This window comes from Anopheles moucheti, chromosome 2, assembly GCF_943734755.1.
Source record: "Anopheles moucheti chromosome 2, idAnoMoucSN_F20_07, whole genome shotgun sequence".
NCBI classification, from domain to species: domain Eukaryota; kingdom Metazoa; phylum Arthropoda; class Insecta; order Diptera; family Culicidae; genus Anopheles; species Anopheles moucheti.
The window spans coordinates 31,136,885-31,558,841 of record NC_069140.1 but is presented as its reverse complement, the minus strand read 5'-3'; the positions used below and the strand labels follow the sequence as shown (position 1 = coordinate 31,558,841).

Sequence of the window (421,957 nt, the reverse complement as noted above, 5' to 3'; positions counted from 1 at the left end):
CGAGACAGAAAACTCGCCAAAAAGCACCAGTTTTTCAAGCTCCTGCTACCAGGAGAGCATCCAACGCAGGAGGATGCTTTTCTATGTCAATCGAGACAGAAAACGCGCCAAAAAGCACCAGTTTTTCAAGCTCCTGCTACCAGGAGAGCATGCAACGCAGGAGGATGCTTTTCCGTATCAATCGAGACAGAAAACTCACCAAAAATGACCAGTTTGTTAAGCTCCTGATACCAGGAGAGCATGCAACGCAGGAGGATGCTTTTCCATGTCACTCGAGCCAGAAAACGCGCCAAAAAGCACCAGTTTTTCAAGCTCCTGCTACCAGGAGAGCATCCAACGCAGGAGGATGCTTTTTCCGTGTCGATCGAGCCAGAAAACGCGCCAAAAATGACCAGTTTTTCCAGCTCCTGATACCAGGAGAGCATCCAACGCAGGAGGATGCTTTTTCCGTGACGATCGAGCCAGAAAACGCGCCAAAAATGACCAGTTTTTCAAGCTCCTGATACCAAGAGAGCATGCAACGCAGGAGGATGCTTTTTCCGTGTCAATCGAGACAGAAAACTCACCAAAAATGACCAGTTTTTCCAGCTCCTGATACCAGGAGAGCATCCAACGCAGGAGGATGCTTTTTCCGTGACGATCGAGCCAGAAAAACGCGCCAAAAATGACCAGTTTTTCCAGCTCCTGATACCAGGAGAGCATGCAACGCAGGAGGATGCTTTTCCATGTCACTCGAGACAGAAAACTCGCCAAAAAGCACCAGTTTTTCAAGCTCCTGCTACCAGGAGAGCATCCAACGCAGGAGGATGCTTTTCTATGTCAATCGAGACAGAAAACGCGCCAAATATTACCAGTTTTTCAAGCTCCTGATACCAGGAGATCATGCAACGCAGGAGGATGCTTTTCCGTGTCAATCGAGCCAGAAAACGCGCCAAAAATGACCAGTTTTTCAAGCTCCTGTTACCAGGAGAGCATCCAACGCAGGAGGATGCTTTTTCCGTGTCGATCGAGCCAGAAAACGCGCCAAAAATGACCAGTTTTTCAAGCTCTGATACCAGGAGAGCATCCAACGCAGGAGGATGCTTTTTCCGTGTCGATCGAGCCAGAAAACGCGCCAAATATTACCAGTTTGTCAAGCTACTGATACCAAGAGAGCATGCAACGCAGGAGGATGCTTTTCCATGTCACTCGAGACAGAAAACTCGCCAAAAAGCACCAGTTTTTCAAGCTCCTGCTACCAGGAGAGCATCCAACGCAGGAGGATGCTTTTCTATGTCAATCGAGCCAGAAAACGCGCCGAATATTACCAGTTTTTCAAGCTCCTGATACCAGGAGAGCATCCAACGCAGGAGGATGCTTTTTCCGTGTCGATCGAGCCAGAAAAACGCGCCAAAATTGACCAGTTTTTCAAGCTCCTGTTACCAGGAGAGCATCCAACGCAGGAGGATGCTTTTTCCGTGTCGATCGTGCCAGAAAACTCACCAAAAATGACCAGTTTTTTCAAGCTCCTGATACCAGGAGAGCATCCAACGCAGGAGGATGCTTTTTCCGTGTCGATCGAGCCAGAAAACGCGCCAAAAATGACCAGTTTTTTCAAGCTCCTGATACCAGGAGAGCATCCAACGCAGGAGGATGCTTTTTCCGTGTCGATCGAGCAAGAAAACGCGCCAAAAATGACCACTTTTTCAAGCTCCTGATACCAGGAGAGCATCCAACGCAGGAGGATGCTTTTTTCCGTGTCGATCGAGCCAGAAAACGCGCCAAAAATGACCAGTTTTTCCAGCTCCTGATACCAGGAGAGCATCCAACGCAGGAGGAGCTTTTTTCCGTGTCGATCGAGCCAGAAAACGCGCCAAAAATGACCAGTTTTTCAAGCTCTGATACCAGGAGAGCATCCAACGCAGGAGGATGCTTTTTCCGTGTTTATCGAGCCAGCAAACGCGCCAAAAGTGACCAGTTTTTTCAAGCTCTGATACCAGGAGAGCATCCAACGCAGGAGGATGCTTTTTCCGTGTCGATCGAGCCAGAAAACGCGCCAAAAATGACCAGTTTGTCAAGCTCCTGATACCAGGAGAGCATCCAACGCAGGAGGATGCTTTTTCCGTGTCGATCGAGCCAGAAAACGCGCCAGAAATTACCAGTTTTTAAAGCTCCTGATACCAGGAGAGCATCCACGCAGGAGGATGCTTTTTCCGTGTCGATCGAGCCAGAAAACGCGCCAAAAATGACCACTTTTTCAAGCTCTGATACCAGGAGAGCATCCAACGCAGGAGGATGCTTTTTTCCGTGTCGATCGAGCCAGAAAACGCGCCAAAATTGACCAGTTTGTCAAGCTCCTGATACCAGGAGAGCATCCAACGCAGGAGGATGCTTTTTCCGTGTCGATCGAGCAAGAAAACGCGCCAAAAAATGACCAGTTTTTCAAGCTCTGATACCAGGAGAGCATCCAACGCAGGAGGATGCTTTTTCCGTGTCGATCGAGCCAGAAAACGCGCCAAAAATGACCAGTTTTTCCAGCTCCTGATACCAGGAGAGCATCCAACGCAGGAGGATGCTTTTTCCGTGACGATCGAGCCAGAAAACGCGCCAAAAATGACCAGTTTTTCAAGCTCCTGATACCAAGAGAGCATGCAACGCAGGAGGATGCTTTTTCCGTGTCAATCGAGACAGAAAACTCGCCAAAAAGCACCAGGTTTTCAAGCTCCTGCTACCAGGAGAGCATCCAACGCAGGAGGATGCTTTTTTATGTCAATCAAGCCAGAAAACGCGCCAAATATTACCAGTTTTTCAAGCTCCTGATACCAGGAGAACATGCAACGCAGGAGGATGCTTTTCCGTGTCAATCGAGCCAGAAAACGCGCCAAAATTGACCAGTTTTTCAAGCTCCTGTTACCAGGAGAGCATCCAACGCAGGAGGATGCTTTTTCCGTGTCGATCGTGCCAGAAAACTCACCAAAAATGACCAGTTTTTCAAGCTCCTGATACCAGGAGAGCATCCAACGCAGGAGGATGCTTTTTCCGTGTCGATCGAGCCAGAAAACGCGCCAAAAATGATCAGTTTTTCAAGCTCCTGATACCAGGAGAGCATCCAACGCAGGAGGATGCTTTTTCCGTGTCGATCGAGCAAGAAAACGCGCCAAAAATGACCAGTTTTTCAAGCTCCTGATACCAGGAGAGCATCCAACGCAGGAGGATGCTTTTTCCGTGTCGATCGAGCCAGCCAGAAACGCGCCAAAAATGACCAGTTTTTTCCAGCTCCTGATACCAGGAGAGCATCCAACGCAGGAGGATGCTTTTTCCGTGACGATCGAGCCAGAAAACGCGCCAAAAATGACCAGTTTTTCAAGCTCCTGATACCAGGAGAGCATGCAACGCAGGAGGATGCTTTTCCATGTCACTCGAGACAGAAAACTCGCCAAAAAAGCACCAGTTTTTCAAGCTCCTGCTACCAGGAGAGCATCCAACGCAGGAGGATGCTTTTTCCGTGTCAATCGAGACAGAAAACTCGCCAAAAAGCACCAGGTTTTCAAGCTCCTGCTACCAGGAGAGCATGCAACGCAGGAGGATGCTTTTCCGTGTCAATCGAGACAGAAAACTCGCCAAAAAGCACCAGTTTTTCAAGCTCCTGCTACCAGGAGAGCATGCAACGCAGGAGGATGCTTTTCCGTATCAATCGAGACAGAAAACTCACCAAAAATGACCAGTTTGTTAAGCTCCTGATACCAGGAGAGCATGCAACGCAGGAGGATGCTTTTCCATGTCACTCGAGACAGAAAAACTCGCCAAAAAGCACCAGTTTTTCAAGCTCCTGCTACCAGGAGAGCATCCAACGCAGGAGGATGCTTTTTCCGTGTCGATCGAGCCAGAAAACGCGCCAAAAATGACCAGTTTTTCAAGCTCTGATACCAGGAGAGCATCCAACGCAGGAGGATGCTTTTTCCGTGTCGATCGAGCCAGAAAACGCGCCAAAATTGACCAGTTTGTCAAGCTACTGATACCAAGAGAGCATGCAACGCAGGAGGATGCTTTTCCATGTCACTCGAGACAGAAAACTCGCCAAAAAAGCACCAGGTTTTCAAGCTCCTGCTACCAGGAGAGCATGCAACGCAGGAGGATGCTTTTCCGTGTCAATCGAGACAGAAAACTCGCCAAAAAGCACCAGTTTTTCAAGCTCTTGATACCAGGAGAACATGCAACGCAGGAGGATGCTTTTCCGTGTCAATCGAGCAAGAAAACGCGCCAAAATTGACCAGTTTTTCAAGCTCCTGTTACCAGGAGAGCATCCAACGCAGGAGGATGCTTTTTCCGTGTCGATCGAGCCAGAAAACGCGCCAAAATTGACCAGTTTGTCAAGCTACTGATACCAAGAGAGCATGCAACGCAGGAGGATGCTTTTCCATGTCACTCGAGACAGAAAACTCGCCAAAAAGCACCAGGTTTTCAAGCTCCTGCTACCAGGAGAGCATGCAACGCAGGAGGATGCTTTTCCGTGTCAATCGAGACAGAAAACTCGCCAAAAAGCACCAGTTTTTCAAGCTCCTGATACCAGGAGAGCATGCAACGCAGGAGGATGCTTTTCCGTATCAATCGAGACAGAAAACTCACCAAAAATGACCAGTTTGTTAAGCTCATGATACCAGGAGAGCATGCAACGCAGGAGGATGCTTTTCCATGTCACTCGAGACAGAAAACTCGCCAAAAAGCACCAGTTTTTCAAGCTCCTGCTACCAGGAGAGCATCCAACGCAGGAGGATGCTTTTCTATGTCAATCGAGACAGAAAACGCGCCAAATATTACCAGTTTTTCAAGCTCCTGATACCAGGAGAACATGCAACGCAGGAGGATGCTTTTCCGTGTCGTTCGAGCCAGAAAACGCGCCAAAAATGACCAGTTTTTCAAGCTCCTGTTACCAGGAGAGCATCCAACGCAGGAGGATGCTTTTTCCGTGTCGATCGAGCCAGAAAACGCGCCAAAAATGACCAGTTTTTCAAGCTCTGATACCAGGAGAGCATCCAACGCAGGAGGATGCTTTTTCCGTGTCGATCGAGCCAGAAAACGCGCCAAAATTGACCAGTTTGTCAAGCTACTGATACCAAGAGAGCATGCAAACGCAGGAGGATGCTTTTCCATGTCACTCGAGACAGAAAACTCGCCAAAAAGCACCAGTTTTTCAAGCTCCTGCTACCAGGAGAGCATCCAACGCAGGAGGATGCTTTTCTATGTCAATCGAGCCAGAAAACGCGCCAAATATTACCAGTTTTTCAAGCTCCTGATACCAGGAGAACATGCAACGCAGGAGGATGCTTTTCCGTGTCAATCGAGCAAGAAAACGCGCCAAAATTGACCAGTTTTTCAAACTCCTGTTACCAGAAGAGCATCCAACGCAGGAGGATGCTTTTTCCGTGTCGATCGTGCCAGAAAACTCACCAAAAATGACCAGTTTTTCAAGCTCCTGATACCAGGAGAGCATCCAACGCAGGAGGATGCTTTTTCCGTGTCGATCGAGCCAGAAAACGCGCCAAAAATGACCAGTTTTTCAAGCTCCTGATACCAGGAGAGCATCCAACGCAGGAGGATGCTTTTTTCCGTGTCGATCGAGCAAGAAAACGCGCCAAAAATGACCAGTTTTTCAAGCTCCTGATACCAGGAGAGCATCCAACGCAGGAGGATGCTTTTTCCGTGTCGATCGAGCCAGAAAACGCGCCAAAAATGACCAGTTTTTCCAGCTCCTGATACCAGGAGAGCATCCAACGCAGGAGGATGCTTTTTCCGTGACGATCGAGCCAGAAAACGCGCCAAAAATGACCAGTTTTTCAAGCTCCTGATACCAAGAGAGCATGCAACGCAAAAGGATGCTTTTTCCGTGTCGTTTGAGCCAGAAAACGCGCCAAAAATGACCAGTTTTTCAAGCTCCTGATACCAAGAGAGCATGCAACGCAGGAGGATGTTTTTCCGTGTCAATCGAGACAGAAAACTCGCCAAAAAGCACCAGGTTTTCAAGCTCCTGCTACCAGGAGAGCATGCAACGCAGGAGGATGCTTTTCCGTGTCAATCGAGACAGAAAACTCGCCAAAAAGCACCAGTTTTTCAAGCTCCTGCTACCAGGAGAGCATGCAACGCAGGAGGATGCTTTTCCGTATCAATCGAGACAGAAAACTCACCAAAAATGACCAGTTTGTTAAGCTCCTGATACCAGGAGAGCATGCAACGCAGGAGGATGCTTTTCCATGTCACTCGAGACAGAAAACTCGCCAAAAAGCACCAGTTTTTCAAGCTCCTGCTACCAGGAGAGCATCCAACGCAGGAGGATGCTTTTCTATGTCAATCGAGACAGAAAACGCGCCAAATATTACCAGTTTTTCAAGCTCCTGATACCAGGAGAACATGCAACGCAGGAGGATGCTTTTCCGTGTCAATCGAGCCAGAAAACGCGCCAAAAAATGACCAGTTTTTCCAGCTCCTGATACCAGGAGAGCATCCAACGCAGGAGGATGCTTTTTCCGTGACGATCGAGCCAGAAAACGCGCCAAAAATGACCAGTTTTTCAAGCTCCTGATACCAAGAGAGCATGCAACGCAGGAGGATGCTTTTTCCGTGTCAATCGAGACAGAAAACTCGCCAAAAAGCACCAGGTTTTCAAGCTCCTGCTACCAGGAGAGCATCCAACGCAGGAGGATGCTTTTTTATGTCAATCAAGCCAGAAAACGCGCCAAATATTACCAGTTTTTCAAGCTCCTGATACCAGGAGAACATGCAACGCAGGAGGATGCTTTTCCGTGTCAATCGAGCCAGAAAACGCGCCAAAATTGACCAGTTTTTCAAGCTCCTGTTACCAGGAGAGCATCCAACGCAGGAGGATGCTTTTTCCGTGTCGATCGTGCCAGAAAACTCACCAAAAATGACCAGTTTTTCAAGCTCCTGATACCAGGAGAGCATCCAACGCAGGAGGATGCTTTTTCCGTGTCGATCGAGCCAGAAAACGTGCCAAAAATGATCAGTTTTTCAAGCTCCTGATACCAGGAGAGCATCCAACGCAGGAGGATGCTTTTTCCGTGTCGATCGAGCAAGAAAACGCGCCAAAAATGACCAGTTTTTCAAGCTCCTGATACCAGGAGAGCATCCAACGCAGGAGGATGCTTTTTCCGTGTCGATCGAGCCAGAAAACGCGCCAAAAATGACCAGTTTTTCCAGCTCCTGATACCAGGAGAGCATCCAACGCAGGAGGATGCTTTTTCCGTGACGATCGAGCCAGAAAACGCGCCAAAAATGACCAGTTTTTCAAGCTCCTGATACCAGGAGAGCATGCAACGCAGGAGGATGCTTTTCCATGTCACTCGAGACAGAAAACTCGCCAAAAAGCACCAGTTTTTCAAGCTCCTGCTACCAGGAGAGCATCCAACGCAGGAGGATGCTTTTTCCGTGTCAATCGAGACAGAAAACTCGCCAAAAAGCACCAGGTTTTCAAGCTCCTGCTACCAGGAGAGCATGCAACGCAGGAGGATGCTTTTCCGTGTCAATCGAGACAGAAAACTCGCCAAAAAGCACCAGTTTTTCAAGCTCCTGCTACCAGGAGAGCATGCAACGCAGGAGGATGCTTTTCCGTATCAATCGAGACAGAAAACTCACCAAAAATGACCAGTTTGTTAAGCTCCTGATACCAGGAGAGCATGCAACGCAGGAGGATGCTTTTCCATGTCACTCGAGACAGAAAACTCGCCAAAAAGCACCAGTTTTTCAAGCTCCTGCTACCAGGAGAGCATCCAACGCAGGAGGATGCTTTTTCCGTGTCGATCGAGCCAGAAAACGCGCCAAAAATGACCAGTTTTTCAAGCTCTGATACCAGGAGAGCATCCAACGCAGGAGGATGCTTTTTCCGTGTCGATCGAGCCAGAAAACGCGCCAAAATTGACCAGTTTGTCAAGCTACTGATACCAAGAGAGCATGCAACGCAGGAGGATGCTTTTCCATGTCACTCGAGACAGAAAACTCGCCAAAAAGCACCAGGTTTTCAAGCTCCTGCTACCAGGAGAGCATGCAACGCAGGAGGATGCTTTTCCGTGTCAATCGAGACAGAAAACTCGCCAAAAAGCACCAGTTTTTCAAGCTCTTGATACCAGGAGAACATGCAACGCAGGAGGATGCTTTTCCGTGTCAATCGAGCAAGAAAACGCGCCAAAATTGACCAGTTTTTCAAGCTCCTGTTACCAGGAGAGCATCCAACGCAGGAGGATGCTTTTTCCGTGTCGATCGAGCCAGAAAACGCGCCAAAATTGACCAGTTTGTCAAGCTACTGATACCAAGAGAGCATGCAACGCAGGAGGATGCTTTTCCATGTCACTCGAGACAGAAAACTCGCCAAAAAGCACCAGGTTTTCAAGCTCCTGCTACCAGGAGAGCATGCAACGCAGGAGGATGCTTTTCCGTGTCAATCGAGACAGAAAACTCGCCAAAAAGCACCAGTTTTTCAAGCTCCTGATACCAGGAGAGCATGCAACGCAGGAGGATGCTTTTCCGTATCAATCGAGACAGAAAACTCACCAAAAATGACCAGTTTGTTAAGCTCATGATACCAGGAGAGCATGCAACGCAGGAGGATGCTTTTCCATGTCACTCGAGACAGAAAACTCGCCAAAAAGCACCAGTTTTTCAAGCTCCTGCTACCAGGAGAGCATCCAACGCAGGAGGATGCTTTTCTATGTCAATCGAGACAGAAAACGCGCCAAATATTACCAGTTTTTCAAGCTCCTGATACCAGGAGAACATGCAACGCAGGAGGATGCTTTTCCGTGTCGTTCGAGCCAGAAAACGCGCCAAAAATGACCAGTTTTTCAAGCTCCTGTTACCAGGAGAGCATCCAACGCAGGAGGATGCTTTTTCCGTGTCGATCGAGCCAGAAAACGCGCCAAAAATGACCAGTTTTTCAAGCTCTGATACCAGGAGAGCATCCAACGCAGGAGGATGCTTTTTCCGTGTCGATCGAGCCAGAAAACGCGCCAAAATTGACCAGTTTGTCAAGCTACTGATACCAAGAGAGCATGCAACGCAGGAGGATGCTTTTCCATGTCACTCGAGACAGAAAACTCGCCAAAAAGCACCAGTTTTTCAAGCTCCTGCTACCAGGAGAGCATCCAACGCAGGAGGATGCTTTTCTATGTCAATCGAGCCAGAAAACGCGCCAAATATTACCAGTTTTTCAAGCTCCTGATACCAGGAGAACATGCAACGCAGGAGGATGCTTTTCCGTGTCAATCGAGCAAGAAAACGCGCCAAAATTGACCAGTTTTTCAAACTCCTGTTACCAGAAGAGCATCCAACGCAGGAGGATGCTTTTTCCGTGTCGATCGTGCCAGAAAACTCACCAAAAATGACCAGTTTTTCAAGCTCCTGATACCAGGAGAGCATCCAACGCAGGAGGATGCTTTTTCCGTGTCGATCGAGCCAGAAAACGCGCCAAAAATGACCAGTTTTTCAAGCTCCTGATACCAGGAGAGCATCCAACGCAGGAGGATGCTTTTTCCGTGTCGATCGAGCCAGAAAACGCGCCAAAAATGACCAGTTTTTCAAGCTCCTGATACCAGGAGAGCATCCAACGCAGGAGGATGCTTTTTCCGTGTCGATCGAGCCAGAAAACGCGCCAAAAATGACCAGTTTTTCCAGCTCCTGATACCAGGAGAGCATCCAACGCAGGAGGATGCTTTTTCCGTGACGATCGAGCCAGAAAACGCGCCAAAAATGACCAGTTTTTCAAGCTCCTGATACCAAGAGAGCATGCAACGCAAAAGGATGCTTTTTCCGTGTCGTTTGAGCCAGAAAACGCGCCAAAAATGACCAGTTTTTCAAGCTCCTGATACCAAGAGAGCATGCAACGCAGGAGGATGTTTTTCCGTGTCAATCGAGACAGAAAACTCGCCAAAAAGCACCAGGTTTTCAAGCTCCTGCTACCAGGAGAGCATGCAACGCAGGAGGATGCTTTTCCGTGTCAATCGAGACAGAAAACTCGCCAAAAAGCACCAGTTTTTCAAGCTCCTGCTACCAGGAGAGCATGCAACGCAGGAGGATGCTTTTCCGTATCAATCGAGACAGAAAACTCACCAAAAATGACCAGTTTGTTAAGCTCCTGATACCAGGAGAGCATGCAACGCAGGAGGATGCTTTTCCATGTCACTCGAGACAGAAAACTCGCCAAAAAGCACCAGTTTTTCAAGCTCCTGCTACCAGGAGAGCATCCAACGCAGGAGGATGCTTTTCTATGTCAATCGAGACAGAAAACGCGCCAAATATTACCAGTTTTTCAAGCTCCTGATACCAGGAGAACATGCAACGCAGGAGGATGCTTTTCCGTGTCAATCGAGCCAGAAAACGCGCCAAAAATGACCAGTTTTTCAAGCTCCTGTTACCAGGAGAGCATCCAACGCAGGAGGATGCTTTTTCCGTGTCGATCGAGCCAGAAAACGCGCCAAAAATGACCAGTTTTTCAAGCTCTGATACCAGGAGAGCATCCAACGCAGGAGGATGCTTTTTCCGTGTCGATCGAGCCAGAAAACGCGCCAAAATTGACCAGTTTGTCAAGCTACTGATACCAAGAGAGCATGCAACGCAGGAGGATGCTTTTCCATGTCACTCGAGACAGAAAACTCGCCAAAAAGCACCAGGTTTTCAAGCTCCTGATACCAGGAGAGCATGCAACGCAGGAGGATGCTTTTCCGTGTCAATCGAGACAGAAAACTCGCCAAAAAGCACCAGTTTTTCAAGCTCCTGCTACCAGGAGAGCATGCAACGCAGGAGGATGCTTTTCCGTATCAATCGAGACAGAAAACTCACCAAAAATGACCAGTTTGTTAAGCTCCTGATACCAGGAGAGCATGCAACGCAGGAGGATGCTTTTCCATGTCACTCGAGACAGAAAACTCGTCAAAAAGCACCAGTTTTTCAAGCTCCTGCTACCAGGAGAGCATCCAACGCAGGAGGATGCTTTTCTATGTCAATCGAGACAGAAAACGCGCCTAATATTACCAGTTTTTCAAGCTCCTGATACCAGGAGAACATGCAACGCAGGAGGATGCTTTTCCGTGTCAATCGAGCCAGAAAACGCGCCAAAAATGACCAGTTTTTCAAGCTCCTGTTACCAGGAGAGCATCCAACGCAGGAGGATGCTTTTTCCGTGTCGATCGAGCCAGAAAACGCGCCAAAAATGACCAGTTTTTCAAGCTCTGATACCAGGAGAGCATCCAACGCAGGAGGATGCTTTTTCCGTGTCGATCGAGCCAGAAAACGCGCCAAAATTGACCAGTTTGTCAAGCTACTGATACCAAGAGAGCATGCAACGCAGGAGGATGCTTTTCCATGTCACTCGAGCCAGAAAACTCGCCAAAAAGCACCAGGTTTTCAAGCTCCTGCTACCAGGAGAGCATGCAACGCAGGAGGATGCTTTTCCGTGTCAATCGAGACAGAAAACTCGCCAAAAAGCACCAGTTTTTCAAGCTCCTGCTACCAGGAGAGCATCCAACGCAGGAGGATGCTTTTTCCGTGTCGATCGAGCCAGAAAACGCGCCAAAAATGACCAGTTTTTTCAAGCTCCTGATACCAGGAGAGCATCCAACGCAGGAGGATGCTTTTTCCGTGTCGATCGAGCAAGAAAACGCGCCAAAAATGACCAGTTTTTCAAGCTCCTGATACCAGGAGAGCATCCAACGCAGGAGGATGCTTTTTCCGTGTCGATCGAGCCAGAAAACGCGCCAAAAATGACCAGTTTTTCAAGCTCCTGATACCAGGAGAGCATCCAACGCAGGAGGATGCTTTTTCCGTGACGATCGAGCCAGAAAACGCGCCAAAAATGACCAGTTTTTCAAGCTCCTGATACCAAGAGAGCATGCAACGCAGGAGGATGCTTTTTCCGTGTCAATCGAGACAGAAAACTCGCCAAAAAGCACCAGGTTTTCAAGCTCCTGCTACCAGGAGAGCATGCAACGCAGGAGGATGCTTTTCCGTGTCAATCGAGACAGAAAACTCGCCAAAAAGCACCAGTTTTTCAAGCTCCTGCTACCAGGAGAGCATGCAACGCAGGAGGATGCTTTTCCGTATCAATCGAGACAAAAAACTCACCAAAAATGACCAGTTTTTCAAGCTCCTGATACCAGGAGAGCATGCAACGCAGGAGGATGCTTTTCCATGTCACTCGAGACAGAAAACTCGCCAAAAAGCACCAGTTTTTCAAGCTCCTGCTACCAGGAGAGCATCCAACGCAGGAGGATGCTTTTCTATGTCAATCGAGACAGAAAACGCGCCAAATATTACCAGTTTTTCAAGCTCCTGATACCAGGAGAACATGCAACGCAGGAGGATGCTTTTCCGTGTCAATCGAGCCAGAAAACGCGCCAAAAATGACCAGTTTTTCAAGCTCCTGTTACCAGGAGAGCATCCAACGCAGGAGGATGCTTTTTCCGTGTCGATCGAGCCAGAAAACGCGCCAAAAATGACCAGTTTTTCAAGCTCTGATACCAGGAGAGCATCCAACGCAGGAGGATGCTTTTTCCGTGTCGATCGAGCCAGAAAACGCGCCAAAATTGACCAGTTTGTCAAGCTACTGATACCAAGAGAGCATGCAACGCAGGAGGATGCTTTTCCATGTCACTCGAGACAGAAAACTCGCCAAAAAGCACCAGGTTTTCAAGCTCCTGCTACCAGGAGAGCATGCAACGCAGGAGGATGCTTTTCCGTGTCAATCGAGACAGAAAACTCGCCAAAAAGCACCAGTTTTTCAAGCTCCTGCTACCAGGAGAGCATGCAACGCAGGAGGATGCTTTTCCGTATCAATCGAGACAGAAAACTCACCAAAAATGACCAGTTTGTTAAGCTCCTGATACCAGGAGAGCATGCAACGCAGGAGGATGCTTTTCCATGTCACTCGAGACAGAAAACTCGCCAAAAAGCACCAGTTTTTCAAGCTCCTGCTACCAGGAGAGCATCCAACGCAGGAGGATGCTTTTCTATGTCAATCGAGACAGAAAACGCGCCAAATATTACCAGTTTTTCAAGCTCCTGATACCAGGAGAACATGCAACGCAGGAGGATGCTTTTCCGTGTCAATCGAGCCAGAAAACGCGCCAAAAATGACCAGTTTTTCAAGCTCCTGTTCCCAGGAGAGCATCCAACGCAGGAGGATGCTTTTTCCGTGTCGATCGAGCCAGAAAACGCGCCAAAAATGACCAGTTTTTCAAGCTCTGATACCAGGAGAGCATCCAACGCAGGAGGATGCTTTTTCCGTGTCGATCGAGCCAGAAAACGCGCCAAAATTGACCAGTTTGTCAAGCTACTGATACCAAGAGAGCATGCAACGCAGGAGGATGCTTTTCCATGTCACTCGAGACAGAAAACTCGCCAAAAAGCACCAGTTTTTCAAGCTCCTGCTACCAGGAGAGCATCCAACGCAGGAGGATGCTTTTCTATGTCAATCGAGCCAGAAAACGCGCCAAATATTACCAGTTTTTCAAGCTCCTGATACCAGGAGAACATGCAACGCAGGAGGATGCTTTTCCGTGTCAATCGAGCAAGAAAACGCGCCAAAATTGACCAGTTTTTCAAGCTCCTGTTACCAGGAGAGCATCCAACGCAGGAGGATGCTTTTTCCGTGTCGATCGAGCCAGAAAACGCGCCAAAAATGACCAGTTTTTCAAGCTCTGATACCAGGAGAGCATCCAACGCAGGAGGATGCTTTTCCGTGTCAATCGAGCCAGAAAACGCGCCAAAAATGACCAGTTTTTCAAGCTCCTGATACCAGGAGAGCATCCAACGCAGGAAGATGCTTTTTACGTGTCGATCGAGCCAGAAAACGCGCCAAAAATTACCAGTTTTTAAAGCTCCTGATACCAGGAGAGCATCCAACGCAGGAGGATGCTTTTTCCGTGTCGATCGAGCCAGAAAACGCGCCAAAATTGACCAGTTTGTCAAGCTACTGATACCAAGAGAGCATGCAACGCAGGAGGATGCTTTTCCATGTCACTCGAGACAGAAAACTCGCCAAAAAGCACCAGTTTTTCAAGCTCCTGCTACCAGGAGAGCATCCAACGCAAGAGGATGCTTTTCTATGTCAATCGAGCCAGAAAACGCGCCAAATATTACCAGTTTTTCAAGCTCCTGATACCAGGAGAACATGCAACGCAGGAGGATGCTTTTCCGTGTCAATCGAGCCAGAAAACGCGCCAAAAATGACCAGTTTTTCAAGCTCCTGTTACCAGGAGAGCATCCAACGCAGGAGGATGCTTTTTCCGTGTCGATCGAGCCAGAAAACGCGCCAAAAATGACCAGTTTTTCAAGCTCTGATACCAGGAGAGCATCCAACGCAGGAGGATGCTTTTTCCGTGTCGATCGAGCCAGAAAACGCGCCAAAATTGACCAGTTTGTCAAGCTACTGATACCAAGAGAGCATGCAACGCAGGAAGATGCTTTTTACGTGTCGATCGAGCCAGAAAACGCGCCAAAAATGACCAGTTTTTAAAGCTCCTGATACCAGGAGAGCATCCAACGCAGGAGGATGCTTTTTCCGTGTCGATCGAGCCAGAAAACGCGCCAAAATTGACCAGTTTGTCAAGCTACTGATACCAAGAGAGCATGCAACGCAGGAGGATGCTTTTCCATGTCACTCGAGACAGAAAACTCGCCAAAAAGCACCAGTTTTTCAAGCTCCTGCTACCAGGAGAGCATCCAACGCAGGAGGATGCTTTTTCCGTGTCGATCGAGCCAGAAAACGCGCTAAATATTACCAGTTATTTAAAGCTCCTGATACCAGGAGAGCATCCAACGCAGGAGGATGCTTTTTTCCGTGTCGATCGAGCCAGAAAACGCGCCAAAATTGACCAGTTTTTCAAGCTCCTGATACCAGGAGAGCATCCAACGCAGGAGGATGCTTTTTCCGTGTCGATCGAGCCAGAAAACGCGCCAGAAATTACCAGTTTTTAAAGCTCCTGATACCAGGAGAGCATCCAACGCAGGAGGATGCTTTTTCCGTGTCGATCGAGCCAGAAAACGCGCCAAAAAATGACCAGTTTGTCAAGCTACTGATACCAAGAGAGCATCCAACGCAGGAGGATGCTTTTTCCGTGTCAATCGAGACAGAAAACGCGCCAAAAATGACCAGTTTTTCAAGCTCCTGCTACCAGGAGAGCATGCAACGCAGGAGGATGCTTTTCCGTGTCAATCAAGACAGAAAACTCGCCAAAAAGCACCAGTTTTTCAAGCTCCTGCTACCAGGAGAGCATGCAACGCAGGAGGATGCTTTTCCGTATCAATCGAGACAGAAAACTCACCAAAAATGACCAGTTTGTTAAGCTCCTGATACCAGGAGAGCATCCAACGCAGGAGGATGCTTTTTCCGTGTCGATCGAGCCAGAAAACGCGCCAAAAATGACCAGTTTTTCAAGCTCCTGATACCAGGAGAGCATCCAACGCAGGAGGATGCTTTTTCCGTGTCGATCGAGCCAGAAAACGCGCCAAAAATGACCAGTTTGTCAAGCTCCTGATACCAGGAGAGCATCCAACGCAGGAGGATGCTTTTTCCTTGTCGATCGAGCCAGAAAACGCGCCAAAAAGCACCAGTTTTTCCAGCTCCTGATACCAGGAGAGCATCCAACGCAGGAGGATGCTTTTTCCGTGACGATCGAGCCAGAAAACGCGCCAAAAATGACCAGTTTTTCAAGCTCCTGATACCAGGAGAGCATCCAACGCAGGAGGATGCTTTTTCCGTGTCGATCGAGCCAGAAAACGCGCCAAAAATGACCAGTTTTTCCAGCTCCTGATACCAGGAGAGCATCCAACGCAGGAGGATGCTTTTTCCGTGTCGATCGAGCCAGAAAACGCGCCAAAAATGACCAGTTTTTCCAGCTCCTGATACCAGGAGAGCATCCAACGCAGGAGGATGCTTTTTCCGTGACGATCGAGCCAGAAAACGCGCCAAAAATGACCAGTTTTTCAAGCTCCTGCTACCAGGAGAGCATGCAACGCAGGAGGATGCTTTTTCCGTGTCAATCGAGCCAGAAAACTCACCAAAAATGACCAGTTTTTCAAGCTCCTGTTACCAGGAGAGCATCCAACGCAGGAGGATGCTTTTTCCGTGTCGATCGAGCCAGAAAACGCGCCAAAAATGACCAGTTTTTAAAGCTCCTGATACCAGGAGAGCATCCAACGCAGGAGGATGCTTTTTTCCGTGTCGATCGAGCCAGAAAACGCGCCAAAAATGACCAGTTTTTCAAGCTCCTGATACCAGGAGAGCATCCAACGCAGGAGGATGCTTTTTCCGTGTCGATCGAGCCAGAAAACGCGCCAAAAATGACCAGTTTTTCCAGCTCCTGATACCAGGAGAGCATCCAACGCAGGAGGATGCTTTTTCCGTGTCGATCGAGCCAGAAAACGCGCCAAAATTGACCAGTTTTTCAAGCTACTGATACCAAGAGAGCATGCAACGCAGGAGGATGCTTTTCCATGTCACTCGAGACAGAAAACGCGCCAAAATTGACCAGTTTGTCAAGCTCCTGATACCAGGAGAGCATCCAACGCAGGAGGATGCTTTTTCCGTGTCGATCGAGCCAGAAAAAGCGCTAAATATTACCAGTTATTTAAAGCTCCTGATACCAGGAGAGCATCCAACGCAGGAGGATGCTTTTTCCGTGTCGATCGAGCCAGAAAACGCGCCAAAATTGACCAGTTTTTCAAGCTCCTGATACCAGGAGAGCATCCAACGCAGGAGGATGCTTTTTCCGTGTCGATCGAGCCAGAAAACGCGCCAGAAATTACCAGTTTTTAAAGCTCCTGATACCAGGAGAGCATCCAACGCAGGAGGATGCTTTTTCCGTGTCGATCGAGCCAGAAAACGCGTCAAAAATGACCAGTTTGTCAAGCTACTGATACCAAGAGAGCATCCAACGCAGGAGGATGCTTTTTCCGTGTCGATCGAGACAGAAAACGCGCCAAAAATGACCAGTTTTTTCAAGCTCCTGCTACCAGGAGAGCATGCAACGCAGGAGGATGCTTTTCCGTGTCAATCAAGACAGAAAACTCGCCAAAAAGCACCAGTTTTTCAAGCTCCTGCTACCAGGAGAGCATGCAACGCAGGAGGATGCTTTTCCGTATCAATCGAGACAGAAAACTCACCAAAAATGACCAGTTTGTTAAGCTCCTGATACCAGGAGAGCATCCAACGCAGGAGGATGCTTTTTCCGTGTCGATCGAGCCAGAAAACGCGCCAAAAATGACCAGTTTTTCAAGCTCCTGATACCAGGAGAGCATCCAACGCAGGAGGATGCTTTTTCCGTGTCGATCGAGCCAGAAAACGCGCCAAAAATGACCAGTTTGTCAAGCTCCTGATACCAGGAGAGCATCCAACGCAGGAGGATGCTTTTTCCTTGTCGATCGAGCCAGAAAACGCGCCAAAAATGACCAGTTTTTCCAGCTCCTGATACCAGGAGAGCATCCAACGCAGGAGGATGCTTTTTCCGTGACGATCGAGCCAGAAAACGCGCCAAAAATGACCAGTTTTTCAAGCTCCCGATACCAGGAGAGCATCCAACGCAGGAGGATGCTTTTTCCGTGTCGATCGAGCCAGAAAACTTACCAAAAATGACCAGTTTTTCAAGCTCCCGAAACCAGGAGAGCATCCAACGCAGGAGGATGCTTTTTCCGTGTCGATCGAGCCAGAAAACGCGCCAAAAATGACCAGTTTTTCCAGCTCCTGATACCAGGAGAGCATCCAACGCAGGAGGATGCTTTTTCCGTGACGATCGAGCCAGAAAACGCGCCAAAAATGACCAGTTTTTCAAGCTCCTGCTACCAGGAGAGCATCCAACGCAGGAGGATGCTTTTTCCGTGTCAATCGAGCCAGAAAACTCACCAAAAATGACCAGTTTTTCAAGCTCCTGTTACCAGGAGAGCATCCAACGCAGGAGGATGCTTTTTCCGTGTCGATCGAGCCAGAAAACGCGCCAAAAATGACCAGTTTTTAAAGCTCCTGATACCAGGAGAGCATCCAACGCAGGAGGATGCTTTTTCCGTGTCGATCGAGCCAGAAAACGCGCCAAAAATGACCAGTTTTTCAAGCTCCTGATACCAGGAGAGCATCCAACGCAGGAGGATGCTTTTTCCGTGTCGATCGAGCCAGAAAACGCGCCAAAAATGACCAGTTTTTCAAGCTCCTGATACCAGGAGAGCATCCAACGCAGGAGGATGCTTTTTCCGTGTCGATCGAGCCAGAAAACGCGCCAAAAATGACCAGTTTTTCAAGCTCTGATACCAGGAGAGCATCCAACGCAGGAGGATGCTTTTTCCGTGTCGATCGAGCCAGAAAACGCGCCAAAATTGACCAGTTTGTCAAGCTACTGATACCAAGAGAGCATGCAACGCAGGAGGATGCTTTTCCATGTCACTCGAGACAGAAAACTCGCCAAAAAGCACCAGGTTTTCAAGCTCCTGCTACCAGGAGAGCATGCAACGCAGGAGGATGCTTTTCCGTGTCAATCGAGACAGAAAACTCGCCAAAAAGCACCAGTTTTTCAAGCTCCTGCTACCAGGAGAGCATGCAACGCAGGAGGATGCTTTTCCGTATCAATCGAGACAGAAAACTCACCAAAAATGACCAGTTTGTTAAGCTCCTGATACCAGGAGAGCATGCAACGCAGGAGGATGCTTTTCCATGTCACTCGAGACAGAAAACTCGCCAAAAAGCACCAGTTTTTCAAGCTCCTGCTACCAGGAGAGCATCCAACGCAGGAGGATGCTTTTCTATGTCAATCGAGACAGAAAACGCGCCAAATATTACCAGTTTTTCAAGCTCCTGATACCAGGAGAACATGCAACGCAGGAGGATGCTTTTCCGTGTCAATCGAGCCAGAAAACGCGCCAAAAATGACCAGTTTTTCAAGCTCCTGTTCCCAGGAGAGCATCCAACGCAGGAGGATGCTTTTTCCGTGTCGATCGAGCCAGAAAACGCGCCAAAATTGACCAGTTTTTCAAGCTCCCGATACCAGGAGAGCATCCAACGCAGGAGGATGCTTTTTCCGTGTCGATCGAGCCAGAAAACGCGCCAAAATTGACCAGTTTGTCAAGCTACTGATACCAAGAGAGCATGCAACGCAGGAGGATGCTTTTCCGTGTCAATCGAGCAAGAAAACGCGCCAAAATTGACCAGTTTTTCAAGCTCCTGTTACCAGGAGAGCATCCAACGCAGGAGGATGCTTTTTCCGTGTCGATCGAGCCAGAAAACGCGCCAAAAATGACCAGTTTTTCAAGCTCCTGATACCAGGAGAACATGCAACGCAGGAGGATGCTTTTCCGTGTCAATCGAGCAAGAAAACGCGCCAAAATTGACCAGTTTTTCAAGCTCCTGTTACCAGGAGAGCATCCAACGCAGGAGGATGCTTTTTCCGTGTCGATCGAGCCAGAAAACGCGCCAAAATTGACCAGTTTGTCAAGCTACTGATACCAAGAGAGCATGCAACGCAGGAGGATGCTTTTCCATGTCACTCGAGACAGAAAACTCGCCAAAAAGCACCAGTTTTTCAAGCTCCTGCTACCAGGAGAGCATCCAACGCAAGAGGATGCTTTTCTATGTCAATCGAGCCAGAAAACGCGCCAAATATTACCAGTTTTTCAAGCTCCTGATACCAGGAGAACATGCAACGCAGGAGGATGCTTTTCCGTGTCAATCGAGCCAGAAAACGCGCCAAAAATGACCAGTTTTTCCAGCTCCTGATACCAGGAGAGCATCCAACGCAGGAGGATGCTTTTTCCGTGTCGATCGAGCCAGAAAACGCGCCAAAAATGACCAGTTTTTCAAGCTCTGATACCAGGAGAGCATCCAACGCAGGAGGATGCTTTTTCCGTGTCGATCGAGCCAGAAAACGCGCCAAAATTGACCAGTTTTTCAAGCTCCTGATACCAAGAGAGCATGCAACGCAGGAAGATGCTTTTTACGTGTCGATCGAGCCAGAAAACGCGCCAAAAATGACCAGTTTTTCAAGCTCCTGATACCAGGAGAGCATCCAACGCAGGAGGATGCTTTTTCCGTGTCGATCGAGCCAGAAAACGCGCCAAAATTGACCAGTTTGTCAAGCTACTGATACCAAGAGAGCATGCAACGCAGGAGGATGCTTTTCCATGTCACTCGAGACAGAAAACTCGCCAAAAAGCACCAGTTTTTCAAGCTCCTGCTACCAGGAGAGCATCCAACGCAAGAGGATGCTTTTCTATGTCAATCGAGCCAGAAAACGCGTCAAATATTACCAGTTTTTCAAGCTCCTGATACCAGGAGAACATGCAACGCAGGAGGATGCTTTTTCCGTGTCGATCGAGCCAGAAAACGCGCCAAAATTGACCAGTTTTTCAAGCTCCTGTTACCAGGAGAGCATCCAACGCAGGAGGATGCTTTTTCCGTGTCGATCGAGCCAGAAAACGCGCCAAAAATGACCAGTTTTTCAAGCTCCTGATACCAGGAGAGCATCCAACGCAGGAGGATGCTTTTTCCGTGTCGATCGAGCCAGAAAACGCGCCAAAATTGACCAGTTTGTCAAGCTACTGATACCAAGAGAGCATGCAACGCAGGAGGATGCTTTTCCATGTCACTCGAGACAGAAAACGCGCCAAAATTGACCAGTTTGTCAAGCTCCTGATACCAGGAGAGCATCCAACGCAGGAGGATGCTTTTTCCGTGTCGATCGAGCCAGAAAAAGCGCTAAATATTACCAGTTATTTAAAGCTCCTGATACCAGGAGAGCATCCAACGCAGGAGGATGCTTTTTCCGTGTCGATCGAGCCAGAAAACGCGCCAAAATTGACCAGTTTTTCAAGCTCCTGATACCAGGAGAGCATCCAACGCAGGAGGATGCTTTTTCCGTGTCGATCGAGCCAGAAAACGCGCCAGAAATTACCAGTTTTTAAAGCTCCTGATACCAGGAGAGCATCCAACGCAGGAGGATGCTTTTTCCGTGTCGATCGAGCCAGAAAACGCGCCAAAAATGACCAGTTTTTCAAGCTCCTGCTACCAGGAGAGCATCCAACGCAGGAGGATGCTTTTTCCGTGTCAATCGAGACAGAAAACGCGCCAAAAATGACCAGTTTTTCAAGCTCCTGCTACCAGGAGAGCATGCAACGCAGGAGGATGCTTTTCCGTGTCAATCAAGACAGAAAACTCGCCAAAAAGCACCAGTTTTTCAAGCTCCTGCTACCAGGAGAGCATGCAACGCAGGAGGATGCTTTTCCGTATCAATCGAGACAGAAAACTCACCAAAAATGACCAGTTTGTTAAGCTCCTGATACCAGGAGAGCATCCAACGCAGGAGGATGCTTTTTCCGTGTCGATCGAGCCAGAAAACGCGCCAAAAATGACCAGTTTTTCAAGCTCCTGATACCAGGAGAGCATCCAACGCAGGAGGATGCTTTTTCCGTGTCGATCGAGCCAGAAAACGCGCCAAAAATGACCAGTTTGTCAAGCTCCTGATACCAGGAGAGCATCCAACGCAGGAGGATGCTTTTTCCTTGTCGATCGAGCCAGAAAACGCGCCAAAAATGACCAGTTTTTCCAGCTCCTGATACCAGGAGAGCATCCAACGCAGAAGGATGCTTTTTCCGTGACGATCGAGCCAGAAAACGCGCCAAAAATGACCAGTTTTTCAAGCTCCTGATACCAGGAGAGCATCCAACGCAGGAGGATGCTTTTTCCGTGTCGATCGAGCCAGAAAACGCGCCAAAAATGACCAGTTTTTCCAGCTCCTGATACCAGGAGAGCATCCAACGCAGGAGGATGCTTTTTCCGTGTCGATCGAGCCAGAAAACGCGCCAAAAATGACCAGTTTTTCCAGCTCCTGATACCAGGAGAGCATCCAACGCAGGAGGATGCTTTTTCCGTGACGATCGAGCCAGAAAACGCGCCAAAAATGACCAGTTTTTCAAGCTCCTGCTACCAGGAGAGCATCCAACGCAGGAGGATGCTTTTTCCGTGTCAATCGAGCCAGAAAACTCACCAAAAATGACCAGTTTTTCAAGCTCCTGTTACCAGGAGAGCATCCAACGCAGGAGGATGCTTTTTCCGTGTCGATCGAGCCAGAAAACGCGCCAAAAATGACCAGTTTTTAAAGCTCCTGATACCAGGAGAGCATCCAACGCAGGAGGATGCTTTTTCCGTGTCGATCGAGCCAGAAAACGCGCCAAAAATGACCAGTTTTTCAAGCTCCTGATACCAGGAGAGCATCCAACGCAGGAGGATGCTTTTTCCGTGTCGATCGAGCCAGAAAACGCGCCAAAAATGACCAGTTTTTCAAGCTCCTGATACCAGGAGAGCATCCAACGCAGGAGGATGCTTTTTCCGTGTCGATCGAGCCAGAAAACGCGCCAAAAATGACCAGTTTTTCAAGCTCCTGTTACCAGGAGAGCATCCAACGCAGGAGGATGCTTTTTCCGTGACGATCGAGCAAGAAAACGCGCCAAAATTGACCAGTTTTTCAAGCTCCCGATACCAGGAGAGCATCCAACGCAGGAGGATGCTTTTTCCGTGTCGATCGAGCCAGAAAACGCGCCAAAATTGACCAGTTTGTCAAGCTCCTGATACCAGGAGAGCATCCAACGCAGGAGGATGCTTTTTCCGTGTCGATCGAGCCAGAAAACGCGCTAAATATTACCAGTTATTTAAAGCTCCTGATACCAGGAGAGCATCCAACGCAGGAGGATGCTTTTTCCGTGTCGATCGAGCCAGAAAACGCGCCAAAAATGACCAGTTTTTCAAGCTCCTGATACCAGGAGAGCATCCAACGCGGGAGGATGCTTTTTCCGTGTCGATCGAGCCAGAAAACGCGCCAGAAATTACCAGTTTTTCAAGCTCCTGATACCAGGAGAGCATCCAACCCAGGAGGATGCTTTTTCCGTGTCGATCGAGCCAGAAAACGCGCCAGAAATTACCAGTTTTTCAAGCTCCTGATACCAGGAGAGCATCCAACCCAGGAGGATGCTTTTTCCGTGTCGATCGAGCCAGAAAACGCGCCAAAAATGACCAGTTTTTAAAGCTCCTGATACCAGGAGAGCATCCAACGCAGGAGGATGCTTTTTCCGTGTCGATCGAGCCAGAAAACGCGCCAGAAATTACCAGTTTTTCAAGCTCCTGATACCAGGAGAGCATCCAACGCAGGAGGATGCTTTTTCCGTGTCGATCGAGCCAGAAAACGCGCCAAAAATGACCAGTTTTTCAAGCTCTGATACCAGGAGAGCATCCAACGCAGGAGGATGCTTTTTCCGTGTCGATCGAGCCAGAAAACGCGCCAAAATTGACCAGTTTGTCAAGCTACTGATACCAAGAGAGCATGCAACGCAGGAGGATGCTTTTTCCGTGTCAATCGAGACAGAAAACTCGTTAAAAATGACCAGTTTTTCAAGCTCCTGATACCAGGAGAGCATGCAACGCAGGAGGATGCTTTTCCGTGTCAATCGAGACAGAAAACTCGCCAAAAAGCACCAGTTTTTCAAGCTCCTGCTACCAGGAGAGCATGCAACGCAGGAGGATGCTTTTCCGTATCAATCGAGACAGAAAACTCACCAAAAATGACCAGTTTGTTAAGCTCCTGATACCAGGAGAGCATCCAACGCAGGAGGATGCTTTTCCATGTCACTCGAGACAGAAAACTCGCCAAAAAGCACCAGTTTTTCAAGCTCCTGCTACCAGGAGAGCATCCAACGCAGGAGGATGCTTTTCTATGTCAATCGAGACAGAAAACGCGCCAAATATTACCAGTTTTTCAAGCTCCTGATACCAGGAGAACATGCAACGCAGGAGGATGCTTTTCCGTGTCAATCGAGCCAGAAAACGCGCCAAAAATGACCAGTTTTTCAAGCTCCTGTTACCAGGAGAGCATCCAACGCAGGAGGATGCTTTTTCCGTGTCGATCGTGCCAGAAAACTCACCAAAAATGACCAGTTTTTCAAGCTCCTGATACCAGGAGAGCATCCAACGCAGGAGGATGCTTTTTCCGTGTCGATCGAGCCAGAAAACGCGCCAAAAATGACCAGTTTTTCAAGCTCCTGATACCAGGAGAGCATCCAACGCAGGAGGATGCTTTTTCCGTGTCGATCGAGCCAGAAAACGCGTCAAAAATGACCAGTTTTTCAAGCTCCTGATACCAGGAGAGCATCCAACGCAGGAGGATGCTTTTTCCGTGTCGATCGAGCCAGAAAACGCGCCAAAAATGACCAGTTTTTCAAGCTCCTGATACCAGGAGAGCATCCAACGCAGGAGGATGCTTTTTCCGTGTCGATCGAGCCAGAAAACGCGCCAAAAATGACCAGTTTTTCCAGCTCCTGATACCAGGAGAGCATCCAACGCAGGAGGATGCTTTTTCCGTGACGATCGAGCCAGAAAACGCGCCAAAAATGACCAGTTTTTCAAGCTCCTGATACCAGGAGAGCATCCAACGCAGGAGGATGCTTTTTCCGTGTCGATCGAGCCAGAAAACGCGTCAAAAATGACCAGTTTTTCAAGATCCTGATACCAGGAGAGCATCCAACGCAGGAGGATGCTTTTTCCGTGTCGATCGAGCCAGAAAACGCGCCAAAATTGACCAGTTTTTCAAGCTCCCGATACCAGGAGAGCATCCAACGCAGGAGGATGCTTTTTCCGTGTCGATCGAGCCAGAAAACGCGCCAAAATTGACCAGTTTGTCATGCTCCTGATACCAGGAGAGCATCCAACGCAGGAGGATGCTTTTTCCGTGTCGATCGAGCCAGAAAAAGCGCTAAATATTACCAGTTATTAAAAGCTCCTGATGCCAGGAGAGCATCCAACGCAGGAGGATGCTTTTTCCGTGTCGATCGAGCCAGAAAACGCGCCAAAATTGACCAGTTTTTCAAGCTCCTGCTACCAGGAGAGCATGCAACGCAGGAGGATGCTTTTCCGTATCAATCGAGACAGAAAACTCACCAAAAATGACCAGTTTGTTAAGCTCCTGATACCAGGAGAGCATGCAACGCAGGAGGATGCTTTTACCGTGTCGATCGAGCCAGAAAACGAGCCAAAAATGACCAGTTTTTCAAGCTCCTGATACCAGGAGAGCATCCAACGCAGGAGGATGCTTTTTCCGTGTCGATCGAGCCAGAAAACGCGCCAAAAATGACCAGTTTTTCAAGCTCCTGATACCAGGAGAGCATCCAACGCAGGAGGATGCTTTTTCCGTGTCGATCGAGCCAGAAAACGCGCCAAAAATGACCAGTTTTTCAAGCTCCTGATACCAGGAGAGCATCCAACGCAGGAGGATGCTTTTTCCGTGTCGATCGAGCCAGAAAACGCGCCAAAAATGACCAGTTTTTCCAGCTCCTGATACCAGGAGAGCATCCAACGCAGGAGGATGCTTTTTCCGTGACGATCGAGCCAGAAAACGCGCCAAAATTGACCAGTTTGTCAAGCTCCTGATACCAGGAGAGCATCCAACGCAGGAGGATGCTTTTTCCGTGTCGATCGAGCCAGAAAAAGCACTTAATATTACCAGTTTTTAAAGCTCCTGATGCCAGGAGAGCATCCAACGCAGGAGGATGCTTTTTCCGTGTCGATCGAGCAAGAAAACGCGCCAAAATTGACCAGTTTTTCAAGCTCCTGATGCCAGGAGAGCATCCAACGCAGGAGGATGCTTTTTCCGTGTCAATCGAGACAGAAAACTCGCCAAAAAGCACCAGTTTTTCAAGCTCCTGCTACCAGGAGAGCATGCAACGCAGGAGGATGCTTTTCCGTATCAATCGAGACAGAAAACTCACCAAAAATGACCACTTTGATAAGCTCCTGATACCAGGAGAGCATGCAACGCAGGAGGATGCTTTTCCATGTCACTCGAGACAGAAAACTCGCCAAAAAGCACCAGTTTTTCAAGCTCCTGCTACCAGGAGAGCATCCAACGCAGGAGGATGCTTTTCTATGTCAATCGAGCCAGAAAACGCGCCAAATATTACCAGTTTTTCAAGCTCCTGATACCAGGAGAACATGCAACGCAGGAGGATGCTTTTCCGTGTCAATCGAGCAAGAAAACGCGCCAAAAATGACCAGTTTTTCAAGCTGCTGTTACCAGGAGAGCATCCAACGCAGGAGGATGCTTTTTCCGTGTCGATCATGCCAGAAAACTCACCAAAAATGACCAGTTTTTCAAGCTCCTGATACCAGGAGAGCATCCAACGCAGGAGGATGCTTTTTCCGTGTCGATCGAGCCAGAAAACGCGCCAAAAATGACCAGTTTTTCAAGCTCCTGATACCAGGAGAGCATCCAACGCAGGAGGATGCTTTTTCCGTGTCGATCGAGCCAGAAAACGCGCCAAAACTGACCACTTTTTCAAGCTCCTGATACCAGGAGAGCATCCAACGCAGGAGGATGCTTTTTCCGTGTCGATCGAGCCAGAAAACGCGCCAAAAATGACCAGTTTTTCAAGCTCCTGATACCAGGAGAGCATCCAACGCAGGAGGATGCTTTTTCCGTGTCGATCGAGCCAGAAAACGCGCCAAAAATGACCAGTTTTTCCAGCTCCTGATACCAGGAGAGCATCCAACGCAGAAGAATGCTTTTTCCGTGACGATCGAGCCAGAAAACGCGCCAAAAATGACCAGTTTTTCAAGCTCCTGTTACCAGGAGAGCATCCAACGCAGGAGGATGCTTTTTCCGTGTCGATCGTGCCAGAAAACTCACCAAAAATGACCAGTTTTTCAAGCTCCTGATACCAGGAGAGCATCCAACGCAGGAGGATGCTTTTTCCGTGTCGATCGAGCCAGAAAACGCGCCAAAAATGACCAGTTTTTCAAGCTCCTGATACCAGGAGAGCATCCAACGCAGGAGGATGCTTTTTCCGTGTCGATCGAGCCAGAAAACGCGCCAAAACTGACCACTTTTTCAAGCTCCTGATACCAAGAGAGCATCCAACGCAGGAGGATGCTTTTTCCGTGTTGATCGAGCCAGAAAACGCGCCAAAAATGACCAGTTTTTCAAGCTCCTGATACCAGGAGAGCATCCAACGCAGGAGGATGCTTTTTCCGTGTCGATCGAGCCAGAAAACGCGCCAGAAATTACCAGTTTTTAAAGCTCCTGATACCAGGAGAGCATCCAACGCAGGAGGATGCTTTTTCCGTGTCGATCGAGCCAGAAAACGCGCCAAAAATGACCACTTTTTCAAGCTCTGATACCAGGAGAGCATCCAACGCAGGAGGATGCTTTTTCCGTGTCGATCGAGCCAGAAAACGCGCCAAAATTGACCAGTTTGTCAAGCTCCTGATACCAGGAGAGCATCCAACGCAGGAGGATGCTTTTTACGTGTCGATCGAGCCAGAAAACGCGCCAAAAATGACCAGTTTTTAAAGCTCCTGATACCAGGAGAGCATCCAACGCAGGAGGATGCTTTTTCCGTGTCGATCGAGCCAGAAAACGCGCCAGAAATTACCAGTTTTTCAAGCTCCTGATACCAGGAGAGCATCCAACGCAGGAGGATGCTTTTTCCGTGTCGATCGAGCCAGAAAACGCGCCAAAAATGACCAGTTTTTCCAGCTCCTGATACCAGGAGAGCATCCAACGCAGGAGGATGCTTTTTCCGTGTCGATCGAGCCAGAAAACTCGCCAAAAATGACCAGTTTGTTAAGCTCCTGATACCAGGAGAGCATCCAACGCAGGAGGATGCTTTTCCATGTCACTCGAGACAGAAAACTCGCCAAAAAGCACCAGTTTTTCAAGCTCCTGCTACCAGGAGAGCATCCAACGCAGGAGGATGCTTTTTCCGTGTCGATCGAGCCAGAAAACGCGCCAGAAATTACCAGTTTTTCAAGCTCCTGATACCAGGAGAGCATCCAACGCAGGAGGATGCTTTTTCCGTGTCGATCGAGCCAGAAAACGCGCCAAAAATGACCAGTTTTTAAAGCTCCTGATACCAGGAGAGCATCCAACGCAGGAGGATGCTTTTTCCGTGTCGATCGAGCCAGAAAACGCGCCAGAAATTACCAGTTTTTCAAGCTCCTGATACCAGGAGAGCATCCAACGCAGGAGGATGCTTTTTCCGTGTCGATCGAGCCAGAAAACGCGCCAAAAATGACCAGTTTTTCCAGCTCCTGATACCAGGAGAGCATGCAACGCAGGAGGATGCTTTTCCGTATCAATCGAGACAGAAAACTCACCAAAAATGACCAGTTTGTTAAGCTCCTGATACCAGGAGAGCATCCAACGCAGGAGGATGCTTTTCCATGTCACTCGAGACAGAAAACTCGCCAAAAAGCACCAGTTTTTCAAGCTCCTGCTACCAGGAGAGCATCCAACGCAGGAGGATGCTTTTCTATGTCAATCGAGACAGAAAACGCGCCAAATATTACCAGTTTTTCAAGCTCCTGATACCAGGAGAACATGCAACGCAGGAGGATGCTTTTCCGTGTCAATCGAGCCAGAAAACGCGCCAAAAATGACCAGTTTTTCAAGCTCCTGTTACCAGGAGAGCATCCAACGCAGGAGGATGCTTTTTCCGTGTCGATCGTGCCAGAAAACTCACCAAAAATGACCAGTTTTTCAAGCTCCTGATACCAGGAGAGCATCCAACGCAGGAGGATGCTTTTACCGTGTCGATCGAGCCAGAAAACGCGCCAAAAATGACCAGTTTTTCAAGCTCCTGATACCAGGAGAGCATCCAACGCAGGAGGATGCTTTTTCCGTGTCGATCGAGCCAGAAAACGCGCCAAAAATGACCAGTTTTTCAAGCTCCTGATACCAGGAGAGCATCCAACGCAGGAGGATGCTTTTTCCGTGTCGATCGAGCCAGAAAACGCGCCAAAAATGACCAGTTTTTCAAGCTCCTGATACCAGGAGAGCATCCAACGCAGGAGGATGCTTTTTCCGTGTCGATCGAGCCAGAAAACGCGCCAAAAATGACCAGTTTTTCCAGCTCCTGATACCAGGAGAGCATCCAACGCAGGAGGATGCTTTTTCCGTGACGATCGAGCCAGAAAACGCACCAAAATTGACCAGTTTGTCAAGCTCCTGATACCAGGAGAGCATCCAACGCAGGAGGATGCTTTTTCCGTGTCGATCGAGCCAGAAAAAGCACTTAATATTACCAGTTATTTAAAGCTCCTGATGCCAGGAGAGCATCCAACGCAGGAGGATGCTTTTTCCGTGTCGATCGAGCCAGAAAACGCGCCAAAATTGTCCAGTTTTTCAAGCTCCTGATGCCAGGAGAGCATCCAACGCAGGAGGATGCTTTTTCCGTGTCAATCGAGCCAGAAAACTCGCCAAAAAGCACCAGTTTTTCAAGCTCCTGCTACCAGGAGAGCATGCAACGCAGGAGGATGCTTTTCCGTATCAATCGAGACAGAAAACTCACCAAAAATGACCACTTTGTTAAGCTCCTGATACCAGGAGAGCATGCAACGCAGGAGGATGCTTTTCCATGTCACTCGAGACAGAAAACTCGCCAAAAAGCACCAGTTTTTCAAGCTCCTGCTACCAGGAGAGCATCCAACGCAGGAGGATGCTTTTCCGTGTCGATCGAGCCAGAAAACGCGCCAGAAATTACCAGTTTTTCAAGCTCCTGATACCAGGAGAACATGCAACGCAGGAGGATGCTTTTCCGTGTCAATCGAGCCAGAAAACGCGCCAAAAATGACCAGTTTTTCAAGCTCCTGTTACCAGGAGAGCATCCAACGCAGGAGGATGCTTTTTCCGTGTCGATCGTGCCAGAAAACTCACCAAAAATGACCAGTTTTTCAAGCTCCTGATACCAGGAGAGCATCCAACGCAGGAGGATGCTTTTTCCGTGTCGATCGAGCCAGAAAACGCGCCAAAAATGACCAGTTTTTCAAGCTCCTGATACCAGGAGAGCATCCAACGCAGGAGGATGCTTTTTCCGTGTCGATCGAGCCAGAAAACGCGCCAAAACTGACCACTTTTTCAAGCTCCTGATACCAGGAGAGCATCCAACGCAGGAGGATGCTTTTTCCGTGTCGATCGAGCCAGAAAACGCGCCAAAAATGACCAGTTTTTCAAGCTCCTGATACCAGGAGAGCATCCAACGCAGGAGGATGCTTTTTCCGTGTCGATCGAGCCAGAAAACGCGCCAAAAATGACCAGTTTTTCCAGCTCCTGATACCAGGAGAGCATCCAACGCAGAAGAATGCTTTTTCCGTGACGATCGAGCCAGAAAACGCGCCAAAAATGACCAGTTTTTCAAGCTCCTGATACCAGGAGAGCATCCAACGCAGGAGGATGCTTTTTCCGTGTCGATCGAGCCAGAAAACGCGTCAAAAATGACCATTTTTTCAAGATCCTGATACCAGGAGAGCATCCAACGCAGGAGGATGCTTTTTCCGTGTCGATCGAGCCAGAAAACGCGCCAAAATTGACCAGTTTTTCAAGCTCCCGATACCAGGAGAGCATCCAACGCAGGAGGATGCTTTTTCCGTGTCGATCGAGCCAGAAAACGCGCCAAAATTGACCAGTTTGTCAAGCTCCTGATACCAGGAGAGCATCCAACGCAGGAGGATGCTTTTTCCGTGTCGATCGAGCCAGAAAAAGCGCTTAATATTACCAGTTATTTAAAGCTCCTGATGCCAGGAGAGCATCCAACGCAGGAGGATGCTTTTTCCGTGTCGATCGAGCCAGAAAACGCGCCAAAATTGACCAGTTTTTCAAGCTCCTGATATCAGGAGAGCATCCAACGCAGGAGGATGCTTTTTCCGTGTCGATCGAGCCAGAAAACGCGCCAGAAATTACCAGTTTTTAAAGCTCCTGATACCAGGAGAGCATCCAACGCAGGAGGATGCTTTTTCCGTGTCGATCGAGCCAGAAAACGCGCCAAAAATGACCAGTTTTTCAAGCTCCTGATACCAGGAGAGCATCCAACGCAGGAGGATGCTTTTCCCGTGTCGATCGAGCCAGAAAACGCGCCAAAATTGACCAGTTTGTCAAGCTCCTGATACCAGGAGAGCATCCAACGCAGGAAGATGCTTTTTACGTGTCGATCGAGCCAGAAAACGCGCCAAAAATGACCAGTTTTTCAAGCTCCTGATACCAGGAGAGCATCCAACGCAGGAGGATGCTTTTTCCGTGTCGATCGAGCCAGAAAACGCGCCAGAAATTACCAGTTTTTCAAGCTCCTGATACCAGGAGAGCATCCAACGCAGGAGGATGCTTTTTCCGTGTCGATCGAGCCAGAAAACGCGCCAAAAATGACCAGTTTTTCCAGCTCCTGATACCAGGAGAGCATCCAACGCAGGAGGATGCTTTTTCCGTGTCGATCGAGCCAGAAAACGCGCCAAAATTGACCAGTTTGTCAAGCTACTGATACCAAGAGAGCATCCAACGCAGGAGGATGCTTTTTCCGTGTCAATCGAGACAGAAAACGCGCCAAAAATGACCAGTTTTTCAAGCTCCTGATACCAGGAGAGCATGCAACGCAGGAGGATGCTTTTCCGTGTCAATCAAGACAGAAAACTCGCCAAAAAGCACCAGTTTTTCAAGCTCCTGCTACCAGGAGAGCATGCAACGCAGGAGGATGCTTTTCCGTATCAATCGAGACAGAAAACTCACCAAAAATGACCAGTTTGTTAAGCTCCTGATACCAGGAGAGCATCCAACGCAGGAGGATGCTTTTCCATGTCACTCGAGACAGAAAACTCGCCAAAAAGCACCAGTTTTTCAAGCTCCTGCTACCAGGAGAGCATCCAACGCACGAGGATGCTTTTCTATGTCAATCGAGACAGAAAACGCGCCAAATATTACCAGTTTTTCAAGCTCCTGATACCAGGAGAACATGCAACGCAGGAGGATGCTTTTCCGTGTCAATCGAGCCAGAAAACGCGCCAAAAATGACCAGTTTTTCAAGCTCCTGATACCAGGAGAGCATCCAACGCAGGAGGATGCTTTTTCCGTGTCGATCGAGCCAGAAAACGCGCCAAAACTGACCACTTTTTCAAGCTCCTGATACCAGGAGAGCATCCAACGCAGGAGGATGCTTTTTCCGTGTCGATCGAGCCAGAAAACGCGCCAAAAATGACCAGTTTTTCAAGCTCCTGATACCAGGAGAGCATCCAACGCAGGAGGATGCTTTTTCCGTGTCGATCGAGCCAGAAAACGCGCCAAAAATGACCAGTTTTTCAAGCTCCTGATACCAGGAGAGCATCCAACGCAAGAGGATGCTTTTTCCGTGTCGATCGAGCCAGAAAACGCGCCAAAAATGACCAGTTTTTCAAGCTCCTGATACCAGGAGAGCATCCAACGCAGGAGGATGCTTTTTCCGTGTCGATCGAGCCAGAAAACGCGCCAAAAATGACCAGTTTTTCCAGCTCCTGATACCAGGAGAGCATCCAACGCAGGAGGATGCTTTTTCCGTGACGATCGAGCCTGAAAACTCACCAAAAATGACCAGTTTTTCAAGCTCCCGATACCAGGAGAGCATCCAACGCAGGAGGATGCTTTTTCCGTGTCGATCGAGCCAGAAAACTCACCAAAAATGACCAGTTTTTCAAGCTCCTGATACCAGGAGAGCATCCAACGCAGGAGGATGCTTTTTCCGTGTCGATCGAGCCAGAAAACGCGCCAAAAATGACCAGTTTTTCAAGCTCCTGATACCAGGAGAGCATCCAACCCAGGAGGATGCTTTTTCCGTGTCGATCGAGCCAGAAAACGCGCCAAATATTACCAGTTTTTCAAGCTCCTGATACCAGGAGAGCATCCAACGCAGGAGGATGCTTTTTCCGTGTCGATCGAGCCAGAAAACGCGCCAAAAATGACCACTTTTTCAAGCTCCTGATACCAGGAGAGCATCCAACGCAGGAGGATGCTTTTTCCGTGTCGATCGAGCCAGAAAACGCGCCAAAAATGACCAGTTTTTCAAGCTCTGATACCAGGAGAGCATCCAACGCAGGAGGATGCTTTTTCCGTGTCGATCGAGCCAGAAAACGCGCCAAAATTGACCAGTTTTTCAAGCTCCTGATACCAGGAGAGCATCCAACGCAGGAGGATGCTTTTTCCGTGTCAATCGAGACAGAAAACTCGTTAAAAATGACCAGTTTTTCAAGCTCCTGATACCAGGAGAGCATGCAACGCAGGAGGATGCTTTTCCGTGTCAATCGAGACAGAAAACTCGCCAAAAAGCACCAGTTTTTCAAGCTCCTGCTACCAGGAGAGCATGCAACGCAGGAGGATGCTTTTCCGTATCAATCGAGACAGAAAACTCACCAAAAATGACCAGTTTGTTAAGCTCCTGATACCAGGAGAGCATCCAACGCAGGAGGATGCTTTTCCATGTCACTCGAGACAGAAAACTCGCCAAAAAGCACCAGTTTTTCAAGCTCCTGCTACCAGGAGAGCATCCAACGCAGGAGGATGCTTTTCTATGTCAATCGAGACAGAAAACGCGCCAAATATTACCAGTTTTTCAAGCTCCTGATACCAGGAGAACATGCAACGCAGGAGGATGCTTTTCCGTGTCAATCGAGCCAGAAAACGCGCCAAAAATGACCAGTTTTTCAAGCTCCTGTTACCAGGAGAGCATCCAACGCAGGAGGATGCTTTTTCCGTGTCGATCGTGCCAGAAAACTCACCAAAAATGACCAGTTTTTCAAGCTCCTGATACCAGGAGAGCATCCAACGCAGGAGGATGCTTTTTCCGTGTCGATCGAGCCAGAAAACGCGCCAAAAATGACCAGTTTTTCAAGCTCCTGATACCAGGAGAGCATCCAACGCAGGAGGATGCTTTTTCCGTGTCGATCGAGCCAGAAAACGCGCCAAAACTGACCAGTTTTTCAAGCTCCTGATACCAGGAGAGCATCCAACGCAGGAGGATGCTTTTTCCGTGTCGATCGAGCCAGAAAACGCGCCAAAAATGACCAGTTTTTCAAGCTCCTGATACCAGGAGAGCATCCAACGCAGGAGGATGCTTTTTCCGTGTCGATCGAGCCAGAAAACGCGCCAAAAATGACCAGTTTTTCCAGCTCCTGATACCAGGAGAGCATCCAACGCAGGAGGATGCTTTTTCCGTGACGATCGAGCCAGAAAACGCGCCAAAAATGACCAGTTTTTCAAGCTCCTGATACCAGGAGAGCATCCAACGCAGGAGGATGCTTTTTCCGTGTCGATCGAGCCAGAAAACGCGTCAAAAATGACCAGTTTTTCAAGATCCTGATACTAGGAGAGCATCCAACGCAGGAGGATGCTTTTTCCGTGTCGATCGAGCCAGAAAACGCGCCAAAATTGACCAGTTTGTCATGCTCCTGATACCAGGAGAGCATCCAACGCAGGAGGATGCTTTTTCCGTGTCGATCGAGCCAGAAAAAGCGCTAAATATTACCAGTTATTAAAAGCTCCTGATGCCAGGAGAGCATCCAACGCAGGAGGATGCTTTTTCCGTGTCGATCGAGCCAGAAAACGCGCCAAAATTGACCAGTTTTTCAAGCTCCTGCTACCAGGAGAGCATGCAACGCAGGAGGATGCTTTTCCGTATCAATCGAGACAGAAAACTCACCAAAAATGACCAGTTTGTTAAGCTCCTGATACCAGGAGAGCATGCAACGCAGGAGGATGCTTTTCCATGTCACTCGAGACAGAAAACTCGCCAAAAAGCACCAGTTTTTCAAGCTCCTGCTACCAGGAGAGCATCCAACGCAGGAGGATGCTTTTCTATGTCAATCGAGACAGAAAACGCGCCAAATATAACCAGTTTTTCAAGCTCCTGATACCAGAAGAACATGCAACGCAGGAGGATGCTTTTTCCGTGTCGATCGTGCCAGAAAACTCACCAAAAATGACCAGTTTTTCAAGCTCCTGATACCAGGAGAGCATCCAACGCAGGAGGATGCTTTTACCGTGTCGATCGAGCCAGAAAACGAGCCAAAACTGACCAGTTTTTCAAGCTCCTGATACCAGGAGAGCATCCAACGCAGGAGGATGCTTTTTCCGTGTCGATCGAGCCAGAAAACGCGCCAAAAATGACCAGTTTTTCAAGTTCCTGATACCAGGAGAGCATCCAACGCAGGAGGATGCTTTTTCCGTGTCGATCGAGCCAGAAAACGCGCCAAAAATGACCAGTTTTTCAAGCTCCTGATACCAGGAGAGCATCCAACGCAGGAGGATGCTTTTTCCGTGTCGATCGAGCCAGAAAACGCGCCAAAAATGACCAGTTTTTCCAGCTCCTGATACCAGGAGAGCATCCAACGCAGGAGGATGCTTTTTCCGTGACGATCGAGCCAGAAAACGCGCCAAAATTGACCAGTTTGTCAAGCTCCTGATACCAGGAGAGCATCCAACGCAGGAGGATGCTTTTTCCGTGTCGATCGAGCCAGAAAAAGCACTTAATATTACCAGTTTTTAAAGCTCCTGATGCCAGGAGAGCATCCAACGCAGGAGGATGCTTTTTCCGTGTCGATCGAGCCAGAAAACGCGCCAAAATTGACCAGTTTTTCAAGCTCCTGATGCCAGGAGAGCATCCAACGCAGGAGGATGCTTTTTCCGTGTCAATCGAGCCAGAAAACTCGCCAAAAAGCACCAGTTTTTCAAGCTCCTGCTACCAGGAGAGCATGCAACGCAGGAGGATGCTTTTCCGTATCAATCGAGACAGAAAACTCACCAAAAATGACCACTTTGTTAAGCTCCTGATACCAGGAGAGCATGCAACGCAGGAGGATGCTTTTCCATGTCACTCGAGACAGAAAACTCGCCAAAAAGCACCAGTTTTTCAAGCTCCTGCTACCAGGAGAGCATCCAACGCAGGAGGATGCTTTTCTATGTCAATCGAGCCAGAAAACGCGCCAAATATTACCAGTTTTTCAAGCTCCTGATACCAGGAGAACATGCAACGCAGGAGGATGCTTTTCCGTGTCAATCGAGCAAGAAAACGCGCCAAAAATGACCAGTTTTTCAAGCTGCTGTTACCAGGAGAGCATCCAACGCAGGAGGATGCTTTTTCCGTGTCGATCATGCCAGAAAACTCACCAAAAATGACCAGTTTTTCAAGCTCCTGATACCAGGAGAGCATCCAACGCAGGAGGATGCTTTTTCCGTGTCGATCGAGCCAGAAATCGCGCCAAAAATGACCAGTTTTTCAAGCTCCTGATACCAGGAGAGCATCCAACGCAGGAGGATGCTTTTTCCGTGTCGATCGAGCCAGAAAACGCGCCAAAACTGACCACTTTTTCAAGCTCCTGATACCAGGAGAGCATCCAACGCAGGAGGATGCTTTTTCCGTGTCGATCGAGCCAGAAAACGCGCCAAAAATGACCAGTTTTTCAAGCTCCTGATACCAGGAGAGCATCCAACGCAGGAGGATGCTTTTTCCGTGTCGATTGAGCCAGAAAACGCGCCAAAAATGACCAGTTTTTCCAGCTCCTGATACCAGGAGAGCATCCAACGCAGAAGAATGCTTTTTCCGTGACGATCGAGCCAGAAAACGCGCCAAAAATGACCAGTTTTTCAAGCTCCTGTTACCAGGAGAGCATCCAACGCAGGAGGATGCTTTTTCCGTGTCGATCGTGCCAGAAAACTCACCAAAAATGACCAGTTTTTCAAGCTCCTGATACCAGGAGAGCATCCAACGCAGGAGGATGCTTTTTCCGTGTCGATCGAGCCAGAAAACGCGCCAAAAATGACCAGTTTTTCAAGCTCCTGATACCAGGAGAGCATCCAACGCAGGAGGATGCTTTTTCCGTGTCGATCGAGCCAGAAAACGCGCCAAAACTGACCACTTTTTCAAGCTCCTGATACCAGGAGAGCATCCAACGCAGGAGGATGCTTTTTCCGTGTCGATCGAGCCAGAAAACGCGCCAAAAATGACCAGTTTTTCAAGCTCCTGATACCAGGAGAGCATCCAACGCAGGAGGATGCTTTTTCCGTGTCGATCGAGCCAGAAAACGCGCCAAAATTGACCAGTTTTTCAAGCTCCTGATACCAGGAGAGCATCCAACGCAGGAGGATGCTTTTTCCGTGTCGATCGAGCCAGAAAACGCGCCAAAAATGACCACTTTTTCAAGCTCTGATACCAGGAGAGCATCCAACGCAGGAGGATGCTTTTTCCGTGTCGATCGAGCCAGAAAACGCGCCAAAATTGACCAGTTTGTCAAGCTCCTGATACCAGGAGAGCATCCAACGCAGGAGGATGCTTTTTACGTGTCGATCGAGCCAGAAAACGCGCCAAAAATGACCAGTTTTTAAAGCTCCTGATACCAGGAGAGCATCCAACGCAGGAGGATGCTTTTTCCGTGTCGATCGAGCCAGAAAACGCGCCAGAAATTACCAGTTTTTCAAGCTCCTGATACCAGGAGAGCATCCAACGCAGGAGGATGCTTTTTCCGTGTCGATCGAGCCAGAAAACGCGCCAAAAATGACCAGTTTTTCCAGCTCCTGATACCAGGAGAGCATCCAACGCAGGAGGATGCTTTTTCCGTGTCGATCGAGCCAGAAAACTCGCCAAAAAGCACCAGTTTTTCAAGCTCCTGCTACCAGGAGAGCATGCAACGCAGGAGGATGCTTTTCCGTATCAATCGAGACAGAAAACTCACCAAAAATGACCAGTTTGTTAAGCTCCTGATACCAGGAGAGCATCCAACGCAGGAGGATGCTTTTCCATGTCACTCGAGACAGAAAACTCGCCAAAAAGCACCAGTTTTTCAAGCTCCTGCTACCAGGAGAGCATCCAACGCAGGAGGATGCTTTTCTATGTCAATCGAGACAGAAAACGCGCCAAATATTACCAGTTTTTCAAGCTCCTGATACCAGGAGAACATGCAACGCAGGAGGATGCTTTTCCGTGTCAATCGAGCCAGAAAACGCGCCAAAAATGACCAGTTTTTCAAGCTCCTGTTACCAGGAGAGCATCCAACGCAGGAGGATGCTTTTTCCGTGTCGATCGTGCCAGAAAACTCACCAAAAATGACCAGTTTTTCAAGCTCCTGATACCAGGAGAGCATCCAACGCAGGAGGATGCTTTTACCGTGTCGATCGAGCCAGAAAACGCGCCAAAAATGACCAGTTTTTCAAGCTCCTGATACCAGGAGAGCATCCAACGCAGGAGGATGCTTTTTCCGTGTCGATCGAGCCAGAAAACGCGCCAAAAATGACCAGTTTTTCAAGCTCCTGATACCAGGAGAGCATCCAACGCAGGAGGATGCTTTTTCCGTGTCGATCGAGCCAGAAAACGCGCCAAAAATGACCAGTTTTTCAAGCTCCTGATACCAGGAGAGCATCCAACGCAGGAGGATGCTTTTTCCGTGTCGATCGAGCCAGAAAACGCGCCAAAAATGACCAGTTTTTCCAGCTCCTGATACCAGGAGAGCATCCAACGCAGGAGGATGCTTTTTCCGTGACGATCGAGCCAGAAAACGCACCAAAATTGACCAGTTTGTCAAGCTCCTGATACCAGGAGAGCATCCAACGCAGGAGGATGCTTTTTCCGTGTCGATCGAGCCAGAAAAAGCACTTAATATTACCAGTTATTTAAAGCTCCTGATGCCAGGAGAGCATCCAACGCAGGAGGATGCTTTTTCCGTGTCGATCGAGCCAGAAAACGCGCCAAAATTGTCCAGTTTTTCAAGCTCCTGATGCCAGGAGAGCATCCAACGCAGGAGGATGCTTTTTCCGTGTCAATCGAGCCAGAAAACTCGCCAAAAAGCACCAGTTTTTCAAGCTCCTGCTACCAGGAGAGCATGCAACGCAGGAGGATGCTTTTCCGTATCAATCGAGACAGAAAACTCACCAAAAATGACCACTTTGTTAAGCTCCTGATACCAGGAGAGCATGCAACGCAGGAGGATGCTTTTCCATGTCACTCGAGACAGAAAACTCGCCAAAAAGCACCAGTTTTTCAAGCTCCTGCTACCAGGAGAGCATCCAACGCAGGAGGATGCTTTTCCGTGTCGATCGAGCCAGAAAACGCGCCAGAAATTACCAGTTTTTCAAGCTCCTGATACCAGGAGAACATGCAACGCAGGAGGATGCTTTTCCGTGTCAATCGAGCAAGAAAACGCGCCAAAAATGACCAGTTTTTCAAGCTCCTGTTACCAGGAGAGCATCCAACGCAGGAGGATGCTTTTTCCGTGTCGATCGTGCCAGAAAACTCACCAAAAATGACCAGTTTTTCAAGCTCCTGATACCAGGAGAGCATCCAACGCAGGAGGATGCTTTTTCCGTGTCGATCGAGCCAGAAAACGCGCCAAAAATGACCAGTTTTTCAAGCTCCTGATACCAGGAGAGCATCCAACGCAGGAGGATGCTTTTTCCGTGTCGATCGAGCCAGAATACGCGCCAAAACTGACCACTTTTTCAAGCTCCTGATACCAGGAGAGCATCCAACGCAGGAGGATGCTTTTTCCGTGTCGATCGAGCCAGAAAACGCGCCAAAAATGACCAGTTTTTCAAGCTCCTGATACCAGGAGAGCATCCAACGCAGGAGGATGCTTTTTCCGTGTCGATCGAGCCAGAAAACGCGCCAAAAATGACCAGTTTTTCCAGCTCCTGATACCAGGAGAGCATCCAACGCAGAAGAATGCTTTTTCCGTGACGATCGAGCCAGAAAACGCGCCAAAAATGACCAGTTTTTCAAGCTCCTGATACCAGGAGAGCATCCAACGCAGGAGGATGCTTTTTCCGTGTCGATCGAGCCAGAAAACGCGTCAAAAATGACCATTTTTTCAAGATCCTGATACCAGGAGAGCATCCAACGCAGGAGGATGCTTTTTCCGTGTCGATCGAGCCAGAAAACGCGCCAAAATTGACCAGTTTTTCAAGCTCCCGATACCAGGAGAGCATCCAACGCAGGAGGATGCTTTTTCCGTGTCGATCGAGCCAGAAAACGCGCCAAAATTGACCAGTTTGTCAAGCTCCTGATACCAGGAGAGCATCCAACGCAGGAGGATGCTTTTTCCGTGTCGATCGAGCCAGAAAAAGCGCTTAATATTACCAGTTATTTAAAGCTCCTGATGCCAGGAGAGCATCCAACGCAGGAGGATGCTTTTTCCGTGTCGATCGAGCCAGAAAACGCGCCAAAATTGACCAGTTTTTCAAGCTCCTGATATCAGGAGAGCATCCAACGCAGGAGGATGCTTTTTCCGTGTCGATCGAGCCAGAAAACGCGCCAGAAATTACCAGTTTTTAAAGCTCCTGATACCAGGAGAGCATCCAACGCAGGAGGATGCTTTTTCCGTGTCGATCGAGCCAGAAAACGCGCCAAAAATGACCAGTTTTTCAAGCTCCTGATACCAGGAGAGCATCCAACGCAGGAGGATGCTTTTCCCGTGTCGATCGAGCCAGAAAACGCGCCAAAATTGACCAGTTTGTCAAGCTCCTGATACCAGGAGAGCATCCAACGCAGGAAGATGCTTTTTACGTGTCGATCGAGCCAGAAAACGCGCCAAAAATGACCAGTTTTTAAAGCTCCTGATACCAGGAGAGCATCCAACGCAGGAGGATGCTTTTTCCGTGTCGATCGAGCCAGAAAACGCGCCAGAAATTACCAGTTTTTCAAGCTCCTGATACCAGGAGAGCATCCAACGCAGGAGGATGCTTTTTCCGTGTCGATCGAGCCAGAAAACGCGCCAAAAATGACCAGTTTTTCCAGCTCCTGATACCAGGAGAGCATCCAACGCAGGAGGATGCTTTTTCCGTGTCGATCGAGCCAGAAAACGCGCCAAAATTGACCAGTTTGTCAAGCTACTGATACCAAGAGAGCATCCAACGCAGGAGGATGCTTTTTCCGTGTCAATCGAGACAGAAAACGCGCCAAAAATGACCAGTTTTTCAAGCTCCTGATACCAGGAGAGCATGCAACGCAGGAGGATGCTTTTCCGTGTCAATCAAGACAGAAAACTCGCCAAAAAGCACCAGTTTTTCAAGCTCCTGCTACCAGGAGAGCATGCAACGCAGGAGGATGCTTTTCCGTATCAATCGAGACAGAAAACTCACCAAAAATGACCAGTTTGTTAAGCTCCTGATACCAGGAGAGCATCCAACGCAGGAGGATGCTTTTCCATGTCACTCGAGACAGAAAACTCGCCAAAAAGCACCAGTTTTTCAAGCTCCTGCTACCAGGAGAGCATCCAACGCACGAGGATGCTTTTCTATGTCAATCGAGACAGAAAACGCGCCAAATATTACCAGTTTTTCAAGCTCCTGATACCAGGAGAACATGCAACGCAGGAGGATGCTTTTCCGTGTCAATTAAGCCAGAAAACGCGCCAAAAATGACCAGTTTTTCAAGCTCCTGATACCAGGAGAGCATCCAACGCAGGAGGATGCTTTTTCCGTGTCGATCGAGCCAGAAAACGCGCCAAAACTGACCACTTTTTCAAGCTCCTGATACCAGGAGAGCATCCAACGCAGGAGGATGCTTTTTCCGTGTCGATCGAGCCAGAAAACGCGCCAAAAATGACCAGTTTTTCAAGCTCCTGATACCAGGAGAGCATCCAACGCAGGAGGATGCTTTTTCCGTGTCGATCGAGCCAGAAAACGCGCCAAAAATGACCAGTTTTTCAAGCTCCTGATACCAGGAGAGCATCCAACGCAAGAGGATGCTTTTTCCGTGTCGATCGAGCCAGAAAACGCGCCAAAAATGACCAGTTTTTCAAGCTCCTGATGCCAGGAGAGCATCCAACGCAGGAGGATGCTTTTTCCGTGTCGATCGAGCCAGAAAACGCGCCAAAAATGACCAGTTTTTCCAGCTCCTGATACCAGGAGAGCATCCAACGCAGGAGGATGCTTTTTCCGTGACGATCGAGCCTGAAAACTCACCAAAAATGACCAGTTTTTCAAGCTCCCGATACCAGGAGAGCATCCAACGCAGGAGGATGCTTTTTCCGTGTCGATCGAGCCAGAAAACTCACCAAAAATGACCAGTTTTTCAAGCTCCTGATACCAGGAGAGCATCCAACGCAGGAGGATGCTTTTTCCGTGTCGATCGAGCCAGAAAACGCGCCAAAAATGACCAGTTTTTCAAGCTCCTGATACCAGGAGAGCATCCAACGCAGGAGGATGCTTTTTCCGTGACGATCGAGCCAGAAAACTCACCAAAAATGACCAGTTTTTCAAGCTCCTGATACCAGGATAGCATCCAACGCAGGAGGATGCTTTTCTATGTCAATCGAGACAGAAAACGCGCCAAATATTACCAGTTTTTCAAGCTCCTGATACCAGGAGAACATGCAACGCAGGAGGATGCTTTTCCGTGTCAATCGAGCCAGAAAACGCGCCAAAAATGACCAGTTTTTCAAGCTCCTGTTACCAGGAGAGCATCCAACGCAGGAGGATGCTTTTTCCGTGTCGATCGAGCCAGAAAACGCGCCAAAATTGACCAGTTTGTCAAGCTCCTGATACCAGGAGAGCATCCAACGCAGGAGGATGCTTTTTCCGTGTCGATCGAGCCAGAAAACGCGCCAAAAATGACCAGTTTTTCAAGCTCCTGATACCAGGAGAGCATCCAACGCAGGAGGATGCTTTTTCCGTGACGATCGAGCCAGAAAACTCACCAAAAATGACCAGTTTTTCAAGCTCCTAATACCAGGAGAGCATCCAACGCAGGAGGATGCTTTTTCCGTGTCGATCGAGCCAGTAAACGCGCCAAAAATGACCAGTTTGTCAAGATCCTGATACCAGGAGAGCATCCAACGCAGGAGGATGCTTTTCCGTGTCGATCGAGCCAGAAAACGCGCCAAAATTGACCAATTTTTCAAGCTCCCGATACCAGGAGAGCATCCAACGCAGGAGGATGCTTTTTCCGTGTCGATCGAGCCAGAAAACGCGCCAAAAATGACCAGTTTTTCAAGCTCCCGATACCAGGAGAGCATCCAACGCAGGATGATGCTTTTTCCGTGTCGATCGAGCCAGAAAACGCGCCAAAAATGACCAGTTTTTCAAGCTCTGATACCAGGAGAGCATCCAACGCAGGAGGATGCTTTTTCCGTGTCGATCGAGCCAGAAAACGCGCCAAAATTGACCAGTTTGTCAAGCTACTGATACCAAGAGAGCATCCAACGCAGGAGGATGCTTTTTCCGTGTCAATCGAGACAGAAAACTCGCCAAAAATGACCAGATTTTCAAGCTCCTGATACCAAGAGAGCATGCAACGCAGAAGAATGCTTTTCCGTGTCAATCGAGACAGAAAACGCGCCAAATATTACCAGCTTTTCAAGCTTCTGCTACCAGGAGAGCATGCAACGCAGGAGGATGCTTTTCCGTATCAATCGAGACAGAAAACTCACCAAAAATGACCAGTTTTTCCAGCTCCTGATACCAGGAGAGCATCCAACGCAGGAGGATGCTTTTTCCGTGACGATCGAGCCAGAAAACTCACCAAAAATGACCAGATTTTCAAGCTCCTGATACCAGGAGAGCATCCAACGCAGGAGGATGCTTTTTTCCGTGTCGATCGAGCCAGTAAACGCGTCAAAAATGACCAGTTTGTCAAGATCCTGATACCAGGAGAGCATCCAACGCAGGAGGATGCTTTTTCCGTGTCGATCGAGCCAGAAAACGCGCCAAAATTGACCAGTTTGTCAAGCTCCTGATACCAGGAGAGCATCCAACGCAGGAGGATGCTTTTTCCGTGTCGATCGAGCCAGAAAACGCGCCAAAATTGACCAGTTTGTCAAGCTCCTGATACCAGGAGAGCATCCAACGCAGGAGGATGCTTTTTCCGTGTCGATCGAGCCAGAAAATGCGCCACAAATAAGCAGTTTTTAAAAAGGTATTGCTACCAGGAGAGCATCCAACGCAGTAGGATGCTTTTTCCGTGTCGATCGAGCCAGAAAACGCGCCAAAATTGACCAGTTTTTCAAGCTCCTGATACCAAGAGAGCATCCAACGCAGGAGGATGCTTTTTCCGTGTCAATCGAGCCAGAAAACTCACCAAAAATGACCAGTTTGTCAAGATCCTGATACCAGGAGAGCATCCAACGCAGAAGGATGCTTTTTTCCGTGTCGATCGAGCCAGAAAACGCACCAAAAATGACCAGTTTTTCCTGCTCCTGATACCAGGAGAGCATCCAACGCAGGAAGATGCTTTTTCCGTGTCGATCGAGCCAGAAAACGCGCCAAAAATTACCAGTTTTTCAAGCTCCTGATACCAGGAGAGCATCCAACGCAGGAGGATGCTTTTTCCGTGTTTTTCGAGGCACAAAACGCACAAAAATGACCAGTTTGTCAAGCTCCTGATATCAGGAGAGCATCCAACGCAGGAGGATGCTTTTTCCGTGTCGATCGTGCCAGAAAACGCGCCAGAAATTACCAGTTTTTCAAGCTCCTGATACCAGGAGAGCATCCAACGCAGGAGGATGCTTTTTCCGTGTCGATCGAGCCAGAAAACGCGCCAAAATTGACCAGTTTTTCAAGCTCCCGATACCAGGAGAGCATCCAACGCAGGAGGATGCTTTTTCCGTGTCGATCGAGCCAGAAAACGCGCCAAAAATGACCAGTTTTTCCAGCTCCTGATACCAGGAGAGCATCCAACGCAGGAGGATGCTTTTTCCGTGTTTTTCGAGGCACAAAACGCGCCAAAAATGACCAGTTTTTCAAGCTCCTGATATCAGGAGAGCATCCAACGCAGGAGGATGCTTTTGCCGTGTCGATCGTGCCAGAAAACTCACCAAAAATGACCAGTTTGTCAAGCTCCTGATACCAGGAGAGCATCCAACGCAGGAGGATGCTTTTTCCGTGTCGATCGAGCCAGAAAACGCGCCAAAATTGACCAGTTTTTCAAGCTCCCCGATACCAAGAGAGCATCCAACGCAGGAGGATGCTTTTTCCGTGTCGATCGAGCCAGAAAACTTACCAAAAATGACCAGTTTTTCAAGCTCCCGAAACCAGGAGAGCATCCAACGCAGGAAGATGCTTTTTCCGTGTCGATCGAACCAGAAAACGCACCAAAAATGACCAGTTTGTTAAGCTCCTGATACCAGGAGAGCATGCAACGCAGGAGGATGCTTTTCCATGTCACTCGAGACAGAAAACTCGCCAAAAAGCACCAGTTTTTCAAGCTCCTGCTACCAGGAGAGCATCCAACGCAGGAGGATGCTTTTCTATGTCAATCGAGACAGAAAACGCGCCAAATATTACCAGTTTTTCAAGCTCCTGATACCAGGAGAACATGCAACGCAGGAGGATGCTTTTCCGTGTCAATCGAGCAAGAATACGCGCCAAAAATGACCAGTTTTTCAAGCTCCTGTTACCAGGAGAGCATCCAACGCAGGAGGATGCTTTTTCCGTGTCGATCGAGCCAGAAAACTCACCAAAAATGACCAGTTTTTCAAGCTCCTGATACCAGGAGAGCATCCAACGCAGGAGGATGCTTTTTCCGTGTCGATCTAGCCAGAAAACGCGCCAAAAATGACCAGTTTTTCAAGCTCCTGATACCAGGAGAGCATCCAACGCAGGAGGATGCTTTTTCCGTGTCGATCGAGCCAGAAAACTTACCAAAAATGACCAGTTTTTCAAGCTCCTGATACTAGGAGAGCATCCAACGCAGGAGGATGCTTTTTCCGTGTCGATCGAGCCAGAAAACGCGCCAAAAATGACCAGTTTTTCAAGCTCCTGATACCAGGAGAGCATCCAACGCAGGAGGATGCTTTTTTCGTGTCGATCGAGCCAGAAAACGCACCAAAAATGACCAGTTTTTCAAGCTCCTGATACCAGGAGAGCATCCAACGCAGGAGGATGCTTTTTCCGTGACGATCGAGCCAGAAAACTCACCAAAAATGACCAGATTTTCAAGCTCCTGATACCAGGAGAGCATCCAACGCAGGAGGATGCTTTTTCCGTGTCGATCGAGCCAGTAAACGCGTCAAAAATGACCAGTTTGTCAAGATCCTGATACCAGGAGAGCATCCAACGCAGGAGGATGCTTTTTCCGTGTCGATCGAGCCAGAAAACGCGCCAAAATTGACCAGTTTGTCAAGCTCCTGATACCAGGAGAGCATCCAACGCAGGAGGATGCTTTTTCCGTGTCGATCGAGCCAGAAAACGCGCCAAAAATGACCAGTTTGTCAAGCTCCTGATACCAGGAGAGCATCCAACGCAGGAGGATGCTTTTTCCGTGTCGATCGAGCCAGAAAATGCGCCACAAATAAGCAGTTTTTAAAAAGGTATTGCTACCAGGAGAGCATCCAACGCAGGAGGATGCTTTTTCCGTGTCGATCGAGCCAGAAAACGCGCCAAAATTGACCAGTTTTTCAAGCTCCCGATACCAAGAGAGCATCCAACGCAGGAGGATGCTTTTTCCGTGTCAATCGAGCCAGAAAACTCACCAAAAATGACCAGTTTGTCAAGATCCTGATACCAGGAGAGCATCCAACGCAGAAGAATGCTTTTTCCGTGTCGATCGAGCCAGAAAACGCACCAAAAATGACCAGTTTTTCAAGCTCCTGATACCAGGAGAGCATCCAACGCAGGAGGATGCTTTTTCCGTGTCGATCGAGCCAGAAAACGCGCCAAAAATGACCAGTTTTTCAAGCTCCTGATACCAGGAGAGCATCCAACGCAGGAGGATGCTTTTTCCGTGTTTTTCGAGGCACAAAACGCACAAAAATGACCAGTTTGTCAAGCTCCTGATATCAGGAGAGCATCCAACGCAGGAGGATGCTTTTTCCGTGTCGATCGTGCCAGAAAACGCGCCAGAAATTACCAGTTTTTCAAGCTCCTGATACCAGGAAAGCATCCAACGCAGGAGGATGCTTTTTCCGTGTCGATCGAGCCAGAAAACGCGCCAAAATTGACCAGTTTTTCAAGCTCCCGATACCAGGAGAGCATCCAACGCAGGAGGATGCTTTTTCCGTGTCGATCGAGCCAGAAAACGCGCCAAAAATGACCAGTTTTTCAAGCTCCTGATACCAGGAGAGCATCCAACGCAGGAGGATGCTTTTTCCGTGTTTTTCGAGGCACAAAACGCACAAAAATGACCAGTTTGTCAAGCTCCTGATATCAGGAGAGCATCCAACGCAGGAGGATGCTTTTTCCGTGTCGATCGTGCCAGAAAACTCACCAAAAATGACCAGTTTTTAAAGCTCCTGATACCAGGAGAGCATCCAACGCAGGAGGATGCTTTTTCCGTGTCGATCGATCCAGAAAACGCGCCAAAAATGACCAGTTTTTCAAGCTCCCGATACCAGGAGAGCATCCAACGCAGGAGGATGCTTTTTCCGTGTCGATCGAGCCAGAAAACGCGCCAAAATTGACCAGTTTTTCAAGCTCCCGATACCAAGAGAGCATCCAACGCAGGAGGATGCTTTTTCCGTGTCGATCGAGCCAGAAAACTTACCAAAAATGACCAGTTTTTCAAGCTCCCGATACCAGGAGAGCATCCAACGCAGGAAGATGCTTTTTCCGTGTCGATCGAACCAGAAAACGCGCCAAAATTGACCAGTTTTTCAAGCTCCCGATACCAGGAGAGCATCCAACGCAGGAGGATGCTTTTTCCGTGTCGATCGAGCCAGAAAACGCGCCAAAAATGACCAGTTTTTCCAGCTCCTGATACCAGGAGAGCATCCAACGCAGGAGGATGCTTTTTCCGTGTTTTTCGAGGCACAAAACGCGCCAAAAATGACCAGTTTTTCAAGCTCCTGATATCAGGAGAGCATCCAACGCAGGAGGATGCTTTTGCCGTGTCGATCGTGCCAGAAAACGCACCAAAAATGACCAGTTTTTCAAGCTCCTGATACCAGGAGAGCATCCAACGCAGGAGGATGCTTTTTCCGTGTCGATCGAGCCAGAAAACGCGCCAAAAATGACCAGTTTTTCAAGCTCCTGATACCAGGAGAGCATCCAACGCAGGAGGATGCTTTTTCCGTGTTTTTCGAGGCACAAAACGCACAAAAATGACCAGTTTGTCAAGCTCCTGATATCAGGAGAGCATCCAACGCAGGAGGATGCTTTTTCCGTGTCGATCGTGCCAGAAAACGCGCCAGAAATTACCAGTTTTTCAAGCTCCTGATACCAGGAGAGCATCCAACGCAGGAGGATGCTTTTTCCGTGTCGATCGAGCCAGAAAACGCGCCAAAATTGACCAGTTTGTCAAGCTCCTGATACCAGGAGAGCATCCAACGCAGGAGGATGCTTTTTCCGTGTCGATCGAGCCAGAAAACGCGCCAAAATTGACCAGTTTGTCAAGCTCCTGATACCAGGAGAGCATCCAACGCAGGAGGATGCTTTTTCCGTGTCGATCGAGCCAGAAAATGCGCCACAAATAAGCAGTTTTTAAAAAGGTATTGCTACCAGGAGAGCATCCAACGCAGGAGGATGCTTTTTCCGTGTCGATCGAGCCAGAAAACGCGCCAAAATTGACCAGTTTTTCAAGCTCCTGATACCAAGAGAGCATCCAACGCAGGAGGATGCTTTTTCCGTGTCAATCGAGCCAGAAAACTCACCAAAAATGACCAGTTTGTCAAGCTCCTGATACCAGGAGAGCATCCAACGCAGAAGGATGCTTTTTCCGTGTCGATCGAGCCAGAAAACGCACCAAAAATGACCAGTTTTTCAAGCTCCTGATACCAGGAGAGCATCCAACGCAGGAGGATGCTTTTTCCGTGTCGATCGAGCCAGAAAACGCGCCAAAAATGACCAGTTTTTCAAGCTCCTGATACCAGGAGAGCATCCAACGCAGGAGGATGCTTTTTCCGTGTTTTTCGAGGCACAAAACGCACAAAAATGACCAGTTTGTCAAGCTCCTGATATCAGGAGAGCATCCAACGCAGGAGGATGCTTTTTCCGTGTCGATCGTGCCAGCAAACGCGCCAGAAATTACCAGTTTTTCAAGCTCCTGATACCAGGAAAGCATCCAACGCAGGAGGATGCTTTTTCCGTGTCGATCGAGCCAGAAAACGCGCCAAAATTGACCAGTTTTTCAAGCTCCCGATACCAGGAGAGCATCCAACGCAGGAGGATGCTTTTTCCGTGTCGATCGAGCCAGAAAACGCGCCAAAAATGACCAGTTTTTCAAGCTCCTGATACCAGGAGAGCATCCAACGCAGGAGGATGCTTTTTCCGTGTTTTTCGAGGCACAAAACGCACAAAAATGACCAGTTTGTCAAGCTCCTGATATCAGGAGAGCATCCAACGCAGGAGGATGCTTTTTCCGTGTCGATCGTGCCAGAAAACTCACCAAAAATGACCAGTTTTTAAAGCTCCTGATACCAGGAGAGCATCCAACGCAGGAGGATGCTTTTTCCGTGTCGATCGTGCCAGAAAACGCGCCAGAAATTACCAGTTTTTCAAGCTCCTGATACCAGGAAAGCATCCAACGCAGGAGGATGCTTTTTCCGTGTCGATCGAGCCAGAAAACGCGCCAAAATTGACCAGTTTTTCAAGCTCCCGATACCAAGAGAGCATCCAACGCAGGAGGATGCTTTTTCCGTGTCGATCGAGCCAGAAAACTTACCAAAAATGACCAGTTTTTCAAGCTCCCGATACCAGGAGAGCATCCAACGCAGGAAGATGCTTTTTCCGTGTCGATCGAACCAGAAAACGCACCAAAAATGACCAGTTTTTCAAGCTCCCGATACCAGGAGAGCATCCAACGCAGGAGGATGCTTTTTCCGTGTCGATCGAGCCAGAAAACGCACCAAAAATGACCAGTTTTTCAAGCTCCCGATACCAGGAGAGCATCCAACGCAGGAGGATGCTTTTTCCGTGTCGATCGAGCCAGAAAACGCGCCAAAATTGACCAGTTTTTCAAGCTCCTGATACCAGGAGAGCATCCAACGCAGGAGGATGCTTTTTCCGTGTTTTTCGAGGCACAAAACGCACAAAAATGACCAGTTTGTCAAGCTCCTGATATCAGGAGAGCATCCAACGCAGGAGGATGCTTTTTCCGTGTCGATCGTGCCAGAAAACTCACCAAAAATTACCAGTTTTTAAAGCTCCTGATACCAGGAGAGCATCCAAAGCAGGAGGATGCTTTTTCCGTGTCGATCGAGCCAGAAAACGCGCCAAAATTGACCAGTTTTTCAAGCTCCTGATACCAAGAGAGCATCCAACGCAGGAGGATGCTTTTTCCGTGTTTTTCGAGGCACAAAACGCACAAAAATGACCAGTTTGTCAAGCTCCTGATACCAAGAGAGCATCCAACGCAGGAGGATGCTTTTTCCGTGTCGATCGAGCCAGAAAACGCACCAAAAATGACCAGTTTTTCAAGCTCCCGATACCAGGAGAGCATCCAACGCAGGAGGATGCTTTTTCCGTGTCGATCGAGCCAGCAAACGCGTCAAAATTGACCAGTTTTTCAAGCTCCCGATACCAGGAGAGCATCCAACGCAGGAGGATGCTTTTTCCGTGTCGATCGAGCCAGAAAACGCGCCAAAATTGACCAGTTTTTCAAGCTCCCGATACCAGGAGAGCATCCAACGCAGGAGGATGCTTTTTCCGTGTCGATCGAGCCAGAAAACGCGCCAAAAATGACCAGTTTTTCAAGCTCTTGATACCAGGAGAGCATCCAACGCAGGAGGATGCTTTTTCCGTGTTTTTCGAGGCACAAAACGCACAAAAATGACCAGTTTTTCAAGCTCCTGATACCAGGAGAGCATCCAACGCAGGAGGATGCTTTTTCCGTGTCGATCGAGCCAGAAAACGCACCAAAAATGACCAGTTTTTCAAGCTCCCGATACCAGGAGAGCATCCAACGCAGGAGGATGCTTTTTCCGTGTCGATCGAGCCAGAAAACGCGCCAAAAATGACCAGTTTGTCAAGCTCCTGATACCAGGAGAGCATCCAACGCAGGAGGATGCTTTTTCCGTGTTTTTCAAGGCACAAAACGCACAAAAATGACCAGTTTGTCAAGCTCCTGATATCAGGAGAGCATCCAACGCAGGAGGATGCTTTTTCCGTGTCGATCGTGCCAGAAAACTCACCAAAAATGACCAGTTTTTCAAGCTCCTGATACCAGGAGAGCATCCAACGCAGGAGGATGCTTTTTCCGTGTCGATCGAGCCAGAAAACGCGCCAAAAATGACCAGTTTGTCAAGCTCCTGATACCAGGAGAGCATCCAACGCAGGAGGATGCTTTTTCCGTGTCGATCGAGCCAGAAAACGCGTCAAAAACGACCAGTTTTTCAAGCTCCTGATACCAGGAGAGCATCCAACGCAGGAGGATGCTTTTTCCGTGTCGATCGAGCCAGCAAACGCGTCAAAATTGACCAGTTTTTCAAGCTCCTGATACCAAGAGAGCATCCAACGCAGGAAGATGCTTTTTCCGTGTCGATCGAGCCAGAAAACGCACCAAAAATGACCAGATTTTCAAGCTCCTGATACCAGGAGAGCATCCAACGCAGGAGGATGCTTTTTCCGTGTCGATCGAGCCAGAAAACGCGCCAAAATTGACCAGTTTTTCAAGCTCCCGATACCAGGAGAGCATCCAACGCAGGAGGATGCTTTTTCCGTGTCGATCGAGCCAGAAAACGCGCCAAAATTGACCAGTTTTTCAAGCTCCTGATACCAGGAGAGCATCCAACGCAGGAGGATGCTTTTGCCGTGTTTTTCGAGGCACAAAACGCACAAAAATGACCAGTTTGTCAAGCTCCTGATATCAGGAGAGCATCCAACGCAGGAGGATGCTTTTTCCGTGTCGATCGAGCCAGAAAACTCACCAAAAATGACCAGTTTGTCAAGCTCCTGATACCAGGAGAGCATCCAACGCAGGAGGATGCTTTTTCCGTGTCGATCGAGCCAGAAAACGCGTCAAAATTGACCAGTTTTTCAAGCTCCTGATACCAGGAGAGCATCCAACGCAGGAGGATGCTTTTTCCGTGTCGATCGAGCCAGAAAACGCGCCAAAATTGACCAGTTTTTCAAGCTCCTGATACCAGGAGAACATGCAACGCAGGAGGATGCTTTTCCGTGTCAATCGAGCAAGAAAACGCGCCAAAATTGACCAGTTTTTCAAGCTCCTGTTACCAGGAGAGCATCCAACGCAGGAGGATGCTTTTTCCGTGTCGATCGTGCCAGAAAACTCACCAAAAATGACCAGTTTTTCAAGCTCCTGATATCAGGAGAGCATCCAACGCAGGAGGATGCTTTTTCCGTGTCGATCGAGCCAGAAAACGCGCCAAAAATGACCAGTTTTTCAAGCTCCTGATACCAGGAGAGCATCCAAAGCAGGAGGATGCTTTTTCCGTGTCGATCGAGCCAGAAAACGCGCCAAAATTGACCAGTTTTTCAAGCTCCTGATACCAGGAGAGCATCCAACGCAGGAGGATGCTTTTTCCGTGTCGATCGAGCCAGAAAACGCGCCAAAAATGACCAGTTTTCAAGCTCCCGATACCAGGAGAGCATGCAACGCAGGAGGTTGCTTTTTCCGTGTCAATTGAGCCAGAAAACTCGCCAAAAATGACCAGTTTTTCAAGTTCCCGATACCAGGAGAGCATCCAACGCAGGAGGATGCTTTTTCTGTGTCGATCAAGACAGAAAACTCGCCAAAAATGACCAGTTTGTCCATGTGCCACCTCTCAAAACATGTTCTCCTGGTATCGGAAATCTGAAAACAGCAGGTTTGAATGGAAAGTTAGTGTTAAAACATTGCATACATTTCGCCGGTTTTCGAGAAAAATTGCTGTACAAGGTGCTACCTCTTCCGTGGATGCTCTCCTGGTACTATACATTCGGAAATCCTGGTGCAATTTCGTTTAATCTTTCAAGTCACAGAGTCGATATTCTTCTATGCATTTAATTTATCTAACCGTGCAAATAGACATGCAGCGATTTTTCTTAGAGCAAAATTTCGCAAAGTAGCTCAATCTTGCAAAAAACCCACATCTCATTTCGAGACAATTTAGGGCCTACTGAGGCTGTTAAATCATTACATTGTTTTACAAGCCAGCTCGTTATCCAGCTCTTCATGCAAAATCGAAAGCATCAGTCGGCTCTGTCTTGCCCAAAAAAATGCGTGTCCTCATTCTTCTCATTCGTTTTTCTTCTCATTCAATAAATTCGTTTATAACCTACAACTTACAAAATAATATAATTTTAAACACAACCCACACCTATTTTTTACTTGTGTTTGTAATCAATGACTGCCACAATTGAGCTATTTCATACACGCGATGAAAACGATAAGCCGTTTTTTATATATGAACCTATCATCGCATTTCATCGAATAGCATTGCGAATTGTCTCACTAAGAAAAATCGCTACATGTCTATTTGCACGGTAAAATGGTAGCTCGATATGACTTCGATGGAACGGAATCAAAAGAGCCAAACCAACCACAAAGTTCCATTTTTTAATGAACGCTTAAGGATAAGGGAGCGGAATGGTCCAAGTGCGACTGGATACAACGACGTAAGTATAATCCACCGCCGGAAGGGATAGATTTAAACGTACCTAACACACTTTCCGATGGACACGCGTATCAATTATGGATGTATAGCTGTTAAGAACAAGGAATAACACTCAACAAAATGTTAACACGTGTTTTTGCTTTGACTTTTTTTATTCTATTTTCTTGCGGTTTTCTTTTCTTCAATAATAATTTACAAACATAAATAAAAAAAAATTTCTTCCATTTATTTTTCCTCTTTTCCTTGGAATTATCTGCTGCACATTCATGCTTCTCTCTCGCTCTCTTCTCTCTCTCTCTCTCTCTTCTCTCTCTCTTTCTCTCTCTCTCTTTATCTCTATTTATGTCACACATACACAACTATGGACTAAAAGGTGTCATAACCGAAAATCAACGAACAGTTGAAAAGACATCTCTAGTACTTTCTCCTTCCACTACTCATTAAGACTCAAATATCGTTTAGCAGTTTTGAATTGCCAGATTATTACTTTCCCCTGTAAAGGTTTCAGGACAAAACATCCACTGTTCATTGATGGAAATATAGCAAAAAGGATAAGGAAAAACATATATGTCACAATTACCATATTAGGTGGTTGATTTTTGTAACAAATGGTGTAAGCTTTGTTTTATAGTAGCATAACTACAATAAAAAAAAGAAATATATAAAACCAATATGTGTTTTTATCCAACTTGTCCAGTTGATAATGAAAGTGAAAGCCAATGAAAGCTTACCAATAGCGTAAGGAGAGGAACTTGAAATGTGCAGCAGTTGTATCCCATTCCTACTGTACTTTCTTTCGTTTTCCGCTTTTAACGTGTCAGCTTAACTACTAAATTAGATTTTGAATCCTGGCTGTGTTTAATTTTCGACCCAAACTGCATATGTTTCTATGTGTGTTGTGTATGGTTTTGTGTACTTTTGTTTGTGTGTGTGTGTGTGTATGTGTATGTGTGTATGTGTGTGTGTGTGTGTGTGTGTGTGTGATGTGCACGCACGTATGTATGCGCTGGTCTATTGAAGTTTTGCCTATTGCGGTATTGGTTTTTGTTGAAGCTGACTTTTAATATCCTATCTGTTTCTTGCTTGCTCTCTCTCTTTTTTTTTTCTTTCTCTCTCTCCCTCTTCTCTCTCTTTTTCTTTTTATTCCGCTTCTTTCACATTCTACTTTTCCAAAGTTTATTCTCTTTCCTAACTTCCTTACCTTTCTTCGTCCGGTTCATTAGCTTTCCCCCGGATACAATCCCCCCATTTCACCCCTATCTTCTTCGTAATAGCGCGCGTTTTGCAATTATGCAACAACAACAAAAAAGTCTTCCCCTCCTTCCTACTACCCCGCACTCCTTGCACACAAAAACTCTACCACACTTCTTACACCAGAGCTTTGGGTTCACATCGCTAAATACAATGATCTACACATCGTCACAATTTGTAACGCTATAGATACGCATTCATGTGTGTGTGTACGTGTATGTGGGTGAGTGTATACAAGATGTACGTTTACACGGGAAGGAAGGGGTTTATGTATGTGAGCGTGTGTGTGTTTTTCTTTTTCTTCTTCTTTTCCTTTCGTTACATATTGTGTATTTCTATTGTTTCAGTTTCGCGCTTCCTAATATAACTTATTACTGGGTTTTACCTTCCGCTTCGTTTATTTTTTATTTTCATTTCATTTGCTTTGTTTTTCCGAAACTATCTAATAAATGTGTGTATTTTGTCACGCATACCTTCACTTCCTATACGTTTTTTTTTGCTTCCTTATTTCGCCCACACATTCATCCTGTGACTGATGAAGGCTTGGTTCCTAATATGTGTGTGTTTTTATGTGTCGGTATGGTTTTATTTTCATTCATTTTTTTTTGTTTTTTTTTTCTGTTTTGTTCCTTTGTTCTTCAACCCCATATTTCATGCTATCCAGTTCCGGGGACACTTCTTCTCTACTTTGCCTATCCGACTTTAATTCTCGTCCAGTTTTGGTGGTTTTGGCTGGTGGTGGTACACGTGTTCCTTCCTTTTTTTTTTTATTTTGCTTTGTAGTGTTTTTTCACCTTTGATAGAGTGAAGGTAGCTTATCTTTAATCGAACACATACGGACCCCATCATCCGTTCTGCTATTTATTCCACTTAATGCTTTTCTTTCTAGACCCTTGATTCTCACCATCATTCATTGATTTTATCGATTTTCCTAAGATTCCTAATGACTATAGTAATAGATTTTAAGCTTTCTCCCTGTCTCTCTCATTTGCCTTTTTCGTCGGTCCTAAACCATTTGCGGTCCGCTTTCCCTTCTAATAACCTCTCCTAGCAAAAGCAATTTTCTGTGTGACTTATTGTGTTTTTTTTTTTTTTTGATACTTTTGTATGATTTTTATAACCACATTTTTCTTGTTACTGTTTTTTTGTTCTTTTTGTTTTTGAGTTGTGTTGTTTTTGTTTTTGTGTTTGTAACACGTTTACGTGTTATGTTTCTTGGCTCAAACACAAACTTTACGCGTTTCACATCAACTCTAATAAGCTTCTACATACCTTTGACTTCCGGCTTTGCTTTCCGGCCCATAACACACATATCTCCCACATCTTCCCCCTTGCCTACCCAGCGAGACCGTAACGAAAGTTTTCGCTTTAAATATTGTATATATAATATAACTCTTAATTACAGTTACAGTAGCTCTGATCGGTTTGCAGTCCGTATAGATCGATTATTAACGGGCATGGCTTGTTGCACTAGAAAAAAAAACACAACAAAACCTCTATACTGTTCAGCAAGGCTTGCGGCATTTCGGCAGAAAGAATGCTTTTTCCTTCTGAACAATACGAGATACCACTGTTGCTTTCTCGCTGTGTTGGTTTGCCTACACGTCGACATTCATCTCCATCGCGTTACCCCCGTACTATCCTAATGCTGCTATGTATGCGCGTTCACAGCAACACCGTCAATCGCTGTGGAGTAAAAGGTTCGAGAATGCCTATCCTTATTAACCCCAGGCAGCGCACATCACGCACTACGTGTTTCACTAGCATACTTTCGACTGTGTGTCTCACATATGCGGTTTCGTTCCACACTACACAAATTCGATTGTTAACTCGACACTCGTCGTCACCACTGACGCAGCTCCTGGACAAGGATTTTGTTTTCTCCTTCCTGATTGACTCATTGTTCTTTCCCGTGTCTCTACAAACTTTGACGCCAAACGGTCGTTTGCATCGGAAGGGTATATTATACACTCTGCCACGAGGAGAAGATGATGATTTTGCATTAGTACGACAAAATCGCCCTCTAAATACTATCACACTGCTGCTTCTTGCACTGTTTGATCTTTTTCTTATTAATTTTCCCACTGGATGGTGCCCTTGCAAGTTATAAGTGTTGCACGTCTGTTACGACCCTCGCAATCGCATTTCCATATATTTTTACATCCTCCTAGTGTGTAATATTTTATATAACCCTATCCCTCTACCTGGCGCTCGTTTGTTTCTTTCTTTTTATAAGTTTTTTTTCAGTATTTGCTCTCGTCTCTACATTTTTTAGTTACTAAAATCACATTGGTTGTTATGTTACCTTCTTTTTTCCACCGTTTTTTTAGTATTAATAATTTATTCGCACTACTTTACAAACACACACAACAGTCACATGCACACACGCGGCTTCTCTTACGTACAGCGCGTTTCTCTCGTACCACCCACATTCGCTGCTTTCAGAAAATTCACCCGATTGCTGTTTGTTCTACCATGATACACATTGACGAAACCTCGCACACATGCTTCTCGCATTCATTCCAGATCACCGACACAAACTTTCCGCTCGCACACACGCTAATGATACATCTAGCATATTTCCCTCTCTTTTGCGTTTTAAACATACTAACTGGTTACATCGTGCTTTACAACTAGCTTTTATGATGTTAAGCTGTTTTTCTTAAGCTTTTTTGTCGGGGTTTTTAATGGTTTTATAGACTTTCTACACATGTATGTCCCACTACTTGGTATTGCAGGTGCCTAGTATCCACAGACTGACGTCTCTTCTTTGCTTGTTCTCTAACTTCCATTTATCATCGCTTCATCCTAACAACTTACTGTGAAGCAATGGGAGAACAACTTCTCCGAAATCTACATCGGACACATCGTAGGGTTTTTGTTTTTATAAACGTATCCTATATTGTCCATGTAACAATACGCTGTTTCAGGGTTTTCTAAAACAAAGCAATACGAAACAAACGAGAGAATTGATAAGCAGGTTTAACAATGAAAACTAAAACAAAGACAATTGGTCACCCTTCCTTCCCTACCATTCGAGCATTCTTTAACAGTCACATAAATGTGAGTGTGTGTGTGTGTGGTTTATATAGTTGAGTTTCAATGCAATGCGAAATCTGGGATGACAGCACTTATTTGGTTGATATTTGTTGCATCTCTGTCCTTTGTTTGCATAACGCAGAAGAAATCCTTTTCGCCACAAAGAGACAACTCCGAGAATCGTGATGGCACGGATACGGAGAGCCTATCCGTATATAACCATGTACCATGATTCCTAACGATATTTTAATAGGGCATGTGGCGTACGATTAGACGGATCGCGATGCAAACGTGCAAACGATAAAAGAAACAGATCGGGTGTGAGGGTAACTTAGAATGTTGTGTAAACAATAAAAAAATACGAAAAACATGATTTGCTCTCTCCATGCGCTCAACACATCCGCAAACATAGGCGATGCGACGTTAGTAGTAAACAACAACAGATTCCGTGCGCAATCGAAGATGCATACTGGTTTTGCTGCATTCTAGTGTTTTTAAACGTACTCTTATGATGTTTATCTATATGTATATATATATACTTTTTGCTCTTAATCTATACAACACACCCGCAGTTAGTTGTGCATCCTGAACCCTGTTCAATTTTCAGCTTTTCGACTGCTGGTTTATCGTTCCTCCCATTTTTTTTTTTTAGTTTCTTGTTTTGCGAATGCTAAGCATTTTTTTTGTTTTTGTCTCGATTTCGTAAACCATAGTTTTTGACCTAGACGTTTCACAGCAAGCGCGCATTGTTTGTTGCTCTTGTATTTACAAACTAACTGACTTAGCGAGTTGGATACACTGATACGGCTAATGGTTATCCCCACTTGCACTACACACTATTGCTGTTGAATTAGTTTATACCGGCACTCACACGATTACTGGCCTTCGTAGTACTTTGTGGTACCATTGCTGCCGCATATGGCATCTTCCCATGCTGAAACAATAGAGAATGAATTAATGCAAGAGTTGATTAATGTATTCTAGGCCGATTTTTGTTATTATTTCATTTTCCAATTTTGTTAGATTTAGATTAACGATAACTTTATGAAAAATGAAAACGTACATAAACAAGGCATAATTACGCGTCCTACCTGTTCCTACGAAAAACACAATCTTATCGTGATTGTATTCCGTCGTGTGTACTTCTTCCGGTGCGATAAATCGCAGATTGATCTCTTTCATCTTTTCGCGCACCATCGGTTGGGCGGTGGTCTTCATCGGTTCCACGGTGGTCGACGTAGCCGAAGACTGTTGCGATGGTGACGGTGTCGATTGGGTCTGTGCGGCAGTGTCAACTGTCATTATTTGAACCTTTGACAGTTGCTGCTGTTGCTGCTGCTGTAGCTGCTGCTGTTGATGATAGCTTTGAGCAACACTATTATTGTGTGTAACTGCATTCGTTTGCGATGAAGTGTTGTGGGTAGCACTGTTGTTGTTTGTTACATCGTTCAGCACAGTCGGTGGTGTACTGACGACAAATTCTTTACTACTTGCTGGCGGTTGGGCAACGATTAGCGCGGTGGTAGCCGCAGCAGGAACAACGAGCGGTGCAGTACCAGCAACTGGTGGAAGAGCAGGTGCAGCCGGCAAAAGTACCGCCGTACCATAGGTTGGAACAATTGCCAGCGTAGACGATAGGGGTGGTGGAGGAACGGTGATGAGATGACCCGTTGGTACCGCAACCACAGGTGGGGCAGCCGCGTTCGCGTTCACATCATTAACCGGTACTGCCACGGTAGCGGTTACCGTTGGTACAGCACCAGCCACTGGTGTCATTACAGGCGGTGGAAGAGCGTACTGGTTGTGATGATGTTGCTGGTGATGCAGTGGCGGTTGCTGTTGCTGTTGATGATGTCGTACTGGCCTGGTCGAGGTGACCGATGGCGCTGGCTGTTGGGTCAGATGTTGTGGTGGAAGAGTGGGAGGGGGTTGTGTGTAGATCGCACGTAGTAGCAACGTGGAAGCAACCGGTGGAGGCGGATGGTATATGTTCGTTCCCGTCACCGTCGCATCAGCAAGCGATTCAGTTGCCTCGATCGGTTGATCAACGATCGCCATTTGTACCATCGGCAGTGAAGGTTGTTGCTGCTGCTGTTGGTAACTGTTACACGTAGTAGCCGACGAGAGGGAAGCCGATGAAGACGAAACGGATGAGGATCCTGATGAAGGTGACACCTTGCTGATACTACTGCTGCGCGTATCATTTAGTGTCACAGTTGGCGATAAGGAGGCAGTTGATTGTTGCTGCTGCACCAGCGCATAATCGAGATCCGTTGTTTGTACTGCAGCACTGCTGTTGTTGTTCGGCGAAACCACCACCGACTGTGGCTGAACCAGATGATCGACACCTGTTGCTGCACTGTTACGGCGCTGCTGTTTACCCTTGCTTTTCGGTGGTTCGGGACAATTGTCATCACCTTCGAGCAGCTTACGATCTTCCTCACTAAAGTCGCCAAAAAGCAGTTCCTGATCGATGTCGAACCCAAACGTAAATTCGTTCGACTTTGGTTCGTTGTCGTTCACGATTATTACGGCAGGACGATTCTTGTTTCGGATTACCTGATTGTTGTTGGGATTGTTACTTGACGTATTCGAACTGGCCGGGTTGCCTCCCGTCTTTTTATCTGCCACGGACGTGGAGACGGAGTGATGCTGATGTTTCTCCTTTTTCTGCCGCTTACCCGTTGTTGACGACGATCCCGTCGTCGTCGTTATCGTGGCCAAACCAACATTCTGTGCTCCAGATGAATTGCCTCCGGCCACGGGCCCAAGCTGTTGCTGAGGTTGGGGCGATGTTTGAATGAAGTGAATAGTATTTACACCCGGACCACCATTCATAGGGCTTCGCGTATCAAACGGTAGCATGGTACTAGTGTGTGAGTCAGTATCAATCACCATCGCACTGGCATGATTCCAGGATTCGTTACAGCTGACAGATTCAGCATCTGTATGCTGTGCTAGCGTAGGCGTAGTTACCGTTACGTTTCCACTGAGATCCTTTTTCGCTTTGCCTTTCTTCGTACCGGTTAAGTTCGCTGTCGCAACGGCACTAGACATTGTCGATTGTGTACCGGATACAGTAGAAGCAGCTACCTGAACAAAGCTTAACGTGTTCAATGAGGAATTTGCGCAGCTGCTGGATACTACCGTAGCTGATGTCTTCGATGCATTTTTACTATTGGCAACATTGGTGGGGTTCACAACAGATGATCCAACTGCGCTAGGATCGGCAGTGTTGTTCGCCCTGGTATGATGGTAGCTCTTAACCGTTTTCTCCAGTGCTGGATAATGTTCGTTCGAGTAGTAGATATCATTATTATCGACACTCTTTGACTTATGAAGTGACGCTTTGGTGCTGTCAGGAACGCTCTTCGATGGATGGCCTCCATTGTTTGCAACCGCTGATCCACCGATTTCGTTGCTGCTGTTGCCGTTTGTTCCTGATGCTGTACCCGAGGCAGCACTACTGGTCGAAGCGTACAGCAGCTGTTTGTTACTCTCATCGCTCGAGTTGTTCACAGCCGTGAGCAAACTTTGTGAGTACGTCGCCCGTGTTGTGGTACTACTCCCTAGTGTATGACTATTATTACTTATGCTACTATTGCTAACGGCGCTATTGGTATTTGGAGCGCTGCTATGTACATTGCCGCCACTATTATTGCACGAAACATGCGATAGTGATTGCAGCTGAACTTGCTGTTGGCCCAACGACAACGAGGCCGACAACTGCGATGATGATGACGATTGAGAGTGGTGATGCGGATGGAATTGCTGCGATTCGACTAGTTGCGGGAAGGCTTCCGATGAGTTAAGATCTTGTATCATGTTCACGTTGGTGGACGCGTTCGAGATGCCTTCGGCATGATTACCCGAACCATCCCCAATACCTGCAGTCAAACCACCGCCACTCGCACTGGCACCCGTTCCAGCTTTTTCCACGTTAGCAATCCGTGCAATTGCTGCATAGGACTGGGATGTTGCCGCTAAGCCCGAACCCTGCCGCTGCTGACTAGTCTGCTGCTGTTGCTGTGGCTGTTGTTGATTGCTTTTACCTTTAGACTGTTGATTTTGTTGCTTCTGCTGTTGCTTACGGGACGCGTTCGTTTCAATCGGTAACGAATGGACCGAATCGGCATCGCTCGAATCCGACTTTTCGGAAGGTGGCACAGAGGACGTCGATTTTCGTCTCGATACATCATTGTTCATGTAAACCTCGCGATCTGCTGTGAAATGACTGCTGGGCTGATACCTGCCACCGTTACCACCATTGCCAGTACTACCCATACCACCGCTGTTGCCGCTGTTGGATACGTTTCGTCCGTAATTTCCGCCAGCAATAGGTCCCGCTCCTTGATATCGCCGATTGATCAACGAGCTACCTGCTGAGTTAGAATTACTCACATCCTCCGAACCAAGAGTTTGAGCCTTCTTCTTCGTTTTTTTCTTTTTCGTTACCACGAGAAAATCGGACGATTCTCCACTAGCGCCAACGCTGCCGCCAAGGGCCGACAATGATTCCACTGACATACGTAATGAATCGCGCTTCTTATTGTTATGATTTACCGCAGCGCACACATCGGATGCGGTTGCGATGGAGCTGCTATTCCTACTGCCGTTATTGCTATTCAGCACAGCAGTTGTTACATTCTGCTCTTTGGCCTTTTTACCCTTTCCTCCACCAACAACTGGGGCAGCAACAGTCGTTGACATACCACCATCGTCGCCACTCACCTGAATCGATGACGCAGCCGTTGTGTCGTTGCCAAAGAAACTTAACTCTTCCGTTCCCCAGGATCTTCGCTCAGAACGTTTCCCTCCACTAGCGTCCTTCGTTCCAGCTAGATTCGATGCAGATGCAACGGAAGCACCACCACTACTACTGCCGGTATTCGCTGTTTGGGCAGACTTTTTCGATTTGCTGTTACGCAACGTTACGGCCGGATCTGTTTCCTGTGCACGGGCCTTTTCCACATGATTCTGTCGTGTGTTTTCTTCCTCAACCTTTTTCCGGCTACAACTGCTTAGCTCTTCGAGAGAATTGCTCTTCTTTATTTTGGCCGCGCGATCACGTTTCTTATCATTCTTCCGTTTCGATTTTTCCTCCCCTCCATTATCGCCCGTTCCTAAGCTACCGGTCGTTAAGCTGTTGCTCGCGATACCCATCTGTTTGGCGTTGGTATTTTTGGAGTTTATTCCTCCACCTCCAGCTCCACCGGGCGCATTGTTGGCTCCACCGACACTACCACCTTTGGAGGACGAATGTTGCGACGATTGCTGTTGCTGCTGCTGCTGAAGCTGCAATTGTTGCTGCTGAGATAGTTGATGTTGAGGTTGGTGTGACTTATCATTGTCAGTATTTTCGATGTAGCTGACGAGGGCCTCGATATCGGATTTGCCCCGGTAGCCGGCTATATTTTCTGGCACAACCACTACCGTGTTGCGATCGGATTTAGGTTTACGAGGTTTTTTGCTTCCAGAGCCACTGCTGGAACCACCGACTCCCATCTGATTGCCGCTGCCGGATGAACCGAGACCACCGCCGCTTCCGCTACCGCCAAACTGTGAAACTGAGTTTCCATTCTCATCAAACTTTTGCTAAAAAATAGAAGACAGATACAGGTCAAGCAATAATGCGTATTTTCAATTTTTTTTCTACTTACCTGTATTGTCGGATAAGTGAGGCTACTTCTCGTTGTCGATATGAACTGATTGCTTGACGAAAGTACCGACTTAATGGTGGACTGATCCACTTTGCTGCTGTCTATCATACACTTTACCGCCGGATATGTGGAACCGAGCTGAACTGCCTCTAGCATCGGTAACGAAACGGTCGTATCAACATGATGCACCGCCGACGGCCTATTCGTTGCCTGGCCTATTTCCAGGCATGCCTGCGTCGTGTACTGTGCTTTAGAGTAGCAGAACGTTTTCTTTGCCGAAGAAAGTCCTGCGCCAGTTCCTGGAGTTCCTACAAGGTTGGCCCCGCTACTGCTACTGATGCTGCTAGATGTGCTGCTGTTGCTATTAGTGCCCCCGTTGCCGTACGTATCTGCTCCCGAGCTGCCGTACGTAATGGTTGTTCCGGTGGACACAGTTGAACCGCCGATCCCGCTGCTGCTGCCAGCGCCCGCAGCACTGCAACCTATGCCACCGGTCCCAGACGTACTGTTTGCGGAAGCGCCCATACCCATCATCTCGATTTCGTCCGCGCTGGATTCGTAGTGATTGCTCTGAGACACAAACATACACAACTGAATACATTAACCAGATGGGTGTGGGTGTGGATTTTACCTTCCGCCTAATGCCTAGCCCAACGCGGGTAATGCTGATGTAGCCAAATGTAGACAGAGGCTTCCGAGTAGCAATGTATTTCAACATTGTCTGATCGAATCCTACACATCTGGCCAACATCGCCAATGCCCAGCGTTTCTTACTTACCTGTTGCAGTGCGTTGTTCGCGTGACCAGAAAATATCTCCCGGAAGCCTCGATTACCGGACGGGCCCTCGTCCGAATCCAGCTCGCCCATATTGATGACAGTATGTGCTGCTGCTGAAGGTCCCGTAACAACGACCCCGCCACCGCGTATAAAACCAATACTCGTGCTTTCAACTCCGGTCTCACCACCGGCAGCATTCGATTGAGATTCCTCACCAGCCAGACCGCCAATACCGCCCCAATCGCTAGCTCCGATCGCATTAAGCGGGGCCGATTGCAGTAGCGCTCCGTAATCGTTGCTTTTGGCGGAAAACTTTGCCGACGTCGATTTGAGCGGTCGGCGCACTTCGTTCAGGAACGGTTGCTCGCTGATGTAGGACGGTGTGGTCGTTTCGTTCACGTTACTAGGCAGACTGCCACCCTCTCGCTGCCTCGAGGAAACCGACGATATTTGACGCTTGCTGCGGGAACCACCATGGCCGCCGCCACCATGCCGTTTGTGAGACAGACTCGAACCGGAACAGTACTCTGTGTATCCGTACTCTTGCTTAGTGGCTTCTGTTATGTCCTGCAGTGAACCGCCCTGTGTCGGACGGGCAGAGGCTCGTTTGCTGTGTACTGGTCGACTGGTGAAGGAAAAGTTTTGCTCTTGATCTTCGCGTTCCGTTTTGCTCAACAGTTCCTATATTCATTAACGATACAAAAGGAAAGAAACATTGAAATAAACATTTCTAATCGTCAATATATAGATCAGTTAAATGAAAATTACGAACATTAAATGTCGCGCTTTTATGTTCACGATCCTTCGGGCATTTGTAAGTGATCGCTTCATCCAGCAAAGCTTTTAGAGCATCTTCATTCATGGTTGCGAGCTGAAAAGAATTGTGCAAAAGGACCCATTAGTAAAGAATGTTGAATTAGATGAAAAATTCGCAAATAAGAAACAACATGCAATTGCAACATAGTCAAATAAACAAAAATGTTGAAAATACAAGAAAGAACATGAAGATGGATAAGCAATAAAAAACATCAATATACAATTACACATTGTAACTGTTTTTATTTACTTAGCTATATTTTTATATTACCGCGTTTGCCATTTAGTACAGAAATCTTAAAGGGGGTTCTCGTGCTCTTAAGCTCAAAATTCCATATAATGCAGGCACGTGTCTGTGAACATCCTCCTGCTTTTGCCGTATCCTATCCTGGTTCGAAGGTGTTCAAAATAAAATCCAAACCTCCAACACATACCTATCAACGTCGTCCCGTACTCCACACAAACACACTCATCTGATATGGTTAATGACACATGAAAACATCGAATTCATCGCACAGAAAAATTCTCTTTTCTGTGTATGCACACAAAAATAATAAACGAACCAAGCATGCATATTTTACCAATTTTCACTATTTTCAATCTTCATGTTTTCACGATAAGGGCGAACACTCGCATTAATTTAATTGCTTCGTTTCACGTCGTCAAATTGGAAAATGTTTTTGACATTTCGCAATGCACTTTTGACGGGAGGCGTATGGATGTGTTTTCGTCACTTTCCCGACCAAAAAAACAACCTGCTACACATCACACTCGCGCATTTATACACAACACGATGTACAAAATACGATAAATTGCATCGAACCGATTAGAAAGAGAATGACAAGATGGGCGCATTCACACACGCACAAAACATCCATATACAACGATTCGGCAAGCGGAAAACCTTCTGCATAAAAAGCAGAATCCCATCTGACAGTACGTTACTTCAAACGTCAAACAATAAATATGGCCGATTTTTTGCAATTTCATGGTAAGAAATTAATATTTTTTCTTAAAAATTTCCTTTTACTTTGAAGAAGAGCAACTATGTTTCAGTAAAGGGTCATTTTGATCTTGCGCTTCATTGCAAAAGCAATGTATGCTTTCTGGACGGAATGCTACGTACCGGTTCCTGTGCAAACGACGACTGCTGGAGGGTGTCTTTGTTGTTACCGGCGGTGCTGGATGATGACGAATTCTTACTGCCTTCCGCACCTTTACCATGGCTACTACTGGAGGCGGATGCTGCGGCAGATGTTGGCATTAGGGCGGATGATGATGTTGACGACGACGATACCTTCACTGCCGTAGCCGGAGTGGTGGTAGTGGTCGTTGTTGCAGCCGACATGGCCATCGTACTAATGACGGGCGGAACACCGATCGGGGCTGCGCTCGTACCAGCCTTCATGTTGCTACTGTTGATTGAAGAGTTCGTGGTACCGCCTACCGTATTGGAGCTATTATTAACATCTGTCTCACTGCTAGCACTTCCTGCAGGAGCGGCTGTGGTGCACGTACGTTCGGTCACTTCGCCGGAAGTCGATGGTCCGACATGGTGTGCCTCACCTGTACCAGGTTTGTCGGGCGCTTTCGGCTGTCCATGTTCTGGCGAGGGAGCCATCGTACGATTCCGACAACGATTCCACAACCGTCCGGTGGCGGAAGTGTCCTCCGCCTCCCGTATGGGAATCGCTCACCACTTGCTGGAGAGTGTATGTCTTGTCTTAACCAATTATCCCGACCACTAGACAATACCCGCACGTCCCCGCGTTTGTACAAAAAGAACGGGTAATCTTACTAAGCTACTAACTCGCTATCCTGCTCCGGTCACTAGGACAAAAATGTCTTCTAACCACCAACCAGGCACGTCACGACCTAGATGGAAAATACAAATTCAACCATAAAGTCTCCACACAACTTGGGGGGGTAAATCTGAGACGGTATTCGCAACGGTTCAAACTCTTACATACTAATACATTACATTAGGCACAAATGTTCGGGTTTCCGGTGAAGAAGAGATCGAAACGAAACTAATCCTTTTAGGATGAAATCTGCATCGTAACCTCACTCCACTGGCCGGGGGGTTTGTAACTCCACTTGAACCCCCGGTATAACGCATACACAGCCGGGTGACTCCGGAACACACAATTTCTCGACACTATGCTGACACCCGATGTGCACCGTATGTATATACACACAGATCGCAGTCGCATATATATCTATATACTTGCCTATACATTAATGTACATATATATAAGCTCTAGCTACATCGTCGGAGCAATTTCCTGTGTAAGTTAATCGCTAGTAACGCACCGGGACCACGTCCGGATTTCCCAAACTCTTGGTAAAATGCTTCTTCGTTTTTGCTTCAGCACATTTTCCACGCACAGGAAGATGGTCTTATGCGTTCATTCGTATGTGTTCTCTCCTGGCAGTGCTGCAGCTGCTGCCGCTGTCTCCGCCGGACACCACCGGCTGTTCGGAGAAGAAGCCGACGTGCCAGAAAATCACTCTTCACCATTTGCCACCACCCATCCGCACACCAGCACTTCCGCTGCTGTTTGCAATATTCATCGCACTACGTACTTGACAGCCGTGCGAGACCGCCACTTACTTAGATCAGTTGTGGCTATGTACGTTCGCTTATGCGTGTACGGTACGTGCTAGTGTTGGTACGATTCGAAGACGATGTTGGTTCGGGAAACCTTTTCTTCTATGCTCCCGTTTTAACGTTGCTGCGTCTGGTCTACCTAGTACGCTCGCTACTGTTGCCACTGCTGTTGCTGTTGCTGTTGCTGCGCTGATACCAGCGCCGCGACGTCTTCGCACACACAAACACACACACACAACTTAACTCACTCATCTACACACTGGCATAATATCATGCACAGCACACCATTTATTCCTTCCACGAGTTTTCCATGCCTATCGTCTTATTTTTCTTTCGCATCGCACTGGGCCTGCCCCCCAAATATCTACCCACTGAAAATGCTCGGGGTCGGGGGCACGGTACGTTTTCGCACACACCACGGATGAACACCAACACCACTATGGGTAGACGAGTTGCCCCACAGCCGTAGACATTACCCGTATTTGGAATTTTTTCTCGCTCCGGAACCCACCAGAAGCATGGGTCGGAAATGCCGTGGAAGCGGTACAGTTTCTCGTGCAGCAAAGGAAGCAAACACAGCAAATATTGCCCTCACGCTGACGTTCTGCGTTTCGCGACGAGCTAATGAAATAGGGCTCCTAACTCGTTAGGCCAACTTTGACGGCAACCCGCCATGGCCGTAGAATTCTACACACTACTACACTCTCCCTGTCTGACACATCTCTCTGCTGCAAGAAGCGCACTGCACGGATAGTTCACTTTTGCTGCATTTTCTACTGTCGCCTGGCGGTCGCACGCAAACACAATTCCGGATATCGGCGGCTTTCACACTCGGTGCTACCGTTCAGTTTGCAGCTATTTCCGACGGGAAATCCGTTCTTTTTACCGAATTACACACTGAGGACGATGCAAATTTGCAATCGTGAAACATGACACCACTGAATTCTGCCTAATGTCAAATTTGACAGCTGGCACTCTGAACGTCTACGAAATTTTGCTTTATTTTACCGAATAGAATTTTACGCGGAATCTCGCAACTAGAGCATTCCATCCGCTGAAAGAATTTTTATTTTTTGCGCTAAATTTAGATACCAACAACCGTGAAAAATATTCTGTTTTATTAAATTCTCCTTGCCTACACGCGATGACCACTGTGTAGCCGCGTTGGAAATAAAACATCGCGGAGGAAAATTTGTTGTACTGCTCATAATTTCAAGCAAATTAAAATTCAAACGTTCCTTCGGAATCGTCGTGCGAATATAATTTTATCGTCGTATGTTCTGTAAACTTTCTTACTATACAATACGACTAGAACGCACTAGAATTTTAGCATATTGCCACCTTCACAACAGTTAATAGTCACGTCCTCTGAATCGCAACGAATTTACATCTTTGGGATTTCTTGAAAGTTGTCTGCTGTTGGCGCGGAACAACTGCCCTCTGACTGTCAGACAGCATGTAATCAAATCGTTCAAACTTACATTCAACGTGTGTTCCGACTGAGCTGCAGTTACCAGAAATGGAGCAAAATAACAAACCGTACGAAGGACTGAAATGCGAAAATTGTTGCTATTGGTTTAGTAAAATGTACCTCTTTAAACAACACTACCGCAGATACCATAGTACGCTCGGTCAGCTAATAGATTTACCGACACTGCCATTCTTCGAGGAAATGGTAATGCAGAACGATCTTCAAGAAGAGCTGTGGTTCGCTGTACTACATCTTTCAACGATGAAGCCTGTGCTGATGCGCATATTCGTAGCGGAGGGCCACGCAACAATGCGAATCGCGAACATCGATGACATCCGGGAACAGAAACGCAAACTCTCAGCCAAAGCCGTGCACAATTCGGCTAGCATACCCGTGCTTTATGACGTCTATTCGGAGATTAGCGCAGAGGGCACTCAAAGCTTCTACGCGGTGCCGAAACAAAATCTAGAAAACCCCGTTAACCATCATGGGCAGCTTCAGCCAAAAGTTTTGTAAGTTAGCTCTGTTGCGCAATGCGTGTGACTTCAATTGTAGCATTTTGTATATTCTTTCTTTATAGTTTGCCACCCGACTTACAATCGGTTGTTCCTACAATAGACGAAGATATGGGTCATTTTGCCGATGTTTTATTATTTAACCAAAATCTATCAAATCCAATGTGTGACTCGTTGATGGAATTAACAGATAGTCTCTAACCATATGTTCAACAATGTTAATAACATGTAGTGTGCAGTACAACAGTATATTGTAATGCTTGCATCAATGACACTTTCAGCGCAAGTATTACAGTAGCTTACGCAACTAATCCAATAACAGTGCTCTGTGTTAAGTGAAGCATCTACTTGAAACAAATTAAGCTGGATTTTACTACCAATACAAATCTGCACCTCTGTTGGTAACATTCTTTTGATTAATTTCATATAATTATTCGTCTGTTAAAGACCATTTAGTTATATCCTTCCTATTTCCTATACGTGCTAACCATCAAAGCTCAACAGAATGATGCCAATATCGTTCAAAATTGAAACATAAAAAAGAATCATTCGAAGCACGCCTCAACTCATAAATTGCCGTTTTGGGAGAAAGTCGCCATATAGAAAAGGACGTATAGAAACTATTTTGTAAGCAAGCGAATGATAATAGGAAAAACAAACAACATCATGGAGTGAGCGACAACCTACGCCCTGTGGTGTAAGAATCGAATTGTTGAAGAATGGTAAAATATTAAATTGCGCGAGGAAAACAAGAAACATCTACTAAAACAAACCCTTGAAGAGATATCAATTTGTTTTGGAATAAACAAACGCTACCGAGAATCGAATATTTTAGTGTCTTGAATAATGGCATCGCGTTTGCCTTATCGTAATTATGGTTCATTCCAAAGTTCAAGTGCAAAGTATCCATGCATGTGAGCCTCCTGTCTATTTAAGTGATACAATTTTTCACAAAGCAAAACCAATCAGAGAAGAGGATCCCGGATACAACAAACAACAAAAGGAAACAAGAAAATGGTCTTGAAAGCAATTGAGGTCATTGTCCACCTCAACGTGGATATGTCGTACGAAACAGGAAACAGCATACATCTGAAGGAAGAGGTCCGTAAATTGCTCTCGGTTTCAATTTCCTGTTTCGTTGCGCGCTAAACTCCCTGTTGGTTGTTCCCTGCATCTTACTTTGGAGTTCGTTTTGAAGTATGGAGTATGGTCTGGCAATAAGAGCACTTTTCTGTTCAGAACATCCTCATTACCGTGTAGATTGTTTGGGGAAATGGTTACGAAGGAATGCTAATCGAATTGTAAATCAAGACGAACATGTCCCAGAGAAGAACCGGAACAGATGTCATGGTAACTTAAAGGTTGGCAGATTTGCGGAAGGTTTGTTGCACAGCGGTGTTCCACTTTAGCCACGTGTATAAGATTAGTAAGATAGATAAATCGTAAGTACAAACTATATAACCTTACCTGCAATTTTTCACCTGTATTAAAATTATCTACAACTTAAAATATGACACATAACAACATATTTTATTTATCTGATATTCATTTCAGTCGTATAGAGGGAATATGTTCTACACACCTATAAGATAACACCATGTAAAAAAAAACCCTTTTCATTAACCTCAAGCTCACCAGTGACGCATGGAATGCTTCCTATTTGTAGCGTTTTTTTCGCCTGGTCTCAACTACCGCCCCATCATCAGTACGATCATCGAACCAAGGAGTGTGGCGTACACCGTCCGGCTACCGGTCAGCTGTCGTATCGCACCGGAACAAAGCTGGTTTTCAATCTTATCACAGTTGAGAAAGTGCTTATCGGTCGACAGGAGCTTCGCGATCCGGCGCAAAAATATGGCCGAGTCCGGTTTACAGATGAACCGGGCACTGCTGTACACACAGTTCTCGTACGCATAGCGGGCGCTGTAAGTGGAAGATGTGAAGACATGCTCGAGGGTATGAGCAGAATACCGGTGGTCAACAAACACTACCCTTGCTTACCAGCAAAAATGTATGTATTGAACGTTTATGGACTGTTTGGTGGTTCGAGTCATTTCATCCTTCAGCACGCCTATAAACTGATTCGAGCAGAGATCCCACTCGGGATGGACCAACTGGAAGCAGCTTTTGTGCCGTAAAAACTCTACAACAGAGGCACCGTCAGCAGGATGTTTAGCGCATATTTATCATTATTCTTTCATGCGTGCCAAAACATGGAATGGACAGATTTAGCCCCAAACATACCTCGCTGGAAAGCCTGGTCGTAGCACAAAAATTCGTACAGCTTTTGGGCGCCGTACACTTCATTCTCAATTATTTTCCGCTGTCGCGCGTTCACACACTCCTTCAGATACTGGTCAACGCATTCCATGCCACGATTGAAGACCCTGCCGGGGGAGAGCACAATGCGAACGATTACATACCATGCTGACTGGTCGGAATTGGACAGCCTCCTTTGCACCCGATACCTACAGACACCGGTGGTTGATTTCCTCTAGCGAGTCGGGAATTTTGCTAGCGTGCAGCGCCTCCACGGCAACGGTTGGGGTGAAATTTCGGAAGCAATTGCCCAGCAAATGGCCGGCCTGGCCACACACCGTTACGGAAATGGCACTGTTGGTGAACGGCAAGTAGGCTAAAATACAATTTAATGACATTTGATGGAGCTGCTTTGCTGTTTTGAAGGTAAATTCCTAGTAAAACCATGGTTCGATGGTCAAAATGGAGTCGTAGGTTGTTGTCGATTGACGAAAATTCTTATGCAAAATGAAGATTTTCAATGTAAACAATTTGAGGAAATTATGTTTAAGCATTTCTTTTACATTAATATTTGTCGGCAAACAAATGCTTTTTTCGGCTCTCGAATCTATTGGATCAGATGTTCCGTTTGAGGAATTTCCCCAAAAAAGTTCTGCCCTTCGCATCTGATCCATTGATTGGAATTGTAGAGCTTTTGTTAACCGTTTCACCATGACGGTTCAACAGGGACAATCTCCCTGTTGGACAGATACGTTTTGTGATGACAATAAAATTAATCTTGTTTGATATTTTTTTTTCAATTAATTCAACTTCAACTAATTGCTTCGAACTACAGGATTTGCCCACGAATTCAGCTTTACATTTAGCTGCACTTTCTGGTGTCCCATTCTCCAGATGGGACAAATATTATCGATGCCATTTCGGCTGTATGTAGCAGATATGAAGTGTCTTACGAAGTTCTTCGCTTCGGTGTAACTCGTGTAGTTCGAACAAAGTTTATAAAGCAATAGCTTTATTATTTTTGCAGCGACTGTTATTACTTAACTGATAACGTTGTCTAATTGTGGACATTTCGGGATAGCTACAAAATTTGAAACAATACTGGGTTCTTCGCTAGGTGATAGGGGACACTCAAGAAAATCTCTTAAATGGGACCATTTTTTAAAGCACACTTATGCCTTCCCAATCAGCACAATAATCTCAAGAGGTCTTGGCTTGCATTATTGGATTTCTTTGACTTTATTTACCCGTAGCCGGTTCGAGTGGGATTTTGCACCAGTCCTGTTATGTGAAGACTGGCCGCCCCAACTTTCACGTTACAACTAGTAAATTTTCAATTACTATTTTTGAATCGATTAATACGGTGTCTAGGTTACGAAAAAATAACGGAAAAGTACGTGATCGATTAATTAGCTGGATCGTTACCGAACATGTTGGAACGATTCGAATCAATTTCCTTTACGTCTATCGTACGCTTTTCTCGATGATTCGCATTAACGTCATAAAATGCTACGTCTGTATAAATGCTACAATCCCAACGCCCGCGGCATGTTGGAAAATAAGATAGTTTTGACTAGCGAAAATCATCAACTCTTTCAATTTATCAATAACAAATGTTAAACATCATTCCGTGGGCCTGCATCCTGGCCGTTCCCCCTCGTTTAGGGCTCAGATCGTTTTTCTGGGCGGATAATTTACCGCAGTTAATTAAGAGAAACTTTCTCGAGAAAGCTCGGCTTGGGACTTAATGTTTTTGCCACACCATCCCCTTTTATGCTCTGCACAGCACTGCCCAGTGCGACGCTATAAAAGCGAAAGATGTTAATGTCTCGTTAGTCATTCAATTAAACACTTGGGTATCACTGTTTGATGGGAAAAGGTTTTTCTCCTAACTGTTGAATGCATTCCGGTCGAACGTTGCTGCTTCTTGTCGGATGAATACGATTAAAAGACCCTCTCATTGCTATACTCACATCCCCACAATGTACACCAAATCCACCAAATGGTTCGCAATCGATGCCGCGTCCGGTAAGCCGACATTGTGTAGCAGTTAGATGGAATGATGATGATCAACACACGAGCGCAATTCAATCCCAAAGTACTCTACAACGCAATGATCTTTCTCCCTTTCATTGACACGCAATCTGGAGGCCACTTCCACATCTTAATACACATTTCTCACCCTAAGACAACGTTGTGTTTAAACACATTTATCACTCGTGAGACGGTGCTGGCACAATACGGCGCCAAGTATCCGCGAACCATTTAATCAGTAACCGGAAACCCATCGACATTCGCTGAAGCAAATTTATTACCACTCACAAGCGCGCATCAAATTTGTCTGGCACAAGGTGGATCACAATGTCCGCGGTAATATAGTGGCAGGATTCATCGCGAACCCGGCACGCTTTCCGGAGTGGCCCGAACCGTAGACCGAAGGTTCGTGAGTGTGCCGAACGGTTTTTTGTTGTTTGCATCTTGCTCTTTCAATCGTGATCGCGCGCATACTCCTGCCGGCAAGAGTGCTTTCGGAAAGGATGTGCAACTAGGATGTTTGTTTGTTTGATTGGTTTATCAGTCACTAGTAGACGGTAACAACGGTTAGAACAATTGAACCTTATCGGAATCGTGTTGCTACTACGTTTTGTATGGTAAATCAAATGCGTCGAAAAAAAACTCCATAAGTATGGTGAACATTTAATGCAAGTTTAATACGTTTTTAAACATGCTGCTATAAACGCAATCGCTTTCCGAAGCATCGCATCGTTTTCGGCATTTAATTTGTTGTAAAAACTTCATCAATTACGGACGGTCTTGCGGTCGGAGGTGAATTAAGAAAAGCATTATTAGACTAAAAGTTCACGTCTATAATATTTGGTTAGAACCTTTTCGGTTCTGCTTTTAGAGTAAAATCTTTTTTGCTTTTATGATGTTTTGCATTTGCAAAGAGATCCGGTAAAAGTTTTACTGCAAACAACCAACCACAAAAAGGCTCTTGTGTACTTTGTATGGTACCTTGGTTCTTTTTGAACTCTTTGCGAGGGCTTTTCTTACATTCGGTTGTTTAGTTTCTATTTCAGAAAGCTCGTTTTCATGTTTGTCTCTCGTTTAAGCTTCAAATAAAAAACTTCAGCTACATGTTTCACATTTAGTATATTTATATGTCGATGTTTATTATAAAAAATATATGATTATTTATATCAATATTGGCAAAACAATCCGCAACAGATTGGGACATGTTTAGTGAATCTTAGTAGGAATCTTACTTAAAAGCACCACTTTGATTTCTGTGTAAGCATTTTTACCAAAACAACATGAACAATAGTATTGATTCCTGAAGTATTTCTTCTGGCAATTGATTCCTTCTGATCATAAAAACAAATATTAAACACATTAATATCTCTTACCCCTAGCCGACGAAAGATAACATCAGCATTTTCTGTGCTAAATAGGCCCATTTCTAGGGACTAAGGCCCACACTTTTAGGGTGTTTTTGGAAAGTCCAACGCTAACGGCTGATACAGCATGTTTGTTCGCGGAATTGCCGTAGATTATAGATGGATGTTTAGACTGTTTCCGTAGAAATTGTACAACAATAAAATTATAGAAATTTCTTGTAAAAATGCTGCATTTCTTGTATGAAGGGCTAAATAAATATTATACGACAAAGAATCTATTGAAGATAATCTTCCGGTTTGTTTGAAGGAAGCTAATACCTGTTCTTTTTATCGAGGCACTTTACGCGAATGAGCCAATTCGATCTTTTATGAAAAAGGTGTACATTGAAATCATATAAAGGGCGCTCGAACAGTTAGTTAGTGTTGGTTAAATTATGGAACTTATATTTACATTTTTTTCTCTTCAACTAATGATATGCATTCGTCTTCCACCAGGATAGTCCATGCAGAACTGTGTGAAACCGAACATCATTTTTAATACACCACACATCATGATCGATGCACGGTCTATACATCATTGTGATGTAGCAACATTGATTGATCCACAACTAGCATATAATGAACCATGATAGTATGGCGCTTGTGATAAATGGCCGATGAGCTGCGAGGTAAAAATAACCTTGAAAAATCCTACACCACGGAACAATTACTCCTACATCGTGATTACATCCTGAACCATCCTGATCCATTTTGCAGGGCAAACGGCGCCAAACGTATCTTATTGTAAGTTTGTCTTACGTTTTTCTTCCCGTTTTTAATAAATTGCTTCCGTAACGTTGCCTGACAGGCAGCTTAACGTAGCTGCTTAAGTTAGCTGGATCATATTTCACGCGCACTAAGCGTATCGGCCGCAGAGCCGTACTGAACGAAACCTACCCCAATTTTAATGGTGAAATGGAATTGTGTGAAACTTTTACCATCAACTATCTTGGTGAATCTGTCCGGTGCAGATGCTGGACAACGCTGATTGACACGCAACGTTTCCAAACATTATCCTTCCCTCCAGATGTTGCCTGCACAATGGCGACCAATAAAACTTTTCGCTACGGATTGTGATTTGTGCCGTTCGAGCCCTACCGACACAAGCGGGAGAAGATTGCAAAAACAAAGTGTTAAGAATAGAAATCCGCGACGAAATATTCAACCATTAATAAACTGACTGCATATTTGAAGTCGAGGTTTTATGTACACTTTCGGATGCAGCTTCAAATTAGATATTCCGCATATTTTCAAATACGGTGTGTATCCGGTTGATTGGGATAAGCTTGAGATGGTATAAGTTTTATTTGAATATAAGTGATATACATATATGTATTTTATATAACCGATAACATACGTGAGTTAACTCCTAAGCCGTTGATGTCTGAGTGAAGAAAATCAACCTGCAAGACTGGACAATTTTGGATAGTGCAGGCGATTCTACAGTTTCGAAAGGATTCACCTGAGTAATGCGCCGTTGAATATGAGTTGTTGTCTCAACTAACGATCCGTGTCAGATCTCGGTCAGTCAACCAAGACTATGCTTCCCGCATCTAGAGCCTAAAGATCTTCAACCTTGTCACTTTATTTTTCAATCCAAACAATTTGTCTTACATCTTCACTACACCGTTGCAAACGTAAGTCAAATGATGTCGTTTTCATTCGCAATCATAATCTGGTGTTTGGAAAAGTTATAGAAAAAGGCGAAAATCACTCAGAACAAATTTCTGACTGCAAGGCTTTCAGTCCATATTTCCCGGTGGCTGTTATATAACCGAATGGCTCTTGTATAACCAATATACCTCACCATATCCTTGAATAATAATTGAATATTGAATATAGAATTGCATCTTCTTTAGCTTGAGATGCCTTGCGATTTAGCTGCTCTCCTGGGTTATATGGAATTCATTCATCTCAAACCATCTATAATATTGGAGACACGTCACGAGTTAATTAGTAATCAATATGACCTAATTGAAATATTCCGCGTATTTGAGCGTGAATCGGAAATGTTACGACACCACATTGCATATCTCATAGGATGTATCGATCAATTTCTGCATGTCGCTTACTGCACGCATCATCTTAACAAATACCGTTCATACGAACCAAAGCTCTACCAACACGGACATATTAATTAGGCGGCATTTATTTAGCACTCCCATGGGATATGGTACATTTTCTGTAAATTCAATGTCTCACGGTGCTCCACAGTCGCATAAATTATCGCCAACTGTACTGTAGAATAGGCGAATGTTTAATCCCAATCGCATCTAATCCGAAAGTTGTGTGAATGGGGATTAGAATGTAAAGTTGTCTTCATTGATAAATGGACATTTTATGCCATACTCTTTTTCTACAATATAACGATCTATTTAAAGCTTCAATGGTAATAATAATCTTCAAAAATAAGTTGAATTAATTTTCCTCCTCTTAATTGTTAGCCTAACCAGAGATTATTGTGCTTTAAACATTACTAAAGAAGTCGCCTTTAGAATCTTTCTTAAAAAGTGTGCAAATAAATGCTGTGCGTTTTTCCGATCTCTGGGGGATCCACCCCAAAGAAACATCCAAGTTAGTGAGATAATGGCATCAGTAGCATTAAAGTACCCGAACCAAGCATGTACGACACCTAACAGTGCACGGAGCACAGTAAAAAGCACGGGAAAAGTTCATCCTGCGTGATTGAAACCATCGAAAACAAATAACAAAAAAAAAAAACGCCACCCAAAATCGGTAACGAGACGTGACAGATGTATGATAGAAAGCACCACCGTCCATTACAATTCACGCCATGGACTGTCGCTTAAAGCAGACAACCAACTTCCTTTACGGTTCGTGCAACATCAGCAAACGGTTAAGGTAAGATCTATTCCGCCAAAAAACCTTCCGCTAACACTTTTTCCCATCCTTTCGGGAACATTCGCACACTTTACCATTTGTGACAAGCACGATAAAATGAAATTAATTTTAATGTCGACGATAGTGTGGGAAAGTGGGGTTTATGCTGTTCTTTTTTGGTATAAAATATCCGCTCGGAAGTGTGTAACGTGTCCGCTTTAATACCGATATTATCTGCTGGAAGCTGTTTGTTAGTAACGCTTCACTAAAACTGGAACGATAATTAAATCTATTCCGTTTTACCCAGAACTATGCTGCGATCGGGGGAGAAATGTGTTTGTGCACATGTTTTCCGATAAACAATGTACATGCACAAATCACACAGCAGGGCCCGAGGCAATCTGCCAAAGAATTTTCCCAAAACAATACGCGGGGAGCAACATATGCGACGCTTTGCATTGGTTGTCAAACTTTTGCTATCGCTCAAGAGAACTTTTAAGCATTATCTATACTCTATGCGCTTACACTTGGTAGGAGATACAGCTGGTTGCTTAAGTAGATTTACGAATAGTTTTGCAAACGTCAACCAGAAACCAGTTGTGGTCGTCTAATCATTGGAGCTTTAAAAAATAAGATAAAAATAAGAGGGAACTTTAAACTTTGAAACTCAAAAAAAAAACCTTGCTTTGTAAAAACAACTTTCGTCATAAAAATAAACCCACTAACCAGGCAATATGAACACTGCTGTGCGCGTCCACTTTTCATTTCATTAAAACATTTTTCGCACCACATTTGCAACACGCTGTGGCCACGCTTGCCGCCCACACGCTGATGCGTTTCCCCGGTAAATGGTGTATATATTAATTAACTTACCTTTCACTCAGATTTCGTAGAAACGAAAATAAACAACGCCCAACCTATCATCGCGCTAGGTCAAAACAACGACCACGACAACAAAAAAATAAGGCGAAACAAGGTACCACCGAAAGGCTGACCGGAAATGTCCGAGGAAATGTAGCCCTCGGGGAAATGGGGGAAGGAACTAAACGATAAAGAAAAGGGCAGAAGAAATGTTCACATCAGGTTCTGGTCTGCTGATTACAACAAAGCCATGGAACTTGCTCTGCATAGCCTGGGCCAACCGTGTAGCTCATTTGATTTCACGCGCGACAAGTGAATTCAGAGCATTCTCATCCCAACGGTCCGTAGCAGGCACGTGATGAAAATGCGGAATCCGTTCCGACCCGCTTGGGTGCGGAACTGTGTTGAATGGATAATTTGCTTATTCTTTTGGGCGAGGATCTGATTTACGAAAATGTAAAATCATGTAGTTTGTAATTTCTGGGTAGGTCCTTTTGCTTTAAAAAGGCAGCTTCAATGGCAAAACTCAATATTGTTGCTAGAAAAGATCTGCTACTGCGTCGGTACTTATTCGAACGTAAGGGCGTTTTTAGCCAATTTTCTTAACTTGAAACTCTGCTAAACACCCCGGGGGTGCGGAAACAGATGAAAAATGGCCAGTGCAATAAAGACGAAATGTTTTTTGTTGTTTCAATCCCACCAATCAACAACACGCGTAGGCGATAGCACACGTCCGAAGTAAGCTGCGTTCAGCACTTGTCGATTGTACACTGCCGCTTGTTTGTTTGAAGTTGAGTGTTTGATTGCTGATTTCGCTTTAAGATGGTCACAATTTTTTGTTTCACTTTTACTTTTTCAAAATCATCCACAAACACTCTTCACGCGTTTTCTTTGAAGGATTTGCTGCGAGCTTCGTCGGGTCTTCAGGGTAACTCAGTGTGAGCCAGAAGCGAATGAGTGATATGTTCATCAGCTCGAGCGTAGCCATGGTAACGCGTGTCCATCGTACCGAGCGCGCTGTAGGTTTCCGTGGTAAAGCTCAGTTTCCACTACTCACTCTATCGAAACGGATCGGTTCAGCATCCGGTCCGCAAGGTTCGCATGTGGCCACCAAGTGTTATCACCAAGACAGCAATAGTGTTATCGTGTCAGTTGTTTCGAGTGAAAGGATTTATTGGAATATCTTGTGCTGTTCGTTACAACATAAAATGTAACTATAAATATGTGTTGATTTTGCGTGGGTATGTGTACCAAAAGTGCGTTGGTGAACAGTGAAGTGAAATAAACGAACGCTTTATCTCACGCACATCTTAAGCTTATCTACACCATCATAACGGATACGAAACAAATATGCAACAGCACACCATGCTAAGGATAGCAATATTTTGCTACATTTTTTTCATCTCATACTGTGGTAAGCAAACAAAGCGAAGAACGCCAGATTAGAACGCATCCGAAAACGTGACACTCCGATAAAGGTTCTGTTTGCGTGCGGGCAAACACATACCCGGCCCTGTGGTTAACTGCCGAAGCCCATTCAAAACGTTCACCGTGGACAGTAAGTGCCTCCAGGACAGGATCGCCAAACAGTGCAACGATCTTCCCTTTTTCCGGTAACGGCACAAAAACGCAAATAACCTCCAAAATAATGGAATTCATTGATCCTTGTTGTAACGTGAAATAATGCCCAACGGGCAAACCGGTGGGTGTTGCTAGCGAGGGGCGAACATTCGCGGTGTACGGTAGCAGTAAACAAACAACGCCAAAGATAGGAGGGCATTCTCCAGCACTGTGTGTGAGATAATACTTAAAGCAGACGGCTTAAGAAGCGTTTTTTATTAAGTTTACTTTTGGAAGAGCATATATTTGGAAACATTGTTAATTAAATTTATGATATTTGCGAATCAAAGAAAAGTACCGCAGCGAACGATTCGACGAAAAGTGCCCCGTTACTTTTCGCCATTCCCAATGGTGGCTCAAGTGCGTAAGCCGAATATTCCTAAAGGTTTCGTCGTTCTTCGAATAGAACGATGAATGTTTTTCAGCATAATATACTACCCGTAAGGCAGTACCAATTGAATTATTCTCGGGTACACTCAAACCGGAACTCAACCAGTAAATGTTAAAAAATTAGCAATTCTAATAAAGACACTCTCATCAACCGATTGTAACTTCATTACTAGGTGTTAATAAGTCTAATCTACTGGTGATGCCGCCAGTATCATTAGCTCTACCTTATAAAGCGGACATTTACATTGAAGCTTGTACAGTGTCAATGCTTTTAAGGGTTGTTTTAAGACCTTCCAGTCCAGTAACTTTCACGTGTTGGCTTCATTTGAACAAGTGAATCTTTGTTGATGCGTGATTTTTACATACCTATTCTATAATACGAACTCAAAAACACTTTTAAAACGTAATAAAAAATGTTGAAATGTTTATAAAGCCTAAATCGAGAGCCGAATTATTTTTTAAGAAGTTATAATGTTTTAACAGCAAGAAGATGCGATTAGGATTTCGTCTAAGTGTTGACAATTATTTTACATATTATGCAGAAGACAGCTCTCCAGCTTGAGTGTTGATCAAGACAACTTTACTGTTTTGAGCTTATTGTAAGTTAGGATAATATTCAAGTAAAACTAATTTTACTTAGCTTAGGTTAGGTTTGATTGAGTTAGATTAATAAACTGACTGATGGAGAGAAAGTCACACACGTCATGAACTTTAGTGGCCTTATCTTACTAACACCTAAATACTTAAAAAAAATATCCTCTCGAAAGACTGTAGCTCGTTTTACATAGTTTTTAAATTATCGTATTTCCAGCATTAGATTCGTCCTTCTTATTAAGTGGCGATACCCATCATCAGTCAGTGTTTCATCAGTTTTCTTTACCTAATCTTTACCTTTGCCTTAAACTTACCCGAAACAAAATTATTGCGCTATTATTATCTACCAAAATTGTTAAAAATTAAAATAAAGTAAATTAAGTTAATAAATAAAGTAAAGTAAATAAATCAAGTCAGTCAGTCATCATAAGACTACTAGAAGCTTTGTTTAAGCATTCCCTCTGCAGGATTTAAATTCAAGGATTCGACGACAGCCATGAAGTATAAAATGTTGAATTCTAATGCAATGTTTAAGAAACTATATTAGTCCGAGACCAATGTTGTAATGCTCAAAATAAAAATGTATGTTTTAAATCACATCAGCGAACTGATTTGAACTGTTAAAAATTGTAATATCGAGTATAGGACTCCATTTTAAAAAATTGTAATATCGAGTATAGGACTCCATTTTAAAATCAACCCAGCTCAACCTAAACCGAGCTAAGGGCTATTCTTCCTTTCTAAGGAGGTTTTAGCTTAACAAGTAAATCTATACGCTGTGAAAATATCCCTTTCAATAAACAAGTTATCGCATAACAATCATTTTGATTCCTGGATCTACTTCTTGCTTGATGTATTGAAATGAAAACATTGAGTACACCTGACATGGAATGTGAAGGTGCAGGTCAGATCTCGTTAATGTACTTGTGACGTTGAAAACTAGCCCCGAATAGGGAGCTGAAAACAATGGTATTCATGCGCTTCTTGCGGAGCTCAATCCCTCGAATCGGGCTGAACAACTTGTGGAGTTACGGATACCAAGAACAAAGACAGTACAAGTTCGAACCAATCCTCAATCTCCCGAAAACCTTCTAAAGATTCAGATAAAGTAGTGACGCTACGAAGGAATGTCGCGTATGAGACAAGTGTGTTCCTTTCAGTTATCACGAAAGTAAATTCATTACAACGATCGAGAAATAATTAAGAGAGTATATTTTCATCACCTTATCAACTTGATAGAGTTGGAAGCAAATTATATACTCCTTGAAAAAGCATTATTTTCAAGGTGCGGAACGAATTAACGGAAGGAACGGTAACTGTACGGCAAAGATCCTCCAGCATGCTGAGCTTTTCGTATGACGACTAAGACGCTGGAATGCTCTCAATCTATTTAACCTTAACGATAAGAAATAGTCCAAATAAAGCTGTCTTGACGAGTCCTCTTTACTGTACGGGCACACGAATCGTGTTCTTATGCCTACTATAGATTTCATTTCTTTCATCCCTAACAATGTTACTGTTAAAATCTGTTTTCTACAAGCCGGCTTGCTTCCAGCGTCCGTCAAGTACAGCGAGAACAACCTTTATAGCGGGTTTTTGATGATTTAAAGGACACTTCTACCATGATTTATGACAGTCGTCCCTTCAGTGTGGGTAACTTACGAGGTTTTTTGCCGTACAAAAAGCTATTGCATGTACTGCTAGCATCACCATCATCATCATCATCATCGTCGTTACCGCTTTGTTGCATTAGCTTGCTTACAGTTGTCGAAAGTAGTGGTTGCGTTTGTGCCTAGCGATTGAAACGGTAGCACGGAGTGAAGAAGCAAAGCTATAAAGGAACTTAGGGAAATAATACCCTTCGAGTTGGGTTGGGCCCCGTCATCGGCACACTTGTTGTTACTTCACCCATGATGCTACCTCTAATTCCTATGATAATAATGTTTTGCAACCGTACGCTGAACCACCCACACGCTCCATCCACAACACGGTGTGGTGTGCGGTCCGACCCAACGCACACGACGTATGTAGCCGATAAATACACGCCGGAAGAAAGAGTATTTGATCATCAATGGGATCAAACAACCACGGAGCCAAAGCCTTCGGTGGAACGGACGAAATGGAATCGGTCCCTCCCCCAACACTCGTGGACGATACAGCGGCCGGATCAACGCTGGGGGATCAGCATTAACTTGGTCGTAAAAATATCACGACAGATGGCATTGCTGCCACTTCGGGATGATGTTTTTTCTGCTTTTCTTGTGTGGCCACCGACAATGATAACGCTCCCACTAGTTCGATTCGGCCAGCCCCCGCTGTGCTGTGATGGATGGGATGGATGTTGACAAATTGTGCTCGCTCAACGATGCCATTTCCTTCTCTTGTTATTTAACATAGCTCAAAGCACTACTTTAACCAGATTAAAACTCTCGTCGAAAGAATCGGCTGCATGGGCAGAATATGCTACGCAATATTCATTGCAACGGAAAGAAAGTTCTTTCATTTCGCGCAGCAAGCAACCATCTTAACGGAAGCTGGTACATCGTACCGTGTGTGAGTGTGCGTTAACCATCCCTCTTTAGTAATGCTTTCTTTTTTCTTCACCACCGTTCCAGAGCCGGGCAACGCACCGGATGCCTTCCCCGAACCGGTCTGCGGACAGATTGCTCAGATGCTCGACGAATGCTTTCACAACTCAACACCCAACATTGCCGTGGAGCTGCTGTACAGTGTGCAGATTCCAGAAACCATCGAGCAGATCAACAGCCGCTGTCTGTACGTAAAAGGATGGGATTTTTTTTTTCGTTTTCCGCTTTTGCTCATTGCATCATTCGGCCATCTTCTGTGCGTCTTTGCGTGTGTGGTTTGGAGCAGCATACCATCACAACCACCGCAACCGCAAGCTGCTCTTTACTGGTTTTGTACATTCCCCATTGTTTTACGTTAATTCCAGTTTGTTCAATCGGGGCATGGAATGCGTCCAGCGGTACCTAGACGTGTGCGTAGACGCCAAGGAGCGGTTCATCATTGACAATGAGGTGTACGGTGCGAAGCGTTTGTACGAGTTCCTATGCCGTGATGCGGCCTTCCAGCAAGGTGCGTTAACCGGCCACACGGGGCAGTCGAACGGGCCAGTTGAATGTGGCAAACAGGCTGCTAAATAAAGTCCGAATAAGACCATTTTGATGCTCGAGACAAATCCCCACAATGTATGCAATCCGTATAACAAAATGTTCTTATTTTGGGGCTTATGCTTCGATGGTTGTCTGACGGCAGCTATTTGGAGGCCGTAGAGGGTTGCGCAACACTCAACCTCTGCACAATGGGACACGCATCAAACGTCGAACCGTATCTTTCCATTACAGAATTCCTCTGGCACAAAGGATGCTTCCAGTTGGTGCATCGAGATATAGACTCCTGTTCGAAAAGGTTCGTCTCCATCCTGAAGGAGGAAATTACCAAAACCACCAAGCAGTCCTTCAACCAGCAGTACATGCACTTTTGCTGGTAAGCATTTTGCATTCTTGGCATATTCTCGAATCATTCAGTTAATTTTACGTTCCTCTTCTCTCTCTCTCTCTCTCTCTCTCTCTCTCTCTCTCTCTCTCTCTGTCTCTTTCTCTCTCTTATCCCACATGTTCCAGTGCTCGGTATGCGTACGAGAACTGCGTGTACAACAGTGCCCGTTACAAGTGCAAACCGAGCTCGGCCATATTTCTACGCCGCATCGCCAAGCTTATGTCCACCGAGAAGCATTTCCTCAACTGTGATAAGATCGAAAATGAAGTTTGCTCTTCCGGCCGGACGGTTTCTGTTGTCGAATGGTGGTCCGTAGCCATCTTGATGCTTTCCCTACCGCTCGTAGGGACCGTCTAGGAAGTGATGCGAAATGTTGATCCAATTCGGTCGGTGGTACGTGAAGCTGAACAGCCTAATCCGATTGCCGGCCCCTCCCCCAACAACACGGTGATCAATCGTCCATTCAGTGTCGCTTCCGTTTCCGGGACGTTAGTTTACTTTGACGCCCAGTGAGGATTTGCTAGTTGTTAAATATGGAGCGTGAACAATATGTTAACTTTATAGTTGGAATGGTGAAATAACACAAACCACACAAAAAAACACTTAATACCTTCCGGTAACGTGTTGTGAATTTGTATTGCAAGAAAGAATGGTTTGCTGCTGTTACATCGTTTGATTATTTTGTGTGTTTCTGAGCACATTAATCCACACTCTATCTTGCCTGTACAAGGAACTGATTCAGCTCCTAGTCACCACTGTGAAAATGTGCTTGGACAGCTTTGGTTTAACATATTTTCCAGCTCTCCAATCATCAGCATCAGGCCGCGATAACATAACGTTGGCTGCATGCCAAACAAAAGTTGCAGCTAGCGAAACAACGAAACATGAATAACAGTGGCAGATGTATTGCTTCCTTCTTTCTCTTTTTCTCTCTCTCACTCTCTCTCTCTCGCTCTTCTTCTCTTTTTCGACGGGAAAACCCCATGACGGCAGAGTTGAAGTTTCGCGAAATTTCATTAAAGGGATTTCCCGAACTGGGCTATGGGATGAGTTTTCCCAAAGGAACTTTTTTTTTATTTTACAGGTCACCATCGTACAAAGTATTAGGCATGCTCGACGACCACTCAAAAGCATATTTGAGTGCTATATAAAGTTTTGTGTGAAATTAATACCTTCGAGATGTGGTAATGTGTTTTTCTCATGAATAAACAATAAACTCTTACATACTCGTTACACCTGTTTTATCTGCAGTACAAAAAAAGTTTGATCCGTCAACACCACACACACACGCGCTCTGTTTCAACCTATCATTCCCCGACCATCATTGCTAAATTGAATATACATTCAATACCGGGAACTGATCAAAATGTTGATTGGATTATTTTATTCAATTGAGTTTTGTTTCTTTCCATTCGATTGCTTCGCATTGCAATATGTCATGTTGATTGATATTAAAGGTTAATTTTACACCCTTTAATAAGAATTGAAATATTTGGACAAATTTCTCGTAGCAATGTCGCTCACCGCAATTTACTACAATAAATTAGCAAACATACGTTCGTTAAAAGTTGATGGAGACGCATGGTGCTTTACTTCAAATGGAGGCGCATGGTGCTTTATGCCTAATGGAGGCGCCTGGTATCTAACTTTTGCCAACGAATAATTGATTTTTATTTCGCTACACAGACGTAAATGAATGCAGCTAGAATAAATTTAACAACTTTGCTAAGGTTGAACGAATCAAATTGTTCAAACGATAAAATGCCTGAAATATGCAATATAAAAAACAACCCCATCGCCTGAAGTTCTATTTTCACGTTTTGCAATGCAAAACCTAGCTCCACGCTTAAAGCTGTAAAAAAAACTATTAAGTGAATGCGAAACTAAAAACAAGTATATGTATTTGAGCGCGCTAACGCTAAGCGCAATAAGTACACATACGATCTCTTTAGACCCTTGTGCATAAACTTCGGCGAAAGATTAAGTTACAGAAAAAGTTATGCCAAAGTATCTGACGAAAATAAGCTCCAAAGGTAGCGTTAAATTTGTTCCCTCCCACCTAACTGTCTACCTTTGATCCTTTTCATTTCACGATCCTTTTGCCTATTTTTCGCTACCCGACAGGTGAGGTACGTTATTTTATACCGCATCTTCTTTCGAACCGTCCGCCAGGTAAATAATAACAACTGTCGGTATCCGTGTTCAATAAATGATTGAGAAGCCGCACATTGTGCTTCTGAAGTAGCAGCACTGTTTGTTACCCTGTTGTTCCTGGGTTTTTGGGCGTGTTGCAAGCTTTAATGTGATGATAAGTATCGCGTTCACTGCGAGTATTTCACTTTAATGTTTTTAGTGTTATGAATGTTAAATACACATTGCAAAATTTCACAAAGAAACGCGTAAAACGCTATCAAATTTACTTTCTGCTGCAGCATAGCAGAGCAAAAAAAAAAATAAAACACAAACTTCATTAAGCAAACATCAAATAAGGTAATGCATTTTGCGTCAATTTCGTACGGATCGTTCGCGGAAGCTCTCCCTGTTGAATATTCGATCAAAGTTCCTACTCTGCAATATTCGGTCCACATTATTCAGGAGCTGCACTAGAGATTTAGTGGAAACTGGCTGTGATTTATTGGCTAGACATGCAGAATGTCTTTGAACCATCACCCTTAACCTTACGGTGTTACCATCTGTCCTGTTGCCTGTCCGCCGTTTGACGGTTTGCTACGTCCCAGTGGTCCCAGTGGAAAAATCAATCATTAGCCTCAGCCGCAGCACGTCCTCTGTGAGATTGAAGGCGAGAAGGAAATGATGAAAAAAACAACGTTGCGTCCGTCCTAACGGTGAGAAGAAAATTCAAATTTATCTTATCCACAACATCGGTTGAAAACATCAACGATGCGATTACGGTCGTACGGGTCTATTTATGGGCAATATGCTGCATCCGGGCCAAATGGTTTCGGTGACTTTGGTATCCGGCATGACGACAGCAGAACACGGTTTATGAAGACATGATACAACTATAATTGACTGGCAAGGCGAGCAACGCCTGCCCTAGACTTGTTGCTCGCGGGTTCAAGTATGATAATTTCCTCTTTCCTTCCGCACGAACGCTCCTATTCACATCTTCTTCTTGTACATGTCTTTCCAGCATCGCAAGCATCGGCATCAGTGGCAAACATCAGCAAAAAAACGGCGGGAAATTAAATTAACCCACAACACGGTGACCGACATTGGAACGGAATGCACTTCACACATTCATTCACGCTTGAGCTCGGTGCAACCCATGTAGCCTAGATTTTCGGGCTGCCTGACCGGTTGTACCGTGCTCACAGCGTTTACCACGCATTACCACCGAGCTTGCCAACAGGAAAATGGCTATAAATTTTCACCGAAATGTTCAACCGTGACCGGGAGATAAAGCGAGTGACGACGAAGGGAACGATCCTTTTCGCGGAATGTATGACTCCAAGCAAAAGGGATTTATTTTTATTTTTTGGATTCTTGAGATGATAGTTTTTTGGGTTTATAGTTTGCTAAAACACAAGATTGTTACGATTTATTGACATTCAACGGTGGCTTCTGCACTGCAGACGATGGTGGTGCGTATGTTGTTGGTGCGATTGGGTGTACTGGAAAGTTTGTCACATTGGTGGAGTTTGTCGATTACAACTGAAGTTAGCTGATAAGCACTAATGATGCTCAAAACACACCTTAATCAAAACGAAGCATTTAGCTTCATGTTAGTTGTGCTTTGTAGTCGCGAATAGTTTAGATTAAATGGAATCGAAGAAGTGACCAGCGAAAGTTAATATAAAGGCTCGTTTATAACTTTAAGTTGTAATAATATGATAATACACAACCTTAGGAATAATTTTACCCTCAAGATATGTTGACTACCGAAGATGGGTTACCGTAAATAGTGCCCTACTAATTTGGGACATTCCGAGAAGGGCTACAAAGTTTCATCCTTTTTGGGTTAAGAGTTGGCACCTCCGGGATTAAGCACGAACATTAGCAGTAAGGAAAATCAAACTTAAATACGACATGATTATGCATTGAAGAAATAAATCACGAAATGGTAAAGACGTGTCCCTTGATTGCACTGTCAGGACATGTCAAACGTAAGGCCCGCGGGTCGAATACGTCTTCCAATTCAGTGTATGAAAACAAATTGAAAGCACCTCAAATGTTGTCTGAATAAATCAGAATTCAGATTATATCATATTAAAACAAACTGCGTAAGATATATTTCATGCTTCCCTAACATTGATTATACAATGGTAATCGTTATAATTTTTAAACATCTTCAAAATCAGTGAATTGTACTTTGCGTTTAGCATAATAGCATTGGATAATAACAGCATTTTGATACATATTTTAAAATAATACAGGAAAAATTGTCACCTTTAAAATCCTCACACATATAAATAAACATTCTGATAAATTTTGTGTTTGTTTCTAATAAAGAGTGATTTATTTATAGCCACATTTTTATATCAACTGAATGGGAAACATTGCATGTGAAGCAGCCTTTCAATGCACGCTAATTGTTCAGCGACACACCGTTTTTGTAAGGAATGTACGTGAAAATTTACTCTTAACATACCAGAGTTCTCATTCCACACATTTATAGCTGCTGAGCTCGCTCAATGGACTGAAATGTGTCGATGGCTGTTATTACCTGTTTCATACTCCGTTTGATGCGAAGCTTGTTTCGAGGAACGCAGGTTGCTAATTGTTTCTTGGGAAGTTAAATTTTGCCATAAAGCATAATATAGCCGTCCGGGGAGGAGGGCACGCTGTATTCAAGATACGGAAAAATAGGAATGGATTTATGCTTGCCACATGTCGGCTCTGATTTTCCGAGGGTTACTGAAAACCCGGACTCGGTTCTGGTACCTCGGCCGTAGGAGTTAATCCACCGCCATCATGCGTGCACGTGTAATGTTCAACGTTGGTACTTATTTTCCTCAAAACATCGTTTTACAAATCGCTACCTAAAATTGACGGGGAATTTCCATTCGACATTCTTTACCCAAATTTCCGCGTCGTACACTTTTGTTTCTTTATATTTTCTTTATTATCAAAAACTGGTTTTTATTATTCGTACTAGCTCTAATATTACTAATAGCTTCACTTATTTTATCTATGTACTCTAAAATTAATGTACGCTATATCAACAGCTCACATCGTACAGCTAAGGGAATATCAGCCAGTTATTGAGTTGAGGCCACATTGAAAGGTATTTCACGCGCATTAGTTAAGGTTGATTGAATTTGGGACAGCTGCAATGAAAACCCGTTAGATGGATAATTTCAAGAGCGCCATTGAAGAGAGCCATGTGGCTTAAATACGTTCTTAATTGAAATTAGGAATTAAAAAAACTATGTTCAATACAAGTTCGATCCATTTCGTTTGTAGCTTAAAGGACCGTTATATTGTTTTCTCAATCAACCTATCGTCTTGTAGCAATACGGTATTACCTTTGCGAATGAAAAACCCCAAACTTCTTGCAAAAATGTGTAAAGAAAACCTAATATTTTGTGTTAAAAACAATAGAAATTGTTTTAAAAATGAAAGTTGGTATTGAATGCTAACAATCACCAAATTGTGTGATCGAATTAAGCATCCATTAAATTGGTCGCTCTACTTCATTTATCAACAGACAAATTTCCTCCGATTTTACACACTGTCCGAATCACTATGCTTACCTGTCCGGAGGCGATATAAGACGCGGTCCATTTTAGCGTTTCGCACTACATTGAATATTAGCACGGCACTCGGCACAGTATAAAATCAGCCGTAAGGTAAACCCGTAAAAGAGCAAACAGAACTTTTTTTGGCCGTCATAAAGCATATCTTGCGTACAACATTTCACACCTAGCCACGCAGTTCTTTCATCCCGGGATCTCCCGGCTTGCGTGTGTGTTTTATGATTTCCTTCCAGCTTTTGCTTTATTAGCGTAACGCCGTGAGCACATTTCGCTTGACGTTTCACCGCGCCCTTTTCGCGGGAGCAATGATGATGGAGAACACCTGTCGGATTTTGCATTTCGCCTTGCCGTGTGTAAACAGCTTCTAACCTTCTCCGCAAAGCTAACACCGGATTAGGGTATTTTGGTGATAACCGCACCGTTGCCACGTCATACAAATTACGCACGGCATACGGCAAATAATGTTGCTTGATGCGTCAGTTGTCAACCGCAGAAACGTTTCCGAGCACCGTGGATTCCACCCCCATCGGCACGCACACGCACCGTTCTAAAGCTTTTCCACATTTAACTAAGCTAACTGGCTGTGCGGGGTTTGGGTTGGATTTTACGCAGTCGTTGATTTTCTTAACAATGTATAATGAACATTGTTTTGTTACTACAGAATGACATAATTAATTCAATCAACCGTGTGGTTTTAATAAAACCATAATTTGTTGTATACAATCAAGGTTAATCGACTTAGGGCCGTGATGACATAATTCTTAAAAATTATTCTTGAAAATAGTAAAGAACTTTTACAGGTTATAGCTATAGGTATAACACTTAACATGGTTAAACGCGTCCAAATAAAATATTCGAAGAATTGAACCACACACTGTGATTCCGGTGCAGTTCCAGGATACACACCACCCGGACCGTTTAATATTGCTATCAAGACTCGTTCGCAGCTTGTAGTTTCAGTTCTTTGAAACTTTGGAAATAATATAAATTCCGTCTCCCAAATCCTGAAAAAAACACCGCCTTCGGCCGATAACAACACCAACCCCTGTTATACATTGCTGCTTAACCCCCATTTGCAAATCCAACCAGAACGGAATTTACCAATACGTGGTTGTATGGAACGCACATTCGGATCTACATCGAACGAACCCCTTTTTTTCCTGTTTCGTCCCACTTTTCTCTTGGCCACGAAAACACTATACACGCATTTGCTGTGTGGATCATTGTGGCGGAATATGTCTGCGCCTGTTGTGTTTCCATTTTGTCTGTTGCAAGGAATTTCACACGTAGCGTGTCGGAACAGTTCACCATTTGCTATCGTACACCGAATTGCGAAAATGGTATTAAAGCATGCTACATTCGAGGCACGTGTTCTGCTTTGGCTGGTATGGAAAGGGAGGAACGGGGAGGAATGGGGTGGGGGTTTTAAGGGGGCGGTTTAAATGTCAACAACCAACACTCGGCTACGGATTCGCGGCAATCTAGCAGACGTATCATAATATCGTTTGTTTGCTTTTTTGCACATCCTTACTGGGAAGTAAGCGCTCTTTACGCACAGTTATGCGCTTCGTACCATGTTTATCACAGTGAATAAGTACGGTCGAATTTTCGTAGCTTGTAATAGCATTTGTGAATGGATTGGTGCGATCTATGAGAATTCACGAACCATCGGTAATTTATTTAAGGTTTCATGAACTATTTGCTTGTAATATTTTGGTGAGTCAACGGTTACTACGATTAATTGCTGGACGATCGAGGATTGGAGTCTCCAAACATTAAGGGGCCCATTATTCCTAATTTTTTAAAGAGTTGACCATGATTTCACCAACTCTTTATGCATCAACACCTTGCTCTATGACGATCTGTGTCTCTTTAGCCCACAATCCGCATCGACCATGCCGGGCAGATGCAAAGCTCCTTGAAGTTAACCATCAAGAAAATCCTCGATGAGCACAGCACGAGGAGAGCAGTCGATTAATAACACTCGAAAGCCGTGGTGCCATCGTCTAGTCCTCCTTCATTACTACCCTCCTTCTCGATTCTACTGAAGTCCCAGGTCTGCTCTCCTCATTTCCGTTCTACCGTTGGACATCATGAACCACTTCTACGGGCAGTCCTATCTTTAATTCCTTGGCTCACCTCTGCGACATTAACCTTCTCTTTGTATCTTTTTGTTACTGTCTATCTCTCTTTCTCTCCCTCTGATCTATACTCCTTTATCTTAGCATGTTTAAATTATGATCCTCTTTCACCGTTAGGTTAAGGTTGAAACTTATTGCTATTTACTATTTTATTATAATTTATTATAATTATGACGGCTCTCCGCCGTAGAGTTCAATTTTCTCAAGGCATTTACTTCTTGGCTTCAGCCAGAAGTTACTTTTGCTAAGACTTGAGGCAAACATTAACTAATAAATAAAATGGGAAAACGAAAAATTTAAAGTATGGAAGTTAATTTAATGATATAATCAACTTATATGAAATGATTTGGTAATCAGCTAGTGATGTAAATCTGGCAGCGATTATCGCACCCTTCTGTTTACCATTTTTGCAACAACATTCTAATTTTGAGTAAACAAAATCTCGGTCATTTTGTAGAGCCGCTCCACCCGCAATTACGGACCATGACGGACATATATTATTACGGAGTGGTATAGTCCATCGGCAAACATCAATCATCGTGGGCAGTTTATGTTGATTGATTGCTTTATGCAAAACCGGGGTGGCCATAACGAGACACATCCACAGCTGATACACACAACCCCCGCTAGTGTATTAGTTATGAAAGCTGTCCACGGCAAGTGTTCGTGCCAATCGCGTGCTCTTGGATCCTCTTGTGTAAGGTCATCAAGTTCGTTCTTCTGCACCCGGGAAAGAATGTAGGACAACTCCATTTAGCCTGGAGCCAATTTACCACAATGCAATTCATCCCTCCAATCGAGCTGTATGCATGCCGGCACACGAACTAGGCAGTAGGTAGATAAGTTACATATACAAACATAAAAGAAAAATAATGTTGAAATGGTATTATGTGTTAAGGAAAGTAGTAGTTTAATTGTTTTTATGTGATATCGAGTGAAATTTTTCCATTAGTTTTAAATCTGCCACACGCATCGTACGCTTTAGGCCATTTTGGTTTTCGAAAACAAACACTGCTAACCTGTCGAACAATGTTTGCATATATAGATAGTCTTGCCCTAAAAGCTTCAACTCGGTTGTGCCCTCTTAACACAACGTGAAAATTACTCCCCCATGGATTCTCACCGGTCTCGGGTGCGACGCAACCCTGAAGCAAGGGTAAAAAATACACATTTAAAAAGCACAAACACACAGATTGAGAGTGCTTTTTTGGTGGGATGCAAATGATAATGAATGTTTTTGAAATTAGCTTTCCCCGTTGGCCCAATCTCCGCGCTGATGGTATCCTTAGGCCCCAAAAAACCTAGTGTGTGTCCATTCCAGTTTGAGAGGAGGAGATAGTCCTTTCACGACCATCCACATTGCCGAAGCGTGCATTTTGGATTCGGAAATCATATAAATATTCATTAGGCTGCACACAAATCGGGTTGCTGCTACCGGGCGCTAATACAAGCATATCTGATAACTGCGGCGCCAAAGTGATTAGAAGCATTTTCTACGAACGGATAACCGTTTCGGAATATTGGCAGCTTCCGAACCCGCACGTGGGCGCAGCGGTTCCACGCTTAATCGGTAACGATTTACCGGTAAAACTGCCCACCGACAGACTGTTCCCATTATTTTAAGAACACAATCTAAATTGGTGCTCATCGTTTCTGCGATGAAACCGTATGAATTATATGGCCTGGGTACGTTTATGGTCATTTTGCCATCGCAAGGAGAAAAATATAATCTCTTGCAAGATATATTTCGATCATCATTAACATTTTTAACATTTTTTGAATGCAATTTGATGAACATTAACAATGAAATTGTAATAAAAAGGCAATGATTTAAAAGAAGGTATACTACTTGCCAGTTCGAATCAAATTATCCGTCATGTTAAAGCACACGACTTTATTTGAATATATATTTCTACATATTATTTATGGGGAGGGCACAACAACCTCAATATGCCTAGACCTACGATGTCTGCCTTTCTCTGACTTTATTTACCGTAGCTGCAAACTGTAGCTTTATTTACCGTGACCGTAGCTGGATAGTTGGTCTTGCATAGTTCAGATTGGAATTCGAATTTTGAGGATCCGGTCCTGTCGTGTGCACCCCGACTTCGCTACCAATACACTACCGGGGCGGACCCACTGAAGACGGACTCTACCATTTTGGTCAATTTAGTCAAACACTTCTTGACCTTTAGCTAATTATACCGAACCAGACTTCACTCGATGAACTTGTGGACTATCCCGCAATGCCAGTATATTTCAAATGTTTACCCGGCCAAACCAGTTCAACATGAAGTGGACCATGATGATTCCAGAATGGATCAAACGACAAGAAGAAGTCGTAGATGGAAGTTATTTTCTTAATCTGCCATTAACAAACTGAATGATCTGTCTAATTTTCAAAGAATATGGTCAACTGATATAAATTGATTAAAAGCTGGACCGCAAGCTTACAGGATACTCACATTAAAAATCGAAATATTTTGTCTTTCGCAAACACTCGTTAGCCATCATAAAAAGATAGGACGTAATTGGCAAATGAGACATTAAGTATTTTCACAAAGATTTGAAAAAAGACCAAACGATAAAAGGACTGCTCTTCAGTAAGCATGTTATATCCGGTTAATGGATTTTGTCCCAAAATAAGGCAAAACTATAAATATTCGGATTAAGAGTTTTATAACGAAATTAAATGCAACCTGTTTTTTTAATTACATTTATTACTGCATGTGTATGTGTGTGTGTGTGTTGTTTCCTTCGTAATATGTTAATGTTATTTGATTCCTTGGACTTACAACATACATCATTTATCTGCGTTGCTTAACGGGAGTAGAGTATTTTCCTGTTTACTCTTACTCAAACTAGAATTTCCTATGCTGTACGGCCGGGAAACATGTAATGTTTCACCAATGGGTTGTTCAAATATGTCGCATAAATGTTAGCGGAAGTAGCTCATGTAATTTTTACCCCGTGAATTATTCCCTGATCAACGTTTTTTTTTGCTCGTTTCTTTCAAACCGAGACGAGACAATGATAGTTTTGCATCGTGAGACAGCATGCTGCTTCCGTTATAAAATAAAGAATTGCAAAACTTTTTTTCCACACTACAAATTTGCCTCACGATTTGATAACAATTTACCAATGCCATACGCAATGAACGTAAGAGGAAAATAAACAAAGGAGTGAATTTATACTTACCATAAAAGTCAGTGAACGAATCCTTTGAAAGATATCTAAGTTGACGATTGTATAATCGGTCTATTGTCTGCCAAGTCAAATGGTAGACAATACGGTAGTTTGAAGATTACCGGAAACCAGTGTAATCAGTCGTGTGTATGAGGGGGACACAATCCAGTAGAGATTTTAACCTTAACCTAGTTTAGAGGCTTGAGTCAAGCAAGGACGATTTTTTTTCTACAATACCGGAACAAAAAAATACATAACTAAAGTTAAATATAATATTAAACTTAATGCGTGTAAAACATTATTGCTGTTCGCTAAACTGGGTCATTTGCGTCAACTAGACCACATTAAAACTACACAACTAGCGCAAAAGATTATATATATAGATAAACGATAAAGCCATACAAGACGGCTGCGGTTTACATGAACACACAGCGATTAAGTTACGCGGTAAACCGATTCAAGAAAACAATCGCATGGTTGCATTCATTGTAGAACTGAAAATAAAATCATTCTTCTCCCAAATTTCCCCATCATTCCCCCAAATTTATGAATTACTCCAATTATGTAAAAAAAATTACGGACCCCCTTTTTGATGGGAAAAAGACAATAAAGTGTGTTACTTAATGTGATTAAACTACGGAGTTTTTTGTTCACTTCTTTGCTATGGCTTCTTCAAAGGGATATTATAATTGCATATCCTGTATCACTCCCTCATACACACACATGCACGAACAAGCAGAAAATGCACGATTTTTTTCATTCCACTGCCCGTTACCGTTATTGAATTCCTTCTATTTGTCGCCCCACTACCGCCGCGCTACCTCTACCAGTTGTTGCCGACACTCGCTAGCATTTGGAGTTTCAACTGATTCAATTGTTCGTGTGAGATCGAAAGCTCTTCCATTGCATTGAAAGCAAAACTAATTATATCACATCACTGTACGCTTCCAAACCCTGGGGCGCGATCCACAATCCCAGCGGTAGCCCTTGCGCTTAACCATACAACAATCGGGGTGTTGAATTTACTACTACCGGTTTCATTGCATGCATGAAGTAACTGCAGTCCATTATCCTGAACTGGAGTTACAGGAACACCCTTTTTGATGACTAAGCAGGTGCTCTGCGTCCTGGAAATGAGTCTGCAAAGAGATGGATACAATTTATTAAACGACAACCATGGTTTGCTTACCTTCACTTACCTAAACCATTGACAGTGCCATTTCCTCTAGCGACAGATCAGCATCATCATCTAAGGATTCGTGTACACTGCTACTAATTGGTTTCTCGATGCTGCTGCTATTGATACTGCTAATGTCGTCGGCGGTCGGTAGTTGGTTAGAGCCGGCCATCTCCTCGGATAGCCCGCCAGTTATGGCAGTCGATTCGCTGCTACTATTATCGACGGATCCTGCCGAAACGCCCGTCATAATGCTGCTGCCGCTAGATGAAGATTCACTGCAGTCGCCACCACCACCGCCCGCCGAACCGGTGCCGGAATGAACATTGATTTCACTGCTTTGCTCCTCGGAATGATCACTAAATACGACGGCTACTTCTTCCGTCATCATCCCACCACCGCTGCCACTGTCCGTCTCATTACCGTCACGCATACAGTCCTTCACTTCTGCATCGTCTTCAACGCTGTTCGAGACAACGCCTATTTGGAGCATGACGCTACTACCGCCACTCTCGGAACCATCACCACCGCCATCCGTTACTATGCTGTCCGCCACATTCGTGGCCGCTTGTTGGCTATGTACTGACAAATTCGAAGATGAAGATGAAGACGACGACGAAGAGGACGATGTCGACGATGAAGAAGAAGACGATGATGACGTCGAGGATGACGAGGACGAGCAAGACGACGACAAGTGGATCAGCGAGCCGGACGGACAGGTGGGAAGAGCTGCATTCGATGGTAATGCGGTTGAGTTTGCGGTGCTGGCAGTGCCCGAAGGAGTGGTAGGTGTAATATTGTTACCCGCGTTAAACGGATAGTCTGTCTCTTCTAGTCCTTCCGGTGGCGTCAGTTTGGCAAGCTCTTCACGCAACTGTCTGTATTGACGACGCAGTACCATCGCATTGAACGATATCGTACGACCGGTTCGCTCATGTTGCAAAGGATGGCTTAGTTCGGCAATCCATTCCTCGATCTGGTTACAGATTTCATTGCGTTTCAGCCAGAAATGCGCATGTATGACATCCTGGAAACAGGGACACGGATGGCGCAACTGTTCCAGCATCGCGTATCGCACGCACGCCTGATAGATGTTACTGTTGTACTCGCGGGAACTGTGCGTACCGGTCGGTGTACCTCGGCTGCGCTCGAACCCAGGCTCATTGAAATATGGTTCCGGTACCAGAATGAGGCTCTGAATCGATACGAGCACTTGCAGAAAGCTGGATGTGTGCGCATTCCACTTTTCTTCCGGTCGTCCGTGCCACGTGTTCAGCACCGATAAGCAAACCTTACCGTCATTGTACAGATTGGGATTGAAACGGACCGTATTGCGACCAGTCGTTTCCAGGTTGATCATCATCGGTGAGTTGGGATAGTCCGGTGGGAAGTACACGTCAAATTCGAAGCAACCGTTAGCATAGGGCGTTTCTGCCGGCCCGGTAATGAGCACCTTCATGATATCCAACCGATCCGTGTCGCAACGTACAAATACCGAACTGCTGTACGATAGGGGTAAACTAGTGGACAACGTGACCGTTTCTTGTGCCAACCGTTTCACACGCCCTGGATGGCCTCGGTCTCCTGCCATTCGTACGTTCGTTTCAAAATGATGTGAAATCGTAAAGCGGTACCCATTCTCCGATTCCGCAATCATCTCGTAAGTGTCTGCAAAAACAAAAAAAGAGTTGTTTTAGGATAAAAACTTACGATATTAGATAAAGTAACACAAATCCATCGTTTTACGACGTTTTCCTTACCGAACTGCAACGCTTTCATAATCTCCAGATACTTGTCTTCAACCGATTTTGTGATTGGTCGTGGTATCAATTGTTTCTCTCCCTCCTCAGCCGCACTCGTGGTGTCCATGTTGGTAGCATTTTGCACCAGTAGCGAAGTCAGTTGAATGTCATGCATCATCAGTGCTAACCCTTCATCATCACCGTCGTCCAAGCTGACGATAATTTTTTGCGTTTGTCCTTTCAAGTTGGATTTTTTATTCACTCTATAATAACCCAAAGCAGGATAACAAAAGAAAACAAACGTAAAACATCAATGCAACCATGAATCAATCATTATTTCTATATACTCACTTTAATCGACTAGCATAAGTGTCCACACAGGCTTTCATGTTCGACAACAACCCAGCGATGGACAGTTTACCCTCGTTGGCATTCTTGTTCACCAGCAGCATTGCTAGCTGGTTAGACACAGAAATGGCTCGCAACAGTTGCAAAATGGCGCGATACAGTGGTATATGTCGCGTAATATCCAACACTGCAAATAACAAAACGTAACTGTTTACCACACACCGCACTCAGTTTCGTATTCGACCAACCAGCGCTTACCTGAATCGTTGCGCAAATAGGAACTAAGGGCGGGAATGAGACAGCTTTGCTGAATGAGATCGAGAAAAATCGGTGGTAGATCGCCGACCGATTCAAACGAATCCTTGTAGTTGTGCATTTCTTCCGTGCCGGAGCTAATCACATAACTGTTGCAGCCAGGATTAATGTAACTCGACAGCACCTATCAGGGCAATAAGCGTGGCGTTAGCAGGAGTTTTGAAATAAAAGTGCACAAGTAGAATTTGCTTTGACTTACCTGTAACAGCACGGTTACATGTTCTTCCTCACTTTTTTGTCGCATCAGTGCCTGTTCCACGTTCCACGATTGTTGTGTTGAACCGGTACCAAAACCTGTTCCCTTAGCCCAGTACATATGCCCTTTATCGTCAGCATTCGGTTGATCCTCTGAATTGTTAGCGGTGGCATTACCAGTCATAGTGGATGATGACTTATTGGTACCATTGCCAGTAGATATTCCGTGATACAACGAGTCGAATGTCTGCAGAAAACACACAGTTGCAATTTACCGTCAGTGGACATAAACTAAGGGAGGACAATAGTACTTACATTATTTGTTGTACTGTTGCTGCTTGTTGCAACCGGCACTGATGTTGTCGCACCGGATCGTACTGATCCATTGTTGTTGTGATGCGTAAAGATGCTAAGACAGTTTAATACGAGATGTATTGCACCAACTTCGATAACCATACGCCGCAACAGAACACCATCATCAGTGGTCAATGGTGACGATTCCAACAATTGACGGAACACTTCAAACGGCAGCGTTGGCAATGTGTTGGATAAGGGCAGACTGTAGATTTCGTTACCCTCACCGTCACTAGTCACACCCAGTATCAAACGCAGCAAACACTGTGCCCGGACGGTATCGTTGAGCAAAACTTCCGAGTAGGCCGGAAGCTTTAGGAACAGTGCAAAGGCTGCGAGCGAATGTTGTGGAATAGCGGTAATAGATTGTGCTTTCGGCGATGATTCTGCGACAATATCGTCCAAATCCTCGTAAATTTCATCCATCTGTTCGAGTTTTACCCATTCGTTACCGGCACCGGCACTGCCTACTCCCGTTCCTCCCGGCAGACTACGATCTTTGTCCATGTAGTGAGCACTGCTCTTCGGCATTTCGGGATACACGGTCGGTAAATAGTGTGCTAGCAGCGAGAGACCTCCACGACTAGAGAATATCTGCAGAGGCGACGGTAAGGGCAAAAATTCTGTTGCACGCATGTACGCTGATGATCCCGCACCGGTTGATGAGGACATGGAGGACGGCTCTCCAGCAGATGCATCGGTAGGGGGTCTAGTTTTGGCATCAATCTTCAAGAAAACGTAAAAATCAGACAAATCGTTGCGTTCGTAACGTACCAACCAACAATAAACGTATTTACTGTGACTTACCAAGTTTAGATTTATGCACGGAATCGAGAGCGATATGCCCGCGGATTTTAACATAGTTAGCAGCTGCGAGATAGTCGTGTCGCTCGTTATAATTACTTCCGGCACTGCCGAATGTGTCAGGAACATGCCATCCGGTACGGAAAGCTTTGAATCATCCATTTTTATTTCTACAAATGGAAAACAAGCAATACAAAACATTAGATAACAGATATCAACTGGATATAAAGTTAATGTTCCACTTACTAAACATTGAAAGCAAATCTTTCCGGCGCATTGTTGTTGCTTGATTTTTTGCCTCCTTCAACCGCTTATCTTTCGCCGTAACTCCAGCAGCAACACTTAGAAATTCAAGCTCCCAAAATTCATTCTGTGTGTTACTAGGTCCGCTGACACCCATGGACTGCCCACCAACATCCGTTGCTATTGTACTTCCACCAGCAGATAACAATGACAGGTCACCACCCAGACCACCTACCGGCATAGCGGACGATGATCCAGCGGAGGAACCTGTAGAAGCGGCAACAACCGTGGGCTGTGCACCAGCGTTTGCAGCAGATACCGCTACGGCAGAGGGTATTATTGGCTGATATACGGCAGCAGCACATTGATCCAGTATATCCTGACATTTGGAATTCGTGCTTAACTGAAACAGCATAAGATGCGCATTCGGACGCTTCGAAGGATGATTGGCGATCGAGTTGTATAGCCCACCTGCTCCTCCTCCACCGTTTGTTTCTTTGCTTTGCATCAGGGGCAGATCGCTACGTACCGCTACCATTATCTTTTCGCTTTCAAGTAAAATCTGTAGTAACAGCCTACGTGTAAAGCCAGAAATACAGCTCTTCGTTAGCGGTCCTGGCGTCGGAATAGAAGTGGATGGCACCGCACCTCCATCGCCAGCGCTACTGTGCATCGCTTCCTCCGTTGGATCCGACTTTCGTATCACTGAGATTAGGTTGATTGTTAGCACTTCCTGATTTTTCGGGTGACAGGTGGTAACGCGCGACAGGAACTTGATGAAGCATTCCTCCAATTCCAGACATGATTGTGTCGTTATTTCACGCGTCACGTTTGCTAGATGGCTGTTACACAGCAACAGCAACAATGGCTCCCAGAAGATAGCGCCCTCGTGGCTACCCAACCAATCGCGCATATGTCCCTCGGAACACATGTCCGTAAAGAAGACCAAAATTTCCGTTACCTTGTGAATGTTCACCATCGGGAGATTTGTAGCATTGTCGGCAGATTCTCCTCCGCTCCATTTATCAGCATCTGTTAAACATCCTTCGGTCGTTCCACTTGTAGATGGAGCCGTAGGTTGACCGTCGCTACCGCTACCACCAGCTTTGATCGGCCCTCGTCGTAGCCGTTCGACACAGCTCGACGCCCGGCGACAAAACTCCAAGATGACCGAGTTCAATAACTTCGGCAGTCCTGAATCGATCAGTTGCTGCACAGCCAACGGAGACTGGCTGGCCATGGCAATTGTCGCGAGCTGGCTGCACGATAAGTCCAGGCACGCAATATCTTCTATCACCAAATGGCTATACCATTCTGTTGTGTCCGACTCTTCCTGCTTGCTATCATCAGTTCGTCGTTCGCCGTCCTTACGATCGTCCGAAATCGATGCCGTCAGGTCAGTTGACAGGTTCGGCACCAGAACGCCCATGCGCCGCAGGAGCATGGTGAAAAACTCAGGCCGGATGCAGCAAACCGAACAGAGCAGCGCATCGATCGCTTTCTTTAAAGGTCCACTAGCGCTTTCGTGCTGTTTAAGCTCCTGCAGCCAGTTGAAAAGTACGTCGAACAATTCACGCGTGACCATTTCCAGCAGATCGGGAATCAGATCCGTTGCAAAGACTTGCCACAGAATAGCGGCGAGACATCGTACAAAACCGCTGTATGGATTTGTCGAGTGAAGAGCTAATCGGTGGTGCTGGTTTACCGTACTGCCACCCGATCCCATGGTGATGTTTTGCTGGTAACGTTCGTAAAGCGTCAACACCCATTCCAGCATGGCTTGCAACCGATCGCGCGTATGCTCATTCTGCATGGTGCACAGCTGATAGAGTAGATCAGAGATTGAGTCGTTCGAGAGTTGAAACGTCTGGGGTATACTTTGTCGCAGCAGCGTGTTAATCAGTCGCAAGCCCATTTCGCGGCTGTGCAATCCCAGCTTAAGCAAAACGGTTTCCAAATTTTGCAGAGTATCGTTTGGACTATTCGGTGCGATGTTTAGCAATGCGCAACAAGCCTCCATGAATCCCGTTACCTCATTTGCGGCATCAATTACACGATTTGCAAGCTGCTGATCGGCATAGTATATAGTCACGCTGAAACACTGCGTTAGCACACGCAGCCAACCAAGACTGGTACGTGCAGCACCGGCCATACGATCGTCGTCAATTCCGGTTCCTCCCAATCCGACACCTCCTTCGTCCATATCGACTAATCCAAATGCCTTACGATAGCTGCACAAATCATTGGACGGCTTCAGGTTAACGGTCGACCCCGATCCTCCACCGATCGCTACAACGGAGGAATTGGGCCAGCTTTGCATCGAGCCCCCAGCAAACCCAGAGGGTCCTCCTCCTGTTTGAGGCAGCTCGCCGAACGTGGTCGTTCCCAGTATAGATATTTGCGTTAAACCAATGTTTAGCGCATCGCGCGGTCGGTATAATCGAATGATTACGCTGGTGGCAATTTCAGGCTGTGCAAAGCGTAACCGAATACACGTCATACCCACGGTCGAAATGGGCTGAGTTATGGGTATCGGTCCAAGGATACTGTCCCTTGTCACTTCAATTGCTACAGCCGAAGGACACGAAGCAAGTGTCGCTAGATGAGGTTGTAGCTGTACCTCCTTTAACAACACGGCCGTTGGAAGTGTGATCGTAAGATCAACATTCGATTCGTTCGGGTAAAACAAATAGCTCCATGCAGGATTACGGGCTCGACGATGCGAAGCAAGGGGCGCCTGTATTAACACATCTGCTGCCTGTACCGATAAATTGTCCGAAGTGATTGTGGAGTACGGCGCAAAATTGATTAGACCCTCTTCGTTTCGTGGCGTGGCTATGATTGGGGTGCTTTTCTTTGAGGAGCTTCCACTGCAGTTACCGCCAGCCATACCGCTTCCGCTAGCAACGCTTACACCATGTAAACCAACAGACGACTTCGACAGCCGTTGCATTATCATTGACACAAGGCTCGGTTGTGTGTTAATCAACGCTCGATTGCTACGCACCAAACTCTCGCACAGTACCTGTATACCGCCTAGTTCAGTGAAAATCGCAACCGATGCAGGTGTACCGAGAACCTTCAGTATAAACCATAGGAATGGTTCCGACAGATGTAGCTTGGGCATTGGATGCCTTACGTTGGACGAGTTGTTGATATACTCAAACAGGGGTTTCACCACCAGCTCATTCTGTGACGCGGTTCGACTAAGGTATAGCAGCAACTGGAATACAGCATCCGCTACGGTGCATAGTTCCGGATGCGTATTTCGAATGGTCTTGGCACCGCTATTTTCAGCACCAGTGCCATAACTGACAGTTGACGCTACCAGCATCGTCAACGACGAATGACTGCAATGGGAAAGAGCGCTCAGCAAGCGATTCATTGTTGGCGAATGTTGCAACACTGTATCCGTAAAGCATGGGACTTTTGGGCGAGTCTCACTGTTGCCCCCTGTACTATTGCCGACGTTAGTACCATTCCCTGAAACATTTGCCGCACTTCCCGCACCACCAGCTCCGGTATGCTGCTGTTCTGCTTTTATTTCATCCGTCTGACTTTCGCTCGAAGTATTCAAATTATCTACGCTAACAGATTGTACTCCTACCGACCCGGTATGAGCATCATCCGTCGTACCTGGTTCACTTCCCGTGCCAGTAGTGTGGGGATTTTTCGTATTCACAAGTATCGATGCCAGCTTTAGCAAATCTACCAGCAGCGAACTATCGGTAGCAGATTTACAAGCGCGATTGGATTCTGCATTGAAGACGGTGGCGAAGAGGCTACTAAAGCGCATTCCGCCGCCCAACATGGCAGCAGAATTACTATTCTCTGTCGTTTTTTGACAGTATAGTTTTTCCACATTCACCACATTGTTGTATACCAAATGTGCTGTAAAAGACGGATGTGTCAGTCAAAGGGAAGAAATCGTATAAGATTTGCATGAAACAACTTGAGATACTTACAAACACACTCAATGACGCTCATCGCAATGCCCAAATCGCTTTTGTCAAATGGGAAATTCAGCAGTACCTTTATCATTTGACTCTGGGCATCGATTGGACCCTGTTGGTTGCCAATCGCACCACCAAACTGCACCAGATGTAATGTCACTCGTAGAAGTGTCTGCTTTAGCTTATCTTTCACATTACAACGTAACTCCAACCATCCGAACAATTCTATCACAAGCTTACATACAGTTGGCCCACCCTGCAAAAAGACAAAAGACATATTTTTCATTAATATTATACATCGATTTTTACATTATATTGCCCTTGTTTTACTATGATGCAATTATACTCACATAACGACTGCTACTACCGTCCATGGAAATCATCGATTGATCGGCACCAGAGAAAAATCGCAGGAGCATTTTTTCAAAGTTTTCGTCATTTACTATCAGATTGCCCATACGCCGGAAGTAGTTATCACTGCTAGTAGATGTCGGCTCAAGGTGGTCTGCTTCGAAATGCGGTTTGCACGCTAAATTCAAGCAGTGAAAACCAAGGCACCAAGCTCGCAGCTTAATGTTCGGATGCGTGGCTAGTGCCTTCAGTAGACCCCTAACCGCTCGATCGCCAAACGGAATGCGTGAATAGGAATAGGGATTCAATCCGGTTGCACAGGTACCCGGCATAGTTTCATGTGTTTCCCCGTTCAACGTCAGCCAGAGCTGAAGAATTTTCTCCAGGTTTAGCCATGAGTCGAGCTGATGAAGATCGGAAAGAATTTTATCGAACACCTCCGTTAGCATACTGTTGGTCTCTATGCCTTGTAGATATTCCGGTCCGGACCAGACATCAATGATGTTCTCTGGCCATGGGAGTAATGATTCCGATGGTTGTACAGATGCGCTCATACCACCGGGTAGTTCAGGTATCATGGATACGTGGGGTAAGCTACTAATAAGATTGAAGGCCGACCGAGTAGTCAGTCGTCGGAGCACAATTTCTACGTTCGTATCCAATCCCATCTCAAGCCGCGCGTCCATTGCTGCCGAAACAGTTCTACAAAACATGAGAAACAACATGATAATTAAATGGAATCTTCAAGCAATAACTAAGATGCAACTTACTTATTCGTGATGCTGTATTTACTAGCAAACGATACGATATCACGCTTAAGGAAGCGTTTTTCACGGGCCGAAAATATGTCGTCGATAATTAATATTTCCTCCATCTCGGGATCATCACATTCAACCACCGACGGTAGCTGATTTTTGGCCACATCGGCGTAGCTAAGATCACAAAATACATGATGTGTCGGGTTCTGTAGCGGATGTTGCTGGTGCTGTTGCTTATATGGTACCTCCACCGGCGGTCGCATCGAGTGTAATGTCGAGGTTGACCCCATCGGATTAGCTGCCGCCGAAACACCTGCAGTATCTTCTTCGCCTGGTGATTCTGTGGAATCATTTTCGCCATCCTTGAAGCTTTTATCTGCCTCCAACACATCCTGCAGCAGACAGGTTATTGCATGCACTGCCCAAGGCTGTTGCTGATTTTCCCACACTGCAATCCTAACCAGTTGCAGCAATTGGTTCGTCGTAATGATCTTTGATAGCTGTAGTGCGGGCCGGCAGGCCAACACTAAGCGAGCAATTATTTTGCACGTGATAAGGAATAGATCCATGTTGCAAGTAAAATCCATACTAAGGAGCAATCCTATCAGGCCCCGAATTACGACGATAATTTTATCAATCTTCATCGACTTCAGCCCTGTATCGAATGGAGTCTCTCCTTCGCCGCCACCAGCCACATCACCAACGCCCTTTGAAGTTGATGCTGAATGCATACCTGGTTCGCTGGATACATCTCTAACGATAACAAACTTTCCTCCACTTTTCGTGCCAGACACTTGGTTGTTGGTGGTACTACTGCTGGTGGATGAGCCAATGTGATTTCCGCTTGACGAAGACGATATTACGCTATTGCCTTCCTGCGAAAGTTCGTTTTTGCTCAACGGTGTAATGGTTGATTCGCCGATCTCTTTCATTTTGCTGTTGATTTCGTTGATGTAATCGCCCAAGCTTTGCTTTATGTTGACGGTAAGTTTTTTTAGTTGATTTTCTTGCTGCTTTAATGCCATTTCTAGCTTTGATGTAGCTCCTAAAACACATAAAATATTCATCATTAAAAACATTTAAACATACTTAAACTTTCAGCTTTAATTACCCGAAAGTTGGCTGTATTGCTTTGTTTGAATTAGCCGTTTCTTGAACGATCGCGTCAAGGTACGCAGACCACTGTTGTTCATATTCATGCGAGCTTTAACCATGTCCGTTTCACCGGACATAAAGTCCCATCGCAAATTATTTTGATCCTTCCTACCCTCCGTACCGTCATCCAGGCACACAGATAAAAACAGCAATATCCAGCCAAGCAAGTTTAAATCAGTACTGCACCAGATACTTAAACCGGACCCACTGTTCGTAGCTAGCGGGGCTAGCAGTGTGGCCAAACTGCGCAAAATGGCATCAATCACCGTTGTGCGACTGCGACCGATGGCGATACTTCGGCGTCCCAAATAGGTCAATAGTAGGAATACACTGGAAGTTTCCAAAAAAAAAGCCAACATTACGGTTATCATCCCCCAATAGCATTGTTATAAAACACATTTTAACTTACCGATCCTGTGGGAAAATTCGCTCATTTTGTGACGAGTACAGTGTTAAAAACTTATCGGCCAGAAAATCTCCCCACCACGACTCGAAGCAACACATTCGAACAAGCATCGAACATGTAGCGAGTTGAGTATGAGCATCACCGGCAATCACCATAGTATCGAACAGTAGATTACACATGTTTTGATTAATGTGTTGCGGTGGCGGTTGAATTTGTTGCTCCATCACTCCCAACGCAGGCATACTACCATACGTTGTAATTAGCTGCAGTACAACCTCAATCAGACACTCGCTCATAACGCGCAGCTTATCCGTATAGATAGAACTTAGGTCAGTGCAATCGCTCAACGGTGATGGCTGTGTAGGAAGCATAAGCTGTGTCAGCAACGGATTATTCACATCAATCGATGGTCTGATACGATCAATGACACGGCGAATCACATTCAACTGGTGCTGGAATCCAATGCACTCTTCGTATGCGGCTGTCACCTTAGCGCACTCTACAGAGGCACTATTCCCACCGGTTCCAACCGAGGTGCCGTATGTGCCATACGTTCCGTACACATCGGCACCTAGCCCACCGCCAAATGAAGTGTCTTTCATGCGATTTAGGAATGCTTGCATGTGTGCAATGTTCGATGCGTCGCTGTTAAGATACGGCACAAGAAGATCCATCAGCTTGCTGCTCGCCAGACAGTACCGGCAATGGACATCTTCGTACAAAGCTTTCAAAACCTTCAATTGGGTCTGCACATTCGTTTTCTTTTTTTGCAAAAATTTCATCACTGAAAATGGGAATGAAACAATTCAGCAAACATATATTTGTATCGCTTCTAACAAGCTTCGACTTACCTGGATCGGCGTATGCTTCGCGATCTAGGATAACGATATGACCGTAGAACGAACCCATTGGTATGCGGCAACGGGTAGCCGTCATCCCGTACCGGCCGGTAATCGTAATCTTGAGATAGCGACAAATGGGTGGCGGTTGTAAATCGCTCAACACAAGTGTGCGCGAATGAATGTCCTGCGAAACGACCAATCTTACGCTATCCGCTTCTTCTTCAAAGCACCAAACATCAATTGAGAGCGATGCAAGATCCGAATGGGCGGGAATGATTACATCCGTCAACATGATTGGTGCACCAAAGTCAAGCGTAACATACCGAATAGCCGACGAATGCATCCGCTCAACCACGATTGTCTGCTTTGGTGGCCAACTGAGCAGCTTATGCCATGGTAGTGCGCCAGATTGATCGATTGCGTTATCCGCTTCGGTGCTTTTTTCTTCGAAATATTCCTGAATTTTATTGTCCAGCAGTGAGATGTGTGGACCATGCTGTATGTCCAGATTGGCATCATTCGAAACGAAGGACACAACCTTCGACGGACGCGAACTTTCGGCAACAGAGCTCTTGCTTATGCCGTAAGCAGCTACATCCGCAGCAGTCGTATCCGATATTATTAATGTTGTAGCCTTCTGTTCAGCTGGGTTAAACACGTCACAAGTTTCCGAATCATTCACGGACATATCTCCAAAGGTTTCTATATCTTTCAACATTCCTCCGTCGCTTCCGATGTTGATGGTATGCGGTTTAGACTGCTGCAAGTAAGTCGGAAAGCCAATGGTGTCCGCAGACGCATTTACAGCTGATTTCAGCTTATGTTTTTGTAGTGCCGAAAAGAAAATCTTATCGACTAGGACATTTTTCACATTATTCATCAATGCGTCGCCAATATTTTCTTTATCTGCCTCACTGGATTGCGTTTGCTGGATCGTCTTTTTAATGGGTGGACCAACGGTGATGTTGAAATTTTTGCCATTATTGCTACTGTTATTAGCTTGCTGCTGATCTGGTTCAGCGTATGAAACGATCATCGTATCAGCATGTTCACCCTGCTCATTTGCAATATCAACTTTTACATCCACAGTGTACGCACCGATGCCGACCGAATTTTCCATCAACATGTTTGCAGTGGATACGGGTTCAATTGTTATTCCATTTCCAATTCCAGTGCCACCACCGGAACCGCCGACAAACCCGTTCACATTGCTGCTGCTAGTGGTAGTGGTGTTCCCGTTTGCATCGATATTTTCCAATCGGGTTGCATCGGACGTGGCGCAGCAAGAATAGTGTAGCGGCTCCACTTCCAGCAGTCCCATGAAGTGCGACCCAATGCTGCGACTGCGCAGCTGATCGAACAAACACTTGAGATCGGCACCGTCCGCAAAACACATAAGCCGCAAATCTATCGGCGACGGACCTGTCAACACGGAAGATCCCATTGGTCCACTGGCGCTCGCTCCGCCACTCTTGCTAGAGCTAGTGCATCCTCCATTTCCTCCGCCACCATTCACGTTGAGCCCGTTTGTTGCCGTGCCACACCCGAACGGATACGCTACACCACCTCCGAACGCGATGCGTCCATCCATGGATTGTGCATCGAACACTTCCGAATCGAACGGTGAACCATGCAGCCCGAACCGGGTACGCAACAGTGCAGAGTAGGGATTGTTACGCTTTTGCAGCTCCTCTGCCACCGATTTAAGCAATTTCATGCAATTATCTGCCACTGTTAAATGATTTTCCGCCAGGGTGGTTCCCGATATGAGCAAAACGAACCAACGTAACGCGCCGGCATGGTTCGAATTAACTATATCTGGCAAGCATTTGATGATGGCATCGTTTAACGATTGCTCGAACGTGTTACAAGCATTTTTATCAACCATGTTTTGGGCTCCCCTACGAAAAGACAAAAATAGCAATTTCGACATTTAATATTGAATTGCCCGAATGCTGCCTACCATTAACGAATATACTTACTCAAGTGCCAAGGATACAAATTTAACACACTTATGAGCGATACTACGATTAGCCAGTACAATACAATGACGAATGGTTTGCTCAAGATGCTTTTCGATGATTTGTACGCACTCCGTTTGCTGTACGTTTAAATCGGTTGCAGTCACGTTTCGCACCTCGGTTGGTGCAGCTCGTTTAGCGAATGGATTCTTGGGATATCGGTAACGCATCATACGAATCGTGACAATCCATATGAGAATGTCTAAGGCAAGATTCTGCTGCGTTGTGACCATATTCTCGTCAGGCAATTGTGTTGCTGTCGTCGTCGTACTTGCTGGTGATGGCGGCTTAGTGACGTTTTCCTCCTCACCACCACCACCAGTGTCACTAACCTTCTCCTCGCTGCGCTGATGGAGAATACTCAAGAGATTTTCGAGCAGCATATTGGAGTCCAACATAGCTAACCGTTGGGCACGTTCTTGATCAACCTTGTACAACTGTCGAGTGGCTCGGACGGTGATGGATATTTCATTCAACCAGTCACACCCTATGGGAAAAGGAAAGATAAGAATAATCGAAAAATAAACTTTCCATCTTAAGAAGTAGTTACACATTTACGCAAAACTAATGATATCCTTTAGCTGAAAATAATACGTATAAAACCTAACAAGAATTTTAAAAAACCGTACTTATTAAAGTACAAAAAAGTGCGCGATACCAAAATGAACAATTAATGCTTCCAGAATCAGTATATGTATAGGAATAGGTATACAATAATTTTCACATTTTCACCTGTCGTTTTACACGTAACTATCTATAGCCTTTCACGAGTGTGAAAGTTTGCAACTACATTCAAATGAATTACAAATTCAGAACGATCTACAGAAACGAAAACCAAACTAAATGAAGATAAACCGAACATGCGAATCGGTCACAAAATTTACCTATGTAGAAATCATTTGTTCTTGTTTTGATCGTTGCAGCGGACCCTGCCGGCGAGGGCACGGGGAATATCGTCAACGAGCCGTCCTTACCGACTTGCACAGTGCCGGGTGACGCGTTCGATTGTACCGAGATATTCGACAATGATGTCAGTAGAATGCTCGTAATGCCCTTCTTCCGAACCGGTACTGAAGGCAGGAAGGCGACAAATCAGACCGACAGAACAACATAGATTGTAGATTTTGTGTTAGTATTAACGGTCGGTACGTGATTATTAGATGGAAGGTACATGTTGCATGTTGGTTTCGTTCCGTTTGTTTTTAGGTGGCACAGGTTGTTGCATTAATGATAATGATGAAATGGTAATGAATTTTAATATGACAAATACAGACACCAACGTTAGAAGCACAGTAATTTTGTAATAAGAATTTTGATTATAACAATGTTGGCAATACATGGGAAGCTTATTTAGAAAAGTTTCTAAGAGCAATCCAAATTTCGTACTTTATCGATAACGATCGAAAAGTCACAAAGACCGACCAAAAGAAAATATAATATTATTTATTTTCCTTTTCCTTGAAGATTCCAAAATCACCTGCATTTCGATTCTCTAATATTGTGCCACCTTGTATGTAATTGGGTATGAACTGTTAGATTTGTGTAAAAAATGCAAGAAAAACGAAAAATAGGAAAGACAGCATTCCTTTGTGACTGTAACTTTGCTGAACAAGACGAAGATTTAACTAAAATTTCAACGATACACTAATGCCCCATGCTTTACTTGCTCTTCAAAACAAGGAGTTCAAAACTAAAGGATAATCCGTCTTAACTCACACTCAGTTAATAATACATTGAGATCTTGTAGCATTTTCGGTAATATTTGACTTGGGATTGACAAAAAGATACTTTCGGAACAAAATTATGACTGTACCAAACCCACCATAATACAAAAATATAATCATTCCTGTCATTTCTGGTTTTCTAGACTTATCTCACTACGTAGCCGAGAGGTTAGTTCTTGTTACGGATGAACGGTCCGGATGTGATTTTGTCTTGGCAACGTCGTGTGGGTTCGGTACGGCTTCTTAAAACACCATCGGACCACCCCAAACCCACCATATAAAAGATTAAATTTGCAGCTATGGGTTACAAGTCACAAATAGCTGGCCAGTACCAAGGAAGTCAACATCGAAGCCAATATATGATTTGTGGTGTCAGTTTAGAAGATAAAAAAGAAGATAACAGTCAAATAATTAAAAAAGAACATAATAAGTACGATAAAGTGCAAGGACGTATCATAGCAGATAAACCCCCAACCCCAACGTATCATACCAGATATTATTAGCCAACATGTACCTATTGCAACATTCGCATTTAGCCTGTTCTATTTCCCAAAAGGATATAAGAGATGGTTGCAACAACATGCATGCTTACCTCTAGTTTTACCTTGCCCGTCCTTCGACAGATCTGTCATCGTTTTAATGTGCAGCAAATAGTTCCGGCCTTTGGACTTCAGTAGTTTAGGACTCGTAAGCGTTACGCAACCACCCTGTTCACTCAGATCCATACAGGAAGCCAACTCGATTGGACCGACAACGATCTCCGCATTTCGGGCTTGTAAATACTCTTCACTCAACACCGGATTCTCAACGAAATCTGCAAAACATGCAAAAAAAAAAACAATCCAAAAATAAACATCTGATAAGTACAATGAAGTGCAAATGTTTCAGTTCCACATACGTTTGCCTTCGCCGGCACCGATGTTAAAGTTGATAGACTCATCGACCCGATTTATCGATTGCGTTTTACGGCGTGTGCACAGGCCCATAGACTTCTGCTTCAACAACGTCACCTGGATGGCGGGTGAATTGGCGCACGGTTGATAGAGAGAAAACTTAAAATCGATATGACCGAGCGAGGTACATTTTGGCAAATTCAGCTCTATCAGATGTTCATCCCAGGTCGAACTGTTAACGTACACAGAATGAGAGAGCAAATTAAATAAATGAAGATAATCAATAGCCACACTTCTATCGGTCGATACGCACGCATCATTGTGTAATCGCCATGTTTTCGTCAGATGCATATCATCTCCGGGCCGTAAGTGTTGCGGATTTCGCCGTTGCTTTTGGGCTTGCTCCAGTTCATTCCAACAAGCGGGTACTTCAGCTGAATATGGCGTTAACAACTCACTAAAAAGCGTCAACGTGTGAAGCATCTTCAAGTTGTTCAGGTTGCTGACGTCCTTGCGGAAAGCTAACAACCATTCCAAACCCACACCGTCCGGATGATGCTGTGCTTGCTGTTGCTGCGTTGTTCCAGTTGTTCCTGAACTATTTGCCACTCCCGCTGCTGATGGCCCAGTGGACGTAGCGCTCATATTATCAATCACATCAATCGGCACAATGCCATCAACGCCCGTCGTTCCGTAAGATTTGTCGCTTGAATCGTTAACCACTGCTAATGGCGTTTGCACAACGATCTCTTCGTCACGCTCATCGCTCGAATCTGCATCTAGATCGTAGAACGAGTAGAAATGAAGGCATCCCTTCGCAGTGCAACCGCACAGCCGCTCTAAGCTTTTGCAGTACGTTGCCGAAACGAACCGATCATCCTTTACAGAGGCGTCCGAAATGATTGTTAGGGTTTTTATCGCAACAATACGCAACTTGCCATCAGCACAGGTCATCACGAAGATACCTTGCTCGGTTTCCGGACCGCCAAAGTGGCGTCCAGTACCGTCACACTTCGGCAACATCGTTATCTCAAGCGGGACTTGGTCCTGGTTCAAGAACAGCATCAGTGGCTCATCAAGCCGCACCAAGCCATCTTCATTTAACGAGTACAGCAGCAAAACGGTATACCACAGTGGGCCAGATGAGTCGGTACCATCCTCCTCCTTTTGCTGATCTTCATTTGCCGCATCCGCACTAGAGGCACTAGGATCTCTGGTTGATTTTTTCGCTGCAATCTCAGGATCGTATTTAACCACGACTAGCAAATGGCGATTATCGCTCGATGGAACTATATCCGAGATGTAGTAATGGGCACACGAGTCCATCATTATTGGCGATAGTTCGATGTACTGTAGAGGTATGCAAAAAATAGTGCTTTCCGTCGCATTTGCACTTTCACCACCACCTCCACCATCACCTGTACCACCACCACCTTCGCTGCCACCGCCAACCTCTCCGCTACCGGACACCGTAGTGCTAATACCGGTGGCCAACGCATCCGTCACTATGTTCATCGATGTGGATGGTAATGTGGTAAGTGTATCCAGGATTTTAATCTTACCGCTATCATTCTCACTAACATCCGCATAGTGCTTCTTTTTCGTTTTGTTCGTCTTTTGTGTTGCCAGTTTTTGTTTCGCGTGCTTCAATTCGTCCATCAGCATGTTTGTACGTTCGGCCAACAGTTTAACAGATTCATCCTCCGTACTCTCCATGATGGTAAACAGGTTGGATTTCTTTGCATTGCTACCTACGCCAGTGCTTAGCGTCAAACTGGCCTGTGGGTTGGAGCTCAGCGTTGGTGAACCGGGAACTGTGTCCTCCATGATGGGGTCTTCGATGTTGTACACAATCAGCAGCAGTGTCGTTTCTGCATCATGTTCGTACACATCATAAGTATCCTTATCGAACGTTTCCGTGCTTTTCACCCGTACACCGGCCACTATTTTAGTGCCGAGCATTTTAGGTTTCAAGGAAAGTGATGCACGTCGCTGCTGCATTGCGCCGCCAGCCGGCGATCGAACAAAGTATGCAGCCAAAGCGTTCAGCTCGAGTGAATTAACTGTCGCGGTCGGGCTGATGGATGTCGTCGTCAGTATGTCCGGATGTAGCTTCACTTGAAACTCATGCACCTTTGTCAACTGCCTTTCAATGTTCCACACCGTTACATCCCCGGCTGAATTGCCGGTGCAGAATACCACACCTCGATCGCCAGAAGATATCAAACTGAAGCCGGCCGTCGCGACGGCCGGACTCGTTGCGTACGTTACAGACAGTGGAACATTTTGCGTGAACTCTCCCTTTACGAACGGGCAGTCTGGTGAGTGACGCTCGTGTTCGGACCACGGTTCGTCTGTTTTCTCCCAGCATACGAGACACACGGTGCAGGTAAAACACATCGCCCGATCCTTGTTCCCATTCTCGCCTGGCTGATGATAGAAACCGGCTTGAGCCATCTGATCTGGCAGTACCCATTTATAGTCCATGTGTGGCCACGCTTCGAATGTTTGTCGGCGGGCCGCCTCCGAGTACATCTGAAATCGTTGCACCGATTTGGCCGATTCGTTGACACGGGCCCCCCGAAGCAAATCAGTCAATCGTTCATTTATTGCCGAGGCAATAGCCATCGCTGGGATGTGCTGATCGAGCCGGCGTAGCTGCATCACCACACCGCTTGCTACCATCCGTAATGAAGAGTGTGGCAGCTCCAGACACACCGTTTCCCATTTTTGGGCCTTTATGCCACGTTTCGAATGCGACTGTGCCTCGTTGATCTTTTGCGTCAGCTCGTTCGTAACGTCACTCATATTCTCCAGACCGTGCTCTTCCAGATTCTGGAGACACTGCAGAAACAAATGCGCCTCGGACAGCAACAACTCCAAACGCACACGATCGTCGTTCGACGTGACCGGGGCCTGAAGGATTGTGTCCAGCAGCAGCACACCATTGTAATCGCCGCGCATGCAAATGTTGCGACCATTCCAAATAAGTAGCTTATCCTGCTGGGGCAAGTACCGGCATCGTACTGAATTAAGATCTGTGAAGAAAACAAAAGCAAGATATAAGAAAACGAATGATTAACTGGTCGTGTTTTAAGCGCCCGCAGAACAAACAGAGCAATCCATACCCGATATTCTGTAACTTTGTAGTATGACACCGGAATTCACATCCAGAAGCTTCACCTCGCTGTTACTTCCGATAACGAGAATTACGTTCAAAAACGGGTGGTAAGTGATTGCATGGGATTCAGCATCCACATTCAAATATCCGTCCTCTTTCAGCCATTGATCGTCACTGCTGGCCATACTGTGTGCTGTTTGGTTGTACTGTCGCTACGTAACGCTAACCTATAGCAGAGATCGGGAAGTTTGCGGATAGACTTCCCCCGCGTGATGATTAATGATTAATAACTATTCCGGCGTGGTGTTTGGTAAACTGTTTGGGGAACCTAGAGCCGATGAGAAAAGACAATCGAGATAAACTGGTTAGTTGTTTTTCCGAATCGATGCTATTTTGATAAGGATGTGTAGACCAATGGAAAAGAGCTGCTACATTGTACATACGACAAGCGACAATTACGTGCACGCTCGGTGAAATTTACTGCACTATTGCTCAACAGGAAAATGTTTCCGTGTCACCACAATGGTTGCAAGCCTCGGACAGGTAAAGATAACCCCGAATCACACAGCCGTACGTTTGCTTCAAGCAATCTGTCAAACGATGACATTTGCGCTCCCCGCTACCCTGTCTTTCTCCTTCACACCACACTACCGCAACCAAAGCAAGGGCAGATGGGATAGAGATTCGTTCTGGCATGCAAAAGTGCCTTTTTTCAACTTCCTTCTAGCCAACTGCGATGACTGCTTTTGCCCAGAACAGTTTTTCTTGCTTTCGTTGGGGTTGTCGTTCTATGAGCACACATACGCACAATCAATTTTAGTTATTTAGCACGATTTACATTCGTATCAGATTTGCGAAATATACAATAAATCGAAAGAAACCAAAATCTAGCAATAACAAAATGACAACAGGACGCCCCGCTCCTACACTATTTGCAGCTACCTCGCACGGTCTCAGAAGTGTGAATCAATTTACTCCCTGGAAACCCTTAACCTGAACTTACACATTTTGCACACGCCAATGGCCGCTGATCACAAAAATTGCTCCACTCTTCTCACTAGCGATGTATCACCAAACAGGTCCCGAAACACGCGCCGAAACTGTTCACTGAATATTTCTGAGCACAGCCAATTTTCTGCTACTTCTGCTTCGACGGATCGAGAAAAGAAAAAAAGAACTGCGAAGAACTTGCCCCCTGTCGCCGTCGTCGTCGTAGTTCAACACCGAACGAGAACTGTTCTGTTCGCTTTACCGTCGATGCAAACTTTCCAGACAACAGACAACTGCTAGCAGTCGTCACAGTGATTTTAATCGTACGACGCTTTTCATGAAATCCACTAGCTGCTGCACTATGACAAAAATTTACTTATTGGAGACGAGAAAAATAAGTGATCCAGACCAGACGAAATCCTTTGCGCGAGTGTGTATGTGCTGTGTCGTTTTATCATTCACATTTCTTGTGAAAGGATTCAGGCTATACCATGCAGAAAACACTACCTTTCCCGTTACCGTTTGACATAAGAGATTGAACTGTATCTCGCCTGATTCGTAAAGTAACTTTAACTGGATATAGGACTCTAAACCTGCTAAAACAAACTATTGACGTATTAATACTTCCTTGAGGATTTATTCTTCCTTATAAGAGTCTTTAAATATCGATGTTCTTTGATGATGGAATTTATTCCGAGAACAACCACGAAATGAACGAATCATGAAATGTCAAACCGCATTCAAAATGGTCCCCTAAAAACATGACATTCGTCGTAAATACACTGTACCAGTACCTGTTCCTTGCTAACTGTCAAATCCAGGTTTGTGGCAGTTTCCTATAAAGCGGCGATTATACTAAAATCGCAAATCATATAACCGGTTGCCGTTTGCGCGATAATTGGTAAGTAAAGATTGCAGCGTTGTTTATCCTAATCGCAATAGGTGATTAGGAAAAGTATAGCGATAATCATCGAGTGCAAAGTCCGGTCGGGTGTGAACTTGTTCCTGTAAATCATGCTGATCGATTTCCGCACCCCAAAATCACGTAAGCCGGTTACGCAGTGTCGGAGGTCAACTTCGAGAGCCACCAAATGATTTTGCTGTGGGTTTCAACAGATTAAACCTACACACGACTTCTGGTGGATTTTTCGTGGTACAGATTTGTGTTTTTGATTATCTATATCCTAGTGCTGAGCTGCGATATGTTGCATTGTCCGCGCCACCAGAAGTTTTACTGTATTCATTTGCTGTAGGGATCCATTTAAAAAATGGCTCCAATGCGTATAACGAGATGGAGAACATATTTGCGTTGTCTTGTGTTAAGAAATGGGATGATACATACGATTTGTACTTGAGGGTGTATGTTTATTAAAGATGCATCGTTCAGTTATATTGATCATACTGAAGTGCATTAAATTTAAACTACCGGTTTTTGAAACATTCCTGCAGCATAACGTAATCCGGCGGTGTATTGCAAATTGTTTATTCAAAGCACACCAACTCGATTCGTCGATGACGCGCTATTCAATTTCATTGAGCCATATGGAATGAGATCATAGCAACAAAAAATCTCGCGGTTTAGAAGAACACTTGTGGTCGAGAACGTCGTGGCAGGAAGAAAAAACCTGCTCATTTCCTTAATCCAAAGCCTACTCAACCGTGAGTCAGCAAACTCAAGAGAATAAAAAAATCGTTTTAACGTTCCTCCACCACATTCATGTTATGTATTATTACATGGTGCCTTGCAGGCGTCGTTCCCATGAATGGAAACGACTGTTCGAACGCGATTGCACATTACGCGATTCGTGTTACCCGCCATGGTCTGTTGAATGCCATGCAACCCATTTACATACTCATATGTGCATGTGTAACGGCACATAGTCGTCTGGATCGCATTGTTTTCGCCAATAAATTCATCGCGTTTTCTCATGTTAGTTACTTGGCGTGCGCCTACATAAAAAGAACGTTGTCGAAAGCGTAGAAGGCCGTGAAATTTATATTGTTGTGTATTTATTTTATTTCTATCCAGTCTGCCAGTGAACACAACAATTGCAGTAATGGAGCAACAGAAGGAAGACAGGTTGGACGTTATCATTTTCGGTGCAAGTGGATTCACCGGCAAATATACCATCTTCGAAGGCATCAAGCTATTGGAAGGACTTCGATGGGGTGTTGCGGGCCGCAACCGGGAGAAGCTCCGTCAGACGATCGCTGAGATTGAGAAGAAGGCTGACAAAGACCTTTCCGAGGTGCCAATAATTACGGCTGACCTGAAAGATAATGCATCGCTAAAGCAGATGGCCGAACAGTGCAAAGTCGTGATTAATTGCAGCGGTCCATACCGGTTCTATGGTGAACCAGTTGTGAAAGCATGCATCGAAGCCGGCACGCACCATGTGGACGTGAGTGGTGAACCACAGTACATGGAACGGATGCAGCTAGAGTATCATCAGCAGGCCCAGGAACGGGGCGTTTACGTCGTTTCAGCCTGTGGGTTTGATTCGATCCCGGCCGATCTCGGTACCGTTTTTCTCGAGCGTGAGTTTGACGGTGTTGTCAACTCGGTCGAAACCTATCTGCAGGTAACGTCGAAGATTCCGCACGACGGTGGTGCAGTACTGCACTATGGCACTTGGGAATCGGCGATTTATGGTTTGGCCCACGCCAATGAGCTGAGACCGTTGCGCACGAAACTGTACAAGACACGTTTGCCAAACTTCCAACCACGCCTGAAGGATCGTATGGTGGTGCATAAAGCAAGCTTTTTGAATGGTTGGTGGGCGGTACCATTCCCTGGTTCCGACCGTTCAGTTGTGATGCGTTCCCAACGCCACTTCTACGATGCTGAAAAAAAACGCCCGATTCAGATGAAAGCCTATGTTGCATTCGAGTATGTATAGTTTTCATTATTTTTGTTCATTATTCATTAATTATCACTGTTTGTTCGTTTCAGATCGATGTTACAAGTGCTGGGAGTGGCATTTGTTGCAGCTGTGTTCGCGATTATGTGCCGTTTCAAATTTGGTCGTCAAATGCTACTGAAGGTATGTACTGTTCGCCGTTCAATTTAAAACAATTGTTTAAAATCATTGTTTAACATTTTAAATTTCGACCTCAAGTTCCCAAAATTATTCACGCTCGGCTACGCATCGCACGAGGGCCCATCGGAAAAGTCAATGGAAAATGCACAGTTTGCGATCTACTTCCGGGGCGAAGGTTGGGATAAGGATGAGAAGCTACTCGAACCAACAGATCAGTTCAAAAGCCCCCCAACGAAGAAGATCGTCACGAAAGTGTCTGGTACCAATCCCGGTTATGGAGCAACCTGCGTTTCATTAATTTTATCGGCTCTTACTATTTTGCGGGAAAGTGATAAAATGCCCGGAGCGTAAGTATCTGTCTCGGAAGGGAACAGAAAATAAGTTCATTTTGTGCTCGTACTATAGTTTACCCTTATTGTTTCAGTGGTGGCGTATATCCGCCCGGTGCAGCATACGCTAAAACGAGCTTAATCGAACAACTAAGCAAAAATGGCTTCAAGTTCGAGGTTATTAAACCTACGAAATAAAAAAGCATGTAACGCACACGTTTTGGAATGGGGAGGAAAATATTCAATACTTTCAACTTGGCTTCCGGTTCGGTGGTAATGGTTGGTGTAGCGACAAAGTCGACATAACATTTCACATTTAGAGATTATTAATATGAGGATAAATTATAATTTCACATATCACTGGTAAACTTATTCTTATCCGAAAATAGTACATGAAAGAACCGCATGCAGCAGCATTGAATAGATATTAAAGTATATTTGTCGCGCAATCTTTAAATTAACAATTCATACGACAGATTGGACCGTCCTGCACCATCTTCAAATCCACCTTCGGCCCAATAAGATCACGTATATTGTTCAGACCGTACTTGATCATCGTGGGTCGTTCGAGAGACAGCCCCCAGGCGATTACGTTCACCTCCTTCGGTACACCGAGCGGAATGAGCATTTCCGGACGGAACACTCCCGAATTACCGACCTCGATCCATCGCTGCAACCCGGGATGGAAGCAAAAGATTTCCATCGATGGTTCGGTGTATGGGTTAAATGTCGGTTTATACTCCAGCTCCGTAATGCCGAGCTTGTTGAAGAACGCATTGAACGTACCGATCAGATCACCCAACGTTATACCGTAGTCCGCCACGACTCCTTCCACCTGATGGAACTCCGCCAAATGGGTTGCGTCTAAAGTTTCGTTACGGAACACCTTGTCAATGCTGAAATATTTCACCGGCTTGAAACCGCCGGGCTGGTGAGCCACCTTATACAGCATCCTGGCGCTCACACCGGTCGTATGAGTGCGCAGAACGTTCTTACGACTTTCATCCAGTTTCCAGTCGTATCGATATCCAATCGAACCATCAACACCGCCCTCGTGCGACTCACGCACACTTTCCACCAGCGCCAACGGGAACTTGTCGCTCACCTTTGGGTGGGACACGAAGAACGTATCCTGCTGATCACGGGCCGGATGTTGCTGCGGCACGTAGAGTGCGTCGAAGTTCCAAAAACACGACTCGACAAAATTATTCGTCGGCATTTCGGAGAAACCCATCTCGAGGAATATCTGCCGGAACTCGGTGCGCACCTTCATCAGTGGATGGAGTTGGCCGCGTCCAGGTGGTGCACCCAGTGCGTCAAAGTTGTACGCCTTAAACTTCAAATCCTTCCACAAACCGCTAGCCAACATCTCGACGGTGAGATCCGTTTCCAGTTTCTTCAGAGTGGTCGCAAATTCGGGCCCTTTCGAGAGTACGAAACTTTTCGTCACACTTTCCTCTAGGATCTTACGCTTCTTATACTCATTTTTAACACTATCTGGAACACCAGACTCATTGCCTGCGGCAATGGCGTTCACGTGCGCCAGGACTTCGTCCTCAATTGTGTCCACCTTGCGGCGAACCAATGGTGCACCACCGGACTTGTCAATGAATATCCAACCGTTTGACATCGCCTTGCTGAAGCCGGCTTTCGGGTTCTTCCCTCCACACTGTACGGAGTACACCAAACAAGGAATACCGGGTTATTGATTAGTAATACATACAGATAGTGTCTACTCACTTTCATCAGCTCTGCTTGCGGTATTCCAGCCTGCGGGACCGCCTTAAAAACGTTTGCTTCGTGGCTACCATGTTCCAGAATGTCACGTCCTTCGGCAGTGAGCTTCCAGCATTTACGTGTGCTTGTTACGCACTGGATCAGCTCGCCGGTCGCCTCGATGCTTTTCACACCACCAACGACCTTCTGATGATCTTCTCCAAAAATCACTGCAAGATTAAGCGTATCCACTTCGCCATGATCTGCTATATGCTTTAAAATTCGTTCCGAAATATCTTGCATTCTCGCGGAAACTGTGCAATGTGTAGCCTTTTGTTATCGTGCCGGCAGACAAGGTTCATAAATAACATGCCGCGTGTCAAGTATCACCAAGCTGATTATAGGCAAGCTGTCAAGCTTGTTCGAAACTTCATGTTCGAATTTTTGAAAATACTAGAAACAAATCCGTTATCGAGTGATTAGTGGGGTGGTGCGTTGTTTGCAAACAGAGCACAAATGTTTTGCTTCTGTAAACAGACACAATTCTCATTTCTTTTCACTAAAAGAACGCTAAAATACAATTAACACGTCTGTTTTCTTTGAAATGTATTTATGTGAAGCACTAGCATAAGAAAATCATACAATAGATAAAGAGTTTGATGATACATCGTGTGTGTTGTGTGTTTCATTTTTTTTAATCTGAAGCGCAATAATAGTGTACAAGTCTTTTGTGACCATTTTTGTTCTAAGCAATGTAATGGGAAAGGGTACGGATATTTCCTCTACAGGCAGAATTGTCTATGCTGGTACAAGAGCGAAAATGTACGCTGCATTACAAGAAAGTAACCCCGTGAATGGAAATGGTAAAGAGAGTACAAGTTTCGATGGTTCCTCAACGTTTTTGCATGACGTCAATTTTTCACAATTTTGCACACTTTGGCGTGATGTTTTCGAATTTTGTCTTTGGATTTTTACTCATGATCTAATCGAGGCAACGCTTCGAACGCATAGAATTCTCGTTAGAGACCTAAGAGCAACAATAGCATAGGGCGAGAGAAGAAGAGTAAACTAACGTTAGAAGTGTATCAAATTTCATATTCGTTGCATGTTGCACTACCCATTTACCCTCCCGGGATCTTCCTACCACATATTCCGTACCGTTTTGGTGCCTTTGGCAACACATCGCTTCTCGACGGAGCACCTTACATGTATTCCCTTTCTTCCTTCTTTCGTGTGCGACACACGATCGCTTGGTTGTTATCCTAGTATATCTATGAATGCTGTTTCAGCTTAGCTTACAGTCTACTTCCATTCAACTAACTAAAGGACCAAAAAGGTAAATAAAACTATTTAACAAGCATCCTTACACTGCTGGTGTGACACCCCCATTTTCTCTAAATACCATAGTATAAAGTGAGACACAGTGTTTGCACAAAACATTCGATGGGGAAAAAACAGGTTAATAATAAAGTCTAGGGGAAGCATTGAAATGATTCAACAACAAAATAAGGACCTTTTAACCGTTGCTCGTGTGTGTGTGTAGCTGATCAAAAACACAAACCGAAACTCTCGCGCCACACACGGTGCTGGTATCACACAACATATGCACACAAAACGAAATTAACCTATCAAAACTTTTCAAACTGCTTTTTTGATTTTAAATGACACATAGCACACCAAACTCGCTGTAATGGCGACTATTGGATGCAGCAGAAAAAGGGACGACGACGACGACGACAACACGACGATAACAACCGATCGAAATAGGACCAGTGTGTGTGTGTGTGCTAAAAAGTTCTAATAACAATACATTCAAAAGGCACTTTTTATAGTTACACGTGTTCAATGCTGTTCTTTGCTTGTCCATATTGTGCTGCTGTGTTTAATGTTGTTTGCTAACTTCATGGCCCGCTGGAAGAAAATGAGTGGAGGGGGAAGGGACAGGGCGTGGAGATAGGAAAATATTCAAACAACAAGCTTTAAGGCCAAAACACGACCATAAAAAGAAACAATATTGCAGTAATCAGCCTAACCTGTTGGGTGGGGAAAAACAGGTTGCTACGATTCTCAAACGAATCAAACGCATCATTATTGTGGCGTTTTGCGTTGGTGCGCATACAAGAAATATTAACGGATTCGTTGAAGTATCGATTAGTGTGCGGAAGGCCACTAAAAGCGAATGACAGAAAGGGGGTGTAGTAGTAGCAAAATGGTTACTGAAAATGCAGATCTAATGAATGTTTTCAACCTTCAACAGCATGCCGTCGTCGCATGAGAAAAAAATGATCGTGCTTTTTTTTGTCAGGAATAGGCAGGTATCGTTCCGCACGGTGCTGTAACACACGTGGTACTGATCGATACGATCATCATTCACCTTTTAGTGTTAATGTGTTCCTAGTTTTTAGGCGCTGATCCAGCTGTTGCGTGTGCTGGTAACAAGCGTTATGATCTAGTATCATCTCTCTGCCTGTCTCTCTCTTTATCTCTCTTTTAACATGCTTGCCCGCTACCTGTAGCATATTTGTTATATTTGAAAAAGTGTATACTTTGCACCAATAGTTATGTGTAGTAACGCTCACTAGAGAGTCGGTTTTAATTCTAAGCGCGATTTAAACTGGGCCGCCATCTGTAAAATGGCCATTATGGTTACACCCCCCTCATTCTGCTACCAAATGGTTAATTGACTATTATATTCTTTTCCTTTTACCCCTTACACACACTGCCACTGGTCGTGTATGGCCTTGTATTCATTTTTATCACACTGCTCCTAACGCTTACCACCACGCGATCTAACCGGGGTTTTACCCGATTTCCACAAAAGTAAGACCTTGCTGTCGAATATTACCCCTCTGTCATGTTTTGAACGCCTGTTTTACCCTGCCATTTACTTTCAACAATTAGGCGTCTTTGCGTCTTGGTTATTCTCGATCAGTTTGTCCTTTCCTACCTGTCAATATTTTAAACCGTCACGCTAGGGGAAAGTACTACCCCAACCACTAGCGAGCACCCGTCGCACGTATCTCGATTAGCCGTAGAGTTCTGTGTTCTCGTGCAAGCAATTATTATTACGCTCCTAGTACTGTAACACACACCACCTCCCCTCCCGACGGGCACAAAAATACGTATTTTTATGTTAAGTTGTTGTTGCCCGTGGCGGCAACAGAGTTCGACAATTATTATCCTTTTCAGAGGGTACTGTATATTCCATCCCTTAGTTTCAGTGGTAAATATATAAAGGTAAGTCCGCTGCACACACCTAACCGGTGAAGTAAATTCTAACAGCATTTGATTTTGAACTCTTTTTTTTTCTTTGCTTTTCTACCTTCGCCTAATCACCTGGCCTTGCAAATATCATCGTATAAAGTTATTGCTTGGTAGTACACCTAATTGCCCATTATAGCCAATTGTTTCATAATAATATCCTCTTCCACTTCGAAAGAGAGAGAGCAGGCTTTTGGCTTGTCGGTTGTGAAGAGCCTTTGTTTTTTTTTGTATCTCATACATTTTTACCTTTTGCCAACAGGGGGCATCATTTAACGGACCCCGCGCGTAAGCACACGTGTTGATCGCAGTTACATTTCTAACCGGCTTTAAAGTCAACGCACTAACCTCGAAAACTACCAACGGGGTTCACCGTTCTAGACTATGATCTATGTAAAAAGAGAAAAAATGAAGACTAACGTCAGCTTTTGCTTATAGAATATTGGAAGGCGTGTGTTTTTCTGTCTTCTTTCCCTTTTGTGGGTAATACACTACTAACTCGCTTGATTTTTTAAGGGGTTTTTGTTTTTTTGTTACTGTCTTCACTCGCTTCAAAACTAGTAATTGTGTCTATCATAAGAGATATCCCTATCGTTGAATTCAGTATATAAAGGGTTAATTTGTTATATAATCGTCTAAATATCACTACTTGGTTTCGATAACTCATTCGTTAATGGTTGTTTTGAACGCTAGAGTGTGACTGCTCGGTGTGAGTCCCGGGTTCCTGTATATTTTATTGCTGTTCTCGATGTACTCGCCCGTCTCGTCGTAAACGGCATTTTTGGGCGGCCGATTAATGGTCATTTTACTTACACTGCGCTGTGTTCTACGAATATTACGGTGCTGTGGGGTTAATAAAACTTCCTTTGGTGGTAACTGCTCAGGTGTACAACAAATAATTGCAGAAGCTTCAATGAAGTCAAAGCTTTCGGACTCTTTTTTTAATTTCAAATCCTGTTCTACTTTCAAATACAATTCAACTGAAATCAATCTTAAATTTCCCTAAACAACATTATGCATTCACGTTATTGTACGTTGTTATTTTTTTGGTTCGCTAATCAAACCGTAACAAACAATCGTGGTGTTTAGCAACAAAACGTTATCAACCGTAAATTTGTCTGATCAACTTGACAAACCCAAGTAAAGGGGACTTCTAATAAAGAAAAGGCTATCGAAGCCAATCTAATCAAGATCAATCTTTGCCATTGTCGGTAATAAGCAAATGTGGCATTGCTTCATGGGATTGTACACCGTTGGTGTGCACCCTCCCAGCGGAGTTCAAAGAACATTGGTAAACATTACACAGCTGAGTGAATGACAAAAACCGTCCTTTTTGAGGGTATTGCTCCACTGCAACTTGGGTTATAATTAATGCGAAAGTTTCAATAACACAGTACATAGAGTTTGAGCCGATAATACGTATCGGTAAGGCCCTGTACGCTCTCGATGAAGTTCAGCAAACATTTATCAGTTCATTGCGCATTTTTCCCCCTCGCTAAATAAGCGTGTTCACTTTCTAGTTCTCTTATGCGTGTTTGGTTGGTTTTGCTCACTGTTATGCAATTTTAATTTCTATCGCGATGTTAACGCAAACCTATTGGAACTCGTGTGTGTATGTACTTGAAAAAATCCACTAACGTTTTGTGTAAAAATAAAACACGCAATGACTTTTGATTTCCGTGCAGAAGTGTGATGGATGTCCATGATCGTGTTTTGCTGCATGTTTTTTTCATGATCGTTTTAGTAATCGATTGGAGTATTTTGAGTAACATTATGATTAATCCGTTAAGCAGTTTTAAAGAGCAATAATAAGGAGATAGGATATAGAGTAATAAGTTTTTCGCAGTATTAATAGCAGAAAGATATTAGTATCAAATACAGATAACGTTTGGTTTTAAGATAAATACGTAAGTGAGAAACTGTTTGGCTATATCAGTTAAGGGGGGGAAGGTTGGGTTCGTGTTCTATTTCGAGTTGGTTTGAAACGCTTCATGAGTTTGGTTTTGTCTGAAATTGGTATATATAAAGAACGTTTTCCTCTTTCAACACACTACAAAAATGTGTGATAAGTAGTATAGCTTGTACGAACGCATGCGTAAGAAAATTTCATATATATCTTATGTACAAATTACTATCCCGGATCGAGTCCCACCTCTTCATTGCCATTCAATCTCTTGCCAAAAGTTAAACGTTACTGCGAGTTTACTCACTTTCCCGTTTCGTTTTCACGTGACTGTTTTTTTTTTCAAATAGAGCCTAATGAAGTAGTAGTCTTACAAAGTTCCTGCCTAATCGGTAACAGGGACGCGCAGAGCGTACGCACCACAGTGTTTTTGTTTGCTTAAATAGTTAGCATTCAAATTGTTTTGTTTTGTCCTTTTTTGTAAATATAGTTTATATGTTTAAGGCCAGTTATTGTTGTTCAATATAAATTCTTAATATAGTTGATTTTACGTTTCATTCGTGTTATTCTTGCAAATTGCATTCTCTCCAATGTTTCATCTAGTGGTGATAACAATGTGTGGGGGGAGAGGGGTTTGTTAATATTGCCCTATATAGTGCTAATCCATTAGTTGCCTTTTTACGTACGTACTATATAGAACACGCTAGGGGTATAGAGTTTTCTGCGTTTTGTTTTCCCCACCCCCGGGATGGGGGGGTTTATGGAGCTTTGGTAACCCAATATTAGTAATAGGTTATATTGGTTTATCTGTTAGTCACACTGTCACCCGTCAACCCTGGCTTACTCTATCTCTCTCTCGGTTCTCTATTACTAAGATCTACTATCATATTCGCTTTCGTAATTATTGTCCTAATGAAATCTTATAAAAACAAATTAAAGAAAACGTCCAAAACAATCAACGTACAAATCTGTTTGTTATTGCTTACGCCTATAGAATCATTTATCAATGTTCTGTGTTCCTTACTTTGTTACGGTTATCGCTCTCTCAGCCCCATTTCTTATCAATACGATTTAGAATAATGGTAATTAGTGGATGAATATCTTCATCCCTTTAAACCGTTTGCTTAAACTTCCGTGTTCGGCCGTACACCTCGTTGTAAGGGTTATTGTATATATTGCTACCATTTGTTATCATATGCTGTTTCAACTTGCCTCTTCGCGTTGTCTTTAAAGCCATAATTTTAAGAATCTCCCGATCCGGACCAAAAGATTCTCACAGAACCTGGTAATAATTATCGAGGGTTGTTACTGACCATTAGGTTCATGTCGTCCGCGCTCACATTTTTTCTATCATTCATCGCGTGAATATACTCTTTACCGAGTTGGTACTAACGGCTTTCTAGTCTATAAATTGCTTGAACATTCGTTTACTACAAAAAACGTCTTTTAACATATCGTGGGAATAACATGCTCTACACTTCTGAAGCCCTACGTCCACGATTCAAAACGGGCGAAGAAAGTACGTTCGAGAGCATCCTCTGTTTCATATTCTCTCCCTTCAGGCAACTGATGATTGGAGTATTTCATGCTACAAAAATTGACCTTTATCTTGCTTATTGAGAAACTCTCGCTCCATCCATACACGCATCCACACTCGAGGTTCCACCTCTATTCGTCCCCAGGGCAGTCTTCTCTCTGTCCAGTTCTGCACTGCATTCATTTACAGGAAATAAGGCAATCTCTGGGCAACAATCGACCGTTCGATGAAAGCACTAGTTGTAGATAGTAGTTTGTCGTTCTCTTCCGATTTTTTTGTATGTCTGCATTGGTGTATTCTTCCTTAGTGAACGTGATGGGAGTATCGCTGACCGGTGTTAGAACATCTGGGAAGCGGCTAACCCCCGGTCCGTCGTTCAAAGATCGTCCTGTGGTTCGATCTTGTCCTCGCGCGGTAACAACACCAAATACTGCCGATCTATCTCGTCCTGGCGCTCCATCATCTCGGCACGCCAGGACGCTTCCGCATGCTCAATGCCGGCTGCGGCAGCCGCCGCAGCTGCCGCAACAGATGCGTCGGAGCGCATCATAATATCCACCGCATGACAATCGCTATTGTTTGTTATGTTGGACAGATGTGGCGGAGGTGGACCTGCACCGCCCACTGCCGCAATGGTGGCCGTTTCGTAATGTGAGCGCTCGTTGTATAACATTCCACTGGTAATGGTGTGCGTGGTCGGTTGATAAAGCCGATCGTGCATCATCGACGGTGAATTTAGGGACTGCTCGTACTGTCGATTGTCGAGCAGGTATGAGCTGGTAATGGTACTGACCACCGGATAGTAATGCCGCTCGTCCCCTCGGTATGACAGCGGTACGACCGGTGGCGGTGGACCAGCATTTGACAGGCTACCGCCGCCACCTGCGCTCGCATCACCGGCACCACCGACACCGATGGGTCCTCCTGACGACGGAACAAGTCCGCTCGGCTCGTACATACGTGTATCTCGCGGCATCATACTCGCCGCAAACTCGTATCGCTCGTCTCCTCTCGGCACCGGGATGTACTCCGACTGGAACGAATTGTCGCTAGTGATCACGGTCGTGACTGCAGTGGCCGGCGCAACCGCCTGGATGGTGGCCGGTACAGGCAAAGCCGGTGTAGGTGTTATCGACTGATAGTATCGCTCATCGTCGAACGTATCTTTGGGAGTTCAACCAAAAGCCACCAAAAAGGGTAGAATAAATGTGTGAAAATCCAACGCACGGAATACAGAAATCGCCCAAATGAGCAAGCACACATTGGCATCGACGATGGCAACACAGCCCAAATGTAGAAGACGATTCGAACAACGAACAGGAGATCCAATTAGCCACAACAGAGATTCGGACATCATTGCAACGGAACACCAGTGGATTGGTTGGGCGGTTGAAATATAGCAAGAAAATAAACAAGTCAGTAAATTTCGATTTTTCACAAACGGCGTGCCTTTTGTTCCCTAGAAACAAATGCGGTTAGAATGTAAATGACGGCCTGAATGTTTCCAAACCGACCGAATCCTCGTTCTAAAAGAGTAATGTGGGTGGTAGTACTCCACCATCTTTTCGAATATTGATCCACAGTCATTTACAGTCCAAGCGTTACGCCTTTTGCTTCTCGAAGAACTGAGACACGCCAGTTTGATAATTTTATTCAACATTCCCGGCCCATCTGTCAGATACAACAGATGGGCGGCTTCGGGTGTCTTTTCATATCCAATTATTCACACTGCGCACCAATTGATCCGGTACTCTGTACACCCGCCTTCGCGAACTGACTCTGGCTTAAAGGAATGGCATTTATTGTGAGCTGTCGAAAGTGTTATGGAGTTATATATCACAATCACTTATTTTTACAGTACTGCGGAGTTCGATGAACATTAATCGAAACACCATGGAATCTTTCGTTTTCATTTGAGCATAGCGAAATCATACTTAACATATAGTAATAATATATTATATCAATGGTTAAAGTTAAACAAACACCCTTGTATATTTACCACGCCTGGTTGACGAGACCGTTCCGCTTTATCCCCCGTCGATGATCCAAAGTTTGACTCATATTTTATGAATCGGATATGACACGCTTACCTGACATAGTTTTTAGCATATTTAGTTAATTAACCGAAAACATAAACGGTTTTCACAGATATGTTCCCACAAAGCTTCTCTGGCACTAAAAGAGAGATCAAAGTACATTAATAGTAGCACTGTCCCAGTAAAGAATCGAATTTATAAAAGAAAGATAAAAAGTAGTTAATAAAAACATGTTTATGAATGAGAAAATAGTTTCGTAGGTAAGGAGTTTTTGCTTTAATACTTGTAAGATACAATTGAACCCATGTTCACTAGAATGAGCTTTGGACATTTGGCATTATACAACCCAGTATTCGCTGAATTAACACCGATTAAATTCATTTCAACAGAATCAGACGGTAAAACGAAGGCTTTCTTTCCTGAGATGATAGTTTGGGAGCATCATAAAATTAAAGCCTGAATGTGATAGTAAATGCAAAAGAATTAAATTCGCATGTGAAATCTGTAACTCTCGCATATCCGGAGATGGCAATGTATAAATTGCATTAATACTTTATCCGTTACTAATCATGCCTCAAAAATGCCGAATGCCAACGTCCATGCCCAAGCAGGTACTCCAAGGGTAGATTTGAAACTGCATAAAAATAAACAGTTCACTAGTAGGATTAAATAGTGCCATGGTAGAAGGGAAAGTTCATGATATATTTTGTGGTGGGCGGTTTTTAAAAAGATATGTCTTACGAAAAAATGAATATATCTTCGTCCTGGTTGAAAACTTCCAGCTAGACCGCTCTGGTCAAAAGATCCTTGAGCCGATCGTTTATATGTGGTGTGATTTGTCGTCGTTCGCTTGTTGAGGTTGTTTTTTATCTCTAAAATTGTGAAATGCACGGCAACCCCGTGGAAGAAGTATTTTAAATGTGTACTTACATACTTAGTTGTGGGAGGAGTTGAGAACATATTGTTCACCTTTGAAAGTCCTCTAGTGATCGAGGTTGAACCTTAAGTAATCCATTTCGCACATTTCCTCAAGATCATGATCATATCTGCGTTGTTTGTTCAAGTATCGTGTAAAAACTCGCCGGGGGTATGTGTATAATGCGTACGGCATTAATTAATACCATCTTCCATGTTTAGGAGCTATGCGGAGAAAGAAAATACCTTTTTGCGACTACCTTACAGAATTGTGCCAGGTGATCTTTGCAGTGGATGGCTCTCCGGATCTTTGTTCTTTGATGCGTTGCGATCGCATACGCGTGGACTCGTTAATCGAGCCGACCAGTAGTGGTTGAAGTAGCTTTTTAGTATTCCATTTCTCTCTTGCTACATGTTTTTGTTGATAATTGGACATCGAGTACTCCTCCTGTGCGGCAGCAAAGTTGTTTTTGCACGATCACGAGGAACGAGTCTTAGCGACCGACGTCGTAATGACGCTGGCCGTGATTGACTGCTGGTACTTGGCTAGTAGTACACAATCATTGCACGTACGAATCAGTTCACTTACAGAACATTGCTATGTGATTGTCTCACTGTAAACAGGGAAAAATTAGCAATTAAACAATTCCCCCCTAACTAGCTCAAATAGTACAAATTTTGTCTATAACAATAACAATCAGACAACTGGTGAACCAATTACTTATGCTTATTGGTTTCTTTACCAATTTTATTTAGTTTTATATTGAATGCATTAGGTTTACGGTTTCTTTTTTTAAGGATCTAATAAACTTCTGTGATTCCTTGAAAGGAATTGTTACGAAGTGCGTCGGTTTTTGTAGCATATATTTTACAATTACAAATACTTTCATGCTTTTCAATCATTCTGCGACGACATTTATCGTTACACACCCAAACGAATTGGCAAAAGTCGATGTTCTACTCTTAGAAAAAGAACGTGTATGCCTGAGACAGCCGATAGTCGTCATACACACATGGATGGACTGCCTGACTGACTGACTGTTAGTTGTACATGGTTTTCAATTTCAAATCGAATTGATTCGATAAGCGCGACCTTGTTTTGGCCGAATAGCCAGCGCAACGTGTCATTTAATAGAGATAGGATTTTGCTGGCCCCAAAACTTATAAGCCTATAGTGTTATCTGCAGAGTATTCTACGATGCAACGTTGATTCTTAAGTGATTTTTATCTGGGAATACTATTTTGCGGTTACAAGATCTCGACGACGGGCGATTTACCTTTGTTCGTGTTATGTAGGTGTGGATGTGCTTGTCAACAATTCTCTACATAGCTCTTAATTCAAATCTCATTCGTTTTCACTGCCAGGTAGCGAACAATTTAACCCTGATTAATCAAGGTATTGTGCAAGATTCAGAATAATTCAAAATAATTCAGCAAATGCAGCTGCATTGACTGCATTCTTTGTTTTGCTATATAAGGAGAATAGGTGGCATGCGAAGTATTCGCATTGCATTATGTTATGTAGAGGATTTATACCTAATATTTTACTTGATCGGTACAGGCATTTTATTCCTTGTTTGTCTGCGACCGGTTTTACACATTTCGCGAAAGTTTGTGTAGCATGCGGAGAATCAACCCAGTTTAGACTTTAACGCAGAACATGCTTGTTGAAAACATGTCATGTTCTATCAACTATGCTTGTTCGAACAGGGTCTATTGATTCATATCATATCATTCGATTATAAACGCTAAAGATTTTATCTCTTCCATAGCAGATTGCAAATGTTTATTTTTAAGCAATGTGATGATCCAGTAATCTTGTCTATTACGGGATCCTTTGGAAAAGAAACGCAAAATAGTTATATCATGCATTCGCTGTCATGACAGGCAATGCAAAATCAATAAACAAGCGAAATAGAAAGAAACGCAATCATTCGTTACACCTTGCGGTAAACAACTGAAGATCAAATACACCACACCATACATTGCTCTCATCGAACTAGCATCATCCAATCGCAACTCTCAAGGGTTATTCTCTTGCATTCGTGTGGTTATTTGCGCAATTTTCTTGTATCATTACATTGTGGATACATTTCTAAAGAATGTAATTCTGTTAAAATATTTTTATCCTAAATTATGTGTCTAAATTTCCATGCGGTTTGATATATCTGTACCAACTAATCCTAAGTAGCTTTGCACTCCTTGCGATATAAACACATAAATCAAGTAAGGTTAAACTCTGCATGTCTGACAGCACAATAATTAGACAAGGTTCTGCTCTTCCTGCTAAACAAAACAATAAGTGGAAGAGTATTTAATTTGCGTGTGAAAAACTGCGAACCGTCGAATTAAAAATAAATAAATTGTGTTCACATAAAACTGGTAAATCATTATAGTTATATCGCGGTGTAGAATATGAACTAAGCGGGCGTAAGAACGTAAAAATCATGGTTTAGTAGGTTTGAATCTTCGTTATCGATGTACAAAATAAATCAAATCGAACTATCGATACCTTAAGTAAGCCCTATTCTACTGGACAACATTACCTCTGAATGTTGACGACTCCTAGCATAATTAGGTGGGGTGCACGATGGTTAGGGATTTCCGATGGAGGTTGGTGGTTTACCTAGGGATTTTGTATAATGGGGAACGTCTCGCGATGAAAATTCGACGATTATATCTTGTCAAGGATGCATAATAGAATTACAGAAGTATCGCCTGGTGCAAAACCACCAAACGGGACATGCTCGAAAGCACACCTGTATAACTCCTTTAATTAAATGACCGCGGTGTGCATGGTTTTACGAGTTTCCAAACCAACTGCTTGTTTAGAAGCGGCGACTAAACAAGCTACCCGCCAAACGACCAATACTGTCCTGGTTGTTATTGGATCGTCCCCCACCAAGACCACTGTTGTTGCTGTTATTACCCATCCAGTTTCCCTTGTTGTTATCGTTGTTGCGGAAGTTATTGCCACCCGAGTTGTTGGAGTTGCCCCCGCCAAAATTGTTATACGACATATTGCCGCCTCCACCAAGGTTTCCACCTCCGGAGCCACCACCACCTCCACCGAGGTTGAATAGGCCTTGGGGCTTCTGGTTACCACCACTGCCGCGGTTGTTGCCGCCAAAGTTGTTGCTGTTGTCATTAAAATTGTTGCCACGGTTGTTGGTGTTACCACTACCGTATCCACCACCGCCGCCGCCGCCGATATTATCATCACTGAAACGGCTGTTGGACGAGTTGTTGCCGCGGTTATTCAAACCGAAGGTATTGTTTCCGCTACCGACATTACCGCTGCTGTTCCCACTGAAGGGACCGTCATTGTCGCTGTTGTTGAAGCGGCTGTTGTTGCCGAACGAGTTACCGCCAAAGTTGGAGCTACCACCGCCGAAATTATCGTTGCGGTTGCCACCATAGTTATCGTTATTGCGGTTACCAAAATTGCTGCGACCTCCGCCGCCAGCATTACCGCCGCCAAAATTGTTGTCGCTGGAATAATTATCATTGCGTCCACCGCCAAAGTTGTCGTTCGAATAGCTGTCATTGTTGCGACCTCCGCCAAAGTTGTCGTTCGCAAAATTGTTGCTACTACCACCGAACGCATTGTTGTTGTTCCCCCCGGCACCGCTACCGCTAAATGAACTGTTATCATTAAAGTTACTGTTGCGGGTGTTGCGATTGTTGCCGGCTCCCATTCCACTACCTCCGCCTCCTCCCATGTTGTTCGAGCGACTCATACTTGTCCCTCCCATACCACCTCCACCGCTTCCTCCCATTCCACTAGCACCTCCACCCATACCCTGATTGTTGCCCCGCATACCACCAGTGCCCTTGTTCAAATTGCCACCCCCAGCAACAACACCGCCAGACTGCATAGCGGTATTCTGCTGCTGCAGATTGTTGCCTCCGGTACGCTTGTTGTTCATATTCATATTGTTGCTATTGTTGCGGTTGCCGCCCATATTATTCATGTTGTTGCGGTTGTTCATCATACCACCACCGCTGTTGTTGTTGCCACCACTTAGCGCACTACCGCTTCCGCCACGTGGGCCACCACTATTGTTCTGGTTCTGGTTGCCGAAACTATTGTTACCAGCATTGTTGTTGCTGTTGTTGCCGAGGCCTCGATTGCCACCGACGTTGTTGCTCTGATTGTTGCGGTTACCACCGCGGAAGTTCATGTTCTGATTACGATTGTTCATGTTACGGCCGCCCCCGCCACCGGTGCCGAAACCGCCATCACCACCACCATAGGCGTTGTTGCTATTGCCTTGGTTAGAAATTGGTGGATCGGCGTTATTGAAAGAACCGCCACCGCCGCCGCCGCGGCTGGGGCCCTGATTGCCACCAACATTGCCACCGCCGGCGGCTAAGCTTTCGCCTACGTTCTTGCCAGACATGAAGGCCAGGCGCAGCAGGTCCTGGATGGCTTGGTTGTTATTAAGATTATTGCCACCATTATTGGGATTGAAGGGCGGTGCATTGCCAAAACCTGAAAGAGAAATCGATGAATGAAAAAAGAGATGGGAATGAGAATCATTCTCCCACAGAGCGCATTCCTTCGACGAAAGGGTTAACTATATTATACGCCGCTCGTCGCTTTATCAATGCGTTGTATTTAAGATGGAATGTGTAGCACTACAAACATCCAATCGATTATATCATTCTATCATATGCCTTTATTACAATGCGTTTCTGAGTTTGTGAGTGGGAAAGCGAGGAGCCATAAAATATCGAAACAGCTTCCATTGCAACTGGGAATTAGAATCAGTCTGAGTAAACCATCCAATTTCCCGTAACTGCGGCCATTCACATTTAAAAACTCAGATGCATGATTATTTATACATGGCCAAAAGTTTAATCGAAAAATAACTTTGTCGAATGGATCATTTGTAGCAGTGATGTGTATTACCGTGTCTAATAATTACGGAAGGGTTATACTAATTGTAAAATATCTAAATGATTAATACACTCTACTGTTGCTGCCTTTTTCCCTCCCACTGTGAGAGAAGAAAACATGCATAAAAAGATCTAAAATATAAAAAGGAGCAGATTCGAAATAGGGGTCAATACAATAAAAGCGTTCTCTGTGCTGTTTTGGTTACAGCGAAACGCTTGGAAATTAAAACAGTAAAAAATATGCGTGAAGAAAAAGACAGCACAAAATTATAAAAATGTACGGAAGATATAAAAAAATCACGAATAACATCACGAATTTGTTTGATGTTAATGTAGATATTAAATTTGTCTACATGGAAATACACACGGACAGGTGAGAGAAGGAATAAACGAAGTTTTGTAATAAGAGCTTACCAGGAGGACCATTCATGCGAGGCCGTTTGCCACCACCGAATCCACCGGGACTGCCAACGACATTGTTGCCGCTCATAAGTGGACCGGCCCCGGTGGTCTTATTCAGCATCCTCGGGTTACGGCGCAACAACCGTACGACCGCACCCAGAATGCGAGGATCCGACTCGTTGTACAGCCGGCGGCTGACGTCTTTCGTGATCTTTGAAAAGACACAATTGATCGGCAGCTCGTCTTGCTTCATTTTTAAGACCTTCTCAACATCGGCACTGTCGGCAAACTCGACGTATGCCAGTGAGCGATTCTTTTTGGTCAAACGTACAACTTTACCTAGTGGGCGCATCTTGCGGAAAATTGCATCCTCCGAAAGGGCTGTGTGGAAGGAGAGAAAAGAAAATATGCATCATTTTAATGTACATGTACTTACTACGACATCAGTTGTGTTGCCAATATCGCTGTTGCACTCTAAACCCGCTACCCACTACACCATCAATCAAACGAGTCTAATCTGAGACAACACCGTCGTCTACTTACATTCATTGATCTTTGACAGCTTCACTGTTTTCTGCTGGTTAAAGTTGGTGTCTCCACGACCGGGCAGCACATGCAGGTGCTGGTTGTTAAACATCTTCTTGTCAAGCTGTTTGATCGCGTTCAGCATGTCGTTGCGGCGTGTGTAGTACACCATTGCCGTTTTAACCGGTTGCGGAGAGCTCAGCCGGTAGGGCAGATAATGTTGCGGCGAGAAGATAAACTTCACTTCGCCTCCATGAGACGAAAAAAATTCCCGGATTACGTGCGCAGGACAACTGAAGGGAATGTTTGACACATACACGGGATAAAATGCCTGCAGTTTTTGTAAAATGTCCTTGTGCGACTTCTCTCGTTCCGTACCGCCCGGAGTACGGGGTTCACGCGTTTTTCCATCGGTTGCTGCGCGTTGGGTAGTTGCTTTACGCTTCACGCCTGCTACACGCAGTACCAGCGGACCATCGTAACGCTTCACAGTAACGGTTTTCGTGGCCTCCTTGTTGGCCTCGGTCGGTGCTGGGAAGGTGGTACAAGCCAGAGCCTTTTCTGCCTCCTCCGATGTCTTGTAACACACGATAGCGTTTTCCCCGCAATTGCGTCGATTGACAAAGTCGATCTCACCGTACTGCTTGAACTGTTCGTACACATCCTCTTCGGTAACGGTGCGTTCCAGGGGTGACACATAAACAGATGTCTTGTAGTTGGGTAGCAAAGCTGACGAAAGGTGCAACGCGTGGATGCGCTTGCCCTCAAACACCTTCCCGTTGAGCAATCCTGCAGCCTTGGCGGCCTGTTCTTCCGTTTCGAAGAAAATGCGTGCGTAGTAATTGGATGAGCCCTGACTCACATTATTGGAGATCGCCTCGGTGATGGTGCCCGCTTCGGAACAAGCTTTCTTCAGCTCGTCCGTATTTTCTACCCACTTCTGGGGTATGTTCAGCAGCTGCACTCGATTGCGATTGCGGAAGAACAGCTTGGCTGCACGCCACAGGTCGACATGCTGGTTTTGATCGCGACCATACACATCATACGCCTTCAATCCGGACGCATTCAGCTTTTCCAAAATGGCCGCCTTATCCACATCCTTACCCAAATGGACGTAGCCGAGCGGGTGGAAGAAAAACACCTGCGTTACCTCACAGTGCTCCTTGACGCGGTCATACAACTTCTCCTCGGTCGTATCATCGTCAACGACAACTACCATCACGTCCTTCTTGGTGTACCGGATAGTGATGTATTCAATGTGAATACGAAGCCGGCGGCCATTCAACATCGAGCCGTCTTTCTCATCGCAAGCTTTTTGAGCGGCTGCTTTCTCCTTGAACACTAGCAAGGCAAGGGTGTTGCGCAGATAGTGATAAATCTCAACGCGCTCCACTTCGTGACCAGTGAAGTGATCACGCAGCTGCTGCTCCGTAATATCCTTGGGTAAATTACCGACGTTGATAGTACGTTGGTGTTCTACAAAGCATAGAGAAAACAATCGAAACCATCGAAAACCATCAATGAAGAGTTGAGGCGATCCACGTTTTGCCTTCCGACGACACCACGCTGGTGACGAAGGCAAACCATCGTTTAAATGCCGATAATAAAAAATCTATCAAAATAACAAACAACTCATGCGAACAGCTATATTTTCAGTACTTTACATTTTACCATGGAATGCTAACGATATTGCCGGTATTCACAAGAAATAGGCTCGATTGTATACTGCTGCAGAAATAAAAGAAAAACTGCACTGAACATGTACCAGATAAATTTTAATAACAAAATGATTATGGCAAGGTCTATGACCTAATAATTTTCCAAGTATCACAGAATTTGTTTATTTACGTAAAGGAAATCTCTCCATTTAATGTACAAAACCAAATAAAAACTGAATAAATCGGATCGAAATCTAAATCGCGAAAAACTTTTCCCTCCGTTCAGTAAAAAAGCTTATTTTTTCCCAAATAAATATTCATATTACCGAAGAGGCGACGAGCGTCATTATGTCCGCCATCTTGAATTCATACGCAGCGCCGACTTTTCATGCTAACTTGATGCGTAGCGCTAGCGCTACACCAAGCACAAGGCCAAGGCGTCGCCATTGTTAATTTTCACATTTCAAGCAATTGTGACTCAACTATTGCGATAAAATTTGGAAACATTTCACTTACCGTTGTCCTTTTGCACGTCGCCTTCTGTTCCGTCATTTTCAGCATTCGTCGATTCTAGAAAGGCGGAATATGAGGAAACGAAGCGTTGGTTTTGAGGTAATCTTTTCAACCATTTTATTTCACCGAAAAAAAATCACACTCGCTTACCTGGAGCTTCGGCGGTTGCCACTGGTGCATTTTTCTCGGCGTCAGTCATTTTAGTCCACAAATTTAAAACTTAGAAGAATCAGTAGTCACAATACAAAGCCACTAGTTTCCGGGGGGGTTCACAATATTGCTATTTTTCACACACTTCAAGCGGAGCGCACAAATCCAGAGCAGGTGGATGCACGAAGACGAATGAAGAAAATGGCGACTTCTGAAAAATTTTACTGTAAAACTATAACTCCGTCAGGTGCTTCCCTAACGTACCTTTTGACAACTGAAGTACTTGACATAGAGGTATCGCCGGTTGTCACTTCATCATAATGTTAAATTCCATTTTACACCGAAAGCTGTTTCATTAGCTCTACACAGCGAAAATAATTATTATTTTTACTGAAAAAGAGTATACGTGTAGCAATCTTGTTACAATTTACCTTGTCTAGATTATTTACTCCCAATATGGTGAACTGAACAAAAAACATTATGGTCCAGCCTGGAGGTTTCCAAACTCTTGCTGTCGCCAGGGGTAGCACCCATCTAGACAGGTATCTTTTTCATTCGTACGCTAACTCGTTCTCTCTGAAACTGATGGGATCTTGCTTCTCAACTATCATGACGTCACGGGCGGAGAAAGTGTAGGTACCTGTGCTGGGTTAAGCCGTGCCCCGAACCGATCGAATAAAATGGGCGACTTCGTGGAAAACCAGTCGCAGAACAGAGTTTTTTTTCAGTCGAAGCACAAGAGAGCCAAGCCGGGATCGCTGACTCCGCACACGTAGCGTACGCAGAAGCTTTTTTTCGACGTCCGCCTATTTGGTCAAAGATTTTGTGTTTAAGTGAAGCTTTGCGCTTTGTGAAAGTGTGAAACAATAGTGCACGAAGATAAAGCGGCCAACACACAAATCAACGTTTTCTTTATTTGTTCACGAACCGCACATTAAAAAGTGAAAAATCATGGCTGATAACCCATCCAGAATGAAGGCTGGTGAGTAAGCGTGAATTGGTGTGTGAATCGACGATGGTGGTAGCCCCCTTTTTGGGGCTGGATTCCAAACGTAGCGGTATAAAAGAATCAAACCTCCGGAAGGTGCCGGAAACCTACTTTCATATCCGCTGCCAATTTCAATCGCCTGTGTGACCATGGGAAAAGGACGCTGCGTGAAATTAAAATGGCGACGCCATGGCCAAATATTGCATCCCATCGAACAGGCTGGATTCTTTTTTTAAGGGGTTCCATCGAACTTGTTATACAATTTTCTACATCTGATCATCCCCACGACATAGTATCCCCTAAAACTTCCCATTGTAGCATACATATCTGATTTAGCATCTCTTTGCGGCCAAGGTCTACGAATTTGGTCGGTGCCGAATGGGCAAACAATGGCGGCGGTAGTGAAAAAATGAGAATGCTTCTTCTCACGCTGATCATCTCACTAGCATACACGCATTGAAACGCGCGCAGAACACACCTCTCGCCCTAACCGGCAATGGTGTGTATGAGCGAGTGTGTGTGCGTGAAACAGTGCAAACGTAGCGGCAAAGCCGGAGAAAAACGACATCAAAAAGATGCTTATGCTACTGTTCTCGCAATGGTGGTCGGTTCACGTACCGTACCAAACCTTGGTTCAACTTAATCTTCCTTTGATTGCTAGTTCAACTTACCTATCCCGCATATCCTTTTCCATCGTCCCTCACTGTATGGATTTCCAAACTAAAATTGTTTATTTCAGAGTTACAAATCAGCATACACAAAGCAAGCATTGGGCGAAGCGTTCCAGAACGAAAGCGATACATAAGTCGCCACCGTCGTCGTCGTTATAGTCTCCTGTCGAAGAATAAATCAAAACAATAATAACATGTTTTTGCTTGATTCGAAGCGTAGTAGTTCTTCGCTTCGTCGATCACTGCGCGCAAATGTTTAAAGAACACCTAAAAAACACACAAATCCTACAGTTTGTTTGGAATGTTAGATTAGAAAGAGCTCGTACGTATCGCTCCACCCGGTCCCATTCCGGTCGAGCAAAAAAAAAAAAGATGAATTGAATGGGAGTAGAAATACTTTATCTTTACGATCCAATCGAGAGTACTCGAGAAAAAACACACACACATGGTTTTAGAGCAGAATGGCGGGTTGCCGTGTTTTGTTGCCGTCCGAAAGATGCATTTTTTCTGTATGGTCTCTCTCTCCGTTTGTGCGTTCTGTTTTCAGACAACAAAAAGAAATTGAATGTTGGCAATCTGCCAGCCGACACCACCGAGGAGGAACTGCGGGAGCTTTTTGCGGACCATCCGGTTGAAAGTGTGGAAATTTTCCACTACAAACAGTACACCTTAGCCCTGTTGCTCTTCAAAGATAAGGAGACGGCAACGAAGGCTCTCAAGGAGAAAGAAAACTCTGTCTTCCGCGGACGTCGGCTGCGTATGCACCTTGAGTTCATCGTCATTTGTCACATGAAGAAGGATGTCTTCGTGCATGTTGTTGACAATGAGAGTAAGTTGTTTCTATACCACCCATTTTTTAATCCGTTGCTTTGTTTTTGATGTAAAAAATCTCTCTAAATAAAGTATCGCCCATGGCGGTACGCGTAGTTGTTGATTTGTTGCATTTGTCCTGCGTGTGTAATGTGTGTCTCCTGTCGAGCGCGCGCATCCGTTTCGGGCCTCCCGTCAGACACACAACGTTGGCGGTGCTCGTTACGGTGTTGGCAGGTGGACCAAACACACGTAACAAAACAGACAAAATGCAAACTGAACGGTTGTCGCCTTATTTTGGTTTCTATTTTTTCTTTTTCTTCTCTCTCTATTCCATCCATTGATGATTTTCGTGCTTCGTGCTTGTTCCGTTGACGTGTGACGATGACGATGATGATGTGAATATTGTATGTTTTGGTTAGATGTAACGGAGGAGGACGTGCATGAGAAGTTTAAAGATCTGGCCAAGGTCCAGTCGGTGGTTTTGTTCCATCCGCTTGCCTACGTGACTTGCACCAGTCCGGAGGACAAGGAGGAAGCAATGAAGAAGATCGCTGAAGCGGGCATTACCGTGTACGATTGTAACGGGCACGATCAGAACCAGCACATTGATGTGTTGCGGGCTGCCAAGCTGTTCTTCCGCAATTTGAACCGCGTCCAGATGTACAACATTCCCGAGAGCTGGATCGGCTCCCAGGACGAGCTGAAAAAGGCCGTCGAAAGCTCCGGCACCGTGACCGAGGTGCGTGTCACGACCGGTAACTTTGGGCCGGCTGCGCAAGTTTTCTACGAGACGGCCGAAGAGGCCAAGGCTGCTGCTGATAAGTTGAACCAGCAGCTTTTCGAGGGTAAGCGTGTCCACGCGCATCACGTGATTGCCACGATGATACCAAATTTCAAGACAAGCGTGTACGTGGAAAATTTGGACAAATCGATCACGGAGGAGATGCTGTACGCACACTTTGAGCAGTACGGCACGATCGACTTTGTTAATCGGCGCAAGTTTGGCGACGAGCATGGTATGGTGTGCTTCAAGGATGCCAGCTCTATTGAACAGGCGCTCGAATGTACCAGCATGTCGGTACCGAAGAAGGACGAGGAAGGTGCCACAGAGGACAAGACCCTCGCCGTCAAGCGATACGATGGTCCATTGGGTAAGCAATAGCAGTCTTAAAGCTGTGTCTTTAAACCCTGTTGTTCCTGTGAATGTGTTAACTAACGAAACGCATTTGTATTCTCTTTCCCCAGTTTTGGATATTAAGCTGCCAGCAATGAAGAAAGGCGTCTCCAGTGAGGAGGGCGAGGAGCAGAAACAGCGTCCACCGCCACAGCCCCTAGCGAAGCTTTGGCCAATCTACGTTGCGAACCTCCCCTACAAGGCGGATAAACGCGAAATCAAACAGTATTTCTCCAGCTACGGTGGACACATTAAGTTTATCTTCTCGCCGAACATTCCTTCGTACAAGCAGAGCCAAACGTCCATGGTGATGGCGGCGCTGATTTACTTCGCACGCCGCGAACAGGCAAACGAAGCGATCAAGGCATTCAACGGGAAGCACTTCCAGAGCAAGTGTTTGCACGTATTTCCGGGCCGTAAGGACACATACTTTGATACGGAAAAATCGATCAAGGTTGTGCGGCTAAATTTGGCCGTTACGGAGGAGAAGCTGTTTGAGAAATTCCGCAAGTTTGGCTTCATCGAGTGCGTTGTGAAGAAAGATCGCACCACCGCGTACATCGAGTTCCGCGATAAGGAAATTGCCGAGAAGGTGCTGAAGCTGGACGAGAAACAGCGACCGGTGCGATGCAATGTTGAGCCGGTGACCGGTAAAATTAACAAGAAGATTTTCAAGGAGAACGACGAGAAGATTTCTCTTGCCATGCAGGAAATTATCGACAAGAATCCGGCCGTACTGGAGAACGTTTCGTCGGATCGTTCTAGCGGTCCGCCACCATTGAAGCGTAGCCGGTTCAGCGGGCCAGCCAGTAAGTACCCAGATCATACCACATCGTAAACGAAATCTGTATCATGTACCATTCTTTCCGGGAAAATTTATAGACTTTGGCATGCAAGGACCGCGCAATCAGTTCAATCCGAACAATGGTGGCGATTTTAGTAACCCGCAGGTCATTCAGGATCTGCTCCGGTTGGCGTTCATCTCCGGTAAAAATCTTGGCGAAGGTCTAGCCATCAGTGGCAACAGCAATCCTTTCAACAGTGGCGACCCACCGCTACCAAACCTGAACCTAACCAATGGGTTCGGTGGTGGAAACCAGCGCAACAGTTTCAACAATTCCAACAATGGCAACTTTGGTGGCAGTTCAAACAACGCTGGCGGTAATATGGGTGGCGGCAATCGTAATAACATGGGCGGTGGAGGTGGCGTCAATCGCAACTTTGGCCAAAATGTGGGTGGTGGCGGTGGCGCTATGGGCAGTGGCGGCTATCGTCTCAACATGGGCGGCAACTTTGGTGGCAAACGCTTCAATGGTGGGTCCCAGCAAACGAACCGCATGGGACAGAACAATCGCCAAGGCGGCGGAAATCAAAACCGACGTTTCTAAACTCTCCCATACAAAAAGGTAGCACCACGGACACCATCAATTCACACACACACACACACACACACACATACACACAAAATCATACAGAAATCCAAAACGCTTAACCAATTTACCATTCTGACTAGGACCATCGTACTGCTAGTATCCTGCTCTTTGGACAACGGAACACGAGACACGTGATTTCTACGTTGGTCACATTTTTGACATTTGCATCTTCTACAAAATGTCTGACATCATTTTACCCTTTCGGCAGCGTTTAATGGGGCACTGCGTGTATGCGTAACCAGAGCCATATTTTAAACGAAGACGATGATTGATGTTCACGATGGTTGGCTGCATAATTGTACGAAACTATTTCTTGTATGTAGTATAATATCGTTTACTAAACCGATCTTGTACAGATCGAGCTTGCGTACACTACACGTAGTATCCTTACCACACATCTGGTGGTATAAATTTTGAAACAAACAACTGATTCCTGATCGCATCGAAGGATCGATTTTTGCTAGTTGTGGGAAATTTGATTTAGGCTACATTTACTCGCTATAATAATTTTTATGCAATAGATGAAAAAGTATTAAGGCAGCGGCTTGTTTGCAAATATTTCTAAACAGAAGCAAAGTTTCGGAAACAATAGCCCACATTTAATTTGTGTATAATTGGATTTGTTTTAACTTTTTTTTCACTTCCTGCAATTAGGGTCTTTGGAAGAACGATTCTTTTATTGGTTTACTATTGTAGGTAAAGGCCGGTTTAATAGAATTGTACTAAAATGGCTTGGCCAAACACGCCTCGCCCGTACCCAAGGATTGACTATAGCGCTACGTGGTAAATCATAAGTCTCAAATGAACCTAAATGTTGGTAGATATCTGGCCCAGTAAAGGTCGTTACGTCGAATAAGAGAAACATGCTACCAGAGCACCCCAAAATTGTTTTATATAACTTTTTTAGGGAAAACAGAGGCGGTCCGGTGGTGTATTGATAGTGGCGCCGGACACGACCGGACCGGTCCAAAATCCCATCCGGACCAATCCTCCGTACGCAAGACTGACTGTTCGGTCAAAGAAAGCCAGAAATGGCAGGTCTAACCTCTTGAGGTTGTTGTGCCGAATAGGAAGGAACGATCTTCTTTTAAGCATAAAGCTAGAATCTAGCGCAAATAAATTTGTATTGTGCGTGTATGTTTTATGTGATGGTTTTTTTTATTTTATTTCTGTATGGAGTTCTATGCAGTTGTTGGTAATTGTTATTTCTGTCTTCGCATGTAGGTTTTAATTAATTTGAAAATGTGACGTAAAGTTGCTGCTTCTTGGGGGAATATTTTTTTATGGATATCATTTTTACATAACTTTTCTAGTGATGATTGCTCGAAGATACCGATGGCATCTTTAACTTGGATCAGCTTTGTTTTTAGAATTCCCCGTAGTTCAACAGTCCAGTCCAATCATAGACATAGAAAGCCGAAATGCCAAGTCTAGTAGAGGTTCTTGAGATTGAAGTATCACTAAAGATGAATAAGAAATAGTCCAGAGTTCTCCGCAATTGCAATCTATTGGAGTTAGAAACATTCTATTGAGCCGTGCATGATCTATTTTACTATTTGGACAGCTCATCTGACGCATGCATTTTATTTCAAAATACTAAATTTTATACCAGACGATCAGTGGGAACTTCATAGGCGTACCTAATATTCATTGGGAAGTAATCTCGAATCGATCAGGTTAGGAAGGAAATTTGTGTTGTTCAATAATCGTTCATATCCACATTGCGTGACACCCTCCTAGATGTGTGTATGGATCTATACTTTGACGAGACGAGGCGGTGGCACAGAACAGCAGCCGAGCCTCGGCTCACGAGAGTAATGGAAAAACTTTTTTTTTTTCAAATGAAAATATCGTTATGCAAAACCAATAATTGCATGATTAACTGCTTACAAATGGAATGAACAATGATAAACATAACATGATTATAGGATAAGTTCCACAATGTGTGTGAGAATTAAATAACTAAATGGAATACTTAAGCATAGGACAGCGGGTCGGTCATCCATCAAGTGTAGTGTGTGATGCTGATGTGCCGCCTTTTGATGATAGCAGACGGCAAAGAAGCCATTAGTCGGAAAACATAGTTAACGTCCTGTGCACGATCGCAAACAAATGGCTAACAAAATGTTCTGGTTTTGATATATATTTTGATGCTGATGAGCACTACAACATGACGTAGCGTGCGAATGGAGCACTAAAAACGAATAGCTTCACATACGTTCTCTCAATAGTTCCGCTTAAGAATATTTGCAATGGAATGTGCTGGATGCGTATGATGATCGTGCAACTATTTTTCTCTATTTAGCAGCACACAACACAATTAAATCATTTACAGAGCAATGTAGAATTATGTTGTTTTTTTTTTGTATTCCTGAATCGACGGTTAGAAGTCGAACAATGGTTTACAGCATAAACCATCAAAGCTATGTTCAATGCGAACGGAGAAAGATAGAGAGCGTAACCCAGTAACAATGTTATAACGTGTTCTCATTCCATCGTAACAAAAGGATGAAATGAAAAGATTATTTGTAGCAGGGCATCGATTAATTTTGTTCCGCGGTTAGTCAGTTGCTTTATCGTCGATGAGAGAACGAACGAGCACACTTTTTAAAGCACCCAAACGATAGGTGTTATATGATCGATATTCACAAATTGAAACTCTTTGAACGTCGATAGTATGATGATGATACAGCTACTCTCCGTTCGTCTTCTACGTACGATGGTTTTGGTTCGTGACCGGGAAGCTGAGCAAGACGCAACCTATAGCTAAAAATTTGCGCAATAGTCCACCCAGTGGAAGAAATAAACTCAACATTGTAGGAGGTAACCGTCGTCGGTCATATCGAGCGGTAATCGTCGAGCGTTTGCAAATTACCGAACAGCAGCTTAATTCGGAACCAAACAAAAAAACGTCAACAAACTACTACTATTCACTCCTACTCAAAACTCTTACAACTGTATTGTATAATTATAATCTACTATTTAGTGTGAGCATATTTCATAAATTGAAACTCAGCATGATCGTATTAACAAACCCGATCATGCGAATAAACTGTAGATGTCGTCGCAGCAAAAAGTAGAAAACGTATTTCTGGAGGAATGCAGTAAAAAAAATAGAAAAATTTGCAAAAAATAAAGTAAAAATTGTAAAACACAGCGCGTTTGTTTAATTTTATATTTATAATTGCCATATTCGTTCCCGGAAAACAAACATTTCAGGACTCGCTCATAACTCTGCCATTCGCTTCTTTGAATGGAATCAACAGCCGCGGGTACTAATTGGAAACAATTATTACCAAGCCATTAAAATTGAGGTGACATTTACTTCAATGGAAACTAGGAAAGTGAACTTAATTTTCATCCGAATATTGCGACGCTATTGGATTTCGTCTTCAAAAGTTATTTGCCTTCAAAGGTGCTGGCCACCCGTGTGGCCTGGAATAAGATGTTCTGGTTGCCATCGACAGGGTTAATCAAAATTGGTCATTTGGCATGACCGTTATACCGTATATTCCAGCAGCGGCGGATCAAACGGTAGTCGGAGTAGGCGGTCGCCTAGGGCCTCGCCGTGTTGGGGGTTAAGCAGAGTTAATTTATAGCAAAAAAATAATTTCAAAGGTAAAAAATTGATCAAAAATATATTCCCTGGTTATATAAAACAACAAATGCAGAGAAGAATATCGACTTTGTGACTTTAAAGTATAAACTAAATTGCACCAGGATTTCCGAATGTATAGTACCAGGAGAGCATCCACGGAAGAGGTAGCACCTAGTATAGCAATTTTGCTCAAAAACCGCCGAAAGGTATGTAATGTTTAAACACTAACTTTCCCGTTGGTCGAGGGAAGAGGTAGCTCCTGGTACTGCGCCGTAAGGTATGCAATGTTTATACGCTTACATTGCGCCATCTTGCTCGGTTGGTACATGCAAGTTTCTTGGATGCACCAAACTTGCATTGCAAGTTGGTTGCAAAGTTAGTGTATAAACATTGCATACCTTACGGCGCAGTACCAGGAGCTACCTTTTCCGTAAATGCTCTCCTGGTACTATACATTCGGAAACTGGTAGTTTTCGAAGACATTTTTCTCGACCAACGGGAAAGTTAGTATTAAAACATTGCATACCTTTAGGCGGTTTTCGAGCAAAATTGTTGTACAAGGTGCTACCTCTTCCGTGGATGCTTTCCTGGTATCGGCAATCTGAAAATAGCTGGTTTGTATGGAATTTCGTACCAGCCGACGGGAAGTTTGAGCAAGATGAAGGATGCTTTCCGTTTCATCCATCTTCCTTACACTAGCGATCGCTCTCACGGAATTGATAGTTTGCAATGCAATAGTGATGGGCAAATTTATTCCACACTGCAGGTGTCAATTCTTGAAAACCATGTTTTCCTGGTATCGCAAATCTGAAGACAATTGTGTTGTTCATCGCCTAAAACATCAACATGAGCGAAACAGGTTTCTTAAAAAAAATTATCTGATTGTTACCGAAAAAGTATAGCGATTGAAAACTTTACCTTGTGCGAAAAAATCGTAGAAGGCGTTGGACTAATCAGGAATCGTAAATGTACGTAAATCGTAGAAAATGTGATCCAAGTAGTGGCGTTATGGTTCTCCTTAGCGCATTCAAACGTTTATATATAGACTACCCAGTTAGCCAAAACCCGATATCCGACCCTTCTAAGACCGATATAGGACGGTCGTATAGCGGTCTTAAAGCATTACTTACAGCAGCAATTATAAGACTCCGTGAAATATATAAAACGGGCCATAATTATAGCATATGAACCATAAAATTGAAATATTTCATTTTTGTCGTGAAATTTCCAACGCAGTTTCATTTCTTACAAAAGTTTAAATGAAATAATTCAACCGTTAAATTCCTTCGTTGAAATATATTCGTTCTTTATTATTTATTCGTCAAATTTGTGATGACAATTCACAAACTTAACGAAATTCGTGTTCTCTCTTTGGAGCATTCGTTGTGCGACCAATCATCCATACAATTGTCCTACTTGCAAATGGTTATCGTTAGATTCTCGTCAATTCGAAGAATTTTGCAGCAAGCCTTTTCAATCGAGTTTTACACATCCAGTTGCTTTCTATTGTACTGTGCCGTAAACTGAAATAAAAATAATCACAGAGAAACGAATCATCTCCGATCGTTGTACACCACAAGTTTTCCTAGTTTTACAGTATTTTCATGTCGGAAAGTGCAAAGTAATCTTACCTGTTGCCAGATCGATGTTCGCAAAGGTTCGTTCTCCCTTCTTGTACTGAAAGCTTTTCTCCACTCTAGTACGACGCCTGTACAGCATACCGCTTCTCCTTATTTTTGCAGCGTAATCCATTCCTATCACTGAAAATCGAAGGAATCATAATCAGATTATACTCGCTTAACAATATTTACGGCTACTTACGTTTCAAATAGCTAAAAGATAGCTAATATTAGCTTCAAAAACACTATTGATTGCCTGAAACACAGAAACACACGGTTTATATCAAAGGAAGTGTTGACAATTGTTCTGACATGACAGATAGGAAAAAACGAAATATATCGCTATCTTCGATAAGCTGTATGACATTTATCGAAACAGATTTGAAACTACAACTGAAATCGATGAAATGTTTCGATAGTTCGGTGAAATATGATGAGGCTATGATATAAAATAGCACGATTTCGAACCAATCTGCTTTTACGACCACAAAGTCGTAGTGTAGAACAAATGAAAATTCTACGACCCTAATCAGACTCTGTGGTCGTAGTCTGGTTGGCTGGGTAGCTTAACGGCCGGTTTACAGGGCTACGCAACAGAACTCTGAGGTGTACGCAAGGGAGCTTTCTTTGCCGAGACTTCGCTGGTGTTGTTAAATCATGTTTGAAGTACACCTCCCTAAAACCGATAATGCCGTAGCAAAATTATGGGCCCCCTTTAAAAATTCCGCCCTGGGCCTCCAAGGGGATTGATCCTCCACTGTATTCCAGCGTGCAAGAAATTTACCCATGGCTGCTTCACACCCTATGACGAGCGTCTACAAAAATGACCTCATTTCGATGATGAACACCATGTGTGCGCTGTCACTGACTGTGATTGTGACGAAATGTCGTGTATACAAACAAGTTTTCAGATGAAGGTAGCTTGGTCGGTGTAAATTATTATCACGAACTGTACATTACCTTAAATTTACTAAAATATGTTACCTAACGCATCATTACCTTCGATAGTCAACGAAGAGATAAGTTTGGAAGGTCTTGAGGGCAGTACGCTTAATTGTAAGTATGCAATACATGTTAGCACATACGCAAGATGAAGGTATGAAGTTGCTATTTGGCTGGATTCTTCCTTTGCCCTCAGCACTATGGAACCACATAGCGTTACGGTTGAAACTGACGATGCCGCTGCCCCCGAAGCTGATGGGTTCGATCTGGACGTTGGTTTTGCACAATCCTGAATTTGAGTTCTATCTGTTGCTAACCGAAAGAAAACCGTTTGCACACTTTAACCGGCTTGGTAATCTTGATCCGGAAAATGGTATCGCCGTGCAGCCGAGCGAATTTCCGGGCCATCGGTACGCGTATCGCTTGGTTGAAGCGAATGGTATCCGAGGATCGTGCGAAGAGTACGACACACGAACATGGATTCCGCGAGAGGAATTGCGGAAAATCAGCTGCATTGAAGCAGAGAAAAGGTATGGGAAATTTGTCGTCGTTCGTTTATCCGCACACAAACAAATGCTTCCTTGAAATTTTACAGATATGGTCGCAAATTTGTCATAGTAGCATCGCAGCGTATGCGCGAATCTTTTTTAATCATCCCGAACTTTACGGCTGAACTGACCGGTATGCAGTACTGCATACTCGAATGGATTGGTCGTTCCCGGTTCAGCGGAGAAACATCGCACGGTAAATATTCTTTGGTGGAGATATCGGGTGATTCGAGCTCGCTGTTTTACCACCGAAAGGTTCTCAGTTCCGCAAAGCTGATCACGCGCCAGAACCTTTCGATCCGCATAGATGACGTGAGCATTCAGGGCATGGTATTCCATCTGCCACGTTATTACAATGAGATGAAAACGAAACAGTTACTGATCGTGGAACGAGTCGTTAGCGAGCTCAAAAAGCGCGAGCACTTCATGGCGGATTACGAAGAAATCAAGCTGATGGTGCTGAACAAATCGGACGCAGGAAAATTGTTTCGTTCGCCCGAATTCCAACGTTTCATCAAAACGGACGAGACGGTTTCGTTTCGTACGCTGTACCCGAACGCACCGTCTAGCTCGTACTTGACAAAGCGAGGCGAAGAAAAGATGATACGCGTGATGCGGCTAATCCATCCAACTGCGGACGTGTACGATTTATGGTGCCGTGACACGGCCGAGGAAGGTGGAGCTGATGCAAAAGAAGGATTTCTAGCCAGCGCCGATAGCAAAGCAGTTTATGCCGATATACCATTGCTCCAGCTAGCCTATAACGTGATTGCCGATCAGGGTGGGAAAGGAATCTCGCAATCGGAAATGGCTCAGCAGCTGGGATTGGATAAATTAAATGCGCGTGCTGTTGTAAAAAATCTGACCAAGCTCAAATGCATCGAAAGCATGGCGGTAGATGAGGGCAGACAGCGAACTTCCAAGTAAGTGTTTAATTAGCTAACCGCACCGTAGATCGCAGGATTGTAATTTTCCAAAATTCGTTGTATCTTCTTTACAGGTTTTTCATACCCGGCAGTTCACAACGGTCTATATTTGAGAAAGAAATGTCCCAGTACGTATCGAACCAAATGAATTTGATGGAAAGTCAGCGACAGCAAATGGCTGGCATCAAAAGCGAACTGGAAGAGGATCACGACCAGAGTGTACCCGAAATCGCCTGCGATATGAACTTTGGCGAAAGTACCGCGTTCATTAGAGAATGCGCTTCGCCAACGTTAAATGCGAACGCGTTCGATAGCACACTGCACGATAATTTCACCACCGAAGTGATCATGTCCGATCAAATTTTACTAAAAAAAAATTCCAAAACTATTGCAGAGAAAGTGCACAAGAAAGCGATCAGCGAGCTAATGTTGCGACGGTACAACTTTATCATGGAACTCGTTAAGCAGGAGGAAGCAATCGAACCGCGCTCCATCTTGAAAAGCTTGAAGCTGGCAGAGTTGGCAGGGGGCAACCAATACACGGCCTGTAACAAATCGTTAATGCGACTGATCGGTCGACTTGCTGCCGAGAAGCTGGTGGTCATGGCAAACGTAACACTCAAGCGAGAGGATCGCGAATTTAATCTTGTTTATGTGTGTGACCCCAAATTAACGCCCGATCATCCCGGGCTGCAATCGAAGCTGGCGATGGCAAAGTCTCGAATCGTACTGCAGCAAACACAAACGACATGCACCGATCAAGAAACGTCGATACAGAAACCCGAGGAACTACGTGGATACCATGGCTGTTTGCCAAAGTGTCCGCGCATGAAACTATACCACGAGTATCTGTTCTATACGGCACACGTACAGCAAAGGGACGCCCGCGAGCTAGACACAAACGAGCTGGAATCGATCAATCTGGACGGTATGGATTTGAGCGAAATATCACCGATCTACTGCGATACGAATGATTGGCGAATGTTCATTCCACCGCTGAACCTCTACGACGGGTACGGTGTCGGTTGGGTGTTGCTGACCGATGTGGTCGTTCGTATGCCGATCTATGTCTTCTGTTCGATCTGTTCATACTCGTTCTACTCTACCGCACTCGACTACTATCTGAACCACCCGATTCGAAAGTACACGTTATTGAAGGATCTGCCCGATGCGATACGAATGCAGCTGCTGCAGAAACGTCGCTACATATACGCCATACTGGATATTACGAAGTTGTTATGTTATGCAGGGCTATTGCAGATGGGACCTCAGTTACGCAAAACACGTGACCAAACGTACGTTTATTTGAACCAGTACGCTTGCCTGCTAAACACGACCGGATCGAAAGACAGCTACCATGAGATCGAAGCACGCAAATATCCCATGATACAGTTTCGCCTCGAAACCATGGATGACGTGCAGGAGTACTGGGATCGGCTGTACGATATCGCGATCAGGACGAAACTGAATTCACGCAACACGGCAATCGGACGGGTCGTGTATGTGCAGCACCTACACACAAAACCTGCAATGGTGGATGCGCTCCGGGTACAGACAGAAGAAACGGCTCGTCTAAACGATCACTCGGGTCAGTTGCCGCACGGTGATGAAAAGGGTGCAGCTGGGTTCGATACAGCCATGTTTATGCATCTCAAAACGAACTGGCAAAAGGTGATGAACACTTCAGACTATCGGCACCGGCTAGACAAGCACCGGCTGAAGATTGTACGGCGATCGGTAAAGATGAAGAAAAAGCAAATGGAAGCCGTCAAGAGCACAACCGAAGCCAACAGCAGCAACACCGCCACAGATCAAACGATGTCATCCGGTGTCGTTTTAACGGTTGGTCGGAGGTTTGCCCTCAGGAAACCGGTCCGCAAGCGTGTCATTCAGCCGCGCAAACAATCGCACCGGCATCGGCGCGAATGCTATGACGAGGTGGATCGATTAGCACTGAGAACGATGAATAACTTGCGCGTCAAGTGGTCACGGGCCGAGGATCAAATACTGGTGCTGTGCCGCGTAGCGCAGCTGTACATGTACACTACACTAACCATGAGCTGCCCGATCAATTCCTGCATATTTCGGGATGTGTTGCATTGGGCGAATGTTCGCTCGGCAAACAAAACATCTCGTGCCTGCCAAAGGCGTGTACTGTACATGGTGAAAAAAGTGCCCGGCGTAGCGGATACGATACGCACCTGTCTGGAGGAGGCGAAACAGAACGCACTAATAACGGAACGATTCGGTCCGGGCTTTGCAAAAAAGCTTCGTGAGCGGTTCGACGATATGGAAGACTATGTGGTTGCCTCACGGATTCATTTCGTGCAGTTAGTGCACATGGTCCGACAGCTCTGTTCCAATATGGTACGGGGAAATGATGGTGGCACTGGGCATGTAATGCCACGGGCACAAAGATTCATGGACGCATCACGTCGTGCTACCCTTCGCATTCCAGCCACCATCGATGAGCTGTACCGGAAGTTCAACGTCACCGATACGAGCAGTATCGGAAAGCAATTAAACTATGCCTCCGATCCAACCACGCTGCAGGAATTGCAAATGTACAAACTTACCATCCTAATGCACAGCGCTGTTACTTACGGGCGCACGACCGAGCCCCTGCAGAACGTGTATCGTGAGTACTCGGAAAGCATCCTCGCCGGTGCGATGCGTCTGATGCGCAATTACCATCTAGTGTCGTTAAACAAGAAGTTGAAGGGCGTCGGAACGAAACTGCTCGTTACGCACACATCAACCACGGAAGATCGCGAGCTGTACCACGTGTCGATCCACTACCAACAGCAGCTGATGACGTCACTTCCGTTTGATTTGTTTCCACCGATTTTTGACCAGTACATGCAGCTGCTCGATCGGGTACGGTACGACGAGATGTACACGTACGACGATAACGGGCAGGCGTTGGTACTGCTGCTTAGCGAACTGCTCACAACCGGACGGGTCGATGTGCAGATCGATCAAGAGGCGAACTACATTGAGGTGCGTGCAGACACGAAGGAAAAGGTACCATTCTACTCGGATGTACTAGAACAGGAATCTGGTTCCGATGCGGCCGGCCCTCAGAAAGCTTCCCCAAAAACAACACCTTTTAAAGCGCCCTCCGAGAAGAGCAGTAAACCTGCGACGAGTAAGGTTCGGTTTTCCTCCCAGAAGGATGTCACCTTCCAGTACGTCTCGCATCCGGTCGAAAAGTTACTAAAGCTGCCGATAGAATACTTTCACTTTTTCTGCCTGCTGGAGCAACTGCAAGTGCCGGATCGGCGTTTGATCGTGCAGACGTTTAAGATCGATGATGCGCAACCGGCGAACTGTTCACTGCCCACCTGTATTTGCGCAACGTTCAAAGCAGGCGGGACGCGCAACACCGATCTTGTTGGTCGGTGTCTATCAATGGTACGTGGCCGGCAGGATCTGTTGGCGCGCATTAGGCAACATGCTTCGGATCGAGCGCATCGAAAGAACCGAGTCGATTCGTTGATGATGTTCGAAGTTCGGGAGGAGAATCTGTTGCTGTTCTTCATCAAGTACATCGTAGAATTTCAGCAGCGGTGGATCGAAAAGCAGAAACGAGACGTGAATCGGCAGAACCGGTCGTTGCAGGGACTTGACCGAAATACAATCAATATGGTGGAATTGCTCGAGGAATGTCTGCACTTTGACGAGGAATTTCCCGAGTATGATTGGCTCGATCGGTACGAGATGTCGAACGTGTTGGAGGATGAGGATGTCGGTGAGACGGAACAGGGTGACGAACGGACGTACGACAAACTGAAAGCGCTAAGTGAAAAGGTGTTTAAGCTGCACAACTTCTATGAAGTCATGCTCATGAAGGTGCACATTCGCATGAAAAATTCGCCATACATCGAACAGTTCGGTGCTAGCGCTTTTACCGATCGGGAATCGTACGGTCAGTGGAATGTGCCGCGATGCTTCCTGCCGGACGGAGCAAAGTCTCGCCGAGAGCTGCTGGTGAAGCTCACCAGCGAGGCTGTGTGGCCTGCGATGGAACAACTCGAACGACCGCTGCAAGAAGCGATGTCGGTAATTGAACGTAACGCAAATGCCAAGGCCCTGCTAGCGTATATCGAGTCGAAACAGAAACTGGGAGCGAGTGTGCTTGATCTGGCACTGAACTTTCCAAACCACGTTCAGCTGAAACAGCATTTACAGGTACTGTGTGGCTTTAAGCTGCTGTTGCGTACCGGTTTCCGGACCATTACCTACGTGCACTGGCAGTTTGTGGAAGAATGGCTTACGAAGGCACCGGTCCCGGAAGTTAAGGAGCAAACGGAAGAACAATCGACCCGTTCGGTACCGATAGCAGACACGAGCAAGGGCAACAAACGAAAAGGCAGTACATTATTGGATGGGGAACAGGGCAATTCCAAAAAGCCGAGATTGAATACAGCGGCAGAGAACTGGCAGGATAGTCTGGAAGGCAAAAGTTCAACAAAAAAGTAAGTAAAATGCGCATATGGATGTGTATGGATCGGGATTTTTTAATTGGGATCTTACCAATTCTTGCTTAATCTCTATGGATCTGTGGTCATTAATTCTTTACTGGCAAGATCACTTACACTTAGTTCATGTACCGTAAATGACCGACCACTCCGAATGTACAAATAACGTTTTATTGAACATTGTTTCAGGTATCAGCGAAAACATATGCTGCTTGCGATGGCACCCTGGATAAGAATAGATGGTCTCATTAACAAACGCTTGCTGTTCCGTTGGCTAACTTCCATACTGCTCTACTGTGTGGCCCATCCAGGCGTCCCGTTGAATGTACTTTCCGTGCGCTACAACATGATGGCCCCGTTTCATCTGAGACAGCTGTTGGAGGTATGTATTAATCGACACCACCACTACACTGATCAATAGTACACGGGAATGGTAATCAATATTTTTCTTTCCGCAGATGTTGCAAAATTACGGATGCATTAGCCTGCATTCCATGCAAGCCAATATAAAGAAGACGATATTCTCCATCTACACACCGGTCACTGTTGGTAAGTGCGAATGATTGTTTTAATGACTATGATTTCCTTCTTTAATGAAATATTTTCTCCCATTGTTTAGTACCGGCAACGGAGTTTTTGCCAGACGAACAAACCTTCGTAGACGTCGCACCGGATGCGCTGAGCACGCTTTCGCTTTGCATTGGTGAAAACCGCAAGTATGCTCAGGATCTGATATCTACAAACCAATGGGAGAAAAAACCCTAAAGTTAGTGTTTAATTTTAATTCAATAAAAATAGATACCACGTGACATGACGTAGAATAACTCGAATCTACGTAACTTTATGGCTAATGTATTGATCGAGCTTTCCAATATCACGCTGCAGAGGACTTAAGAAGACAGTTACTGGATGTACTTTGAACACACACATGAAACACGTGTAGAAATTTATTTTTCACGCTGAATATTTTAAATCACATGGCCATGTTCTTCCAACGATCGAACGCAGCGTACCCAACACCGAAACCCCCAACGAATATTCTATTCCTCGTTTATGATTGTTAACTTTTCGTTCACTTTTCGCACGACTGGTAGCTTATCCACGATATGGTCCGGATTGGTGAAGAGCGCCGGTGGAATGTGTTTCAGCTGTTCCACCTTTGCTTCGCGATGCGTAAACTCCTTCAGCATGTAATCGTTGCCCTTTTCATAGTGGAACCGGGTGTCGTTGCTGCGCAGCAGCACGTTATCGACACGCAGAAAGTGGCGCAGCAAAATGTAAAACCCGGACGGCATTACGCGTACCTTCACCGAAAGCAACGATATGCCGTGATCGTGCAGTTCATCTTCAAACAGTGTCAGGTTGTGATAAAACAGGATCTCTTCCTTACGCATCAGCTTAAACATATCGATACGTTGCTCCGTCGGTTCTACTCGAAAACGATCATTTACCGTGCCCGAATACTCAGTCGTAAACGTCCAATCGAAGGGTTTCACTTTGTCCGAGGTCTGTGCCGCTTCGGGGCGACTTTCACGCCACTCATCGGAGCAGGCCACCTTCAAGTCGAGCTTTTCGTTGCGTACTAATTTCAATGCATCGAGTGGATTGAACTCGAGCTGTGCTCCGGACGAATGGCTTATGCGTAGCACATTTTTGTGAAACACCATGTCGGGCAGATGTGGTAATGCGAGGGTAAAGTTGTACTCGCACAGCTCACAGCAGCCAGGCTCGCCGGCCACACAAGTGTCCCCATTGATGCAGACACTTTTGAGGATGTGCGATTTGGTGTAGCCGATGGTCCAGTCATTGAACTGATACGTTTCTCTATCCACCGGCAAACGGATGGGTCCGAGATCGTCTGCACCGCTTACCTGCGGAGGCTATGGACAAGAAATGGATACAAATCAACTAAAAATGAATGTCCAGTTCCAAACGCTTCCACTAAAGATGATTACTTACGGCTTGTGCTGCTGTAGAGGCCATAGTGAATGCGATAAAACTGTTTTGGTAGGAACGTAATGGTACGAACTCAGTGTAAAAAAGATGTAAACAAGAAATTGACCAGCGTCTGTCGTTTATCTACCCGTGTTGTTGACATTTGCAAGCAATGGCCCTAGCGGTTGGTAAAAGCTTAATCATAATTGTCTTATTTTCATACATAAATTCACTTTGTTTTGTAATATATGTACTTACACATACTACATTGGTATAGTAGAACTTTAATATTTACATTGCATTGTTTTAAAATTTATCCATTATTCAAATTAGTGTCATCCACGCGATCTTGTAGATTTTCCAAATAATTTCACCAGAAAGGATGTCAAACACGCTCGCTATTGTCAAAAAATCCCCCGCCGGTTGTGTTCGAGGGAAGGAAAACAAATTTTCACCGATAGACGCCGTGCTTTAGCAGCTCATTTATTTCCCAGAGAATTCAGGTTTGTGTAAATAATACGATTTGTTTATCTTATGTCGTTAATTCACATGGTGTTTTCCCTATTACGTAGGTGTGTATTATTGCTTGGCTTGTACGGATTCACCGGAAAGAGAAACACAACATTCTACCACAATGGCGACTGCTATGCCAATCAACCCGAAACCATTCCTCAATGGACTCACCGGCAAACCGGTAATCATAAAACTGAAATGGGGCCATGAGTACAAAGGGTTTCTGGTGTCTGTGGACGGTTACATGAACATGCAGCTAGCAAACACGGAAGAGTTTGTGGACGGGCAAAACACGGGACACCTTGGCGAGGTGCTGATTCGGTGTAACAACGTGTTGTACATACGGGGCATAGACGACGAAGACGAAGAAGGTGAAATGCGAGACTAACATAGTGTTTTAGAATAAACGGCTTTTTCTGTATTTCGATGTACAAAAAATCACTTTCTGATGTGAATGTTTAATTCGCTACCATCAGCACCACCACCAGGGAAGATCGTAGATTCATGTTGTTGCTACTAGGAGGCTAGTGCCTCTACCGGATTCGTATCGTATTTCGGTATTAAACTGTTTTCAGCCCGTCGTCTTGCTCTGCAATTAAACGATAAGGGTTGCGGCTTGAGGGTATCAAATTAGCAAAAGACATGTACACATAAAGAAACATGAAAACCTCAACAAACCCAACTTACCGTTCATGAATCCGTAGACCGATCAGAAGCAAGAGCAAAGGCAGCGGTGTCATAATTGCATTCGAGACAGGCATAACTGTCGTTAGATCGGCTGCCGGTTGTTCCAGGGCAAAGCGCAACAGGAAGATCGCGATACCGGTATTCTGGATGCCCGTTTCGACGGAGATGGCTAACGAATCAGCAAGAGGCAGACGCATCAGGTGGCTTGCCAGAAATCCGAAACAGTAACCAATCAACGGCAGTCCCAACCCAGCGAGGATGATTTGCCATGAGAACAGCTCAAACAGGTACAGGTTGGTGACAATGGCAAATATGACGATGAACAGGATTAATATCACGGACATGGGCTTAAGAATGCGTACCAGTAGGTTGCTAAATCGGGGACAGTAACGTTGTATGAGCAACCCAGCGCTAATTGGTACAACTAACCCAACGGCTGTGTAGGCAATGCGGCTGTACGGTACGACAAGATTTGCGCGCTGGAAAATAGTACGACCGAGGGTAAAAATCCACAAAGGCATCATACCGAATGCTGCCAGCGTGCTGATAGTGGTCATGGCAATGGAAAGTGTAAGATTCCCGCCCAGCGCTACAGTCCAGATATTGGAGGCACCTCCGGCTGGAGAAACGCCGGTAAAGAACAGTCCAAGCTGGAGCTCGTAGTTATCGGGGAAAAGCAAATGTCCCAGCCCGTAGCTTAACAGTGGCATAAATACAAATTGGCAGATAAATCCTATCACGGGACCAACGGGTCGACGAACGATCTGTCTCAGTGCTCCGACGTCCATCGCTGCGCCGAAGTTGATGTACAGGATTGATATTAGCAGTATGACGGAGCCAGTGAAGACGTGATCAATGACGCGTTCGGGACGGATCACGGTCACGGGAAGGGTGGACGATTGAAGCCGCTCGGTAGACCCGTTCTTGCGCACCAATTCAACGAAAAGTTTTGTCTGTCCAAGAAAGTTCGCAACGATGCTAAACGACCCATTGTACGCTACAGACGCGACGAGGGGCTCAATAACGATCGTACCGTTCTCAACCCAGGCCACGTGTTCCCGCTCGCTTTTTAATTGTATTGTACGAATGTCGTCCAAATCCGTCGGCTTGATGTGATCGATTCGTACGGTTACGTTTCGCATCGTATCCATATCCATATTAAGATTAGGCGGACTATAAGTGACCTCCCAGTCTACACTGGACACCCGGCCGCCGTTATTCTGCTCATCCTCGTTGGCTATTAAAGTGGCTTTGCAGGTGGCTATCACTTGAATTATCAGTAGGGCAATGAATAGCAGCAGCTTATAGATGGGGCAGGCCATTGTACTCAATGGAATTAAGTTACGTGTGATGCGTTTGCGGTTAGTTCGCGTTACCAAGTACCGGTGAGAAAAGCTTTCGATGGATTTTCTGTGAAAGAAGACAAATCGGCGGTCAACTTGTTGTAAAGTATGAATAAGTTACTGATTCCTAGCAGTGCAGCGTGGAATACTGTTCTGTTTGGTATGGTTCTCCTCTTAACAGTCCCATATTGTCTAGTGGTTAGGATATCCGGCTCTCACCCGGAAGGCCCGGGTTCGATTCCCGGTATGGGAAAAACCTTTTTTTTTGTGATCGACGATGTTGCTGTTTTCTTGCCTTTCAAACGTGAATCACAAGGCACGCGCACATACGGCAGTATCGGTGTCCTTTGATTTGTTCAATCAGTAATTTTAATTATGACAAATGCTGCCTTCAAATCGCTGATTGTTTGGGTCTTATCTGCAAATTACGACTGCCGGCTTCAACGAAAAAACGTGCACTGAGATTGCGTTTGTTTGTGAGTTTCTTTTCTGTTCGCAGAGGAGCACCATTCAACCACAAAATTTCTCGTATCAGTTGTACATCAGGAATCTTATCGCGGTGTAAATCTGGTGTAACGCACCACTAGTTATCTATCATCCCAGTGCGTCTCACTAGTATTCTTGTTTGATGTAATCCACTTTCAAGAGATTCACTTCGGCAAACAGAGATACCTGTTGCACAACTGACTGCAAAGCGCATTCTGACTAATTACGCCCTACTCTTGAGAAACGAATAACTTCCCAGCATATTTGCATTCTCTACTACAGCTCCCAAAGCATCTACAGCAGGCCCCAAAGAGACAGTCATGTTTTGGAATAATTTCATCATTCCAGTTAGGATTGTAACCATGCAATAAGTTATATCGGTAGAATAATGCACAGGGAAACAAATTACCATGAGAGATTTACAAACATTGCACACACGTCCACTAAATGTTATTCATTGCATAGGGCAAAAGTGCTGGAAACACAAAAACACTTCACTTTCCGAAAGTTGCGATACAGTAAGTTCGAAAAAACGCACACACTACTGCACACAATGTACTGCAACCATTGTAATTGGTATTTTCTAATTGTGCTCAGTGTTTTGTGTTGTGCCGTTCAGCCTCCTTTCGGCACAATGATCAAAACAGAAGTGCCAATCAATTGTTCATGATCGAATGAGCGGACAAAAAAACAATACTAAACAAAACAGTGTTCTGGCGAAACCCTACAAATGTCTGGGCTTGTAATTACCGGTGCTCGCTGTAATTTTTTTTCTCATTTCACAGAAAAGAAAAACAAAAAATACAATTGACTTTTTCCTTTTCATTGGAGTTTTCCTTGCATAGTTAAATAAAAACTTAACAAATATGTTGCAGAAGCTTGTAAAAAAATGCTGTAAACATTGATGTTACATGCAGTTTGACGTTTCCCTGAGCAAAGAGCAACTATACCGTTATCATTTTGCCACCTTCCGCTTTGGCCAGATTCAGCTGATTGGAACCCATTTTACCGACCAAAGTCCAGTTTTACAAGCTCTAAAATATTTGCAAATCACTTCGGAACATGAATAAAGTTGCCTTTGGTGCTATTTTCTCCACTCTCAAAACGATGGTCCGACCAGGAGGTAAACTGCACCAACTCGTTATTCACAAATTGGAGTTAAAGTTAATGTGTTCTTTCATTTTGCACAGTACCGATCGCTCGCAATCTATGTGCAACGGCTACAAGTTCCGGCGATGTGCCCGAGAAATATAGTTTTAAAACGCTTAAGCTAACGACGCCGTCCCCGTTCGTGGTGCACGTCGAGTTCAATCGTCCCGATCGTATGAACGCCTTCAATCGGCAGTTGTGGACGGAAATCAAGGATTGTTTTGATCAGCTGCACAATGATCCCGATTGCCGGGTGGTGGTACTATCAGGCGGTACCTCCAAACACTTCACGGCTGGCATTGACCTGTTTGATATGATGAAGCTGGGCCAGCAGTTAGGTGCTATCGAGGAAGTGGGACGACGTGGTCGCCTGCTCGAGGGAACTATCAAACTCTACCAGGACTGTATCAGTTCGCTGGAGCAATGCTATAAACCGGTAATCGTTGCTATACATGCTGCTTGCATCGGTGCGGGCCTCAACTTGATCACGGCGGCCGATATCAGGTATTGCACTCGTGATGCTTTTTTCTCGTTGAAAGAGGTGGATATAGGTTTGGCGGCCGACGTTGGTGCATTGCAACGATTCCCACGTGTCGTCGGTAATCAGAGCTGGGTGCGGGAACTAAGCTTTACCGCACGTAAGTTTGCGAGCGACGAAGCGTTCAACCATGGGCTAGTGTCTCGGATCTTTGACAATCGGGAAGAATTGATGCAAGGAGCGATGAAGTTAGCAGAAGATATCGCCAGCAAGAGTCCGATAGCTGTGCAGGGAACGAAGAAAAATCTCGTCTTTTCTGCTGACCATACGGTGCAGGAAGGGCTGGACCACATTCGCGGAATCAACATGCTTAACCTGCAGAGTGAAGATTTCCTGAACGCTATTATGGCTTCACAAAGCAAGGAAACGCCGGTGTTTGCTAAACTGTAACGCAATCATAAAGAAACATCTTTGTTTTCGGGTATCGAACGGTAATAAAGGTAGGATGTCCATGTGGCTATTTTGTACGCTAGGTTTTACTGTTTTAAAAACAACGTTTTTTACATCCAAACGAAGGAACTATGCCCTCGTTTTGCTAGCTCGGTAGCTTTGGTAATTGGTCGTACTGTGTACGAACCTAACTGGAACGGTAACAAACTTGTGTAACAAGATATTCTTTTGTTCGACTAAAGCTAGTGCGATGCGTAGTGACTGAAATTAAGCTATGTCGCGGCGGTATGTGCCGAAAACGAACGATTGACATGATTAACTTGATCACAACACCCGTGTTTATCACGGGAATGTATTGGAGGAGTTTGTTCGCACGGCATCATGAGAATGGCATCAAATTTCGATGCAAGGTAAGCGCAGATATCTGCAGTCCTGGGTTATCGATACAGAAGCGAGATTAGAAAAAGTTCCGAAACAGACCGACGACGGCACGAACCCAGCGGGGTACCGGTCGGTTGATCAGTTCCGTTTCGGCTGTGGCCGCGTGTTGCAGCAGATTTTGATACTCTGTTTCGAGCTTACGCTGCAGGTTGGCGTTGTTGGTGACCACGCAGACCTGGGCCTCAAGATCACGGTTGACGGACCGTTCACCTAAGTTGGATGAACCGATCAGGGTGACGTTCGGGAGGGGCGAATCGGGTAGATAGTACCACAGACCCTTCGCGTGGTACGTCCACCCGGCCCGTTCGTACTCTAACAATTCCACCCGATGGCTTTGACCGGAGGATTTTAGCATCTCGAGAAATTTGCGAGCTAGCAGGGAGTATGCAGCTGGTATACCGCCTGCTGGTCCCTTTGCTCCGAGAAATCCATTAGCCTGCAAAAGAAACGGAACAGAGAAGATCGACATTGAGTAAGGTGTGTCCATCACTAATCTGTACAAAAAACTACTCACGTTCGGGTGTGCCATTAAGATATTACATTGTGCTTGGCAATCATTCGTCAGTGTGTTCATGTACGTCTCCGTTAAGTTGAAGTACCCCGTTGCTAACCGTAGCTGCGAACCAGCTAAACACCCGGACAACAATTGCTTCGTGGCCAAACTGTCATGATGAATTCCGAGTTGTCCCATTTCGATCAGTGGAAATATCCACGTGTCCGCATGTTGTGCGTCTTCCCGCTCACAAACCGCTCGCTGTTCCTCCATCACGCTCCGGAAGTAGGTTCGGATGCGGTCTCGCGCTTCAGTTGCAAACTCGAGCTGCGCACACTTGTACGGCAGCATAGTCCAGGTGTCGTGCATTCTGGTAGCACCATCACGTCCAACCGTCAGACTAAACTCTTGCACCTTCGACAGGAAGTTGGCGTAAAAGTCGGCAAGTCGTCGGTCTTCGATCATCACGTACCGATCCTGCCGATTGGTGAAGTAATCGTTCGACAGATTCGCACCGGAAATAATAACCGTGTCATCCACCAGGTACAGTTTCATGTGCTGTATACCGAGCAGCTCGTTCCATCGCGGTGGAGCGAGCCGTTTCGTGAGTCCACGCAGAACTGGCGTATGGTAGAGCGAAAGGCGGAAATTATCCGTCTCTTCCACCAAGGGCATTAGGGTGGTTTGACTATTGCGCACACCACGTGTACCTCGCGTGAAGTCCAACAGGACGTCCACCTTCAGCTGTACGTTGTTACGCAGATTTTCATGGATTGCGGCAACTAGTTGCGTTTCAAGGTTACCCGTGCCAAGGTATAGACTGGCGAGCATGATTCTACGACGCGCGACGGAACATTTGTCTAGCAGCGTGTTGTAGAACGTGCTGGGCTCACGGATGACCTCTATACAATCGCCTGACACTGGAAAGCAGGGGGAAATAGCGTGCAGCCAGCTCAAGGATTGTAGCGAATTAGTGCGAAAAGCCGGAGGTACCACTTCCGCTCCACCTCCGGACGGTTGCCTATTGCTAGGTTGAGGCGCTGAAGGTAAAAACTCTCCCGCCGGAGGGTAATCCGCGATGAGTGTACTGAATAGTCGGCGGATCATCTTCAGCAAAGGTTGTAGTATAATCTGCCAACTGTGAAAATGCAAGAAGAGAAGATACATTGTAGCATTAAAACTTAACCTCTTCTGATCGGACTTAACGAGGTTATGTAGTGTGCAGTTTAGGCATTTCCAATGTACGCGCACAGAACGATGCAAACGGTTACCATTAGATCCAAAAGCGTTTATGAAACATTCATAACATCACACACAGGGCAAGCGGTCTAGAGTCTAGTACATACTATTAACGAACGAAACGCACGGCCAAAAGGTACTTACTAAAAGGTAACATAAAACAGCAGATTCTTACCTCGTCCACTAGCTACCACCATTCAGGGCTCAACTCACACGCTTTCGATGATCGGATAGCTTGCTGCCGTGCGTCGTACGAAAACCGAATAATTTTGGGAGGTACGATTTGAAAGCATTGAACGGTAGGGTTTGAACAATATTGGCCGAATGGCCGGTTTCGGCAATTCCCTTTCCCCTACTCAACGCGACTGTTTCTGCTGCATGAGAAAAGTAAGGTGAAAATTGGGATGAGAGCAAGCGTCGGAATGGACCAAGTTGGGTAGAAGGAAAGCATCCGTACAATGGACGCGGGCGTACATGAACAGGTGTAGTGTGCCGTGTTGGCTTGCATCTTTCCACACACAACTGTTATGCTTCCCGTTGTTGTTGCAGTAACATTGGCAAGACAGGGAAAATGGGGGCTGGGTTGGTCTATTTTTAAAAACAAAACAAGCTCAATGCGCATCCTGTATTGAGTTCGCCGTACAAAACGATACCGTAATACAGTACGTTCGTAATAGCAAAACAACAAAAAAAGAAATACAGAAACTCATAATTCATCTCACTAGCAGAACGAATGGAAACGGGATTTTATCGATAAAGAGCTGGAGTGGAGGAAATGGCAAAACTTTTCCCGCAATCGGAAACCTGCTATTAGCTTGGGCTAAAGGATACAAAAGGATAAAGAGGTGTGAAACAAAGAAGGACGAATGTTGCTTACCTGAGGAGAAAATCGATTACGCTCATGGTTGCTTACACTACCATTACTATTTTCGATCACCGAAGGAGCAATTTTCTTTGCAAAAAGCTGTGCTGTCGATGTCCTGGGATGAAGATCAAGCGTTTTCCTACTGCCGTCACGCTGCAGTATCTGTTTTTATGTTGCTAAATCTGAATTCCTTCCGAAACGGAGTAGCAGAAAAACACCAGCGCTAGCGCTGATAGAAGTCAATATTTACGTTGCGAAATATGAAATGTCAAAAATATCTGAACCGGTACGGTAAAGCCGAACGTCAATTATTTTCACCACGCGATTTACCGATTCACCAAACTTGTGGGGAAAGGAATGAACATGTGGAAAAGAAAATTATGTCGTTATTTATTTTATAAACTCTGGCCGATGTGAAAAACAAGAGAAAGCGATGAACTCATCAATGGTTTCTCTAGCCGGACGTTTAGTAGCAAATTTTTAGAATTCAATGCAGTTTGCGGCGCGGTTTGATGAAACGGTACCGTTGTGCTGATGCTGGGAAAATGCATCACAAATCGCGGTGTTCATTCCATTCATTCGTACGTTCATTATTTCCCACTCATTTCATTCATTTCAACAGTGCACGTTGGTGCGAGTGGACGCGCGTCGTGTTTTGCTCCGCGAGCTCCGTACACCAAGAGGCAGTTCTTGATTTATTTTTCTCGGTTTCGTTTCCCATTGGCAAACAGTGCAAGTTGTCGTCAAAACACAACGAAAGTTCAGATTGTTTTGTGGAATCGTACTCCGATATACTGTGAGCGGAAATAACAAACAAAACTGCGATCACGCCTCATCTACGCGATCGCGATCCACGAACACACCGAAGTGCGTGCGACGGAAAGGCTCCAAAAAATAAAGAATCAAAATACGATACTCCTTTTCCGGTGCGGTGTAGGGACACAGCGACGCCAACGTATTTGGCCATCCAGCTCGTCTGCCGTTCTTGTTTATGAGTTTGTGTCGGTGTTTTTTTCGGTTATTCGCGTCGTTTTCCCACTCCCTTCGATCGCACATAGCGGCACGTTTTGCTCGCTTCCCTTTTTTGCGGGCAATCGAAAGAATCTTTCTTCGGCGTTTATCTTTGTGCAGTGTGTTTTGGAGTGTGAGTCAGACAAAAAGGGATCCCACCGACCAAGTGCCTGCTGGTGTTGCGTGCCTTCGACCCAATTGGGGTTTCAGGCGACGCGCGCCATATCGTCGCGAAAGTCGCGAAAACGTGCCCGGGGTGAGCGATAACCGTGATACGATAAAAAAAAGTGGTGTCGGCGGGGTGGCTTTTGAGGGTGGGATGTACGGTGCGGTATTCGATATGGAGAAAGGCCAAAATGGTTCTACTCTCTTGGCAATTCACCGTACCCCTTCGCAGTGACGACGGTGCGTAAAGGCGTATTAAGTGATCTTGTACGGCCGAATTCTGCGAGCGATATTAGAGCCTTCAAATTAGTGCCCATTGTTTCAGGGTGGGTTGTTGCAACAACAATAAAAAATGCAATGCAACCAGAGCTATCACTAAAGTGCTGTGAATGTGGTACATTGTGCAACCATAGCAATCTAAAGGCTGCCCGAAAATTATCGCTCTTCCTGGAAATATTTTCCCCTGGGGCCACTATTGCCTAGCAGTGAATCAGTGTGCGAAGTTGTACCTCTCCTCTCGAAGACCCCCTGGTAGTCGCACTGATAGTGATATTAACACAAACCCACTCCCCGCGTTCGGTACAGTTGGTGTGTGAGAAAAGCTCGGTGCAAAAGCGCAACGAAAGTGATCATTGGCAATTCTACACGTTTGAATAGATTGATTCCTTTCGGTGTAAGAAAGAAAGATCATGCGTAAAGTGCGATAATCTGCTCGCTTCCCGTGTTGGTTGCCTGTTGGCAGTGTTCTTTTTGTTTTCAAAAAAATCAACGCCCAGCAAAACACCGGAAAAATCGGATCCCTTCCTCATTCCCTCCAGGAATTGACGCCAGATTTGCTGTGGTGAAAGAAGATGAAAACCAAAACTTCGATTGGGCTTTATGTTAATTGAAAGTGGATGCGCGTGAAGAAACCCCCGTTGAGGGAGGGATGTGTACCGATCGTCCACACTATCTAGCCAGTACGAACAACACATCCAAACCGAGAGACGACCAATTTCATCATTCATCATTCATCGCATGTGCTTGCTGCAGTAAAGCATAAAATCTCTTCGGTTTTGTTTGCCCTGAGAACAGTGTACCGTGTAGGGGGCCTGGTGGCCCACTATCAGCACTTTTCTCCCTGGTCGGGCGGAAGACGAAGCGCATTGTTGTGAAAGTGTACACGCCCTTACCCAGGGAATAGGAAACCAGACGGAAGAGATCAGAACCAGGAAAACGGGATCATTCATACAGCGCTGTATGAAAGGAAACCATCAACAACCCGTCTGCCACTCGTTCACTCCTTCTCCTCCATCGCCTCCTGAAACATGGTCTGGCCAGCGCTACTGTTTATGTTGATCGGCTGCAGCTCGATCAGGCTGCTGCCCGGTGCTGCTGCGGCGGAACATCATAACATGTCACACACGAAAGGTAAGCGATCTTGGTGTTAATTTGTAGCATGTTTTCCTCCCTAATTATAGCGTCCTCTATGTGCGTTTGCCCGTGTTTACTTCACGGTAAATGATATCTCAATGTAATTTTTCCACTTACTATGCATTTTCGAAAATGTTTCGGTAGAGATATAAATTGCGAAAGACGTTTTTTTATCCAAGTAGAGAAGAATTAGAATCCCATCTTACCACTTGCCTATGTGAGGTTAAATAAAACGTGCCTTGAAGGTCAGCATAGTGCTTTGTAAGAACCTTTACGTCCAAGGCCACCCCTGTGGTGCATTAAAAAAAAAACACCCGGGCGGCGGGAGTCTTGGTGTGTGCAGCCAGATTTTTAAAAAGCCTCTTCCTGACACAGACCCCCGTCGATGATTTTGTTTTAAACTATGCTTTCTTGCCTATTTGCTTCTGCTTATGTATCTTCGTGAATGTCGGTTCTGTTTGCTGCACAGGGGATAATACAGTAATTCGTTACTTGTTGTCATCTGTTTTTTCTTGATCCTCTTTGTACTGTACTCGTGTTTCATCATAGAAAAGGTTTATGCGCGTAATTTCACACTTAATTGAGCGTAATAGATTTCCGGGGCGGGTATTTTCCTGGTTAAAGGACGCCAGAGCTAGAAATATTAACAAAACCAAAGAGTTTTTTGTTACGCGTTCTGGTGGTTGATGCATTACTTTACAAAATTCATATTCACTGTTTAACATATATAACATAACAGTTATTTGTTAATAGATTTCCACCAATTGAATTTATACAATTATTTCATAAATTTTAAATCAAACATTTTTCAACAGACAGTTTTTACAGTAAACCGTCCCGTTTCGTCACAATCGCTAATGCCATAAAACGTCTTAATTAGATCTGCTGTCAAGCACTCAGGTCATGCTTTCCCGCATCTCGAATTGATATCCAAACGGGAACTGTGGATCTGTAGGCCGGCGGTGTCTTTGCGGGGTGCATCCATAGGTGTATCAGACGTGAGCAATCGCTGTGCTAATGTTTGCCTTGCCACAGAAACAAACAGACATGCGGCAGCTCCACGCATTTATGATGAGTTCGGTGGCGAGAAATTTTCTTCCCGTACCGTGTAAGACCTCCTGTTTATCTGCCTGCGTCCGCTAACTCTTGTCCTGCAGCTGTGCACCGGTGCATCGTTGCACTCTGGCCCATGCCGGCAAACACACTAACTGTACATTGCGTCCTCGCATCGGGAGACGTTCAATTTTAAACAGCTCATCATTGTTTTTTCCCTTTTTTTCGTATAAGCACCTCCCCCCAAAAAGATGAAGTTTATTCCTCCCGCAAATATAAACATTGCATTAAAGAAGTGTGTTTTTTTTATTTCGTGATGGTTCGTTTCGCGTCTTACTTCATGCCCATCTGCGCCGTTATGTTGTTCTCCCTGAACGATCATGGTGCTGTATTCGAGGTCCCCAACGAAGATGCTTTTTTTGGGAGATGTTTGTTTAATCATACAACAACCCCCAACTGCCACCCCCCCTCCCCCTCCCCCTCCCCCGGGAAACCGCAGTACGATCGCGATCGCGGGAGTGTATTGACATTTGCACGCGGCATCGACCGGCAATCGCGTCCCCAAAAGTAACGTAAAGTACGTACTTTAAATTTCCACCACCGGTGAAAATAGCTCGAACCATCTTCAAGTCAGGCGGTTTTTAATTGTGTTGTGTTTTGGAGGGCAGATACTGTTTGGCCTCTGGGTTGGGTGGGATGAGGCGCAGTTCGGCAACATTCCGAAGCATATGTATCCACTGTTTTATCGCGATTTCTGCCAAGGACTGCCGTCAAGATTTCCCTTTTGTTTCCTCCTCGCATCCCGTTCGGATGTTTGCTTTGGTGGAAAAAGATGCTTGCCAGCTCTAACACACGGGCTGTGTGTGGGTCAACTAGATGACTTCTCGTCGAAAGATAAACCATCCTATAAGTAGTGGCAAGAGTAAATAAATTCAACGTCGAACATCCACAACAAAAAAAACCTAACGAGATGCAGTTGAGTGAGCCATGCTGGGAAAAAGGTTGCCCCCTTTACGGCGGCAACAGTTAAAAGGGCTTTCGGGGCCGATGCGATGCTCAGGGGAAAGTAATGGCTCGACAGACGCCACCAAACATTGACGCTACCGAACATTGGGTAGGAGTGTATTACAGGAAAGAAAAATGGGACAGAAGCACTTAGGAGCACACTCGCAATCGGTGCTTTCCTCTGTTAAAAATTTAATTTTGTGTTTTAGGGAAGGGTGAGTCTGTCTGGAAGGGTAGGTTTTAGTTTTTTTCAAACACAATGATCCACCTAGTTGAATCAGGCGAGAAAGGTGTCATTTGGGGTAAGATTAAGTTGTTAATTTCACTGGCAGTGTATATTACTCAAGCCATTCGTACCTTCTTGTTTAAAAATAGTGTTGTACATTCATTTATTGAATGTTAATTCCAGTGGTCAGTGGTTCACGAATAGGGCCAGCTAGTAGAAACAATAGTGAAACTACGGGCCAGACACTTCAAACGAGTTTTCCGACACATGATCTAGGTGATATCTGCAGTACTTTTATTATATATTTAACATTTTTATATTATCTTTGTTTTTGTATTTCGTTTCAATATAACATGACATTAAATCGTTAGAATACTAGCAGAAAAATGCAAAGCAAAATTTAAATTTATTGGCGAGACGCACTTTGCCGACCCCTGGATTAAACAATTTCCCACTGGGGAAAACATACAGCCTAGGGAGGTTCTCAGCTTTCCATTGGTATCCCATAAATCATCTTAAGTTGCGCTACAATAATATTGTTTTAATTTTCCATGGTTGAAGTTGGAAGTGTTTGTTTTGATTTTTATTGTCGACGAAACTTTCGTTTAAATTCGCGATACCAAAACATCTCTCGATGTTTTCACTAACTACCCATGTGCTGTGTGGCTCATTTTCCTTGAGCTTTCTGTTTTAATTTTCTCTTATTCTCCTGTTTGTGTTTTTTTCAGGAAAATGAATTGATATTTGTAGATTTTATCTTTCGTTTGCTATTTCAGCTATTTAAAAATTAATCATTTTTCTCTAACGAACTTGTTGTGAAGCCACATTTATGGACAGTGGTCAACCAAGGAAAACTTGCCTAAACTAATGAATTAATTAAAATGTATATATATTTTTATCATTTACTCTGTCCGTTGGATGGTTTCAATTACAACTAGTTAAGGTTCAATGTGGAACCGTGCGTTAATGTTTTGCGCTCTTTCGCTGTTCTAAATTTGGGCAATGTATTTGTTGTACGTGGCAAGCCGTAATTTAGAAAACTTGTGCAAAATATACAACAAAATATACGAATGAAGGTTCACTGTGTACAATACAATATTGTTTCTATGAAACCATCAATTTAAAGATTCAAGATCTTAATGATCATGCTTTCTTGGGGTTCCAAGTCCATGTGATAACATTTGAAATTCGGAATGGTTTGCTTTCCTACTGACGCTACCATTAATCGCCTCCACCTTACGTTTGAGACAAAAATTGGCTCGCTACAGTCATCATCATCATCATCATCTGCTTCAGTCACACACAAACACAGTAGCCTTGTCTTGATCGTTTCTGGAACAATTTGGAAGTTTATTCGCTGTGGTTGATTATGGTGAAGATTGAAGCATTCAACACACTCGTCATAAAATCACCCCAATCGTTCCTGGTTCTTCTAATAGGCAAAAACGACCCATCCCCAGCGCACGTCGTATGACTGATAGCGCATTTCAAGGTTTTATGGGATCGGAAAGCGGTAAGATCGTTTATGTACCGTACCCTCCGCTCGTCTACGCATTTTCGACAGTAAAACGATCTAGACGATGTCGTCTTACCGGGGGGGTGTTCGGTTATATTTTGATCGAACCGCACGAACGGATAGCTCGTAACCGAAACATATCGATCCATTACGCGGTTATTAGTCTGCTCAATACGGAATCGTTCGCGGTTTTTGGTTCGGTACGGTGTGGAACGGGCATTCGTACGCAGTATTCCTCCATCATCTTCCGCATGGGTTCGCAGTGCCGGACTGACGGAGAAATACAATTATTGTTGCTCGTAGCATATTTCAAACTCATCCGTGCGTATGTGTGTGCGTTGCTGCCGGTTCGTTCCGCTGGGTAAACCATTTCGGTTAATAATGAAAATTATTTTATTATATTTCATCTTCCTTTACCCGTTTACGGGCACCGTATGCTTTGGCTTTTCAATCCGCAAGATCATTCAGCAACACACACACACGAATAACACAATCTCATGCAAACCCCCTCGTGAAACCAACCTGCTTCACCTCCACATGGGTTCGGTCGTACTAATTGAATTCATTTAATCGGAATCACCGCCCGTTTGGGTCTGATCGCGTTTGTGCGTGTGCCATACATATGTGACGCTAGATTAGCGTCCGAAATCCGAAAGCGATGTGGGTTTGGTGAAGGGACACACATAATGAAATGAGAGCAAGACAACTACCGTCTAGAACCGATGGATGAATAGAAAACATCGCGCTTGCCAGACAGGCGCAGACACAGCGAGAATCAGGGCAGAAGTTTTGCAAAACAGGAACCAAGTGGTCCGCTGCGTTGGATAAGAGACACAGACGGATGGCAGGCCTCGGAAGGATGACGTCAAATGGGGCTCGATAGTGGGATTCGTGCGAACCGGCCAGCTCTCGAGTTTCAGCCGTCGGAAGTCGAGAACTGTCAAGCTGTCGTGTCGATCGATAGCCATGATCGTTTCGTGGAGCGAGCATTTGACGTGGAATGCAATAACCACGCAGAAGATAGTGGACTGGAGGATTTTAACAGCGCAGTATTTCGAAACCAGAATAAAGCCTTAAGTTGCAACGCAAGCATGTTACTCTAAACACCCCTCCAATATATATTTGGGACACTTTAGCAAAACTTGCACTCAATTTCCCAATACACTTTTCTAGCGGTTGAATGTTGTTATTAGCTGTCCCGCATGCATAAGCCTATTAAAACCCAACAGTACTCCATTGTGATCTCTCACCTCGCCGGCTTAATCTTGTCAAGAAGCAGGTGGGCGACCATTGGCTTTGCGCTGAGGCAAAACAAAAATTTGCCATCCCACACGACACGCCGACGCTGACTTCCGTCCGTCGGCATGACGATCGTTGGTGCAACGTGTTCCACACGAACCGGATCGTCAATACACGGATCTCGCACCAGCATAAGATGTCATGATCGCATATTGAACACGATTAATCATTGCCGTTAGATGTTGGGAGGTGGTTAGGCGAGTGTTTGCAAATGAAAGGGAACTGGGTCTACCGTTTGCACCAGCGCCTTCCGTTGGTAACACGATTTTATGTTTTCGACAAGGTGTCCTCCAGGTTTCGCCCCCCTCGACACTTAGATCTAATCATCTACGCGTAGCAGACACATCCCGATTAAGAGTGTCGATTGTACCTGCTACCGTACGATGTATTTTGCAGGGTGTACCAGGCAACAGGTTTATATGATCCTCGTTTACAAGTGGATGGGGTTTGGTGCAGAACTCCCCAGTGCGTGGGTTGTACTACGGGTACTTGCTTTATTGCCCAATCATCAGTGTTCAATCGGTTAGTGTTTGCACATTGCACTAGAATTGACCGCTAGGGTCATTATTCTTTTCCTCCGCCGATCGTAATTCCATCTGTGGTACATAGAGCTGATCACCAGGGAGTGGTCAAGGGATAAGTTGCTGGGGGACCTACTCAAATGAGGAGTAAAACATGGGAATTGGTATGCTTAAGCGCTATTGCAGTTAAATTTATAGCCCAATTCGTATTTTTCAGTGTAAACTAGTAATAAATGAGGCTTTACTCAAGAACCACCCTGTATGTGAGGGGCCTTCCTGGAAGAGACGTAACTTCTTTCCCTTTTTCTTGGACACAACAACCTCAAGATATAATCAGTCCTGGTATTGTTCCGGATGGGATTTTGGACCGGTCCCTGCTCCGGGTAAGAGATGTAACGCCCGCATATATTCCAGTACGGAATTGGAGTATCGCAATACGAAACATACGGGATGGAACAGCAAGAAAACTCTACACACGATCTTTGACGAGTCAAGCGCACCAAGAATCATACGAACATTTTCGATGCGTATTATTGAATCCGACGTGTGTAGCTATTTTCGAACGGCGTCACCTAATTAGCGGCTTTTAACGAGTTCCAAATACGGCCACCAATAAAATGGTTGCTGTTTTGGAACACCAGTAGCTGCCGAGTGTTTGGGTTGCGCCCTCGTCTCTACACGCATTCTCGCACAAGTCACAAAAGATCCCACCAGGAAGTAGATGGTTCCTATGCAAAGCAAACAAAGCAATCGCGTCCACCGCTGCCAGCGCGTCGTTTTGTTCTAAGAAACAAAACTCGTTTCTCAATTTAACACCTCGATTCTCCAGGGGTCGGGGACGTTAATCTACCCGACCTTAAAAGCATTCCCCGCCATAAACAATCCCAATCATTCCGTGCATTGGGGGGCGCATGCAGAAACGCATAATTTCTTGCCGATCGATTATATCTCGCACTTCGTGCGCCGTGAGCTTGCACGCAACGGGAACGAAAAATGTACCGTTTGCGTTGCTGTTTCGGCCGTGTCACGACTTTGACACCAAGCTGACCGCATTGAGCCATTATCCGGCGGTAGGCTTCGTTATAAATGCACTTTGGAAATTCCTGCTATCAACCAAAAATCTCCAATGCGCGGCGTGTTCCAGCCACGGTAAACGCGGAATGTTCGAATGGTACCGTGCTAGGAGTACTCCTAATTCCCACCGATGGGGCCTCCTGATGTTAATCAAAGTGTCAAACGAGACAACGTGTGATGGTGGAAAAAAAAACTAGAAATAACGGAACGGCGTGTCACTTCCAGTAAGACATTATTTGCGAAAGGGGACACGGTGAAGGACATTATGCAAATGGGGCGAGAAAGATGGACAATGGAGCGAATGGCAACGGTGGCGGCTTTTGCTCTGCCTTCAGTGAATCCTTTTTCTTCGCCTCCTCCTCTACAGGTAGCGGTAGTAGTTTTTGGCGAACCAATTAAAATTCATCTCCATCATCTTTCATCATCGCATTCTCCACCGGGAAAGATACCGGCAGGCCAATGGCGTCGCTCTGAAAAGGAACAGGTTTGTTTTGTTGCTGCTTCCGACGGCTTTGGGGAATACTGTCCCTTACGGCAAAACATCGGTAAAGATGCACACACAAAACCACCAGCCACACGTTGTGTTGTGGATTTGATTGATCGGAAACAAAACACACACGCACGCATCCATGTATGCAAAGGGTCCATGTTTTGTCTGTTTGCCAACGGTACGTGTCGGATCGGTTTGCTGATTAACTGTTCCAATCCTCCGGGAAAGCAGGAGAGGAAAAGTGCTGCACTAGTGAAGCGAGGAATCATAAACTTTTGACCCATTTTCCGCCATACGTTGAAAGAATACGGACCGCAGGATTACTAATTTGTGTTTTCAGTTCGGCCGACAGCGGCCGACAGCTACCGTGCTGTGCAAGGGAAAGATTTGTTTACAGCTCAGTTACAGAGCGCTAAACCCGATCGATTTTTTTTATACCTTCATTTCATTAGACTTAATCGTCCGTTTCTTAAAAGGGTCCCTTCTAGCTGCGATCTAGTTGACGTTAATTTAGCATATTTCAGCTATGACAGCTATGACTTTCTCCCCACGCAAGACCGAACGAAACAATGGTCCAGCGGTGGGCACTGTTTAGACTCACCTTTCTTTCCTTACCGTTGTTGGATGCACGCGTCGCAATGCTTGATGGACGGAATTGGGTAGCTTCTTGCACACTTTCGTTTTAATTTTACCTTGCCATTCCAACTCACGCCACCGTCCAATCGAAGTTCAAGATCTCGATCCGCCCGCAGTGCGCGGAAATGGAAGCTTCCAATTTCTAGAAAGGGAAACGGCGAACCGTCGTGCATCAGCTAAAAGCTGCACCCATCGAATAGAGCAACAGGATTAGGAAAATGGAGTAGCCGCCAATGGGACGCACTTGTCCGTGCGACGTTCCACAATGGTGACCGTCGTCCGGGCGACTGATGGCGCTCTAATGATAATTATCGCATTTTAAAACGCATCTCTAATTGCGATGCGATTCACAAGCAGCAGACACAAAGTTTACGGACGTGATTCGACATTAGCACTACTCGCGATCGCTTTGGACGACAAGCGTTGCTAGTACAGTACACAAAGGAAAAACGGGGAGCTTTCTTGGGTGAGAGGTAAAGTGAAACCCATGACCATGTCGCAAACTCTTCATCAGGTTTGTCTACCTGATGCATTCAATCACGATCAACCAAGTCGAGTGATCGTACGAACATCAGCTCCAACCATCTTCGACGTGCGATCACTGTCTGTTTTTCTGTCCAGAAGTTACGCTGCTTTCGGTGGTTGGAGTTTGCCGATGATCAACGTCATTGTTGATGGCCAGCGGAGAAAACATTGGTAGCTATTAAATTGATCTTGGTGGGATCTCCATCGTAAAGGAACACGTGGTCCAGCGCTATTTTCGTCTGTAATTATAAACACGCTCCAAACTTGTGCACTGACCCAAATGATCAACGGCTCGAATGGGAGGTCCGTAGAAATCACATCCCAAAGTCTTGCTTTTTTGGTGGATATGTTAAGCTAACAGAGCCTGGCATAAATTAACGCTCGAAGCTATCAGCCTTTTGCTGTGGGTCCCCCAAAATGGACTTTAAAACAAGCAAGCATGGCGATCAAAGTTTCGGCAAAACAACGGAAACAGTCCAAATCAATATTTATAGCTGGTAACTGTCTAGTTGACCAAGCGGAACGTTTATGCGACGAGTGCAAGGAGAGATGTCCAGCGTTACCTTCTGAAGTTGGTAGCTCTCGTTCATCTTTACACGCTGACCGACATTTTAAGCGATTCTATCGGTACCGTTCGCTGGGTACTTTCAAAAAGGGCATTGGCATCGTTTCTCTTCCAGTTCGATGGCGGTGATCGTGGACTTCAACCGCGATACACAATCTGCTATCCACAATCTAAACCCATCTGCAATCACCTGCGCTGACCTGTGGGCCAGTACTGGGGCGGGGATCCGATTCCGGTTTGAAGCTGAAACTAACAACAACAAAAGAAAAAAAGAGCAACGTAGAAATGAAATTAAGTAAAATCAAAACCAAACCCACCGTACGCGTACCATTCAGCGATTCTATCTTCTACAGAGCCCGATGCTTACAAAGCAGATGAATCTTCGCATTCGGTCCGCGGTGGCGTCGCGAATAGAGAGAAGACTTATGGCCACCGATGGGAAGATTACCTTCCAGCCTTAACGATTACTTCAGCCGAAACACGGTGCTTTTGTTTCCTTTAAATCTGACCGGCTACGTTATTACGGCAAGACAGAGCTCCGGCCGTAGCATTTGGTTTTGTGGTTTAGTTGGGCTCAGATTTCCGACACTGGCTTTATAGCGATACGCGAAGGGGTATAGGTTAATCAGAACGCCAAACGAAAGTACCTATTGGCGGGTGTGCGGGTCCAGAAAGTGCAGCGTCATCGCACGGATCCAACATCCATCATCCTTAACCGGTGGCGGTGGGATGATAGTGGGACGGGGGGATGATGCGGACGCCACGCACACCGATACCGAACGATCGTTTCGTGATGCTGTCTACAGCTAGATATCGGTCGGTGTGGACTCCACTCCATCGTACACACCATCAGCACATCATCTTTCATCGAGAATTGTGTACGATTCGTCACAGGTTGCAGAACCAGAACCGCCGCGTGACGAAGGCCCCAGAGTTGGCCCCACCCTTAGCATCGTCATCGTCCGTTGCCACGGGCATTGCATTCGGGCGAATCGTTGAGCATCGTGCATACGCCGCCATCGGCCATTAGTCCCCCGGGAGGACATCAGCATTCGGGTCGTCGTATCTGCCACAAAGTCTTTCGCTTGGCATGACTTTTTCGGAACCGTCGTTGATCATCTTCTCGTTGTTGCAGTCGCGACGCATACGCAAGAAACACTCCCATCCCCTCTTACGCTTACGCGGTTTCACAATAAAAGCTTTCTCTTCTGATTAGAATGGTATTTTTCTGGAAATGTATGATAAATTATCAACCATCTTCAGGTATGCAGGTTCATGACCGTAGTGGGGGTGGTGGTGGTTTAAACGCTTATGGAGTTCCTGTCATCTTTAGCGAAGCGATCGTATCGGACGGGTGGGTCTTGCGTACCAGTGTATTTTTGGTTTGTTTTACGCTGTAACTTTGACGAGCTTCTGGTGATGACTTCACGCAAAGATGAGTCACACTGCTGTCGTGCAAGTGTGATCGAATCGTGACTCGGCTATCGACACACCAGTTCAACGACACGCCATCTTTACTGTGGAGTACTTGTAACATATCCGCGGCACAGGGAGGGGTTGCATCACTCATTCCAACTCTAAGGCCAACCTTCAGCGATCCTGCTGCACCGGTTGATGGCTGCCGGCTATGACTGACTTTGCCGCCGATGGATGCTTCCAGGTGAGCAAGTTTCCATATTGTGAATTCTTCGGCGTGCGCCATCTGCACGTTGCCGCAGGAAACCGCTAGGAAATTAACGGTGTTCTTTGGACGGACGGGTTGTCAGCCATCGATGGTGATGCGCCAGTGTGACGCGCATAGCGACATTTGCACACCGATGCACAAAACACATGTTGCCTTCTGCAGCAGTACGACTGCGTTGGATGTTGGCCGTGTGCAAAACAATCGGATTGAGGCAACCAGGTTGGCAGATCGTACCACGAAACATGCCAGTGGTGGCTCCTCCAGTTCGGGTTTGACAGTTCTTCACCATCCTGCTGGTGCTCCTGCGGGTTGAACGCAGGATTCGCGAGAGTAACGATGTGATTTATCCATTGCTCATTGCGTAGAATCGGCACATGAGTTACGTACGCCATCGCTAACAGGCGATCTGTTGGCAAACGTTGCAAATGGATCGCCTGTTAGCGGGTGACACGCACGGAGATAATTTTCTAGCTGTTTATACTTGCTTCGTTCGCTTTGCAGGTGGTTTACCTTTTGGGGTATGCCATTTCTTATGCTGCGCTGCCCTTTTCGGTAGCAGACGGATGACCATCCGTCATTGTGGCTAGGATAATAAAGTTAATAGGCATTCGTACTGCTGTACTACGGCGGATCGTACTGATTGGATTTGGGTAGCCCGCAGGGGACTTTGAGGCGGAGCACCTGGCAGCTATTGTAGAGATGGTGGTTGGTTAAATAAAACGGTCCACCGTTGTGGCAGACATGCATCGCCAAGGGCTTGAGGCGGTTTTTGGGAAAGCTTTCTCCCTGGAGATGAATTTTTTTTGGTAGTATTTCCTATATTTTTAACCTTTGATAACTGTCATTGTTGTGTGTGACGAGCTCCAAAAACTGCTCTTACACATCCTGTGAAAGAAAACAGGCAGGCACCAACGCGTGTGCGTGGTAATAATGTTCCAATACTGCTGTCTACAAGGCGCGGGGGGAGATTCTCACCCAAACTCTCCACTCCTTTCAACTTCACATTGTCTTCGGGTGAACAGGTTGGCGTGGAACAGGTTTTTCACGTTTTTGGGAAGGGTGTTTTTTGTTGTTGTACCTTCTTTGCGATGTTTTGTGACAGCGAAACTGCTCACGATGGCCAAACCATGGAGACAATTAAACGATTTGCTTTGCGAGAAGCGATGAGATATCGGATGCCAACCACCAAAACCCTCACCCTCCCCCAAATGGTGGTGGTCTGAGTTATGGGAACGGTAGTTTTTCAAGGGCTCAACGCGAAGGTTAATGTAGGGTTAGGCATAAATTAGACCACCGTATAAACATCTCGTTTCGTAAGGATTAAGTGATTCGGAACCTTTAAGATGAGACGCACCAATCCAACAAACACTTTAAAACAAAGACGTTTCACGGACTCATGTGTGGAATGTGAAATAGGTTGGGACACATCTCAACCGTCTGCCTACGAGACGAGCAGTGTGTGGTTTAGTACAGTGATTTGTTTGTACAGCGCGAACGACAGCTAAGAGGGTCGTACTGGTTCTGAGTGGAATAATCTCGCACGGAGGCGCCATAATTTAGCATACTTCACAAAAGTGGTGCGAATTTACAGTTAGCTGCTTTGGGGTCGGCTTTGTCCCCGATTCTTTCGCGTCCCGGTCATCACGGGCGGCATACATTTTATTAGCTGTTCGCTGTTTTCGGATGCTAATAGGTTCAAATTACTCTGATCAGCGTCGTCTCCCAGCCCCGCTGGGATAGCAGTTGGTTGATGTTTTCGCGTGTTCGGAATGGTGATTGAGTGGAGTGCTTTTTTTCGTCGAAACATTCGTCCCTTCGAAACGATCGGTAAGAAATGCTTCCGACGCGCCGTTTTTCTTAAGTTTTCGTACACCGCTGGTAGGTGAGATGGGAAGGCACTATCGCACTGGAAACTTGTTCCAGCGCATGTGCTCAAGCCGACCGAGGCCAGGAGGGTATAGAGGGTGAAGCAGAGAGAGAGAGGTCTTCCCAAACGCCCGAGGGCGATGCTCGATGATATACATGAAGATCACGTAAAAGCTCAACGCGAGCGAGAGAATGTCGATTGGCAGGGGAAAGAACATCGAATGGCGGACATCTTTCCTTCGGGGTCCGGTCGACAGCCGACAGTGACGCATGGGGTGGAATGCTGCGAAAAGGCTTGAATGCCGCACTTCACAACCACTGCGCCACTTGCTTGAAAGTGTTCTTCAAATGCTGGCTTATGCTGTTGTATGTACGCCACCTGAAGCTCAGCCTGGCAGTTCGTTCGGTGTCCGGCATACACGAATCCGTTCCCTCCCAAGGGAAGCGAGTGGGCAACCTATAGGCAGTTCCGTCCGCACTGGGCAAAGTAAAGTGATCACTCCATTTGGCAGTTCCCTACTATTGCGCATCGCATTCAATACACCCGTTCGGCCATAATCAAATGTGGTTAGGGCATGGGGTTCCCGTATAAGGAGCATCTGGCTTTCTTTTCCACCTTCGTCTATTTTCCTTAGACTATCAAGCCCGTAGGGCCCCTTTGTATGTGTGCTGTCAGTGTGCTGCTAGATCAGCGTAAACAAACGTGAATCACCGTCCCTTCACGGCTATCATGGCTTGGCTAGAGAACTACGTGATCCCTCCATCCTTTTGGCGGTTGAAAATTGCGCTCCAGAAAGATACGGCGCAGTGAACGATCGGCGAAGACTCCTTTTTTGTAACGCGTGTTTAGATCCGGGCCATGTTTTCTGCCGCGTTTGCGCTACTTGCAGCATGGTGCTGCCCAAACGCTTGGAGCCCCTCCCCAAGGGAACGATAACGATGCAGCACTGTCGTGACCTTTGTGTGGTATAAATTAAATTAACATGACTTTGGCGAAGCACGCGTCCAGCTGAGCACGCACACGCATCAACGTTGAAATGGGATAGAATTGATGCACAATAGTGGCCATTTGGAGCGAATGCACAGTCTGGACGCGATGCAATAAACAGCCGCTGGGGAGGAAGTTCTTCAATTAGCATTCCTCAAAGTATCGGTACAGTTTTGCTCCTCAAGTTTGCAGATCATCTCCTAATACCTTACAGGAGAGGTGGGCGACATGATTGATCTGTTTAACGATCGGCAAATACACGAACATGCTCTCAGACCTCGTCACATATGGTAGAGGGCACTTGCAAACAAATTGATCCATAAAATAGCAATTGCAACAGACAGGGCAATATAATTTGACTCAATTCGCCAGGCCACTCTGTCGCCTATTGGAGTAAACTATTCGAGTTATCGTTTGCAGTTGAAGTTCGAGTTGGAGCTGGACGCGTAGAGAAGTTTGGCTCGTAGCAGTTCTTGGATGTGTGGTACCTTATTTCGGTATCATCATTTAGAATGCTCGAAGCTTTGCGTTGTTCATGGTCAAAGAACCGCTCCTGTTCCTAGAACTACGCAAGGTTAAAACAAGCAGAAGCAAAGAATTGGACTGCAACAACGAAAAAAAGTTACGACAAAACTGCAGTGTGCTACCGAGAAATGAACCATTTTGGATCCGATTTATAGCTGCTTTTAGAATGGCGCTGTTGGCCCACTGTTTGCTGCATCGTGTGTTGTGCCGTGCGCATGTTACTCCGTTGGGTAGGTCGTCCTCGATGATCATGTTTCGCGACCGCTACAAAAACGAATGTATCGTCCGCATTGTCTGTCGCTTTATCACGGGGGATGGTTTACAAAACAGAAGCAGAAATGGTTTGAAAGTAAAAACAAGCCCCACAAGCAGCGAACACACAATGGGATAAAATATTTGTCCATGAAGTGTTTGAATCGCGCGGTACCCATCATCATTATGCGCGCTTAATTGGGTTTTGCCAAAGCTGCCTCTGCGCACTTGGGTGCGGTGACAACGAGAGAGCAACATTTCCGGCGAGTGCAACAAAGTGTGTAATTCATTTTGACAAAAAAATGTTTCGAGTTTGGCTGTAATTCTACGAACCTCAGATAAGGAAGAAAAGACAAAACAGATCAGACCAACTGCGTCGGCAGAAGATTTTTGTCTCTAGGCAGGATGAATAGCACCGATTGTGTGGTCGAGTATTTGCCCTCAAGGTACGGTCTCACACACGTTCCACCATTCAACCGTACGTTTGGCCTAATCGCACTCTGTCAAGGGCCAACTACGTGAAGGAGGCGACGATTTTGAGACTCTCTCTCTCCCGAATAAAAGCACAGCAGGAAAGAAGGGCAACAAATGCGGCCTATGCCCACCAGCCCTCAGAAGTGGGTGTCAATGGAAAGTTGAACCTCCAAAGTCTTGGCCAGTTTGTCAAACGACATCCCGACAGGGTTTCATTTCCGGCAGAAATTCCATCCCAGGAGGTCGTCGTACCGATCGTGTGGACCCGAGGTGTGAGTGTGTTCGGACGGAACGGAGTTCCTGGTTCCTGGTGACACCTGCTGTACATGCGGTTGACAGAATTTCCATTTCAATAGCCATCGCGGTTGAACGATAAAATTTGAATGTTCCCAAACCGATCCGGGATCGTCCGTAAATCAACTCCCCAGCACAACACCGGTTCACAGGGTACCGACCGACCCGGGGTTCGAGGTTGAGTTATAACATAATCGGTCTATTAAAATCCATTAAAGAGACACACTTCTTTCACACCGCATCTGTAGGCACCCCTGCCTCGCCAAACATCAGCGAACATGTTGGACCGCCACTCGGCCTGCATCGAGAAACAAAGAGAAGCAGACGAGGCCCTCTACTACGTCACGTGGGCAGAGGAAATTATCACTGTTTTGACAGCGTCATAATCTGTTGCTTCTACTTTCTACTTTGTTTCCTTAACTTTCGCCGCTGCTGCTGCTGCACCCAGCGGAACGAAACGATACGCTATGGATGAAGAAGGCAGAAAGCCTTCTCCATAGAGTGTGGAGCCACCGTAGATGGAACGAATGATGTTCATGCCGTAGATGATTACGCTTATGATTTGTGGACGATACACACCACACGGCGGGACATTACAGAATGGGAAACCAAATCGTTCCGAAAGCATCACTAATACCCGGCGGGGACGCATGTCAGTGCGGCACATTTAATCGATTATTCATGATGATTTGTATTCCGATGCGTGTTTGGATAGACGTTTTGCTTTCAATTTGTCTTGGAATCATTCATTTACATGCGACAATGTGAAAATAATGATTGATTCACAGATAAGCACACGGGTGGATATTTACGAGCACAGGCAATCGTTTTGTCACGCTTGTCTGAAATTACTCGGTGCAGGCTGTAGATGGTCTTATCACCGGATGTCCTCCTCAGATTATCGTAACGCAAACCATGCACATAGTTGCATTCTTTGTAATTGCAATCACTCTTAGCATAAACGAGGACGGAGCGAGGCGACTGCTGCCTTCCTATCAGGTTATGAATTCTTCACGCGGTCTCGATGTCCGAGATCGCTGTGCCAGATATATCCTTCGCAGACGGAGCAGATTAAATCAGTGCCGTCGTGATTACGCTTCACAAACTACCCCCCGGGCCCGTGCTCGGGAGTAGGTGTAAATCTAGACAAAACGTGTGTCATTCTGTCAGAAATCGCCGGTATCTCCGTTTATAGAAATAGCAAAGATTGACGGGATCCGATTAGCAGCAGCGCTGGTGAATGAAACAAGTTGTCAACGATCGCGAACGATCGAGGCGACTGCGATCACCAACATTACCCAACACGGCTAATAGAGCCGTGTGGATCGCAATCAATGTGCCATATTGTTGGAATCATTTTTTATCCTGTTAGCATATGGCAGCGAGCAATGTGCGCGCGCGCGCCCTCTAGCGTAGAAGATCGTGTAGTAACAAACACCAATGGCAGATCTTTGGAACTTCACCATCAGAAGTTAATTGAAGAGAACCGTGAACGGCAATTAAACCGAAACCAAAATACACGCCGAAGGTGAAAGCGTATCCACAATGTCTCCTGGCCAGCGACAACATCCATCAGTTTGGCCAGTCAGTCGAGTGCTGTGCAGTGTTCCGGGGCCGCCGTACATGGGAAAGGGATGTTAAAACACGCGCATTATGCGCACGGTTACCCAAATAGTGTGCAATACAAACCGGTAATTGCATGTCGCTAAAGTGCATATAGCTAGCTAAATGGCAAGTGTCGGCAAGTTTCAAAGGATTACCGCGATGCCATAGTGGCAGGTACATGTGCAATTTAGCAAAATAAGCTTCTGCCCACGCTGGCCAGCAAGTGCTCGATAGCAGCGACTATTACACTAGCAAGACTCCGCCGTTCGTTCTTAGAATGGTTCCACTGGACGGTAAATGTTGTGGCGTTATAGGGGCAGGTTGAATATGGGACAACCATTGGGTCGTTTTTCACACTTCATCGGCATTGCCAGCAAGGGAGAAGTAACATTGATTGCCGTGCGTTGTTTGCATTTGCCGTCGCCTAAGCACGGTACGCCACCCATCATCAATCGCTGCTTAGAGAGTTCTCGTTGCAATCGCATTAAAAGGGATGCAATTGTTTTAATTACAGCCGTAATGGCAGCTGCGGAATAGATTGCCCCATCTAAAAAAGGGCACCTGTAGTGGCGTTGCCTTGAGATATAACCGGAAATCTTGGCTGCTTCATTGGAAAATTTTGATTTATGAACTCTCTGAATATGCCAGTGATGGTGGAATTTATTTCTGTGGTTGAAGCAAGTGTAAATGTGCACCACAGTAACGGAGCGCATGTGTGTGATGTTGCACGATTCCTCTGTACGCTCAAAGTCGTCAGGTTACGTCATCCGCGTTGCCGTGTGAGGTGTTGAATATGAATTACAGCGTTCCACACCGTGAGTCCAGCCGCGAATGTCACCACCTCGGCCGAGGCTTCTGGTGCGGTGCGATAAGTGAAGTGCTAAACTCAGAGAACGCTGTATCCAGCAGCACCTGGACCATCTTGACACGGTAAAGTGAATGTACGAAAGGGTGAGGGTTCCACAGCAGGCGTTTAAAGGGTAGCCGACCCGACGGAATGCACAAATTAATAGCGATGATAGTTTTATGGATTGAGATAATGCCAGCCAGTTTGTCGCGTAGGTTATGTGCGATTAGCCACTCGTTTTATCTGTTAGTGGCGAGTGGCTGTTACGCCCGATAAAATATGTCACGGCTACGCTAATCTGCCAATTGAATTTACACAGCCGAGTGGGGCGACGTACAATTCCGCCTCATGCCTCATGCGAAAAGGACGGTGGGAAACTGTTACACTATAAGGGGATTTGATTATGATTTCACTCATCACTTAATTAGTTTAATATTCAACATCTACGGTGATCTCATACACGCATCGTTGAGACGGAATCTCACCCGCTGCAAGTCAGCGCAAATCAGCCACCGAATAATGACGCCATTTGCTTGTGAATCATCCCAACCAACTGTGTCAACTCTGTCGATCACGCTCGCACCACAATCTCGGTCTCGGTAACTGCCGTTTAGCTGTGTAAATTTATTTCTGTACACTCATCTGCTAGTGAAAGCGGAACACGTGCTAAGTATGCGTTATTATTTTTGCATCGTTTAGAAAGGAACGTCGCCACCCGTTTCCGTTACATCAGGTTAAGGCGTATTATATGATCCCACTTGACCTTAGACTGTTGTGGATGTTGCACCTTTGCGCTATGTTGCATGAGTCAATATTGATCTTCCTGCGGGATGTTGGAACTGGGAAAAGTCAACAGTACTCCATCTCCCGATGAAGACGTCTACCATGCACAGTTGTTCCAACTGGGAAGATCGGTTACGCCAATTCTGGCGCCATCTAGCGGAAAAGTGCACAAATTTTCTTCTCAACAACGCCGTGTACTTATCGGTGTGACGGTTCCTGTCAGCGTGTGCCTTTTTACAAGGCACTTTTTGAAAGAGTCTTCCATCAGTCCACCCAGTTGATCCTGCTGTTGACCCAAACGATGCGAAACGTCAATAGTCAACTCGATAGTTAGGAACGGTAACTTGTTCCGAGGGTGTGGAGTCTTAAGTATTTTGAACTGGGTCAGAAAATAGGTCGACCATCTCTAATTGAATTGGCGCATCGGCTCGACGGTAGATCACGAACCACGTTTCGACGTACCATCGGAACGACTCTAAATACTCTCCGTGCTTTAAACCAGGCCGGCAGCTAGACGCACCGCGTTGGACGGTTCTGCTGGGGGGGGAGCATCCGGTTGCACCCTGGTACGCAGGTCACCCTCACGATTCCACGATTAGTGCACGTACGCATTCGAGCGTTTATGCAGCAAACGCTTCCCGGCAGCTTCCCATGCGGACGAGAAAATAAAAGTCCGTGCCGTACCGTAGCTGATAATTTATTTTTCCAAACGACCCAGGGCCGTGTGTGTGTGTGTCGGCTATATGCAGGGGGACGTATTGTCCCTTCTTTTTGCGCCGTTAGCAGGTTCTCCGGATGTCGAGTGTTTGTGAATTTCAACAGTTTGACGACTAACGAGCGATTTGTCAAAACAAACAAACGCGCAGCTTCGAAACGCAAAGGAAGTGATGTACCAATATGTTCGGCGTGGCAAACGGGTTTTGTGTTTTATCGCTCGTTTGCGTCCGTTGACATTAAACAATGCGCGCTGGACGACGCGGGAAAGCGACGTTAAAGCGGCTTATTTGGTGTACTATTTATTTAAGCTCAACTCGTAGACTTCGGAAGGGCACGGCATCTTATGAGCAACACAGCACAAGGTAACAGTATAGCACATGCGTTCCAGCGCGAATACCATGGGATGCTTAGATGAGTTATAGAGAGGTTTAAAGTGCTATAATGATTGTTCGATTTAAGTGATATTATATTGCGTCTCTAACATTCAGCCCCAACTTTTAACAAAACATGACTAAAATGATCGATCTCTAAATCACTGATAGATCGGAAGACTCTTACTAGCTTCAGATAAACGTCATAAGGCTTTGATAAATAATGGTGGTCCATGGGTAAAGGCACAGATCTTCGCACGTCAGGACCGGTTTAGAATCCCATCCGGACCATTCTCTCGTACGCAGAACAAGCTTTTCGGCTACGGGGTAAAAAAATCAAAAAAGTAGAAGAATGTGGTATCTGATTGCCATATTAACTCCTATATGAGATCATTACATAAGAAACGCTTCGTGACCTTCTGAATGATCCGCATATTACTTGTAATCCACAGGAGATATTCCTCATGATGTATAGAAATATTGTATCCCACCTCTCAAAGCCTTATCTCATCAATATCTATGCCTTGTAGAATTGCTTTGAACACACACACACATACGGGGCGGATGATTGGTGAACCCTCTAATTGTTTGACCCCCGCAATATGTAGCATGTCAATTGATCTTATCCGTCCGCCAGCCGATTGCGTTACACTGTCGCAGCCCCGCGACATACACGATCCGTGTGGGCAGTGCGCTTTAATTGGAACACCAACGCAACGGAGGACTCACTCAAAAGGCATAATATCTGGCTGTGTTGTGTGCGTGCGTCAGTCAAGATTTCTTTTTTTCGGGAGGATTTGCGTAACTGGCGCGCAAGACGCTAAGCGGGAGGGCTAGAATTTCACCACCCACCGAAGGTAGTGGGCGATGTTGGCGATCCTACAAGGAGCGGGCTGTAGCAAACACCGTCCCATTGCCATGTCATTTGTCTGTGAGCCGATTTTTATAGCCGATCGAAAGCTGTTGTTTCGCGCGTGATTGGTGGGTTGTGGTATCAGATAAATATATTGCTACGGGAGATGCATCAATCGCGTACTACGTTGGGCTGCTGTTGAGAGTAGTTTTTGTCTGTGAAGAGTGACCCAATGAGATATAGGTAGACGGGTAGACGAAAGCATAAGCAGATGACATTGTAAAGCAAGATTAAAAAAATGATTGGGCGGATTGGAAACTGGATTTCCGTTAGGACCCCCTTCTGAAATTAACCAGTTGGGTTCAAGTTCTCTTGCAACATACATCATAGTTGCGTATTTTAAAAATAAATACCACCTCAATCGGGTTTTGTGCAATGCCAAAATAAAGAGCCAATTAGGTGTACAAAAAAGTGTTAAGTGATTGTGAGTAGCCAATGGGAAGGTTCGCTTTGGAGCCCATTTGTATCAATGATGCATTCGGCAAATAGTTACGGACGTGCCTCGAACACACTTAGAAGCTTGGAAGGTTTTATCACCTAGGTAAAAAGCTTTCCGCTTTGCTGTTGTGAGCGCCCTCCCGCCTAGCATTTCGGTTACGATGGAAGCTCGAATTCCTTAAAGAGCTCCCCACCCGACAGCACCATTAACATTGTTGCTGTCTACTTTCCGTTTCCACGTGGAGGAGGGAACAGCCAGATCGTGTGCGCGGTGTGCTGCATTTCAATGTGCTAAGACGTCGTCACATCGCGAAGGTCCCCGTAGTAGTAGTTGGGGTGTCATGTTGGACAAACAGACACCGCGGCCCTGTCAGCACGGATCGCGTGTGGTCTGATCGATTATTCATCTGCAGGCTGCGATCAGCTGTTGGACAGCAGCAACTTGTCCACTTCGGCTGACGGCATGACGTAAGTTTGTGTTTCGGTCGTTTGGTGCGAATCAGCGGACGAGAACAGCAAAAGCCCTTAAACAGCCCCGTAAATCCGTTGCCCTGTTCGCACATGCAATCAGCGTTTTTTTGCCCCGTTTGCAATAGCACAACGGCAGGATATTGTTACCGAGCTAGTCATGCAGGCCTGGAACTGGAAGAATGCAACCTCTCCGGCTCCCCGATGCATTTCGCGCGTGGCTTTCAAGCCCTCCACACATGTGGGCAACTGCCCCATGAACTATGGGCAAATAGCTGATGGAATACGCGCGTTTGTTTCGTCATTGCGTGCCTTCGCGCCAAGGCTTTATCGCACCACCAGCATATATTTGCTGCTAATCAATTAACATTCCATTGCTGCATTCCCGGCAGTAAAAGAGTGCTAACGCACCGAATTGCATCGCAAAAGAGATCGCTGCAAGATTACTTCTATGACGACTGCTATCTAGCGCAGAAACAAAGGAAACGCCTCGTGTTACTCTGAATGTGGCATAAAAATAGGAGAAGAGAGATAAGATGTGTAAATTTATCAGCTAACAGAAGGTTACTTCTTGGGACAAGTGCGATCAATTGTGAATTTTAAATATCGTTCCCTTCGAGCACCTTACAGCTTGAATGTAATTTCGCCACGGATTATTCCTTGCGCCATCATTAATCTACCCACCCAAACAAGGATCGTCGCCCAAATTTGGCTGTACGTACATTAAAGGGAATAATTTATCTCTTCATGCGTGGATCCGCCAGTGGTGGAACCGGGTGCGCACGTTTCATGCACAATCAGTGTCCGATCGAATACCTGCGTGTGAGAGAATACCTTTCGAACTGATGCTATAAAAACATACCTATTGGTTGTTGATTGCATACTCTTGTCTTTTACTCACTCACTCTTTCTCTCGCATGGCCCATTGCTGAAATCGAAGGTAACTTTTGCTTTTTGTTTGCTAAAGGGCACACACACTCACAGACGGAGAAAAAAAAGGAAACGTTCCCAACATTACCGCGGTGCTGCAATTAGCTCGACAAGGTATACTGCTAAGGTACACGCACAAAATTTACTGCTCGATTCGTGTACAAGGAACAACAACGCCCGTTGGTCGGCATTTGTGCAGTACGGAGGAAAATAAATAAATAAATCTCTGCCCAGACACTAGCCGCACGTTAACCGCCGTGGCGATCGCTTAACGTTGAGAGCAAACTGACGGGAGTGGCAGGAAGGGGAAAGGACGGTACGCGGGGGTATTGCGTTTTTTCTGGGTCAAGAAAACCAAAAAAGAAAACGATATCCAATAATCGCAAAACCACAGAACAGTGCAAATTACAAACTGATCCATTGACTCCACCGTTCGAGACAAAATGGTCCAGGAACTGGAGATTAAGGTTTACGATCACTGTGCGATCCTCCCCTCTCCAAACGAAGACAAAATTAACCACTGTGAATGTTATTAATCGTTGTTAATTTGTTATGGAGGTAATTTTTTATTTATTGTTTCTTTTGGTTTCCAGCCGAGGTAAAACTGGGGCTTGAGAATGTAAGGATAATGGTGCTTCCAGGCTTTGGATTGCTTGCAAAGATTTAAGGGACACACGGGCGGAATCGAGAGGGGATTCTCGGTGACCTACTAACACGAAACCGTTGATCCGGTTGATCGAGTGGAGATAGTGACCGATCTTTGCTCGCTCACGATCGCGATCTTCAGCTGTCAAATTAGCGTTTGACCGGAGGGGGATAATCGTAGTCAACGCTCCCGTGAATCTCTCCACAATGCGATCGATATATGCACGAAGAGGCTGCCATTGCACCATGGTTGACAATAATGGGTCATGCGAACGATATGTGAATGCTGAGCAATGGAATCGTGCACACGCAAGAGAGAGAGTGCATGGCATCGTCCAGAACGCGCATGGTGGTGGACGCGACCGACTTACATAATAAGTACTATGGCAAGCGGCGAAGCCTACCCTGGCCCAGCTGGATCGGTAGTTACGCGCGTTATCGCGTTCCGTGTTCCGGGCTGCGACACGAGCCAAATCGTAACGCCGCGTCCCAAAGGGTTGTGGATACGCGACCGAACGGAGTGTGCGTAAGCGCGACGCTGTGTGTCTGACCTGGTTTATGTTTTCTTCCGCGCGCACGAGACTGCGACCGGCGGCACTTGATTGTGGCGAGATGACCAACCGATCGGATTGGGACCGGAATTTCTCACCCTCTGCAGCCAGCCGGTCTGTCGGGCGGTGTGAGGTGGCGGGTAATTGAGCGAAGCATTATTTCCGATTAAATATCATCGGAAGGCAGTGACGCGTGTGCGAGGCAGATAGCAGCAAGCGAAGTCGAGCGAATCTGCATAAGACAAGACCGGTGTGTTAATAATGATTATTATAATCACATGATCGCCTACCTTACAAGGAAGAATTGAGCAACGACGGGGGATGGTGGTGGTGGTGGGTGGAAAGCTGTTTTGTTGGTGTATATTGAATTTGCATAATGGTGTCCGGACAAAAAAAGGGAAGGAAGTAAGATGCCGCCAAGTGGTTGGATTTTTAATTACGAATGTCATAAATTTGCTTTAGCAGTTCTTGTTCTGCGAAAGACGTTGGCATTTCAATCAAGATGAATTTTAGGATGCTGGTTTTTTTTTTCTTTAGCAAAAACACTCAACGGCGATAAGAACCACCAATCGTTCCAGAACAATCTGATGAGCTTACAACGTAATGCTAATAGGCGCGTTAGCAATGTTGCGTAACTCAATCATTTGGAGCTCCGTGCTTCATTATCAATTTTCTTCACCGGCACAACAACAACCTCAAGAGAAGCCTAGGTCTGCCATTGCTGGCTTACAAGAGTTATTCTACCATGTAGCCGGATAGTCAAATCCTTGGTACGGGGGATTGGTCCAGATGGAAACTAAAGAAGAACGAAAAAACTGTATCGTTCGTTCAGTTCTTCTCAACGAACGAACCAGTTTGCTCAAGTTATATCAACACTAAGGATTTTCCCAACTCAAGTCTCGATGACTTCCATTGGTTCCACTGATGAAATTCAATGCAATATTCGGCTGGGAACGGGAACGGGTTACTGACCAGAGAGTACGTACGTGTCTTCCAACACGCGAAAATGGGCTGGTCCAACCCGTGACAAATTGATCAACACTCAGGCAGCTCAGAGATGTTTGATCGATTTTCATCGGAAGAGATACGCACGGGAAATTCAATACGATTACGGGCGCAGACGAATACGTTTGGCACAACCATCGGATCTGCGGACAGGAAGGTGACATCCGATACGGATAGTTTGATGGAGTGAGATTCCGGTGTATGTTAGCCGGATTTTGTTTTTTGGGAGATCCTTTTTCATGAAATGGCATTGTGCCCAATGAGTTGAGACGGTTCCGAAAGATCGCGTCGACGATGCTGCGTTCGTTGATATGTCCGTATTATTTCCGCATTTTATGACATCATAATACCTCCGAAGATGGAAACTCCGTTAAGGTTATTCTTCGAGAAGATACTCAGAAGCTACATATTTGTGAATTAAAGTGCTGGAAAATGAACTTTCGAAGAGTTTTTCCAGGTTCTGGCTGGATAGACATGTCATGACGTCACCTATATTGATTGTCGAAAGACTCAGACTTTTCAGAATTTGAGCGCTTGGTTTTGTTCTTTAGTGATTACGTCAAGAACCTTTCTTATTTTCAATGTCCTCCACTGATTGGACCCCAGTACAGAAGCTGTTGCAGAAATTTCCCACATTATGCTACAATCCTGCCCACCTTGCTTGTTGGGCAATTCTGTTCTTCCCTAGATAATCCACAATGATATGCTCCCTTTTGTCGAGTGTCTACACCTCGAACATCCGTAGGACGTCGGTTGGCGGACATTGTTGCCGGCCCCTGGATGCTGGATGTGCTGTATCTCATAACTGTCATGGTTAGCTTCCTAACCTGTCACGCTAGTGCTATCACATATCCTCACAGCTAGGTTAGGTAGCAGTTGCAGTATCGCGCATTCGGGAACTGCACTTGCCATTCGGAACCGGTTTCCGGCTATGAAGATCGTGCGCACCGGCGCACAGGCACGGTGACGAGGAACAAGATTCTTCGATGCAGTAAACAACCCACGCCGCAAACACAGGCTCCATAATCTTAATCTTAATTTCATTCATAAACGGTGTCTGCCGTGTTGTGGTCCGACGTTAGTGGATGTTATGTGTCTTTTTTGTACTGCAATACCTTCGGTTTTGTACGTCGTTTGCGGTTCGCTTCACTCCGCCAATGGCCGCCATGCCAGTTGCTTGTTCCGCTCAAACGCACGCAAATCGTATACACTAAAGATTGCCTCGGTTTGTCAAGGTGTGTGCTACGGACAGTTTTTGGGACCGGGGTAAGTAGTAGTGGCAGGTACTTACTTTTGCCATTGGCAGTTATGAAGTTTGCCAATAAATAAACATTTTTACGAGCTCGTACACCTCTTCTGGTGGGGACCGCCGTAGCTGCACAAAACCCTACCAGCAAAATCCAAGGAACTAGGACATGCCCCAAGCGTATGCGCTGCACGTCGTTCCCTCTGCGGCAATGATTCACAAAGCAACGGCAACAACATCGTGCGGCGAGGTTGTGCCAACAGTAGACAAAGACCCCCACAGCATGTGTGGAGCTAGGGGGAGGGCGAGGTATCTTGAGACAGTTTAAGCCTGCAAACAGCTATAAAAATGAACCAACCATCCTACAGTTGCGCTCGAAAGTGCATTGGTTTGTGAAGATGTGTTGTGTGCAGATAATGCTCCGCTCATTAACATATCAACACACGCGGACATCACAAGATCGCACGGAGACCCTTTGGGAAGTACAAAGTTGTTTCGTACGAACGGACCTGTCACAACGTGATCGTTCGCTGTTGTCCATATCTAGCCTGCAGCTCATATGGTTCACTTGTGCCACGGTCAGGTGAAGTTTGCAATGCAAAAAACTCCTACAACAACAGGATCGGCATAAAGCAGACGCTGTTACAGTGCTTATTAAATGAGCTTTTACGTTGTTACGTGTCCGGACTCTCCTCCCTGCCCGAAGGAATGCCAACGGTGATCTTTAATTTGATCAGAATGTGCACTATGAAGCGATGGTGGTTGAGGCACGACGCATCCGGAACTGATTGACGATCATGACTTGCATCATCGCGAATGCGCATGCTCAAGATCACTTATATTCATAAAACCACCATGCATGCAATGCAATTCGTTTATTCTCGATTGGAAAGCATCGCTGGTGGGAGGTTTCTTGTGCAGCTCTGGTGTGCACCACGCTTTCCACCCGGAACTGAGGTGTGCACCACCGGGTACACTGTAGCGCGAGGTGACACTTCGGGGACGGAAATCTTCCCACGTGCTCTGGCGGAGTTTGTCTTGCCGGGCGGTGCAGATTGACGCACGGCATTCAAAAGCCATCCAGCGCAGACTGAGACTTGCCATACCCATCATGGGATAAACCTTAACGTGGCCGCCTTGTAATCCGCGTTCGCCAGGATAACAACAGCCCGTACCTGATGCCCCTTCTGGCAAGAAAACCATTGAAATGAATTTATGTCAACGTCTGTGTTCGGGATTAGTGGTATGGCGGAAGACCCGGCAGCGAGAGAGAGGACCGTTTTGCGTTGGTGTGTTGAATGGAGTTGCAGAATCCCACGGCTTTCTTTCCACCCCGACTGTGCGCCACTCCAATTCCCCTGTACAAAAATGTCATTGGCGCGATTCATTCAAGCGCACCGCAGCAAACTGTCGAAGTGCGAACAATAAATGAGGCCGGGGGTTGGAAAAACGACACCTCGCCACGGGGGTGTCACTTCTATTCTACCCCGCTGCCCCATTAGTATGGAGTTTGTTAGTGATTGGATGGAGTTAGTGTTGGTGGCCATGTTGGTTGCCGAAAAATTCGCACGCCACATTCGGCACATTCGCTTTTCAACCCGTTGTAACGCAGCTCACGATGACTGAGCGGTGGACAAATATGGTCGACCGTCTCGCTGCTGTTTGAACACAGTTCACAACTGCTGCTCGTTAGATGGCTGGACGCTTGTGGCATTGTACGTGTCGCCAGTGATAATGAGACGATAATTCGAAGACATCTGCTCAACGCACGGACGGAACCATAGGTGTGAAACTTTTCGTTCACGCCTGTTTGGTGGATTTCAAGTGAACTCGACGGCACAATGTGGGACTCGGTTCGGTTCTGTTTGTTTTTACAAAATTACAAAGCCGAGGTGGTACGAGGTTCCACTGCTGCTTCAATCAGTTTCAATCACTTTCACGGTTGTGCGGTTTAATCGCGCAACACTTACACTGGCACATTAGAAAGTTCGGTAAGCGGAGATGGTTTAATGATTTAAGCGACACGACACCGCACAACCTTCCGCACATAAACTTGCGAGCTGCGGTTTTGTAACTCTAGAATCTTGACATAGCTGATTCCCGGGCATACGCGGTGCGGCGAGGCAAATTTCACCAGAACGATGGCGTGCCTGTCGCGCATGATCGCAGGGCAAAACCGCGCAATTTGATTAAGATATCAGATTTATCATTCCTGTCTCTCGTTCTCGCTGTTCCGAGGGAAACATTTCCTGCGGAGTTCATTCATCCGTTTTTATGCAGCGACCGATCGTATCACTGATTGAAATGAATGGAGTTGCATTGTTGGGTTGGTGTGTGCCCAGGAGCATTAAACCACCCGAGTGACGCCTGATGCCCTTTACACTTTTGATGTTTGTGGCTGTCTGTTTGTGAGAATTGTATTACAAAACAAAACTGAACACTATTATACCAGGCGAAGGGTTGTGCATTTATGGTAATATGCAGATAAAATACAACATGCTGACGTTTGTTTGCTACTGCAACAACAGGAAATCATAATTAATTCTTCAAGACAATGATCAACAAGCGCTTACAAATTTAGCGACTAGCATTTGTCTCAGCCTTAGTTAAATTCTTGTTCAATCATCAGTCATAATCGACCGATCGTGCCTCCGTTAAAAGTGTTTACACCTCTGTCTGCAACCACAAATATGTTATCTTTTTTTTATACCTACCCAAGACACACCATCAATGCGAGTGTTTTATGCCTTGACAATAAGGAAGCAAAATGAAGACGTTTGCAATGAAGCTCCGGCTCAGCCTCTGACTCATCGGACGATCATTTGCTGCAGTTTGCAATATAATGTGATTTTTATTAGCTTCACTCTTACCCGGTTTGCTGCATTGGTGGTAACAGAAAAGTGGAAGATTGCAAGCTTAAACAATATTTTAAAGTAAGAAAAAAAAAAAAGAGAACCACTCACCGGAGGCACGGTGTGTCCTTCGAGATGCAGCTTAGTTTAAGCCGAAAAAAAACCCTGCTTCTGAATCATCCCGCAAACGAGGAGTGAACGAACGGAATGGGGTACGCTATCGGTAAATGGGTATACATTCTCCATTCCATTTACGCCTGTGGAGAGGGACAGAATTTACGCTTGCATCGGTCCGCATCATTTACAATAATTGCGAGCCCTGTGTACACGCGCGAGGTCGACCTTTTTTCCTCTGTTGTATGGCTGTTGCACCGTGCATCGGCAAGTTCCCTGCTAGAACTGCAGGGTGTTCGGACAGTCGGCAGTCCCATCGCAAAACAAGATGGGGGCACATTGTTGTGGTGCTCATGAGACGTCTCCACCGGGAACTAACTTACCCAAACTGCAAGGAACTGGCGTTTCTCTGCCGGTGTATTTGTAGAGCCGTTGCTTTTTGTGTTTGCCGGACGAATTAAACCGGTTCCCCGAGGGAATGCTAGAATTCTTGTGCAGCATGCGAACTTTGCCGAGCGTCCGACCATCATTGGTACTCTCGCTTGGCAGCTTCAAACTTTTAAACCAACCCCGGAAGCACGGCATATGATTTGGTAGGGTGATCCTAATCAGACAGCAGCAACAAATTGAGGAACGGTACGATTCAGCAGAGACCTATCGGACCTATAACCGCTCGTTTATTTCAAACTAATTTCTCAAGAACTGCAACCGTTGCGATCTGTGGCCGTTGACCAAGACCTGTTTTGACCTATATTCTTACATCCGCAGCGTGCTTAGGATCACCTCGTTAGCGTTCACGGGCAAGGCAAACAGGGCAGATCGGTGGCAAAAAGGGTCACGCGTGTTGAATTGCTAGTTGCCGCGCATTGCCCTCTGTCGGAAAGGCGACATTCACGAGCATGACCAGAACTGCGAACTGTTCCTGCTGCTGTTGGATAGCATCTTCTACGCAAGTTCAATGCATCGTACTTTTGCCTCTAGTTATCTTCCGCCCTATGCTGCATGAAGATCAATGCAAGCAAACAAGCAGATCACGATTTGTTACGCTACCAGGCAGCACCATTTGAAGCCGCAGGCTTTCTCCTATCTGCTGCAGCTCCTTCAAAATCAAAAACAACCCCAAGGCGCCAACTTGTAAGACGAACGCGCATAGCACGCAAACTCTTTTGCTCTCACCCTCTCGTAGGACGTTCGTCATCTGGTACCGATAAAAGGGATCATCGCATCTCGTATGCCTTATTTGCACCTTTCAAGTGCAACTTCAATGCTTTGTCGCTCTCCAGTCGAGATCCATTTCGGGCTTCGGAACGGTCGAGTTTCGTATTTTCATCTTTGCCCGATCATCCGACGTGCAACCGTGCAGCGGACCCTCCGTCAAATTACATCATGAACGCCGAACCGCGTTCAATATCCATTTCAAATCACCTTTTACGCCGCAAGGAGCAGCTGAGTGAGGAAGACTTGGTCAGGTTCGTGGTTATCTTGCACTTCGAATCTCAATTGTGTCCGCATTGCGAAAGAGAACACTGCTGTGCACGAACGAGGTATAGATGCTAATGCACTCCACAATAATTGCAGATAAATTCGTCGGGTTTTGTAAGCTGCAGGGCACTGTAATGGAAGTTTTTCTTAACGAAGTTTACGGTGCTTTACTTTGTACATTGTAAACCCGGTGAGGTTTGCTAGAGTGGGCAAACTTAAAGCGGATTCCAAAATCGATTGATGTCCGTAAATACTTTGTTGCTTAATCGACCATAGAAAACAGTATTCTGTACCTGTTCATTGTAGTTTACAAGGTGGGCAGAAAATATTTTATGTACGATAAATGTCTCAACGATTAAAGCGAATGTTTTTGGTTTAATCTGGATTTAGCGTATGTTATGGGGATTTGTCAAAAGCACAATTATTCATATCAAAACCCAGCGGACCACCGACGAAGTATTACACTCATCACTAAACCGCTTTTATTGCCCACTAAAAGGTGACGCTAATGTATGCCAAATATTCCGGCACCCAGTCACCGATAACCCACGCAATGATCAAATGTCCGCATACAGATTGGGTTCGAGTATTGGAAAGGAAATAACGCATCAATCCTGTTTGTTTGACCAATTGTTTGACATTGAATAGAGATGCCGGGCATTTGAAAGTTCTGTGGCACCAGGGGAACAGTCAAGGGTAACACAAATAGGATTTGTTCGATTATTACGAAGTTAAGATAACAACATCATCATTTTAGAATTACATTTTAACCTTCAATCTTTAAATATATGAATCCAGTAATAGATATCTATCAGTTCAAAATAGTATTGTGGCTAATGAATCGTTTGAAAAGAGTCATTCATATGAATCCTATGCGAGAAGTCATTCAAATCAGGAATCGAATTTGAAGAATCCTTAAAATATTGACGGATTATGCCCCTTGGATGTCTACAGAGGAGTTGGACGGACAATTTCATAGGTTAAGGTCGCAAATCTTGAATGATTCAAGAATCCTTGAAATAGAGATACATATTCAAGCTTATTTAGCTCAAAGATTCAGTAAGCTTCAAGAATCTGAATCATATTTACCAAACATTAGTCCAAAACATTAATTTGATCGATTGTATTTTCTTTACAGACTGTACACGCTTTCACGAGCAATGCGTCCGCTGCACCGAGACCGGCTGTATCAAATGTACGGAGGTGCTTCGCATCGATACCGGCGAATGTCTGTCCGAATGTCCGAGCGGTTACGGTGCGCAATGGTCTACGAGCAGCGAGTTTATGGGGCTCGTTTGCCATCCGGTGGGAATGTCCGGTTCGTTTATGGCCGCTATCGTCGGGATCATCGCCGGTGCCATTCTGTGCGTGGTGCTGATCGTGGGCGTCCTGGCGGTACTGAGGCGCCGCCAAAAGCGGAAAAAGTATCGCGAATCGTTCATCGATGAAAACATCGATCGGCTTGAGTTTCTGCGACAGCTGGAAGAGCTACGACCGCAGGCGGAATACTTCCTGCAGATGCTGAATGACACTAGGCGGCAGATACGCAAACTGCATCTGGCCGGTGACAGTGCCGGTGCTGCTACGTACCATCCGGTCGTGCGTGATCTGGCCAAGATATTGATCCTGCTCAACAAACCGATCGAGCTGATCAATGCGCCACCCCACGACTGGCAACGATTGTACGTGTGGGCTGAGCGGGTGCTCGATCGCTACAAGCCAGAGTTGGCACAGCTGATCGAGTTCTTGCAGCAACCATCTGCTTCGGATCCGCGGCTCGGTTCGTCGGACCATTCCACCTTCAAGTCGGCGTATCATCAGCACGCGCCAGGAACGAATCTATCGCCAAGTCTGAGCCAGAAGAACGAGCGCAACTTGCTGCAGCCGGAACTGATTCAGCTGCAGAAGCATCGCACTCTGCCGACGATGCAAACAACGCACCATTTCCTGGGTTCGCTGATCAGTTTGCACGAGTTTGACGAACGGTCGTCACACACGACGGACACCAGCTCCAACCATCATTCGACGACCGGAGTTGTCAGCGGGAGTGGCGGAGGTGGTGGTGGCAATAACCCGTTCGATGATACGTTCGATCATGTCCGTACCTATCTGTCCACGTCCGGCATGAACGACAGTTCGCTATGGTTGCAAGATGAGTTCTTTAAGCTGGGTTTTCGGCCCCAAGATGAAATCACAACCGAACTCTGAGAATCGTACAGAGCGGCTGAGAACGAGAGAAAGAGTCTATACAACGACACCATTCCAGTGCAAATCGAGACAAGGAAGGATACGGGAAGCAATATGTATATAAGCAATGAATCGCCAACAAACCCGGTGCTATCGATCGTCGACAGGATTACGGAACCGCAATACAAAACACGCACACGGCACTCGGCCTCGGTGCGCACTAGTCAGTTGCGAGCGGTGCTTGATCACTGAACGATGGCAAACGAAGCCAGAATTAGAAGCAGTTCGGACAACGAATGGCGCATGAGGGAGTAGTCTGTAATCAAAATTAGATTTTGTTAAGAACCGTGTAAACATAATGTTCTAAAATAACGAAAACGAAATCGTGGATACCATGATAAGAGTTAGCCTGAAGAATTACAACCACCTAATTTGATGGTTGATAACACGAACTCCAATTTATGTGTCTATGTACTTCGCAAACAAAAGCACATAGAAACGGCACAGAATAAATATATGAAAATAGACAATACCAATGGCTTTGATTGTTAAGCAAGATTGAATCGTTTAGCAGTAATGCTTAGACATGATATTGTTTAAGCCCTGCTAAACATCGTACGTACTAATTTATCTGGAACCGAATGGGTCAGTTAGTCCATTTTGTTCGCATGACTTGGGAAGAACATCTAACCCGTATACAATTACCCATACGAAATGTGGTAAGATAAAGCTATTATTATATTACGAACGATGAATAAAAAATTGCAAAAAGGAGGAATCAATTGTTGAAACAATAAATCATCTTTTGAAGTTTTTGTGAAAAATACGAGAAACGAGAACTGTAATTTCAATTTACTACTACTACGGAAACTACTATCAGTTTTATTCAGCGGCGGATCAAACGGTAGGCCGTGTTGGGGGCCCAAAACATGTGTGTAGTAGTTACATACATAGGCCCAGTCTCCTATGCTAGAAGGGGCACCGAAGGGTACCACAAGAGGCCCCTGGCGAATTTTGAAGTTGGGACAAAATGCCTCGGAATCGGCCAATTTTGTAACTTGTGATACCAAGCGGATTGATAAAGCGGATAGTTTTGTCATATATAGCCAAGATTTTCGACCCTTACGGCTTGCTGGGTCCAACGATAATCGTCGCTAAACTATTCATGCAGCAACTATGGTCGCTTAAGAAGGATGGAAAGGCATGGGACTGGGATAGCGAACTCGGCTACAAATCTGCAGATACACCTTTTCGCAGATGCATTACAGGTGGCGTATGGTGCTTGCTGCTACATTCGGGCTGAAAGCATGAAAGGAGTCACGGTTCACTTGCTTACAGCAATTGCAAGCGCGAGCCATATATTGCAATGGTCGGTGAGTATCCCTGAAAGAAAATCAACTGGCGATCATCAAAGAAGACAACATGCATCCTACCTTGTGGCCAATGGGGCGTATTATTTCGGTTCATCCTGGCAAGGACGGAACAGTTCGCGTAGTGACGCTGAGCACAGCATCCGGTTTGGCAATGTTACCCAATCCAAATGTGCTCAGCAATTTGGATAGGAAGATTGGCACTGGCACTGAATAGCGTGCAGCAACAAACCATTTTTACGTTTATTTACTTTCATAATTAGTTGCCAGTGATAACAAGGCAAGGCACATACCCATTTATACCCATAAATTAAATTTTTTGGTGACCGGGATGGGAGAATTAGGTTTATAAAAGAACATTCCTTTCGCATTCCTATCAAACGCATTAGAGTGAAGGGGGAAAAGGCAAAACGGATCCTGCATCTCTTTCGTATTTTGCGCCGATCCGTCCGTCAAAAACGCTCAGAAACGATGGAATTTTTGGTTTCCAACACCAAGAGAGCATGATCAACGAAGAGGTAGCACAAATTTTCGTACCACGTGGCGGCATTTCATATAGCTGCACCCTTCCCTCTAGTGATCATTGCGCTTGATCCGTCAACTGATCTTTCATCTCTTTCCGTTCGTCCAATCAGTACAGTGCGTACCATACCTGTGCACAAGTTTATTTTTATGCAAATAACAATGTGGAATATTGATGGAAAATTTTGATGTATAGCATCCTTCTAAACCCATGACTACAAGAAATATGAATGTTGGAAAATAACCGAACAATAAACAATACATAATGCCTTCGGAAATAGTGGCACTGCACATTTCCTACTGCTAATAATTAAAAAACTTACCTGCAGTACAGGTATGAGACGCACTGTAAGAACTGGATGGATGAAACGAGACGGAGGATTCTCGCCACAGTAGCTGAGCTATTTACTCTATCGATCGCTCTCCCGAGAGGGCCCTTGTTTGATAGTATGTGTAACTAATAGCCAATCGTAGAAGATCTTTAATTGATCAATAGCATCACAGTGACTGATAACGTGAGCAAGCGTCATGTACGAACATGGCGGATCCTTGTGCGGATCAGATTGATATTATCTCCTTTCGTGGATGCTCTCTTGGTGTCAGAAATCACAAAACCGGTCGCTTCTGACGTGTCCGATCGCGCATGCGCGGAGACTTCGACGAAAGGAAAAGCGCTTCAAAATAATATGCAACGACGACTGAGATGACCGTGTGTTCCTCTAGCTCTTGTAAGCTGAACACTAAACACTAACGGTGATTAATTATTTCCATTTTGCTCTTTGTTTTCCCCCAACAAAGATTGTCATCAAGAAGAAGAATAACCATGTGGGAATGTGGGAATGTGGGAGGCAAACAGTACCGCGAGTCAATCTGCTGATATATGTGATATGTTGTGATATGTGATATTAACATCTATTGTACTGCTCTTTATCCGTACCGTCGTATGCTGAGCGGTGTCCACGTCCTTCGGGCACCGGTACAGCTCAGCTCGTCGTTATATTCATGCAAACTATATATACTCAGTACATAACCGCATGCAATTATGAGGCGCGATCAGCATCTGCTGGTGGCGACGCTTTCTTCTAAACGCTTTTACGTACATACGTGTTTATATGAAGTATTTTGTGGACAGTGTTTTTGTGTTTATTAAAAGTTTATTTAATAGTTCGATCTTCGGATTCCTGGTTGAGTTGAGAAAAGGGATCAACGGCGGATCAAACGGTAGACGGAGTAGATGGTCGCCTAGGGCCACGCCGTGTTGGAGGCCCCAAAAAATGTTTGTAATGCCCTTTCTTACTGCGCCTTTAGCATTGCCTCATTTCAAGGACCTCAATGCCCCCCAAATTCATCGTTTTTTTAAATTAGAGGCCCCATTTATAATTCCGTCCTGGGTCTCCAAGCGGATTGATCCTCCACTGGTTTTATTCAGTTTTAACCTTCCAATATCCGAATTATCGCTTAAAAGAATATCGTGTGTTCTCAATGTCGTTATGTGTGTAACGAATAGAGCAGATGGTAAAGGGTAGTATCATTCCGCCTTTGTAATGGCGGACAAGTTGACAAGAACTGTAAGAAAGTTTCAGTACTTACATAGAATGGTGAGAATTTGCAATTTCCTTCAGTGCATCAACGGAACATTGACAATGCGTAGATATTGTATTGATATCTTTTTATTTTTGCATACGAAAATGTGATCAGATATACCCAATGTTTAAGTCTGCATTTGGACCTAACCAAAACGAGCATGTTGTTGCTAACGTCTAAATAAAATGCAATAGTATTAAACCATATCTACTGTTTGCACTCTTCATGGAACGGTTCCAACGTTCGCAAATCTCGCCAAGTTGGTGGCAACGTATTATGAAGATGTTTCCCACACTTTTTGCATGGATCTGCGAACAGCGTAACGTAGCTCCGGAACCATGTCTGTTGATAAAATAAATTCCGCTTTTAGTTTATTCTGATGGTTTGGTGTCATACCGGTTTTGTCCCATTATACACTTACTATGAAGCTTCGGATGGCTAGTTCCGGTAGAGTGGGCGAGAAAAAGTGCAACATTGCGGAATGTGCATGATCCTGAACCTTCCTGAAAACCTGATGCCTAGATTCAGTCCACTGCTCATCGACACCGTCCAGCAACGACTCCTCGTATCCTTTTACCGTTACCCATTCAATCAGGAGACCCTTCAGTATCACTGCTGCTCGCAACACGCGCGCAATCGTAATCTAGAGACAATGGTAGAAGGGTACAGATAATGCTAATGCGATAATGAAATTCTGAAAGAAATGTTGGTGGTGCTTACATGCAGAATTGCATTCGTCATGAAAGGACGTGCAATCTTCAGGTTCATGTTATTGTAATGGATGCTTCCGATCAGGTTTTCAACCATTTGCGGAGTGGCTAGATGGCTCGAGGGAAGCGAACGTCTTCGTTTGGTGTTGGTGTAGTACGAGCGTTTCAATGAATTTTGCTGCAGTAGCGTCGATGCAAATGTGCTATATTCGTGCAGCTTGTCGTGCCATTTATAGCTTTGCACCAGATGCGGATACAGTGCTTGTCGTTCGAGGTTTGTCTCCAGCGACAGGTAAGCAGTGTTGGCCAGATTTAGCGGTGTCTGCGAAGGCGTCAGATCATTTATGCAGGATTCAAAGTCCCTAGGAAGGATTAGATATTGCTTTTGTATTATTCAAACCCATTGCAATCAATCCCTTGCATCAGTACTTGAGATTTGCATTCACGGAATTGAGAAGCTCCTGCAGCTCTTGGAGAAACTTCTGCTCCTTGCCTTCTTCGCCATGATCGGAACGCACTCCTGTTCCCAGTGTTTCGAAAACTTGCCCCACACTCGATCGTAAAACGCGCAGCTGAGACAAAGCGCTATTTATCGGTTCCAAATTCATATTCTACAATAAATTTTACACAAGCCACGGTCCCGGTAAAAAGTTGTTTATGCCTTGTCAAACGACCGTCAACGTAAACAAACTTTCTACACAACAGTTTACACACCAGAGTTCACTTGAATGGGAAGTTCTTTCTTATTTTTTGCAAAATATGTTTCAGGAGTGGTACAAATGAAGTTAATCTAAACAATTTACGTTAAATAATTGCTTCAAAAATTAATGGATCCATCCTGCATACGAAAATAACACAAAAAGAAACGATTGCAAACTGCAACCAAAATAAAAAAAAACATTTTCAAAGTGTCAACGGAACTGACAGGAACGAGAAAATTGCTCATCAAAACATATTCCCCATCCCAGAACAACAACAACGAACAACAGCATTGCAGCGAATTGCACTAATTGGATAAGTTTTGCCCCTTTTTGCCGAAAGGCACCAACGCAACACCGTAATGGCTATATTCGAGGTAATGATGTGGATTGTAAATCGTTTGTGAGTGTGTTTAAAATCGTACTTTTATCGTATTTCACAGTGGCGCAAGTTCAACTTTTTCGACCTCCGTCAGGGAGTAGATAAAGATAACGTATCCGGGGCGTTACAGGGTGCGAAGATTACCGCAACGGCAAATGGCAGCAGCTTGATAGTGATTTGTGATTCCAACGGAAACATTCACACATTTAGCCGCACTTGGTCGGTGATTAGTTTCAAGGGCCACGAAGGTTCTATACTGCTGTGCGACATAGCGAAACCTAACAACCTGCTCGTAACGGTGGGTGAAGATATAAACGGTCCGTCGTTTAAGGTTTGGAACTTGTCGAAGCTATCCGCGACTAACGGAGCACAATGTTTGCGCACGGTACGAACGATGGTATCCGTCCCGACGGCACTGGCCGTCTCGGAGGGAGGACAGTTTATGGCGATCGGATTTGCCCAGGGCAACATATCACTGTACCGTGGTGACATTAGCCGCGATCGATCGAAAACTCTGAAACAGCTTACGGCCGGTACAAGTGATATAGCCGGAATCGCATTCAAGCACTGCCACAAGCACACACAAATGTTTGTCTGCTCGAACTCGGGCGTGTATCTCTACAATCTGCACAGCCGCGATAAGGAGATTCGCGTTATTCTGGCCACAATGAAAAAACCCGTCGGTTGCTGCGCGTTGCAGACTGGACACAACGAGGGTCACTTTATGGTTGGATTGGATGATGCAGTGTACTGCTACACGTCCGATGGCCGTGGTCCGTGTTATGCGCTGGAGGGCAACAAAACGCTCCTGCACTGGTATCGCTCGCATCTGCTGGTGGTGATGCGTAACCCAAGAAGTCCTGGCGGGTTTAATCTCACCGTGATCGATATACAGAACAAGTTCATCGTTTTCACGTCACCCATTGATGAGGTTTCGGCGATTCTAACCGAATTCGGCACCTGCTACATTCTAACCGAGAGCAAACAGATTCTGCATCTCGACGAGAAAGATCTGCAGAGTAAGCTGAATGTGTTGTTTAAGAAAAATCTGTACGACATTGCTGTGCGTATTGCCAAATGCAATCAGTACGATGCGGAGGGTCTTGCGGGCATTTTCAAGCAGTACGGAGACCATCTCTACAGCAAGGGCGATTTTGCCGGTGCGGTGGAACAGTATGCAAAAACCATTGGTCATCTGGAGCCATCGTACGTGATACAGCGCTTCCTAGACGCACGGCACATACACTATCTCACGGATTATCTGCAGACGATACATGCACAGGGACGAGCTACCGCTGACCACACGACCCTGCTGCTGAACTGTTTCACTCGGCTGGATCGAACGACCCAGTTGAAGGAGTTTTTGAAAAACGATCAAAAGTCCAACCTGTTCGACATTGATGTGGCGATCAAGGTGTGTCGGGATGCGTCGTACGTCGACGAAGCGCTACAGTTGGCGAAAGCTCATCGAAAGCATGACGCTTGCCTGAGTATACTCACTGAAGATATGGGGCAGTTCGAAGAAGCGCTAAGCTACATCGAATCGCTAACGTGTACTGACGCGGAACGCAGCATAAAACGATATGGATCGGTATTGATGACCAACTGCCCCACGAGAACTATAGCGTTGCTAAAGAAACTGTGCACGGAATATGCCGCGAACAGGAACTCGACGCAAGGTAGAGATGCTCTAACGGTAGCTGATTTGTTGTCGGATCTGAATCTAAACGATGAACGTGGTCACGGGAACCCGGAAGACTTCATTCACCTATTTGACGATACGGAGCTGTTGATCGATTTCCTGGAGCATTTGATACGCTTCGTGCCTGCTAGCAACCAGTGCGTGTACAGCACGCTAATCGAGCATTATCTGTACAAATGGAAGGAAAATGCGTCGGTGGAGGCAAAGTTGTTAGATCTGTTAAAATACAACACGGAGCGGTACGACAAAAATCATGCCCTGGCACAGTGTCGTGTTCACGAGTTCTGGCCAGGCGTCATGTATCTGTACGAGGAGGATAAGCTGTACCATCTCATCATACGGCACTACTTGAGGCATCGTCAGTATGAGGAGTTGTTGGGGTGCTGTCGCAAGCTGGCCCACAACAATTCGTCCCTCTGGTTGCTCACGCTAAACGGCCTGAAAAATGATGCACAAGCTCCGCCGCATTTGTTTAATCAAATTCTTCAGGTGATTTGTAAGTATTCCCGCCTGAGGTAGAGCATATTGTATTGTATTATAATGTTGAAATTTTACAGCCCAAAAAAGACTACAAGCTCCGTTGCAAGTGCTCGATTGTTTGGCGGTAGATCAGGGTCCCGCTTTTCTCTCGGTGAAGGACTATTTCATGCAGGTTTTCCAGAAGGAACAGGACACCATCCGCAGTGAGGAGGAAAAAGCGCGAACCTACCGGGAGGAATCGGCTTCTATTAAGCGTTACATCAAGCACCTGCAGGAGGGTAACGTGGAGTTTCAAAACACGACCTGTGATGCGTGTAAGCAGCCGTTGTCGATGCCGGCACTGTTTTTTCTTTGCAAACATTCCTATCACCAAGAGTAAGCGTCAGCAGAAGGTATTAGCGTACGGTTAACGTAGCATTTAATAATATTGTTTTTCCCCTTTCAGCTGTATTCGTAGCTACACCGATACGGAGCGGGATTGCCCTGTATGCAATAAAAACAATATCCAACTGGTCGAGGCACTACGAGCGCAGAGTGAGGCACGCGATCAGCATGAAATGTTTCACGATCTGCTCGATCGTTCACCGGAACCATTCTCCGTGGTGGCCGACTACTTCGGGCGCGGTTTATTCAACAAACTGCTAATTGTGGAGGAAGGAGATCCACAGACGGAGGTACGTAATACAAATTAGCTTGCTTTTAAATCTTTCGTTTGTTAGTTGCTAATGTCACTTTGTTGTCCACTAGATTATGGAACAACCGAAACAAACCGAACGTGCAAAGGCTAGTCCTGTTGCGTCGTACGAACCGCGTGTTATTTCCCAAACGCCGGCACCATACACCAGCGAAGCGAGACTCCGCCAGGACGAAGGGCGATCGGCTCAGATACGAATCGAATCGCACGAAAACGAAATGCGCCTCCGTTTGATGGAACAAGAGCGCATCAGACAGCGTCAACAGGCGACAACCATCGCGCAACAGCAGATGAAACTTCGAGATGACCGCAGTCCGAAGATGCAATCACCATACGGCAGTCCGAGACCACCAACCGGTGCCGAACTGAACCGAACGCTTAATCCATTTGAAAAATCGAACATTTCCTCCGCGAAAACCGCTACCAGTGCGAAAGATATCGCTAAAATACCGATCGCCACCACGGCACGCAATCCTTTCGATGAGGATGACGCAGAATATGACAATACCAAAAACCCTTTCGACGAAGGAAATGTCCCGACGCAGGTAAAATCACAAACGGATCGTTCCGCTGCCAGAAACCCATTTGAAGAGGAGTACGACAGTAAGCTTGATCCTTTTGCGGAGTAATGCCATTGAATGCAGGAATTCTTGAAGCAACAGAGTATCACGCATGTCAAAGATCGAATGATATCCCATTATCTCCTAGCTTTTTCGGTTGGCAATATATTTCAACGTTGTTGAGAACTCGTAAGACCTTCCCCGTATTTATCCTTTCAGTTACATATGTGAAATAAACAAAGCAAAATGTGTTTAAAATCGAGAGCATTATTCGAGAGAGACCTGTCAGGGGGATACAGATTTCCACCGAGCTGGGTTATCCGGCGTCTTTCCCACGGCGAAACCACGAAATCCTTGGAGCACGCGCATTCTTCTCTGCGGAATGTTTTCTCATATTCGTGGTCAAATTTCACTGTTCTTCCAAGATTGCTTAAGTTGTGGACATTTTCAGAAGATTCCAAATAAGTCTTTGTTTCGCAAAATTCGAGAGATTTATATAGAGAATTTGCAAGCAATTATTCGCACGAGCTGCTAAACTTATTTCGCTTCAGCTCGTTTTGTTATTTATTTTTCCTTTCCGTGCGTAGGAATCGAAAAAAATCGATCACTTCCAGTGTTCAATGTTGTTTTTGTTTCGTTTTCTAGTGTTTTCTCAAACGGTGTATCATCACATTATATTCTTGCAGTGTGTGTATGTGTCTGGTGCACGTGCACGTGCAACTGGTGTCGCACCGAAGTGTGAAAGCTCCTTTAATCGTTTGATTTTTACTAATGCTTCATGAATGCAACGCCCAGTTGCTTGAGGAGTGCTTTCGTGCGTTCCGTACTGTTCAGCATGCTACCAGTTTGTTATTTTGTTTTTGCTTTAATGCTGCACTACCTTTTAATGCTATCCATTAGTTCGCCATACGAAGGCAAAACAAACCCGCTCTTTACGCTACGGTAATTTTTGCATCGGAAATCGGTGTTGAATTTCTAATTCAAGCTAAGTATTAATGTTCTTACTACCTAAGCAGATCCGAAGATGGATTTGTGGTATCATGACACAAGGCTGTCCAATGTGTGTTATTGTTGGGGTCCATATTGTATCCGTTCCAGTTGTGTCTTTGATGGCTCAAACATGCACAAAATCTACCCCGTTACAGCTATCCTACTCATATTGCTGCTTTGCTTCGCTAATCCTTTGCTTTTCGTATCCTCGTTTTAGGTGGTTAGGGTTTGAAGATGGTGTAAGTGTGCAAAGAACGCAGCGCTGCTATTGATGCTATTTGATGTACGAGTATCGTCGTCAGGGTGACCAAAAACGTCACTGAGATTTCATGCTCACCAGCTTCCGCGATCGGGCCCGCGCTTCGTGACGCGTAACGGTGTACTCGAACCAGAGAATGTTCGGTATGAGGGTGGTATCTCGCAGTAGAAACAATTCGGACACACGCCACAGCACCACCATGGGAAAGTAGGGTGTGAGGACGAAGTGGGTTAACAGAAACCATAGCGCTCCCATCACCGTACCGACAAGGGCACCAATTAGCACTTGGGAAAGTGTATGGTACAGTAAATAGATCCTACCGAAGCAGACGAGAAATGCTGCCGTCCAGCAAATGGCAAGCACGAGCAATCGTACGAGCCGCTCGAACCTTGCGCTATTATTATTGTTTATGTGATGCAGTCTGTAGAGAAGAACGACGAAAACACCGGTACCGGGGGAGGTTAATCGAATGACCTACTAGTTCAATCATCAAATGTACATACCTTATAAAGATGAACAGCAGTACGTAGGTGGCAAAAAAGCACATAAACTGTGAGTGCGATGAAGGCATGCCATACTCAGTCCAAATTTGGGCCCGTGACAACGGTCGCGGTTCTTTTATCCAGTGCTTTAGCAGGATGTTGAAACACTCATTCACTAGCGTCCCTAGAAAGAACACGATGGTGTGCAGATCTCGTCGGAACAGTATTAATGCCACGAATCCAGCACCGATACCAAGTGGCGCTAGGCTTATCCATGCTAGCAGCTTTCCGATAAGATCACCTGAGGAAAACCAAACCTTCGCATTAGAGGTTGGAAACAAACATGCCATTGACCAATATGCTCACCTTTAGGATATTCTACCAGCGTCAGTGTGATGGGTTGCCATTCCGTTGCTATGTTTTCGTCTACCGGCAGAATCGGTTCGTTCGGGAGTAGCATATCAGGCGAGGACATCTCGAAGCTTGGCTTCTAAGGATGATGTGACATTGGTTCAGTGTGTAGGGCGATGAATGGATGATCACTACCGGTACCGGTATAGGAGTCTTTTTAGCGAACCACGCTGAAATCTCACTTATGGTGTTTGATGGGATCAAGAAATAGGCTTGAAGATTGATTAAGGCAGTTGGGGGATAATGAGTAAAGCCCCTCGTTTCACTGCGAGACTGTTGAGCTCGTCCAGCTACGTTTGCGGTTACTGTTCGTAATTGGATTGTACGCCTAGCGATACCATTGCAACTCTTGGATTGTGTTGATAGCAGTTCTGCACTCGTTTCACTATCAATACCGACAATATATGCGAAACATGCATATATTCAGAATCAGAAGTTGTGCAGAAACTGTTGGCAATGTTTTGTATGTGTGGCCACTAATGACAGCGCATAGTAGTTACGGTGCGGTCAAAAATTGGGAAACTTTTGGATGAAATCATTGACAATGTCAGAGAAAAAACAATGGTGCTCCATAATGCATTCGCCTGTTTACCCCTGTTTATTTCTTGGAGACAGGTTTGTTTTTATAAATGTAGTAGATACAAATTATCGTATTTACTGATTTAAAATAAATTACAAAACTGGTTGGAAGGTAGTCGACCACTGTGTTATTGTCAACAAACGATTGATAATGGAACAGGGTGTTGCGTCGATGATATTTTTAATATTTTATAAAATGGTACAAATAATGGCCTACATTTTTCACAAACTAGCTACTGCTGCGAGTGAAATAGCCTATAGTATTTTATAAATAAATATCTTCCACTATTTGCTAATGTAATCATCATGTTGATGATTGTTTTCTGGCTTTTGCCAGCTTTGTTATAATTTTTGAAAATTCCCATTGCCATAATCATGATGGTGACAGCCCACAGTACACAGCGCCGGATATGGGTCCGTGCGTCTACATCGCAACGTCACGAACTTCAGATCTTTCTTTCCGGTGAGGCTCTTCAGGTGGACGCATCGTAGTTTTTATTAGTTGGACTAAAGTTTTCTCCATCTTCCAACAAAAATGAAAATCTGGAAGGATGTATTCACTGGTAAGTTATAGAGCAAGTCCTAGCGCATGTTACAAGAATGGAGTATCGATGAAATTAAGTGATTTTACCGAGTAAAACAGGCCGCAAAAGTGGTCACCAGAAGCCGCTTGTGTTGTTGCGCGAAGGCGATGCCCTGTGTGACAGCAATGGCGTATGTGCGTACGTGTTAAGTCCATAGTTGGTAAAAGAATTCCAGTTGTATGTTGCTAGGCAGTAATGCTTGCGTTGAGATGGCGTGAAAATTAAATGAGGGCGACAATATTGTAACTGCACATATGTTTATCTCGTCTCATGTGTGCTGTCCTCAGTGCGTCCCCTGAACAAGTATCGAAAACGTAAACAAAAGGATACGAATCGATTTTGAGGTTAGGGGTCATCGTTCTCGGCACTTTTTTTCGCTCCAGTGGATGACTCAGCTTATGTCGAAAATACTAATGTGTTTTCCTATGTCCATTGCCATTTCCAGGGGACGAAATGTTCTCCGACACGTACAAGGTGAAGTTGGTGGACGATGTCATGTACGAGGTGTACGGAAAGCACGTCTCCCGCACCATGGGCGATGTGCAGCTGGATGGAGCCAACCCGTCCGCTGAGGAGGCCGATGAAGGAACCGAATCGGCCACCGAAACTGGTGTGGATATCGTCTTGAACCATCGTCTGGTTGAAACCGGATTTTCGGATAAGAAGCAGTTCACCACCTACCTGAAGGACTACATGAAGAAGTAAGTGTAATGTGCGGATTGTCCCCAAGTTGCAAGGCGCGTCCCCGCCATCTTTATTCGATTAGTGTCCATAAAACGAGGCTGATACCAAATATTTGACTGTCTCTCCAACAGGCTTGTCTCTCGGCTTGAGGAGAAATCCCCCGGCGAGGTGGAAGTCTTCAAAACGAATATCAATAAAGTGATGAAGGATCTGCTAGGTCGGTTCAAGGACCTGCAGTTCTTCACCGGTGAATCGATGGACTGCGAAGGTCTGATCGCCATGCTGGAGTACCGTGATATCGATGGCGATTCCGTGCCTATTCTGCTCTGCTTCAAGCACGGTTTGGAGGAAGAAAAGTTCTAAGTGCGCGTAGAAGAGCGTGTGTGTACGTTTTGTTCAGGCAGATCAGCATCGTTTATATATTTTCTGTTCAATTTGATTTAAGCTTTCATTGACACCCCGCGAGATACACAGCATCCTGTAGAAGAAGACTTATGACTAAACGGTAGCGTTATTTATACTGAGCGCAGCGTGCGGGATTTTTTCGTGGCGTATTGTAAGGTTAGAACAATGGAGATAGTGATGCAAGAGAGACAGGTTGAGACTTTTAAAATTACCGTCAGCATTTAATTACGGCCCCACACAGGGAAAAAGTACTATTTTTGCGATATTTCCAACAAACAAAATACGGACGAAAGATCGGTGCAAATCGCTATCTACAATCATTTACAATTGTGTGTGTAACTTACCAATACTCACGTAAAGTTTGCAGTTACGTTATCAACTTTTCGGTAGCACGGTACCAACAGCAGAGGGAGCAACACGCGCATAGAGAACATCAGCAGGCAGTTGCGTGTGTGGTAAAAGGATAACCAGCATTATTGGCATCAGACTGTTTTTGGAAGGTGGAGAAAAACCAACACGATAATCTTCTGTCCTTGCAAGATTTTACAGCTTTCTGGAAACATCAAAAATCATGCATGAAAACTAAACATCCAATAAAGAAGAAAAGATCAATCGTAACAACTGAAACGAAACGTGGTTCTGTTTATGCTTTCGACATTCCCCGGCAATAGATAATGCATATTGATGCTTGGGGTTGCGCCCCCACGAAAAGCGATAATGCAGCAAATCAACAGTTGGTTCAACGGTGCATTCTGGGAGGGATTATGCTTGGACTGGTATACGCATCCGTGATGATGATTTTTGTACATCACTGTAGAAAGGATAGTTTTGTCGCACTGAAGTTTCCATCGATTGATAAAATTATATGTATTTTTGAGTTAGAAAACATTTTCATAGTGTTTTATGCATTTTTCACCCAAATCTCTGTTGTCAGCCGTCTTCGGTCATGTCCAGTGAACGTTGCTTGAGGTGCACACTTCAAAACACACGCTTCCAATGTAAAAGTAAACAATGCGATGAGCGAAGTAGACGCCGTTGCGAAAGAATTGGACTTTAAATTAGTTGTAACGAAAAAAGGAAAGCATCGTACGAAAGTACGAAATAAGCCCCAAACACTGTTGCATCATCCAACCGATCCAGAACGCTCGAAACAATTCTGCCGGGAAACAATAATGTGCGTATCCGTACCTCACCTCACCGATGGTTGTTTATTTTTGAGAGTTGACGTATAGCTTGTGTGATTATATAAATTGAACACATTTTTCAGCAAACAACTGCAGACGGCCGAGTCGGATATTTCTCAGTCCGAGTTTTTCCGGGAGTGTTTGGAAACTATCCAACCGGTACTGACCGGTGTGGAGACCATCGTTTGTCTCGGGTTAGGTAATTTTCACGACTGTATCACCGCCCGGTATCAACTAGCGTTTATTCGGTGTTTGCGACAACAGACGAATCTCGACGTCAGGGCTCAATTTTTTGATCCAGTGTTTAGCCGATCAGAGTTGGAAACGTTGCGCGCTCTTGAGGAGATAGTACTGCACGAGAATCTGGAAGGCAAATACATTGCCGACCACAAGACACTATTTTTCCTGCCACATTGTCCGAAGCAGATCGTCAACAATTTGCTGTGGAAGAATTGGGATCCACGCCTTTTGGCGAACGTTGTCCTTATTTGTAACAGCTTCAGCACAGTGGTGAATAATAACCCCGATCGCTTGCTGCGACTCAACGCGGGTTACATTCTACGAGCGGCACATCTGTATCGGGAAGTTCCCCTTCGAAACAGCTTTCGCTTTACGGACATATTCAACGATACCTCACTACACTATCTTCGTGACAGTGCGCTAAACACGCAAACCGATTGGGATTGTACTGACGAACCTTCGTACGACCCGGGAGATCTAGAGCTCATATCGAGCCAGGCTGTGGCAAGTCTTCAATTTGCGTAAGCATCAAAATCATCATGGCAACCGCTATCCGCGCAGCAAGTAGCAGTAGAACGCTGAAGCAACTTTTATCGGAACTGAAAGCCATTCGTTCCGGTGAACGTGCCGGTGCATACTCACTGGCCACCCAGTACATCACGGACCAGTATCGGCGTTTCGAAACGACAGAGCAGCAACACTGTCGTGCGAAGGAGGAACTGCAATTTACTGCGGAAACGTATCGCTGCTATTTGGAAAGCTTACGCAAGCTGAAGGAGTTAAACGAAAGCTATCGCGGTAAGGGTGAACGAAGCATCCGCGAAACAGCGGATATGGTTGGCTTTAAGTTACCGCATGATCCCAAGTAGGTGTGTGTGTATTTATTGCATAAAACAATGAAACATAAATATAAAATAATCTAACGCCAAATAAGCAGTACTAAAAATCGATATCGTAAATGATCGTCTGGTTGATATCATCGTTGTCTTCACAAGGCTCAACCACAATTTGATCCTTAAGCATTAGAGTACACTCGAACATATCCATTTCTTCCGGTTCATTGTCTCCCTCTGGTTGCTCCGGTGGTGGAATGTCTATTGGTTCAAAAAAGAAGCTCATACGCTTCTTTTTACTCGTTACCGACTGTCCTACGGATTGGTTCAGTGGTACACAAAAAACACCACCAATTGATGCGTTTAGTATGTCTCGTTTCAGAACAATCCGATGTTGGACGTTGCTATGATCATCCGTCGGTTTCATGGATGGCTCCATCGTAGGCAATATAGCAACACTTTGGGACAATAGTTTCTGTAACGCTTTGCTCCTTTTTTCCGTTTCGATGATTTGCATGTATTCTTCGAGTGCTTGCTGCAGATAGTTTGGACGGCACAAACGGTCGATTAAAGCAGACGAATTGAAGGTATCGTTTGCGGTACGATCTTCTGCGATCGCTTCCAGTTCAGCGGTAAAGTTAAGAAAATGGTCGACCGAATCGAACTCGTCCTCGGATGATAGATTCAGGAAATTTGGTCGATTTTCCCGATCGCTTCCGCTGGTTAGTTCCTTCGTTTCCGTTGTTTTATTTTTGCCTTTTGGTTTTGCAAGGAAATCCTTTAAAGGAACTTGTGCTTTGGCTTTCTTTGTGGGTGCTTTTTTCTTGGGTTTGTCTTGTCCATCAACTGTAGAAGCTCCTTTTTTCTTTCTGCCCTTTGTTTTGCTTGCGAGAAACGCTTCAACTAGTTCCGGATATGTATCCTGCACCAGATCATGCGGTTCGATTGTGCTCCATAAGGATTCCAACGTATTGCCAGCCTCAGCTAAATACGAATCAATCTGTTCCTGTGGAATTAGTCCGCTGAACATGTTTTTTGCATCCTTCCAAACAATCTCATAGCTGGCGATACCTTTTGGAGATCGTTTCTTCTTAATGTGATCCGGTTCGAGGAATACGCTGGAACGTTTAACCGTCGGATGCTTTGTCACGTACACCTGCCAGCGTGTGAACAGTGGCAGTAACTTTTGGAAGCAGTACAGCTCATTCCATTGCAGATAGGTGGACATACTTTTCTGTAATCAAGCAATTGTTCGATTATACCTACTACCAACTTGCAGCCCGCTGCATTGAGATACTTACAATGAATTTAACCAAATTTGGCTGCCGCCATGACAAATCCAGTACCGGCAATTCGCACGGTTTCGTCAGAAACTCGTCTATAATCGGTTCATGCGGAAAGTCCGGATCTTTCAGCGCTTTCCGTTTAATATCCAGCTCATTTTTAATGTTACATCGTTGTTGCTTCCAGCGCAGCTCATTACATCCCGGCTTTGTCCTACAATCCGAACAACCGGCCTTACGATGCTGCAGCTGCTTCCCAAAATGTCCACAATCGGAGCAAATATTTTTATCCTCTGCTCGAATCTCCAGTTCCGTCAACCGATCGGCTGTTTTACGCCAGGAGCGCATTTTGGGCAAAATTTCACCATTATCGTAGCAACCTATGAATCGTGTAACCATTTCTCTGCCCACACCCAAAACACCCGCCGGACAGTAGTCGCACCCGGACAGCAGTGCCATAGCAACGATCTTTTCCTGTCCCAATTGAAGGACGCTGGTATCGATGCGTTTCAAATCGTAAACATCAACCGAACCACCGCTTTGTGAGGCACAAAAGTTGCGAAACACTCGTACGGCACCGTATGCGAAGCAATCAGAATCCTGGCTAATAACACCATAGATGAGATTGTCCTGGTTCAGATAGGCACAGAGAGCTTCCGCTTCTCCTGGGGCTTGTACGCATATCAGACCCATGGCGTTTAACAGTTCCTCACATTGCTTCAGGACATAATGGAACCGGTTCCGCTTTTGTTCCGCCGGTTTACCAGCCTTTTCTGCTATATTGGACGAGGTCGCTTTATCACAGTTAGCAATCTTTTTTGGTCGTGCGCCACGAAACTGCATCTGATTGCGCTTCACGATCACTCCATACTTTAATGCTGGGGCCGTACCTTCCAGCACAAACACGGGTACGATTCCAGTTTGAAGTAGATAACAGGTGCGAAAGAATAAATTTCTACAAAACGAAGGGGCAATTAAATAACCAATTCGGAATTTTACAGGGTAAAATTAGGAAAACATACCTGAGGTAAAACCGCGGATGCACAAAGTAATCGACAACGTTCAAACTTTCGCACACCCAGCCGGAAAGATCGATAGCAACCACTTTATTACTCAATTCGAACAACGGCTTTCGTTCCATGTGAGGAGTCAGAAGATTCCACAGATCTTTTACGCCCATTATTATCACAATTCGATTCAATGGAAAAACATAATTTTCTACAAAATTCTCACCAGCAGGTCAACATAACAACAACCGTTGAATTTAAATCAAGGTTGAGAAAGAACTTGGCTGGCGGTGGTGGTGAATTTATGATCAGTTTGACATTTCCTGGCAGGGGGTAGGACATCCACAGGAAGGAAAATGAAATTACACAATTCACACGCTTCTCGTAGTTTTCCTTGTACATCGTGTGAAGAACAGACATTGTACAAATAGTTCTGTAATATAGAAGAAGTCATATAAGCTAATTTGTCGCGGAGTGTTACCGAAAAACGTTTCTATTTGACTCCGCATGCCCAGCTATTGGCAGCTGTCAAACTGTCAGATTGTGCAGATGCAGTGTCGAACATCGGAATCGAGGTGCGAGTTTTAAGCCAAAGCAGAGAGTCATCACGGGCAAAGGGAATGATTTCTCGTCCAGAAGAAGAAACTGTGCAAGATTTTCCGTTCTAGCCGTTTTCCCCGTGCCGTGTTTGAAACTCGCGATCCGGAAACGGAATCCGATAGAATCGCCATACCGTGTAACCATCCTCGCTAGTGTGAAAGGCGAAAGAAAAAAGAGGTGAAAACGTCGCTCTCCAATTTCGTCCCAAAAGTGGCAAGTAGGGGGAAAAAAAGCTAACTCCAATGCCATTGTGCCCATCGTTGTTCCAGTGTGTCGTCAGTTTTCCGAATCGACATTAAACAGGGAAAAGCAACCAAATTTGTGCTACCTTGCTGGATAGCTGTGGATGCATTGCGTTGCTGCATAATAACGAAACCAATAGCGATTGTGTGGTGTTGGGGTGGGTCACGCCGACACAGTGGGGGAAAACATATTTCCTACCGAAACGATTATGTGAATAGTTTTTCCTCAGCAGTCCCCATTGCGCGCTGTGCTATTTAGGTGTGCGAGTGCGAGCGTGTGTGTGGTGCGTGTTGTGTATGTGCGTGTGCGTGTGTGTGAACCGTGCATATTAGTATTGCGCGTGAGTGTGTGTCCCGTACATCGTGTATGTGTGTTTACCGCTGAAGCACACACATAGAAAAAAAGCGAACAAATTGTGCATTATTCGGGCTGAAAATTGTGTCACACGGTGTGTCGCAGGTGCCCAACCAGACGGGTGCACCAACGGGGGTGGGGCGAACGTGCAATTCCCGATTCAATAGGAATTCCCTCTGTTTCACGGATCGGAAGGTCGAGGGGTGGTAATCCGCTCCACTATCGATCATATTGTCGCTGTCACGGCGAAGGAAGCAGTAGCAGCAGCAGCGAGCACCCTGAGAAGTGAATCGTGTCCGTGTTGTTTTGGGGCGGTTTATCGTGACAACAGTGAACAGAACCCCCCGGGTAGGGTGGCGTGCAGTTCCACCTGCAAAAAGGGTCGAGTAGGCCGAGGTGTTGGTGCCCGCACGGTGGTTAGCTAGCAAGTAGCAAGTGAGTAGTGAAAATTGTTCGCTAGTGTGTGCGCGCGCGACAGTGAGGAATTGCATTGGTTCGCCTTCATTGTGGTGTGTGCGTGCGTTTCGTCTGCTGCCTGTGTTTCTGCTGCTGTTGCCGAAGTAGTGTGTGCTCTTTTGGTGCCGGGGCCTAGGGAGTGAAAAATAATGAGTCGCCATGAAGGTAATAAAATGAATTAAAGATCAATCTCCCAAAGCAAAAATAAAAGGGTGCTTGGGCGAGAGAGAAAAAAGTCAATCGCAAAGATGTTGGAAATTTGTTGCCATCCGTTGCCGTACGTTGACGGGCAAATTCCCGGTGAGCATGGAGTGTGAAAGGGGAAATTAAAAACACACACAAACGCACACACGCATGCTTCCGAAAACATATTGTGCCGTTCTATGATCAAGGCAGGCGACGGAAGCCTGATTGGTGTGACACGATGGTTTCTATTTGTTTTTGCCCAAAGCCAAATGGTGCCCATTAATCGGATATCGGACAAGTGTGAAGGTGGTCAGGAAATGGCGACGTTATTGCGGAATGTCATTGTAGTACAGATCCCGGCAGTTCGGCGATCGCTAGGTCGAGATCTCTATTACTACGCACTGACAACCGGAACAGCAGGCAGCCTGGTGCAGTTTTACTGTAATGACCTGGATAGACGACCGCTTCATGACCATTGCAGTGGAGGAACTGTGTTGGAATACATGACGACACACATCGAGTTAGTACTCGCCTACTCTTCTAGAGCAATGAGCGTGTAAGAGCGTTCTTTGTGCTAAATATAGCAGATTTTTTCCTGTACACACACGTCGCTGTACTGCGGCTGATGTGTGTCCATCGCCAATTGAAGGCATGTGTGTGGCTATCTGGCTGACTCAATGTTTATCTCCCAGCACAAACGCCTCTCACTGTCGCGATGGTTGGCGTGCTGTGTAAAATAAACACCACGGATAACCCATCCGAGATCGATCGGTTCGAAAAGGAACCATCGGGTGTTCCCCCGTTTACATACGAACAGCAAACCCGAATGGCAACAAACAACCCTTCCATCTTCAACCGCCGGTCGTCTTCATCAAGCGAAGGGCAAATGTACAAAGTGCATATGAAATTAATTAATTTTCTCCTCTATCCCTATGTCAATTTCCGTCTTTTAGGGGTCAGCTGTGATTCGTGCTTGAAAAGTAACTTCCGTGGAAGGCGATACAAGTGTCTGATCTGCTATGATTACGATCTGTGCGCGACCTGCTATGAAGAGGGTGCGACTACAACCCGCCACTCGACCGACCACCCGATGCAGTGCATACTAACGCAATCCGATTTCGAGCTGTACTATGGAGGTGAAGTGCTGCCGGCCGACCAGCCACAGTCCTTCACCTGCCCGTACTGCAAGCGCATGGGGCTGAGCGACTCGGCACTGCTGGAGCATGTCAGTGCGGAACACACCGATACCGGACTGGAGGTGGTATGTCCGGTCTGTGCCGCACTGCCCGGTGGAGAGCCTAACTTTGTGACGGATGATTTTGCACGGCACCTGAGTCTGGAGCATCGGAGCGGTTCTCGGGATCTCATCTCGTTTCTGATATCCTTTTCAAATTGATTTATAGTTTGACAGCTGGTTTGACAGCATTTTTGAGACTTACGATCATTTGCTTTGGTAGGGAATAATATAACTTAAAGGATAGAGATGTAGTACTTGAATACTTTACTCTGCTGGGGTATTTGCAGCCTAGATGCTGTCTGCTGACAGCTTAGATGGGCCGTGGATTAGTTTTGTTGGAATAGGGCTTTGTATTTTGTAATATGAGTAAATTGCGGCTAAATTGGATAATCATAGATAGACAATGGGGACAATCCCTATTTGCATAGGGATAGACAATGCTAATTATATTGGAATTTTCTAGTGAATCAGGCTTTTTGCATAGGGAGTTCTCTATACTCTATACACTCTATTACCTAAATGTTTGACTATCTTTAAACATATTTCATACTGTAGAATAGATATGTTGAAGTCATTTATCAACCACAGTAGATTTTTTGAACTCTGAAACATAATGCGGTTCGAAGGATGCGTACCAGTCACAATGATTAAGTGCGGAAGTTTAAATTGAGCCTTTTCAATAGTTGGGCCAAATGCAATAGTTCATTACAGATCAGAAGATATGATCGAAAGTCTCTTATAATTAATCATTTCTTACAGCCGCAACGGATATAACTATGTCGCTATTATTTCCTTAACTAAAGATTGATCTTTCTGCCGTGCACGATGAACCGTCAGCGATCCGGCATGGAGGTGTTAGAAGAATACCCCACTCGGGCCGCGCGCTTGGTGGGCCACGATCCAGGCGTTCCAATATGCACTTCAGTTCGTCCGGTGGCGGTTTATCCACACTGTCCCCGTCGGGCAGAGAGTCGGTTGACCCGATAGCAGAACTATTGCAGCAGCTGTCCAATGTTCGCCGTGGAGGCGCACCGCAACCATCGCAGCTGCAGCAACTACAAATGCAAATTCAGCTCGAGCGACAGCAAGTCACCGTAAGTGTGCTAGCGTTTCCCCCGTAGGACAAGTTTAGGTAGAAGCAGACGCACATTTACTACCAACATTGTAAACAAGCTCAGCTGATTTTGAATGAGATCTCGTCATTGGGCTTTCTAATATTTTGCTGCAGAATGCTTTGCAAGTATGCTGAAAATTTATGTATCCTCCCTTTTTTGTGTTCCGAGGCGCGGCTAACTAAGCTTCTTTCCGTCAATTTTCTTGCTGCCCGTTCTGCCGCTGAAGATTAAGGAAAAGCGTTTGTGTATTAAATTTAAACTAACTGCGCCGAAGTGACCGAATGTGGGACGAATTCGCGCACCGAAAATTACACAACACACGGTAGTTGGAGGTGTATTGGTTGGCTGGTACCGTCACTGTACGGATACCGAGCGTACCTTCGCCAACTCATCATCTGACGGCTATACTGTAAGGACGGTGGTGGGTGTATGCGGTAGGGGTTTGCGATGCATTTAGCTACTGAGAAACTCGCCAACACGACCCGAGCGCGAAAACGTTTCGGTAGTATTTCCCTCGTCCTTACCATAAACGAAACGAAAAGCTGTGTGGCACGATGAATTTGCTTTGTTTGGATCAGCAGCATTTGCGTTCCATCGTTTCAAACAATCGCGCTTAAAGTTGGCTTTGAAAAACCTCCTTCCAGCGGTGGTTTTGTTTTCCACCGCCTACCACAAATCGTGTTGGAATTTCGTAGTAGTCTTAACACCGTAGTGCAGTTTAAGTTGTGCGACAAACGCAGAAACGTTGCGAAAGTGTCTTCGGGTCGTCACGGTGATAGAAGCAGCCAAATTCAAAATAGAGCATCATCCTCGCGCTCCTTCCAACCGTTCGGTGACAGTCGCAGACGAAAAGCCAGAACCAAATCATTCGTGTGGGAGCACGCTTTGGGCGACGTTTCTTCTACAATACAAAGCCACGCTGGTTCCTTCCTTTGGGCTTTTGCAAGCGCATTCCCCGATGCATTCCGTTGGCGGTAGCAGCAGTCGAGCACGTCGCAGTGTTGTTCCAGGCGCACACCTTCCTGCAATTCCTCCGATTGCGTTTTTGGTAGATTGTTAAGGGCAAATTCTGTCGTTGCATCTCATAAATAGTGTACTTTTTTTTATTCATCATCAATACTACTACTGCAGCTACTGCTACTACTACAACCATCTATAGCAATAGTAGTAGTGTGTTGTCCGCACACACACACACATACACAAACAACATTTGTTTTCATCAACCAAACTCCCTTCGCATCATTGTATGTTTTCTGGCAAGAAGCGCCCCAGCACTGGGAAGTTCCACCACCGTGTCCGTCTGACGGCAGTAACATCGATAATCAAAGAGCCGTGCTCGCGTTTATCTGTATCCTGTTTAGCTGTCTGTATGTTTATGTTGATGCTTGTGCGCGTATTCGTACCACCGTTCCCGTATCAAAACAGTGATGCAGTCGATGCAATCGGAACAATGTACGAAACAATCATAGTGCACCTTTGGCGCCATCCATGGGCCATGCTTCTCGAAGTCACCTTTTTCTGTTACACGTTCCTCATTTTGTATGCCAGTTTATTGACCATGGTAATTTGTCTGTCTAATTATATGTTGTTTTTGGATACTCTTACTATCTCACAACCGATCCAAAGTTGCGTTATTGATAAATGCTTGTTTCCGCGCCCACATAATTTCAATTACCTTCTCGTAGTGTCTAAAATTTTACGCTTCGTTCCGAAACGGAACTCTCTTCATCATCGCTCATCTTCATCGATTTATTGTTGCTAAAACATTCGCGTTCGCGGTAGCACGAACAATTGGCTAACGGAATTTTTCGGTGGGTTTTTGCTGCTACACCTAAATTTAGAACATTATTGTATGTAGGATGTCGTGCATTATTTTGCCTTAGGCTGGATTTTGCGTTGCTAGGTTTCGTCAACAACAGTTCGGTTCGGTTCGGTTCAAATATGTTATTGACGGGACCTGATTTTCGACAGGTATCAGCCATTAACGTTTAGTCTCCTCGGTTAGCGATGCATTAGCGTTTGGAACGTATGAGCTATAAAACGAATGAATTGGGAACTTAACCTGAAAACAGCCTCTCCCCTGGTGCAGTAGTGTTCCGTCCACGTATTCGTAAAACTTTACATGTTTGTTTCTTCTTTATTGGTTCCAAGGCCGCTCGTCAACAGTTGGAACGACTACCAAGACGACAGCAGCAACCGGCCGTCGTGTCCTCCGCCCCGAACGCAACCGGTGTCAACAACAATGCGATCGGTGCGACACAAGCCAATCCGAACCATACAATCATCACACTGAACGCCGGTGGCCGCGATGGACCGATCGCAGCATCCTCCTCGTTGCCAATGGTGTCCACCGGGGTGGGAGTGTGCAATGTACCGGGTTCGGTCGGAAGTGCCTCCGGCGCCGGTTCCAGTGCGCAACAGTCGCAGTTTCTGATGACCCGGTTCATGGTGCCTACCATGGACGATGCCGAGCAAACACAGCTGGGACGTGATAGAGCGGACAGGTAAACCCAGGAACGTCAAGAATGTGGTGCGTGCATCAATCTAACCGACTCTTACATTACAGATCCCAATTTGTTCAAGCTTTAATGTTATCAACCATCGCAAACGTGCAGCCGTTTAACAAATGCGCCGACGAGGAGCTGTCCGATGAGTTGAGTTCAATGAATTTAGGCGTTGGTGGTAGTACGTGCAGTACCGTTAACAGTAGTGTAAAAAGGCCAGCATCGGACGACGGTGCCGAGACGGGTGAGCTGCTGCAGGATGGTAGCGGCAACGTTGGTGCTACGGACAGTAACTACGGCAAGGAGGATGGAAATTGTGATAGTTTCAAGCTGGGTGCCGATTCCGCCAACGGGGGCACGAATGACGATACACCGAACATGATGCATCCGTCGGCCCAGCAGCATCCGTTGGGCCATCGTGGCGGGCATGGTGGATCCGGCAAAGCGAAAAGTGGTAGCTCGACTAAGTCGGGCACCGGAGGAGGCGGAGGTGTCGGTGGCCCGGTTGAGCGCAGAGCGTCCCGCCAAACTCCACCGTCCGGTGGTGGTGGTGGTGGTGTTGGCAATAATGCGGCCAAAGCCCGCGAACTGAAGCAAGCAAACTCTTCGTCAAACACTTCCACGTCGGTGTCCTCGAGACAGCAGCACCACGTGCCCGACTCTAGGTAGTGTTGTTTGGTTGGTAAAATGATATAAGTTATTTAGCAAGCATGAGCCAGCAAGGGGTGCAGCATAAAAAAAAACGGAAGCAGCAACAGCAGCCGTAGTAACAGTAGTCACACAAACAAAAACCAACATTATCTATTTGTCCTCTTAATCCATTGAATAAGGTGTAAGGGATGAGATGATGGCAAAACATTCGGAATGGTTCCGCACGACTGTAAAGGAAATAATTTATAGGAAGAGTAGCTAAGAGAGGCAGTGGGACGAGAGGGGAGCAGCAGCAGGATACCACGGAGCAAAATGGAATAATGTGTCGGCCTCGCCTGCAGGTGTGTTTGCGTGCGTGCGTGTGTGTAAAAACAAAGCCATGCACACGAGCCTGGCAATGCTGTAAAACAAAAACGTAAAAAAATTATTATGTGTGATCACCAAAACAAAATGGCAGATAGAGAATGATTTTGAAATTCGTCGAAAGCAAATTATAGAGAGCCAGCACTACTTGATAACGTTACAGAGAAGCATATAGAATTACACATACAGCTCGCAAACTATGGGAACCGAAATTCGGATATAGGAAATTCATGCCACAACAAGAAACCGGACACATGAACTAAATATAGCTATCTTTGTAATAAGGGAATGGAAAACCGTAACACAGGATACGATTTAGTGCAGGTGAAAAGCCGAACCATATTGGGATGAGTTTTGAAGAGCACAAAAACCCTTCGAAGGAAGTGTTGTGCGCTTATAGAAGGCAAGCCGATGGTCACGCTATCTTTAAATTCAAACTCTTTTAATCCATCCATCTCTGTTGTTTATGCGTGCGTGTACAGTGCAAAAATTGCAAATCTTTCAATTATTTGTCCCGTTAACGGACACGGTTTGTTTGGTTGTTTTTTGTTTCTTTTGCGATGAAATAATGTTTATAATTGTATAACTTTGTTTTATTTATTTTATAATTTTCACTGTACTTTTTGAACTTACATTAGTTAGCATCATGAAATGGACTAGCTTCCGGTAACTTCACTCATAAAAACGAACCCGCACTATAAGATTTTGTGTTTTGAATTGAACGTTGCGATACAGATACGCAATCGTTGGGATTCCGATCCGGTAAGAGACACACACTTTCGATCGAACAATTGTGCTGATACTTCCTACTCTTGCGGATTCTGAGCATAAGGCATCTTGGTTCGTGTTAGTATACCATGTCTTAGTAAGGACGCAGTGTGTGGTTTAACAGATGATGGATAAATCATTAATCATTGCGCAAATGAAATCATACGACCCAAAAGAAGCACCATGCCAAGCTGAGATAACCTATAAGCTTAGCACTAGTAATAACCGAGAATATATGGACCTGAAGTCAGTGTCGGCGGGAGTGTCGAGAGGTGTGTGTGTGTGCGAGACACGCAAGTGATTGAGATATCGTTCGCGAAGAAAGAGAGAGGGAGAGAGAGGCCATTCATAGTCGTGTTTGTTGGATATTTCTTAAAATTTCGGTTAGAATTATATTACTTCATTACAAATGGTCCACGTACTTTGTGTGCACTTCCAGAAAAAAAGAGAAACACTTTGTGGCAGCCCTTTGAACGGAAGACACACAGATACAGTGAAATGAAATTGCACATCCATACAAGATATTGCAACATCCCAGATGTTGCAAGTTAGTTTAATTTCGCTCGACTGATTCATCAATGGGGGAAGATTCAGCTTGTACGATGTATGCTTTATCCGAATTCGTAACGGAGTCCGCAAACAGCACTACAGTATAAGACCGCATGTGTACATTTATATTTTTCTTCGTTTACTCCGTTGGGGTTTAGTTTGGCAAGCATTGGTTTCATTGCCTAAAATCAGAACGTTTGCTCATGTTTTTTTCTTTGTTAATATGTTTTTTGGTTCATAGGTGATCAACGGTCGGACTGTAAAGCCAAACGGGGTTCGGCGGCATATGCGGGCCGGTTTTTCATTTTTGGATACTATTTTCCCTGCTGAATTCATACACATGGTTCTGACAACAACAACAACAAAAGTATATTTATCTAGCGCTTGTATAGAAATTTAAATTTTAAAAACAATCGATAATTACAACAACAAAAAAACAAGTAATATTTCAATGTTGAAAATAAAGCAGACATAGAAAAAAAAGTTCAGCGTGTTATTCTGTATTTGTTTTATCTACAATGTTTCATGTTTTATGGCTTTAGTTTAATATGCAAGTACGCCGAACAATAAAACATAAAGTTTTACAACATTTTCAAGCTTCATTCATTTTTACAAGTTGTCAATTGTTCGCTGAATATCCCAGAGCATTCCACTCACGCCAGTGGATTGTTTCCAAACAAGGGTGTCGAACCTCTTTTTTTGCACAATGTTCGACAAAACAGTAAGTTACGGAAAGTGCTTTCGTTCGCAAAAAGGATATGTTTTGGTGCTACAAAGGAGAGACTTGTGTACTGAAAGCGAAATCATTCCATTGTTTATGAAATTTGATTTGACTAAAGAAAAATAATTCCCAGAGCTTCACGAAAGCTCACTGTCCATCCGCTCATTGGGTTTTCTCCGATTCGACAGCTATTTGACAGTGGAAGCATTACGGCCACTGTCAAAACAAACGCAAGTGTCGGTCAAAACACCGAGGTTTAAAACCAGGAAAAAGGTAAAATTTACTATTTAATCGCAAGGGTTTGTAAGAAAAGGTGCATAAAAATTGTTTCTCTTTTGTCCCGAAATGAATTACCGGCCCAAAAAGGCTTCGAACATCGAGAACATTCCATCATCTCCTTAGATGGTATAATAGTGCAAGCAAGGGGGAGGTTTGTCAACATAGTTTATGGAAATATCGTGATAAGCAATGTAAAGAAAAGATAAATCTAAAGGGAAAGTTTGTTAATTTATGAAGAAAGGGGTAGTTTTACGTAGTAAACACATCTTATCACAACACGTAACTCCTTGCTTTCATTCGAACCCCTCGCTTTAGCGTTAGTTCCTCCAATGATGGTGAAATGTACATAAATTATTAGCAACAACATCGCGTTCTCTCGCTGATCAATATGAGTCACTCGCTACATCTTCGATGCTCGTGCTAGAGATTCACCGCAGTGTCTTGGAGTGTCCTTTCGCTTTATATCGACTGACCGGACGGCGACGACAGGTAAGAGGCTGGGTAAGAGGCTGCGATAGATTCAAAACCCAAGGTCTTGCCACTATTGTTGCGCGACCGACTGCACACATGCTAATGGAAGTGATAATATACATTGCAGACATCATGTACCCCCAAAGCAACGGTCAGTTGGATTGGAACGAACGATTCGATACAGCTGTAGATATCGGTACCGGCGGAAGCGTTTTCGGTGACAATGGCGATGTGTACCGACGATTTCAGGACATCGACGGTGGCAGTAACAGTTCGGCCAGTAACGATACGGAAAGCACCACCCTGCTGGATGAAACGTGCCGCAAGAACGAACGATTGTACGATATTACGCCAAAGGATCGAGGTGACCGACACAGCCGTGGTTCGACCAAGAACAAATGCTTCCTGTGGATTATTGCCTTTTGCCTGATCGGCATTGTGGGCTTTGGCATCATACCGAACAACAACGATCGGGGACGCATTGGTAAGTAGCGTTCTCTTTCACATAATCGTAACCAACATTTAAAATGGCTCGCAGAAGAATCATCTTTATAATTTGCACGGAACATTCATTTTGGTAGTTCATATGCGCTAGGCAAGGTATAAATTCTGCACGATCAGTTTGGCAATAGTTGTTACCGATGGACCCCACCGAAATTAGGTTCACCCGATCGTGCACCCGCCGTTTGCGCTGTGTGTGCCCGCAAATATTGCTTTGGCCTCGAACGCTGATTGAGAAAATCATTGACATTGCTCAGTCCGCGCGGGTTTTGATCGGCAGGGAATAACAACAAAAACCCAGCACGAAAGTATGCGATTTTTCGTTCGGCAAGTGGCTCGATGAAACACGCGCACCCAGCGGCCATTACCCTCGCGTCTATTAGGGGCTGCACGATTGAGGTGAGTGCTATGTTTTGGCTAGACGGTTCGACATTTGCAAGTTTTGATTATGCAAATGAGGCCCATCTTCAGCGCACCATCACGGTTCGGAACATCTTCATCGTCATCATCATCACTGTGTTCGTCGCTGTTGCTGCTGCTGCGGCCATTGTTCCGCTTTGGTACGATCGTGGAATCCTGGAGCTCTGCTGGTAGCAAGATGATCGGAAAACGAAGAAGCACAAAAATGTTCTGCAGCAGGTGAAGCAGCAACAGGAGAGCGAAAAAAGGGAGAATTGAATTCAACGAATTTCAATTGATTCAATTGGCGAAATACGAGCATTGTTCCGAATTAGCATGAGCATGGGAAGGTTTGCACAGGAGAGTTATATATAGTTGGACACCGAAAATGGGCTAACTTTTGGGACATGTTGGTACTTTCGAAACCTAATGCCGTACCTTCCCTGGTGCGAACTAGACTGAACCAGACTTATGCGACCTGTTCCTTCGCACTGTAAAATGATCAGTTGCAGTTGATCTTTTCACAGTTGGATAGATAAATCAATGTTAATAACTACTGACTATTCCCGGTTTTCCAATGTTCTACTTCGAATTCTACCCCGATCGTTTGGCCTTCTCACGTTAAACGGTGACGATTATAAATAGCTTGACCTAACTTGCCTCAAATTGTGGAAAAAGCAAGCAAATACCCAGCAAAACGATGTTTGATTGGTTCGTTTAGAGGCTGTACCGATGTAGACTTTCAGTAACGCGCGTGACCACAGGAAGTGCCATCAAACAAATGAATTTGAAACCAATTCGTTGATAAAATTGCGTTCCCTCAAATCATTGCGAACGCCCGATTAGTAATCGGCCAATTGACGACCGAAATGGGTTGCTCGGGACGCGGGACGTGCACTATCTCTATGAGCGCGTTGATGTCGGTCCTTGCCCGCGCACCACGGGCCACCACGTCTATTTATCACCCGGTTCTGTTCGCGTGTCTATCAATGAACGAATCTATTGACGCTTGCCGCAACACGAACCATCTCTAATGCTGTGCCACCAAGGCATGAATGAAGAGCGTACCGCCGAGCGAAACGACGTTATGACGTTTTCGGGACGCATGTTTGATAGATTGTTTAAATTTGCCTGAGGGCATTCCCCAAAAGTGTGCGCACGCGATTAGAATTTATGCGTGTACGCACCACCCTAACGCGAAGGAACGCACATGTGTTCCGGTGCGAAAAGATTCCATCGATCGATGCCACCAACTCCGCCGCCACCACCATCATCAGGTGGTGCCGTTGCTGGCCATGTCCAATGTGACATCTCGTGAAGCAGAGGTCAATATGTTCCCTTCCCTTCGTGGTAACGGGCGTTGATTGGAATCAATTTAAAACTTTTTAATTTTATTGATACCATTTTGCACACCACTGATTTTTTGATGCGCGCGCGCACGCGGTGTAGTGCGCCCGTATGGCGGTTTCACGTTTTTCTTTCACCGCACCGGGATAATAGGTAGTCGAAGGAACGAAAGAGGCGCCATTCGGATGCCAGTGTGGAATGGGCCGCGCAACACCGATCGGGCGTCACGTCGACGACAGTGAACTGCGGCGTATAATATTGCACCGAGCGGGCGTTCGGCGCCCTGGTGCATGATGATGATGCACACATGCGGTGCTGTGGGGTCAAATGAAGGCATTGAAGCGATGAAAGTAGCAAACAACAAAAAAGGAAACCCTCCCTCCCACTCCCCTTATCCCCCTCTAAACCACCCGACCCGATCCAAGCACCACAACGGGTCCAAGGTTGGTGCACCATCGCCATCGAAGATCCTCCCGCCCTCCCAGTACGATCAATTGAATCGAAAGCATTGCATGGTGCAGCAAAGGGCAAAACGAAGGACCCGTTGGAATGGGCGAAATGGGGCAGAATGGTCTGGTGTGGAACGGCGCAATTTTCTCAGATGGAGGATAATTAGTTTGTATCGGGCACACTGGTCCAATACACACCAACTGTTGATATCGTCACCATCTGCAGCAGCATGCCGGAGGATCATCGCATTGGGGCAAGAGAAGAGAGAGAGGAAGAGAGAGAGAGAGTGCGACATAGAAAGAGAGAAAAGAGAGAGAACGGACTCGATTAGCAATGTCCCGATCGTACAACATTCCTTGGCTTTTCGTTCGATTCCGATGTGCCAACGACAGTTAAACGTTCACTCGAAATTCGTTTTGTTCATCCGGTATCGTCTTTGCCGTTCGCGATGAAGACATGAATGTTGATCGGCTATTCAGAAGGAAAATTCTCTTATTAATTCTTTTTTCTCATTTTATTGGACAACACTTGGGGTTTAAAATCAAAACTTACAATCGATCTTAGATCTAAACTCACGAAATGATCATTAAAATGGTTATACCAAGAAGTAGCCACTGCACTGGAGGATTCATGAATCTTTTGAATGAAGTCGACTCCTGATTTGATTTAATTTCTCACTAAAGATGACTTACGAATGACTTTTCTCGATAGATTTATTCAGCACAACAGTAATCTTAACCTTTAAATTATAGTAACTTTTAGCAGCCAGAGTACCCGGTCGTATATTATAGTGAATTATAGTATCAGCGCCGGTCTTCTCATGACAGGAACGGTCTAAAATTTCATCTGGACAAATCTCCCGTACGCAGTGTTGTACTATCATTCTTCTATAAGTAAACAAAGCCAAAGAAAGCCACAAACAGCAGGCCTAGTCCTCTTGAGATCGTTGTGTCGATAGAAAAGAAGACCTACTGATAGGCAACGAAATGAGTGACTTAAATTTGAGTACAGAACGACTTGCTTCAAAAAATTAATGGTTCTCTGGTGAATTGCTATGCGATATGGACATAAAGATTTTTAAAACACATCTTTTCTGTAATAGTTTTTGGTAGATTCCAAGGATTTTGTGTTTAATCGAAACCTCTGAGAGTGATGGTTTGGGTGGGCCGGGTCCGGTGGTGTCCAATTTGGCCGAAAAATCCAATTTGGAATAATATCCTGTACGCAGCAGAAACGTTTCAAATGAACATCTGCACGGAGCTCAATCGCACAGTACGTCAGCGGGATGAATTGTTCATTCTTTCGAACGGGAAGTTTGTTCGACAAGACTCTCGTCAGCAGCGCGTAATTAAACCGGCCTGTCCACCAATTGGAATAGCGCGCGAGGATCTTCCCCGGAGAGGATGAAGCATGCGCGTGCACGCGCGCGTTTTATGGATGCTTGATTGTTTCTCTCTTTGCTTACCACCATGGCTGTGCATGGCTGGGAAGCATTTTGCATCTGGTGCGGTCGAGGGACGTCGGGATGAGCAGTAGATGATGTGTGTACGACGAGGCCAGGGATTTTGCACTTTGGGGCGGTGTCCGTTCGGTTGACCGATGCTTGTTGTGGGGCAGATTTTTGTGGGCAAAATGTGGGGTACACACACTCGTTTCAATTGAGCATCGAGCTGGCTGGTCCGTTCCTGATGGCCACAGCTTCGGGGGGTTAATTTTTATTGGCGCGCGAAAACCCGAGCCAGTATCTGTTCGGCGTTGGTTGAAATTGGGTTGAAGCAGTCCGTCGTGGCACACAATGGGAGTGTTGGTGGAATGGTTCGTTTGGTGGTTGGCGAATATATTTTATAACATTATCCTCAACAAGTGTTCCGTTCGGTGCCGTAAATGTTCTTTGTTTATTTCTCACGGATTCTCACGGTGCATTTGTTGCTACAGGTACCATCGCTGGATGGGGATTGAACACGTCGAGAGCCACGATCGGCTATGTGCTTCCGTACGAAAACACCACACTGATCGATCCGCTAAATGTGTGTACCACCGAGGAACGTTCCGGTCTGGTGGAGGAAAGTGAGAAGGTGTTCTTGCTGATCGTGGTCTGTTCAGCGGCTCCCAACTTTGAATCCCGCCAGGCGATCCGGGAAACGTGGGGCAAGGGACGCGACTTTAACTATGCCCAGTTCCAGTCTCTACATGAGCGATTGCATGGTGAATATCTGGACCCGAAAAGGACCGTCGGTCCGGAGCTGAAAAAGTACCTGTGGCAAATGGCTGAAGCAGATGAGTCCTTGGCTACTTTAGCTACGGAAGGTAATGTAAGTATCACCCGCGCGCAGTGCTGTTATGATTGCCCGTACGGAAACGACTGATCGTGCACTTACTGTTTCGCCTGTTTCAGAATGTTCACTCGAAATCCAACTCTAGTCACAGTGAGCAGAGCGACGCGAGCAGCTTTGCGGGTATGATATTGAGCGTGAAGGTAGTGTTTCTCGTCGGTCAATCGGAAGCTGACTACGTGCATCAACGCCAGCGATCAGCAATCCCTTCCGCCGGTGACAGCGAAAGCACCGTGAAGAGAAGCGCGATCGTACAGCAGGCGCCCACTTTGGCGGGTGCTGCAGCTACCCTACCCGGTGCGGATCCATCGCACAACCCGTCGGATAGTACGTCACACAGCTCACTGTTTCCCAGTGGTCCGGACGTTGATCCCGCATTTAACGCAGCTAGCAACGAAATGGTGGACGAGCTGCAGCTACGAATCGTAAACGAAAGCGAAGTGTACGGTGATATTATACAGGAGAGCTTTATAGATAGTTACAATAACCTGACGCTGAAGACGATCATGATGCTGAAGTGGGTTACCAACAACTGTGATGGCAAAGGTGAGTGTGAGCATGATCGCTAGCAGGTGATGGTCCCCTCCCTCCCTGTGAATATGATGTGCGGTGTGGGATTAGGTTTAAGGTTGGAGCAACAGCTTGATTCGAGTGTTTCCTGGAGTTCTCCTTGCTTTCCGGCTGTTCCGGCAATGGTTTGCAGCAATCAACGGTGTGTGTGTGTGTGTGTGTGGGCGCTGATGCGAATGGCCGCAGGAGTCCGCTTGTGTACCAGCTGCTAATATAGGTGTATTGTTGCTTTTCGACGTTGTGTGGCATTTTTTATATGTTTCATCCGTTGTCCCCTTCATCGTACCTCCATCGTTCGGTAGAACCGCAAGTGGAAGATCGTCGTCCGGTGCATGATCAGAAGCAGTATTTACTGTTTAAGTTGGAAACGCGTGAGTATAGCGGTGACATAGATGCTCGGCTGATGGTGTACGTGCACGGCGAGGAATGGCTGAAGAATAACATTCGCCAGGAAATGGCGGGAAGGCAGGAGCAGGAAGTAATGTTCACCGTGGGAAAGACTGGTGGCAAAGCGGGCGGGGTGATCGAGCACGCTCGGAAAGAAATCCCCAAGGGTGCTGGACAATTCGTTCAGTTCAACGTGACGGATCTGGTGCTGGAGTGGTTCAAGGAACGCGAGCTGGGTTCGGCACGTACCAGCAAGTACATCGTGATAGAAACGCTTAACGATCTCGCCCGGAAGCTGGTAGTGAACAGTCCGACCGAGTCGAAGTTTGTAAGATCTTTGTTTTGATTTATTTTTGTTCCTTAACGTTTTACTCTCCCTTTTATTTTAACGACTAGCGTGTGTGGCAACCGGGGGATATGTTTCGCGATGTTGGTCTTTGCACAGGAGGCTGGCAATTTGGTGTTTTATGTTGTGTCTAATGCTATCTCACTATTGTACATTGAACGCATTTTAACGTTTAGCTTGGGAACAAATGGGTCGTGTGCGATTTTCTTTTACCCGTTGTCTTTATTGCAGTAAAATTTATCATGAAGTGTGATGATGACACCTTTGTCAACGTACCGAACCTGCTGCACGTCCTGCTCGGTGGGACGGTCCCCCTGTACAAAGCGGCCATATCGTTCTACGACACCAACACGGTGGCGGTGAAATCGCCCAAAAACCGCCTCATCGAAGGGAAATACCTGCTGACGGGGTTTCTGTTCTGTGACGCCAAACCGATCGGTGACACCACCAGCAAATGGTAGGTACCGAATGGTATCGAATGGTAACGAGTGTTGCAGAAATTGCCACTACATTGCGCATCATTTGCTCAGGTACTCACCGACGTACATGTACGATAAGGAGGTGTATCCGAACTATCTCTCCGGCACGGCATATCTTATGAACTTTGAGACGGCAAAGCTGCTGTACCGGGCGAGCCTATCGACGCCGATCTTCCACCTGGAGGACGTGTACCTGACGGGCATAGTGGCGGACCGGGTGAAAATTCGGCGCAGGCACCATCCACTGTTCTTTTACTCCTACACCAAAGACTTGTGCGCCCTGCGGGGCATGATCTCCCAGCATCAGCTGCAACCGGGCGAAATTCGCACCGCGTACGATTACATTACCAACAGCTCGATATTATGCAAAGGGCCGGAGAAGCGATTCACCGTTGGCCAGCTGAAGCTGCAGCAGCGTAAAAAGTGTCAATGATGTCGTAAGCGTGTGGCCGTACCATCTGGACGGTCCCGACGCTATCGTCAGTTTTTCTCAATCTGGTGATAGGAACCGCTGTGCGCGCATCTTCCAATCGACACAGGTCGTGCCAGTATCTAGAAAGTTAAGCACAACCCTCCTCCAACAAAACTCAATTGTTTAATCCACCGATCTATGAACATTACGGAAATGCACATGACAGGAAGAAGGTAGCAACCTGGTAGGAAATACGAATGTGAATGACCTTTTGCGCACAAATTACAGCTCGAAACGCACAGCCATTTCAATTTATCCCAGAATCTCGTATAGATGATAGAACAATGCACCGCGACGGGCTAGCAATTGGAGAGCAAGAAAAAACACACACACACACACACACTGTGTAAACTCTGCTAGTAGGGTAAACCACAATGGAGCACCCTCCAGGATTAACGAATATTATTTACAAGCAACGTTAAGTCTGCTAACGCGCTTCCTCTCATCAAATCGTGTATTAGGCGTATTATAAATCGAACGAAATTAGCTAAGCTTCGCCTTCACATAACGAACAAAACGTCCTTACTACAATTTTAATAACTTATTGTACTTTGTAGAACAGTTATCTAGGTCGCGGAATGTAAACCAAAAGAAAGCGATATATACGGTACGGTACAGCGGTACGGAGCGGTTTTTTTTTCCTGGTAGAATCTCCTCATTGTAAACACTTTTCACTGACGACGCTTCGTAAAGCCTCGGCGTAATCGGACAGTGCCACAGCGTGGATTTGAATGTTACACTCTACCGAGCTGACAAAAGCTCAACTTCTCATTTAGAATATCGCGTGATTGGTCTGAAATAGTTTTGCAATTGGAAATAGGTACTCTTGTTTAAGCTTTTAGTGCTCTCTTCTTGGCATGGCATGGCATGATCTATTTCATCATGCCAGTATCAACAGGCTTATTAGGCTTATTTGTTTATCACGTCCCTATACAGTTACCAGTTACTACGGGGGAACGCTGTTCGGATGGGATTTTAGTAACAGGTCGTGTTAAGCGAGAGATGAGTGTCATGTTTTGCCTCGTAATGATGTTTCCTGCAGAGCCATAATAATTAGGTATGGGGTTTTAATACCCTTTTTGTTTGAAATGAAATTACTTTTTCGTCTGCTTAGTTAGTTGTTTAGGTGTTGTTTAGGATTAACATAGTACATTGGCTGTCCGTGACATGAATGAAGCCATAGTTTAGTAAATTTTGTACATGGAAACTGAAGGTTGATATTTTTGAACAAAATTATTCTCGGCACCGAAGATTGTTAACAATTCGGTATTTCTTTCTTTCGGTTATCGCGATTGAAAAGAATATAGATTATATAGAACATCGGGGACTGTACGCTAACGCACAAAGACAAGCTAGAGTGGGAAATTATTATTATGATAAAAATGTTATTCTTTAACGTACTGTTATGATTATGATAGCCAATCCTCCTCCCCCTCACGTCAGTTCTTTTTTTTTGGCGTTGATGAACAACTTTCTCTTACTTTGTGCAACATGATACACCGCTCCTGTTTTCTAGTTCTAGTTCCGCTCTAGTTCACCAACAATACTTCGCTTTGTAGTGACAGGCAGAGCTACAATAAGCTAGGGCATAATCCGGCAACAAATACAACGATTGCACTAGCAAAATTAGAGAGGAAAGTAGAGGAGATAAATGAGCAAATCATTTGATTCAGCTGTGATTCTAAAGAAGAAAACAAAAACAAACAAGAAACAAATTAGACGAACTAAAAGAAATGCATTGATATTTAGATAGGTATACAAAGTAAGGTAGTGAATAGACGTGACTCGAATAATATCAGCAGCAGCACACACAAACACACACACAAAGCACCGGCAAGATCTATGGCGGTTGGTTTTTGAATCGAGGAAGTGCACGATTATCCACAAAAGGACAGCTATAGTTGGCAGCTAGTTGGCTGAATAGAGGGAGTAGTAAATAGTAGTAGCAGAAACATTAGATTTGTGATTCTAAACTGGGCAAAGCGAACTGTGACTGTGACAGCTATCGACCGGTGTTACGCCGATGTACGCCCTTGGGGTACCAGAGTAGTGTTGAGTTACGTTAAGACGTTAAAGTTTGGGCTCTCGTAGTTCTAGTGATATAATAGGTAAAAGTATTAGAATTTTCAAACCACTACAGGATCGAGGCCGATGATTTCACACATCATCAGGCACGTAATGGATAGAGCGATCAGTCGGCAAACGGGGGAAAATCATGCTTCAAGAAGAGAGAAAAAAACACACACAACGTTTGGTGATCGAATTGGTGAACAAAAAAAAAGACAGAAGAGAAAACATACCTAAACTTCCAGTAAGTAGACGCAATTAAGCAAAAATTAAATTGATCTAATTAAAAGGCATCAAAGTAGGTACGAGATTCTACTCAAATAGTTACGAAAGACAAAGACACCGAGAGTGTGTGGGCGAGGGTGTTCGGAAACGAAAAAAGACATATTAGTAAGATAAATTGTTTTTCGCCATCGTACCGTTAGCGCTGGAACAAACCTGTTAGAATTCGGTTTTTTTCTTTGTGGAAAGTTTCCCTTCTTGTGCTGCTGCCACACGGAATGCGCGTGTCCGACGGTTACGGGTGTTTGATTTACCGTCCACCTTGCGTTCCTTTGTTAGCCGAACCGTGTGAGCGCAGTATGCATTGGGCAGTATGAAACTTAAAAACAAATTAATAAAATTAAACTCAACTCCCCTGACTGGAGCCCTGCCCGCGATTGCAAGGGCACGGAAGGGGGGGGAAAACTTTTGTCGCGTGTAGAACCGTAAACGAATGGTTTACCTTATGCCGCCGGATCGCAGTAATGGTGATGTATCACACACGTTCACGTAATTAAGTGTAAAGCGAAACGAAGCTTTTTATTAGAAAACGTTTATTAGATCTTTTGTTGCTATTACACATAGAGTTTTCTTCGTACGATCGATTTCAAATATCCGTTCGAACTTTGCTACAATGTTGTTGCTTTTTAGTGCGTTGCCTGCATTGCGTCGGTGTACGCCTATGCCTCGCTGTATGGTGATTCGGAATGCTTAAACCAAATAATCAATAGTAACAATACACCAAACACCTACTTAATATTGTTCAACGCTGTCAAAATTGTTTGAAGTTGGAACAGAGTTGACCCAAGAAAGAAGGTTCTTAACCATGATCGTACGATCACACGATCGATTGTGGGATTCCGAACTTTAAACAGTAGTTCTCTGCGTTTGATGAGTGATAGCAATGGAATGCGATTTTTTTTGGGAATCAAAGGAAACCCCGTACAGCGAGATATACGCGCACTTCGGCGGTACCCATTCACTTGTTTCGTTCGCTTGCCTCGCGTTCATGTGTAGGTGAATGCTGTGTTGTGCAAAGTTTTATTTTTTTTTCATTCATCATTTTTCCATGTGCCGTGTTTTAAAACTGAAAGTTTTGCGAGAACATTTGCTTTTCCCGCTTTCCGTTTTACCATTTTGTTACATCTATCCACACTCGCGTGTCCTATAATGGTTTCGCCCTCGGACGGGATTCGGAGAGACGATAGCTTTGGTATTTCATTTGTTAGTTTTGTGTTGTTCCGTCAACCCAGTTTTTGTTTTAAACAAACCAAACCCTTTACTTCCTGTCATACAATATGCTCTATTTTACGCATACACTTTTTGAACGCTGCTGCTGAGCACCAACGCGAGGATTGATGTGCGCGAGGGCCGTGTGTGATGTACAGTCGAAAGTAAACCAGCAGAAACAGTGAACGTACGTTGGAAGATTACAGTCTTTACAATTGCTTTTCATTTCCGCGAAAGTCGTCTCGGTTCGGGGGCCAATTTTTTTTTGTTAAAATAAGAACGAATCATAAAGAAATCTGAACACTGTTTGCATCATGTGCATGTGATTAAATTAGCTTTTATAGAGCGGATTTACAATCCATGGTAACTGTTTTGTGGCTGTGTGAGTGTGGGATTACGGGATTACGAATAGTAATATATAATGCCTCGTATAAAAGATGCCAGATTAAAGTGCCGAAACACGAACAAAACACCATCTATTGGCATGTCATACACGCTTAGTTCGTTCACTGTACTTTACATTGAGTTTTCGTGTTTGTCTATACTATTCTGTTAGGTATAAATTAACTTCTCACAAAATATTCCTAGCCGGGGGCCATTTTTTAGTTATGTTCAGTAAATGGTTCGTAAGTTCTTATTCGTTAAGCGCTGTAAAGTGACATGTGAAATGTGTCCTCCCATCCTTGCCTATTGCTCCATAAAGAAGTTCCAGTATCGTGCGAGCGGCAACGATCGAGTAGAGTGGATTGGGATGATGGCTGGCAAGTTTTTCTGTTCGTTTTACTAGTTTCAGTTATTTTTTTTCTTATCAAATGTGTTTTGTTTTTGTTCTTTTTTCTATGCTTTTAGACAAGCAAACTTCACGAAGAGTTTGTCACTGTAGCGGACATAGTAAATAGTAGCTCCTGTCTTTTACGCTTCCTGTCGGCGCACGGCTCACTACGGGTAAAGTTACATTAATTTATCTGTTTTCTGTTCCATCTCCATCGCCTTAGCATAATTCTTACACTATTTTCGGATTTTGTTCTGTTTCTTTTAGTTCCCTAATTGGTTGTGAAGTTGTGTTTGTGCGCAAAATTCGTGTACGAAAACGGGGTGCATCGTATCAAGTTGGGGAACGCAAACGGAACGAAACAAACGTACCGGATAGACAGTGGCTTGAACAACGACGAGAAGTTTGGTAAGATGTAAAAGCTTCATACCCGGTGTTGGATTAATAGTGTACGCGTGCACTTACCCAGTGCCGCGTAGTAGTTTCGATGCATTCCACCCATCCGTCCGTTCAAAAAGGCTTCCGTAATTTCAATGTCGTTCGCAAACTCTCTGCTTCGGGTTTCCGGTTTTCACTTCTACTACAGCAAGGCACGTATGAATTTATCAAACAATGGTCGATCGATCGGTGTAAATCAGCTCCCGCTTTTAAATATAGTGAGTTGTGTGAGTACGAGAAATATTCCTTTCCTGCATTCGTCTAATACGTTGCTTCATCGACCGCCACTGCTTCTCCTCTTAGCACACACGGAATGTGGACGAGAATCACACGGATTTGAGCTAAAATCTCCTCACACGTCCTCTTGTGTGCGTATATATTACTACGTTGCTAGCTAGCAAACACCTGCCGCTCCCACCATCCTCCAAGCACACTTACATACATACACACACACACACACACATACACTTAGAGACATACATCCATATACACCTATGCGGACAAAAAACATGGGATGATAATGATCACATCATATCGGGAAGGAAGTGAATCGCCCCCGGAAGGAGCGAAACCACCTTTCCTAGTTCCCCAGGGGACAAAACATCAAACGTTGGGAATTGGGTGGTGTTGTAGTGCTCTGTTTACCAATATAACTGCTACAAGTGTTCTGCACTAGATGGTTGGAGCGCTTCCGGTGCCATCTCGTGCCTACGAGTGCGTTAGTGTGTGCGAAAAAAGGGGAATAACGTCGGCTCTACGGCACGGTTTGCTCCTCCACCGGGGGTCGGCGCACGATCGTACCCTGTTCGTCGGTGATCGTGGACACCGTACATGGGGCCGCCACCGGAGACGACGGAGATATCACAGCCGCGGTGGAGCTAGCCGTAGTAGTGGTGGTGTTCGCCGGCAGGGAGGCCGCTGTAGAGCAGGACGACGTGGTGGAGGACGTCGACATCGAGCTGGACGATTGGGACTGTGTCGACGTGGAGGGTGAGCCCGAGTTGAGCAGGTAAATTCTCACCGTATGCTAGCACTTCGGGTGGAACGTTTTGCGGTCCGGCAGCAGGCAGAGGATGCTGAGCGCCATCACCATGTGCCAGATCGAGTGGACGATGTGATAGTTTTGCTTCGTCTGGAGAAAGGCAAAGCACACCAACCCCACCATCACGAGAACGCTGCCGATCGGCAGGTACAGGGCCAGGTAGCTGCGGGCCGGGAAACATCGCTTCGTCTTCCGGCACCGTAAGCCCCAGCTGACCGAGATGAGACAGATGCCGGTGAGGGCCGGTGCCAGAAACACCCAGAGCGATTGCTTGTTCAGCTCAGTGCCGAACGCGAGCAGGATCGCACCGAGCATGTGCAGCAGCGACACGAACTGGTGCCGAATGTTGGACATGGCGATCAGCGTGACCCAGATGGCGAGCAGCCCGCAGTAAAAGTCACAGAACTGCAGCACGCCTATCTTCACCAGGCAGAAGCTGAACTCCTCCTCGCCCGAATCGCACGCATGGTAGAACGCGGAGAAGAACATGGCGAAGAAGTAGATGATCGCTTCACTGTGGTAGCCGCGCTTGACGGCGTAGAAGATGCTCGGCAGGAAGAGCAGATTGGACAGCGTCAGCATCAGGGAGGCGAGCAGGATGGACGCACTCGACGGTACCTGTGAGTCTTCGGTGCAGTCCCATCCACGATAGTTGCGCAGACACAGACACGTGGAAAAGACGAACCCGCCGGACATGTAGTGGTAGCAACGCCCGAACCGTCCGCATCGTCCAGCCACACACGGGCTGGAGGAGATGGTGAAGACTACGCTGGAGTTGCACGTAGCGTCGGCGACCCCACCCTGCACGCTCTGTTCCGTGGCGTACTTGTGGTGCAGTTCGAACTTACGCGCCATCTCATCGGAGCGACTGCCGGTACATTTAGCATCCATGATGCACTCCTTGATCTTGAGCGTTTCCGTTTCATTCAGCACACTCAAGCACGCGTCATCCGCCAGGCAGCTGCGGTAGTAGCTCAAGCGATCGGTGCAGGAACACGGTGGACGCATTGCGTCCAGCGTGGAGCGGTACGATCGTACAAAGTCCTTCACGCTGTCGATGATTGTCGACCGTGCGGTTGCTTCCGAGCCGTGACAGAAGAGACCCAAGGTGACGTACCAGCTGCCCGGCTCGGGGAACGGTACGTGCACCAGGCCCGTGTTCGTGTCCGCATCCGTGTTGTTGATGACAATCGCGGCCGGATAGATGTGCCGTCCGTACACGCACTTGTCGGGCCAGGTAGGAATGCCCGGTTCCTCGAGCCGCAAACACACGATGACGGTTTGGTTAGCCTTGCCGGCGCTCTGTTTGGTTTTGTCCGAGTCGCCAGTGCTCGGTGCCATCGTAGTCGTCGTCGTGGTGGTGGACGTTGTCGTCGTGGTGGTCGTTGTCATTGCCGCCGGAAGTTCCGGTACGAATTCTTCCTGTATGTCGATCAACTTCTCGGCCACCACACCGGCATGTTCGTTGGTCGATTCGTGCCGTGCATCGATCAAACTGCCCTTCAGATCTTGCCGCATGGCAACGGCAAAGCTAAGCGTACCGCCAATATCATACACATCGTTCACGTCGAACTTCATCAGTGCGGGAATGCCGGCGGTAAGGTTCAGCGTCACCGGTACCGTACCATTCACATCCGGCAGCAGATCGTAGTCAAACATGAAGAACTCTCGGTACGTTTGTCGCAGCACTGGGTAGCGGTCGAAACTCCGATTCGGCAGTGACTTGGTGTCTGTCGTCAGGGTATCACTCTCCTCGGCCGCCTCGACAGTGTCCGGGGTAGGTTCCTCGGTGGACGGAGTCATCGTTGGCGCGGTACCTGGGACGCTCTCATGTGCATGATAGACTAGCTCCACCGTGTACATTAACGCCTGCGCCTCTGGCACACTGGTAGGGCCTTCCTTCTTCCTATCCTCGGTTTGATTCATGGCGTCCGATCCGATCGTGTCGTTGATGTGAAACCCCGCCACGATCGTACCGCTACCGTTGGGTGGATTTTCACGCATAAAGTCCATATCCACGTAATGCCAGGCACTTTCGTGAGGATAGAAATCGATGCTTACGTCGCCGGTTTGGTTCGGACAGATGATGGCATTCTGCAGATAGTTACGCACCGTCGGCAGTGCGCTCGCCTGCACATGAAAGCTCACATCGGTACAGTTCATGCAGGGTTGCGTGATGGAAAAGCGCCACGTTACGATCGACACGTTGCTCGGGACGAAAAACTTGAAGGATTTGGGTTCCTGCTGGTCGGCGGTTAGTGTTCCCTCGTGACGAACGTCCACGTTAAGCATCTGCGGCACCGCATTCGTCACGGACATCTCCGACATCAGCAATGTTTCGCAGGATGCAGCAAGACCTGTCCGGAATGAAACGAAACAGAGAGCGAACGAAAAAAGAGAACGAGAAACGGTGTTAAGCATGGCTGGGATAAGAATGGTAAGTGGTTGAAAATACACTACGTTGCACTATAGGAGTTTTTTCTCGTTTTAGATTATTCTGCTAAATAACCGAGACCCACCCAGGACACCGGAGCACGGGTGAAATTAAAGTTAGTTGCTACTGGAGGACGTAGCACCCAACAGCTACCAGCTTTCAGCTATCGTTCCAAACATCATTAAAAACTTTAACTGCTTCTGAGCTAATGCTGCAGCTTTGCCTCCCGTTCGTCTTTGTGTGCGGCTGCAGTTTTTCCATTCTTTATTTTCGCTCTCCTCCCGGAACGCTCCCTTTGCTTTATTTCTTCTACTCTCAGCCACAAACCACCACTGTGCCAATAGTGCGACGATTGTCGCTACAGTTCAATTTCCGCTCTGCCACAAAACGAGTTCGAGCACGCCCGGCAACTTAGGTGAAAGTGGCCGTTGGTTTTTTTTTGCCTTTCTAGTATTAAAATTTCTTATCACACCGCGTGAAGTTTCTCGGTTTTCTTTGCATCCAACGCAAGGTGATCTCTCGGCAAGCAGCAGGGATTGAAATTGGGTGGTGCAAAGCTTTCAAATCCTCGAAACCGGCTGGAAACCGTTTATCTCCAAATGCGGGAAATGGAATCGAAGATTGCAGAAATGACGGGGAAAAATAGCCTGAATGGTAGCTAGGAGGTTAAGCATAATTTAGTCATTACCAAGTATTGAATGGGATTGAGTGGGCGGTTTTTTTTTGCTGGTTCAGCTTGCTATAAGGTTTCGGGAGTTAATTTCGTACTTAACACTTAACACACAACGGTACGCGCCGCCGGCAGGGCAACGTAAAGTGAAACTTCCGTGTTTGCTTGTTTCAGTTGGGAATTCAATTTCGCTGCGTCAATGTTGTTCCATTTTATGGCACTTAATTAATACGCTTTTGTCTGTTAGTTTGGTGTACGATGGCGGATAGTGGATGGGTTTTCTTCGAATCGCAAACTTGCAGAGAAGGAAGCATTTTGAGCGGAAATGGATTCTGTAAAACTCTCGCTCATTTGGAGTTTTAAAGTTTTTTGAGAAGTCGCATTCAGCTCGAGATAATGGAAACATTGATTGTTTAAAAAAAACAGCACAAATTTGTGCTGCATCGAGGCAAAACAAGCTCATCAGTACGGTGTTTGTACAAAATATATGCAAAAACTAAAAAAGCATTCGATTGCTTAAAACAATTTCTCAAAACTAAAGGGAGTCAAGTATCAAATTGTACCACAAAAACCATTAATCACTTTCATTCCTTTAACTATTCGAGGGCTTTCTATACAAATTTTAAGTAGAAGTCGTTGAGAGCATATTGTTTATAATGTTCCTTGATCGAACGATCAGTTTTTCCGGAAAAATGGCGTCACCTTAAAAACAACATCTCATGACGGTCAAATATCAAACAGACATAAAGAAAAAGAGAGTTAAAGTACCGAAGAAACTGCAGCCAGATGCTGTACAGAATCCATTGCGTGGCGTTAAGCGTAGTAAGGTGCAAAATACTTGTCAAAAGTTCACATTTTATTGCAGTGAAAGTTTAAAAAGGATTGGTTGGGAAGGTAATTTTCTTCAACCTTTTCTTCTTGATGCAATTCACAGTTCTCTTTTCTCGGTACACAGTTTTTTCACTTAAACTCGTTCCATTCCATTCCGCAAATGGTTGCAAATGGTAAATCTGTCCGAGTGGCCACCACTATATATGCTAATATACCAATTATACAATTTTGATCACGCGGAACCTTCCCACGGGCTAAAAATTAATGATCTATCATTAGGGTTTGCGTAAAAACAAACGAACGGTGCGTTTGACTCCGCACACGCATCAGACTGTCCAAAATAGCATCAAGGGGTGTCCAAAATTGGGTTAAATTTTAATTTGCCACACGGACACGGAAACCTGACAAAGCAAAAAGGGACGATGTGGGGGATGAGAACAAAAAACCCTTGGAACGACAACCATGACTGCGATAATCACTGGTTGCGCCACCCGCACCATCGTGAAGCAAAAATCGCATCATCCCAACATCCCCGGACATTGTGATCCAAACTGGTTGCGGGTTTTGTAGCACGCTCGCGGCCTCAGGTTTTCGCACCGAACAGACCGCAAGTGGACGTTGTCGAATGGCCTCAATTTTCTCACGCCGTGTTACGCACCATTTCCCGTTCCCGTGCCGTAATTGTTAATTTGATTGAGCGACTGCCGGCCACCCCTTAGAGGTGTCATTCTTGTGATTCGGCATAGAAAGCGCGCGTGGGCGGCAGTTCCACATCGTAACACAGTGGCACTATTTTCGGGGTATCTCGATTTCGACCTAATTACAAATAATGACAGTCAATCAAGTGGCCGTTTGTGGCCGTATGTGCATTCTTTTGCATCGCATGTTGCCCTTGTGGGCCGTCCGGTATGTGACATTTTAAGCAGCGTGTCCTTGCGGCCATATTTTGTTGTTGCACCTGTATGTGTTCTCGGTTCGTTTGCGGAGTGCCGGTGGAGTGTGGATTTTTTTGTTTTGGTGATCGAAGGGTTGAAATTGGCCACCATTGGGCGTGATTTAATTACACCATTACCGGCCGGAATGTTGAACCGATGTGTCAAATGGGTATGACGCCCATCTTTAAACACACACTCGCACGCCAGAACGTCGGGACTGGCACGTCGCTTTTGACGGACTGGCAGCCGGCAGCACTGGCCACGGTAGGAGCACATTTTGATGGGGTGGGGTGTTCGTTGCCCATTCCCTGCGCAGCCGAAGAGTGTTGGCTGAGTTCCAAACCTACCTTGCTGCTCTATACGCTCGTTGTTCGGATCGGTCCAGCTGATGAATGCCACGGCGAACCAGTTGCCCGGATGTGGCCCTTCAATGCTCAGCCGGCGCGTTGTGCTGTCCGACTTGAACTGTAGGCTGTGGATTTCAAATCTGCAAACCGGAAGAGAACAGAGAAAGAGGAGAGTTATCGCGCGGTGCAATTGCAATTGTCTTTATGTTGTATTTTTATTTCACAATGTTCTGATATAGAGTTTCTGAGATGAAATGAAGTAGATCGAGTTTCAATTGAAAGTAGTTTAAGTAGAGGACGGTATGGAGTAAAGAATCAATTTCATTTTGAACAGAACTCACCCAACAAGTTGCACCAGGAATTCGAACAACCTACAACGTTACTTTGAAAGTTTAAACTAATTCCGTGTTGTGCGTAAACCGATTGCGAAGAGTCAGTCAAATAAGAAATCGACTCCCAAAAGATTCATGAATCCTCAGAGCAGTGGGAGTTCTTGCCCCTTGAGGGTCTAAAGGAGAATGGTAGTTCGATGCTTTTCTGGCACCTGATGTCATGGGGGGCGGATTAGTTCGTAGGTTGAGGTCATAAATTCATTGATTAACTAATCTTTGAATTAGAGATTCAGATTCAGTTCAAAGATTCATCCTGATTCATCTGAATCATCTGAATCAGATTCACCAGACCACAAAGAAGAAGTTCTCCTCCTAGCCCAAAATGGCGTAAAAATGTGTTTGTCTTCTAGCGTCACAATTTTATTGCAATTGGCTTGTTGAGACACCGAAAAAAAACGTTTCCAACTAGAGTTTGTTGTACCACACTGTCTCACTGCTGCGTGGACCATTCCTTTACACGTTTCACGATACACAGTGCAGCGGGAAGCAATTTCATTGGAGTCCTGCGGTTTTCTAGTGGCTGTCTCTACCGGAGCAACTGGCTTTCGTGCGCTGACCTCGAACGAAACATCCCCACGAACCCCGAGGTTCTTTCCCCAGCCTCCAAGGATCGTCCGAGATCGAGCAAAAACCAATACACCCGTCGTTTCTATTTCCCTAGCCGGGGAAACACGCCCGTTTCGCGCGCGCGTGTGTGTTGAGGATATCAGCTAGAGTCGTGCATGATGACGTACAAGCGGACAAGTCGGCTGTGAAATGGGTGAACGGGCGTACGAAGTAAGCTTTTGCCGTGTTGTGGGGCGTTGAGGCTGTAAATCAAATTTCAACGCCATTCGTCTTCTCCAAATGCTCGGGTCCGCAGCCAAACACACGGGACCAGCTACTTGGAACCGTCGAGACCGTCGTGATGGTGAAGGACTGCCCGATCGCTATGCAAATATGCCATTCCTTCTTCCACCACCGATTTCCACATATCGTGTGGCACGTTACCTGGGGCACGTCCATGGTGGCACCACCAGTGTTTGCCGGGATGAATTCCGGACGCCAAACGGCGATCCGCAAACGGCACAAGCAAAGGAAAATATAATAATCTAGCACAAAATAGCATTAGCCCCCGGGAGGAGAATGAGACCCACCGGGTGTGGGTGGACCGGGGTGCGCCTTTTGCCAGGTTTGGTCGTACCGGTGGTCCGATGGCGGGCGTAGACGAACGCTTTCGCATGGGTTATGATGAGTTTTCCCATTTTCGTGGGGTGGTGGTTTTTTGCTTCATAGAGAAACGCAAAGCGCTGCTCGTATGGGAAGCTAAGTAAAAGGAAACAAAAAAATAAACTAGCTCCTAGGTCGCATTTTCCATTGCACGAACTATGTTACGTTACTTTTCGATTTCTCTATTCTCGAGGTTACGTTTCCACCGGTTGTGCAGGGGGTAACTTTTCTTTTTCCATTTTCTTTCTGCTAGCAGCGGGATCATGCCACCGCCTGTTTTCCTGTGTCCCAATCGTACGCGCCCGCCGGCCATTCTGGGAACGTTGTTGATATTCATAGGATTTTGTCTTTTCACGATTTCGTGATTCGGCGTATCGAAATGTGATAGAATTTGTCATTTTTGCCGTGATCCGATTGCTCCCCCGCACGCGGAACCCGGTCCCGACGGTGGTCCGTTCGTGGTTCGGTGGGCTGTGAAATGTGGATGCAATTTGTGTTGAAATTTGGTTGCTCCCTCAATGTTCCTCAGTACGTTGAGTTGGGGAATGGGACATGGTTCTCGTCCTCCTCTCTCCGAACGCGATGTTTGTTTGTTGCGCTTTGTTTGAACGCGATTGCTTTGCTTGGGGGATTTGTTTTGTTTTATGGCGCGAGGGAGCGACTGATATGGGACATGGGTGGGTTTTTCTTTTCTTCTACACCAACCAACTGACAGGCCCCAGAGGGTGATATCAGGGTTTAGTTTTTTTTCCTGTTCGGAGCGATCTAGTGCAAGTGTCCCTGTTGACATCGCCAGCTTTTCATGTAGTTAGGCTGAAGGATTACGCGAGATGAAGGGTTTCACTAATTAAACATGATATGCGGACAGCTGACGAGTGACGAGAATGCTTTACGGCGAAACGGTTCCGAATAGTATCGCTGTGAGTTTGGGCACGGGCGGAACTTTTCCGCCCAAGGGGGCCTCCAACGATTTCTACGAAACAAAAACTTCTGTGAAGCTTCGTTCTGCACTTCACACAACTGTCGCTTCGCCGGCTTCTGGCAAAAGGCACCAATGTTCTGTAAAGTGTTAAACATTCCACCAAGCGCTGCCCACCCGGATGACGCACGAGCCTTTTGTGAAATCGAAAGACCATAAATTTGCGTCAATCCAACGCTCTTTCCCCTCCCGGTAAGGAAGAACTTTGCCACGAAGCAACCGCCGTATCCAGGAGCCAACTGCTTCGTCAAGGTTGAAAGCATCTTCAAGCAATTTCCGCCGGCAAATCCACTAAATAATGGACAATCGGCATCGGCCGGGTGGGCCGGCTTCCCCAGGCCACCCCACCCCACCCCGTTCCGCTGGCGGGCGGACAGGCACAATGCTAATCATTCGGTGGCGAAAGTAAGCAAATTGTTGCGCTTGCTCTTCAGGGGACGCCAAAACGTTGAATGGGAAATTGTTTCCCGAGTTTTTCCGGCTCCCGGGCATCCTGGGCGGTGGCGCTGATGTGTGCGTAAAGGTGTGCGGTGGTCCATCGGTAGAGATGAAAATATTTGGCAGCCTCTTTCCCTGCTACAGCGGCAAAGCTCATCGACTACCCATTTCCTGGCAACGTATCTGAAGTCGCCCCATCTGCCCCGTCCTCTGCGGCTTGGTTCCGGCCATAGGGAGTGCAGGAAACTTTATCGCTCCGTTATGGGTAAAAGTTATGTTTATGCTTTTGCTTACGGGGGTTTTATTTATTTTTTTTTCGGTGGCCCAAACCACATCGGTTACCTTGCGATGGAAGCGATGGCTACGCGTCTTTTATCGCGCATTCCAATTCACCCTTCGGTGCGGGTGCTGGTTGCGGACTTGGGAAGATGGTAACTAACTTTTCCAGTCCACCCCCCCCCCCCCCCACCCTCCCCTTTCTCACCCGAATATAATTTTTGCGCCAAAATGATACAGCTCCAATGGATGGAAGATGGTCCGGGCATCCTGGGATCCACGCTGGTGCCCATTTATAAAATCTGTGATTTTGTGGCCAACACAACGTTTTTAGGGACCAACACCGATACGCCACAAACCGTCACTTCGTCGGAGTTTGTTTCACCCCGATGGTGGGTGTGCTTTGTACCGGTTGGTGGAGGCGCGTCCTACTGTCCTCGTTAAAGACTTTGGCAAGCACAACTTTTTGCGTGCCAACCATCACACAACCCCCCGAGCACATCCCTTTCCCTTGATGCGGAATGTTCGCGCAGAGGACGTGCTGTGGTGCCGCAACGTGGTGTGTGTGTGTGTGGGATTGACGTGCGAAGAATCTGCGGTTGACTGATGATAGCTTTGGCAACATTTGTCACGTAATTTTTGATGAGTTTTACTGCTATTTTCGATGCCGCATCCCGTGCCGTCTGGTGGAAACCCAGTTTGTGCGGGGCTGCTGGATATGGTGTGGCTCCACGCGCATTTACCAGCAGCTTCGATCAGTGATCGTGTGTAATGGCGTAAGTTGCTCTGGAGTTTGCGAACGGTCCCAGCGGTAACCCTTCACTGGGCGATGGGCCTTGTGGAGGTATATAATTGTAATTACAATTTTTTGATTTACTGTGGTGTTGTGGTTAATCTACCATAGGAGAACTTATAATTTCACCCTGTCCCATAGTGATGGAGCCTTGATATCTGCGGGAATGATATTCAACGAGACTCTACAGCGACGGAAGGCACCCCCCAACTAGAGGTGGGTTACAAGAACGAAGAACTGGACTGAATGTTGTTGTTGTTAAATATTTGAGAGGCTTTGGACGTCCTGGGTCTCTTTCGCCTCTGGCACTGGACTGAATAGTTCAGTTCAGTTACAGTACGATCAGTTCTTTTAAGTGAACGAAGGAACTTCGTCGTTCAAATTATGTTGCTGCAGATCGCGAATAGTTCTTTAGTTGAAAAATCTGCAAAAATTGATAACTGCAGCATTACGAATGTGGAAAAGCTAGATCACACGAATTTTTCATTTGAAATACATTTTCGTCCCTTTAAGCGTACTGAACGGATTCCCACAACAGTTCGTTCGTTGAAAAAGTGAGCGAATTAGTGATCATTCAAATCATTTTTTGTTTCGCAAAATGCACGTCCTGCGTATGTAGGTCTCTCGTTGTTTAAGCGCTAATTCACACCGCCGAAATGAACGACCTGGTAACGCGGGACGTTCCTAATGTTAACGGGTAGATCGTTCGTTCTATTGAGCGGAGCGGAACGAACTGTACGATTCTGTGTTCTTTAATCACAGCTCTAGTTCAGACTGGGATTATCACGTGCGATGTGAGTAAAATCCCCACGGAATGCTTCTTTTCTGTACGTATATACGTGACTACTGAGTTATGGGCAATAGATGTCGCTTTCAAAAAGTCTAGCAAGTTAAGGCAGTAAGTTAAGTAAGTAATCTTTCGATTCGATTGAACAACTGACCCATGAATTTTGCGTTTTTAATTCAATATAATTCTGGTTATGATAAACTGATCTCTAATGTTAAGATATAGATTTTGTTGAGCTCCGTTGGTCTTTCTTTGCGGACCTGCCCAAACACTTAAGGGTTAATGTCTCATAAGGGACATTGGGCCATTGGGCGTGCATATCCGCAGAGAACAAATGAAAAAAGTTTGTCCAATCGTGCTTCTCGCCTCCTTTCCCCTTCCCACTTCGACCGCCCACTTACCGTTCCTCCGCGTCTAGAAAGTGCTTGGGGAATGTGATGTTTTCCGGACTGATGACCGGATAGCTGCCCGCTTTCAGATGCAGCGTAATATCGTTCGGTTTGCAGTTGCGCTCTGAAATGAAAAAAAAAAACCGAAAACAACCCCCACAATGCACGGTGTGTGTGTGGGTGAGGAGGTTGAGATATAAACAACACTGGACACCGAACAACAGCCTCGTTTCCGGCGTGCGTGTCGCTACTTACGGAAGGCACCTTTGGATTCCTCGTAAGCCTTAAAGCTAAAGAAGGCCGTACGGGTGTCGGTCGGTATGCGAAAGTGCAGTATCGAGACGTCCTTGTAGGCGGTGTACTTGAGCAGCGTGTTGGAGGGCAACCGTTCCAGCGGTATCTGACCTTCGGGCGGTACCGGCGACTGTTCGCTTTGGGATGCGGTGTCCGCTGTACGTGGCCCCGTCACGGTTGACGGGTCGGTGCGTACCGTTGTAACTTCCGGCTCCTCGGGCGGATGGGATCGGTCGGTGAGGTTGCTGGGGTCGCTGGTGGTGAGAAGACTGCTGCTACTGCTGGCTGTGGGTTCACTGGAGGTAACGCTGATAGTGGCCGGATGGTGTGGTGCTACACTGCAAAGGCTTCGATTCGTGGCTAGTGTTAGGAGCACGAGCAGTACCCCAAGGACCATGACGGAAGTTGTCCCTCGGGACGTATTGCTGCTGCTGCTGCGAGAGAACATACTTGCACAGGCTCTTGGGTGTGTATGAGGGCCGGTGTGTGACGGTTTATTTCTTCTCAATGTCACCGTTTACGGAACTCTGCTTTGCAGCGCTGTGGACACTTGCTTGTGCCGGGTAGTGACGTGCGAGACTGACGATTGTTTAGTGTTCCAGTTTCGCTGCCTTCCTTCCTTCGCACATGTGGGGTGTAATCTCGACGCAGCCCTTGACCTTAGGCACCTTTCAGTACCGACCGACCGTTCCGTGTAAAGCGCTCCCGTGCACTTCGTTCCGTTCGTTCGCTGTTAGTTTGTCATTATCGATCGATTAGCAGCGATTCCCTCGTTGTCGGTGGTGAAACGATATCGATTCTCTGCCGGGGTGTCGTAGGTGTTTCGTTGTGAAGCAAGTTTTTCCCGAACACCGGCCCCACTTCAAGGCAATGTCCGCAAAGGAAGCGTTCGTGCTTGCTACGTTCCTGAAGAGAGAAGAGAGAAGAGAGAACGAATATAGGTGGGGGTTCTATATTTATTGCACACACTACTTGGCTGTTGTTGTTGTGTTGTGAGGGATGGATGGCGTAAATTAGAAGCGATGGGACATGATGTGGGGCTGATTGATTCGATCGAGCGATCGATGGCGGGTGGAGCTTTGGTACACGTTTCGGACCCCCGGCGAAAAGTAATCCCGGGTGGCTTTATTCTGCTTGCTCATCGTCCGTCCGGGACACGGAGCGGGACAATCTCAATTATTGTTGACGTTGTGCGAAACGATATGATGACGCGCGCGTACGGCAAGGTAGGGAATTTTCTAATCAAATCAATTCTGATTGCTTGCCCTGGTCGTCGGCGTTGGGGAATAGTTTTCGGCGAATTATTTCCTGCGGTCACCGAATCCCACCCTCCGCCAATCCATTCGTTGCAGGGCGATTGTAAATTGTTGGTTTAAAATACTTGCTGAACTGTTCATTGCACAACTCACACACCTACACGGGTTTTCCCAAAAGGGAGTGAACGAAACTTTTCCGTTCCAGATTTGTCGACGGGGGTTGCATAGGCCACAACCGGACAGGACAGGTTGTAGTTTTAGTAATATTGCAATAGCTACAACTACTGCCACCACCACTGCTGTAAACAATACCTCTGATAGACGGAGGTAGTGCTTGGCACGGTTCGGGGAGTTTCGCATAAATCACGGGAGAAAACAGTCACAATTGGAATGATAATCAATTGTAAGCTTTTGCCACACCAACCACCCAGGACTCGTTAAACTAGAGTCATCCTTTTTGAGGACCATTTCCCCATCCTGTCGGGAACCTGAAGCCTTAAATTGTTGCACGAAAGAGTCGTCCCCACCCGGGGGATATTGCAGGGAACACTTGCTTCAGGGAAGGTAGAATTTCCACTTCCCAATAGCGCGAACGTGCTATTTGCTGTTTTGCTATGTGCGTTTTTTTTTTGTTGGTTTGTTGTCTACCTGGTCCTGGTCCTCGTAACTTTTGTTTCGAGTGTGGTTGGAGCTGTTTTATTTTTATTTGTGTTGCATTTTTGATTCAGTATCCGCCGCTGTGAAATAATCACTTATTGATTGCTTTCGTTATGGTTCACGTTCACGGGTTTGCCCCGTGTTCGACTTGTTTCCCGTGTGTTTTCCCAATATCCTGTGTACGCGAATCGTGTGTGTGTGTTTGGGCTGGTGGTGTCGATTGTTTTTATTTCCCTCCTCATGTGTGTCCGCAAAGGATAAATAAGGTGTGAAAAAACGAAAAAGAACGTCCGCGGCCCCTCCAAAACCGAACTCAAAACTCGATAATCACAGGAAAAATGGACTTATTGAACTACGACCGTTACCGGGAGTTGGAAATTGGAGCAAACAAAAAAACCGAAACAAAGCGGGAAAATGAACGAAGGTGGTGTGCCCCGGGAAGCGGGTGATTGGGTTAAACAACAACAACAAGAAAAAAACTATGCTTCCGGCTCCGGATGTGTGTTATTCTGTTGCATACTTTTTGGCGGAGGAAAGCGTGTGCCGGAATTTGTTTTCGATTCGATGTGTGTGGGCGTGTGTTTGATACAGCTTTCGGTTTGGTTTCGATGGAAAAATGCATGCAATGTGGGCATAATTTAGTAGAATGCCCAATTATTCGGTTGCATAATAATTAGTGTGCTGGGTTTTGCTAACGACTTTTTTTTTTATTGACGTGTGCAAAATGTGTGGCTTTTTTTATATTATGTTGCTTTCATCGAACAGTAATGTTGCAAAATGCTTGATTTTTTTCTTACTTGGGTAATGCAATTTGATTGTCTAAATTTTCCGGAAGTAGCTCACAAACATTGACACAGCTGAAACGATTGCCAGGCGTGTGCCCAGACACACCAGACACATTAAGAAAACAATGCTAAACGAGCTAATCTAAAGCATGTCGATTATCGTAAAAATAAACTGTATTAATTTTATTATTTAGGCTTCATAGGCAATTTAGTCAGCCTGAAATGGCAGGCATAAATAAGGCACTTGCATCTATTAAATACAATCCATTTGTCTACGATTGTGCCACTGAGCAAGTATGAACATAATTGATCATTTAAGGATGATGCATTTTGATTACCGTTTTTCGAAGTGTAGAAAATAGTTCAACCATTGCGAGTTTGTTTAATTGAATTGACAGTAATGTCCATTGAATGGTTACAATCGTTGAGAACTAGGTCTGACTAGATTTGTTCCGCCAGCTTAATGTAATTAGACCGAAATGAGAGTTGGAGAAGGGACTCGATATTAACATTTGTCTTTAACGCCATGTAGCTGGCGTGGAAATCGAATCGAACCAAATATTGATCCGTAGGCTGTAGTTGCTGAAATGCAAACTGTATCAAAAAAATCTTGAGGCCACCGAAGACAGGGAAAACTCATAAGTAATTCTAGTGAAAACGTAAAGGAGTTCGAAAAAAGCATTTTGAAATGGTAAGAAAGGCACCTTTCACGCTTACAACAAACACAAATACACACCGCCGACAGGAATAAATGTCCGCACGTACCGGTGGTGGTGGCGGTGATGAAAACTCCACGAAGAAAATCCAAATTGTTCCACTAATGAAAGTCTGTCTGTCTCAATGCCAATCTTTAGGACAGTGCGAAATTGAAAGCGAAAAGTGTGCACAAGGTGTGGTGCTGAGAGTGGTGTAAAGTCAAAACCATCCGGCCAGTGTCGGCAGACACAGGGAAATGTTTCATCATGTGCAAAAAAGCAACAGGGCGGACACACGAGGATACGATGACACGCAAAATGGGGCGGTTGCGTGTGTGTGTGTGTGTGTGTGTGACTGTGGTTGTTTTTTTTCTATTCTTCTTCTTCTCTGCCCTTCGAGTGAGATGAATCGAAGAAGCACTTTCATTGAAATCTTCCTTGGCCTTCCACCACTTGGAAAAAAACCTTCCCTCCACGCGCACGTTTTGTCATTTAACTCTCGCGATGGAGCGACAAGCCCTCTTCCAACAGAAAACAGGAAAACCCCCAGAAAATGGAACCCCCCCTCTTCACATCCGTTAAAGATCCACTGTGGGAAAGGGGGGGCGGCTTTAGGGTTTGAATAATGTGTAGGCCCCACAACGGGACAGCGGCTGGTGAGTCGGTAAAAGCGAGCGAAGGTGTACGACACGGCACGACGGTAGTACACAAAATGGTTGTTCGAAATGGATTTTCGAAATTTGAATATCAAATCAACTGGAAAGAAGTTGGAGATTTAATTAAACACATTTCCACTCCATCGCAAAGTGCTGCTCTCGATTGAGTGTTAAGTCGTTCGTTTGTTTCGCCACCGTTAACGCGCGGCAAAGAGGTCCCAATGGCCAAGGAAGGAGAAGAAGATGACGACAAAAAAAACCAGCCGAAGCAGCACACGGGGGGCCTGGCGGGACGGAGTCAGACCGAACCGGTTCGCGATGGTATAGACTTCCCGGGACGAGTGCGCTATTTCAGTATTCATGTTCCGGAACGGTGAGCCCGGGCTTTGGAAAATTTGAATTGGATTTTTCTTACTGCCTCTTTTTTTTTTGTTTCTTTTGGTTCGGTTTTCGGTGTTCAACCATCCTGCGATCTGCGGCCTTTGCGTGCTCTGCTGGTTCGACATCTTTTCCCACCATCCGGCTACCCCACCAACCGGTCCTGGCGGGGGCGGACGTCTCTGTGCGATGTGTCCTTTTCTGCGACCAAGGAGCGCTTTTGGGTTTGTGACTTTCCCCACTATATTCTCCGAAACACCCGGATGGGTTTCCGACTTTCAGGAGCAATTGTGCGCAAATGGGATTTTGTGCACGGCAAAGCTCATTTCATGGATACACACGGGCACACTCGCACACACCCACACACTAAGAAAGGGTACTTCCGAATGGTGAACCCCGTTCAAAATTGGCTGATAAGTTTGGACGGGTTGGAAGCTTGCCGGTTCCCACCCCCAGGCCTTCGCCCTTTCCTATCTCCCTGGTTGCCCAAGAGACACATCTTCTTTGCTTGTGTGTGTGTGTGTGTGTGTATGCTAAGAGAGATGAATGTTAAGAGACTGTGAGGCAAATTTTTGGGACGTCCACTGTGGGTTAAGTGGGTTGTTTAAGTGCTGCAGAACATCTGTCCCCATCGGGACACAGTGTTCATGCGGCAAGGCACACACGGCAGCAGGGCAACCGATCTGTCAGAATCAGTTTCAAATGAAAATGATTGAAGTCCGAAGTTACGGTTCCTGGGAACACTGGAGTGACATTAAGTTGGGTTACATATTTATTGTTAATGACACGTTAACAGGTTGTTCTGGTGCCCCGTTTTAAGTTTGGCACGATTTGTGTTGAATAAAATGAGTAGAAAAAGATCGCTGTCACGTGGATTGCATACGTTTAGGCTGTTTTCTTACACGAAAAGCATGATGGGTGCCTAAAGTTATGCAATTCAAAATACAAATAAGAAAATTCACCTTTTGTGGAGATTAAAAACATAACGGAAATATACTAAATACGGAAGGATAATCGTACCGAAAAGATTGCATACCTTTAGGCGGGGTTCTTACACGAAGAGAAAGATCGAAACAGTAAGCGCCTAAAGGTATGCAAATTGAAATACAAATATGAAGATTCACCTTTTGTTGAGATTAAAAACATAAGGAGAACTAAAAAGGGAGGAACACTAAACACTAAAGGCTAATCTTAATGTTGTCCGCCACATTTTCATTACGAAAAAGCATCTGCAGGTCACAAAACGAATGGTTAAGCCCAAAATGCTAAAACAACAAAGATAAGTAGGTAAAATAAATGTCCCAGCAACTGAGGTTTCGTGAGAAAATAGCGCAAAGAGGTATTAATATTTTTACTCCTTCCTTTCCGGTCCTTCCTGTCTCGTGACCGACCCTCGTGCGCACAACTTCCTGGAGTGTGCATTTGCTTGCCATGATCATCATTGTTGCAGTTGCAGTGCAGGCTTGTACAACTATATGCAATCTAAAGCCCCCAACCCCATTCATCCAGCTCGCTGTAGCAGCGCGTTAGTTGGAATAAGCTGTACGAATTATTTAAAAAGAGAGCACACAATAATTCCCCAGAACGCTGTGTACTGCGGGGTTGCTCAGGTTGACTTCGCTTTCCGACTTTCTCCGATTCAGCACCATTAAGGGGGATGTTTATCTTCGCAGAAATGGGGAGAAAAAAAGAACGATAAGTAAAGTTCCAACCAAAGACATTGCACTGGCACCTGGTTTTGCGCGGAACCTTTGGCCCATCGAGTGCATGATGCTGGGTCCGGTTGACCGGAACCGTGGCCCGTACGGTGCGAACCATCTACAAGAAGCAGTGTGGTTCGTGTACTTGTTTTCTTTCTCGCTACATCTCTGCAACGAAAGTCGGTGCGTTGCTTTGTGCTTTACACAAACCCTATCCGGGCTGTCTGCCAACGAGTGCCAAGGCCACCCGCTGGTTTATCCCTGGCCAAAAACACCGTGGGTGACAACCGTTACCGCTGGACGGATAGTACACAGAGGGGGAAGGGCATCAGGTGTACCAAAAGTGCAACTCGCAGGGATTGAGTTCCAGCTTTTCAGCGATACCATCGTTCACTTTCGCGCACTTCGCTTGCGCTTTAATGGTTATTTTTGTTTTCCCTTTTGACCGTGGCATGAAAAGGGAAGGACACGAGCGCCGAGGTGAAAAGCGCGCAGAGAGAAAGAGTACGGGTGAGATGATTTTTGCTGCGGACACGATGAAATTGGGTCAACCATGAAAAGTCTTGATTTATTTCACACTTTGCCCTCGAGACAGACGTCTCCTTATATGGGCAAGCTGGGTGACGACCATCGGTGCCACTGTGTACACACTGTCCGTCGGGGCTAAAGGTGCAGGGTGCGGAAGGCTAAGGTGTTGTTATTATCCAAAAACTCAACGGAAAAATGGCTCCATGGCACACCCAGCTCCGTATCATCAAACACAACCATCACAGCGGTATCTTGGCCGCACCGTTCCTGCCTAAGAATGAACATGAAACAGACAGTACCTTTCTTTGCCGGAAGACATAAAACACACACAAAAAACATTGTTTTCTAAACGATTAATAGGCGCCACGATGAAATTGATGACACTAATTTGAGGGACTGTTTGGTCGGTGTGTGAGTTTTTCTTCTGTTCGTGCTGTTGGTTTTTCCCTCTAGACCTTAGACTGCTATATTTTTAATGCGTGGCCTCATTTTTCGCCAGGTAAACTTACGCCGCCTTGTGAAAAGTGTCTTCGTAGAAAAGCACGGAAAACCAAAATTGCTCAGTTAGCTTTTCTTACTCTTTTGGTTTCGTGTTTTGGGGGACAGTGTTTCGTAAGTAGATAAAACGAATGGATCACTGTTTGAAGTGAGCTTTTACACAATATATGTGAATGAAACCGTACACTTGTAAGCAGTGAGTAGGAGTGTTCTTCACAGTAGAAGCATAAAGTAAGAGCTGGCAGCATTGTAACGTTAATTTTGTCATGCAAATTGCATAATGTTAGGCGCTTATTTTTCATCGGGCGAATGTTGTAAAGCGTAAACTCAAAGTGCGGTTAGATACAGAAACACTGGCTTGGGTAACACTGGCTGCGCCTCTGGAGTAAATCACCGCATCGTCCTTGATCGCAAGTGTCCTATCGCAATAAATTGACAGGCCTTCGGGTGGATGAACGGCGTAAAGCATTCATCACGGGTGACTTTCGAGGCCAGCGCGAGGTTTGTCACAAGTCATACCATCAATCGAATCGAACTTTTGCCGTGGAACGTAAAGCTGGTCGGAATAAATTTCCACCCCTCCAGCATTCCACTCCCCGTGCCGAAGAAACCGTTAAACAACCATCCCCACAATCAGTGGAAGCCAGTGTTTTATGGTGCACGCTTCAAGCGGTGTCGTAGGAATGGGAGAGGATATCTTGCAACATAATATAAATCGTAACCCCGACGGCTTTGAACGGGTGTAGCGCAGCAGACGCCCGGATTCCTTTCGGAGTAGTAAAGCTTTTTTACGATTCTTTCCACCAACCATTAATGAAATGATTTTAATCGATCCAGCATCCAATCAATCCAGCACTGTTTCCATGCTGATATGTGTGTTCGGAGCGATCGGAACGCATCCGAGCTAATGCTCACACCCTCAGTGCGCATAGAACTGCCGGAACTGGAGCGGGGGGGTTATCAGCACTTTAGAGTTCGGAGTCGGAAACAAAGAAGAAAAGGGATGAATTATCGATTGAGTTTCGCGTGGGCAGCCAGTGAAGAAGCGTTCGTTAACTTTTCACCGAATACGTGCGCTGTACGTGAACTGTTCTACCTTCAGGCCGGCACCATCGTAGGGCGATTTCCTGGCGCTCTCGGGGGGAGGCTTGTGGTTCAATTATTTCTTTGGGTTTTTTTTTTGCTTTCCGATCATGTGAGAAGCGCTTCGATAGCCGGTTCATGAATAATATCTTAGCCCTCAGTTCGACCACTCTGTGCAGGACTGCCAGGGCGTGTAATGAAATTACACTGAAAAGCTTTTATCGTGTGTTATGGCGTTACGGGAGAATAAAAAACGCGAGCGATGAAGTGCAATGCATACACAGGCCGTCAAATCAAACAAATTCGCCATCGAACATCCAAACTGGGGGACTTTTTTTTTACGTTTGAAATCAAGTCACCGATCAGTGTCTTAATTTGCCCTTATTCTTATTGGCCAAAGTTAAAATATTATATTCTGCAAACAAACAACCCTTACTAGCACGATGTGTCATTGGAGGGACCTGCAGGTTGGAGAATGAATCGGGCTACAACACTTACTCACTCACTTTGCCCCTGTCTTTTTTGTGCCGGATGTCGTTTGGTTTTTTCCAAACTCCTGCAGCGAATTGTGTGATGGAATACTATTCGTCTCACTGCTTACTACCGCAATTCATCACAGACCCTTCGAACGCATCCAAATCCAGCAACGATTGCGAATTGGTGACACAATATGCGGTATGCGGAACAAGCGATTTGAGCTTACGGTTCGATTAAATCACCAATGCGCGAGGGTTACTTATTATCACCCCTTATCACCGATAAGCCTGCACCCTTCGTTATCACTCGATAACAATTTACGCTCCGACGGGGACAAAACGGGACGCGCGATCGCTCTGCCGAAGCCCCCCAAAAAACTGTCGCTTGATACGCTACGCTCTTGTCTGTGCGCGCACTAATGAATGATTTAAGAACACATCTTTCACAACTTTCACTCTCACTGTGTTGGTTCACGGATTTGGACTACGGCTATCCGGCTGCTTGCTATCTTACTATACTGCTCCGGTTAGCTTAATGTGTGCTAGCTAACGGACGAGATGCGCTACCCAGGGATAGCGTTCCGTTCTAAGCCAACCTTCCTTTGCATCTTCCTTGCGACCACCGGCCCAATCCGTTGGCTGAATGTCGCCGTCGTTCGTTGCTGTCGTCTATCGCACTCTCTATCACTTGCGCGTGGCCAGAATCACAACGGCGACGTGTTGTCATCAAGAACCATCCGCCTCCACCCTTCTTGTGCGTGTTCGCTTCTATCTCGCGCGCGCGTTGCACTGATACGTCGCGTGTAGCGCCGTTGGGCAGCGATTTAATAATGTAATGTAATGGTTTGTTTGGGTAGCTAGCTTTCGGTTTGTCCGTGCTTACGGTTCCCGCTTATCGCCCGACCCGTTCCGTTTTTCGCCACCGTCCCCACCGTGGATTCTATCAAACAGTTCATCACACAGTGACGCGTTTTGGGATGGGAAAAAGGGGTGGTGACTGAAAAACGGGGTGGACAAGTTAAAAAAGTTTATACAAATATTTGCTCTCGCACACAGCAAAGAAGTGGCCGTAGCGCTAGTGTCCTTCGGTGTTTGGATTGTAAATTCAATTAAAAAACCCCCGCAATAAAATCAGCGTAATGAGCAATGGTGAGTTTTCAAAAATTATCCAATCAACAAAACCAAAAAAAAAAACGAAACACCAACTTCAATTAAAATGTATTGAAAGTAACACTTTTGAGAAGCTAAAACTTTGCTTGCCGACTGCATCCAAAGCAACCCTACCACGGTGCGCACGTACCAGCTGATAAGACGAACCTGATAGCGTTACTGATATCTCGTCTTCCCGTGTGTCTCGGTTCACTCGAGAATTATATTAGTTTTCATTGGATCGTTTAGTTTTGGGGGGAGGCTTAGCGGTGTGTTGCCGGGGTGGGTCCCATGTCCAGCAGTGGCCATGTTGCGGTGGGTCATGGACGACACGACGGGAGAGAACGTTTCAATGGATGATTGTTTTTTCTCGTTTCATCTCAGAACACACACACACACACACATGCTTGGAGGGAAGTCGCGCATCACGTACATTCAGTGGAGGCACTGTTTTGTTGGGCCAGCAGACTGATATGCTTGTCCCGGGAGCACAAACAGCGAACAGGAAGTTGTCTGTGCCAGAACGTACGATCTGCCGCTGCAGCAATGGTGGACGGGATGGGTGGGAATTATGCTTTATTGAATAATTATGCTGCTTGTTTGCTGTTTGCACACGGCATGTGTATGTGTGTACGTGTGTCTGTGTATGTGTGAAGGTGCACGTGTGACAACGAATGTCTGACCCTGTCCGTACACCTCCCGGGCAGCCATTGTGGCAGGGAAAGTTGATCCGACCGGTGCGCTGCATCGCACAGCCATTGGGGCTGGGATTAGCACCTGTTGCCGTCGCTAGTCGCTTGCAAAGCCGGTGGAAATGTTTTCCCACACCCGGGGTGTAGTGTGGCGAAATCATTCAATTATAATGTGCTGCTGCCGGGGTGAAAGGTGTATGCCGAGGGCGAGGCCATACACGCTCTCAGCGTGCACTCTGGTCGCGGCCCACAGCCAGCTCGCAGCCAGGTGACGGATGGAATGCTGAATGGAATTTACTGCGTACTCCACTCCACTGGACAAGGACAGAGGGACGGAACTTCATGGGTGGGGGAGCACACAACAAAAAAAAACAAACTTTTATTAATTGCATTGTATCAAACGCAAGCATTAATTGATAAGGACACCGGTTGCATGTGGGGTAGCGATAGTAGCAAAACATTGAGAAATCATTATGCAACACAAAGACACGGTTTACATAGTGTGCCCCCCGTTTGCGGACACTTCAGGGATCTTTCGCACATATTACTATGTAGTAAAACACACATTAAATTGATCACACCTCTCTTTGGATTGTCAAAGGAGATAATCTTTCTAGAGAACCCACTTTCTTGCCAGGGAAATCTGCTCGATTCGCCGAAGCGCCTGCGGACTAACAACTCCTCACGTCCCGAAGAACCCGTGCCGGATAGTCCGTTAGGACATTAGCGTCAGAAAAATAGGACACACCACAGGATGTTCCCAGATTGATGGGGCAAAACCTTCTGATTTGAGAAACGAATGTGATTTTCCAAGAAATTAATTCTTTTGGATTGTCAGAGAAAATAATCTTCCAAGAGAACCCATATCCTTGAACCCAGTGAACTGTCCGATTCGCCGAAGCATCTACGGACTAACAACTCCCCAGGCCCCCTAGCACTTCCGTCGGATGGCTCGTTAAAGGAAATAACTCAAAACGTTTGAGAAGAAAATCATGAAACTGCAACGTTATTTTGAATCGCACTACGGACACTTTTGACGCCATAATTCATATAACGGTCGTTTTGGTGCAAATGCCTGATAGCATCGAAAATTCGTCATTTGCTCCGTCATTCTGATGTATCTAAAAAGGAATAAAGGGAATTAATGATGAATTTGAGGTGGGCCGGTATTCACACGATAGGACCGGCTCAAAATCCCATCCGGACCTAATCCTTCGTACGCACAAACTGACTATCCGGCAACGGGTAAATAAAATCAAAGATAGCCGGAAATGACAGGCCTCTAGACCTCCTGTCCTCCATTGCTGTGCCGATGAACAAGAAGAATGAGGTCTTTACACTGAAGTCAGTTTGGAGCAAAACTTCTTACAAAGCTACCAGTGGTGAACTGCGCGCTGGCGACAGATGGAAAACATTTATTTATTCCAAATGAATGGCGTGAATTTATTCCAGTTTCATGGCCGCTGTCTATTGACGAACTGTTTTTAGTTATCATGGATATCATGTAATTCCAATCTGCAAAACGAATTGTCCTACCCGGTTGGTGTGGCTTGAAGTAATGCACAAAGCCATAGTTGTCAGTCGATTTGTTGTCATGGAAATATCAAACCTCTTCCCCGTCCGGCTTGGAAGTTGAACAACAGGAACACGAGAAGCACGTGAAGCACGAGATAATTTAAAATTGATGGTCATTCTAAAAGGGTTTGTGGTGGCGGTCTCCACTGTGGCCAGTATTATTGCTCAATAAATTACGCGGTTTCCTATAAACGTGAGATGTACAAGCCGCAAACGACGACAACGGGGCTCAAGGGTTTGGGTTTTGGTTTTTTTTTTACGGTAGTCAATCAGTAACCCCCCGTTTGCAAGCGTTTGCCTCCCCCAGCACCCAACACATTCGCCACCCCCCTGGTTGCAGTGTGCACTGCCTACACTTTATTGAGCCTGTCGCGTGAACGGTGGGCCAGGCAAAAAAAATAAACAAGCTACCATTACAGCCCCAGTGTGCTGGGGGGATTGATGCCGGTGGCGTTGGCCCACGATCGTTTCCAACGCATCAATGTGGGGTTGTGGATGGGGGAAATGGCTCAGGATCGGTGGTACGGATTGAAGATGGAGCACTCGGCGGTTACCGTGGACGACGGGGCAGCCGGGCACAAAATCGCTATTGTTTGAGCGAAATTGAGCGCGACATCTGCCAGAACATAAAAATTAATCATATAGATGTGCAGGCTGCGATAACAGTTTTATGCTGCGTAGCGTAGCAAACGCGGGCCCCGAACGGGGTGTCTGCACGGTGGCTGTCACGAATGGACAACGGATGGCGGATTAACGTGGCGTTGCGTTTGGGGGGCGAATGGAGGACGGTCTCCATGCACGTACCGGCAGCTTCCATACCGGAGTTGCCGGTGTTAATGTTGGGTAGTCTGAAAGCAATGTAACCTCCCGCGCTCCCCATTATTGTCTGAATGGGGAAAACCCGGCACGGCTCGGTGAAAGGAAAATTGTCGTCCAGGGTCCCATTCCACCGTGGGCCCCGGACCGGGAATGCAGCGAAAAACAATTAAGTACGAAGTAATCTGCATGTCGGATCGCTTGTTGTTGGATCCCAAATTTCACGAGTGGCCCGGTGTTGTGTACTGCTGACAACCACATTACCACCGGGTCATAATGCCACTACAACGACCATGATGATGATGATGATGATGATGATAGTGATGAGGCTTTGCCACACGGAACCGGAATGGAACGGAAAATTCAAAGGCCCAAAGCCGTTTTATTGCGAATGCCCTCGGAATGGCCGGAATGCCCAGGCAGTACCTCGGGCCAGGGTGAGGCACAAAACTTAATTGACTGCGTTTCCTAACCGAACGGGGTTGGTACTCGTCGCCAACATGACGATGTGGCAGCGGCAGGGCTAGTGCCAATGCTAGAGCCCTGCAGCAAATCGGCCCTCCTGCGATGGAAGAAGCAGTTTAAAACAGCTTAATCATCCCCGCGAGGGCTATCGTTGTCGGGTGCGCGCGTGTGCCGTAGAAGATGCGCCTTCTGTGGACCGGTGGCGGACCATTCGGAAGGATTCGTATAAATATTCATTACACATTCAGCGCGCTTTCCCGCTGGTGGTGGGTGGCATGCTTTCGCCCCAGCAGTGAGTGAGATGTTAGGCAAGGAAAACGCGTCCTTGTTGTTTCCGCCGCTCACGAACAACGGAAAGGATGCCGGCCCCATTCACAGATTTGCCGAACCGTACCCGTTCGTTCGGGGAAGGGTTTCGTGCTGATCTGTGCTGAGAGCTTTCCACTAGTTTTGCTACGGCTAAAATGTGGCACACTTTCCCTCCACCCCTGCTGGACTTTGAGGAGTTTATGGGGTGCATGCCCTTGCTCACCAGAGTGTTGGTTGCAGCAGATGTGCCGAAAAGCAGCTAAACATTGTGCTTTGGTTTGGTTTCTCTTATTAACGATATCATGTTTCTTAACCGTGGTGTAACAATTTTTCATTTGCCATGCCGGGGTGGGCCCGTAATTATTTGCCCGTAAAGTAGGCCAACCTCATTCGCGGAAGCTGCTTTCCATCATAATGCGAATGTCGTGACATTTGCCCACTCATTTTTTGTTTTGTCTAGCACCGTTGTTCCAATCCAACCAGGCAATGGATGATTGTGCCATCCATGGTTGTGTGGGGGGGGAACGGTGCAAATCAACAGGGCGCCATCATTCAAATCCCCGACCTAACGGTGTGTTATTCAGATACGGGGGGGGGAAAGCTACCCCAACCTCGTATGGAGCCATTCATTTGGCCAATCAAGGTTCGTATTCGATCCGAACCCGCCTGCTCGACGTGCATGTGCACGTGGTTGCACGTGGCTGCAACCATCCGGGAAAAGGAACAAGCAAAAAAAAAAACACACACAAGCGAACGAAAGCGCCTGTATCTAGGCAATGCACGCGCACTACCAACTGTCATAAAGAAGGATGCTGCTACAAAGGAGGAGAGCAAAAAAGTAAAATACAACGCGGGGGCATTTCGTTCGCTTTGCTTTCCTTTTGTCGTAAGAGCATTTCACTTTTGTAACAGTGTTTTCTCCGATCCTTTCTACCGGTTGGCTGTCCCGGTGGTGAAAGTGGTGCTACGGCAACGTAGGGGAAGCTTTATTTTCCACCCCTTTTCACAGCGCGCATGAAAGGCCATGGAAAGCAAGGACGTTGGGGCAACACTATCAAACTGCACCGCCAACTACGATGAGAGCCCAGCTAGAGATTGCTCTGTGTGTGATGTGTGTGTGTGTGTGTGTGCGGGTTTATATTCAGTGTATTCAGTCCTTCAGTCTTCTAACCCTTGTGCTTGGCGTTCCCGGGATCGCCCCAAAGTACTATTGTTTTAAGAGAACAATCGGGGCGAAGCGGGATGAATACGGTTATGTAAATTTCATGGCAAAAGATTTTCCCTTTTGTTTTCCGGGCGGCATTTTCCACGCGGGAACGCTGGTTCGGCGATAATGCACATGGCGGTAAACCCTGTGCGCAGGGTTGACGATTGTGCAGGGTGGAAATAAAAGTTAACGGCTGCGAAATGGATAGGTTAGTTGATTTGGGTATAGTGTTCCTGCACCCGGTGGGTGGGGGGGGGGGGAAGTAGAGGTAGGGGGTGGGTGGGTGTTGAGCATAATGCACATTGGTTTCTCGCACACAGCGAATCGTACCTTTGTCGTCATCCTTTGATATTCAATCCGCCTGCCAAAGCCCATTCGTGAGTGATAATGGTGACAGGCACCGGAAGGACCCAGTACCGGGCCGGTCTCGGTTACGGCAACAGTAAGAAGCCAGTTGTTGCGCTTTGACACACTGGTTCGGTTTGCCCACAAACGGTGCAAAGCAAAATGCTTCGTGAAACCGTGAAACTAAAATCATCCGCATTGTCGTAGGTTAGCAAGCAACAAAGCGTACGGGGCCCCTCAGTAGTGCGAGGTGTACTGCCAGTGCTAGAGTGCTAGAAAATGTCTTCTTTTGTTGGCAGTTCAACAGTGAAAAAAGAATGGAGAAATGGAGAAGAAAGTTCCGGAAACAAAATGGGGTTTCGCCTTGACTCCACTTTTTTTTGTCCGCCATTATCCAACCGAAGATTGTGCTGACGTTGAAGATGGTATGGACAGTTGAAGGAGTTCTTCAGTGGCTAGGGTTAGGGTAGATTGAGTATCTAGCCTGCTACCATTTGACGAAGGCATTCGGAAAACGGCAATGGAGTTATAATTTGATTATTAACGTTTTAAAGGCTGCAGAATGCAGAAAAGCAATAGTCCCTGCTGTACCGTCTTAAAAGTGTCCCTATGTCAATCACCTATCACCACTGCCATTGGCCAGCATTATCGCAACTCGCAACCTTTCAAGTTTCGATCAGTCCCCACAGCCCCATCGATACAACGCACCGGTACGGGTGTACGCAATGTAATCTCGGATCTCGAACGTCGATGCGGCAAAATGCGTTGCGCACATTTGGCACAAGGTATGGGTGGCCTTCTTGCCAAGGGCCACGGTTAGCGCAGTGGGTGGAACGGAATGCAATGTGTTGGGGCTGTTCGTTCTTTCAACGTTTAGCTCAGCTTTTTGAAACATTGCAACAATGTCGAGATGCACATTGGATGCACAGTAATCGGTATGGTTCTTACCAGAAGCATAACATGATTACGGTGGTGCAGTGTTGCATGCTCGTTATTTTGCTATCGTATGTTGTCTGTTTGTTAACCAACGTGTACCGACCAGGTTGATTAGTGGTTAGGATGCATCTTTCGTTCTGTACGGATGAAGTGTGCAGTGTACATGTACGCACCAACGTGCGTTAATTGATGGAGGGTTAAAAAATATCAAACGTATGTCGGAAGTACTGCAAGAAAGGAACCATGTTGTAAGCTTACGCTTAAATTTACTTACATTTATCACAAAACAATGGGTGTATGTATCATGGTTAAATGAAATAAATTAATTGAACATTTCGCCCGAAAGTATGCAATCCGTTCGACAAAACATTAAATTAAATAAGTTTTGGAGTTTGTTGCCCCCTGTAACTACTTTTTCCACTAAACCGAATAGTTTCTTTTAACAATTGTTCAAAATACATTAATTACAGCACGATTGAAGAGTGCGCCCGAAAGTATGCAATCCGTACGGCAAAGCATTAGTAAATAAACCATAATTACTTATAAATAGTGTACATTTACAATACATTTGTTTGATTAGCAAATTAGAGTTTTTGATGCTTGTCCTAGACTTTTTTGACTACTTGACGCTGTATTGATTTAATTATTTTAGTGTTGTACATAATGAATCATTAATGAAAAAATCATTCAAATCACGAGATGATTCTCAAAATATTCGTGAATCCTCAGATTTACCCGATCCTCAAACATACATGAGGCTCTGTTAATAGCTAAGAAATCATGAATTAATACTCTTTTGGTGTATTAGGCTACTGAAATAAAAACTTCTGTTAAAAATAACTATAGTACTGTTAACCTTCGATAAATAATAACCGAGTGCTGGCAGTCCCCGAGATACGCGATTTTTGGAAATGTAACCGTTTAGTTAATTTATAAGCACAAAATCTAAGCAAAAATGTTAAACATTTTTCGAAAATACCTTCCTTTGTCATATAATACATTTGTTTTTAATTTAACGTTTTCTTTCCAACAGTCGCTTGAATAACTGAATAAATAAAGTGCAGTAAAGGAAGTAAAGTATTCGATCCTCTATAATAGCACATCTCGGAAACTGGTTGTACTAACCATGGATGGTTTTATTAATAGTAGAGGAATCACTGATCTTCATAATAGAAATGCATAGTCATCCATTCAATTCAAACCAGGATTCATTCAAATTCATGACTTTGAATAAGATTTAATCAACACATATAATTTTTAATGTTTTTATAAATAAGTAAATATTTTTTAAAGCATTATTTATATATGTTTATGTTTATGCTTCCTTTCTAATAGTCTCTACAACTGTGCAAACGTTTTCCTATTTTTCTCTGTTTCTCATTGGCTGACAGGCGCCAGAACATGTATAAAACGGATCATTTTTCAGCTAATAATGCCTTCTGCCGTTCTCCTTCCGAGCTGAACATCTCCACGATGCGATGGTTAAACGAGATAGAAAACCGACGAAAAAAAAAGAATCGAATAAACAGGCACAGTGGATGGAAAAAATCCGTCATTAAGCAATTGGCGTCGAGTGCTGCAAAAGCGAAGGCAACATCCGTACGGCAACCACCAGGGACAATAAGACAAATCGCTAATCCTATTAGGCGAAGTAAATGAATGAAAATAAGATAAAAGCCTTAGCGTAACACAGTATATTATGCTCTCTGATCGCATGTATGCGGGAGTTTTTGTGTGACTGCGTGTGTGTGTGTGTTGCAGGATCGAATCGAGCATAAGCACACGAGCAAGCAGCCACATGCGAACGACATGGTTGGTGGTGGTGGTGGGAAAATTCAATTCCGTTTTCCATCGAAGCAGCTGGGGGGTTTTCATCGATAGTGCAAAAGCACAGGCTACATGGATAATGTGGAAGAGGGAAGCACAGAAGAAAAAAACGTCATAGGCAATGGAGTTTCTTGCCATGTGCCTTAGGAAGGAAATATCCATCTCTGACACGATTCGAACACGATTTTTAATCCATTGCCCACACACACACACACACACACGCTCTATCCCCCTCCCACATTCTATCCCATTCGGGACCGTTAGAATCCATGTCTGGCTTGTTCATTTAGCTGTTGGAAATTCTGTTCCTTTTTCCTCCCATATTTTGACACTTCAACTCGAGCATCAGGCAAGGTGGACCGGGGCTCCGAGGGGGATTGACTTTTGCCATTGGAAACCTCCCAGTCTTGGGATGGGGTTTTTTTTTTGTGTCGTGCCCCGTAAGAGGAACGCACTGCCTCACGGACGTAAAAGCTGCACGGTGGTTGCATTGCTGGCGAGAACATAATGGACCAGAAAATGACTGTGATTTGCTATAATTGATTTCGATAATTTTCCTATTTCCAATCCTTAAGGACGCGTTGGCAGCGACGGCATCGACGGCCGTGCTCGTACCGTAGCCGTGCAAGCGTGGGGTGTGCCGAGAGCTAATGGAATCGAGGCGATAAATCGTGCCCGAAGTGGGTGTGTGATTAAAATTTAATTCCAATGTGCATTTTTTTGTTGCCTTCATGCTCCGGGGCACAATGGGAATTGCATGGGAAAAGGTGCTTGCGAAACGGAACTCGATGCGATGCGTCGTGGTGTAAGAAATTAAAGTTAACTTCCCCACGACGGCGGCGTGTAGTGCACACCGGAAAGCCCTGTTGAATTTTGGGCAAATATTGAATGTTTAGGAAAAGTACCGACGATGGCAGAAAGTCTTGCTGCATGGGGCTAAGGTAAGCTTCGGCAAACGGCGAGCCATGCTGCTGGGATTGGCCGGGATGGACACAAATATTTGCTTTTAAAATGGTGCGCTACGGGTGAAAGGGTGAAGTGTTAGCTTTTTCCCTTCTCGATTGGGAATGTTTTCTTTATGTCCCCGCGGGGGTACTTTCGTGTTTCAAGTTTGTTTCCAACGATTCCGTCCCGTTACGTTCGGATTCGAAACAGATTGGGGAAAGTTCGGGAAATTGTTGGCAGGAAAGAAAGTAAAGTGGATGTACTATTTTTTGTCTGTTAAAGTATCTATTGTCTTTTTTTTTTGTAAGCATACTTAACGCACCTTCAGAGGGAATAAGAGCATTGATGGATATAAAAAAATCGACCGAACAGTGTCCGAAGTGATCAAAAACCGCTGAGCTCTCCGTAATCATTAAATGGTTACTGAGGTATGAGATAATAACCTCTTTTCTTTGTAACTTGTTTCATTTAATTATATTATCCAAATCATTTACAAACCTCAGGATTCGTTAGCCCCAAAAGACTTGCTTAGACCTTTTTAGTAAATTTTGTAAATGAAAGCAGTAGCTGTGGTCATATCATCTCAAGCATCTTATGGGTTATTTTGAAATTTCCACAAAGCTAATCATATCATCTAAATCAATTTCTAGCCTCGTGATTCGCAAGCCCCAAAAGTCAACTATTAACTAGAAGTCGGTGAAGTCTTGCAATTTCCATTTATTTCTCGAGAAATGACCAAATCAATAGCGCTAGTCATATCATCTCAGGGCTCTTTTGAATTATTTTACACTATCCAAGCTTTATGGAACTCATATCATAACATCTAAATCCTTTCCATACCTCAGGATTCGTTAGCCCTAAAATTCAACTATTGTCGGTAATTTCTTGAGAAATTGTCAAAGCAATAGTCATATCATCTAAAAGATCCAATCAGTTCTTTCGAAATTCCAGCTAAGTCTGTTCCTGCTTGCAAGAGTGGTCATGGCCAACATGTCAACATGTCAAGCGAAGGTCTCTTAATACTGTGCTGTCACCACGAGGACAGAAAAATACTACTTTTTGTCAGATAGTTCCCGCAAGTCTACAGGACATCAGCACTACATAGTTGTGGTTTTCTAGCGAAATTATCCAGCCAGGACCCTTGCATATTCTTGTATTGGCCCATACGCACCACTTCTTAAACAACTAACCACAAATAGCGGCCTTCCGTCTTCACCTTAATCAAAATAAAATCAATCGAAATGCTTCTTAAAATCGGCCATCCAACCCAAGCGTGCCTATGACGGGCAGAGCCGGTGCTGGTGGAGTGTGGTGGAGCAGTTTGGCCGTGCATAAATAATGTGCATCCTTAACTGTCCTCCAAACAAAGTACCACTTGCAACCGAGACGATAATTCCCTGGATTTGCTGAACCGGGGATTATGCACAAGGCGATGCGATCGTCTGGATGGGACAGGTTCCCGGCAATGCACGCATGCATCATCGTTACCTCGGGATCAACAACAGCATTATTGTGTGGCTCATGCGAACCGGTCGGCGGACCGATGGAGGGGGATTTATTTATGAATCTCTCGGCCGACTGCACCGGGATGCCGGGTCCGGGCCACTAACCGCAGAAACACGAGAGTCACCAACCAACCTACCTTTTTGTCCGCAAATGCCCTTCCGGTGGTGGACGTCTCCGCCGGCCCGTGTGACCGTATCTGCAATGAAACGAAAAATAATACCCCCATGTTAGAATCGACTGCAGCAATCCATTGGTTGATTATCTGCCGGGGCCAGGGTGGCCCTTTCCAGGGCTTGACCTAGTTTGGTGCCACATGGGGTGCCAGCAGTACGCTCGGGCTCGTGCATCTTGCAGGCAGCAGCAGCCAGTGAGCCGGAACTTTGACGTAGGATTATGGGCCAAGCAGTATCCGTCCGGCCGGCCAGTGTTCAAAGTCACGGGCAGCGCTGTCCAATCCAGTGCAGGGATTGGTAGAAGAGCACTTGGAGGGATGGGAGAGTTTTCGGGTATGCGGGTCGTAAAGCGTAAAGCCAGTGAAGAGCGCTCACTTATCCGGCGATTAATTTTTAGCACACACACGAAGCTAACGATTCTCCCCCCCCTGGCTCCCCGGGTTGGCTGTAGGGGTGGGAGGATGCACGCGGGGCGAGGGAATCACTGCTGCGGTGGATGGATGCTAATCCTGTTCTCCAAAACCCGATCAAAAGGCACGAACAAACACGGCAACTGATCCCCGAGGATTGGAAAAGCCGCGCATATAGGAACCGGAGCGTTTCTAATTGTTGGACGCGTTTCAACCGACGCCCCAACCCGCTTTGCCAATAATGTGTGCATATAATGCCATGCTCATTTATATGCAAAGGACAGTAATGAGCTTTGTTTTGCTACATGGTGTTCATCATACAGAACACCTCATCCTCCTCTCGCCAACCCCCCCTCTCGCAGCACGTTCGGTTGGTCGCTCCCGACCCGCTAATAATGATGATGGCAAAGTGATGCGAATCAATCCATTTGGCAAATTCTAAATTTGCTAACCCCGTCCCGATTTAATGAGTGTTAAATGGGGGGGTATTTTTGAGGGAGGGGGTTGAAACAGCGGGGAATGTCGAAATAGGGTGAGGCAAAAAAGAAAGAAGAACCAACCGGGTCGCACAATAATTAGATTGTGTACGGTTGTGCAAACAGAGTGCGCGCGATGCAATTAATCTGTAGCGTAAACAGAAGCTTTGGAATAGTTTTCAATTAACACTATTATTGTTAACGAGACACCGGGACCGGTAGATGGTATCGCGTGGCCAAGGGACGCCATCGATGGTTTGCGGTGTTTGGCTTTTTAATTATAACCAGCCGGTTTTACCCGGTGCTGTTTTGGCGGCAGCACCGAACCGATCCGAAGTGATGCGATTGTAACACACTTTTAATCGCATTTAGAATGATTTGTGCAACGCTGGCGCTGCTGCAGCGTGGGGCCCAGTGAAGCGTTAAGCGGTGGATGTTGGTTTTTGGAATATTGTGATTCGTTGGCAAATTAATTAAACCGCAGCTGCACACCGCAGAACGGGGGCAATTTTTCCTTTGTTACAAATTGTTATTTTGTTGTGCGCAGATTGTTTGTGTGGAACCAACGGAACGTAAAAAAAGGGTAATTTATCTTAATGAGGTTGATAAAATGTAGTGTGCTGTGTCAAGTTTTGTGTTGTAAACATATAAATGTTAATTTATACGATATAAACGTTAATACAACTCAAATATTAGCAATTAGAGAAAATAAGTTGCCTATAAAAACATGTTTCCTCTCTCAAATGTCAAACAACACAACGTTAAGATTTTTGCCTCCTGTGAGGATTGAACTCACGACCGCTGGTTTACGAGACCAGCGCTCTACCACTGAGCTAAAGAGGCGTGTACACAAGTGCGTGTACAATTACGCTTGATAAGCTTCGGTGTGCGTTGCCTTTATTCCCCCGCACCTTGCTCGAATTGTACACAACGAGATGCGTACGTTATTAATCTAGCTCGAAACCACTTTTACACAGCGTACCGAGTTGGAGTCTAAAATTGGAATGGAACGGAACTACTACGAAAACCCATTTCTTCCTTCCAAACCCAGAATGATCGATGATCGGTGTTCGATAACAATGCTGCTTAGGAGGTATTATGATTGTGCGTGTACACGTGTGCACGTGTGTGTGTGTGTGTGCAGCTTTTTGCGGTAATCACTTACCAATGCACTCAGTCATTTGACCACTAAACCACTCGCTCTCTAGGCTTGGTCCCATTAATAATGATGATGTCGATTGACGCCCAACGGCTTGACCTCATCAGTACCGAGATCCTCGACTCGGTATGCGTCGTCGGGGCAGGTGAGCGAACATCGAATGTGGCACCACAATGGAGTTTCATTTAACTCGGTGGTTTTGGGTGCGATGTTGCACGACCCGCCCTGGCGATACGACTCGAACACTGATGAAGTGCCATCAATCCACACAGACACTTCACGGCTCCGGTCGTGCCGGATGGGCCCCGGCGATGGAATTCGTTCACTGCAGACAATTAGGTTTGTGGTTGCACTTGATTACTATCAAGCGATAGCGCGCACGGGGATGGACGCGCTAGGACGCGCCAGCTGCAATGGCGTACCAATCAACCTTTAGATTCCCATTACCATCGGGGTCTTATTAGTCGCTTGGCCGTCCTTCAGCGTGGTTTGGTTGACATTTTGATTCTGCACTCAGTCAGTTAGAGCCGGAAGCTGTCAATTCGACCGTTCGTATGCCGCCGTGCCCGGTATCAGTTATGCAAACAAAACACGACACTTAAGCGGGCGACACTAATCGAAATGGTTGCAGGGCACCTGGGGGGGGGCAGACGTACCGGGTTAATTTTCCGAAAAAATGGTGCAGAAATTCAGTTTGCCAAAGTGTCATAAAAAAGGAAAGGAACCAAAAAAAAATGAGACAGACAAACGGTGTAATGAAACGATGTCCCTAACTAAAGTAAGAAAGTCGGAAGGCAAAAGTCACCGTTCCCCGGGTGCGTGTGAAGGCGAAACGTGAAACTTTTGCCACGCAAAACGGTCCCAACATATGCTGCACGGGGCGCAATGATGGTGTGCTTTAGGAAAACCACAGTTTTTGACCTTTTACACCAAAAACCACCCACCCACACACACACATGATCTGTTGCCACAGAGAAATACGCATTTTATTAATTTTGTTTCACCGTGTTTTTGTTGTTGTTGCTGTTATTGCTGTGTTCTGTTCTACCCTCCGCACTGCAAGGCCATGGAAGTTTGTTGTTTTGCGTTTTGCGAATACTCAATACCGAGCTTCTTGCGTGCCATGTTTTGTTCACCACTGTTTCTGTGGTCACAGCGCGTGTACAGAAAAAAGGAGAACTGTTTGGAACTGTGATGAACAAAAAGCTGCCGAAACATTAGCCCCAGAACTGCCCCGTGTTGGTTGGTTGCTCCGTCTTCGAACAGCCATCGAACAGTTGTCTATGCGCCGCCTGGAACACATGGATTCGGTGGATGGTTGCTGTGTGAAATGGTGTTTCTGGTGTGGCTAGGGACGGTCCCGGTGGGAAGTTTTTACTTCCGCGTGGTGGGACGCACCATTCCAGCATCCGCTAGGACGCGCTCGGTACCGGTTGAGGCGATTAGAGCGTGGAAAAAAGTTTCTCTTCCCGGACGATTCGCTAAATATGGTGCAGAAGTTATTTGCTCGCATGTATCGTCGGTTGTTCCGCGTAAGTGGTGTTTGTACATTTTTGTCCATTAGGGATATATTGAAAGTAATGGTTTAATGCGATCGTACGGTAAATTTTAGAATACTTTTGATGGGGCAGGTTATTATACGTTTCTATTGCAAAGAAATAAAATAAATGTTAATTGAAGAGAACGATGTACGAAGAAATTTCCTGAATCGAGTTTCATCGTTACGTTCTATGCTAGTGGAGCAAACTTGAAGATTTGCAATAAATTATTCTTTAATATTTAATATGGTCTGATTTAAAATCCCGCATCTGTGTTTTTTAATTACTATTAATTACTTGAAGTTAGGAATTGATCAATCATCTCGAGGATACAGTAATAAAATGATTCTAATCCAAAGATTCATTAGAGACAACACTATCAAAAATCACTATAAATCATTTCGAAACAGGAATTGCATACTTTTAGGCGTTGTGGAATAAAGACACAACTCCTACACAGAATGCAACCAATATTTATAACAACATTCTCTCTCTCTCTCTCTCTCTCTCTCTCTCTCTCTCTCTCTCTCTCTCTCTCTCTCTCTCTCTCTCTCTTTCTCTTCTTGGCGTAACGATCTAGTAGGCCATGTCTGTCATGTCGGGCTTACTAGATTTATTTTTCCAAGTAGCACGGATAGTCAGTCCTTGCGTTCGGAGGATTGGGTCCGGTCCGTTCGTGTGAAGACCATTGCCGCTACCATCATGCCACGCTCAAAAACATTAAAGGTTTTATTTTTAATTGTAAACAAGTTATTTATTATACGTACGGAACATTTGGAACCAACACGGTCCCCATTGGATGTGTTGTTATAAAATCCTCTAATGAACGCGTACGTATCGGCCAAAGGAAGAACCGCGGCATAAGCTCCGTTCGGGGGGAAGGTTTTGCCCCCGAGATAAGCAAGCCAAAAACTAATTAATACACTCGTTAGTCTGTGACAACGAAACCGTAACCGAATGAAAAAAAAAAACTCGTTTCGACAGCTACCGGAGCACTGAAAATGACCACCGCCAACTGACTGCGACCCCGGTACGACTTTTGAACTCCACTGTTCTCGGCTTCGCTTCCACCGTTCCCACAACACACCACGGCCATGTGCACCGCCGGCTTGCAAGCACTCGCCCACGGGGCATCGGGAAAAGTCACGAAAGTTTATGGCCATTATACAACGGTACCGATTATGTCATGCGATACTGCGAAAACGTTCGGCATCTGGTCCCCAAAAGGGTGTGCTAGGAGGTTGCCCGACCTGTCCGCGTCCCACACAGCCCGCGCATATCCGGTTGCAACCCGATCAGCGTTCCAATGGAAAGCCACGTGTGTGGGAACTAGCTAAGCTCATTGCCACGCGAGAGAATACAACATCCACACAAAGGAAGAAGCAAGCAGGCGAGAGCAAAACGAAAAAAAAAAGAAATGGGAGCAGGAGTTCTCATTGGTAAAACCAGCGTGCTGGCGGTCCGAGGACAGACACACACAGGAGGACATTTCCCGGAATGGGCAAAAGTTGATCTGGAAGTTGTACCACCGTTATTGAGCAAACGTATTCGACGGTGGCGTGGGTAGCGCTGGTGTGCACACACGGTGTGATCCTGATGCATCTCCCCAAGCCCTTTGCTGCTCTTATCGTTAAGGAAGCAATGAGCGACCCTGTGTGGGGGGTACGGACCATCTGCTGCTACGGGGAGCTAATCTCTCGAGAGAGAAGGAGGGAGGGATGAAAAAAGCGGGAAATGTGCAAACTTTCGGTCAAACTGTTATTTAAAACAGTTGCCCCAATCGGTTGTTTTCAATTTCGAAACTGCACAACCGGCACATTTGCCGTGTGCGGGTCGCTATTTGCTTTTGTTTTGTTTTTTTGAGGGGGAATGCCGGGTGGGGCAACTCATTCGAAAGCAGCTCAAAGTTCAGGTCGCATTTCCACGACGCTGGGGCGCTGTATCGAATAGCAGCGCCCCGTGTCACGCGACAAACGGTAACGGTGGTTCGTAACGAAGCAACAACAAGATGAAAGCATCGCCATCGTGAAAGTTTTTCCGACCAGCAAATCTCCGCAAACGCTTTGATTGCACACACGAAGCGCTCGGAGCAGCAGCAGCTACTGCTCGGCTTTCCTCCGTTAATGGCGATGTCACGTGAAGCTAATGCCACCCGAATCAGTAGCACATCACTCGTCTCATTATACCGGTGCGGCCGGAAGGACACATATTCCAACAAGAACACTCCAAGCCACGATAATGGATTGGAGCGCGTCAAGCATTAGGGTCAAATCAGGCACGATTTAACTCAATTGTCAAATCAAACGCTGTTCCCTTTAGGGGCCCGGGCGCTGGCCGGGACGGGGTTCCGGTGGCTGCCGGTCGCTATCGGCTTCGAAACTCGAAAACCGGATTAGGGGATGTCAATTTTTATGACTTTATCCATCGATGAATCTCGGCCGCTACAGTACGCCAACACCGCCAACAATCGCGTACCAGGGGCGCGATTCGAATGCTGCTGTGCTGCACTGCCAATCGAATGGCGTGTTCGGGGAGTTTGTGTGTGTTAGAATCGATCGCGAGTGGCACATGGCAAACGGGGGGAAAAAACAGTACGTAGCAAATTTGTTAACCGCGGAATGTTTTGTTTTTCTTCTGTGTCTTTAGAAACGGCCTTTTGGCAATTGAGGTAATGATACTACTCTAGGAGACGTTAAGGAAGATGAAGATAAATGTTAAACGTAAAATTTCTATTTAATGGCTTATGCTAGTGAGATTTGGGGTTCTTTAATTGTTTAAAACAGTAAAACAAACACATGGAAAAGTAAAAACTCATAACTAAAGCCAAAAAGCTCTGAATGAGAAAAAAAAACATTGCATACCTTTAGGCGTTTATTTCTTTCAGATGCTTTTAAAAGGAACACTGTAAAATTAGTATGTTAGTATACTAAAGTAGGTTTGCTTTCTTGGTGATTTTTCCAAGGATTTATAAGGACTTTGCTTGTGCATTAGAAACCATACCACCCGACCAGAGTTGAATAAAGGCGACCCATGCGACGCAGACGAAGACAGCGCTTTAATGGGCTTTCAAGTGATTTAGACGTGAACTAACGTTACGAATGGTAATTGGACCCGATTCAGATTTCACATACGATAGAAACGGCTACCCACTGTATCAGCATCGGCACAAAGGACCTCCACCAACCCCTCCCCGGTAAGGCAGGGGGCTAATTCCAAGGCGGAGAAAACCCGGGCGTGAACTTTTCGCAAGAAGAACCTCCTAGCGGCATCACCAACATCCGGCGCCCGGACGGTAACGGCTGTGCGTTGTTGTCGCTTTTATTGAAGAAGATTAAATTCCTGTCAAAAGTGACACCAATGCCTCGATATCTCGTACCGCGTATCCATCCCGGGACGGGCCAGAAGATTTGACGCGACACACACACACACACACGAGGGCGCGCACTCGTCCGAATCGTGTCGGTGTTGGATCGCGGCATAAAACAACACATCCGAACATGCACACGCCCCGGCATCCGTGGGACCTTGGGGAGGGACCGTTACGAGGATAGGGATCAGTCCGTACGGAATGGAGTTTATCTTCACCTTTATCGATTCTGCCTGCTCACGGGTGGCATCCATCGTGGCAAGAAAAGCCCGACCCAGTTCGCTCCACACACACACCACACTTGGGGGGGGGGGGGGGGGGGGGGGGAGGGTGCTTGGGCGTTTGGAGAACTTCGAGCGAGTGCTCCATCCTCATCATGTGTGTCGCCAGCGTTTAAAGGATGAAGTTTTGCCCACATGTGCTGGCGCTGGGTTGGCGCTGCCGAAGCGTTTGAGTTGAGTGTTTGCATTAGAGGCTAAAGGATGATGATATTGCCACGCGCTGAGTGACACGGAACCGATGCGATGCGAAGGTGCCACGAAATGGCACCCCAAAATGGATGGCGATAAGTGTGTGTCCTTGGCGTTACCGGAAAGCGCTCGTAACCGGAAATGGGCCATCGGGAACATTTAAGGCGGGCCGTGTGCTGGCGCGGATGTATCTATTTGCGACGACGACGACGACGCCCGGGGAAGCGGGCTTTGCGTTGGGGATTAGACCGGTGGTCGTTTTTATTTTTGTCCTTGTTGTTCCAGCCTGGTGCTATGGGCCGCGCACAAGGCTCGCGTAACGATGTGAGTATTCGTTTTGATTAAGAACCAATGGGTCGAGAGTGTGAAAATGGTCGCATCCCTTTTGTAGACGGGCAAAGGGCCTGGCCCATGTAACGGTGGTAACACATCCGTGGCCTTCCGTGAAGCGTATGAATGGAGCACGAGTAAATCGAATGAGATGAGGAGGCAGGATTTGCCGCGCACGATAAATGCGACTCCTACAACCGTGTGGAAAGGGCAAATGGGTTCGACGGAAATTCGACGGGGCTATGGAAAGGTAATGGAGATCACGCCGAATGGGTATTAGGGAACAAAGGGGGCGATTCCCTTTTGTGGCCATCCATTAGAGGGTGAATGAAATTCCGTGAACACAATCGGAAATTTTAAAACAGAATTATAATAACTTCATCTGCGCTCCATGCCTTGTGCCTTGGGAATGTGTGAATGTGGGAGATGATGGCGCAAATGAAGTCAGCTAATCCAATAATAACATCAATTCGAGACTGGCAAGCATTTATCTGTAACGTGGCGTAGGGAAAACAATTTTCTCATCAAATAGTTCCCAGAATGGTGATGGAAAATCATTCTGCATATGTGAACAAATGGTCGCGTTGTTAGCAGGTATGGGAACTGCACCGCATACGGCCATAATGGATGAATGGAACAGTGGAATGTGATTTGCATGACGTCGGCCGGGTCGTGTAATAGCGACCACGATGTAAAACACGTCAATTGCACCAAACTCCGCGTAGAGTTTTCCATTGCGCAAACTGTGGAACCGTTTTCCACCGCTTTTGAATTGCTTCGAGGTGGCCACGGGGAAGAAGCAGGTTGGCAAGCATCGCAACAAAAACAGGAGTCCACCTTTTACCAAACTTTTATTGCGAGTAGCACCTGCCCCAATCGCCCAATGTATCCGCATTCCGCATTCGACCCATGCGTTCTTTTCGCGATAAAAAGTGGCGTTGACTTTTTCCCTGCATAATAGTGAACGAACGATTTTCTCACACTCCCGGGAGGTGCATTGGCGCGCGCGTCACCTGGCCCCGTTACGGTGGTATATTTTATGCATGTGTCCTTTCGCACGGCACCGAGAAGAACGGACCGCTAGCACCGTGGAGAGCTGAACCGTGGTGAGTGAGGAACAGTGTCGAAATATTTGAGTTCATGTGTGTTCCGTTTTACCGGGCCACGGATCTATTTTCAATGGGAGGAGAGAGGGGAGAAAACTAAAAGTTTTACCACAAATCGATTTTAACCCTTCAATGTGTTTCTATTGCATTCTGGCAGTTTCTAAAGCGAGTCAAGCTGTGCTTTTAACAAATTTTAAAAGTCGTCGAAAAATGCAACAAGCTATAAAAAGTTTTCATCAAGTACATTTTGTCATGCCAATTGCCTTCCTGTAGGCATTTTGTATAACAAATTGCATTCTTTTGCAAAATCCATTTTTTGAAATTGCATTGAAAGTATTAGCTGTTGTTGTTTAGACAAATGTTTAAATTTATTTAATTCAACCAAATCTGGTTTGTAGCAATCAATTATTCCCTATGAAAAATCCAAAGTTTACATCTAAAAATATACGAAGCTGGCCCTTAAATCAAGTGTGTGCAACCAGTTAAAACTGAATTGTGAAACTCTGTATACGCCTAAATATATGCAAAATATGTCGTGCGACGTAGCTTTCCAGTTCACATGAAAAATGTTCATCGTAAGGATATTGCATACTTTCGGGCGCAATATTTCGGTATGGTGCAGTTGCAAACAGTAATTGTCATTTTAAAAACTTTCTACTTCTATTTTTTGTTTACTTACAGCTTTAAAAAATCTAAATTGTAAATGCATTAAACATTCTACTTCTGCTACAGAAGAAGAAAACCTCCCCCGATTAAGGATGAATCGGTACAGATGATAACGCAAATGTGAAATATAAACATGAGCATGATAATCTCACACAGCACTATTACCATTAACAAGTTTGTTAGATTTTATCTTGAACCATCTCGAGCCATCTCGAACGGGGCACCGATCATAAAATTTTTGGAGCATTTGGCCCAGTCGATTCGGTGTTCGGGAGCAGACGAATTCGGGACGAAACAGAGATAGTTATGCAAACAACATTATAGTGTTACACGCGCCAGCACGGGAAGCGGTCGGTGGTTGGCATTGAAAGTGCAATGCAATAAACTGGTGCAACGATCCGCGCCGGGTAAAGTTTGTTCGCAATCGAATTCGCTGGTTTTCCCGCGTTGGGTGGGTTTTTGGGAATGTGTCTACATGTGTGTTGGAAAACACTCGCAAAAGGGATTACATTCTTGGCAAGTTCGCTGTAAAAAAGGGGGAGGTACCCTGGAACTGCCGTAGCCCGCACAGCGGAACGGATGATCTCGTTACTATTTCTTCCGAAAGCGGTGACACGACCGGAACGTTAAGCCGTTCGCGAACACTCGTACGGGGAGTGTGTTTCCGCGATAACTACTTGGTTTTGCTGTTCGCCTCGACCGTCCGCCACCGTCCGCCGCGTGCCCGCTATTTTGCTTCATTTATTTTCCGTCTCTTATCCGACAAATCCCACCGGATGCAGCCGGATTGCCAACTGGTGCACCCGGATTTGCTGCAGTTGCCGCTCGACTATCACCGCACATAATTCATCGTTGCCCGCGTGCCATTGCTCCACTCCTGCCGCTCGCCAAGATTGACCTTCTCGCCAAGGGTAGTATCTGACGCATGTTTAGGTTTGGTGGGTTGGGGTGTTTTGGATAAAGAAAACAAAAACCATAAAAAACGGTTCTTTTCAACGAGAAAGGAAAATAAGAAAACAAGCGAACCAACCGTACGGGGAGCAGACGTTGCATTCCGTCGTGCCAAAGTTGCGCGTGTGTGCACACATACACCTTCTTATCATTCTCGCATGGAGCAAAATCTTGTACAAATGTCGTGTAGAAAGTTATACCACTCGAGGACAAAAGGGAACGCGAAAGAGGAGCAGCTTTAAACCAAAAAAAAAAAACCCCGCTCACCACACCAGGATATGGAACCGAATCCTTAGCAGCTGCTTGTGCTGCTCGGTGCCGGGCACACTCTGCATAAGGACGTTCGGTCGCTTTGCCGCCGTTTTACGGCTTCTTGGGTGTATATTTCTTTTTATGCCCCCGCTTTTTCGCATCGGGGCTGCTTGCAGTTCCCGTGGTTCACCGTGGGTGTACAACGGGACGACTTTATCCTTTCGGTTGTTCGACGGCGTAGCGTAACTTCATCGGCAAGCGAATCCACACTACCAAACCACACACACACACACACACACACACACACCCGGTGGATGATAACTAAACAACAACAAACACTTCATAACCCACCCCACGTGGATCAGCCCGTTCGCAACCCACAACCCCACGGTGGTTCTCGAGTGGAAGAACAATACATCGACGTGGGAATATTATCCTTGCCGGGTCTGTGGTCGGGAACAAGGGGCAGGACCGGCGCGCAGACGGTAAGAAATAAAGTAAAGTGTTGGATAAGATTGGCGAGAGTGGAAATATGGCCAACATATTCCAACCATCCTGGCCTGGCTTCGGTATGCCCTTAAGCTTCCCGAGGGCAAATAAACACCAACACACTTTGGCCCGCACGGACACACGAAACGCTGCACATGCAGAGATGCAGTGTCCTTTGGTGCTTGTGCACCACCGGCCGTTGCACGATGCCAAATCGCTTGATGCTGTTTCCGCTCGATTGGCAATCTGGCGTGAGCAGGGCAACGGAGACTGGAGCAGGGGATTTTTTTTTGAATGGAGAATAAAGGCTACGGTCAAACGACGAACAATTGTGGTGAAATCGGCAAAAGGACACAAAAGTGCCGGCACGAACGAGGAACATAAACGAGTTCGAGTCGTCGTCCTTGAGCGTCGTCCAAACCGCGAATTCCAAGCACAATTCCATGTTGCCCGTTTTCCTCGCCTTTAAAGCCGTCTCCGCACGGCGCTGTGGGGCAGGCTGTTATCCTTGTTAAGCGAAATTAAGTTGAATGAAGTCGAGTGGTCGACTCCCGGGTGTAGTCGGTCTCGTTTGTGATCGTACACCGTACACACACAACACACACACACACACACAGGCACACAAACACACACATAAGTACACCAGAAGATGGCTAGGCTGCTCCAGAACTGGTCGTCCTTGATTTGGCCGCTGTGCAGGGCCCTTTTAGTAGAGGTTTGTTACTGGATTACGGTTCCGCCTGGAGACGCGAGAACACTCACTCGAACTACGCTCTCTCAAACCCCTCATTCAACCCACTTCACACTGTAGCGAAGCATTCTTCCTGGGCACTTAATTAACTTTGACCGGCGGTGTATGAATGTAAAGAAATGTTTTAAAGCTCAACCTTTTACTAGTTGCCTCGAGCAATAGGTAGGCAGTAGGAAAAGAACACACGAATAAACAAATAAATAACAAAAGAAAGATAGAGAGAGAGAGAGCGAGAGAAAAGGAGAGACAAAAAAGAGAGACTCGTAATAGGCTGGTTAGGATAAAGTTTCGTTTCGGCCGTTTCGGCCGTTGCAACCGAAGTTTAATGATGTTGGAAATCTTGCATCTCGGTGCATCCGTTTGTGAAAATTCGCATAAAAATGGAGAACAACGAAGAAGTTTTTTATTCTTGTCTCGTCGCAGCACTACGTTGAAATCGATGTAGAGGAACAGCGGGCAAAAAAACATCCTTTAAATGGGTGTTCCAATAAAAATGATTGCTGGTCGCTAAAGTCTTCATCCGGAACTTATATCTCTGTCCGATTGGGGGTTTTTTTGTCCTCCCCGCCGTGAATATATAATTTTTATCATGATGTTGAACATGTCAGTCATTTATCTCATAAATTTATCATAATATTACACTTATAAGTGCATTTTGCTATGGGTATTGCATACATTGCGGCGTTTTGTATGTTGTGACGTTAAAATAACGCACTGCACTGCTTTTTAACTGTTGAATATGACTTTAAATGGTTATTAATTACATTTTAGCTCGGAAAACCCATGCAAGAGCGTGGTTTAATATTAAGCAAAAACCCTTTAATGACTTGTAATGGCTGATTTTATCGTTCGTTGCCCGTTGATAGCGCCGGGAAATGTAAAGAATGACGTGCATATTTTATTCGATTTTGTCATCAAATTATGCTTTCCTTACGCTTCCTGGCATACTACAGCTTCACCACCAGCACGAGAGAAAGAGAGACAGAGAGATTGTTGGGATGAAAACAAGCCAAGTAAATCGTTACAATTACCCCTTGCATGCTTGCATCGTCCTCTTCCACTCAATGGCCCCTCGTCGGATGCACTAGCAGAGCTGCATCTTTACGTTCGTTCGTACGTTCGTTCGTTCGTTCGAGTGCCGTCTTAAATCAGCAAAGACGACAAATCTTTGCCCCTCGTCGGTGAAGTGATTGGATGAAAAATCACAGCACAAAAGGGCACAAAATAGCTGTTCTCACAGGCACACCGAGACGGGCGCAACCGGGCAGGTTTCGAACGGTGCAGCAAGATCAATTACGCTGCTGGTGTATGTTTGCGGACACGCTGTGGATGCTGCGGGGGACTTGGCAACAGAATCGTAACCAACGACACTAAAACCACCGTCCGGGGCAAGTTAATCGAGTGACAAATCGTTAGCTAATGTTTTCGATTTTCGTACCTCACCCAGTCTAAACAATGTGGGTTCGGTCGGTCCCTGTCCCGCTCTGCGGGTGGGTGTTTGCGGTACGTTCTGGGAGGGTTCTGGCTGCGGGCAGCTGCTTCTTGTGCAAACATGAACCCAGCGTACGTAAGCTTCTACCGCGCTAGAGAACACTGATCGTATTTCGACCATGCAGGACCTTTCGGCAATGGTGTGGCAGTGATAAATTAACACACGGTTTTCCCTTTCCGCTGCTCCGACCACCGGAAGTGTCGTCCGTTTAAGCACCAAAGAAAACGGTTCGCGTCTTGAGACGCGTCCGCTTCGGGTTCGTTTCGCCGGATTAGTTTACCGAGGGAAGTCGATTATGATTGTTCCCGCTTGTGTTGGCGCCGGTGTCGAACGCGCTGCCATGACTAATCCGGTCAACGTTTATTGAAACTCAGCGTCCTCCAACGTTCCAACGAGAGGAGCGGTTGGTGGAAAACAATTTATCAGCTTCAATCCCGTGTTTGGTGCTCGTGTCCTAGTAATGGAGCGTCGTGTATTATGTGTACTTCCTACAAAATTGATTGCCACTACATACACAGTACCGGGTAGTGTCACTGCGAGCGGCATCGAATGACACACACAACACGAAGCATAAGGAGCATCGCAAGACATCGTAGCGCATCGTAAGCAACACTAGAACAAAGTAGATTACCGATGTTGGAAGTGCTCGCACGTACATCGATAATGTGCTTCGGGTTTCCCTGGTTCGCCCACGGTACAAGGACGGTAACAAGACAGTTAGCATATGTGCATGGGTTTTGAGCTGGAAAGTTTGCACCGATGCGCTTTGACGATGCGTTCGAGCGTTTCTGGGGCAGAAATGGACAAGCTACGGATGGATCGAGTCTCTGGGCGACCAGTAATGTCTCATGAGAACCCCCCCCCCCCCCGTAATACGAACAAGTCTGTCATAAAACCTTGCTTTTGGGTCAAATACTTTACGCAGATGAAATATGCACGGTTTTAATGGATTTTTCTTAGTGTACCGTCGTCCAAGGGAACCATTATTGCGTGGTTTGCATAATACAATATTTACAGATGTATTTCTCCTACATTACTTTTGTAAGTTTGTTAGTAAACATATCTGATCGTTTAAGTAACTTTTTCTCCCTTATTTATACGAAACTCTTCTATATGTCGTCTTGAATACACAGCGCCAGAAAGTATGCAAACAGTACTCTTACGATCATGTTGAGTATGTGGACTATACTTGCATACTTTCAGGCGCATGGAGCCTAATAATTTTTCTCCGAGAAAGGCATTAAATAACAAATCAAACTTCAACGTTTTGAATTATCAGCAATAATTTCAGGTCCATGTGTTCGAACAGAGATGTTCAATAATTGATAATACATTTTCCATTGGGCTTCAATAATTACCAATGCCCGGTGACACCGTGACAATGGCCGTAAATGCATTGGACGTGAAAAACCCATTGAACAAACATACGGTACCGGCAGGTACTACTCAGTGTAGCGCGATGAGCACGGTTAAAAATTCACTTATTAATTTACACTGCATGATGAGCGATGACTTCATCATTGATCGATGGCAAATGAAGTTATGAGACGACACTCTATCGCTAATTGAAAGTGATTTTTTGTCATGTTAATAATGAAGCTTCATATCTAGCACAGAGCCATACATCTACATCACTACCCGCAGCAGACAGGGGAAAAGGAGGTTTAAGAAAATGTATCTAACCGTTGAAGCAACTGCTCTTAGAGTTTGCGTTCTTTGAGTGTTGTTAAGCGTGAAATGATTTGTGCGTTGCAAGCACAAACGAAAACAACAGAAGAAACGTGCAATCAAATATCAATCGGAACCCGGACCGCGGCCATTTTAAGCAGCGTCCCTATCGTTCCGCGTTGTGCTGGTGGCGGGTAACGGCGCTACGGCTGATGGTGCACAGCCCAGAGATGCTATTAATTTGATTACAGCACTTTTGAAGTGGCCGTTGCTGGTTGAGACACAGAAAAGAAAAACCAAAACCCGCCCGAAGAAAGTCGGTACTTCGGAGCGAATATTTGATTTCACAGGCTGTGTCGAGCATAAAACTTCGGACGAGCACGAAATGTGGATATTTCTTCGAATCCAATCGTTGCTATTTGCCCGTACCTTCCTGGCCTTTGCTGGTGGTGGCCGCCGCCCTCCCTGTTACCGTGGTCTGCCACCTTTCGAACAACAGTGGAAAAGTTATTGCTTGCTTACGTAGAAATATCATATCGGGGAGGTATTGCGCTTTTGAACCAACTACCGAACCATCATCGCGCACGAACAGACTCCGACAATCGGAACCCGGGTGGGAAAATGTAGGGGATACGGAGCATCCCCCGTTTCCAGCTGACGTTCCGGCAGCATAAATGCGTACCGTACTGGGGGTTGTTTGGGTTGCAGCGGGGGGTTGGAACGAAAATTCATCTCCTGTGCCAAAACGGCATATATCCGGCCGACGTCGATGCCGCCCACACTGGTCAGGAGAATTATTTTTCTGCTGCAGCAAAACTGAACGATTGGGTGGGATAGAATGCGGGATGGAAGCGGGTATGTGGACTAACACATCCTCTACGATGGGCAATTCGGAGAATTGTTTCCGGCCGTTCCGAAGATATGCCACCGGGTATGATGGACGGGTTATTAGTGGTCTAGTGCGTGGGGATGGGAAAAGGGAGTAGCCTGGGGGAGAGGGGATGGTTAAGTAAATAGTCAAAAATAACTTGCAAATCACCTACCACCAGTAGTGGTCTATTTTGTCCAATTGACGGGTGGATTTGAAGCAAACAGGGAATACGTTTTGTAGTTTTCTGGTTGTGTGCGGAATGAACTTTCCGAATGCACACTCCATGCATGGTCAGTGTAATGTGTTTGATTATTTAAAGTCGATGTGCATTGATAACTTAATGTAATTGTTTTTACGGCAAGTGCAATGATATGAAGCAGAACAGTGTTTAAAATTAGCGGAAAGAAAGTTGGAAGTTTGGCAGATTTTAACAAACGTTTTAAGCTTTTCTAATTGATGATTACTTTTTATATAAATGCAAAGACACTCGATGAAATTGAAACCTTTTTTCTTGCAAATTGGTACTTAATTTTACGTATGAAGAAGTAATGCATCAACTACGGTCCGGGCAGATCCGGGCAATGTAATGTTTCGTAAGTACTTTTTTATATGTCTTACAGCACATAATTAACGAAGCAACACTTTTTTAGTATAAAGTGTATGTGAATTTTTCGTTAAATCTTACAACACTAGAACCACCGAAAGTTTTCAGTGTATTTTGGTTATGTTAAGTATTTTTTTCTTGTCAACGAATGTTTTTATATATATTTTTTGGCTTATGCCACTACAAAACATAAGGGAGGAAGCTTCGATTTCAAGATAAAAGTCTTGCATCTAATGTTTTTTGTTTTGTTCAACTCCGCTCGGAAGTAGTTCCAATGGTAAAAGTTTATGTACCCCTAAATATATGCAATACGCAGCTAAAATGTGTCTCACGTATCACAATTGCATTTTGGTCCGATAAGAACAAACATGTTTTACTGTTGCAAAAAGTTAATTTCAAACAGGAAGATAACCTTCGTGTGCTTTTCTGTGTAAAGAGCTGCTGTTTGGTACACACTGTGAAGCAAACAAGCGTCATAATTCCATTTCCATCGCTTGCCATCAATTCACCCGGCGACCGTTTATTTGACATGCAAATACACCACGCGACATTCAATAAGCCCTCGCGCACTGTGAACATTATACGGCAGGTTTAAAGCCGTAGCTTCAAATCAACAGCGAGCTTAAATGCGACCGTACCGCCCACCCCCGGATCTGGTGTAAAATGAAACAGTAGAGTTATGTATTTTTTTGCTGTTGCTAGCTGTGATGGTGCTGAGAAAATGAAACGCACAACAGAATGGAGCAAGAAGTGGAACCACCACCGGCTCGTGGTTCGACACCACTCCTCCAAGGGTGTTTGTATATACACCCGCTCTCGTTGCGGACCCGGTGTTGTACGGGGTACGGTGCGTCTTGAAGCGTGCTGCCAAATGAACAGCCATTTTACACTTTCGCACACATTTCAAGCACAATCCTCGGTGGATTATTGCATTCTCGGGACAAATAAATAATGTTTGAATACTTCCCCTTCCCCATCCTGCTTCTTTTCTTCCGCTTACCGCTCGTTCACTCGTCGTTGTCGCCCACATTCCATGCTGCTTCTCTCTCTCTCTCTCTTGCTCTCTGTCTTACTCTGCACGCCAATTAAATATTCATAAGCGTTTTGGATAATTTATACATGAATCATTCAAAATTCATAGCACACGCGCGGCCACCCGCCGGCAGCATTGGGCACGGCCAACCAATACTCAGCAGTAGTTGTTGGGGCGGCTTGACTGGGTGCCCAAGATATGTCCTTGATGTTTCCACTTGGTTGAACAACTCCCCCGAGGGGCTGCATCCCGAATGGTCGTAGCAGTGGAGCGGAAAAGGCCGCCACAAAGGGAGGTTTGAAATAATGAAACTGTGCAGGAACTGCAAGGAGTCGGAGCTTGTGTCCGGTTGTTGAGCTTGTGTTGAGATGAAACTAATCTCTAGCCCCCAAAACGCCTCGACCGATCCGGTGCCGGAATCTATGGAAGGCTATGCAACAAGCCATGGCTAAGGTGCAATAAAAGGCGAGAGAAATAATTGAGCAAAGAGCAGTGACGATGAAAGGCTGAATTTGCCTAAACTTTATGGAGGCACACAGCGTTTGTGGTTAAGATCGTTTCATTTTATGAATCGAGCATGTTAGCCGTGCCGGATTGTGGGCATAAAGCAACGAGAGTTGGGCTAGATAACGTTGTACATAAAACAAGATTTTCTTCTAGAACACATTCCGGAGAATTGGTTTTATTTTTCATCTGAACGATACAACGAGGAATAAACGCCTGAAAATATGCAACTCGTTCTGCAATGCTTAATAACAAATGTATGCTGGAATGTAGTGATTGCATAGCTTTAGGCGCATACTGTTCAGGGGAAACAATGTACAGAGGTTCTTTACATTTTTCTGTTAAACATTTCAAATATGTTCATCAAACCAATTACATGATTTTATAAAAAAACACATTCACACACAAACTAACTGTAAACTGGAGGAATATTTTACAGGTAATAAGTTGTAAAAACGGTACGGTATAAACACTGTACATGTAATCATAAACGGAACACGAAACCGAGCATCGCCAATCATCATGCCATTATTTGCCATTGTTTGGGACACACTCGGTCATTGGCAGATACAACGTTGCATGCTATCGCCATGAAACGGTCTGACATGAGCGGACGAGCGGAGGCCCATGGTCAGCAACGGAAAACAATTCATTGTAGCGACGAATCACCACCAGTCGTCCAACCGGGAATACGATGGGATTTGGTATCATCGTTCGATGGCCGAAAAGTAGGCTGTAAAGGAGCTGTAAAGCATCATGGTGTGATGGTGTAATAGGCCGCTTCATACACTCACACACACACACAATCATAGGGTGTGTGAGTGTGTGTAGGGGGAAAATCGGGGTGGAAGCTTCAAATAGCTACGTGATTTATATGCCGTTCCTGTCTGCCCCGAACCGGACGCTTGCATTCGCTACGGTGGCAGTAATGTCCATTCATGGGGTCAACCGATGGGTTCTTCTGGTTGCCTGTTTCGGATCTTGTTATCGCCCGATGCCATCCATATCCTCCCACCCAAAAAAAGGGCTTATCGTGCGGGGTGGAAACGGAAAAAGTGTGAACGATGTCGCTGATAGCGATGATTATCGCTATTACACCACCCCACTGGACACTGGATATTGGAGGTGGTTTTGCGGGGGAAGGAATGGATGGTCTGTGACAGAAGCAGTAGTAGCAGCGTATGGCAAGCTTTTAGAGTCGACCGGAACGTGACCATCCGTCAGCACCGGCGGAGGAGGAAATTGCGACGACGGTTCGGTGCACTTATTTACGTCCGGTACAAAGTTTCGTCCCGACCCTGTTTGACGCGTCAAGTCACCCGCAAACGAGTGGGTTAACCACTTGACTCTCCTAAGCGCCCTAAGTGTATTGGACACAACATCTCATTATGTTGACCGAAACCACCCCCCCCCCCCCCCCCCCCCCCCCCAAGAGCGGAGAGCGGGAATGCAGCATGTGTATACGTTAGATGTGGTTCTACTGCAAACACCAAGCTAGACCGCCGTCTCCAAAGGACGAAACGTTGGCCTTTAATGTCCGGTTTCATCACGTTCACTTCGGTGCCGGGGCCGGAGCTGATGCTCCGATACTGGTCGTCCCGATTTCAATCATGCCATCATCCACAACGCAATGACGCTGTGCTGCACAATTTCGGGACCGAAGGCTTATCACATGACACACGGTGGCGTTTGATGCTGCCGTCACGTTCGCTGCTCACGAAAACGATCGACCCCAGATGATATGACGGTGATGATTGGCACCGCTCATGAGGCACACACGTTCGTGTTCTTTTTTTTCTCGGTGAATATTTTCCGTAGCGGCCGGCAGGGCTGGCAGGGCTCATTGCCGGCCAACTAGCCCAACAGCAACGCAGGGTCGATGGGAAGGTATCGACAAGGTTCTATGCTGCCGAACGTGCGATGTATTTGCCATACATTTGCAAGCTTGCTTTCGGAAAACTCATCACATCGGTGGGGAGAAATGTGACACCGGTGTGATAAGATTAAATGTTTATCGGGAAATCAAGAGCTCACATGGCGGTATGGCGAACCAAAAAACAAAAAAGGCTCGTTTCAGCCATCTTGCACTGCTGATTAGGATCAGGAGTGAAAGGCGTGAAAGGTAAATTGAATGTGCGAGGGCGAGGTGTTACTTTCATTGGCGTGTTAATCAATTATACTCACAGTTTGTGCAAGGCGAAATGTGAATACGTGAGTGCTGACGTTTAGTGCAAGGTGCTGATTACCTTGATTTAAGCTGGAGCCACCAAACCGTTCACTGTGTTTACTGTACAGCACGATTGGGCAGTAGAGAAAACAGCACTAACGCGAATGATCCATTGAGATTCAATGATCTGGAAATGATCTGGACAACATCTCTGGCATGATCTGGTGGGTTTGATTTTGAATTTCACCGTTCGAAGCATCAAGCGTCCTAAATCATCAAACTAGGAAAAGAGCTTGTCATAAGCATGTGATTTTAATGTTTACCTTTGGTAATAGGCTTTTGAATATAATAATTTTCTTGTCCAATGCAGCTTTATATGCTCCTGAATTAATTCTGATACATCGAGTCTAAACGAAGTTCTAACAATCCCTAGGTGTGGTAAATAGTTTCTTATTAGTTATTGCATACTTTTAGGCGAGATTTACCTACAAAATTCTTCAGATTGACGGTGGCATCAGTAGAGGCCTTGTATGATAATAGTGACATACATTGTACCGAACACATGGGTGGCGTAAAGGTAAGCTACATTTTTGAAGTCGTTGTCTAGCATTGAGGTTGCGACATGCGATAGGGTGCTACATGCCAACATATCTTTCTAATATCTTTATGTGTAAACTTCGCCACTCGAAACACCAGTCGCGACTATATAGCTAACTTATATAGCTTCAGTACTCTCATACGCCTCTGCATTGCAAACTTTCTTAGCCAAATTCAAGAGAAGTTCAACTTAATTGTTGGCTCCATATGTGCTGAAGGTCAATGCAGGGGCTGTTATAATTACGACCAGTTTAATATATGTACAATAAACTAATTACAATAGTTAGTGAATTTGGCTCGCCAGGCTTCGGTTAGCTGGTCATATCATTGGAATGTTACTCGATTGTGCAATCCGTAAAGTCTTTTTAGGTCATCCACATGGACAGAGAAGAGAGGAAAAAAGGTTCAAACTGAGATGGAGTCACGGCGTTGATGCGTGCACTAGAACGGTTGGTATCATGTGGTTTCCTTACGACCTCGAGCGGTTTAGAGGAATCCTGCAGCAGGTCAAACGATGGATAAGTCGGTATACTTTCAGACGATATTACGTGAAACATGAGTATAAAGAGGAAATTATTTAAGAAAATTGGTCAACGTCATACCCAACAGTTGATATGTATCTCACTAGTTACTACTAGTTTCTAGCTTTTCACATCACAGTTCAGTGTGGTGGAATTACCTTCACTAGCAATATGTTCAAGGAGAAAAAGCCTGATCGAACTAGAAGCATAATCGATTAACTCTATTTCTTGCAAGAAGCGGACCTGAGAGCCAACCAACCTAAGAGCCTTTCGGAGAAATTCGAAGCAAATTGCGAAGAATTATTATTCGACGCACTTTACTGCCGCACCGCACTGAGCCAGCACTAGTACAAGAACGATTGTGAGTGAGGAAAAGTACACCGGAACATAAAACTTCTTCACAGGGCCATATCGGAGTACGTTGCCGATGAAGGATTAAGCTCACTAAAGGTAACTACTTCATCGTTTCAGAATAAATCCCTTGCCTGCACGGTGCGTGTACACGGACGCTCTAGCTCACCGGCAATGCGATTGCTGTACGAAAGGTGGGAAAGAACCAGACGGTAGGCTACGGTAAAGGCTGCTGTTTAATCCCGTTTGCTTATTCTAGTGGCAGGTGTAGTGGAGCCTATTAAATAGCTCAAATTTGCGAAATCAATCCCACCCATAAATCCCATCCGGTACTGCACTGCACTGTGCTGTTAGGTTGTGTCCCGTGGCGGGGGCTTTTGCCGTGCTTTCGTTGTGGGCTGTGTTAAGTTCCTCCCCATCCATCCTTCGTTCACTACGCTTTTCCTTCAACTCCCCTGTGGGTCAATCAATCTGCCGAATTCAAACATTGAACTCGTGTGTTCTCAGCTCCAAAGCGGGGCACTCCGAGAGGGGGACTCACAAATTTGCTGTCCTGTATTTCATTGATTAGAATTGGCTGGTGAATTTTTAATATCCCCAAGCCCTGGGTTTGCCAGTTTCCACCTGGGTCGAATGCTAGAAAATAGAGCAAATGGAGACCTAAAATAAAATCACAATACCGTAGCAGCACGGTCGGTGGCACGGGGTTTTTAGCAAAGGGGAAGAGGTAGGAAGGGCATTCCGAATGCTCTCTCACGTATTTGTGGCGAAAAGGCATGGAAGTGGGCGAAGATCACCAACACACCGTGGTAGTTTCACAAGTTCGGCAGCATGGCAGTAACACATGAATAAGTAATGATCGTCAAAGATTAGCCGAGGACGTCGAAAACTGTGTGTCTGCAAAATTACATCGCCCCCCACGGGTCCCAGGTAGATTCGTGAGTGTGTGTGTGTAGGTATCGTTGTTGTCCCAGACCCAGACAGAACAAGGGGGGGGGGGGGAATTGGATCACACAAGCACACACATACACATACACGTTTGGTGGGGAAAGTTTTCTCGATACAATTCCCGACATGCCTGGCGTCCCTCGGGCTGGTAGAAAGAAAAGCCAACCATGTAGCATTTCTGGCTTTTGGCAACGGCGAATAAAACATGCTTCTCGTTTTATCTGGCAACCGTCCTTACAAGCCCGCCACCACCACCATACCCTTCGCCCGCGTGTGGAAGTTTAAACATGTCTCGGCTGAAAACACTGTGTGACAGTGTGTGCCGGTGGCACGTTTCCAGTGTCAACCGGTTTCGTGCCTTTCTGCGAACGTCACGGTGGAATGGCAAGACCGCCCGTCCGTCTACCCCCCGGTTCGGTTGCTCCCGTGCTGCTCGATGAATATCGGATGGAGGCGCCTGGTGGCTCATCTCCTTCCCACACTGTACGGCTATGGAGGCGAAGGAGGAATCGAAAGGCATAGAAGAGAAAAAAAAAACAGCTCCTCGTTTTCGACCGATTGGCATTGATAATCCGTTCACTGCCGGGGAGAATCAAAAGCAGAAGAAAGCCACCCCTTTTCATACGCTCTCATCCGAAATCCTGATGAGGTAACAAATCGGTAGCTATAACCGGCCGAAAGACTGACGCGTCCCCATCACTCCCCATCGACCCCGGGTTGAACCAATCCCTTATAATCTTATTACATTTTCTTACATTTTTCTCTCTCTCTCTCTCTCTTGCTCTCTCACTTTCGGCATCATTCAACACTCGAGATTCCCGCAAGCGAAAGATAAACGGAACCCGCAGGCTGCCACCGGTAGGGATGGAATCCGTGTGTAAGTGGGGTTTTGCGCCATGTTGGACGGTGTACCGTCAGGGACGCAGCCACAGCACAAAAAAGGGACAGGTGGGCGAAATATTATCCCAAATTAAATCTTCTCCGTGTGTTTTTTTCTTTCGTGTGTTGTTGTTATCTTTCGTTCCGTTCCGTTCGCTACTCGCGTGTTCGGGCCCGATCCGGGAGGGGCCGGTTTAGTGTGGAAGTTTCCACCGTCCCTTTTCGGCGCGCAATGCCACGTTACTGTGTGGCGTTGCTTTGCTCGTCTCTTTTTTTTTTTTGAATGTTTTTGTGGCAAGGCCAAGGAGAGTGGGGCCAAGGGTGGAATGATAATTTTCTCAAGCCCTGCATCCACCCCCATCTGGTGTATCTGGCTGCCCTTCAGTCGATCCCATGCCCATTTAGGATAGGGCGGGTTCGGTTGGGTTTGGGATGTCCCATAATGATCGTTGCTTTTATGCCGGCACACAATGAAATTATCCAACGACGATGAATTGTTGGTAATGTATTTTCGAAACGTAACACGAGCCCGCGTCTTTGATGGTTCATCCCGGGTGTCTGTATTATTATTATTTTTTTTTTGTTGTTGGTGGTGGCTGAGTGAGTTACCTGCCTTGTGGGTTCCACGTACGGTGGGCGGAAGGATATGAAAAAAGATTGCGAAACATTATCACCCCCGGTAGAAAGCTGGGGATTTTCTGGCAAGGCGGATACACTTGAAACGATGAGTAGGCTTCAGTTCAATTGGTGTAATTTGTGATTACACACCCCCATCGGTAGGGGTTTTTCGTGTATTGTGCTTTAAAGTGTGTGAAAAGAAACACCCACACACACACCCACACACGAATAAATGATTGTTATTGTTGGCTTGTGGTGAAATTTATGAATTTTGCGTGCGCATTTTCAAATAAAGCGCAACTCAGCTCAGTTATGAGCCGTTTTGTGAATCCGTTGTTTGATGGTTGTATTTACGGTTATTATTATGCCGGTTTATGCTACATTTTATCGGTGTAATTTAACGTTTCCTGCTATACGCTTTAGAGCCATTCCGATGTGTATTCATTGCGATCAATTTACGTCAATGTAGATATTGCTTAATAATTTTTTATATCAGAATTTACATATGGTAGAGAAAAACTGATTATGGGGTCATTTATACCTTAAGCTAATTGCTCTTTACAAACAGATAAGTGATGTTTGCCCGTGCATTGAAGGTTAGATTCTTTCGATCCAAATGAATGTTTCCATCAGTTACTCAACAAATGGCAAAACAAAACAATTTTTTCCTAGCAGATTTGAGTCAAGTTAGAGAAATGTAGAGGCCCGTTTTATAACTGCCTATTTGAAATGCAATTTAATGTATAATTATTGAAAAAAATCTTAACTTTGCATGATATCCACTAGATAATTCTTCAATAAATTACGTACATAGAAATAACGTCCTATATGGTGAGAAAGGAAAGATTTGTTTTAACTTTCGAGTAATAAGGTTTTTGATTGTTTGTTGGCTGCCGATTTACCCTCAGCTTTCTCTTATGCATAGTTTATTATTAGTTATTATTCTCCAATGATTCTTGTTACGATTACAGAGCAACCTACAAGTGGACCATTAATTAACGGTGATTACTCTAACCTTGGCTTTGATTTTCGCTCTGGTACTTTCAGGACCTCACAGTAAATGTTCGAAGTCATTGCAGCAGATAAACTTCAAGAGAAGATCAATTCCAAGCAAAATTTTGACTCACAATCCAGCACAAAGTCTATCGATCATCGCTCGCTCATAATTCACATAATTTACACCTGTGTGCTGCAGATTGTATAGCTTTAGGCGTTTTCGATGAGACGGTCCGATAGAAATTTAGCCTAAAGGTATACGGCACACATTACAAAATGGTAGAGAATGTTGCATCTTGCATCACCAACATTAGCGTATTGTTTGTCCACCTTTTAGGGTATCGATTGGAATTAATCAGCATTATGCACAAAAACCCGCAAACGCAAACAATACATAATGCACAATGCAATGCAATCGGTATGAATGATAGCCCGCAAGCAGAAAGCCCACCGTGGTAAGTACACTATTAAATGCAACATTCTTTTGTTAGTGCAAACATATCAATCGACAACCGAACAATAGTCGCATATAGAATTACATGTCTATTGTTGTATCGCTGGAAGCAATTAATGCTTGTTGCATAAATTGCAACGCCCCTGACAGGTTGGAATCGGCTGGTAGAATGCCGCACGGTATTTGGCGATTAATTTCATTAGTTCACGATACACAATTACATCGTTAAACAAATATGCATATATTTATATCCACACATACATATACACACTCGCACATTCATACAAATATTCCTCTGCAGTTTGGTTCCCTTCACTCGCAAACAACACCCGGCAATGAATTCGTCGACTGCAGAGGTTTAAAGTGAAATCAAATTAAATTATTTCCTCACCTCACACGATAGTGGGTGTGCTGAGTGGTGCAGGTTTGTGTACTCCCTAGTGGGGGGTGGTTAGTATGAGAGTGAGTGCTCTTTAGCTCCGGGGGGGGATTGTAATTTATGCGTGCAATTTCACTGTACGGACAGATCACACCGAAACAGCTGTGTGTGTGTGTGCGTGTGTGTGTATGTTGGCCCAAAAATCATCACTCGATCTTGGTTTTGGGTGTGCAAAGGGCTTCGAAACGGGGTTTGTTAAACAACTTCCGATTTCAACCAAAAAAGAGAACTTGTGTGTGTGTGTGTGTGTGTGTGTGTGTGTGTGTGTGTGTGTGTGTGTGTGTGTGTGTGTGTGAGTTGGGAACAACCGATCGAAGAGCCACAAGAACGTCCTTCAGCGTTACTTTGCCACTGTGCATCCGATGGTGCGTTGCGTTGCGTTCCTTGAGCCTCCTGTTTGCAGACAGCACAGCACAGCCACACACTCTGCCAAATTAAATTATTGCTCCGGTGGTCGAAGCAACCGTAGCATCGAAACGACGTTGTTACGGTGATAATGATGCTACGGCCCGAATGGGAATAACCAACGGGCGATCCAAGCGTGCGGGTCGTTTGGGTCTGAAGTTCTTTCGCCGTAGTGCCGCGGAAACATTCCCCGTGAAGGAAGTGATAATTCGTGTTTAACCTAACTCGATTCGTGTCAATAACGTTAAACCGGCGTCCGTGCTTGAACTACGGAAGCGAAACGCTGCAAAGCTATCGGAAAGAATCGGTTGAGGGTGCAAACACTCACAACGCATGTAGGTCTTGGTCCCAGGTGCAAAACTGCAACCTGCACTTGTGACAAAGTGCAGCTTCAACACTCTTCTCTCTCTCTCTCTCTCTCTCTCTCTCTCTCTCTCTCTCTCTCTCTCTCTCTCTCTCTCCCTCGCCCTCTATTGAACATCGAGATACGGTGGTGGCCCTCAATTTTTCACCGTTGAGATTGAGATTTAAATTGTTTTCCACGGCTGGACGATGGCTACATATGCACGCGCTTATTGATCCTTCAGTTCCCCTTAGTCCACGCGGGGAAGCGGAGTCTCCCTGGTTGGTTTCTACTGATTGAATCCATCCGATACGGTGCCCGATGAGGCGAATGGTCGCTTCACGAGGATCGCAATTTAATGGCATCGCATAACTTCGGCTTGTTCGCTTGCTTCCTTATCCATTGCGAGAAGCGTCGAAGCGTCGGTGAACAGTCGGATTCCTGCCGGGATCGAACGGTGAACTATTTCAGCGCCGGTTGGAGCAACTATTTCACCTCGCACATACCACACCATAGGCGCTGGGAACATCGCACAGCGCATCGATGCAGCTCACTATTGTTGTTTATTGCAAGCCATTTGCAGACCGGAGCGACCAGAGCGTCGTTCGTTCGTGCCGCCTGCTAGCATGGTGAGGTTCTTTCCAATTATCAACCTCTTCTGCAACCGTGGCTGAAAGGCTCACTTTAATTAGAGCGGCAGCAAAAGTTGATGCGGCCTGCCATGGCGTGTGGATGCCATTTGTTGTGGAAATAAATACACCGGCTTGTTAGTCGAAATTGAACTGTGGTCGCGCTGCTCCATTTGCCGATGGTTCTGCATGTATCCGGGTTTTATCCCCATGGGAAGCATTTTTAGGTGCAAGCGTTTCCTAAAAGCGATGGCATACTTTTTTTTACGATTATTTAGTCCCACAGCGTGAAACGTAAACGTAAACGAAAAAAAGCGAAGAGAAACTCGCGCTGGCAGTTGTTGCAGTGGTAATAATTCACACAATAGAAGCGGTGGAATGGGTGGGATGAAGCGCACGAAACCACACCACCGGAACAGATGTTTCGGGGTCGAAACTGTCACAGCACCATCCGCTAATCGACAGTAATCGACCTGACAATCGAATGCGTACGTCAAACGGTGCGTGACCCACGCTGCTGTAACACTCGAATAGTGCAGTGCGTGCGAGGGCGGAAAATTTACTTATCTGCGGATCTGCCACGCTCAATTGTGGCTTGGGGATGTATTTTTTTCGTATTAGCAAGTATGTTTCCTAAAAGAACGATGCAACGGCACCGTAAACTGGGTAACTGTGAGTACACGATGGTTGCAGGTTAAAAAAGAACTACGGATCGAATAGGTCCGATAGATAGGTTTCAAGTGGAATAGTAAATGTTGAGTTACTGCAGCGCTAGTTTGTCGTCTATCCATTCTCTTTTACTATCCATTAGGTCCTCTAGCGAGATAACAAAGGCTAAGCTAAAGTTGTTTTTTGAGTTGTGCGTAACAGGACAGCATCATACCAGATGTTAAAAGCTTCTGCAAATATTTTGACTGCCATTTAAGTATTTTCAATCACATAACTTGATTGCTTTTTAGACAATACTGGCATTAGTAACATAAAATTAGAATAGAGCCTTACGGGTATTTTGATGAATTATTTGTAGGGTTTGGTACGCCTAAAGCTATGCAATTACAGATAGGCATCGAGATATGGATTCGGAGATACGTGTTTTTTTTTAATTTGACAGTTGAGTTAATTTATAGCACAAACTCTAAGCAAAAAGGTAAAAAATTGGTGGAAAATACCTTTCTTTGTTATACCAAACATTTGTTTCTAACGTTTTCTTGCGAACAGTCGCCTATTATTACAGTACAAATTAAGTTCAGAGAGGAAATTGAACTATGTAACTTTGAAATATAAACGATTTTTCATCTTGATCCGTTATAATAGCGTATCTCGGGGGCTAGGCAGTCTATTATCTTGAATTAATACCAATATTAAGGGATAGAATGCATCTCTACTACCGATAGTTAATTTAATATACTACTTATTTAATTTTTTTAAATTGAAAGTGCGATTTTATGTACTTCTAATAAAATATATTATTTCTTTACGAAATTTTTTAATAACCCACCATACATGATTTTTTGAAAATTTTGATCTCAACATGTTATGTTTGAAATTGTAATTGCACATCCAAATCTACGCACATCTATTTAAATAAAAAGTAATTTGAATCCCCATCCCTGATTTCAATCCTATGGCAGACACAGATCCCAATAGATTTGCATATCGGTTTTTGTTTAGGATCACCTTTTTCGGAATATCCCGAGTTCCCAAGTATCCGAATATGGGATATCTATTTTGTCTCAATCCCGGATTCATAACAAATCCAAACCATGTAGGCTCTGAATCCGGACTCTTACTTTAAATTCTAATCGCCTATCCCGGCTTGGGATCCAGAGAGTCCTAGACGTTAGATCATAACAGGATTGAATCGTATCCGATTCGGATTCTATTGCCCAACGCTGTCCTTGTCTTTTGCGAGAAGAATCCGAAACTGCCCATTGTTAAGTATCCTTTTCTTCACGATTATCCTGTGGATCGCCCGCCACCAAGCTCAGTTTGATGTTTGACAGGTAACAGTAAGCAAAAACCGTATATAACAAAATGACGACTTTGGTAGGGAAAGTCGCCTAAAGTTATGCAAAATATTTTACGAATTTTTCGTAAATATTACAATTTACAAGTTATAATTTTTTATCAACCATTTTCCATGCTCTTAAATCATCACTCACATCTTTCGCACATTTTTGTGATCTTTTCGATCGCTTTGTCCGATTCTTCATTTCATAAAAGTCAACACTACGGGGCTGCGCTGTGGAAATTGAAACAATTTATTCTCTGCATGGAGTACTACCTGGGAGATGGAATGGTTTTTCTTTTGCTCTCCCGCGTGTTCTGCACACTGTTTCGACCAAACTCGGATGACCTTTACACCACTCGGCACCGGCGTGTCATCCCTGCACGAACCGAACGGAACACGAGGGATAAGCATGAAAAACAAAAAAATCCTATCCCAAAACCGGTGGGCCCGGTGGCTCATAATGCTTCCACCAAAGTGGGCAGTATGTTGTGAAGCTACTGGAGCGTAATGTGATACACTCCGTTCCAGCGCACAGCACCACTCGAACGTGTGATGTTTCGTGTGACAACGGGAGTTTGTAAATATAGTAGTCGGCCCACACTTAACGGCAGCCTTGTGGCACTTGTGATGTGCACGAACCAGTTGTCACTGCCAAATCGAGACAACCCGGACGGACGTTTAGGGGGTGGGCAAACGGGGGGACACAACGAACGAGAGCTGTTGGGAAGTACACAGCATGACACAAATCAAAAGCAACGCCAAGAAGCAATGCAGGCACACGTGCCACGTAGCGGTAGCACGTGGGGAAGCACCGTGGGGTTGGACGGGGACGGGGAAGGATAAGACCGCACCTTTTAAAAGACGCTTTGTGCAACGATGCAGCAGCTAAATCCCGCCAGCTGCCATCCGTGTTACTTCTCGAAGGTGGTAGAGTTTTTGTAAATGTAGGCAACGCTCCCATTCGCTTCCGTGCCGTCCCGTGAACCCTCCTCCCCAACCTGCATTCCCCACCAGAGGAAAGAAAGATGGAAAAGCACACAAAAAAGTAATAATAAAAAGGGGAGCTGAAACGAGCGACCCCGAAAAACGAAGAATGCTCCGCATCCATTATGCAGAGGAGTAAGTACTTTCCTCCGGTTTCCTGCTGCGGTGCGGCTGTAGTGTGCCTCGGTGTGCGGTGGTTTTCCTCTGCAGTGGTTGCACATCTCGAAGATACTTGAGCGCTGCTTTCAACCGTGCAGGTACGTTATTACTGCCGGTTGGATTACTGCGAACCGTTCCTGTGCACCGGGCATGTGGCGGAAACGATACGCCATCCGACGCATTCTGCTCATTGAGAGCTGTTTTGTTGTTTTAGGGGTGGAAGTGCTACGAAGCATTGAAAGCTTTCGACTATGTTCTATTAATTGGAACTTTGTTTTGGTATTGGAACTTGCTTTGGAAAGCTAAAACATGAATGAGGTAACAATCCAGAATTAAGCTCGAAGATGAAGGTTCATACATAATTTCAAAAATGAGAGGCATCTCCGGTCTATAACACGATAGATCCGGTACAAACCAAATTGCAATCCGGGACCGACTATTTGGCAACGTAGTATACATAGCACACTACGCCAATTATAACAGGCATGACCTAGTTGATTGTTAATTTAACAAGATCAAGAAGCTAAGCAGGAGCTTAGGAGCACAATCTGTTAATGGGATGAATATGGCTTAAACGCCCATACGAATTGGCAAGCGAGGTTAGCTTTTGCGCCGGTTTACTATGATTAGATAACGTGTCAAAACAAATCATTTATAAAAGAAAGATTAGTAAATAATTCAAACAAACTTCAACTAAATAACAGCAGAACAAAAATTGAGAAGGACATCTATGTTGATTCTTCAGTGCAATTTAACAACTTATTATTGTAACCATTCTACGGGTTTCAATTATTAGAATTTCTTACTCGATATTGACACAATTGTTTGACATGTGCCAAATTACATCTTCGACTATGAAACTTAAGCAATCTGAAGGGAGCAGCGATGGTGTATTTGATAGCGGTGCTTGTCTTCACACGACAGGACCGACCCAAAATCCTATCCGGCCCAATCCCCCAATGTTCGCACGCAACGGTTACATCAAGCTACCCATAGCCTGATAATTAAGTCAAATAAGGCTAGATGTGACAGGTTTAGCCTTGAGGTTGTTGTACCACTAAAGGAAGAGAAGAGGAAGATCTTACTATTTCAAATAGCAAATCTTAAGATACCCTCCTACAATTTGTGCATTGCGTGCATAACTTGTGGCGCTTATCGTGCATTGATATTGCATAACTTGAGGCGCTTTGATATTTACAATCCGACTCTGTTACACAACGCGGAAGGTAAGTTAACTATTTCTTTAAAAAAGATGATTCACAAACCCAAAACACCAATTGTTATGCTGCTTTATGACGGATAATGGAAACATGCTGAATGTCGTAATGATCAATTTCCATTACAAGTCGTTCGTGCTCGGGGAAGGAAACGTCCAACTCGGAAAATTTGCCTCTTGCACCACAAACCGAAACCAGCAAGAGGCAGTTCAGCCAAACTCTATCGTATTACTCCTCACAATGCGGAAGATTTCATAACTTACAATCTTACCAACGCAATCAACTCAATCTATTGGCCACAAGTACCATAATGATGGCTAAAATAGCTTGTATACCCAATTTCGCACCCTTCGCTGATCCAATAAAATGTAGCAGACCTTAACAAATTAGGCGCTTAAAACTTATCACTCTCGCCCGGTTTCCACGGTCCGCTCAGGATCGCATTCTACGTGGCTTATTTTTTTTTTTCATTTGGTGGTGGAAAATTAGAAAATTAATATTGAAAAAAGGAACCGAACCCCGAACCGAAACCGCATCCGAGCCGCCGCGCGCCGTTGTAAGCCATCCAAAGCGAAACACGATTTATCCTGCCAGGAGGATAAACCACAGGCTCTTTGAGGTTCGGAAGTTTGGGATTTTTATTTCCCACACCCCTGGTTGTGTGGGGCCACCACCAACTCCGCGGGAAATGTTCCGCGACACGGAAACGGAAACTTATCCTGCGCCGAGTGTCCCCCGCCGAAGCCCGGGGAAATAGCCACCCTCGGTTGCTGCCGGTGGAAAGTGGCAAAAGTTTATCAATAAATTTAATTTACTTCCTCATCAATATGTTCCACCCGCCCGGTTGCGGCACACAGAACAGAACAGCAAGGGCGCATAGGGCGCAAGGGGCAAAATGGGGCCGCGCACTCAGGGTGAAACCGCGCCAAGCTCGCCGAATGGATGGGGCAGGATAGGGAAACGGGTGGGAACAGTGTGGAACACCCTGTAGCGTAAAAGTGAAACTTAAAGATAACGCGTTTGCATTCATTTTCATTCGTTTGCGTTTCGGTGCGCGCTTCTCTATCATTCGCATTCTAAAAGCATTCTCTGCGGTTTTCGTTACCGTTGGGTTGCCGCTTCGGGGGGTTTTTGGTTCGGGCCCCGCGTCTAGGGAGTTCTAGACTTGCTACAGCGATCTCTTCGCACTCTCATTTCCAGGCCCGGTGGGGGTGGGGTGCACCTCACTTCCCCAAACCCCGTAGCGTGGGTCATGTGTCTTCCGACGATTTGTGACCTGGGTGTGGAAAAGTTTTATTAAATTTCGTCGCAAAAATAAATCATTTCTCCCAACCCCAGCCCGGCCTGGACTGGCAGGGTGTTTTGCCTTGTGTGGGGAAAGTGCAGCAAGCTTGTGGCTGTCTTGATGGGTGCCCGCGCATCCTCAGCGGTGCTAGATTAAATTAAAATTATGATGAGCATGATAAGCGCGGCGTAAAGACCCCGGGAACGGCTCATCCCCTGCCGGACCATCGCTTCCCCAGCGCGAGCGTTTGATGGTTTAAAATTGAAATAGAAAATTAATTTACAGCGATGCAAACCTTAATGTAAAATGTTGCTTAAGGTTCGATAAATACTAGCATGCCAAGTGTGCCGGAGACGCCCGCCGGTTGGATGCGAATGGAACCGTGTGAGACGGTTTTCTTGTTGAGGCGGCTCATTAAAATCTCATTACTTCCGTGATGAGAATGAATAAAAGAAAAATGAAATTTAAATATCCGGCTTCCTTTCTTGCTTGCATCAACATTGAAAAAAGAACGCTGAATATATTACATATTGGTAGGTAAACATTAACATGACGTCCAGCAAAAAAGCAGTCCGTCAAAATGTGTAGCAAGTAATTAATTTGCTAAACTTTTTTAACAAAAACATAGCAGGTTAAAGGTAGTTGAAAGAGTACTCCTTCGCAGCCTACAAGCGGCCGGCATGCAATAACTGTCAAGTTGCGAAACAAAGTTGCGCCTTCGATTTTGACAGCTGTCGAAAATTAAACTTAACAGTAAGAATTACAATCCAAGCAACCGTCTTCGGCGCCGAGCCGTTCCCTCCCACCCTTAACTGAGTCACGGTGAAACGGATGAGCTTTTTTTTGGTTGCTGTCGCTTAAATCATGTCGGGCCGCTCTCTATATGGGACGACCCCGAACAAGGGACCCCGCGGGACGCGAACCACCGGCACCGGTGTTGCCGTTCCGAACAGCGGAAAAAGGAAAACAGGTTAAGCGAAGAACTTTAAATGATGTGTCAACAATCTGGCCTTGCATTCAAATCGCGCGACGTGAAAGAACAACAAAATAAGGCTATACTTTTGCACACGGCAAGCGTGTGCCAGCCAGCATGGCACAACCCAAAACAACATACGGGATCGGTTGCGGGTGGTCCGGAATTTGTGGCACGCGGACGCGGACGCGGTTAGCTCGGAAAAGTGTTGGCAAAGTAAACTCATCAATTAAAAAAGAGGCACGAGTTACGGAAAGATTTCTCACCCGTCCTTCCACGCTGTGCGAAAACTGTGCGGGACCAAAATGGAGCACTCGTGGTATGTGGCGCTTTCCCCGGTGGTTCTTCGGTTCCTGGCGAAACCTCCTGCAAAGCGCCGTGGCCCTAACCTGGCTGACGTATTGGAGCAAGTTCGGCAAATCGTTTGCCCTTTTTTTAACCCTCAATTTGCTCTTTATATCTTTCTACCTTTCTCTCTCTTGCTCGCTCGGTTTTGGGTGCTTTTCACTTTACCACCATATCCTCCGCAGCCCCCTCCCCACCGGGTTTCTTCCATCCCTTCTTTTCCGGTGAAGCAAACTCGTTAGGGCGATTTTTGATGCTTTTTGGAAAACTTCTAGATCTAGTTTCTAGCCGCGGGATCACTATGGATTGTTAAAATGTACACTTGCTCCCACTTGCTGCCACGACCCCGTCTCGAATCCGGGTCTCGCAAAACATCGTTATACAAGTGTCACTACCGTCGAGGTACGAGGATTGAAGGTGGTTTGCCACGGGGCGGAAAGCGAAGCGGTACTGATTCATGCCCCACCGTTGGGAAACTTGTTCGAGCGGAGTTTTATCATCGTTGTCAAAAATTCTGCCCCGAAGTTCAGCACCGCCTGACATTAGATGGCGCTCTGTCTCTGTCCGGATCGACCCCCCTAGGAGGGAAGGAAGGGAAGGTGGCTCTCCTTTTTGGGGAGGAGATATAACGTTTTATTTTCTCCACTAACGCTCTCGCCGTTCATTTTTATGGTTTGCTGCATTTTCTGACGGCCCAACTTTCCCGATGAACTTCGCAACTGAACCGGCGGGAAGGGGCGGGTCTGGCTGTCGGACAGGGGTGGATTTTCCAATCCTGTTTTTGTTCCGTCTGTCCCGCATTAGGCGGTATTGTCGCTCGATACTCGTTTGAGTGTACCAAACGGAACGCAAGCATTGTTTTTGTGTGTGTATGTGTGTGTGTGTGTATACGTTCATGAAAAGACACTCACACTAGCTTGCGCAAATTAACTCGCTCACCACCAGGCGCCTCCATCGGTGCTGTGGCGTAGGCGGCATTCGCACAACACCGGGCTCGTCCGAGTTCGTCATTATCTTCATCTCTAGATGAAGTGATGTCCTTTCCGTGCTCGGTACCGTGCATATCGAACGTTCGCATTGGGTACCGTGGCCACCCAACACCCAGCAAGCCCCTGTTTTAAGCGACCGCGCAACAGCGACTGCATGCTTTCGGAATTTGAATTTCATCAGATAAAGATGCGATAAATGATAAACTTTTGTAATTATATTAAACAAATTCAGCCCGAAAACAAAACGTCGATCGTCGTGGGGCGAATTCGTCTGGCAAGGGTCGTTCAAGCATCGCCGCGACGGTACTGTCAGGTCCTTGCCTGAATGTACCACGCCACGCTCGATGGCCGTGTTGGCGCTGATGCTGCCGAAGCAGAGGAGAAGTTTTCGTGCGAAATGTCACACACGGTACACGGGCGAGAACCGTGTGCATGCGAACACCGAAAATACTGTCCCGCCCCCGAACTGTGTGTAAGAAGCACGACCTCCGCTGCGAACCCGATCATCTTTGTCCGTCTGGTGTGCCGAGGGCCGGGGTTGGCCGATTTTCGGGAGAGTTTATTAAATTTTAAAGTGCAACTTCTGCGTTCGCCCTAGACGTGCCGTAGCAAAAGCCCCATCCTGCCCACAGGAAACCACAAAACCTTTATTAGGGGTGGACTGGGCGGCGGCACACGCGGCACGAAGGGGGGGTTGCTGGCGTTGCAAGGGAAACAAGGAAAACTCCGACTCGTACCATCCCGGGGAGGAAAACTATTCTAAAAAGGCCTCCCACCCGTTTGGACAAAGTTGACATTCGTCGTAACTTTACACCGTGGGTTTGTTTAATGAACTACTTTTGTAGGGCCGCTCCGTGGGCGTTTTTTTGTTGTTGTCGTTGGACGAAGCGGGATTCAGTCTAACGCGATGCCAACTAGCAAATCGAGGCCTGCTGACGATGAGTGCCGGCACTAGCACTCTCGGAAAGTGTGCGATGGTGGTAACGGTGGTGAGGTAAAACTAAAGCAAAAGGAAATGATAAGAATTTCCGCGGCATACCAGCGGAACAGCCTTTTGACGCCTGTTGCGTTCCGAGATGTGATTGCTTTCGACGAAGGGCCGTGGCCGCTTCAGGGGGAAAACTTTAATAATGTTAAATTTATAATGTTGAATATCATAGCAGACCGGTGCTTGGCTCAGTTGCGCAAGAAACTTTTTCAGCATGGATTGTTATTTTTTCTTTACTTTTCATGTTTTGCATTAAATGATTCAAATTTTATGTACTGTTGGAAAAATGTTTTGAATTTGCGTTACGCACTCAACAGGACGTTATTTGATGGGAATGAAACAATGTGGAAACACTTCGTTGGTGGGGGATGAAAGTTAAATAAATGAGAACTTGTAGGCATCGCCATTAAACTACGACTGTGGGAAAATGGACCATAATAGTGTACATTTATGCTATTATATGCTATATTGGTGAAGAGTTATGCAATATTTTACTACCGGAGTAAAACGCCTAAAGGTATGCACTATCGAACAAGCAGCACATAACGTCGCTACTGTGGAAAGGAAACCTGAACGTATGCAGCCAGGATTTGTAACTCTCTTGGAAGATTTAATTTGGATTGAGTATAGAATTTTTGTTTTTGGATCGGATGATCGGTTTCGATCCATACCCCTCATCATTCCTTTGATCATTCTAGCTGATCATTCCTTTGAAAATGTTCCAATTTTTTAAAATAGTGGGTCAACGCCAACGCATTGGGGGTCAACGTCGACAACAGCCTTCCGACAGGTGGTTCTACAATCTGAAGAAACTTCTCTACTCAAAACACCTGTCTCGAATAAGAAAGCTGGAACTATAGAGAACTAATATACTCACAGTACTCACATACGCCTCTGAGATAAGGATTTCCAAAGAAAGATGTTCAGAAGGATTTTTGGTGATTTTTGAAATCTTTTAAGGTCATTCACATGAACAGAGGGTCCGTGGCAGGTCCAAACTCAACCGGAGGGATGGAGTTGATGCGTCAGTCAGAAACATCGGGGTGATGGGTTGTCTAAAGAAGGCACTCAAGCGTGAGCAGTGTTTTTACAGCAGGAGTCAACATCATAGTAGCGCTGGATTAATAATTTTCCTGATGATTATCGATAAGGCGCAATAATATTCATTACTCAAAAGCCATAACTTTGCGATAAGAAATAAATTCAATCAAATTTGTACGTAATGTTACCACCACAGTTTGTATAATGAACAGTTATTACTATTAACGTACTTCGCCTTAATGAAAAATAACATAGAAAAATCTAATGCCCTTGGTGGCAATGCAAGTATTACAAGAATCCGTACAACCGATGGCGCCCGATGGTGCGATAAATTTGCCTTTCGATACATGTCGCAGCACTGTGGCCGTGCTGTGGTGTTTGTGGCACCATCCCCGGCAATCCATTCATCGTGCACGACGGTGGCAGCTAATGTGTGAGCCAGTGGATTAAGGCACTTGTGAAATGTGTCAGTCCCACTGGCTGTAATAATTTATCAGCGAACCGCGTGGCCCGATTGCACTGTCAATAAGCTGCCGACAGCGTATCGCTGCCAGCTAAAAGCAATCATTATCGAGCGCTACGATCGCGCATATGGGTTATGCATGTGGCATTCCGCTTCTCGGGAAATGGTCTGTATATTACACGGCACATGGCCCGCCCGGTACCGGGGTGCAGTACGCGGCCGGTAAATGCAAGCGAGGGACCGTGTTAATGAACATGACCTAGATATAGAGCGATGGATGCCGACGTACCCGGTGGGATCGGGATTTCCAATCGGAAATAGTTAACTAACCACTGTAAACCCATCGGCCACCACCGACGGATAATAGGCAATGCTCCCAAACTGTGAGTGATTCCATTTGCCCGGGCGTTATTGTCCTGCTCCTCACTTCTCGCCGATTTCCTTTCCGACGAATCACCATCCATCGCGAATGGCGGCGTCCGTGGTCAATGCACGGTCGTTGAATAAAACATGCACCAGAGCCCGCGTACGATCGAAAGGGCCGATTGCGAATGCCCGGTGCAGAATGCATAAAAGTAATCTGCATAATGTAGCCCGCGCTGGCAACGATTGAATGGCCATCGAAGCTCAAATTGTCGAGCTGTCCCACCGGTACCGGTCCCGGTCCGCAACCCGGAGTCTGTACCGTCTGTAAATCGACACAAAAGCGAACTCGTTGATGGTTAGATGGAAATGCATTTTTTTAAAGGTTAGCGTACCCTCTATCTGCAATTCCCAGCTTTCCGCGACTGCAAACGGTCGCATTGATCGGGTAAACCAACCTTGAAATCCCAGCTCCACAGCGCGTGGCAAACAGGCTAACGAGGATAGGTCCTTGAAAAGGATCACACTAATCAATCGGATGACCTGGGTGGGCTGGTAGAGATACGAACGGATCCCGATGACCATGCGGAGTTCTGTTCGCGTCCGTCTTTTATCTTTCTAAACCTCCCCACCCCGGGTTAGTCTGGTCCGTTGTCTATCGCTCCGTCTGCCGAGGTCCGTTAACGGCAACACTCAACAGAAAGTTAAACCTCACAGCATAATCACTGTTAAGCAGCTCGAATCGTGCGATCCAACCGTTTGCCGACCGGTGGATGTGCTGGACTGTCTTCCTGCCCTTTGTCTCTCCATGTCGCATTCAAAAGCGGAAGCTTCCCGTTGGGGAAGATGGGAAAGATTCACGGTTCGCCTGCCGCCCACTAAATAAGTCTACCGGACAAGATTTATATCAATCCTGAACCAGCGTCCTACGGCAAAAGGTACGTTTCGCAACCTACCGGATGCAGGAACAGCAGTGAGCGCTGCGAGAGAGGAAGAGGATCGGCCGGTGTGTTCGGAGAGGGTTGATGAGGTTGGGGCATGGGAAATAAAACTTGCCCCACCGGGAACCATAATTTCTCTCCGGTTGTATAATTCACTGTGAAATGTTGATTTAATCATTTGCATAGGAATGCAACGCTCCGGTGCCATGGTCAGCCTTGTACGGTTCGTTGCTTTGATTTCCGGACGGAGCTGGTGCTGCGTTCGGGGTTTCGGTCGATCTGGTTTTGCCCGTTCCGGTTCGGTGCGCTGTTATTTAAGCCCGATGCAACTAAGGATGCAACAGCGTAAGCGGCAACGTGGCCAGGTAAAATAACAATTTGGGTGAGCTGTCAAATGGTTGTGATACGATGCACAATGTCAGGATGGTTGTGGCGGTTGCGTATATGTATATCTTTGTCGAATTGTTGCATATAACAGCTGACTGGCTTGAAGGATGGTTTCATCTCACATTGTTCGGATATAGGTTGATGTGCTTACGGGAAAACAGAAATGGGGCGTTTGCTCAATTCACTCAACTGATATTGTGTGTACAGGGACAAACATCTTTTACACGCCTGAAGGTATGCAATATAGGGACATTTAGTGCAAAAAGGTTCATGAATGGTTTTATTACATGGTATAAGTGTATGTACAACCCCCATTACTTGGGGGTCCAAGTACCATTAATTAATGGTCTGCCAGACCATTGAAGCTACTAGACTTACTAACATATAAAATGAATCAATAAGGAAGCAGAAGAATTTATAGGAATTTTCTGCGGTTTGGCATCAAAAAAACGATCATTGTCCTGTTGCAGAATCTAGGTCGTCTAGCCGATCATTTTCAATTAAATATTCACGTTAAACTCATTAAATAGTATCTTTCTAACGCTGTCTAACACGCTAATATCGTCCGATTTTAATAACTTATAGTACTTTATACCGATACCGATAGATCATCGTCTTATTACGATATTGGTCTTGCTACACGAAGCCTGTTGGCATCGCCAAAATCACCATTTTTAAAAGAGATCAGCGGCGGATCAAACCGTAGGCGGAGTAGGCGGTCGCCTAGGGCCTCGCTGTGTTGGGGGCCCCAAAAAATTTGTGCCGATTGTGCGATTTTTTAAAATTTTACAGCAGAGTTAATTTATAGCAAAAAAAAAATATTTAAAAAGTGAAAAATTGATCAAAAAATCTTCCTCGATTAAAGAAAACAATTGTTTCTATGTGATAATAAATGCAGAGAAGAATATCGACTTTAAAGTATAAACGAAATTGCACCAGGATTTCCGAATGTATAGTACCAGGAGAGCATCCACGGAAGAGGTAGCACCTTGTACAGCAATGTTGGTCGAAAACCGCCGAAATTTATTCAATTTTTAAACACTAACTTTCCCGTTGGTCGTGAAAAATTTCTTCGAAAACTACCAGTTTCCGAATTTAAAGTACCAGGAGAGCATGCACGGAAGAGGTAGCTCCTGGTACTGCGCCGTAAGGTATGCAATGTTTATACACTAACCTTGCAACCAACTTACAATGCAAGTTTGGTGCATGCAAGAAACTTGCAGCAAGATGGCGCCCAACATCGTACTTGCAAGCAAGCTTGTATGCAAACTTGCATGCAAGTTGGTTGCAAGCAATTTCTTGCATACAAACTTGCATGCAAGTTTTTGCAAGCAATTTCTTGCATACAAACTTGCATGCAAGTTTGCATGCAAGAACTTGCATGCAAACTTGTATGCAAGTTCTTGCATGCAAACTTGCATGCAAACTTGCATGCAAGTTTGTATGCAAGAAATTGCTTGCAAAAACTTGCATGCAAGTTTGCATACAAGCTTGCATGCAAGTTTGTTGCATGCAAGTACGATGTTGGGCGCCATCTTGCTGCAAGTTTCTTGCATGCACCAAACTTGCATTGTAAGTTGGTTGCAAGGTCAGTGTATAAACATTGCATACCTTACGGCGCATTGCATTGCAAGTTGGTTGCAAAGTTAGTGTATAAACATTGCATACCTTACGGCGCAGTACCAGGAGCTACCTCTTCCGTGCATGCTCTCCTGGTGTTACACATTCAAAAACTGGTAGTTTTCGAAGAAATTTTTCACGAAAAACGGGAAAGTTAGTGTTTAAAAATTGAATAAATTTCGGCGGTTTTCGACCAAAATTGCTGTACAAGGTGCTACCTCTTCCGTGGATGCTCTCCTGGTGTCGGCAATCTGAAAATAGCTGGTTTGTATGGAATTTCGTACCAGCCGACGGGAAGTTTGAGCGAGATGAAGGAAGCTTTCCGTTTCATCCATCTTCCTTACACTAGCGATCGCTCTCACGGGTTTGATAGTATGCAATGCAAAAGTGATGGGCAAATTTATTCCACACTGCAGGTGTCACCTCTTGAACACATGCTTTCCTGGTTTCGCAAATCTGAAAACAATTGTGTTGTTCATCGCCTAAAACATCAACATGAGCGATACAGGTTTCTAAGAAATTTCTCTGATTGTTACCGTAAAGTAAACCGATTGAAAACTGTACCTTGGGCGAAAAATCGTAGAAGGCGTTGGAGTAATCAGGAATCGTAAATGTACGTAAATCGTAGAAAATGTGATCCAAGTAGTGGCGTTATGGTTCTCTTTAGCGCATACAAACGTTTATAACGAGACTAGCTTACTAGCCCCGTTTACAGGGATACGCAACAGAACTCTGAGATGTACGCAAGGGAGTTTTCTTTCCCAGACTTTGCTGGTGTTGTTAAATCATGTTTGAAGTACATCTCCGTAACACCGATAATGCCGTTGCAAAATCATGGGCCCCCTTTAACAATTCCGCCCTGGGCCTCCAAGGGGATTGATCCTCCACTGAAAGAGATGCTTACAGAAATCAATGCGGTGTACATGTGCATCAGTTGTTGTTTACGAAATGTTTGCGCCAAAATGTATGCAATTATCATCTCTTTGGCGGTTGTGATTAAAAGTCGAACCAACTGTTTTTCATCTGAAGCCATATTATGAAGCGTTCGTTTAGAAAATGTGTAACGATAGCAAGAACTGTTACTAATACCCGTTAATGTGTTAATTTCTTTCAATTCTGACCATTATGTGTCATGCAATCAAATTTTAATTGCTTATTTCTAATAGTAACAAGTAATAGTTCTCCGCATACCAATACGTTTCTCTCCAGACTGCAACAGACTTTACCTCTGTCGATTCGCAACGTGCTGCGTCACTGTTCAACAGGTATTTTCTCCGTTTCCTTTATCGAGAATTGGCCACTATCAAGATGGAACCAAACTGTCCAGGAAGGTGAAGAGGAAGGAGAAATCTGAAAGAAGAGGACGCAGGCAAAGCGTTCGGTTGGCAAAGCTGCTGCCAAAGCTGGATGCCTTGTACCGGTGGCAACCGTGCATCGTTTTAACTGTCCCCGACATGAGCGTTCTTGAAATTCCCCGCAGCCAATCACGCATGAAGTTAATTTTGGTGGCAGTACTGCAGAGAAAAACCGTCGGCTGCAGGCGCTCGCCGAGCCATCCGTAGATCCCACGCACGTAGATACGGGCCAGGCACTAAGGGCGGGGATGTTTTTGAAGATGCCGCTCACGGGCGCTTGACAGTTCTCGACCAGAGCCGTCACATCCACGAGAGCGTGAACGGATCCACCGAGCCGTTCGGGAGTTCTGGTTGGCAGCTTGCTGTTCGGGTATGGTTTGTTTTTTTTTTGCGGAGTGTTCTAATTAACTAATAGGCACTTACCGTCCCGGTGTTTGCGCACTGTGTCTCCGGCAGATGCAAGATGTTGAACACTGACTTCCAAGAAATTCCACCTTGGCTGGTGCGGGTGGATGCTGACGGCAAGCGGGAAACTCGATGGATGGATTTTTGCTGCTGCTTCTTTTCTCGCTCACAATTACACTCGTCCAGAGCTCGAATGGCAATCCACGTCACTTTTTAGCTTGGCATGGTTCTGAAGTTATCTTAACCTTGCTCTTGACGGCAAGCACAAGGTTTCGGTGGAACTGCTGATTGTTCCAACGGGGGTGGAGCGGACCTAGAATAATCGATTGGACCTCTTTCATAAAGGTGAAGTTGCTTTTAATTACTTAGCAGATAACTTTACACTTTCCGTTCGTTTTCCGTTCACTTCCATCGGCCAAAAATGGTGCCAGTGCTTATAATGTCAAATTTGATTGCTCGTTGGTGTTTTTTAGTAACTCCAACTCAACAAAAAGGCATAATTAAAGTGATTGTTTTTTGTTTCTCGCTTGCTAAGTCTTGCGACAATTCGTCTGAATAAAACGGTTCGAATCTTCGCTTGTTATCGCCGTACATCTTCGTTCCAGCTTCTCAAACGTCCAGACAATGTTATTTTTTTATGACTCACATTAAAAACAACCACTGTTGAGCTTGGATTGAAGCCGAAAAGCGATTCAAATGGTTCATATTTTACTTGCGAAGGAAGGGTGGTAGTAGCGACTCTACCGAGCGACACATTTAATGCTCCCGGTGCAAAGAGTGTTGGGCAGCGCAACGGACCGACGGTCGGTGAAAGTGTGGTTTGAGTGGCTTGTTTTTACTGCCAACTGGCTGTCGTTAGTTGTTGGCTGGTGGCGACACTTTTAATGCTGGCAAATAGGAGCGAATGGAATTCGAAAGGATGGTCCATCGATTGTAACATGGCTATGGGCGGTTACTCGGCTGCGCACCCCAGTCGCTTCCGTTCGCCATTCCCCAGCATCAGCACCGACCCGCGTTGGAGACAACGTCTGTTGAGCTGGTGTTCAAGAAAAGGGCCACTCCGCAAAACTCCCCACACAACATTCGGCGGCAGAAGCCCTGAAGGGAGCGAACCGATTCCCCACAGCAGCTTTGGTCCGTTTTTGCTTCTGTTTTTGTTGTTGCCACCGTTCTTCATTGCCACGCTGTTTTCTTTCCCATCCTTTTATCACGCTCGAGCCAAAATCGAGGACGGTCCAACTATCTACCCGAAACCCAAAATGGAAGCGGCCCGTTACTTAAAAGCAAGCCTTCCCCTCCCCAGACCTAAAAACACTCAGCTTCTTCTAGCCCGTAGGATCAAGTTTTCGACGCCTTAATCTATTCGTCCGTTTCTCGAAAGGCATCCCCGTTTCGGACCTCGTTACACGGCCCGGGAGAATGGGAAAACGACATTAGTTTTGTGTTGGCGTGCAGTTTTTTGTTGTTGCTTCTGTTGTGTTCTTTGTTGGAATTTTGTTTTGATTCAAGACGCCGTTCGTGGCGTATTCTTCGCCATGTTGGACGCTTCTTCGCCCAACACTTCTACACCGTTTCGGTCGATTCGGTCCCAGGCTTAGCTCTTCATTCGGTTGTCGGATGCTCCGTTTGCTGCCTTTTCTTGCCAGTTTCGTCCAACCCCTTCGCTCTAGCCATTTTTTTTTGGTCTCCACAAAACATCCGGTTCAGAGAGGGGAGACTGTTCTTCTTTCGGGCTGACAGTCGCGGAAACAAATTCACATATTTATTATGCTCCACTTTGTTCTTTGGACCACCACCGGGCTCCGGCGGACGTGTGGCGTGCTAAGAAATTGGACAAACTTTCCAAACACCCTCGCCACCTTCCTGATCCCTTCCACCCTCAAGATGGTGTTGATGTTTGTGAATGTCTTTAGTCTACCGGGCAGGCGACAGCAGTGCGCCCGAATGCTTATCGGTTTCCAATAAAATACACTACATAACGACTCCAGCACCGGGGGGGGGGGGGGCGGTGGGAGACGGTTAGAGTTTTTGGAGCAAAGTGCAAACCCAAAACTGCTCGCAAAATCCAACGCGCCGAGAGTGTCCTCATAACTGGAAAAGAGGAGATAATAACGAGACCTAAATCGGCGCACCGGTAAAGGAAACCCCGAAAAACTTCCGTCTCCCTTGGCGACGTTCATGTTGGCGCCTACTATGTCTTGTGGAAAAGTTATCGGGAGGCTTTCGTGTGTGTATGTGTGGGTTTTTTTATGCTGGTCGTTCCCAAATATTGACCAATATAGTCCTCGCTTTTTTTTATTACGAGAAACTGGAACGTGCTGGAATTTCTGCTACACTTTGGCCAACAACTGTGCTAAATGGGAATTATTCAACTTCCAGTTCCAGCTCCATCAGGCGGCCTTGCATCTCCATACGGAACGCTAACCTCACACAGCGTACACTGGAATTGAGGACGCTATTGAGGACGTAGCGAAGCGGGGCGCGTTACATCCTTTTTCCGGTCGCGTCAAGAAACAATAACACACGGTCAACACGCAACACAAACGAGCACGGGGGAAAAACAATACGTCCATTTACCATACACACACATACTGTGTCACTGGAGTTCCACTTTTATGAACGCTCACACACTCTCGCGCGGGGTTTCGGGTCGCACCGTATTACCGATTGTCCTTCCGAAAAACAAAAAATCCCACCTCTGTGTGCGCATCGACGCTAGCGTGGAAGAATGAAGAAGGAAATGGCACGGTTCACCCCCACGTCACGGTTCACTTTGGCACTCTCATTCTCCCTTACTCTCTTCCCCACCGCTATTCTTTCCCACTGGCACCGACCTGTGACCGGGAACGAAGCACCCTCGGAACTAGCACCGGAAGTCTGGCAGTGCTGAAGAATCAGAGCAGCTTCCTGTTCACGCGAACGCGATTGTTTGACAGCTCGGTGAATGTGTGTTCGGGGCACAACCCGCGCACCGTTTAGCAAACGCAGCAGGCTCCTGCGATGTGAGGTGATTTTTCGCTGCCAAAATCGAACCGACCGTACGAACAGAGACCGCTTCACTGAGAATCGTCCTGCCGACGGCGCTCCATTTTATGGCGACGAGCGACTCCAATCGACGACGACCACGCTTCGCTGTCGTGGTGTGTGTCACGTCACGACTACCAGTCCAACGAAGGGTAAGAGGAGCAGAGAGAGAGAAAAAAACAACAGAAACATAATGGAAACACCAACATAAATGCCGATGTTATTTCACTTCGTGCTTTTCCTTTGGCGTGTGTGTGTGTGGGTGTGATACTATCTCGTTCACCAACACACTCGAGCTGCAGGTTGCACTTACATCAGTCAACAAAGGGAGCCCGGTGCCGTGGTGTTAGTGACATCTGTGCACCGAAATTCACCACACCATCGGTTCGGTCTGTCAAGCTGACCATGTGTCAAAACTGCAACGCAAGCGAATGCTGCTGCCGCCATGGTGAGTGTGCGCATTAGCTCCAACGGGTGGCTCGGGAAATAAATAAATGCCATTTTTCGGCTTTCCTCGCCTGACGTCGGTCGTGTTGTGGCATTTGATTCAGCACGAGGACAATCCGCCTCGCCTGTCGTTCCTCCGCGCCCGCGCTGTCTCCGTGTGCGTATGTTTTGACATTTTGGCGTTGCTTTGTGGAGGGAACACACATACATACACACACGCGCACATCGCACAGCACACGTGCCACGACAACAAGGGCAGCGCAGGGAAGCATCCGTTTTTCGAGGGGTTGTGTTTTGATTCCACGCTTTCGTTCGGATGCACGTTTGGTTGGTTCCGTCGTTTTTCCTGACCAAAACAACCAAAAACCGCAAGCGATGGAGGCGCCTGGTGGTTAGTGTGACTGCTTGCCGATGCGTGTTTGTGTGCGCCCGTTGCGGCGTTTTACCCTGTTGGGAGGCGGGGATGAGGATGCAGTGGAGCACTGGTTGTGTTTTGCACCATTTGTTTGGTCCTGGCGCTGAATACGGTGGACGACCGGGAAGTTGAGCTGTTTTGCATTAATTTTAATAATGTCATTTTGGGTTTTTTGTGCTTCGTGTGAAACAAAATGAAGGAAATAGTGTGGAGGAGCTTGACGAGTGATTTACACATGTCAATTAATGTTACGCACAGTTTCGATTGCAAGATGAATGTTGGGCGGTATACGAAATATGTTAAATATTATGCTGTGTACAATAACGCAGTTTACAAACATGAATTAACGTTCAAATTAAAAATATAATACCAACGATGGTTGAATGGGATTTTGCTCTTCAAAATCAGCTTTCTACCTTATTGCCCATTACAAATTATACATTTGCATACGACACGCACACACTTGTTGCAAAAACCATCCTTGCTACAGTGAAGCATCATCGTGACAAGACGAAACCACATGTTGCTTCTAATCAGCACAGCATTGCAAGGATTTACTCCCGAACCCCCGTGTGTGCCGTGAGCAAATAATCAATCTGATGCAGCTGCTATGAAAATAGTACGAGCAGTGCAATGCAAATATTGCTTCTAAATCCCACACAGGAAGACACGCGCAATAGAAGTATTTGGATATAGTTTTGTAACCATAGGATTGCTTTTTTTGTTTTCAAACGAAACACTCATACGTCACAGTTACTGTACGAATTCATTGTAAAAGAAAAATACCAGATGAGAAAACCACTAGTGACCATGTTAGTACGAGTGCAAAGGGTAACTGCATAATACCATCACATCGGAGTTATTGAAAACTAAGGGCGTCTCGCTTCCAGGGATGTCCGCCGGTTCATCGTTACGGTACACGGGTGCAACAAATGTCCGGAAGCATGAAGTCTCATCGCAAGGTCCGTTGACGCCGTCTTCATGTCTTGATCTTTGTGCGAGTAAATTAATTAAAGGACATACGAGCCCTCTATCGTCGCCGTGGCGCACGATTCTCCTTCCTTGGCATCCGAAGACGATAGAAAGTTAAAACCATGCGCTTGCTTGCTTCCCACTGATCTGCCGTTGGTGGACGGGGTATTTCAGAAGACGATGACGATGGCCATCGTCGCAATGTGATCCTTGACGGTCGGTCCTTTGCAAAGCAGTTTACAATTTCGTTTGGCAAATGTTTGCCTCTCGATGACTTCGAACGACTTCGGTCAGAGGGAACTTTCCGAAACCATGGCAATTGCTGGCCGCGTGAAGTTTGTACTTGTACGGTGGTGTCGCGTCGGTTCCAACCGGAAAGGATTATTAACTCCCAATGAGCATCGAGGATAAAGACCGTTGCCCCGTTGTAATTCTAGTTCTCGAACAAGTGTTAATGGTCCTGCCGTTTGGGTGGTGAATCCCACCTTCGGAACGGAGAGCCAACACTTCCGGCGCGATTAAGCGGATGAGTAAGTGAGTGTGAAGTGAGACCGCCAGTTGACGGTGAATAAATCTTCTTCATCTCATTTGCACCACTCACCATCTTAATCTAGCTCCGCTGGCTCGCTTTGTTTCCCTGCGAAAGCTTCGTTTCCTCGAGGGGTTTTGGGTCAACCGTTATTACCCGAACACAACAAGCAATAGCGACAGACGGGGGAGCAAGAAAAAAAAACCGAATGGGAAATAAAGATTGAAATTGCCGAGGATTACTGGGGTGTAACCCTTTTTCTGGCGATGTCCCACTCACGTTTGATCCCTTTTTGTGGTGGGAAGTTCGGACCACTCCAGCTGTTCCACGGGCATAACACAGCAAACATAATCAAAAGCCGTAGATAATGATCCGGAAACCACAAAACCCGGTACCAACCCACAGCAACAAAAGAGATTCACAAGAATGTAACATTGGGGTTGGATCCGTCTTCATCTCTCTACCCACAAAGAGTAAGAGAGAAAGAAACTGCGCTTCAAACGGGATGGCAATTTAAAAATCTGATAATGGGCAATGTTTCGGCATAGTTTATTGGGGTATGATCTAGGGTTTCGGGAACTCCCGAAACCGAAAAGGAACCTCCCTCCCAACCCCCCCCATTTTCTAATCTCGAATTATTATCGACGTCGATGGTATAATGCTATGCTGTCAATCGGAATGTATCGATATACTTAATAAAACAGGACGAAAGCCGATTGGAAATGAAAGCTATTTCGGTAGATTGTAAAATAGGTAAATAATTAACTGTTTATTGACGAGTAATGAGTATTTACGGAAACGAGCAACTAACGATAAGCTAAAATCTCAATTGTGAGGGTTTCTGTGTATGTAATGGGAAGGTTTATAGACCTATAGGAAGGTTGGGGGGCGCCATTGAAGCCCTTGAAATGAGACAAAGCGAAAAGCGCAGTAAGAAGGGGCCTACTCTGCTTACCGTTTGATCCGCCGCTGGACCTTCTAACAAATAAAATATCTATCTTGTGATGCGAATTGCATACCTGTAGGCGCAACGTTTTTTTTCCAAATCGTATGCAATTCGCACCACAAAATATTTAAAGTGGTAAAAATTAGTGTTGCTGGTTGTCCGCTGGTTGAACCGGCCCTTCGTCTGGATGAATCGATACACTTTTGGACGGCGATAAGCTGAGGCGGGGCAATAACGGCAAGGCGGTCTCCAATAACGATTTCGGCCCTTTTTCAAAATTCCCAACTGCTCATCCACTTGAGCGAGGCCAACGTAGAGTTGGGTTCGTGGCTGAAGGGACCACTCATACCGTATGCGAGCGGCGAGAAGAGCACGAAGCTGTACACCAGCCCAGCCATCGCCGTACCCAGGCAGGCGTGACGCAACCATCCCGGCAACCGGCCCGTAATGTAATCGAGCATTACACCTGTAACGGAAAGAGCACAAGAGGACATTTTTTGTGGTTAGACTGCCTAAACCAAAAGGCTTTTGAAAACAGTAACTATCGCTTCTAACCGAACACCGACCGTAGGGTTTCGGGTGGTTGCCCGAACTATTCTTCAATACACACACACACACAAAATATGTTCCGCACTATTTTTTGTTGAGGTGAAACAGGATCGCAACTTTTTCGATTGACAAATATCACAGCGAACGGATCACCGCAGCAGCGCAAAAACGGATGGGGCAAACGAAAACCACGGAACCAATCCGGGCACTGATGCGAATCGTAGTGCGCTCGCTGCGATGTCGATAAATCCCGGCCAGTAGTGGGGTGCGGTTTTCCATCTGATATTTGGGTGTTCAAAATTAATGACCACTGAAATTGAAGCCACCACACGCACAACTCTGGTGGTACGTGTGCAGAGTAATGGTCGTTTCGGCCGGGCCGGGTCGATGAAAAGCCACCTCATGCCGTAGTGAGTCACCTACTGGCGTGGGGTGTGAATAAATTGTATTTATTACACGTAAATTTTGCAAAATTGAAATACTTTTACCGAAGCAAACCAGGCAGAAGGATGTTATGTGATGAAAAGTTGTTAAAACTTGCAGAAATGTTGAAATTAAGCAACTATTACGTGCAATGGAAATAGACATGATTACCTCTGTAAAGTGAAGTATTAATGCAAAATATTTTGATTATGTAAAGTTGATGACTGCACAGTACAGAGGATAGACACCAAAAGTATTGCAAAATTTCACCCAAAATGTTTATAGAAAGCTAATCTTAAGTCATCAATAATAGATAAAGTCAACCAACAACGAAATCGCCTAAAGTTATACAATCCAAATGGCAATAAATGATTAATACCAAAACTTATAGATCATATTGTTTTTGTCTGTTAAAACCGTTCCTAACGAATGTTTTTAGGTGACAGTAGCTGAAAAAGAATATTTATAATATTCAACATTGTTGTTTTTTTGTTTTATCAGCGAAGTGATCCAACAATTCAACCAGTGAACACCCTGCCACCGGCACGTAACAACTGACCAAATTGTTTAACAAACAGATCGATTCCCATCCAGGCAATTAATTGTTGGCCCCAAAAAATCTGGCACTTATTTTCCAGCGTCCGAGTACAATTTACTCACAGCAAGTATCCGCTTCACATTCCACTCCCTTCCAACCGGTAGTGGGGTGAAAGTGCGCCGAAAGTGCGTTGTGTATTAATTTCTCACCCACCCGGTGGCATCGGGCGGGTGGTTCAACAATCCGTCGGTTTGGTTTGCTGAAAGATTGGTTTGCCGGCAAAGTGACCAACTGACACCAAATTCACGCCCGTGCAAAGAGTTGGGCCGCGTAACACCCGCAGATGGGGCATGTTTGCAAATATTGTGGCAACAAGAGGGGTGCCTCCTGCTGTGTGCGTGTGCCATTTGTGGTGCGGGAAGTGTTGTTTATTGGACGAAATTTTCACTCCAAACAAAGCAAACGGATGAAAATCCCCAAAAAATCTGTTGGCTTTAATTTATCGATTCCGTGACCATTTTGCAGTCGGGTGAATGTGGGGAGGTATTTTCGTATGATTGGAGTATAATTTGAACACGCAGCTAAATGCACACGTGGCTAATTAGTGTGAGATCATATGCCGGCTGGTGTTTTAGGCTTAGTTGAGTTTTATGATGTTTGTTCTATTGAAATATTGAACTATCGTGAATAATTACGTTTAGTGTGTAAGATAAATATACCAACGAAACGCAACACGAAGAGTAAATGTAATAAATTCAGGGGTTCAAAATCATAATTGACAGCATCCCGAAAGTAAACATTTGCAAGTGAGGCTTCTAGGGGGAGGATTTCTAATGAAAAGGAAGCACAAATTAAGCGCAATAACAATAGCACAGACATACGCAGAATAAAAGTTATTCTACATCAAAATAACCTCCAACGCTCGGTGTAAGTGCCAAGGAAAAACTTCAAAGAGCGATGAAGTACCGAACAAAAAATTGCGCGCTCAGCTTGTAAGATGTCACTCGTTGCACAATTGATTTGCTTTCCCGTTGCGATGCGATACGTCCACAGATTCGCTGCTTGAGCCAGCGAACAAAGCAGCGAAACGGAAACCCATCAAACCATCTGCCCCGACCGGTCGGAATGGTTGGAAACCTCTGAAATAAACTTCAGCTTCAAAAACCTGTCCTCAAACGATGTCAAGGTGTGCCGGGCAGCTGGACGGACAGGCTCCCTACCACCCGACCAGAAGGTGGAAGGATATTTTGTTCCAATGCCAGAGATTCCCTTCCCGCCGTGTGTTGGGAGCGGAATTGAAAATGTGTTGATGTCCAGCAGCCGGCAAATGAAAGGCAACGGCTCCAACGCGCACGGATACGGCTTCTGCTGGAGGTTCTTCTCGGGGTTTGGTGAACAGACGAACAAAATGCGAAACGGAAGAAATCATCACCGTCGTCGCCCGATGCGTTCTCTGCTTCCCTTCCAATCTGTTTTATTACAATCGTTCCATTTCCTTCGACATTTTGCCACAAGTTGCCTTAAACTTGGGGAGGCGAGAGTGGGGTGTTTTTTTTTCTCCCTTCTCTTCGACTTGCTCATTCTTCTCACTTATTCGGCATCTCCATTCGAGTTCGGTTCCGCTTTTCCATTCCAATTTACTTCGTCCGTACGGGAACCGGTGGTGCAAATCGTCCCACCTTCTTAATCGCCCCCGGCCGTTCCAACTAACGCAACGTTCCTGTTTTTTTTCACTGCCCGTTTGTTCGATTGTTACGAAATTGGATTTTTCCTGCCTTGACCTTTTGCATGCCACACATTTCCAACACTCACGAAAGGATGCGTTCCGGGCGTACCGTGAACCATAGGGCTAATGTACGAATGTCCACCTCTCGAATGAAAGCTTCCCCGCCATCGGGAGGCAAGATGTGCCGGCACGGCCATTGTGTGAAGTTGTTCGAGCAAGTAATTTTGGAGTAATTTAACATTTTTCCATCTCTACCCAGCATCGGCTAGGGTGCGGTAGCGACGACGGTAAAGGTAGTGTTTCTTTTGTTGGACCGGAACCATAGACCTGCCGTTACACATGTACCGGGAGCCACTGACAACGCATACAAATTGAATTTTTGAATGCTCCACTCGCTTCGGTACAAGTTTTCCTATTCCGGTGAGAAATCATGATGTTAAGGATGGTCAATTCGAAGTAAGTGATTGATTTTTTTTATTGTTGTGCCCCATTCCTTTGCTGCTTCGTTTGCTATACGTTCGGGAACTTGTTGTATCCGTACAAAGCATATTTCAAACTTTGGCTACAACTGTTCCGTATTGGACAAGGTGTAACAGGCTCGCACGCTATGACTGATTAGATTGTAGTGCAATTAACTTGTGGTAAGGACGTAATTTATTGTTGGTAATCTGTTCTGCTAAGCTTTACTTCATGCTGTTTCACTATCAATTTTCCAATCGACGTTCAACTAGTAGCCTAAATGTATGCAAACAACACAACACCAGCGGTGTAATAACAGCTCTTTTAATATTGAACAATGGTGTCCGGACCAGATTCTGGAATTCGATGCTTTATTGAATAAATACGGAATCAGATTCGGGATTGAGATGCAACATAAGAGTCCGAATTCGGATCCTTCAGGACTCGGATTCGAGTCAAGGACGGTCTCCCGGAATTGGAATCGAACAGAAGAGTTCCGATTCCGATTTACTACCCTGTGTATTACCCCTTAAGATTTTTCAGGATCAGGTTTCGTCATGATCGGATTCCGGGCATGGGATTTAAAACAAGAATCCGTATGCAAAGTATTAGGAAACGTTTACGGTCAGTTTTGGAATAATTTGCAATTAAACAAACATTTTTCAAATGGGATAATGCTTAATAAATCTGGTGTCTGTTGTTTTAAAGTCAAATCTAAATGAGTATTTGAGAAATAATAAAAGTTTCCATTAAATTCTTATTTCTTCTACTTTTATGGCGTGATTCACGTACAAACTCCGTTTTATACTGTTCCGAACATTATTAACTCAACTAAGAGCCTAAATGTAGGTAACCAGCACAACACGACCAATGTAATAACAGCTCTTGTAGAATGAGTTCCAATTTACATTAACGTATAATTAACTACAGCACAACTTTGTTGTTGAAATACGTAAATGAAGCCTCAGTAATTCAACCCCACCATCCTTACTATCCCCAATTAAAAAACCCAAAAGCACCATCGTTACATGCACCGATGCATCGTTAGTCACACGCTCATCACTCATCCCAAAGAGCGGGGGTAAAATTTTAATTGATTCCACTTACACGTGCTTACACCAATCAAAGTTTTACCGTGGCAAGTGCTGGACGTCTTTCACACAATAAAATTTATTGTCAGCCACAGCTTCCACTCCTTCCAGTCCAGTGTGGCACCCATACCCATCGCCAGATCGTCCCCAAACGGCAGCGGTATGTGGTTTCCATAATGAGTTTTCGCTCGCCCGATTATCGCAGACAATCGGAACCGGTACGGAACCGAAACCAACCTCGCCGTCCCACCCTCGATGTCAGGTGTTTTCCGTGGTTCCGACGGTGGGCGAAGGCCAACAAAAATGGAAAACGAGGTTCGGAAAACTAATTTCGTTATGAAATTGAATTTCTACGCTTCGATAGCGCGCTGGTTATGGTTTGCTGTCCGTATGGCCAATTGCAGCCGTAAGCCGAGGTAAAAATCAAGCTCCAACTTCATCCCCAACTTCCGTCGGATGGTCCTCGGTCCTTTTTGATGAAAGCGTTCAGCTGAAGAGCTCATTAAAATCATCTCCTTGTGGAAGGATAATCACTTGCGTGTCCTGCCTTTGTCTCCCTCCCCGGGGGAATAGTAACCTATCTGTACTTCCGTCCCGGTGCATCGGGTCCATTTTGGAGTTTCCCTGTCCGGTGGTGCGTGAAAATATGAATTTTAAAAATTAATGCAAAATCGGAAAATAAGTGCAAAATGATCGAGACGCAGAGAGAAGAAAGACAAAAAAAGTCTTATTAAGCTGCGAGCTTTTCGAGCTTCCGATTTTCTGTTTTCAATTAATTTAAGTGGATACGAACGGCTCCATTTACCGATCGGAATAACATGTACCTATATGAAGCTCCACTTTTGAATGCCAATTGCTTTGGAAAAATTTCCATCGGTGCTATTTTACATGTATGGAAATAAACCCATCCTGGATGAAACCCCCGTCAAATGCGAAAGTCACTCCGAAAAATAAAAAGCCACTTACAAAGTCCATTTCGGAATGCCGGGGGAAAAACTCGATTCGAAACACGTCCGTCAATCAGGGGCGCACTGGTCGGCAAAGGCAAGTGAAATGTGCTGCCTCGTTAAAAACACATCCATCGTCCTGCGAACAAAGCACGGGTGGCCTTTTTGGAGCCGTCCTTAATTTCACGTTCGATGTTCTGTCCCTTTATAGAACGGTGCTGCGCCTCCCATAGTTCTCTTCCCCCTCTAAGGAATCGGTTGTTTGTTTGTTTTTTCTTTGACATTTAAGATCCTACCAGGGTTGACTGGAAAGTTTGTCAATTAAATTACATTAAATAATCCCTTCAGTCTCCCGACAGGGGCTACCGTCGCAACCCCTTTCAAAAGCATTGAAAATCCCACCAATTTGTTGGTTCACGTTGTGACGAGGTGATTAGAATATTCATTTGCTTTTTTTTTGCCTATCGAAGAACGTTCTTATTTTCCTTTGGTCCGATGGTGTGACTATTCGTTTGACTAGCGTTGCCACAGACATTATGACGATGACCGGAGGATGATTAATGAGTCAGGAAGTGACATTGCGTTGGACAACACGGGGGACACTTACCGGCGAGCATCGAGTTGAAGACCAGGGCGGGGAAATAGTGATGGAAGTAGAGGACGCGTCCCATCGCGTAGAAGGGTAGGTAGTGGATCAACCATCCTCCGAACAGCCACAGGGACGCACGCAGCAGTTGCCATTTGGCGGCTTAAAATAGGTTATAGGATGGAAAATATTAGCTATTGCACGGGAAAATCATTTATGGGACGGTAAATATAGTTTACAGCAGTATAAAGAAATGAGTATTACATGTATAATTAAGCGGGTCTTTATAATGCTTCTAACAAGACGGTATTGTCTAGAAAAAGGTTGTACAAATCTTGTCTACAAATATTCAAGCAACTATATGAAAGCGCCTGACATTATGCAATTGGCATAACATAATACTCTTGAGCAACACATGAGCAACGTTTTCTTATCATAGTTTTATCGCAGTATCGTAGTATTTATGAAAATAATTAAGAAACCTTTCTTATTAGTGTCATATTCATGCCGTGGAACATGGAAGATAATAATAGCTACATTGCAGTAAAAGATATTGAAAGTTGCAAACACGGTACAATGGAACACCCGTAATTAGTATCATCCAAAACCGGTGTACACTTTGCACCGTAATCTGAGAAAGTGTTTGATTAAAACAATGTTACGAAGGCACTAGAATTGGCCCTCCTTAATGGTACGGCGATTAGCAACAATTTGAGATGTTCCGGTGTCTCTTTGCCGCCATGTAAATCGAGCCGGGTCGTATTCGAGCAGTACTAATTTGTCGTCCTAATTTCTAGCGCCCGGCGCCGGAACGTAAGCCAACGGATTCTACTTTTGCAAATGACACCGCGTCCGTCGTTCATCGTCGGCCCCGGCTGCTAACACCGGCTGGGTCACGCATTTACGCTTGGCCGAATATTGTACCTTTCTACGTTGCCGTGCTTTGAAAATACGGAGACAATTAAAAGTTACGGCGTAGCATATTTCGTGCAACGCAACACCGTCACCAGGGTGAATGTGCGGAACGGTTGGGCCGTTTGCCGGGCCAGCGGTTACTTTCGCGCGCGTTTGGTTAATAAAACAGTGGCCGAAATCCGGCAACTTACCGTCCTCGGTGAATGGAGACGGATCGGGCGTCGTCCGTTGGGTGGTCACCGGCCCGGGTGCGGAATAGCGTTGATATCTGATAATCTCCACACCGAAGATGATTAAGAAGAGTGCTAAAAATACCAAATTGCTCCACCAGATGATTGGGTTGCCCAATAAATAAACGCGATGGTCGGAACCGGAGAAGAACTGACCCTGTCGGAATAGAACGAAGGAAGGAAAATGAACTGTAGTAACAAAGCTAGTAAAAGAGAGAGAGAAAGAGAGACACAAACACAGCACCAGCAACATCCAGCTATGTTGTAAAACATTGTTGGTCACAACTTTTAGGCCGATGGGTGTGGGAGAGTTTAAATTTATTTCAAGTGGAAAGATAAAGCCTGCCAGCCTGCCAGCCGAAAAATGCGTGAACGAATAAACCGAATAGGAACGGAAGGAAAAAGAAAACAAAACACAACGACACGCGCGCACTTTCGTGCATGCTTTTAGTCATTACCGTCGCGAAGTTTTCGGCGGGCCGGTGGACGCGATGCGATGCGTCGTAAAAATTAAACAAAGAAGGAGACAAACGCCCGGGAAATGCAGCGAGCGGGAGTGAAAACCGGATAGCAATTCGCCAAGGTTGGACGACTTTTTTTTCGCGTTGGTGATAAAGTTTCGGCCCTTAAACGGCATTCAATGGGGCGACAAATTGTGTCCGCGGGATGAAGTTCGCGCTCCGGTGCACGGTCGCACCAGCTGACGGTATTGCTGATAAGCAGTGAAAAATACGGAAAAGGACAACACAAAAAATGACTACTTGACCACGAGGCGGGATCATGTTTTTTCTTAAGTGGGGAGAAGTTGTTAAACATTAGTCCGGGGTGAGGCTTAGTATTGAATCGATGCAATATTTGGAAAAGTTTTTCCATTGTACAGTCAAAAGTGGGTACTTTGTGAAGTATTTAAAACTTTAAAGGAAAATCTGATATTATTAAAATTATTGACGCAGGTACAGATAACAGTGGGACAGTATGTAATCTCGCTAGTATGTCAAAGCCATTTTCTCCATTGAAATTAATTGAAATGCAATTTCGTTCCGACTGCCAAGATCCCTGTTATGATTTTTTTTCTGATTTCGTAGTTTAGTTTAGATAGTTGACTACAAAAAATTTTAAAGGTTTGCTCAATAATGTACCCAAAATAGTTATTCCTTGAGTAGTTGTACAATGTACCAGAATGTACCCATTTTCCGTGACTGGTACGAAATTCCATACAAACCAGCTGTTTTTAGATTGCCGATACCAGGAAAGCATCCACGGAAGAGGTAGCAACTGGTACACAATTTTGCTCGAAAACCGCCGAAAGGTATGCAATATTCAAACACTAACTTTCCCGTTGGCCGTGAAAAATTTCTTCAAAAACTACCAGTTTCCGAATGTATAGTACCAGGAGAGCATCCACGGAAGAGGTAGCACCTAGTACAGTAATTTTGCTCGAAAGACGCTGAAAGGTATGCAATGTTTAAACACTAACTTTCCATACAAACCAGCTGTTTTCAGATTGCCGATACCAGGAGAGCATGTTTTTCAAGAGGTAACACCTGGTACCAGCCGAGTACCAGGATGTTGCACAACACATGTTGCACAACACATGTTGCGCAACATATGTTGCACAACATCTGGCATGCAACAAATGTCATGCAACATATGTCGTGCAACATATGTTGCGCAACATCTGTCATGCAACATCTTACATGCAACAACTTGGGATTGCAACTACCGGGAAGCGCGTGATTTGTGCTTGCTCGGCTGGTACTAGGTGTCACCTCTTGAAAATCATGCTCTCCTGGTATCGAAAATCTGAAAACAGCTGGTTTGTATGGAAAGTTAGTGTTTAAACATTGCATACCTTTCGGCGGTTTTCGAGAAAAATTGTGTACCAGTTGCTACCTCTTCCGTGGATGCTCTCCTGGTACTATACATTCAAAAACTGGTAGTTTTTGAAGAAATTTTTCTCGACTAACAAGAAAATTAGTGTTCCTGATCCTGGTGCAATTTCGTTTATAGTTTAAAGTCACAAAGTCGATATTCTTCTCTGCATTTAATTTATCACATAGAAACAAATGTTTTATATAACCAAGGAAGCTATTTTTGTTCATTTTTCAACCTTTTTAATTAAATTTTGTGCTATAAATCAACTCTGTTGTTAATTTTCCAAAAATCGCACAAGCGGCACCAATTTTTTGGGGCTTCCAACACGGCGAGGCCCTAGGCGACCGTCTACTCCGCTTACCGTTTGATCCGCCGCTGACGGCTACAGTGTTGACCCAGAGAAACGCTGTCCGTCAACTTATTGAATCAAATTGCATAACAAAAAGTGTTTTCAGTAGTGTGTAAAAGTGTAATTGATTTACTTCACGTTGGTTGGTTCATATGGCTATATATGTTTTAATTATGTTTGAAATTTGCCAACAATTCCCTATTCCGCAAAAAACATACACCCTATGCATGTTAATAATAATGGTGCTAATAATATTTATCTGTGCGCAGTATAAACGAAGAAATGTCGCAGCAATTAAAATTGAAATGATATCTTCTTCTATCAACGCATTCGCAGCTAGATAGTATCGACCCTAACATTGCTCAGACCACCCTTGGCGTCCCTAACCGACTGCAGCAGCATGGCTTATTCTCCACAAAACATTCCCTTTGAGACACACCATATCCACACCACTTTCGTACATCACATTAAGCTCGATCGAACGGTTCAGCCTACCAGCTTCTTCTTGGGCGCCTCTTTATCAAGGATTAAGAAGAAAGCAGCCTCACCGGTACGGTGCCGTCCCGGTCCCCACACACGCACGCACGGAAGCTCGAGCTCAGGAACTCTTAATTACTTCTCATGCGTCCGTTTGGCCTCGACCTTTCCGATGGGGAGGGGGCAGGTGCTGTGGTAACGTCTTAATTGCTCAATGACGTGCTCAAATGGAGCATGGCAAGGGTGAGCATAGACTCGCACACACGTACGCCGCAAGATACGCACAAAATCTTAACTTCCGATAAATTCACGCCCAAGTGTGTCCGTGTGGGAACGGGGAACAGATGACAGTGGCGGTGGTTATTTGACTCGTTAGGACAACTCGATTATGAAGGTGCGATTGTTGTTACCACTTTAATGAGGACAGGCTCCCAAGTAAGCAAGTCGAAGTTAAGAGGTTTACGTACGAAAGGGACATCTTGCCAGAGCCAGAGACTTCTAATTATCCTTCCAACAACCGAGTTTAGCTGTTCGCGCGACCAAAGCCTTGAAACCTTGCTATTGACGCGCAGTGGTGTGATTGGTTAATCATAAATTTCATTTACGATCTATAATGACCTCCACGTTCTGAAAGAGGCCGCACTAATCGGGGTCTTCACAATGCGAATACTGGGCAGCGATAAAAGGTTATTGACTTTGGGACACGGTGGAGATTGCTAAGGTTGGGAATGATGCAACGAAATTGAATGGTAATGACGCATGGTATAAGGATCATGCAACCAGGCTGTACCATCCCGACAGGACACCGCGGGGGAGTTGAATGCATATCGGGTGCCCTTCGTTCCTTATTGCATCGTGTGACTACATCATCATTAGGATGACTTTAAAATCGATTTCGTTGGAAGCCGTCGGGCGTACCGTCGCAAAGGACTAATATTTACTCACCCGATAGTTGATGGGCCATTGCCACGGTCGGCTGGTAACTTCACCCTCCTTCGGCTTGAGACCAGCATTACCCTGCAGCATAACGGCGTGGGACTCGAAGAAGCGACTAATGAAGCCCGGTGCGTAAACTTGAAAGTTAACGCTCGGCACTGCGGGGCAACGGAACAGCGATAAAAGCGGAAGAGGGATGAAAGAAAGAAGTCAATAAAATGTGCGACACAATAAGTGGGTGGGTGGGCAATGTGCGGACCCGAGCGATGAACGCCTTAGTTACATTTCTCAAACTGATTGTCCTCCACGTTCCACTGGGCAGCTTTGTCGCGAATGTTCGGATTGCAGGTGACTTCCTGCTGCTCGAAACCCCACTTGGGCAGCTGTTTGCTGGTGGTCGTCAGGACGCACCGTTCGATATAGTGGTAGAACGTGAGCCGGCTCGTAACGGTCTCCACCGTTTGACCGGTTTTACCACCGACAATCTGCACCAGCCACACATCGTTCGTGTCTCCCTGTCCATCCTGTGGATGAAATGAAATATTTTTTTACCATAATAATGCATTACGAAATTGTGTTTTAATAATATCGTTAAATCTTTCCATATGTTCCAACTTTAAATAAAAATCTTCAATTTTCGTCCAACTATCATAGGAGTAATCCCACGGTGGTAATGTAGTTTTCTTTTTGGCGACATTAGCGCCATCTATGCAGCTTTTTACGTACTTATTCAGTATTGTAAACTTGTATCACACCAAAAGCTTTGAACTGGTCTTGTTGGCCACAAAATTCTTAAAACGTTGAGGTAAAATCAAAATAATATTGTCCAACAGTTAAAAGTAGTAAAAGTTAATTAAAAGGAAACGGTACTCACCTCTCCGTAGCAGGTAACCTGCAGATGCTTTTTCGTTACCGGCCCTTGCTCACGGTGCGAGTGTAGATTCCGTCTGGTCTGTACATGCTCCAACCGTACTAAATCGCCGTGCTTAATTAGCGTAACATTATCCAGCGTTTGCTTATCATATGGCTTAATCAACCATTTGTTGTTATCATCCTTGTGGCTGTACGTCGTAACCTGTTGCTGGCGCGCACCAAAACCCTTCGGGTAAAGATGGTTGTGCGAGTGCAAATAACCTCCACCGGTTTTGTGGTTTTTCAGCGTTACAACAGCCCCGTAAGCTACCTGACGGGGCATCGACACGTTGTACAGCGAGTTGCCGATCAGATTGGACTGAAAGCCGGAACTGTAGAACCCGTCGCCGCTACCGCTGCGATTCAGCACCGTCAGATGGATGTAGAAGAAACCGGCATACAGCACGATGGGCAGCACGATCAGTGTTAGTGCACGGGCTACCAACTGACGGACGGTGTGCGTGATGGGTAGTGTTAGGTCACCGAGTACATCCCACAGATCGCTGGCCGTATGCAGTCCGACCAGTAGCACCACAAACAGCCCGACAAACTTCACACTAATCGTGCACGCCAACATGGAACCGGTGAACGCCAGCCAACTCCACCACGGTGCGGAGAAACTATTTGCTTCCCTGGTTAACCGTGAGACACGTGCCATACCCATGACGGAGGCGGTCATGAAGAAGATCAGTGGCGGATCGAGAAGGATGTACCGATTCAGTATCAGCATGCCGATATCGAACAGGATATAGGCGGCTGCGAAGGTGGACGCCGTTAGCGAACCCGTCATATCCCAGACAGTGTGGAATGACATTGGCACAATTGCAGCACCAAGTGCGGTACAAAACTACAAGAGAAGAGAGAAAGATTTTTATGAAATCGATACTCAAATTTCTAAGTAGAATAAGTCTCCCAAGAATAATACTTACAATTCGCATTCCTTCGTAATGAGTTCCGTTATACTTATCGCCTGGTTTGTCAAAAGGGTACGTTCCATCGTACCCGGTAAGGTAACCGGATAGACCGATCAACATCTTGCCGAGTGGGGGATGTACGTCGAAGAAAAATGTCCGGTTGATGTACCAGCTTCCCATTTTGCCGAAGTGAGTCTCATCCCAGCACACGTGGTCCGGGACTGTTACATTATAAAACCGGGTTCCAACCGTCATCAGTAGAATGACTCCAAACAGAAGCCACCAAGAGTTGCTGTAACAATTTTGGAAGTAGTATTAATATTACGATTGCTTAAAATTTCAAATAGGACTATCCGATGGTTGAAGGTCAAATGCAATTGTAATGCCCCTCGCAATAGCATTAGGCTGAAGAGATCTTCTGTAGATTATTTACATTAATCTTGTGATATTTTGCCTTCCACCCGTAACAAAAAAACTGGTCTTCTTTTGAAAAGTTCATCATGGCCTGCTAACCTTCACGCTGGATTTGAGCAGCCACTGCTCAGATCAGCAGGCCTACTGTGGTACCATCATTTACAGCAAACGCACAACGAACCCATCTTTCACCGCAACACTTGCGCAACACCTCAAAAGATGCCACCTAATCCATTCACCCCCCAAAACATTGAGCTAAAGCTTGACGTGTCTGTCCCTTGCCGTAGACACCCGAAAACCAGTTCACTTACTTGGGTACACTTTTGTCACACAGCTCATCTGCCTGTTGCTTCTGCTTGATTGCTTTCGTTACATTTTGTTCCGCCATTCGTGCCGAACCGGATCTTTCTTTCTCATCTGCCACCGACACCATAATGCACTGAGCAAAACTGTTTGATTCTGTCACAATCACACGCTGCGTTTGAGGACTCTGTTGCAAATGAAGGGAACAAACAACGATACGGCACACCTTCACCTGTTGGTGTTGTGAAGACACGCGAAAATTACGTTCGTTGTTGCCTGTTGTTCCCCAGCGAAGGGAAAGCTTCCCACAATCAAAACAAACGGCTTGACAGCTCTTGGATGGACAGCGATCTTTACGCGGCACGCTAGGGGAAGCTTCGAACGCGTGTGGTTCGTTGGAAGACCGAAACGAAAATGAAAGTTCCCGATGTTAAACCCCCCGCTCATCGTGGCGCACAGTGGTCGCTCAAATTTTCAAACGCGGGAAGCTTTTTAAAATTTTATATATCTGGTTTTGGGAAACATTTAATTAATCGGATGAATTAAAAAGAAATCCCATTAACTTCCTCAGAGCAATTATAAAATGCAGTCATTTTCTTTGGGTTCGTCTCTTGAAAAACTTGAAGAATATGGAGCATTGAAGTCACTTATGCTTACGTTCGCATTTCGGTCAACACATGCGCAGTCAAAGCATTGTTTGAAAAGAAAAAAAATACATTTAATACGATTTTTTTTGGGGGGAGTTATTCACACATTCCAAATAAAGTAATGTTATACATAAGTTATTGGAAAAATCATTACGAACGTGTAGGCAAAGGTGTGTTCTTGCAATAGTCAGTCGTAGTCATAGCACTGAAACTCGTTGCTATGGCAATAGACCCCTATAGGCCCAGTTGTTGAGTTTCCGTTGCTAACGTATCCTATGACACACATATTGTTTCAGTTTTATTTCATCCTTCGCTCGGTACAGATCACCCATTTCCGATGGCCTCCCGGGAGAGCAGTTCCATTTCGGCAAACGTCGCGGATATTCTCATTAAAAAGTTGCGCGATAAGCGAGCTCAGGCGCGGGAACTTCGCATACCACCGCCAACACCAACGAAGCAACCGTCCGTGCGCTACTCGCCGGAGCTGTGTGTGGAGCTGCAGCCCGGAAACGAAACGCTCGACGATATGAAGCGAAAACTCGGCGTCATCGACACCTGCTTCCCGTCCTACCAGCCACCGGAACCGGCGCCGGACGGGGAGGAAACGGTCGTGTATCCGGAAACGTACCGGACCCTGTCGTCGAAGGAGAAGTTGGTGCTACTGTTTGCGGAGAACTTCCGGCGCCAGTATCGGGAAAAGTTTCCCAATCGGCAACCGTTGGTGTTGGCGCCGCCGAACGAGTGTGAGGTGCAGAAATTTGTCTCCACCACGCTCCGTCCGTCCGTGTTGTTGTTTCCGGATCTGATCGGATCCTGGCAGGAGATAGCCGCCTTCGTGGCGGACTATATCGTGTACAAGCCGCTCGTGGATCAGATCAACATGGTAAGTGTTTAACAAAGATTTTCTTTCATACGCTACTGAGATGCGTTCGTCGCGTCTGCTAAGCATATTATAATGTTAAAGGGAAAGAAAACCCCGCAACAGCACCATTTTTCCAGTTTTGTTAATGTAAGTGTGTGTGTATTCGCAAATTTCATTTATGTATGTTCAACATTTTCTTTTAGTGATAGAGTTCAAATTTTACATTAGTTCACGTTCTTGTTTTATACATAGGAATATCAGTGTTCTGTTTTTTTTTGTGTCTTTTGCAAAGATTTTTTCTTCCACTTGTTTACGCTCACTTTCGCTTTTGCCGCTAACTGTTATCCTAACACTATCGCTATAATGCTAGAGCGCCTTGTTTCGCCCCCTTTTCTGCCCTTCCCCCGCAAAATGATTCTTCTTCGCTAGAGGAATTTTTCGTTTAATAGGAAATAGTCCAAAAAATCACAATGACATTTGTTTGTCGCGCTCGCCCAGAATCGTCCTTTTGTTTTTTTTTCGCCTAAATATATAGAATTGGGTGTTTGTATATATATATAATTATATATCTTTGTCTTCTCAATTTGTTTAGCGCTGATTTTGACTCTAACCCTTTTTGTCGAATATTCCCCCAGTTTTTGCTCCCTCCGTCGACGGTCCGAACGACGTTACACATATATTTGTCTGATCTGAGGGAACGGAATACTGCACATTTACAATTCGTCACAGGATTTTGATTTTCTCTTTACGGTACTACCTTTGCAGATATCTATGATCGGCAATATAGGTTGATCGTGGCTAGTTTGTGCTTTCAAAATCTTTGCCTTACTCGGTTTTTGTTACTAATGTGCACCTTCGCGCTCTTTTTGCTTTCACATTTTGGCCTAAAAGTGTTCCGTTTTTTGTTTACTACCGATTAGAGATTGAAATATGTTTGCTTAGTTTACGATTTCATGTTGATGTTTCAGCAAAAAACACACCTAAGAACATCCATTCAGTGCGTGAGAGCATAAGATTCTCCATTATCCGACATGAAAAAAAACAGCGATAAAACATACTCTACGAGATCGTTGCGCGTAAACTTAAATGCAGAAAACGGCCCACACTTCCAACCGGGAAGCTTAATTGATTGGTGGAAATAACACAGTTCTCCGTTTAGCAGATAGTATTTGCAGTGCTACTCTTACCCTACCAGTGTTTTTCCTTTCTGCTACGGGGTCGCGATCTTTCGTTCAATTACATAAGTTATTGTGCATTCTAAGAGGTGTTGTACATTTGGCATCTTCATCATGATCGGTTATAGATGGACTTTCATATTGGTTATATTCGCCTGCCATCTAGGTTTGGGGAAATGGGTACGATTAACTTCCTGTCCCGGCTCCGGCGCCTCAGAATGTCTTACTAATAATATCCAACCTACGTAATGTTTGCTTTGGCCAGTTTCTTTTGCTTTTAAACCGAAGTTCCCCCGCCGTCTGCTGAACTTTGTGCTCTGTCGTATTTACAAACTTATTAACAAGAGCCCATTACAGAAGATGAAATAACAGATCAATTACATTATAATAAAATACGAAGTATGAGACAGAAAAAGGAGGAAACGGAAGATCCATTTTGCAGCTAGAAATTCAATCTAAGTGTAATTTTTCCTATGGGCAGTCGTAGTGGTATAAAATAAAAACTCACTATTCAAGGGAATGTATAAAACGTCGAGCTTCGACACGACGCAACTCGGGAAAATTAACGAAAAGAACAAAAATATCTTAAAGTCACTCTGTCCTTTCTAGATTGAAGCTTTTCTTTTGTTGGGGAATGTATAAAAATGAAAAAATTTAACTACTTAACGTAGATCGCCCTGATGTGGCTAGGCGTGGCAAGTACCTTTCAAATACTCACCCAATAGAAAGGGTGTTTATTTTATGGTAAAAATATAAACCCACTGCCCTGCCGCCCTTCTCTAGAATAAACCTAAACAATATCCTACACGGCACACGTGCTGGGCAGACATACATCATTATGTACAACATCAAGCACGAAACGATTCCCGTACGAGGTTCCATTTCAATCGACAGGACTTTCTGCTTTACTTGCGCTTCCGGATGCGGGTGCGTTCTTCGGGACCGTTGCCGGTCAATGTACTGGCCGCCGCGGCACTTTGCAGTTGCCGCTCGGCGCTCAGCTTGATACTGTTGAGCAGGTACTTGAACTGCATCACCTGTATTGCGGTCACGTTCGGGTCGCTGCAGGCTTCGAGCCACTTTAGGAACTTTTCACCGTGTTCCACTGCCTCGGCGGAGTTGCGGATGTCTGCTACGGCTACGGACGCCACCTTCGATTGGCGCTGGTGGTGATTCGAGTCGTCCGATGTTTCGCTCTTCGCATCGTCCCCGGTCGTATCGCCCTTGGCATCCGCATCGCCGTTGTGCTCACCATCGAGCGTTGCACCGGCCATCGGGCTGGTTGAACGTTCCCGAACGGCCATTGGCAGCAGTGGTGGTGGTGGAGATGCGGCTGCACTGCTGACAGTGGAGCACCGGTCGTTACTGTTGCCGCTGAACAGAATATTATCGAGCGCTTCCTTCGCCTCGACGAGCTCCGCCGAAGAACATCTGCGTCGTTTCAAGCCTTGACGCTTTCTCTCCTTCTCCGACAGCTGTTCCTGATCCTCCAGAGCAACTGCCTCCTCGTCCTCAGTCACACGCTGATCATTATCGTTACGATCCTCCCGGTCTTCCTCCTCTTCATCGACCTCTGCTTTGAGACCACTCTCGTCCACTCCATCGCTGGATGTGGCTTCCACTGCTATGGCAATGGATGATTTTAAATCACGCTCCTCACTGTCATCGAGAGCGGCTGCTTCGTCCTCTTCGCGATCTTCGGAAGCACGTGCCAGGGTCGGTGGCATCAAGCGTTCGCCTCCGTCCCGCGATCCATGCGCACTCATCGCAGAAGACGCCACCGATGAGGCCGACGAAGGTCGACTGGGAGAGTTAAGATGGTATCGCGATCGTCGCATATCTCCATTTCCGATAACAATGCTCCGATCCTTTCCATTGCCACCGTGATGGTTCGAAAGATCTTCTGGCTTCGATTCGACATCGTTCGCACCGCTCATATTGAGATCCATCGGTTCGTTCTTCAGATGAGCAGTGAGATGATGATTGAGATGGTGATGATGATTGTTGTTGAGCGTGTCGACCGCGTTCGCCGATGAACCCTTGGTCAACTGCGAGTACAGGATGTTCTCGTAGGCCGCCGTCAGGGAAGCAGCCGTTGCTGCCGCACCACCGTTGCCCTTCGGACCGGAGATGCTGTTGTTCTGGTTCTGCTGGCTGAGCGAGTTGTTGTTATTGTGGTGATGCAGTGCGGCGGCAATTGCTGCCTGTTGGGCGGCTTGCTGCTGCTGCTGTTCCCGCAGGTGTTGCTTGCTGTCAGCCGCAGTGTTGCCGGCCCCTCCAGCCGTACCACCACCACCCGGCATTAGCGAAGCGCCGAAGGTTTTGTACCACTGCCAGAACCAGGACGAGTTCTTCGTATCCTCCGGTGTAAGCGAAGGTGCCGACGATGGTGGCGTTGGTTGGGGTGTACTGACGAGCGGTGGACCCACTAGCGGTGGTGGCGGTGTGTGTGGTGTGTGTGCCGTCGGCGGTAGTGTCGTCTGCGCGTGGTTCGGGGATCCTGCACCGACCGTCACTGCTGTGAGTCCCATCGGCGGAGGCGGCGTCGGTGGACTGTGGCTGGCTGTGCGGGGTAACGCCGTGTACAGATTGTTCAGACCGAGCATCGCCTGCTGAGACTTGAGCCAGTACCAGAGCGCATCGTCGACGGGGGCGGCATTCGAGTCACGACCTACGGAAGCATTGGTAGTTGTTGTAGTGGGTGTACTAGTGGCGGGATTGCTAGATTGGTTACTGGATTTTCTATACTGCTCAGACAGATTAGATAAGCCAGCAGCGTGGGACTGTTGGTGAAGCATACCGTTACCGAGGAGCTCGCCGGACGAGCTTTTCTGCTGCTGCAGCTTGGCCAGATTGCGAACCGTCAGCGAGGGAACGGTCGCATTGCCACCCGACGACGACTTGTCCGTATTGTGTCCGGCACCGGATGCACCACCTGCTCCTACTCCTCCTCCGCCTCCTCCACCGTTACCGTTGTCCTGCAGGCTGCTACCTCGACCATTTCCTGCCCCACCACCGGCACCGTTGTTGTTGGCCGCCGAACTGCCGGAACCCTTCGGGCGGACGTTGCGCAGCGATTGAGCGGCCGCCGCTGCAGCTGCCGCCGTGTTGAGTCCACCGGCCAAACTGGACATGGTCGCAAGGTTGTGATTGTTGTTGAGCTGTGCGATCAGATTCAGATTGGTGGCGATATCGTTGAAGCTAAGCGCTAGCGGACTCTGCCCCAGCCCGGACATGCCGGACAGATGGCTGAGACTCGTCAGCGGGCTGATCGCCGCCATCGAGAGGTGGTGATCGGATTTGGTTGGATCGCCGCCGTGGTGATGGTGTTTGCTGAGATCCGCACCGTACGCCTTCGATTTGCTGAGTGCCGTAATTTCGGCCGCCGTCTTCGCGAACTGGCTAAAGTCGGCCGCCGAAGCGCCGGTCAACCCGTTCATGATAATGTCCCCACCGGACACACTGAGCGGACCCGTTTTGTCGACTCCACTGCCAGCGCCACCGCCACCACCGGACAGATCGAGCCCGTTAAGTGAGCCACGGGCGGCGGCCGCCACCTTGTAGAAGCTGTCGTCATACTTGAGCTTGCCATTGCCGCCAAACATGGCCGACTCTAGCTTCAGCCGCTTTTCCGGCGGTCCGCTGAACAGCTCGGCAGCGGCGGCCGCCGTTAGAGCGGCTGCCGTTGCCTCGTTGCTAAGCTTTTCCGCGTTTTCCACCGACTGGCGTGACATGTAGCGTAGCTTCTCCTCGTTCTTGCACCAGCCGCGCAGCGTCGACTCCGGCACGCCGATGTCCCGCGCTACCGACGCCTTCGATTCACCGTCGTGAATACGCTGGATCGCGTCGATTTTATCCGTCGCCGTGAGGTGACGGAGCGGGCGTTTGCCCTTCGTCGCAGTGGCCATCATCATCATCAGAAGCGATTCTGCAATGGGGACAAGCAAGAAATAGAGATTGTGGTTTAGTTTTAGTCTTGTTCTGTGGGTGTGTAAAAGGAATATTTTTATTGTTTCGTATTACGACATCGTTAAGACTTTTTATATCACTATCACCTTGGAACTAGCTTATCGTATTACTGTTTTGGACATTTGAATCATTGGCTATATTTAGTATATCATGAACAATATTGTGAGCAACATTAACTTACTATAAAAATAACCAAACATCTGAGAATTTTGCACAACGTTCCCAAGCAATTGAGGTGAAACACTTGTTTCTTTTTGCATATACGAATAATTGCAGTACATGCATACACCAACTTCGAATCAGCCAATAGTGTACGTAGTTTACGCATCCGCAAATCGCAACCCAACCGCGACACTCGTGTGTACCAACGCACAATTAAGATGAATATGCAAATCGGTAACCAATAACGGCTACGCACCACGGCCAGTCGTTATATCTTCGGGGACATCCGTTATGGTTAGAGGTTTGTGAAAATCTATCCAACTGCGTGTGCACAGTACACCCCACACGTGGCCTTATGTGGTATCGTACGTTAATGGTTACCGCCTACCGAAACAACAAACGGAAGGAAAAACCCCAACATTGCGAAAAACCGGAAACTTTTCCCCTTGCGCGTGAAAATGCGCGCTTTCTCGTGCGTTTTTTTTTTCGCCTCCCTCTCGGAATCGCCAGCTCAATGTGTTCTCCTCCATGCACGATGCTGCCCCATGTTTCAGCAGATGCGATTACTATAGCCGAACTGCTTACACTTGAGGCGGCCGTTGGGGTGGTTTTCCGTATGCTGGTGCATTTTATGCTGCGCGCGTCTCATCGACAGCAGGCTCCCCAAAAGTTGCTGACCAATCGAGAGATGTTTCCGGTCGTGGGTATCGTGGTGTCTCGCTTGCGTTCAACTTTAGCCTGTCTCGTTCCGGTGAGAGGATGCCATCCCCCCTTCCCCAGAACCCCAGCAAAGCTTGGAAGCTCACAAAAGAAGGAAGATTTTTAATGCTACAGGGGAACACCACCGGGTTGCACTATTGCAGCTCCCTTCCTCCCTCCCTCCATGATATGGAAGGGAACTCACGCAATTCGGGCCCGATGCGATAGGGGAAAAACACTCGGCTGCTCGGCATGCCGGAGGTGTTACGCATTCATTCATAAAACGGCGAGTCACTCGCGAGCGTACGGGAGAATCACACCGCTGGCTCGAGCACTACGATTGCTCTCGAATTAATTTAATGGCAACTCTCTGGCTCTCTCGTCGATTTTATCCCTCCGCTCCCGCTGTGCGCGCCTCTCGCGACCGTGTGTTCGGTGTGTTGTGATGTTTACAAATTTTCGCACATAAAGCAACGACACATACGCACACTTATGTACACGAAACCCATGCTGTTTGGAGCACCCACAACCGCGCACGAATGCATCACCAGCTGCAGTCCAGCTGCAGTTTTGCGTGCAGTTTGTCCCTTTTTCGCTTCGTTTTAATTGAGAATTTTCTTTGCTCTTTCTTACTTTTACTGAACGGAAATACAAAAAAAGCGCATTATGTAAAAAATGTTGTGCGCGTTGTGTTGGTGGTGGGGGAAATATTTTTTTATGTCTTTTCTGCTCGTTTGAAGGGGTTGCCCCGGTTGTCTAAACTGTGTGTGTTTTGGTGTTTTTGTTCTTGTTTTGCATTCTATCCCGATCCCGAAATCGAATCATGCCGAAAATGTAGGGAAAAGTACTCTCATGCGCACCAAGCCGGACCACGTGTAGGATATGCCACCAAGAACCGTTGTTGCTGGTTGGTTAGAACGAGAAGTGTTGCCGCATAAAGCTGCCCCAGAAGACGTTTTTGTTGTTGTTACATCTGATTTATGCAGCAAGCAATGTCCCAATGTCTCGCTTCATCCACAAAGTGTAACTAAACGCAGGTGGTGGATCAGGAGGTGGTCTATTGTTGTGTGTTAAGGTGCTAAAAACTGCACACAAGCAAAGGGAAGGATGGGAGAGAAGAGCAGTCTCGGGCACATCTTTTGCAATTGCAATTTTTATGTAATACGTTTGTTTTTCCTCCTTACTTCTGCCGCGCTCCCGTACGGAAAAGCGGGCAAGGATCTGTTCGGTTTGTCCTATTTTTATGCTGTCTGGCGGGGTCGAATGCATTGTGTGGTTGAGATGTTTGTGTCTGTTGTATTTTTTTTTATTTATGTCGGGTTTTTGCTATTTCTCCTTTCTTCCTTTTGCATCATCATCATCCAGATGACCCCGGGAGTAACAAATCCAAAGCCATCTTCTAACCGACGCCACAAAACTTCAGCCGTGCTAGCGCATTATGCTACTATCAAGTATGCTCAGCACGTTTTGGCCTTCTTCGTAGGACTAGCCAACATCGGACATTGGGTCGGAAAATTTCAAAATGGCGTGGCGTGAAGGGGGAGATAAAGTGAAATCCTTCAAAACAACGCCACGAGGCGAAAAAAGAAAACTAACCACACCATATCGTCTCTCTCTCTCTCTTTGCTGACCGTGACAGTGAGGGAAAAATTCACTTTTCCTCACATTAATTCATATCAACAAACTACACAGCCATACACACCCACACACACACATGAAGTTGCAAGTACTGCGTCCTAGAGTATAGCTAGTTGGTGCAGGGAGAAGTGCAACAGAGAAAAAAAAACTTTTACTTTCCGTTACTGAAATTTATTGTTGTGTGATGGGGTTGGGCACTTTCCCGTTCATTCTTTTCCCTCCCCGAGTCCGACTCCGAGTTAACGGAATGGAATGGATTTTTATTCTGTGCAATGTCTAGTGGGGGGGAGGTGTTTTCTACTTGTTCTATTTTCCCCCATTTCCGGGGCCTTTGCCCTTGGACAGGGAGTAAAAGTGAAAGTATCACACGATTGCTGTTACACATCTAGAGGGAAGTGTTACTATTGTCGTTCGTTACAATTATTCTCTGTAGGATTTTGTTTGATTGTTCATGACCTTTTTTTCCCCACACGAACAGCTGGTTGCAACCTACAGCAGGTTGTGTGTATAAAGGTACACATTTATTTTACTAAAGTTCTTAAGGTGCTTTAGATTATTGAAAGACTAAATAGTATTTTTTTATTCCACGGTAAGAATTTTAGTATGTAATTTTGGTATGACCTTTAATGCAACAGTACACAAACACACACACACACTCACACGCTACCGGTGTTTATGTTTTGGTCTATCAATTTCTTCCGATGTCTGGCATGTGCATATTATCGGCACATTATCATTTTCAATCCTTATTTAATTAACTGCAAGCACTGCAAGACAAGACACCCCGCTACGATAATGATATACATGCGACGGTTACGAAAAAAGAAGCTACGTTAATAATTACGCACCACACCTTATTAGCACGCACAAAAAGCGGGAACAATCGCTTAACCAGCAAGGCCATTGCCAATCGCTGCATGCGAAACAAAGGCGAAGGGAAGAAAATGCACGCGTGTTTGCGTGTACAAGACTTTCTCCACTCTGTCTTACGTTCTTTTGGCCTGCCGATTCGCTCATCTCCAGACAGGAAAATAAACGCTCGGACGGCGCTTTCATTTCGTTTTTCACAGACAAAAGGGACACAGCAAAACTGAAGGAAAAATATCCTGTTGGATTTCATTTCACCATCGCTGTCCGGCACACCCGGTAGAGCAACAAACGACTGCCATGGGAGGTGGGGGTGGGGGGATCACCATCAACAAATGGTTAGCGTTAGCAGACGAATGTTCTATGGGGAGGAAACATTCAATGAAACCAACAAAAAAGAAAAAAAAAACAAGAATTTCTTTTCACTCCAGACCGGAAGAAAAGATGTGTATGTGTATCCGTGTTGAAGGGGGTGAGTGTAAGTGGCTCGAATCTCGTCTATAGTAGTTATGTAGTGGATGAGGCCAGTATTAGCCGTTGTCTGGGGGTTTTGTCGAAAAACAGCTGAACCGACTTAACCAGACAAACCACACAGCTTCACAAACACGCACACACACATCGGCTCTCTATTTCCACTTGAGGTTGAGGTCCTTTTTTCCCGGGAAAATCGGACGAAGTAGTAGCAACACCAGTAACATCCGATAAAAGTTATGTGTATTTTTTACGATTTGATTTATTTATGGTTTCTCCGCTTTATGTTTCCGTTTTCGTGTCGGCATTCCCGGCCTCCAAGGATTTGGATCGGTTGGCGCTTGTTTCTCTGCCATCGCTGGCTGAAGTTTTGTTTTCGTGCTATCTCGGTTCTTCTCGGTCCCTTCCCTTGCCGTACGGTAAGCGCTTTGTTTGTGATTTGATCCACCGCTACACTACTGTTCGATGCAGTTGATGGAGGAAATGTCAAGGAGTTGGAAGCGTTTGCAAGCGCGTCTGCTCGATTGTCTGTTGCTGCCGGACGGTGTGAACTCTGCCGACTGCCGGACTTGAGCCCTTTTAGTCATGCCATTCCACAGTGGTCTTTGGAAGCATCACCATCATATAATCATCGTCCCTAAGCATTTTAACAGCACAACATCGATTTTGCCCACCTACATACACACAACCACATTCGGAGGACGACAGAGATGGTAGGAAAGGGTGGGGCGAAGCATTGAGTGAGCGCATTGTTGTGCGGCTACATAAAGGCAACATAACAACACATAACTAACCTATTCCCACACCCACCACCCCACACCTCCACCCAGTCCACGCCATTTTGGTCGAAAGGCAAACTGTGCTGTCAGTCGACGACCGGCACTCTCGTTCTCGATGGTGCATGCAACAGGTTGGCAGTTAATTATATTTTTCTCCTCCATGCTTTTATGCTTTTCCGACACAATACGCACACACCGGCCAGCCGACACGTCCAGCCGACACTTCCCCCGTTCGCATATTGTGTAAGTCATAAATGAATTGGTTTGTATTTGTCACTGCACTGGCTAAAACTTTCCATCTTTCTGTGCTGTTTTTCGTTTCCGAAATTTGTGGGGTAATTTTCGTTTGAAATATGTTAAAATTTCAAGATGGGAGGGTTTGATATAAATAACACTAACTATTAGAAGAGCGAGTGAGAAACTGCTTTTCATTCCTTTAGTCTATTCGTTATTTTTACTTTAATCGTATTCTAATTCGTATGATAAATATGGGAATAATTGCAACGGAACATGAACTGTTCCGGTTCTGAATGGTTTTGTGGTCTAATAGAAAACTAATAACTTTAGCTGTTGTCCAGTAGTACATGTAGTTCTACTAGAATTGGTTGAAAAACATAAACGAGGACTTGGAACCAAATTCGGATTCATTCTAAACAATAATTATTAGTTCAGTATTTTTCAATGAACTTTAGTGTCGGTGCGTTTGGAGGGTTTATGTCCTAGGGTACGAAGGTGGGGAAAAAAATAGCGGCTCGAAACTAGATCTGGTTAGAAGTTCGTAGGGTCCTCATGTTGCTTCTACAAAGGACGCTGCCGCATCTCTGTCTCTCTCCCCATTTACACTTACACACACATTTTCACACGTTTTTCCACCTGTTTGCATAAAATCTTTTCGTGACGTTGTTTGAGGCACCGTTCTTTTCCAACTTTCGAAAAACTATCATCGATCAACACACATTATAAACAATATAATACACTAAACTACTTTTAAAATCTTCTCAAGACAGTTACCACCTAATGGGCATTACTTTACGGAGTTTTTTGTGAGAAGCAATTTGATGTGTGTCCCACATCATGCTGCAGGCTAATAATTCTGATATATTTCCAAATTTGAAAATATCGCGATTATCAAATTATTTTATATCAACTTTGCGTGTTTGTAAATATTTCGAAACAATCTCACGATGGCTAGGGGGTCAGAAATCAGACGCTATCTTAAACTTTATTTGCATAAATATGCATCCCGGCGTTGACTTCCTTCCTTGAAATCTTGAAAACCTTAAATTTCCTTTCGCGTTTCGTAAAAATGTTTGCAAGAAACTCTTGTTCTCTGCTCGTGAAGCGTTGGGGCTCAGTGTACAAAAAAAAAAACCTTGCCGCGTGTGTCAAACGATGCGTATGGCGTGATTTTCATAATTGACTTAATTTCTTCGGCTGCCGCACTTTTGACGCATTGATTAGGCTCCTCACATCGCCGTATCCTAATGATGTTCCGAAGCAACAGAAAAAAGGTTTGAAAAAAAACAACAACAAAAGGGTAGAAACGGCGACGGTTCGGTCTCCAATAATGGTCTATAGCCCGAGGACATCGTCTCCGTGATAGCGAATTTAGACGAGCGAAAAACGGTAAATTTCGCCAACACGCAAATTGAAAGTCCGTTCCCTGGCGAAGGTCAACCCGAAACCGAAGTAATGATGATCGCGATCGAGTTGCTGCGATGCAACAAAAAAAAAAACACGGAGAGGTAGAACCAAAGCGGAGCAAACAAAGAAAAAAAAACGCAAACGCGAATCCATCCATCCGCGAGGAAAGTGGTCCTTCGAAGGCTGCAGATGAAGGGAAACCCGTGCATTAGACTAGAGCTCCATCTCTTAATTAGAAGAAGCAGTTCACGTTTCCAGCGAAATTCTCCGCATATCGAGCATTCGTCTCGCCAAACCGTCTAATTCGGCTGCACCGTGTGTTTTAAAAAGGCCGGTCGCATAACCGCATAAGAAGGTACGAGAAAAGGTAGGGAGAGTAGAAAAAAAAGCAAGGAGAGGGGGTGAAATAATTGACCACCAGAGCGCTCAGCTCTCGATAGTTTCGGTCGGGGTCTGTGTGTTTTTTTGGGAGGCTTGGGGGAAGTTGTTGGGTGTGTTGGGGGAATGGGTGAATCAATCGATCCCTTGAAGCAAACGAAAATGAACATAATAACGGTTTTTGGCGTGTGTGTTTGGGCTTTTTTTTCTTTTATCGCCCCTTGCCTCCCCCATCTGCCCTTAATTTGTCGATAAATATTAGACGCGTCGAACCGCTATTTAGCGAAATGCAAAAATGCATTTAGCGCAGCATACGCAACTTTACAGTGAGTCGCCTGTGTGGGGAACCACCGTTACAGGTAACAATAAGGACCCCCGGCGAGTGGCGAATAACCAAAAAAAATATTCTAATAAATTGTTAAATTAACATTTTAACCCTTTTTGTTCCACCCCCCTTGCTCTGCCTTGCTCTTTTGCAAAACATTCTATTGGGCGCTGCTTGTATGGAACTCTCAACAACAACACAAAAAACAACGCATGTAGGAACGCTCCATAAATGCAGGGACTCTGCTCGCGATTCTTTTCCGTTTCTTCCATCACAAATACTGAAACAAAAAAACCGACCAGTCGCCACAAAATACAGGTTTCGCACAACGTCCCTCCCCCAGTAAGGACGAACCCTTCATTCCGGACGCAGAAGCTCCCTTGTTTCCACCTTGCGTGCGTTTTTTTCCCTTTGTTATAATGCCTTTTTTGCCCGTGTGGCTGTGTTTTGGGCTTTGATGGCGCGAAGTAAAAATTGTCGTTTTCTAACGGGGTTTTTTTTTCAAGGCACGGACCCCGCTCGAACACGATCGCAAGACGCGCGTTTCGCGACGCGGTTTCCGTGCCGCTCTTGGCAAAATCAATAGAAAGGTGAAACTTCGCGGCCAGACACACCGTGTGAGCCCTTCCTTTCTTTTTCTTTTTGCTGTTGGTGGTGTCCTTCCCGTGCCTGGTTTTGTTGCGGTAAAAAGGGGGGAAACCATTCTTTGAACACAAGTGCAAGCAACCGAGGATAATCGACTTCCGTTCGCTCGTGTTGTGTGTGCGAGCGACACTTTACACACCATGGCGACAACGACCCCACGGAGCAGGACCCACGCGATGTCCATCCGGTTTGGTGCGCCACTGTCGTCGCCAATGTTGCCCGAAAGGGGTGTATGCGTGCAAATGGGTTCTCCCCTGTGTGTGTGTGTGCGAACAAACCGGGAGGTGAGAGAAAAGGTAGGGGGAAAGGGGAACAGCGAGCCAAAAGGTGCATAATTTCAAATATCAAGCTGCAAGGACCAACGTTAATGCAGGGACGTTGGGTAGAGGATTTCTTCGTTTTACCTTGGTCTTAGTGCTAATAAGCTTTTCAAAGCCACCGTAAGGACACTTTGCAGGGGTAGCAGGTGGGTGTGGAATAAAAAATCGTCACAAATAATAAGGGCGCTGTGGCGGTGCGAGGTCCTTTAATTGGTACGCAAGCAGGGTAGCATGAGCATAAGTATACATGCAAAAAAAAACAAAGAAGTATAACGTTCTTAACTCTTGTTGAAGTTGTGAGTAATAATTATTTGGGGGTAAATTTATGCTTCTTTGTGAGCAGATATTCCATTCTCATCTAGGCTTCTTAATTTATGAAGAACCAATAACGTCTGGAGATCAATTTCATTTTAGAGCACAAGAACAGATGTAACATGGTTGAGTCTGGTTTTCTGCCATTAAATTATCACTTTCTGAATTATAACTTCTGAGGCTTACTGATTAAATCGATTTATTTACACGATCGACTGGACATGTTGCGCTACGATGTCCAACAATGCGAACTGAACAAGACTGACCTGTAAAGAGCCAGTATCTTAGGCACCAAGTGGCAAGGATTTCTATGCTTCGTCATCAGCAGGACGTAGCCCTGAAGGCAAAAAAAAATACAAAATCCGCTAACCAATACACCCACACACATCGCGAAACATCGGTGGATTGAGATGACAAAAAGCAAGCACCGGTCTGAAAACGAAAATCTTCCGAAAAAAAAAACGAAGAACCGGAGAAGGGCCTAGAGCGGCCACCGAAAATGGCCACCGGCCAGTAGGAGATGTGGTTGCCATAGAAGCTTAAACACCTTATACGGGGCTCCAGAAAGTCCGTGGCACATGGTATGGTAGCCGAGTTTGTAGTTTGAGCCCAGGGGTAGAAACGTTCCGAGCACTTTTCTAAGGTAAAGCCTTGTGGTTGTGAAGAATAAAGAGCAACGAAAAGAGAAAGTGACCAGAAAAAAACTACACACTCCACAGCTTCACCCATAGCGCTGAACAGCTCCCATCTGCTAGACGAACGCTCCCAAAAAAGTCTTCACTATTTCGTCACCACTCGGCGCGCCATCTTCCCGGTTCTTCCTTTCGCGTCACATTTCGCTGTTAGTAATTTGGTCAACTGTGCCGCATTACAGCGTGGGTAAGGCTGAAGGAAGTGAAAAAGCGCTCCAAGTCCTGCACGATGTCCTGCACCGGCGAGTTGGAAGGAAGCGAACCTCAGCACGAAGACGGAATCAGAAAAAAAGAGGAAGAAAAAGCGCGAGTAGCAAAAGAAAAACCTATCGGAAAACGCAACACACATACACATAGCGGTGGACACGACTTCTCTCTCCCCCTACGTCTGGCACCTCGGTTTTTCCCCCCTCAACCCGCAGCAGCATCATCCTTCCCGTTAGCGACTTATGGTGGCAAGATTCCGCATTTCTCCCTAGACGACTTGCTACCCCGCCTCCCATCGCTGTACCAATTCATTTTACCCCTGGCCACCTCTTGCAGGGCCCTTCGCTTCGTACTTTTCTTCCGCAGCATTCAAACCCCTACGGGCTTGAGGGGTTTTGGTGAGTCGGTGGAGGTCACGGAGAAGGTGGAAGGTTAGTCTCCCGCGAAAAAAAAAGGATCCGAAAAGGTTCCGTTTTTCTCTCGATGTCCTTTCGCGTACGGCGAGGGTAGGAGGAGGCAGCGAGCGTGGAGGAGAGTGGGTGATGTGTTTTGGATTTTTGTGCAGTGGCGTCCATTTTTCGCTGCACAGTATCCACTCTCCCTTCTCGCCTTTCTTGCACCCTCCACCCTCCACCCTCCATCCCCCCTCCCCTCATAAACACACATACACAGCATGTGGTACGTGGCTGTCGTGTCCGTTTTTCCTTTTTCGGTTCTATTTATTTTTCCCCATTTTCTGTGTGTTGCTTCACGAAGGCTCCCTGACCACCCTTGTATGGCCACCATCGTACGCGAAGGACTTTTCTTGAGAACCAAGCAGGCTTTTGTGGCAGAAGGAAGGAAGGAAGGAGAGAGGGGAGAAGGGTCGCTGCTTCTTTTCTGGCGACGGTCACCAAAAAAAAAAAAAAAACCCCGGGAAGGATAAGAGTTTTCGGACATCCGATCCGCGAGTGTGAGCGTGCTTGGATTGAACTTTGCCCGTGTCGCCCGTTTTGCCCTACTTCCCTGCCCGTCTTCCCCAGCTAGCCCAGCCTGGTCATGTGCTGGACGTGGGTTTTCTTTGCTGTGTCCGCCCATTATCACGCGTCGCGGCCGTCAAAACCAACGTCGACGGCAGAACGGCGTGTCAAGCCCCGTGTGCGGCACCGTACGCGGTTGCAGTCGACAGTTCCAAGAACTCTTCCCCCTAAAGGCCGATGTACTTCCAGGCTTCGGTGCCGGTTCCGTCGTCCAAAAACAAGTCGAAGGACCCCGAAAGTGTCCAAGCCCGATGTCGAGTGAAACACAGTCCAGCAAAAAGGGATAGGGAGAAAGACAAAAAAAAACGGCATAAACGTGTACCCCTCGGTGCGCATTACGAGATTTTAGCTCGTTTTCTCTGTGTCCCTGCCTTCTTCTGCCTACCTTTGCCGACCGTGTGCCACGCTGCGCGGACAGTTTCGCGTCTCGGGGTCTATTTTCGGTTTCGTTTTTTGCTGCTTCTGTTCCGTTGGTGGTGCTGACCGGCCATAATAAATGCACCACCACCACCACCACCACCACCAACGCCACCTTTTTTTCTCACTGCACGATGCGTCATTTTTGCAGGAACAAGGGGAACAGGATAATGTGTGAGTGTATATATATATATAAAAAAAACGAAACTCAAGATGTAGTGAAAACCCAGAAAGACAACCCCGTCCCGGTATGGGTAGAAAAAATCAGCCGAAAAAAAAAACGCCAACGAAACAACACAACCGTCAACTGCCGTCACAAATTAGGTAGTCGCGCGCGTATGTGTGTCAGAGGCGCAGGGAATTTATTCCCTTTTTCATCCCCAATTCATGCCCGGCTGTTGTTTAGCTACCCGCCGTGACATCGTACACTTCGCAGGGAAACGGTTGGCACATTTTGGGGGTTGCGCTCAGCGTTGTTATAAGATGAGGATGTCATTGCTGCTCTTTGGTGAGGCCCCTTGCTCTCCATTTCGGAGGCCCTCTCGAGGCGAATCGATTGCTTCGATGCTTCTTTTGGGGTAAAACACAGCGCACAAAAGCATCGCGAATTCAGCAGCTGCATGACGGGCAGGTATTTGTACTGCCCAAAGATTAGTGCTCGTGCCGTTGGGCTGAACCGCCCTTCTTGGGAAATGGAAAATTTACCATGATTAATTAGTGGCCAGAGTTCATTGACCCTAGCAACCTTACGGCCTACTGAGAAATTTGATCAACAACTTCTGCCAACTCCCACACCATCATCCCGGCATTCGATGGTTTCGTACAAGTTAGCTAATCTTCTTGAAAGCAGTATGATTTTTTTGCGCGTGTGGGCACCGCGTTACCTGTGCGTTTCTACCTTCGAATGGGTAAGCATGTGTCCTTACAGAAGGTGGTGGAGAAAATAAATGAGCTCAAAGTTTCTGGGTGAAATATACCTGCCCACCTATGTTCATCACCAGCCTTTGGTGAAGGTCTGCTCTGAGGTGAACACTTGTGAACCGCTTTGACTGTCAAGCCCACAAAATTATACCACAATAGAACTGCAAGTTCTCCTAAAGCATGGCCCAGTTCTGATTCCACCGTGCTGTGCTTTTACTAGCCATAATTCGTGCCTTTTCGTGTACGAGCGCTAATAGACTGCTAGACGAACATCTGATGTTCATTCTTCAAGTCCATTTAAATAGTGGATTTAAACTCGTACTGGGAATAGCGGCGTTGCCGATAAGCAACTACCAAGCAGTTGTGAGGATGTGGTAGTGCGCGGAACCCATCTGTTGATTCTGTCACGTTGATTCCTTACTTCAATGGTTTCCCCGCTGATTCCCCGTCAATGACGCGAAAGTAAAGCGCCTCATTATACACGTTGGCTAGCAAGCATCTACAAAATTCAACCAAAATGCTTCATCAACACAGTAAAGCAGTAAGGTGGGAAAAGGAATGCTTTCCAAAACCAGACCGGAAGGGAATGGGAAACTTACGTGCACTTGGCGTTGCCGGCGACGTCCTCGACGATGGTGAGGCGGCACTCGTTTCCCGGTATCTCCTAATTTTACCGAACGTTATTAACCTTTCGGTTGCCAGTGAGGTGGAGGATGCGTTGCTGGCGTGCGTCGTCGCGGGGTGCTGCCGCTGATCGTGCAGGCGATGGCGTTGCCGGTGATGATGATGGGGATGCTGTTGGCGATTGCGGGCCAGTACGAAGCCGGTACCTTCGAGCCCGTGGACACTACTGGTGGCGCTGGTTACCTCCACCGTTATGCCCTCCACTGACCCCGGCACGGGTCCTTACGGAACTGAACTTTACACGCACACCACGTTAATGCGATCCGCACACACGGTGCTTCTCTAATTTACTTGATCGCCCGTACTTTTGTATTTAGTTGTTTGCTAAATGCACGGATCTGGAATATGCTTTAGCAACACTTCAATGCGCTCCTGCGCGTGAACACCGGGGACAAAACACCGCACGTTAATATTAAAGCGAACCGTCAGTAGCCACTTTTGTTATTTTGTCACTAATACTTTTATTCCAAACTGGCGCGTAGCTTACGGCTGATTGCGTGCCAGTACAACCGTGTGTGTCTTGAGTCCTTTTTGCAGGGGTGAACTTCTTTTCGCACGCATCGGCTTTATTCTATCGCATGATCTATCCACAACGCGATCCCCACCTATACAGTGTAGTGCGTAAATGTGACACACTACTACTACTACTACTGTGACTGTACCGGGTACGCGGTATGCTGGATCGCGCCTTTTGTGCTATCGAACCATGGAAGATGGACAGGCGGACAGTACGTTCGCACCGGGTTTTAGCAGGATGGCGTTGGTTCGCGTTATTCCCAACTGCTACCGCTTCCTCACGGGTGCTGTTGAAACGGTCGGTCGGTAGTTGTAGTTCGGAGCGATCACCGGTTGGAAAGCGCGTTCGCCATGCGGGTCACAGCACAGCACAGCACAGATGCAGGAAAAAATACAAGATGCAGAGATCGGTCACACTAACTGCTTCGCACAACAGTAGCCATCGCGAACAAGAAGCCGATAACGCTCGGACACAATAGGAAAGCCGATAACGAAAAACGCGGGTGCATTATGCCGTGTTTCGCCTTCTGCTATGTGCGTTGACAACCTTTTCACTTATTTTATGTTCACCTTTGTCTTGTGTGCGTATTTACTCAACGCCGGCTTACATCGTTGCAAAACTTCTTTTTTTCAATCATTCAATCATTCACTAAACAATTAGCGCGCAAATTTTGTAGAACACTTTGATACTGTTGGAATTTTCGTACTTTATCACTTTGTGTTTCTTTTTATCACGCTCTATTTTCACAAACTCACCGGTCAGCAATACTGTAAACGTTGTTATTTGCTTTATGCCACACTGGGAACTTGTACTGCATCGCGAGTTGTGATTTATTCTCGCCAAATTAGCACGCTACCCACCGCAAATCTCCGTGGTGTAAAGCAGTTCGCACAAATCACATGTTTCTTTAGTTTGTTACCTTGCACGTGTTCGCGGTCTTTCTCGATAACCCAAAAAACTTGGCCCTTTCCAGAAAGGATGCCGATGCCCCAGACCGGGCGCACAAGAGTGTTTGTTGTGTGGCGCGTTTTCAGCAGCAGCGGAGCGCGAAGAATACACACCGTTCGCCTCGCACGCGTAAAATAAAATTGAAATTGGCGTACCAATTGGTGATGTTGTGCCGTTCGGTCCGCTTAACGCCGTCCCCGATGATGAGCCGAAGCGATGTGTGTGTGTGTGCCTCGCGCTGATGCGAAAACCCGAAGCAGTCGCGCTCTCCCTTCTTTATGTGGCGCGCGAGTGGGAAAGGAATATCGTGTATCCGCGCGCGACGTACGCATCGCACCGTTCACTCCTGCGGGAGCATAAGCAATCTACGGAGGATAAAAATGAGAGAAGGGCGAGAGAGGGAGAGAGAGAGCGAGAAATTTTGTCCTAGAGAATATTTCGCTGCCTTTTAGGCGGTGGTTTTAACAAACTGTTCCAATGCACAGGAAGGGAAGAATTTGTCAAATATTCCTGTTTTATTTAAAAACAAATTAATTTTACTTCTAAACTTAGTTTTTCTTTTCATAAATATTGTTGATTTGCTATTAAATTACATTCAATTACTTGTAAAGTTCATTTTTTCGTTGAAATAATGCTTTATTTTTATCAAAAGCAGTATGTTTTTCTTAATATCATTTTAGCAACAAATCATACGTTGATAATACGGCGTATAGCGTATTAAATTATTAAATAAAATATTATTTTTTTAATCCTTATTTTGCTATATACCATTGCTAGAACACTGCCTAAGGCAGCGGATTCTCGCTGTCCTTAAAAACCGTGTGCGCGCGTGTTGCACCGGAAACTCGACTCGAAACACCGCGTGCGTGCGAGGGAAACAGCGCTATGTAATGTCCAATACTGTCCAACGTGTTTATGTATGTGTGTGTGTGTGTTGTGTTTTTTGTTGTTGCAAAAACACAAAAACCGTGATTCTCCGTGCGGGACTCCGCTACGAATGGTGCGTAACGTCCGAAATGCGCGCGCTATCGCAACACGCATCAACGCCAAACTATTCCCTCCAACAACACCATTATCCTTCCGCCCTCCCCCACCACTCAAAACACCAATGCCGCACGGTGAGAGAGGTCAGTCCGAGTTTAGCCATCTTCTATTTCTTTCCTATTCAACCTCTTGGCGGTGTTTATATACCGTTCCGCTATATATCCTTTTTCCACCACTTGGCATTACTGTTGGCAACTTCTTGTTCTTCACCACCCACACACACACACACACACTCGTAGTCAGCAGGAAACGCACCTTTGAAAGCACGCGGTGTGAACGTTTATTGTTTTGTGCGTGTGTGTGATTTTTTGGTCATTTGTTTTCTTTCTTTTCCTCTTTGTATGTGTTATTATGGTTTCGTATGCCGGCAGGATAACGTGATTTTTAAAACAACTTCTTGGAATGCGAACAGTGTTTAAATTTTAGAACACGGATGTAGCACACGCTTTACAAGGCGTTAAGTATTTGGAGTGGTTTATGTTCAAAGCTCGGCTAGATCCTGAATGAGTTTGAAACTTATTTTTTCTTACATTGCGCTAGGCTAATCAATCAAGACGGCAATATTTACTAATATTCTATGTCCTGTTTAGCCATTAATAAATAATTGGAGAAACAAATACAAAGCCTAAGACGTTGAGTCCTAAGACTAAACGGTCCATGTCGCAGTTAGCGAACGACGCAGCCGAGTAAGAGCAACATGCAATTGCTTGCCAACAGGAAAACACAATCCATCTCCCGCGGTTTCGTCCTTGTGCGGTCTGCGTCTGGCGCAATCCCGTAGCGAGAAGATGAAGAAGATCGCGACGTCTTCGTCTTTTTCGGGCGGACCAAGTACCGTACCCGAGCGGACACTTCACGGTCGGGGGTCAGTTTACACACATGTGTCTGTGTCTGGCTAGGTGTGTGCAGCTTTTACCCTGCCCCTGTCTTATGAATTTCCGCGGTTTCCGTGCTAGAGGGACGCACGGTTACCTTTGCCGAAAGAAAGTTGTTTCGCGAACGTCCGCAAGGCTGCTCAATTCGTTACAGCACACATCCAGCCACACGGTTTCGGCATACAGATGTGTGCTTACACACACGCATACGCGTTTGGATGGAATGGGATGAAACAAACGCTGGTCGTTCCTTGGCACGTTGGATTCTTCGGTCATTCCACCGTCCCATGAGGGTACGGCAGGACAGTCATCGCCGATTGACGTTTTTCCAATACACAAACCATGAAAGCGGGAAAATGTGTGCAAGGAGCAAGGGAGAGTAGCGTCAAGCGGGGAGTGATTCGCGCATTTCAGATGGCAAAGGGAGATGATCACCCTCCAGGCAATTGTGCCGTGCGTCCGTTGGACCTGCACATGTCCATCGAAGAATGCCTTACGATGGGTATCCTTCGAGAAACGAGTTCTTGCAGGGTGACGGTACGCGATATAGGGGTGGAGCAGGGGGTGACGGGTGCGACGGGACGTACAGTGAGACGAACGGGGCTGGACGGTGTGTGTCCGTTTTTGCGAGGGAAGAAACCTAATGAGGACGCGCGGTGGTGCCAGCAGGGTGGTGTTTGTATTGTCATTTCTCCTTGCACCTTGGACACCGGTCCGTGCCGTGTTTGCGATGGTATTGGTTTGCGTCGCACACATACACACGCACACACACGGATAAAGGGGGAGGAACACACATACCGAAGCGTGCGAGAGAAACTTCGGGACACTGGTCCTCTCCGCGATTCCGTTTTTGCTTTGCAAAACGAATGCTGCTGCTGCTGCTGAGCCGCAAGACGAGCAGCCGTGATGCGAAGGAAAACGGAACCTCACAGGGTGTGATTATGCAGGGGTGAAGAGGGAGAGGAGAGGAAGGGAGGGGGGGGGGAGCATATCGTCCACGCGGATCGGAGATTTATGCATGTGTGAGTTGAGTGCAAGACAAAGGACGACGACGATGAGAACGATGCGGTCCCGACTGTAGGATGTCTCGTGCAATGCTGGACATGGCCGGGGCTGGCGATGGGGCGAGTCAGAAGCAGCAGAACCACAGCGTAAACAATCACACACACACACACACACACGCGCGCAGAGAAGGTTTCGCGCGCGCGAAGAAATGACCACTTACACCGGAGCGGATTCGCGAACCGGGCCTCCGAGATGTTTGCCTGCGGAGGGATTTTTGAACAATTTTCTGCCGTTGCAGCGTTGCCGTTGGTAGCAATGGTGTGTTTTTTTCCTTCTGTTTTTGGAGGAAAGAAGGAGTGGGAGGAAAGGGGGAAGGGGGACATTCTTCGTTCGGACGATTTGTACTGTGACATAAAGCCAATGGACCTGGTGGAGAGAGGCTTAGTCTGGTTGAGTATGTAAGAAAAGGAGCTCTCGTAAGACTTGTTATTACTTATGATGTTTGTTTTCTATTTCACGTATAATTTGGTATTTCATATTTTAAAATTCAAATTCGCCTAAATTTACTATTTAAATACTACACTAACAATTTTAAAAATAACAAATAAGTAAAATACATGTACAACCATCCAAAACCAAAAATAACCCATCTCAAACCTTTTTAGTTCGCTTGACTAAATAAATGCTTTTGGCATACTTGATTTGATATTGAAGTGGATAAGGCAGTACAGTTTTGCCAATTTCTTTAGCAAAGCTCACGGATAAAGCATGCTATCCTTCTGCCGTCTGTGCGTCGCCTCCAACGAAATCGTCTGTCCATTTGCGCTGGGTCGCGACAACGACGACGACGACGACGACGATGAGCCGGGATAAATTGCATCGCTCTCTACATGGTGGTGGAAGCACACAGGGCTGGGAATGACAACACGAATATGTTTATGCCAGAGCATCGCACCAAGAAGGGTACGCAAATATTCTTGCAAGAGTGTGTATCCTTTCCGGTCACATTTTCGCTGCCTACTGCAACATGGACGATGGACGCGATGCGTAGTACCGTAACAATTTCCTTACCCCCACGCATTCGGGCCTTCTCCGCCCTGTACGTCGCGTGGTAAAAACCACCGCGCGTCATTTAAATGGAAGCGGGCCAACCGAATACTTTAGCTAATACTCGTACCGATGGCCACCGGGTTAGAGAGATGAGTTGATTGCGTTCTCATACGTACACTTTGGTGGATGTATGTGTGTGTGTGTGTTTGTTTGTGTGTGCGAATCACATGTATCTTTAGCCGCGTACACGCGAAGAAGGGTAAGATTAACAGGCGAACTCGACCGAACGCAAGGAAACGTTCCGACGCGGGATGTTTTTCGTCGATGCGGTTGAATTCGCACGCGCGAAGGGACGGCTACAGGGGAGGGGAAGAAGCTGGGTTTGCGCTGGACTCATCGTACAATACTGTCCTTCTCGGCGGATATTGAATGTGGTCGCCACAGCCACACCACACGCCGTGGTACGACGAGTTAAAACAGGGCAAGAGGAGGCTTGGGATTGTTTGTGACGCGGGGGTGGAGATTGAGGGGTTTGGGATTATAAGGTGAAGCGGATGTCAATCGATGGTTGGGATGGGATAAGGAGATGAGAGTGACATTTTAGGTACGTATTTACGCTTAGGCCACGGCCAACGGTGCTCATGTGTGTGTAACACGTGCGTTCCGCGTAAAACACCATGCGTCTCCATCGGGCGGTGGAAATACGTACACGAATTAATTTTCCCCGCTCGGTACGCGTGCCGTTAAAGGTATGTCATACTGCGTGAGGTGAGCGAAAAGAAAAATTATAGTCGTACGCACACACTCGCATGTGTGTCATGCACGTTCATCGTCCATTTGTCTTATCGCTTCTTTCAATTACGTCCCGTGCTGGGTACGCGCGCATCGCTTCTCGGGTGCCTCTTTTACACTGGACGTACGTGAACCGTTGCTCTACATCCTTTTCTTCAATATAGAACGGGAATAAAATGGGAGACACACACACACACACACACACACACACGGCCCACGCACAAACCTTTGTCCGTCGGGTGAAATCTTGTGTCGATGTGAAGGATTTGACTGGTCACTCATGTTGCCAGCTTTTTTTTATAATGCAGCATCCTTCCAAGGGGTTGTACTGCAGGATTCTGGTCGATCGATGTCGGTTTCTTAAGGTGGACAGCAAAACTCAAAACTCGAAAAAGCGTGAAGCAAACTACGCACACAGGCACACCGTTACAGGATACCGTTTTTTTTATCTGATGGATGAATATGTGAGGGGATGATGGGAAGTTTTGTTCGTGTTTAAATATTTGAGAGTGTTTGTTTAAATTTGATTAAGAGGTTTTTTTTTAAATTTAATCTCACATCCCCCCATTCCCCATATTGATAGTCAAATTACGAAATTAAAATGTAGTGTAATAAGTTTACTAAAACTCAAAATTATTAAATATTAATAAATTAAACACAAGTTCACAATGAAGAAATAAATTACAATAAATTACAAAAACTAAATTAATTTATCAGAAAATGCCCGGTTTAAATCAAGACCAATGCTGCAAAAACGACAAGTGGAGTGAAAGTTTTGCAAAAACTTCATTTCTTACAATACACTCGCACTCTAATATGAGGCCGCATATTTACTAACGTTCTTTATTCGCGTACACATACGCGCATGCATACGAAACCGCTCGGACAGCAGCATTTCCTAAGACTTTCCATCTCCGGGAAAAGTGGACCCGGTCTGCCTACATGTGATAATGGCGCGGAAGTGAAGTACGGTGGGTGTGGGAGAGCATCAGTATCAGCATCTCCCGGAACTGTGTGGACAATGGCTATGTACAGCGGACGGCCAAGACACGAGTCACGTTGATTTCGTCCAGGGGGTGGTTTTTTTTGCGTTTGGTTTTTCTTCGCCCCATCTCGCTTTTCCCACCGACGCGAGATGCGCACGTGCGCTCTCAGTCGACACGTGCAGTTTGACTGCGTTCCTGCTCACTCGCACGTTTTCCGTCTCTTTCTAAACCACACTCCACCCCTGCTCGAGGGGGTTCCCCAATGACTTCGCTGTGTATGACTTCTTCCGAAACCCTGACCAATACAGCGAAAAGATTTCCCGTGTGCGTGGTGAGGAAAATTGGTTGCTTTTGCTGGAAGTTCGCGAGTTTTTCCTATGCCGTGGCCGTATCACCGTTCTCACTCCCGGTGCTAGATGATGCGTCATCGTCTTGCTCGCTTTATCGCACACACACAATCATCGACCATCGTTCCTATATAAATACAACGGTCGGCGACGTCCATATCAGCTGACCATTGGCGTTTTCACTCTTGTGCGTGGTCCGGCCCGTTCGGTTGGTCCTTTTTCCTGTTGTTTGGTGTTGGCCGGACCGGTTCGGTGGTGGTGTGTTTTTTTTCCTCTCCCCCTTTTTGCCGACGACGACGATGACGACGACGACGACGACGACGAAGGATGCCGTTTGGTCCCGGTGTCCTTACGAGACTCACTTAGCAACGGTTTTTCGGGATCGGTCGCGGTGCCGTTGGGTTTTGGTGGATGGTGGAGCAAGGATGCTTCATTTTCTCAAATGTTTGAGCACTTTTCAGGGGGTTGGTTTGTGTGTGTGTGTGTGTGTGTGGGAAGGGTGAGAGCAGAGGGGAGAGGGGAGAGAGAGAACAGGGTAAGAGAAATGGGAGGGCATTGGATACCGGGGACACGAAACACAAACTGACCAGTGAGTAAAGCTAAGAAAATGTATTTGCTAGTGTAGTTGTAACCGTGCCCGCTTTCGTCCTTTCTAGGATGTCGGTGCTGCGGACCGGATGGTGGTGGTTGTGGGAAGGCGGGAAGGGTCAGTTTGTACGCTTGCCTATGTGCGGATGTTGGGGTTCCGTCGTCGCTTGATTGGCGAAATGCTTGCGATGCGCCCTCCTGGAGCGAGTGTGGGCGAACTAACCGGACGATGGTCACGATTGTCGATGGCAAAAGGGGGAATGCGCTGGTGGGGTGGGGGCTTTAGAGAATGAGAACTCGCACCCAACCCTTAGGATGTGTGTAGTGTCCATCTCGTGCTCGACTTCTTCGTCGCCGGGTTGTGTGAGTATCGGAAACCGACGTGGTGTCCGAGTTTTCGATCGACGTTAAAGGTTTTCGGATGGCAATGAGAGAGAAAGAGAGATGAAACGAGGGAGATAGAGAGAGCGAAAGAGAGAGAGAGAGAGAGGAAAGATAGGGGAAAAGGGGGAGAGAGTGGTGGAGAAAAAAGCGATGCGAATGTCCGTTTTCGGCGGTGGATGTCGATGTCGTTTTGGGCGAAACGGATGTGTTTGTGTGATTTGGGGCTGGAAGGGACGGATGAGGACCGACCGGAGCGTTTAGGGTTTTGAGAAATTGTGTGTTCTCGTGGCTGACGCTAAGTAACGCTAGCGGCGATGCAAGACCCGACCGTACGCGGCAGGTGCTTTAGCCATTTTCCTACCAAACCGTCCATCCGACACTGAAGAAGAATATCAAGGGGGGGTGGTGTGGTGTTGGGGGGGGGGAGGAGGGTGGAGGGAAGGGGTGATTTTTTGGGATAGTGACCGAGTAGGGTGGAACGTGGAAAGCATCAATGAAGCCAAGACCAGGTGCGAAAGAGATGTGAGAATTTGCGCGAAAATTTCCACACGTTTTCCAGAAGGTGAACTACCCTTGCCCGGGCTTCGTAGAAAGAGATGGGCGGAGAAAAACGGAACCTTTTCTTGGCGACCGTCTAAACACGGTCCGGCACAGTGCTTGAACGTCCCTGCAGGACATTCATATCCTCTCCGCCTCTCCCCTATCTACACACCCCCCACAACGCCACCCACCCACCCAGAGGGGGGATACCGAGATTATAGATTTTCGAAATACCATCTACCACACGGCGCGCAAGGACGACGGGGCACGGGCCGGGGACAAACTCATTTTAAATATTGCGTTTCGTCCTCGCTGCACACGTACAGCGATGTTGTCCGATGACGATGTGTGTGGGTGGGTGGGTGGTGGGTTTTCGCGGTATGCGTACGTGGGTATATGTGTACGAAAATGGATCTCAATCTTGGCCTAGCGTGGAATGGGAGACGGAAACTCGTGCGCCTCGGCCCTCTTGCGCTGACCGAACTGACCGGCCTCCCGTCGGGTGGTGACCGGGGTGGTTTTTCTCGTTTGGCAACCCTTACGCCCGATGGGGCAGTTTGCATGGAAGGGTAGGTCTTTTTTCCTACCCGCCATCATTTCGCTTTCTCGCTTTACTTTCTTTCTCTCTCTCGCGCTCTTTTCTAGAAATCCCGAGACGTACCCAAAGCACCCCAAACACACGAGCGAGCTTATTTACCATCTTTTTAACCCACTCGTCTTTTCCTTTTGCCATTTGGACGACCCGGTGGCACAGGCGGTTGGGTGCAGGAAAATCAGCGGGAGCGGGAGGTTAGTTTTCAGTTCCGATGGTGTACATAGATATTGCGCGATACACCCGTCATGCGTGTGCGAGTGGTGCGTACGGGTTTTCCGAGATGGACGCACTCTTTTCTGCGTGTGCGGTTACGCTTGACGATGGCAACGGGGGGAGCGGAGTGCGGTGGTGAACGGTACGGGATAGCCATTGCCACGGGTAACCGTGTACCGTCTTGCAGATTTTCTTCCCGAATAACATGAGTGTATGCCCTGCCTGCCAGCTTGCCATCGCTTACCCGTCCGGTTAGCAGTTCCGAGTTGTGCCTGGTGGATGCATTTTGGGATATGCGAGATGCGTATGAGGATATTTCATCGACTTCCGTGCTCTGGTGCTCGTCCCCCGCTCCCCCTTGGTTGGCGTCACCGTTCAGGCTAAGACTTGCTTTGTTCCGTACGTGGACAACACCGTCCGGGTTTGAGCAAAGCAAGATCTGCAAGGAACGGACGACTGACGATGACCAAGATATTCTGCACCAATGCTGCTCGGATCTGGGGTACCTTATGCACCGACCACCGGCCAGAACGTCGTCGAATCTTTCGGTTACAGCTTGGAGGATTTATGTTTTCGATCCGTTCGGTCCAGTCCAGTGGCTATCATTTCCGGCTTACCGGGACTGGATTTGGTGTGTGGTTCGGTTCGAACGCGACGCTGCGGACGGGCTGCGGCAGCAGCAGTGGACAATCCTTTTTGCATTATTTGAATGAATCGATAATATCTCAGGAGAAAGGTTTGTGCTTGATTGGCACAGAGGTGAATACTACGTCGTGCCACAGCGGGAAGTTATTTGAAGTGTCGTTTTTGAGCAGTGTTAATTTAATTTTGTGAGATAGTTATGGGAAAAGAATGTTATTTTTGATGCATTTTGGATAAATTGCACACGCACGATTTAAAGTGCATAATCTGTGTTGGTAATTTCCGTCTTCATTTTACCCAACGGTTCCTCGCTTATTGAGCTACTCAAATCACCGTTCCTGCTTCCGCTTCTTTTGTACGATGGCATGTAGCCGATTTTCCGGAGGTGGATAGTGGGTGTTCGGTTCATCTTTTGCATCCGAGGCAAAAGAACGACCCAGAGCCCAGCGAGAATCCCATTCATCTTGGATCGATGTAGCGCACCGGTTGGGGCGGTTGGGGCCAGACGGATGAGGATGAACAAAAAACTAAGAACATGTACCATCAACCATCCGGACCCATCGACGTCGTCATCGTCGCCATCGTCGAGAAAGATGTGCTCGTCGACTATCTCGTCCCGCTCGTGAAGGATATTAGAATACAGCAGCGTCCGGTTCGGACAGTGGAGTTCCACTCCAACACCGAAACATTTGGTAAAGAAGTAGGCCGGGAACGTAGTATGGGGATGAGGATTGTAAGGATATGGACATCCCGTTGCTAGGCAAGTCGGTTCAGTATATACATACGCAAGCACACACACACAAACGGACGCACGCATGGTTCGCTCTGCATATCCTTTTGCGCTACGCTGTCACCAAGGGTGTGAGATGACGACGCTCAGCATCTTTTCTTTCGCATCCTTCGAAACGATGCGCCGGCCAGAGCGAGGAACAAGCAGCGCAGCTCGGCCACACATTCGCTTTATGTATGGTGCTTTCTTTGCTGCATTTAATCCTCGGCCACCTTCACAATCACCCGGGGTTTGGTTGCAAAAACCCAACCGTGCCCATCGTGCCTCTTTCGTTTGCTTCGTCGCGTCCGTCGGGCGCTGTTTGCGTTTGCTGGCCCGGACGTACGACGCGCAAGCATTTGCAGTTAGATTTAACTTGAGTTGGTTCCCCGTCTTTGTTTTTTTTTGCCCGACTCGCAACCGGTCAATGTGTGTGCAAGAATTTCTCACATACTTGTGCAAATAAATTTCCTTTCACTGCAGCATGGTGTGGCAGGCATTCGGTGTAGGAATTGGCCATACCGTAGAGCGCCTACCTGCTATCATTCCTCCTGTTCTACGTACCCAAACAAATGAGTTTCGAATATATTACGAAGCAGGGGGTTTTATGCAACCGGCGTATACTTTCGCCGTGCATACACACGGATCGCGATTTTGTTCACCCCGTCCCGTGCTGTGTGTTGTCAGCGCTTCGCACAAATAGGGAAGCGTCTAGGACGGGTTTTTGGAAATAAAAGGATTTCTGGTCAGTCAGTCCAAGGAAGAAGATCGTGCATCTGTAGCCGTGCGTTACCAAGGATGCATTAATTTGAGAAATTGGCATTTTTCTTTCCGAAATTGGTGACGTTCTGCTTTTTGGGTTGGTTTTGGGCAGAAGAATGTCATAGGGGAAGATTGATACTGGTTCGTTTGTAGAATGCCACAGCATTCGCTTTATTGGCAAACGAAAGTCATATTCATAGCGAGAAAGTGTGTTTCAAAAGTGAGGAGTTTTGGCGAACTCTGAGCGAAATTGTTGAAAATTTGATTTTTTTTTATTCATGATGAATTGTCAGGCCGTTTTGCTTTGAAACTTTGACTGCTCGAGATGCTCATATTATTGAACGCACACCTGTTTTTGTTGTTTTTTTTTTCAATTTACTTCAATTCCTCAAAGAGGATCAATTCGTATCGAATTTTTAGGATGCATTAACTCTGCTGTTAAATTTTCAAAATTCGCACAATCCGCACAAATATTTTGGGGCCCTCAACACGGCGAGGCCCTAGGCGACCGCCTACTCCGCCTACCGTTTGATCCGCCGCTGAACGATATAGAGTGTATTTCTTTTTCTATAGGGGATGATGGGCTTTTTTTAACACAAATCGAGAAATTGCTGTTTTATAATATCAAAGTATCATATCATTGCCATTTATTATAGTCATTCTGATTGTTTTACTTCGTTTGTAACATGACTTAAACTAATTTTGGGTTGTTTTATAAAATTTCCAAGCGAGGGGACCGTATGTGTATATGAAAACCGTCCGTCAAAAGGACAGGCCCAAGGGTCAGCATTTACAGGACGAACGCTTTATTAAACCTTCACGCACCGCGGTGACAAATGGGATTGAATTCGCGTGAGGGAATCGGCCGTTTCAATGTGCTGATTCTGCCCCTTTTGCAACACGGTTGAGTCTTCTCTACGCCGGATTAAAGATCAAATTCCCGCGGGTGCAGGAACACCGCAAACAGGACGAACACTTTTTCCGAGGAAATCGTGATGTACGGCGCGTGTGTGGGGTTAATTTTCGATTTTCCGCGCTGCGGTACAGTCTGCGTGACAGCCAAGTAGCGAGAATTGAACTGGGGACGAGCGAAGGCGGTACGGCATGCACACAGGGAACGGTAAATCGTTGCCGCAAAGAAACGGAAAATCGCTTTAGCGAGGGTGGGAAATCGCGACCGAAACGCCAAGCTCCGGGCTATTCGTACCGGACAGCAGCAAGCAAGGATGCTTTAGAAAGTTTGCCTTTTGCGAGGGAATCAAAGCGGGAGAAAACGGCAGATATGAGTAAACCTGGACAAACCTGACAGGATTCCGTCCAGCGGGTGAGTTTGCGTATGTGTGCATGCATGGGTTACACGGATGTGAGTGTGTGGCAGCGATGGGCATTCGGCTTCTTTTGCTAGCAACCCTAGGCGCATCGGGATGACTGGTTTTTATTTCTTTTCCCTACTTCCCTCAGCTCCCACAGTCACCCCCACACACACACACACATACGCACAAGCGGACTATCGCGAGATTTGGCGCGCCCGCATCCCCTTCCGTCGCATTTTAAGGATGTCACCTTACGTCCGTCCTTTGGATGGTCAATGTTTCGAAAAATTTACCCATCCTTTGTGCGGGGCCAATAAATTCAGCGCCAGTGACATGTGCGCGAACGGCAGGAGGAAAAAAATCACACACGCACACAGAAACACATTCACGGTGGGAAGGATTCGCGAACAGAAGGGTCCTTCCGAGACCCGTGGGCCCGGGTGCAGTGATTAAATGAACGAACGCGAACGTTCGCCAGCGATGAAGATAAAGCGAAGAAAACGAAACCTACCCAGGTAGATGGGAGGATTACAAAACACAAGGACAAAACCCGAGCAACGGCTCACCGGTACCACCACACGGACAGGGCCCGAAACGTGAAGAAGATGGTGAAACACGACGGTGGTGGGCGTAGAATGGAAAATTTTTCGCGACAGGCGATCAACAACCACACCGCCAGCAAACATATCCCTTTTTGCTTCGTGTCATTCTTTTCCTGGAACTGGCCCGTTGTCTTATTCCTTATTTCCCATCAATTGCGTGTGTTTGTGTGTGTCTGGAATCGGCGATTTTGTTGTTGTTTTTTTTGGTCCTGGCCCTCCAGGCAAGGACCGTCCCTGCCGGGCTTAGGTACTCATTCATTTGGCAGCGGAAAAGATGGTATGGTTCCATAGAAGGGATTTTAAGACAGCGGACAGGCTTACTTTCGGGGTTGATTGTTGTGCGGAAAACATTTCACCTCGTCCTTACTATCCGTCCCAAAGATGGCAGCGGGCAGAAGGCGAAACACTTTATCTCGCAGAAACGCGAAAGGATTTCAGTTCTTTTTTTGACTGGCCGACATACTCGTACGCGTATTTCGGCGTAAAGGATAGCTGTCCTACGAAGAAAGTCCTCGCAGGGCTTGCTGTAATGAGAATAAAAAAATATCGTACGGCAGAAGGACAGAGCTTTAACAATGTGTGCAATTTTGCTCACGAAAAAAAGCAACCAACTGAGGAGTTGGCGGCTGTGTTGCAGTTTATCCAGCTTCCAACCCTCGGGGAGAGATGGGATGAGAGCTGGATCGAAAAGAAGGAAAATAAGGGGGAACATATTTTGGCCTCCCGATTTCGGCCCCGTTGTTGACTTTTTGGATGTTTTAACCTGCCGATGAACAAAGACCAATGGACTCGTGCGCTAAACGGATGCTGCTTCAGCGAAAGAAAGCGACAAGGCATCGCACGGCTATTTATCCTGCTAGCAAAAGGATCCATTTTGTGTATTAAAAGCGGTACACAGTTTCATTGGCCGACGGCGTTTGTTGGGCTTGCCGAGTCCATTCGACTGGGCGAAAAACAATCTTCTCGGGATGCGAAGATTACGCGTGTTCGAGAAAGTGAACGTAGCAAAAAACAGCATTCCAATACATTCGAACGGGTCGAGCCCTCATTTAAAGGACACCATCGAAGAGAACGGAAAGTGGTGAGGAAATTTAACGTAGAAAAAAAAAATTACGCTTCATACCGCCGGACGGCTCACGTGGACGTTTACTGTCACGTTCGGTTTTGCTATTTTTCGTTCCTACCCTACATGCTTGCAGCGAAAAGTCCCCTTCATTTCTTCGCCCTGCGAAACACGATGGATGGTAGTTTTTCTACTCGCTGTTTCGATGCCGGCCAAGTTTGTCCCTTCGCGATAAGGTCGTGCGGCCTAATGTCCGGTACAGGGACGTGGGTTTTGCGTTTGGGTGTGCAGGATACGGAATATTGATGATTTTCTCTTTGAACGTTAGGTCGAATTTTCCCAATTTATCGATGGTTAAGGAAACGTGCAAAGTGTGCATTACGCGCGCGGGTAGGATGTACAGCACTGAATGTTCTCGATATATTATTTCCGTTCGATGTAGTAAAATTGAGCATTGGTATGAAGACGTTCGTGAAAATTCGTCGTCTTCACACGACAGGACCGGACTAAAATCCCTCCCGGAGCAATCCCACGTAGCAAGGACTAACTATTCGGCTACGGGTAAATAAAGTCACAGAAAGCCAGAAATGGCAGACCTATAGACTTCATGAGGTTGTTGTGCAGAAGAAGGACAGAAAAAGATCAGTTAGAAGTTACAGGATTTTATTTAGTGTTTGAATAATTATTTACAGCAGAATACTTCAATTTCATGATAAATTTGTTTGAGTGAAATTTTCATTAGGGTCTTGGAAATCTTGAACACCTTCGTGCTGTATACCTTCTCCAATTTGCCTCTAACTTCTATTCGTCTCGATTGGTTTATAGATATATGCAATATTCGATAGTAAGGCTTGGTGATAATGTTAGATATTGTTACTTACTTACTTACTTATCAAGCGCTGTAACTGCTTCGCGGTCTTGGTCCTCTAAACCGCTCACTGTTGAGCTCCATCGTCCGCCAATCCATCAACCCGGCTTTAATGGCGTACGCATCGACGTCATCACATCGTCTCAATTAGAACCCACCAGGTCTGCGCTGTTCAAGTGGACGACTTAAAGAAACTTAACGGGCTAGGTTGTCCGATGTAATTTTCATGACATGACCAGACCACCGGAACTCAGGCGAGTCCTATCCGCTGTACGCCAGTAAGTGCGTCTAACAGCTCGTATAGCTCGTTGTTGTAGTGGCTCCTCCATTGTCCTTCCACACATACGGGAATAAAAATCCTTGACTTATAGAAGATAGTCTTCGAAGTTTCCATCTCGGAGTCACGGATGGCCCTCTCTAGCGCTAAATTGCAGAGTGCACAAGCTAGCCCGTTTCCTCTACGCAGAGTTCCTTGGTGGTAGCAAGAGATTTGCGAGTTTTCCATCCACTATCACCTGGCATGTTGGCTGGGATTCCAATAGAGCTCATTGCGTCGTATAGGTTTACCCTGGCTATGCTGCCGTAAGTTACCTTGAAGTCGATGAAGAGATGGAAGGAGTGTAGCTGTTGCTCCACCATCTTCTCCAAGATTTGCTGCATGGTGAAGATCTGATCAGTAGTTGATATTCCCTGTCGGAATCTCCTCTGATAGTTTTCAACTACCTTTTCAACGTATGGGACCAGACGATCTTGTAGTATAAGGGAGAATATTTTGTAGGCGGTATCCGATACCTATGTGATTATTGTACTCTAGCTATTATTCCTAGGATATTGTTGATGACATTATAAAATCTATATGAAGCATCAATTCGATGTGCTTTTAAATCCTAGTTTATAATCCTAGTAATCATAGTGAAAATTAGTACAAAATAGTGGTTCAAACTGTAGATCATCAAACTTAAAAATAATTTCATGAGCGTATCTTATCACTGTTTCACTGCTTCACGTATGACAGTGTCAACAACGACGTCTAGAAGTTTCAATTGGCAAAAAAAATGAAACAAGTAATTGTTTTTGTGTGTTTTATTGCAAGTTATTCTTACACTTCATGAAATCATATCAGCATGAATGTTCCATAAAGCAAGCAGTAAGCCCGCAACAAGCAAAACCTTTGAAGTATAAAAGTATAAAATCGGCAACGTTTCATTTTTGCATGTTGCATCGGTATCTTCATTTCGTCGCTTCCGGCAGGTAAATGTTTACGAGCTCGTACCTCTCGAGGGAAGTGCGTCCTCCAATATCTTCCCTTCGCCATCGGTGACCATTTTTGTTTGGCAGATTTTCGGGAAAATGTGCCCCGTCAGCGCGAGTGAACCGCGTGTTGGCGCGCCAGAGTTGGTCAGAGAAGCGACTCATGTTTCGCGTCCCGCTCTTTCTAGATGCGATGCTGGCTGTTTGGGTGTTCCGTTTTCCGTACGTGCCGTTTCGCAGATCTGCGGGGTTCTCGTTCCACGAAGCTACCTCTGCACAGCCTCGGTACGCGATTAGCTGAGAGTTTTCTTATGACCCTCGATGTCCCGGTGCCGGCGCGGGTGTTAATAGGCCGTGAGTCTGCGAAATTGTTGGCCTATTCCTCTTGAGTTTGTCCTTCTGCGGGGTTTTGCCCCTTAAGGGATGGAGGAAGGATGCAGCCGAACCATTATGCTGCTTGCGCTCCGCTTGCACCGCTGCACACCATTCGCTACCCCGCGTTCACAGCCTTACCTGGCTGAATGTTCGTCTCCTGGTGCGAGGGACGTGACATTGCTTTTGCTCACGGGTGGTTGGTGTTGGTGGGCCATAAAAATGCATTGCACCATTGCACCGCGGGATCACGGAAGGTGTTGGCCGGTGGAAGCGAAAGAGCAGCCATGTAGAGAGAGGACGATAGACGAGAAGGAGCGTTTCTACCTAAGGGGAAGCTTCTGAGAATTGCATTCCAGGCCGCTGAAATCGCTTTCGTCGCATGTGTTTCGCCGTCGTGTTGCGCCTCTAAATCCCCCGGGGTGGTGGTGATGAACCCGAAGGAGAGTCCCTTTTTTTGGTGGGCAATTGGCCTGGGCCCTCCGGGGAAAGAAACCAGCAAAGGATCGATACGCGACCAATGGGCGTCCCTTTTATGCCGTCTTTCTGGCATCCAGCGCTTGAAAGGCTTCGGCTGCTAGGATGCGGGATGGCGAAACACCGGCCAAGCTACACCTTCTCTGATACGGAAACTCGAAACCATTCCCGTGTGCTACTCGCTCCTTGGGCCGTCCTGGGTACGCTGTCCCGCCGCGGTCCCATCCCGGGGCTTGGTGTAGCATAATTTTTGGCGATATTTTACGCACCCATTGCAGCAAATACGCGGCCTCTCTTTCCACTGGACGACCCGCACACGGTCCTCTTTTCCGATCCTTTTCGATGTCCCTTTTTGCCGATCGTTTGTCTTCCGGTTATTCGGGACGACGCTACGTTTGTGTGTGTGCATGTTTGTTCTGACTCGCGTTGCAATCAGTTTATGTACCTGAGTGCAGAAGGCGCAAAAGGTTTTTGCAATTGAACCTGCGGCAGCCCCGCTAAGCCGGCTTCAGTGAAGTGGTGAACGGTTTGTGAAAAATGTTATTATGCGGGGAGTGTACAAGGAATAGGTTAACCAAGCCACGGTCTACAACGAACCAAACATGCGAGCGTGCAAGAAGTTTTTGCCTGGATATTCGCGCCCAAAACCCGAAGCGATTACGGTTAGGTAGCGAGAAAAGATTTTTTTGTTTGTAGGTTGGTCGTTTTTTTTTGTTGTTGTTATGTGGGTTCATTTGCGAAGGTTCTCCGGGGTATTCGCTTTCACCAATAATTAGCTTTTCGTCCTTGTTGGTTGGTGCTGTCGAAGGTTGGTTGGTATTCTTTTGGAAAAAGTTTAAGGTTGAGGAAGATAATCTGACGGGGCTGACGCGTCGTGGTACGAAAGCGTAAAAAATGGTGTTCAGAATGGATGAAGATATTGAAAATAGCATATTTTCTTTACATAATGATGCATTCACCCATTTCACTTCTGTCTTTGAATGTGAAGCTTTCATTTGAGCTCTGTAAATATTGAAAAACGAAATGAGATGAAACGTTGAATAATAAACACCAGTACTACGTACTGACGCATTAAGAGCACTAAAACTGATTGAGTTTAACAAACATGAGTTGAGTTTTGATTTAACTTAACCGTTATAGGTTAGACCTGTTAGATACACCAGTATCTGAATATTACAGTAATGTGGAACACAGTTTTTTTTGTATGGGAAATAAAACAAAATGTATAGAAACAATAGAACCAAACCAACTGAGCTGGTCGAACCGGGGAAGTTGCGCCAGTCAATTAGGTACTTGTAATAGATATTGTTGTATCTTCTCTTTACAACACTGCTGTTTAGCTAATTTTACTTCCAGTCCAATTTGACGCGAATGTTGGTCATCTTAAGCTTGGTGTTAGAGAACGTGTCATGAAGGTAACTAGGGATGTTGGCTCGAAGATTCGAGACAGGGACTTCCCAACACATCTTCTACAAGTTGATCTGGGTGCTAGTATACACCGATGATCCTGTGGCTGCTCGACTCTCATTTTATTGTAGAGAATCAAGTATTGAGTATAAGAGGTTGTATTGCAAATTATGTAATTAAGCAAATTTGAATGTTAAATGAAGTATCGTTCTGGATCCACCAACGGACCAACTTCCAACTCCTTACATTGTTCACGTTAAAGTTGCTTATTTTCCTACCCAAACTATAACCTACCTATGATTATTTATTTCACATGATTGCCATTATGTGCTGGAATCAATTTGTAAAGTTCCTGGAACCTACTAGGCCCTGATTTAACAATAATTTAATATTTTCCATCTGTTGTCACTTCTCTTTATACTACCGATGGTTTTCTGAGCAGTTTTGATTCATACCGACTCCAGTGTAAATTAATCATTCAATTCCCTTTATTCTGGTCTAGATGCAATCGGTGTACATCGGAATCGGAGTTACCTAGTGTTGTACTTAAAGAATCTTTTGCGGAGAGTCATTTATATCAATCTTTAGTGAGGAGTCATTCAAATCGATTCTGAAAAGGTTCATGAATTCTTGGAGCAGTGGTGGACTGTGTACCTTAGAGACCTTAAGCGGAAAGGTAGTTGAGTCCATTCCATTATCCATGAGTGAGGAGTGGGAGTCTTTTATCCATGAGAAATTGTGTTTTCGTATGTAGAAAATGCTCCTTACACACCTGTATTGATCCATGTATGTGAATGTAGTGGGGTTTTAAATAGTATTATTCATTTTTCCATCATGACTCTCTTTCTACCTATCCGCGTATGTCTACCGGCGCGCTTTTAAACGATCGGTTCTAAACAACTAATGCTACCGCCGCTAATGAGTTCCATCTGGCTGCGGTCAGTGGCCCCCAACATACACACAGTGCATCACCGCACCCCGTGTCTGTTTTTCCAACTTTTCTGGTACGATAATTGACGCGAATAGTCAGGAGATTAAGCGGCTTCGATTATTTGCAATTAGTCAATTATGAGACCGATAGAAGCCCGCTTTGCACTGCAGGGGTTGTGCCACAGTGATCAAGCAAATGTCCTTTTAATCAAAAAAATTCTACTGCTACGCCCGCTGTCGGTGTGTTTATAAAGACAGGCGCATAAAAAATCCCATCATCCTGTTCCTGTTGGGTCTCGCTTAGTGGGGGAAGGGGGGACGGAGAGACGGGAGAGCAAAAAAAAGGGCCCATAATACCGCTGCCGGTTTATTTGTGTGCTGCATTTCTGGCTGCAAAAAGATAGTAAAAGGAAGGGAGATGGAACAACGCTACACTCCGTTTTTCTGCGTCCTTCCACCCCAGCTCGAAGCACCCGAAGTAAACCCATTACGTTTACGCTCTTTGTTGCAGCGTCGATCAAACGTATCCGTTTTCGGGCCTTTTTTCTGTGTGTCTCCACCACGTGTGCTTGTGTTTGTGCCCATCTCTCCGGTGCACACACATTCGATTTATGAATGCGTTTTCAATTCTTTGTTGTTGCTGCAGTGTGTATGTTCCCGTTCCGGCGCAAACCAACTGCACCGGATTCGGCGACAACGGTGGACGATCGAGACAGAGAGAGGGAAAGCGAGAGAGAAAAAAAGAAATCCTTTTTGCCGCTTTCTGTCATAATTAGCACTCCCTCGGCGACGCTCGGGACGTGCATCTGTCATGTCAGCTTGATGCGATGGAAAAGAAAGCAAAGGAAAGGGGTCGGCGAGTGTCGGTGCATCGGGTGCATCGGCCGGCCATGGTGATCCGTGCCATCCTTACACACACCCACACACAAACATTTTCTGTTCCTGCTGGGCGTAGTATCACACACGCTAGTTTTTTTTTCCGCTCACACACAAGCACTTCTAAACACGCAGAGCGTATCAATCGTTCGAACGATTAGCAAATGCGTTTTGCGCCAGCGGAAATGCATCCAGATCGCAACAGGCTGCTGTCGGGCGAAATAGCAAAACAAAAAAAGAAAGGAAGCGGATAATAAACCATCCGGACACTGACAGACACTAACGTGACTTAATTAATTGATTCGATTTCACGCTTTTGGGGCTGTGTTTTGTGAGCCGATCCTTTCGGCGTTCGGGTGGTCCATCGCGTGGAACACTGCATTGCGAGACGAACTTTGCGAAAGTGATTTAAATGTGCATTTCTTTGCTATTATTAAATCACGTGCATATTCTTGTTGGATTACATTTACCCATAGTGTTCGTTTACAACGCCCGTAAATGTATCGTACCAGTCCTGTTCCTTGCAACGACTCCATTAACGTTCCAACATGCGATTAATTATGTTCTGCGAATGGTTTGGATACGATGCAGTACATTAGCTCTGTGCCGACAGCGTCTTGAATCATTGTTATTTTCCTCCACACCATTGTATGTGTGTGTGCCTGGCTGCCACTTGTTGCGTTCTATTTTGGTTTGGAAGAAAACACCCCCTCCCTCGCCCTCCCCCGCCCACTCCGCCATCCAGTAGTCATAAACGGAGGGAGTCGATTTCGTTTTGCTCCGGCGTCTTGGAATGTTGATACAGCATAAATTTTTATTATTATGTTCCATCGCTCCCTTTGCCGCGCTGGTGGTGGCTCCGAGTTTCCTTTTTGGTCGCCGTGTCTTCCTTGAGCACGTGCTTAAGGACGAGAAGAAGTGTTCCTTTGCTTCGAGTGTGTTTGTGTGGATGGGCGCATGTTTGCGGTTGTGTTGCTTTACAGTGCACCATGAAGAGAGATTGTTACCTTAATCAAATCAAATCAATTAAAGGATATTTTCCTGGTTTTGCTAATGGGATTCAAACATCACTTTTCGACGGGTTTTGTTTGGATGCTGAACAGTTCGAAATAGTTCACGATTGTACCTTTACTGCTACACCTTTTTTATTTCCTGAAAGATCTTAAACATTACGCTATTCATTGCATAGATCACATCGATCACAATACGCTTCGAACCGGACGAAGAAGCAGCTAATACACTTGTAAATAGATATAAAAATAACCACAACGGCACTGGAAACGGAGTGCAGGACATTCGGCAAAGCTGGCAAACTTCCGTCTTACCGGAATTCCGTTGACATTGACCGGTAGCCGACGGTGCCGGTGTGTTGGTGTTGCGAACGAAAATGACTTAAGTTTTACGGTCCCCCCCCCTCCTCCCCGTTCCTCCCCACATTTTGCCGGTTCCATATTCTTCTGCAGCTTTACGAGAATATTTTTATTTGTTTATTCATCTTACGTCTCGGCCGGTACTCCAGTACCAGTCGGGTGGGAGCTACCCCAACCCAGTGCCCAGAAGAATGCCCTTAAGAGGCGGTGAGGATAGAGGAGAACCCACCACTTGATGCTGGGGGCCTCCCCGTACCGGGGGCATTGTGTGCTCCATTTCTTATGCTAGTTCGTCTTAGTCATCTTCCCGACGGGGTCCATTCATCTTGGTTCGGACGTCTTTTCTTATCCTGCGATTGTAACGGCCAGACGACCATCGTAGGTGTTGGGAACGTGTATGTGTGTGTTTGTGTGTGTGTTTATGAACGCTTTTATTCGCTTCTTCTGTACGGCATATCGTCTTCAACCCTGAAACGACTCTTTTATTGAGCTGTTTTACTCTTTTCGGATTTTTTTCCTTGCCAACAACTAAGGGTGGCACGAAGGGGATGGAACGGAGGGTTGTGTTTTATTTTATTCCTCACTGTTTCTCTCTCGCTCTTGTGCTGGTTGCTAGTTGCTTTATCGTTTTTACCCCATCCCGAAGGGTGAGTTTTTTGGCCTTTTATTTCTGCCAACTTCCGTGGGTTCCATTCTTCCTGAGGGTTCTCCCTTTGCCGATGTTGCTTTTATTATTATGTTATTATAGAGTTTATTTGCAAAGATTGGCCGGAGCTTCCTCTCGCATCGCCTGCGCTTCCTTTCCATTCGTTTCTTATAAACATAGCAAAGGGGGTGGAGGGTTCGAAACTTCAAGACGTTTGCTGCCCGTACGTTGTTGCTTCCTTACAGCATCCGCAACGGGAAAGTATTTGGGATAGGTCAGTTTCTAAACTACATGCTCTATGTATATTATAAACATACACAACCACACAGCAGAGACAGAAACAAACCAAAGGTATCGGGCCGGGGGTTTGGGGAGGTTCCTTGAGTTCCTTTTTGCTGTCGGAGAGTCGCTTCTTTTGCACCGTATTCTGCTCCAAACCCCTCGTTCGCAGTCGATTTCTTATGCTCGTAAAGCACCAAAGCACCAAAGCACCAAAGCAGTGGCTGGGAATGGGAAACGAAGTTTGGCTACTCCATTCTTAAACGATGAGACGATGAGGATATGAAATGGGAAGATCTGCTCCGGTTTTGCGTTACGATGGCGTTACGGGGACGGTTTGCGGTAGAAGCGAACTTGCAGGTGGTTTGTGTTGCGGCATTTCTTTTCTTTTATCACCATCTCCGACCACGGGCAGCAGGCGGAAGATAAGACGAAGTCGCACTGGCAAAACAGTTTGTCTGCCCGAAACCTGCCTGCTTCTCCTGCAGGGTCGCCTCTCCGTCGCTTGCCGCATTTCGCAGGAAAAGAAGTTTCTTGTGGAGCAAAGCTAAGAAGCTGATTTTTTTATGTTTTTCCTTTTGCTGGAATTATGCTATCGTGCCATTCATTCGCCAAGCCTTCGTACATTGTGTTTGTGTGTATGTGGAAGGGCCGGCGATCAAATGGCAATGAAAGTGAAAACGTACAGTCGGGCGGGTGAGCGGATAAAACCCGGCCAAGCAGTGCCGGAATGGGTTTTGGTGGACTGCTCCTGGACTGCTGATGGCCCGTAGAACTTTTGCCGGGCGAGGAAACACTGACGACAAGTCAGCTGATGGATAATTTATTGCCCAATGCTGCTTACACTGCTAACAGGTTTGTGCAACACCGGATTTGGTGAGGTTTATTTAGCTTTACATCACTTCTGGCCTGGTGGGGGCCCCACGTTGGAGAGCGAGACATAATGCTGTTTAATGGTGTTTGGTTGGTTTTATAGTGCATTGATGGGATTGTTTTGTTGTAGGGGGTTGGTTATCATCGTTTGTTTTTGTTATTCCAGTGCACAATCGTAATAGTTGCACTCTGTCGGAAGTAAGCGGTGTTTTGGATGCGTGTAGGAAATGGTATGTTTGTTGTTTGTGGAGTATTCAGGAGAAAGTATTGCTTGAAAGGCGAAAAGAAATTTTACGTTCGATTAATCTTTTGTTAGCTTTATTAAGTATTTTATTTGTTCGATTGAAATATGAAGTGACAGGCAAATTGCAATTAATGAGCAAATTTCCTTTAATTTTTTCCATTACACACCTTCTCTTTCTTTAGTGAAATAACATCCTCCAGAAGTCTATGCTTACGTTTTTTGTCTTTCTTTGACTTTTATTTAAGCTGATAAGCGTATTTATTATTTGTTTTTTTAATTAGCGTGATTTAAGCGTAGCTGGATAATGTGTCATGAGTGGAAGTTTTTTGTCCGGATGGGATTATTGGTATGTGCCGTTGGTTCTGTTTCATGAATGTTTCTTCTCAATAATTAGGAGGCTTACCATCATTAATATAATTGTGATACTCACTAAATTCAACGAAATGATGATTTTTGTTTGGTAAAGAGAGAGTTTCATCAAGATATATTGGGCCATGCTCTGTTTTATAATCTTTCTTTATTTGTTCGAGAAGAAGGGTCAGGCCGTAATGTTCGAATCTTCTTCCTTTTCTTTCTTGAAACTGTAACCTCACCAGGACTAACGTTTGCATTTTTGGATTTCAAAGATTGGAAACTGGATGTTGAATATTGCGTACGGGGAAGCTATCTGATTGGGGGTTGGCACTTATGTTAGAATACCAATCATAGCTAGTTTAAATACATAGCGATTTTGTACGTCCATTCATTAATTATGATAAAAACAAATAGGGTAATACGTTTTTTATTAGCTGTGTGTAGGGTTTAGTTTTTGGGACATCAACAATTTTCCGATCAAAAGCATTGTTGCTCATTACTTCATCATTTATAAAATAATATTTTTCTAGCAATCCAGTCTGCAGATTAAAAAAAAGAAGCCCTTCCATTTGGGCTGAAACTGCAGAAAGTGCAAGGCACAATTTGAGCAGCAGCAATGTAGGGCAACAAAAGACCACTGATTGTGTGCTGGTACCGTCGCTGGTTCGCGACCGATAAGACACGAAAGCGCGTGAAACGCATCGAGAAGCATGCCAGTGATATGATTTAGTTTCGTTCTTTCCCTTGGCCATTTCGTTGTTCTGTCCTTGCAAACGGCCTACACGCAAACGACGCACCAGCGGACAAAACTAATCTGTCGTAATGGCGCTATCCTCGGTTGTGCCTTGAAAGTTCGCGGACCTTCCGTTGGGTGGCAAGGTTCTGGGTTTCGCAGTTTTTACCGTGCACTTCCACGGAGCCACTCTGTGTTGCTGTGTTTCCAGTTGATAAGAACGCTTTCGCTGATTGCTGAATGCATCATCGCCTTACAGCGTCGCCCTCCGCTGCCACGCCGGGTTGTGGTCGCGCATTTCATCGCATAATATCTCAGCGTGAAAATCGGCACGAAGAGCAACGCAGAGGATGAATGTTTTTGAGAAAAGAAGAAAAAAAAGGATGTATGCAAAACATAACAGATAGCGAGTGTCAGCTACGGTTTTGGTGTTTTGTGTGTGTGTACATCTGCCTGCAAATGGGACACCTTCTGGCGGTCGGAAGCTGTTCTGAAATTCCATCTGCAGGCTTGATCTTTGGTGGAGCTCCCGCAAGGCAAACCGTATCAAGATGGTCCAAAAGACAAACAACGGTCACCCTCCATCGAGTACTTCCGGGCGGCAGTGGTGGTCACGATTATGGTGTTGGAAAGCAAAAAAAAAAAACATACCAGAGCGACTTTTTAATTTATACCTATGCCACTGTTTACATTACGTGATGCAAATGTGCACATAGAACGCAAGAAAAAAAAAAACAAAAGTGATGAAGAAACGATGTCACCACTTTCCCATGCACCAGCACATTGGCAGTGTGGGGAAACCTTTTGTGCGAAGTGAGCACGTGATGTGGCAACCGGTCAGTTAAGGTATTGGTTTGCCGGTTTTGGCCGTGTGGCTCACATTGGACACGATGTCCAATGTTTAATCATGGCGCACTGCTTGCCCCTTTATGCATATTTGATGCGGTCCCCTATTGACAAATGATTTGCCAGCGTTCGTTTTCTCGCACTGATGAGGGTAGAATTTTTCATTATTTTACACCAACATTTTCGCCAGCCATCGTGTGACCGCCATCGTGTGCAGTGGCAGGTGGGGATTTCTGTTCAAACCGCATCTAGCCGCATCCTTCGAACCGGGATAGCATCCTGTCCAATACGGTGGAAACACACCGTGATTGTTCTTGTTGATGAGCCAAGCATGAATGATAATTATGATTTCCATTTTCCGGTGCACCTGTTGAGAGCTGGCACGCCGTTTCGCTGGAAGTGTCCGGTCCGGTTAGCATGCTGCAAGCGCTAAAGTGGATGCCTTCGATAAGGATCATCAAAGCAGTGGTTTACCTATTTGTTTGTTGTTCTAAAATAATGCACTGGGTGGATGGGTGGTTAAATGGAGCTACGAGATCAGTTATAGAATGTCTGCAAGAGAATACGAAGGACAAAGTTAGAAACCAAATTACAAATAATGAAAGTGATACAATATTGGTGCTTTGTTGAATTTGTAGAAATGGAAATCTATTTTGACAAGAACAATAACTTGAATGATTTCTAAAAGGTTAAATGAAGCTTTGTCTATTTGCTATAGTTTTATCTTAGACAATATTTTTAAATAAATTTATATTCTAAATTAGACGAGCTGCGTTCAGAACTTCAAGAAGATGTAGAACTTCCTTGGAATTGATTATTAGTGTATCAGGAATATTACTTGTACATTGTTGGTATCTCAAACGTCTCCCGCCGATGGTGAAGTTCTTCGCCATTATAGCCATTAGTCATGCCATCACGACTTCTGATAGCACCCAAGCACTGTGTTTAGCTTCACGTTCCTTCACAAATAGACTCCATTTTCCGGTCATCTTCAACGTCAAGCTTGCTGCTTTGCTAGGGTCATCCAGCTATGATAACCGACCGGTTGGGTATCTGCAAAACGGCTCGTACACGCGACACTATTTCATGTGCTTCATGGCGGCATGGCGCCACGGTCCGAATATGACGCGAAATTGTTCCCGTCAATGGGGGACGGCGTCTCTTGAGGCACGTCCGCGAATCGCAACGAAGTGGACAAATCCATCGGTGCTTGACATCCCGTACAGTAATTGAAACACCCCCCCCCAACCACCCACCCCCTCCCCCTTCCCCAAACGGCGCGACCCGAGCGGCGACTCGTGTGTTTGAGAAATGTCTTCTGGTCACCGCCCTTGGTGTGGGCGACTCGTATCCTCGACGGCCATCTTGCGACGAAATTCCGTAGTTCGAAAACAGCGGTCACAAAACCGTGCCGTGGAGCCCGGCCTTAACGAGCGCCGTTTGCTGGTGGTCATCGCAAGATGGCCGCCATGTGTGTTAGGCCTGATTGGGAACTCTGGAACGGGGCGATCAGATGCACAATGCGGGAGTCGACCCTTTCTTTGCGTGGAAAAGACGTGGAAGAAGAATGTGGCACCGTACGCGGGCACTGGTCAGCTTCTTCTGCCTGTGGTGCAGATTTCCGGACCGAAAGCGAAATGGGGTGAAGGTGGCAGCAGGTGGTTCAAGCCGTCCACGAGAAGAAAGTACGCAAAAGGTCGGAAAAAGCATCGAACTGGACTGACCGGGGAAGGGGGGGGGGGGGGGGAAGTGGGGTGGGCAGTGGGCAGAGACGGAGTAAGGATTCGTTTTCTGCTGATGATGTTGCTATGGTTGCCATCGGCACGACTACGGCTATGATGACGGTGGGGTTCCATCGTCTTTTGCATGAACCACACGGTGACGGTCAAGAAAGGATTCGTCCAAACGCGGTGAAATGTGTGGCGTGAGGGAAGTTTGAATTTCTGATGCCAAAGTGGAACGGTCCAGTCCGGTCCGGTTCGTGGCGTGCACGTTCCCGGTTCTGCATGCGAAGATATAAGTATAAGGCATTCGCCATCGTCGTCATCATCAAGGGTCGATGGTGCTGAGCAAGCGGACCGGCTGCTAGCGCCTTGTGTAGCAAATGTTCGTGCAGATATGCTTGACCCACCACCCACCGAACCTCCTCCTTCAACACACACACACACACCCCCACCCACCCCCACTTACGCCCCCACTGTTCCACCTCCTTCCACCTGCTAATGCCATCTAGCGGTGCGGGTTTGGTGACCACCAGCATGGAAGGGGGTGTTGGTGAAGCAGCGAGCGATTCGAGGAAAAGAAGGTCCGTTCGGTCAGCGCCCAACGAAAGGTCCGGCACCGTCGTATCGGTCAGTCCGTCATAGCGTCCGAGGGACACGGACACGGGAGACATCGGTCTTTCGCAGGCAAAAGACCGGACCACTCCGCTTGGGTTCATCTTGGAAAGGGTAGGAGGAGGGGGGTGGTAATGCGGGGAGCACGCGGTGTTGTACGTGTGCGCGAGACCTCGAACTCGTTGCTCCTTTGGTTCGAAAATTGTACAACCCGCGCGCGCGATGTATGGGGTGGGAAGGGGGGAGGCTCACGAAGCTGTGTGGCAGTGGGACAGAGTTTTGGGCAGTTTTGAACATCAGCAGGTGGGATGGGTAGTGTACGTGTGTGTGTGTGTTGTGTGTGTCTCTGCGAGAGAGATCTCACAAGGAGGCACAGAGGCGAAACCTTTCTCGTTTTGTGCCTGCACCAGCTCCTACCTCGGTGTATCCGTTTTTCGAAGTTCGAAGGATCAACATCAGCATCATCATCATCATCATCAGGGCCACCAATGCCACCATCACCACCACCCGGCGTCTTTATCGGTACCCCTTGGTTTTTCGGTGAAGTCAGAGTGGGCAACTCGAGATGTGTTTCTTGTATGCGTGTGTCCTGTGAGCAGGGAGGGAGTGGCGTGGTGGTGGACACTGATGGAGCTGATGGGAAGGAAGGAGGGTGGTTGCAAAATGGCGGTGGGCCTTGTGCGCAAAGATGTGTCCGGCACAGTATCGCCGTGTGTCCGGCGAAAAAGGAGAAGAATAAGGTAGTACACAGGCCGGTCTCGGTTCGCTTTTTAGAAAAGGATAAAATAAATATACATAAGAGCGGGAAGATGACCACCACCCGCACCGTCCGGCTTCTGTTCGCAGGCGAACCCTGGGTGGGTTAGATTGGGGGGTTTTTTTGGAGGGAGGGTGGTGGATAGTATGAGATGTTTGTTAGAGCACTCTTACCAGTAGGATACTCGGTTCCCGTCCTTCTGCTTAGTGCTAGCAATGGTACCGTGTGCGAAAAAGGCGAGTTTTGGGTTTGAGGTGAAACTATCTTCACTGACCGCACCAGCGTTAGTGAGGGTGCAGGGTGTGGGAAAGAAGCTGTTCGCAACAGCAGCAGCAGAAGTGGTGCTAAATTGGACTGGGTGGGACTAGTGGGTGTTTTTGAAGCGGGCCGTCGTTTTTTTTTTATTTTTGTGTGTTCCATCTCACTACTGTTTCAGCATGACATGTATTTAAGCGCAAAAAGGGTCGATGCGTATGTGTGTGCGCGCACTGTCAACCTCATTCATTTTGTTTGGGTTGGAGTGTGGGGGTTGGGATGGGGGTGGTGGGGTTGTTTGATAAGGAGCAGCGTAAAGATAGATGGGACGGAACTGGATGGGGTGAATCATACCCCAAAGGTTTCGTCACGTTCGACCGATGCGATGAAGACGGGTTTCACACAACGGCCAGTTTAATGCGGGGTGTTTGCCGCGGATAAAGAAAGCGAACGGTATTGGACGTGCAGCTTTGCGATAATATTGTGATCGATTTTAAAAATAATGCTGGCGGTTAGCGACATTAAACATTTTGGCTACACTAATCACTAATTGTGGTGCTCTTTTAACATATCTGAGTTCTGGAATAGGTTCTGGGTTAGGTTCTTACCTTGTACGCTAAGCAACTGCGTAAGGAGTATCAGTTGATGGTAGCATCAATTACGCCAGGGACGCGCGTACGTCCGCCAAGTTGTTGTAGAATCTTTTTCCTGCATCCATATGGGGAAGGATGAGCGAATCTCTTCGTGAGACCTTTCTTCAGCATCATCCGGTACTGTTCATCATGATGGACATGGTGGGCTCTAGCATAGCATTTACCTCACCAACAATATTCATCCGCCAGCTGGACAAGCACTCATTGAGGTATGAGAATTTTCGGGCTACTAAAACACAACCCTACCGGCTCTCCATCCATTTAGCCCGGGCGTGGGCCCCGGTTCGGTAAGAAGGTCCACGGTGTGACGGGATCGGTTTCGGTGCAAAAATTCTTCTCATTTGCCCGACCACGAGGGACCAAATGAAGGGTTTTGGGGCGAAGAACGACGGCCGAGTCTCTGTTGGCGCGCACCACCATATCCACCGAAGCAAGGGCCGGTTCCAGTTGTGAGCGTTTTTGGTCCAGTTTTGGGAGGAAGCATTAAATAAAACCGAGAAAGTCGAGCACACCGATAAGAGCCGTACGCTTGTTGATGCTGCCGGTGGTTCGTGTTGCGTTTGGTGCTTGGGGGTTTTTTTTTTTGGGATGAGGAGTTTCGGAAGAAGCAAGAAAGAGGGGAGGGGGGAAGGGGAGGGGGGGGGGGTGTTCGAGTTGGCGAAGACAACCCACCCGGTGGAGAGTTTTTGGAGGTGGACACCTCCCGTTCGGACACTGGCCGTTGGATGGACTCATTGCGTCTTATATTTACATCCTGCTGGGGTCGCGTTGGTGGGAAAGCACGAGAAAAGCATTTTCCATACATCCCACTGGGGGAGAGCACGAGGTTCGCATTAGACCGGTGGATACTAGAGCCGGCGTTAGGGTACCTTCTTCTCATCCTCATCGCGCAAGGTGTACTTCTGAGGAGCGACTTTAGGGATATTTTGTTTAACAAAAACCTCCCAACACTCTCCACCCCACCACCCACCATCTGAAAGCTGCTCCGGAAAGGATGAAGTCCTGGTCGGTCGGGTTCGATCCGGTTAGAATCCGGTGGGTGTGGGACCGAGGACGGGAGAGTGAGAAGGTTATGTAACGTGTGTAATGGTAATGGGTTTTCGTTGCTCGTGCACTCATTGCGCACCGTATGTGTATGGGTGCCTTGTGGGCCGTGAAGGCGTCGACGACGACAAAGACGATCAGTGCTGCGCGGTGGCATCGAGCACGGGACGCTTTGTATCAGACACTGCCCGGAGCACTTTCGCCAACGAAGGAACGCAAAAAAGGACTTGCCCAATGTCCGGTGGGACTTCGACGGCCACCAAGTCTGTGCGGGACGTGGACGCGGTTTCCTCGCATTGGGTTCCATCGGATGTCCACAGTCTCGGTGCGTTGTCGTTAGGCAATGGGCCGAATGCGAGTGTGAGCGTGCGTTGGAGCGTTTGGTTCGCTGCAGGCCAACTCCAAATCTCGAGCTTTCAACCCCCAAACCCCCCCGAAATATGGGACGAGAGACAATAGGCAGGCTCGTTTCTTTCCGAGTTGGGAAAGCCGGCCGAAACGGAACACACTGGGATGTCCCCAAACTACCCAAGATGGATCTAACGGATCAACGAGCTCGGTGCGTTCTGCGGTGGGGTGGGGTGGGGATGTTTGGAATTTGCGGGATGCAAGTATACGATGATGCTGATGCCTGTCCAAAGACTCTTTCTACCCGGTACAGTACAGCGCACCTTAGTCTTTGCTGCGGTAAGGTTGATTGGTTGGGCGATGCAAGATGAGATGGAAATTGTTCGTACGGAGCAATGTGGGCGGTGGGTTGTGCATGGCTGTGGGGATGTACTGATAGCTGAAAGAAAGCGCCCTGTAGGACAGGTTGATGGGTTTCTCGCACCACCGTGAGGCTTCTCAAAAGATGAATCCGTGCCGAGAGTAATGCGAGCACGTGTGCGCCGTTGGGTGCGGGAGTGGAGCGGCATGATGCGGAAGGTAAATCACAAACCGAGCAGAAGAGGGTTTCGGCTAGTTTCTGGAATTTACATAAATGAAGGCAAACTCTGTTACGAGCGTGCACGGCCGGTACGGTGATGGTCGGACGACGGCGGTTGGCAGGCGGGAAAAGCAGGGATCGTTGTTCCTTCGGCAAACTGACCGGGGCAAACGACGTATACCCCATCGAACGCGCGGTGTACACCTTGAAAGTCCGAGCAACGTTCCCAGCATTGCTTGGTAGAAGGGTGGTACCCTTCATCGCCCAAAGGAACTGGCCTGGCTACTCTGGCAGGATCTTTCCCATGCATCCCTAAAAAATAACCCATCATCCCTAAGTCGGTTCCACCTACACCAGGGCCACCCGGGAATGGGATTTCCGCTCTTGCTACACACATACACACCGATCGCTTTCACTGCCCGGTCGGGACAAACACGGGGATAAAGGTCCTTTCTTATTATTTTCCTCACTTTTCCGAAACCACATCATAGCATCGAGGCCAAGACCGGGTACAGTGGGTGCCACCCAACCACCCATCAGGATGACGACGACGACGACGACGATGACCACGCTTCCTTTTTGTTCCTTCCTGTCCGGTCCCTTCCCTCACTGTGCGCAACCCCCTTTCCCTTCGGGGTGCAGCAAAAAAAAAAGGGGGTAAAGGCAGCAAAAGGGGTTGAGAGATATATTTTCCGTGTTGCCGTCTTGCCCTGTGCGAGATGTTGCTGCTGCTGCTGCTGCTGCCTTTTGCTCACCGTCGGTGCCTTGATGAGTGAAGCCTTGCGAAAAGTGATAGGAATTAGTTTAAACAACTGGTCAGTTTGGACTGGGTAGCAGGTTTTTCTGAGCGTGTTCCCGGGCCCGGCGAGAAAACCGTCCGTCCAGCAACGGTACGGTGCTCTTTTCTTTCGGGCGAAAATCGCGCACGGGTGTGGAGCACGGGGCCGTGTTGGTGGCGGTAGTATTTCGGGAGCGTACTTGGAACTCTGGGCAGCGGACGACCCGGAACATGTCGTATGGTTGTGTGTGTGTGTGTGTGTGCACGTATGTGGATGTATGCGTCTGAAGAAAAATAAGTTTCTCGAAGGCTGACCGATGGTTTGGACCTGTGGTGATTCCTGGATCCCTGGGCCTAGATCGGGCACCAGATCCTACGTATGATCTTTGATTGGAAGATATTAATTTAATGCACTAATAGTCTTCGATGTAAGGAGCGGAAAGGCACACATCGGAATAATTGCAATCAAGAAGCCTGTGGGCGACTGACCAGGCATGTGTGTGTGTGTGTGTGTGTGTGTATTGCTTGAAGCTTTTCGGACGGTTGGGCACGGGAGGGCGTAGTTTTATCTTCAATTTTTAGTCTTCCGGCCGCTTGCTTACACCCGTGGTGTAGCCCCATTTCTTGTGCCGGTGATTAGATAAATTATTTCCAAGAGCGTAAGATTCTGGGCAAGTGGTCCGGGCTTACCGTTGCTGCTAAGCTTTTAGAGTGTAGTCGTTTTAATTGCTGCTTTCGAAACACGGTACAGTGGGTCTCTGGGATAAGCTTTCGGGTGTGGACCGTGCACAGTACGGGATACTTCTTTTCCGGCTTGAAATAAAGATGCTAACTATCTTTTGTGAAAAGTGTTCCCCATGAGTGGAAGCTAATTGTTATGCAATGTTTCACTGTCCGTGGTTAAATGTATCATTTCGTAACGGAACTGAGGACACCACATAGAAAGAAGAATACTTTTTTCGGATAGTATAACCTGCACAAATGCGATTAAAACCGCGTTGTATAACCTTTTAAAACTTGTCGTCATCAAAACTCTGGATGATATTGTAACAGCAACGAATCTAACGTCAAACATCTAACGTTTAGACGTCTTAATGTCTTAAATCTAATTCAATAACCCGGTATCATGTGAATATGTTACTTTATAATAAAAAGTGTAAATTTTATGAAAATTTGTCAATATATTCAGCCGATCTTGATGATTTTTAATATGCATCAAATTTTTGCTTTTTGCTTGCATTACAAGGTTACTTAGTGGATTAATGTCGTCATGTTGACTAACAGTCGTACCTGTACCCCCCAAAGTCAATAATTTTTTGCTGTACATGCCAACAAGATGGGCTTGTTTGAAGTTTTCGTGTCGATTAAGGACATTACATTAAGGGCATTACAATTGATAGAGCAAGGTGTACAAATTTATGCACAAAAAGGTTTAAATCTTATTTCTCTTCGACTTTATACGTTCAATTCACCTCCATATTCTATTATGTTAATTTAATTTACACGGATAACTAATGATGATGCGGAAATTTGAAACGAAAATCGTTTTAGACGCCAAACCTTCCTTTTAGATTCAAGGCAAAAATGGTTATTTTTGCCGTTTATCTGCCAATTGAAATGTACATAAATGTTATGGGAATTCATAAGGACTAAAGCTTTAAATCATTTTCTGCTTTTAGATGATTATTATTATCTAACGCTACATGTTTTTGAACCAAAATTTCGTTATTTTAAACATAAGAATAAGAACTCATTTCATCTGACAAAATTTAAACACTCACTGTAAAAAATGTTGATGCTAGAGAGCCAAAAATAGATGCACGCTCTCAAAAAATGGCGTTGGATTGAATGAAGTGGATTGAAAGCTTTCCCGATCTAGACAATTGTTTACCAATGTTTTCGTTAGTGAATTATCGATTAGATGTAACTGTCAACTCTAGCGACGAACTGTGAGACGGTTGATAGAATTATTTTAAGACCATTACGTACTCTAATACCGTGTACGCTGATGGCAAAACTATTGCACGGCACCGTTCCAACCATAGGCAAATCCAAAATCCTCCATCTCCTCCACGAAGTTCGCTAGGTTGATGGTTGCCCTTGCCGTACCCCGATGGGTTGGATAGTGGAAGCCGCAAAGTAACAGAGTGGATCCTCGTAAAAAAGCTCGGTTGATTAATATTAAAAGCGAACTCGCATTTTGCACCGTTATCAAGGGAAACGGAAAGACAACCGGGCTCTCGGGTTCGGGTCATTTAAGTTTCGGTAAGGTTTTTTGATGATCCGCCACCGAGCGGTCCGCTTATGAAGAGGGGTTTTGGGTTTTTTTGTTGTTGTTTATGTCGCCCCGTACAACTGCGGACTGGTCACGAGGCTTCTCCCTTATCACTCACGCCAAATCCTAGTGCGGTGGTTGAAGATGGAGGAGTCAATCCAATTCCATCGTTTCCCCCTCCCCATTGCTCGGGACGGAACGGATATCAAACGCTGCTACGCAGCAGTAGTGGCGATAGGCGTTGGTGGAACTTTTAAGGGATTTATACCAATTTCCATCCCAATGGCTATAAATATGCTGCTGCGTATTAAATCTGCACCGGTTTCCTCTCGTCCCTCCCTCCCCCTTTTTATCACCCTTTGCCGAATAGTACTCCCACATGGAAGGGCACCGTGCCGGTGGCATAATTAACCGAAGCGGGATGCTTTTTATTATGTAGCTACATGTGTATCGTATGTCTAATAGTTTGGGGGAAACTCCACCAGCATAACGGTGCTGGCGTTATGTAATGAAGGCTGTTTGGAGTTTTTTCTTTCGTACGCGGCTCCCATCCCCCATCCTCACACTCGCTTCCTGACGAGGGTTGGAAAGCACCAATACCCTACCAGCAGTAGCAGAGGCATTGCATTGGGGCAATAAAAATAATAGTTAAATTCATAACGGACCTTTTTCTGTGCGAAACCGGCGGAAAATCCTGCCGGACACAACCCATATATACGCACACACACACACATGAACACCATCGATAGGGGTGGGGGGGGGGATTGTAGTGCCACGGGTGCGGGGAAAGTGCGTGTCCTCCCTCGATCCGAAGGCTTTTTGTGCCCGAAAAACGTAGCGAGTTGTGTGTGTTTGAACTTTGAAACAACGAAACGGGTAGTTTTCGGAAGTTCCACCGGACCGATCATCAGCGGTGGGTTGGTGTGGGTGTTTGATTAATTTAAATTTTAAGAGTACCATTTGTCTTCAATCTCGGTGTCCCTTGGGTAGGTGTTGGTTGGCGTGCGTTGAAAGTAAAATATTCTTTTTGTAGTGATGCTTTCTGATTATCATGGGGAGTTTATATGGCTACGAAAGGCAATGCTTTGTCTGTAACTGAAAATATCAGTTTTTAGTTATTTTAAGTGCTTCGACCAAATGTTTGCACAAAAAACTTAAATATAACCTAATTTTCTGTTTTTTAGTATTAAAAACTTCCTTGTATAGAGGGTTTTAAAAGCCTTGTGAATATTGCAAACCCTTCAGCCCATATGTCCGACAATAAATAAACAAATATACAAGTAATCAAGTGTGTAAAGACATAAATAGATAACTAAATCAATTTACAAACAAATAATAAATAATAAATAGATAATTTAATAATAAATTTTTAAATAAACAATTGAATAAATCACGGAATAAAATAATTACTTCCTTGTCTGTTGTATTTGCCAATAAATTTGATCTATTTACCGGTTTATTAAAATGATTGTTATAATACATCGCTTCATTAAAGTCATTATTATTACGAAGGTTTACTCAATTTTTCAATTTTTCGAGCATTTTTGTGCTAAGAACACTATCCATTATGTGAAAGTACTAGGTTTTGAAAAATTCTATATTCGCTCACAACAATTTTAGGAGAAAAATGATTAATAAACGTTAAATGATTAACGCTTATAACCGATAAGACGATAGTACATTTATAATGTTCGCCATTTAGAAGGTTTTGGCATAGGTCAATCGCCTGGTTTCAGGCCATGAGAGTGTAAAACCAGCCTTTGCTATTTAAAAATGAACCTATTGTCGAGTTCTACAATAAGAATATCAATATTTCATGAACCTTCTTAATGTTTTAAAAACTAGTAAAATGATTACATTTTTACTTGATTATCTGTTTATATTCTTCTTGTTGGCTTCTTGTTGGCTTCTGTACGTTTTGTTTTACAGCACAACCGTTACCATCAGCGGCGGATCAAACAGTAGGCGGAGTAGGCGGTCGCCTAGGACCTCGCCGTGTTGGGGGCCCCAAAAAATTGGTGCCGATTGTGCGATGTTTGAAAATTAACAACAGAGTTAATTTATAGCACAAAATTTAATTAAAAAGGTTAAAAAATGAACAAAAATAGCTTCCTTGGTTATATTTGTTTCTATGTGATAAATTAAATGCAGAGAAGAATATCGACTTTGTGACTTTAAACTATAGACGAAATTGCACCAGGATCAGGAACACTAATTTTCTTGTTATTCGAGAAAAATTTCTTCGAAAACTACCAGTTTCCGAAAGTATAGTACCAGGAGAGCATCCACGGAAGAGGTAGCTAACTAACGGCTAATTGACGGCTAATTGACGGTTAATTTGCATGGAATTGCATAAGAAGTTGCGTGCCATCTTCTGCCATCTTGCTCGGCTGGTAGCAGGTGTCACCTCTTGAAAATCATGCTACCCTGGTATCGGAAATTTGAAAACAACTGGTTGTATGGAATTTCGTATCGTAGCAGGCGCTGGACTAATCAGGAATCGTAAATGTACGTAAATCGTAGAAAATGTGATCTAAGTAGTGGCGTAATGGTTCTCCTTAGCGCATACAAACGTTGATATATAGAGTAGCTTACTAGACCCGTTTACAGGGCAACAGAACTCTTAGGTGTACGCAAGGGAGCTTTCTTTCCGCGACTTTGCTGGTGTTGTTAAATCATGTTTGAAGTACACCTCCCTAACACCGATAATGCCGTAGCAAAACTATAGGCATCCCTTTAAAAATTCCGCCCTGGGCCTCCTTAACTAAATTTACCCGGGATTTACTTATTTTTTTAATTGTTTGATCGAGCAACATTCCTTTGGCATTGATTTTGCGATATTATACGCTTAAAATGCTATTCAAATTCCGTAACCAAATTTAATGTTTAGCTCAATTGCGTCACTCCTTCTATGGGTCCTTGAGTCGGTAAAATGTGAAACAGTATTATCCCCTCAAACTATCTGCGACCGAGCGGCAAAGGAAGATACACATCCAATTTCTTCGCTTGTTTACTAGCTGACATTGAATTTGAAGCATATACGTCAGAGCGCCGTCACTGAGCTGGATACAACTGTTCAATGAACATATCAACGGCCCACACACGCATTCAAAACTAACTCATTCGCGTAATTCGATTCGCGTGAACTTATAGGTAAATGGAAAAACAATTTCAATCAGGCAAGCTGCATAATGAAAATCGAACATATTAGCAAGCAAAATATGCGAGCTTTGTTTACCTAGCGCGCACGAACGCCTTCGTCACAACCCTGTCTGACGTAGGATGGTCTGAAATTAAATTTTTCATCACCAGCTCACCGCCGACGTTCCGACGGGTACAGAACGGGTATGTGTGCCGTTAATGGTAAGATCCTGGTCGTAAGATTTGCCCATCGAGACACCGCCGCTTGCGAGAGTGTTGATAACGCTGTCGCCCAATACGGTAGTTAATGGTTTCCGATAGGCGGTGGCGGTCCCACCTACCGAAAGCCTTTTTTGGGACTTGCCACACGCACGTTGCGCCCGTGCCATCGCCCCTCACCGGAGTGCCAGCACGTGGATCCTTTATGCGCAACCCTCATGTGACAGTCCCGACCACCATCTCATTAGCTCATCAACTTTGCCGCGGTCCACCAACCTTGGCGCTGTTTCGGTTGACGGTGGGCAGAACGGAAATCACCGACGGACGCCGGAACGGAAAGCATTTGATGCTTTTACGCAACGACTTTTGAAAGTTGAGCCCGCGCATTTCCACTTCGCGCTGTTTGTCCGTGTGACCGGGCCGGGGTATCTTTACGGGTTTTCTCGTCCTGCAGTTCTGCCGTACCATAGCCGTTCCCATCCCGCCGAAGCCATACGAAGGTGTCCTTTCATCAGCTCCGGATGGGCAAACGTTCGCGACCTCTCGCCGTGGCGCGGAGCTTATTTGAAAAGGCTCAAAATCCCCGTCGATAACAGTTCGCTCCACGCGACAATTTCGACCCGTTTGGGGAACAGCGGTGGAAAAAGGTTCACACATGTGTGTGCGTGCGTGTGTGTAATGCCCTTTGCAATGTGCGGAGCAGATAGAGTTACGCTGCGGAGAGTTTTACGCTAGTTCGGGGACGTTAATGACTGCGTGGATGGGTGCGTTGCGTAAGTGTTTGGCGTATCTTTGGCGTATCACGTGGCTTCGTGGTCGTTAGGCAGAAGAAAGGTACACTCTTCCTTGTCCTGCGAGATCGAATCTCGGTCGAATCCTGCACGGGCAGCGTTGCAGAAGCATGAGCGGATGGTGAAGAAGCTTGGGCCCCGGCTTTGCGTCCAACATTTCGGCGAGCGAATGACAATAGCTTCGGTAATTGGCTGTGGCGGATGACGTCGCCACGGAAAACCAGTCAGCCGCTCCTATCACCTCCCTCTCCTTCTCCTCCCCACTCCCGACACACTGGCACACGTGTGGAAGGGCCCAACCGAAATCGGGACAGCGACACGCATGTTATTAAAACGAAAGTCTCATAAAACGGTCCGACCGTAATATAAAGTAACGATTTTTAAAGTTTGATGTTTGTTATAAACACGCTTCCGTTTTACGGGTGGGCACCGGAAATGGCCGTTCGGAAACAATGCGCACATGTGGTCGTTGGTGAGCTGCCCCCTCCGTATGCGGCCCGAGGGGTTCGGTAAAGGAATGGAATCGAAATGGCCAAGTGTCGCGGCATTAGGCATTCTAACCCGCTTTTCCCCTTTCCATCCGCCGTTCTCCGTTCTTTCCGGCAGCCAAAGGAAATGGGCAAGCTATTAAAACGGGAAAAGATCTCCGTCGCAAATGGCGAGCGAGCCAAGCCCCGGAGCCCTTCGGCGATGGACCGAATGGTACTGTGATAATGAAACGAGCGAAGGCCGCTTTTATTATTGACGGGTTAAAATTTCCATCGCGCTTTTCCTAACTCGGTTACGGCATTCCAAGCGGTGGAATCGAGCCATTGTAAGGATTTCTCTATGGGAGGGAGGTATATTAATTTAGCTAGTGTGCAAGTGTGTGTTTTGCCATGTGAAGCATTTTTGTTATCTTATTTTGGATTGAAATCATTTCCACGGAGGGGTTTTTGCGATCAGTTTATATGAATATTAAAAATGTTCACTTTAATCAAAATGCATAACCGTCGATACGGTTCTCGACAATGGAGGATCAATCCCCTTGGAGGCCCAGGGCGGAATTATAGTTGGGGCCTCTAATTTTAAAAACGATGCAGGAGAGAAGGGGGACATTGAGGGGACTTGAAATGAGACAAGCTGAAAAGCGCAGTAAGAAGGGGCCTACTCCGTCTACCGTTTGATCCGCCGCTGGGCCGTTCCTAACCATGTTCTTCAATTGCCAGGGCCATCACCATCTTCGATTTCAATATCGATTCCGGCTATATCACCACCAACACCAGTTATCACTGTATCTGAACTTTTCAAAATGGAGCTACAATCATACGTGCGCCAGCTTAGAGAAGCTGCACGTGATGGAATTTAAAACTAAAGCATCTAAGAAACACTTTGCCATCGAATTGGTTCGCTCGCTGTGCTTCCGGGAGATTCGCCATGCAACACTCAGTTATACTTCTTCGATCTTAACTTAACTTTACAAAACACCCAAGCACCAGTAGTTGGTGGGGGACTTAATCGATATTGTCTGTTCTGCAGCGAGTATTTATCACACGCAATCTTCTAACATGAATGTTCAGTCATACGTATGAACACACGAGCTGTTCGCGATGAACTGCGCCTTTGCCTCTTTTCACGTATACCAGGTATTGACCAGTACCGGAAAAACGCACCTACTGCAGGTGAGATGGGTCACGTGTGTTTAGGACGATATCACCGGTAGCACGGAATATACACGGGAGATTGTGCTGCAACTTCGTGCTACAGGATCCTTAAGGCCAGTGTATGAGACCATCCAGATGATGCGTCCACTACAGTACCCGATCCTGTTTCCACGGGGTGAAGCCGGTTGGACTCATGATATGTTTAAGATATGTCGCCGAGGAAGACAGCCGAGACCATCGAGCACGGGGACAAACACAGATAGTGGTGCCGTCATCAATGAGAATGATCCCCAGATGGAGCCGAATGCAGAGGAAAATTCATCCAATCAAGTTACTCCACGTAAGTCGCGTATATATTGCATATCCTGGCGGGAGATCGCTCATTCTATGATGCATTGTGAGGGGTAGTCACCTGTCATACATTTTGTATTACAGAATGAGCGAGTTACTGAGTTGTGACCTTCGATTTTTTTTGTTTATTTATTATTTAGTGGATTGTTTAACATTGTGTATCCCATTAAACAAACAATGCAAACTTTATATAATAATAATAATTTGTGTTATGCACAGTCGGTTAGATTTGCATAGCTTTTAGCATTTGAAAACTAAAATGCTAGGTCAAGTTTTTGTGTTGAAAGACTACCGCCATGATCATTCGCTCACGTCGATGTTTTAGGCGATGAACAAAAATTAACGGTTGATTTCTGCGGTGAGCTTCTACTTACTGAACTACTTCAACAATTGATTATGTTTTATAGCATTCTTTGATCCATTAGGTGCAGGGCCACGAGAGTTGACAAAATGCTGACAAATTTGTCCAATGACTAAATAAGCTGGTCAACTGTGAAAACCACTATACCATAACCGCGCACACAATTGTTTTCTGATTTACGATACCAGGAGAGCATGTTTTTCAAGTGGTGACATCTGCAGCTTGGAACAAATGTGCCCATCACTATTGCTATCAAATACGTGAGAACGCCAATGCAAGTGAGATGGACGAAATGGGAAGTATCCCTTATCTCTCTCGCTCAAACTTTCCATCGACTGGTACGAAATTCCATACAAAACCAGCTGTTTTCAGATTTCCCATACCAGGAGAGTATGTTTTTCAAGAGGTGACACCTGATACCAGCCGAGCAAGATGGCGGCAAGATGACGATAGATGGCGCGCAACTTCGAATGCAATTCCATACGAAATTCCATACAAAACCAGCAGTTTTCAGATTTCCGATACCAGGAGAGCATGTTTTTCATGAGGTGACACCTGGTAACAGCCGAGCAAGATGGCGGAAGATGGCACGCAACTTCTTGTCTTGCCATCTTGTCAGCCATCTTGGCCGCCATCTTGGCCGCCATCTTGGCCGCCATCTTGGCCGCCATCTTGGCCGCCATCTTGTCCGCCATCTTGTGTCCGCCATCTTGTGTCCGCCATCTTGGCCGCCATCTTGGCTGCCATCTTGTCCGCCATATTGGCTGCCATCTTGTCCGCCATATTGGCCGCCATGTTGTCCGCCATGTTGTCCGCCATGTTGTCCGCCATTTTGTCCGCCATTTTGTCCGCCATATTGTCCGCCATCTTGGTCGCCATGTTGGCCGCCATGTTGTCCGCCATCTTGTCCGCCATCTTGTCCGTCATCTTGTCCGCCATCTTGTCCGCCATATTGTCCGCCATCTTGTCCGCCATCTTGTGTCCGCCATATTGTCCGCCATCTTGGTCGCCATCTTGGCCGCCATCTTGGCCGCCATGTTGTCCGCCATGTTGTCCGCCATCTTGTCCGCCATCTTGTCCGCCATCTTGTCCGCCATCTTGTCCGCCATCTTGTCCGCCATCTTGTCCGCCATGTTGTCCGCCATATTGGCCGCCATCTTGTCCGCCATCTTGTGTCCGCCATCTTGGCCTCCATCTTGTGTCCGCCATCTTGTGTCCGCCATGTTGTCCGCCATCTTGGCCGCCATCTTGTTCGCCATCTTGTCCGCCATCTTGTCCGCCATCGTGTCCGCCATCTTGTCCGCCATCTTGTGTCCGCCATCTTGTCCGCCATCTTGTGTATGCCATTTTGTCCGCCATCTTGGCCGCCATGTTGTCCGCCATATTGTCCGCCATCTTGTCCGCCATCTTGTCCGCCATGTAGTCCGCCATATTGTCCGCCATCTTGTCCGCCATGTTGTCCGCCATCTTGGCCGCCATCTTGGCCGCCATCTTGTCCGCCATTTTGTGTCCGCCATCTTGTCCGCCATCTTGTGTCCGCCATGTTGTCCGCCATCTTGTCCGCCATCTTGTCCATCATCTTGGCCGCCATCTTGGCCGCCATCTTGACCGCCTTAAAGTCCACCATCTTGTCCGCCATTTTGTCCACCATCTTGGCCGCCATCTTGTCCGCCATCTTGGCCGCCATTTTGGCCACCATCTTGCCCGCCATCTTGTCCGCCATCTTGTCCGCCATCTTGTCCGCCATGTTGTCCGCCATCTTGTGTCCGCCATCTTGGTCGCCATCTTGTCCGCCATCTTGTCCGCCATGTTGTCCGCCATCTTGTGTCCGCCATCTTGGTCGCCATCTTGGCCGCCATATTATCCGCCATCTTGTCCGCCATCTTGTCCGCCATGTTGTCCACCATCTCGTCCGCCATCTTGTCCGCCATTTTGTCCACCATCTTGCTCGCCATCTTGTCCGCCATCTTGTCCGCCATCTTGTCCGCCATCTTGTCCGTTATCTTGTCCGCCATCTTGTCCGCCATCTTGTGTCCGCCATCTTGTCCGCCATCTTGTCCGCCATCTTGCCCGCCATCTTGTCCGCCATCTTGTCCGCCATGTTGTCCGCCATCTTGTCCGCCATCTTGTGTCCACCATCTTGGCCGAAATTTTATCCACCATCTTGTCCGCCATCTTGTACGCCATCTTGGCCGCCATCTTGTCCGCCATCTTGTCCCCCATCTTATGTCCGCCATCTTGTCCGCCATCTTGGCCACCATCTTGGCCGTCATATTGTCCGCCATCTTGTCCGCCATCTTGTCCGCCATCTTGGCCACCATCTTGTGTCCGCCATCTTGTGTCCGCCATCTTGTCCGCCATCTTGTGTCCGCCATCTTGTGTCTGTCATCTTGTCCGCCATCTTGTCCGCCATGTTGTCCGCCATCTTGTTCACCATCTTGGCCGCCATCTTGGCCGCCATCTTGGCAGCCATCTTGTCCGCCATATTGTCCGCCATTTTGTCCACCATCTTGGCCGCCATCTTGTCCACCATCTTGGCCGCCATTTTGTCCACCATCTTGCCCGCCATCTTGTCCGCCATCTTGGCCGCCATCTTGTCCGCCATCTTGTCCGCCATCTTGTGTCCGCCATCTTGGCCGCCATCTTGTGTCCGCCATGTTGTCCGCCATCTTGTCCGCCATCTTGTCCGCCATCTTGTCCGCCATCTTGTCCGCCATCTTGTGTCCGCCATCTTATCCGCCATCTTGTGTATGCCATCTTGTCCGCCAACTTGTCCGCCATCTTCTCCGCCATCTTGTCCGCCATGTTGTCCGCCATCTTGTCCGCCATCTTGTCCGCCATCTTGTCCGCCATCTTGTCCGCCATGTTGTCCGCCATCTTGTCCGCCATCTTGTATCCGCCATCTTGTTCGCCATCTTGCCCGCCATCTTGTCCGCCATCTTGTCCGCCATCTTGTCCCCCATCTTGTCAGCCATCTTGTCCGCCATCTTGTCCGCCATATTGTCCGCCATCTTGTCCGCCATCTTGTCCGCCATCTTGTGTCCGCCATCTTGTCCGCCATCTTGGCCGCCATATTGGCCGCCATGTTGTCCGCCATCTTGTCCGCCATCTTGTGTCCACCATCTTGGCCGAAATTTTATCCACCATCTTGTCCGCCATCTTGTACGCCATCTTGGCCGCCATCTTGGCCGCCATCTTGGCCGCCATCTTGGCCGTTATCTTATGTCCGCCATCTTGTCCGCCATCTTGGCCACCATCTTGGCCGCCATATTGTCCGCCATCTTGTCCGCCATCTTGTCCGCCATCTTGTGTCCGCCATCTTGTCCGCCATCTTGTGTCCGCCATCTTGTCCGCCATCTTGTGTCCGCCATCTTGTGTCCGCCATCTTGTGTCCGCCATCTTGGCCGCCATGTTGGCCGCCATCTTGTCCGCCATATTGGCTGCCATCTTGTCCGCCATATTGGCCGCCATGTTGTCCGCCATGTTGTCCGCCATGTTGTCCGCCATTTTGTCCGCCATTTTGTCCGCCATATTGTCCGCCATCTTGGTCGCCATGTTGGCCGCCATGTTGTCCGCCATCTTGTCCGCCATCTTGTCCGTCATCTTGTCCGCCATCTTGTCCGCCATATTGTCCGCCATCTTGTCCGCCATCTTGTGTCCGCCATATTGTCCGCCATCTTGGTCGCCATCTTGGCCGCCATCTTGGCCGCCATGTTGTCCGCCATGTTGTCCGCCATCTTGTCCGCCATCTTGTCCGCCATCTTGTCCGCCATCTTGTCCACCATCTTGGCCGCCATCTTGTCCGCCATGTTGTCCGCCATATTGGCCGCCATCTTGTCCGCCATCTTGTGTCCGCCATCTTGGCCTCCATCTTGTGTCCGCCATCTTGTGTCCGCCATGTTGTTCGCCATCTTGTCCGCCATCTTGTTCGCCATCTTGTCCGCCATCTTGTCCGCCATCGTGTCCGCCATCTTGTTCGCCATCTTGTGTCCGCCATCTTGTCCGCCATCTTGTGTATGCCATTTTGTCCGCCATCTTGGCCGCCATCTTGTCCGCCATATTGTCCGCCATCTTGTCCGCCATCTTGTCCGCCATGTTGGCCGCCATATTGTCCGCCATCTTGTCCGCCATCTTGTCCGCCATTTTGTCCGCCATCTTGGCCGCCATCTTGTCCGCCATATTGTCCGTCATCTTGTCCGCCATCTTGTCCGCCATGTAGTCCGCCATATTGTCCGCCATCTTGTCCGCCATGTTGTCCGCCATCTTGGCCGCCATCTTGGCCGCCATCTTGTCCGCCATTTTGTGTCCGCAATCTTGTCCGCCATCTTGTGTCCGCCATGTTGTCCGCCATCTTGTCCGCCATCTTGTCCATCATCTTGGCCGCCATCTTGGCCGCCATCTTGACCGCCTTCCAGTCCACCATCTTGTCCGCCATTTTGTCCACCATCTTGGCCGCCATCTTGTCCGCCATCTTGGCCGCCATTTTGGCCACCATCTTGCCCGCCATCTTGTCCGCCATCTTGTCCGCCATCTTGTCCGCCATCTTGTCCGCCATCTTGTCCGCCATCTTGTCCGCCATCTTGTCCGCCATCTTGTCCGCCATCTTGTGTCCGCCATCTTGTGTCCGCCATCTTGGTCGCCATCTTGTCCGCCATCTTGTCCGCCATCTTGTCCGCCATCTTGTCCGCCATGTTGTCCGCCATCTTGTGTCCGCCATCTTGGTCGCCATCTTGGCCGCCATATTATCCGCCATCTTGTCCGTCATCTTGGCCGCCATGTTGTCCGCCATCTCGTCCGCCATCTTGGCCGCCATTTTGTCCACCATCTTGCCCGCCATCTTGTCCGCCATCTTGTCCGCCATCTTGTCCGCCATCTTGTCCGTTATCTTGTCCGCCATCTTGTCCGCCATCTTGTGTCCGCCATCTTGTCCGCCATCTTGTCCGCCATCTTGCCCGCCATCTTGTCCGCCATCTTGTCCGCCATGTTGTCCGCCATCTTGTCCGCCATCTTGTGTCCACCATCTTGGCCGAAATTTTATCCACCATCTTGTCCGCCATCTTGTACGCCATTTTGGCCGCCATCTTGGCCGCCATCTTGGCCATCATCTTATGTCCGCCATCTTGTCCGCCATCTTGGCCACCATCTTGGCCGTCATATTGTCCGCCATCTTGTCCGCCATCTTGTCCGCCATCTTGGCCACCATCTTGTGTCCGCCATCTTGTGTTCGCCATCTTGTCCGCCATCTTGTCCGCCATCTTGTCCGCCATGTTGTCCGCCATCTTGTCCGCCATCTTGTCCGCCATCTTGTACGCCATTTTGGCCGCCATCTTGGCCGCCATCTTGGCCATCATCTTATGTCCGCCATCTTGTCCGCCATCTTGGCCGCCATCTTGGCCGTCATATTGTCCGCCATCTTGTCCGCCATCTTGTCCGCCATCTTGGCCACCATCTTGTGTCCGCCATCTTGTGTCCGCCATCTTGTCCGCCATCTTGTCCGCCATCTTGTGTCCGCCATCTTGTCCGCCATCTTGTGTCCGCCATCTTGTGTCCGCCATCATGTGTCCGCCATCTTGTCCGCCATCTTGTCCGCCACATTGGCCGCCATGTTGTCCGCCATCTTGTCCGCCATCTTGTCCGGCAACTTGTGTCCGCCATCTTGTCCGCCATCTTGTTCGCCATCTTGTGTCCGCCATCTTGTCCGCCATCTTGGCCGCCATCTTGTGTCCGCCATCTTGGCCGCCATCTTGTGTCCGCCATGTTGTCCGCCATCTTGTCCGCCATATTGGCCACCATCTTGTCCGCCATCTTGTCCGCCATCTTGTGTCCGCCATCTTGTCCGCCATCTTGTGTGTGCCATGTTGTCCGCCAACTTGTCCGCCATCTTGTCCGCCATCTTGTCCGCAATCTTGTGTCCGCTATCTTGTCCGCCATGTTGGCCGCCATCTTGTCCGCTATCTTGTCCGCCATGTTGTCCGCCATCTTGTCCGCCATCTTGTCCGCGATCTTGTCCGCCATCTTGTCCGCCATCTTGTGTCCGCCATCTTGTTTCCGCCATCTTGTCCGCCATCTTGTCCGCCATCTTGTGTCCGCCATCTTTTGTCCGCCATCTTGTCCGCCATCTTGTGCCCGCCATCTTGTACGCCATCTTGGCCGCCATCTTGTCCGCCATCTTGGCCGCCATATTGGCCGCCATCTTGTCCGCCATCTTGTCCGCCATCTTGTGTCCGCCATCTTGTTCGCCAACTTGTCCGCCATCTTGGCCGCCATCTTGTCCGCCATCTTGTCCGCCATCTTGTCCGCCATCTTGTCCGCCATCTTGTTCGCCATCTTGTCCGCCATCTTGTGTCCGCCATCTTATCCGCCATCTTGTGTATGCCATCTTGTCCGCCAACTTGTCCGCCATCTTCTCCGCCATCTTGTCCGCCATGTTGTCCGCCATGTTGTCCGCCATGTTGTCCGCCATCTTGTCCGCCATCTTCTCCGCCATCTTGTGTCCGCCATCTTGTCCGCCATATTGTCCGCCATATTGGCCGCCTTGTTGTCCGCCATCTTGGCCGCCATTTTGTCCACCATCTTGGCCGCCATCTTGTCCGCCATCTTGTTCGCCATCTTGTCCGCCATCTTGTCCGCCATCTTGTTTGCCATCTTGGCCGCCATCTTGTGTCCGCCATCTTGTCCGCCATCTTGTCCGCCATGTTGTCCGCCATCTTGTGTCCGCCATCTTATCCGCCATCTTGTGTATGCCATCTTGTCCGCCAACTTGTCCGCCATCTTCTCCGCCATCTTGTCCGCCATGTTGTCCGCCATGTTGTCCGCCATCTTGTGTGCTATCTAGTCCGCCATCTTGGCCGCCATCTTGGCCGCCATCTTGTCCGCCATCTTGGCCGCCATTTTGTCCACCATCTTGGCCGCCATCTTGTCCGCCATCTTGTTCGCCATCTTGTCCGCCATCTTGTCCGCCATCTTGTCCGCCATCTTGTCCGCCATCTTGTGTCCGCCATCTTGTACGCCATCTTGGCCGCCATTTTGTCCACCATCTTGGCCGCCATCTTGTCCGCCATCTTGTTTGCCATCTTGTCCGCCATCTTGTCCGCCATCTTGTCCGCCATCTTGTCCGCCATCTTGTGTCCGCCATATTATCCGCCATCTTGTGTATGCCATCTTGTCCGCCATCTTGTCCGTCATCTTGTCCGCCATCTTGGCCGCCATCTTGTGTCCGCCATCTTGTGTCCGCCATCTTGTCCGGCATCTTGTCCGGCATCTTGTCCGCCATCTTGTCCGCCATCTTGTCCGCCATGTTGTCCGCCATATTGTCCGCCATCTTGTCCGCCATCTTGTCCGCCATCTTGTCCGCCATCTTGTCCGCCATCTTGTCCGCCATCTTGTCCGCCATCTTGTCCACCATCTTGGCCGCCATCTTGTCCACCATGTTGGCCGCCATCTTGTCCGCCATCTTGTCCGCCATCTTGTCCGCCATCTTGGCCGCCAACTTGGCCGCCATATTGGCCGCCATCTTGTCCGCCATCTTGTCCGCCATCTTCACCGCCATTTTGTCCGCCATCTTGTGTCCGCCATCTTGGCCGCCATCTTGTGTCCGCCATGTTGTCCGCCATCTTGCCCGCCATCTTGTGTCCGCCATGTTGTCCGTCATCTTGTCCGCCATCTTGTCCGCCATGTTGTCCGCCATCTTGTCCGCCATCTTGTCCGCCATCTTGTCCGCCATCTTGTCCGCCATCTTGTCCATCATCTTGGCCGCCATCTTGTCCGCCATGTTGTCCGCCATGTTGTCCGCCATTTTGTCCGCCATCTTGTCCGCCATCTTGTCCGCCATCTTGTCCGCCATCTAGTGTCCGCCATCTTGTGTCCGCCATCTTGTCCGCCATCTTGTCCGCCATCTTGTCCGCCATCTTGTGTCCGCCAGCTTGTCCGCCATCTTGTGCCCGCCATCTTGTACGCCATCTTGGCCGCCATCTTGTCCGCCATCTTGGCCGCCATATTGGCCGCCATCTTGGCCGCCATCTTGTCCGCCATCTTGTGTCCGCCATCTTGTTCGCCATCTTGTCCGCCATCTTGTCCGCCATCTTGGCCGCCATCTTGTCCGCCATCTTGTCCGCCATCTTGTCCGCCATCTTGGCCGCCATATTGGCCGCCATGTTGTCCGCCATTTTGTCCGCCATCTTGTCCGCCATCTTGTCCGCCATCTTGTCCGCCATCTTGTCCGCCATCTTGTCCGCCATCTTGTCCGCCATCTTGGCCGCCATCTTGTCCGCCATGTTGTCCGCCATCTTGTCCGCCATCTTGTGTATGCCATTTTGTCCGCCATCTTGGCCGCCATCTTGTCCGCCATCTAGTGTCCGCCATCTTGTGTCCGCCATCTTGTCCGCCATCTTGTCCGCCATCTTGTCCGCCATCTTGTGTCCGCCAGCTTGTCCGCCATCTTGTGCCCGCCATCTTGTACGCCATCTTGGCCGCCATCTTGTCCGCCATCTTGGCCGCCATATTGGCCGCCATCTTGGCCGCCATCTTGTCCGCCATCTTGTGTCCGCCATCTTGTTCGCCATCTTGTCCGCCATCTTGTCCGCCATCTTGGCCGCCATCTTGTCCGCCATCTTGTCCGCCATCTTGTCCGCCATCTTGTCCGCCATCTTGTTCGCCATCTTGTCCGCCATCTTGTGTCCGCCATCTTATCCGCCATCTTGTGTATGCCATCTTGTCCGCCAACTTGTCCGCCATCTTCTCCGCCATCTTGTCCGCCATCTTGTCCGCCATCTTGTCCGCCATCTTGTCCGCCATCTTGTTCGCCATCTTGTCCGCCATCTTGTGTCCGCCATCTTATCCGCCATCTTGTGTATGCCATCTTGTCCGCCAACTTGTCCGCCATCTTCTCCGCCATCTTGTCCGCCATGTTGTCCGCCATGTTGTCCGCCATGTTGTCCGCCATCTTGTCCGCCATCTTCTCCGCCATCTTGTGTCCGCCATCTTGTCCGCCATATTGTCCGCCATATTGGCCGCCTTGTTGTCCGCCATCTTGGCCGCCATTTTGTCCACCATCTTGGCCGCCATCTTGTCCGCCATCTTGTTCGCCATCTTGTCCGCCATCTTGTCCGCCATCTTGTTTGCCATCTTGGCCGCCATCTTGTGTCCGCCATCTTGTCCGCCATCTTGTCCGCCATGTTGTCCGCCATCTTGTGTCCGCCATCTTATCCGCCATCTTGTGTATGCCATCTTGTCCGCCAACTTGTCCGCCATCTTCTCCGCCATCTTGTCCGCCATGTTGTCCGCCATGTTGTCCGCCATCTTGTGTGCTATCTAGTCCGCCATCTTGGCCGCCATCTTGGCCGCCATCTTGTCCGCCATCTTGGCCGCCATTTTGTCCACCATCTTGGCCGCCATCTTGTCCGCCATCTTGTTCGCCATCTTGTCCGCCATCTTGTCCGCCATCTTGTCCGCCATCTTGGCCGCCATCTTGTGTCCGCCATCTTGTCCGCCATCTTGGCCGCCATTTTGTCCACCATCTTGGCTGCCATCTTGTCCGCCATCTTGTTTGCCATCTTGTCCGCCATCTTGTCCGCCATCTTGTCCGCCATCTTGTCCGCCATCTTGTGTCCGCCATCTTATCCGCCATCTTGTGTATGCCATCTTGTCCGCCATCTTGTCCGTCATCTTGTCCGCCATCTTGGCCGCCATCTTGTGTCCGCCATCTTGTGTCCGCCATCTTGTCCGGCATCTTGTCCGGCATCTTGTCCGCCATCTTGTCCGCCATCTTGTCCGCCATCTTGGCCGCCATATTGTCCGCCATCTTGTCCGCCATCTTGTCCGCCATCTTGTCCGCCATCTTGTCCGCCATCTTGTCCGCCATCTTGTCCGCCATCTTGTCCACCATCTTGGCCGCCATCTTGTCCACCATGTTGGCCGCCATCTTGTCCGCCATCTTGTCCGCCATCTTGTCCGCCATCTTGGCCGCCAACTTGGCCGCCATATTGGCCGCCATCTTGTCCGCCATCTTGTCCGCCATCTTCACCGCCATTTTGTCCGCCATCTTGTGTCCGCCATCTTGGCCGCCATCTTGTGTCCGCCATGTTGTCCGCCATCTTGCCCGCCATCTTGTGTCCGCCATGTTGTCCGTCATCTTGTCCGCCATCTTGTCCGCCATGTTGTCCGCCATCTTGTCCGCCATCTTGTCCGCCATCTTGTCCGCCATCTTGTCCGCCATCTTGTCCATCATCTTGGCCGCCATCTTGTCCGCCATGTTGTCCGCCATGTTGTCCGCCATTTTGTCCGCCATCTTGTCCGCCATCTTGTCCGCCATCTTGTACGCCATCTAGTGTCCGCCATCTTGTGTCCGCCATCTTGTCCGCCATCTTGTCCGCCATCTTGTCCGCCATCTTGTGTCCGCCAGCTTGTCCGCCATCTTGTGCCCGCCATCTTGTACGCCATCTTGGCCGCCATCTTGTCCGCCATCTTGGCCGCCATATTGGCCGCCATCTTGGCCGCCATCTTGTCCGCCATCTTGTGTCCGCCATCTTGTTCGCCATCTTGTCCGCCATCTTGTCCGCCATCTTGGCCGCCATCTTGTCCGCCATCTTGTCCGCCATCTTGTCCGCCATCTTGGCCGCCATATTGGCCGCCATGTTGTCCGCCATTTTGTCCGCCATCTTGTCCGCCATCTTGTCCGCCATCTTGTCCGCCATCTTGTCCGCCATCTTGTCCGCCATCTTGTCCGCCATCTTGGCCGCCATCTTGTCCGCCATGTTGTCCGCCATGTTGTCCGCCATTTTGTCCGCCATCTTGTCCGCCATCTTGTCCGCCATCTTGTCCGCCATCTAGTGTCCGCCATCTTGTGTCCGCCATCTTGTCCGCCATCTTGTCCGCCATCTTGTCCGCCATCTTGTGTCCGCCAGCTTGTCCGCCATCTTGTGCCCGCCATCTTGTACGCCATCTTGGCCGCCATCTTGTCCGCCATCTTGGCCGCCATATTGGCCGCCATCTTGGCCGCCATCTTGTCCGCCATCTTGTGTCCGCCATCTTGTTCGCCATCTTGTCCGCCATCTTGTCCGCCATCTTGGCCGCTATCTTGTCCGCCATCTTGTCCGCCATCTTGTCCGCCATCTTGTCCGCCATCTTGTTCGCCATCTTGTCCGCCATCTTGTGTCCGCCATCTTATCCGCCATCTTGTGTATGCCATCTTGTCCGCCAACTTGTCCGCCATCTTCTCCGCCATCTTGTCCGCCATCTTGTCCGCCATCTTGGCCGCCATCTTGTGTCCGCCATCTTGTGTCCGCCATCTTGTCCGGCATCTTGTCCGGCATCTTGTCCGCCATCTTGTCCGCCATCTTGTCCGCCATGTTGTCCGCCATATTGTCCGCCATCTTGTCCGCCATCTTGTCCGCCATCTTGTCCGCCATCTTGTCCGCCATATTGTCCGCCATGGTGTCCGCCATCTTGGCCGCCATCTTGGCCGCCATGTTGTCCGCCATCTTGTCCGCCATCTTGTCCCCCATCTTGTGTCCGCCACTTGGCCGCCATCTTGTCCGCCAACTTGTCCGCCATCTTGTCCGCCATCTTGGCCGCCATATTGGCCGCCATCTTGTCCGCCATCTTGTCCGCCATCTTGTGTCCGCCATGTTGTCCGCCATCTTGTGTCCGCCATGTTGTCCGCCATCTTGTCCGCCATCTTGTCCGCCATCTTGTCCGCCATCTTGGCAGCCATCTTGTCCGCCATCTTGGCAGCCATCTTGTCCGCCATCTTGTGTCCGCCATCTTGTCCGCCATCTTGTCCGCCATCTTGGCCGCCATCTTGTGTGCTATCTTGTCCGCCATCTTGGCCGCCATCTTGGCCGCCATCTTGGCCGCCATCTTGTCCGCCATCTTGGCCGCCATATTGGCCGCCATCTTTGTCGTCATCGTTGAGGGGAAGGGGGGAGGGGGATGGAAGGTGTCACCTCTTGAACAACATGCTCTCCTGGTATCGGAAATTTCAAAACAGCTGGTTTGTATGAAAAGTTAGTGTTTAAACATTGCATACCTTACGGCGTATTGCATTGCAAGTTGGTTGCAAAGATAGTGTATAAACATTGCATACCTTTAGGCGGGCAAAATTACCAGGTGCTACCTCTTTCGTGGATGCTCTCCTGGTACTATACATTCGAAAACTGGTAGTTTTCGAAGAAATTTTTCACGACCAACGGGAAAGATAGTGTTTAAACATTGCATAACTTTCGGCGGTTTTTGAGCAATATTGCTGCAAAGTTTTACTCGACCAACGGGAAAGTTAGTGTTTAAATGTTGCATACCTTTCGGCGGTTTTCGACCAAAATTGCTGTACAAGGTGCTACCTCTTCCGTGGATGCTCTCCTGGTATCGGAAATCGGAAAACAGCTGGTTTTGTATGGAATTTCGTAGCAGCCGACGGGAAGTTTGAACGAGATGAAGGATGCTTTCCGTTTTATTTATATTACTTATTAGCGATCGTTCTCACGTGTTTGATAGTATGCAATAGCAATTGTGATGGGCAAATTTGTCCGAAGCTGCATATGTCACCTCTTGAAAAACATGCTCTCCTGGAATCGGAAATCTGAAAACAATTGTGTGCGCGGCTACGTTATTGTGGTTTTCATAGTTGACCAGTTGATTTGGCCATTGGACAAATTTGTCAACTCTCGTGGCCCTGCACATATTAATGTGAATTTCGATCGTTCGATTAAATTTCGCGTATTAAATTTGATGCTCAAATTTTAGGTCGGTTGTCCGTGCGTCAAGAAATCCAAGATTTTCTGGGCTGATCTCGTCGATCATTGTGAAGACACTTGCGATCATTTCGTCACATTTACACTTGCACATTTACATCAGTATGAAACACACTATGTGCTCCTCAGGCACAATTTGATAGTCAGTAGCAAATTATAGGGATACAAGACCACAAAACACTCACTAATTTTTCTACAACACTAACTGAGTTTTCAATGCAAAAAAACGAGACCGCTTTCAGCACGCACGACAATGTTTTAGTAAGACTACTATGATAGGTTCTACACCCACTTCATCGTTTTTATATCAATGCATACTTGATTTCTTCAAGTATCTTTATTCATGTTTTTTTTTATTTAGATGAACGATTTTGCGGTGATGATCTTCAACCGTATGGATTTAGAATTGGAAATTTCAGAACAATTTCAGTCTAGCAACGATGCAAATGTTACCGAGATTACAATAATGTAATTCGTACTGTATTCTAAACGGGGATATGATGAAATATTTGGAGAAGTTTCTTGCATGCACCAAACTTGCATTGCAAGTTGGTTGCAAGGTTAGTGTATAAACATTGCATACCTTACGGCGCAGTACCAGGAGCTACCTCTTCCGTGCATGCTCTCCTGGTACTTTAAATTCGGAAACTGGTAGTTTTCGAAGAAATTTTTCTCGACCAACGGGAAAGTTAGTGTCCTGGTCCTGGTACAATTTCGTTTATACTTTAAAGTCACTAAGTCGATATTCTTCTCTGCATTTAATTTATCACATAGAAACAAATGTTTTATATAACCAAGGAAGATATTTTTGATAAATTTTTTACCTTGTAAATTAATTTTTTTGCTATAAATTAACTTTGTTGTAAAAGTTTCAAAAATCGCACAATCGGCACAAATTTTTTGGGGCCCCCAACACGGCGAGGCCTTAGGCGACCGCCTACTCCGCCTACCGTTTGATCCGCCGCTGTTTGAGTCATGTCTTTCCAGTAACAGACACATACATGTTTAAATTTCATATGGTGCCATTTAATCAGATGTAGCGGCCAGTCTTCTTTAGACAGGACCGGTGCAAAATTACAACCGAACCAAACTCTCGTTCCCAGGAACAACTATCCAGGTTGCGTGTAAATAAAGTTAAAAAAAACCCAGAATTTGCTGGCCAATATCTCTTGATGTTGTGCTTGTGTCATAGGTTATTGAAATACAGACGATTTGAAAAAAATATTAACCCTACTAAAAATCTTCTCGGTTACCTGGTTTGATAAAAATGTCTCTATTTAAACTGAGAAGTAAACAACATAACACAACAACAGTAATTACTCCTGAAACACTCTCGCATTTCTGTTGGTGAAAAATGAAACGTGAAAAATTGCAGCGAATCAGCGAAAATATTTTTAAGCTACTGTAAAGCATGGTATTATATTAGAAAATAATGCTGCTATTTTCGTGGATTCAACGACCATTTATGGTCTTCCTTGATTTGTATTAATCAGGATAGTGAGTCGCTCACTTGGCACTTGGAAGCGTTGGAGCGGCTCGGTGGTTTGATGGTAGCGACGCCGGTCTTCACACGATCGGACCTGACCAAAATCCCATCCGGATCAATCACCCGTACTCAGGACTGACTATCGAGCTTCGGGTAAATAACGATACAGAAAGCCAGAAATGTCAGGTTCAGACCGCTTAAGGTTGTTGTGCCGATAGAAGAAGAAGAAGCGAGTGCTGCGTACAGGGGTACGGCTCGAATAGGTCGTTTAAGAAACCGTTCACACTGTATCACCGACCAAAATTAAAATCTTTTTGGATCCGACTAAAAATGCAAGAAAACGCGCGAATACGCAAGGACAACACATAAAAACATTCACAAATATCGCGTCTGTGGAAACGTGTAAAATCCATTTGCTAAAACCATAGTATACATGGAAAAATAAATTGTTGGCGAGAGGATCATAGAAGGCATAGCGAAAGAAATGATTTTAAAGAAGAGCAGTGAAATCAAAAATGCTCCACGCACAAAAAACGATCCATGGATGTGGAACATAATGTTATCATGGAAACGTTATGCGTCGCCTCCAACTAATATTTGTATAGCGATAGTACCAGAAGAGCATCCACATAAGAGGTAGCACCTTGTACAGCAATTTTGCTCGAAAACCGCCGAAAGATATGCAATGTTTTGCATCAGAAAAATGCAAAAAAAATATGCATGCAAAAACTTGCTTCAGAAAACTTGCATGCAAGTTTGCATGTTCACCAAATTGCTGTGCTAGGTGCTACCTCTTCCGTGGATGCTCTCCTGGTACTAAACTGGTAGATTTCGAATCGATTTTGCGGTGGTTTTCGCGCCAAATTGCTGTACTAGGTGCTACCTCTTCCGTGGATGCTCTCCTGATACTAAACTGGTAGATTTCGAAGCGATTTTGCGGTGGTTTTCGCGCCAAATTGCTGTACTAGGTGCTACCTCTTCCGTGGATGCTCTCCTGATACTAAACTGGAAGATTTCGAAGCGATTTTGCGGTGGTTTTCGCGCCAAATTGCTGTACTAGGTGCTACTTCTTCCGTGGATGCTCTCTCGATACTAAACTGGTAGATTTCGAAGCGATTTTGCGGTGGTTTTCGCGCCAAATTGCTGTACTAGGTGCTACCTCTTCCATGGATGCTCTCCTGGTACTAAACTGGTAGATTTCGAAGCGATTTTGCGGTGGTTTTCGCGCCAAATTGCTGTACTAGGTGCTACCTCTTCCGTGGATGCTCTCTTGGTACTAAACTGGTAGATTTCGAAGCGATTTTGCGGTGGTTTTCGCGCCAAATTGCTGTACTAGGTGCTACCTCTTCCGTGGATGCTCTCCTGATACTAAACTGGTAGATTTCGAAGCGATTTTGCGGTGGTTTTCGCGCCAAATTGCTGTACTAGGTGCTACCTCTTCCGTGGATGCTCTCCTGGTACTAAACTGGTAGATTTCGAAGCGATTTTGCGGTGGTTTTCGCGCCAAATTGCTGTACTAGGTGCTACCTCTTCCGTGGATGCTCTCCTGGTACTAAACTGGTAGATTTCGAAGCGATTTTGCGGTGGTTTTCGCGCCAAATTGCTGTACTAGATGCTACCTCTTCCGTGGATGCTCTCCTGGTACAAAACTGGTAGATTTAGAAGCGATTTTGCGGTGGTTTTCGCGCCAAATTGCTGTACTAGGTGCTACCTCTTGCGTGGATGCTCTCCTGGTACAAAACTGGTAGATTTCGAATAGATTTTGCGGTGGTTTTCGCGCCAAATTGCTGTACTAGGTGCTACCTCTTGCGTGGATGCTCTCCTGGTACAAAACTGGTAGATTTCGAAGCGATTTTGCGGTGGTTTTCGCGCCAAATTGCTGTACTAGGTGCTACCTCTTCCGTGGATGCTCTCCTGGTACTAAACTGGTAGATTTCGAAGCGATTTTGCGGTGGTTTTCGCGCCAAATTGCTGTACTAGGTGCTACCTCTTGCGTGGATGCTCTCCTGATACTAAACTGGTAGATTTCGAAGCGATTTTGCGGTGGTTTTCGCGCCAAATTGCTGTACTAGGTGCTACCTCTTCCGTGGATGCTCTCCTGGTACTAAACTGGTAGATTTCGAAGCGATTTTGCGGTGGTTTTCGCGCCAAATTGCTGTACTAGGTGCTACCTCTTCCGTGGATGCTCTCCTGGTACTAAACTGGTAGATTTCGAAGCGATTTTGCGGTGGTTTTCGCGCCAAATTGCTGTACTAGGTGCTACCTCTTCCGTGGATGCTCTCCTGATACTAAACTGGTAGATTTCGAAGCGATTTTGCGGTGGTTTTCGCGCCAAATTGCTGTACTAGGTGCTACCTCTTCCGTGGATGCTCTCCTGGTACTAAACTGGTAGATTTCGAAGCGATTTTGCGGTGGTTTTCGCGCCAAATTGCTGTACTAGGTGCTACCTCTTCCGCGGATGCTCTCCTGGTACAAAACTGGTAGATTTCGAAGCGATTTTGCGGTGGTTTTCGCGCCAAATTGCTGTACTAGGTGCTACCTATTCCGTGGATGCTCTCCTGGTACTAAACTGGTAGATTTCGAAGCGATTTTGCGGTGGTTTTCGCGCCAAATTGCTGTACTAGGTGCTACCTCTTTCGTGGATGCTCTCCTGATACTAAACTGGTAGATTTCGAAGCGATTTTGCGGTGGTTTTCGCGCCAAATTGCTGTACTAGGTGCTACCTCTTCCGTGGATGCTCTCCTGGTACTAAACTGGTAGATTTCGAAGCGATTTTGCGGTGGTTTTCGCGCCAAATTGCTGTACTAGGTGCTACCTCTTCCGTGGATGCTCTCCTGATACTAAACTGGTAGATTTCGAAGCGATTTTGCGGTGGTTTTCGCGCCAAATTGCTGTACTAGGTGCTACCTCTTCCGTGGATGCTCTCCTGGTACTAAACTGGTAGATTTCGAAGCGATTTTGCGGTGGTTTTCGCGCCAAATTGCTGTACTAGATGCTACCTCTTGCGTGGATGCTCTCCTGGTACTAAACTGGTAGATTTCGAAGCGATTTTGCGGTGGTTTTCGCGCCAAATTGCTGTACTAGGTGCTACCTCTTGCGTGGATGCTCTCCTGGTACTAAACTGGTAGATTTCGAAGCGATTTTGCGGTGGTTTTCGCGCCAAATTGCTGTACTAGGTGCTACCTCTTCCGTGGATGCTCTCTTGGTACAAAACTGGTAGATTTCGAAGCGGTTTTGCGGTGGTTTTCGCGCCAAATTGCTGTACTAGATGCTACCTCTTGCGTGGATGCTCTCCTGGTACAAAACTGGTAGATTTTGAAGCGATTTTGCGGTGGTTTTCGCGCCAAATTGCTGTACTAGGTGCTACCTCTTCCGTGGATGCTCTCCTGATACTAAACTGGTAGATTTCGAAGCAATTTTGCGGTGGTTTTCGCGCCAAATTGCTGTACTAGGTGCTACCTCTTCCGTGGATGCTCTCCTGGTACAAAACTGGTAGATTTCGAAGCAATTTTGCGGTGGTTTTCGCGCCAAATTGCTGTACTAGGTGCTACCTCTTCCGTGGATGCTCTCCTGGTACTAAACTGGTAGATTTCGAAGCGATTTTGTGGTGGTTTTCGCGCCAAATTGCTGTACTAGGTGCTACCTCTTCCATGGATGCTCTCCTGGTGCAAAACTGGTAGATTTCGAAGCGATTTTGCGGTGGTTTTCGCGCCAAATTGCTGTACTAGGTGCTACCTCTTCCGTGGATGCTCTCCTGATACTAAACTGGAAGATTTCGAAGCGATTTTGCGGTGGTTTTCGCGCCAAATTGCTGTACTAGGTGCTACCTCTTCCGTGGATGCTTTCCTGATACTAAACTGGAAGATTTCGAAGCGATTTTGCGGTGGTTTTCGCGCCAAATTGCTGTACTAGGTGCTACCTCTTCCGTGGATGCTCTCCTGGTACTAAACTGGTAGATTTCGAAGCGATTTTGCGGTGGTTTTCGCGCCAAATTGCTGTACTAGGTGCTACCTCTTCCGTGGATGCTCTCCTGGTACAAAACTGGTAGATTTCGAAGCGATTTTGCGGTGGTTTTCGCGCCAAATTGCTGTACTAGGTGCTACCTCTTCCGTGGATGCTCTCCTGGTACTAAACTGGTAGATTTCGAAGCGATTTTGCGGTGGTTTTCGCGCCAAATTGCTGTAATAGATGCTACCTCTTCCGTGGATGCTCTCCTGGTACTAAACTGGTAGATTTCGAAGCGATTTTGCGGTGGTTTTCGCGCCAAATTGCTGTACTAGGTGCTACCTCTTCCGTGGATGCTCTCCTGATACTAAACTGGTAGATTTCGAAGCGATTTTGCGGTGGTTTTCGCGCCAAATTGCTGTATTAGATGCTACCTCTTCCGTGGATGCTCTCCTGGTACTAAACTGGTAGATTTCGAAGCGATTTTGCGGTGGTTTTCGCGCCAAATTGCTGTACTAGGTGCTACCTCTTGCGTGGATGCTCTCCTGGTACAAAACTGGTAGATTTCGAAGCGATTTTGCGGTGGTTTTCGCGCCAAATTGCTGTACTAGGTGCTACCTCTTCCGTGGATGCTCTCCTGGTACTAAACTGGTAGATTTCGAAGCGATTTTGCGGTGGTTTTCGCGCCAAATTGCTGTAATAGATGCTACCTCTTCCGTGGATGCTCTCCTGGTACTAAACTGGTAGATTTCGAAGCGATTTTGCGGTGGTTTTCGCGCCAAATTGCTGTACTAGGTGCTACCTCTTCCGTGGATGCTCTCCTGGTACTAAACTGGTAGATTTCGAAGCGATTTTGCGGTGGTTTTCGCGCCAAATTGCTGTACTAGGTGCTAGTTCTTCCGTGGATGCTCTCCTGATACTAAACTGGTAGATTTCGAAGCGATTTTGCGGTGGTTTTCGCGCCAAATTGCTGTACTAGGTGCTACCTCTTCCGTGGATGCTCTCCTGGTACTAAACTGGTAGATTTCGAAGCGATTTTGCGGTGGTTTTCGCGCCAAATTGCTGTACTAGGTGCTACCTCTTGCGTGGATGCTCTCCTGGTACAAAACTGGTAGATTTCGAAGCGATTTTGCGGTGGTTTTCGCGCCAAATTGCTGTACTAGGTGCTACCTCTTCCGTGGATGCTCTCCTGATACTAAACTGGTAGATTTCGAAGCGATTTTGCGGTGGTTTTCGCGCCAAATTGCTGTACTAGGTGCTACCTCTTCCGTGGATGCTCTCCTGGTACTAAACTGGTAGATTTCGAAGCGATTTTGCGGTGGTTTTCGCGCCAAATTGCTGTACTAGGTGCTACCTCTTGCGTGGATGCTGGTAGATTTCGAAGCGATTTTGCGGTGGTTTTCGCGCCAAATTGCTGTACTAGGTGCTACCTCTTCCGTGGATGCTCTCCTGGTACTAAACTGGTAGATTTCGAAGCGATTTTGCGGTGGTTTTCGCGCCAAATTGCTGTACTAGGTGCTACCTCTTCCGTGGATGCTCTCCTGATACTAAACTGGTAGATTTCGAAGCGATTTTGCGGTGGTTTTCGCGCCAAATTGCTGTACTAGGTGCTACCTCTTCCGTGGATGCTCTCCTGGTACTAAACTGGTAGATTTCGAAGCGATTTTGCGGTGGTTTTCGCGCCAAATTGCTGTACTAGGTGCTACCTCTTCCGCGGATGCTCTCCTGATACTAAACTGGTAGATTTCGAAGCGATTTTGCGGTGGTTTTCGCGCCAAATTGCTGTACTAGGTGCTACCTCTTCCGTGGATGCTCTCCTGGTACTAAACTGGTAGATTTTGAAGCGATTTTGCGGTGGTTTTCGCGCCAAATTGCTGTACTAGGTGCTACCTCTTCCGTGGATGCTCTCCTGGTACTAAACTGGTAGATTTCGAAGCGATTTTGCGGTGGTTTTCGCGCCAAATTGCTGTACTAGGTGCTACCTCTTCCGTGGATGCTCTCCTGATACTAAACTGGTAGATTTCGAAGCGATTTTGCGGTGGTTTTTGCGCCAAATTGCTGTACTAGGTGCTACCTCTTGCGTGGATGCTCTCCTGGTACAAAACTGGTAGATTTCGAAGCGATTTTGCGGTGGTTTTCGCGCCAAATTGCTGTACTAGGTGCTACCTCTTCCGTGGATGCTCTCCTGGTACAAAACTGGTAGATTTCGAAGCGATTTTGCGGTGGTTTTCGCGCCAAATTGCTGTACTAGGTGCTACCTATTCCGTGGATGCTCTCCTGGTACTAAACTGGTAGATTTCGAAGCGATTTTGCGGTGGTTTTCGCGCCAAATTGCTGTACTAGGTGCTACCTCTTTCGTGGATGCTCTCCTGATACTAAACTGGTAGATTTCGAAGCGATTTTGCGGTGGTTTTCGCGCCAAATTGCTGTACTAGATGCTACCTCTTCCGTGGATGCTCTCCTGGTACTAAACTGGTAGATTTCGAAGCGATTTTGCGGTGGTTTTCGCGCCAAATTGCTGTACTAGGTGCTACCTCTTCCGTGGATGCTCTCCTGGTACTAAACTGGTAGATTTCGAAGCGATTTTGCGGTGGTTTTCGCGCCAAATTGCTGTACTAGGTGCTACCTCTTGCGTGGATGCTCTCCTGGTACAAAACTGGTAGATTTCGAAGCGATTTTGCGGTGGTTTTCGCGCCAAATTGCTGTACTAGGTGCTACCTCTTCCGTGGATGCTCTCCTAGTACAAAACTGGTAGATTTCGAAGCGGTTTTGCGGTGGTTTTCGCGCCAAATTGCTGTACTAGGTGCTACCTCTTGCGTGGATGCTCTCCTGGTACAAAACTGGTAGATTTCGAAGCGATTTTGCGGTGGTTTTCGCGCCAAATTGCTGTACTAGGTGCTACCTCTTCCGTGGATGCTCTCCTGATACTAAACTGGTAGATTTCAAAGCAATTTTGCGGTGGTTTTCGCGCCAAATTGCTGTACTAGGTGCTACCTCTTCCGTGGATGCTCTCCTGGTACTAAACTGGTAGATTTCGAAGCGATTTTGCGGTGGTTTTCGCGCCAAATTGCTGTACTAGGTGCTACCTCTTTCGTGGATGCTCTCCTGATACTAAACTGGTAGATTTCGAAGCGATTTTGCGGTGGTTTTCGCGCCAAATTGCTGTACTAGGTGCTACCTCTTCCGTGGATGCTCTCCTGATACTAAACTGGTAGATTTCGAAGCAATTTTGCGGTGGTTTTCGCGCCAAATTGCTGTACTAGGTGCTACCTCTTGCGTGGATGCTCTCCTGGTACAAAACTGGTAGATTTCGAAGCGATTTTGCGGTGGTTTTCGCGCCAAATTGCTGTACTAGGTGCTACCTCTTCCGTGGATGCTCTCCTGATACTAAACTGGTAGATTTCGAGGCGATTTTGCGGTGGTTTTCGCGCCAAATTGCTGTACTAGGTGCTACCTCTTCCGTGGATGCTCTCCTGATACTAAACTGGTAGATTTCGAAGCGATTTTGCGGTGGTTTTCGCGCCAAATTGCTGTACTAGGTGCTACCTCTTCCGTGGATGCTCTCCTGGTACTAAACTGGTAGATTTCGAAGCGATTTTGCGGTGGTTTTCGCGCCAAATTGCTGTACTAGATGCTACCTCTTCCGTGGATGCTCTCCTGGTACTAAACTGGTAGATTTCGAAGCGATTTTGCGGTGGTTTTCGCGCCAAATTGCTGTACTAGGTGCTACCTCTTGCGTGGATGCTCTCCTGGTACAAAACTGGTAGATTTAGAAGCGATTTTGCGGTGGTTTTCGCGCCAAATTGCTGTACTAGGTGCTACCTCTTCCGTGGATGCTCTCTTGGTACAAAACTGGTAGATTTCGAAGCGGTTTTGCGGTGGTTTTCGCGCCAAATTGCTGTACTAGGTGCTACCTCTTGCGTGGATGCTCTCCTGGTACAAAACTGGTAGATTTCGAAGCGATTTTGCGGTGGTTTTCGCGCCAAATTGCTGTACTAGGTGCTACCTCTTCCGTGGATGCTCTCCTGATACTAAACTGGTAGATTTCGAAGCAATTTTGCGGTGGTTTTCGCGCCAAATTGCTGTACTAGGTGCTACCTCTTCCATGGATGCTCTCCTGGTACAAAACTGGTAGATTTCGAAGCGGTTTTGCGGTGGTTTTCGCGCCAAATTGCTGTACTAGGTGCTACCTCTTCCGTGGATGCTCTCCTGATACTAAACTGGTAGATTTAGAAGCGATTTTGCGGTGGTTTTCGCGCCAAATTGCTGTACTAGGTGCTACCTCTTCCGTGGATGCTCTCTTGGTACAAAACTGGTAGATTTCGAAGCGGTTTTGCGGTGGTTTTCGCGCCAAATTGCTGTACTAGATGCTACCTCTTGCGTGGATGCTCTCCTGGTACTAAACTGGTAGATTTCGAAGCGATTTTGCGGTGGTTTTCGCGCCAAATTGCTGTACTAGGTGCTACCTCTTCCGTGGATGCTCTCCTGATACTAAACTGGTAGATTTCGAAGCGATTTTGCGGTGGTTTTCGCGCCAAATTGCTGTACTAGGTGCTACCTCTTCCGTGGATGCTCTCCTGATACTAAACTGGTAGATTTCGAAGCGATTTTGCGGTGGTTTTCGCGCCAAATTGCTGTACTAGGTGCTACCTCTTCCGTGGATGCTCTCCTGGTACTAAACTGGTAGATTTCGAAGCGATTTTGCGGTGGTTTTCGCGCCAAATTGCTGTGCTAGGTGCTACCTCTTCCGTGGATGCTCTCCTGGTACTAAACTGGTAGATTTCGAATCGATTTTGCGGTGGTTTTCGCGCCAAATTGCTGTACTAGGTGCTACCTCTTCCGTGGATGCTCTCCTGATACTAAACTGGTAGATTTCGAAGCGATTTTGCGGTGGTTTTCGCGCCAAATTGCTGTACTAGGTGCTACCTCTTCCGTGGATGCTCTCCTG

At 46.2% G+C, this 421,957-nt stretch overlaps 29 protein-coding genes and 2 non-coding genes across 36 annotated transcripts in view; 16 read left to right on the top strand and 15 right to left on the bottom strand.

Annotated features, from left to right (window-relative positions):
• Window positions 1–53,584: 53,584 nt before the first annotated feature.
• Window positions 53,585–66,716, bottom strand: LOC128298944 (pneumococcal serine-rich repeat protein). Its single transcript, XM_053034759.1, has 6 exons — window positions 65,928–66,716; window positions 64,758–64,856; window positions 63,986–64,666; window positions 63,208–63,798; window positions 58,639–63,142; window positions 53,585–58,481 (listed from the first exon to the last, which is right to left on the bottom strand). Exons 1-6 carry the CDS (start codon window positions 66,420–66,422, stop codon window positions 58,423–58,425), a joined length of 6,429 nt encoding a protein of 2,142 aa, XP_052890719.1. The 5' UTR covers window positions 66,423–66,716; the 3' UTR covers window positions 53,585–58,422.
• Window positions 66,717–68,931: 2,215 nt separating this feature from the next.
• LOC128298898 (uncharacterized) lies at window positions 68,932–69,599 on the top strand. The gene is made up of 2 exons (XM_053034707.1): window positions 68,932–69,395; window positions 69,464–69,599. Exons 1-2 carry the CDS (start codon window positions 68,932–68,934, stop codon window positions 69,597–69,599), a joined length of 600 nt encoding a protein of 199 aa, XP_052890667.1.
• A 1,487-nt stretch (window positions 69,600–71,086) lies between these two features.
• LOC128298269 (uncharacterized) lies at window positions 71,087–73,697 on the bottom strand. Its single transcript, XM_053034014.1, has 5 exons — window positions 73,631–73,697; window positions 71,871–72,033; window positions 71,643–71,785; window positions 71,400–71,541; window positions 71,087–71,321 (listed from the first exon to the last, which is right to left on the bottom strand). Exons 1-5 carry the CDS (start codon window positions 73,695–73,697, stop codon window positions 71,087–71,089), a joined length of 750 nt encoding a protein of 249 aa, XP_052889974.1.
• Window positions 73,698–80,146: 6,449 nt separating this feature from the next.
• On the top strand, window positions 80,147–85,453 carry LOC128298250 (uncharacterized). The gene is made up of 5 exons (XM_053033996.1): window positions 80,147–80,210; window positions 84,016–84,175; window positions 84,354–84,496; window positions 84,766–84,907; window positions 85,045–85,453. The coding sequence occupies exons 1-5, from the start codon at window positions 80,147–80,149 to the stop codon at window positions 85,274–85,276; spliced, it is 741 nt and encodes a 246-aa protein (XP_052889956.1). The 3' UTR covers window positions 85,277–85,453.
• A 10,048-nt stretch (window positions 85,454–95,501) lies between these two features.
• Window positions 95,502–116,553, bottom strand: LOC128299539 (baculoviral IAP repeat-containing protein 6). The gene is made up of 21 exons (XM_053035537.1): window positions 116,376–116,553; window positions 113,561–116,285; window positions 113,253–113,479; window positions 112,947–113,168; window positions 111,515–111,700; window positions 110,592–111,117; window positions 108,619–110,510; window positions 107,771–108,551; window positions 107,318–107,691; window positions 106,219–107,251; window positions 105,448–106,150; window positions 105,110–105,353; window positions 101,148–105,035; window positions 100,905–101,071; window positions 100,059–100,823; window positions 99,748–99,990; window positions 99,492–99,672; window positions 99,237–99,420; window positions 98,904–99,148; window positions 97,166–98,811; window positions 95,502–97,105 (listed from the first exon to the last, which is right to left on the bottom strand). The coding sequence occupies exons 1-20, from the start codon at window positions 116,551–116,553 to the stop codon at window positions 97,166–97,168; spliced, it is 16,410 nt and encodes a 5,469-aa protein (XP_052891497.1). The 3' UTR covers window positions 95,502–97,105.
• A 1,698-nt stretch (window positions 116,554–118,251) lies between these two features.
• On the top strand, window positions 118,252–121,079 carry LOC128305316 (saccharopine dehydrogenase-like oxidoreductase). The gene is made up of 5 exons (XM_053042705.1): window positions 118,252–118,259; window positions 119,388–120,248; window positions 120,312–120,402; window positions 120,478–120,746; window positions 120,824–121,079. Exons 2-5 carry the CDS (start codon window positions 119,416–119,418, stop codon window positions 120,924–120,926), a joined length of 1,296 nt encoding a protein of 431 aa, XP_052898665.1. The 5' UTR covers window positions 118,252–118,259; window positions 119,388–119,415; the 3' UTR covers window positions 120,927–121,079.
• LOC128305307 (phenylalanine--tRNA ligase alpha subunit) lies at window positions 121,067–122,780 on the bottom strand. Its single transcript, XM_053042692.1, has 2 exons — window positions 122,469–122,780; window positions 121,067–122,397 (listed from the first exon to the last, which is right to left on the bottom strand). The coding sequence occupies exons 1-2, from the start codon at window positions 122,745–122,747 to the stop codon at window positions 121,186–121,188; spliced, it is 1,491 nt and encodes a 496-aa protein (XP_052898652.1). The 5' UTR covers window positions 122,748–122,780; the 3' UTR covers window positions 121,067–121,185.
• An 11,747-nt stretch (window positions 122,781–134,527) lies between these two features.
• Window positions 134,528–140,417, bottom strand: LOC128297425 (uncharacterized). Its single transcript, XM_053033058.1, has 5 exons — window positions 140,247–140,417; window positions 140,100–140,153; window positions 137,944–139,401; window positions 137,413–137,781; window positions 134,528–136,591 (listed from the first exon to the last, which is right to left on the bottom strand). Exons 1-5 carry the CDS (start codon window positions 140,293–140,295, stop codon window positions 134,925–134,927), a joined length of 3,597 nt encoding a protein of 1,198 aa, XP_052889018.1. The 5' UTR covers window positions 140,296–140,417; the 3' UTR covers window positions 134,528–134,924.
• A 546-nt stretch (window positions 140,418–140,963) lies between these two features.
• Window positions 140,964–146,462, top strand: LOC128301173 (uncharacterized). The gene is made up of 6 exons (XM_053037525.1): window positions 140,964–141,228; window positions 142,453–142,734; window positions 143,138–143,869; window positions 143,964–144,701; window positions 144,775–145,298; window positions 145,406–146,462. The coding sequence occupies exons 1-5, from the start codon at window positions 141,198–141,200 to the stop codon at window positions 145,278–145,280; spliced, it is 2,289 nt and encodes a 762-aa protein (XP_052893485.1). The 5' UTR covers window positions 140,964–141,197; the 3' UTR covers window positions 145,281–145,298; window positions 145,406–146,462.
• A 5,034-nt stretch (window positions 146,463–151,496) lies between these two features.
• Window positions 151,497–158,239, top strand: LOC128310316 (general transcription factor 3C polypeptide 1). The gene is made up of 7 exons (XM_053046924.1): window positions 151,497–151,598; window positions 151,681–152,014; window positions 152,080–152,955; window positions 153,033–157,436; window positions 157,629–157,821; window positions 157,898–157,988; window positions 158,059–158,239. Exons 1-7 carry the CDS (start codon window positions 151,520–151,522, stop codon window positions 158,202–158,204), a joined length of 6,123 nt encoding a protein of 2,040 aa, XP_052902884.1. The 5' UTR covers window positions 151,497–151,519; the 3' UTR covers window positions 158,205–158,239.
• A 102-nt stretch (window positions 158,240–158,341) lies between these two features.
• Window positions 158,342–159,510, bottom strand: LOC128297804 (TIP41-like protein). The gene is made up of 2 exons (XM_053033503.1): window positions 159,399–159,510; window positions 158,342–159,319 (listed from the first exon to the last, which is right to left on the bottom strand). The coding sequence occupies exons 1-2, from the start codon at window positions 159,420–159,422 to the stop codon at window positions 158,480–158,482; spliced, it is 864 nt and encodes a 287-aa protein (XP_052889463.1). The 5' UTR covers window positions 159,423–159,510; the 3' UTR covers window positions 158,342–158,479.
• Window positions 159,511–159,950: 440 nt separating this feature from the next.
• LOC128305551 (small nuclear ribonucleoprotein F) lies at window positions 159,951–160,461 on the top strand. Its single transcript, XM_053043055.1, has one exon. The coding sequence runs from the start codon at window positions 160,009–160,011 to the stop codon at window positions 160,273–160,275; it is 267 nt and encodes an 88-aa protein (XP_052899015.1). The 5' UTR covers window positions 159,951–160,008; the 3' UTR covers window positions 160,276–160,461.
• Window positions 160,287–163,017, bottom strand: LOC128305529 (P3 protein-like). 2 transcript variants are annotated; one of them, XM_053043022.1, is made up of 3 exons: window positions 162,813–163,017; window positions 160,575–161,984; window positions 160,287–160,476 (listed from the first exon to the last, which is right to left on the bottom strand). In XM_053043022.1, exons 2-3 carry the CDS (start codon window positions 161,894–161,896, stop codon window positions 160,404–160,406), a joined length of 1,395 nt encoding a protein of 464 aa, XP_052898982.1. In that variant the 5' UTR covers window positions 161,897–161,984; window positions 162,813–163,017; the 3' UTR covers window positions 160,287–160,403. The 2 variants fall into 2 exon arrangements, with proteins under 2 accessions (XP_052898982.1, XP_052898990.1); XM_053043030.1 differs by lacking the exon at window positions 162,813–163,017 and adding an exon at window positions 162,499–162,670.
• On the top strand, window positions 162,099–162,170 carry Trnae-cuc (transfer RNA glutamic acid (anticodon CUC)). Its single transcript has one exon. It is a non-coding gene; the product is annotated as a tRNA-Glu (tRNA).
• Window positions 163,018–163,211: 194 nt separating the features above from the next.
• Window positions 163,212–164,555, top strand: LOC128305543 (delta(3,5)-Delta(2,4)-dienoyl-CoA isomerase, mitochondrial). The gene is made up of 2 exons (XM_053043042.1): window positions 163,212–163,526; window positions 163,594–164,555. The coding sequence occupies exons 1-2, from the start codon at window positions 163,466–163,468 to the stop codon at window positions 164,478–164,480; spliced, it is 948 nt and encodes a 315-aa protein (XP_052899002.1). The 5' UTR covers window positions 163,212–163,465; the 3' UTR covers window positions 164,481–164,555.
• Window positions 164,553–167,727, bottom strand: LOC128305516 (CDP-diacylglycerol--glycerol-3-phosphate 3-phosphatidyltransferase, mitochondrial). Of its 2 annotated transcripts, XM_053043010.1 has the most exons (4): window positions 167,531–167,727; window positions 166,829–167,027; window positions 165,436–166,552; window positions 164,553–165,357 (listed from the first exon to the last, which is right to left on the bottom strand). In XM_053043010.1, the coding sequence occupies exons 3-4, from the start codon at window positions 166,519–166,521 to the stop codon at window positions 164,938–164,940; spliced, it is 1,506 nt and encodes a 501-aa protein (XP_052898970.1). In that variant the 5' UTR covers window positions 166,522–166,552; window positions 166,829–167,027; window positions 167,531–167,727; the 3' UTR covers window positions 164,553–164,937. The 2 variants fall into 2 exon arrangements, with proteins under 2 accessions (XP_052898970.1, XP_052898961.1); XM_053043001.1 differs by lacking the exon at window positions 166,829–167,027.
• A 1,677-nt stretch (window positions 167,728–169,404) lies between these two features.
• LOC128296820 (uncharacterized) lies at window positions 169,405–203,023 on the top strand. The gene is made up of 2 exons (XM_053032308.1): window positions 169,405–170,104; window positions 201,206–203,023. Exons 1-2 carry the CDS (start codon window positions 170,002–170,004, stop codon window positions 202,273–202,275), a joined length of 1,173 nt encoding a protein of 390 aa, XP_052888268.1. The 5' UTR covers window positions 169,405–170,001; the 3' UTR covers window positions 202,276–203,023.
• Window positions 203,024–205,832: 2,809 nt separating this feature from the next.
• LOC128298086 (mediator of RNA polymerase II transcription subunit 27) lies at window positions 205,833–207,084 on the bottom strand. Its single transcript, XM_053033818.1, has 4 exons — window positions 206,870–207,084; window positions 206,451–206,802; window positions 206,152–206,373; window positions 205,833–206,072 (listed from the first exon to the last, which is right to left on the bottom strand). Exons 1-4 carry the CDS (start codon window positions 207,046–207,048, stop codon window positions 205,938–205,940), a joined length of 888 nt encoding a protein of 295 aa, XP_052889778.1. The 5' UTR covers window positions 207,049–207,084; the 3' UTR covers window positions 205,833–205,937.
• Window positions 207,085–207,410: 326 nt separating this feature from the next.
• LOC128310557 (vacuolar protein sorting-associated protein 11 homolog) lies at window positions 207,411–211,188 on the top strand. Its single transcript, XM_053047226.1, has 5 exons — window positions 207,411–207,515; window positions 207,582–209,718; window positions 209,780–210,077; window positions 210,148–210,376; window positions 210,450–211,188. The coding sequence occupies exons 1-5, from the start codon at window positions 207,501–207,503 to the stop codon at window positions 211,023–211,025; spliced, it is 3,255 nt and encodes a 1,084-aa protein (XP_052903186.1). The 5' UTR covers window positions 207,411–207,500; the 3' UTR covers window positions 211,026–211,188.
• Window positions 211,189–211,469: 281 nt separating this feature from the next.
• On the bottom strand, window positions 211,470–213,555 carry LOC128297179 (dolichyldiphosphatase 1-like). Of its 2 annotated transcripts, XM_053032778.1 has the most exons (4): window positions 213,240–213,555; window positions 213,054–213,177; window positions 212,709–212,988; window positions 211,470–212,626 (listed from the first exon to the last, which is right to left on the bottom strand). In XM_053032778.1, exons 2-4 carry the CDS (start codon window positions 213,160–213,162, stop codon window positions 212,263–212,265), a joined length of 753 nt encoding a protein of 250 aa, XP_052888738.1. In that variant the 5' UTR covers window positions 213,163–213,177; window positions 213,240–213,555; the 3' UTR covers window positions 211,470–212,262. The 2 variants fall into 2 exon arrangements, with proteins under 2 accessions (XP_052888738.1, XP_052888737.1); XM_053032777.1 differs by having other exon boundaries at window positions 213,054–213,555.
• A 555-nt stretch (window positions 213,556–214,110) lies between these two features.
• LOC128310101 (translationally-controlled tumor protein homolog) lies at window positions 214,111–215,971 on the top strand. The gene is made up of 3 exons (XM_053046652.1): window positions 214,111–214,240; window positions 214,707–214,962; window positions 215,077–215,971. Exons 1-3 carry the CDS (start codon window positions 214,213–214,215, stop codon window positions 215,306–215,308), a joined length of 516 nt encoding a protein of 171 aa, XP_052902612.1. The 5' UTR covers window positions 214,111–214,212; the 3' UTR covers window positions 215,309–215,971.
• Window positions 215,972–216,345: 374 nt separating this feature from the next.
• LOC128310103 (SRR1-like protein) lies at window positions 216,346–217,299 on the top strand. The gene is made up of 2 exons (XM_053046654.1): window positions 216,346–216,524; window positions 216,618–217,299. Exons 1-2 carry the CDS (start codon window positions 216,367–216,369, stop codon window positions 217,297–217,299), a joined length of 840 nt encoding a protein of 279 aa, XP_052902614.1. The 5' UTR covers window positions 216,346–216,366.
• Window positions 217,300–217,313: 14 nt separating this feature from the next.
• Window positions 217,314–217,695, top strand: LOC128310102 (protein FMC1 homolog). The gene has a single exon (XM_053046653.1). It carries the CDS (start codon window positions 217,314–217,316, stop codon window positions 217,641–217,643), a length of 330 nt encoding a protein of 109 aa, XP_052902613.1. The 3' UTR covers window positions 217,644–217,695.
• On the bottom strand, window positions 217,660–220,070 carry LOC128310099 (flap endonuclease GEN). The gene is made up of 3 exons (XM_053046651.1): window positions 219,913–220,070; window positions 218,909–219,845; window positions 217,660–218,841 (listed from the first exon to the last, which is right to left on the bottom strand). Exons 1-3 carry the CDS (start codon window positions 220,068–220,070, stop codon window positions 217,714–217,716), a joined length of 2,223 nt encoding a protein of 740 aa, XP_052902611.1. The 3' UTR covers window positions 217,660–217,713.
• Window positions 220,071–220,498: 428 nt separating this feature from the next.
• Window positions 220,499–229,394, top strand: LOC128310061 (E3 ubiquitin-protein ligase KCMF1). The gene is made up of 5 exons (XM_053046597.1): window positions 220,499–221,715; window positions 222,690–223,114; window positions 223,798–224,067; window positions 226,240–226,592; window positions 226,655–229,394. Exons 1-5 carry the CDS (start codon window positions 221,700–221,702, stop codon window positions 227,259–227,261), a joined length of 1,671 nt encoding a protein of 556 aa, XP_052902557.1. The 5' UTR covers window positions 220,499–221,699; the 3' UTR covers window positions 227,262–229,394.
• Window positions 229,395–229,849: 455 nt separating this feature from the next.
• LOC128310129 (uncharacterized) lies at window positions 229,850–240,447 on the top strand. Of its 2 annotated transcripts, XM_053046682.1 has the most exons (7): window positions 229,850–229,917; window positions 230,239–230,412; window positions 230,522–230,878; window positions 235,027–235,403; window positions 235,487–235,970; window positions 236,959–237,184; window positions 237,258–240,447. In XM_053046682.1, the coding sequence occupies exons 3-7, from the start codon at window positions 230,527–230,529 to the stop codon at window positions 237,637–237,639; spliced, it is 1,821 nt and encodes a 606-aa protein (XP_052902642.1). In that variant the 5' UTR covers window positions 229,850–229,917; window positions 230,239–230,412; window positions 230,522–230,526; the 3' UTR covers window positions 237,640–240,447. The 2 variants fall into 2 exon arrangements, with proteins under 2 accessions (XP_052902642.1, XP_052902643.1); XM_053046683.1 differs by lacking the exon at window positions 237,258–240,447 and having other exon boundaries at window positions 236,297–236,973.
• A 423-nt stretch (window positions 240,448–240,870) lies between these two features.
• LOC128309424 (uncharacterized) lies at window positions 240,871–318,025 on the bottom strand. The gene is made up of 6 exons (XM_053045805.1): window positions 317,948–318,025; window positions 274,883–274,942; window positions 254,224–255,168; window positions 253,981–254,092; window positions 248,706–248,845; window positions 240,871–245,845 (listed from the first exon to the last, which is right to left on the bottom strand). Exons 3-6 carry the CDS (start codon window positions 254,708–254,710, stop codon window positions 243,474–243,476), a joined length of 3,111 nt encoding a protein of 1,036 aa, XP_052901765.1. The 5' UTR covers window positions 254,711–255,168; window positions 274,883–274,942; window positions 317,948–318,025; the 3' UTR covers window positions 240,871–243,473.
• Window positions 276,577–276,648, bottom strand: Trnat-cgu (transfer RNA threonine (anticodon CGU)). Its single transcript has one exon. It is a non-coding gene; the product is annotated as a tRNA-Thr (tRNA).
• Window positions 318,026–324,534: 6,509 nt separating the features above from the next.
• Window positions 324,535–338,036, bottom strand: LOC128309425 (protein O-mannosyl-transferase 2). The gene is made up of 8 exons (XM_053045806.1): window positions 337,915–338,036; window positions 337,205–337,481; window positions 336,238–337,122; window positions 335,647–335,887; window positions 335,373–335,521; window positions 331,688–331,883; window positions 330,603–330,743; window positions 324,535–324,728 (listed from the first exon to the last, which is right to left on the bottom strand). The coding sequence occupies exons 1-8, from the start codon at window positions 338,034–338,036 to the stop codon at window positions 324,535–324,537; spliced, it is 2,205 nt and encodes a 734-aa protein (XP_052901766.1).
• A 1,868-nt stretch (window positions 338,037–339,904) lies between these two features.
• Window positions 339,905–358,319, bottom strand: LOC128297564 (protein distal antenna). 2 transcript variants are annotated; one of them, XM_053033234.1, is made up of 3 exons: window positions 356,655–358,319; window positions 343,391–344,518; window positions 339,905–343,261 (listed from the first exon to the last, which is right to left on the bottom strand). In XM_053033234.1, the coding sequence occupies exons 2-3, from the start codon at window positions 344,505–344,507 to the stop codon at window positions 341,496–341,498; spliced, it is 2,883 nt and encodes a 960-aa protein (XP_052889194.1). In that variant the 5' UTR covers window positions 344,508–344,518; window positions 356,655–358,319; the 3' UTR covers window positions 339,905–341,495. The 2 variants fall into 2 exon arrangements, with proteins under 2 accessions (XP_052889194.1, XP_052889193.1); XM_053033233.1 differs by having other exon boundaries at window positions 339,905–344,518.
• Window positions 358,320–367,800: 9,481 nt separating this feature from the next.
• The window catches only part of LOC128299584 (coiled-coil domain-containing protein lobo), a 166,366-nt gene continuing 112,209 nt past the window's right edge, over window positions 367,801–421,957 (top strand). The window contains exon 1 of the mRNA XM_053035588.1: window positions 367,801–367,965. Within this exon, the coding sequence (XP_052891548.1) occupies window positions 367,801–367,965 (165 nt within the window). The remainder of the gene's footprint in view (window positions 367,966–421,957) is intronic.

Bases quoted from the DNA above. Each gene is read 5' to 3' on its own strand.
- LOC128298944 (XM_053034759.1), bottom strand. From the start codon at position 66,422: ATGGCTCCCTCGCCAGAACATGGACAGCCGAAAGCGCCCGACAAACCT. The intron at 64,857-65,927 runs GTACGTAGCATT...AATTCTTTTCAG, and splicing joins CGTCGTTTGCACAGGAACCG to CTCGCAACCATGAATGAAGA. The intron at 63,143-63,207 runs GTAAGTAGAAAA...TCTATTTTTTAG, and splicing joins TCACTTATCCGACAATACAG to CAAAAGTTTGATGAGAATGG.
- LOC128298898 (XM_053034707.1), top strand. From the start codon at position 68,932: ATGGAGCAAAATAACAAACCGTACGAAGGACTGAAATGCGAAAATTGT. The intron at 69,396-69,463 runs GTAAGTTAGCTC...CTTTCTTTATAG, and splicing joins CAGCTTCAGCCAAAAGTTTT to TTTGCCACCCGACTTACAAT.
- LOC128298269 (XM_053034014.1), bottom strand. From the start codon at position 73,697: ATGTCGGCTTACCGGACGCGGCATCGATTGCGAACCATTTGGTGGATT. The intron at 71,542-71,642 runs GTATGTTTGGGG...CCTCTGTTGTAG, and splicing joins CGACCAGGCTTTCCAGCGAG to AGTTTTTACGGCACAAAAGC. The intron at 71,322-71,399 runs GTAAGCAAGGGT...TTCCACTTACAG, and splicing joins CAATACATACATTTTTGCTG to CGCCCGCTATGCGTACGAGA.
- LOC128298250 (XM_053033996.1), top strand. From the start codon at position 80,147: ATGCAACAGCACACCATGCTAAGGATAGCAATATTTTGCTACATTTTT. The intron at 84,176-84,353 runs GTACGTAAAAGG...CGTTAATTCCAG, and splicing joins CAGATCAACAGCCGCTGTCT to TTTGTTCAATCGGGGCATGG. The intron at 84,497-84,765 runs GTGCGTTAACCG...TTTCCATTACAG, and splicing joins TGATGCGGCCTTCCAGCAAG to AATTCCTCTGGCACAAAGGA.
- LOC128299539 (XM_053035537.1), bottom strand. From the start codon at position 116,553: ATGGCCAGCAGTGACGATCAATGGCTGAAAGAGGACGGATATTTGAAT. The intron at 105,354-105,447 runs GTGAGTATAATT...GTCTTTTTGCAG, and splicing joins ACGGTAGTAGCAGTCGTTAT to GGTGGGCCAACTGTATGTAA. The intron at 99,149-99,236 runs GTGAGTATATAG...GGGTTATTATAG, and splicing joins ACTTATGCTAGTCGATTAAA to AGTGAATAAAAAATCCAACT.
- LOC128305316 (XM_053042705.1), top strand. From the start codon at position 119,416: ATGGAGCAACAGAAGGAAGACAGGTTGGACGTTATCATTTTCGGTGCA. The intron at 120,249-120,311 runs GTATGTATAGTT...TGTTCGTTTCAG, and splicing joins AAAGCCTATGTTGCATTCGA to ATCGATGTTACAAGTGCTGG. The intron at 120,403-120,477 runs GTATGTACTGTT...TTCGACCTCAAG, and splicing joins GTCGTCAAATGCTACTGAAG to TTCCCAAAATTATTCACGCT.
- LOC128305307 (XM_053042692.1), bottom strand. From the start codon at position 122,747: ATGCAAGATATTTCGGAACGAATTTTAAAGCATATAGCAGATCATGGC. The intron at 122,398-122,468 runs GTGAGTAGACAC...TACTCCGTACAG, and splicing joins CGCAAGCAGAGCTGATGAAA to TGTGGAGGGAAGAACCCGAA.
- LOC128297425 (XM_053033058.1), bottom strand. From the start codon at position 140,295: ATGACTGACGCCGAGAAAAATGCACCAGTGGCAACCGCCGAAGCTCCA. The intron at 137,782-137,943 runs GTAAGTAGACGA...CCTTCCACACAG, and splicing joins GCTGTCAAAGATCAATGAAT to CCCTTTCGGAGGATGCAATT. The intron at 136,592-137,412 runs GTAAGCTCTTAT...TTTCTCTTTCAG, and splicing joins TCGCATGAATGGTCCTCCTG to GTTTTGGCAATGCACCGCCC.
- LOC128301173 (XM_053037525.1), top strand. From the start codon at position 141,198: ATGGCTGATAACCCATCCAGAATGAAGGCTG. The intron at 141,229-142,452 runs GTGAGTAAGCGT...TTCTGTTTTCAG, and splicing joins CCCATCCAGAATGAAGGCTG to ACAACAAAAAGAAATTGAAT. The intron at 144,702-144,774 runs GTAAGTACCCAG...GAAAATTTATAG, and splicing joins CCGGTTCAGCGGGCCAGCCA to ACTTTGGCATGCAAGGACCG.
- LOC128310316 (XM_053046924.1), top strand. From the start codon at position 151,520: ATGTTACCTAACGCATCATTACCTTCGATAGTCAACGAAGAGATAAGT. The intron at 152,956-153,032 runs GTAAGTGTTTAA...TCTTCTTTACAG, and splicing joins GGCAGACAGCGAACTTCCAA to GTTTTTCATACCCGGCAGTT. The intron at 157,822-157,897 runs GTATGTATTAAT...TTCTTTCCGCAG, and splicing joins ATCTGAGACAGCTGTTGGAG to ATGTTGCAAAATTACGGATG.
- LOC128297804 (XM_053033503.1), bottom strand. From the start codon at position 159,422: ATGGCCTCTACAGCAGCACAAGCC. The intron at 159,320-159,398 runs GTAAGTAATCAT...TCTTGTCCATAG, and splicing joins CCTCTACAGCAGCACAAGCC to CCTCCGCAGGTAAGCGGTGC.
- LOC128305551 (XM_053043055.1), top strand. From the start codon at position 160,009: ATGGCGACTGCTATGCCAATCAACCCGAAACCATTCCTCAATGGACTC.
- LOC128305529 (XM_053043022.1), bottom strand. From the start codon at position 161,896: ATGGCCTGCCCCATCTATAAGCTGCTGCTATTCATTGCCCTACTGATA. The intron at 160,477-160,574 runs GTAAGTTGGGTT...GTTTAATTGCAG, and splicing joins GGTCTACGGATTCATGAACG to AGCAAGACGACGGGCTGAAA.
- LOC128305543 (XM_053043042.1), top strand. From the start codon at position 163,466: ATGAATAAAGTTGCCTTTGGTGCTATTTTCTCCACTCTCAAAACGATG. The intron at 163,527-163,593 runs GTAAACTGCACC...CATTTTGCACAG, and splicing joins AACGATGGTCCGACCAGGAG to TACCGATCGCTCGCAATCTA.
- LOC128305516 (XM_053043001.1), bottom strand. From the start codon at position 167,556: ATGAGCGTAATCGATTTTCTCCTCAG. The intron at 166,553-167,530 runs GTAAGCAACATT...GCATTTTCACAG, and splicing joins GTAATCGATTTTCTCCTCAG to TTGGCAGATTATACTACAAC. The intron at 165,358-165,435 runs GTGAGTAGTTTT...TTTCTTTTGCAG, and splicing joins TCTTAATGGCACACCCGAAC to GCTAATGGATTTCTCGGAGC.
- LOC128296820 (XM_053032308.1), top strand. From the start codon at position 170,002: ATGGTCTGGCCAGCGCTACTGTTTATGTTGATCGGCTGCAGCTCGATC. The intron at 170,105-201,205 runs GTAAGCGATCTT...TTTTCTTTACAG, and splicing joins TAACATGTCACACACGAAAG to ACTGTACACGCTTTCACGAG.
- LOC128298086 (XM_053033818.1), bottom strand. From the start codon at position 207,048: ATGAATTTGGAACCGATAAATAGCGCTTTGTCTCAGCTGCGCGTTTTA. The intron at 206,374-206,450 runs GTAAGCACCACC...CATTGTCTCTAG, and splicing joins TGACGAATGCAATTCTGCAT to ATTACGATTGCGCGCGTGTT. The intron at 206,073-206,151 runs GTAAGTGTATAA...TTTTATCAACAG, and splicing joins TAGCCATCCGAAGCTTCATA to ACATGGTTCCGGAGCTACGT.
- LOC128310557 (XM_053047226.1), top strand. The intron at 209,719-209,779 runs GTAAGTATTCCC...GAAATTTTACAG, and splicing joins TCAAATTCTTCAGGTGATTT to CCCAAAAAAGACTACAAGCT. The intron at 210,078-210,147 runs GTAAGCGTCAGC...TTCCCCTTTCAG, and splicing joins AAACATTCCTATCACCAAGA to CTGTATTCGTAGCTACACCG.
- LOC128297179 (XM_053032777.1), bottom strand. From the start codon at position 213,162: ATGTCCTCGCCTGATATGCTACTCCCGAACGAACCGATTCTGCCGGTA. The intron at 212,989-213,053 runs GTGAGCATATTG...GGTTTTCCTCAG, and splicing joins GCTGGTAGAATATCCTAAAG to GTGATCTTATCGGAAAGCTG. The intron at 212,627-212,708 runs GTATGTACATTT...TCTTCTCTACAG, and splicing joins CTGCTGTTCATCTTTATAAG to ACTGCATCACATAAACAATA.
- LOC128310101 (XM_053046652.1), top strand. From the start codon at position 214,213: ATGAAAATCTGGAAGGATGTATTCACTG. The intron at 214,241-214,706 runs GTAAGTTATAGA...TGCCATTTCCAG, and splicing joins CTGGAAGGATGTATTCACTG to GGGACGAAATGTTCTCCGAC. The intron at 214,963-215,076 runs GTAAGTGTAATG...TCTCTCCAACAG, and splicing joins CTGAAGGACTACATGAAGAA to GCTTGTCTCTCGGCTTGAGG.
- LOC128310103 (XM_053046654.1), top strand. From the start codon at position 216,367: ATGAGCGAAGTAGACGCCGTTGCGAAAGAATTGGACTTTAAATTAGTT. The intron at 216,525-216,617 runs GTGCGTATCCGT...CACATTTTTCAG, and splicing joins TTCTGCCGGGAAACAATAAT to CAAACAACTGCAGACGGCCG.
- LOC128310102 (XM_053046653.1), top strand. From the start codon at position 217,314: ATGGCAACCGCTATCCGCGCAGCAAGTAGCAGTAGAACGCTGAAGCAA.
- LOC128310099 (XM_053046651.1), bottom strand. From the start codon at position 220,070: ATGGGCGTAAAAGATCTGTGGAATCTTCTGACTCCTCACATGGAACGA. The intron at 219,846-219,912 runs GTATGTTTTCCT...TTCGTTTTGTAG, and splicing joins CATCCGCGGTTTTACCTCAG to AAATTTATTCTTTCGCACCT. The intron at 218,842-218,908 runs GTAAGTATCTCA...GCTTGATTACAG, and splicing joins CAAATTTGGTTAAATTCATT to AAAAGTATGTCCACCTATCT.
- LOC128310061 (XM_053046597.1), top strand. The intron at 223,115-223,797 runs ATATCCTTTTCA...TCTGCCGTGCAC, and splicing joins GGGATCTCATCTCGTTTCTG to GATGAACCGTCAGCGATCCG. The intron at 226,593-226,654 runs GTAAACCCAGGA...CTTACATTACAG, and splicing joins GGACGTGATAGAGCGGACAG to ATCCCAATTTGTTCAAGCTT.
- LOC128310129 (XM_053046682.1), top strand. From the start codon at position 230,527: ATGTACCCCCAAAGCAACGGTCAGTTGGATTGGAACGAACGATTCGAT. The intron at 230,879-235,026 runs GTAAGTAGCGTT...TTGTTGCTACAG, and splicing joins CAACGATCGGGGACGCATTG to GTACCATCGCTGGATGGGGA. The intron at 235,971-236,958 runs GTGAGTGTGAGC...TCTTTATTGCAG, and splicing joins CAACAACTGTGATGGCAAAG to TAAAATTTATCATGAAGTGT.
- LOC128309424 (XM_053045805.1), bottom strand. From the start codon at position 254,710: ATGTTCTCTCGCAGCAGCAGCAGCAATACGTCCCGAGGGACAACTTCC. The intron at 254,093-254,223 runs GTAAGTAGCGAC...TTTTCATTTCAG, and splicing joins GGAATCCAAAGGTGCCTTCC to AGCGCAACTGCAAACCGAAC. The intron at 248,846-253,980 runs GTAAGTGGGCGG...TCCGGTTTGCAG, and splicing joins TTTCTAGACGCGGAGGAACG to ATTTGAAATCCACAGCCTAC.
- LOC128309425 (XM_053045806.1), bottom strand. From the start codon at position 338,036: ATGGTGTCGGTGGCAGATGAGAAAGAAAGATCCGGTTCGGCACGAATG. The intron at 337,123-337,204 runs GTAAGTATTATT...CTTCTCTTGTAG, and splicing joins ATTACGAAGGAATGCGAATT to TTTTGTACCGCACTTGGTGC. The intron at 335,888-336,237 runs GTGAGTACCGTT...TTTCATCCACAG, and splicing joins AGGTTACCTGCTACGGAGAG to GATGGACAGGGAGACACGAA.
- LOC128297564 (XM_053033233.1), bottom strand. From the start codon at position 344,507: ATGATGATGATGGCCACTGCGACGAAGGGCAAACGCCCGCTCCGTCAC.